The sequence below is a fragment of the Phyllobates terribilis genome, unplaced genomic scaffold, assembly GCF_046119375.1.
Source record: "Phyllobates terribilis strain yellow unplaced genomic scaffold, ASM4611937v1 Scaffold_4__5_contigs__length_816908805, whole genome shotgun sequence".
Classification (NCBI taxonomy): domain Eukaryota; kingdom Metazoa; phylum Chordata; class Amphibia; order Anura; family Dendrobatidae; genus Phyllobates; species Phyllobates terribilis.
This window is the reverse complement of record NW_027362764.1, coordinates 317,987,509-318,564,224: the sequence shown is the minus strand read 5'-3', so window position 1 is coordinate 318,564,224 and position 576,716 is coordinate 317,987,509. Positions and strand designations below refer to the sequence as shown.

The window sequence follows — 576,716 nt, the reverse complement described above, 5'->3', positions numbered from 1 at the left end:
TCAGACAGTGTAGGGTGAGGTGCTGCTGAGCTAGGGAGAGATTTGCTTGTTTATTAGGTAGTGTAGGTAGAACAGAAGTATATTACATATATCCATCTCAAAAAACAGTCCTTCTGTGGACTAATCCATCTGCACAGATATCAGGCAGGCAGTGTATATAGGCAGGCAGTGTATATAGCAGACTGCAGTGCATATAGCACAAGAGGCTCCATTCCAGTTCTGTCTGCTGCTGATGCTGCTGTTAGACATTTCTAGACATAGGTCCAGGTCTCAGAGGCCAGGAATATTTTTTGTTTTGGATATTAATCCTCATTATTTGCTGAAAAAGCAATCCAGAGAAAACCATTTTTCTGCGCCATTTGCTTGTTGGCACTGCAGAATATAGCCAGGTACTTTCCATATTAGAGCGCTAAAAATCCAGCTATTTAAAACTGTGGTTTGTCCTTCACATGGATCACATATAATTGCGCTGAAAATATTGCCATTCCTGGCCTCCATTGAAATTTTGTTTCAGTGTGTCAGTGAAGCTATTGACACCAGTTTGCTGTTAAAAATAGTTACCTACAGGCCAGCTATTTAAAACCGTTTTCTCCGTCACACGGATCACATATACGTTTTCAGAAAATACTTCCAATTCTGGAATCCATTAAAAATTTGTTTCAGTGTGACAGCGAAGTTTTTGACACCGGTTTGCTGTTCAAAATAGTTACCTACAGGCCAGCGATTTAAAACTCTGGTTTGTCCGTCACATGGATCACATACAGTATAAGTTTGCTCCAAATTCAGCCATTTGTAGTGAGCATGGAAGATATTGTCCTCCATTTAAAATGGGCAAGGCACATGGCAAGGGACGGGGAACTGGACGTGATGGTGATGGTGCATGCAGAGACCGAGGCCGTAGGCAAGCTGAAATTGTGCCACAACAAACACCCACAACTTCTCGTTCGACCTTCCTGTCCCAATTAATAGGGGACCGCATAACACCACTATTGAACACAGAGCAGTGTGAAAAGGTTATTCGTTGGATAGCAGATAATGCTTACAGTCACATAGCCACCATCACCACAACCCTGTCTTCCACACGGTCAAGTCTCATTAGCCGTGAGTCTGGACCGCATATTCCTCACCCTGAACTTCCTTCCTCCCACCAAGCCGAGTGCCCAGAGACAACTGAACCCACACTTGGACACTCCGAACAGCTGTTCACTTTTCCATTTATAGATTCGGGCCTCTGGCCCTGACCACTTGAAGCGGGGTAAGAGGAAATGGCATGTAGCGATTCCCAAATATTTGAGCTGCCACAGTCACATGAAGACGACGGTGGGAAAGTGTCACAAGAGGTAGACGATGATGAGACACAATTGCCAGAAAGTTGGGAGGAGGACCAGAGTGCGGAAGTGGAAGACAAGGTGGTGGATGATACAGTAACTGACCCAACCCGACAGGAGGACATGCAGAGCGAGGACAGCAACACACAGGGGGAGGGAGACAGAGCACCCCAACAGGCAGGAAGAAGCAGTGTGGTGGCCGCAGACAGAAGGCAGGCAACCGTTCCCCCGTAACACCAACACGAAGGAAGTTGCCAGTACAACTGTTAGGTCTTCCCGAGTATGGCTGTTTTTTAAAGACTCTGCCGATAACCCCAAAAAGGCCATTTGCACCACTTGCCAGGCCAGCATTAGCAGGGTTGGCAAAACTACCAGCCTGACCACCACCAGCATGATCAGGCACATGGCAGCAAAGCACCCGACTTTGTGGGCCGAACCCCAAGGTCCAGGAACAGTGTCTGCGGGTGGCACTACTGCTTCTTCCGCTGTTGTGCATGCCAGCCAATCTCCTGTCCATGGTGCATGCGAAGATGCCTCCTGCCCTGCACCAGTCGTTGCACACTCTCAAGTAGCAGCATCAGGAAGCACGTCCACATCCTTGTCCCAGCGCAGCGTTCAGTTGTCCATACCCTAGTTTTTGGAATGCAAGCGCAAATACGCAGCCAATGCCCCACAGGCCACACTACTAAATTCCTGCATTTCGCGACTGCTTGCGCTCGAAATGTTGCCTTTTAGGCTCATGGAGACGGAAACATTCCGCAACCCTCGGTACTCGGTCCCCAGCCTCCACTATTTCTCTCGGTGTGCCGTCCCCACATTACACAAGCATGTGTCCCAAAACATTAGCCATGCCCTCAACAACGCAGTTACCAGGAAAGTCCACTTAACTACGGACACGTGAACAAGTGCTTGTGGGCAGGGATGGTACATCTCGCTGACGGCACTCTGGGTTAACATAGTGGAAGCCGGGACCCAGTTGGACCTTGGGACGGAACACGTCCTCCCGATGTCAAGGATTGTGGGCCCTAGGTCAATTAGGGTTGCCCCCACAGTCTACAGCTCCTGCACCTCATCCTCCTCAGCCTCCTCCTCCTTTTCAGCCTCCATCTCCGAAATGACTACATCAGTCACAAGCTGGAAGCACTGCAGCACTGCCTCGGCCAAGCGGCAACAGACTGTGCTGAAGTTAATATGCTTAGGTGACAAACCACACAATGCTGAAGAATTGTGGAAAGCTCTGAAAGAGCAGGCAGGCATGGTCATGTGGGACAATGGCCGGAACCTGGTGGCGGCTCTGAGTCGAGCTCACATACATACCATGCCGGGCCCATGTGCTTAACCTCGTGGTTCAGCGGTTTCTCAATTTCTACCCGGAGCTGCCGGATCTGCTTGTTAAAGTACGCCACCTGTGTGCCCATTTTAGAAAGTCACCTACAGCTTCCGCTGCCCTTGCCATGTTTCAGCAGAATTTGCAGCTTCTGGCTCACAGACTGGTGTGTGATGTCCCCACGCGTTGGAACACTACACTGCAGATGTTGGGAAGGATTTGTGAGCAGAAGAGGGCAGTTGTTGAGTACCAGCATCAACAAGGCCATCAGTTTTCAGTTCAGACTCCACACATAAGACCTCAGGAGTGGACATGGATGTCAGACATATGTACCATCCTCCAAAACTTTGAGGACTCCACCAAGATGGTGAGCGGTGATGATGCCATAATTAGCATCACCATCTCTCTTCTCTGTCTTCTGAAACACTCTCTGCTCACAATCAAAGAGGATGCATTGCAGGCAGAGCACGATGAGATGGAGCAAGGAACCATACAGGGTGATTACACACAGCCCAGCCTCATCTCATCCCAATGTGGATTGGGTGACAATGAAGAAGAGGAGGAGGAAGAAGAACAGGAGCTAGTTTCATACGCTATAGACGGTACTACCTGCACAACTGTCATACCATCTGTTCAGCATGGATGGCCTGAGGGCAGAGAGGAGGAGGAGGAGGAGAGCATGGTCAGTCATCCTATTTTGAGGACACTGAAGTCTTGCCTGTTAGCAGTCTGGCACGCATGGCTGAGTTTGTTACGCTGCCTTTCCCATGACCTTCGCGTTTTCAAAATTTTGGGTGACAGTCATTACTGGTTGGTGACACTTTTAGACCCACACTACAAGGAGAACTTTATATCTCTTATTCCTGAGGCAGACAGGTCTACAAAAATGGGGCAGTACCAGAAGGCCCTTGTTGTGGAACTATTAAAAAAATTCCCATCTGAAAACGCTGGTGGCAGAGGTCACAGTTTGTTGGACAACCAAGGACTACAGGCGAGAGAGACACAACTCCAATCCAGCAGAGGCAAGGGAACACTGTCAAAGTTCTGGGAGAATTTTCTCAGCCCCTCCCATCGCACAGGTCTTGAGGCGCAGGGTAGTCTCACAAGGAGTGGAAAGTTTGGAAAGATGCAGAGGGAGTACCTTGCCGACCGTACCACAGTCTTCTGTGATTCCTCTGTGCCTTATAATTATTGGGTATCCAAGCTAGATACGTGGAATGAACTGGCTCTCTACGCCTTGCAGGTCCTGGCCTGCCCTGCCACTTTTATCAGAGCAGGTTTTTAGTGCCGCTGGTGGAATTATAACTGATAAGCGCATCCGCCTGTCACTTGAAAATGCTGACAGACTGACTCTTATAAATATGACCAAGGGCTGGATTGGGCCAGACTTCTCAACACCACTGGACGATAGCAGCGTAACATAAACTCAAATCCAGTGTCTTTTTTTGGGATGTGTATTCCCAGGCACATTTTCACACCCACACATGGGTATATTCTTCCTGATTTTGGCTATTTGCTCTTGTCCTCCTCCTTCTCCTCATCCTCATCCTCCACCACCATATCACCAGGGTGACCGTGGTCCGTGATGCAACACCCACATAAATTTTTTAAAGGGTGTTTATGATGCCCGTAAAAAGTTTTTTTTATACAGTATGTTCACGTATACCCCCCAGAGGTAAATGTTTGTCAGCCCATACGCTTAGTGCATAGGCATTACAAGTATAGGACACCTGCTCCTTTCTAATGGGAACATTTTTTTATGAGGCCCTCCTCCACGTCTCTTCCAAGGGGCATTGGAGTGCCTCCAATTTTTTGGTAACCCTTGCATTCACTGCATAGGCCAACACTATGGGAGACCCACTTCCTAATAATGGGAACATTTTTTCATGAGGCCCTCTGACCTCCACATCTCTTCCAAGGGGCATTAGAGTGCCTCCAAATTTTTTGGTAGCACTTGCATTCACTGCATAGGCCAACACTATGGCAGACCCACTTCCTAATAATTGGAACATTTTTTCATGAAGCCCTCTACGTCTCTTCCAAGGGGCATTGTAGTTCCTCCAAATTTTTGGCAACCCTTGCATTCACTGCATAGGCAAGTACAATGGGAAACCCACTTCCTAATAGTGGGAGCATTGTTTTCATGAGGCCCTATGACCTCCACATCTCTTCCAAGGGGCATTGGAGTGCCTCCAAATTTTTGGTAACCCTTGCATTCACTGCATAGGCAAACACAATGGGAGACCCACTTCCTAATAATGGGAACATTGTTTTCAGGAGGCCCTCCTCTAAGTCTCTGCAAAGGGGTGTTGGGGTGCGTCCAAATTTTGGGCAGCCCTGCCACTCACTGCATACGCAATAACAGTATAGGAGACCCACTCTTTAGTAATGGGAACAACAAAGCCTAGCCCGCTGATGGCTCTCTAAGAATAGTGAGGGCCGACTGCTGGCCCTTTAAGAATAGTAAAGGCCAACTGATGGCCCTATAAAAATAGGCCTTGTGACTTTCAGAGTCCCTCCTTGATAAATGAAACAGGATGTGTCTGATCATGTCTCACACGCCACATGGCCAAATAAGGTTGTAAAATGTTAAAATGACATTTTCCGGTGAATGCATTTGTCACGGTTGAAAGCAATGCATAAGTGCAAAAACGCATCAAAAACGCTACGTGTGAACATAGCCCAAGGTGTGGAGGAGTATCTTTGTTTTTGGTTATTTATTTTGCCTTATATACAGTGCCAAATGTCACAATGCCAAGTTAATTCCGCATGTGTCAACCAGCTAAATCTGCAGGGGGTTGAATACTACTTGTAGGCACTGTACAAGTCATTACCCTGGAAAGAATGTTCCTTAACATATTTCCCAGGAAAATCCATTTTGGTTTCATTTTAGTATGTTTTATTGTGAGTCCGTAAAAGTGGCGTAATACCTCTAACAATGTTGTTGACAACATTGACCTGGGAGTCAGAAATGCTTCCACGGGTCTTCCCCATGCTGTTCCCATGCCATTTGAGCATTGTTCCCATCGATTTGGGCAATTTTTAGGCCCTCTGTAGACCGCCGGGGGGAGCCGCCTGAAAAATGCTCGAGTTTCCCATAGACTGACATTGGGCTCGTTTCTCAGGTTGAGCACCCGAGTATTCCAATGTGCTCGACCCGAGCAACGAGCACCCGAGCATTTTAGTGCTCGCCCATCACTAGTCCTAATATCATGGGCCTATAACATTTTATACACTTATATCGTTTAGTCATAGGGGTGTGATCCTCGCATTCAGTCAGGGGTGGCGCCAGCTTAACTGCGCATGCGCTGTGATGAGTGGCTCCGGCCGCACACAGTGAAGCTGGGAACTACACAGACTCATTGCGCACGCGTGGGGAGCTGCGGCTGGCCATGTCATACTGCGCAAGCGCCCCACTAACACCAGCACTAGCTGGGAGCAAAATTAAAATGCGAGGGCGGTGCCCCTGACTGAATGCGAGCATCACACCCCTATGACTAAATGAGAAGGTAGGATATAAGTGTATAAAATGTTAGACTCATGATATTAGCACCAATTTTAATGAAAAAAGCGTGCTAGTGATGCACATTGGATCACTAACAACGCAATGTGGGCAGTTTACATAGTAGATAAGACACGACAGATTCCCTATAAGTGAAGTAAGAGTAAGGGCAGGGGCAGGATAATGTTTCATTTAAAGGAGCTACTGATTTTCTGGATTCAGATTAGGATGAATTGTCAGAAGGATATTCTCCTAATGTAACTCCGGGTAAACACCGACACGGACTTGACTCAGGCTCTCCACCCTACCTCCAAGGTCCTAATGTTAAGGATAATATTGCCTTTCCTGTTTTGGACACTCTAACATCGAATCTAACAATCCATTAAGGATTTGAGAGCTAATTACAGCCAGATGCAATCAAATGGAAATAAATCTCTCCAAAAAACTTGATAGTTTACGACTATTTTTGGATACAGTCGAAGAACAGAGAAAAAAGTCAATTAAATCATTGTTAAACATCATATATTGGAAAAAAAGTCACTCATCTTTGAAAGAAGTAAAACAGCTAAAGTCTAAAATGACAGTCATCAAATATCAAAACCGACTTAACAATGTCAAGTTTAGAGGCATCACTGAAAATGTCTCCCCAAAAAACCTAACTTCTGTTATTAAAGATTTAATCCAAAAATCCCTTCCGTCAATAAACAAATTAGACCTAACTGTTGATAGGGCTCACAGGTTCCCCAAACCGAACTTTCTCCAAAAAGACATATCTAGAGAAGTCATTACCAGACTGCATTTCTAACATATGAAAGAACCTAATGGAATGCTTAAGAAAAAACAACACCCTTCATGTCCCATATGAGAACATTAAAATCTTCATGGATCTCCCCAAGGGGAGTAGAAAAGCTAGTGTGGTGACCAACCAATTTGTGATAAATAGCAGAGGGATAAAATTAATAAACTTTATTCAAAATATTTAAAATCAGACCCAAAGTTCAAAAAGTGCACCACATGTATAAAATATACCATGTAGTGCTAAAATGGTATAATTAAATACCAAATAGGGCAAATTATACCCAAACTTAATAAGGCAAACAAAAAAACCCTATATAGGTGTGATCCTATATTATAGATGTGCCCACCTCATAAAGGTGAGACGGTAGAGTCTTAACATAGATAAACTCCACCACCAGATCACACCAAAATTAGCATGATTCCAACCAAGTAGTAGAACACAAGCAAAGCAAAGTTCAATATGCAGGGTCTACACTCTAAGTATGGCCATATGGAACCGACCAGCTAACTTAGTACATATCAGATCAGCCAAACAAATGTAAATGTTTGAGGCAATCAATATTAATTGTGGTTAGACTAAACACATAACCACACATGAATCATTCCACCATATATTTGTAGTATAAAGGATTACCATCAATATATAAACTACTTATCTGATCCTCTATTACTGGTGGTATAAAATAGGCGGGCTCCCGACGCATTTCCCTTTAGTCATCAGGGGAGTTCATTTGCCCAGACTTATGCCCCCATCCTCTTGGATATATTAGAAGGCTGATGTGTTCACAGAGATGACCACAGTGCAATTTATGTATGTGCTGCACGCTAAGGCCAGTGGCGCGCTTCTGGGTATGACGCAATATCCTATGCGCGGCCCATGCTGTCGCCAGACATGACACAAGATCCGGTCGATGGATCGCAAGTGCATGCGCAGACGGTATTCAATAGATTTCCTTCTTCATACCTCGAGCTAGCAGGGGGCATGTTAACTAATACGCGCCCTCCACAGTGACGCTCTGGATGTAGAGCTCCTTCCGATATATCTGTATCAATATTAATGTGATCCAGCGAACTCAAATCACAATATAAATGAGATCATAAGGGATCACATACCACGAAGTAAAGTGCAGTACCTAGTCACAGTAATTAAATGGATACACAGAAAAAATGCAAGGATCACTAAAGTCCAAAATAGAGATGTACTATGTATTATCTCACATCACAAAAGAAATATGATAACACAAATGATATGCAGTAGGGGCCCCTGAGCACGCATGAACCCGACCAAAGGTGGAGTAAGGGCAGAAGGACAAAGTGGGAATGAAGGAATGGGAATAGAAGAGGAACTATTGTGGCCCTAGAAAATAGCTGAACTAAGTACTGGCCTTGCCTATCGCGGAGGTTGGCACCCTATAAGGTAAACGAAATTGGCGCCCCCACTCAATGGCGGCTGACCCTCAACTAGCTAGTCCCTATTAAGCCCTCTTGCTACAAAAAAAGGAATGAAATATAGTTGTTCATAAAGAAAATGTGGTTGCAATGTTTTTAACCTGAAGACCCATTTGCTTTCACTCTGTAGGATCTTTTGGTCCCAGTTACCTCCTCTTACAGAAGGTATAATCGTATCAATACCCATGAACTGGATGTACCTGGTATCTCCACTGTGTGCTCCATTAACGTGATTAGCAATTGGAGTGTCACGCTTATTGATAATATCACATATATGCTCTCTAATTCTTCTTCGGAACTCACGTTTTGTCTTACCCACATATTCAATGCCACAAATGCACGTGGTCTTGTATATCACTCCAGTGGTGCGACAGTTAATGAAATGTCTTATGGTGTACTCCTTCCTAGTCACATTACCACGAAACGTCCTACCCTTTGTCACAGACTCACAAGCACTACAGTTACCACACCTATAGCAGCCCTTGGTTTGGTTCCCCAGCCATGATGGATCAGGGGTATCTTTAAAATGGCTGTGGACCAACCTATCTTTAAGTGACCTGCCCTTGCAATAGGTGATCTGAGGAAATGGACCTACCGCATCTCTGATGTCTCCATCCTTAAGCAAAATAGGCCAATGACGTTTTAGGATCTCCCTGACCCCATTAGCCCCACTGGAGAAAGTAGTGATAAACCTGGAAACACCCGTCTCTTCCTTAACAGTTTTAGGGGTCAGTAAAGCCTTACGATCTTTTGACAGAGAGTTCTTATAGGCTTCCGTAAGAATGTTTTTGGCATATCTTCTTTCAACAAACCATTCACGTAAGTCACTGGCCTGTTTTTTAAAAACATTAAGGTCCGAACAGTTTCTGCGTATCCTCAAATATTGCCCCTTCGGGATTCCCCTTTTTAGTGGGCCAGGATGACCACTCTCCCACCTCAAGAGGGAATTAGTGTCGGTGGGTTTCCTATGGTTGCTGGTACTCAATTCCCCATTATCCTTTTTTTGGATGCAGACATCAAGAAACGGCAGTACACTGCGGTTACACTCATATGTGAAGCGCAGACCAATATCATTCATGTTAAGTTGTGCAACTAAATCACCAAAGAGAGACTCAGATCCTTTCCAAATGACAAACACGTCGTCAATGTACCGAAGCCAAATGACGACTCTGTCACAAAAGGGAATAGGAGGTGCACAGAAGATATTTGTTTCCTCCCACCAGCCTAGGAGCAAGTTAGCATAAGAGGGAGCACAGGGGCTCCCCATTGCTGTGCCCCTGAGCTGGTGGAAGTACTTATTGTCAAAGAGAATTTTTTTTGGGTGAGACAAAATTCAAGGGAACGTAGAACAAAGGTATTATGTCTACTGAATTGACAGCCTCTGGTACCTAGGTAGTGGTCCACAGCTTTGAGACCCATGGCATTTGGAATAGATGTATACAATGCTTCCACATCAATGCTACACAATATCATATCAGATTCCAAGCAGATACCATCCAGTTCACCCAATAAATCTGTAGTGTCGCGAACATACGAGCTCAGGGACCCCACAAAAGGTTTCAGGATACGATCAAGATAAATATCCAAATTTTGTGTGAGACTGTTTGTACCCGCCACAATGGGTCTTCCCTTCAGGGTATTACACCCTTTTGTGTATTTTGGGAACACAATAAAAAGTGGCCATAATAGGATACTGTGGACAAAGAAAATCTCTTTCTTTTTTATCTATGACTCCAGTGGCAACTCCCTCATCAACTAATTGCCTCAACTCTTTCAACAAACCTACCGTGGGATTAGTGGCAACAACTTCATAGCTCATACAATCCTTAAGCAATGTCATACACATTTCTTTATAGTCAACGGTATTCATGACTACTATGTTCCCACCCTTATCCGATTGTTTGATGGTGATCTTAGGGTCACTCTCGAGACCACAAAGACTTTGCATTTCTAGTCTAGTAAGATTCTTTCTAGAAGCAGAACTTGTAGATGGTAGGTCCATAATGTTTTTGGTGACCAGATCGAGGAATACATCAATGGATCCAGGATCCCCAGATTGTGGAGGAATGCTCCTACTTTTGTTTTTAAGGGTTGTAAAGGGGCCATTCCCATTAAGATTACAGTCACTATCACCCAGATGATAAAGGAATCTAACGTCTTGGAGCAAATCCTCTGCAATACCCAATTCAGAGCAAGTTTTCTATTTTCCCGATTAAAATGTTTCTTCCACCTTAACTTCCGAACAAAAAGATTAAGGTCCTTAATGGTTTCAAAATGGTTCAGGTCAGTTGTCGGGACAAAAGACAGTCCTTTACTGAGGACGCACATCTCTGTATAATTAATGGGTCTAGAGGATAGGTTAATCACCTGAGATTCCTGCCGTGTGGAAGTAGCGCTGTAGGGTTGGTTAGAATGGAGGTTAGGAAGAGAAGAGGATTTTTACCAAGTGAGGAGGCCCCAATCTCTAAAGGCCACTGTTGGGATTCAGACGGTTGCGCAATGGGTAGTTGTACTCTAAAAAAAGCATCTCTTTGGGGAGACCTCCTAGCACCCCCTCTATTACCTCGGTTACCTCCTCTTCCTCTCCCTTTACCCTTGGGATATCTGGGCCGGACCTCTGAATCAGAGACCTCTGTCTCGGATGAAGAAACATCGGTCTCAGGTCCTCTCAAATTACGTTCTATGGAAATAGAGTATGCTTTATTGTCCCTGAATTCCTGAAGATCTCTATTAAACAGTCTGTGTTTGCGTTCTTTCAGATGAAACTGAAATTTCTCTAGACCATTTTGGAGACCTGTCTCCTTATTCTGGAATTCAGGTTCCGATGAAATTTTTTTGGTGATATCAATTTGTTCTTTAAGAGATTCATTTAGGTTATGTAAATTAACCCTTTCCTCCTCTAACAGAAGCTTCATAAGCCTCAAAGAGCTTTCTGTAGCTTCCTTTTCCCACTTAATCAGTAAATTTGGATTTTTATATCGATAACCTGGTGAAAGGGCAATCCTGAGATGGCGTGGTACAATGCCGGACCTAATGTAATTATCCAGGCTTTGCACCTCCCACCAGGATGTAATTTGATCTCTGTAGGTTTTGGTGAGTTCCTTAACCCCTTAAGCCCCGAGGGTTGTTTGCACGTTAATGACCAGGCCAATTTTTACAATTCTGACCACTGTCACTTTATGAGGTAATTACTCTGAAACGTTTCAACGGATCCCCCTGATTCTGAGATTGTTTTTTCATGACATATTGTACTTCATGATTGTGGTAAAATTTCTTCGATATCACTTGCGTTTATTTGTGAAAAAAATGGAAATTTGGCAAAAATTTAGAAAATTTTGCAATTTTCAAACTTTGAATTTTTATGCCCTTAAATCAGAGTGATATGTCACACAAAATAGTTAATAAATAACATTTCCCACATGTCTACTTTACATCAGCACAATTTTGGAACCAAAATTTTTTTTTGTTAGGGAGCTATAAGGGTTAAAAGTTGACCAGCGATTTCTCATTTTTCCAACAAAATTTACAAAACCATTTTTTTAGGGACCACATCACATTTGAAGTCACTTTGAGAGGTGTTTATGACAGAAAATACCCAAAAGTGACACCATTCTAAAAACTGCACCCCACAAGGTGCTCAAAACCACATTCAAGAACTTTATTAACTCTTCAGGTGCTTCACAGGAATTTTTGGAATGTGGAAGAAAAAAATGAACATTTAACTTTTTTCACAAAAATGTTACTTTAGACCCATTTTTTTTATTTTCACAGGGGTAACAAGAAAAAATGGACCCCAAAATTTGTTGTGCAATTTCCCCTGGGCATGCAGATACCCCATATGTGGGGAAAAAACACTGTTTGGGCGCACGACAGGGCTCGGAAGGGAAGGAGCGCCATTTGACTTTTTGATTGTAAAATTTGCTTGAATAATTAGCGGATGCCATGTTGAGTTTGGAGAGCCCCTGATGTGCCTAAACATTGGAGCTCCCCCACAAGTGACCCCATTTTGGAAACTAGACCCGCCAAGGCACCTATCTAGATGCATAGTGAGCACTTGGAACCCCCAGGTGCTTCACAAATTGATTCGTAAAAATGAAAAAGTGTTTTTTTTTCACTTTTTCATTTTTACGAATCAATTTGTGAAGCACCTGGGGGTTCCAACTTCTCACTATGCATCTAGATAGGTGCCTTGGGGGGTCTAGTTTCCAAAATTGGGTCACTTGTGGGGGAGCTCCAATGTTTGGGCACACAGGGGCTCTCCAAACGCAACATGGTGTCCGCTAACAATTTGAGCCGATTTTCCATTCAATTTGTTAGCGGACACCATGTTGCATTTGGAGAGTCCCTGTGTGCCCAAACATTGGAGCTCCCCCACAAGTGACCCCATTTTGGAAACTAGACCCCCCAAGGCACCTATCTAGATGCATAGTGAGCAGTTGGAACCCCCAGGTGCTTCACAAATTGATTCGTAAAAATTAAAAAGTGAAAAAAAAAACACTTTTTCATTTTTACAAATCAATTTGTGAAGCACCTGGGGGTTCCAAGTGCTCACTATGCATCTAGATAGGTGCCTTGGGGGGTCTAGTTTCCAAAATGGGGTCACTTGTGAGGGAGCTCCAATGTTTGGGCACACATGGGCTCTCCAAATGCAACATGGTGTCCGCTAACAATTTGAGCCGATTTTCCATTCAATTTGTTAGCGGACACCATGTTGCATTTGGAGAGTCCCTGTGTGCCCAAACATTGGAGCTCCCCCACAAGTGACCCTATTTTGGAAACTAGACCCCCCAAGGCACCTATCTAGATGCATAGTGAGCAGTTGGAACCCCCAGGTGCTTCAAAAATTGATTCGTAAAAATGAAAAAGTGTTTTTTTTTGCACTTTTTCATTTTTACGAATCAATTTGTGAAGCACCTGGGGGTTCCAAGTGCTCACTATGCATCTAGATAGGTGCCTTGGGAGGTCTAGTTTCCAAAATGGGGTCACTTGTGGGGGAGCTCCAATGTTTGGGCACACAGGGGCTCTCCAAACGCAACATGGTGTCCACTAACAATTTGAGCCGATTTTCCATTCAATTTGTTAGCGGACACCATGTTGCATTTGGAGAGTCCCTGTGTGCCCATACATTGGAGCTCCCCCACAAGTGACCCCATTTTGGAAACTAGACCCCCCAAGGCACCTATCTAGATGCATGGGGGTGCTTCACAAATTGATTCGTAAAAATGAAAAAGTGGAAAAAAAATACTTTTCCATTTTTACGAATCAATTTGGGAAGCACCTAGGGGTTCCCAGTGCTCACTATGAATCTAGATAGGTGCCTTGGGGGGGTCTAGTTTCCAAAATGGGGTCACTTGTGGGGGAGCTCCAATGTTTAGACACACAGGGGCTCTCCAAACCCAACATGGTGTCCCCTAACAAATTGGAACCATGTCGCGTTTGGAGAGCCCCTATGTGCCCAAACAGTGGAGCTCCCCCACAAGTGACCCCATTTTGGAAAGTAGACCCCCCAAGGCACCTATCTAGATGCATAATGAGCACTTGGAACCCCCAGGTGCTTCACAAATTGATTTGTAAAAATGAAAAAGTGAAAAAAAAACACTTTTTCATTTTTATGGATCAATTTGTGAAGCACCTGGGGGTTCCAAGTGCTCACTATGTATCTAGATAGGTGCCTTGGGGGGGTCTAGTTTCCAAAATGGGGTCACTTGTGGGGGAGCTCCAATGTTTAGACACACAGGAGCTCTCCAAACACGACATGGTTCCAATTTGTTAGGGGACACCATGTTGCGTTTGGAGAGCCTCTGTGTGTCTAAACATTGGAGCTCCCCCACAAGTGACCCCATTTTGGAAACTAGACCCCCCAGGGAACTTATATAGATGTGTGTTGAGCCCATTGAACCCCCAGGTGCCTCACAGAAAATCCTAATGTTGACTTGTGAAAATAAAAAAAAAACATTTTTTCCACAAAAATGCAAAAAAAATATTTTCACAAGGGTACCAGGAGAAATTGCACCCCATAAGTTGTTGTGCAATTTCTCCTGAGTACTCATATACCCCATGTGTTGGAAAAAAATACTGTTTGGGCGCATGTAAGGGCTCGGAAGGGAAGGAGTGACTCTTTCGAACGCAGACTTTGATGGAATGGTCTGCGGGCGTCATGTCATGTTCTCAGAGCCCCTGATGTGCCTAAACAGTGAAATGCCTAACAAGTGCCCCCTTTTTGGTAGTGTTAGTTGATTTTTGAATTTTGTAATGTAGTGTTATACATCAGTTGTGTAGGACAATCTGACGAACACTACTCAACTGACGTATGACAACCTGACGAACACTACGTCAGCTGTGTAGTGTTTGTCAGGTTGTCATACGTCAGAAATTAATTCAATAGTCCATCGAGGTATGGTACCTTTTGAAGCAGTCTTTCATACACAGGCCAGGTTTGTCAGGGCAGGTGTCACATTGATAAATGGTGTCCTTGCGTATTCCACTTTTATAACACACTCGGCACCTCTTTTGTGACTTTCCTTTTTTTCCGCTGTGAGGGATCTGCCCTGGGAAATGCTGGCCTGGTACAATTCTTGGTCCTTCAATTCCAGAAGTACTGGGGCCCGCTCTGTCACCGCTGCCAAATATCAGGGCCTTGATAACTGTTTCCTGAAACTGAAGATACGACGCAGAAGTCTGGCCTGCACATTGTGACAGAAGGAAAGCATTGTGCATTGCCATCTGTACAATGTGCACGGCCAGCTTCTTGTACCACACTCTGGCCTTTCTCAAAGCACTGTATGGCTGGAGGACTTGATCAGAGAGATCAACTCCCCCCATGTACTTGTTGTACCCCACTACACAGTCTGGTTTGACAACCTGTGTAGTGGAACCTCGTACAGTGCTGAGTGTGCTGCCATCACCATGTATGGTGGTCAAGAAAAGGACATCCCTTTTGTCCTTGTACTTGACCATCAACAGGTGGTCGCTACATTGGGCTCTGCTCTCACCCCTTTTGAGCAGCTGCCCAATTAGCGTCTTTGGGAGGCCTTTCTGAATTTTGCGGACAGTACCGCAGGCTGCGGTACGTCGCGCAGAGAGGGACTGGAAGAGCGGGATACTTGTATAAAAGTTATCCACGTAGAGGTGATAACCTTTATCAAGCAGTGGGTGCACCAAGTCCCACACAATTTTCCCACTCACTCCCAGAACAGAGGGGCATTCAGGGGGTTCAATCCGGGAGTCCTTCCCTTCATAAACTCTAAACTTGTGAATGTATCCTGAGGTACTCTCACAAAGTTTATACAGCTTGATCCCGTACCTTGCCCTCTTACTGGGCAGGTACTGCTGGAATCCAAGCCGCCCCTTAAAAGAAATTAAGGACTCATCCACACAGATGTCCCTTTGGGGCACGTACACTTCACCAAACTTGTTGTTGAAGTGTTCGATGACCGGCCGAACTTTGAAAAGACAATAAAAGTTCGGGTCATCGCGTGCAGGACACCTTGCATTATCTTGGTAATGCAAGAACTTGTAGATGGCCTGAAAGCGTGTCCAGGGCATGACCATTCGGAACACTGGAGTGTTATACAAAACGTCAACACTCCAGTATTGCCGAAGCTCGGGCTTCTTCAAGATCCCCATAAGAAGGACCAGGCCCCAAAACTTCATCATTTCTACTGCGTCTACCGGAGACCAGTTAGAAAATGATGAAGAGGGGTTTTGTTCTAAAAATTGATGAGCGTATAAATTAGTTTGGCCCACCATGAGGTTTATAAAATCCTCAGAGAAAAAGACTTTGAAAAAGTCTATTTCTGTGAGGCCGGTGGTGTCAAACTTGATTCCTGATTCCGCTACGAAATCAGGAATCAGCGGCTCATAATTTTTGGGGGGCGAAGTCCATATAGGCTCAGTAGTGGGGGGCGCTGGAACATCTCTCCTGCGACGACGGCGGGGCGGGCCAGCAGAACCTAAGGAAGAGGAGGAAGAAGAGAAGGAGGAAGATGACGAGGAGTCGGAAAAACAAAGAAATGTGGGATCCTCACCCTCACTGTCAGTGTCGGAGGCAAGAATAGCGTATGCCTCCTCCTCTGAATACTGAGTTTGGGATGAGCAGGACATTGTTTGTTATATATGTGGTGCATGTGTGTCAATACTTTATTGAGAGTGTGTGTGTGTCAGTACTTTATTTAGAGTGTGTGGAAAAAGGAAATACTGTATGTGGTGCAAACAGCGAGCACGAGTGTGGATTGGTGAACTATGCCACCGATCAATACTCGGCGGCTGCTGGATGTGCGCACAAATGTGTGGGGAGTGGGATGAGGGGAATTGGGTTGGATGAGGGGAGATCAGATTACTTACCAAAGTCCTCTCTGTTCTTCTTTCAGGACCGGGAGTCCGGAGCAGGAGCCCGGCGCTGGTGACCGGGAGCCTGGCGCTGGTGACCGGGAGCCCGGCGCAGGAGACCGGAGCAGGAGACCGGGATCCCGGAGCAGGAGGACGGGAGCCCGGAGCAGGAGACAGGGGGCCCGGAGCAGGAGACCGGGGGCCCGGAGCAGGAGACCGGGAGCCCGGAGCAGGAGGACGGGAGCCCGGAGCAGGAGACCGGGGGCCCGGAGCAGGAGACCGGGAGCCCGGAGCAGGAGACCGGAAGGCCGGAGCAGGAGACCGGGGGCCCGGAGCAGGAGACCGGGAGCCCGGAGCAGGAGACCGGAAGCCCGGAGCAGGAGGACGGGAGCCCGGAGCAGGAGACCGGGAGCCCGGAGCAGGAGACCGGGGGGCCGGAGCAGGAGACCGGGGGCCCGGAGCAGGAGACCGGGGGCCCGGAGCAGGAGTCCGGGAGCCCGGAGCAGGAGACCGGGGGCCCGGAGCAGGAGACCGGGAGCCCGGAGCAGGAGACCGGGGGCCCGGAGCAGGAGACTGGAGCAGGAGCCAGGAGCAGGAGCCCGGGGGCCCGGAGCAGGAGACCAGGGGCCCGGAGCAGGAGTCCGGGAGCCCGGAGCAGGAGACCGGGGGCCCGGAGCAGGAGACCAGGAACCCGGAGCAGGAGACCAGGAGCCCGGAGCAGGAGACCGGTACTGGAGCTGGAGATCAGAAGCAAAAGAATTAACAGGGACACTGGGGTGAGGCGGATTGGGGTGGGAAGGGGGGTAAAAAGACAGGGGAGTGGGAAGAGGGGTAAAAAGACAGGGAGTGGGAAGAGGGGGATTGGGGTGGATGAGGGGAGATCAGAGATGGACTTACCAAAGGGTCAGCAGGACTGGAACAGAAGACCCAGAGCAGGAGACCGGGAGCCCGGAGCAGGAGACCGGGAGCCCGGCGCAGGAGCCCGGAGCAGGAGCCCAGAGCAGGATACCAGGAGCCCGGTGCAGGAGACCAGGAGCCCGGTGCAGGAGACCAGGAGCCCGACGCTGGTGACCAGGAGCCCGGCGCAGGAGCCCGGAGCAGGAGCCCGGAGCAGGAGACCGGGAGCCCGGCGCTGGTGACCAGGAGCCCGGCGCAGGAGCCCGGAGTGGGAAGAGGGGTAAAAAGACAGGGAGTGGGAAGAGGGGGATTGGGGTGGATGAGGGGAGATCAGAGATGGACTTACCAAAGGGTCAGCAGGACTGGAACAGAAGACCCAGAGCAGGAGACCGGGAGCCCGGAGCAGGAGACCGGGAGCCCGGCGCAGGAGCCCGGAGCAGGAGCCCAGAGCAGGAGACCAGGAGCCCGGTGCAGGAGACCAGGAGCCCAGTGCAGGAGACCAGGAGCCCGGCGCTGGTGACCAGGAGCCCGGCGCAGGAGCCCGGAGCAGGAGCCCGGAGCAGGAGACCGGGAGCCCGGCGCTGGTGACCAGGAGCCCGGCGCAGGAGCCCGGAGCAGGAGCCCGGGAGCCCGGAGCAGGAGACCAGGAGCCCGGTGCAGGAGACCAGGAGCCCGGCGCTGGTGACCAGGAGCCCGGCGCAGGAGCCCGGAGCAGGAGCCCGGAGCAGGAGACCAGGAGCCCGGTGCAGGAGACCAGGAGCCCGGCGCTGGTGACCAGGAGCCCGAAGCTGGTGACCGGGAGCCCGGCGCAGGAGCCCAGAGCAGGAGCCCGGAGCAGGAGACCAGGAGCCCGGTGCAGGAGACCAGGAGCCCGGAGCAGGAGACCGGTACTGGAGCTGGAGATCAGAAGCAAAAGAATTAACAGGGACACTGGGGTGAGGCGGATTGGGGTGGGAAGGGGGGTAAAAAGACAGGGGAGTGGGAAGAGGGGTAAAAAGACAGGGGAGTGGGAAGAGGGGGATTGGGGTGGATGAGGGGAGATCAGAGATGGACTTACCAAAGGGTCAGCAGGACTGGAACAGAAGACCCAGAGCAGGAGACCGGGAGCCCGGCGCTGGTGACCAGGAGCCCGGCGCTGGTGACCGGGAGTGGAGCTGGAGTCTCGGACCAGAGCTGGAGACCGCTGCAGGATGCAGAAAAAAAGGTAAGGGGGGGTAAAAAGAGGGGGGAGGGGGGATTGGGGTGGATGAGGGGAGAACAGACTTACCAAAGTCTTCTCTGCAGGATCAGCAGCAGGCTCTGGAGCAGGAACCACAGCAGGTCAGGAGCAGAAGATCCAGGAGCTGGAGCAGAAGATCCAGGACGCTGGAACAGAAGATCCAAGAGCAGCGGCAGCAGCAGCGACTGGAACAGTGAGAAGATGGTCTTGTGGTGTCACAGAATATTCTGTGGCACTACAAGGCCCAGCACAGACACATCAGATGTGACCACTCTGTAGAAATCCTCACCAAATGTGAGGGTCTGCAGGGCAGTCACAGGGTGATGATGGGGTGGTGACAGGTGGAGGTAATCTGATTGGAGCAATCATTGATGACATTGATCGCTCCAATCAGAGTACCTGAATACAGGGGTCCAGGCTGTCACAGGGAGGTGTCACCTCTCTGTGACTCCCTGTGGTGCATGTTGTGCCCCAGCCATCTGATTGGTGACACTGATTGCACCAATCAGACATGGCTGGAGCAGAGCACGCACCACAGGGGGTCACAGAGAGGTGACACTTCCTTGTGACCGCTGGTACTCTGATTGGAGCGATCGATGTCATCATCGATCGCTCCAATCACAGCAGTCTGGGGGCTTGAATCACATTACAGGGGGTCATGGGGCGGTGACAGGCAGGTCACAAGCCGGTCACCGCCCCATGACCGCCCTGTCACCGCGCGGTCGCGCTACGATCGGTGCGATCGATGTGATCGGTGATCGCACCGATCATAGCAGTCTGGGGCCAGGGCTGGGGTGTCCTAGCAACAGCCTAGGATTGGTGCAAGAGCTGCAGATCACTGTTTCCGGCAATCACATTGCCGGAAACAGTGAGAAATGCTGTGATTGGCTGTTCAGATTTGAACAGCCAATCACAGCGATCGCTGGTGCGGGGGGGCGGCGACAGCCCCCGGGATGATGATGCCATCTACCAGGAGGTAGGATGGCACCGTAACTTTAATGCTGTCACCGCGACTTAAGTCGCGGTGCCGCATTAAAGATATGACGTACTAATACGGGTCTGGCTCTTAAGTCCCAGGGCACAGACGCGTATTAGTACGTCAGATGTTGTTAAGGGGTTAAAGGCTGTGTTGAATGAGGGAGTATACCTTTTCTGAACAAAAGTACGGTCTGAAAAGACCTCTTTAGCTTCAGTGATCCAAACGTTAGTATCAATACCTGTTGACAGGAAACCTGCCATACTCAATTACAAAAATAGAAAAGCTAGTGTGGTGCCTAACCAATTTGTGATAAATAGCAGAGGGATAAAATTAATAAACTTAATTCAAAATATTTAAAATCAGACCCAAAGTGCAAAAAGTGCACCACATGTATAAAATATACCATGTAGTACTAAAATGGTATAATTAAATATCAAATAGGGCAAATTATACCCAAACTTAATGGGGCAAACAAAAAAACCTATATAGGTGTGCTCCTATATTATAGATGTGCCCACCTCATAAAGGTGAGACGGTAGAGTCTTAACATAGATAAACTCCACCACCAGATCACACCAAAATTAGCATGATTCCAACCAAGTAGTAGAACACAAGCAAAGCAAAGTTCAATATGCAGGGTCTACATCAGCCTTCTAATACATCCAAGAGGATGGGGGCATAAGTCTGGGCAAATGAACTCCCCTGATGACTAAAGGGAAACGCATCAGGAGCCCACCTATTTTATACCACCAGTAATAGAGGATCAGATAAGTAGATTATATATTGACGGTACTTCTTTATACTACAAATATATGGTGGAATGATTCATGTGTGGTTATGTGTTTAGTTTAACCACAATTAATATTGATTGCCTCAAACATTTACATTTGTTTGGCTGATCTAAAATGTACTAAGCTAGCTGGTTGGTTCCATATGGCCATACTTAGAGTGTAGACCCTGCATATTGAACTTTGCTTTGCTTGTGTTCTACTGCTTGGTTGGAATCATGCTAATTTTGGTGTGATCTGGTGGTGGAGTTTATCTATGTTAAGACTCTACCGTCTCACCTTTATGAGGTGGGCACATCTATAATATAGGATCACACCTATATAGGGTTTTTTGTTTGCCCCATTAAGTTTGGGTATAATTTGCCCTATTTGGTATTTAATTATACCATTTTAGTACTACATGGTATATTTTATACATGTGCACTTTTTGCACTTTGGGTCTGATTTTAAATATTTTGAATAAAGTTTATTAATTTTATCCCTCTGCTATTTATCTCTCCAAGAAGACTTTGAAGGCAAGGAGGGCTCTCTCCGGAATTCCAAATATCCTCAGATCTAGGAACATCTTATACTAATGGTAATTTCCTACAAAAATCTGTCTCACTCTAGGACCCAGCAGCTACCTCCCTCCTGCTCTGATTGACACCCTGACCTGGGTATTTAAATACTTTCAGTTTGCTACAGGGAGGCGCCAGTGATATTCACATGTTCCCTTGTGAAGGCTTGCTATCTGCTTACTTCCTCTCTGGTGTTTAGAGGACGTTTGGTGTAATCTCTCTGAAGTCTGCTCAAGCTAAGTTGCTTTCCCCTGTGTTTGTCTCCCTTGTTGTCTTTAGTTTTAGTGGGGACTGACCAGTGCTTCCCCCTTCCCTATTCAGGGCCAAGCTCTAGGGAGATACAGGGCTTAGGTTTCCTGTTCAGCGTTTTGGTGAGGAACCAATATAGGGACGGTAGGGGAGACAGCTTGATATTAGATCAGCCTAGGAGGTCTCCATTCCCCTTTCCCCCCATCCCTTGGTGTTGCGCTTTGTCTTTCCTACACTGTGCGTGACATTATCACCGGACGTGCATATTTAGGAAAAAAAACTAACACGTTGTTTTGTCTTTTTTTTTTTCTGGCGTGTTTTTTTTCCTTTCTCCCTTTGGTATGGTTTTGGTTGCAGAGCTCGCAGAGCAGCTGAGCTGTCTGTCTTTGGAGGTGACTGCCTCCGCTGTGAGGGTCAGCAACAGTATCAGCGGCTTCAGGTCACTAGTGTGGGGGTCTCTGCGGGTAGGCCTGTCCAGCTTGAACCCAAGGTTGCCCTCCGGGACAGGTTTTCATGACGTAGGGAGAAGGTTTTTGCGTTCAAGGAGGCTTGCAAACTGTACTTTAAGCTTCATTCTTCCTCCTCCAGAAGTGAGGAGCAATGAGTGGGAATGTGTTCTCACTGCTGCAGGGAGATCCTCAATCCTGGGCTTTTTCTGTACCGCCGCATTCGGTTTGTCTCCAGTCTTTGGAGGTTTTTTTGGGGCCCTGACCCTCATCTATGATAACCCTGACCGAGTTGCATTGGCTGGGGAAGTGGAGGCATTCAGTTCTGAATTCCGTAGATGGGCAATGGATACAAAATGGAATGACTCAGACCTTAGAAGCCAATTTTGTGAGGGCCTTACTGAAAGATTGAAAGATGCTTTGGCAGTATATGTAACCTTTGAGTCCTTGGAGGCTGTCATGTCATTGGCTATACGTGTTGATAGACGCCTTCAGGATTGGTGGGTGAGACCACCTTCTCCGGAGCCCTCTTATCAGGGTTATGCCCCTTTGCAGGGGAAGCGGTCTGGTGGTGAACCAGTACTGGGGGAGGGGGAGGCACCCATGCAATTAGGGGGTGCCTCTGCATCGTACATTTCTCCTGAGATTCGCAGAAAGAAAGGCGTATATTTTTTGGGGAAAAAGGGACATTTTATTGGGGCCTGTCCATCGATTCCTAGGCAAAAGGAAATTTGATTAACCCTTGGTAGTCTGGAGTTGGATAAGCAAGGGGTGCCTTTATCGTCAACCTGCAGTTCCCAGTTTGTCCTGACAGCAGAGGTGGTGCTAGACAGCAAAACCAAGAAAATTTCTGTGTTAGACAGTGGAGCTGGAGTCAGCATGGTTGATGCTGAGTTTGTGAGAACTCATGATCTTCCTTGCTGTACTTTAGCTAAGCCTATTCCCATCTTTGCCTTCGACTCAGCGCCACTTGCACAGAAAGCTCTTACTCAGATTGTACATAATGTAAGACTGAGGGTGGGTCGGTTCATTGTGAGATAATCCCTTGCTATGTCCTGGACGATCTTCCCTCCCCAATTGTTTTGGGTCTACCCTGGTTGGTGGATTGGCAAGCCAGAGAGATCATTGAATAAGGAGATTACTGCCATGAGAACTGTTTAGATATTTCCATTTCTATAGTCTCTACGGAAATCTTACCTGCTTTTCTGTCTGGTTTTGAAGACGTTTTTTTCTGAGAGGGGGTGTCAGGATTTGCCTCCTCATAGTGCATATGACTGCCCTATTAACCTGACCCCTGGAGCTAAACTACCTAAGTCCAAACTGTATAATCTTTCTGGCCCTGAGAGACAAGCCATGAAGGATTTCATTGCGGAAAGTCTGGAGAAGTCTGGCAGCAGGGTTCTTTTTCGTGAAGATAAAAGATGGCGGCCTACGTCCCTGTTTGGATTTCCGGGAATTAAATCAAATTACCATCCGAGATCCATACCCTCTTCCTCTGATTCCAGATTTGTTCAGCCAGGATGTTGGAGCTAAGGTATTCTCCAAGTTGGATTTAAGGAAAGCCTACAAATCTGGTTGGAATCAGGAAAGGAGAAGAATGGAAAACAGCGTTCAATATCCCTGAAGGTCATTTTGAGAGACGGGTTCTGCCTTTCGGTTTGACCAACACACCTGCGGTATTCCAACATTTCATAAATGATATTTTACATCATTTAGTGGGGAGGTTTGTGGTGGTCTATCTGGACAATATTTTGGTTTACTCACCTGATTTTGAGACACATCGGGGGCATGTTAAACAGGTGCTCCATATATTAAGGGATAACAAACTATATGCCAAACTGGAGAAATGTGTTTTCGCCATCCAGGAGGTGCAGTTTTTGGGGTACCTGTTGTCATTTTTGGGTTTTCAGAGAAGATCTGTGCTGTCCTTGATTGGGACCGTCCCGAAAACCTGAAGGCCCTACAATGATTTCTGGGCTTTACTATTTTTTTTACCAGAAATTCATCAAAAATTATTCTGTAATTGTGAAACCCCTTACTGACATGACTAGGAAGGGGGCTGATTTTTCCAAATGGTCGGATGCCTCACTGCAGGCTTTTTCCTCCTTAAAGAACTGTTTTGCCACGGCACCTATACTCAGTCAACCCAATGTTTCCCAACCCTTTATTGTGGAAGTTGATGCGTCGGAGGTGGGGGTTGGGGCTGTGTTGTCTCACTGTCCATCCCCTGGTAAATGGCGTCCATGCACTTTCTTTTCTAAGAAATTGTCTTTGGCTGAGAGAAATTATGACGTGGGTAATAGGGAACTTTTGGCGATCAAATTGGCATTCGAAGAATGGTGACATTGGTTGGAGGGAGCTGTCCTTCCTATTACTGTTATTACTGACCATAAGAACCTGTCATATCTCAAATCAGCTAAACGTCTCAAGCCAATGCAAGCCAGATGGTCCCTGTTTTTCACTAGGTTCAATTTTGTTGTCATTTTTCATCCAGGGGTCAAAAATGTCAAGGCTGATGCTTTGTCCTGGAGCTTCCCTGGTGGTGGTGACCATGAGAACCCTGCCCCGATACTACAGAAGGGAGTAGTCATTTCAGCATTGTATCCTGAACTGGATGGTGAGGTTTTGGAGTCTCAGGAGAACGTCCCTGCCTCCTACCCGTCAGGAAGGTTCTTTGTACCATCTAATCTGCACCGCAGAGTAATTAAGGAACATCACAACTCTATGCTTGCTGCTAATCCAAGGGGTAAGGCAACTACGGACCTCCTCTCTCATCATTTTTGGTGGCCGGGGTTGCATCGGGATGAAGTTGAACATGTATCTGCTTGTAGTATTTGCACACGTTCTAACGTATTGTATACTCGTCCGTCTGGTACTCTTCTTCTGCTATCTATCCCTAGCAGGCCATGGACACACTTGTCCATTGATTTTATTACTGACCTACTGGTTTCTTCAGGCAAAACGGTAGTTTTGGTGGTGGTATATAGGTTCAGTAAAATGGTTCACTTCCTTGCATTACCGGCACTCCCAAATGCCAAGACCCTTGCTCAGGTGTTTATAAATGAGATAGTGAAGCTTCACAGGGTTCTCTCTGATGTGGTGTCAGACTGGGGGACCCAGTTTGTTTCCAAGTTCTGGAAAGCATTCTGTTCTCGAGTGGGGGTGCAGCTGTCCTTTTCCTCTGCCTTCCACCCTCAGTCGAATGGACAGACCGAGCGTGTCAATCAGAATTTCGAGACCTACCTTAGGTGTTTTGTCTCCGAAAATCAGGAGCATTGGGCACCCTACTTACCACTGGCAGAATTTGCCATTAATAATCATCGTCGAGAATCTACTGGCAGGTCACCGTTCTTTGGTGCATGCGGTTTCCATCCACAGTTTGGTACTTTTAGTGGGGGAGGAGCTTCGGGAGCTCCTGAGGTGGAACGTTTTGCTTCGTCGCTCTCCTCGGTGTGGTGGGGGGTTCTGAGTAATTTGAGGATCATAGGAGACAGGTATAAACGTATGTCTGGCAGAAAATGCTTGCCAGGTCCGGACGTGAATGTGAATGACTTTGTGTGGTTGTCTACCAGGAATATCAAGTTGAAAGTTCCTTCTTTGAAGCTGGGACCTAGGTTTATTGGTCCCTATAAAATAACCGCCGTCATAAATTCAGCAGCGTTTCGTCTTGAGCTTCCTCAGGCCCTTAAGATCCACAATGTATTTCACAGCTCTCTACTTAAGAAATATGTAGAAACTTTTGAGTCCTCACCCCTACTGCCATCCCCAATAATGGCTGATGTTAATCTGGAGTTTCAGATTTCGAGGATTGTAGATTCTCATCCCCAGCGTCGTTCCCTACCATACTTGGTGCTCTGGAAGGTTTATGGTCCAGAGGAGAGGATGTGGGTTTCAGCATCAGAGGTGAACGCTCCCAGGCTGGTTCATTTATTCCACACCTCTTTTCCTGAGAAACCTGTTCCTGAGTGTCCGGAGGCCACTCGTAGAAGGGGGGGGGTACTGTCACTGGTGTGTCAGATGTGACAGACAGTCGCTCTGCAGTGGGCTGCAGAAGATCTCTTCGTTTGGCATTGCAGACACCTTCTTAAGTCTGTCTCACTCTATGACCCTGCGTCTACTTCCCTCCTGTTCTGATTGACATCCTGGCCTGGGTGTTTAAATACTTTAGTTTGCTATAGGGAGGCGCCGGTAATATTCACATGTTCCTGTCACTCAAGGTGTGGGAAAGACTTAGTGCAACACAGAGTGAAGAGGGAAAGGGAGACCAGACTCTAGGGAAAGGGGGGAAGAAAATACCTCCTAGTCTGGTCTAGTGTCACCCTGTCTAAACTACTATACCTATATTGCCTCTTCAGTAATCGGTGCACGCGTGCCTCGCCCTGTCTTTCCCTGGCGTGAGGCTAAGGCCAGGGATGGGAGGAGATGAGCACTAGTCGATCTCCACTAAATTCTATAGACAACAAGGGTGGACAAACAGGGGAGATTGCTTTGCTTAGCTTTAGATGACTCCAGGCAAATGTGAACTCGGCCTCATGCTCCAGAGAAGACGAAGTACAGCTCTTGCTAAGCCTTCACAAGTAAAAATGAATATAGCCGGCACCTCCCTCTCAGACACACCAGGTATTTATACACCCAGGGCAGAGAGCTAATTAGCCAAAGGGAGGTAGCTGCTGGGTCCTAAAGACAGCCTCTCATATAAGAAGATATCTGTAATGCCAAATGCAGAGATCTCCTGCAACCAACTGCAGGGCAACTGTCTGTCACTTCTGACATACCCGTGACAGTTCCCTTGTGAAGACTTGGAGCTATTGCAGTCTGCTTACTTCCTCTCTTGTGTTTGGAGAATGTTTGGTGTAATCTCTTGAAATTGGCTCAAGCTAAGTTGCTTGCCTCTGTGTTTGTCTCCCTTGTTGTCTTTAGTTGTTAGTGGGGACTGACCGTTGCTCACCCCCCCTTCCCTATTCAGGGCCACACGAAAGGGAGATAAGTGGCTTAGGTTTCCTGTTTGGCGATTGGTGAGGAACCAATATTGGGATGATAGGGGAGACAGGGTGATATTAGATCAGCCTAGGAGGTCTCCACTCCCCCTTTCCCTAGTGTCATGGCTCCCCTCCCCTCTTCCCTTCGTGTTGCACATTGTCTTTCCTACACTGTGTGAGTCAGATGAACGAAGAAGGTGACACCTAATTATGCAATGGAGTATTTTTAGGTTTCTTGTGCATTTGATTGTTATGTAACTGTTATGATAGTGTAGCAACTCACTCTGGAAAAACGGTAACACACTAAAAACTGCAACTGACCCTGCCCTGTCCCTAGTGGTTCCTGCTTGAGCTGAAATAACGCTAAACACAGACTAAACAATGGTAACTCGGGCCTGAAAGCCATTGAGCGCTTCACGTTCTTCCTATAGAATGAGAGGGCAGTGTGCAAATTACCTACAGAAGGGAAAGTGTTCTGAAATAGAAAGTGATCGCAGAGTGAGTAAAATAAACCAAAAAATACAAAATAAAGGATTAAGTATGTACTGCTAGAGAATATGCCGGCTACTTACTAAAAAGAAACAGAAGATAGGTGCAAGGTAAAGAACATAATTTGCAGAGAGATAAACCCTAGCTAACCCTAGACTGGCTTAAACTGAAGTAGTATAGCTGGACATCCAAATGAGATTATCACCAGCAAGAAATACCAGGAGGAAAGTATATAAAGCCGCACCCGAAAGGTGATAGGGCAGACAAATGAGTAAATGAAACCACCTGTTGCCCTAATAAGACTTAAGCAATGATAACATAAACTAAACACCCTAAACTAAACTAAACAGCCTAAACTAAAACACCATAAACTAAACAGAAAAGGAGGTCGACCACAGACAGAGAAGCCGACCACAAAGCAAAGGGTCAAGGGTTTGAACCTAGATGCCTAACCGTAACTGTAGCATCGGCATCTCTGCCCCCTGCCAGGCAGAGACATTGTCCTCCTTACCGCCGCGGTCCTGCTCCGGCTTCTTCTGGTCTCCCTGCTGCGGCTGCTGGTACACGCAGCTTCCCTGGCTGTGTGCTTAGGGTGCACGTGCTCCCTCCCTCTTAACGGGGCCGCATGCATCGTCCTAAAAAGTCCCCGGCTAATGGCACCTCCTCCAATATGGAGGTGCCCGTGCAAGGTTGTTTCTTTGTTATACTTACTTTGCTTCAGCCCTCAGGTCCTTCTGCAAGTCAGTCCTGTCCACCAGTCTGTTCTTCAGTCCAGTCCGCCAGTCGGACTACTTTCCAGCCCGACAGTCTGTCTACAGTCCAGTCCGCCAGTCTGTCTATGGGCTCTGCCCGCCTGCTTACCTGGAAGCACCTGCCTGTTACCTGCCATGCCCGCCAGCCTGCTTACCTGGAAGCACCTGCCTGTTACCTGCCGTGCCCACCTGCCTGCTTACCTGGAAGCACCTGTATTAAAGGGGCCACTGAGGCTCTTTCGCCCGGGGCCCACGAAAAACTGGAGCCGGCCCAGGTTGAAAGCAATGATGGAGGAGGGATAGTCATGCGACACTCCATCTCCCATCATTCCTCCTCTGCTTCTGACACAGGGGCATGATGACGCGCCACGCTGTGTCAGACAGTAGAGCTGACAGCTGCTGAGGTGATGAGAGATGCTCTGCAGAGACTGAAGTAGCGGGGAATGAGGAGTGGTAAGTATGTATTTATTTATTTTTGTAAATCAGTGAGTACTCATAATACCGGAGGACTGGGGCTGCATTTTACCCTATGGGGGGCTGCATTATACTGCGTACAGGACCATTGGGTGCATTATACTGTGTGCAGGACCATGGGGACTGCATTATACTGTGTGCAGGATCACGGGGACTGCATTATACTGTGTGGAGGACCATGGCGAGTGCAATATACTGTGGGCAGGACCATGGGGAGTGCACTATACTGTGTGCAGGACTATGGGGAGTGCATTATATGGTGTGGGGGACCGTGGGGAGTGCATTATACTGTGTGGAGGACCATGGCGAGTGCAATATACTGTGGGCAGGACCATGGGGAGTGCACTATACTGTGTGCAGGACCATGGAGAGTGCATTATACTGTGTGCAGGACCATGGCGAGTGCATTATACTGTGTGCAGGACCATAGGGAGTTCATTATACTGCGTGGAGGACCATGAGGAGTGCTTTATACTACGTGGAGGACCATAGGGCATGCATTATACTGTGTGGAGGACCATGGGGAGTTCATTATACTGTGTGGAGGACCATGGCACGTACATTATACTGTGTGCAGGACCATGGCGAGTGCATTATACTGTGTGCAGGACCATGGCGAGTGCATTATACTGTGTGCAGGACCATGGCGAGTGCATTATACTGCGTGGAGGACCATGAGGAGTGCTTTATACTGCGTGGAGGACCATAGGGCGTGCATTATACTGCGTGGAGGACCATGGGAGTGCATTATACTGTGTGCAGGACCATGGGGAGTGCATTATACTGTGTGCAGGATCATGGGGACTGCATTATACTGTGTGGAGGACCATGGCGAGTGCATTATACTGTGTGCAGGACCATGGGGAGTGCATTATACTGTGTGGGGGACCATGGGGAGTGCATTATACTGTGTGGAGGACCATGGGGAGTGCACTATACGGTGTACAGGACCATGGGGAGTGCATTATACGGTGTGGTGGACCATGGCAAGTGCATTATACTGTGTGGAGGACCATGGGGAGTTCATTATACTGTGTGGAGGACCATGGCACGTACATTATACTGTGTGCAGGATCATGGCGAGTGCATTATACTGTGTGCAGGACCATGGCGAGTGCATTATACTGTGTGCAGGACCATGGCAAGTGCATTATACTGTGTGGAGAACCATAGGGAGTGCATTATACTGCGTGGAGAACTATGGGGAATGCATTATACTGCTTGGAGGACCATGGGGAGTTCATTATACTGTGTGGAGGACCATGGGGAGTGCACTATACTGTGTGGAGGACCATGGGGAGTGCATTATACTGTGTGGAGGACCATGGGGAGTTCATTATACTGCGTGGAGGAGCATGGGGAGTTCATTATACTGCGTGGAGGACCATGGGGAGTGCATTATACTGCGTGGAGGACCATGGGGAGTGCATTATACTGTGTGGAGGACCATGGGGAGTGCATTATACTGTATGTAGGCCCATTATACTGCATGGAAGGCTGTGTGGGGGTCACAGTTGGGGGATCATACTGTTTTGGGGTCACCATACTTTACCCTGGGAGTTGAGGTGGGGTACAGTAGGCAGAGCGGTGTAGTCGGTAAGCCAAACCTCTGACTCCTCAATTTCCATGACACCGACTCCAACTCCAACTCCCTCATACATGGCTCATGTTTAAGTGATAAATTTACTGTAGCACAGATTCATCTCAGCTAAAACTCTAGACCCTTAGATCAGGAATAGGACAGACATTTATAGGACATTTCATAACTTTCCCAAATTCTTATGAAAAAATATTCCCCACATACTGCATTGAACGACTGTACCCAATTTATTATATATTTTAGGAGTCGGAGTTGGTCCATTTTATACCGACTCCTACTCCGACTCCGACTCCACCAAAATGTACACCGACTCCACTGCCCTGACAGTAGGGTCATTATACTGTGTATGTAGAGGCTAATGAGGAGGAATGCACTATGGGGGTATGTGTTTAGGGGGGGGGCATTCTTGTTGGCATCACATTTTATGGGGCAATAAAAGAGGAATCTAGGACTTCAGCAGCAAGAAAATTGCTATGTAAAGGCTGGAAAGTTGTGAGATCTCCTCTTCTGTGGCCCCGACAATTAATTACAAATTTTTTTTTTTGGGGGGGGGCCCTATTAGAACTTCTGCTATGGGGCCCCATGATTCCTATGTATGCCCCTGGTTATAACCCTACTAAAATGTGGCATTGTAATTCTTTTCTATTAAATCATCCATCATACAAAAATAATATAGGAAGCTCTATCCAAAACTATTTTAAAGAAAATACAACACAGGAAATATCACATAATATCATATGGAATGCTCATGAAGCCGTTACGAGAGGAACTGTAATCCAGTTTAACTCTCAATATAGTAGACAAATAAAAGAGAAAATTCAGGAAATTACAGAAAGAATAGAAAAAGAAGAAAAATCCCAACAAACTAACCCTTCCCATTCTACCCCATCGATAATTCTAAAATTAAGAGCCGAACTCAAATCTTTATTAAAAGATAAATATGATGTCATCCAAAGACGATGGTGGCATCAATTTTCCAAGCATCAGGAATTATAACTTCGCCTGCCTCTTTCGCTATATAAAAGATTGGCTCCACAAAAGACATACATACTCTGATTACTCTTTGGAATCAGATTATGCTTACCCCTTCAATTTAACTGCACTTCTACACTCTCGCTATACTTCCCTACCCCTAGCAATCAAAAAATCTGTAACTTTTAAAGACACCATTTCCGCTTGGAAAGCGTTTAGGAAGAAATATGGCCTTTCTTTCAGAATTTCTAAGCACCTGCCACTTTGTCGGAATCCAGAATTTCCACAGGGCATTGAAAACAAATTATTTTTCAAATGACAGCAAGCGGATATAGATAACATATCTCATCTCCTCCATCCAACCGATCAGAGATGGCTGACATACCCAGAGTGTATGGATAAGTATGGTCTACCTCTCCAAAATGGCTTTCAATATGAACAAATCAGACTTTCCGTTATGTCAAACTTAAGGGATGTTACTTTTGAGATCTCCCAAAATGAATTGGACGTCATTGTACTATCCCCAACGGGCACCCCCTCAATATCTAGTCTTTATTCGGTTATGAAATCTAATTTGTTAAAGATACACCCTGACATTTTCTTTAAATATTGGAAACAACAATTGGAAGACGTTGAAATTCCCACTAAGATCAGATTAGGCTGGAAGGTATTTAGAAAATACATTATAGATGAAACATGGAGAGAAACTCAATATAAAATAATACATGGGGCCATATACACCTTTAACCCCTTAATAACATCTGACGTACTAATACGCGTCTGTGCCCTGGGACTTAAGAGCCAGACCCGTATTAGTACGTCATGGCGATCGCGCGCGCACACAGGCTGTGCGGGCGCGATCGCCGCCGGGTGTCAGCTGATTGTCACAGCTGACACCCGGTACTATGTGCAGGGAGCGGTCACGCACCGCTCCCAGCACATTAACCCCCGCGATGCTGCGATCGAAGTCGATCGCGGCATTGCGGGGGCAAGGGGAGGTGATCGCCGATACTCACCTCCTCTTCCGGCTTCCAGCGCAGTCTGCAAAGGCTTCCCGGGTGTTGCCATGACGACCCGATGTCGTCATGACAACATCCGGGTCACCAGAGAGCAGGAAGATTGCTTGGACATGCGCAGTGCATCTCCAAGCAATCTTCACACTGTGCACTTCTGACAGCCTTCATGGCATAGGGATGGTGCTCCATTCCTGTGCCATGCAGGCGATCAGAAAAAAAAAAGTGAAAGTCCCAGAGTGGGACAAAGTAATAAAGTGTATAAACTGTGTGAAAGTGGAAAAAAAAAAAAAAAAAAAATGTGCAAAAATATTATAAAAAAATAAAAAAAATAATACACCAAAAATAAAAATATAATGTACCCATCAATAAATATTATTATAAAAAAAATAAAAAAAAAACAATAAAAGTACACATATTTGGTATCGCCGCGTCCGGAACAACCTGACCTATAAAACTGTCCCACTAGTTAACCCCTTCAGTGAACACGGTAAAAAAAAAAAAAAAAAAACCAAGCAAAAAACAATGCTTTATCACCATACCGCCAAACAAAAAGTGGAATAACACGCGATCAAAAAGACGCATATAAATAAAAATGATACCGCTGAAAACGTCATCTCGTCCCGCAAAAAACAAGCCGCCATATAGCTCCATCAGCCGAAAAATAAAAAAGTTATAGCTCTCAGAATAAAGCGATACTAAAAAATATTTTTTTCTATAAAATAGCTTTTATTGTGTATAAGCGCCAAAACATAGAAAAATTATACAAATGTGGTACCGCTGTAAACGTACTGACCCGAAGAGTAAAGCTGCCTCATCAATTTTACCACACGCGGAACAGAATAAAAAAAAAAAAAAAAAACAATTCCTGAATTGTTGGTTTTTGTTTATTCTGCCTCCCAAAAATCGGAATAGAAAGCGATCAAAAAATGTCACGTGCCTGAAAATGGCACCAATAACAACGTCAAGTCATCCCGCAAAAAACGAGCCGTCACATGACTGTCTGCCAAAATTTGGAAAAATTATAGCTCTCAAAATATGGCGATGCAAAAACTAGATTTTACAAAAAATGCGTCTTTTAGTGTGTGACAGCTGTCAGTCATAAAAACCCCATATGATTCTGGCATTGCTGTAATCACACCGACCCGAAGAATAAAGTCGTCTAATCACTTATACCGCACAAGGAACGGCGTCAAAAATAAACTCTTGAGTTAGGATTGGGCTAGGGTTAGGGCTGGGTTTGGGGCTAGGGTTGTGCTGGGGCTAGGGTTGTGCTGGGGCTAGGGTTGTGCTGGGGCTAGGGTTGTGCTGGGGCTAGGGTTGTGCTAGGGTTAGGGCTGGGGTTGGGATTTTTTTCAAAAGTAAGAAAAAAAGATGACGATATGGCGACTAGTGTTGAGAGCAAGTGCTCGCTACTTGAGTTTGCATCGGGTGCTCTGGTATGCATTTAGTATCGTGGGTATTTGAGTGACATGCTCGAGTCTCTGCCCCATATGCTTCGCGGCCAAAAAACTTTACGGGGATTGCCTGCCATGCACGAGCGATCCCCGCATGTTTTTTTTTGGATGTCTAATAACCGTGAAACATGCGGAGCAGGGACTCGAGCATGTCACTCGAGCACACGCTGTACATGGTGCATACCTGAGTACCCGATGCAAACTCAAGTAGCGAGCACTTGCGCTCAAGAATAATGAAAACTTATTCAATATGATGACCTAATGTAAACAAATAATGTGCCGTACCTCTGGGTTCAAAATGTTCACTATACACCTTAATAAAATCTTTGAGGGGTATAGTTTCCAAAATGGGGACACTTGTGGGGGAGCTCCACTGTTTAGGCACATCACGGGCTCTCCAAACGCGACATGGTGTCCGCTAACAAATTGAATGGAAAATCGGCTCAAATTGTTAGCGGACGCCATGTTGCGTTTGGAGAGCCCCTGTGTGTCCAAACATTGGAGCTCCCCCACAAGTGACCCCATTTTGGAAACTAGACCCCCCAAGGCACCTATCTAGATGCATAGTGAGCACTTAGAACCCCCAGGTGCTTCACAAATTGATTCGTAAAAATGAAAAAGTGAAAATAAAACACTTTTTCATTTTTATGAATCAATTTGTGAAGCACCTGGGGTTCCAAGTGCTCACTATGAATCTAGATAGGTGCCTTGGGGGGTCTAGTTTCCAAAATGGGGTCACTTGTGGGGGAGCTCCAATGTTTGGGCACACAGGGACTCTCTAAATGCAACATGGTATCCGCTAACAAATTGAATGGAAAATCGGCTCAAATTGTTAGCGGACACCACATTGCGTTTGGAGAGCCCCTCTGTGCCCAAACTTTGGAGCTCCCCCACAAGTGACCCCATTTTGGAAACTAGACCCCCCAAGGCACCTTTCTAGATGCATAGTGAGCACTTGGAACCCCCAGGTGCTTCACAAATTGATTCGTAAAAATGAAAAAGTGAAAAAAAAAACACTTTTTCATTTTTATGAATCAATTTGTGAAGCACCTGGGGTTCCAAGTGCTCACTATGAATCTAGATAGGTGCCTTGGGGGGTCTAGTTTCCAAAATGGGGTCACTTGTGGGGGAGCTCCAATGTTTGAGCACACAGGGACTCTCCAAATGCAACATGATATCCGCTAACAAATTGTCGGCTCAATTTGTTAGCGGATACCATGTTGCATTTAGAGAGTCCCTGTGTGCCCAAACATTGGAGCTCTCCCACAAGTGACCCCATTTTGGAAACTAGACCCCCCAAGGCACCTATCTAGATGCATAGTGAGCAGTTGGAACCCCCAGGTGCTTCACAAATTGATTCATAAAAATGAAAAAGTGTTTTTTTTTTCACTTTTTCATTGTTACGAATCAATTTGTGAAGCACCTGGGGGTTCCAAGTGCTCACTATGCATCTAGATAGGTGCCTTGGGGGGTCTAGTTTCCAAAATGGGGTCACTTGTGGGGGAGCTCCAATGTTTGGGCACACAGCAGCTCTCCAAACGCAACATGGTGTCGCTAACAATTTGAGCCAATTTTGCGTTAAATTTGTTAGCGGACACCATGTTGCATTTAGAGAGCCGCTGTGTGCCCAAATATTGGAGCTCCCCCACAAGTGACCCCATTTTGGAAACTAGACCACCCAAGGCACCTATCTAGATGCATAGTGAGCACTTGGAACCCTCAGGTGCTTCACAAATTGATTCATACAAATGAAAAAGTGTTTTTTTTTTCACTTTTTCATTGTTACGAATCAATTTGTGAAGCACCTGGGGGTTCCAAGTGCTCACTATGCATCTAGATAGGTGCCTTGGGGGGTCTAGTTTCCAAAATGGGGTCACTTGTGGGGGAGCTCCAATGTTTGGGCACACAGGGACTCTCTAAATGCAACATGGTGTCCTCTAACAAATTTAACGGAAAATCGGCTCAAATTGTTAGCGACACCATGTTGCGTTTGGAGAGCCGCTGTGTGCCCAAACATTGGAGCTCCCCCACAAGTGACCCCATTTTGGAAACTAGACCCCCCAAGGCACCTATCTAGATGCATTGTGAGCACTTGGAACACTCAGGTGCTTCACAAATTGATTCATAAAAATGAAAAAGTGTTTTTTTTTTTCACTTTTTCATTGTTACGAATCAATTTGTGAAGCACCTGGGGGTTCCAAGTGCTCACTATGCATCTAGATAGGTGCCTTGGGGGGTCTAGTTTCCAAAATGGGGTCACTTGTGGGGGAGCTCCAATGTTTGGGCACACAGCAGCTCTCCAAACGCAACATGGTGTCGCTAACAATTTGAGCCAATTTTGCGTTAAATTTGTTAGCGGACACCATGTTGCATTTAGAGAGCCGCTGTGTGCCCAAATATTGGAGCTCCCCCACAAGTGACCCCATTTTGGAAACTAGACCACCCAAGGCACCTATCTAGATGCATAGTGAGCACTTGGAACCCTCAGGTGCTTCACAAATTGATTCATACAAATGAAAAAGTGTTTTTTTTTTCACTTTTTCATTGTTACGAATCAATTTGTGAAGCACCTGGGGGTTCCAAGTGCTCACTATGCATCTAGATAGGTGCCTTGGGGGGTCTAGTTTCCAAAATGGGGTCACTTGTGGGGGAGCTCCAATGTTTGGGCACACAGGGACTCTCTAAATGCAACATGGTGTCCTCTAACAAATTTAACGGAAAATCGGCTCAAATTGTTAGCGACACCATGTTGCGTTTGGAGAGCCGCTGTGTGCCCAAACATTGGAGCTCCCCCACAAGTGACCCCATTTTGGAAACTAGACCCCCCAAGGCACCTATCTAGATGCATTGTGAGCACTTGGAACACTCAGGTGCTTCACAAATTGATTCATAAAAATGAAAAAGTGTTTTTTTTTTTCACTTTTTCATTGTTACGAATCAATTTGTGAAGCACCTGGGGGTTCCAAGTGCTCACTATGCATCTAGAAAGGTGCCTTGGGGGGTCTAGTTTCCAAAATGGGGTCACTTGTGGGGGAGCTCCAAAGTTTGGGCACACATGGGCTCTCCAAACACAACATGGCGTCCGCTAATTATTCAAGCAAATTTTACAATCAAAAAGTCAAATAGCGCTCCTTCCCTTCCGAGCCCTGCCGTGCGCCCAAACAGTATTTTTTCCCCAAATATTGGGTATCTGCGTGCCCAGGGGAAATTGCACAACAAATTTTGGGGTCCATTTTTTCTTGTTACCCCTGTGAAAATAAAAAAAATTGGGTCTAAATTAACATTTTTGTGAAAAAAGTTAAATGTTAATTTTTTTCTTCCACATTCAAAAAATTCCTGTGAAGCACCTGAAGGGTTAATAAAGTTCTTGAATGTGGTTTTGAGCACCTTGAGGGGTGCAGTTTTTAGAATGGTGTCACTTTTGGGTATTTTCTGTCATAAAGACCTCTCAAAGTGACTTCAAATGTGATGTGGTCCCTAAAAAAATGGTTTTGTAAATTTTGTTGGAAAAATGAGAAATCGCTGGTCAACTTTTAACCCTTATAGCTCCCTAACAAAAAAAAATTTTGGTTCCAAAATTGTGCTGATGTAAAGTAGACATGTGGGAAATGTTATTTATTAACTCTTTTGTGTGACATATCGCTCTGATTTCAGGGCTTAAAAATTCAAATTTTGAAAATTGCAAAATTTTCAAAATTTTCGCCAAATTTCCGTTTTTTTCACAAATAAACGCAAGTGATATCGAAGAAATTTTTCCACAATCATGAAGTACAATATGTCACGAAAAAACAATCTCAGAATCAGGGGGATCCGTTGAAGCGTTCGAGAGTAATTACCTCATAAAGTGACAGTGGTCAGAATTGTAAAAATTGGCCCGGTCATTAACGTGCAAACCACCCGCGGGGCTTAAGGGGTTAATATACTAAAAAAAGATCCATTAACAAATAGACTAACTGCATGCCCTAAGTGTCATCATCCATACTCTGACCTCATGCACGGCCTATGGCCCTGCACCTATTCAACAATATATTGGGATCAGGTTTCAGATTTGATTCACACTATATGGGGTCCAGGGTACACCCTCTCTCCATACTTAGCCCTACTACATTATTGGAGTAACCCAGAGAATCCCTACAAAATAACAAAAAGCCCCCCAAAACTGCTCCATACTCCTACTCTTCCTGGCAAAAAAACAGATACTCAAACATTGGCTAGACCCTAACATTCCCCCCATAGCAGAACTGATAATCCAATTGAAACACTTTATGGGAGTAGAACAACTGGATACCCTCAGTAACAAGGAACAACAGGCTGGCAATTTTTTGTCAAAATGCAGACAGTTTATTGTAACATGTTGCTCTCTGACTGAAAAAAACAAAATTGTCGAACCATTTACTTCTACAGAATGGTATATTCGAGAGGATCTAAATAACAACTTAGGACTATTACGCGTAAACTAAAACATGGGAGATAATCAGTACGAATTACTTATATTTACTTAATTCCTTTTGTTGACAATGATGACTGTAAGTTGTTAATACTTAATCTTTATTTGTTATGCCAGCTAATCAAAATTTATTGATTATACATTGTGCCTGATCTGCGTACAGGCTCCTGATTAATGTTCATTTTGGCTCTGTTCATATGTCTTTATATGTTTTTTCTTTTCTGAAAATCCTACTAAAAATGATATTTGAAAAAAAAAAAAGATAAATACACTGCTCAAAAAATTAAAGGGAACACTTAAGCAACAGAATATAACTCCAAGTAAATCAAACTTCTGTGAAATCAAACTGTCCACTTAGGAAGCAACACTGTTTGACAATCAATTTCACATGCTGTTGTGCAAATGGAATAGACAATAGGTGGAAATTATTGGTAATTATCAAGACACACTCAATAAAGGAGTGGTTCTGCAGGTGGGGACCACAGACCATATCTCAGTACCAATGCTTTCTGGCTGATGTTTTGGTCACTTTTGAATGTTGGTTGTGCTTTCACACTCGTGGTAGCATGAGATGGACTCTACAACCCACAGAAGTTGCTCAGGTAGTGCAGCTCATTCAGGGTGGCTCATCAATGCTAGCAAGAAGGTTTGCTGTGTCTGTCAGCGTAGTGTCCAGAGGCTGGAGGCGCTACCAGGAGACAGGCCAGTACACCAGGAGACGTGGAGGGGCCCGTAGGAGGGCAACAAACGAGTAGCAGGACCGCTATCTCCGTCTTTGTGCAAGGAGGAACAGGAGGAGCACTGCCAGAGCCCTGTAAAATGACCTCCAGCAGGCCACAAATGTGCATGTGTCTACACAAACGGTTAGAAACAGACTCCATGAGGGTGGTATGAGGGCCCGACGTCCACAGATGGGGGTTGTGCTCACAGCCCAACACCATGCAGGACGCTTGGCATTTGACACAGAGCACCAGAATTGGCAAAGTTGCCACTGGCGCCCTGTGCTCTTCACAGAAGAAAGCAGGTTCACACTGAGCACATGTGACAGACGTGACTGAGTTTGGAGACGGCGTGGAGAGCGATCTGCTGCCTGCAACATTCTTCAGCTTGACCGGTTTGGCAGTAGGTCAGTAATGGTGTGGGGTGGCATTTCTTTGGAGGGACGCACAGCCCACCACGTGCTCGCCAGAGGTAGCCAGAGGTGTTATTTGAGTGTTCCCTTTTTTTTTTTGAGCAGTGTATATATATATATATATATATATATATATATATATATATTGTCTCAAACCGATCGGAGCCATGTGACCCTGATCCTTCCTCACAACTTCCGTGAGTTCCGGGTTTAGGATAATGTGAAGCGAGCTTATAAATTTTATATATTTATTTACTCAAAAGAGCGATGCTAGGTACAATATATACAAGCGGTTACAAGATATATATATATACAGTAGTCAGACAAACACAGTAAGGAAGCAGTAATACGATACAGTAAAATTAAAAGGAATAAAAGTGAATATACCACACTTTCATCAAAGGTCTCTGGACACCGCAGGAAGGGTGCTGCCATGGGTCCAGGGCGGTTCCTTATGTCTTTCTGCACATCTGTAGCGACAGGTGACCCTCAACAGAAGACCCCTCCTCTCTCACAGAGGGACACATTTATACGTAACTTGGGCAGGGCAGAAAATAGGCGATTTACATGTAATCTCCTCTTCCCTTCTATCAGACATTTCATAATCAATTTCCCAGCAATATTCTCATTGTAAGGTGTGTATGGTAATTGATCTAACACAGGAGCTTCCCCAGACTTCAGAGGTAATTCAATTAGCTATTTCTCATTGCCATGATTCAATTAGCTCTCCCATACTCTTGTCAGGAATAGGCATTTGCACTACAAAGGGATAAATCCTAGCTGACCTGTATTCAATTCTCTCCTGGCTTGTCACCCTGGAATCGAACGGAGGCTCCCAGGGGTTGATGTATTGAAGGGAAACAAATGCTGATGTAAATACTTTGTCCTCTCGGAGGTGAGACTGCAGGCCCAGGTACCCATTGTGTTAATGCTGATTACCTGGAAGCAGCAGGAAGAAGGGGGGAACACATGGCCCTCCAACCCCCTGCTGACCATCCTGTATGCCAACCTCCAATACAGTGTCCTATAGCACAAGCAGAACATCTCACCTTGTACATAGTACACATCATATTGCAGGCTGCTATCATTATGGTCTATGTAATAACTATCCCATCAATGGTGCAATATATGATGTTGTCCCTCACATCTAGCACTATACCTTTCTCTCATGGCATATTTCTTACATTGGTCAGCTGCTATGACAATCAGTATTACTCGTTATAAACATTGGTCATGTCCCTGGGAACGCCATCCTGGGCAATAGCATCCTTTTGGTAATTGCCTTTTGGAGCCGGCATAGTAAGTAATGGTAATTAAGTCATATCCTGACTGTGGGGAATACACCATTTCCCCTGGGATCCTTTGAAGTCAGACAGACTAGCATTCCTGCTGAGACCTTCATAGCTGGGAATATGAATTTCCAGTCCCTGGCCTCACCATATATATATGTATATGTATATATATATACACACATGATGTATGGATACATAAGCTACTACAAAAAAAGCTAATAAACTTCATTTGGAGTTCAAAAAAGCCAAGGATATCCTAAACTACTCTTTACAAACCATAAAACAAGAAGGGGCATGAGAGTTCCAAACTTAGGGGTTTACCACCAAGCTAACTTAGTTCTGTAAAGCAGGAATTGGTTCTTAAAACCCTCCAACAGAATTTCTTGGACTGAATTAGAAAAATCATTTAATATTGACATATCTCTCCCCTTGTTAATTTTGTCATACCTCTTCGACCAATCTTTAGATCTCCCAACACAACCAATTATTAAATCTACAGTTTTGGCATGGAAATTGCTACACAACAAATCCAGCTTAGAGTCCTCCCCAATCTTACTAGACAACATACCAATTTCATCTCTTAAAACAGCAATTTCAAACTTCCTACTTAAGTTAAAGGTTAAGAAAGGGATCAAAATTTAGCTCAAACAACCAAGGAAAATAAAAAACTCCTTTTACAATTTTCTATTTCTCAAATCTAAATACAGTCTTCTAGAAGAGGAGCTGTATACCTTTCTTGACATAGGGAAACTAGCTATTGAACCTGTTCTACGCCCAAGTGATGAGCATTTGTATTGATATATTTCTGATGCCATTATTTTAAGACACTGGGTGCAAATTTGCATATACAGAGTCTTCAATAAAATGGCGCCGGATAGCTTAGTATGCCCACGCGCTAACTCGGGCACCATTTTATTGAAGTCATTTACTATATCGTCAACATTGTACTATATCGTCAACACGCGCTGGTCAAAGGGATAATGGCGATGTACCTCCCTAAATCTGACATCTCCCTCTCTGTGTGTGGCACCACAATAACACCTAGCCAGCAGGTTGGCTGTCTGAGTGTTGTATTTGACACCAATGTTTCCTTCACCTCTCATATACAATCTCTTGCCCACTCTTGTTGCTTGCATCTGCAGAAAATCTCTAGAATCTGCCCCTTTTTCACCATGGAAACAACAAAATCCTCACTGTCTCCCTCATCCACTCCCACCATGACTACTGTAATTCTCTATTAAATGGCCTCCACCTCACTCGACTTTCCCTCTCCAGTCCATCCTTAATGCAGCAACCAGCGTCATCTATCTGGCTAATCGTTACTCAGACGTTTCCGCTCTGTGCAAGTCATTGCTCCCCCTATCTTGGTATAGGTCCCCCCCATCCTGGCATATGTTCCCCCATCCTGGTATATGCTCCCCCCATTCTGGTATATGCTCCCCCCACCCTGATATATGCCCCCCATCCTTGTATATGCCCCCCCATATTTGTAAATGCTCCCCCCATCTTTGTGTATGCTTCACTCATCCTGGTATATGCCCCCCCATCCTTGTATATGCTCTCCCCATCCTGGTATATATGCCCTCCATCCTTGTATATGCCCCTCATCTTTGTATATGCTCCCCCCATCCTGGTATATGCACCCCTATCCTGGTATATGACCCCCCCTTCTTGTATATGCTCTCCACATTCTGGTATATGCTACTCCCCACTCTTGTATATGCTCTCCCCATCCTGGTATATGTTCCCCCCTTCCTATTATATGCTCCCCCTATTCTGGCATAGGTCCCCCCATCCTTGTATATGCCCCCGCATCCTGGCATATGTTCCTCCATCCTGGTATATGCTCCCTCATCCTGGTATATGACCCCCATCCTTGTATATGCCCCCCATCTTTGTATATGCTCCCTCATCTTTGTAAATGCTCCCACATCCTGATATCTGTTCCCCCCATCCTGGTATATGACTCCCCATCCTTGTATATTCCCCTTATCTTGGTAAGTGCTCCCCTCATCCTGGTATATGACTCCCCATCCTTGTATATGCCCCATATCTTGGTATGTGCTCCCCCCCATCCTGGTATATGTTCACTTCATCCTGGTATATGACTCCCCATCCTTGTATATGCCCCCTATCTTGGTATATGCTCCTCACATCCTGGTATATGCTCCTCCTATCCTGGTATAGGTCCCCCATCCTTGAATATGCTCCCCTTATCCTGGTATATGCTCCCACTTATCCTGGTATATGCTCCCCCCATCCTGGCATATGTTCCCCCATCCTGGTATATGCACCCCCCGTCCTTGTATATGCTCCCCCCACATCCTGGTATATGTTCCCCCATCCTGGTATATGCTCCCCATCCTTGTATATGCTCTTCCTGTACTGGTATATGCCCCCATCCTTGTATATGCTCTCCCCATCCTGGTTTATGCCCCCCCATCCTGGTTGTGCTGATGATCCATCTATAAATCTAATCCATCCATAACCCTAATCCATCCATAGCCCTAATTCATCCTGTTCATCCATCCATCCTGCTCATGCATCCACATCCTAATTTATCATTTTAATTTTTTTAAGACACTCTTCTTTTTTTGTTTTGTGGTATCTGCTGACAGTTTTTACACCAAATTAACATGATGCACGTAGTTCATGAATTTAACGTAATATCATCAATGCACTTTACTTTTACCTTTAGCCTGATTTTCTAGTATTCAGTGGAAACATTGCTTGTTCCACTAATGTACAATACAAAGTTATATTGTGGTACTTATTGATAAGGATGTTCAATTCACTGACAACAAGACTAAATATAACACCTGGCTTTATGACTCACTACATGAACACAATTCACACCTCCACATAATTAAACATTCCCAAGGCCTCTCATTTTGCAACAAAAAAAACTAATTTGCTCTCCCTAACTTATCTGTAGAAGGCATCACAACTTACACCTCATGAACAAATGTCTTGTTGTAACATCTCTCAAATGCTGTGCTCTTTGTCTTATGAATTCATTTGTAATTTTGCCTGAAGAAGGAGCCTCTGTGCTCTGAAAGCTTGCATATATATATATTTTCTGGTTAGCCAATAAAGGTATCACTCCGAGAATACTTTAGTCATTTTTGGCATACAAGTATTTACATCGCTTGTTCCACTAAAATATAGTAAACATTGCATTAAAATTTTAGGCATACATAAAATCACTCCAAAAGGAGACTGGAGCAAACATTATGACTTTTAAAAAATCACAATTGATGAATCATCCAAAAACATCTGGAGACCCCAATTCCCATCCATAATGGTTAACGCAAAAAAAACAAAAGCCAACACATACAAACACATATAAAACAGACTTTAGAAAGAAGAATAAGGCACAAATAAAAAGATGAAAAAAATACGACAAAAACTTTTGCAAAAAATTATGCAATTTTCATAGTCGAAAGTTATAAAATTCTGTCAGACACTTGTGGAGGCACAGTGCTCACTACACCTTGAATGAATTCCTTCAGGGGTGCAGTTTCTATTTTTAGAGCATTTCAGGAGCTCTGTAAATAAAACATGGCATCGACACCAATTCCAACAAAATCTAATCCAATATGCTCGTTATGCCCAAAGAAGCTGATTATGGTCACATCTATAATATAATCAGGGATGTGTCCGTCTGTCCGAAGCCGCTTTAGACTGCGCCTGCGCAGTCTGGCCTGAGACAGTGGAAAGCATCCAGCCGTTACAGGTGACAGGTAAGAGGAGTGTGGCGCCGGAGATCGCGGTATGCGTAGGCACTGAACATGTACCACGACCTCCGGCACCATAAGCACATACCTGACCTGGAGGAGTGTTGCCGCGGCGCCTCTGTTCGGGTCGGAGACCTGGGGAGGTGGTCGGCGTCGGAATCGGCGCATGCGCATAGCGCGCTAATTGGCGCCATTTTAGTGAGGACACTTTTGCAGTGTGTCTTCAACAAAAGGGCACCGGACAGCGCGGTATGCGCATGTGCGTACTCCAACGCCATTTCGTTGAATACACTCTGCAAATGCGTCTTCACTAAAATGGCACCGTATATCGCGCTATGCAGGCGCTGATTCCGGCGTCATTTTAGTAAAATAACACAGGTGACGCGCTGCAGGGGAGTGATGGAAAGGTGAGTAGGAGTTTTTTTTATTTAATTGATGGAGGATGTGGGAGCACAAAACAGGATGGGGGGAGCACAAAACAGGATGGGCGAAGCAAATACATACCAGGATGGGGGAAGCACATACATACCAGGATGGGGGAAGCACATACATACCAGGATGGGGGAAGCACATACATACCAGGATGGGGGAAGAACATACCAGGATGGGGGAAGCACATACCATGATGGGGAGCAAAATGGGGGAAGCACATAGCAGGATGGGGGAGCACATAAAAGGATGGGGGAGCGCAAAACAGGATGGGGGAAGCACATAACAGGATGGGGGAGCAGGATGGGGGAGCATGGACCAGGATGGGGGAGCATAAAACAGGATGGGGGAGCATGGACCAGAATGGGGGAGCACATAACAGAATGGGGGTGCACATAACAAGATGGGGGAGCACATAACAGGATGGGGGAGCAGGATGGGGGAGCACATAACAGAATGGGGGACCAGGATGGGGAAGCATGGTCCAGGATGGGGGAGCATGGAACAGGATGGGGGAGCACATAACAGGATTGCATGCGACTGCTGCTGCAGTTCAGGAGCGGTGTCCTGTTGCTCACTGAATGCAGCTTCGGAGCCGCTCTTTCTCCCTGGCTCCTCGGCAGCAGCAGTCGCCTGGATTACAGCGGGGGACACCTAGGAGAGGTGAATACATGAATTTTATTATTTTATTATTATTTTTACAGATGGAGATACCGGAAACAGACTACCACTACCCTCATCATGGTCCCTGCTGGTGCTGATTGCAGCGCTGGCAGGGAACCATGATGAGGGCAGCCTTCAGCACCGGCATCTGTTAACAGCGTCATCCGTGTGTCCGCAAAAAAACGGACTTGTCTCCGTGTGGAACACACGGACACACGGCCCGTGAAAACACACTGAGGTGTGTACAGACTAGTGTTGAGCCACCCCCGTAGTGTTCGGGTTCGGTTCGGTTCGTCGAACACCGGGATGTTCGAGGAACTGTTCGTCGAACACCTTAGAACACCGTCGAACACCGTTAAAACCAATGGCAGGCAAACAAAAACACATAGAAACACATAGAAAACACCTTCAAATGTGTCCAAAAGCTGACAAACTGCTCAGAAGACGCTCTCTTTAAAAAAGCCGGCCGGCAATTCAGCAGCGGCATACACCGGTACCCGACAATTTAGACAAGAAGGAATAGACCATCACACATAGATTAGATAGATAGAAACATGTCAGTCACACATATAAGAAGCACAGTGACAGTGTTGCTTACTGTACTTGTCATTTAGTGTAAAGGATTTATTTAAAAAATAATAGTGTTTTCATGCACCGTCTCTGTAAAAAAGTCGGCCGGCAATTCAGCAGCGGTACCCGACAATTTATAACAGAAAGAATAGAGCTTCACACATAGATAGATATAAACATGTCAATCACATATATAATAAGTACAGTGACAGTGTTGGTTACTGTATTTGTCATTTAGTGTAAAGGATTTATTTAAAAAAATAATAGTGTTTTCATGCACCGTCTCTTTAAAAAAGCCGGCCAGCAATTCAGCATCTGTACCCGACAATTTAGAATAGAAAGAATAGAGGATCACACATAGATTAGATAGATAGAAACATGTCAGTCACATATATATGAAGTACAGTGATAATGTTGATTACTGTACTTGTCATTTAGTGTTAAAATAAAGGATTTATTAAAAAAAAAATTGGCGTGGGGTTCCCCGTAATTTTAGGCTCTAGCGGAGGTTAAGCAGACGGCTGGGGCAGATGTTTGAAGCCTGGGAAGGGGGTAATACCCACGGAGCTTCCTAGGCTACTAATATCAGCCCCCAGCTGAATACCTAGCCTTTACTAGCTATTAAAATGGGGGACCCCCCAAAAAAAATGACGTGGGGTCCCCCCTATTTTAATAGCTAGCAAAGGCTAGCAGACAGCTGGGGGCTGATATTAATAGCCCAGGAAGGGTACCATGAATATTGGCCCCCTCCCAGGCTAGAAACACCAGCCGTCAGCCGCCCCAGAAATGGCGCATCCATAGGATGCGCCAATTCTGGCACTTAGCCTCGCTCTTCCCACTGCCCTGTAGCGGTGGCAGTGGGGTAATAGGGCTGGGGTTGATGTCAGCTTATAATGCCAGCTGACATCAAGCCCAGGTTAGTAATGGAGAGGCGTCTATAAGACACCCCCATTACTAACCCCATAGTCAAAGTTAAAAAAAAAACACAAACACCCAGAATAAAGTCCTTTAATTGAAATAAACACACAATTCTTTATTGTTCTAAATTAAACCATACTTACCGTCACGCCCATTCCAGCTGAAGCCAACGATCTCCTGCAATAAAAGAAAAATAATAAAGCAACCTCATCCTTACCTTTCCATGGTTCCCACGACAGCTTCAGCTCTGCTACATCGAGATGACAGGCTGGACTGCAGCAGAACGCTGCCATCCAGCCTGTCATCCCGCAGACACTGAGAAGCGCAGGCATGCTTGCGCTCTTCAGTGTCTCTCTGTGACGGCATCCAGATGAGCCGACAATGAACTCGGCTCACCTCATGCACGTCACTGACAGCGTGGGAGAATTCTCACGCTGAAGCGCTGAGTGCAGGAGAATTTTCCCACGCTGTCAGTGACGTGCATGAGGCTGATATTTAAATTTGGCGCACAAATCGGTGATTGGTCGCGGGCAGCGTCCGCGACCAATCAGCACGGTAGTGTTTAACTTTGGCGGCAAGATCAGTGATTGGTCGCGAGCCAAGACCGCGACCAATCACCGATTTGGGCGCCACATTTAAATATCGGCCGCGACCAATCAGCACAGCGTTGTTTAAATGTGGATCCAAGATCGGTGATTGGTCGCGGCCGATATTTAAATTTGGCGCACAAATCTGTGATTGGTCGCGGGCAGCGTCCGCGACCAATCAGCACAGTAGTGTTTAACTTTGGCGGCAAGATCAGTGATTGGTCGCGGTCAAGACGGCGACCAATCACCGATTTGTGCGGCACATTTAAATAGCGGCTGCGACCAATTGGATGTCAGCGCCGCTCCCCAGTCCTCCCTTCACACCCTAGCCGCTGATGTCCCCACAGTATCCGCATGGTGTTACAAAGGTCCGGACATTTGTGTTAAAAATCGCTGATTGGTCGCTGGCGCTGCCCGTGACCAATCACCGATTTGGGCACCAAATTTAAATATCAGCCGCGACCAATCACCTATTTGGGCGCTAAATTTAAATATCCTCCGCGACCAATCACCCATCTTGGCTCCACATTTAAACACCGCTGTACTGATTGGTCGCGGACGCTATTTAAATGTGGCGCCAAAATCGGTGATTGGTTGCAGCCGATATTTAAATTTGGCGCCCAAATCGGTGATTGGTCGCGGGCAGCGCCAGCGACCAATCAGCGATTTTTAACACAAATGTCCGGATCTTTGTAACACCATGCGGATACTGTGGGGACATCAGCGGCTAGGGTGTGAAGGGAGGACCGGGGAGCGGCGCTGCGGGTCGGGATACTTCTGCTGCGAGCAGTCGCTCATCTCCCGGCTTCTCGCAACGGAAGTATCCGACCAGGAAGCGGCGCTCCCCGGTCCTCACCAATACGATTAGCTGATTGGTCGCGCTCTCCGCACGCGACCAATCAGTGATCTTGGCGCTAAAGTTAAACACCGCTCTGCTGATTGGTCGCGGACGCTGCCCGCGACCAATCACCGTTTTGGGCGCCATATTTAAATAGCGGCCGCGACCAATCAGCGAGCTTGGCGCCAAATTTAAACAACGCTCTGCTGATTGGTCGCGGACGCCAGACGCGTCCAATCAGTGAGATTGGCGCCAAATTTAAACAACGCTCTGCTGATTGGTCGCGGAGTCCAGCCGCGACCAATCAGCGAGATTGGCGCCAAATTTAAACCCCGCTCTGCTAATTGGTCGTGGATGCCGGCCGCGACTAATCAGCATTATTGGCGCCAAATTTAAACACCGCTCTGCTGATTGATCGCGGTCGCCGTCCGCGACCAATCAGTAGTATTGGCGCCAAATTTAAACCCTGCTCGGCTGATTGGTCACGGTTGCCGGCCGCGACCAATCAGCAGTATTGGCGCCAAATTTAAACCCCGCTCTGCTGATTGGTCACAGCTGCCTTCCGCGACCAATCAGCGATTTTGACGCCAAATTTAAACACCGCTCTGCTGATTGGTCGCGGCCGGCGATTGCGACCAATCAGCATTATTGGCACCAAATTTAAACCCCGCTCTGCTGATTGGTCGCGACCGCCGGCCGCGGCAAGCAAGCCTGCGCTTCTCAGTGTCTGCGGGATGACAGGCTGGATGGCAGCGTTCTGCTGCGGTCCAGCCTGTCATCTCGATGTAGCAGAGCTGGAGCCATCGTGGGAACCATGGAAAGGTAAGGATGAGGTTGCTTTATTATTTTACTTTTATTGCAGGAGATCGTTGGCTTCAGCTGGAATGGGCGTGACGGTAAGTATGGTTTAATTTAGAACAATAAAGAATTGTGTGTTTATTTCAATTAAAGGACTTTATTCTGGGTGTTTGTGTTTTCTTTTAACTTTGACTATGGGGTTAGTAATGGGGGTGTCTTATAGACGCCTCTCCATTACTAACCTGGGCTTGATGTCAGCTGGCATTATAAGCTGACATCAACCCCAGCCCTATTACCCCACTGCCACCGCTACAGGGCAGTGGGAAGAGCGAGGCTAAGTGCCAGAATTGGCGCATCCTATGGATGTGCCATTTCTGGGGCGGCTGACGGCTGGTGTTTCTAGCCTGGGAGGGGGCCAATATTCATGGTACCCTTCATGGGCTATTAATATCAGCCCCCAGCTGTCTGCTTAGCCTTTGCTAGCTATTAAAATAGGGGGGACCCCACGTCATTTTTTTTGGGGGGGTCCCCCATTTTAATAGCTAGTAAAGGCTAGGTATTCCGCTGGGGGCTGATATTAGTAGCCTGGGAAGCTCCATGGGTATTACCCCCTTCCCAGGCTTCAAACATCTGCCCCAGCCGTCTGCTTAACCTCCGCTAGAGCCTCAAATTAAGGGGAACCCCACGCCAATTTTTTTTTAAATAAATCCTTTATTTTAACACTAAATGACAAGTACAGTAATCAACACTATCACTGTACTTCTTATATATGTGACTGACATGTTTCTATCTATCTAATCTATGTGTGATTCTCTATTCTTTCTATTCCAAATTGTCGGGTACCGCTGCTGAATTGCCGGCCGGCTTTTTTAAAGAGACGGTGCATGAAAACACTATTATTTTTTTTAATAAATCCTTTAACACTAAATGACAAGTACAGTAAGCAACACTGTCACTGTACTTCATATATATGTGGCTGACATGTTTCTATCTATCTAATCTATGTGTGAAGCTCTATTCTTTCGGTTCTAAATTGTCGGGTACCGGTGTATGCCGCTGCTGAATTGCCGGCTTTTCATGTTTCACTGTGGGCACTGTTCCCATCGATTTGGGCAATCACTGTAATGCCACAACCACCATGGCTGTGGTATTACAGTGAGTGGCAGGCAATCTCTGCATGATTGGTGCTCTAAATAGCGCCAGACATGCAGGACACGCTTTTGGTGCACAAACAGTTATCGAACATAACCTCGAACAGCCGAATTTTTTGCAAATCGTTCGGGTTCGTCGAACAACTCGAACACCGCCCAAAACAGCTCGAATTTGAGATTGGCGAACAGTTCTAGTCGAACACCGCTCATCTCTAGTACAGACCCATTCTACAGACCCATTCATTTCAATGGGTCTGCGCATGTCAGTGTCTCCGGCACATGTGGGAACTGTCGCCACTCGTTCCGGAGATACTGACGTGTGAAAGAGCCCTAAGACAAATAACACTTTATGGTCACATAACAGATATTTTTAAAAACCACAGAATCAAGGGTAATAAATCTTGGTTTGTGTTTCTATGTAAGACTGGAGTCACACAAGCGTATGGCACCCGATGCGATATGCTAATGACCCTCGGCTCTTGCTCTGCTGCAAGAGTGAGCCGAGTGTCATGCTATTGTGCTCCGACCCTCTCGCATGAGAAGATCACAGCACAGCTGCGGATGAGATGGAGAAAGTAATTTCTCCATCTCCTCCATGGCGTGACTCTGCATATATTGGACTGCACTGGGATGACATCCATAGACTTGTATGGGTGCGAGTGAAACGAGTCTTGCTGCAAATCGCAGCATGCTGCGATTTTTCTCTCATGAGAATAATCGCTGATTTGAGCCGCCCCATTGTATAACACTGGACCGAGAGCGATGCGATGTTTTATCACATAGCACTCGGCCGTGTTATACGGTAGTGTGACTGCGGCCTTAAAGTGAGCCTGTCATGTAAAGTAACAGTATTAACCATCGTATATGGGGTTAATTTGCAGGTTAATAGCATTCTGACACCGTGCAGCGCCTGAACTGCAGGAGGAAATTAACTATATTCCACCCAGCAGCCTCGCTCTTCTAGTCACAGAGATGGCACTGTTTCAGTCATTGCTCTGTGTATAGAAAGCGGTGGCGGTAACCATCCATGCCCTTGGCACTGACTGACAGCCGGCTCTAATGCTGATCCTGGTGTCAGCCAGTGTCGGTGGTTCTAGCCGCTGCTCTCTATACACAGGGATGACTGAAACCGTGCCAACGGCACCCCTATCACTGAAAGCCAAACGCTACCAGGTGAATACAGTTCATTTTCTTCCAGCAGTGAGGCTCTCAGTGCTGATGCTGCACGATGTCAGAATGCTATTAACCTGCAGATTAATTCCATATCTACAGGTTAATTGTGTTATTTTACATGACAAGTTCCCTTTAACTTGCTGTATACCTGAAATACATCAATCAAGATAAAGTACAGAACAGACCAAAAGTTTGGACACACCTCATTTAAAGATTTTTCTGTATTTTCATAACTTTGAAAACTGTACATTCACACTGAAGGCATCAAAACTATGAATTAACACATGTGGAATTATATACTTAACAAAAAAGTGTGAAACAACTGAAAATATGTCTTATATTCTAGGTTCTTCAAAGTAGCCACCTTTTGCTTTGATGACTGCTTTGCACACTCTTGGCATTCTCTTGATGAGCTTCAAGATGTAGTCACCGGAAATGGTTTTCACTTCACAGGTGTGCCCTGTCAGGTTTAATAAGTGGGATTTCTTGCCTTATAAATGGGGTTTTGACCATCAGTTGTGTTGTGCAGAAGTCTGGTGGATACACAGCTGATAGTCTTACTGAATAGACTGTTAGAATTTGTATTATGGCAAGAAAAAAGCAGCTAAGTAAAGAAAAACGAGTGGCCATCATTACTTTAAGGAATGAAGGTCAGTCAGTGTGAAAAATTGGGCAAACTTTGAATGTGTCCCCAAGTGCAGTTGCAAAAACTATCAAGCGCTACAAAGAAACTGGCTCACATGAGGACCACCCCAGGAAAGGAAGACCAAGAGTCACTTCTGCTTCTGAGGATAAGTTTATCCGAGTCACCTGCCTCAGAAATCGCAGGTTAACAGCAGCTCAGATTAGAGACCAGGTCAATGCCACACAGAGTTCTAGCAGCAGACACATCTCTACAACAAATGTTAAGAGGAGACTTTGTGCAGCAGGCCTTCATGGTAAAATAGCTACTAGGAAACCACTGCTAAGGACAGGCAACAAGCAGAAGAGACTTGTTTGGGCTAAAGAACACAAGAAATGGACATTAGACCAGTGGAAATCTGTGCTTTGGTCTGATGAGTCCAAATTTGAGATCTTTGGTTCCAACCACCGTGTCTTTGTGCGATTCAGAAAAGGTGAACGTATGGACTCTACATGCCTGATTCCCACCGTGAATCATGGAGGAGGAGGTGTGATGGTGTGGGGGTGCTTTGCTGGTGACACTGTTGGGGATTTATTCAAAATTGAAGGCATACTGAACCAGCATGGCTACCACAGCATCTTGCAGCGGCATGCTATTCCATCCGGTTTGCGCTTAGTTGGACCATCATTTATTTTTCAACAGGACAATGACCCCAAACACACCTCCAGGCTGTGTAAGGGCTATTTGACCAAGAAGGAGAGTGATGGGGTGCTACGCCAGATGACCTGGCCTCCACAATCACCAGACCTGAACCCATTCGAGATGGTTTGGGGTGAGCTGGACCGCAGAGTGAAGACAAAAGGGCCAACAAGTGCTTAGTATCTCTGGGAACTCCTTCAAGATTGTTGGAAGACCATTTCCGTTGACTACCTCTTGAAGCTCATCAAGAGAATGCCAAGAGTGTGCAAAGCAGTCATCAAAGCAAAAGGTGGCTACTTTGAAGAACCTAGAATATAAGACATATTTTCAGTTGTTTCACACTTTTTTGTTAAGTATATAATTCCACATGTGTTAATTCATAGTTTTGATGCCTTCAGTGTGAATGTACAATTTTCAAAGTCATGAAAATACAGAAAAATCTTTAAATGAGAAGGTGTGTCCAAACTTTTGGTCTGTACTGTATGTGCAAAAAAAAATATGGCCTTCAAGTCATCAAAGGGTTTGCGGCATAAAACACTCTGAAAAGTCGCAATTTTTTGCACAATGTGGAGTTGTGCAAAAATGTTGTGGCTTTTCCTGACAGCTTTGGGCAGGTTCGCCAAATTGGAAAGAGCTAGGGAGGAGATGAGATTGGGCAATGCTATGCCCACAGTCAAATTCATCAATAATGGTGGCATTTTTTGGGGGGGGGCTACAGGTGCTTCTCACAAAATTAGAATATCATCAAAAAGTTAATTTATTTCAGTTCTTCAGTACAAAAAGTGAAACTCATATATTATATAGAGTTATTACAAACAGTGATCTATTTCAAATGTTTATTTCTGTTAATGTTGATGATTATGGCTTACAGCCAATGAAAACACAAAAGTCATTATGTCATTAAATTAGAATACTTTATAACACCAGCTTGAACAATGCTTTTAAAATCCGAAATGTTGGCCTACTGAAATGTATGTTCAGTAAATGCACTCAATACTTGGTCGGGGGTTCTTTTGCCTCAATTACTGCATCAATGCGGCGTGGAATGGAGGTGATCAGCCTGTGGCACTGCTGAGGTGTTATGGAAGCACAGATTGCTTTGATAGCAGTTCAGCTCGTCTGCATTGTTGGGTCTGGTGTCTCTCATCTTTCTCTTGACAATATCCCATAGATTCTCTATGGGGTTAAGGTCATGCGAGTTTGCTGGTAAATCAAGCACAGTGATTCTGTTGTTTTTTAACCAGGTATTGTTATTTTTGGTAGTGTGGACAGGTGCCAAGTCCTGCTAGAGAATATAATTTCCATCTCCAAAAAGCTTGTTGGCAGAGACAAGCATGAAGTACTCTAAAATTTCTTGGTAGACGGCTGCACTGACTTTGGTCTTGATAAAACACAGTGGACCTACACCAGCAGATGACATGGCACCCCAAACCATCACTGATTGTGGAAACTTCACACTAGACCTCAAGCAGCTTGGATTGTGGCCTCTCCACTCTTCCTCCAGACTCTGGGACCTTGATTTTCAAATGAAATGCAAAATTTACTTTCATCTGAAAACAACACTTTGGACCACTGAGCATCAGTCCAGGTCTTTTTCTCCTTGGCCCAGCTAAGATGCTTCTGGCGTTGTCTATTGGTCATGAGTTGCATGACACAAGGAATGCGACACTTGTATCCCATGTCCTGGATACGTCTGTGTGTGTGGTGGCTCTTGAAGCAATAACTACAGCAGCAGTCCACTCCTTGTCAATCTCCCCCAAATTTTTGAATGGCCTTTTCTTAACAATAGTTTCAAGGCTGCGGTTATTCCGGTTGCTTGTGCACCTTTTTCTACCACACTTTTTCCTTCCACTCAACTTTCCATTAATATGCTTGGATACAGCATTCTGTGAACAGCCAGATTCTTTAGCAATGACCTTTTGTGGCTTACCCTCCTTGTGGAGTATGTCAATGACTGCCTTCTGGACATCTGTCAAGTTAGCAGTCTTCCGCATGATTGTGGAGCCTACTGAAACAGACTAAGGGACCTTTTTAAACGCTTAGGAAGCCTTTGCAGGATTTTTGTTAATTATTCTAATTTACTGAGATAATGACTTTTGTGTTTTCGTTGGCTGTAAGCCATAATCATCAACATTAAAAGAAAATAAACACTTGAAATAGATCACTCTGTTTTTAATGACTCTATAAAATATATGAGATTTACTTTTTGTATTGAAAAACTGAAATAAATTAACTTTTGATGATATTCTAATTTTGTGAGACGCACCTGTATATGTTTAAATTTCATGTCCACTTTGCACATGAAGGGTTAACAAACTTCCTGAATGCTGTTTTGAATAATTTCATACTTCAAATTAGTAGCTTTTGTAATTGGGCTACTTATGGGAAGTTTGTAATATAAAGGCCCCTCAAATCCAATTCAAAACAGAATTGGTCCTAAGTAGGTTTTGGAAATCTTTAAATGTCAAAAAATTGATGCAAAAATTTTAAACCTATGTTTCAGATTTTTGCATAAACAAACACAAAATATAACAACCTAACTTTACTACTAACATAAAGTACAATTTGTCATGAAAAAATGTTATTAGAATCACTGGAATACATAGTAGCATCAAGAGCGGACATACCATTGGTGCAACCTGTGCAGCCCTAGAGGTAAAGCTGCCATTTCCAAAGCAGGTGGAATTGTGCATTTTTATGAGTTATTGGACTGCAAAGGTCCCATATACTGTTTTTGAATAGGGGTCCTCTTCTGTCTGTATCTGCCCCTAAGTAGTATTCTACAGATATTACCACATAAATTAACACGTCACATTTGAAAGATGGGGTTGGGCCTGGAGGCAAAAATCCGCTTCAGCGCAAGAAATTAAATTTATGCAAAACAATGCAGTAAAATGTTCACAAAGTTACTCAACGTTTCATTTTTATTTCACCTGTTAAATTTAATAGGAGGTAGAATTTTTTTCAAGCAATCGATACAAAATATTATTATTTATTATTATAGCGCCATTTATTCCATGGCGCTATACATGTGAAAAAGGGGTATACATAGCAAAAACAACTACAATAATCTTGAACAAAACGTGATGGTGACATGTTCAGGAGGAGCGAGGACCATGCCCACGAGGGCTCACAGTCTACAAGATATGTACTCTTTATGTTGAATCGGCTATATCTGTAGGTGATAATTTTACATTTAGAGGTTCTACAGATGGTAGTCTTGCATGATAAGTGATGGTGTTTATAGAGTCTTCCTGGAAGAAAACCATGTAAATACGCTATTGGGAGTACTAGGTAATCATTGATCTCAAGCCTTATATGTGTTTGCATTTTAGAACTAAAACTAGATCAGATAAGAGATAAGCCACAGATGGCTTTAGATGCACAAGTCACATCACTTATTGCAGTGAGTCGTTTTGGCTGGCAACTAGTGTTGAGCGATACCTTCCGATATCGGGAATATCGGATCGGATTGGATCGGACCGATACCCAAAAAATATCGGATGTCGCCGATTCCGATACCGGAAACGAATGCAAGTCAATGGGACACAAATATCGGAATGAAAATAAACCCTTTCATTCCTTGTAGGTTAATTCTACGTGAAGTAAAACAACTAAGAATAATGTAGAATGTATTGGGGGAGGTGGAGAAGACATTAAAGGCATAGAGGTTTAGCCCAATCAAATGGAATAGCAGGAATTAATATTTTTTTTAAGACGTTTGGAGTTACAAAGATATTGACTATGTTAAGCTTTTTTATATTTGGTCAGATATTTATGTTTCACTACTTCCATGCTCTTCAACTTCTTTTTTACTTCTCCCACACTTTCTCCTTCATCATCCTCAGCAGCAGCATCTTTTTCATCAACTTCTTCTTCACCTTATTCATCTTCTTCTTCTTCACCTTCTTCCTATTATTCTTTTTTTTACATTCTTCATATTCTTCTTATTCAACTATTATTATTCTTCATATTCTACTTCTTCATCTTCTTCATATTCTTCTTCATCATATTCTTATTTGTGACAGGCATTCCTGTAGTAATTATCTATAAAAGTTTGAAGATTACACCTTCCGTTCTGCCTGTCACAAAAGATTTACAACAGGATTTGTCCGCGTTCAGTTTGGCCTGCAGCAGCAGGTATTTTCCAGGGGCACCACGAGGAGGAACGGACTCACCCCCATACACTGCTTAGTCTTCTGCTTATAATTTAGATAATATCTTTTGCTCTGATTTTTAGTCTTATGCTTAATGTTCAGCTTTTTGTTCTGCAGCTTCTTGTTCTTCTGCTTCTTGGTCTTCTGCCTCTTGTTCTTCTGTATCTTGGTGGTTGTCTTCTTGATCTTTGTCCTCTTGGTCATCTTCTTCAGGGTCATCTTCTTGGTCTTCTTTGGGGTGGTCTTCAGGGTCGTCGTCTTCTGGGTCATTGTCTTCTTCGGGGTGGTCTTCAGGGTCGTCGTCTTCAGGGTCGTCTTCGGGGTCTTCGTATTTGGGGTCGCCATAACAGGATTGCATGCGACTGCTGCTGCAGTTCAGGAGTGGTGTCCTGTTACTCACTGAATGCAGCTTCGGAGCCACTCTTTCTCCCTGGCTCCTCGGCAGCAGCAGTCGCCTGGATTACAGCGGGGGACACCTAGGTGAGGTGAATACATGAATTTTATTATTTTATTATTATTTTTACAGATGGAGATACCAGAAACAGACTACCACTACCCTCATCATGGTCCCTGCTGGTGCTGATTGCAGCGCTGGCAGGGAACCATGATGAGGGCAGCCTTCAGCACCGGCATCTGTTAACAGCGTCATCCGTGTGTCCGCAAAAAAATGGACTTGTCTCCGTGTGGAACACACGGACACACGGCCCGTGACAACACACTGAGGTGTGTACAGACCCATTCTACAGACCCATTCATTTCAATGGGTCTGCGCATGTCAGTGTCTCCGGCACATGTGGGAACTGTCGCCACTCGTTCCGGAGATACTGACGTGTGAAAGAGCCCTAAGTCAAATAACACTTTATGGTCACATAACAGATATTTTTAAAAACCACAGAATCAAGGGTAATAAATCTTGGTTTGTGTTTCTCTGTAAGACTGGAGTCACACCAGCGTATGGCACCCGATGCGAGAGCATGGGACGCGATATGCTAATGACCCTCGGCTCTTGCTCTGCTGCAAGAGTGAGCCGAGTGTCATGCTATTGTGCTCCGACCCTCTCGCATGAGAAGATCACAGCACAGCTGCGGATGAGATGGAGAAAGTAATTTCTCCATCTCCTCCATGGCATGACTCTGCATATATTGGACTGCACTGGGATGACATCCATAGACTTGTATGGGTGCGAGTGAAACGAGTCTTGCTGCAAATCACAGCATGCTGCGATTTTTCTCTCATGCTGAATAGGCATGAGAGAATAATCGCTGATTTGAGCCGCCCCATTGTATAACACTGGACCGAGAGCTATGCGATGTTTTATCACATAGCACTCGGCCGTGTTATACGGTAGTGTGACTGCGGCCTTAAAGTGAGCCTGTCATGTAAAGTAACAGTATTAACCATCGTATATGGGGTTAATTTGCAGGTTAATAGCATTCTGACACCGTGCAGCGCCTGAACTGCAGGAGGAAATTAACTATATTCCACCCAGCAGCCTCACTCTTCTAGTCACAGAGATGGCACTGTTTCAGTCATTGCTCTGTGTATAGAAAGCGGTGGCGGTAACCATCCATGCCCTTGGCACTGACTGACAGCCGGCTCTAATGCTGATCCTGGTGTCAGCCAGTGTCGGTGGTTCTAGCCGCTGCTCTCTATACACAGGGATGACTGAAACCGTGCCAACGGCACCCCTATGACTGAAAGCCAAACGCTACCAGGTGAATACAGTTCATTTTCTTCCAGCAGTGAGGCTCTCAGTGCTGATGCTGCACGATGTCAGAATGCTATTAACCTGCAGATTAATTCCATATCTACAGGTTAATTGTGTTATTTTAACTTGCTGTATACCTGAAATACATCAATCAAGATAAAGTACAGTACAGACCAAAAGTTTGGACACACCTTCTCATTTAAAGATTTTTCTGTATTTTCATGACTTTGAAAACTGTACATTCACACTGAAGGCATCAAAACTATGAATTAACACATGTGGAATTATATACTTAACAAAAAAGTGTGAAACAACTGAAAATATGTCTTATATTCTAGGTTCTTCAAATTAGCCACCTTTTGCTTTGATGACTGCTTTGCACACTCTTGGCATTCTCTTGATGAGCTTCAAGAGGTAGTCACCGGAAATGGTTTTCACTTCACAGGTGTGCCCTGTCAGGTTTAATAAGTGGGATTTCTTGCCTTATAAATGGGGTTTTCACCATCAGTTGTGTTGTGCAGAAGTCTGGTGGATACACAGCTGATAGTCCTACTGAATAGACTGTTAGAATTTGTATTATGGCAAGAAAAAAGCAGCTAAGTAAAGAAAAACGAGTGGCCATCATTACTTTAAGGAATGAAGGTCAGTCAGTGTGAAAAACTGGGCAAACTTTGAATGTGTCCCCAAGTGCAGTTGCAAAAACCATCAAGAACTACAAAGAAACTGGCTCACATGAGGACCGCCCCAGGAAAGGAAGACCAAGAGTCACTTCTGCTTCTGAGGATAAGTTTATCCGAGTCACCTGCCTCAGAAATCGCAGGTTAACAGCAGCTCAGATTAGAGACCAGGTCAATGCAACACAGAGTTCTAGCAGCAGACACATCTCTACAACAAATGTTAAGAGGAGACTTTGTGCAGCAGGCCTTCATGGTAAAATAGCTACTAGGAAACCACTGGTAAGGACAGGCAACAAGCAGAAGAGACTTGTTTGGGCTAAAGAACACAAGGAATGGACATTAGACCAGTGGAAATCTGTGCTTTGGTCTGATGAGTCCAAATTTGAGATCTTTGGTTCCAACCACCGTGTCTTTGTGCGATTCAGAAAAGGTGAACGTATGGACTCTACATGCCTGATTCCCACCGTGAATCATGGAGGAGGAGGTGTGATGGTGTGGGGGTGCTTTGCTGGTGACACTGTTGGGGATTTATTCAAAATTGAAGGCATACTGAACCAGCATGGCTACCACAGCATCTTGCAGCGGCATGCTATTCCATCCGGTTTGCGTTTAGTTGGACCATCATTTATTTTTCAACAGGACAATGACCCCAAACACACCTCCAGGCTGTGTAAGGGCTATTTGACCAAGAAAGAGAGTGATGGGGTGCTACGCCAGATGACCTGGCCTCCACAGTCACCAGACCTGAACCCATTCGAGATGGTTTGGGGTGAGCTGGACCGCAGAGTGAAGACAAAAGGGCCAACAAGTGCTTAGCATCTCTGGGAACTCCTTCAAGATTGTTGGAAGACCATTTCCGGTGACTACCTCTTGAAGCTCATCAAGAGAATGCCAAGAGTGTGCAAAGCAGTCATCAAAGCAAAAGGTGGCTACTTTGAAGAACCTAGAATATAAGACATATTTTCAGTTGTTTCACACTTTTTTGTTAAGTATATAATTCCACATGTGTTAATTCATAGTTTTGATGCCTTCAGTGTGAATGTCCAATTTTCAAAGTCATGAAAATACAGAAAAATCTTTAAATGAGAAGGTGTGTCCAAACTTTTGGTCTGTACTGTATGTGCAAAAAAAAATATGGTCTTCAAGTCATCAAAGGGTTTGCGGCATAAAACACTCTGAAAAGTCGCAATTTTTTGCACAATGTGGAGTTGTCCAAAAATGTTGCGGCTTTTCCTGACAGCTTTGGGCAGGTTCGCCAAATCGGAAAGAGCTAGGGAGGAGATGGGATTGGGCAATGCTATGCCCACAGTCAAATTCATCAATAATGGTGGCATTTTTTGGGGGAGGCCTACAGGTGCTTCTCACAAAATCAGAATATCATCAAAAAGTTAATTTATTTCAGTTCTTCAATACAAAAAGTGAAACTCATATATTATATAGAGTTATTACAAAGAGAGTGATCTATTTCAAATGTTTATTTCTGTTAATGTTGATGATTATGGCTTACAGCCAATGAAAACACAAAAGTCATTATGTCATTAAATTAGAATACTTTATAACACCAGCTTGAACAATGATTTTAAAATCCGAAATGTTGGCCTACTGAAATGTATGTTCAGTAAATGCACTCAATACTTGGTCGGGGGTCCTTTTGCCTCAATTACTGCATCAATGCGGCGTGGAATGGAGGTGATCAGCCTGTGGCACTGCTGAGGTGTTATGGAAGCACAGATTGCTTTGATAGCAGCCTTCAGCTCGTCTGCATTGTTGGGTCTGGTGTCTCTCATCTTTCTCTTGACAATATCCCATAGATTCTCTATGGGGTTAAGGTCATGCGAGTTTGCTGGTAAATCAAGCACAGTGATTCTGTTGTTTTTTAACCAGGTATTGTTATTTTTGGTAGTGTGGACAGGTGCCAAGTCCTGCTGGAGAATATAATTTCCATCTCCAAAAAGCTTGTTGGCAGAGACAAGCATGAAGTACTCTAAAATTTCTTGGTAGACGGCTGCACTGACTTTGGTCTTGATAAAACACAGTGGACCTACACCAGCAGATGACATGGCACCCCAAACCATCACTGATTGTGGAAACTTCACACTAGACCTCAAGCAGCTTGGATTGTGGCCTCTCCACTCTTCCTCCAGACTCTGGGACCTTGATTTTCAAATGAAATGCAAAATTTACTTTCATCTGAAAACAACACTTTGGACCACTGAGCATCAGTCCAGGTCTTTTTCTCCTTGGCCCAGCTAAGATGCTTCTGGCGTTGTCTATTGGTCATGAGTTGCATGACACAAGGAATGCGACACTTGTATCCCATGTCCTGGATACGTCTGTGTGTGTGGTGGCTCTTGAAGCAATAACTACAGCAGCAGTCCACTCCTTGTCAATCTCCCCCAAATTTTTGAATGGCCTTTTCTTAACAATAGTTTCAAGGCTGCGGTTATTCTGGTTGCTTGTGCACCTTTTTCTATCACACTTTTTCCTTCCACTCAACTTTCCATTAATATGCTTGGATACAGCATTCTGTGAACAGCCAGATTCTTTAGCAATGACCTTTTGTGGCTTACCCTCCTTGTGGAGTATGTCAATGACTGCCTTCTGGACATCTGTCAAGTTAGCAGTCTTCCGCATGATTGTGGAGCCTACTGAAACAGACTAAGGGACCTTTTTAAACGCTTAGGAAGCCTTTGCAGGTTTTTTGCTAATTATTCTAATTTACTGAGATAATGACTTTTGTGTTTTCGTTGGCTGTAAGCCATAATCATCAGCTTCTTGTTTTTCTGCTTCTTGGTCTTCTGCCTCTTGTTCTTCTGTATCTTGGTGGTTGTCTTCTTGTTCTTTGTCCTCTTGGTCATCTTCTTCAGGGTCATCTTCTTGGTCTTCTTTGGGGTGGTCTTCAGGGTCGTCATCTTCTGGGTCATTGTCTTCTTCGGGGTGGTCTTCAGGGTCGTCGTCTTCAGGGTCGTCGTCTTCGGGGTCCTCGTCTTCTTCGGGGTGGTCTTCAGGGTCATCGTCTTCAGGGTCGTCTTCGGGGTCGCCGTATTTGGGGTCACCATCTTCTTCAGGGTGGTCTTCAGAGTCGTCGTCAGGGTCGTCGTCTTCGGGGTCCTCATCTTCTTTGGGGTGGTTTTCAGGGTCGTCATCTTCAGGGTCGTTGTCTTCGGGGTCCTCATCTTCTTCAGGGTGGGCTTCAGGGTCGTCGTCTTCAGGGTCATCGTCAGGAAGAACCAGAGTGATTACCAAAAACCATTTCAAAAAGCTTGAACTTGGAAATGTAGCAGAAGGTACAAGAAGGCTGAGGAACTGCCGAGAACCAGCTGACGGTACTGGAACCCGGATGGGTAGCAGAAGGTACAAGAGCCAATGGAACTACCGAGGACCAGCTGATGGTTCTGGAACCCAGTTACTAAGCAGGAGGTACCTGTGCCAGAAAGCACTACCAAGGACCAGCAGATGTTGGTGGAACTCGGATACCGAGAAGGAGGCACCTAAGCCAAAGGCACTGCCGAGAACCAGCTGACGGTACTGGAACCCGGATGAGTAGCAGAAGGTACACATGAAAAAAAAAGTTGCAAGGCCCAGGCACTGCAAGTCTTGGGAGCGCCCATTTTGGGTTTTGGAAGAGGCATGCTACTAATGGATGCCGAAGTGGAGGCTACAGGCAACCAAGTCTGACCCCTCCCTCTACCTCCTTTTTGGGCCGTTCGGGGAATCTCTTCCTCAGAGGTGCTCCCACCACCTTCCTGTACCTCACACCATGATGGGTCAAGGACCTCATCATCTACACTACCCTCTTCAAACAACTGCTTCTCCTGGGTAGTCTCGAGAGCACAGTACGCACCAGAAAGTGGCACCTGAGTCTCATCATTAGATGCGTACTGAGGTGTGCTGACCATAGGCACTGGCCCACCTGCCTCTTCAGATTCAGAGAGACAAAGCGGTTGCGCATCACTGCATACTACCTCTTCTTCAAATTCTAGAATTCTGCTTGGCTGGCTCCCTCTTTCCAACTCAAGAGATTCAGAGAACAGAAGTAGAGATGGCTCCTGTCCAGGGCTCTCTGAATGCCTGGGCAATTTGGCAGGTGGTGAAGAGACAGATGGGTGCTCTTCAGTGCTCAGGACCTGAGAGGATCTGGAACTAATTGAAGTCGATGCGTTAGCTGCCATCCATCCCACAACGGCTTCAATTTGGTCCTCCCGCAACAGTGGGGTATGGCGAGCTCCTACAAAGCTGCGCATAAAGGACTGTTCACTGGTAAAACTAGGGGGTGCTGAGTCACTGGTGCCCGCAGCAGGCACAGAATCCCCACGTCCTCTCCCTGCAAGCACAGAATCCCCACGTCCTCTCCCTGCAGAAACTCCACGACCACGACCACATGCCTTACTCCCTGCCTTCTTCATCTTGGTAGACTGATAAAGATAGGCAGAAAAGTACTAAGGGCTTAGTGTGCTTATTCCTGAACAGCTGCTAACAGGTATAAGAAACACTAATTTTATAAAGTGTGGACTAGACTTTAATATGAGCTAATGTGGCCTACACAACTGTAAAGTGGAGTGTTTGGTGAACTTTATTTACGCTTTTTTTTTCAGACACTGGATGAGCCCAAAGATGTAAAACCGATAGTATCACAAACTTTTTGTAGCTACTACAACGCAGGAAGGTAACCTACAGTGCAATAGATGAGGCTACAAAAAAATAGGCTAACACTAATCTGGCTGGGGCTGCAGGGCACAAGCCTGCAGAAAGGCTCCTCTATCTACTCCTATATAGTGTGTTTGGAAGCAATCTAGCTGGCTACGGATGGAACCACACTAATAGGAGAAATCAGGAAAAATGAGCAGCACTAATGCAAAAAAGCACAATGTATGAGGCAGTGACGCACACTGAGCGGGCTACAACCGGACGTGGCTGCAGAACACACTACAGCGTGAGCTGCACTCACACACAGAGACCTCGCAGACAGCCGTGAACAGTGCAGAGAACTGTACACTAGCACTGCAAGGCAAAAGAAAGCTTCTCTATCTACTCCTATATAGTGTGTTTGGAAGCAATCTATCTGGATACGGATGGAACCACCACACTAATAGGAGAAATCAGGAAAAATGAGCAGCACTAATGCAAAAAAAGCACAATGTATGAAGCAGTGACGCATGCTGAGCGGACTACAACCGGACGTGGCTGCAGCACACACTACGTCATGAGCTGCACTCACACACAGAGACCTAGCAGACAGCCGTGAACAGTGCAGAGAACTGTGCACTAGCGCTGCAAGGCAAAAGAAAGCTTCTCTATCTACTATGTTTCATAATTATGAGACCATTAGCCTGCTGCAGGTGGGCAAAGCTTATTCTGCACTGCCACCGCTGCCACACGACTTGACTGTACTCTTAGGATAAGACCACATGCTGTGTGTAATGTTTGACCGAGGCCAATGGCACAAAAGGCTGCCTCGGACAGTCTTGGCACAAGCTACTCTATCTGGCAGACTCCAGAGAAATCCCAGTACTCTTTAACCCCTGTACAGGGATCTGGTTTTACAATAGGACCCAGTGGAATGCTACTGTGGAAGGGCTGCCGTCCAGGGGTAGGAATGTTCGCCAAGTAGGGTCAAAGCTGAGAGGTCACATCAAGGACAAAATCAGGATTCATAAGAATAGTCAGAAACAAGCCGGGGTCAAAACAAGAATACACTAAGCAAACCAAGAGCAGAAAATGCACACCTAGCCAGGGGAACACTAAGCTATCTGCCAGCTTCCAGCATCAAGCTTGAGGCTTTAGTAGGGTGTGGTGCTCTCCAATTGGCTGGAGCGGGGATCTGATAACTTCAACTGGAAAGCACACACACCCATACTGCCAGACTTGACAGCACTACAGGTCCCAGCCACTGTAACCTTAGTGGCTGGACAGAGCCCGCCTTCCAGAGCTTCTGGTTCTGACAACTCTATTACCAGTGCCGCCCGCAGACTGAATACGGCGGCGACTGGCGACAGAAGCAGAAGTCGCAGGAACAGGTTCTGGCGGATATATGACAGTACTCCAACCTTTTATGAGGGGCCTCTGGACCCCTTGGAACCAAACTTGTTAGGAATCCGAAGATGAAACTTCCTGATCAGATTTTTGACGTTGATATTACTCACCGGGACCCAGGATCTCTCTACTGGGCCCTAACCTGACCAATGCACCAGATATTATACAGACCCTCTTACAATACAAGAATCCAGGATTCTCTGCAGCTCATACTCTAAATTTCCTTTAACTAAAAAAGGAGGAGGAGAATTTCTGACTAGATGAACTGGGAAACGATATGGCTTGAAGAGGGACTTATGAAATACATTGGGTTTCTTAAAAGATGGAGGAAGTTTCAGGGAGAAAGCTGCAGAGTTAATGACCTCGATTATCTCATAAGAACCAATAAATCTGGAACCCAGCTTGGCAGAAGGAATCTTAAGCTTGATATTTTTTGTGGACAACCATTTCTTATTAGCAGTTGAGATCTGACCACCCTTCGCCCTCTTCAAGTTCTCTCTGAGCTCAGACCAGATAACCTTTAATTTATCCACAGATTTTTCAACCTCTGGAGTATCCATCACAGTGGTTGAAAGGGAACAAAAAGGAGGATGCAACCCAAGATTACAGAAAGTCATTTTAATGGATTCTTGATATTGATTATGATTATTAATAACAAATTCAGCTAGCGGGAGATGTTCTACCCAGACAGACTAATGATCAGACACATAACAACGAAGATATTGCTTGAGTGTTTGATTAACATGTTCTGTCTTCACAATTGGTCTCTGGGTGGTAGGAAAAGAAAAAGAAAACTAAATATTGATCTTTTTACAGAATGCCCTCCAAAATTTGGAAATGAACTGAGTCCCCCAGACGGAAACTATTTTTCCAGAACACCATGTAATCACACAATGTGATAAATAAACAACTTACTTAGGGCTACAGAGTTAGGCAACCCACACAGAGTGACAAAATGACACTGTTTACTGAACCTGTCAACCACCGCCCAGATAACAGTCTTTCCTTATGAGGGTGGGAATTCAGTAATGAAGTCCATGGAGAGGTGGGTTTATGAACTCCTAGTGGTGGGTAGGGCTGGAAAAAAACAGCGGAATGGGTTCAGGGCATCTTGGCTCAGGCACAAGTTTACAAGCGAGCACATGTTCCCTACAGTCTTTAACTTTGGTTGGCCACCAAAAATTCCTGGTTACCAGTCGGATGTTATTGTTTATACCAGGGTGACCTGCAAGCACAGAATCATGAGACTCCTGAAGAATACATAGGCGAAACTGGGGAGGAACAAATAGGTTTTGGGTTGGAGTTCTGTCAGGGGCTTGCTCTTGGCTTCTTTTAGATCTAAAGAAAAAGACAACACAACTATTCCGTCAGTTAGAATAGGAACTGATTCAGAGTCGTTCCATTGTGAAGGACAGAAACCCCAGGAGAGTGCATCAGCTTTTATGTTCTTAGTACCAGGTCTGAACGTCACCACAAAATCAAATCTAGAAAAGAACAAAGCCCACCTCACTTGCCAAGGGTTGAATCTCTTAGCTGATTCCAAATCAAATTTTTGTACTCCGTAATAACAATGACTTTATGTTTGGCACCTTTGAGGAAGTGGCGCCTTTCTTCGAAGGCCCACTTAATTGCCAAACAATTCACAGTTATCGATGTCATAATTCCTCTTGACAGATGAAAATTTTTGTGAAAAGAAGGAGCATGGACGAAGTTGATTACACTGCTCCAACTCCAATCTCAGAGGCATTGACCTCCACAATAAAAGGACGCTCAAGATTGGGCTGAACCAAGGGTCAGACAAAAAGCATTTTTTTACCTAGAGAAGGCATGGATTACCTCAAGCTTCCAATTAATCACAACTGTCACCTTCTCAGTCAAACTAGTGAGTGGTTCGGCAATTTTGGAAAAATTTTCCATAAATTAATGATAATGTGATGCTAGTCACTACTTATGGACAGACTGTGAGGCAGATAGTCAGACGCTCCGGGGTCGATACCAAGAGAGCACGTAGATACCAAGGGAAAAGACAGAGGCGTAAGTGTGGTCACAGTCCAGGGTCAATACCAAGAGAGCATGTAGTTACCAAGGGAAAAGACAGGTGTAAGTCAGGTCACAATCCAGGGTGAATTCCAAGAGAGCACGTAGATACCAAGGGAGAAGACAGAGGCATAAGTCAGAACACGGTCCAAAGGGTCAGGGGGCAGAAGATCAGAACACAGAACAACAGAATGAGGCAAAGAATCACCAGGAAGCACAAACTACATCTGGAAGGGAACAGGGGCAGTCAGCTCAGTTAAATAGCTAGGGCAATCTCAAGAACACCGAACACCTGGAGAGAGTCCTGCACTTTCCAGTCAAGGATTGGACAGCCGAGCTGTCAATAAAAGCACCGACCGCCCAGCTTGCCACACAGGATTGGACAGCCAAGCTGTCCATCAAAACACAGCATGAATAGGTTTCCTTAGGACAGCATAGCAATCCCACACTGAGTGCTGGAATCGTGACAGATAATAGTTTGTGTAACGGGTCTGGGAGGTGGAACCTCAGAGCAACTATACAAAGGGGAAGTCCTTGTAAGGAAGCGGGTGGCTCCCAGGGAAGGCGGGCAGGTAGTCACGGCAAGTGACAGGGACAGTCTCTGGGTAGAAGGGCAGGAGGTCACGGCAAGTGACAGGGACAGTCTCTAGACAGGTGGATGGTCACGGCAAGTGACAGCAGGGTAAGATTCTCTAGATTGGCTAGCAGGCAGGTAGCAGGTGAACGCTCCCAGGTGAGCGTGCAAGAGTCTCTGGGCAGGCAGGTGGTCACGGCAAGTGACGGCAGAGCCTCCAGGTAGGCTAGCAGGCAGGTACCAGGTGAGCGCTCCCAGGTGAGCGGACAAGAGTCTCTGGACAGGCAGGTGGTCACGGCAAGTGATGGCAGAGCCTCCTGGTAGGCTAGCAGGCAGGTAGCAGGTGAGCGCTCCCAGGTGAGCAGGCAAGAGTCTCTGGACGGGCAGGTGGTTACAGCAAGTGACGGCAGAGCCTCCAGGTAGGCTAGCAGGCAGGTAGCAGGTGAGCGCTCCCAGGTGAGCAGGCAAGAGTCTCTGGACGGGCAGGTGGTCACAGCAAGTGACGGCAGAGCCTCCAGGTAGGCTAGCAGGCAGGTAGCTGGTGAGCGCTCCCAGGTGAGCGGGCGGGCAGATCCATAGACAGACTGACAGGAGATGGAAGGCAGACTGTCGGACCGCAGGAATGCAAGCAGATAGACAGGAATCTGGCAGGTATCAAGCAGAGGTCTGGCAGGTAACTGGCAGGTATCTGGTAACGGGACCTGAGGGCTGAAGCAGAGTTGAACGGCTTTGCAACAACATTGCTCGGGCACCTCCATTTTGGAGGAGGTGCCTTATATATGGTGAGGTCCTCCGGCCATTGGCCGGGGACTCCTTAGGACGGCGCGCGCGGCCCCTTTAAGAGAGGGGGAGCGCACGCATGCGCGCCCTAAGCACAGAGGCCGGGAAGCAGCGCGCGCTGCCAGCAGAGCGGGAGGAAGCCGCCGGGCACGGAGCGGAGAGGTGAGGGGAACGGCGTCCCTGCCTAGCAGGAGGCAGGGATGCCGATGCTACAGTACCCCCCTTTAGGCCCCCCCTTTTTTAGGCCAGAGAGAAATTTATCAAGGATGAGAGGGGCATGGATGTTCTCCCGGGGCTCCCATGTTCTCTCCTCAGGACCAAACCCCTTCCAATCCACTAGAAAAAAGGGCTTTCCTCTTACCCTTTTGGTGGCCAGAATGTTCTCTACCTCAAACTCGTTTTCAGCGGGAACCGGAGCAGGAGGCGCACCTGTAGACTTGGAAAAAGAGTTAAGTACCACGGGTTTGAGAAGAGATACATGGAAGGAGTTAGGAATCCGCAAATTGGCCGGGAGTTTCAATTTATAGGCCACCGGATTAATCTGTTTGATAACTTCCAGTGGACCGATGAACCGAGGCCCTAACTTGTAGGAAGGAATCTTGAGCCGGACATATTTGGATGAGAGCCAGACCTTATCACCAGGACGGAATTGTGGTGGATCCAGACGTCTTTTGTCAGCCTGTTTTTTCATCCGCTCGGATGACTGAAGAAGTGCGGATCTGGTACTTTCCCAAATGGAGGAGAATTCGTTAACGAGAGATTCCGCAGCCGGATTGTCCACCGAGGCGGAGACGGGAAACGGGATCCAAGGATGCTGACCGAAGACTACAAAAAACGGGGATTTAGAGGAAGATTCGCTCTCGTGATTATTGTAAGAAACTTCGGCCCACGGTAAAAGAACCACCCAGTCGGAATGGTGAGCATTAACAAAGTGCCGAAGGTAACTGGTTAAAATTTGGTTGATCCGTTCTACTTGGCCATTGGACTGTGGGTGATAGGCAGAAGAAAAGTCCAAGGTGACCCCCAGCAGTTTAACATGGCTCGCCAAAAACGATAGGTGAACTGAACCCCTCGGTCGGATACGATGTGGAGAGGAAGACCATGAAGACGGAAGGCATGATGAATAAAGTCTTTAGCTAACTCTGATGCAGACGGGAGACCCGGCAGGGGAATAAAGTGAGCCATTTTGGAAAAGCGGTCAGCGACCACCCATATGACCGTGCAACCGGCAGAGACAGGGAGGTCCGTAATAAAGTCCACAGCTATATGCTGCCACGGGGCAGCAGGTACAGGAAGAGGAAGGAGACGGCCGGCTGGCAGATGTCTCGGAACCTTGTTGCGGGCGCAAGACACACAGGCTGAAACAAAGTCTATTACGTCCTTGTGCAGGGTAGGCCACCAGTAATGCCGGGAAATTAGCTGGAGGGTCTTTTTCTGACCAGCGTGGCCAGCTAGCTTGGACGAGTGTCCCCAGTGTAGAACCCTCTCACGATCAGGAACAGAAACGAACGTCTTACCGGGTGGAAGACGATTTAGAGTCACGGGGGCCACCTGCATTACTTTGGCGGGGTCGATGATGTGTTTAGGCTCCTCCTCAAGATCAGAGACCAAAAAGGATCGGGATAAGGCATCAGCTTTGATGTTCTTGTCAGCCGGGCGAAAATGAAGAATGAAATTAAAGCGGGCGAAGAACAAGGACCACCGGGCCTGGCGTGGGTTAAGTCTCTGGGCACTTTGGAGGTAAGCCAAGTTCTTGTGGTCCGTGTAAATTATTACCGGGTGAAGAGCCCCCTCGAGCAAGTAACGCCACTCCTCCAGTGCCAGCTTAATGGCCAACAATTCTCGGTCTCCTATGGAATAATTGCGCTCAGAAGAGGAGAAGAGTTTGGAGAAGAAGCCGCAGGTTACCATTCTTCCGGAAGACGACTTTTGGGTAAGTACTGCTCCGACTCCGGAGGAGGAAGCGTCGACTTCTAGAAAGAATTGTTTGTTGCCGTCCGGACGATGCAGCAGAGGGGCGGAGGAAAAAGCTCATTTTAAGGAAAGGAAGGCCTCCTCAGCTTCGAGCGACCATTCTCTGGGATTAGCGCCCTTACGGGTGAGCGCCGAGATAGGGGCAGTCCGGGAAGAGAAGTGCGGAATGAAGAGGCGGTAGTAGTTGGCGAAGCCCAGGAACCGCTGAATAGCCTTCAACCCCTCTGGTCGGGGCCACTTCTGGATGGCAGACAGTTTCTCAGGGTCCATTTGTAGGCCGGTCTGAGAGATTATGTAGCCCAGAAACGGAAGCGAGGTCTGCTCAAAGAGGCACTTCTCATATTTTGCGTAGAGGTAGTTCTGCCTGAGCCTGAGCAGAACCTGACGAACGTCCCTCCGGTGAGTGAGAAGATCCGGAGAGAAGACCAAGATGTCGTCCAGGTACACCACCACGCAGGAGTAGAGAAGGTCACGGAAGATGTCGTTGACCAACTCTTGAAAGACGGCGGGAGCATTACAGAGACCGAAGGGCATTATAAGGTATTCATAGTGGCCGTCCCGGGTGTTGAATGCCGTCTTCCATATATCCTCCTGACGGATACGGACCAGATTATACGCCCCACGGAGGTCCAGCTTGGTGAAGATTCTAGCCCCCCTCAGACGGTCAAATAATTCAGGAATGAGCGGAAGGGGGTATTTATTCTTCACCGTGATCAGGTTAAGGCCTCTATAGTCTATACAGGGACGGAGTGAGCCGTCCTTCTTTTTGACGAAGAAGAAGCCTGCTCCCGCCGGGGAGGTAGATTTCCGGATAAATCCCCGGGCCAGATTCTCCTCAATATATTCAGACATGGACCGGGTCTCAGCAGCGTACAAAGGGTAAATACGCCCTCGGGGAGGAGTAGCGCCGGGCATCAGGTCAATTGGGCAGTCGTATGGTCTGTGAGGGGGTAATGACTCAGCCTCTCTTTTATTAAAAAAGTCCGCAAAAGACCAATAGGGAACCGGTAGGCCGGGTAGATTGGCTGGGGTAGGAGAAGGACGGGCAGGATGAACGGGAACTAAACAAGTCTTATGGCAGTCCTGACCCCAGCGAAGAACTTCTCTGGTCTGCCAATCAAGCACGGGTGCGTGTCTCTGGAGCCAAGGTAGGCCTAGCAAGAGGGCGTGAGAGAGTCCAGGCAGAACATGAAAGAAGATGCTCTCAGAGTGCAGCATTCCCACCTGCAAAGTTATGGATTCGGTGATGAGTTGGATGGGATGAGGTAAGAGGCCTCCATCCATGGCGGCGACAGATAAGGGTACAGCCAGAGGTTTGGTGGGAATGCGTTATTTCTCTACCAGGGACTGAGAAATGAGATTTCCGGCAGCTCCAGAGTCAAGTTGAGCCAATTCAAAATAACGGTTCTCCCCGCAGATGATAGAGACCGACAGCATTAGAGATGGAGATGGTTTATTTCTGTCTAGGGCGACCACTCTGAGCGACCCTAGACACAGGCGTTTCCCGACCTCTCCGGGCAGGAACGGATCCCGTGCTCCTTACTGCCACAGTAGAAGCAGCTCCCCTCGGCTCGGTGCAATTCTTGACGTGTCCTGACCATCTTGGTCTGGTCGACCTGCATAGGCTCGGGTGAGTGCGCCGGGGGAGTAACGGAGGAAGTGACGGGTCTCTGAAAGGTAGGGGCAAGGCGTGGAAACCTCCTCTCACGGGTGGCCTCTTTGGTGCGCTCCTGGAACCGGATGTCAATCCGGGTGGCAAGTGAAATTAAGTCGTCCAGAGTGGTAGGAATGTCCCGACCGGCGAGTTCATCTTTAATACGGCCGGACAGACCCTCCCAGAAGACGGACACCAGAGCGTCGTTATCCCAGGCAAGCTCCGAAGCAAGGGTACAGACCGTATGGCATATTGACCCACGGTGAGACTTCCTTGGCGGAGGCGTAGCAGAGATGAGGCGGATGAGGTCTTCCGTCCTGGTTCGTCGAAGACCTTCCGGAAAGCCGTGAGAAAGGCTGGCAGGTTGGACACCAGGGGGTCTCCTCTCTCCCATAGAGGATTTAGCCAAGCCAGTGCCTCCCCCGTGAGATGGGATATGATGAAGGCTACTTTGGCTCGGTCGGAGGAAAACTGGTGTGCCAGCAGTTTGAAGTGCAGAGTGCACAGGTTAATGAAGCCCCGTGCCTGATCGGGATCTCCGCCAAAACGAGGCGGGGCGGTGAGGCGAGGACCAGGAAGAGATGCCATGGAATTGATGGGCAGCGACGCTGCCGGGGTAGGAGTCGTGCGACTGGAAGCAGGTCCTGAAGAGGTAGTCAGTGTGTCCAGACGGGAGTTAACACTACGCAGATGGCTCAGGAAGGACTCCTGTTGGGATCTCTGACGGGAAAGTTCATGACATAGGTCCGAGAGCGAGGGAGCTTGGGTGCCACCGGGTTCCATGGCCCGAGCAAACTGTAACGGGTCTGGGAGGTGGAACCTCAGAGCAACTATACAAAGGGGCAGTCCTTGTAAGGAAGCGGGTGGCTCCCAGGGAAGGCGGGCAGGTAGTCACGGCAAGTGACAGGGACAGTCTCTGGGTAGAAGGGCAGGAGGTCACGGCAAGTGACAGGGACAGTCTCTAGACAGGTGGATGGTCACGGCAAGTGACAGCAGGGTAAGAGTCTCCAGGTAGGCTAGCAGGCAGATAGCAGGTGAGCGCTCCCAGGTGAGCGTGCAAGAGTCTCTGGACAGGCGGGTGGTCACGGCAAGTGACGGCAGAGCCTCCAGGTAGGCTAGCAGGCAGGTAGCTGGTGAGCGCTCCCAGGTGAGCGGGTGGGCAGATCCATAGACTGACAGGAGATGGAAGGCAGACTGTCGGACCGCAGGAATGCAAGCAGATAGATAGGAATCTGGCAGGTATCAAGCAGAGGTCTGGCAGGTAACTGGCAGGTATCTGGTAATGGGACCTGAGGGCTGAAGCAGAGTTGAACGGCTTTGCAACAACATTGCTCGGGCACCTCCATTTTGGAGGAGGTGCCTTATATATGGTGAGGTCCTCCGGCCATTGGCCGGGGACTCCTTAGGTCGGCGCACGCGGCCCCTTTAAGAGAGGGGGAGCGCGCGCGCGCCCTAAGCACAGAGGCCGGGAAGCAGCGCGCGCTGCCAGCAGAGCGGGAGGAAGCCGCCGGGCACGGAGCGGAGAGGTGAGGGGAGCGGCGTCCCTGCCTAGCAGGAGGCAGGGACGCCGATGCTAGTTTGCAAACCCAAGAAAACGATGCAAGGCTTTCAGAGACTTGGGTTGCACCCAATCCTTAATGGGTTAGACCATAGAGGGGTCCATGCGGAAGCCTTTAGCAGACAAAATATAAGCCAGGAAATGTACTTCTTCAACAAAAAAACCTCATTTTTTCAAGTTCAGCAAATAAAGAATTGTCTCTGAGTCTTTGGAGTACAGTCATGGCCAAAAGTATTGAGAATGAGACAAATAGTAATTTTTCCAAAGTTTACTGCTTCATTTTTTGTAATGGCAATTTGCATATACTCCTGAATGTCAAAGAGTGATCAGCTTAACAGCAATTACTGTACTTGCAAAGTCAATATTTGCCCAGAAAATGAACTTTAACCCCCAAAACACATTTCAACATCATTGCAGTCCTGCCTTAAAAGGAGCAGCTAACATCGTTTCAGTGATTGATCCATTAACACAGGTGTGGGTGTTGATGAGGACAGGGCTGGCGATCAATCAGTCATGATTAAGTAAGAATGACATCACTGGACACTTTAAAAGGAGGCTGGTTCTTGGTATCATTGTTTCTCTTCAGTTAACCATGATTATCTCTAAAGAAACACGTGCAGCTGTGGCACCCCAGGGGTCTGGTTTTCCACAGTAACAGCAATGTTATGTCTGAGAGCAGGTGGGAGGTCTCTTGGTCAGGGATCCTATGCATGCCACACCTCCTGCCCAGTCCTGGGAGGGGAAGAACTTCCCCTATATAAACCTAGGGCTGAGGCAGGGTGAGTGAGTAGAGAAGAAGCAGAGAAAAGAAGCAAATATAGGAAGAAACAACAGGAGCTCTGTGGGAGCAGTGTTACAAGGAGTCAGGGGCTGGCAGCTGCAGAGCTCGCCCTGACTGAGAAGTTATCACCGGACCCGGAGTCCGAGGCTGTGGGGACTAACTCCTATCCAGCAGCAGAAACCGACCGGCAGGGGATTGCAGGTCCTCTGGCCCAGAAACCCGAAGGCCCCGAGTCACCGGCCATACCGGTGAGCACCACACGGTACACTCAGGGACGTGGGCTACTTATACCCGCCTCTAGCAAGGTAGCCAGAAGAGTATCGTTAGTTTGGGAGGCCTACAACTCCGCCTGGCCAGGGGAGATCCCATCTGCTCAAGGACTGACCAGGCCCCAATCGCTAGCCAGTACTCCGGGAGGGTCTATCTTTGTCACCAGTAAAGACCCTGAACTACACAGTACCGTCTCCGAGTGGTTCCTGCTACCCCCATCATCCACGTCGGCTGCCCTGAGGCCATACCCCTCCCGTTGGGGGTTATACTATCACGCTGCACAATCCTACCACCGGCCTCAGCGGTCTGCCCTGCAGCAGCAGCTCCCTGGCTGCACTCAACGGGTGGCGTAGTCGTCCAACATCTACCGCTAAAACAGCGCCACTTAGTCTGACTCCCTGGGCACGGACCAGATCACCGCCACGAGACTACAACCCTCAACAGATCCGGCTCCGGGTAAGCTCCCGCGTGCGCAACGCAGCGCGACACAGGCCCAGGGGCGCGTCAACTTTTGGCGTAGTCGGCAGGATTTCGTGCACGCAACCACCGGGTACTGCGTGCCTGAAAAAGAGACTTTTAAAACTTGCCTGTGGTGAAGATTCCCGCCATCCGGCGCCATCTTCAGCCTTCTTCCCGCCATCGGTGAAGATTCCCGCCATCCGGCGCCATCTTCAGTCTTCTTCCCGCCATCCGTGAAGTTTTCCCGCCATCCGGCGCCATCTTCAGCCTTCTTCCCGCCATCCGTGGAGTTTTCCCGCCGTTGGACGCCATCTTGGGGACGCCGTGCGGGAAGAAGAGGGGCGTGGACTCCGAAAACGCGCGAGAACTGAAGCCCCGCCTCACGTCCGGACGTTGCGCAAGGTCCTGGAAGGAGCCCAGCAGACGCCGACGTCACAGGAGCGCGACGGAAGGTCCTCAACCCTGACGATCCACTGCGGAGCCGCGGCCTACGGAAGAGGATCATCGCAAGGTAGGCCACGGTCCACTAGGGGGGAGAAGGATGTCGGATACGGAGGAGAGCTTCACCGCTCCAACCACCGCCAGCGCCACCGCTGTTGCGGTCATGCCTTTCACCATGCCCTATATCCCGGGGGCAGCCTGGCTACCCCAGTACTCAGGGGAGTCACATACCCTGCAGGACTTTAGAGAAAAACTGGATAGCCTCTTCCAGGTGTACCCCCTCACAGAAGAGCAAAAAGTAAGCATCCTGGTGGCCCAATTAACCGGGGCAGCCCAAAGGGAGGTAAAGTCCTGTCCACCTGGGGGGAGGACTGTCGCAGGGATACTAACCCGGCTGAGGGACACCTTTGATACCCGCACCTCAGCCGAGATCAAGCTTAGATTCTACGGGTGCAAACAGCGGGCACATGAGAGTATAAGGGACTATGCCCTGAACCTACAAGAGGCCCTGAGAGCCATTAAGCAGACCGACCCTGACGGCGTGGGAGACGAGGACAGGCTGTTAACTGAACAATTTATAGAGGGTTTATATTGCAATGCCCACCGAACCCAGTTGCGGGCAATGGCCTTACAGGACCCTCATCTGGGATTTGCACAGTTCAAGGACAGAGCCATCCGGGTGCTCCGAGAACCGGCACCAGGTGGCGTTGTGACCCACAGACGCCCCACTACCACCTACCACCAGGAGGCGGCGCCCTTGTCGGCAGGGCCTGTGGGAGCTGATGCGCAGGCTTTGAATAATGACTCGGCTCTAGACCTGCACCATCAGGTCCAAGAGCTAGCTAAAAGCGTTGCTGCGCTAACCCGAACTGTGCAGTCTTTACAGGTTTCCACTCCAAGGAAGATCCAGCTGGCATCCGGACCGGAGGACATCCCGTGGCGTCGACCAAGGAGGACCCCACCGGCCAGAGGAAGACCCAGCGACCGATACAACGAGGACGGACGACCCATCTGCCGCCGCTGTAATCAACCCAGACATATGGCAAGGTACTGTCCTTTAAACTGGCACAACCTAGGGTAGAGGGCCAACCCCTAGGAAAAAGATCATCAGGCCCATCGAACTGGCGCGACAAATATGTGGGAGGACGTCCAGTCTTGCCTGTGGTACTGGATGGCATTCCTATGAGTGCCCTACTGGACACCGGGTCACAGGTCACCACCATCCCGTACGTGCTCTTCAAGCAGTACTGGAATGACTCGGATATTACCCGCTACCCTGACGACGACTTGAGTATCATCGCCAGCAATGGTCAGCCCGTGCCACAGATCGGATTTAAAGAGGTGACCATTAAAATTGGTAGAGTTGAACTGGCAGCACAGGGACTGATCATTGTAGACATTGACAAACACGAGAGTCACCCAAAGATAACTCTAGGAACTAATGTAATTGAAAATTGTCTTGCAGAGGTGATTTTCCTTTTACAGCAGGTTGCCAAGAACGCCAGCTCCGGCGAGCAGCGAGTGCTCCAAAAAGAGATCCGGGCACTGATGCGACGGCAACAGGTGGAACTCTCCGGCGGTGAGATTGGTAGCGTGAGAATGTGTGACCCTTTCCCTATTGCCATGCCCCCAAAAAGTGAAATGATGATTTGGTGCCGGGCAGCTATTGGTCTGAGAGGTAGAGATTACCAGGCAATGGTAGAACCAGTTTACTCAGACAGTAGGCCCACCATCTTGACAGCACGGGGGGTGGTTAATGTACGCCATGGGAGGGTGCCCGTTTGCATAATCAATATCGGGAAGAGGGAAGTGTACCTGCCCCGGTATGCCACGCTAGCCAAATTATATACCATTAACCAAAATGCTATACAATCTGTGGAACCCTTGCCTCCATCTCACCCGGAGGAAGGTAACGGCTCTAAGAAAACAATGGAGGACTGGTGTCAGCAACTACATTTGGGTACTGACTCCACTCCCTCACATCAGAAACAGGGAGTCTATCGGGTGGTTCAAGAGTACGAGAGAGTGTTTAGTAAACACCCGTTAGACTTCGGGCGAGTCAAGGGGGTAGAACACCACATCCCCACGGGAGACCATCCTCCCATAAAAGAGAGGTATCGACCCGTACCCCCTGCACACTACCAACACGCCAAGGGGATGCTTAGAGACATGAAGGAGGCTGGGGTGATCAGGGATAGCTGTAGCCCCTGGGCAGCTCCACTAGTCTTAGTCAAAAAGAAAGACAACACCATGAGGATGTGTGTAGATTACCGGAAAATCAACCGTATCACACACAAGGATGCGTACCCCTTACCAAGGATAGAGGAGTCTTTGGCTGCTTTAAGATCTGCTAACTTCTTCTCTACCTTGGATCTCACTAGTGGGTACTGGCAGGTTCCTGTAGCAGAGGCGGATCGGGAGAAGACCGCATTCACCACCCCGATGGGACTTAGCGAGTTTACCTGCATGCCGTTCGGACTCTGCAACGCACCAGGAACCTTCCAACGATTAATGGAGTGCTGTCTGGGCCATAGAAACTTCGAGACGGTCCTGTTGTACCTGGACGATGTCATCGTATATTCTAAGACTTATGAGGACCACCTGAAACACCTGGCGGAAGTGTTCGAAGCTCTGGCAAGCTACGGCCTAAAGGTGAAACCCTCCAAGTGTCACCTCCTGAAACCAAAGGTGCAGTACCTGGGACACGTGGTGAGCGCTGACGGAGTGGCTCCCGACCCTGATAAGATCACCGCAATTAAGGAATGGCCAAGTCCCTCCAGTGTAAAGGAAGTGCGGCAGTTCCTCGGGTTGGTAGGCTACTACCGCAGGTTCATCCCCGGTTTCACCAAAAAGGCAGCTCCTATGCAGGACCTCCTGATAGGCCAGTCCCGGAAGGCCAAGAACCAGAAGCCGCCCTTCAGATGGGAGAAGTTGGAAGAGGAGTCCTTCCGCCAGCTGAAGATGGCCCTCACGGGGGATGAAATCCTGGCGTACCCGGATTACAGCCAGCCCTTTATCCTCTACACCGACGCAAGTAACATCGGGCTAGGAGCCGTGCTGTCCCAGATCCAGCAGGGGAAAGAACGAGTAATCGCTTAAGCCAGCCGAAAACTGCGACCCACCGAGACAAAACCCTGAGAATTACAGCTCATTTAAGCTAGAGTTCCTGGCAGTGGTGTGGGCAGTCACCGAACGCTTTAAGCACTACCTCGCTTCTTCCCGGTTCGTCGTGTACACGGATAACAACCCGTTGACACACCTGGACACGGCAAGACTCGGTGCCCTAGAGCAGAGATGGATGGCCCGCCTGTCCAACTACGAGTTCACCATCAAATACCGGGCAGGACGCTCCAATACCAACGCGGACGCCCTGTCCAGGATGCCAAACCTACCGGACGTAGGAGAAGATCCAGAGGGACTGGAAGAAGTCGAACTCCCCGCGTTTCACCGTCATGGGACTATCCAGTATTCCCATCGGGTAAGGAGTGAGCAAGGCGCTACGCTTAACCCCTTACCTCACTACAACTGGGCGGAAACGCAAGACAGTGACCCTGCCGTCCGGCTGGTGAAGGAGATGCTGACTCGGCCAGAGGCTCGCCTTGACCCAGACGCTCCGGAGGAAGCCAAGCAACTGTGGGCTGAGAAGAGTCGACTGTTCCTTTACAAGGGGAAGTTGTGCCGCAGAATGGTTAACTCCCGGACGCATGAACTAATCTGGCAAGTAGTGGTGCCACGAAGAGACGCAGCCATGGTGATGGAGGCATACCACGACGGGGCTGGACACTTCGGATGGAAGAAGCTGGAGTTCCTGCTGCGCGAGCGGTTCCACTGGGTAGGCATGAGGGGAACCATCGAGAGGTGGTGCAGAGACTGTGGCTCGTGCAACCTAAGAAGGAAGGACCGTGCCAGCCAGAAGACTCCCCTGCAGTCCATCGTCACCCGGCAGCCGTTGGAACTGGTAGCCTTGGATCATGTAAAACTGACCCCAAGCAGAAGTGGCTACGTCTACGCACTAACCATCGTGGATCACTACTCCCGGTTCTTGGTTGTCGTCCCCGTCAAGGACCTAACAGCTCGAACAGCAGCGAGAGCCTTCCAGCAGCATTTCTGCCGTCCACACGGGTACCCGGACCAAGTGTTGACAGACCAGGGACCTGCCTTTGAAGCGGAGGTCTTCCAAGAATTCTGCACTCTGTATGGCTGCCGGAAGATAAGGACGACACCCTATCATCCGCAAACTAATGGACTTTGTGAGAAAATGAACCAGGTGGTAATGGATCTTCTGAAAACGTTGCCCCTGGAAGAACGCGGTCTGTGGCCTGAGAAGCTGCCCGATCTGGTGGACCTATACAACCACATCCCGGTAGGTTCCACCAACTGTACCCCGGCTTACCTAATGAGGGCGAGACCTGGTAAGTTACCTGTTGACCTGGAAATGGGAGTCCTGACACCCGAGGACACTTCACCAGAAGCAGACTGGGACACAGAGAGGCAGCAGCAGTACCGGAGAGTACAGGAGAGCGTGGAGCGAAGTCTCTGTCAGGCTAGGGAAAGACAAGAGAAAACTTACAACCAGTATGCTCCCGCTGTTCCCCTGGTACCCGGAGAGCAGGTCTTGAAGAGAAAAAGACGGCTCCACAAGTTGGACGACCAGTGGGAGAAGGACCCGTACACCGTACTGCCCTCAAGCCACGACAACCCAAAGGTCTGTACCATCAGTAAAGACGGAGGGGAAACCACAACCATTGTATCCCGGGATCACCTGAAGAAGTGTCCCGAACAGCTACGGAACCCTGAAGAGGAACAAGAAGACCCTCGACCCGTAGAGGAAAGGGAAGACATGGTTAATACTGTGCTCGGAGACTTCCCTCGGTCTTGGACTCAAGTCAATGGTGCAGTTGTGGTACCCGTACTCACCTTCCTCCAACCAGCATCCCAAGCACCTACGGAGCAACAGGTAGAGCTGGAAGAACAGCCGGTCCAGGAGGCAGAAGACCCCACACCAGCAGACCAGGAGGATCAACCCTCTGCTTGCAGTGAGCCTGCCATATCCCTAGTGAGCCAAAGGGCCCGTAGACCGCTGCCCAGTTTACCCTTAACAGCTCCTACACCCTGTAGTTCAGGGCCAGACAGTCAGCTCCGTAGGTCCACTAGGGCCACTAGGGGCCAGTTACCCGCACGTTGGAGGATTTGAAGTGTATAAATTGTTTTATTTGTGGTTACCTGTTTATTGTTGCTTGTGTATAATTATGTGTTTCTAGTTATTTTTAGGAGTCCTTGGTGGATTTACCGGGAATCCTTTGTACATAGTTGGAGCGTAACCCAGGACGGACTAAAGACTGTTAAGGACTCGGGGCAGGACAGACCCCTACCTGGTTACGTCTCCCTGTTTTGGTGAAATGGACACCTTGCTTTCTTCAAAGACTGCACCCGGTTACGGACATGCCGTGACCACCTTTATGTGTTTTTTTATTGTTATTGTTATATCTTGTTATGTTTTTCTAAAATATGTTTAGTCCCGGAGTACTAAATTTCACTAGGGGGGAATGTGGCACCCCAGGGGTCTGGTTTTCCACAGTAACAGCAATGTTATGTCTGAGAGCAGGTGGGAGGTCTCTTGGTCAGGGATCCTATGCATGCCACAAATCCTGCCCAGTCCTGGGAGGGGAAGAACTTCCCCTATATAAACCTAGGGCTGAGGCAGGGTGAGTGAGTAGAGAAGAAGCAGAGAAAAGAAGCAAATATAGGAAGAAACAACAGGAGCTCTGTGGGAGCAGTGTTACAAGGAGTCAGGGGCTGGCAGCTGCAGAGCTCGCCCTGACTGAGAAGTTATCACCGGACCCGGAGTCCGAGGCTGTGGGGACTAACTCCTATCCAGCAGCAGAAACCGACCGGCAGGGGATTGCAGGTCCTCTGGCCCAGAAACCCGAAGGCCCCGAGTCACCGGCCATACGGGTGAGCACCACACGGTACACTCAGGGACGTGGGCTACTTATACCCGCCTCTAGCAAGGTAGCCAGAAGAGTATCGTTAGTTTGGGAGGCCTACAACTCCGCCTGGCCAGGGGAGATCCCATCTGCTCAAGGACTGACCAGGCCCCAATCGCTAGCCAGTACTCCGGGAGGGTCTATCTTTGTCACCAGTAAAGACCCTGAACTACACAGTACCGTCTCCGAGTGGTTCCTGCTACCCCCATCATCCACGTCGGCTGCCCTGAGGCCATACCCCTCCCGTTGGGGGTTATACTATCACGCTGCACAATCCTACCACCGGCCTCAGCGGTCTGCCCTGCAGCAGCAGCTCCCTGGCTGCACTCAACGGGTGGCGTAGTCGTCCAACATCTACCGCTAAAACAGCGCCACTTAGTCTGACTCCCTGGGCACGGACCGGATCACCGCCACGAGACTACAACCCTCAACAGATCCGGCTCCGGGTAAGCTCCCGCGTGCGCAACGCAGCGCGACACAGGCCCAGGGGCGCGTCACAGCCATCATTGCACTGCACAACAATGGCCTAACAGGGAAGAGTATCGCAGCTTCAAAGATTGCACCTCAGTCAACAATCTATCGCATCATCAAGAACTTCAAGGAGAGAGCTTCCATTGTTGTCAAAAAGGCTCCAGGGCGCCCAAGAAAGACCAGCAAGCGCCAGGACCGTATCTTAAAACTGTTTCAGCTGCGGGATTGGACTACCAGCAGTGCTGAGCTTGCTCAGGAATGGCAGCAGGCTGGTGTGAGTGCTTCTGCACGCACTGTGAGGCGGAGACTCTTTGAGTAAGGGCTGGTTTCAAGGAGGGCAGCAAAGAAGCCACTTCTCTCCAGAAAAAACATCAGGGACAGACTGATATTCTGCAAAAGGTACAGGGAGTGGACTGCTGAGGACTGAGACAAAGTCATTTTCTCTGATGAATCCCCTTTTCGATTGTTTGGGACATCTGGAAAACAGCTTATTCGGAGAAGAAGAGGTGAGCGCTACCACCAGTCTTGTCTCATGCCAACTGTAAAGCATCCCGAAACCATTCATGTGTGGGGTTGCTTCTCAGCCAAGGGAATCGGCTCACTCACAGTCTTGCCTAAAAACACAGCCATGAATAAAGAATGGTACCAGAATGTCCTCCAAGAGCAACTTCTCCCAACCGTCCAAGGGCAGTTTGGCGCCCAACAATGCCTTTTCCAGCATGATGGAGCACCTTGCCATAAAGCAAAGGTGATAACTAAATGGTTCATGGATCAAAACATAGAGATTTTGGGTCCATGGCCTGGAAACTCCCCAGATCTTAATCCCATTGAGAACTTGTGGTCAATCATCAAGAGACGGGTGGACAAACAAAAACCAACAAATTCTGGCAAAATGCAAGCATTGATTATGCAAGAATGGACTGCTATCAGTCAGGATTTGGTCCAAAAGTTGATTGAGAGCATGCCAGGGAGAATTACAGAGGTCTTGAAGAAGAAGGGGCAACACTGCAAATATTGACTTGCTGCATTAACTCATTCTAACTGTCAATATAACCTATTGGTACTCATAATATGATTGCAATTATATTTCTGTATGTGATATAAACATCAGACAAACACTAATAAAAACCAGAGGCCAGCAGATCATGTGAAAATATAATTTTGGTGTCATTCTCAAAACTTTTGGCCATGACTGTACAGCACGTATAAATGTTGGACATGTGAATTAATATCAGGTGAATAAACCAAGATGTCATCCAAATATACAACCACATATTCACCACTGATATTTTTAAATATGTCATTAACAAAATTTTGAAAAACAGCCAGCGCATTACTTAACCCAAAAGGCATCACAAGATACTTATAGTGACCCTTTGGTGTGTTAAATGCTGTTTTCCACTCATCTCCTTCTCTGATATGGATCAGGTTATATGCACCCTTGAAATCAAGTTTGGTGAACTAACATGCTCCCAGCTCCCTCTCTGGTTATAGAGATCATGGATGAGTGGCAGAGGTTACTGATTCCTTACAGTAATTGAGTTAAGTTCACCGTAGTCAATACAAGGTCTGAGACCACCATCTTTTTTATCAACAAAAAAGAAATCGGTGTGTGCTAGCGATGTGGACAGTCTGATGAACCCTTTTTTCAGACTGTGTGTTATATAATTTTTCATGGCCTGACGTTCTGGACCAGAATGATTATATATTTTACCTTTGGAGATGGGAGTTAGGTACCAGGTCTATGTGACAATCATAATCTGTTTGTGGGGGTCGTTTTTCAGATTTGGACACAGAAAATACATCAGCAAAATTTCTGAATACATGTGGTAAACCATTAGGTATGGCTTTAGACAGATGCACAGAAAAGTACATACATTTCTGCTGACACTCAGTGCTCCAGTGCACAATATCACCCTGCTGCCACTCAATGACCGGGTTATGTTTATGTAACCAAGGCACACCCAAGACCACAGCCATCAACAAGTTCTCAAGGACAAAAAATGGCACACATTCAAAATGTAATCTACCAGCAAGCAAGGACACTTCCTTAGTGACGTACTTTACCACGCCCTGGGTGGGAGGCGTATCATCGATAGCAGTGATTTTCATAGGAACACATAATTTTGGCAAGGGTGTGGATATCCACATACCAAGTTTAAGAACATTAATTCAAAACGCATCTGGTAATACAGCATTGTACTCCCTGTGTCCCCTCCTTATATTGAATTGTCGGATATGACATATGTATGCACCGACATTATTCGGTTTTTAACTATGGACTAAATAAATGTTTACATTTTACTTACCTCTGATGTCCGGTGAGCTGGATCAATCTCTTCATCACTGCAACTGAGCGTGGGCAGAGCGCTGATCACGAGCCCCTGGAATCATCAAGAGCGTGGAGGGTGAGCTGTTTTTTCCTTTGCTTCCATTAACAAGGTGAAACTGTGCCTGCTGCGGGAGCACAACAAACACCCACATCATGTCAACCTAGCTTCCTGTCCCACTTTCTAGGGGGGCACGGAACACCATGATCACAACAAGGCCACGGTGGGAAAGTGTAATTACTGTCACAAGAGGTGGATGATGATGAGACACAATTGCCAGAGAGTCAGGAGGAGGACCAGGGTGTGGCCATAGAAGAAGAGGTTGTAGACGATGAAGTCACTGACCCAACCTGGAAAGGTGACATGCAGAGCAAGGATAGCAATGCAGAGGGAGAGGGATCCATAGGACCACAACAGGCAGGAAGAGGCAGTGGGGTGGCCACAGTCACAATGCAGGCAACTGTTCCCCAGAACACCAACACAAGTAAGTTGCCAGTCCAACTTTTAGGCTTCCCGAGTCTGGCACTTTTTTAAAGACTGTCCTGTTAACCCCAAAAAAGCCATTTGCAACATCTGCCATACCAGCATCAGCAGGGGCAGCAAAATTACCAGCCTGACCACCACCAGCATGCTCAGGCACATGCCAACAAAGCACCCGACTAGCTGGGCCGAACACCAGGGTCTAAAAACAGTGTCTGAGGGTGACACCACTGCCTCTTCCACTGATGTACGTGCACGCTAATCCTCTGTCCATTATGCAGGTGAAGATGCATCCCATCCTGCACCTGTCATTGCACACTTGCAAACACCGTCAGCAACCATGTCCACGTCCTTTTCTCAGCGCAACGTTCAATTGTCCCTACCCCAGTCCTTGGAACGCAAGTGCAAATACGCATCCACCCACCCACAGGCCACAATACTAAACTGCCAAATTTCCAGACTGCTCGTACTGGAAATGTTGCCTTTTAGCAAGTTCATGGCGGCGGCCATCCCTCGGTACTTGGTTCCCAGCAGTCACTATTTCTCCCGGTGTGCCGTCCTCGCCTTACACAACCACGTGTCCCATAACATTGCCCATGCCCTCACCAACGTAGTTACTGGGAAGGTTCACCTAACCACGGACATGTGGACAAGTGCTTGTGGCCAGAAACGCTACATTTCCCTGACGGCACACTGGGTGAATATTGTGGAAGCCGGGACCCAGTCAGACCCTGGGATGGAACACGTGCTACCGACGCCGAGGATTGCGGGCCCTGATTCAATCAGGGTTGCCCCCAACTTCTACTGCAGTTCCTTCACCTCCTCCTCACTCTCCATCTACGGAACGTCAACATCAGCCGCAATCTGGAAGTAGTACAGTACTGCCTCAGCCAAGTGGCAACAGGCTCTGTTGAAGCTAATCTGCTTAGGTGACAAACAGCACACCGCTGCAGAATTGTTGAAAGCTGTAACAGAGCAGAAAGATCTGTGGTTCTCATCACTGAACCTAAAACCAGGCATGGTCATGTGTGACTGACAATGGCTGTAAACTAGTGGCAGCTCTGAAGCTTGGCAACCTCGCACACGTACCATGCCTGGCCCACGTGCTCAACTTAGTGGTTCAGCAGTTTCTCAAAATCTACCCTGATCTGCCTGAGTTGCTTGTGAAAGTACGCTGTGTGTGTGCCCATTTACGCAAGTCAGCTACAGCTTCGGCCGCCCTGGCAGTGCTTCAGCAGCATTTGCAGCTTCCAGCTCACCGACTGGTGTGTGATGTCAACATGTGTTGGAACTCAACATTGCATATGGTGGCAAGGCTTTTTGAGCAGCAGAGGGCAGTTGTTGAGTACCAGCTCCAACACACTCGTCAGTATTCTGGTCAGACTCCGCACATAAGACCTGATAAGTGGGCATGGATGTCTGACATCTGTGTGGTTCCCAAAAACTTTGAGGGCTCCACCAAGATGGCGAGCAGTAATGACGCCATAATCAGCGTCATCATCCCACTTCTCTGTCTAATGAAATGCTTGCTGCTCTCAATTAAAGAGGAGACTTTGCAGGAGGAGCATGATGAGATGGAGCAAGAAACTATACAGGGTGATTCTACACAGCCCAGGCTCATCTCATCTTCTCAACGCAGATTGGGTGATAATGAGGAGGAGGAGGAACAGGAGCTGATATCCTGCATTACAGAAGGTACTACCCACACCACCTTCATCTTGTCTGTTCAGCGTGGATGGCCTGAAGAGAGGGAGGACGAGGAATAGGACCAGGAGGAGGATGAGGAGGAGAACATGGACAGTCATCCTCTTGTCGGGGGCAGGGAAGTCTTGGCTATTGGCAGTCTGGCACACATGGCTGAGTTTATGTCCTACTGCCTTTCACGTGATCCTCACATTGTACGCATCTTGGGCAACAGTAATTACTGGTTGGTCACCCTTCTAGATCCACGCTACAAGGAGAACTTATATCTCTCCTTCCTGTGGTAGAAAGGTCTAATAAAATGTTGCAGTACCAGAAGACCCTAGTTGAAGAATTATTAAAAAAATTCACATCTGTCAACACTGGTGGCAAAGATCACAGTTCCTTGGACAACCAAGGAGTACATGCGAGGAAGACACAAACCCGATGCAGCAGAAGCAGGGAAACATTGTCAATGGTCTGGGACAGTTTTCTCAGACCCTCCCAGCACTCAGGCCCTGATGCGTGGGGTACTCTGACAAGGAGGGAAATGTTTTGGAAGATGCTGAAACAGTACCTTGGCGACCATACCAGCGTCCTCCGTTATTCCTCTGTGCCTTAGAGATATTGCATATCCAAGCTGGACACGTGGTATGAATTGTCTCTCTACGCCTTGGAAGCGCTGGCCTGCCCTGCTACTAGCGTTTTGTCAGAGAGGGTTTTTAGTGCCGCTGGGGGTATTATAACTGATAGGCGCATTCACCTGTCAACTGAAAATGCTGACAGGCTGACTCTTATCAAAATGAACAAGGGCTGGATTGGCCCAGACTTCTCAACACCACCGGATGACAGCAACGGAATATAAACTCAAATCCGGTGTTTTTTTTTTCGACTATTCCCATGCACCCCTTAACACAGAGACATGGGTATACGCTTTAGGATTTCATTTTTTTCATGTCGTCCTCCTCCTTCACCACCATATCAACAAGGGTGACTGAAATGCAACATCCACGTTAATTTCTTAAGGGTGTTTTTGATGCCCGGAAGAACAATTTTTAGAGGCCTACCTCTAACATTCTATAAAATATTTATGTATACCCTCCAGGGGTAACTGTTTTTCAGCTCATGCACTTAGTGCATAGGCATTACCAGTCTAGGAGACACACTCCTTAATAATGGAATTTTTTTTTACTGAGGCCCTCCACTACGTCTCTTCAAAGGGGTATTTGAGTGCTTCCTAATTTTTGGCAGCCCCTGCACTTACTGCATACACATTAACAGTATAGGAGACCCACTCCTTAATAATTTTTTATATTTTTAATACAATTTTTCTGAGGCCCTTCACTACAACTCTTCAAAGGGGTATTGGAGTGCGTCCTAATTTTTGGCAGCCCTTGCACTTACTGCATACGCATTAACAGCATAGGAGACCCACTCCTTAATAATAGGAAGGCCAATTCAAATCGATTCTATATTCTACAATATTACCTCTCTTATCTTAAATTCATGTACGGGTGAGCTATCGCGCTAGGGATAACGTATTACAGGCATCTAGTCAGGGATTATTGCCTTAGGTTATGTTCACACATCAAGGTTTTTTCAGCGTTTTTTTCTGCAGCAAAACTGGAACAAAGCCTGATCTCTTGCCAGGAGGTTGTTCAAGATTTTTCTTGCTTGTCTGCTTGTTTTTTGGTGTGTTTTTCACTGTCCTTTTGTCTCTTATATGTATGTACATAAAGTTCAGTGAAAAAAAAAAAATCTCATTCTGTTTTTGGCATAACAGTGGCGGAAGTTAATTGTTCAAGAATAGTTTACCTAAGACATTGGCAATGCATTGAGTTTGTATGACAATATTTACTTTTACACTATGGTCTGCCCTTCAGTTGCACATGCATTGTTCAATTTCACACCTCCCTGGGCCACAGGTATTGTTCAATCTCAGACATAGCTCAGTCAATGTTTACACTGTACACATCACTAATTTAATTATACTCTCCTAATACAAACAACCCTCTCAGTGACCAAGACAAGATGATAAATTCACAAAAATAAATGTGTTTCACATACTGTTGTACTTGCTTATTTTCACTAAAAATACGGCAAAACCTGATAGCTATTTTCACACTAGGTGTTTTTCAAAGTTTTTTCACTACCCAATACTTCCAATGGGTCGTGAGGCAGTGAGGGAGATCATATGCGAGGGACGGGAGCAAAATGGCGCTGCCGTCGCCCACGGCAACCAGTTTGCACGGACTGCTTGGACCACCAGGCTGCGATCCGGAGGACATCATTTGCATTTAAGTTGTGAGTAGTGTTGAGCATTCCGATACTGAAATATCGGGTATCGGCCGATATTCACTGTATCGGAATTCCGATACTTAATTCCGATACTTTTATAATATCGAATACCGGAATCGGAAGTTCCCATAATGCCTGCGCTCTGCAGTGTCTGTGAAGGATGACAAGCTGGATGGCAGCGTTCAGCTGCGATCCAGCTTGTCATCAGAATGCCATCCCAGCGTGGGAGAATTCTCCTGATTGTTTAAAAGCCGGCGCGCGGTAAAAAGCCGCCGGCTTTTAAACAATCACACAGCCCCATACTGCTTCCCCGCAGCCTCCCACCCCGATCCTCCGCTCCCCTCGCCACCTCCAATCCCAATCGTAAATTAGGACCGGGCGGGGAGCGCAGCACCAAGGAGCGAAGGACCCGGGCGGGGAAGCCGGCAGTGAAAAGACTTCACCGCCGGCTTTCCCGTTCTGTGCTGCGCTTTCCCGCCGGTTATTTCAAATGAACAGCTGAGGCATCAGGTGATGCCGATCAGCTGTTCATTTGAAGTAGCCGCGGTGCCCTCAGAGGGTTCATGTGAGTTCATGCTTGACTGCATGAACTCACATCAACTTTCCCACGGCCGCACAGGTCAGCCTCACCTCCCAGACCCGTCATGATTAGTGTGTGCGGGGTGTGTGTGTGTGCGGGTGTGTGCGGTGTCTGTGCGATGTGTGCGGGTGTGTGCGGTGTGTGTGCGGGTGTGTGCGTGCAGGCAGACATAGGCCGATGTGACACTACTACTCCCATCGGCCTATGTCTGTCCCCCGTCCACTCGTGCCAGCAGGATCAGCTTGATGGGAGCAGTAGTTCCCATCAGACTGATCCTGCTATATAAATTGCCCTACTGTGTCCCCAATAAATGTTAGATACATGTCATTGGTGGCCAGTGGCTACCTAAAAGAAATTAGTTCATACATTACCTGTCCCCGCCGATCGCCACCTAAAATAAAGTAAAAAATAAAAAACTACACCTATACTCACCAAGACACCTAATTCCCCGAAGCCATCGATCTCCTGTAATAAAATATAAAATAATAAACCACAACCTTATCCTTACCCCTCCGTAGCAGTCCACGAGTGTCCCACGAAGATCTCCAGTTCAGAGCAGCCACATAGAATGTGACCGCTCTGAACCGCTGCCGCCGCTAGAATGACGGGGCCGTAAGGGTTCACCGGAGTTCAGGCAGCGCTGCTCCGGTTAGCTCCTTTACGGCACTGCTGTATCGTGAGAAATTCCCACGGTACAGCACTGCCGTAAAGGAGGTCTCCGGAGCTGCGCTGCCTGAATGCACTCCAGTAACCTCAGTCAGTGGCTCCCGCTGCCGGGAGCGGACGTGTTCCCGGCAGCGTGAGCTTACAGCAGCCATGCACAGCTGTCACCATCTCCAGATGTGACAGCTGTGCATGGGAGATCAGCGCAGGAACGTGGACAGGTAACTATTTTTTTTTAGTAAACTAAGAATTAAATAAAATGGTGTTTTATTTCAAATAAATTATTTTTTTCTGGGTGTAGTGTGTTTTTTCTTTTTAACACTTTGCAGGTTAGTAATGGGGGTGTCTTATAGACGCCCATCATTACTAACCTGGGCTTCATGGCAGCTGGCGCTGACATGAACCCCACCACTATTACCCCCTGCCACCGCACCAGGGCAGCGTGGAAGAGCGAGGCTAAGTGCCAGAATTGGCGCATCCTATGGATGCGCCATTTCTGGGGCGGCTGACGGCTGGTGTTTCTAGCCTGGGAGGGGGCCAATATTCATGGCACCCTTCCTGAGCTATTAATATCAGCCCCCAGCTGTCTGCCTAGCCTTTGCTAGCTATTAAAATAGGGGGGACCCCACGTCATTTTTTTTGGGGGGGTCCCCCATTTTAATAGCTAGTAAAGGCTAGGTATTCAGCTGGGGGCTGATATTAGTAGCCTGGGAAGCTCCGTGGGTTTTACCCCCTTCCCAGGCTTCAAACATCTGCCCCACCCGTCTGCTTAACCTCCGCTAGAGACTAAAATTATGGGGGATCCCACGCCATTTTTTTTTTAAATAAATCCGTTATTTTAACACTAAATGACATTTGAGGACTTAATAAAGATGCAGTCCCTAAATTATTATTTATTTTTTAATAAATTTTTCCCAAAACTTTTGACGTGGGCTTCGCCATATTTTTGTATGCCAGCCAGGTACAGCATCCAGCTTCTATGAACGCGCCATTTTCCGGGGCGGCCGGGGACTGCAATTTTCAGCGGGGGGGGGGGGGGCAGAAAGCTTGGGCCTCCCTGCGCTGCAGATTCCATCCCCCAGCTGCCTAGTTGTACCTGGCTGGACACAAAAATAGGGAGAAGCTCCACGTTTTTTTTTTTTTAATTATTTCATGAAATTCATGGAATAATTAAGAAAAAAAGGGCTTCCCTATATTGTTGTGTCTGGCCAGGTACAAATAGGCAGCTGGTGGTTGGGGGCAGCCCGTTCCTGCCTGCTGTACCTGGCTGGACACAAATATAGTGTGAAGCCCCACGTCAATTTTTTTTTAATTATTTCAGGAAATTCATGAAATAATTAAAAAAAAATTATGTGGGGCTTCGCCCTATATTTGTGTCCAGTCAGGTACAGCAGGCAGGAACGGGCTGCCCCCAACCACCAGCTGCCTATTTGTACCTGGCCGGACACAACAATATAGGGAAGCCCTTTTTTTTTAAATTATTTCATGAAATAATTAAAAAAAAATTGACGTGGGGCTTCGCACTATATTTGTGTCCAGCCAGGTACAGCAGGCAGGAACTGGCTGCCCCCAACCACCAGCTGCCTATTTGTACCTAGCCGGACACAACAATATAGGGAAGCCCTTTTTTTCTTAATTATTCCATGAATTTCATGAAATAATTAAAAAAAAAAATGTGTGGCGCTTCGCCCTATTTTTGTGTCCAGCCAGGTACAACTAGGCAGCTGGGGGCTGGAATCTGCAGCGCAGGGAGACCCAAGCTTTCTGGGCCCCACCCGCTGCAAATTGCAGTCCGCAGCCGCTCCGGAAAATGGCGCGTTCATAGAAGCGCCATCTTCTGGCGCTGTACCCAACTCATCCAGGGCCCTGGTGCGGTGGCTCACTGGGTAATAAAGGGGTTAAGGCCAGCTTGGCATTATCAGCTGGCCCTAAGCCCGAAATTCATGGGGTCACGCCAATATTAGACATGACCGCCATGAATTTCTAGTAAAGTATTTAAAAAAAACACAAACACCCAGAAAAAAGTCCTTTAATTGAAATAAAGACACAATTCTTTATTGTTCTAAATTAAACCATACTTACAGTCACGCCCATTCCAGCTGAAGCCAACGATCTCCTGCAATAAAAGTAAAATAATAAAGCAACCTCATCCTTACCTTTCCATGGTTCCCAGGACAGCTTCAGCTCTGCTACATCGAGATGACAGGCTGGACCGCAGCAGAACGCTGCCATCCAGCCTGTCATCCCGCAGACACTGAGAAGCGCAGGCATGCTTGCGCTCCTCAGTGTCTCGCTGTGACGGCATCCAGATGAGCCGAGGTCATGTCCAATGAACTCAGCTCACCTCATGCACGTCACTGACAGCGTGGGAAAATTCTCCTGCACTCAGCGCTTCAGCGTGAGAATTCTCCCACGCTGTCAGTGACGTGCATGAGGTGCGCCGAGTTCATTGGACATGACCTCACCTCATGCACGTCACTGACAGCGTGGGAAAATTCTCACGCTGAAGCGCTGAGTGCAGGAGAATTCTCCCACGCTGTCAGTGACGTACATGAGGTGAGCCGAGTTCATTGTCGGCTCATCTGGATGCCGTCACAGCCAGACACTGAGGAGTGGAAGTATGCCTGCGCTTCTCAGTGTCTGCGGGATGACAGGCTGGATGGCAGCGTTCTGCTGCGGTCCAGCCTGTCATCTCGATGTAGCAGAGCTGGAGCCGTCGTGGGAGCCATGGAAAGGTAAGGATGAGGTTGCTTTATTATTTTTCTTTTATTGCAGGAGATCGTTGGCTTCAGCTGGAATGGGCGTGATGGTAAGTATGGTTTAATTTAGAACAATAAAGAATTGTGTGTTTATTTCAATTAAAGGACTTTTTTCTGGGTGTTTGTGTTTTTTTTAAATACTTTACTAGAAATTCATGGTGGTCATGTCTAATATTGGCGTGACCCCATGAATTTCGGGCTTAGGGCCAGCTGATAATGCCAAGCTGGCCTTAACCCCTTTATTACCCAGTGAGCCACCGCACCAGGGCCCTGGATGAGTTGGGTACAGCGCCAGAAGATGGCGCTTCTATGAACGCGCCATTTTCCGGGGCGGCTGCGGACTGCAATTTGCAGCGGGTGGGGCCCAGAAAGCTTGGGCCTCCCTGCGCTGCAGATTCCAGCCCCCAGCTGCCTAGTTGTACCTGGCTGGACACAAAAATAGGGCGAAGCTCCACGTTTTTTTTTTTTAAATTCATGAAATTCATGGAATAATTAAGAAAAAAAGGGCTTCCCTATATTGTTGTGTCCGGCTAGGTACAAATAGGCAGCTGGTGGTTGGGGGCAGCCCGTTCCTGCCTGCTGTACCTGACTGGACACAAATATAGGGCGAAGCCCCACATCAATTTTTTTTAATTATTTCATGAATTTCCTGAAATGATTTAAAAAAAATTGACGTGGGGCTTCGCACTATATTTGTGTCCAGTCAGGTACAGCAGGCAGGAACGGGCTGCCCCCAACCACCAGCTGCCTATTTGTACCTAGCCGGACACAACAATATAGGGAAGCCCTTTTTTTCTTAATTATTTCATGAATTTCATGAAATAATTAAAAAAAAAAAATACGTGAAGCTTCTCCCTATTTTTGTGTCCAGCCAGGTACAACTAGGCAGCTGGGGGATGGAATCTGCAGCGCAGGGAGGCCCAAGCTTTCTGGGCCCCCCCCCGCTACAAATTGCAGTCCGCAGCCACCCCGGAAAATGGCGCGTTCATAGAAGCTGGATGCTGTACCTGGCTGGCATACAAAAATATGGCGAAGCCCACGTCAAAAGTTTTGGGAAAAATTAATTAAAAAATAAATAATAATTTAGGGACTGCATCTTTATTAACTCCTCAAATGTCATTTAGTGTTAAAATAAAGGATTTATTTTAAAAAAAATTGACGTGGGGCTTCGCCCTATATTTGTGTCCAGCCAGGTACAGCAGGCAGGAACAGGCTGCCCCCAACCACCAGCTGCCTATTTGTACCTGGCCGGACACAACAATATAGGGAAGCCCTTTTTTAAAAAAATTATTTCATGAAATAATTAAAAAAAAATTGACGTGGGGCTTCGCACTATATTTGTGTCCAGCCAGGTACAGCAGGCAGGAATGGGCTGCCCCCAACCACCAGCTGCCTATTTGTACCTGGTTGGACACAACAATATAGGGAAGCCCTTTTTTCTTAATTATTCCATGAATTTCATGAAATAATTTTAAAAAAAAATGCGTGGGGCTTCGCCCTATTTTTGTGCCCAGCCAGATACAACTAGGCAGCTGGGGGCTGGAATCCGCAGCGCAGGGAGACCCAAGCTTTCTGGGCCACCCCCGCTGCAAATTGCAGTCCGCAGCCGCCCCAGAAAATGGCGCGTTCATTGAAGTGCCATCTTCTGGCGCTGTACCCAACTCATCCAGGGCCCTGGTGCGGTGGCTCACTGGGTAATAAAGGGGTTAAGGCCAGCTTGGCATTATCAGCTGGCCCTAAGCCCAAAATTCATGGGGTCACGCCAATATTAGACATGACCACCATGAATTTCTAGTAAAGTATTTAAAAAAACACAACACCCAGAAAAAAGTCCTTTAATTGAAATAAACACACAATTCTTTATTGTTCTAAATTAAACCATACTTACCGTCACGCCCATTCCAGCTGAAGCCAACGATCTCCTGCAATAAAAGTAAAATAATAAAGCAACATCATCCTTACCTTTCCATGGCTCCCACGACAGCTTCAGCTCTACTACATCGAGATGACAGGCTGGACCGCAGCAGAACGCTGCCATCCATCCTGTCATCCCGCAGACACTGAGAAGCGCAGGCATACTTCCACTCCTCAGTGTCTGGCTGTGACGGCATCCAGATTAGCCGAGGTCATGTCCAATGAACTCAGCTCACCTCATGTACGTCACTGACAGCGTGGGAAAATTCTCCTGCACTCAGCACTTCAGCGTGAGAATTTTCCCACACTGTCAGTGACGTGCATGAGGTGAGCTGAGTTCATTGGACATGACCTCACCTCAGGTATGTCACTGACAGCGTGGGAGAATTCTCACGCTGAAGCGCTGAGTGCAGGAGAATTTTCCCACGCTGTCAGTGACGTGCATGAGGTGAGCTGAGTTCATTGGACATGAACTCGGCTCATCTGGATGACGTCACAGAGAGACACTGAGGAGCGCAAGCATGCCTGCGCTTCTCAGTGTCTGCGGGATGACAGGCTGGATGGCAGCGTTCTGCTGCGGTCCAGCCTGTCATCTCGATGTAGCAGAGCTGGAGCTGTCCTGGGAACCATCGAAAGGTAAGGATGAGGTTGCTTTATTATTTTTCTTTTATTGCAGGAGATCGTTGGCTTCAGCTGGAATGGGCGTGATGGTAAGTATGGTTTAATTTAGAACAATAAAGAATTGTGTCTTTATTTCAATTAAAGGACTTTACTCTGGGTGTTTGTGTTTTCTTTTAACTTTGACTATGGGGTTAGTAATGGGGGTGTCTTATAGACGCCTCTCCATTACTAACCTGGGCTTGATGTCAGCTGGCATTATAAGCTGACATCAACCCCAGCCCTATTACCCCCTGCCACCGCACCAGGGCAGCGTGGAAGAGCGAGGCTAAGTGCCAGAATTGGCGCATCCTATGGATGCGCCATTTCTGGGGCGGCTGACGGCTGGTGTTTCTAGCCTGGGAGGGGGCCAATATTCATGGCACCCTTCCTGGGCTATTAATATCAGCCCCCAGCTGTCTGCCTAGCCTGTGCTAGCTATTAAATTAGGGGGGACCCCACGTTATTTTTTTGGGGGGGTTCCCCCATTTTAATAGCTAGTAAAGGCTAGGTATTCAGCTGGGGGCTGATATTAGTAGCCTGGGAAGCTCCGTGGGTATTACCCCCTTCCCAGGCTTCAAACATTTGCCCCAGCTGTCTGCTTAACCTCCGCTAGAGCCTAAAATTAAGGGGAACCCCACGCCAATTTTTTTTTAAATAAATCCTTTATTTTAACACTAAATGACAAGTACAGTAATCAACACTGTCACTGTACTTCATATATATGTGACTGACATGTTTCTATCTATCTAATCTATGTGTGATTCTCTATTCTGTCTGTTATAAATTGTCGGGTACCGCTGCTGAATTGCCGGCCGGCTTTCTTAAAGAGACGGTGCATGAAAACACTATTATTTTTTTAAATAAATCCTTTACACTAAATGACAAGTACAGTAATCAACACTGTCACTGTACTTCATATATATGTGACTGACATGTTTCTATCTATCTAATCTATGTGTGAAGCTCTATTCTTTCTGTTATAAATTGTCGGGTACAGATGCTGAATTGCCGGCCGGCTTTTTTAAAGAGACGGTGCACGAAAACACTAATATTTTTTTTAATAAATCCTTTACACTAAATGACAAGTACAGTAAGCAACACTGTCACTGTACTTCATATATATATGACTGACATGTTTCTATCTATCTAATCTATGTGTGAAGCTCTATTCTTTCTGTTGTAAATTGTCGGGTACCGGTGTATGCCGCTGATGAATTGCCGGCTTTTCATGTCATTCTACATTATTCTTAGTTGTTTTACTTCATGTAGAATTAACCTACAAGGAAAGAAAGGGTTTATTTTCATTCCGATATTTGTGTCCCATTGACTTGCATTGGTTTCCGGTATCGGAATCGGCGACATCCGATACTTTTTGGGTATCGGCCCGATCCAATCCGATACGATATTTCCTGATATCGGAAGGTATCGCTCAACACTAGTTGTGAGTTTTTGCAAATAAAGACATTTAAGTTGAACTTTCCTTGGGTTGCTGCCTCATTTACCGCACAGTGTGAACACCACCGCATTACAGGGTGAAAAACGTTGAAAGAAGTGACATGCTCTATTTTTCAAAATACCATGCAAAGCCCAAAATCCTGATAAAAAGCAAGATGTGTGCATGAGATTTCTGGAATGTCATAGACTTTGCTGGTACTGTAAAACGCACATTTGCATAAAAAACGCATAAAAAAACACTGAATAAAACAAGATGTGTGAACATAGCCTTATACTCTGTGCTTCTGCAATCAAAAAATAAAAGAAATTTCTATTCCCTACTGATGAGTGTTAATTGTCGTCGTATACATCTCTTACACTGTCTATAACTTGATTGCTTTTTTCAAAAAATCATTGACAGATTCATGTTTTATTAATGTAATCTGCACTCAGAAATTCATCAAAGCAGGCAGGGATGCTTGCGCTCCTTCACAGCTTGGTGCTGTCAAGCAAAAAAAAAACGACTCTTCGTGTGGTGACTAAAATCTATTTTATATTCTACAATACTACCTCTCTTATCTTCAATTCGTGTACAGATGAGCTATCGCACTGTGGATAGCTGTAGCGTCGGCGTCTCTGCCCGGCATCCCCTCACCGCCGCGGTCCCGGTCCGGCGTCCTCTGGCTCCCCTGCTGCATCTGACCGATGTGCGTGCACCACGCGCAGTTCCCCGGGCACTGTACTTATGGCGTGCACGCGCATGCGCTCCCTCCCTCTTAAAGGGGCCGCGTGCTGTCCTAAAGAGTCCCTGGCCAATGGCCAGAGGACTGCTCTTATATAAGGCACCTCCTCCAAAATGGAGGTGCCTGTGCAAGGTTGTTGTTTGCGTGCTAACACTCTCCTCAGCCCTCAGGTTCCAGTGCCCTCCAGCCTGTCTATCAGCCATGCCCGACTGCCTGGCTATTAGCCGTGCCCGCCTGCCTGTCTATCAGCCGTGCCCGTCTGCTTGTCAACCCGTATCACCTGCCTGTCTACCAGCCATGCTCATCTGCTGTGACTGTCGGCTTCGGCCATCAGTCCCACGGGAGTCGCCTGCTCTCACACAAGGTCGGTCCCAGAGTGGCACCTGGTTCACCTTCCCGGTCCCTCCTTGATTCTCAGAGTTGACTAAACCGCTGTGTGGCCAGGGTCGGTCCGGGTAGGCACTTAGTTACGCCCCTCTGGTCCCTCCTTGTATCACAGCACAGAGGTTCCACCACCCGGATCCATAACAGTTTGCACAGGCCATGGAATCCGGTGGCTCCTAGGCTCCTTCGCTCTCAGACCTGTACCAAGAGGTCTCTGGCCAGAGATCCCAACAGGATAGTATCCTGTCCTATCTGCGAACAGTCAACTCCCGCTTGGATGTGCTGTCCACCCCGACTGTGTCCGCCTCTAACCAAGCGGCACCTGCTCTGGCGGCACCTCAACCCAGTGGCGCTGTGGCATCCGGCTTAGTACCTCGGCTTTCTGCTCCTCCACGTTTTGGTGGTGACCCTGCCCTATGTCGGGGCTTCATCAATCAGTGCACGCTGCACTTTGAGCTCCTGGCACACCAGTTCGCCTACGACTGGGCCAAGGTGCCATTCATAATGTCTCATCTCACCGAAGAGGCGTTGGCGTGGCTTAACCCTCTGTGGGAGAGAGGGGATCCTTTGGTATCCGACCTCCAGGCCTTCCTCGCGGCTTTCCGGAAGGTGTTCGATGAGCCCGGACGAAAATCTTCGACTGCCTCTTCTCTTCTCCGACTCCGTCAAGGGAGTCTCTCTGTGGGACAGTATGCCATTTGTTTCCGCATCCTCACATCTGAACTTGCCTGGAACAATGAGGCTCTCGTGTCCAACTTTTGGGAGGGTCTCTCCGGACGGATTAAGGATGAGCTAGCTGGTTGTGACATACCTCCCTCTCTGGATGATCTAGTGTCATTAGCTACACGGATCGACATCCGTTTTCAGGAGCATTCTAAGGAGGCGACCCGTGAAAGAAGGACCCTGCGCCTCGCACCAACCTTCCAAAGGCCAGTCTCGCAACCAGCATCCCCTCCGATGTCTTCTCCAGAGTCTATGCAAATAGACCAAGGTTGCATGGTCAAGTCTAGTCTCTTCAGGAGATTTGCTGCGCCGAGGGGAGTTGCTTCTACTGTGGCAGTATAGAGCATCTGATCCGCTTCTGTCCGGTGAGACCGGGAAGCTCCAGTGTCTAGGACCGCTCGGAGAGGTTGTCCTAGGCAAAAGCTCTTCCTCTCCGCCCTTCACTCTGTCTGTTTCAGTTACCAGTGATGAGACCCGTTTCTTGGAGACAGCCTATCTGGATTCCGGACCCGCTGGGAGCCTCATTCTACAGGCCGTTGTGGAGTGATATCAGATTCCTACCATACGTCTGGCTGATCCTTTAGCGGTTTCTTCTTGGATGGAAAGCTTCTCTCTGAGACCATCTTGTTTGTCACTGAGCCTGTAACTCTTCAGGAGGGAATGCTACATTTGGAGAGAATCTCCTTTTACGTGCTGTCCGGTCTCTCTCATCCCCTCTTGCTTGGCCTGCCTTGGTTACAGAGACATGAGCCCGTCCTGAATTGGAGCTTGGGTGAGGTGCTCCATTGGGTCAGGAATTTCATAACTCCTGTCTGGTTCCGGTTCGTCCTGCTCGACCTCCGTCTACTCCAGCTAACCTACCTGGCCTGCCGGTACCCTACTGGTCATATGCGGACATCTTTGATAAAAAGGAGGCAGAGACACTACCACCTCATAGGCCGTATGATTGTCCCATCGACCTAATACCTGGTGCTTCACCTCCTCGCTGGCAAATCTACCCCTTGTCGCTGGCCGAGACCTGTGCTATGTCTGAGTACATAGAAGAGAATCTTGCTAAGGGATTTATCCAGAAATCCACCTCTCCAGCTGGAGCAGTATTCTTCTTTGTCAAAAAGAAAGACGGCTCTCTTCGTCCATGTATTGACTATAGGGGCCTAAACCAGATTACCATCAAAAATAAGTACCCTCTGCCTCTCATCTCAGAGCTGTTTGACTGCCTAAAAGGCGCGAAGGTCTTCACTAAGCCCGATCTTCATGGGGCGTACAATCTGGTCCGGATTCGCCAGGGAGACGAGTGGAAGACGGCATTCAATTCTCGGGATGGTCACTAAGAGTACCGCGTGATGCCCTTCGGTCTCTGTAATGCTCCAGCCGTCTTCCAGGAGTTAGTGAATGACATCTTCCAAGATCTCCTGTATTCCTGCGTGGTGGTGTACCTGGACGATATCTTGGTGTTCTCCCCTGATCTGCCCTCTCACCGGAGGGATGTTCGTCAGGTACTGCTGAGGCTCCGGAAGAATCGCCTGTATGCAAAGTACGAGAAATGCCTCTTTGAGCAGACCTCCCTACCATTTTTGGGGTATATCATCTCTGAGACCGGACTGCGGATGGATCCCGAAAAGGTGTCTGCCGTCTTAAAGTGGCCCAGACCTGAGGGGTTGAAGGATATTCAGCGGTTTCTGGGATTCGCTACTATTACCGCCTCTTCATCCCTCATTTCTCCTCCCTGGACTGCTCCCATCTCTGCTCACACCCATAAAGGAGCAAATCCCAGGGAATGGACTTCCAAGGCAGAAAGTGCCTTTGTCTCTCTTAAGCAAGCCTTCTCCTCGGCTCCAGTGCTACATAGTCCAGATTGCAATAAACAGTTCTTCCTGGAGGTTGATGCCTCTTCCTCCGGAGCTAGAGCAGTGCTCACCCAGAAATCCTCGTCCGGGCGAATGGTGACCTGCAGCTTCTTCTCCAAACTCTCTTCTTCGTCCGAGCGCAATTACTCCACAGGAGATCGAGAACTGCTGGCCATCAAATTAGCACTGGAGGAGTTGCCCTACTTGCTTGAGGGGTCTCTGCACTCGGTGGTCATCTACACTGACCATAAAAACCTCACTTACTTGCAGACCGCCCAAAGACTAAATCCGCGTCAGGCCAGATGGTCTTTGTTCTTTGCTCGTTTCAGTTTCACTTTCCATTACCACTCAGCAGACAAGAATATTAAAGCCGACGCTCTATCCCGCTCTTTTCTGTCTACCGACCAAGAGGAGGAGCCTCTACTCATCAATAACCCCTCCAGAATAATGACTGTTGCTCCATTTGACCTGTCTCATCTACCTCCTGGTAATACCTTTGTAGCGGCTCAGAATCAGAAGAGGGTCTTACTCTGGGGTCATACGTCCAAACTGGCTGGTCATGCCGGCCACAGGAAGATGCTTCTGCTCATTGCTCGACATTATTGGTGGCCCACCCTGTGCAAGGATGTTGCGTATTTTGTCGCGGCTTGTTCCTCCTGTGCCCGTAACAAGATACCTAGGCACCTCCCAGTTGGTTGTCTTCTTCCTCTCCCCGTGCCTTCAGCTCCTTGGCAACACAGTGCTATGGACTTCATCACTGATCTTCCGGTATCTGCCGGTTCTACCTTCATATGGATGGTCGCTGACCGCTTCTCCAAGATGGCTCACTTCATTCCTTTGCCTGGTCTTCCGTAGACACCTGTGCTGGCTAAGGACTTCATCCGTCACATCTTTCATCTCCATGGCTTACCCCTACACATTGTCTTGGACAGAGGAGTTCAGTTCACTTCTTGCTTCTGGAGAGCCATGTGCAAGCTGCTGGATGTCTCTGGACTTTTCTTCGGCCTATCATCCTCAGTCCAATGGTCAGGTGGAACGTATTAATCAGATCCTTACCAGTTTTCTTTGGCACTTTGTCAACGGTCTCCATAGCGATTGGGTACAACTTCTGCCTTGGGCCGAGATTTCTTATAACAACCACGTGAGTGACTCCTCTGCTAAGTCTCCGTTTTTTGTGGTTTATGGTCGACACCCCGGAATTCCGTTTCCCGTCTCTTCTTTAGTGGACAATTCTGCCGAAGAGTCTCTTGTCAGTGACTTTTCGGTAATTTGGGAAGACACTAGATGTGCACTTCTTCAGTCCTCCGAGCGGATGAAGAAGCATGCTGATAAGAGATGTCTGGATCTGCCTCTATTTCATCCGGGAGACAAGGTCTGACTTTCCTCCAAATATGTGCATCTCAAGATACCATTATACCAGTTGGTCCCGCGGTTCATCGGTCCTTTCAAGATTCTGAACCAAATAAATCCAGTAGCGTACAAGCTGAAACTCCCTGCCTCCTTACGGATTCCCAATTCCTTTCATGTGTCTCTCATCAAGCTTGTTGTCCTTAATCCTTTCTCTGATGATCCAGGTACCACTCCAGCTCCAGTCTCCGCTGAGGACGTCTTTGAGGTAGAGAATATTTTGGCTATCAAGAGGGCAAGAGGAAAGACTTTCTTTCTTGTGGATTGGAAGGGGATTGGTCCTGAGGGGAGGTCTTGGGAGCCCAGGGAGAACATTTATGCTCCTCATCTTCTAGAAAAATTTCTTGTGGGCCTGAAGAAGAAGGGGCGTAAAGGGGGGCGGAGGTACTGTAGAATCGGTGTCTCTGCCTCCTGCCTGGCTGAGACGCCAATCCCCTCATCACCGCTGTCCCAGTCTGGCGTCCTCCGGGTAGGCACTTAGTTACGCCCCTCTGGTCCCTCCTTGTATCACAGCACAGAGGTTCCACCACCCGGATCCGTAACAATAGCATATTACAATTACACGCATTCAGCCAGGGATTATTGCCTTATACTCTGTGCTGCAACAGAAAAATAAAATACAAGTCTATTCTATTCCCTATTAATACTGCTGTTAGCTGCATTTAGTATAGGGATAGGTGCTAGGTGGTATCATCTGTTGGAAACGAGTGTTCATTCTGCTCACATACATCTCTTCCACAGTTCATAACTTGATTTATATTTTCCTTACACTCATTAACCGATTTATAACTTTAATGATGATCTATACTCAAAAATTAATCAAAGTTGACGGAAATTCATCAAAGTTGACCGAAATGTATCAAAGTTGACAGAAATTCATTGAAATTGTCAGAAATTTATCATAGTTGACAGAAAGTCATCGAAGTTGACAGAAATTTTTCAAATTTGTCAGAAATTCATCATAGTTAACAAAATTGACTGATTTAATGTGTCCATTCACAGTTTCTCTGTAGCTTCTGTATGTAAGAGGTAGTGGTGGGAGACTTGAAGCTACGGGAGCTGGAATTACCACTTCAGAGCTCTCCAGTGCTTTGTTTCCATCCATTTCTGGGTGCTTCTTGAAGTATGTTTAGCGTCATTGTCTTGCTGGAAAACCCATGGCCTAGGATGCAAATCCAGCTTTATGACACTGGGCATTACATTGTGACCCAAAATCCTTTGGAAATCTTCACATTTCATGATGCCTTGCACACAGTCAAGGCACCCATTGCCAGAGGCAGCGAACAACCCCTAAATATCTTTGAACCTCCACCAAATTTGACTGTAAGTACTGTGTTATTTTATTTGTAGGCCTCATTCCATTTACAGTAAACAGTTGAATGATGTGCTTTACCAAAATGCTCTATGGTGGTCTCATCTGTCCCCAAGTCACCTGCTGGCCCTCTAAAAATAGTGGAAGCCGTTGAATGTAATGAGAATGTACAAAAATGCAGCAAAAACACTATGTGTGAACATAGCCCAAGGTGTGGAGGATCATTTTTTTTCTGGTATTTATTTTGCCTTATATACAAATCATTATCCTGGAAAGAATGTTTCTTACCATTTTTTCCAGAAAAATTCATTTTATCTTCGTTTTTGTAAGTTTTATTGTCAGTCTGTAAAAATGGCGTAATACTCTGACAACATTGTTTACAGCAGCGACTTGGGCTTCAGAGATGCTTCCAGGGGTCTTCCCCATGCTGATCCCATGCCTTTTCAGTGGTATTTCCGTTGATTTGACCAATTTTTAGACCCCCTCCAGACTTCCAGGGGGGGAGGGGCGCTGGAAAAATGCTCAAATTTCCCATTGACTTCCATTATACTTGTTACTCGGGTCGAGGAATCAAGCATTATGATTTGCTCGACCCAAGTAACAAATACTCGAGCATTTTAGTGCTCGCTCATCACTAGTGGTGAGTTCTCCTTCAATAAAAGTCTTCAAACAGAGGCTGGAACCAAAGGCGAAAATGGAGCTAGGATCCTTAATAAAGAAAAAAATGGTATGATTTATATGTATAAAACATACAAATTTTATTAATTCATTATTAAAACATGTTGTAATCGTGTCACATAATAGGCTTGGATATTTGTAAGGTAAGTACACAAGAAAATGTATGGCACTGCAGACGAAAGAAGAGTCACATGTATAAGTTAATATCATATCAATATAAATACATGGGTAATGTCACCATACACAATGTAATATATAAGTAGTGCCCACAAATATTGGGACTATGATGTTTCTTTGTAGCAAGAATACATACAGAGTTTACTTAGTCAGCCATAAAGTGGCTAGTGCATATATGTAGAAAAACCCAATGAGGTAATAAGCCCTCTAGACAGAATGGGCAATAGCTAAACTCTATAGTAGTGACATGCTTACCCATGAGTTAGTGAATTTGTCATGCGTGTCAAACTGCCCCGATGTGCATTTCGCACAAGTTGCTTCCTCAAGGGACTTCTGTGTGTCATCTCTATGTGCCTGTATATATACCCCTCCGGAGCTTTTCATAAGGTTCACAGGTGTGCCTCACCGCATCAAGTGGGTGCATGTGAGCAGGGCGACCAGTGGTACATGTGTCACTTCCGGCGGATCTTGGGCGCCTTGTGTTCCAGGAAGAATACTTCCTGTGACGTCCTGTGGAACGCACGGCCCCAAACAGATATCTGGACAGACATCTGTCTGAGATGGTTTAGTGAATCCTGCATTGAGCAGTGTTTTGGACACGCTAACCCTGGAGGATCTTCTAGCTCTAACATTCTATGATTCAATACATGAACCAGGTCTTGCATTTGATCCACCACCTTTTGGAGGAGGTCCATGATTTGGGTTAGCCAGATATAATGTAACGTTTGACCGAGGCCAAAGGTTCAAAAGGCACCCTTGGACAGACTTGGCAAAAGCCACTCCGTCTGGCAGACTTTAGAGAAATACAAATACCCTTTAACCCCTGTACAGAGATATGGTTTTACAATAGGACCCAATGGAATGCTACCATGGAAGGGCTGCCAGGCATGGTCAGAGCAGAGAGGTCACATTAAGGACAAAATCAGGATACATAAGAACAGTCAGAAACAAACTGGGGTCAAAACAGGAAATACACTAAACAAAAAAAGGAGTAGAAGATGCACACCTAGCCAGGGAAACACTAACCTACTGTGCATGTGGCAGCTTTCAGCAGCAAACTGGAAGCCTTAATAGGGTGTGGTGCTCTCCAATTAACTGGAGCAGGGAGCTGATAGTCAGCTGGAAGCACACACACCCATACTGCCAGACTGACTGCACTACAGGTCCTAGCCACTCTAACCTTAGTGGCTGGACAGAGTCAGCTGTCCAGAGCTTCTGACAACTTTATCACCAGCGCCACCCACAGAGTGAATACGGCGGCGCATGGCGACAGAAGCAGAAGTCGCATTAGCAGGTTCTGGTGGAGTTCTGTGGATGACTGCTTGCATACAAAACTCCACTGACGAAAATGTCTGATAGCTGTAAAACTTTGAAATCAAATTGTGCCGCTTTTGGGTATCCCGGTGTATGGAAAGTTGGACACATGCAGTCAGCTGTAGCATCTTGTCTCACCCTTAGAGGTTGGATATCAGTCTATTAGACAATAAAGGCATAACTTACATGAATATGGCATACATGTCAGAATTCCCATTAAACTAGCCTGTGCTTATCATAAGGTTACAGTAAAATGATCATCATTGCTTGTATTCACATGTCCAGACATCCTGCTACTGTGCTCCCATAGAAAAATACTAGAACTACTAGAAAAAAATTTAAGGGAACCTGTCACGTTGTACATGCAATCCGATCTGTGGACAGCATGCTATAGTGAAGGAAAACTGGTTTATTGGAAAAGATTCAATATAACTTGTAATTTATTCATAAAAATCCCTGGTGTTTATATGAATGAGTCAAGTGGGCAGTACTATTAGTGATTGACAGCTACTGTATACAGTACAGACCAAAAGTTTGGACACACCTTCTCATTTAAAGATTGTTCGGTATTTTCATGACTATGAAAATTGTACATTCACACTGAAGGCATCAAAACTATGAATTAACACATGTGGAATTATATACTTAACAAAAAAGTGTGAAACAACTGAAAATGTGTCTTATATTCTAGGTTCTTCAAAGTAGCCACCTTTTGCTTTGATGACTGCTTTGCACACTCTTGGCATTCTCTTGATGAGCTTTAATTGAAAAAATAACATGAAGCGAAATGCTATTGTGAACAGGGCCTTATAACATCTATATTGCAATAGGAAAGAAATATAAAAATAGTAGAATGGAGAAGAACGTAACACAAAGAACAGTCAACCAGGTTGTTTTGCGACTGACAACTATTGTATTTTGTTTCATCTTTATTTTTCACAAAGTTCACCAACTCCTCATAAGAAATTAACATGTAGCTTTTATTCAGCTATTCCAGTATGTTACTAAAAATTGTCTTTCTCCACCTTGTTGAAAGGATTACACGGTGACACTGTGGTAACCATTCTGGAAATTGGCCCTTGATGCTTAAAAGCAGTCGCAGTCCTTCTTCGTGTAAAAAATCTGGAGACAAGAAAACAGAGATGGTTTTAAATTTCTATATTAACTTCTTTCCATTTTCCATGGCTACAGCAAACCAAGATGGGCACAGAAAAAAAATGCGATTATATGCAGCGGTAAGTCTTGTGTGTCATTTTCTAGACATTGAAGAACTAATAATTTGTCTTCTAAAGAAACCTGTGAGCAATCTTATACTGTACTAGCTACGGACAGCATTATAGTGGCAGTTCCCACAATCGTAATGAATTATGTTTAACTCTATGGGTATTTTCACATTTTGTGATCGCACTACCAATTTTCAAAAACTCATGTTTTTTTTTACATAGTTTTCAAAAGTCATGGCAAAAATTCAGCATTTTTACAAAATCACAGCAAAAAAAGTAAAGCACAATCTCATTGTGTGAACATATCCTAAAGCGTTGTTGTGTTTTAGAGAAAATGCTTTTATACACTGTTTTGTTGTCAGTGTTATGTTAATGGCTTGGGGAGTAGTGTCGACCATCTCTAGCTTCTTCAATATAGGCCAGGATGTCATGCCTCATAGGTCACTGAATGTTGTTAGGTTGAACAAGGGGATGTCAAGACGTGTGCTGCAACCTTTCAAGACGCAGTGACCTCAGAGACTTGGACCCGAACATAAATCTTGGCCTACAGTGGCCAGAGATGTGGCGTGCTACAGTGGAAAGGGAAGAGCTGGGCTAAAGGCAGCGAGAGTCCGGAGAGGTCAGCAATGAGATATTAGTTGTTTTTTTTTGCCAGTCCTTTTCCAACTTGTGTATAAATAGGGCATATGAACAAACTTACCGAACCTATCTAGCCGCATTTGTGTGTGCACGGCTGCGTGTGGTTATGTGACTGCGTAAGCATGACTGTGTGTGTGCGCGTGACTGTGGGTGTCTGTGTATGTGTGACGTTCTGGGTGCGTGACTGCATGCATGACTGTGTGTGACTGCGTATGGGTACAAAACTATGTGTGTATGCACGACTGTGTGTGGGCATGTGTGCGTGTGTGCATGACTGCATGTATAACTGCGTGTGTGAGACTGTGTGTATGTATGTGACGGCATATGCATGACAGTGTGCGCGTAACTGCGGGTGTCTGACTGCGTGTGTGTGCATGACTGCATGCGTGACTGTGTGTGTGTACAAGACTGCATGTGTGACTGTGTGTACGTGCTTGCGTTTGTGTGCATGCCTGCATGTGTGTGAATGTTTGTGACTGTGAGTCTGTGTGCCTGTGATGTGTGGAGACAGTGTTGAGAACGAAAGGGGGGAAATATGTGAGGAGACAGTATGGTGAGTATGGGGGGAGAAAAATGTCATGGGACACAGAATAGAGACAAGGTAGTGTGGGGGGAAGTATAGAGGGGGCAGAATGTGGGAACAGTGTAAGGGCGCAGGAAGGTGGGGACAGTATGCCGAGGAGGGTAAGTGTGATGAGGGAACACAGTATAGAGACTGCCCAGTATAGGGGAGACATCGTTTGAGAGGACAGAGTGAAGAAGAGGCCCAGTATGGAAAAGAGGACAGTGTGGAGGGCATATACCATAAAAGGGACAGTGTGAGGGTAATACTTTGTGCAGGGAACATAAGGGCAGTAATTCAGGGGCACAACATAGGGCAAATATTTTAATTCATAAGCATTATAATCACGCTGTTACTTTTAAGGGCACCATGTCGGGATTCGCTGCATAAAACCAGAGAAGATGGAAGTCTGCAGAGACGAGCTGTGTGTTATTGGTTCTGCTCCTTAACCATGTAACAATCTGTAACTTGTAAGATTACATGATACATGGCTATGTTATTAAAGTGTTGTGCTATTTGACAAGTTAAGGGTTACTACATTTTTATTTATGTTAGGAGCATTTAAGGGGTTGACCAAGTTTGTAATGAAAGCCTGCAGTCACTCTCTCTGATTGCAGACTTCTGAATTCTCACAGTGCGCGTCCTGCACGCTGTCAGGATTCTCTAATGCCAGCAGTGACAGGAGAAGGCCTCAGGTGCCGACTAGACATGCACTGCCTCACTCAATACCTTTGCCACTGGCATGGGAGAATCCAGAAATTGTGCAGTACGCACACTGTGACAGAGTGACTGCAAACTTTTATCACAAACCTGGACAACTCCTTTAAATATAACATTAAGCATTGTAGCATGCTCAATCCTAACAACGTGTAATATGCTCACTGTCAGGATTTGGCTCTGCTTGACTGTTCCATCAGTCATCACATGATCACTAATGTACAATCTTTATACTTAGGTCACGTGCCAACTAGCTTTTCTTCCTGCTTCTCTCAGTGAAGCAGGGACTGTAGCATTTTACTGAACATGAATGAGAGAATTAGGAAAAGCAGATTGTCGGCTCGTGACTGTAAGTGTGCAAATCACATGCCCACTACTCAAACCACTTGACTTCTTGCCCTGGGTGCCAGAAAACCTAGATCCACCTCTGGTGTGTGTAATAGTGGCTTGTGGTGTGTAAAAACATTTGTTTAGGGCACATTTACTAAATCTATAAGTGCTCTTTCATATCTGTGTTAGGGAATTCCATTTGTCTTTCTCGTAGCCTAACCCTAGTTTAGGAACACACAAGTGAAATTAACTGCTTTGCGCACCTTGACGTAACTATGTCACCATAGGTCAGACCAAAGTACTGTAGTGCACATGCGCTGTTGCTCTTTGGCTTTTACCCACGGATGTGCATTACAGGACACAGTGAGTCATCCACATGAAGAAAGAAGGAGGACAGTGATCGCAAAAAGAGAGGAGGCATTGGATCAAGACCAACGACACTCATCAGACCGGACCGCGAAGTAGGTGAGTATAATATAAGGTCTTTTTTGTTTTATATAGAGCACATTAAGGACATATATAAAGCATTCTAGAGTGCTGTCACATAGGGTGTACATGTACTTGACCTGCTTTATATGGGGAAAACCTGGTTACGTGTTCCCTTTAAAGCCTGTTACTTCTGCTGCTTTAATGCATGGACCAGAGATAGACAGGCTAAAGATGGACTGCCGCAACTTGAGGGCCACTGCTTTGTGATTGCTCCCCAGGCTGAAATTTGCCAGCCAGGCCCTGGAGTGATACTATAATACGTAAGGACAGGAATGGTTCTATAATACATGAAAGTAGAATCGGTAATATAATACGGGGTGATAGGAGTGGCACTACAGTACATGAGCATAGAAGCGTTACAACAATACTTGATGATAGAAGCATTACTATATTACAGAAGGATAGGAGCAGGAATATATTGCATGGGATTGGAGCACTACTATAATACAAGGGGATATGAACAGTCCTGTAATACATACAGTGGATATAAAAAGTCAACACACCTAGGTTAAAATGTCAGCATTTTATCATGTAAGAAAATCATACCAAGAAGAATCATTTCAGAACTTTTTTCACCTTTAAAGTCACCCATACTCTATCCAATTCCACTGACAAGCAAGCTGAAATAATTTAGAGGTGGGAAATAAAAATAACAAAACTAAAATAATGTGGTTACATAAGTGTGAACACCCTCTTATAATTGGGTGTTGTGTACAGAAAAAAAAGTTGTGTACAGAATTAGCCAATCACATTTAAACTCATGTTAATAGTCAGTACACAGCTGTCATCATGTTGTTCAAATGTTTTTAGTAGAATTTTTACTAATTAACACTCAAAAAATCAAAACATATACAGTAATAGTAATAATATGAATATTGTGAACATTGGTGGAGGAAAAAGGAAGAGTAGAGGAAGTAGGGAAGATGAACGAGTTTATTAGGGGTGGAATGAAAGGGAAGGGTAAGACAAAAGTATTAACAAAGCTTTATACATAATAAAACATAAGACGTAACAGTATTATCTAAATAACTTTAGACACAGTAACATTAGCTACTGTATATAACATTGCATTATAACACATTAGATTTAATAAAAAAGTATTCTTGTCAATGAAGGTATTGGTCCAAGTAATTTAACCAAAGTTCCCGTTTATCGTAGATATTTTTTCCCAAGAATTGTTCACTATTTCATATCTCTGTTCATAGGAATTATGTAAGGAGATTTCTTCGATTATATCATTTGTTAGGAATCGTTGTTTTCTTTCAGCATGCCGCAATGGCATTTTTAGCGGTTAAAAGGATGTGTACCATAATTGCTCTAAATTGTAGGTTTATAAATTCAATCTCTAAAGAAAGAAGCGCCAGATGTGATTTTATCTGATCGTATTTAGGAGTTCTTTTCAAAGGTTCTGCAAGTTTTTTCCAGGCCAGGAAGCAATGATAGTCTGAAGTTTAGGTATTTGTGTAGTTGGGTTCACTAAAAATTTTAATAAGAGAGAATATAATAGTATTTCTTCAGTAAAGGAGGATTCAAAGTCTACCCAAGCGGAAGAATAATTGTTCATAAACCATTTTTTACTTTACATGGTCTCTGAGCAGTTATCCTAAGTAGCAGTTTCCAAAATAGCTAACGAAAATATCCCGGAAATCCAGAAATGTAATCTCATGTTGTATATTCTTTAGTGTTGCCATTACTTCTGATCTGGCAATCTATCTATTTCATTCACAGGTATGTTTCATCCTGCGATAGTCTGCATTTTAATTGAACCCCTTTGGTATGTCCTTTTCCTATTCAATTCCCTGCTGTGTTAGTATCAAACGTCTCTCATCTCCTGTCTGTTAATTTATTCCATTTGTTTAATTCTTACCTGTCTCCCTGTGTCTCCTCACCCAACACACCCCCACTTACCATACACACAGAAATCTATGTGCCATTAATACCCAGCCGCTTATGAACAATCTACAGTCATCTTTAGGTCCCATGCTCTCCCTCTCCTGTCCAGACTCACCATTGTCACACTAGAACAACACATGGCAGAGTACCCTGGAAGAAGCCGCACCGGCTTCATGCAAAATGACCCCGCATAGACTGCAGCCCTGGAACACGATGCAAACACGTTTTCTCCAGCGCTGCTCAAGGTGTGCTGAGCGTCTGTGGAGAAAATAACTTTTGGCAGAAGACTTCATGCTTAAAACGTATAACACTGTTCTCCATCTGGCTAAACAAGTCTACTTTACCACTCTCATCACATCTCTACCCAACAATCATAAACGACTCTTTGAAACCTTCCACTCCCTCCTGAGCTCTAAAGTACAGACCCCCGTCACCAACCTAAGCGCTGACGATCTGCCCACTTATTTCCTACAAAAAATCAATCATATCCATCAAGACATTTTTGCACAATCCCCAGAAGAAGAAGTGACCGGACTCCTCGCTTCTTCTCGCCCTACAACCTGCAACAGTGACCCTATTCCCTCAAATCTCCTTCATTCCCTTTCCCCAGCTGTCACTACCTACCTAACTAAATATATAACCTCTCTTTCTTCAGGTATCTTTCCCTCTTCATTCAAACATGCCATCATAACCCCTTTACTTAAAAAGCCATCCTTGGTCCAGAACTGCACTGCTAACTACAAACCGGTCTCTAATCTTCCCTTCATCTCTAAACTCCTGGAATGCTTGGTCCACTCCCATCTAATCTGCTATCTCTCAGATAACTCTCTTCTCCACCCTTTACAATCCAGTTTCCACTCCTCACACTCTACTGAAACTGCCCTCACTAAAGTCTCTAATGATCTACTAACAGCTAAATCTAATGGTCACTACTCCCTGCTGTTTCTACTGGATCTCTCTGCTGCTTTTGACACCAGCTCCTCCTCACTATGCTCTGCTCTATAGGCCTCAAGGACACCGTTCTCTCCTGATTTTCCTCCTATCTCTCTAACCGCTCCTTCACGATATCTTTTGCCCGCTCTTCTTCCTCTAATCTTCCCCTCACTATCGGGGTTCCACAAGGATCAGTCCTAGGTCCCCACCTCCTCTCTTTGTATACTGCCCCTATTGGACAAACCAACAGCAGATTTGGTTTCCAGTATCATCTCTATGCTGATGACACCCAACTATATACCTCTACACCTGACATCACCCCCACTCCAATAGAAAATACCAGTGATGGTCTGTCTGCTGACTCAAACATCATTTCCTCCCTCTATCTGAAACTCAATCTCTCTAAAACTGAACTCCTTGTTTTTCCTCCCTCTACTAACCTACCTATACCTGACTTTTCAATTTCCTTGGGTGGTGCCACCATAACTCCCAAGCAGCAAGCTCGCTATCTTGGAGTCATATTTGACACACAACTTTCCTTTATTCCCCATATACAATGACTCACTCGCTCATGTCACCTGCACCTTAAAAACATGTCCAGAATCCGACCTTTTCTCACCTTTGATACTGCAAAAACTCTTAATGTCACTCTTATTCAGTCTCGTCTGGACTAGTGCAACTCTCTCTAATTAGTCTCCCTCTAAACAAACTCTCTCCTCTCCAATCCATTCTGAATGCAGCAGCCAGGGTCTTATTTCTATCAGGTCGTTTCACCGACGCCTCTATACTGTGCCAGTCACTGCACTAGTTACCCATTCACCACAGAATACAATACAAACTCATCTCTCTCACCCACAAAGCTCTCCACAGTTCTGCACCGCCCTACATCTCATCCCTCATTTCTGTTTATCACCCCTCCCGTGCCCTCTGTTCTGCAACTGATCTAAGACTAACATCCTCCTTAATCAAAACCTCAAACCTCCGTCGTCAAGACTTCTCTCGTGCCGCGCCAGTTTTCTGGAATACACTGCCCAAAACGATCCGGCTAATATCTAGCCCCCATGTCTTCAAACGTGCTTTAAAAACACCTCTGTTTAGACAAGCCTATCACCTTAACTCACCAACCTAACTCTCCCATGTTCCTTCCTAAATGTTAATCTTAATCTGCTCCTGCCTATTCATCTGTCTCTACATCCTCCATGCATCAAATAGCACACGGTAATTGCACTTAGACAGATGCTGGATGATGACCATGTTCTACCTATTGTGTCCCCCCATTTCCATGTAGATTGTAAGCTTGTGAGCAGGTCCCTCATTCCTCCTGTAACTGCTGAAATGTGATACATTGTATTGTTTATATTGTCTGTATATGTCCCCACTTAATTGTAAAGTGCTGCAGAATATGTTGGCGCTATATAAATAAAATTTTTTATTATTATTATACTTTGACCAGATTAGTGTAATAATAAGAAGTCAGATTAGAAAGTTCAAAACCTCCCGAATTTTTATTTTTCATCAAGATGTTTTTAGAAACTCTGGCTCTACTATGGTTCCAAATATATTTGTTCAACATATTCTGGAAGTTATTAATCTATTTGAGTGGAATAGGGAGGGGGATGGCTCTAACTACATAGAGAATTTTCAGTAGTGAAAACATTTTAAAGACTGATTTTCCCCAGCCAAGTGGATTCATATTTGACATAGTTTCTCAAGTCATTTTGAATTGTCAACGCAAGATTTTTAATTAATAGAGTTCTCTTCCCACTCAAAGGAAGATGTTTTTTTTAGATGAAGTTTAGTTTCTATATCAATATTAATCGGTAACATTTTTAATTTATTTTCAAATATGAAACCTTAGCAATCTTTCTGGTACATTTAAAATATCTTTAATTTAGTTGATAGGGTTGCTTACAGATAAAATGATGTCGTCTGCAAAAAGAGACATTTTGAAGTTTTTTTTTTTTTTTTAAAGAAATGCCTTTAAATGTTATTAGAGCTGAGTTGTTCTGTTAATGCTTCCATAATTAAAGCGAATAATAACGGGGATAACAGACACCCCTGATGAGAAGCAGTTGGAGATGGAGAATGTCTTAGACAGGTGGTTTTTAGGAAAGATTTTGGTTGTAAGGTGAGAGTAAAATGCCTCGATATTTTTAATAGTTTGCATATTGAATCCAAATTTATTTAGTGTTTTCCTCAGAAACTTCCAATTTATCCTGTCAAACGCCTTCTCGGCATCTAATGTAAACATTAATGATGGGATTTTTGCCTTCTTTAAGAATTCAATTCAATTTAGAGATCTTCTAGTGCTATCTATTGTTTGACGGACTTCAATGAAGCCTAGTTGATCGTTGTAAATGGTATGGGGAATTTTTTTTTTAATCTATCAGCTATAATTTTAGAACAGATTTTTATGACCAAATTGATCAGCGATATTGGTCTATAGCTTGTTACTAGATCCAAATCAGATTTAGGTTTAAGAATTAATGCAATCTTTGCTTGTAGCATCTCCATAAGGAATTTGCCTTTTATTGAAGCATAATTAAAAACCTTGGCTAAATGTGGAGCAAATTTTGCAAAATTTGTATACGATTTGTTTGAAAACTGTCTGGTCCAGGAGACTTACCCATTTTAAGATTCTTAATTAATAGTTATTCAGATTTCAGCTTCAGAAAAAGTCGAATTCAGAAAATCTGTCTGCTGCTGGTTGATTTTAGGGAGGTTTATTTTTCCTAAGAAATCTTCAATTATATTGGGATTTGTTGGTGAGTCGATTGGTCTTTAGCTAAGTTATTGCTATAATGTTTGGAAAATGTTTCAGCTATCTCTTTAGGGTGGATACTATAAGAGTCTTCTGATTTTTTCTCTCTATTAATTCTATTCTTAATTCTTATTTGTTTAATCCTTAGAGCCATAAACTTAGAAGGTTTGTTAATAGATGAGTAATAATTGGATCTCAACATTATAATATATTTATCATATTCTGTAAATACCAGATCTCTCAATTATATCCTTAATCTGTGGATTTGAAGTTGAAAGATCTTGCTGTAATTTTTCTCTCTCTTATTTTAGCCTGCACTCTTGATTAGAGATGAGCGTTGTTCTACTCGAACTGTTCGCCAATCTCAAATTCGAGCTGTTTTGGGCGGTGTTCGAGCCGTTCGGCGAACACGAACAATTTGAGAAAAATTCGGCTGTTCGAGGTTATGTTCGATAACTGTTCGTGCACCAAAATCATAACTGGATTTTTTCTCAGTAATGATGAAAATTAATGTTAATACGCAATTTGAGTGTACAGCGGGGTGGGGGGAGGGGCAAGGGATGGATCTCTGCAGGAACAATGAAGATCTCCATTTTTTTTTTCTCTTTCCCGCATTTACAGTGGGGAGGTGCAATCTGTCAGCCTATCAGCAGCGCACACACGGAGCGAAGTGCTTTTTTTCACACAAGCAAGGGCATGTGTCATTGGCAGTGTATGTCACATGTCCTTGCCCTATAAGACCAAGCCATTTTCCCTGTCGCCACCATTTTCTCACTGCTGCAGCTGCGTGTTAGACGGCACCGCTGTTGCTGTGTGCGCTATACCTTGTTAATTTCAAGCCAATTTTCGCACAAATCTACAGATAGCTTGGGAGTAGGGAATAGTTGTGATTGCAGTCCTTTTAAGGACTAGGTTATAGCATTTCCTACGACTTTTATCAGGCAGGTCTGTGCTCTTAAATAGATAGGTTGTGGGAGTAAAGACTAATTGTAATTGGAGTCCTTTTCAGGACTAGGTTACATCAGTTCCTATCAGTTTTTGCCAGGCAGGTCTGTGCCAGTGCTGTGCAAGTTTTTTTCACAGCATTTGGCTGAATCTAGCAAAGCTAATCCTTTTTGGCCTATTGCAGAGTGTGTTAGTCAGTGGAGTAGCCTATCTGTGTTGCAAGATATACCACCTGTGTATAGAATACCAATTTTTTTACTGCACCTAGTGAAGTAAAATCTTTTGGGCATAGCATCATTCTATTAGTCCATCTATACTGACCTCCATCAGGTTGCAAATTGAATATAATTTTTTTCTGCATCTAGCTCTGAAAAAATATTGGGCTTCTAGCTGTGTGTGGGACTTGTTGTATTAGTCCATCTATACTGACCTCCATCAGGTTGCAAACTGAATATATTTTTTTCTGCATCTACCTCTGAAAAAATATTGGGCTTCTAGCTGTGTGTGGGACTTGTTCTATTAATCCATCTATACAGACCTCCATCAGGTTGCAAACTGAACATATTTTTTTCTGCATCTACCTCTGAAAAAATATTGGGCTTCTAGCTGTGTGTGGGACTTGTTGTATTAGTCCATCTATACTGACCTCCATCAGGTTGCAAATTAAAAATAATTTTTATCTGCATCTACAGTACCTCTGAAAAAATATTTGGGCTTCTAGCTGTGTGTGGGACTTGTTCTATTAGTCCATCTATACTGACCTCCATCAGGTTGCAAATTGAATATAATTTTTATCTGCATCTAGCTCTGAAAAAATATTTGGCCTTCTAGCAGTGTGTGGGACTTTCTCTATTAGTCCATCTATACTGACCTCCATCAGGTTGCAAATTAAAAATAATTTTTATCTGCATCTACCTCTGAAAAAATATTTGGGCTTCTAGCTGTGTGTGGGACTTGTTCTATTAATCCATCTATACAGACCTCCATCAGGTTGCAAACTGAATATAGTTTTTTCTGCATCTACCTCTGAAAAAATATTGGGCTTCTAGCTGTGTGTGGGACTTGTTGTATTAGTCCATCTATACTGACCTCCATCAGGTTGCAAACTGAATATATTTTTTTCTGCATCTACCTCTGAAAAAATATTGGGCTTCTAGCTGTGTGTGGGACTTGTTCTATTAATCGATCTATACAGACCTCCATCAGGTTGCAAACTGAATATATTTTTTTCTGCATCTACCTCTGAAAAAATATGTGGCCTTCTAGCAGTGTGTGGGACTTTCTCTATTAGTCCATCTATACTGACCTCCATCAGGTTGCAAACTGAATATAATTTTTTTCTGCATCTAGCTCTGAAAAAATATTTGGCCTTCTAGCAGTGTGTGGGACTTTCTCTATTAGTCCATCTATACTGACCTCCATCAGGTTGCAAATTCAAAATAATTTTTTGTCTGCATCTAGCTCTGAAAAAATATTGGGCTTCTAGCTGTGTGTGGGACTTGTTGTATTAGTCCATCTATACTGACCTCCATCAGGTTGCAAATTAAAAATAATTTTTATCTGCATCTACAGTACCTCTGAAAAAATATTTGGGCTTCTAGCTGTGTGTGGGACTTGTTCTATTAGTCCATCTATACTGACCTCCATCAGGTTGCAAATTGAATATAATTTTTATCTGCATCTAGCTCTGAAAAAAATATTTGGCCTTCTAGCAGTGTGTGGGACTTTCTCTATTAGTCCATCTATACTGACCTCCATCAGGTTGCAAATTGAATATAATTTTTATCTGCATCTACCTATGAAAAAAATATTTGGGCTTCTAGCTGTGTGTGGGACTTGTTCTATTAATCCATCTATACAGACCTCCATCAGGTTGCAAACTGAATATATTTTTTTCTGCATCTACCTCTGAAAAAATATTGGGCTTCTAGCTGTGTGTGGGACTTGTTGTATTAGTCCATCTATACTGACCTCCATCAGGTTGCAAACTGAATATATTTTTTTCTGCATCTACCTCTGAAAAAATATTGGGCTTCTAGCTGTGTGTGGGACTTGTTCTATTAATCCATCTATACAGACCTCCATCAGGTTGCAAACTGAATATATTTTTTTCTGCATCTACCTCTGAAAAAATATGTGGCCTTCTAGCAGTGTGTGGGACTTTCTCTATTAGTCCATCTATACTGACCTCCATCAGGTTGCAAATTCAAAATAATTTTTTGTCTGCATCTAGCTCTGAAAAAATATTGGGCTTCTAGCTGTGTGTGGGACTTGTTGTATTAGTCCATCTATACTGACCTCCATCAGGTTGCAAATTAAAAATAATTTTTATCTGCATCTACAGTACCTCTGAAAAAATATTTGGGCTTCTAGCTGTGTGTGGGACTTGTTCTATTAGTCCATCTATACTGACCTCCATCAGGTTGCAAATTGAATATAATTTTTATCTGCATCTAGCTCTGAAAAAATATTTGACCTTCTAGCAGTGTGTGGGACTTTCTCTATTAGTCCATCTATACTGACCTCCATCAGGTTGCAAATTAAAAATAATTTTTATCTGCATCTACCTCTGAAAAAATATTTGGGCTTCTAGCAGTGTGTGGGACTCATTGTATTAGGCCATCTATACCAAGCTCCACCAGCTTTGAAATTAATAATAATTTTTAGCTGCATCTAGCCCTGAAAATAATTTTTCCCAATAGTGGTAGCAATAGAAATATGGGGCGCGCGCCTGGCTAACAAAAATATACGCTTCATAACACAAAACACCAGCCTAGCGCACTGCATTAATAAGATGGCATCATCGTCTCTCCCAGTGCTAGGCCTACTACGCAGGCTAGTATTCCTGTGCCTAAAACACAATGTATGGGTCCGCGCTAGCCACTATGCTGAGGGGTATAAAGCTGCTGCTAACGCTTTATAACAATTCAATTGGCAGATTTTCACAGAGCTCTTCCACAACGCCCACCCATCGGGCAACAGTTGCCCACCCTCCCTATGGGATCTAGTGGCGAATAGTTGATGCCATTAATCAGAGCGTCAGTTGCCCCGTCAACGTGGCAAGCATACGGTAAGGCATGGGAAGAGTGGACACGACTAGTAGCAGGCAGACGGGTTGACCAATGTGAACAAGCTAGATCACAAGTCACCATAGAATTTCTCCACCAGCTAATGATGAGGGGCATATCAGGGGCGTCAGCGCAGCGGTGTCTGACCGGAGTAGCATTTCACTTCCAACTACTGAATTGGGGAGATGTGACAAAGATTCATCATCAGACAATCCATAAAAGGGTGGAAAAGGGGTCAGCCAAGTCAGGAATGTAGACGTCCCATCCCGTGTCACTAAAACTGATTTCTCACATCTTATCCCTAACACCATTAACATGACACTCACAATTTGAAGCAACACTAATGTCTACTGCATTTGTGATCGCCTTCTTCGGGGCGCTATGTATAAGCGAATTAGTCCCTCAATCCAAAATTACCACCAGTGGACGCTTATTACACCAGGAAGTAGTCATAGCCAATAATGCAATACGTGTACGCATACACCAATCGAAAACGGTTCCAGCGGGCAGGGGTACTTGGGTACTTCTACAACCCACAAACGGTACACTGAGTCGGGTAACAATAGTAAAAACATATCTAACCATCAGATCACAAAGTAATTTCTTCGTATCACACATTGATGGAACGCCATTATCAAGATACCTGTTCCAAGCTATATTTAATAAATGCATAACATCGGCAGGGAACCACCCCAAAGATTACGGGACACACTCATTCCGCATAGGTGCGGCCACGGAAGCAGCAAGAGCAGGACTGTCAGAAACGGAAGTTCAGAGGATAGGGAGATGGCGATCCACGTGTTTGGCGAGATACATAAGACCGGACTTGTTATCCTAACGTGGTTTGTTTCTTTTACAGGTGACGCTAAGCCAACAGTGTGAGTGATAGGCCACTCGTATATATATTGGGCACAAAAAAGGGCGAAAGTCTGCCCAGGCGGGAGGAAATTAGAGTTTCTTAACACATATTTCAACTGGAGAGGTATTAGAGGCCTGCTATGGCCACAGGTACTAATGGAGGTAATCAAGGTAGGGAGAGAGGCAAGAGGTCCGGTCATCTTAGTTATACAGGCCGGGGGAAACAACCTAGGTCATCACAAGAGCGCATAACTAATGGCAATAATGAAACTAGACACTGAGCGCTTCAGAGAATTTTTCACAAAATTAGCTATAGTATGGTCAGAGATTGTGCGGATAGCGGTATGGCAAGGTGCGCGAGACATCACGGCCATCGAATGGACAAGGCGGGTAATAAATATTCGGATGGCAAAATTTAGAAGAGACAGAGGCGGTGTAGTGATACGACACCGACAACTGGAAGGAGATAAAGCAGGCCTCATACGGCCCGACGGTGTTCACTTAATAGATATTGGACTGGACATATTCCTGTCAGGACTCCAGGACGGAGTGGAACAAGCGTTAAGAGTGATGGGTGGGGGTCAGAGTCGTGCATACGAGTACGCTGGATCCTCCGTGGCCTGGAAATAGAAAGGACATGTTGGAGAGTTACACTTGTTGGCCAACTTGCCGGAGTGGGGACCCAGGACATGCTGCAACAAGCTGAATTATTTTAGAAATAAAATGCCTTTCTAATGGAATGAGTATAAAGAGTTAATAAAGCTGTGACCGATCCTCACCCATCCAGTTGTAAGAGTTACATTATTGGGTTGTCCATGAAAGGGGGGCGGTAGGGGGGCTGAGCATCTGGGTTTGGTTGGGGGTCCCCACAGTCTGCCTAGGCTAGATTAATTTAAAAATTCTTATTAGATACACAGGCGGTGCAGCTTGCTTCGCAGCTGGGCTACTACGCCCAAAGTATTGCCTAGGCTAGATGCAGTTAAAAATTCTACGCTGACTAGCAGACACTGAAGATTTGGAGCAGACCTCTGAGTAAACAGCTCTTCAGACTCAACCATCTGTGTTACCCCAAGCCATAGTGTATGTAGTTTCTTACAGTTAAAAGGGGGGGGTGCGACCCAACCCACCTGGAATTGACGATGCCAACGTCACGTAAGACACAGCAAGGGGACTCCCAAAATTGTGGCACAGACACCACTTAACCCTAGAACGCATACCTGTGGCCTTGCAGGCCCGCCCAGTTAATTGTTTTCTATTTTCTGCAAGATTGCTTTAGTTAGAATTTTGAAACTCTAGGTATTCTTCATGTATATAGTTGTTTGTCATTTGAGTTTGAGTTATTCCATGTTATTTGCACACGGGCCTAAAGGGCCCCAGGTATGTGAAAGTGTAGATTTTTATGGTCATGCGTTCTAGGGTTAAGTGGCATCAATTGCCCCACTGTTGCTTAAAACGGTTGGTGAGGTGATTTTACCAAATCCCCAAGCTTTTAGTCTCCCAAGGATGACACAGGGGTAGAAATGTCCTTGCGAATCCATGATTTGATCATCTTTATGAACGTGAGTCTGTCTACATTCTCAGTGGACAGCCGCGTGCGTTTATCTGTCAGCACACCACCAGCAGCGCTGAACACACGTTCAGAGAGAACGCTGGCTGCATGGCAAGACAAGATCTCCAAGGCGTGAGTGGCGAGCTCTGGCGATTTTTCAAGATTGGAATACCAAAATGGGCAAGGGTCCAGTGACACAGTCATGGCTTCGATGTTCACTTGGAGATTCTCCTGTACCATCCTCTCTAGGCATTGACTATGTGTCAGACTTCTTGTCTCCTGTGGCCTTGCAAAGGATGGTCTAAAAAAGTGGTGAAACGATTCCACAAAATTGCTGTTACCAGCAGATACTGTGTTACTGTTTGAGTGATGAAGACTCGACAGTCCCACCGTTGGCAAGTTAGAACTGTGAGATTCACTACGTGCACCACTGGTGTTTTGTGGAAAAGCACATGTAAGATTCTGCAACAGATACTCCTGCATTCGTCAATACCTTTTTATGGCAGGAATTATTTCGGCAAATATACTTTTGTACCGGGGATCTAAGAGTGTGGCAACCCAGTAGTCGGGATTACTTCGAATTCTGACAATCCGGGGGTCATGTTGCAGGTAGTGCAGCAAGAAGGCACTCATGTGTCTTGCGCATCCAGAAGGACCAAGTCCTTGTTGTGTTGGTAGCGAGGTAAGAATCATGCTTCCTTCCTTTGCCCTCTCCCTCCAACCTCGCACAACAGAAATGTGATCAAGGTCTCCCTCATCTGATGAGTCTTCCATGCCCACTGCCAGTTCGTCCTCCACTTCTTCCATAGTCGCTGCAACATGTGCAGAGTTGAATTCCACCGTGTCGGCACATCGCATTTCAGCCAGTGAACTGGCAGGCCCAACGACTTCTGTAGAGATGTAAGTCGTTGAACTGCGGGATGCGAACGGCGGAAGTGAGCACACAGCGACCATGCACTCTGCAGAAGGCCATCTAGTCCGGGATAGTGGGCTAAAAATTGCTGGACAACCAGGTTCAACACGTGAGCCATACAAGGCACGTGTGTGACATTGCCCCGGTGAAGTGCCGCACCCAGGTTTGCAGCATTGTCGCACATGGCCTTCCCTGGTTGCAGGTCCAGTGGAGACAACCTTTCATGAAACTGGGTCTCCAGAGCTGACCAAAACTCCTCAGCTGTGTGACTCACATTTCCCAGACATTTCAAAGTAAACACTGATGCGTTGAGCCCTGCTGCCAGCATAGTAAGGAGGTGTGCAGGATTCCTTCTGCGCAGTTAGAAAGCAGGTGGCATTACCAGACAGGCTTTGGGTGCAGGTGGAGGACCGAGAGGAGGTTGAGGAGGCAGAAGCAGTGGAGGAAGTTCGAGATAAAGAGGATTAACACACAACTCGTGGGGACGGTAAGACTTGGACAGCAGCCCCTTGTCCTGCTGTCACCATAGTTACCCAGTGCCCAGTCAGCGACATGTAACGCCCCTGTCCATGCCTTCTCGTCCAAGTGTCTGTGGTGAAGTGCACCCTGTCACACACAGAGTTTCTCAAAGAAGCGGTGATGTTGTGTGCGACATGCTAGTGGAGCGCAGGCACACCTTTCTTTGAGAAGTAGTGCCGACTGGGCATCTGGTACTGGGGCACTGTGACGGACATAAGGTCTTGAAAATCCTCTGTGTCCTCCAGGTGGAAAGGCAGCATTTCTGTAGCCAACAGCTTGTAGATGGTGAAATTCAACCTCTTAGCTTTCTCATGGCTAGGAGGAAATGGTCTTTTACTTTTCCACATCTGAGGGACCGAGGGCTGGCTGTTGTGCTTAGACGGTGTTGAGTAGGGTGTCCCCGGCAACTGCCGGTCTGTGAGGAAGATGCAGGCGGACATGTTAGGTTGCCTTGATCCAAAGGTGGTGCTCTCGATGTCGGAGAGCGCTCAACACTAGCAGGTGTTTCCACTTCCCAATGAACTGACGACCTGCCAATCACACTGGCTGTTGCGGGTAAAGAGGTGGCAGGTCTGCGTCCAAAAACATGTGTGACGGCTGTCCCCCCAGTCACAGAGGATGAAGAGGCTGCGGATGCACAAGATGGGGCAGATGGTGGTTGGCCCAGCCGATTAGGCCGCATTGTAGCACAGTGAGCTTCCCACTGCAACTTATGCTTCATATCCATGTGACGGTACATGCATGAAGTACTCAAACTATGTATTTTTTGGCCTCTACTTAGCTTTTGCTGACAAATATTACAGATAACACGAGTTGGGTCATCCTTATCGATCTGAATAAATGCCCAGGCTATGCAAGGCTTAGAGCCCATGTGACCTGAAGAGCCACTACGACTTGTGGTCAGAGGCAGAGTTGTGGTTGAGGATGCAGTTGTTGACGTGCTTCCAGTACTCCGTCTCTGTTCAGGAAGGCGCAACCTAACCTCGTCGTCAATAGCATCTGTGATGCCCCGCTGCGCTTGGTATCACAGATCCTACAAGAGTGCATTGATGGAATCCTCCACAAGAGGCCCCCATAAACATTCACACATCTCCACCTTCCACCTCAGACCAGCAGAGGGAGCCCGTTAGGGATATAAATAGGGAAGGTGGAGCTAGGCAGTTCAGTTCCTCTGAAGAGTTCCTGCAGTAGAGAAGCCTAAGAGAGGTCAGTCTGCAGTGGAGCTCAGTCTAGTCTAGAGAACGCAGTTAATAGTTCAGCAGTGGAGCACGAGGCTCCTGCTTGCTAGATTCAGGGAGCCCAGATAGAGCTTAAGGTGTGCCGGTGCCGTAAGATCAGTGAAGCGCGGCAAGCTGCCGTTAGTGTGTATAGCCTAGTGAGGGCCCGAGTAGGCCGAAGGCGAGTGGCGAGTTAGTACATAAGGGGCAGAGGAGCTTAACCAGCTCACCCCGAAGCATTTACCGGACACAGGATCCGAGCTTACCGGTATCTCTATGACCCAGTAAGGCATAACCGGAATCCCTGGAGAACTACAAGTCCCAGGATCGCTAAGGTGCTGATATGTAACAGAGCCAGGAGACGCTTAGGCCCCGCATACTGGGAGCGTGAACTCCAAGAGAAGGCCCTACCACAAGGTCAGCCAGCGCAGGACAGAGACAAAGTTAGGCCTAGCTCCAGGCAGGTCAGAAACTTACTACGCAGAGGCAAGAAACAGGAGGCCCTACACCCGCTCATTGGGGAGGATCCTGATATTCACCCTTCACCCTACAGTGCTCCGGGATGTGCCTGAATTTCCACCAGTAAAAGGTACTGAAGTGACTACCGTGTCCGTTCCCGTTCTTGCTCTGACCCAGCTGGGTCTCGCCTGTCCTGCATTCCCCCTGCATACGCTGCCCTGAGACCTAGCTCCACCTGTGGGGAGCTATACCATCGAGCTGCCTTATCACCGGCCTCAGTGGACTGCTGCAGCGCTGGTGCTTGTCACCAGATACCACAGGTGGCGTCATGAACTCTTATAAAATTAACAATTATCCACCCTTTTAAAGAGAGACCCCAGGGTACGGGCCAGGGAGCCGACCACCGCGACATCCCCAAGGCCAGGCAAATGCCCGGGTACCGAGTCATCCCCATCCCCAGGGCTAGTCACATCCTCCTCCACCTCCTCTGCTGACCTCATCGACTGTCTGACTGTGGGTTGACAGTAAGTGGGATCTCCAACCTCGTCATCATCACCCTGTGTGTTATCACACCCGTCGCCCTCAGAGCCAACCTCTTCCTGCCCTGACCGAAAAGTCAAGTTGTCGCTCCAATCAGGTATTTGAGTCTCATCATCGTCTTCATCATTGTCTCCACCAACAGGAGTTACAGTTTGGGAACAAGGGTCTACATTATGCTCAGAACCTTCTTCATCTGGTCCTGGATCCAACTTATAAAGATTCTGGGCATTGGATCAGATCATTTCCTCATCTGGATTAACAGAAGCTCTGGAGCAGACCTCCGTTTCCCAGGCTATAGTATGAGTAAACAGCTGGGCAGACTCAGCCATCTGTGTTACCCCATACTCAGACGGGCAGCTGGAGACTTGGGAGCTGTGAGGAAGCAAGTGCGATTGGGGTGACACCTCTGAGGACTGGAGTATTTGTGATGTTGAAATTGAGGTGATGGAGAGCCCACTTGAAGGAGCACTTGATATCCGTTGAAGCACCTGCTGTTTTTGTGCCTCATCTAGAATTTGTAGCGATGGGCGTGTCCGTAAGAATGGGATCGTATCACATTGTCCACGAAAAGAAGTCGACATCTTAGTTTGGCTGGAAGATGGTCTTTCTTCTGCAGATGTTACTCCCCCCCCCCACCGTGGGGGGCCTCGACCCACCGGCGGACAGGCACCAGTATTGGGATAGGGGGGCTGGCCGTCAGGGTCCACCGCGGCTCTGGCACAAACCCGGCGACACAGAGGTGGCACAGGCAGGAACGGACTGGCCGTGTCGGCTTCTCACTTTTTGGATTTTAGAAGGGCATGACATGCCTATATCTGTGTCTCCCCCTCCTTTTACTCCTCCACCTCTTTTCTTTTCGCATGACTATATGTACTTGTCACTTTTCCATGTGTTAGTTGTGTCTTCTGAGCAGTTTGTCAGCTTTTGGACACCTTTGAAGGTGTTTTCTATGTGTTTCTATGTGTTTTTGTTTGCCTGCCATTGGTTTTTTATGGTGTTCGAAGGTGTTCGACGAACAGTTCGACGAACAGTTCGGCGAACACACGGGTGTTCGACGAACCGAACCGAACTCGAACACTACGGGGGTGGCTCAACACTACTCTTGATGCCTCTTTAGCCTGTCTTTTAACTCTGGAGGAGATTTGGATAAATGTACCTCTTTGAACTGCTTTATTCTCGTTCCAAATAGTAAAAGGGCTGAGATCATCTGTTGTGTTTTGTCAGGAGTATTTTTTAATAGAGAATTCTACTTATTCCTTAAATTTAGGAGAATGGACAATGGAAGAATTACATTTCCAAGAAAAATATGAGCTGTCGGCTACCCCTAAATTGAGCGTTCAATAATCGGCGAATGGTCTGAGAAAGATTGGTTTCCAATTGTTACTTTTACAAATTTTTAAATAGTAAAAAAATCAGTGAGGATAAGGTCTATGCGTGAAAATGTTTAATGCGCCGCTGAGTAAAATGAGTATTCAATGGAACACCTGAAGAAGTTTAGTAATTCTTGTTGAATTAGTCATTTATTAAGAGTGAGGAAATGTTGTCTTGATGGAGCAGTGAAATCTAAGGTTCCATCGGGCACTGTATTAAAGTCTCCAATTATCATGAGAATCCCTTGTTTGTGCTCCTGGACGATTTTAATCAGGCTGTTAAAGAAGTGCATTTGCCCTTCATTGGAAGCGTACACATTAACACCTTTCTGACGTGAGACTTAATAATACGTCCCTGTGCCCTGGGCCTTAATGACCAGATATGTATTATTACGTCTCACTTATCGCGCCCACACAGAAGCTGTGTGAGTGCGATCGCCAACGGGTGTCAACTGATTCTGCCGGCTGACTGCCGGCACTTTAACCCGCTAAATGCTGTGATCGCACAATGTCATTGCGGGGTCCTGATCATTGCCATGGTGACCTGATGTCGTTATGACGACATCCGGGTCACCAGGCACTAGCAAGGTAGTTTGATCATGAACAGTGCATAATCAAACTATTTTGTGTCTGCAGGGCTGACAGGTTATAAGGAATAGCAGTGATCCTACACTGCTATACCTTATAACAGCGATGAGACTGCAGAAAGTGAAAGTCTAAGTAAAAAATTAAAAAAAAAAAAAAAAAAAAAAATCACAAAAATAATAATAGAAATAAAATTATACATATACTTAACGAAAGGAACGCTATTAGATTTATGGAGCATAAATTTGGCTGCAATAGATTGAAGACACCATGTTGGATTTGCAGAACCCCCAGGCAGGGCTGGCTCCAGGTTTTTCTGGGCCCCGGGCGAAAGAGTCTCAGTGGGCCCCTTTAATACATACCACGATTCATGATGCACAGATACCGCAGAGAAATATATATATATACAGTACAGACCAAAAGTTTGGACACACCTTCTCATTTAAAGATTTTTCTGTATTTTCATGACTTTGAAAATTGTACATTCACACTGACGGCATCAAAACTATGAATTAATACATGTGGAATTATATACTTAACAAAAAAGTGTGAAACAACTGAAAATATGTCTTCTATTCTAGGTTCTTCAAAGTAGCCACCTTTTGCTTTGATGACTGCTTTGCACACTCTTGGCATTCTCTTGATGAGCTTCAAGAGGTAGTCACCGGAAATGGTCTTCCAACAATCTTGAAGGAGTTCCCAGAGATGTTTAGCACTTGTTGGCCCTTTTGCCTTCACTCTGCGGTCCAGCTCACCCCAAACCATCTTGATTGGGTTCAGGTCTGGTGACTGTGGAGGCCAGGTCATCTGGTGTAGCACCCCATCACTCTCCGTCTTGGTCAAATAGCCCTTACACAGCCTGGAGGTGAGTTTGGGGTCATTGTCCTGTTGAAAAATAAATGATGGTCCAACTAAACGCAAACCGGATGGAATAGCATGCCGCTGCAAGATGCTGTGGTAGCCATGCTGGTTCAGTATGCCTTCAATTTTGGATAAATCCCCAACAGTGTCACCAGCAAAGCACCCCCACACCATCACACCTCCTCCTCCATGCTTCTCGGTGGGAACCAGGCATGTAGAGTCCATCCATTCACCTTTTCTGCGTCGCACAAAGACACGGTGGTTGGAACCAAAGATCTCAAATTTGGACTCATCAGACCAAAGCACAGATTTCCACTGGTCTAATGTCAATTCCTTGTGTTCTTTAGCCCAAACAAGTCTCTTCTGCTTGTTGCCTGTCCTTAGCAGTGGTTTCCTAGCAGCTATTGTACCATGAAGGCCTGTTGCACAAAGTCTCCTCTTAACAGTTGTTGAAGAGATGTGTCTGGTGCTAGAACTCTGTGTGGCATTGACCTGGTCTCTAATCTGAGCTGCTGTTAACCTGCGATTTCTGAGGCTGGTGACTTGGATAAACTTATCCTCAGAAGCAGAGGTGACTCTTGGTCTTCCTTTCCTGGGGCGGTCCTCATGTGAGCCAGTTTCTTTGTAGCGCTTGATGGTTTTTGCAACTGCACTTGGGGACACTTTCACAGTTTTCCCAATTTTTCGCACTGACTTTTTAAAGTAATGATGGCCACTCGTTTTTTCTTTACTTAGCTGCTTTTTTCTTGCCATAATACAAATTCTAACAGTCTATTCAGTAGGACTATCAGCTGTGTATCCACCACACTTCTGCACAACACAACTGATGGTCCCAACCCCATTTATAAGGCAAGAAATCCCACTTATTAAACCTGACAGGGCACACCTGTGAAGTGAAAACTATTTCCGGTGACTACCTCTTGAAGCTCATCAAGAGAATGCCAAGAGTGTGCAAAGCAGTCATCAAAGCAAAAGGTGGCTACTTTGAAGAACCTAGAATAGAAGATATATTTTCAGTTGTTTCACATTTTATTGTTAAAGTATATAATTCCACATGTGTTAATTCATAGTTTTGATGCCTTCAGTGTGAATTACAATTTTCATAGTCATGAAAATACAGAAAAATCTTTAAATGAGAAGGTGTGTCCAAACTTTTGGTCTGTACTGTATATATATATACACACACACAGTTGTGCTCAAAAGTTTACATACCCCGGAAGAAGTTTTCCTTTCTTGGCCTTGTTTCAGAGAATATGAATGATAACAGAAAAACTTTTTCTCCACTCATGGTTATTGGTTGGGTGAAGCCATTTATTGTCAAACTACTGAGCTTTCTCTTTTGAAATCTTAATGACAAACTAAAACATCCAAATGACCCTGATCAAAAGTTCACATACCCTGGTGATTTTGGCCTGATAACATGCTCAGAATTTGACACAACTGGGTTTGAATGGCGACTAAAGGTAACATCCTCACCTATGACCTGTTTGCTTGTAATCAGTGTGTGTGCATAAAAGCTGAGTGAGTTTCTGAGATCCAAGCAGACTCTTGCATCTTTCATCCAGCCACTGACATTTCTGGATTGTTAGTCATGGGGAAAGCAAAAGAATTGTCAACGGATCTACGGGAAAAGGTAGTTGAACTGTATAACACAGGAAAGGGATACAAAAAAATATCCAAGGAATTGATAGTGCCAGTCAGCAGTGCTCAAACTCTGATTAACAAATGGAAAATCAGGGGCTCTGGAAAAACCAAACCACGGTCAGGTAGACCAACAAATATTTCGGCCACAACTGCCAGGAAAATTGTTCGGGATGCAAAGAAAAACCCACACATAACATCATCTGAAATTCAGGACTCTCTGAAAACTAGCGGTGTGGCTGTTTCAAGATGCACAATAAGGAGGCACTTGAAGAAAAATGGGCTGCATGGTCGAGTCGCCAGAAGAAAGCCATTACTGCGCAAATGCCACAAAGTATCTCGCCTACAATATGCCAAACAGCACAGAGACAAGTCTCAAAACTTCTGGAACAAGGTAATTTGCAGTGATGAGACCAAAATTTAACTGTTTGGCCACATTTGGAGAGAGGTCAACAAGGCCTATGATGAAAGGAACATCATTCCTACAGTAAAGCACGGAGGTGGATCGCTGATGTTTTGGGGATGTGTGAGCTACAAAGGCACAGGAAACTTGGTAAAAGTTGAAGGAAAGATGAATTCAGCACATTATCAGCAAATACTGGAGGCAAATTTGCACTCATCAGCCCAGAGACTGCGCATGGAACATACTTGGACGCTCCAACATGACAACATTCCAAAATACAAGGCCAAGTCGACCTGTCATTGGCTACAGCAGAGCAAAGTGAAGGTTCTGGAGTGGCCATCTCAGTCTACTGACCTCAATATCATTGAGTCACTCTGGGGAGATCTCAAGCACGCAGTTCATGCTAGACTGCCCAGGAATTTACAGGAACTGGAGGCTTTTTGCCAAGAAGAATGGGCAGCTTTACCACCTGAGAAAATAAAGAACCTCATCCACAACTACCACAAAAGACTTCAAGCTGTCATTGATGGTAGAGGGGGCAATACACGGTATTAAGAACTGGGGTATGTGAACATGTGAACTTTTGATCAGGGTCATTTGGATGTTTTTGGTTGTCATTAAGATTTAAAAAGAGAAAACATAGTAGTTTGACAATAAATGGCTTCACCCAACCAATAACCATGAGTGGAGAAATTTTTTTTTTGTTATCATTCATATTCTCTAAAACAAGGCCAAGAAAGGAAAAATTCTGCCGGGGTATGTAAACTTTTCAGCACAACTGTATATATAATTTTTCTATTTTTTCTATTGACTGATGGACAGTTAATCTCTGCATGTGTCACAGCTGTTTAACAGCCGTGACACTTGCAGCTGCGGCGACAATAAAAGAAATCCCGAGCACGCCAAAATATTCTGTGGTTGCTGGAAAGGGCTAATGAAACATACTCGATCATCACTATCCGCCATCTGTTAACGGAAATATAGGGTGCTTGCACGTTGTTAGCAGCAAAAAGGCTCTGTAAAAGCGAAATGGCCCTTGGCCCTCAAAAGGAATTCTGCAAATTCTGTGCTCCCAAATACAAATGCCCACCTCCCTTTTGAGCCCCACAGTGTGCCTAAACCACAGTTAGCGTCCACATGTTTGATATTTCTGTAGAGATGAGAGCCCCCCTAATTTACGGGTGCATGTCTCCAGACGCACGAGCTGGGCATAACGTACAATAGCAGTTTGCAATTTTTACTCAGCAGCATCCACTGCTGCTTGGTTCTGGAAAACACACATGTAGTTAAAATCCTCACCACACCTGTAGATAAATTACCAAAGTTATATAATTTCCAAAATCGTGTCACTTGAGGAAGGGGATTCTGGTTTTCCAGCACTTAGGAGCTGTGTATATGGAGTCTACATACTATTCTAGGAAAATCAGCACTCCAGAAGGCAAATAGCGCTCCGTCCCTCCCGAGTCTTGCTGTGTGGCTAAGCATTACTGTACAGCCACATGTGGGGTATTTTTACATTCAGCAAAAATTGTGTGACAAATTTTGGTGCCATTTTTACCCATTTCTCAGTGTGAAATTGTAAAATCTGGGGCTAAAACAAAACTTTGGTGGTAAAAAATGTAATTATTCTTTCTTCATTGCCCAATGATGTAAAATTCTGTGAGGCACATGTGGTATCAACATGCTCACTGCACCCCTAGATGAATTCATTGAGAGGTGTAGTTTGTAAAATGAGGTCTCTTATGGGGGGTTCTGCTGTTCTGGCACCTTAGGGGCTCTGCCAATGTGACATGGCACCATCAAACCAGCCCAGCAAAATATGAACTCCAATATGGTGCTTTTTCCCTTCTGAGCTTTGCACTGTGCTTCAATAGTAGTTTTCGACCACATATGGGGTATCAGCATACTCAGGAGAAATTGCACAACAAATTTTGGGGTCTATTTTCTCCTGCTATCCTCGTGAAAATGAAAATATTTTGGGGTTAAAACATTTTTGTGGGAAAAATGTGAAAATGTTATTTTTATGGCTCAATGTTCTAAACTCCTGTGAAGCACCTGGGGGTTAAAGGTGATCCCCACACATCTAGATAAGTTCCCTGAGGGGTCTAGTTTCCAAAATGGTGTCACTTGTGGGAGGTTTCCACTGTTTAGGTACATCAGTGGCTCTCCAAACATGACATGACGTTCACTAATTCAAGCAAATTTTACATTCAAAAGTCAAAAGGCACTACTTCCCTTCCGAACCATGCCGTGCGCCCAAGCAGTAGTTTACCCCCCCCATATGGGGTATTGTTGTGCTCAGGAGAAATTGCACAACAAATTTTCGGGTCTATTTTTTCCTGTTACCCTTGCGAAAATAAAAAAATGTGGGTCTAAAATAACATTTTTGTGAAAAAAGTTAAATGTTCATTGTTTTCTTCCACATTCCAAAAATTCCTGTGAACTACCTGAAGGGTTAATAAACTTCTTGAATGTGTTTTTGAGCACCTTCAGGGGTGTCGTTTTTAGAATGGTGTCACTTTTAGATATTTACTTTTTAAAAGCCCCTCATAGTCACTTCAAGTGGGCTGTGGTCCCTAAAAAACGGTTTTGTAAATTTTGTTGGAAAAATGAGAAATCGCTGGTCAAATTTTAAACCTTATAACTTCCTAACAAAAAAAAAATTTGGTTCCAAAATTGTGCTGACGTAAAGTAGACATGTGGGAAATGTTATTTTATGTGACATATCTCTCTGATTTAAGGGCATGAAAATTCAAAGTTTTAAAATTGTAAAAATTTTTGCCAAATTTCCGATTTTTTCACAAAGTAACGCCAGTCATATCAAGTAAATTTTACTACTATCATGAAGTACAATATGTCATGAAAAAACAATCTCAGAATAATTGGGATCCGTTGAAGCTTTCCAGAGTTATTACCTCATAAAAAGACACTGGTCAGAATTGTAAAAATTGGCCTGGACATTAACATGCAAACAGCCTTCGGGGGTAAAGGGGTTAACAACTGTACATAGTTAATGATTGTTGTAGCATATAAATATATGGTATTTACCATCTTCATCTTGGATCTCAGAAAGCAATTTAAATATCATATAATTATTTATTATTATTATAACACCTGCTTTTTTCCGGTCATTTGATGATTCAAAAATAATGGTGTAATTTTTATGCTGAAATATGGGGTGTTTTTTCTTGGCTAGTTTGGTTTCTCGAGACATATTATATCCGCTTTACTCAATCTAATCTCTCTCCATTTTAGAAATCTTTCCTTTGGGCTTTTCAAGATCCTTACATTTAACGAGAGGATTTTAGTATTCATTTATTGTCTGGGAGTCAAAAAATATAAAATTGGAGAAATAGGATATTTAAGTCTAGAAGAATTCACAACACTGTGTGTTATACTTAGTAGTGTACATTGTAAACAACACTATCTATATAACCTAAAAACCTAAAATAATAAAAAAAAGAGTTAAAAATAGAAATACCAAAAAACAAAGAAAAATAAAACCAAGTAACAGTAAGACCAATGTTACTGAACTAAAAATCTCCCGGAGAGGCCTTTATTCTATAGGTTCACCTCTGAAAAGTTTATGGCAATTATAGCCGAGAGTCTATCAATCTTAAGATAAAAATTCAAAATACACACTTTTTTATATTTTAATACCAAACCATTCACTAAATCTAAATGGAACTATCTGTGGTTACCAGTGAAGAAACTGCCACTTATGTAGGAATCTCTGTGGCGTATATTAGCTTGTTACAACAAAGAAAAGATGTTTATAACCATAAGTAGGATCCATCACATTTGTAGGAATCTTCGTGACGTAACAACAACTGATGCAAAGAGACCAACATCTTACAGTAGATCCAGAGATAGGATTCAAGGTGAATGGCAGTGAGAATTAGTTTCAGGATCTTCTCTTTTTTTCCAGCCCAGAGATAAAATGTTTCCCTTTGTGAGGATTAAAAATAGGATAAATTTACCTTTTGAAGGAAATGAGGAGTTTAAAGTGAAATCCTCATCTATACGTTATCCCATTATGGCGTAGATAATTGGTGATCTCTGAGACTGACTTCCTAAAACAGATGGTAAATACTGTGATATGTTCGTAGGGCGCAGGTAATTGGCCATTTTCCCCCATGTAGTGTTAGAGGTTTTCTTTGGTGTGGAAAAAATGAAATAGCAAGATTGAATTTTTTTGGAAATCCCTGTATTCTTTATATTGTTCTTTCGGTTGCGGTCTTCGATGTCCACTAATTTAATTTTCATTTGGCGTAATTAGTCTTGAGCTTGCTCTTGGCTTTTACTTTGTAAAGTGCTCTTTTTTTCTAGTTCATTGACTTTGAATCTTTGATTAATACTCGCAATGTTTGTTTGAAGGACTTGAGTCTGCTTCTCAATGCTAAATTAGGTATTTAGTGTGGATATTATTTCTCTTAAATATCCTTCTAACGCACTTTTGGGTGTAGCTTTTATATTGTCGATATTGGTGAATATTTTGGGCCTTACTACCGTATTGGGATCTGTTGGTTCTGTTCTAGGACGCTGTTTATTCAGGTTTGGGAAGGGAAAGGAATCTGATTCTTCTTCCATATCAGATTGTGAGTTTGTTGTCTTTCTCTCCAAGACTGAAATTCTTTTCTTTTGTTGGTGAAATAAGTTAGTGGGATAACAACTTTGTTGTTGTAGTCATTAGCTGCTCCTGCACTTCATTTTTCTTTTGTATGGATGACTATGAAGGGCTAAGGCATTTTGCTGTATCATCCGCTTGTGAAGACTGCGACTGTGTCTGCCTTCCCGTCTTTTATCACAATATTTCACCTTTCGAATATAAGTATAAACAGAGCAATCTCGAAGACTGTGTTTCTGTCTCTAACGTAGAGAAGACAGAAGGTTTTGGCCTTTAGGTTTATATCCTCCAGAAGGTTTTTGTGTCTCTCTTAAGTTCTCCCAACTCAGGGTTTTCGGTTAAACCTTTAAGCACAAATCAGATTTAGGTGGCAAAAAGTATAGACTTGTTAGCCTCTTTTATAGGTATGCATACACTGCTTGTATTTTAATGCATCTAATAGTGAGTCTATTGTAAATCCTTTTATAACCTCACTCAGAACCTGCAAATGCAAATTTATGCATTTAAGCTCAAGTCAGATTTATTAGATAAGGGGGAAAGACTTTTGTGAAGACACGGGGTCTCCCATGGGCATAATACTACTCAGACAACACAGGGTGAGGGTAAAACAGTGTGGCAATACTTTATTGAACCACCAAACAGACAATAGCATATAGAACAGTCCCAGCAAAAAACCTATGATGGTGCAAAATTACAGAGTCTCACTCTTCTGCTGACTCACCGGGACAAATCCGTTGCGACTTCGAGGGACTTACAGAGCTGACTAACGCCACTAGTGGCACCACGCTTTTGCCGGGCACCAAAAGAGAGGAGGTAACGAAAAGCTTAGGAAGCTGACAGTCCATTGTGGTACATGGCCAGGAGACCCGAGGATCCCAACCTGGCTTCTCCGAACATATCCATGGAACCAGGTGACCAGAGGGTCCCAACCTGGTTACCCCAAACATCTCCATGGGACCAGGTGACTGGAGGGTCCCAACCTGGTTTCCCCAAATGTATCCATGGGTTCTGTGATAGTCAATTGAGCATATCTGTAATCCTCCAGCCAGAGCTGTGGTCCCTTAGCCTAGTAGAATCCAAATCTGTGTCCCTTGATGGAGCCATGGTGTCCTGTAGAGCTGTCATGTTGAGTGTTCCTGGCTGTAGCTTTGTAAAGGATTTCTGTTACAGAGGCAAATCCTCCTTATATAGTTCATAACTGTCCTTTCAAGCCAACATCTACAGGTCAGAGTGGAGGTGGCATGAGTTTAACTCGCATTGTTTGAGTATTTAATCAATCTGCCTGTAGTTTGTCCTGCTCTGTTTTGCAGGTCAACAAACTAGCCTGGTACAATGTGTAATAAGCATATTAGCAAACATCCATTGTTCATGACCTGAGTCCCTGTCTTGCAAAGCTAGCAGACCATAAGTTGCAGTAAATATCAACATCCAGGCTTATTCAAACAATAGTCTGTGTTGACCAACCAAAGGAAAACACATCAATTTAAAAGTCAACATAAACATAATAGCCTATGTCTCCTGGCCTACTGAATTTTTGTCTGGATAATTAAGATTAAATGCTGTGTCGTCACAACTTTATAAAGCTCTTCTAGTAGTGATCAAACACAGCTGTTCATTCTTTCATACACCACAGCTCTAAGGATAAAGATCTCGAGTCCTTGTTGTTTTCATTCAAGGGCATAGCTTTAATTCCTCTTCTCAACTAATTAGCAAACATATAGTATTGTGTCCTTTGGAGTGTTTAATCACCTCAGGTCTGACCCTTAAAAAGGTTGTCGATTACTAGGACACCTCCAGTGCCAGAGCCATTCCAGCGGTGTCTGCACTTGCATTCCCAGGTCTCCCATGCGGTTGTTGTGACAAGTAAGCCTGGCGCCCAATCAGCGCTGGCGTCACTATCTCCGACAATGTAAATAAGAGATTCCTGTGCTCACCGCGTTCACTGCTGCAGCCAAAGAAATCTTCCCAGCTCACCTTCAATCCACCAGCCAGGATCTTAGTCACAGGTATCAGCCCCAGTCCCCTACAGAGCAAAATCAGCATCCTCCATCAGAGGAGCAGCCCCCAGCAGCTTACAGCTTGATTCGCTGTGAATACAGCCTCAGCTGTGCAAGGAGTCCAGCAGAGCTGAGGAGCTCCTGCTCTCACCTCAAGTAAACAGATCGGCATGGAGTCCAGCCAGAGATTTTTGCTAATATCTCCGGCATGCCAGCAATGAGCAAGTTGGTTCTGGTCTTGAAATACTGCTTAGGATGTCCCAGATCGAGTGGGAGAGGTTTGGTATCAGGAGTAGAGATGAGCGTTGTTCTACTCGAACTGTTCGCCAATCTCAAATTCGAGCTGTTTTGGGCGGTGTTCGAGCCGGTCGGCGAACACGAACAATTTGAGAAAAATTCGGCTGTTCGAGGTTATGTTCGATAACTGTTCGTGCACCAAAATCATAACTGGATTTTTTCTCAGTAATGATGAAAATTAATGTTAATACGCAGTTTGAGTGTACAGCGGGGTGGTGGGGGGGGCAGGGGATGGATCTCTGCAGGAACAATGAAGATCTCCATTTTTTTTCTCTTTCCCGCATTTACAGTGGGGAGGTGCAATCTGTCAGCCTATCAGCAGCGCACACACGGAGCGAAGTGCTTTTTTTCACACAAGCAAGGGCATGTGTCATTGGCAGTGTATGTCACATGTCCTTGCCCTATAAGACCAAGCCATTTTCCCCGTCGCCACCATTTTCTCACTGCTGCAGCTGCGTGTTAGACGGCACCGCTGTTGCTGTGTGCGCTATACCTTGTTAATTTCAAGCCAATTTTCGCACAAATATACAGATAGCTTGGGAGTAGGGAATAGTTGTGATTGCAGTCCTTTTAAGGACTAGGTTACAGCATTTCCTACGACTTTTATCAGGGAGGTCTGTGCTCTTAAATAGATAGGTTGTGGGAGTAAAGACTAATTGTAATTGGAGTCCTTTTCAGGACTAGGTTACATGAGTTCCTATCAGTTTTTGCCAGGCAGGTCTGTGCCAGTGCTGTGCAAGTTTTTTTCACAGCATTTGGCTGAATCTAGCAAAGCTAATCCTTTTTGGCCTATTGCAGAGTGTGTTAGTCAGTGGAGTAGCCTATCTGTGTTGCAAGATATACCACCTGTGTATAGAATACCAATTTTTTTACTGCACCTAGTGAAGTAAAATCTTTTGGGCATAGCATCATTCTATTAGTCCATCTATACTGACCTCCATCAGGTTGCAAATTAAAAATAATTTTTTTCTTCATTTATCTCTGAAAAAATATTTGGGCTTCTAGCAGCGTGTGGGACTTGTTCTATTAGTCCATCTATACTGACCTCCATCAGGTTGCAAATTAAAACTAATTTTTATCTGCATCTACAGTACCTCTGAAAAAATATTTGGGCTTCTAGCAGTGTGTGGGACTTGTTCTATTAGTCCATCTATACTGACCTCCATCAGGTTGCAAACTGAATATATTTTTTTCTGCATCTACCTCTGAAAAAATATTGGGCTTCTAGCTGTGTGTGGGTCTTGTTCTATTAATCCATCTATACTGACCTCCATCAGGTTGCAAACTGAATATATTTTTTTCTGCATCTACCTCTGAAAAAATATTTGGCCTTCTAGTAGTGTGTCGGACTTTCTCTACTAGTCCATCTATACTGACCTCCATCAGGTTGCAAATTAAAACTAATTTTTATCTGCATCTACAGTACCTCTGAAAAAATATTTGGGCTTCTAGCTGTGTGCGGGACTTGTTGTATTAGTCCATCTATACTGACCTCCATCAGGTTGCAAACTGAATATATTTTTTTCTGCATCTACGTCTGAAAAAATATTTGGCCTTCTAGTAGTGTGTCGGACTTTCTCTATTAGTCCATCTATACTGACCTCCATCAGGTTGCAAATTAAAACTAATTTTTATCTGCATCTACAGTACCTCTGAAAAAATATTTGGGCTTCTAGCAGTGTGTGGGACTTGTTCTATTAGTCCATCTATACTGACCTCCATCAGGTTGCAAACTGAATATATTTTTTTCTGCATCTACCTCTGAAAAAATATTTGGCCTTCTAGTAGTGTGTCGGACTTTCTCTATTAGTCCATCTATACTGACCTCCATCAGGTTGCAAACTGAATATAATTTTTTTCTGCATCTAGCTCTGAAAAAATATTTGGCCTTCTAGTAGTGTGTCGGACTTTCTCTATTAGTCCATCTATACTGACCTCCATCAGGTTGCAAATTAAAACTAATTTTTATCTGCATCTACAGTACCTCTGAAAAAATATTTGGGCTTCTAGCAGTGTGTGGGACTTGTTCTATTAGTCCATCTATACTGACCTCCATCAGGTTGCAAACTGAATATAGTTTTTTCTGCATGTACCTCTGAAAAAATATTGGGCTTCTAGCTGTGTGTGGGTCTTGTTCTATTAATCCATCTATACTGACCTCCATCGGGTTGCAAACTGAATATATTTTTTTCTGCATCTACCTCTGAAAAAATATTTGGCCTTCTAGTAGTGTGTCGGACTTTCTCTGTTAGTCCATCTATACTGACCTCCATCAGGTTGCAAACTGAATATAATTTTTTTCTGCATCTAGCTCTGAAAAAATATTTGGCCTTCTAGTAGTGTGTCGGACTTTCTCTATTAGTCCATCTATACTGACCTCCATCAGGTTGCAAATTAAAACTAATTTTTATCTGCATCTACAGTACCTCTGAAAAAATATTTGGGCTTCTAGCTGTGTGCGGGACTTGTTGTATTAGTCCATCTATTCTGACCTCCATCAGGTTGCAAACTGAATATATTTTTTTCTGCATCTACCTCTGAAAAAATATTTGGCCTTCTAGTAGTGTGTCGGACTTTCTCTATTAGTCCATCTATACTGACCTCCATCAGGTTGCAAATTAAAACTAATTTTTATCTGCATCTACAGTACCTCTGAAAAAATATTTGGGCTTCTAGCTGTGTGTGGGACTTGTTCTATTAGTCCATCTATACTGACCTCCATCAGGTTGTAAACTGAATATATTTTTTTCTGCATCTACCTCTGAAAAAATATTGGGCTTCTAGCTGTGTGTGGGTCTTGTTCTATTAATCCATCTATACTGACCTCCATCAGGTTGCAAACTGAATATATTTTTTTCTGCATCTACCTCTGAAAAAATATTTGGCCTTCTAGTAGTGTGTCGGACTTTCTCTATTAGTCCATCTATACTGACCGCCATCAGGTTGCAAATTAAAACTAATTTTTATCTGCATCTACAGTACCTCTGAAAAAATATTTGGGCTTCTAGCAGTGTGTGGGACTTGTTCTATTAGTCCATCTATACTGACCTCCATCAGGTTGCAAACTGAATATATTTTTTTCTGCATCTACCTCTGAAAAAATATTTGGCCTTCTAGTAGTGTGTCGGACTTTCTCTATTAGTCCATCTATACTGACCTCCATCAGGTTGCAAACTGAATATAATTTTTTTCTGCATCTAGCTCTGAAAAAATATTTGGCCTTCTAGTAGTGTGTCGGACTTTCTCTATTAGTCCATCTATACTGACCTCCATCAGGTTGCAAATTAAAACTAATTTTTATCTGCATCTACAGTACCTCTGAAAAAATATTTGGGCTTCTAGCTGTGTGTGGGTCTTGTTCTATTAATCCATCTATACTGACCTCCATCAGGTTGCAAACTGAATATATTTTTTTCTGCATCTACCTCTGAAAAAATATTTGGCCTTCTAGTAGTGTGTCGGACTTTCTCTATTAGTCCATCTATACTGACCTCCATCAGGTTGCAAACTGAATATAATTTTTTTCTGCATCTAGCTCTGAAAAAATATTTGGCCTTCTAGTAGTGTGTCGGACTTTCTCTATTAGTCCATCTATACTGACCTCCATCAGGTTGCAAATTAAAACTAATTTTTATCTGCATCTACAGTACCTCTGAAAAAATATTTGGGCTTCTAGCTGTGTGTGGGACTTGTTCTATTAGTCCATCTATACTGACCTCCATCAGGTTGCAAATTCAAAATAATTTTTTTCTGCATCTAACCCGGCCAATAGTTTTGGCCTAATACCACAGTTTGGCCACTCAGCTCTGCTCGGTTACCATCCATTGTTTTTTTGTGCAAACAACTCCAGAGTTGTGAATTAGTTAACCACCAAAATGAGTGGAAAAAGGCCTGCTGCTGGTGGAAAGGGGAATAGGCGTGTTGGGAAGGGGAAAAAAGGTTGTGTCCGTGGGGTAGGTGTTAAAGCAACAGTAACATCTGCAGAAGAAAGACCATCTTCCAGCCAAACTAAAATGTCTACTTCTTTTAGCGGACAATGTGATAAGATCCCTTTCTTACGGCCACGCCAATCGCTACAAATTCCAGATGAGGCACAAAAACAGCAGGTGCTTCAACGGATATCAAGTGCTCCTTTAAGTGGGCTCTCCTCCACATCAACTTCAACATCACAAATACTCCAGTCCTCAAAGGTGTCACCCAAATCGCACTTGCTTCCTCACAGCTCCCAAATCTCCAGCTGCCCGTCTGAGTATGAGGTAGAACAGATGGTTGAGTCTGCAGAGCTGTTTACTCATACTATAGCCTGGGAATCAGAGGTCGACTCCAGCGCTTCTGTGAATCCAGACGAGGAAATGATCTGCACTGATGCCCAGAATCTTTATGAGTCGGATCCAGGACCAGACGCAGAAGGTTCTGACCATAATGTAGACCCTCATTCCCAAACTGTAACTCCTGTTGGTGGAGACAATGAGGAAGACGATGATAAGACTCAAATACCTGATTGGAGCGACAACTTTAGTTTTTTGTCAGGGCAGGAACAGGTTGGCTCTGAGGACGACGGGTGTGATAACGCACAGGGTGATGATGATGAGGTCGGAGATCCCACTTACTGTCAACCCACAGTCAGCCAAGAGATGAGGTCAGCAGAGGAGGTGGAGGAAGATGCTAGTGACGACGAGGTCAGGTTGCGCCTTCCTGGACAGAGACGTAGTACTGGAAGCATGTCAACAACTGCATCCTCAAACACAACTCTGCCTCTCACCACAAGTCGTGGTGGCTCTTCAGGTCGCATGGGTGCTAAGCCTTGCATAGCCTGGGCATTTTTTCAGATCGATAAAGATGACCCAACTCATGTTATCTGTAACATTTGTCAGCAAAAGCTAAGTAGAGGCCAAAAAATACATCGTTTGAGTACTTCATGCATGAACCGGCACATGGACATGAAGCATAAGTTGCAGTGGGAAGCTCAGTGTGCTACAATGCGGCCTAGCCGGCCGGGCCAACCACCGTCTGCCATATCTTGTGCATCCGCGGCCTCTTCATCCTCTGTGACTGGCGGGACAGCAGTCACACCTGTTTTGGGGCGCAGACCTGCCACCTCTTTACCCGCAACAGCCAGCGTGATTGGCAGGTCATCATTTTCTTTGGAGGTGGTAACACCAGCTGGTGTTGAGCGCTGTCCGACATCGATAGCACCACCTTTGGATGAAGGCAACCTAACATGTCCGCCTGCATCTTCCTCACAGACCGGCAGTTTGCCGGGGACACCCTTATCAACCCCGTCTAAGCACAATAGCCAGCCCTCGGTCCCTCAGATGTGGACAAATAAAAGACCATTTCCTCCTAGCCATGAGAAAGCTAAGAGGTTGAATTTCACCATCTGCAAGCTCTTGGCTACAGAAATGCTGCCTTTCCGCCTGGTGGACACAGAGGATTTTCGAGACCTTATGTCCGTCGCAGTGCCCCAGTACCAGATGCCCAGTCGGCACTACTTCTCAAAGAAAGGTGTGCCTGCGCTCCACCAGCATGTCGCACACAACATCACCGCTTCTTTGAGAAACTCTGTGTGTGACAGGGTGCATTTCACCACAGACTCATGGACGAGTAGGCATGGACAGGGGCGTTACATGTCGCTGACTGGGCACTGGGTAACTATGGTGACAGCAAGACAAGGGGCTGCTGTCCAAGTCTTGCCGTCCCCACGAGTTGTGCGTCAATCCTCTTTATGTCAAAGTTCCTCCACTGCTTCTGCCTCCTCAACCTCCTCTCGGTCTTCCACCTGCACCCAAAGCCTGTCTGGTCATGCCACAAGCTTTCTAACTGCGCAGAAGGGATCCTGCACACCTCCTTACTATGCTGGCAGTAGGGCTCAACGTCATCAGGCGGTTTTTACATTGAAATGTCTGGGAAATGTGAGTCACACAGCTGAGGAGTTGTGGTCAGCTCTGGAGAACCAATTTCATGAATGGTTGTCTCCACTGGACCTGAAACCAGGGAAGGCCGTGTGCGACAATGCTGCAAACCTGGGTGCGGCCCTTCGCCGGGGCAATGTCACACACGTGCCTTGTATGGCTCACGTGTTGAACCTGGTTGTCCAGCAATTTTTAGCCCACTATCCCAGACTAGATGGCCTTCTGCAGAGGGCACGGTCGCTGTGTGCTCACTTCCGCCGTTCGCATCCCGCAGCTCAGCGACTTACATCTCTACAGAAGTCGTTGGGCCTGCCACTTCACCGGCTAAAATGCGATGTGCCTACCTGGTGGAATTCAACTCTGCACATGTTGCAGCGACTGTGGCAGCACCGACAAGCCCTGGTGCAATACGTTCTGACGTATAGCCTGGGCCAACGAGATTCAGAGGTGGGGCAAATCACGCTGGAGGAGTGGTCTCAGATCAGGGACCTATGCACCCTTCTGCACAGTTTTGAAATGGCGACGAAGATGTTTAGTGCTGACGATGCCATTATCAGCATGACTATTCCGGTGATTTACATGCTGGAGCACATGTTAAACAGAATTCGGAGTCAGGTGGTGGCACAAGAGGAGGTGGAGGAAGTAGAGGAGGAGGAGTTGTATGCGGAAGGGCTAACATCTGCAAGGTCCAGAAGGTCGGCAGCACCAAGGCGGCAGGCATGTGAGGGTGGGGGAGATGGTTTTACCAGGGCGCATGGTAGCAGCCAAACTAGTGAGGAAGGTGCAGGAGCCCAGGAAGAAGTGGAGGACGAACTGATGGAAGACTCATCAGATGAGGGAGACCTTGATTACATTTCTGTTGTGCGAGGTTGGGGGGAGAGGACAGAGGAAGGAAGCATGATTGTTACCTCGCCACCAACACAACAGGAACTTGCTGCTCCTGGATGCGCAACACACATGAGTGCCTTCTTGCTGCACTACCTGCAACATGACCCTCGAATTGTGAGAATTAGAAATAATCCTGACTACTGGGTTGCCACACTGTTAGATCCCCGGTACAAAAGTAAATTTGCAGAAATTATTCCTGCCATAGAAAGGGATGCACGCATGCAGGAGTATCAGCAGAGACTGTTGCAGAATCTTACATGTGCTTTTCCACAAAATACCAGTGGTGCACGTAGTGAATCTCACAGTTCCAACTTGCCAACCGTGGGACCGTCAAGTGTTCAGCACTCAAACCGTAACAGAACCACAGTATCTGCTGGTAACATCAATTTTGCGGAATCATTTCACCACTTTTTTAGCCCATCCTTTGCAAGGCCACAGGAGACAAGAAGTCTGACACATAGTCAACGCCTAGAGACGATGGTACAGGAGTATCTCCAAGTAAACATTGAAGCCACGACTGTGTCACTGGACCCTTGCTCTTTTTGGGCTTCCAATCTGGATAAATGGCCGGAGCTAGCCACTTACGCCTTGGAGATCTTGTCATGCCCCGCAGCCAGCGTTCTGTCTGAACGTGTGTTCAGCGCTGCTGGTGGTGTGCTGACAGATAAGCGCACGCGGCTCTCCACTGATAATGTAGACAGACTCACGTTCATAAAGATGAACAAATCATGGATCCGAAACGACTTTTCTACCCCTGTGTCATCCTGGGGAGAGTAAAAGCTTGATGATTGGTTAAAATCACCCTACCAAACGTTTTAAGCTTTCAAATTACTAATCATGTTTATCTGTATCTTGACTGGAAAATAATTTGGGCTTTGTAGCAGTGTGCAGCACTGATCCTATTAGGCCATCTATAATAAGCTCCACCAGATTTAAAATTAAAAATAATTTTTAGCTGCATCTAGCCCGGAAAATAATTTTGGGGCTCCGAGATGCGCAAGACACATAAGTGCCTTCTTGCTGCACTACCTGCAGCATGACCCTCATATTGTCAGAATTCGAAGTAATCATGACTACTGGGTTGCCACACTCTTAGATCCCCCAAACTTTTTGATCAACCTTTTCATTTTAATAAAGACCAAAAAAATGGTCATTTTTGAAATTATAAGCATTAGCAGGTTGTTAGAAACTGAAATCAAACAGTTTTCAACTCAAAACTTTATTCTAGGTGATGTTACATTTTAACATAGGACCCCTTGTTCGAAAGGAGCTTCTGAACTCTCTCGTCCATTGAATTTGTCAGGTTTTGGATGGTTTCTGCTTCAATTGTTTTGCATGAGGACAGAATACCCTCCCAGAGCTGTTGCTTAGATGTGAACTGCCTCCCGCCATCATAGACACTCCTTTTAATGATGCTCCAAAGGTTCTGAATGGGGTAGAGGTCAGGGGAGCATGGGGTCACACCATAAGTTTGTCCCCTTTTATGCCCATATCAGCCAGAGATGCAGATGTTTTATGTGCAGCATGAGATGGTGCATTATCATGCAGAAAAATGATCTTGCTGTGAAATACACGGTTCTTCTTCTTGAACCATGGCAGGAAGTGCTGTTTGAGAAAATCCACATACATTATGGAGTTCATCTTTAGCGCCTTCAGGGATCCTAAAGGGGCCGACAATCTCTCTCCCCATGATTCCAGCCCAAAACATTACTCCACCTCCTCCTTGTTGGCGCTGTAGCCGTGTTTGCGTGGGGTGTCCATCAACCAGCCATCCTCCACTCCATTCATCTGGACCATCGAGCGCTGCACGGCACTCATCCGTGAACAAAACAGTTTTGAAATCAGTCTTCATGTAATGTTTGGCCCACTGGAGCCGTTTCTGCTTGTGTGAAGTGGATAGAGGAGGTCGACAGGATGGCGTATGCACAGCTGCAAACCTCTGAAGGACCCTGCATCTTGTTGTTCGGGGGACGTTGGAGGCACAAGCAGCTTCAAAAACTTGTCTGCTGCTATGACAAGGCTTTTTTGCCGCTGCTCTTTCAACCTGACGTAATTGCCTGTAGGAAAGAGTCCTCAATTTGCCCTTATCAGCACGCACACGTGTGTACTGTGAATCAGCTACATACTTCTTGATTGCCAAGACACTTCATCCTGATCATCGCACAATGTTGATTGTAGTCATGCCTTGACCTAAACACTCCACAATTTGTTGCTTCTCAGCAGCCGACACATCCTTTTTCTTTCCCATTTTGGCAGAAAATGTAGGCTGCTTAATAATGTGAGAGAGCCTTCTTAAGTAGTCTTGCCTTTCATTGGACACACCTGCCAAACTAATTAGCACAGGTGTCTGCAATTGCTTACAGTGATATAAAGAGCCCTGACACACATCACCATCAATGAGTTTAACTGACAAACAAACAAATTCTTCCCTTATCACTCCTAAACACTTTTTGCATAATAATTTGGAACGCGGTGTACATGTGCTTTTCCACAAAACACCAGCGGTTCACGTAGTGAATCTTACAGTTCTAACTTGCCAACCGTGGTCTGTATGGAATTGTTCAATAAAGGGCCCAAAATTAAGATAACATAGATGGGAGAGGTCTCTATGAATAGGAATTCCTAAGTATTTGATACCCTGTGAGGGCCAGGCAAAGGGAAAGTTGGACTGGATGGAATCCTATATGGATTTGGGGAGGGAGACATCGAGGGCCTCAGACTTCGCTGCATTGATTTTAAAATTTTACCATGTAACAAAGTGATCTATTTCAGCCATAACAGCATGGATGGATATATGTGATTGAGTGATATATACTAGGACATCATCAGCAAATAGAGAGCACTTGTACTCGGTGCCTCCCACCTCAATCCACCTAATATTGGGGTTATGGCGAATTGATGAGAGCAGGTGCTCCGTCACTAGGATGTATAAGAGAGGGGACAGAGGACATCCCTGCCTTGTCCCATTGGTGATTGTGAAAGGTGATGAAAATGTTCTGACGCACCCCCTGGGCCTTGGGACACCCGGAGCCGGACCCTTTTTGGTGGATGCTGGTGGTTGTAGTCTTCATGGCGGCGACCCGGTTCCGTGGCTCAGGGCGGTCAAACCAGTGGCGGAACTATTTATGTGGTTTTGATGTTTAAATGTCCGACTATGCCACCCGTGGATTGCGTTCAGAGTGAACCGCCGCTACAGGGCAGACCGCTGAGGCTGGTGTTGTGGGTGCAGCAGAGCGTAGCATAACTCCCCACGGGAGGAGTATAGCCTCAGGGCAGTGTATGCGGAGGATGGGGGTGATGGTGCAGGGCAGCAGCAGTAACGACACGGAGTCAGTGATGCAGTCCAGGGCCTTTACTCACAGTTCTTATTATCCAGACCACGTCTGCAGGTAACGGCTGCCCACGTCGTACTGTGCTCACCAGGTGAGGGGCTCAGACAACTCCCAGATAACTTTGGAGCACTTCACAGGACCCCCTTTGTGTGTCCTTTGTCTGGCCTTTCTTACCAACACTTCTGTCCGGCTGCCTCGGGCCTCCTCTTGGTAAACTTGGCGCCAGTTTCCCTGACCCTATGTGGTGCCTTCCTAGCGGGTGTAGCGAGGGGCTGCGCCACATAAAATGTCAGAGCCTCCGGTTTCTAGCTGAGGGTCGTTTCCTGCCTCCACTAGTTCGGGGACCGGTCTCCCCCTTTGGCCTGACCCCTCCACGCAGGTGGATTCGGGCGTGCGGTGGTGACTCGCCCGTCCGCACCCCTGGGATCCCTTCATTCCTCGTTCCTGGAGCCTTCTCCGCTCCTCTTCCTTCCTTCTCCCTCTTCCAAGCCTGGGCCTCTGTTACTAGGCCCGCCTCCGGAGCAGAGCTCATGCAGAGCCCCTGCTCCCTGCCACTTCTGCTCAGACTTCTCTGCACTGAACTAAGATGGTGCCCACCTTTTATACTCCCTTCTCAATGCACCCAGGAACTGCTTCCTCCCTGCTCCTGCACTACAGGGTTCCCCTTCCTCAGTGTTCCCTCCCCCCACTCCAGCCAGGGACAGGGACTGTCGTGCCCATCTCAGGGGCATATTGGTCGCCCTGCCCCACGGCAATGTGGTGTAATGCATGCAGGTGTCGGGTCCTGATCCACACTCCATCCTTACCTGAGAGTGAGATATCACACCTCTGGGTGAGGTGCAATACGTCTGTAGCAACCGAGCCCTCAGGGTGCTACAGTTCCATTTATCTTCAGCCTAGGTGACGTATTGCGATACAGGGCCGTGATTTTGGCTATAAAAGGGTCCCCTAGACCCCTACCCCAAGCTTTTTAAGAGAATCATATATGGCGTGCCAGGAGACTCTATGGAATGCTTTCTCAGCATCCAACGAGAGTATCTAATTACAAATTTTTAACTGCATCTAGCCCAGGAAATACTTTGTGCCTAGTAGCAGTGTCTGCTAGTCAGCGGATTATCCCGGCTGTTAAGCAAGCTACACCACCTGTAGTTTAGACACTTAATTTTTTCAAAGGAAATGCTTCGGGACCATGGGATACTCAGTGAAGAGCATCAGGAGGCACCCCAAGGCATAGGGGCTGGGACTGGCAGTAGGATGCCTTGCGGTGGACAGCCGAGCTCGATCCTTATAAAAGCTTTTTAACTGCAGCAGCTTTAGTGGACGCTACTGGAGCTGGAATTACGCGGCTGCTGGCATGAGACTTGCCCTCCAATAGATCCTTGTAAATGGATTTAAAGTGTATTCATTCAAATTAGAGAGACAATTTAAATTAAAAAGCTTAGAGCTGCCTCCACCACAGGGGGGCTCGCTCGACCCACCAGCGGACAGGCACCAGTATTGGGAGAGGGGGGCTGGCCATCAGGGTTCACCGCGGCTCTGGCACAAACCCGGCGACACGGAGGTGGCACGGGCAGGAGCGGACTGGCCGTGTCGGCTTCTCACTTTTTGGATTTTAGAAGGGCATGACATGCCTATATCTGTGTCTCCCCCTCTTTTTACTCCTCCACCTCTTTTATTTTCGCATGACAATATGTACTTGTCACTTTTCCATGTGTTAGTTGTGTCTTCTGAGCAGTTTGTCAGCTTTTGGACACCTTTGAAGGTGTTTTCTATGTGTTTCTATGTGTTTTTGTTTGCCTGCCATTGGTTTTAACGGTGTTCGAAGGTGTTCGACGAACAGTTCGACGAACAGTTCGGCGAACACACGGGTGTTCGACGAACCGAACCGAACTCGAACACTACGGGGGTGGCTCAACACTAATCAGGAGTCTTCTTTTAAGTCGCTTGGCAAGTAATTTTTGTTGATGTCCTCATGGAGCTCTAGTCTCCTGTGTCCTACATCCCAGGCATCCAGGCCATGCCCCTTACAACTACCATCATGTAACCCTTTAATAGAGAAGCATGTCTTCACCTTACTGACCAGGCCGAATTTTTTAATTCTTAACAATTTCACTTTATGAGATGATAACTTTGGAATGCTTCAATGGATCCCAGTGATTCTGACATTGTACTTCATAATAGTAAATTTAGGTCAATGTGATTTGCATTTATTTATGAAAATATCAACAATTTTTCAAATTTTGCAAAATTCACAATTTTTTTTAGCTTTCAATTATTATGCCCTTAAAATCGGTAGTCATGCCATTCAAGGTAGTTATTAAATAACATTTACCACATGTCTACGTTACACTAGCATCATTCTTGAAAATGATTTTTTTCGTTTGGATGTTAGAAGGGCAATTTTTCATTTTTCCAATGAATTTTTATCAAACCTATATTTGTAAAGACCACTTCACTTCTGAAGTGAAATTGAGGGGCCTATATTGCAGAAACCCCACAAACAAGACTCTATTTTAATATCTGCATGCATCATGCTATTCAAAATTGCAATCTGGAAGAAAAAAAGTGAAAAATTTAATCTTTTTTTAATAAATATTGCTTTTCACGAGGAAAAAAAGAGAAAAATGGACCTCACAATTTGTTATGTAATTTCTTCTCAGTACCCTGATACTCCATATGTGGTTGGTATCTACTGTTTTGGTACACTGTAGGGCACTTAACGAAAGGAACGCTATTAGATTTATGGAGCATAAATTTGGCTGCAATAGATTGAAGACACCATGTTGGATTTGCAGAGCCCCCAGGCAGGACTGGCTCCAGGTTTTTCTGGGCCCCGGGCGAAAGAGTCTCAGTGGGCCCCTTTAATACATACCACGATTCATGATGCACAGATACCGCAGAGAAACATATATATATACAGTACAGACCAAAAGTTTGGACACACCTTCTCATTTAAAGATTTTTCTGTATTTTCATGACTTTGAAAACTGTACATTCTCACTGACGGCATCAAAACTATGAATTAACACATGTGGAATTATATACTTAACAAAAAAGTGCGAAACAACTGAAAATATGTCTTATATTCTAGGTTCTTCAAAGTAGCCACCTTTTGCTTTGATGACTGCTTTGCACACTCTTGGCATTCTCTTGATGAGCTTCAAGAGGTAGTCACCAGAAATGGTTTTCACTTCACAGGTGTGCTCTGTCAGGTTTAATAAGTGGGATTTCTTGCCTTATAAATGGGGTTGGGACCATCAGTTGTGTTGTGCAGAAGTCAGGTGGATACACAGCTGATAGTCCTACTGAATAGACTGTTAGAATTTGTATTATGGCAAGAAAAAAGCAGCTAAGTAAAGAAAATGAGTGGACATCATTACTTTAAGAAATGAAGGTCAGTCAGTACGAAAAATTGGGCAAACTTTGAAAGTGTCCCCAAGTGCAGTTGCAAAAACCATCAAGCGCTACAAAGAAACTGTCTCACATGAGGAACGCCCCAGGAAAGGAAGACCAAGAGTCACCTCTGCTTCTGAGGATAAGTTTATCCAAGTCACCAGCCTCAGAAATAGCAGGTTAACAGCAGCTCAGATTAGAGACCAGGTCAATGCCACACAGAGTTCTAGCAGCAGACACATCTCTTCAACAACTGTTAAGAGGAGACTTTGTGCAGCAGGCCTTCATGGTAAAATAGCTGCTAGGAAACCACTGCTAAGGACAGGCAACAAGCAGAAGAGACTTGTTTGGGCTAAAGAACACAAGGAATGTACATTAGACCAGACGAAATCTGTGCTTTGGTCTGATGAGTCCAAATTTGAGATCTTTGGTTCCAACCACCGTGTCTTTGTGCGACGCAGAAAAGGTGAACGGATGGACTCTACATGCCTGGTTCCCACCGAGAAGCATGGAGGAGGAGGTGTGATGGTGTGGGGGTGCTTTGCTGGTGACACTGTTGGGGATTTATTCAAAATTGAAGGCATACTAAACCAGCATGGCTACCACAGCATTTTGCAGAGGCATGCTATTCCATCCGGTTTGCATTTAGTTGGACCATCATTTATTTTTCAACAGGACAATGACCCCAAACACACCTCCAGGCTGTGTAAGGGCTATTTGACCAAGAAGGAGAGTGATGGGGTGCTACGCCAGATGACCTGGCCTCCACAGTCACCAGACCTGGACCCAATCGATATGGTTTGGGGTGAGCTGGACCACAGAGTGAAGGCAAAAGGGCCAACAAGTGCTAAGCATCTCTGGGAACTCCTTCAAGATTGTTGGAAGACCATTTCCAGTGACTACCTCTTGAAGTTCATCAAGAGAATGCCAAGAGTGTGCAAAGCAGTCATCAAAGTCAAAGGTGGCTACTTTGAAGAACCTAGAATATAAGACATATTTTCAGTTGTTTCACACTTTTTTGTTAAGTATATAATTCCACATGTGTTAAATCATAGTTTTGATGCCTTCAGTGTGAATGTACAATTTTCATAGTCATGAAAATACAGAAAAATCTTTAAATGAGAAGGTGTGTCCAAACTTTTGGTCTGTACTGTATATATAATACAATACAAAGATTTCACTTCTTACATTACATGAGCGATATCTATTGTAAATTCCACAATAGCTCAGAAACCGGCGAATCGCTCAACACAGTATACTGGCCCCCATATAACGCTCCATACAGAATACTGGTCCCCATATAACGCTCCATACAGGATACTAGCCCCCATATAAGGCTCCATACGGAATACTGGCCCCCATATAAGGCTCCATACGGAATACTGGCCCCCATATAACGCTCCATACAGAATACTGGCCCCCATATAACACTCCATACAGAATACTGGCCCCCATATAACACTCCATACAGAATACTGGCCCCCATATAACGCTCCATACAGGATACTGGTCCCCTTATAGAGCTCCATACAGGATACTGGCCCCCATATAATGCTCCATACAGGATACTGGTCCCCTTATAACGCTCCATACAAGATACTGGCCCCCATATAATGCTCCATGCAGGATGTCCCCCCCCTTATAATGCTCCATGCAGGCTGTTCCCCCCCACATAATGCACTATGCAGGCTGTTCCACCCCCTTATAATGCCCCATGCAGGCTGTCCCACCCCCTTATAATGCCCCATGCAGGCTGTCACCCCTCCTCTTTATAATCCCCCATGCAGGATGTCACCCACGCTCTTTATAATGCCCCATGCAGGATGTCACCCCCCCATATACTGCCCCATGCCTCCATACATTAAAAAAAAAAAATCAAATACTCACCTCACTCCTCCTCACCTGTTGCCTGCGGCTGCTCAGCTCCGGACTCCAGCGTCGCCGGTATCTTCCCGCTCTGCGCTGCCTGTGATGGCTCAGGGGAGGGCGCGGTGTAAAGATGTCACCGCGCCCTCTGACCTGAGACGTCACAGAGAGCGCAGAGCAGGAAGACAGCGGATCAGCGGAGGCACGGGGAGAGGTAAGTATCCGGCTGCCGGGGCCCTGAGCAAGCGGGAGGGAGCGGGCGCTGACACCGCTCTCCTCCGCCCATAGCCCTGTGGGGTGCGCGACCGCCAGTGGGCCCCCCTGCCTGCTCAGGGCCCCGGCATTTGCCCGGGTGCGCCGGGTGCTGATGCCGGCCCTGCCCCCAGGGTACCAAAACAGCAGAACACCCCTGCCAGGAACCCTTCAAGAAATTCATAAACAATTGATGAACCTACGGGTGCTTTACATAATTTTATAATATTGGGTTATGAAAATGAAATACTATGTTTTTTCCACAAAAATGTTGCTTTATCCCCAAATTTCTAATTTTAACAAGGGCTACAAGAGAAAATATACCATAGGATGCATGTTCCATTTTCTCCTGAGTAATGGCCTATATGTGGTCAGATGCTACTGTTTGGGCAGACGGCTGGGTTCAGATGGGAAGGAGCACTATTTGACTTGTGGAGTACAATTTTTGCTGAAACAGATTGTGGACGCCATGTCACATTTACAGAGCCAATGAGGTGTCAACAAAAAAAAGAAGCATGTGACCCCATTTTGAAAACTTCACCCCTCAAGGAATTTATATAGGGGTGTTATGAGCATTTTAAATCAACAGGTGATTTGCTAAACTTTACAATATTGGGCAATGAAAAAGAAAAATTAAGTGTTTGCCATGAAAATGTTGCTCTAGCCCCAAATTTCTAATTTTTACTCTTTGGACACACAGCAGGGCTCGTTAGGGGAGAAGCACTATTTGACTTTTAAAGTGCAAATTTGGCTGGAGTAAATTGCATAAGACATGTTGCATTTGAGGAGCATCAGGGTGTAAAAACAGGAATTCATCTAGTGGTGTGATGAGTATTTTGAACCCACTGGTGCTTCACAGAATTTTATAATATTGGGTTTTGAAAGTTTAATATTGTGTTTTTTTCCATGAAAATGTTGCTTTAGCCCCAATTTTTTCATTTTTACAAGTACAACAGGAGAATCTGGACCCCATAATTTGTTTGTTGTACAATTTCTCCTGAGTATCGAGATAGCACATATGTGTTCAGAAACTAGTGTTTGGGCAAACTAAAGGGAAGGGAATGAGCGCCACTTAACTTTTGGAGCGCAATTTTTGCTTGAATTGATAGCAGATACCATGTCACATTAGGAGATCACTTGAGTCCAAAACAGCAGAAACCCCCCACGTGTGACTTCATTTTGAAAACTACACCTCACGTGGAAGTCATCTTGAGATATGTTGACCATTTTAAACCCACAGTTGATATACAGAGTTTTATAACATTGGGCCATGAAAATGCAAAAAACAATTTTTTCACTAAAATGTTGTTTTAGCCTCAAGATTTTAATTTTCAAAAGGGCTAATGAGAAAAAAACAGATTCCACAATTTCTTACACAATTTCTCTTGAGTATGCCAATACCCAATATGTGATTGGAAACTACTTCTTAGGCACAGTGCAAGGCTCAGAAGGGAAGAAGCGCGATATTGGAGTGCAGATTTTGCTGGAATGGTTTGAGGGTACCATGTAAATTGGCAGAGCCCCTGAGGTGCCAGAACAGCAGAACCTCCCATAAGTGACGGAAAAAAACAACTTGTATTTTCAGTAAAGATTCGGCACCCGACAACCTCCTTTATCAGTCATATACAATCTTTAAGGACAATTAACCGTGTGATATTTTGGATTAGAATGGTGCTCCGCTAGGGAGAGTGTACAATGCTCTGGTACATAGGATATGAAAAAGTGGCATTCACCGATTCGTAAAGTTCATTCTTTAAGTTCAAACAGACATCAAAGTGGCAAACAAGGGGGTAGCAGGGACCTAATGAGGCAGATAGAGTTACTTTGGGTTCCGTTTTGCTTCTGTTCAGTGGTGTCCGTCTTTTCAGTGGTGCATAAAACTGTGACTTTATCTGCTTCATTATAGTGAATAATGAGGGGACTTGTCTGAATCAAGTATTTTACACGGGAACCCTGATATATATGCTCAGCTTGGAGCACAGGATAAATATGAGTCGAGCATTGCTGTGATCTTTGAGAGGCAAAATTAACAAATCAAATGCAGCCCAAGAATTTATTTTTTTTTTCAAGCCATTCACCGTGCGCTATAAAACAGATTAGACAGCTTTATACTTTGAGTCAGTACAATTACAGTGTTACCATATTGATAGTTTTATTTTTAAATGTACATCTCAAAAAAAAGTTTTTTGTATCGCTAGATTTTGAGACATATAATTTTTCGAGTTTTCAGCAGATAGAGTCATGTGCGGGCTTGATTTTTGTGGGATAAGTTGAAGTTTTTATTAGTACCATTTTGGGGTACATAACATTTTTTGATCACTTTCTATTCCGATTTTTGGAGGCAAGGTGAATAAAAATACAGCAATTCAGGAATTGTTTTTTTTTGCTTTTTTACGTCATTCACAGTGTGATAAAAGTGATTATTAGTTTTTTTTAGGTTTTTCTGCTTTTATACAATATATACAGTATAATATATACCGTATTTTTCGTACTATAAGACACACTGGACCATAAGACGCACTTAGGTTTTAGAGGAGGAAAATAATAAAAAAAAATTTAAGCTAAAAATGTGTTCATGATGCACTTTTAAGGGGGAGGGGGTCTTCTGCTGACACTGGTATAGGGGTAATGTCCCCCAATTCTGACAATATCCCCCATCCTGGTATATATGCCCCCCCTTGCTTTTATACGTGGTCCCCATCCCCATCCTGATATGCCTGGCATCCCTCCATCCTGGTATGCATAACACCCCTCATCCTTATCCTGGTATGCATGGCACCCCTCATCACTGTCCTGGTATGCATGGCACCCCTCATCCCTATCCTGGTATGCATGGCACAGCAATCTCCATCCTGGTATGCATGGCACCCCTCATCCCTATCCTGGTATGCATGGCACAGCAATTCCCATCCTGGTATGCATGGCACAGCAATCTCCATCCTGGTATGCTTGGCACCCCTCATCCCTATCCTGATATGCATGGCACCCCTAATCCCTATCCTGGTATGCATGGCACCCCTAATCCCTATCCTGGTATGCATGGCACCCCTAATCCCTATCCTGGTATGCATGGCACCCCTCATCCTTATCTTGGTATGTATGGCCCCTCATCGTAATCCTGGTATCTATGGCCCCCTCATCTTTATCCTGTTATGTATGTAATGCCCCCTTCAGCGTTATCCTGGTATGTATGGTCCCCTAATCTTTATCCTGTTATGTATGGTCCCCTAATCTTTATCCTGTTATGTATGCCCCCCTCAGCGTTATCCTGGTATGTATGGCCCCCTCAGCGTTATCCTGGTATGTATGGCCCCCTCATCTTTATCTTGTTATGTATGGCCCCCTCATCTTTATCCTGGTATATATGGCCTCCTTATCCTTACCCTGGTATGTATGGCCCCCTCATCCTTACCCTGATATGTATGGCCCCCTCATCCTTACCCTGGTATGTATGGCCCCCTCATCCTTACCCTGGTATGTATGGCCCCCTCATCCTTACCCTGGTATGTATGGCCCCCTCATCCTTATCCTAGTATGCATGGCCCCCCTAATCCCCATCATGCTGCACATAAAAAAAATATAAACACTCCTACTCACCTTTCTTCTCTCCTCCAGCGCTGCGTCCGGTCTGCCCGCACTGATCTCTCCATGTGAGCCACGCATGACGTCACTGCCATGCGCGGCTCACAAGGAGAAATCAGCTGCCGGAAGTCACTGCTCCCCATGCTGGGACTGTGAGCGCGGGGAGCAGTGACTTCATGCTCCTTCATAGCCGGCACACAGCGTTGCCGCAGCGTGGCTCCTGCTGCTGCCGGGCTATCGTGTGAGCCCGCTTATTAAAAGGCATGAATATTCACCCCCTCCCCACTCCCATGGGCGTGGAGAGAGGTTGAATATTCATGCCCTTTAACAGCGGGCACAGGCGATTCTGGCAGCAGCAGGAGTCGCGCTGCGGCTACACTGTGTGCTGCTATTAAGGAGCATGAATATTCAGAGCTCCCCACACCCCGTGGGGAGCTCTGAATATTCATTTTCTTTATCAGCGGGGACAGTGTAAGCTGCAGCAGGCGGCTGCTGCCTCCTGTGCCCAGCTCCTCCACCGCGACCGCTCCCCCCACACCCCACATACTGTATATTTACACCCCCCCAACATTCGGACTATAAGACGCACCCATTTTCCTCCAAAATTTTGGAGGAAAAAAGTGCGTCTTATAGTCCAAAAAATACAGTAATAACAATTTTCTAGCAAAGAAAATGTTTTTCTTTTTTTCTGTGAGCTATATCTTTGTTATTTTTCCACTAATGGAGCTGAGTTGGGGCTTTTGAGGGACAAGATGCTGTTTTCAGAAATATTATTTTCATTTATACAGTGGGTGAAATATGTATTAAACATGTCTCCAATTTTCTAAGTAAATGTATTTCTAAATGTGCTATTGACATGAAATTCTTACCAGATGTCGGTAACAACCTATCCAATGCACACAAGTAAAAAAAAATCAAACCATAGATGTCCATAAATTAAGTTATGTGTAGTGTTGAGCGAGCACTAAAATGCTCGGGTGCTCGAAGCTTGGGCCGAGCTCACCGTGATACTCGGGTGCTCGACCCGAGCAACGAGCCCAATGTTAGTCTATGGGAGACCCGGGCATTTTTGCGGCGGCACCCCCGGCAGTCTGTAGAAAGCCAAAAAAGTGCCCAAAACGATAGTGACAGTGCTCAAAACACATGGGGGCAGCATGGGGATCGCCCCTGGAAGCATTTCTGACCTCCAGGTCACTGCTGTCAACAACGTGGTCAGAGGTATTAAGCCACTTTTACGGGCTCACAATAAAACGTTCAAAAACGAAACTGAAACTACCCTGGAAAGGATGTTCATTAACATATTTCACAGGAAAGCAAAGACTTGTGTATAAGGTAAAATAAATAACCAGAAACAAAAATACTCCTCCACACCTTGGGCTATGTTCACAAGCAGGTTTTTTCATGCGTTTTTGCACTTTTGTATTGCTTTCAACCGTGAAATGCATTCACCGGGAAATGTCATTTTAACATTTTACAACCTTATGTGGCCATGTGCTGTGTGACACATGCATACAGTGCTGAAAAGACATGGGAACAGCATGGGGAAGACACCTGGAAGCATCTCTGACTCCCAGGTCACTGCCTAAAAGTGATCCTTGCCGCATCAGAAGATGCAGACTTGCAACTATCCCCATGCAAGTCCTTGTCCCAGGGCAGTGTTCAATTGTACCTCCCCCATTCCTTTCAATGCAAGCGCAAATATGCAGCCAACCACCCACCCGCAGGCTGCAATACCATACTGCTAGCTTTCACTTGAAATGGGGCCTTTTAGTTTAGAGGAGGTCGAAGCTGGCCACTACCTCATGGCTGCTTTGGCAGCGAGGTATCCATACTCAGTCCCCAGCCGCCCGGCGGCCGGGTGTCCGTGCTTGGTCCCCAGCCGCCAGGGGGTGGCCGGGTGTCCATACTCGGTCCCCAGCCACCCCACAGCCGGGTGTCCACACACGGTCCCCAGCCGCCTGGGGGCGGCCGGGTGTCCATAAACGGTCCCCAGCCGCCCCTATTTCTTCTGTCACCTTCCCCCACACTTTTCTTAGCCTGGCCTGCTTTAGGGCAGCATTGGACGAGCCCACCAGAGAACCAGACTCCTCCGGTGGGCCCTGGCTTCTACATCAGGGGAGTTGAGAGTGCCAAGGTGAGGAGCATGATGATGATGATAGAAGTTAGCATCTGCTTTGTTTTCTTGGAATGCAAGAGCATGTATGTAGGCCTGAGGTGGTCAGCGTTTTGGCGCATATCCTACCTCCTCCGAGGATTGCTGGATGTTTTCCTGCTACTATCCCAGTTCTATGACTCCCGTTAAAACAAAGCTTCAGGTGATAAATGATGGATGAGGTGGTGGCAAAGGAGAAAGAGCAGGAGGAACAGGGACCGTTCACATCAATATCAGGCCAGTCAACCACACATGTCTTGTAGGATATGTTTCTGTACCAAAAGGAGCGGTTTGGCTACACAGTTATAGGGCATACAGTGAGTGCAATGCCTACCAAAAATTTAGAGGCACTCCAATGCCCCTTGGAAGTGACATGGAGGTCAGAGGGCCTTAACTAAACCATTTTTTCCATTTATAGCAACTGGGTCTCCTGTGCACTGTTGGCCTAAGCAGTGAATGGAAGGCTTTCCAAAAATTATGAGGAACTGCAATGCCCCTTGAAACAGACGTGGATTACAGCGTACTAAAAACCTTCTACCCATTATTGGGGAGTGGGTCTCCCTTAGTGTTCGCCTATGCATTGAAAAGCAAAAGCTGACCAAAATTAGGAGGAAATGCAATGCCCGTTGGAAGAGTCGTGGAGGTCGCAGTAGCTTAACAAGATGGTTTTAATGCCCCTCGGAAGAGACGTGGAGGTCGCAGTAGCTTAACAAAACGGTTTTAATGCCCCTTGGAAAAGTGGTGGAGGTCACAGTAGCTTAACAAGACGGTTTGAATGCCCCTTGGAAAAGTGGTGGAGGTCACAGTAGCTTAACAAGACGGTTTGAATGCCCCTTGGAAAAGTGGTGGACGTCACAGTAGCTTAACAAGACGGTTTTAATGCCCCTTGGAAAAGTGGTGGAGGTCACAGTAGCTCAACAAGATGGTTTTAATGCCCCTCGGAAGAGACGTGGAGGTCGCAGTAGCTTAACAAGATGGTTTTAATGCCCCTTACAAGAGCCATAGAGTACAGCATATTACAAACATTAGTCCCATTATTGAGGAGTGGGTCTCCCATAGTCTTTGCTTATGCCTTCCAAGCAAAAGCTGGCAAAAATTAGGAGGAAATGCAACGCCCGTTCAAAGAGTCGTGGAGGTTAGAGTTAATTAAAAACAACATTTCAATGCCCCTTGGAATAGCTGTGGAGTTCAGAGTGGTTTAATAAGACGCTTTTAATGCCCCTCGGAAGAGACGTGGAGGTTCCAGTAGCTTAACAAGACGGTTTTAATGCCCCTCGGAAGAGACGTGGAGGTCGCAGTAGCTTAACAAGACGGTTTTAATGCCCCTTGGAAAAGTGGTGGAGTTCACAGTAGCTTAACAAGAAGGTTTTAATGCCCCTTGGAAGAGACGTGGAGGTCCCAGTAGCTTAACAAGATGCTTTTAATGCCCCTCGGAAGAGATGTGGAGGTCGCAGTAGCTTAACAAGACGGTTTTAATGCCCCTTGGAAAAGTGGTGGAGGTCGCAGTAGCTTAACCAGACGGTTTTAATGCCCCTTACAAGAGCCATACAGCATCTTAAAAATATTATTCCCATTATTGGGGAGTGGGTCTCCCACAGTCTTTGCTTATGCCTTCCAAGCAAAAGCTGACAAAAATAAGGATGGAGGAACTTTCAATAATGGCAACACGGACCACGGTCACCCTGGTGGTATAGTGGTGGTGGAGGCTGAGGATAAGGAGAAGAACAAAAAACAGTCGAAATGAGGAAGCGTATACCCATGTGTGGGTGTGAAGCGGTGCATGTGAATACACCTTCCGAAATAACACAGTGGATTTGATTTTATGTTACTCTGCTGTCATTTGGTGGTGATGAGAAGTCTGGCCCAATCCAGCCCTTGTTCATTTTGATAAGGGTCAGCTTGTCAGCATTGTCAGTTGACAGGCGAGAGCGCTTATCAGTTATAATTCCCCCAGCGGCACTAAAAACACGCTCCGATAACACGCTAGCGGCAGGGCAGGCCAGGACCTCCAAGGCGTACAGAGCGAGTTCATTCCAAGTGTCCAGCTTGGATACCCAATAATTAAAAGACACAAAGGAATCACGGAGGATGCTGGTACGGTCGGCAAAGTACTCCCTCACCATCTTTTGAAACTTTCCATTCCTTGTGAGAGTACCCCTCGCCTCAGGGTCTGTCCGAAGGGAGGGTCTGAGAAAACTGTCCCAGAACGTTGACAGTGTTCCCCTGTCTCTGCTGGATTGGAGTTGCGTCTCTCTCGCATGTACGCCTTGGTTGGGCAATGAACTGTGACCTCTGCCGCTAGCGTGTTCAGATGGGAACTTTTTTAACAGTTCTGCAGCAAGGGCCTTCTGGTATTGCCCCATTTTTGTAGACCTCTCCACCTCAGGAATAAGAGAGTGAAAGTTCTCCTTGTAGTGGGGGTCTAAAAGTGTCACCAACCAGTAATGCCTGTCACCCAACATTTTGACAACGCGAGGGTCACGGTTAAGGCAGCGTAACATAAAGTCAGCCATGCGTGCCAGACTGGTAACGGGCAAGACTTCCGTGTCCTCACCAAGATGACGACTGACCATGCTCTCCTCCTCCTCCTCCCCCCTGTCCTCAGGCCACCCACGCTGAACCGACGGTATGACACTTGTACAGGTACTACCGTCTTCAGCGCATGATACAAGCTCCTGTTCTTCCTCCTCCTCCTCTCCCTCATTGTTCCCCAATGCACATTGGGATGAGATGAGGCTGGGCTGTGTGTAATCGACCTCTACGGCTTCTTGATCCATCTCATCATACTCTGGCTGCAATGCCTACTCTTTAATTCTCTGCAGAGAGCGTTGCAAAGGACAAACAAGTGGAATGCTGACGGTAATGATGGCGTCATCGCCACTCACCACCTTGGTGGACTCCTCAAAGTTTGTCAAGATGGTACATATGTCAAACATCCAGGTCCACTCCTGAGGTCTTATGTGTGGAGTCTGACCTGAATATTGATGGCCTTGTTGCAGCTGGTACTCCACAACTGCTCTCTTCTGCTCACAAATCCTTTGCAACATGTGGAGGGTAGAGTTCCAAAGTGTGGGGACATTACACACCAGTCGGTGTGACGGAAGCGGCAAACGCTGCTGCAACACAGCAAGGGCGGCGGAAGCTGTAGCAGGCTTGCGAAAATGAGCTGACAGGCAGCGTACTTTGACGAGCAGATCTGGCAACTCGGGGTACGATTTAAGAAACCGCTGAACCACGAGGTTAAGCACATGAGCCAGGCATGGTACGTGTGTAGTCTCGCCTCGCCTCAGAGCCGCCACCAGGTTACGGCCATTGTCACACATGACCATGCCTGGATGTAGGTTCAGCGGTCTCAGTCACAGATTTGCCTGCTCTTTCACAGCTGTCCACAACTCACAAGCAGTGTGAGGTTTCTCACCTAAGCTTATGAGTTTCAGCACAGCCTGTTGCCGCTTGGCGGAGGCAGTACTGCAGTGCTTCCAGCTTGTAACTGATGTAGTGATATCTGAGATGGAGGCTGAACATGAGGAGGAGGAGGATGATGCGCAGGAGCTGTACACTGTGGGGGCAACTCTGACTGACATAGGGCCCGCAATGTCTCGGTGTGGGGAGGATGTGTTCCGTCCCAAGGTCCAACTGGGTCCCGGCTTCCACTATGTTTACCCAGTGTGCCGTCAGGGAGATGCACCGTCCCTGGCCACAAGCACTTGTCCACGTGTCCGTTGTCAGGTGGACTCTCCCAGTAACTGCGTTGTTGAGGGCATGGCAGATGTTTTGGGACACGTGCTTGTGTAGTGCGAGGATGGCACACCGGGCAAAATAGTGTCGGCTGGGGAACGAGTACCGAGGGACGGCCACCGCCATAAGGTTGCGGAAGGATTCTGTCTCCACCAGCCTAAAAGGCAGCATTTCCAATGCAAGCAGTCGTAAAATGTGCGAATTTAGGACTGTGGCCTGTGGGGCGTTGGCTGCGAATTTCCGCTTTCGTTCAAAGGTCTGGGAAATGGACAATTGAACGCTGCGGTTGGACGTGGACGTAGACGTTGATGCTGTTTCTTGAGAAACTGCCATAACAAGTGAAGACTGAGAGGAGGGGGCATCTTTGCATGCAGTATGCACAGGGGATTGCCTTGCACACACAACAGGGAGTTCTATTGCACACACAACAGCGGAAGAAGCAGTGGTGACACCCGCTGACACTGGTCGTAGACCCTGGGGTTCACCCCACAAAGTCGGATGCTTTGCAGCCATGTGCCTGATCATGCTGGTGGTGGTCAGGCTCGTAGTTTTGTCACCCCTGCTGATGCTGGCATGGCAAATGGTACAAATGGGCTTTTTGGGGTTATCGGCAGAGTCTTTAAAAAACAACCAGACTCGGGAAGACCTAACAGTTGTACTGGCAACTTCCTTTGTGTTCTTGTTACGGGGAACGGTTGCCTGCCTTCTTTCTGCGGCCACCACACTGCTTCTTCCTGCCTGTAGGGGTGCTCTGCCTCCCTCCCCCTGTGTGCTGCTGTTCTCGCTCTGCATGTCCTCCTGCCAGTTTGAGTCAGTTACTATATCATCCACCACCTCATTGTAATGCACACGCCCGGACTGACTGGCGTGTGCGTGATTAGTAGAGATGAGCGTTGTTCTACTCGAACTGTTCGCCAATCTCAAATTCGAGCTGTTTTGGGCGGTGTTCGAGCCGTTCGGCGAACACGAACAATTTGAGAAAAATTCGGCTGTTCGAGGTTATGTTCGATAACTGTTCGTGCACCAAAATCATAACTGGATTTTTTCTCAGTAATGATGAAAATTAATGTTAATACGCAGTTTGAGTGTACAGCGGGGTGGGGGGAGGGGCAGGGGATGGATCTCTGCAGGAACAATGAAGATCTCCATTTTTTTTTCTATTTCCCGCATTTACAGTGGGGAGGTGCAATCTGTCAGCCTATCAGCAGCGCACACACGGAGCGAAGTGCTTTTTTTCACACAAGCAAGGGCATGTGTCATTGGCAGTGTATGTCACATGTCCTTGCCCTATAAGACCAAGCCATTTTCCCCGTCGCCACCATTTTCTCACTGCTGCAGCTGCGTGTTAGACGGCACCGCTGTTGCTGTGTGCGCTATACCTTGTTAATTTCAAGCCAATTTTCGCACAAATATACAGATAGCTTGGGAGTAGGGAATAGTTGTGATTGCAGTCCTTTTAAGGACTAGGTTACAGCATTTCCTACGACTTTTATCAGGCAGGTCTGTGCTCTTAAATAGATAGGTTGTGGGAGTAAAGACTAATTGTAATTGGAGTCCTTTTCAGGACTAGGTTACATGAGTTCCTATCAGTTTTTGCCAGGCAGGTCTGTGCCAGTGCTGTGCAAGTTTTTTTCACAGCATTTGGCTGAATCTAGCAAAGCTAATCCTTTTTGGCCTATTGCAGAGTGTGTTAGTCAGTGGAGTAGCCTATCTGTGTTGCAAGATATACCACCTGTGTATAGAATACCAATTTTTTTAATGCACCTAGTGAAGTAAAATCTTTTGGGCATAGCATCATTCTATTAGTCCATCTATACTGACCTCCATCAGGTTGCAAACTGAATCTAATTTTTTTCTGCATCTAGCTCTGAAAAAATATTTGGCTTCTAGCTGTGTGTGGGTCTTGTTCTATTAATCCATCTATACTGACCTCCATCAGGTTGCAAACTGAATCTAATTTTTTTCTGCATCTAGCTCTGAAAAAATATTTGGGCTTCTAGCTGTGTGTGGGTCTTGTTCTATTAATCCATCTATACTGACCTCCATCAGGTTGCAAACTGAATATATTTTTTTCTGCATCTACCTCTGAAAAAATATTGGGCTTCTAGCTGTGTGTGGGACTTGTTGTATTAGTCCATCTATACTGACCTCCATCAGGTTGCAAACTGAATATATTTTTTTCTGCATCTACCTCTGAAAAAATATTGGGCTTCTAGCTGTGTGTGGGTCTTGTTCTATTAATCCATCTATACAGACCTCCATCAGGTTGCAAACTGAATCTAATTTTTTTCTGCATCTAGCTCTGAAAAAATATTTGGCCTTCTAGCAGTGTGTCGGACTTTCTCTATTAGTCCATCTATACTGACCTCCATCAGGTTGCAAATTAAAAATAATTTTTATCTGCATCTACAGTACCTCTGAAAAAATATTTGGGCTTCTAGCTGTGTGTGGGACTTGTTGTATTAGTCCATCTATACTGACCTCCATCAGGTTGCAAACTGAATATATTTTTTTCTGCATCTACCTCTGAAAAAATATTGGGCTTCTAGCTGTGTGTGGGACTTGTTGTATTAGTCCATCTATACTGACCTCCATCAGGTTGCAAACTGAATATATTTTTTTCTGCATCTACCTCTGAAAAAATATTGGGCTTCTAGCTGTGTGTGGGTCTTGTTCTATTAATCCATCTATACAGACCTCCATCAGGTTGCAAACTGAATATAATTTTTTTCTGCATCTAGCTCTGAAAAAATATTTGGCCTTCTAGCAGTGTGTGGGACTTGTTCTATTAGTCCACCTATACTGACCTCCATCAGGTTGCAAATTCAAAATAATTTTTTGCATGCATCTAGCTCTGAAAAAATATTTGGCCTTCTAGCAGTGTGTGGGACTTTCTCTGTTAGTCCATCTATACTGACCTCCATCAGGTTGCAAACTGAATCTAATTTTTTTCTGCATCTAGCTCTGAAAAAATATTTGGCCTTCTAGCAGTGTGTCGGACTTTCTCTATTAGTCCATCTATACTGACCTCCATCAGGTTGCAAATTAAAAATAATTTTTATCTGCATCTACAGTACCTCTGAAAAAATATTTGGGCTTCTAGCTGTGTGTGGGACTTGTTGTATTAGTCCATCTATACTGACCTCCATCAGGTTGCAAACTGAATATATTTTTTTCTGCATCTACCTCTGAAAAAATATTGGGCTTCTAGCTGTGTGTGGGACTTGTTATATTAGTCCATCTATACTGACCTCCATCAGGTTGCAAACTGAATATAATTTTTTTCTGCATCTAGCTCTGAAAAAATATTTGGCCTTCTAGCAGTGTGTGGGACTTGTTCTATTAGTCCACCTATACTGACCTCCATCAGGTTGCAAATTCAAAATAATTTTTTGTATGCATCTAGCTCTGAAAAAATATTTGGCCTTCTAGTAGTGTGTCGGACTTTCTCTATTAGTCCATCTATACTGACCTCCATCAGGTTGCAAATTGAATATAATTTTTTTCTGCATCTAACCCAGCCAATAGTTTTGGCCTAATACCACAGTTTGGCCACTCAGCTCTGCTCGGTTACCATCCATTGTTTTTTTGTGCAAACAACTCCAGAGTTGTGAATTAGTTAACCACCAAAATGAGTGGAAAAAGGCCTGCTGCTGGTGGAAAGGGGAATAGGCGTGTTGGGAAGGGGAAAAAAGGTTGTGTCCGTGGGGTAGGTGTTAAAGCAACAGTAACATCTGCAGAAGAAAGACCATCTTCCAGCCAAACTAAAATGTCTACTTCTTTTAGCGGACAATGTGATAAGATCCCTTTCTTACGGCCATGCCAATCGCTACAAATTCCAGATGAGGCACAAAAACAGCAGGTGCTTCAACGGATATATCAAGTGCTCCTTTAAGTGGGCTCTCCTCCACATCAACTTCAACATCACAAATACTCCAGTCCTCAAAGGTGTCACCCAAATCACACTTGCTTCCTCACAGCTCCCAAATCTCCAGCTGCCCGTCTGAGTATGAGGTAGAACAGATGGTTGAGTCTGCAGAGCTGTTTACTCATACTATAGCCTGGGAATCAGAGGTCGACTCCAGCGCTTCTGTGAATCCAGACGAGGAAATGATCTGCACTGATGCCCAGAATCTTTATGAGTCGGATCCAGGACCAGACGCAGAAGGTTCTGACCATAATGTAGACCCTCATTCCCAAACTGTAACTCCTGTTGGTGGAGACAATGAGGAAGACGATGATAAGACTCAAATACCTGATTGGAGCGACAACTTTAGTTTTTGGTCAGGGCAGGAACAGGTTGGCTCTGAGGACGACGGGTGTGATAACACACAAGGTGATGATGATGAGGTTGGAGATCCCACTTACTGTCAACCCACAGTCAGCCAAGAGATGAGGTCAGCAGAGGAGGTGGAGGAAGATGCTAGTGACGACGAGGTCAGGTTGCGCCTTCCTGGACAGAGACGTAGTACTGGAAGCACGTCAACAACTGCATCCTCAAACACAACTCTGCCTCTCACCACAAGTCGTGGTGGCTCTTCAGGTCGCATGGGTGCTAAGCCTTGCATAGCCTGGGCATTTTTTCAGATCGATAAAGATGACCCAACTCGTGTTATCTGTAACATTTGTCAGCAAAAGCTAAGTAGAGGCCAAAAAATACATAGTTTGAGTACTTCATGCATGAACCGGCACATGGACATGAAGCATAAGTTGCAGTGGGAAGCTCAGTGTGCTACAATGCGGCCTAGCCGGCCGGGCCAACCACCGTCTGCCATATCTTGTGCATCAGCGGCCTCTTCATCCTCTGTGACTGGGGGGACAGCAGTCACACCTGTTTTGGGGCGCAGACCTGCCACCTCTTTACCCGCAACAGCCAGCGTGATTGGCAGGTCATCATTTTCTTTGGAGGTGGTAACACCAGCTGGTGTTGAGCGCTGTCCGACATCGATAGCACCACCTTTGGATCAAGGCAACCTAACATGTCCGCCTGCATCTTCCTCACAGACCGGCAGTTTGCCGGGGACACCCTTATTAACCCCGTCTAAGCACAATAGCCAGCCCTCGGTCCCTCAGATGTGGACAAGTAAAAGACCATTTCCTCCTAGCCATGAGAAAGCTAAGAGGTTGAATTTCACCATCTGCAAGCTCTTGGCTACAGAAATGCTGCCTTTCCGCCTGGTGGACACAGAGGATTTTCGAGACCTTATGTCCGTCGCAGTGCCCCAGTACCAGATGCCCAGTCGGCACTACTTCTCAAAGAAAGGTGTGCCTGCGCTCCACCAGCATGTCGCACACAACATCACCGCTTCTTTGAGAAACTGTGTGTGACAGGGTGCATTTCACCACAGACACTTGGACGAGTAGGCATGGACAGGGGCGTTACATGTCGCTGACTGGGCACTGGGTAACTATGGTGACAGCAGGACAAGGGGCTGCTGTCCAAGTCTTGCCGTCCCCACGAGTTGTGCGTCAATCCTCTTTATGTCAAAGTTCCTCCACTGCTTCTGCCTCCTCAACCTCCTCTTGGTCTTCCACCTGCACCCAAAGCCTGTCTGGTCATGCCACAAGCTTTCTAACTGCGCAGAAGGGATCCTGCACACCTCCTTACTATGCTGGCAGTAGGGCTCAACGTCATCAGGCGGTTTTTACATTGAAATGTCTGGGAAATGTGAGTCACACAGCTGAGGAGTTGTGGTCAGCTCTGGAGAACCAATTTCATGAATGGCTGTCTCCACTGGACCTGAAACCAGGGAAGGCTGTGTGCGACAATGCTGCAAACCTGGGTGCGGCCCTTCGCCGGGGCAATGTCACACACGTGCCTTGTATGGCTCACGTGTTAAACCTGGTTGTCCAGCAATTTTTAGCCCACTATCCCAGACTAGATGGCCTTCTGCAGAGGGCGCGGTCGCTGTGTGCTCACTTCCGCCGTTCGCATCCCGCAGCTCAGCGACTTACATCTCTACAGAAGTCGTTGGGCCTGCCACTTCACCGGCTAAAATGCGATGTGCCTACCCGGTGGAATTCAACTCTGCACATGTTGCAGCGACTGTGGCAGCACCGACAAGCCCTGGTGCAATACGTTCTGACGTATAGCCTGGGCCAACGAGATCCAGAGGTGGGGCAAATCACGCTGGAGGAGTGGTCTCAGATCAGGGACCTATGCACCCTTCTGCACAGTTTTGAAATGGCGACGAAGATGTTTAGTGCTGATGATGCCATTATCATCATGACTATTCCGGTGATTTACATGCTGGAGCACATGTTAAACAGAATTCGGAGTCAGGTGGTGGCACAAGAGGAGGTGGAGGAAGTAGAGGAGGAGTTGTATGCGGAAGGGCTAATATCTGCAAGGTCCAGACGGTCGGCAGCACCAAGGCGGCAGGCATGTGAGGGTGGGGGAGATGGTTTTACCAGGGCGCATGGTAGCAGCCAAACTAGTGAGGAAGGTGCAGGAGCCCAGGAAGAAGTGGAGGACGAACTGATGGAAGACTCATCAGATGAGGGAGACCTTGATCACATTTCTGTTGTGCGAGGTTGGGGGGAGAGGACAGAGGAAGGAAGCATGATTGTTACCTCGCCACCAACACAACAGGGACTTGGTGCTCCTGGATGCGCAACACACATGAGTGCCTTCTTGCTGCACTACCTGCAACATGACCCTCGAATTGTGAGAATTAGAAATAATCCTGACTACTGGGTTGCCACACTGTTAGATCCCCGGTACAAAAGTAAATTTGACGAAATTATTCCTGCCATAGAAAGGGATGCACGCATGCAGGAGTATCAGCAGAGACTGTTGCAGAATCTTACATGTGCTTTTCCACAAAACACCAGTGGTGCACGTAGTGAATCTAACAGTTCCAACTTGCCAACCGTGGGACCGTCAAGTGTTCAGCACTCAAACCGTAACAGAACCACAGTATCTGCTGGTAACATCAATTTTTCGGAATCATTTCACCACTTTTTTAGCCCATCCTTTGCAAGGCCACAGGAGACAAGAAGTCTGACACATAGTCAACGCCTAGAGACGATGGTACAGGAGTATCTCCAAGTAAACATTGAAGCCACGACTGTGTCACTGGACCCTTGCTCTTTTTGGGCTTCCAATCTGGATAAATGGCCGGAGCTAGCCACTTACGCCTTGGAGATCTTGTCATGCCCCGCAGCCAGCGTTCTGTCTGAACGTGTGTTCAGCGCTGCTGGTGGTGTGCTGACAGATAAGCGCACGCGGCTCTCCACTGATAATGTAGACAGACTCACGTTCATAAAGATGAACAAATCATGGATCCGAAACGACTTTTCTACCCCTGTGTCATCCTGGGGAGAGTAAAAGCTTGATGATTGGTTAAAATCACCCTACCAACCGTTTTAAGCTTTCAAATTACTAATCATGTTTATCTGTATCTTGACTGGAAAATAATTTGGGCTTTGTAGCAGTGTGCAGCACTGATCCTATTAGGCCATCTATAATAAGCTCCACCAGATTTAAAATTAAAAATAATTTTTAGCTGCATCTAGCCCGGAAAATAATTTTGGGGCTCCGAGATGTGCAAGACACATAAGTGCCTTCTTGCTGCACTACCTGCAGCATGACCCTCATATTGTCAGAATTCGAAGTAATCATGACTACTGGGTTGCCACACTCTTAGATCCCCCAAACTTTTCGATCAACCTTTTCATTTTAATAAAGACCAAAAAAATGGTCATTTTTGAAATTATAAGCATTAGCAGGTTGTTAGAAACTGAAATCAAACAGTTTTCAACTCAAAACTTTATTCTAGGTGATGTTACATTTTCACATAGGACCCCTTGTTCGAAAGGAGCTTCTGAACTCTCTCGTCCATTGAATTTGTCAGGTTTTGGATGGTTTCTGCTTCAATTGTTTTGCATGAGGACAGAATACCCTCCCAGAGCTGTTGCTTAGATGTGAACTGCCTCCCGCCATCATAGACACTCCTTTTAATGATGCTCCAAAGGTTCTGAATGGGGTAGAGGTCAGGGGAGCATGGGGGTCACACCATAAGTTTGTCCCCTTTTATGCCCATATCAGCCAGAGATGCAGATGTTTTATGTGCAGCATGAGATGGTGCATTATCATGCAGAAAAATGATCTTGCTGTGAAATACACGGTTCTTCTTCTTGAACCATGGCAGGAAGTGCTGTTTGAGAAAATCCACATACATTATGGAGTTCATCTTTAGTGCCTTCAGGGATCCTAAAGGTGCCGACAATCTCTCTCCCCATGATTCCAGCCCAAAACATTACTCCACCTCCTCCTTGTTGGCGCTGTAGCTGTGTTTGCGTGGGGTGTCCATCAACCAGCCATCCTCCACTCCATCCATCTGGACCATCGAGTGCTGCACGGCACTCATCCGTGAACAAAACAGTTTTGAAATCAGTCTTCATCTAATGTTTGGCCCACTGGAGCCGTTTGTGTGAAGTGGATAGAGGAGGTCGACAGGATGGCGTATGCACAGCTGCAAACCTCTGAAGGACCCTGCATCTTGTTGTTCGGGGGACGTTGGAGGCACAAGCAGCTTCAAAAACTTGTCTGCTGCTATGACAAGGCTTTTTTGCCGCTGCTCTTTCAACCTGACGTAATTGCCTGTAGGAAAGAGTCCTCAATTTGCCCTTATCAGCACGCACACGTGTGTACTGTGAGTCAGCTACATACTTCTTGATTGCCAAGACACTTCATCCTGATCATCGCACAATGTTGATTGTAGTCATGCCTTGACCTAAACACTCCACAATTTGTTGCTTCTCAGCAGCCGACACATCCTTTTTCTTTCCCATTTTGGCAGAAAATGTAGGCTGCTTAACAATGTGAGAGAGCCTTCTTAAGTAGTCTTGCCTTTCATTGGACACACCTGCCAAACTAATTAGCACAGGTGTCTGCAATTGCTTACAGTGATATAAAGAGCCCTGACACACATCACCATCAATGAGTTTAACTGACAAACAAATTCTTCCCTTATCACTCCTAAACACTTTTTGCATAATAATTTGGAACGCAGTGTACATGTGCTTTTCCACAAAACACCAGTGGTTCACGTAGTGAATCTTACAGTTCTAACTTGCCAACCGTGGTCTGTATGGAATTGTTCAATAAAGGGCCCAAAATTAAGATAACATAGATGGGAGAGGTCTCTATGAATAGGAATTCCTAAGTATTTGATACCCTGTGAGGGCCAGGCAAAGGGAAAGTTGGACTGGATGGAATCCTATATGGATTTGGGGAGGGAGACATCGAGGGCCTCAGACTTCGCTGCATTGATTTTAAAATTTTACCATGTAACAAAGTGATCTATTTCAGCCATAACAGCAGGGATGGATATATGTGATTGAGTGATATATACTAGGACATCATCAGCAAATAGAGAGCACTTGTACTCGGTGCCTCCCACCTCAATCCACCTAATATTGGGGTTATGGCGAATTGATGAGAGCAGGTGCTCCGTCACTAGGATGTATAAGAGAGGGGACAGAGGACATCCCTGCCTTGTCCCATTGGTGATTGTGAAAGGTGATGAAAATGTTCTGACGCACCCCCTGGGCCTTGGGACACCCGGAGCCGGACCCTTTTTGGTGGATGCTGGTGGTTGTAGTCTTCGTGGCGGCGACCCGGTTCCGTGGCTCAGGGCGGTCAAACCAGTGGCGGAACTATTTATGTGGTTTTGATGTTTAAATGTCCGACTACGCCACCCGTGGATTGCGGTCAGAGTGAACCGCCGCTACAGGGCAGACCGCTGAGGCTGGTGTTGTGGGTGCAGCAGAGCGTAGCATAACTCCCCACGGGAGGAGTATAGCCTCAGGGCAGTGTATGCGGAGGATGGGGGTGATGGTGCAGGGCAGCAGCAGTAACGACACGGAGTCAGTGATGCAGTCCAGGGCCTTTACTCACAGTTCTTATTATCCAGACCACGTCTGCAGGTAACGGCTGCCTACGTCGTACTGTGCTCACCAGGTGAGGGGCTCAGACAACTCCCAGATAACTTTGGAGCACTTCACAGGACCCCCTTTGTGTGTCCTTTGTCTGGCCTTTCTTACCAACACTTCTGTCCGGCTGCCTCGGGCCTCCTCTTGGTAAACTTGGCGCCAGTTTCCCTGACCCTATGTGGTGCCTTCCTAGCGGGTGTAGCGAGGGGCTGCGCCACATAAAATGTCAGAGCCTCCGGTTTCTAGCTGAGGGTCGTTTCCTGCCTCCACTAGTTCGGGGACCGGTCTCCCCCTTTGGCCTGACCCCTCCACGCAGGTGGATTCGGGCGTGCGGTGGCGACTCGCCCGTCCGCACCCCTGGGATCCCTTCATTCCTCGTTCCTGGAGCCTTCTCCGCTCCTCTTCCTTCCTTCTCCCTCTTCCAGGCCTGGGCCTCTGTTACTAGGCCCGCCTCCAGAGCAGAGCTCATGCAGAGCTCCTGCTCCCTGCCACTTCTGCTCAGACTTCTCTGCACTGAACTAAGATGGTGCCCACCTTTTATACTCCGTTCTCAATGCACCCAGGAACTGCTTCCTCCCTGCTCCTGCACTACAGGGTTCCCCTTCCTCAGTGTTCCCTCCCCCCACTCCAGCCAGGGACAGGGACTGTCGTGCCCATCTCAGGGGCATATTGGTCGCCCTGCCCCACGGCAATGTGGTGTAATGCATGCAGGTGTCGGGTCCTGATCCACACTACATCCTTACCTGAGAGTGAGATATCACACCTCTGGGTGAGGTGCAATACGTCTGTAGCAACCGAGCCCTCAGGGTGCTACAGTTCCATTTATCTTCAGCCTAGGTGACGTATTGCGATACAGGGCCGTGATTTTGGCTATAAAAGGGTCCCCTAGACCCCTACCCCAAGCTTTTTAAGAGAATCATATATGGCGTGCCAGGAGACTCTATGGAATGCTTTCTCAGCATCCAACGAGAGTATCTAATTACAAATTTTTAACTGCATCTAGCCCAGGAAATACTTTGTGCCTAGTAGCAGTGTCTGCTAGTTAGCGGATTATCCCGGCTGTTAAGCAAGCTACACCACCTGTAGTTTAGACACTTAATTTTTTCAAAGGAAATGCTTCGGGACCACGGGATACTTAGTGAAGAGCATCAGGACGCACCCCAAGGCATAGGGGCTGGGACTGGCAGTAGGATGCCTTGCGGTGGACAGCCGAGCTCGATCCTTATAAAAGCTTTTTAACTGCAGCAGCTTTAGTGGACGCTACTGGAGCTGGAATTACCGCGGCTGCTGGCATGAGACTTGCCCTCCAATAGATCCTTGTAAATGGATTTAAAGTGTATTCATTCAAATTAGAGAGACAATTTAAATTAAAAAGCTTAGAGCTGCCTCCACCACAGGGGGGCTCGCTCGACCCACCAGCGGACAGGCACCAGTATTGGGAGAGGGGGGCTGGCCGTCAGGGTTCACCGCGGCTCTGGCACAAACCCGGCGACACGGAGGTGGCACGGGCAGGAGCGGACTGAACGTGTCGGTTTCTCACTTTTTGGATTTTAGAAGGGCATGACATGCCTATATTTGTGTCTCCCTCTCCTTTTACTCCTCCACCTCTTTTCTTTTCGCATGACTATATGTACTTGTCACTTTTCCATGTGTTAGTTGTGTCTTCTGAGCAGTTTGTCAGCTTTTGGACACCTTTGAAGGTGTTTTCTATGTGTTTCTATGTGTTTTTGTTTGCCTGCCATTGGTTTTAACGGTGTTCGAAGGTGTTCGACGAACAGTTCGACGAACAGTTCGGCGAACACACGGGTGTTCGACGAACCGAACCGAACTCGAACACTACGGGGGTGGCTCAACACTAGTGATTAGTGATTCCACTGTGCCATGAACCGGAGAGTGCCTGGAGGGGCGTAATTAAGTATCTGCCCGATCCGACCAAGGTCGCACGACGGCATACGACGCCAGTGCACCAGGGAGGAACCGAGCAGAGGGACCAGGTGCCACTCCAGGTCAGACCCCGGACACGGCTGTTGACCCACACCGGGGAATACAGGGACAGGCAGGCTAAAGCGCAGGCTGGGTTGGGTCCAGTACAGACTGGGAGACGGGTTCAGAACCGCAGGTGCGGTAGACAAGGCCGAGCAGAGCAAAACCGCAGACGCGGTGGACAAGGCCGAGCAGAGCAAAACCTCAGACGTGGTGGACAAGGCCGAGCAGAGCAAAACCGCAGACGCGGTGGACAAAGCCGAGCAGAGCAAAACCACAGATGCGGTGGACAAGGCCGAGCAGAGCAAAACCGCAGACGCGGTGGACAAGGCCGAGCAGAGCAAAACCACAGACGCGGTGGACAGGGCCGAGCAGAGCAAAACCACAGACGCGGTGGACAAGGCCAAGCAGAGCAAAACCGCAGACATGGTAGACAAGGCTGAGCAGAGCGAAACCGCAGGCGCGGTAGACAAGGCTGAGCAGAGCGAAACCGCAGACGCGGTGGACAGGGCCGAGCAGAGCAAAACCGCAGATGCGGTGGACAGGGCTGAGCAGAGCAAAACTGCAGACGCGGTGGACAGGGCTGAGCAGAGCAAAACCGTAAGTGCGGTGGACAAGGCTGAGCAGGCAGGAACCGACGAAACGGTAAGTAAGACAGGACAGAGATAAATTGCTAAAGCGGTAAACAAAGACAAAGCAAAGGGGACAGGGCTCTGTTCACACGGAACAGACTGGAAAAGAAAGGCAGAACCAGATACACACAAGGTACTTGCAAAGAAGTAGCGAAAGGACTCCAACTCACAAACGGAAGTACAATGACAACGAGTAGAAGTTAGGTGCAGGTTCAGACTCTACAGAAAAAGGGAGCAAACGGACATAAAGACAAAACAGGTAAGAAGCTAGGAGACAGTTCAGACAAGAACAGTTACGGCAACAAAATGCAGGAACGAGCCTAAGTAAAGCCAAGTGCTGGTTCAGACACTGCAGAAAAAGGGAGCAAACGGACATAAAGACCAAACAGGTAAGAAACTAGGAGACAGTTCAGACAGGAACTGTACTGCAACAAATACAGGAGCGAGTCTGAGTATGCGGCCCCCAGAGGGCGAGACGAACAGGCTAGGAGCGTGTTCAGACAGGCCTGGAAATACAGCCTGCAGGAAAGCAGACAGACAGCTGGCTAGAGTGCACAGACAGGATACAGTTCAGACACGGGAACTGATACCGTAAGGCAGGAAACATAGACAGGACCTGGCACATCAGTGACAAGAAGCCAACTGACAGAACAAGATGCTCAGGCATGGTTTCCAAGGAGGAGCTGGTTTAAATACCAGGTGACAGATAGCAATAGGCTGAGGACGCATTAGGGGTGTGTCTGCAGCAGCTACAAGAACCAGGAAGTTCAGCGGGTGTCGCCCTAAGCAGCCAGAGCAGAGCAAAGCAGACAGTATGGAAAGAAGCTAGAGTGGCAGTCTGGACTGGAAATCAAGTGCGCGCTCTTGCACAGTGGGAGATGGACCACTATGCAAGGACGCCGCCAGGTAGGTTACACTCGTCTTCCACTTCCGCACCCTGGTCCTCCTCCTGACTTTCTGGCAATTGTGTCTCATCATCGTCCACCTCTTGTGACACTTTCCCATCGTCGCCTTCATGTGACCCTGGCTGCTCAAATATTTGGGCATCGCTACATGCAATCTCCTCTTGCCCTGCTTCAAGTGGACCGGGTGAGAGACCCGAATCTATAAATGGTAAAGTGAACAGCTCTTCGGAGTGTCCAAGTGTGGGATCAGTTGTCTCTGGGCACTCGGCATGGTGGGAGGAAGGAGGTTCAGGGTGAGGAATATGCGGTCCAGACTCACAGCTATTGAGACTTGACCATGTGGAAGACAAGTTGGTGGTGGCGGTGGCTAAGTGACTGGAAGCATTATCTGCTATCCAACCAATAACCTTTTCACACTGCTCTGTGTTCAATAGTGGTGTTTTGCGGTCCCCTATTAATTGGGACAGGAAGGTCGGGACGTTGATGCTGTTTCTTGAGAAACTGCCATAACAAGTGAAGACTGAGAGGAGGGGGCATCTTTGCATGCAGTATGCACAGGGGATTGCCTTGCACACACAACAGGGGGTTCTATTGCACGCACAACAGTGGAAGAAGCAGTGGTGACTCCCGCTGACACTGGTCGTGGACCCTGGGGTTCACCCCACAAAGTCGGGTGCTTTGCTGCCATGTGCCTGATCATGCTGGTGGTGGTCAGGCTCATAGTTTTGTCACCCCTGCTGATGCTGGCATGGCAGGTGGTACAAATGGCGTTTTTGAGGTTATCAGCAGAGTCTTAAAAAAAAATTCCAGACTCGGAAGACCTACCGGTTGTACTGGCAACGTCCCTCGTGTTGGTGTTACGGGGAACTGCTGCCTGCCTTCTGTGTGCGGCCACCACACTGTTTCTTCCTGCCTGTTGGGGTACTCTGCCTCCCTCACCCTGTGTGCTGCTGGCCTCGCTCTGCATGTCCTCCTGCCACGTGGGGTCAGTTACTAGATCATCCACCACCTCCTCCTCTTCCACTTGCGCACCACGATCCTCCTCCTCACTTCCTGGCAATTGTCCACCTCTTGTGACAAATTGCCAGCGTCGACTTCCTGTGGCCGTTCAAATATTTGGGCATCGCTACATGGGATCTCCTCTTCCACCACTTCAAGCGGAGCAGGCGAGGGGCACAAATCTGGAAATGGACCAGTGAACAGCTCTTCAGATTGTCCAAGTGTGCGATCAGTTGCTGTCTGACGACACTCGGCATGGTGGAAGGAAGGAGCATCAGGGTGAGGAGGAGTATGCGGTCGAGACTCACGGCTACTAAAACTTGACCATGTAGAAGACAGACCGGAGGTGGTGGTGCCCAGGTAACTGGAAGTATTATCTGCTATCCAATTAATAACCTGTTCACACTGATCAGTTCGCAATACTGGTGTTGTTCTGTGCTTCCCTAGTAATTCGGTCAAGAAGTGGCAGCGAGAAGATGTGGCTGTTATTTGTGGCACATTTTCACCTTGGCCACGGCCCCGTCCTCTGCACGGACCATCACCAGAACGTCCAGTTCCACGTCCCTTGCCATGCGCCTTGCCCATTGTAAAGTAAGTAAAATAGCTTACACTCGCACTATCAATGGAAAAAGGGTAATAAAAAGTAGATTAGAACCGTGGAAGAGGAAAACCACAGTTCTATTTCTCTGGCCTACACCCGACTCTTTTAAACAATCTGAACAATCAGGGAGAAACTACTACTGTTTTTCTTTATGGAAAAAATACCAAAAGCTGAATAATAGAGATTTTTTACCGTGGAATGGCAAAACCACAGTTATTGTTTACTGGGGTATACCAGACAATTTTAAATAGATATATTTGCAGCTGAACAGTGAGCGACACACTCAAACTGTTTTTTTTTTTAGGTAAAAATGGCCCAAAAGTGGATAATACAGAGGTTTGATCCGTGGAACTGCAAAACCACAGTTCTATTTCTCGGGCCTACGCCAGAATATTTTAAACAGATATATTGGTGTCTGAACAATCAGGAGACACTATTACAGTTTTTCTTTATGGCAAAAAATGCCAAAAGCAGGATAATACAGAGATTTGACCCGTGGAACTGCAAAACCACAGTTCTATTTCTCGGGCCTACACCAGACTATTTTCAACAGATATATTTGTGTCTGAACAATCAGGAGACACTATTACGGTTTTTCTTTACGCCAAAAAATTACAAAAGCAGGATAATACAGAGATTTTTTACCGTGGAACAGCAAAACCACAGTTATAATTTACTGGTGTATACCAGACTTTTCTAAATATATATATTTGCGGCTGAACAGTGAGCGACACACTCAAACTGTTTTTTTTTTTTCGGTACAAATGGCCCAAAAGTGGATAATACAGAGGTTTGAACTGTGGAACTGCAAAACCACACTTCTGTTTCTCTGTCCTACACCAGACTATTTTAAACAGATATATTTGTGTCTGAACTGTCACAGACACACTTTTTTTTTTTGGGGGGGGGGGGGACACCAAAAGGTTAATAAGACGGGTATTTGTACAGTGTGAAGGAGGAAAAAAAAAAAAAGAGGATTTAGATGAAAAAAAAAGGATTTTTCCTGGAGCTAAGTCCAGAAATTTCAGCAACAGGAGCACACAGGACTGTAATGCAGAGTTTGCTGGTATAACCACTGCATCTCCTATACAGCCTGCCTGCCTGATATTTGGGATGGATATTAGTCCTGAGAAGGACTGTTTGTTTGATTTGGCTGCCTTTACAGACCCTAAACTAACTATTTTGCAGTATAAATCTCTCCCTAGCTCAGCAGCGCTTTCCCTACACTAGCTGATCCGGAGCGACTGTGTCCAAGATGGTGGCGCCCGGTTTTAAATTCTCGAGGTAACGCTGTGCGGCCAGCCAATCAATGTAATGCCCACAACCAACATGGCTGCGGCATTACAGTGACTGGCTGGCAATCCCTGCATGTTCATTGGCTCTGTAAAGAGCGCCAAACATGCAGGGCGGAGACCCGAGCTCCTGCCCGAGTAACCCGAAAATGCTCGGTGCTCGCCGAACATCCCAAGTAGCGTGATGCTCGGGCGAGTACCGAGCAGTGTCGAGCATGTTCGCTCAACACTAGTTATGTGTACTGATGAGAAATTACACAAAGAAAAAGTATTGAACGTGCTTACTGACATTTAATTACCGTATTTTTCGGACTATAAGACACACTTTATTCCTCCAAAATTTTGGAGGAAAGTGAGGGGTGCGTCTTATAGTCCGGATGTACCTTGTAGTGTGGCTGTGGGGGTAAGTGTGGAGCGGCAGTGGCAGAGGAGCGGGTCACAGGAGGCAGGTGCCGGCTGCTGCTGCTAAAACTGTGCCCGCTGTTAAAGAAAATGAATATTCACGGCTCCCCACCCTATAAACCTGCTGGCCTCTATGCGCTGAAGCCTGCCCCAAGAGGTGGGACTATGGGAGTGGAGAGTTGTGAATATTCATTCTCTTTAATAGCGGGCACACTGTTAGTGACTCCTGCAGCTACTGAGCGATCATGTGTGCCTGCTATTAAAGAGAATGAATATTCACTGCTCTCCACGCACATAGTCCCTCCCACCTCTATGCACTGAAGCTGACGCCGAGAGGTGGGCGGTACTATGGGAGAGGAGAGCAATGAATATTTATTCTCTTTAATAGCGGGCACATGTGATCGCCCAGCCGCTGCAGCTAACAGTGTGCCCACTATTAAAGAAAATGAATATTCACTGCTCCACACGGGCATGGGGAGCAGTGAGTATTTCGGTAGCTGACCTCGGAGTGTGGGGGCGCATGGCAGTGACATCATGCGCTGCTTACATATCAGGATGTGGATGGGATGGTGGCCATGCATACCAGGATGGGGATGAGATGGAAACCATGTATACCATGATGGGAATGGGATGGAGGCTATGTATATCATGATGTGGATGGGACAGAGGCCAGGTATACCAGGATGGGCATGTGATGGAGGCCATGTATACCAAGATGAGGATGGAGGCCATGTATACCAGGATGGGGGGGGCCATGTATACCAGGATGGGGGCCATTTATATCACGATAGGGGGCCATGTACACATTATATCTATCTATATATATATCTATATATATATATCTATATATATATATATATATATATATAAATATACACACACACACACACACACATACACACACCAGAATGGGGGACATAAGTACAGAATTGGAAGACATTACCACTATAACAGTGTCAGCAGCAGATCCCCCCATAACAGTGCATCATGACCACATTTTTGGCTTCAATTTTTTAAATATTTTCCTCCTCTAAAACCTAGGTGCGTCTTATGGTCCAGTGCGTGTTATAGCCAAAAAAATAAGGCAACACTTTGTACAAAAGCCTTTGTTGGTGATGACAGCTTCAATACGCCTACTGTAAGGAGAAACTAGTTGCATGCCTTGCTCAGGTGTGATTTTGGACCATTCTTCCACACAAACAAATAAATAAGTAATATCCACTGTATAAATTATATTTATATATACAGTACATATATATATATATATATATATATATATATATATATATATATATATACACACACACATACATACATAAATACACACATATACATCATATATTCTGACAAAGACACTGGCAAAGTGATGGAGGGGAGGTATGTTTCACTGAGGCCATTAGCTTCAGTGATTTGAAACCCAGAAGTTTTGCTTCAGCACACTAAGTGTTGAGAGGGGTTAAGAGGCCATTTTAAGGGCAGAGTTTTTGAGAACAACCATAGAGCGGGTGGGAGGTTGTTCTCCATATCTCCACCTCAGGGTGTGATCTGGGGTTTAAATAGATGGCCTGGTCAGGCATTCAGTGTATCTGGAGAGGCTAGCTCCAGAGAAAAAGGAGCTTGTGTTTGTGCTAACCTGAACTGTGTGTTTTTGCTAACTCTGAGAGGGCAGATTCCTGCAGACGTATGGACTATGCTATACATTTTCTTTTGCTTTGCCGTTATGCCACAAGGGCCATGTTTATTTCGCTAAACTTTACATTGGTTTATGTCGTATTTTAATAAACCAACATGAAATTTAAAGAGACAGCATTCCTGTGTCTACCTCCGTGTGCAGCTGAGTGAGCCGATCTACCACAATATGTATATTCATACAATACTATGCAACAGTTTTACACAGGTGTGGTGAAAATGCTGAAAATTAAGAGCGATTTTCAAAAATATGTTAATAGTTTTTATGAATTAACAAAATGCAAAGACCACAAGATAACTCTAAATCAAATCAATATTTGTGTGATCAGCCTTTGCCTTCAAAACAGCATCCATTTTTCTAGGTATTGTAAGATGGCTGCCGGACATGTCCTTGAGGGGAGATATGCATCGCTGAAGTTGGCAGCTTCAGTGATGTAAAACCGGGAAAGCATGCTCCAGCACACATAGTGCTGAGAGGGTTAATAGGGCATATCAGGGACGGTTTTTACGAGCAGTCATAAGAGATGGGTGGGAGTGGCTGCTCACATATCCCCACCCCGGGGCATGGTTTGTTGTAAATAAAATGGAGGCCAAGTGTCTCATTTGGTGTCTGTGTCTGGAGATGTGTGGATCTCCAGTGTGTTGGTCTGTGCTAAGGCCACGAGAACTGGACACTGAACTCTAGTGGATGAACCCGCACCATTGCACAGACATTTTCTTGTGTTTTCCCGGTGTGCCGGAAAAGGCTGTCTTTTTGTTTGCCTATGCTAAGCGGTTTATGAAGTCAGAATAAACCTGCCTGAACATTTTTATGAAAACGTTTCCTGTTCCTACCTGAACCATGGCTGAGTGAGTACCAAACCCCTACAGTACACATGCACAGTTTTTGAAAGAACTTTTCAGGGAGATTGTTCCAAACATCTCGGAGAACTATCCACTAATCGTCCATGGATGTTGGCTTATGCAAATTCTTCTGTCTTTTCATGTAATCTCAGACAGACTCGATGATGTTGCCTTCCAAGACTCTTTGTTCTTCTTAACTTTGAAAATAGTTCTTCATGACCTTGGCTGTATGTTCAGGATTATTGTCCTGCTGCAGAATGAATATGGAGCCATTCAAATTCCCTCTAATGATATTGAATGATGGAAGAGTATCTGCTGATATTTTTCAGCATTGATGATACCATTAATCCTGACTAGTGATGGGCGAGCACTAAAATGCTTGGGTACTCGATGCTCGGGTCGAGCAAATTGGAATACTCGGGTGCTCGACCTGAGCAATGAGCCCAATGTAAGTCTATGGGAAACTTGAGCATTTTTCAGGCGGCTCCCCGGCGGTCTGCAGAGGGCCTAAAAATTGCCCAAATCGATTGGAACAGTGCTCAAATGACATGGGAACAGCATGGGGAAGACCCCTGGAAGCATTTCTGACTCCCAGGTCACTGCTGTCAACAACATTGTCAGAGGTATTATGCCACTTTACGGACTCACAATAAAACATACAAAAAAAGAAACCAAAATGGATTTTCCTGAGAAATATGTTGAGGAACATCCTTTCCAGGGTAATGACTTGTATATAAGGCAAAATAAATACCCAAAACCAAAAATACTCCTCCACACCTTGGGCTATGTTCACAAGTAGCGTTTTTGTTGCGTTTTTGCAGTTTTGTATTGCTTTCAACCAAGACAAATGCATTCACTGGGAAATGTCATTTTAACATTTTACAACCTTATCTGGCCATGTGGTGTGTGACACATCATCAGACACATGCATACAGTGCTGAAAAGACATGGGAACAGCATGGAGAAGACCCCTGAAAGCATCTCTGACTTCCAGGTCGCTGCTTAAAAGTGTTCCCATCATAAGTGATCCTTGGCGCATGAGAAAATGCCTCCCGCCATCCATCTGTCGTTGCAGACTTGCAACAATCACCGTCCACGTCCTTGTCCCAGTGCAGCGTTCAGCTGTCCCTACCCCATTTCTTGGAATGCTAGCGCAAGTATGCAGTCAGCCACCTACCCACCCACAGGCTGCAATACTATATTGCCAAATTTTTGACAGCTGCTTGCACTTGAAAAGTGGCCTTTTAGGCTTGTGGAGGCAGAAGCTGTCCACAATCTTATGGCGGCGACCGGGTATCCATACTCGGTCCCCAGCCGCCACTATTTGTCCTGGTGTCGTCTCCGCCTTCCACAAGCATGGGTCCTACAACATTACCCATGCCATCCCCAGTGAACTTACTGGGAAAGACTGCCTACCCACAAAAACGTGGTTAAGTGAATGTGGCCAGGGACGGTACGGAGCCAGTCCACAGCTTTTTTTGCTGAGAGTTGTATTTCACCACAGCCATATTCTTTAGCTCGGTGAAAGGACTTGGGAAACCATATCTACTCCAGCTGTCATTTCTCCCAGGAAGACCTCTAAAGCTGCTTTCACTTGAAATGTGGCCTTTTAGGCTTGTGTAGGCGGAAGATTTTCACAACCTCATGCTGGCAGCGGCCGGGTGTCCATACTCGGTCCCCAGCCGCCACTATTTCTCCCGGTATCGTCTCCGCCTTCCACAAGCACGGGTACCACAACATTACCCGTGCACTCCCCAGTGCACTTACTGGGAAGGACCGCCTAACCACAAACACGTGGACAGGTGAATGTGGCCAGGGACGGTACGGAGCCAGTCCACAGCTTTTTTTGCTGAGAATTGTATTTCACCACAGCCATATTCTTTAGCTCGGTGAAAGGACTGGCATAGAGGGAAACAGTATCTACTCTGGGTGTCATTTCTCCCAGGAAGTCCTCTAATGAAGCTTGTTGCAGAAGCAATGGCAGCCCGTCCAACATCAGCTCGCACTTGTCGGTGGTGCTTCGACACAAAAACATCTTTCTTTGTGCCTTTAATTTCATGACTACAGAGTTGGGCAATGGCCTGATCAGCAATGTGGTTTAAGAAACAACATGCATAAGCATGTCCAATCCACATTAGAAAAGCGGCCATAGAGTGACCGGGAACCTTCTCACACACTTTTCTTAGCCAGGGATGCTTCTCGGCAGGGTTGGACGGACCCACCAGAAAACCAGAGAGTCCTCCGATGGGCCCTGGCTTCTCCTTCAGGAGAGTTCATAGTGCCGAGGGGGGGCCATGATGATGATAGAGGCCACCATCTGATTAGTTTTCTGTTACTTGGAGTGCAAGCACAAGTATGCAGCCAGCCAACCACTGACAGGATGCAATACTAAACTGCCAGATTTCTGGGCAGTTACTTGCACGTGAAATGTGGCCTTTTAGGCTCATGGAGGCAGAAGCTTTTCACAACCTCATGCCGGCGGCGGCCGGTGTCCATACTTGGTCCCCAGCAGCCACTATTTCTCCCTGTATCGTCTCCGCCTTCTACAAGCGCGGGACCGTGAACATTACTGCTGTTACTTTTCTGTGGGAATCTGCTTGCCTCCTACCAACCTGGAACATTTCCAGTAAACTATGGTACGACACCATGGTATTAGCACTGCCCCCAGTACCAGTAGCGAAGCCATCCCCAATTTCCTTATCAGGAATTTTATTTGGTAGACTGAGTGGCTGCCCAAATACATTAGTTTCTCACAAAGGAGCTGAAGATAGAGTGGCAGTAGGTGCAAGTAGATATCAGAGGGTGAACGGTCGCACATTAGATCAGTGGTTAGCACTGAAGCCTTGCAGCGCTGGGATCCTGGGTTCAAATCCCAGCAAGGACATCTGCAAGGATTTTGTATGCTCTGCCCGTGTTTGTGTGGGTTTCCACCTCCATAGAAAGCAGCCATAGAGTGTCCGGGAACCTTCCCACACACTTTTCTTAGCCAGGACTGCTTCTCGGCACCGTTGGACGGTCCCACCAGAGAATCCTCTGGTGTGCCCTGGCTTCTACATCAGGAGAGTTCATGATAGCGCTAACTTTGCAGCTGCTATGGGGCTCTTGAGCAGGGGAGAAAGGTGAGCCCTCAGAATCAAATCTTCTGGTGGGCCCAATGTTTTTCAATCTGAAACAGCTTCTCAGTGGGAGTTGTATTTCACCACAGCCATATTCTTTAGATCGGTGAAAGGACTGGCATAGACAGAAACAGTATCTACTCTGGCTGTCATTTCTCCGTCACCAGTTTCCTGTTATGATATGCTACAAGCACTAAGGAAAGACAGGAGATCTGTCCCTACAATAGAACTAAGCTAGATCCCTACAATGTAACAGGGAACTTGATCCTGCGATCCGACCCGCTAAAGTCCTCAGCTAGTCTGAACAAAGACCTATAGATGTGAGGGAGGGTTCCTTACAAGAACTAGGGACTGGGAGAAAGATGGACACCTCCTAGCAGAAATTGTAGCAGTAAAAAGACAAACAAACAACATAGAACATAGAGGTCAAAAGACCTAGCTAAACTGACTGAGAAAAGTAATAAAGCACCTGGCTAGCTTAAGAGTAGAAATTACAATGAAGTCCAGCAAGGCCAGAAGGGCGGAGCAGGATTAAATAGGCAAAAAAGGTCATGTGACCGGCATAATAGAAAAAACCTAACAGGAGAGTTCTAACAGTACCCCCTCTTCTATGAGGATCCTCCGGATCCCCTAGGCCCAGGCTTATCAGGAAACCTCTTGTGAAACGCTCTGACAAGTCTGGAAGCAGAAACATCATCCGCCCTCACCCATGAGTTATCCTCGGGACCGAAACCCTTCCAAGCGACGAGATACTGCAAACTCCCTCTATACCGTCTAGAATTAAGGATGCGGGAAATTTCATATTCCCCGTCCTCCACCACCGGAGGAACAGTGGCAGTGGCGTCTCTATCTGATACATCAGCTTTTTTCAATAGAGAAACATGAAACACCGGATTAATCTTCCAGGAGGTGGGAACCTCCAACCTAACAGCAGATTGGTTAACTACCTGAAGCACCTTAAAGGGCCCTACAAACTTGGGACCCAATTTTTTAGAAGGAATCCTCAACCGCAGATTCTTAGAGGACAACCAAACCATGTCACCAACCGTAAACAAAACCTCTTGACGTTTCCTGTCAAAGTACCTCTTAGATTTTTTGTTAGCCTCCTGAAGATTACCACGCACATCGGTAGAAACTCTTTCCAAATCACCGGAAAAACTCTCCTCCTCAGGCACAGCCGATACCAATTTGGAGAATGACCCAAAAGACGGATGTCTCCCAGAACAATAAAAAAAAGGGCGAACACCCAGCAGAAGAGGATGTATGGTTGTTAAGAGCAAATTCAGCAAGCGGCAGAAACTCAGACCACCCCTCTTGATTGTCTGCCACAAAACAACGCAAGAACTGCTCAACATCCTGGTTCTTCCTTTCTGTCTGGCCATTAGACTCAGGATGATATCCAGATGAAAATGACAAATGAACTCCCAACCTGTCACAAAAGGCACGCCAAAAACGAGCCACGAACTGAGGTCCCCTATCAGAAACAATGTCAGTAGGAACACCATGGAGTCTGACAATCTCCTTGACAAAGGCCTTAGCGAGTGTCTTAGCGCAGGGCAGTTTGATGAAGGGAACCAAGTGACACATCTTGCTAAAACGGTCCACGACCACCCAGATGACCGTGAAACCCTCAGAGGGGGGAAGGTCAGTAATAAAGTCCATAGCCAGATGTGTCCAAGGTGCACTAGGAACCTCCAGAGGGCAAAGCAACCCCTCAGCAGGAGTATGTGAAGACTTAGATCTAGCACACACAGTACATTGACGCACCCACTTAATGACTTCCTTCTGCCATCAATGCCACCAAAAACTGCGACCCACAAGTCTCTTGGTCTCAGAAATTCCTGGATGACCTGCAAACCGAGACTCATGACACTCAACAAACAAATCTCTCCTAAAGGTCCTAGGCACAAACAACCTCCCATGGGGAGTGTTAGATGGGGCATTCTCCTGTGCTTTAAGAATCTCATCTTCCAAAACGGAGTCCAATGCAGCAATCACAACACCTTCTTATAAAATGCTCTCCTCCTCAGCACTGACCATGGGAGAAAAGCTGCGAGACAAAGCATCAGCTTTAACATTCTTGGTACCCGGGATGTAAGTAACGGAAAAATTAAACCGCGAAAAAAAAAGTGCCCACCTAGCCTGACGGGCATTCAAGCGCTTAGCAGCATCAAGATAGATCAGATTTTTATGATCAGTGAAAACCTGAATGGGAAAATCAGCACCTTCCAAGAGATGACGCCAGTGTTCAAATGTGAGTTTAATAGCCAGCAATTCCCGATTACCAATATCGTAATTAAGTTCAGTCTCAGAAAATTTTTTTGAAAAAAAGGCACAGGGATGTACTCCATCCTTGTTTTCCTGAGACAACACCGCACCGACCCCCACAGAAGAAGCATCAACCTCAACCAAAAACGGCTTAGTCACATCAGGCTGCATAAGGATGGGGGCAGAGCTGAACCTCTCCTTTAGAAACACAAAAGCTTCAATGGCCTCAGTAGTCCACTGAACCGTATTAGAACCTTTCCTGGTGAGATCGGTCAGTGGTTTAACAATAATAGAAAAGTTTTTAATGAATTTTCTGTAATAATTGGCGAAACCCAAAAACCTCTGTATCAATTTCAAACCAATAGGCCTAGGCCATTCCTGCACAGCTTGAACTTTCACCGGGTCCATCTCAAAGCCCTCGCTGGAGATAATGTAGCCCAAAAAACTAATTCTCTGTACAGCGAACTCACATTTCTCCAGCTTAGCAAAAAGCGAATTGTCAATCAATAACTGCAATACCTCACGTACGCTCCGCCAATGAGACTCCAGGTCCGGCGAATAAATCAAAATGTCATCCAAATACACAACCACATTTTTGCCGATCAAAGGTCTAAGGATGTCATTAATAAGATTCTGAAAAAATGCTGGTGCATTGGTAAGACCAAAAGGCATAACCAGATTCTCAAAATGACCCACAGGAGTGTTAAAAGCAGTCTTCCATTCATCACCCTCCTTCATGCGTAACAAATTGTATGCCTCCCGGAGATCAATTTTAGAGAACCACTTGGCCCCCACTAACTGGTTAAACAAATCAGCAATCAATGGCAGTGGGTAGGGATTGAGTACAGTAATTTTATTAATCTCGCGAAAGTCCAAACAAGGACGTAAACCGCCGTCCTTTTTTTAAACAAAAAAAAATCCAACAGCCACAGGTGACTTAGAGGGTCTGATATGACCGGCGGCCAAGCTCGTCTGTATGTATTCCTCCAAAGCCTTTCTCTCAGGAATAGTAAGATTAAATAAACGACTTTTAGGAAGAGTCGCTCCAGGGACAAATTCAATGGTACAATCATAGTCTCTATGGGGAGGCAAAATTTGCGACTCCTCCTCAGAAAAAACTTTCCAAAAATCCTGAATAGGTACAGGTAATTCCCCTTTATCCACAGCAGCAATGCGCCCGTTACAACACTTGTCATAACACTTAGGGCTCCAGGACTTAATTTCATTGGTAGACCAATCCAGTACAGGATTGTGCAATTTTAACCAGGGCAACCCCAAAACTACTGGAGAAGGCAAATTATTTAATACCACCAAATCCAAATTTTCTTGGTGAATACCATTAATAGTGAGGGGAAATTCATAAACCTTGTGAGTAACACATTTCAAGGGAGAGCCATCGACAGAAACCACGGCAATAGGGGATGACAAAGGTTTGGGTTTTAAATAAAGTTTTTCCAAGAATCCCCCATCAATCACATTCAGAGTAGAACCACAATCCACAAATACCTGAAATTCAATTAATTCTTCCTGAGCTGCGGAAGTAGCCGAAAGAAATACACCCTTAGTGTTTAAACAGGCTATACGGGCGTAACTGACCTTTTTTTTTCTTTGTTCATACGAAGCACACAGTTCTTAATGAAATGGTCAGATTTCCCGCAATAAAAGCACAAACCTTCAGAAAACCTGCGGTCTTTTTCCTGAGAGCGGGGTGACATCGCCCCATTCTCCATCGGCTCTCCAGTGTCAGTACAGACCCTCTCAAGACTCGGAGCTGACATGGCAGAAGATTTACTCTCATTAACCCTTGCACGCAGTCTCTTATCCACCCGTATAGCTAATTGCATTGCCTCCTGCAAGTTTCCAGGTGTAGGATAAGCAATCAGCAGATCCTTAACCCTTTCACCTAGCCCAGCAAGAAACAAACTTTTCAGAGCTGAATCGTTCCACCCCACCTGAGCAGACCACCGACGGAAGTGAGTACAATAATTTTCCACATTACCTGATCCCTGCCTCAAATGTCTCAATTCCGTCTCAGCTGATGAGACACGATCAGGATCATCATACAACAACCCCAAAGCAGAAAAAAAAACTATCCACTGATCTAAAGCACGGATCACTAGGTTGGAGAGAAAAGGCCCATCCCTGAGGTTCTTTGCGCAAAAGTGACATTATGAACCCTATGTGCTGTGATTCATCACCAGAGGATCTGGGTCTCAAACAAAAATACAATAAACAAGCATTTTTAAAGGAAAAAAAAAAAATCTTGTTGTTCACCAAAAAATAAATCAGGCAATCGTACCTTTGGCTCCACAAAATGCGCTCCAGAACAGCTACTCACGTGTTGTTGGAGCTCGGCCACCTCCAGAGAGAGTCCCAGCAGGCGTTGAGCTAAATCCTGAACCGACACCATGATGGAAACTGGAGGTCTTTCCTTAGAGAAATTTTTTGGGCTGGACTTACTGTTATGATCTGCTACAAGCACTAAGGAAAGACAGGAGATCTGTCTCTACAATAGAACTAAGCTAGATCCCTACGATGTAACGGGGAACCTGATCCTGCGATCAGACCCGCTAAAGTCCTCAGCTAGTCTGAACGAAGACCTATAGATGTGAGGGAGGGATCCCTACAAGAACTAGGGACTGGGAGAAAGATGAACACCTCCTAGCAGAAATTGTAGCAGTAAAAAGACAAACAAACAACATAGAACATAGAGGTCAAAAGACCTAGCTAAACTGACTGAGAAAGGTAACAAAGCACCTGGCTAGCTTAAGTGTAGGAATTACAATGAAGTCCAGCAAGGCCAGAAGGGCGGAGCAGGATTAAATAGGCAAAAAAGGTCATGTGACCGGCATAATAGAAAAAACCTAACAGGAGAGTTCTAACAGTTCCGCCCATTGTCACACACGACCATGCCTGGCTGTATGTTCAGCGGTGAGAGCCACTGATCAGGCTGCTGTGTTACAGCTTTCAACAACTCTGCAGCGCTTGGCAGTTTGTCACCTAAGCATTAAGCATGTTATCTTCACCACAGCCTGTTGCCGCTTGGCCAAGGTAGTGCTGCAGTGCTTTCAGCTTGTGACTGATGTGGTCATTTCTGAGATGGAGGAGGAGGTGCAGGAGCTGAACATTGTGATTACATTGAGGTTACATTGGCGACTCTGTTTTTTATACTAAAGAAAGATCCTACTGTTTTCTTGTTGTTATTTTTTAAGACAAATGCATTCATCGGGAAATGTCATTTTAACATTTTACAACCTTATCTGGCAATGTGGTGTGTGACACATCAGACACATCCTGTTTAATTTATGATGAAGGGATTCTGAAAGTCAAAAAGCCTATTTTTATAGGGCCATCAGGCAGAGCTTACTATTTTTAAAAGGCCAGCATTTGGCCCTCGCTATTGTTAGAGAGCCATCAGCCGGCTATGCTTTGTTGTTCCCACTATTAACGAGTGGGTCTCCTATACTGTTAATGCATATGCAGTGACTGCAAGGGCTGCCAAAAATTCGGACGCAACCCAATACCCCTTTTAACAGGCATAGAGGAAGGTCTCAGTAAAAAATGTTTTCCCATTATAAAGGAGAAGGTCTCCGATACTGTTATTGCGTATGCAGCGACAGCAAGGGCTGCCAAAAATTCGGACACAACTCAATACCTATTTGAAGAGACATAGAGGAGGGTCTCAGTAAAAAAAAAATGTTCCCATTATAAAGGAGCGGATCTCCTATAGTGGTAATGCCCATGCTGTGACTGCAAGGACTGCCAAAATTTGGGAAAAACCCCTCTAACAATTTAAAGACACTTAGAGCAGGGCCACAGTAATGAGTACGACATGTTTCCATTAGAAAGGAGCCGGCGTGCTATACAGTTATAGGGTATGCAGTGAGTCCAACGGCTGACCAAATTTAGGAAAAACCCCACAAAGAATTTAAAGACACATAGAGCTGGGCCACAGTAACGAGTACGACATGTTCCCATTAGAAAGGAGAGGGTCTGCTATAGAGTTATAAGGTATGCAGTGAGTCCAACGGCTGACTAAATTTAGGAAAAACCCCACTAACAATTTAAAGACACATAGAGCAGGGCCACAGTAACGAGTACGACATGTTCCTATTAGAAAGGAGAGGGTCTGCTATACAGTTATAGGGTATGCAGTGAGTCCAACCACTGACCAAATTTAGGAAAAACTCCACTAACAATTTAAAAACACATAGAGCAGGGCCACAGTAATGACAAATTCCCATTGAAAAGGAGAGGGTCTCCCATAGTGTTGGCCTATGCAGTGAATGCAAGGGCTGCCAAAAATTGGGAGGCACTCCATCCCCTTGGAAGAGACTTAGAGGGCCTCATAAAAAAATGTTCCCATAAGAAAGGAGCGGGTCTCCTATACTTATAATGCCCATGCACTAAGTGTATGGGCTGACAAGCATTTACCCCTGGGGGGTATACATGAACATACTGTATAAAAAAATTATTTTTACGGGCATCATAAACACCCTTTAAAAAAATGATGTGGGGGTTGCATCATGGACCATGGTCACCCTGGTGATATGGTGGTGGAGGATGAGGAGAAGGAGGAGGACAAGAGCAAATAGCCAAAATCAGGAAGCATTTACCCATGTGTGGGTGTGAAAAGGTGAATGGGAATACACCTCCCAAAAAAAGACACTGGATTTGAGTTTATGTTACGCTGCTATCATTCGGTGATGATGAGAAGTCTGGCCCAATCCAGCCCTTGTTCATTTTTATAAGAGTCAGCCTGTCAGCATTTTCAGTTGACAGGCGGATGCGCTTAATCAGTTATAGAACCCCTGGCAAAAATTATGGAATCACCAGGCTCGGAGGATGTTCATTCAGTTGTTTAATGTTGTTGAAAAAAAGCAGATCACAGACATGGCACAAAACTAAAGTCATTTCAAATGGCAACTTTAGGGCTTTGAGAAACATTAAAAGAAATCAAGATAAAAAATGTGGTACTCAGTAAGGGTCATTTTTTTCAGACCAAGAAGAGGGAAAAAATATGGAATCACTCAATTCTGAGGAAAAAAATATGGAATCATGAAAAACAAACATACAAAAGAACACTCCAATACATCACTAGTATTTTGTTGCACCACCTCTGGCTTTAATAGCAGCTTGCAGTCTCTGAGGCATGGACTTAATGAGTGACAAACAGTACTCTTCATCAATCTGGCTCCAACTTTCTCTGATTGCTGTTGCCAGATCAGCTTTGCAGGTTGGAGTCATTGACCATTTTCTTCAACTTCCACCAAAGATTTTCAATTGGATTGAGATCTGGACTATTTGCAGGCCATGACATCGACCTTGTGTGTCTTCTTTCAAGGAATGTTTTCAATTTTTGCTCTATGGCAGGATGCATTATCATCTTGAAAAATGATGTCATCATCCCCAAACATCCTTTCCATTGATAGGATAAGAAAACTGTCCAAAATATCAATGTAAACTTGGGCATTTATTGAAGATGTAATGACAGCCAGCTCCCTAGTGCCTTTACCTGACATGCAGCCCATATCATCAATAACTGTGGACATTTGCATGTTCTCTTCATGCAGTCATCTTTATAAATCTCATTGGAATGGCACCAAACAAAAGTTCCAGCATCATCACCTTGCCCAATGCAGATTTGCGATTCATTACTCAATATAACTTTCATCCAGTCATCCACATTCCACAATTGCTTTTCCTTAGCCCATTGTAACCTTGTTTTTTTCTGTTTAGGTGTTAATAATGGCTTTTGTTTAGCTTTTCTGTATGTAAATCCCATTTCCTTTAGGCGGTTTCTTACAGTTCGGTCACAGACATTGACTCGAGTTTCCTCCCATTCATTCCTCATTTGTTTTGTTGTGCATTCCCTGTTTTGGAGACATATTGCTTTAAGTTTCCGGTCTTGACGCTTTGATGTCTCCCTTGGTCTACCAGTATGTTTGCCTTTAACAACCTTCCCATGTAGTTTGTATTTGGTCCAGATTTTAGACACAGCTGACTGTGAACAACCAACATCTTTTGCAACATTGCGTGATGATTTACCTTCTTTTATGAGTTTGATAATCCTCTACTTTGTTTCAATTGACATCTCTCGTGTTGGAGCCATGATTCATGTCAGTCCACTTGGTGCAACAGCTCTACAAGGTGTGATCACTCCTTTTTAGATGCAGACTAATGAGCAGATCTAATTTGATGCAGGTGTTAGTTTTGGAAATGAAAATTTACAGGGTGATTCCATAATTTTTTCCTCAGAATTGAGTGATTCCATAATTTTTTCCCTCTGTTTGGTCTGAAAAAAATGACCCTTACTGAGTACCACATTTTTAATCTTGATTTCTTTTAGTGTTTCTTAAAGCCCTAAAGTTGCCATTTGAAATTACTTTATTTTTCTGCCATGTCTGTGATCTGCTTTTTTTCAACAACATTAAACAACTGAATGAACATCCTCCGAGCTCGATGATTCCATATTTTTTGCCAGGGGTTGTAATTCCACCAGCGGCACTAAAAACCAGCTGTGATAAAATGCTAGCAGCAGGGCAGGCCAGGACCTCCAAGGCATAGAGAGCCAGTTCATTCCACGTATCCACCTTGGATACCCAATAATTGTAAGGCGCAGAGGACGTTGGTACGGTTGGCAAGGTACTCCATCAGCATCTTCCCAAACTTTGCACTCCTTGTGAGAGTACCCCATGCCTCAGGGCTTGTGCAATGGGAGGGGCTGAGAAAATTCTCCCAGAACTTTGATAGTGTTCCCCTGCCTCTGCTGGGTTGGAGTTGTGTCTCTCTCACCTGTAGTCTTTGGTTGTCCAACGAACTATGACCTCAGCCGCCAGCGTTTTCAGAAGGGAATTTTTTTAATAGTTCCGCAACAAGGGCCTTCTGGTACTGCCCCATTTTTGTAGACCTGTCCGCCTCAGGAATAAGAGATATAATGTTCTCCTTGTAGCATGGGTCTAGAAGTGTCAGCAACCAGTAATGATTGTCACCCAAAATTTAGAGAATGCGAGGGTCATGGGAAAGGCAGCGTAACATAAACTCAGCCATGCGTGCCAGACTGCTATCAGGCAAGACTTCCGTGTCCTCACCTGTCCTCAGGCCATCCACGCTGAACAGACGGTATGACAGTTGTGCAGGTAGTACCATCTACAGCGCATGAAACTAGCTCCTGTTCTTCCTCCTCCTCCTCTTCCTCACTGTCAACCAATCCACGTTGGGATGAGATGACGCTGGGCTGTGTGTAATCACCCTGTATGGTTCCTTGCTCCATCTCATCGTGCTCTGCCTGCAATGCATCCTCTTTGACTGTGAGCAGAGAGCATTTCAGAAGACAGAGAAGCGGGATGGTGACGCTAATTATGGCGTCATCGCCGCTCATCATCTTGGTGGAGTCCTCAAAGTTTTGGAGGATGGTACATATGTCTGACATCCATGTCCACTCCTGAGGTCTTATGTGTGGAGTCTCAACAATTGCCCTCTTCTGCTCACAAATCCTTCCCAACATCTGCAGTGTAGAGTTCCAACGCGTGGAGGCATCACACACCAGTCTGTGAGTCGGAAGCTGCAAATGTTGCTGAAACACGGCAAGGGTGGCGGAAGCTGTAGGTGACTTTCTAAAATGGGCACACAGGTGGCGTACTTTAACAAGCAGCTCCGGCAGCTCTGGGTAGGATTTGAGAAATCGCTGAACCATGAGGTTAAGCACATGGACCAGGCATGGTACATGTGTGAGCTCGCCCCGCCTCAGAGCCACCACCAGGTTCCGCCATTGTCACACATGACCATGCCTGGCTTTAGGTTCAGTGGTGTGAGCCACAGATCTGCCTGCTCTTTCAGAGCTGTCCACAACGCTTCAGCATTGTGCGGTTTATCACCTAAGCATATTAGCTTCAACACAGCCTGTTGCCGCTTGGCCGAGGCAGTGCTGCAGTGCTTCCAGCTTGTGACTGATGTGGTCGTTTTGGAGATGAGGCTGAAGAGGAGGAGGGGGCTGAGGGGCAGGAGCTGTAGACTGTGGGAGCAACCCTGCTTGACCTAGGGCCTGCGATCCTTGGCGTCGGGGGACGTGTTCCATCCCAAGGTCCGACTGGGTTCTGGCTTCCACTACGTTAACCCAGTGTGCAGTCAGCGAGATGTACCGTCTCTGCCCACAAGCACTTGCCCACGTGTCCGTGGTTAGGTGGACTTTCCCAGTAACTGCGTTGTTGAGGGCACGGCTAACGTTTTGGGACAAGTGCTTGTGCAATGCGGGGATGGCACACTGGGAGAAATAGTGGCAGCAGGGTACCGAGGAACGGCCGTCGCCAACAGGTTGCGGAATGTTTCCGTCTCCATGAGCTTAAAAGGCAACATTTCTAGCGCAAGCAGTCGCGAAATGTGGGAATTTAGTAATGTGGCCTGTGGGGCGTTGGCTGCATATTTGCGCTTGCGTTCCAATGACTGGGGTATAGACAACTGAACGCTGCGCTGGGACAAGGACGTGGACATGCTTCCTGATGATGCTACTTGAGAGTGTGCAATGACAGGTGCAGGGCAGGAGGCATCTTCGCATGCAAAAAACACACAACAGCGAAAAAAGCAGTGGTGCCACCCGCAGACACTGCTCCTGGACCCTGGGGTTCAGCCCACAAAGTCGGGTGCTTTGCTGCCATGTGACTGATCATGCTGGTGGTGGTCAGGCTGGTAGTTTTTTCACCCCAGCTGATGCTGGCCTGGCAGATGGTGCAAATGGCCTTTTTGGGGTTATCGGCAGAGTCTTTAAAAAACAACCAGACTCGGGAAGACCTAACAGTTGTACTGGCAAAATCCTTTGTGTTGGTGTTACGGGGAATGGTTGCCTGCCTTCTTTCTGCGGCCACCACACTGCTTCTTCCTGCCTGTTGGGGTGCTCTGTCTCCCTCCCCCTGTGTGCTGCTGTTCTCGCTCTGCATGTCCTCCTGCCAGTTTGGGTCAGTTACTATATCATCCACCACCTCGTCTTCCACTTCCGCACCCTGGTCCTCCTCCTGACTTTCTGGCAATTGTGTCTCATCATCGTCCACCTCTTGTGACACTTTCCCATCGTTGCCTTCGTGTGACCCTGGCTGCTCAAATATTTGGGCATCGCTACATGCAATCTCCTCTTGCCCTGCTTCAAGTGGACCGGGTGAGAGACCCAAATCTATAAATGGAAAAGTGAACAGCTCTTCGGAGTGTCCAAGTGTGGGATCAGTTGTCTCTGGGCACTCGGCATGGTGGGAGGAAGGAGGTTCAGGGTGAGGAATATGCGGTCCAGACTCACAGCTACTGAGACTTGACCATGTGGAAGACAAGGTGGTAGTGGCGGTGGCTAAGTGATTGGAAGCATTATCTGCTATCCAACCAATAACCTTTTCACACTGCTCTGTGTTCAATAGTGGTGTTTTGTGGTCCCCTATTAATTGGGACAGGAAGGTCGAGCGAGAAGATGTGGGTGTTTGTTGTGGCACAATTTCAGCTTGCCCATGGCCTCGGCCTCTGCATGCACCATCACCGTCCAGTTCCCTGTCCCTTGCCATGTGCCTTGCCCATTTTAAATGGAGGACAATATCTTCCACGCTCACTACAAATGACTGAATTTGGAGCGAACTTATACGTGATCCGTGTGATGGACAAACCACAGTTTTAAATACCTGGCCTGTAGGTAAGTATTTTGAGTCCAAACTGGTGTCATTTGTTTCACTGACTAGTGTTGAGCCACCCCCGTAGTGTTCGGGTTCGGTTCGGTTCGTCGAACACCGGTATGTTCACCGAACTGTGTGTCGAACACCGTCGAACACTGTTAAAACCAATGGCAGGCAAACAAAAACACATAGAAACACATAGAAAACACCTTCAAAGGTGTCCAAAACCTGACAAACTGCTCAGAAGACACAACTAACACATGGAAAAGTGACAAGTAAATATAGTCATGCGAAAAGAAAGAGGTGGAGGAGTGAAAGACACAGATATAGGCATGTCATGCCCTTCTAAAACCAAACAAGTGAGAAGCCGACACGGCCAGTCCGTTCCTGCCTGTGCGACCTCCGTGTCGCTGGGTTTGTGCCAGAGCTGCAGTGGACCCTGATGGCCAGCCCCCCTCTCCCAATACTGGTGCCTGTCCGCTGGTGGGTCGAGCCCCCCCGCGGTGGAGGCAGGTCTAAGCTCTGTAATTTAAATTGTCTCTCTAATTTGAATGAGTACACTTTAAATCCTTTTACAAGGATCTATTGGAGGGCAAGTCTCATGCCAGCAGCCGCGTCACTTCCTGGGCGGAGTTTGGTGGAGAGAGTCAGGTGTTGGAGAGAGGAGCTGAAGCTCCAAGACTTTGTTTGCCTACAGGGACCCCCCCTTCTCGGACCCAGGAGAGGGAGGGTGGGTTGAGGACTTCAGTGGGGCCTGTCCCTGTCTCCCACCCCTCGGTTGGTACCGGGGGTGGGAGCCCTGTCTGGACCTTTCTGAGAGCCCTGTCTGGACTTTTCTGGGAGCTTTGAGTCCCCCTTCCTCCATTATGAAAAAAAGCCAAGGAGGCTAAGGCTAGGAAGGAGGAGGCCAAGAAGGAGGCCAAAACAGAGAAGAAGGCGAGGAGGGGCAGCAGGGCACCGGCCGAAGCCGGGCCAGACGCAGTAACCATCTCTCCTCTCGGTGAGGGGTCTAGTTCTCGCGGGGGCTCGGCCGTCCACAAGGACTGGGGCGTCCAGGTCGAGGGGGAGCCTGTTGGCACCTATGGCTCCCGTCTGAGTGCGTACCTCCGCGAGTACGGGGGGGTCGGTAAGACCTTGGGACGACTCCAGGAGGAGCTGCGGTGAGCCCGGCTGGCCACAGATAGTGCATCGCGCGGCCAGAGGCCGGCCCTGTCTGTCAAGATTAAGGAGCTGAAAAGCTCAGTAAAACGTCTGGAAAAAAGGAAACAAGAAATCCTGAAAAATGCAGGTCCCTTCTATGAGAAACTGGTGAACGACAAGAGGTTCTGGAGCATGGCTGCCATCACAAAGAGGGTGCCAGGGGGGGTCTGGTCGCCTGGCCCAGGCAGAGGAATCATCATCATCAGAGGAGGAGGAGGAGGAGGGGGAGGAAGAGGAGCCAGAGGGCCTGCCTGGGAACTCGGTAAGTGATCACCGAGTCACGCATAGTGGGCTGCTGGAACCCCACCAGGTCGCGCTCCCGTCGGACTCCAGTCTATCGGAGGACGAGGGGAGCGGCGACAGCAGCAGTAGTGAGGGGGGTTACCTCATGTGCCAGATCTAGCAGCTCGAGTCTCCGGGAGTGGATTACTCCCAGCTAAGATTCGGGGATAAGGGCAGCCAGGATGAGGTAACCAGGAGGGGGGAAAGAAAGAAGAAAGGAAAAAAAAGGTGGTGGAGGAGAAATACATCTATGTCCCCCTTCCTGGGACCCCTCGGTCCCACTGTGGGCCCGTTTCCCACCCCAGCCTGGGTTCTGATGTGGCCCCAGTGCAAGGGAGCGGGGAGAATAATGTAACCGTGGTACAGGCAGCCGCTCCTGCTGGTCATAGCAGGGGGGGTGGGCAAGGACCAAACATGAGGATGGTGCCGCTGGTCCGGCTGACCCAGACCCCCACCTTGGTGGGTGGGTGGTGCCTCCGGGGTCCCCTGCGAGTATGTCATCTACTGGGTCTGCAGGGGCCTGCTAGGAAGGGCATAGGGGCAGCCGTGATTGCCGCCGCCATCCTCACCCTGCCCGCACCCTTGGCGGGGGGGGGGGCGGTCTGCCGGGGTCCCCTGCGAGCCCGCTTCCACCTGGGGCTGCGGGGGCCGCGGCGCCGGTATCTCCAAAGGGCGGGAGCAGGGCCGCGACTGTAAAACTGCCGGCCGTATCCCGGTGGTGCGGTGTCGCCGGGGTCCCGCCACCATCTGGGGCCGCAGGGACCTCGGCGCTGGTAGAGAATGAGGGCGGGAGGTGTAGCATGGATACCGGTGATGCAACCGGCCGCGTCCATGACCGCACCTCCGGCAGGGGGCGTGGTGTTGCTGGGCTCCCCCGCTGGCCTAATTCCACCCAAGGCTGCGGGGGCCCCAGTGCCGGTATCAGGGGAAAATGCAGGTAATGAAAGTGCAGGAAACATACATTGTAAGAAACAAAAAAATGGCACAACATCTGAAGCACCGCCCCCAACCACAGCAAAGGGGGCTGCACCGACGGGGTCCCCCGCTGGCAATATGTTAGCTGGCACTGTGTCGCCTGGGCTGGCGGGGTCCTCGGCGGTGGCTGGTCCCTCAGGGAGTGACGCTCTGCAGCAGGCATTGGGGGAGCTATGCTCTGCTGCAGCTCTCACTGCTTCTGCTGGTTCTGCTGCATGCCCTGCTGTGAAGCAGGGTGTGTCTGTTTCTAGCTGCAGCTCTGAGAACCTTAAAGGGGAAGAACACCTTAAAACAGTAAAACAAGGAAAGAGTCTAGGGGAAAAGCATGAAGTGAGTAATAAAAATAAAACTGTAGTAAATGGTGTAGCAGGAAAAACGCATGGTGGGAATGGGGAAAAAGAACAGCAAAAAAAGAGTGGGGAGGAAAAACCCCATGGTGTGAATGATGCACAAAAAAAGTGTATAAATAGTGGTGTGAATGAAAGAGTAAATGGAAGTGAAAATGGTGAAAGTGGGGAATGTGTGGAGATGAAGGAATGGCCACCTCTAGGGGGGGGCAGTGGGAGTGTTGCGTAAAATGGAGCAGTAGGTAAGGAAAATGGATCAGTGGGTAAGGGGAAAAATAATGGTGGTAATGGGGAGAGTGTTGGTAATGGGGTGAATGGTGAAGCAGGGGCCGGTCCATCGCCCCCCACAAATGGTATGTGTTATTCAGAGGTAGTGTCAGGCTCTTCCTCACACCCGGGCATGGGAGGCGGAGATTTCCACCGCCTTTTTCTGCAGGGTCTCAAGCACGGGGAGCGGATGATCTCTGTAGAGGGGAGGGACGTGGACCTGTCCTTTTGGCTGGATAAGTTTGGACAGGCGGCCTTCCAAGAAAAAAGGGGGGGTGAGACCGTATGGTCTCTCCCTACAGCCGGGCAGGGGGTGAACTGAAGGAATGTGGTCCGTCTCCGGTGGAGGGGCAGTGATGCGTGCCCTCCAAGATCTAGGGTAGTGAAGCTCCTTCTGGAGATGGGCTTCAGGGCGAGTGACATCTTTGCCCTGATACATCCTTTTGGCGCTCCCATCTTTGATGTCAGCTTCGTTCGACCGGAGGGCATGGAGCTCTTCTGGTCGAATTACGAGCTGGCAAAGGAGATGCCCGACTGGCGGGGTCTCGTCGCTGAGGCGATATCCCGCCAAAACGGACCCAAGAGAGTGACCGTTTTGACCTCCCATAGGCATAATGTTCTTAAAGGGTTTCTTAAACAAGGTCTTTCTAGACATTGTACAATGGTGCATAATAAAGATTTTTTAAGTCTAAAGATCAGCCCTATTGATCAAATTCCTGAGAATTATCCTAATAGACTCCAAGAACTAAACAGAAAGGAAATTTATTGGATTTACAGACTGAATACTCTTAAGCCCTTTGGTCTGAATGATGTCTCTGAAGTTTTTTTATAGTTAATATTGTTTTATATATATACACACATAAATCTGTGTTTTTACATTTATCATAGTTTTTACTGACACACATATTGTGTTCCTCTAAAATCTTGCACGCCATTATAAATATTCCCTCTTTTATGGTTTCCTTTTTGGACCAGTACAACTCGAACCCACATCGTAGCGCTCTGCTGGTTGCTACAATCACACACCTCTTTCCTTCTACGCCACCGCACGTCAGGTGATTCACTACCTGTTTTTTGTAGCCGCTTTATCTGTGCCACAGCCTTTGCACTACATCGCGGCGTTTTCTTTGGGTCCTATTACTACACACTAGGTCTCTATGTCACTACATGATATAGGTCAGATAACCTGTTCCTTGTACCATTCCTCCGTTGATAGAGGTTATTATGGGCTATTTTTTACATGGGGGTACTTTTTATTTTTATTTTGTTCCTTCGTTTTCCATCTCCCTTTATGGAACGACAGCTGATGGGTGAATTCTCATTAGAGATTTTAATGTTATATATATATTTATATTGTTCTTACCTAATGTGAACGCTTACTTATTAGTAAGTAATATTCCTTTCATGTATTTACTCCATTTGACTGATACATTTGACTATTCTGTATATTGATTATTTATACATCTCTACACTACATTATTTGTAATACGTGTCTTAATACATGTTTTTTATACTCACTTTTTATATTGGTGACACTCATTGATAAAGTTTTGTTGAAAGTTTTTTGCACACGGCCTCAGGTGCAAAGGTTATGTTGTTTTTTTCTGCTCTTCCTTTTTGAACTCACTTTTTTTTTTTTTTTTTCACTTTATGTCTGTATATAAATGGAGTGTTTCAGTGCATACATTGATATATCTGTTGGTGCCCTGATGAAGGGGTGTGGAACACCCAGAAACGCGTAGGCATTTACCAATAAACAAGGATTTTATTATATGTTCCTGATTTGAGGATTTTTCAGTGGCGCGGACGTATATCTCTACCTTCACCGCCTTTGGATTTATTCTGGTCCTGTGGGACACCTATTGGAGATCCGCTGCAGCTGCCTTTTATATGTTATGGTAGTTGTGTCCTCACACAACCCAACCAGGTGAGAACCACCATTTTACTATTATTCCCTATGTCTACAGGTGTAACCCTATTGGGCTTTGCGCTCTCCCTCTCTTTGTATTTTACTCTCGGGGATTGACATAATGACCTGGCTTAGCCGGTACGGTTAAGTGGTGGAAACCCCCAAAAAAATCTTGGATGAAGGCATATGGTCAGGGGGCTGGACCTTCATGATGAGGTTGAAGCGGTCCGGCGGCACTGTCACCCACATCCCTTCCTCGGCCTTCCTTGGAAGGGATAGGATCCTGGTCTTCTACCAGGGGCAACCGAAGGTGTGCCACAGGTGCGGCGATCCTACGCACCTTAGTGCGGCCTGCAGGGTGCAGAAATGCACCCTGTCTGGCAAGGATGGCCATCTCGCCGCCTCCTGTGGTACGGTTAGGTGCCACCTGTGTGATGCCGTAGGGCATCCGTTCAGCCGCTGCCCTCATTCCTTTGCTAATGCCGTCTTCGGTCAGGCGGGGGGTAACCATGTCGGGGTAAATCCCGGCGGTGCACCCCCTGCGGGGCCTGAGGTCGGCGGAGGTGAGGGAACTGTAGGGCCAGTGAAGAAGAGCAGCAGGGCCCACAACTCCTCTTACCAGCGGAGGCAGGTGAGGAGTCATGAGGAGGAGGGGCAGTTGGATCCCCAGGCAACTGGGGTGATGACAGTCCCCCCTCCGGGGGTTTCGGCTGGTGCCACTGAGGCCCTGGGGGAGAAAGCGGTGAACGAGGAGATCAGGAGGCTGGAGAGGGAGGAGACGGCTGCGCTCTCAGATTCCTCCCAGTAAGAAAGTGTTGGAGGGGACGAGGCGCAGCCTAGAGCAATGGATGGCAGTGCAACCCTAGTTAAGAGGAAGAATAACAAGAACAAGAAGAACAAAGGGAAGGGGGTTGTTAGATCTGCCCCCCCCTGACCAAAAAGGTGTCGGCGGAAGGCTCTGCGACCTCCCCTCTGGTCCCGGTCTCTAACCGGTTCCGAACCCTCGAGGACCCTGATGTGCCGGGGGTCGGGGGTGAGAAGCCGGGTGTGCCATCTGTGTCTTCTGAGGAACCTGTGGGGGATGGCGGGGTCCCTTCTTTGGGGGTTACACCATCTTCCTCTGGGGGAGGGACTGTCCCCGTGCCCGGTGGTGAGGAAGGGAGGGGGGGCTCCATGGATACCTTGGTCTCCCTCAAGCGCCGGGAGTGTGATAGGGGGAGCAGTACGGGGCCCCTTTCGGATGGTGAAGGGGGTGGGAGGAAGAAAAGGCCATCTAAATCGATCATCCAATGGCGGCACCCACCCCGTTGACACTGGCATCCATTAATGTCGCCAGTATTAAGTCTGATGCGGTCAGATTCACGGCCTTTGATTTTTTCACCCGGGTTGAGGCTGAAGTTTTATTCTTGCCGGAGACCAGGCTAACGGACATGGTGGCCATTCACAAGGCGAAAAGTGAGTGGAGGTGTGGGCCCTCATACTGGTCTCTTGCGGCCGAGCCGTATAGCGGGGTGGCGGTCCTTTTTAAGGCCGCAGCGGTTGAATGCCGGAGAGTTATCGAGGTAGAAATGGGGAGGTGCTTGGTCTTAGACGTCTTCATGAGGGGACAAGAGCTTCGGCTCATAAACATCTACGGTCCTCAGTCTAAGTGGGACTGCAAATGTCTCTTTATGAAGATCAAGCCCTATCTTTTTACAAGCCGGCAGGTGGTCTTTGGAGGTGACTTCAACACCGTCACAAGATTGCGTGACAGGGGAGGTGCCAAGGGCCAGCTGGCTTATGATAGCATTGCCTTGAATAGCATAGCTAGTGATGCTCGCCTGGTGGATGTCCACATCTGGCACACCCCAGGTCACAGTGGGTTCACCTATTTCAGAGGTAGCTGTAGGTCAAGGATAGACAGGTTTTTTTTAAAAGAGGAGGCCGTCTCTTCAGCAGCGTCCACTGTGGAGGTGGAATTCTCCGACCACTGTCTAATTTTCTTTTCCTTGAATGTTGCAGAAACCCCCCGGATGGGGAGAGGACTATGGAAGCTGAATTCATCCCTGCTGGAAGAAGCGGAGGTGAGACAATCCTTTGAGGACTTTCTTCAGAGCCAGGTACCGCTATTGGATCTGTGTAGCACTAAGTCAGAGTGGTGGGAGATGTTCAAGGATCGGGTTGCAAGCTTCTTCTGCCAGCTCTCTAGCCTCAGGAACCTGAGTAAGTACCGTTTGTACCAAGGTCTGAGGAGGAAACTCGAACAGCTCGTTTCGACTGGAGGTGACCGCGAGGAAATCTCCAGGGTTAAGTCTTTACTTAAGAGGTGTCAGTACGAGAGACACACATCTTTAGTTTTTGAGAGGGATTTTGGGAGGTACCGCTCGCCCGACCCCTACAGAAATTGTAAGATATCGGTAGGTTGTAAAGTGGTGACCGGCCTGATTGACGGTACAGGCTCCCTGAACCGATCCAAATCAGGGATCTTGGAAGTCGTCAGGTCGTTCTACTCACGCATCTTGGGAAAGAGGGATCTGAATCGGGACGTGATGTCGGCTTTCCTGGCTGAAGCCATCCCTGAACCAGGGGATGACCCCTCGCTTGGTGTTTTGACCGAGGTAATCAGGGAAGAGGAAGTGAGACTGGCCATTAATGGGCTCCGGCCCAAAAAATCACCAGGTCCAGATGGCTTAACGTCTGAATTCTACAAGACCTTTATGGACTCCTTGGTCCCCCTCTTGACGGAGGTGTTAAACGAATGCCTCTCCTCGGGTGCTCTTCCCCGTTCAATGAGGAGGTCAGCCTTGATTATCCTGTCAAAGGATAAGGACTCGTCCCATGTTGAGAATTGGCGTCCCATAGCGCTTCTCAATACGGACCGGAAGGTACTGGCTAAGATACTGTTTAATCGTTTAGTGAAATTTGCGCCCCGGCTCCTTTCGGGGTACCAGCACTGTTCTGTTCCAGGCTGCAGCACTTTTAGTGCTGTGCTCGGTGTCCGAGAGGCAGTGGAGCAGGGCAGGGCTGGTCTCTGGAAGGGGTTCCTGCTGTCCTTAGACCAGGCAAAAGCCATTGATCGGGTGAACCACGACTACCTCTGGTCAGTCCTTCTGAGGTATGGCCTGCCCGGGGGGTTTGTAAATTGGTTAAAGGCATTGTATGCGGGGGCAGAGACTTTCCTGTTGGTGAATGGTTGGTCCGGCAGCCCTTTTGAGGTGGAATCCGGGGTTCGTCAGGGCTGTCCGTTGAGCCCGCTGTTATACGTGTTCGCCATCGACCCCTTTTTAAGGAGGATCGAGGGTGGTCCGTTGGCGGGAGTCCGGATGGACATGGCGGCCCTGGAGGCCACCTTGAGGGCAGTGGCGTACGCTGATGATGTCTCCCTTTTTGTGTCCTCGAAGGAGGAGGCGGACTGGGTGATGTCGGAGGTTGACCGCTACTCGGAGGCATCCGGGTCGAGGATTAACCAGGAAAAATGTGAGAGTCTCTGGCTGGGAGGGGGAGACCCCAGTTTTTGTCTCCCAGACACCCTCCCAGAGCCCCAGTCCATGGCTAAGATCTTAGGCATCATTTTCGGCCCGGTGGATTACCCCCAACAAAATTGGGAGGGCAGGCTAAAAATCGCCGCCCAGAAGGTGGACCAGTGGAAGGGTTGGACTTTAACCCTGAGGGAGCAGGTGAACCTGATCAAGGGGTACTTGCTTCCATTGTTAAATTACTTGGGCAGTGTATGTATCTTGCCAGAACCTCTCTGGACACGGGTCTATGGCCAGTTTTTCCAGATGTTATGGGGAAACAGGCTTAACCTAATCAAGAGGGAGGTCACGTACCGTACGAGGAGACTAGGTGGGTTGGGTATGGTCAACCCGGTGGTGTTCCTAGTGAATGCCTTTCTTAAGACCAATGTGGCAAACCTCTGGTCAGAGAGGGCTCCACCGTGGGTATTCTCCTGTAGGGGGTGGCTTCAGCCTTTCTTCCAGGAATGGGAGAGAGGAGGGCGTGTGAAGGATCTGCGCACACCGCACGGGCATCTCCCGGCTTATGCTACCCCGATTCTGAAGGTGATCCGCAGGTGGGGTCTGGGAATGTGGGAGATCAGGACCATGCCGAGGAAATTCCTTGACAGGAGGGTCCTGTTGACCCATTTCCAGAAGCCTCTGGCCCTCAAGGATTGCCCAAGTCGGGATCTGGAGGGGGGGGTGAGGTTATTAAATTCTGCCTGGATCCCCCTGAAGTTTTGGGACTTGGCTTGGCGCTGCTTCCACGGGAGGCTGTATGTGAGGGGCAATTTGAAGTACAGGAATTCCGATGATCGGGGTTGTCCTCGTGAGGAATGCGACGACGTGCTGGAAAGCTTGGAGCACTTCCTCCTTCATTGCCCCTTCAATACAGGGGTCTACACCAGGGTGGGTGCTTCCGTAGGCTGGCCTCGGCTGGCTCGCCTCTCCTATCCGGAGTGGGCATATGGAGCATTCGGGTCCCTTGGTGGCCGAGTTCGGGGCACTTTATTCTAAGTCAGTTTAGTAGTTAGGTTTTACACATGGAATGCACGCTGTCTAGTGTCAACGCAGCAAAAGGTCCTCCCCGAGGAAGAGGTGGTTAGGAAAATTCTGGGTGACCTTGGTAAAGTGCGCTCGCTGGATTTTGACAGGCTGGGCGCAAGGAGGGCTTCTCTCCTTTGGAGGGGTTTCTCCTTCAGTGTGCCCTAGGGACAGATAAACTGTGTTAATAATTCTTGTTCTCAGAGAGGGATAGTTAGTTAGGTATATAGGGGCAGTGTGTTTTAGGGACAGTCAGGGCCAGAATAGGGCGAGATAGGTAGGCACGAGGTGAAGTAGATAGGGCTTTAGGGACAGAGAGGGACAGGTAGGGACAGGTTTATTTTATGTAGGGATAGTTTTTTTTTTTTTTTTCTATACGTGAGTGATAGGAAGGGAGAGTTAGTTTCTCTTTTTTATTTTAAAATATAGGGAGAGTGCCTGTCTGTCCGGCTCCCGGTGGTGGTGTCACGGGTGTGTTGCCACGAAGATCGTCACGAGTACACAGCCTGACTTCTCGCAGCTGACTTGTTGGTGCTTTGTGTTTTCTCGGCAGTGAAGGAGTTAATTCTCTCTCTCTCTGGGCTAGCTGAGGTCCAGCCTCGCCCAGCTGCAATCAATGCTTCGTTAGTGAGACTCCTTTATATTCCTGCAGGTCTGTTTGTGAGGTGTCGGTGAAAGCTTTTCATTCAGACTTACAGAGCGGATCGTGGTGTTTGGAGTTGCTGAGATAAGTGTATTTGAAAGTGTTATTTCCCTTTCCTCGCTTTATCATTTATCTCCTTTCCCGTTGGTGTTCCCTCTGTTGTAGTTTTGTTGAAGTTGTATGCAAGGTGGTTTTGGTTTTTCCCTTGTACTGTCTCGTTCGTCTAAATACTGTGTGTGGGCATATTATCGCTGGTTCCCAATTGTTGTGATCGGGGTCCTTCTCAGGACTAGATTACTGTGGTGCAGGGATCCTCAGGAGGTAGGGGTTACGCTGGCGGCCTGGACCTCTGTACCTTTAACAGTACCTCCAGGATGAGGGATTAGTCAGGGCCCCAGCTTAGGGTCAGCTTAGGCCCCCTACCTCCAGTATTCTGTGACAGTGTGACATTTTCACCGACCAACTTAGTTTTTCTCCAGCTACCATGGATCCAGTAGCCGGTCTAGCTCAGCAGTTGCAGAGTTTGTCCATGGGGCTGGCGGACGTTAGGTCCAAGGTTTTGCATCCTCTGGAGCAAGCCGGACCAGAACCTAAAGTAGCTCTCCCTGACAGGTTCACTGGGGGGCGGGACAAGTTTTTTGTTTTCCGGGAGGCATGCAAATTGTACTTTCGGCTGCGGCCTCGGTCATCGGGCAGTGAAGAACAAAGGGTGGGAATTGTCATCTCGCTCCTACAAGGGGACCCACAATCTTGGGCGTTCTCTCTTCCCCCTAGCTCCCCAGTTCTCCAGTCAGTGGATAGGTTTTTCGCTGCTTTGGGACTCGTATATGATGACCCAGATCGGATCTCCCTTGCTGAGTCTAAGTTACGTAGGATTCAGCAGGGAGATCGTCCGGCGGAGGAATTCTGTTCGGAGTTCCGTAGGTGGGCCACGGACACCCAGTGGAATGACCCGGCTCTTAGGAGCCAGTTTTGTCATGGTTTATCCGACAAATTACAGGATGTGTTGGCACAGTATGACTCTCCCGCGTCACTGGAAGCCGCTATGGCCCTTGCTATTCGCGTTGACAGACGGCTTCGGGAGAGGTGCGGGATAACTCTACCCCCTGTAATGTCTCCACCTCTTACAAGGTCCCCTCATATGGTGGTTCCCCTGGTCAGTCCGGAGGAGCCTATGCAATTAGGAGGGACATCATTTCGGGGAAGGGGACCGGTGGTGCGCCATAAGACAGGAAGGTGTTTCCTCTGCGGGAAAAAGGGACATTTTATTGGGGGGTGTCCATCCCGCCCCTTGCTGAGTAAAGAGTCGTCGAAAAAACTGTTGATCCCAGGTTGTGTGGTGGACGGCAATCTGGGAGTAGGTATTTCGTCCCTAGGTTCGTCTCAGTTTCTCGTACCGGCGGAGGTGGTGGTGGGTACGAGAACTGAGAGGATATCTGTTCTTCTGGATAGTGGGGCCGGGGCTAATCTGGTTGATGCTCGGTTTGCCCGGGTTCAAGGTATGCGATTGAGTGAGTTGGCTAAACCCATCCCCATATTCTCGATCGATGCCAGGCCTCTCGGTCAGGGAAGTTTTTTGCAAGCTGTGCATGGCGTAAAACTTCAAGTGGGGGCAATACATAAAGAACTGTTGTCTTGCTACGTGTTGGAGGGTCTTCCCACTCCTATAGTGTTGGGCCTTCCTTGGTTAGCTAAGCATAACCCTGTTATTAATTGGCAAACCAGAGAGATAAGCCAATGGAGTAAATTCTGTAATAAAAACTGCATGAACACGGTCATCGGTGCGGTTACTCCTTGGGTCTTACCTCCATTTCTGGCAGACTTTGAGGATGTATTCTCGGAGAATGGGTGTCAGGAACTACCTCCTCATCGCGAGTATGACTGTTCTGTAAAACTGCTCCCTGAGGCCAAGTTACCTAAAGCTAGGTTGTATAACCTTTCTGGTCCTGAGAGGCAGGCCATGAAGGATTATATTTCTGAAAGTCTGGCTAAGGGGCATATTAGACCTTCATCTTCACCGGTGGCCGCGGGGTTCTTCTTTGTTAAGAAGAAAGATGGAGGCCTACGCCCTTGCCTGGATTTCCGTGAACTTAATCGGATTACGGTCCGAGATCCGTATCCGCTCCCACTTATTCCCGATCTCTTTAATCAGATCGTGGGCGCCAAATGGTTCTCTAAGTTGGATCTCAGGGGGGCGTACAATTTGATTAGGATGAAGGAGGGGGATGAGTGGAAGACGGCTTTTAACACTCCGGAGGGGCATTATGAGAACCTTGTCATGCCATTCGGTCTGACTAATGCCCCGGCGGTGTTTCAACACTTTGTTAATGATATTTTTCGCCACCTGGTGGGACAGTTTGTTGTCATATATCTGGATGATATCTTAATTTACTCGCCGGATCTGGTGTCTCATCAGGAGCACGTTAGACAGGTGTTACAGATCTTGCGGGATAATAAACTGTATGCCAAGTGGGAAAAGTGTGTGTTCGCCGTACAGGAACTCCAGTTTTTAGGCTTCCTGGTTTCTGCGTCCGGTTTTCGTATGGACCCTGGGAAAGTGCGGGCAGTTCTTGAGTGGGATCGGCCGGAGAATCTTAAGGCACTACAACGTTTCCTGGGGTTTGCTAACTATTACCGGAAGTTCATTCGTAATTTCTCGTCCGTGGTTAAGCCTCTCACAGACATGACTAAAAAGGGGACGGATTTTTCTAGGTGGTCTGACAAGGCTTGTCAAGCATTCTCCTCCTTGAAAAAATGTTTTGCCTCGGCACCCATACTCATTCAACCTGATGCGTCTCAGCCATTCTTTGTAGAGGTAGACGCTTCCGAGGTAGGGGTGGGAGCAGTATTGTCACAGGGTTCGTCCCCTGGTAAGTGGCATCCGTGCGCCTTTTTCTCTAAAAAATTGTCGTCCGCTGAGAGGAATTACGATGTCGGCAATAGGGAACTCCTGGCCATTAAGTTAGCTTTTGAGGAGTGGCGCCATCTTTTGGAGGGGGCAGTTCATCCGGTCACCGTCATCACCGATCACAAGAACCTGCTATATCTGGAGTCCGCTAAACGTCTGAATCCCAGACAAGCTAGGTGGTCATTGTTTTTTACCAGGTTTAATTTCGTCGTTACATATTGTCCTGGGTCTAAAAATGTAAAGGCGGATGCCTTATCTCGTAGTTTCCCTGGGGCCGGGAATACGGACGACCCGATTCCTGTTCTTCAGGAGGGGGTGGTGGTTTCGGCAGTATGCTCTGAGCTGGAGGAGGAGATATTGGAGGCTCAGGGGGACGCCCCTGTTGGACCTCCGGGGAGACTGTTCGTTCCAGATCAGTTGCGACAAAAGGTGATCGAGGCACACCATAACTCAGTTTTTGCAGGACACCCGGGGAGTAAAGCAACTGTGGATCTCCTCTCGCGTCGGTTTTGGTGGCCTAACTTACATAAAGAGGTGGTAACTTTTGTCGCGTCCTGTGGGGTTTGTGCGCGCTCTAAGACCTCACATACCCGTCCGTCTGGGGCCCTCTTACCTTTGAAGATCCCGGAGCGTCCTTGGACTCATCTGTCTATGGACTTTATTACGGACCTCCCTCCGTCTTCGGGTAAAACGGTCATACTCGTTGTAGTGGACAGGTTCAGCAAGATGGCACATTTTATCGCTCTTCCGGCTCTCCCTAATGCTAAAACTCTTGCGCAGGTGTTCATTGGGGAGATTGTGAGGCTTCACGGGGTACCCTCCGAGGTGGTGTCTGATCGGGGGTCTCAGTTTGTGTCCAAGTTCTGGAAGGCGTTTTGTGCACGGCGGGGGATGCATTTGTCATTCTCGTCGGCTTTTCATCCTCAGACCAATGGTCAGACGGAACGTATGAACCAGAGCTTGGAGACATATCTTCGGTGTTTTGTGTCAGAGAACCAGGAGGACTGGGCTTCTTTCCTACCTCTGGCAGAGTTTGCTCTCAATAATAGGCGAAGCGAGTCCACTGGTAAGTCCCCGTTTTTTGGGGCATATGGTTTTCACCCCCAGTTTTGTACTTTCAGTAGGGGGGGCTCTTCGGGGGTTCCGGAGGAGGAACGATTTTCCTCATCTCTCGCTTCAGTATGGAGAGGGGTGCTGAAGAATCTGAATACTATGGGGAACCGATACAAACGTATGGCTGATAGGAGGAGAGTGTCTGGTCCGGACCTAAGTGTGAACGATCAGGTATGGTTGTCTACCAGGAATATTAAACTTAAGGTTCCCTCCTGGAAACTGGGTCCCAGGTTCATCGGGCCGTACAGAATCAGTTCTGTTATTAATCCGGTGGCATTCCGTCTTGACCTCCCCCCTACGTTTAAAATTCACAACGTGTTTCACAGATCATTGCTTAAGAGGTATGTGGCGCCGGTGGTACCGTCACCTTTACCTCCCCCTCCTGTGGTTGTCAATGGTAACTTGGAGTTCCAGGTATCGAGGGTCATTGATTCACGCTTTAATCGCCGGTCCCTTCAGTACTTGGTTCATTGGAAGGGGTATGGTCCTGAGGAGAGGATGTGGGTTCCTGCGTCGGATATTAACGCAGACCGATTAGTTCGGGCCTTCCACACGACTCACCCGGATAAACCTGGCCCTGAGGGTCCGGAGGCCCCTCGTAGAAGGGGGGGTACTGTCACGGGTGTGTTGCCACGAAGATCGTCACGAGTACACAGCCTGACTTCTCGCAGCTGACTTGTTGGTGCTTTGTGTTTTCTCGGCAGTGAAGGAGTTAATTCTCTCTCTCTCTGGGCTAGCTGAGGTCCAGCCTCGCCCAGCTGCAATCAATGCTTCGTTAGTGAGACTCCTTTATATTCCTGCAGGTCTGTTTGTGAGGTGTCGGTGAAAGCTTTTCATTCAGACTTACAGAGCGGATCGTGGTGTTTGGAGTTGCTGAGATAAGTGTATTTGAAAGTGTTATTTCCCTTTCCTCGCTTTATCATTTATCTCCTTTCCCGTTGGTGTTCCCTCTGTTGTAGTTTTGTTGAAGTTGTATGCAAGGTGGTTTTGGTTTTTCCCTTGTACTGTCTCGTTCGTCTAAATACTGTGTGTGGGCATATTATCGCTGGTTCCCAATTGTTGTGATCGGGGTCCTTCTCAGGACTAGATTACTGTGGTGCAGGGATCCTCAGGAGGTAGGGGTTACGCTGGCGGCCTGGACCTCTGTACCTTTAACAGTACCTCCAGGATGAGGGATTAGTCAGGGCCCCAGCTTAGGGTCAGCTTAGGCCCCCTACCTCCAGTATTCTGTGACAGTGTGACAGGTGGGCTGTTACTTTTCACTTATAGCTTTTTGTTTTTCAGAAATATTAAGGTGTATGGGGCTTGCAAGCACCGAGCCATGGCTTAAAAGGTGTAAGTTGTATAAGGTTGATAATGTTGATAAGGTTTGTTTTGTATAATGTAATGTAATGATAGGTATAATAGTAACGTAATGTAATGATAGGTATAATGATAGTGTAATATATGGAAATAACGTGTGGTGTAGGGACAGGAAAAATAAATAAATTAATTAAAAAAAAAAAAAATAAATAAATTAATTAAAAAAATATATAAAAAAAATAAAAAAAAAATAAAAAAAATAATAGTGTATATAGAATTTTGTAAGTTCCCGTTGGTTTTCTTTTTTTTTTAGCTATGTTTATGTTGAAGGGCGATGGACCATGTTTTGAGTAGACTGTAGTATGTCTGGGTATATTGAATGTATGGTAATGCGGTCCCTGTCTCTTTTCTCTCCCCTTTCCACAAAAACACCGGAGCCTGAAAGGAGGCGGAGAGGAGGAGGGACAAAGAGAAAGACAAAGGAGCAGGATCAAAGAGAGCGAGGGAGAGCGGAGAGCTGAGACAAGCCAAATATGGACTCAAAGGACTCATGGACTCTCGTGGACTCTCATGGACTCTCGCGCAACGAAATTGACTCTTATGGCCCTTGTGGACCCTGGACCGGCATCTGGGTAAAGTCTTGGATTCGGTTTTTGGACATTCATCAAGACATCTTGGTATGGTCTACCCTTTCCTTTTGTTTTGGGCAGCTTAGCCTCTCTTTTTTTTGTTGACAAAAACTTTGTAATGTTATGGGGTGGGGATTAATGGATGTTGATGGCATGTGTATAGGTTTTCTATTTTTATAATAAAAAAGAGTTCCAGCTCCAGTAGCGTCCACTAAAGCTGCTGCAGTTAAAAAGCTTTTATAAGGATCGAGCTTGGCGGTCCACCGCAAGGCGTCCTACCACCAGTCCCAGCCCCTGTGCCTTGGGGTGCCTCCCCCGATGCTCTTCACTGAGTATCCCGGGGGCCCGAAGCATTTCCTTTGAAAAAATTAAGTGTCCAAACTACAGGTGGTGTAGCTTGCTTAACAGCTGGGATAATCCGCTGACTAGCAGACACTGCTACTAGGCCCAAAGTATAGCCTGGGCTAGATGCAGTTAAAAATTTGTAATTAGATCTACAGGCGGTGGCTACTCCGCTGACTAGCAGACACTGAAGCTTTGCAGCAGACCTCTTATTCCCAGGCTATAGTATGAGTAAACAGCTCTTCAGACTCAACCATCTGTGTTACCCCAAGCAATAGTGTATGTACTTTCTTACGGTTAAAAGGGGGGGTAGAGAGCCGATCCACCTGGAATTGACGATGCCAACGTCATGTAAAACACAGCAAGGGGACTCCAAAAAGAGTCTCCATTTTTTCCAAAAATTGTGGCACAGACACCACTTAAGTGGCATCAGTTGTCCCAGAGTTGCTTAAAATGGTTGGTGAGGTGATTTTCCAAAATCCTAAAGCTTTTAGTCTCCCCAGGATGACACAGGTGGGGCAGATGGTGGTTGGACCGGCCCGCTAGGCCGCATTGTAGCACAGTGAGCTTCGCATTGCAACTTATGCTTCATATCCATGTGATGGTTCAAGCATAAATAAAGTACTCAAACTATTGTTTTTTGGCCTCTACTTATTTTTTGGTGACAAATGTTACAGATAACATGAGTTGGGTCATCCTGAGACATCTCAAAAAATGCCCAGGCTATGCAAGGTTTAGAGCCCATGCGACTCTGCTACTAGCAATACTATCAAATGATTGGCTGGGTTAGATGCAGTAAAAAATTCTTATTAGATACACAGGCGGTGCAGCTTGCTTCGCAGCTGGGCTACTACGCCCAAAGTATTGGTAGACTCTATACTAAATAAGGAAGGATTCACTGACTGTGGTGGCCCCTCCGCGGGCCGTGGCGATTGGTCATCCACTTTCGCAGCCCCTTACTCAACGAATTCACAAAACATCTCCCGTCGGTTTGGAGTCCTATTAAGCCCAACCAAAAACATAGGCCCCGCAACAAAGATATCGTTCTTAGGCATCGAAATCGACACCACAGCAAGGTTGTTCTGCCTCCCATGGGAAAAAATACCAAAACATTACACCTGATCTAGATTTTTTGCGCAGTATGGAAAGTAACACTACAGCAGATGCAAGTATTACTAGGTCTCCCCGTGTTTGCGAGCCGGGTGATGCCAGTTGGAAGGGTTTTTTCTCTTCATTTATCGCCCGCAACAAAAGGGGCATCTAAACCGAGTCATACAATCAGAATCAGCAGGCAGCTACGGGCGGACTTAGAGGTGTGGAAAACCTTCTTATAATCATTCAACGGTCACACGTTATTTATGTCAGCAGAACAGTCCAACATTGAACTAAGATTATTCACCGGGGCGGCAGAATCAGGCGGATATGTAGCGATACTAAATAACCAATAGTGCACAAGCTTATGGCCTCCGTATTGGGCAGAACAAGTGCTGACAAAAAAACAGACAGTCCTGGAACTGTTTCCAATAGTGGTAGCAATAGAAATATGGGGCGCGCGCCAGGCTAACAAAAATATACGCTTCATAACAAAAAACACCAGCCTAGCGCACTTCATTAATAATATGGCATCATCGTCTCTCCCAGTGCTAGGCCTACTACGCCGGCTAGCATTCCTGTGCCTAAAACACAATGTATGGGTCTGCGCTAGCCACGATGCTGAGGGGTCTAACGCTTTATCACAATTCAATTGTCAGATTTTCACAGAGCTCCTCCCCAACGCCCACCCATCAGGCAACAGTTGCCCAGCCTCCCTATGGGATCTAGTGGCGAATAGTTGATGCCATTAATCAGAGCGTCAGTTGCCCCGTTGACGTGGCAAGCATACGGCAAGGCATGGGAAGAGTGGACACGACTACACTGTGTTCTGAATTATTAGGCAAATGAGTATTTTGATCACATGATACTTTTTATACATGTTGTCCTACTCCAAGCTGCATAGGCTTGAGAGCCAACTACCAATTAAGTAAATCTGGTGATGTGCATCTCTGTAATGAGGAGGGGTGTTGACTAATGACATCAACACTCTATATAAGGTGTGCTTAATTATTAGGCAACTTCCTTTCCTTTGGCAAAATGGGTCAGAAGAGAGTTTTGACGGGCTCTGAAAAGTCCAAAATTGTGAGATGTCTTGCAGAGGGTTGCAGCAGTCTTGAAAATTCCAAACTTTTGAAGCGTGATCACCGAACAATCAAGCGTTTCATGGAAAATAGCCAACAAGGTCGCAAGAAGCGTGTTGGCCAAAAAAGGCGCAAAATAACTGCCCATGAATTGAGGAAAATCAAGCGTGAAGCTGCCAAGATGCCATTCGCCACCAGTTTTGCCATATTTCAGAGCTGCAACGTTACTGGAGTATCAAAAAGCACAAGGTGTGCGATACTCAGGGACATGGCCAAGGTAAGGAAGGCTGAAAAACCACCACCTTTGAACAAGAAACATAAGATAAAACGTCAAGAATGGGCCCAGAAATATCTTAAGACTGATTTTTCAAAGGTTTTATGGACTGATGAAATGAGAGTGACTCTTGATGGGCCAGATGGATGGGCCAGAGGCTGGATCAGCAAAGGGCAGAGAGCTCCACTCCGACTCAGACACCAGCAAGGTGGAGGTGGGGTACTGGTATGGGCTGGTATCATCAAAGATTAACTTGTGGGACCTTTTCGGGTTGAGGATGGAGTGAAGCTCAACTCCCAGACCTACTGCCAGTTTCTGGAAGACAACTTCTTCAAGCAGTGGTACAGGAAAAAGTCGGTATCGTTCAAGAAAAACATGATTTTCATGAAGGACAATGCTCCATCACATGCATCCAACTACTCCACAGCGTGGCTGGCCAGTAAAGTTCTAAAAGAAGAAAAAATAATGACATGGCCCCCTTGTTCACCTAATCTGAACCCCATAGAGCCCCTATGGTCCATCATAAAATGTGAGATCTACAGGGAGGGAAAACAGTACACCTCTGGGAACAGTGTCTGGGAGGCTGTGGTGGCTGCTGCACGCAATGTTGATCGAAAACAGATCAAGCAACTGACAGAATCTATGGATGGAGGCTGTTGAGTGTCATCATAAAGAAAGGTGGCTATATTGATCACTAATTATTTTGTTTTTGCATGTCAGAAATGTTTATTTCTAAATTTTGTGCACTGATATTGGTTTACCTGGTGAAAATAAACAAGTGAGATGGGATTATATTTGTTTTTTATTAAGTTGCCTAATAATTCGGGACAGTAATAGATACCTGCACAAACAGATATCCTCCTAAGATAGCCAAATCTAAAAAAACAACAACTCCAACTTCCAAAAATATTAAGCTTGGATGTTTATGAGTCTTTTGGGTTGATTGAGAACATAGTTGTTGATCAATAATAAAAATAATCCTCTAAAATACAACTTGCCTAATAATTCAGAACACAGTGTAGTAGCAGGCAGACGGGTTGACCAATGTGAACAAGCCAGATTACAAGTCACCATAGAATTTCTCCACCAGCTTATGATGAGGGGCATATCAGGTGCATCAGCGCAGCGGTGGCTGACGGGAGTAGCATTTCAGTTCCAACTACTGAATTGAGGAGCTGTGACAAAGAGATTCATCATCAGACAATCCTTAAAAGGGTGGAAAAGGGGTCAGCCAAGTCAGGAGTGTAGACGTCCCGTCCCGTGTCACTAAAACTGATTTCTCACATCATATCCCTAACACCATTAACATGACACTCACAATTTGAAGCAACACTACTGTCTACTGCATTTGCGATCGCCTTCTTTGGGGCGCTATGCATAAGCGAATTAGTCCCTCAATCCAAAATTACCACCAGTGGAGGCTTATTACACCAGGACGTAGTCATAGCCAAGAATGCAATACGTCTACGCATACGCAAATCGAAAACGGTTCCAGCGGGCAGGGGCACTTGGGTACTTCTACAACCCACAAACGGTACGCTGAGTCGGGTAACAATAGTAAAAACATATATAACCATCAGATCACAAAGTAATTTCTTCCTATCACACATTGATGGAACGCCATTATCAAGATACCAGTTCTAAGCTATATATAATAAATGCCTAACATCGGCAGAGAATCACCCCAAAGATAATGGGACACACTCATTCCGCATAGGCGCGGACACGGAAGCAGCAAGAGCAGGACTGTCAGAAACGGAAGTTCAGAGGATAGGGAGATGGCGATCCACGTGTTTGGCGAGATACATAAGACCGGACTTGTTATCCTAACGTGGTTTGTTTCTTTTACAGGTGACGCTAAGCCAACAGTGTGGGTGATAGGCCACTCGTATATATATTGTGCAGAAAAAGGGGCGAAAGTCCGCCCAGGCGGGAGGAAATTTGAGTTTCATAACACATATTTCAACTGGAGAGGTATTAGAGGCCTGCAATGGCCATAGGTACTAATGGAGGTAATCAACGTAGGGAGAGAAACAAGAGGTCCGGTCATCTTAGTTATACAAGGTGGGGGAAACGACGTACCTTATCACAAGAGCGCATTACTAATGGCAATAATGAAACTAGACACTGAGCGCTTCAGAGAATTTTTCACAAAAATAACTATAGTATGGTCAGAGATTGTGCCGAGAGCGGTATGGCTAGGTGCCCGAGACATCACGGCCACTGAACGGACAAGGCGGCTAATAAATATTTGGATGGCAAAATTTATAAGAGACAGAGGCGGTGTAGTGATACGACACCGACAACTGGAAAGAGATAAAGCAGGCCTCATATGGCTCTACGGTGTTCACTTAATGGATATTGGACTGGACATATTCCTGTCAGGACTCCAGGACGGAGTGGAACAAGCGTTAAGAGTGATGGATGGGGGTCAGAGTGCTGCATACGAGTACGCAGGATCATCAGTGGCCTGGAAATAGAAAGGACACATTGGAGAGTTACACTTGTTGGCCAACTTGCCGGTGTGGAGACACAGGGCATGCAGCAACAAGCTGAATTATTTTAGAAATAAAATGCCTTTCTAATGTCATGAGTGTAAACAGTTAATAAAGCTGTGACCGATCCTCACCCATCCAGTTGTAAGAGTTACATTATTGTATTGTCAAGGAAAGGGGGGCGGTAGGGGGGCTGAGCGTCTGGGTTTGGTTGGGGGTCCCCACAGTCTGCCTAGGCTAGATGCAGTTAAAAATTATTATTAGATACACAGGCGGTGCAGCTTGCTTCACAGCTGGGCTACTACGCTGACTAACAGACACTGAAGCTTTGGAGCAGACCTATGAGTAAACAGCTCTTCAGACTCAACCATCTGTGTTACCCCAAGCCATAGTGTATGTAGTTTCTTACGGTTAAAGGCGGGGGGGGGAGAACCAACCCACCTGTAATTGACGATGCCAACGTCACGTAAAACACAGCAAGGGGACTCCAAAAAGAGTCTCCATTTTTTCCAAAAATTTGTGGCACAGACACCACATAAGTGGCATCAATTGCCTCAGAGTTGCTTAAAACGGTTGGTGAGGTGATTTTACCAAATCCTCAAGCTTTTACTCTCCCCAGGATGACACAGGGGTAGAAAAGTCCTTGCGGATCCATGATTTGTTCATCTTTATGAAGGTGAGTCTGTCTACATTCTCAGTGGACAGCCGCATGCGCTTATCTGTCAGCACACCACCAGCAACGCTGAACACACGTTCAGAGAGAATGCTGGCTGCGGGGCATGACAAGATCTCCAAGGCGTGAGTGGTGAGCTCGGGCCATTTTTCCAGATTGGAAGCCCAAAATGAGCAAGGGTCCAGTGACACAGTCATGGCTTCGATGTTCACTTGGAGATACTCCTGTACCATCCTCTCAAGGCGTTGACTATGTGTCAGACTTCTTGTCTCCTGTGGCCTTGCAAAGGATAGGCTAAAAAAGTGGTGAAATGATTGCACAAAATTGCTGTTACCAGCAGATACTGTGTTTCTATAACGGTTTGAGTGCTGAAGACTCGACAGTCCCACGGTTGGCAAGTTAGAACTGTGAGATTCACTACGTGCACCACTGGTGTTTTGTGGAAAAGCACATGTAAGATTCTGCAACAGTCTCTGCTGATACTCCTGCATGCTTGAATCCCTTTCTATGGCAGGAATTATTTCTGCAAATTTACTTTTGTACCGGGGATCTAAGAGTGTGGCAATGCAGTAGTCAGGATTATTTCGAATTCTGACAATCCGAGGGTCATGTTGCAGGTAGTGCAGCAAGAAGGCACTCATGCGTCTTGCGCATCCAGGAGCACCAAGTCCCTGTTGTGTTGGTGGCGAGGTAAGAATCATGCTTCCTTCCTCTGCCCTCTCCCCCCAACCTCGCACAACAGAAATGTGATCAAGGTCCTCCCTCTTCTGATGAGTCTTCCATGCCCATCGACAGTTCGTCCTCCACTTCTTCCTCGGCTCCTGCACCTTCCTCAACAGTTTGGCTGCTACCATGCGCCCTGGTTAATCCCTCTCCCCCACCCTCCCATGCCTGCCGCCTTGGTGCTGCCGACCGTCTGGACCTTGCAGATGTTAGCCCTTCCGCATACAACTCCTCCTCCTCTACTTCCTCCACCTCCTCTTGTCCCACCACCTGACTCCGAATTCTGTTTAACATGTGCTCCAGCATGTAAATCACCGGAATAGTCATGCTGATAATGGCATCGTCAGCACTAAACATCTTCGTCGCCATTTCAAAACTGTGCAGAAGGGTGCATAGGTCCCTGATCTGAGACCACTCCTCCAGCGTGATTTGCTCCACCTCTGGATCTCGTTGGCCCAGGCTATACGTCACAACGTATTGCACCAGGGCTTGTCGGTGCTGCCACAGTCGCTGCAACATGTGCAGAGTTGAATTCCACTGTGTCGGCACATCGCATTTCAGCCGGTGAAGTGGCAGGCCCAACGACTTCTGTAGAGATGTAAGTCACTGAGCTGCGGGATGCGAACGGCGGAAGTGAGCACACAGCGACCATGCCCTCTGCAGAAGGCCATCTAGTCCGGGATAGTGGGCTAAAAATTGCTGGACAACCAGGTTCAACACGTGAGCCATACAAGGCACGTGTGTGACATTGCCCCGGCAAAGGGCGGCACCCAGGTTTGCAGCATTGTCGCACACGGCCTTCCCTGGTTGCAGGTCCAGTGGAGCCAACCATTCATGAAACTGGTTCTCCAAAGCTGACCACAACTCCTCAGCTGTGTGACTCACTTTTCCCAGATATTTCAAAGTAAAAACCGCCTGATGACATTGAGCCATGCTGCCAGCATAGTAAGGAGATGTGCAGGATTCCTTCTGCGCAGTTTGAAAGCGGGTGGCATTACCAGACAGTCTTTGGATACAGGTGGAGGACCGAGAGGAGGTTGAGGAGGCAGAAGCAGTGGAGGAACTTCAAGATAAAGAGGATTGACGCACAACTCGTGGGGACGGTAAGACTTGGACAGCAGCCCCTTGTCCTGCTGTCACCATAGTTACCCAGTGCCCAGTCAGCGACATGTAATGCCCCTGTCCATGCCTACTCGTCCAAGTGTCTGTGGTGAAATGCACCCTGTCACACACAGAGTTTTTCAAAGAAGCGGTGATGTTGTGTGCGACATGCTGGTGGAGCGCAGGCACACCTTTCTTTGAGAAGTAGTGCCGACTGGGCATCTGGTACTGGGGAACTGCGATGGACATAAGGTCTCGAAAATCCTCTGTGTCCACCAGGCGGAAAGGCAGCATTTCTGTAGCCAACAGCTTGCAGATGGTGAAATTCAACCTCTTAGCTTTCTCATGGCTAGGAGGAAATGGTCTTTTACTTGTCCACATCTGAGGGACCAAGGGCTGGCTGTTGTGCTTAGACGGGGTTGAGTAGGGTGTCCCCGGCAAACTGTCGGTCTGTGAGGAGGATGTAGGCGGAAAAGTTAGGTTGCCTTGATCCAAAGGTGGTGCTCTCCATGTCGGAGAGCGCTCAACACCAGCTGGTGTTTTCACTTCCAAATGAAATGGTGACCTGCCAATCACACTGGCTGTTGCGAGTAAAGAGGTGGCCGGTCTGCGTCCAAAAACATGTGTGACGGCTGTCCCCCCAGTCACAGAGGATGAAGAGTAGAGATGAGCGGTGTTCGACTTGAACTGTTCACCAATCTCAAATTAGAGCTGTTTTGGGCGGTGTTCGAGCCGTTCGGCGAACACGAACAATTTGAAAAAAATTCGGCTGTTCGAGGTTATGTTCGTGCACCAAAATCATAACTGGATTTTTTCTCAGTAATGCTGAAAATTAATGTTAATACGCAGTTTGAGCGTACAGCGGGGCGGGGGGAGGGGCAGGGCATGGATCTCTGCAGAAATAATGAAGATTTCCATTTTTTTTTCTCTTTCCCGCATTTACAGTGGGGAGGTACAATCTGTCAGCCTATCAGCAGCGCACACACGGAGCGAAGTGCTTTTTTTCACACAAGCAAGGGCATGTGTCATTGGCAGTGTATGTCACATGTCCTTGCCCTATAAGACCAAGCCATTTTCCCCGTCGCCACCATTTTCTCACTGCTGCAGCTGCGTGTTAGACGGTACCGCTGTTTCTGTGTGCGCTATACTTTGTTAATTTCAAGCCAATTTTCGCACAAATCTACAGATAGCTTGGGAGTAGGGAATAGTTGTGATTGCAGTCCTTTTAAGGACTAGGTTACATCATTTCCTACAACTTTTATCAGGCAGGTCTGTGCTCTTAAATAGATAGGTTGGGAGTAAAGACTAATTGTAATTGCAGTCCTTTTCAGGGCTAGGTTACATCAGTTCCTATCACTTTTTGCCAGGCAGGTCAGTGCCAGTGCTGTGCATGTTTTTTTCACAGCATTTGGCTAAATCTAGCAAAGCAAATCCTTTTTGTCCTCTTGCAGTGTGTGTTAGTCAGTGGAGAAGCCTATCTGTGTTGCAAGCTACACCACCTATGATTAGAATACAATTTTTTTACTGCACCTAGTGAAGTAAAACCTTTTGGGCATAGAATGATGCTATTAGTCCATCTATACTAACCTCCACCAGGTTGCAAATTCAATATAATTTTTTTCTGCATCTAGCTCTGAAAAAATATTTCGGCTTGTAGCAGTGTGTGAGACTTGTTCTATTAGTCCATCCATACTAACCTCCACCAGGTTGCAAATTCAATATAATTTTTTTCTGCATCTAGCTCTGAAAAAATATTTTGGCTTGTAGCAGTGTGTGAGGCTTGTTCTATTAGTCCATCTATACTAACCTCCACCAGGTTGAAAATTCAATATAATTTTTATCTGCATCTAGCTCTGAAAAAATATTTGTGCTTTGGCTTGTAGCAGTGTGTGGGACTTGTTCTATTAGTCCATCTATACTAACCTCCACCAGGTTACAAATTCAATATAATTTTTTTCTGCATCTAGCTCTGAAAAAATATTTCGGCTTGTAGCAGTGTGTGAGACTTGTTCTATTAGTCCATCTATACTAACCTCCACCAGGTTGCAAATTCAATATAATTTTTATCTGCATCTAGCTCTGAAAAAATATTTGGGCTTGTAGCAGTGTGTGGTACTCATTGTATTAGGCCATCTATACCAAGCTCCACCAGCTTTGAAATTAATAATAATTTTTAGCTGCATCTAGCCCTGAAAATAATTTTTCTTCCCAATAGTGGTAGCAATAGAAATATGGGGCGCGCGCCTGGCTAACAAAAATATACGCTTCATAACAAAAAACACCAGCCTAGCGCACTGTATTAATAAGATGGCATCATCGTCTCTCCCAGTGCTAGGCCTACTACGCCGGCTAGCATTCCTGTGCCTAAAACACAATGTATGGGTCCGCGCTATCCACGATGCTGAGGGGTCTAAAGCTGCTGCTAACGCTTTATCACAATTCAATTGGCAGATTTTCACAGAGCTCTTCCCCAATGCCTACCCATCGGGCAACAGTTGCCCACCCTCCCTATGGGATCTAGTGCCGAATAGTTGATGCCATTAATCAGAGAGTCAGTTGCCCCGTCGACGTGGCAAGCATAAGGTAAGGTATGGGAAGAGTGGACTCGACTAGTAGCAGGCAGACGGGTTGACCAATGTGAACAAGCCAGATCACAAGTCACTATAGAATTTCTCCACCAGCTAATGATGAGGGGCATATCAGGGGTGTCAGCGCCGCGGTGTCTGACCGGAGTAGCATTTCACTTCCAACTACTGAATTGGGGAGATGTGACAAAGATTCATCATCAGACAATCCATAAAAGGGTGGAAAAGGGGTCAGCCAAGTCAGGAGTGTAGACGTCCCGTCCCATGTCACTAAAACTGATTTCTCACATCATATCCCTAACACCATTAACATGACACTCACAATTTGAAGCAACACTACTGTCTACTGCATTTGCGAACGCCTTCTTCGGGGCGCTATGCATAAGCGAATTAGTCCCTCAATCCAAAATTACCACCAGTGGAGGCTTATTACACCAGGACGTAGTCATAGCCAATAAGGCAATACGTCTACGCATACGCCAATCAAAAATGGTTCCAGCGGGCAGGGGCACTTGGGTACTTCTACAACCCACAAACGGTACACTGAGTCGGGTAACAATAGTAAAAACATATATAACCATCAGATCTCAAAGTAATTTCTTCCTATCACACATTGATGAAACGCCATTATCAAGATACCAGTTCCAAGCTATATTTAATAAATGCATAACATCGGCAGGGAACCACCCCAAAGATTACGGTACACACTAATTCCGCATAGGCGGGGCCACGGAAGCAGCAAGAGCAGGACTGTCAGAAACGGAAGTTCAGAGGATAGGGAGATGGCGATCCACGTGTTTGGCGAGATACATAAGACCGGACTTGTTATCCTAACGTGGTTTGTTTCTTTTACAGGTGACGCTAAGCCAACAGTGTGGGTGATAGGCCACTCGTATATATATTGGGCAGAAAAAAGGGCGAAAGTCCGCCCAGGCGGGAGGAAATTAGAGTTTCATAACACATATTTCAACTGGAGAGGTATTAGAGGCCTGCTATGGCCACAGGTACTAATGGAGGTAATCAAGGTAGGGAGTAGTGTTGAGCCACCCCCGTAGTGTTCGAGTTCGGTTCGGTTCGTCGAACACCCGTGTGTTCGCCGAACTGTTCGTCGAACTGTTCGTCGAACACCTTCGAACACCGTTAAAACCAATGGCAGGCAAACAAAAACACATAGAAACACATAGAAAACACCTTCAAATGTGTCCAAAAGCTGACAAACTGCTCAGAAGACACAACTAACACATGGAAAAGTGACAAGTACATATAGTCATGCGAAAAGAAAAGAGGTGGAGGAGTAAAAGGAGGGGGAGACACAGATATAGGCATGTCATGCCCTTCTAAAATCCAAAAAGTGAGAAGCCGACACGGCCAGTCCGCTCCTGCCCGTGCCACCTCCGTGTCGCCGGGTTTGTGCCAGAGCCGCGGTGAACCCTGACGGCCAGCCCCCCTCTCCCAATACTGGTGCCTGTCCGCTGGTGGGTCGAGAGAGCCCCCCTGTGGTGGAGGCAGCTCTAAGCTTTTTAATTTAAATTGTCCCTCTAATTTGAATGAATACACTTTAAATCCATTTACAAGGATCTATTGGAGGGCAAGTCTCATGCCAGCAGCCGCGTAATTCCAGCTCCAGTAGCGTCCACTAAAGCTGCTGCAGTTAAAAAGCTTTTATAAGGATCGAGCTCGGCTGTCCACCGCAAGGCATCCTAGTGCCAGTCCCAGCCCCTATGCCTTGGGGTGCCTCCTGATGCTCTTCACTGAGTATCCCGTGGTCCCGAAGCATTTCCTTTGAAAAAATTAAGTGTCCAAACTACAGGTGGTGTAGCTTGCTTAACAGCCGGGATAATCCGCTGACTAGCAGACACTGCTACTAGGCACAAAGTATTTCCTGGGCTAGATGCAGTTAAAAATTTGTAAGTAGATACTCTCGTTGGATGCTGAGAAAGCATTCCATAGAGTCTCCTGGCACGCCATATATGATTCTCTTAAAAAGCTTGGGGTAGGGGTCTAGGGGACCCTTTTATAGCCAAAATCACGGCCCTGTATCACAATACGTCACCTAGGCTGAAGATAAATGGAACTGTAGCACCGAGGGCTCGGTTGCTACAGACGTATTGCACCTCACCCAGAGGTGTGATATCTCACTCTCAGATAAGGATGGAGTGTGGATCAGGACCCGACACCTGCATGCATTACACCACATTGCCGTGGGGCAGGGCGACCAATATGCCCCTGAGATGGGCACGACAGTCCCTGTCCCTGGATGGAGTGGGGGGAGGGAACACTGAGGAAGGGGAACCCTGCAGTGCAGGAGCAGGGAGGAAGCAGTTCCTGGGTGCATTGAGAAGGGAGTATAAAAGGTGGGCACCATCTTAGTTCAGTGCAGAGAAGTCTGAGCAGAAGTGGCAGGGAGCAGGGGCTCTGCATGAGCTCTGATCCGGAGGCGGGCCTAGTAACAGAGGCCCAGGCCTGCAAGAGGGAGAAGGAAGGAAGAGGAGCGGAGAAGGCTCCAGGAACGAGGAATGAAGGGATCCCAGGGGTGCGGACGGGCGAGTTGCCACCGCACGCCCGAATCCACCTGCGTGGAGGGGTCAGGCCAAAGGGGGAGACCGGTCCCCGAACTAGTGGAGGCAGGAAACGACCCTCAGCTAGAAACCGGAGGCTCTGACATTTTATGTGGCGCAGCCCCTTGCTCCACCCGCTAGGAAGGCACCACATAGGGTCAGGGAAACTGGCGCCAAGTTTACCAAGAGGAGGCCCGAGGCAGCCGGACAGAAGTGTTGGTAAGAAAGGCCAGACAAAGGACACACAAAGGGGGTCCTGTGAAGCGCTCCAAAGTTATCTGGGAGTTGTCTGAGCCCCTCACCTGGTGAGCACAGTACGACGTGGGCAGCCGTTACCTGCAGACGTGGTCTGGATAATAAGAACTGTGAGTAAAGGCCCTGAACTGCATCACTGACTCCGTGTCGTTACTGCTGCTGCCCTGCACCATCACCCCCATCCTCCGCATAGACTGCCCTGAGGCTATACTCCTCCCGTGGGGAGTTATGCTACGCTCTGCTGCACCCACAACACCAGCCTTAGCGGTCTGCCCTGTAGCGGCGGTTCACTCTGACCGCAATCCACGGGTGGCGTAGTCGGACATTTAAACATCAAAACCACATAAATAGTTCCGCCACTGGTTTGACCGCCCTGAGCCACGGAACCGGATCGCCGCCACGAAGACTACAACCACCAGCATCCACCAAAAAGGGTCCGGCTCCGGGTGTCCCAAGGCCCAGGGGGTGCGTCAGAACATTTTCATCACCTTTCACAATCACCAATGGGACAAGGCAGGGATGTCCTCTGTCCCCTCTCTTATACATCCTAGTGACGGAGCACCTGCTCTCATCAATTCGCCATAACCCCAATATTAGGTGGATTGAGGTGGGAGGCACCGAGTACAAGTGCTCTCTATTTGCTGATGATGTCCTAGTATATATCACTCAATCACATATATCCATCCCTGCTGTTATGGCTGAAATAGATCACTTTGTTACATGGTAAAATTTTAAAATCAATGCAGCGAAGTCTGAGGCCCTCGATGTCTCCCTCCCTAAATCCATATAGGATTCCATCCAGTCCAACTTTCCCTTTGCCTGGCCCTCACAGGGTATCAAATACTTAGGAATTCCTATTCATAGAGACCTCTCCCATCTATGTTATCTTAATTTTGGGCCCTTTATTGAACAATTCCATACAGACCACGGTTGGCAAGTTAGAACTGTAAGATTCACTACGTGAACCACTGGTGTTTTGTGGAAAAGCACATGTACACCGCGTTCCAAATTATTATGCAAAAAGTGTTTAGGAGTGATAAGGGAAGAATTTGTTTGTTTGTCAGTTAAACTCATTGATGGTGATGTGTGTCAGGGCTCTTTATATCACTGTAAGCAATTGCAGACACCTGTGCTAATTAGTTTGGCAGGTGTGTCCAATGAAAGGCAAGACTACTTAAGAAGGCTCTCTCACATTATTAAGCAGCCTACATTTTCTGCCAAAATGGGAAAGAAAAAGGATGTGTCGGCTGCTGAGAAGCAACAAATTGTGGAGTGTTTAGGTCAAGGCATGACTACAATCAACATTGTGCGATGATCAGGATGAAGTGTCTTGGCAATCAAGAAGTATGTAGCTGATTCACAGTACACACGTGTGCGTGCTGATAAGGGCAAATTGAGGACTCTTTCCTACAGGCAATTACATCAGGTTGAAAGAGCAGCGGCAAAAAAGCCTTGTCATAGCAGCAGACAAGTTTTTGAAGCTGCTTGTGCCTCCAACGTCCCCCGAACAACAAGATGCAGGGTCCTTCAGAGGTTTGCAGCTGTGCATACGCCATCCTGTCGACCTCCTCTATCCACTTAACACAAGCAGAAACGGCTCCAGTGGGCCAAACATTACATGAAGACTGATTTCAAAACTGTTTTGTTCACGGATGAGTGCCGTGCAGCGCTCGATGGTCCAGATGAATGGAGTGGAGGATGGCTGGTTGATGGACACCCCACGCAAACACGGCTACAGCGCCAACAAGGAGGAGGTGGAGTAATGTTTTGGGCTGGAATCATGGGGAGAGAGATTGTCGGCCCCTTTAGGATCCCTGAAGGCGCTAAAGATGAACTCCATAATGTATGTGGATTTTCTCAAACAGCACTTCCTGCCATGGTTCAAGAAGAAGAACCGTGTATTTCACAGCAAGATCATTTTTCTGCATGATAATGCACCATCTCATGCTGCACATAAAACATCTGCATCTCTGGCTGATATGGGCATAAAAGGGGACAAACTTATGGTGTGACCCCCATGCTCCCCTGACCTCTACCCCATTCAGAACCTTTGGAGCATCATTAAAAGGAGTGTCTATGATGGCGGGAGGCAGTTCACATCTAAGCAACAGCTCTGGGAGGGTATTCTGTCCTCATGCAAAACAATTGAAGCAGAAACCATCCAAAACCTGACAAATTCAATGGACGAGAGAGTTCAGAAGCTCCTTTCGAACAAGGGGTCCTATGTGAAAATGTAACATCACCTAGAATAAAGTTTTGAGTTGAAAACTGTTTGATTTCAGTTTCTAACAACCTGCTAATGCTTATAATTTCAAAAATGACCATTTTTTTGGTCTTTATTAAAATGAAAAGGTTGATCGAAAAGTTTGGGGGATCTAAGAGTGTGGCAACCCAGTAGCCATGATTACTTCGAATTCTGACAATATGAGGGTCATGCTGCAGGTAGTGCAGCAAGAAGGCACTTATGTGTCTTGCGCATCTCGGAGCCCCAAAATTATTTTCCGGGCTAGATGCAGCTAAAAATTATTTTTAATTTTAAATCTGGTGAAGCTTATTATAGATGGCCTAATAGGATCAGTGCTGCACACTGCTACAAAGCCCAAATTATTTTCCAGTCAAGATACAGATAAACATGATTAGTAATTTGAAAGCTTAAAACGGTTGGTAGGGTGATTTTAACCAATCATCAAGCTTTTACTCTCCCCAGGATGACACAGGGGTAGAAAAGTCGTTTCGGATCCATGATTTGTTCATCTTTATGAACGTGAGTCTGTCTACATTATCAGTGGAGAGCCGCGTGCGCTTATCTGTCAGCACACCACCAGCAGCGCTGAACACACGTTCAGACAGAACGCTGGCTGCGGGGCATGACAAGATCTCCAAGGCGTAAGTGGCTAGCTCCGGCCATTTATCCAGATTGGAAGCCCAAAAAGAGCAAGGGTCCAGTGACACAGTCGTGGCTTCAATGTTTACTTGGAGATACTCCTGTACCATCGTCTCTAGGCGTTGACTATGTGTCAGACTTCTTGTCTCCTGTGGCCTTGCAAAGGATGGGCTAAAAAAGTGGTGAAATGATTCCGCAAAATTGATGTTACCAGCAGATACTGTGGTTCTGTTACGGTTTGAGTGCTGAACACTTGACGGTCCCACGGTTGGCAAGTTGGAACTGTGAGATTCACTACGTGCACCACTGGTATTTTGTGGAAAAGCACATGTAAGATTCTGCAACAGTCTCTGCTGATACTCCTGCATGCGTGCATCCCTTTCTATGGCAGGAATAATTTCTGCAAATTTACTTTTGTACCGGGGATCTAACAGTGTGGCAACCCAGTAGTCAGGATTATTTCTAATTCTCACAATTCGAGGGTCATGTTGCAGGTAGTGCAGCAAGAAGGCACTCATGTGTGTTGCGCATCCAGGAGCACCAAGTCCCTGTTGTGTTGGTGGCGAGGTAACAATCATGCTTCCTTCCTCTGTCCTCTCCCCCCAACCTCGCACAACAGAAATGTGATCAAGGTCTCCCTCATCTGATGAGTCTTCCATCAGTTCGTCCTCCACTTCTTCCTGGGCTCCTGCACCTTCCTCACTAGTTTGGCTGCTACCATGCGCCCTGGTAAAATCATCTCCCCCACCCTCACATGCCTGCCGCCTTGGTGCTGCCGACCATCTGGACCTTGCAGATGTTAGCCCTTCCGCATACAACTCCTCCTCCTCTACTTCCTCCACCTCCTCTTGTGCCACCACCTGACTCCGAATTCTGTTTAACATGTGCTCCAGCATGTAAATCACCGGAATAGTCATGCTGATAATGGCATCGTCAGCACTAAACATCTTCGTCGCCATTTCAAAACTGTGCAGAAGGGTGCATAGGTCCCTGATCTGAGACCACTCCTCCAGCGTGATTTGCCCCACCTCTGAATCTCGTTGGCCCAGGCTATACGTCAGAACGTATTGCACCAGGGCTTGTCGGTGCTGCCACAGTCGCTGCAACATGTGCAGAGTTGAATTCCACCGGGTAGGCACATCGCATTTTAGCCGGTGAAGTGGCAGGCCCAACGACTTCTGTAGAGATGTAAGTCGCTGAGCTGCGGGATGCGAACGGCGGAAGTGAGCACACAGCGACCGTGCCCTCTGCAGAAGGCCATCTAGTCTGGGATAGTGGGCTAAAAATTGCTGGACAACCAGGTTCAACACGTGAGCCATACAAGGCACGTGTGTGACATTGCCCCGGCGAAGGGCCGCACCCAGGTTTGCAGCATTGTCGCACACGGCCTTCCCTGGTTTCAGGTCCAGTGGAGACAACCATTCATGAAATTGGTTCTCCAGAGCTGACCACAACTCCTCAGCTGTGTGACTCACATTTCCCAGACATTTCAATGTAAAAACCGCCTGATGACGTTGAGCCCTACTGCCAGCATAGTAAGGAGGTGTGCAGGATCCCTTCTGCGCAGTTAGAAAGCTTGTGGCATGACCAGACAGGCTTTGGGTGCAGGTGGAAGACCGAGAGGAGGTTGAGGAGGCAGAAGCAGTGGAGGAACTTTGACATAAAGAGGATTGACGCACAACTCGTGGGGACGGCAAGACTTGGACAGCAGCCCCTTGTCCTGCTGTCACCATAGTTACCCAGTGCCCAGTCAGCGACATGTAACGCCCCTGTCCATGCCTACTCGTCCAAGTGTCTGTGGTGAAATGCACCCTGTCACACACAGAGTTTCTCAAAGAAGCGGTGATGTTGTGTGCGACATGCTGGTGGAGCGCAGGCACACCTTTCTTTGAGAAGTAGTGCCGACTGGGCATCTGGTACTGGGGCACTGCGACGGACATAAGGTCTCGAAAATCCTCTGTGTCCACCAGGCGGAAAGGCAGCATTTCTGTAGCCAAGAGCTTGCAGATGGTGAAATTCAACCTCTTAGCTTTCTCATGGCTAGGAGGAAATGGTCTTTTACTTGTCCACATCTGAGGGTCCGAGGGCTGGCTATTGTGCTTAGACGGGGTTGATAAGGGTGTCCCCGGCAAACTGCCGGTCTGTGAGGAAGATGCAGGCGGACATGTTAGGTTGCCTTGATCCAAAGGTGGTGCTATCGATGTCGGACAGCGCTCAAGACCAGCTGGTGTTACCACCTCCAAAGAAAATGATGACCTGCCAATCACGCTGGCTGTTGCGGGTAAAGAGGTGGCAGGTCTGCGCCCCAAAACAGGTGTGACTGCTGTCCCCCCAGTCACAGAGGATGAAGAGGCCGCGGATGCACAAGATATGGCAGACGGTGGTTGGCCCGGCCGGCTAGGCCGCATTGTAGCACACTGAGCTTCCCACTGCAACTTATGCTTCATGTCCATGTGCCGGTTCATGCATGAAGTACTCAAACTATGTATTTTTTGGCCTCTAATTAGCTTTTGCTGACAAATGTTACAGATAACACGAGTTGGGTCATCTTTATCGATCTGAAAAAATGCCCAGGCTATGCAAGGCTTAGCACCCATGCGACCTGAAGAGCCACCACGACTTGTGGTGAGAGGCAGAGTTGTGTTTGAGGATGCAGTTGTTGACGTGCTTCCAGTACTACGTCTCTGTCCAGGAAGGCGCAACCTGACCTCGTCGTCACTAGCATCTTCCTCCACCTCCTCTGCTGACCTCATCTCTTGGCTGACTGTGGGTTGACAGTAAGTGGGATCTCCGACCTCATCATCATCACCCTGTGCGTTATCACACCCGTCGTCCTCAGAGCCAACCTGTTCCTGCCCTGACAAAAAACTAAAGTTGTCGCTCCAATCAGGTATTTGAGTCTTATCATCGTCTTCCTCATTGTCTCCACCAACAGGAGTTACAGTTTGGGAATGAGGGTCTACATTATGGTCAGAACCTTCTGCGTCTGGTCCTGGATCCGACTCATAAAGATTCTGGGCATCAGTGCAGATCATTTCCTCGTCTGGATTCACAGAAGCGCTGGAGTCGACCTCTGATTCCCAGGCTATAGTATGAGTAAACAGCTCTGCAGACTCAACCATCTGTTCTACCTCATACTCAGATGGGCAGCTGGAGATTTGGGAGCTGTGAGGAAGCAAGTGCGATTTGGGTGACACCTTTGAGGACTGGAGTATTTGTGATGTTGAAGTTGATGTGGAGGAGAGCCCACTTAAAGGAGCACTTGATATCCGTTGAAGCACCTGCTGTTTTTGTGCCTCATCTGGAATTTGTAGCGATTGGCGTGGCCGTAAGAAAGGGATCTTATCACATTGTCCGCTAAAAGAAGTAGACATTTTAGTTTGGCTGGAAGATGGTCTTTCTTCTGCACCTACCCCACGGACACAACCTTTTTTCCCCTTCCCAACACGCCTATTCCCCTTTCCACCAGCAGCAGGCCTTTTTCCACTCATTTTGGTGGTTAACTAATTCACAACTCTGGAGTTGTTTGCACAAAAAAACAATGGATGGTAACCGAGCAGAGCTGAGTGGCCAAACTGTGGTATTAGGCCAAAACTATTGGCTTGGTTAGATGCAGAAAAAAATTATTTTTAATTTGCAACCTGATGGAGGTCAGTATAGATGGACTAATAGACCAAGTCCCACACACCGCTAGAAGCCCAAATATTTTTTCAGAGCTAGATGCAGAAATTTTTTTTATTCAATTTGCAACCTGATGGAGGTCAGTATAGATGGACTAATAGACCAAGTCCCACACACTGCTAGAAGCCCAAATATTTTTTCAGAGCTAGATGCAGAAAAAAATTATTTTTAATTTGCAACCTGATGGAGGTCAGTATAGATGGACTAATAGACCAAGTCCCACACACCGCTAGAAGCCCAAATATTTTTTCAGAGCTAGATGCAGAAATTTTTTTTATTCAATTTGCAACCTGATGGAGGTCAGTATAGATGGACTAATAGACCAAGTCCCACACACTGCTAGAAGCCCAAATATTTTTTCAGAGCTAGATGCAGAAAAAAATTATTTTTAATTTGCAACCTGATGGAGGTCAGTTTAGATGGACTAATAGACCAAGTCCCACACACTGCTAGAAGCCCAAATATTTTTTCAGAGCTAGATGCAGAAAAAAATTATTTTTAATTTGCAACCTGATGGAGGTCAGTATAGATGGACTAATAGAACAAGTCCCACACGCTGCTAGAAAACCAAATATTTTTTCAGAGATAAATGAAGAAAAAAATTATTTTTAATTTGCAACCTGATGGAGGTCAGTATAGATGGACTAATAGACCAAGTCCCACACACTGCTAGAAGCCAAAATATTTTTTCAGAGCTAGATGCAGAAAAAAATTATTTTTAATTTGCAACCTGATGGAGGTCAGTATAGATGGACTAATAGACCAAGTCCCACACACCGCTAGAAGCCCAAATATTTTTTCAGAGCTAGATGCAGAAAAAAATTATATTCAATTTGCAACCTGCTGGAGGTCAGTATAGAAGGACTAATAGAACAAGTCCCACACACTGCTAGAAGCCCAAATATTTTTTCAGAGCTAAATGAAGAAAAAAATTATTTTTAATTTGCAACCTGATGGAGGTCAGTATAGATGGACTAATAGACCAAGTCCCACACACTGCTAGAAGCCCAAATATTTTTTCAGAGCTAGATGCAGAAAAAAATTATATTCAGTTTGCAACCTGATGGAGGTCAGTATAGATGGACTAATAGAACGATGCTATGCCCAAAAGATTTTACTTCACTAGGTGCAGTAAAAAAATTGGTATTCTATACACAGGTGGTACATCTTGCAACACAGATAGGCTACTCCACTGACTAACACACTCTGCAATAGGCCAAAAAGGATTAGCTTTGCTAGATTCAGCCAAATGCTGTGAAAAAAACTTGCACAGCACTGGCACAGACCTGCCTGGCAAAAACTGATAGGAACTGATGTAACCTAGTCCTGAAAAGGACTCCAATTACAATTAGTCTTTACTCCCACAATCTATCTATTTAAGAGCACAGACCTGCTTGATAAAAGTCGTAGGAAATGCTGTAACCTAGTCCTTAAAAGGACTGCAATCACAACTATTCCCTACTCCCAAGCTATCTGTAGATTTGTGCGAAAATTGGCTTGAAATTAACAAGGTATAGCGCACACAGCAACAGCGGTGCCGTCTAACACGCAGCTGCAGCAGTGAGAAAATGGTGGCGACGGGGAAAATGGCTTGGTCTTATAGGGCAAGGACATGTGACATACACTGCCAATCACACATGCCCTTGCTTGTGTGAAAAAAAGCACTTCGCTCCGTGTGTGCGCTGCTGATAGGCTGACAGATTGCACCTCCCCACTGCAAATGCGGGAAAGAGAAAAAAAAATGGAGATCTTCATTGTTCCTGCAGAGATCCATCCCCTGCCCCTCCCCCCGCCCCGCTGTACACTCAAACTGCGTATTAACATTAATTTTCATCATTACTGAGAAAAAATCCAGTTATGATTTTGGTTATCGAACATAACCTCGAACAGCCGAATTTTTCTCAAATTGTTCGTGTTCGCCGACCGGCTCGAACACCGCCCAAAACAGCTCGAATTTGAGATTGGCGAACAGTTCGAGTAGAACAACGCTCATCTCTAGTAGGGAGAGAGGCAAGCGGTCTGGTCATCTTAGTTATACATGCCGGGGGAAACAACCTAGGTCATCACAAGAGCGCATAACTAATGGCAATAATGAAACTAGACACTGAGCGCTTCAGAGAATTTTTCACTAAACTAGCTATAGTATGGACAGAGATTTTGCCGATAGCAGTTTGGCAAGGTGCGCGAGACATCACGGCCATCGAACGGACAAGGTGGGTAATAAATATTCGGATGGCAAAATTTAGAAGAGACAGAGGCGGTGTAGTGATACGACACCGACAACTGGAAGGAGATAAAGCAGGCCTCATACGGCCCTACGGTGTTCACTAAATGGATATTGGACTGGACATATTCCTGTCAGGACTCCAGGACGGAGTGGAACAAGCGTTAAGAGTGATGGATGAGGGTCAGAGTCCTGCATACGAGTACGCAGGATCCTCTGTGGCCTGGAAATAGAAAGGACATGTTGGAGAGCTATACTTGTTGGCCAATATGCCGGAGTGGAGACCCAGGGCATGCTGCAACAAGCTGAATTATTTTAGAAATAAAATGCCTTTCTAATGGAATGAGTATAAAGAGTTAATAAAGCTGTGACCGATCCTCACCCATCCAGTTGTAAGAGTTATATTATTGTACTGTCAAGGAAAGGCGGGCGGTAGGGGGGCTGAGCGTCTGGGTTTGGTTGGGGGTCCCCACAGTCTGCCTAGGCTAGATGGATTTAAAAATTCTTATTAGATACACAGGCAGTGCAGCTTGCTTTGCAGCTGGGCTACTACGCCCAAAGTATTGCCTAGGCTAGATGCAGTTAAAAATTCTACGCTGACTAGCAGACACTGAAGCTTTGGAGCAGACCTCTGAGTAAACAGCTCTTCAGACTCAACCATCTGTGTTACCCCCAAGCCATAGTGTATGTAGTTTCTTACAGTTAAAAGGGGGGGGGGGGGCAGCGATCCAACCCACCTGAAATTGACGACGCCAATGTGACACCCCAGGGGTCTGGTTGCCACAGTAATAGAGATATTATGTCTGAGAGCAAGTGGTAGGTTTCTCTGGTCAGGAGCCCTAAGCATGCAACACGGCCCACCCAGACCTGGGAGGGGAGGGATCTGCCCTTATAAACTGGGTCTGGGGCAGGATTAGTGAGTGAAGCTGCAGACAGAGACAGAGCCTGCAGAACAAGCAGAGCAGTCAGAGCCTGGAGAGGGAAAGTGAGAACAGGAGCTCTGTAGGAGCAGCAGCTGAAGGCCAGGGGCTGTGAGCAGAGATATAGCTCGCCCTGGCTGAAGTTACTAAAACCGGACACAGGAGTCCGAGGATGTGGGGACTGATATATACCCAGCAGCAGAAACCAGCCGGCAGGGGATTCCAAGTCCTCTGGCCACAGAAGCCCGGAGGCTCAGTCACAAAGAAGGGACCAGCACCGCCATCCAGGAGCGGAGGCTAACAGAAGGCCCCAAGTCACCAGCCATATGGGTGAGCACCACACGGTATACTCAGGGACGTGGGCTACTTGTAACCGCTGACAGCAAGGTAGCCAGGAAGAGTGCAGATAAACGGGGAGGCCTACAACTCCACCTGGCCAGGGGAACTCCTGCTTGCTCGCAGACTGACCAGGCCCCTTATACTAGCCAGTACTCCCGGGAGGGTCTGCCTTTTACCATCAGTAAAGACCCTGAACTGCACCTCACGTCTCTGTGATTCCTTGCCGCACCAGCACCATTAGCACTGGGACCCTCACACCATCACTCCCATCATCTCTCACATTAGCTGCCCTGAGGCAATACTTCTCCCGTGGGGAGTTATCCCATACTCGGCTGCGCAAACAACATCAGCCTCAGCGGTCGGCAGCGCAGCGGCGGTCCCCACTGACCGCAATCCACGGGTGGCGTAGTCGGACATTTGCTATACATTAAGACTGCCACTGGTTTGACCACCCTGGGCACGACGGACCGTGTCACCGCCACACGGAGACTACAACCCCCAGCATTCTACAACAGGCCCGGTTCCGGGTTCCCCTGCACAACACAGGCCCAGGGGGCGCGTCAACTTTGGCGTAGTCGGCAGGATTTCGTGCCCGCAACCACCGGGTACTGCATGCCTGAAAAAGAGACTTTTATACTTAACTGTGGTGAAGTTTCCGGCCATCCGGAGCCGATTCCCGCCATCAGACGCCATCTTGGACCGTTTCCCGCCGTCTTCTGCCTTCTTCCCGCCATCCGCAGCTGCTTCCCGCCTTCGGACGCCATCTTCGGGATGCCGCACAGGAAGAAGAGGGGCGTGGACGCCAAAAGCGCGCGAGATCCGAAGCTCCGCCCCACGCTCCGCCCCACGCTCTGACGCTGCGCAAGGTCCTGGAAGAGCGACGCTGATGTCATCGGAGCGCGACGCCAGGTCCTCAACCCCGACGATCGACTGCGGAGCCGCGGCCTACGGAAGAAGAGCATTGCAAGGTAGGCCACGGTCCACTAGGGGGGAGGAGGATGCCGGATACCGAGGGGAGCTCCACTGCCACAGCCACCGCCAGCGCAACCGCTGCAGCAGTCATGCCATTCACCATGCCCTATATCCCGCGGGCAACCTGGGTACCCCAGTACTCAGGGGAGTCACATACTCTAAATGACTTTAGAGAAAGGCTGGATAGCCTCTTCCAGGTGTACCCCCTCACAGAAGAGCAAAAAGTGAGCATCCTGGTGGCCCAATTAATCGGGGCAGCCCAAAGGGAGGTAAAGTCCTGGCCACCTGGGAGGAAGAGGACTGTCAGAGAAATAATAGCCCGGCTGAAAGACACATTTGATACCCGCACCTCAGCCGAAATAAAGCTCAGATTTTACGGGTGTAAACAGCGGGCACATGAGAGTATAAGAGACTATGCTCTAAACCTACAAGAGGCCCTGAGAGCCATTAAGCAGGCAGACCCTGACAGCGTGGGAAATGAAGATAAGCTGTTGACTGAACAATTTATTAAGGGTCTACTGTGCAATGCCCACTGAACCCAGTTGCGGGCAATGGCCTTACAGGACCCTGACCTGGACTTTGCACAGTTCAAGGTCACACAGGCGCCCTGCTATCACTTACCACCAGGAGACGGCGCCCTTGTCTGCAGGGCCTGTGGGAGCTGATGCGCAGGCTTTAAACAGTGACCCGGCTACAGACCTGCACCATCAGGTCCAAGAGCTGACTAAGAGCGTTGCCGCGCTAACCAGAACTGTGCAGTCTTTACAGGTCTCTTCTCCAGGAAAGATCCAGCTGGCATCCGGACCGGAGGACGTCCCGTGGCGCCGACTGAGGAGGACCCCACCGGCCAGAGGAAGACCCAGCGACAGATACAACGAGGACGGACGACCCATCTGCCGCCGCTGCAATCAACCCGGACATGTGGCAAGGTACTGTCATTTAAACGGGCACAACCTGGGGTAGAGGGCCAACCCCCAGGCATAAGACCATCAGGCCCATCAAACTGGCGTGATAAATACGTAGGGGGACGTCCAATCTTGCCTGGGGTACTGGATGGCATTCCTATGAGTGCCCTACTAGACACTGGGTCACAGGTGACCACCATCCCGTACGTGCTCTTTAAACAGTACTGGAATGACTCGGACATAACCCGCTACCCAGATGACGACCTGAGTATCATCGCCAGCAATGGTCAGCCCGTGCCGCAGGTGGGATTCAAAGAGGTGACCATTAAGATCGGTAAAGTGGAACTGGCGGCACAAGGACTGACTATAGTGGACATAGACCGTCATGAGAGTCACCCTAGAATAACCTTGGGAACTAATGTGATTGAAAATTGTCTTGCAGAGGTGATTCTCATTTTACAGCAGGTTGCCAAGAACGCCAGTTACGGCCAGCAGCGTGTGCTCCAAAAAGAGATCCGGGCACTGATGAAGCGGCAACAGGTGGAACTATCTGGTGGTGAGATAGGTAGCGTGAGAATGTGTGACCCGTTCCCTATTGCCATGCCCCCAAAAAGTGAGATGATGATTTGGTGCCGGGCAGCTATTGGTCTAAAAGGTAGAGACTACCAAGCAATGGTAGAACCCGTCTACTCAGACAGTAGGCCCACCATTTTGACGGCACGGGGGGGTGGTCGATGTACGCCATGAGAGGGTGCCCGTTCGCATCATAAATATCGGGGAGAGAGAAGTACACCTGCCCCGGTATGCCACGCTAGCCAAATTGTTCACCATCAACCAGAACTCTGTACAGGCCGTGGAACCCTTGCCTCCATCTCAACCAGAGGAAGGTAACGGCTCTAAGAAACCAATGGAGGACTGGTGTCAGCAACTGCATTTGGGTACTGACTCCACTCCCTCACACCAGAAACAGGGAGTCTATCGGGTGGTTCGAGAGTACGAGAGAGTGTTTAGTAAACACCCTTTAGACTTCGGGAGAGTAAAGGGGGTAGAACACCACATCCCCACGGGAGACTATCCTCCCATAAAGGAGAGATACCGACCCGTACCCCCGGCACACTACCAACACGCCAAGGGGATGCTTAGAGACATGAAGGAGGCTGGAGTAATCAGGGACAGCTGTAGCCCCTGGGCAGCTCCACTAGTCTTAGTGAAAAAGAAAGACAACACCATGAGAATGTGTGTAGACTACAGGAAGGTCAACCGTATCACACACAAAGATGCGTACCCATTACCAAGGATAGAAGAGTCCTTAGCTGCATTAAAATCTGCTAACTTCTTCTCTACTTTGGATCTCACTAGCGGGTACTGGCAGGTTCCTGTAGCAGAGGCGGACCGGGAGAAGACCGCATTCACCACCCCGATGGGTCTCAGCGAATTTAACTGTATGCCGTTCGGGCTCTGCAACGCACCAGGAACCTTTCAACGGTTGATGGAATGCTGTCTGGGACACCGGAACTTCGAGACGGTCCTGTTATACCTGGACGATGTCATCGTCTATTCCAAGACCTACGAGGACCACCTGAAACACCTGGCAGAAGTGTTTGAAGCTCTGGCAAACTACGGCCTAAAGGTGAAACCCTCCAAGTGTCACCTCCTGAAACCAAAGGTGCAGTACCTGGGACACGTGGTGAGTGCTGACGGAGTGGCTCCCGACCCTGATAAGATCACCGTGATTAAGGACTGGCCAAGACCCTCCAGCATAAAGGAAGTGCGGCAGTTCCTCGGGTTGGTAGGCTACTACCGAAGATTCATTCCCGGTTTCACGAAAATGGCAGCCCCTATGCAGGACCTCCTGATAGGTCAATCTCGGAAAGCCAAAAACCAGAAGCCGCCCTTTAGGTGGGAAAAGCTGGAATAGGAGTCCTTCTGCCAGCTGAAGATGGCCCTCACGGGGGATGAAATCCTGGCATATCCAGACTACAGCCAGCCCTTTATCCTCCACACGGACGCAAGCAACATCGGGCTAGGAGCCGTACTGTCCCAGATCCAGCAAGGGAAAGAACGGGTAATCGCTTACGCCAGCCGAAAGCTACGGCCCACGGAGAGGAACCCTGAGAATTATAGCTCATTCAAGCTGGAGTTCCTGGCAGTAGTGTGGGCAGTGACCGAACGTTTCAAGCATTACCTTGCCTCCTCCAAATTCACCGTGTACACGGATAACAACCCGTTGACACACCTGGACACTGCAAGGCTCGGTGCCCTGGAACAGAGATGGATGGCCCGCCTGTCCAACTTTGAATTCACCATCAAATACCGGGCAGGACGCTCAAATGCCAACGCGGATGCCCTGTCTAGAATGCCGAACTTACCGGACGTAGGGGAAGATCCAGAAGATCTGGAAGAAGTTGAGCTCCCTGCGTTCCACCGTCATGGGATTACCCTGTATTCCCACCGTGTGAAGGACAGGCGCTCCGTGACGTTCAATCCCTTGCCCCACTACAACTGGGCGGAGACGCAAGACAGTGATCCCGCAGTCCATTTGGTGAAGGAAATGCTGACCCAGGCCGATGCCCGTCTTGACCCAGATGCTCCGGAGGAGACCAAGCAACTGTGGAAGGAGAAAAGTAAGCTGTTCCTCTACAGGGAGAAGCTGTGCCGGAGAATGGTTAACTCTCGAACACATGAGTTGACCTGGCAGGTAGTGGTCCCAAGACGAGACCACTCCATGGTTCTGGAGGCATACCACAACGGAGCAGGGCATTTCGGATGGAAGAAGCTGGAGTTCTTGTTGCGTGAACGGTTCTACTGGGTAGGCATGAGAGGAGCCATCGAGAGGTGGTGCAGAGACTGTGGCCCGTGCCACCTGAGAAGAAAAGACCGAGCCAGCCAGAAGACTCCCCTGCAGCCCATCATCACCAGACAGCCACTGGAACTGGTAGCCCTGGACCATGTGAAACTGGCTCCAAGCAGATCTGGGTATGTCTACGCCCTCACAATCGTAGATCATTAATCCCGGTTCCTGGTGGTGGTCCCGGTCAAGGACTTAACGGCTCAAACAGCAGCTAGAGCCTTCCAGCAGCACTTCTGCCGTCCACACGGGTACCCGGACCAAGTGTTGACAGACCAAGGACCAGCCTTCGAAGCGGAGGTCTTCCAGGAGTTCTGCAACCTGTATGGCTGCAAGAAGATAAGAACAAAGCCCTATCACCCTCAAACCAATGGACTCTGCGAGAAGATGAACCAGGTGGTGATAGATCTGCTAAAAACGTTGCCCCTGGAAGAACGCAGTCTGTGGCCTGAGAAACTGCCCGATCTGGTGGACCTGTATAACCACATCCCTGTAGGTTCCACCAACTGTACCCCGGCTTACCTAATGAGAGCAAGACCTGGTAAGCTGCCTATTGACCTGGATATGGGAGTCCTGACGCCTGAGGACACCTCGCCAGAGGCAGACTGGGATACAGAATGGCAGCAGCAGTATCGGAAAGTACAGGAGAGCGTCGAGCGAAGTCTGTCTCAAGCTAGAGAAAGGCAAGAGAAGGCTTATAACCAGTATGCTCCCGCTGTTCCCCTGGTACCTGGAGAGCAGGTCTTGAAGAGGAAGAGGCGGACGACCAGTGGGAGAAGGACCCGTACACCGTACTGCCATCAAGCCATGAGAACCCAAAAATCTGCGTAATCAGTAAGGATGGAGGAGAAACCACAGCCATTGTCTCCAGAGACCACCAGAAGAAGTGTCCCGAGCAGCTGCAAAGCCCTGAAGAAGATCAAGGAAACCCTCAACCCGCAGAGGAAAGGGAAGAAATGATCAGTACCGTACTCGGAGACTTCCCCCGGTCTTGGACACAAGTAAACGGCGCTGTCGTGGTACCCGTCCTCACCTTTCTCCAGCCAGCCCCGCAAGTGCCTACAGAGGAACCGGTAGAGCTGGAAGAGCAGCCGGCCCAAGAGGCAGAAGAGTCCACACCAGCAGTACAGGAGGATCAACCCTCTGCTAGTAGTGAGCCTGCCGTGCCCCTAGTGAGCCAAAGAGTGCGCAGACAGCTGCCCAGCTTACCCATAACACCTCCTACACCCTGTAGTGCAGGACCAGTTAGTGAGCTCCTTAGGTCCACTAGAGTCACTAGAGGTCAGATGTCCGCTCGCTGGAGAATCTGAACTAATGCACTGTGAATTTATCTGTTTAAATGTTTATGGTTTATGTTTGTTGCCTGTTACTAATTATGTTTCTCAGTTACCCTGCAGATTTATTTGGACTAACAGGTTATGGATGCTGGATAACCGGAACAGTTTTGTAGATAGTTGCACCTTGGTGCCTCTTGTGAAGACGGCCGCGGAAGAGAAAACCTGTCTGGCGTGGCCTCCTTGCGGCCCAAAGTAGTTAGTCTACCCTTGCAGCCACGCCCAAGGACAACGCAAGGGGTTTGCTTTGGACAGGTCCCCTACTTCGCTTAAAGCTTCACCTTGGGTGATATGGACACCCGGTTGCGGACACGCCGTGACCTTTAAAGAACTAAAGCTTCTTGTAAATATGTTATCGTATTATTGTTTATACCCTGTTATTATGTTTTAAAAATGTGTTTAGTCCCGGAGTACTAAAATTTACTAGGGGGGAATGTGACACCCCAGGGGTCTGGTTGCCACAGTAATAGAGATATTATGGCTGAGAGCAAGTGGGAGGTTTCTCTGGTCAGGAGCCCTAAGCATGCAACACGGCCCACCCAGACCTGGGAGGGGAGGGATCTGCCCTTATAAACTGGGTCTGGGGCGGGATTAGTGAGTGAAGCTGCAGACAGAGACAGAGCCTGCAGAACAAGCAGAGCAGTCAGAGCCTGGAGAGGGAAAGTGAGAACAGGAGCTCTGTAGGAGCAGCAGCTGAAGGCCAGGGGCTGTGAGCAGAGATATAGCTCGCCCTGGCTGAAGTTACTAAAACCGGACACAGGAGTCCGAGGCTGTGGGGACTGATATATACCCAGCAGCAGAAACCAGCCGGCAGGGGATTCCAGGTCCTCTGGCCATAGAAGCCCGGAGGCTCAGTCACAAAGAAGGGACCAGCGCCGCCATCCAGGAGCGGAGGCTAACAGAAGGCCCCAAGTCACCAGCCATACCGGTGAGCACCACACGGTATACTCAGGGACGTGGGCTACTTGTAACCACTGACAGCAAGGTAGCCAGGAAGAGTGCAGATAAACGGGGAGGCCTACAACTCCACCTGGCCAGGGGAACTCCTGCTTGCTCGCAGACTGACCAGGCCCCTTATACTAGCCAGTACTCCCGGGAGGGTCTGCCTTGTACCATCAGTAAAGACCCTGAACTGCACCTCACGTCTCTGTGATTCCTTGCCGCACCAGCACCATTAGCACTGGGACCCTCACACCATCACTCCCATCATCTCTCACATTAGCTGCCCTGAGGCAATACTTCTCCCGTGGGGAGTTATCCCATACTCGGCTGCGCAAACAACATCAGCCTCAGCGGTCGACAGCGCAGCGGCGGTCCCCACTGACCGCAATCCACGGGTGGCGTAGTTGGACATTTGCTATACATTAAGACTGCCACTGGTTTGACCACCCTGGGCACGGACCGGGTCACCGCCACACGGAGACTACAACCCCCAGCATTCTACAACAGGCCCGGTTCCGGGTTCCCCTGCACAACACAGGCCCAGGGGGCGCGTCACCAACGTCACGTAAGACACAGCAAGGGGACTCCAAAAAGAGTCTCCATTTTTTCCCAAAATTGTGGCACAGACCCCACTTAACCCTAGAACGCATACCTGGGGCCGCGCAGGCCCGCCCTGTTAATTGTTTTCTATTTTCTGCAAGATTACTTTAGTTAGAATTTTGAAACTCTAGGTATTCTTCATGTATATAGTTGTTTGTCATTTGAGTTTGAGTTATTCCATGTTATTTGCACACGGGCCTAAAAGGCCCCAGGTATGTGAAAGTGTAGATTTTTATGGTCATGCGTTCTAGGGTTAAGTGGCATCAATTGCCCCACAGTTGCTTAAAATGGTTGGTGAGGTGATTTTACCAAATCCTCAAGCTTTTAGTCTCCCCAGGATGACACAGGGGTAGAAAAGTCCTTGCGAATCCATGATTTGTTCATCTTTATGAACGTGAGTCTGTCTATATTCTCAGTGGACAGCCGCATGCGCTTATCTGTCAGCACACCACCAGCAGCTCTGAACACACGTTCAGAGAGAACGCTGGCTGCGGGGCATGACAAGATCTCCAAGGCGTGAGTGGCGAGCTCCGGCCATTTTTCCAGATTGGAATCCCAAAATGAGCAAGGGTCCAGTGACACAGTCATGGCTTCGATGTTCACTTGGAGATACTCCTGTACCATCCTCTCTAGGCGTTGACTATGTGTCAGACTTCTTGTCTCCTGTGGCCTTGCAAAGGATGGTCTAAAAAAGTGGTGAAACGATTCCACAAAATTGCTGTTACCAGCAGATACTGTGTTACTGTTATGGTTTGAGTGATGAAGACTCGACAGTCCCACGGTTGGCAAGTTAGAACTGTGATATTCACTACGTGCACCACTGTTGTTTTGCGGAAGAGCACATGTAAGATTCCGCAACAGCCTCTGCTGTTACTCCTGCATGCGTGAATCCCTTTCTATGGCAGGAATTATTTTGGCAAATTTACTTTTGTACCGGGGATCTAAGAGTGTGGCAACCCAGTAGTCGGGATTACTTCGAATTCTGACAATCCGAGGGTCATGTTGCAGGTAGTGCAGCAAGAAGGCACTCATGTGTCTTGTGCATCCAGGAGGACCAAGTCCTTGTTGTGTTGGCAGCGAGGTAAGAATCATGCTTCCTTCCTCTGCCCTCTCTCCCCAACCTCGCACAACAGAAATGTGATCAAGGTCTCCCTCATCTGATGAGTCTTACATGCCCATTGCCAGTTCGTCCTCCACTTCTTCCTCGGCTCCTGCACCTTCCTCAACAGTTTGGCAGCTACCATGCGCCCTGGTTAATCCCTCTTCCCCACCCTCCCATGCCTGCCGCCTTGGTGCTGCCGACCGTCTGGACCTTGGAGATGTAATCCCTTCCGCATACGATTCCTCCTCTACTTCCTCCACCTCCTCTTGTCCCACCACCTGACTCTGAATTCTGTTTAATGTGTGCTCCAGCATGTAAATCACTGGAATAGTCATGCTGATAATGGCATCGTCGTCAGCACTAAACATCTTCGTCGCCATTTCAAAACTGTGCAGAAGGGTGTGTGGAGCCCCTGAGGGTTCAGTCGCCACAGAGTTCCTGCATCTCACCCAGAGGTGTGGTATCTCACCCTCAGGTAAGGAAGGAGTATGGCTCGGGACCGTAACACCTGCATCCAACACATACCCGCAGTGGGGGTAGGGCGAGATTGCTCCTAAGGGAGAGCACAGTCCCAGGTCCCTAGCTGGCGGGAGGGTCCTATGTAGTGGGTGCTTAGGGGAGCAGCTTAGGGGAGCACATGACAGGGAGAGTATAAATAGGAAGCCATCTTAGAAAGAGCAAGCCAGTCAGAGGAGGAGTAGTGACAGGAGCAGAGGCTCTGCATGAGCTCTGCTCCGGAGGCGGGCCTAGCCTGGGAGGCCCAGGACTGAAGGAGAGAAGAGAGGAGTGGGAGCAGGAAGGCTCCAGGAACCGAAGGGACCCTAGGGGTACGGGCCATGCAGAAGGCCACCCGTACGCCTGCTGCTACCAGGAGGTAGAGGGGTCAGGCCAGAAAAGGGGAACCGGTCCCTCAACTAGCGGAGAAACAGCAAGGCTCAACTAGAAACCGGAGGCTGCAGCATTTCATGTACTGCAGGCCAAAGTCCACACCAGTCTCACTAAGAAGGTAGCCACATAGGACCCAGGGGACGGAACACACGTCGCCCGCCAAGGCCCGAGGACACCGGATAGAAGTGTCACTGGGTGTGAGGTGCAGGGAGAAGGCCAGAGAAAGGACACACAGAAGGGGTCCTGCTAAGTACTCCGGAGCTATCTGGGGCTGGACTGAGCCCCTCACTGAGTACACACAGCACGACGGGGGAGATTGCTCTGGTACCTGTAATCTGGACTGCAACAATTGTGAGTAAAGATCTTGGGACTGCATCACACGGACTCTGTGTTCATTACTGACTCCCTGCACTACAACCACCATCATCCACCCACACTGCCCTGAAGCTACACTCTTCCTGTGGGGAGTAATAATACCATTGCTGCAAAACCACCAGCTTCAGATGACTGTTCCGCAGCGGTGGCCCCTTTGGCCGCACTCCACAGGTGGCGTAGTTGGACATTATAAAACCCATATATACAAATTACCCTTGGATTGACCGCCCTGGGTCACGGACCGGGTCACCGCCACAGTGACTACAACCCCCAGCGTCTACCGGCCCGGGTACCCCACGGCCCAGGGGGCGCGTCAACTTCATAGGTCCCTGATCTGAGACCACTCCTGCAGCGTGATTTGCCCCACCTCTGGATCTCGTTGGCCCAGGCTATACGTCACAACGTATTGCACCAGGGCTTGTCGGTGCTGCCACAGTCGCTGCAACATGTGCAGAGTTGAATTCCACCGTGTCGGCACATCGCATTTCAGCCGGTGAACTGGCAGGCCCAACAACTTCTGTAGGGATGTAAGTCGTTGAGCTGCGGGATGCGAACGGCGGAAGTAAGCACACAGCGACCGTGCCCTCTGCAGAAGGCCATCTGGTCCGGGATAGTGGGCTAAAAATTGCTGGACAATCAGGTTCAACACGTGAGCCATACAAGGCACGTGTGTGACATTGCCCCGGCAGGTTTGCAGCATTGTCGCACACGGCCTTCCCTGGTTGCAGGTCCAGTGTAGACAACCATTCATGAAACTGGGTCTCCAGAGCTGACCACAACTTCTCAGCTGTGTGACTCACATTTCCCAGACATTTCAAAGTAAACACCGCCTAATGTCGTTGAGCCCTGCTGCCAGCATAGTAAAGAAGTGTGCAGGATTCCTTCTGCGCAGTTAGAAAGCGGGTGGCATTACCAGACAGTCTTTGGGTGCAGGTGGAGGACCGAGAGGAGGTTGAGGAGGCAGAAGCAGTGGAGGAACTTCTAGATAAAGAGGATTGATGTACAACTCGTGGGGACGGCAAGACTTGGACAGCAGCCCCTTGTCCTGCTGTCACCATAGTTACCCAGTGCCCAGTCAGCGACATGTAACGCCCCTGTCCATGCCTATTCGTCCAAGTGTCTGTGGTGAAATTCACCCTGTCACACACAGAGTTTCTCAAAGAAGCGGTGATGTTGTGTGCGACATGCTGGTGGAGCGCACGCACACCTTTCTTTGAGAAGTAGTGCCGACTGGGCATCTGGTACTGGGGCACTGCGATGGACATAAGGTCTCGAAAATCCTCTGTGTCCACCAGGCGGAAAGGCAGCATTTTTGTAGCCAAGAGCTTGCAGATGGTGAAATTCAACCTCTTAGCTTTGTCATGGCTAGGAGGAAATGGTCTTTTACTTGTCCACATCTGAGGGACCGAGGGCTGGCTGTTGTGCTTAGACGGGGTTGAGTAGGGTGTCCCCAGCAAACTGCCGGTCTGTGAGGAAGATGCAGGCGGACATGTTAGGTTGCCTTGATCCAAAGGTGGTGCTCTCCATGTCGGAGAGCGCTCAACACCAGCAGTTGTTTCCACTTCCAAATGAAATGATGACCTGCCAATCACACTGGCTGTTGCGGGTAAAGAGGTGGCAGGTCTGCATCCAAAAACATGTGTGACTGCTGTCCCCCCAGTCACAGAGGATGAAGAGGCCGCGGATGCACAAAATGGGGCAGACGGTGGTTGGCCCGGCCCGCTAGGTACGTGACATAGAGAGCCAATTACACATGCCCTTGCTTGTGTGAAAAAAAAGCACTTTGCTGCGTGTGTGTGCTGCTGATAGGCTGACAGACTGCACCTCCCCACTGTAAATGCGGGAAAGAAAAAAAAATGGAGATCTTCATTATTTCTGCAGAGATCCATCCCCTGCCCCTCCCCCCGCCTACTGTACACTCAAACTGTGTATTAACATTGATTAATAGCATTACTTTGAAAAAATCCAGTTATGATTTTGGTGCACGAACAGTTATCGAACATAACCTCGAACAGCCGGATTTTTTTCAAATCGTTCGTGTTCGTTGAACGGCTCAAACACCGCCCAAAACAGCTTGAATTTGAGATTGGCGAACAGTTCGAGTCGAACACCGCTCATTTCTATCACTGACACACAGAAACAAATTTTTAATGGAGGTCAGAAATGGCAGTGTTTTCTGAAAACGTAATTATGATCCGTGTGGTGGACAAACCACAGTTTTAAATTCCTAGCCTGTAGGTACCTATTTTGAACAGCAAACTGGTGTCAATTGCTTCACTGACACTGAAAAAAGGTTTTAATGGAGGCCAAAAATGGCAGTGTTTTCTGAAAACGTATATGTGATCCGTGTGATGGACAAACCACAGTTTTAAATACCTGGCCTGTAGGTAACTATTTTGAACAGCAAATTGGTGTCAATAGCTTCACTGACACACGGAAATTTTTTTTAATGGAGGCCAGCAATGGCAGTATTTTCAGCGCAATTATATGTGATCTGTGTGACGGACAAACCAGAGTTTTAAATAGCTGGATTTTTAGCACTGTAATATGGTAAAGACCTGGCCGTATTCTGCAGTGCCAACAAGCAAATGGCGCAGAAAAAAGGTGTTCTCTGGATTGCTTTTTAAGCAAATAATGAGGATTAAGATTCAAAAAAAAATTATTCCTGGCCCCTGAGACTTGGGCCTATTTCTAGAAATATCTAACAGCAGCAGCAGACAAAACTGGAATGAAGCCTCTTGTGCTATGTGCACTACAGTCTGCTATATACACTGCCCGCCTGATATCTCTGCAGATGGATTAGTCCTCAGAAGGACTGTTTGTTGAGATGGATATGTGCCTCTAATATAGTTTGGTACACCTACACTAACTAAAACAAGCAAATCTCTCCCTAGCTCAGCAGCACCTCACCCTACACGATCTGATTAAGGAGTGACTGTGACGAGCATGGCGGCGCCAGGTTTGATATAGACCTGATGATGCTGTGCGGCCAGCCAATCACTGTAATGCCACAACCAACACGGCAGCGGCATTACAGTGTGTGGCAGGCAATCCCTGCATGTTCATTGGCTCTGCAAAGAGCGCCAAACATGCAGGGAGGAGACCCGAGCTCCCGCCGAGCAACTCCAGAAATACTCGGAGAGCGCCGAGCATCTCGAGCAGTGAGATGCTCGGGCGAGCACCGAGCAGTAGCAAGCATGCTCGCTCATCACTAATCCTGACCAAATCCCCAACTCCATTTGAAATGTAGTCCCAAACTTGCAAGTATTCTCCACCATGCTTCACTGTTGCTTTCAGACACTCATTATTGAACCGCTTTCCACCCCTTCAGTTTAAAAACTGATTTCTGTTACAGCCAAATATTTCAAATTGTGACTCATCAGTCAAGGACACCTGATGCCATTTTTCTGCACTTCAGTTCAGTCACTTTGTCTTGTTTCCATGATGAAGGCATGGTTTTTGGTCGTAATTTTTCCATAAAGACCACTTCTGGCCAGACTTCTCAGAACAAGAGGTGAGTGTCGCTGAGTCCCATTGATTGCTGCCTGTTGTGGGCTGGTGGAAGTGCTGGATATCTTCCAATTTTAAAGGGAAGCAGGACGAGTCTTTAACTGTTACACTAAGTTTCCTTGTCCAACCACTATTACTACGACATATATGTCAAACTCTGGCCCGAGGGTGATTATATTTGGCCCACGACGCTGGCACTGCCCACACCCCCCCAGCATCACACTTGCAACTGTATTGGCATCCTGGATGCCGATAAAGCAATGATGCAAGAGGTGACCAGAGACCAGAGTAGCGGGGAATGAAGAGAGATATTTATTTTTTTAATGTGGGGGCATTATACTGTATGGAAAAATATACTATACCATTATACTATATAGAGGACTATGAGGGGTCCATTATTCTGTATGGAGGACTATGTGAGGACATTTTTCTTTATGAGTGACTATGTGAGGCTCATTTTACAGTATGGAGGACTATCTAGGGGCCATTATTCTGTATGGGGGACTATGTGGGGCCATTTATACTGTATGGAGGACAATATGGAGCCATTATACTGTATTGAAGGGAATGTGGGGCCGATAATACTATATGGAGGACTCTGTGGGGCCCATAGTACCATATGGAGGACTCTGTAGGGCCCATTATACTGTATAGAGGACTATGTGGGGCCCACAATATTGTATGGAGGACTACGTGGGGCCCAATATAATGTATGAAGGGCAATGTGGGACCCATTATCCTCTATGGAGGGCAATGTAAGGCCCATTATACTGTATGAAGGACTATGTGGGGCCATTATTCTGTATGGTGGATTATGTGTGGCCCACTATACTGTATTGAAGGCAATGTAGGGCCCATAATACTATATGAAGGACACTGTGGGGCCCATTATACTGCATGGAGGATCATGTGGGGCCCATTATACTGTATGGAAGGCAATGTGGTGCCCATAACACTGTATGGAGGACTATGTGACGCCCATTATTCCGTTTGGCGGACTATGTGGGGCCCATAATATTGTATGGAGGATTCCATGGGGCTCATTATACAGTATGAAAGGCAATGTGGGGCCCATAAATGTATAGAGGACTATATGTGGGCCCATTATACTGTATGGAGATCTATGTAAGGCCCATTATTCTGTATGGAGGGCTATGTAAGGCCCATTATTGAGTATGGAGGATTATGTGGGGCCCATTATACTGCATGGAGGACTATGTGGGGTCAATTATACTGTATGGAGGACTATGTGGGGCCCTTTTTTGTATTGAGAACTATTTGAGGCCCATTGTTCTGTATGGAGGACTATGTGGGGCCTTTATACTGTATCAAAGACTATGTTGGACCATTATTCTGTATGGAGGACTATGTGAGGCCCATTATACAGTATGGAGTGCAATGTGGGGCCCATCATACTGTATGGAAGACTATGTAGGGCCATTATACTGTATGGAAGACTATATGGGGCCATTATTCTGTATGGAGGACCTTGCGGGGCCCATTATATTGTTTGTAAGACAATGTGGGGCCTATAATACTATATGGAAGACTATACAGGGCCCATTATCCTCTATGGAGGACTATGTGGGGCTCATTATACTATATGGAAGACTATGTGGGGCCCATTATACCATATAGAGGACTATGTGAGGTCATTATTTTGTATGGAGGACTTTGTGGGGCCCATAATACTGTATGGAAGAATACGTGGGGCCCATTATACTGTATGGACGACTATGTGGGGCCCATTATTCTGTATAGAGGACTGTTAAGCCATTATTCTGTATAGACGACTATGTGGGGCCCATTATACTGTATAGACGACTATGTGGGGCCCATTACACTGTAGGTAAGACAATGTGGGGCCCATGATACTATATGGAGGACTATGTGGGGCCCATTTTTCTGTATGGAGGATTATGTAGGGCCATTATTCTGTATGGAGGACTATGTGGGGCTATTGTTATGTAAGGAGAACTATGTGGGGCCCATTATTCTGTATGGAGCACTATATAGGGCCTATTATACTGTATGGAGGACTATGTGATGCCGATTATTCTGTATGGAGGACTATGTGGGGCCCATAATACTGTATGGAGGGCTATGTGATGGCCATTATTCTGTATGGAGGAACTATGTGGGCCCATTATTCTGTATGGTGGACTAAGTAGGGCCATTTTTCTGTATGGAAGACTATGTGGGGCCCATTATTCTGTATGGATGACTATGTGGGGCTCAATATATTCCATGGAGGACTATATGGGGCCCATTATACTGTATGGAAATCTATGTGGGGCCCCCTATTATGTATGGATGACTATGTGGGGCCCATTATACTGTATGGAGGACTATGTGGGGCTCATTTTTATGTATTGAGAAAAATGTGAGGCCCGTTAGTTTGTATGAAGGACTATGTGGGTGGCAATTATACTGTATGGAGGACTATGTGGGGCCCATTATACTCTATAGAGGACTATGTGAGGCCCATTATACTGTATGAAGTGCAATGTGGGACCCATTATACTGTATGAAAGACTATGTAGGGCCATTATACTGTATGGAAGACTATGTGGGGCCCATTATTCTGTATGGACGACTATGTGGGGCTCATTATATTCCATATGGGGCCCATTATACTGTATGGAAATCTATGTGGGGCCCCCTATTATGTATGGAGGACTATGTGGGGCTCATTATACTGTATGGAGTACTATGTGATGCCCATTATTCTATATGGTGGACTATATAGGGCCTATTATACAGTATGGAGTACTACAGTGGTGTGAAAAAGATGTATCCTTGCACTATAGCACTTTACTTTTGTCATGCTTTAGGAGACTTTGTACTTATCACACTATGATATGTACTCTCCATACCTAAACAAGCATAACTTATGATACCTGGTTCTGATTGATTTATCTATCTCAATCTTTGCCTATATGTCTATGATATATATTTACATCAGGGGCACACATGTTTGATTAGCGCCTCCATTCTGGTTGTTTTTCCCACCCCCTTAATCTGTATTGTATTGTATTTTATCTTGATCTAATAAAGTTTGTCACATATTTTATATACCATCCGGCTTTTTTTCGGTTCATTACTTACATTACTTGCTTTTGGTTCTGGTGTTTCTGCTAGCGATTGGTCAGTACAGTCCAATCTACACATGTACCTTAATAAGGACATTTATACACACGTTTAAGTACATCTACCTTTTCTAAGGTTCTTCGACTCTACATTACTCTTACATGTGTATTATGATATTCTTGATTTTTTTGAGTTTTAACTGTATGGAGGACTATGTTGGGCACATTATACTGTACAGGGCCGCCATCAGGGCAGTAATGCCCTTACTGGCGTATGGGGTTCAGTGAGCAGAGGGACCTGGTCGGGCCCCCATTCTTCTGCTCACCGGGCCCCAGCTGCAGGATTCTGCCGGTTCACTTATTTAAATCACTTTAAATCTATTGCCGTGTGGGAAGCTTCCCGAACGGCAATAGTTAACAGCCGCCGGCCAATCACAGGCCAGCGGCTGACATCAGTGCACACGTCGCTGACATATGACGTCACTGTCATGTGCCAGCGATCGTGCTTCCGGTGATGGAAGAGCCGGGCGCCCTGGAGCGCCACAAGGGAAGGAGAAACTTCTTCTTTTTTTTTTTTTAATATAGCTGCATCATGGGGGCAGGATGAGAGACATGGGGGCAAAATGGAGACATTGGGGGCAGAATGGGAAACATTGGGGGCAGAATGGGAGACATGCGGTCAAAATGGAAACATGGCAGAATGGAGACATAGGGGGGCAGAATGGAAACATGGGGGCAGAATGTGAGACATTGGGGGCAGGATGGAAACATGTGGCCAGAATGGAAACATGGGGACAGAATGGGAGACTTTGGGGGCAGGATGGAGACATGGGGGCAGGATGGAGACATGGGGGCAGGATGGAGACATGGGGGCAGGATGGAAACCTTTGTGCAGAATAGGAGACTTTGGGGGCAGAATAGAAACATGGGGGCAGAATGGAAACATGGGGGAAGAATGGAGACATGGGGGAAGAATGGAGACATGGGGGCAGGATGGAAACATGAGGGCAGGATGGAAACATGGGGGCAAGATGGAAACATGGGGGCAGGATGGAAACATGGGGGCAGGATGGAAACAATGGGGGCAGGATAGAGACAATGGGGGCAGGATAGAGACAATGGGGGCAGGATGGAGACATTGAGGGAAAAATGGAGACATTGAGGGCAGAATGGAGACATTGGGGGCAGAATGGAGACATTGAGGGCAGAATGAAGACATTGAGGGCAGAATGGAGACATTGAGGGCAGGATGGAGACATTGAGGGCAGGATGGAGACATTGGGGGCAGGATGGAGACATTGAGGGCAGGATGGAGACAATGGGGGCCTGGATGGAGACAATGGGGGCAGGATGGAGACAATGGGGGCCTGGATGGAGACAATGGGGGCCTAAATGGAGACAATGGGGGCCTGGATGGAGACAATGGGGGCCTAGATGGAGACAATGGGGGCAGAATGGGAGCAGGATGGAGACAATGGGAGCAGGATGGAGACAATGGGGGCAGGATGGAGACAATGGGGGCAGGATGGAGACGATGGGGGCCAGGATGGAGACAAAGGGGGCCAGGATGGAGACAAAGGGGGCCAGGATGGAGACAATGGGGGCCAGGATGGAGACAATGGGGACCAGGATGGAGACATTGGGGGCCAGGATGGAGACATTGGGGGGGGCAGGATGGAGACTTCGGGCAAGATGTAGGACATTATAACTGTAGGGGCTAATTAAAGGATATTTTTATTTTTGAGGATACTGTTTTCAGTGAGGGGGAGGGGTTCTGTTACTGTGCAGGGTGGCACTATGTCACTTTTTTCCTTCATCTGGTGCAGTGTAGAAGTTGGGGAAAATTGGAGAACGTGCTCTGAAAGCTGCTCTAGGTAACTGTGTTATTTTATGCAGAGATGAGTCCTGGCTGGAAGAAATGATGGCAGTCTGCGCTGGCTGAAGAGGAAAAGCAAAAATGAAGGACTTCAACTAGAGATGCCACCGGTGAGTCAGTGTGTTATCTGTACACTGACACTATACACTGTATACTATGCACAGAACTCTTGTATATAATGGCACTTATGGTAATATTAGTATTCTGTTATTTTATTTATGATCAGTGTTGTAGTATTCGGTCACTACGTGGTGATAATATGTGACCTGGTCATGGTGTGGCGGTATTTGTCCCTTGTATGTGGTATTATTCAGTCACTATGTGGTGGTAATATGTGATCTGGTCATGGTGTGGCTGTATTTGTCCCTTGTATGTAGTATTATTCAGTCACTATGTGGTGGTAATATGTGATCTAGTCATGGTGTGGCGGTATTTGTCCCTTGTATGTGGTAGTATTTGGTCACTATGTGGTGGTAATATGTGATCTAGTCACGGTGTGGTGGTATTTGTCCCTTGTATGTGGTATTATTGGTGACACATTCCCTTAAATAAAAATATACCGACAAAGAATATTGGGTATTATAAGAAATGTTTAATAGGTTAGAATAGAGTAGGGCCCTGACAGAAGAATCTCCTTGTTGTGGTGGCGGCTTGAAAAATCTTTTGGCCAAAATAAAAGCTGCTGGCTATGTATGTGATCTGGTCTTTGATGGGAATGGTTAATGTGTGATTGGTGAGGACGTGGTGCAGATAGTAGAGTTTTTCCAAGAGTGGGCGGTGGGACTGTGGAAGGTTCGAGGGATGGAGGCGGAGCAGGGGTGGAGCCTGGGGGGAGTCTCAAGGGGGCCTGAAAATTTGGCCAGCATGGGGCCCCGAAATTCCTAGTCCAGCCCTGATACTGTATAGAAGGCTATGTGGGGCCCATTATAATAATAATATTTTTTATTTATATAGCATATTCCGCAGCACTTTACAATTAAGTGGGGACATGTACAGACAATAAATTCAATACAATTTAAGACAGTTTAAACAGTCAAATTAGGAGTGAGGTCCCTACTCGCAAGCTTACATTCTACAAGGAAATGGGGGGGATACAATAGGTGAAAAGTGCTTGTTATTTCAGGTCTGGCAATTATAGTAAATAGGGATTTTCATATAAAGCTGCATGATACGGTTATCAGCCAGTATGTTTAAGTGCAATACTCAAGTATCGAGTGCAGTTATCTTGTGCATGGAGGGTGTGGAGACAGATGACTAGTAGGGTGCAGATTCTGAATAATATTTAGAAGGAGGGGACAGGGGAAAGTTAGTTTGCTGAGTAGTTAAGGTGGCAGGTTTGTTTAAAGAAATGGGTCTTTAAAGCGTGCTTGAAGACATGGGGGCTAGGCATCAGTCGGATAGTCTGGGGTAGTGCATTCCAGAGAACTGGTGCAGCATGAGAGAAGTCTTGGAGACGGAGGTGCGAGGTTCGGATTATGGGGGATGTTAGTCTTAGGTCAATTGTAGAATGGAGGGCACGTGTAGGGCGATAGACAGAGAAGAGGAGGAAAACCAGGAGAGAATGGTGTCCTTGAGGCCTATAGAGCAGAGCATAGTGAGGAGGAGCTGGTGATCCACAGTGTCAAATGCGGTAGAAAGATCCAGGAGAATCAGCAGGGAACAGTGACCTTTGGATTTAGCTGTTAGTAGATCATTAAAGACTTTAGTGAGGGCAGTTTCAGTGGAGTATAACGAGCGGAAACCAGAATGTAGAGGGTCGAGGAGAGAGTTATCTGAGAGATAGCAGATTAGACGGGAGGGGACCAAGCATTCCAGGAGTTTAGAGATGAAAGGAAGGTTAGAGACAGGTCTGTAGTTAGCAGTGCAGTTCTGGTCCAGGGATGGCTTTTTAAGTAAAGGGGTTATAATGGCAAGTTTAAATGAGGAGGGAAAGATACCTGAAGAAAGAGAGAGGTTAAATATTTTAGTCAGGTGAGTGGTGATTACCGGTGAGAGAGACTGCAGGAGATGTGAAAGAATGGGGTCACTGTTGCAGGTTGTAGGCCGAGAAGAAATGAGGACCTGGGTAACTTCTTCTTCTGTAACAGGCTCAAAGATGGCTAGTGAGCTTTAAGTGTGGCAGGGAAGGGGATTCAGGCACTGAGGGGATTGGACAGAGATGTCCTGATCGATGTGACTGATTTTTTCTAAGAAATAAGTGGCCAGATCCTCACCACTGAGGTTGGTGATGGGGGCCTGTGCTTTAGGTTTCAGGAAGGAGTTTAAGGTTTCAAAAAGTCATTTTGGATTGTTGGACAGTGAAGTGATGAGGGTGGTGAAGTAGGATTGTTTGGCCAGATGAAGGGCAGAGTTATAGGTTTTGAGCATGAATTTATAGTGGATGAAATCCTCTACTAAAAGAGATTTTCTCCACTGATGCTCAGCACACCTTGAGCAACGCTGAAGAAAACATGTTTGCCTTGTGTGCCAGGGCTGCCGTTGTCTGTGTTGGGTCTTTCTGCTTGTAGAAGGTGCATCTTCAACTAGGGCACTCTTCAGTGTATTATTGTAGTGTGACAATGCTAAGTCAGGAAAGGAAAGGGAGGAGATGGGTGCTAAAGATGTGTGGAGATTGTCCATAAGCTGCTGGGTATTAATAGTACGTGTATTCCTCTAAGTGTGGTAAGTGGGGGAGTCCCGGGTGAGGAGACAGTGCTTGACAGAGAAGGAAAGAAGGTTGTGGTCCGAGAGCGGGAGAGGGGAGTTAGTCTTGCAGCGAGCAGAGATAGTAGAAAACCAGGTCCAGAGTATTCCCGTCTTCATGCGTAGGAGAATTGGTAAACTGTGAGAGGCCGAATGAGGAAGTTAGAGAAAGTAGATGAGAGAGGCAGATTGGGAGAGGGGATCATTGATGGGGATGTTAAAGTCTCCCATGATGAGGGTGGGGATGTCACAGGATAGAAAGTGAGGAAGCCAGGTGGCAAGGTGATCCAGGAACTGGCGGGAGGAGCCTGGAGGGCGATACACAACCACCATTCGCAGAGAGAAGGGTTTGAAGAGTCTGATGGTGTAGACTTCAAAGAAAGGAAACATAAGTGAGTGAACTGGAGGGGATGACCTGAAAAGCACATTGTGGTGAAAGGAGCAAACCAACACCTCCACCCTGTCTATTTTCAGGTCTGGCAGTATGTGAAAATTTCAGCCCACTAAATAAGAGAGCAGCAGCTGCGGTGGTGTCTGAATGCTGGATCCAGGTTTCTGTAATAGCCAGAAGGTTAAGGGAATTAGAGAGGAAAAATCGTGAATGTAAGTTAGTTTGATACACACAGACCGTGCGTTCCAGAGAGCACAGTGGAAAGCATGCACTGAATGTTAATAAGATTAGCAGGGTTTCTATATGCAGCTGGAGGAGATTAGTGTATGCCAGTGGAGGGAGGTCCAGAGCTGGGGGAGATGTCGCCAGCGACTAGGAGAAGGAGAAAAAAGAGAAAGAGCAGGTGGTGCAATGATTTGTATGAACGTTTTGAGTGCTGTATGGAGGTAGTGGATGGTTTGGAGTGGGTGAGAAATGTCAGTAGAGCCTCAGGGTTATACATGGGAGAGGGGAGAAGGGAGGGGTGGATATAGAGAGTGCACAGAATGTGTTAAAGGGCGGGCAAGTTATGAGCAAGCAGAAGATAAAACAAGTAAGAAGCAGACTGCTATGACCAATGCATAATGCAATACAACTGACCAAGAAGCAGCAAGTTTGTTTGAATATCTAATGCACCTTACCTGTCTTCTGCCCTGTCCAACTGCCATTGTATAACTGCTTATTAAAAGCACTTTAAGCTATTGAACTTAAAGTCTATTGCACCCGTGCTATCCTGAGCCAGAGCTGAATATATAAGAATTGAAATGTCTGCTAACATGCAGCACCAGTTGGCCAAACTGAGTAATTAGCTAATTAGCACAAGGCCAGAGCAGGCAATGCTATGCAGGATAAACAAACCAATATACAACAGAGGGCCATAAAACAGTGAAATAGATAGCTTTGAACACTTTAAAATAGAACCAAAGAAAAAAAAGCAAAACACAACAGCAATGGATTAAATACTAAGTAGAAATCTTGCTAGAATATGACTTCGTTCACACCCAGACAGCATACAAACGTATGACTTTGTTCACACTCAGACAGCACACAAACGGGTAGATGGATTAAATAACATGTAGAAATCATTATACTGTATGGAAGGCTATGTGGGGCACATTATACTGTGTGAAGGGCTAGGTTGGCACCATTATACTGTGTGAAGGGCTGAATATCACAGTTGGAGCATCATACTGTGTTGGGGTCACCATACTTTGCCAGGGTCGTTGGTGAGGGACAGTAGGATCATCATACCGTGCAAGTGGAGAGTACTGTGAAGGAGTTCACTGTGGGGGTATCGTGCTGTGTTTGGGGGGCACTTTTTTGGCATCATACTTTATGGTGGCAATGAAAGGGCAATCTAGGGGATTCAATAGGAAGAAAATTACTTTGTAAGGGCTGCAAAGTTGTGGGATATGCTCTTCTGTGACCCCACCGAATATTAATTTTTTTTTGGGGGGGGGCCCAATTATAACTTCTGCCATGGGGCCCAATGATCTGACTCTTAAGATCTATTAATTAAAATGTGCTTTATCTTTGGGGCCACGCCTTTAAGTTTGTTTACATATGAAAAGGTTCGTCATTATGTTTGATGATAAAGAAAAACGTCCTCAATTGTCGACATTTTTTTAAATAAATATCAATGTTGGCACGCGACATTGTACAAGTTTTTAATTTTGGCCCTCTATTTGAGTTTGACATCCCTGGTCAACGATAACAGTGGCCATCTCTTCATGTCCTCAATGCTGAGAAATAGGAGCAAATACTTATCCATCATGAAGTGCTATCAGGGACGCGTTTGATATTATCCAATTTATTCTGCAAGAGAACAATGTTCCGAAACATACAGACAATATCATGATAAACTATCTTCAGTGCAAAGCAGAACAAGGAGTCCTGGAAGTGATAATCTGGCCAACACACACAGTTCTGATCTCAACATCGTCAAGTTTGTGTGAAATTACATGAAAGGACAGAAGGATTTGCCCATGCAAACATCCACAGAAGATCTGTGGTTAATTCTCCAAAATGTTTGGAGTTTGGAACAACCTCCTTGCCAAATTCAGTCAAAATGTACACTGCTCAAAAAAATAAAGGGAACACTTAAACAACAGAATATAACTCCAAGTAAATCAAACTTCTGTAAAATCAAACTGTACACTTAGGCAGCAACACTGATTGACAATCAATTTCACATGCTGTTGTGCAAATGGAATAGACAGTAGATGGAAATTATTGGCAATTATCAAGACACCCTCAACAAAGGAGTTGTTCGGCAGGTGGGGACCACAGACCACATCTCAGTACCAATGCTTTCTGGCTGATGTTTTGGTCACTTTCGAATGTTGGTTGTGCTTTCACACTCGAGGTGGCAGGAGATGGACTCTACAACCCACAGAAGTTGCTCAGGTAGTGCAGCTCATTCAGGATGGCACAACAATGCGAGCTGTGGCAAGAAGGTTTGCTGTGTCTGTCAGCGTAGTGTCCAGAGGCTGTAGGCGCTACCAGGAGACAGGCCAGTACACCAGGAGACATGGAGGGGGCCGTAGGAGGGCAACAACCCAATAGAAGGAACCGCTACCTCCGCTTTTGTGCAATGAGGAACAGGAGGAGCACTGCCAGAGCCCTGCAAAATGACCTCCAGCTGGCCACAAATGTGCATGTGTCTACACAAACGGTTAGAAACCGACTCCATGAGGGTGGAATGAGGGCCCGACGTCCACAGATTGGGGTTGTGCTCACAGCCCAACACTGTGCAGGACGCTTGGCATTTGCCACAGAACACCAGGATTGGCAAAGTCACCACTGGCGCCCTGAGTTCTTCACAGATGAAAGCAGGTTCACACTGAGCACATGTGACAGACGTGACTGAGTCTGGATACGCCATAGAGAGCGATCTGCTGCCTGCAACATCCTTCAGCATGACCGGTTTGGCAGTGGGTCAGTAATGGTATAGGGTGGCATTTCTTTGGAGGGCCGCACAGCCCTCCATGTGCTCGCCAGAGGTAGCCTGACTGCCATTAGGTACCAAGATGAGATCCTCAGACCCCTTGTGAGATCATATGCTGGTGCGGATGGCCCTGGGTTCCTCCTAATGCAGGACAGTGCAAGAACTCATGTGGCTGTAGTGTGTCAGCAGTTCCTGCAAGATGAAGGCATTGAAGCTATGGACTGGCCCGCCCATTCCCCAGACCTGAATCCGATTGAGCACATCTGGGACATCATGTTTCGCTCCATCTACCAACGTCACGTTGCACCACAGACTGTCCAGGAGTTGGCGGATGATTTAGTCCAAGTCTGGGAGGAGATCCCACTGGAGACCATCCGCAACCTCATCAGGAGCATGCCCAGGCATTGTAGGGAGGTCATACAGGCACGTGGAGGCCACACATAATACTGAGCCTCATTTTGGCTTGTTTTAAGGACATTACATCAAAGTTGAATCAGCCTGTAGTGTGTTTTTCCACTTTAATTTTGGGGGTGACTCCAAATCCAGGCCTCCATTGGTTAATAAATTTGATTTCTATTGATGATTTTTGTGTGATATTGTTGTCAGCACATTCAACTTTGTACAGAACAAAGTATTCAATGAGAATATTTCATTCTTTCAGATCTAGGATGTGTTATTTGAGTGTTCCCTTTATTTTTTTGAGCAGTGTATATATACACTGCTCAAAAAAATAAAGGGAACACTTAAACAACAGAATATAACTCCAAGTAAATCAAACTTCTGTAAAATCAAACTGTCCACTTAGGAAGCAACACTGATTGACTATCAATTTCACATGCTGTTGTGCAAATGGAATAGACAATAGATGGAAATTATTGGCAATTATCAAGACACCCTCAATAAAGGAGTAATTCTGCAGGTGGGGACCACAGACCACATCTCAGTACCAATGCTTTTGGCTGATGTTTTGGTCACTTTTGAATGTTGGTTGTGCTTTCACACTCGTGGTAGCATAAGACGGACTCTACAACCCACAGAAGTTGCTCAGGTAGTGCAGCTCATCCAGGATGGCACATCAATGTGATCTGTGGCAAGAAGGTTTGCTGTGTCTGTCAGCGTAGTGTCCAGAGGCTGGAGGCGCTACCAGGAGACAGGCCACTACACCAGAAGATATGGAGGGGGCCGTAGGAGGGCAACAACCCAACAGCAGGACCGCTACCTCCGTCTTTGTGCAAGGAGGAACAGTAGAAGCACTGCCAGAGCCCTGAAAAATTACCTCCAGCAGGCCACAAATGTGCATGTATTTGCACAAACGGTTAGAAACCGACTCCATGAGGGTGGTATGAGGGCCCAACGTCCACAGATGGGGTTTGTGCTCACAGCCCAACACCGTGCAGGACGCTTGGCATTTGCCACAGAACACCAGGATTGGCAAAGTCACCACTGGCGCCCTGTGCTCTTCACAGATGAAAGCAGGTTCACACTGAGCACATATGACAGACATGATAGTCTGGAGATGCAGTTAAGAGTGATCTGCTGCCTGTAACAGCCTTCATCATGACCAGTTTGGCAGTGGGTCAGGAATGGTGTGGGGTGGCATTTCTTTGGAGGGCCGCACAGCTCTTCATGTGCTCACCAGAGGTAGCTTGACTGCCATTAGGCACCGAGATGAGATCCTCAGACCCTTTGTGAGACTACATGCTGGTGTGGTTGGCCCTGGGTTCCTCCTAATGGAGGACAATGCAAGACCTCATGTGGCTGGAGCGTGTCAGCAGTTCCTGCAAGATGAAGGCACTGAAGCTATGGACTGGCCCGCCCGTTCCCCAGACCTGAATCCGATTGAGCACATCTGGGACATCATGTCTCGCTCCATCCACCACAGACTGTCCAGGAGTTGGCGGATGCTTTAGTCCAGGTCTGGAAGGAGATCCCACAGGAGACCATCCGCAATCTCATCAGGAGCATGCCCAGGCGTTGCAGGGAGGTCATACAGGCACGTGGAGGCCACACACAGAAGATTTCATTCATTCAGATCTAGGATGTGATATTTGAGTGTTCCCTTTATTTTTTTGAGCAGTGTACAAACACACACACACAGTTGCAACCAGAAGTTTACATACACTATATAAAAAGACACGTATGCATGTTTTTCTCTATATCTGACATGAAATCAGAATAAACCTTTCCCGTTTTAGGTCAATTAGGATTACCATAATTTTTAATATTTGCCAAATGTCAGAATAATGAGAGAGAGAGAATGTTTTAAGGCATTTTTCTTACTTACTACAAAGTCAAAAGTTTACATACATTTCATTAGTATTTGGTACCGTTGCCCTTAAACTGAATGACATGGGTCAAACCTTTGGGATATCCTGCCACAAGCTTCTCACAATAGTTGGTCGGAATTTGGGCCCATTCTTCCTGACAAAACCGGTGTAACTGATCCAGGTTTGTAGGTCGCCTTGCTCGCACCTGCCTTTTCAGCTTTGCCCATAAATTTTCAATAGGATTGAGATCAGGGCTTTGTGATGGCCACTCCAAAACATTGACTTTGTTATCCTTAAGCCACTTTGTTACCATTTTGTCAGTATGCTTCGGGTCATTGTCCATTTGGAAGTCCCATTTCCACCCAAGCATTAACTTCCTGGCTGATGTCTTGAGATATTGCTTCAGTATTGCCACATAATCTTCTTTTCTCATGATGCCATATATTTTGTGAAGTGCACCAGTCCCTCCTGCAGCAAAGCAACCCAACAACATGATGCTGCCACCCCCGTGTGTCACAGTTGGGATGGTTTTCTTAGGCTTCCAAGCTCTCCTGTTTTCCTCCAAACATAACAATTGTCATTATGCTCAAAAAGTTCAATTTTAGTTTCATCAGACCACAGGACATGTCTCCAAAAATTAAGGTCTTTGGAGTTATGGCTTCTTCCTGAAAGAGTGTCCTTTCAGCCCATGTTTACTCGTTTCACTGTGTATACTGACACAATATTACCAGCTTCCGCCATCATCTTCACAAGGTCTCTTGCTTTTGTCCTTGGTTTGATATGCACATGTCGGACCAAAACACGTTCATCACTGGGTGTCACGCCAGGTGTGGGGAAGACTTAGTGCAACACAGAGGGAAAACGGAAATGAAGCCCAGACACTAGGGAAAGGGGGGAAGTGGAAACCTCCTAGTCTGGTCTAGCGTCACCCTGTCTCAACTATCGTTCCTATATTGCCTCCTCAGCAATCGTCGCAAGTATGCATTGCCCTACTCTCCCTGGCGTATGGCTACGACTAGGGATGGAAGGAGATGAGCACTAGTCAACATCCACTAAACTCTATAGACAACATGGGTGGACAAAACAGGGGAAATGCTTAGCTTTAGATGAACTCCAAATAAGCACCCGGCCTCAAGCTTCAGAGAGGACGAAGTCCTGCTCCTGCTAAGATTCACAAGTAGAAATGGATATAGCCGGCGACACCCTCTCAGACACACCAGGTATATATACACCCAAGCCAGAGAGCTAATTAGCAACAGAGAAGTAGCCGCTCGGTCCTTAAGACAGCATCTTATCTAAGAAACTGTCTGGTCTGCAATGCCAAACGTAGAGATCTCCTGCAACCCACTGCAGGGCGACTGTCTGTCACCTCGGACACACCCATGACAGTACCCCTCTCTACGAGTGGCCTCCGGACACTCAGGACCAGGTTTCTCAGGAAAAGAGGTGTGAAATGAGCGAACCAATCAAGGAGCGTTCAGCTCTGACGCTGAAACCCACATCCTCTCCTCTGGACCATAGCCTTTCCAGTGCACCAAGTATTGTAGAGAATGATGTTGGAGGCGAGAATCTACAATCCTTGGAATCTGGAACTCCAGATTACCATCAACCATTACTGGGGGTGGTGGTAGAGGTGAGGGCTCAAGAGGTTCCACATACCTTTTAAGTAAGGACCTGTGGAACACAATGTGGAACTTAAGGACCTGAGGAAGTTCAAGATGAAATGCTTCTGGGTTAATGACGGCGGTTATTTTATAGGGACCAATAAATCTTGGTCTCCAAGAGGTCCCAGCTTCCAAGAAGGAACTTCCAATCTTATATCCCTGGCAGACAACCACACAAAGTCATTCACATTCAGGTCCGGAGCTGGCAAGCGTTTTCTGTCAGCCATGTCTCCCATAGTCTTTAAATTACACAGAACACCCTGCCATACCGAGGAGAGCGACGAAGCAAACCATTCCTCCTCAGGAACTCCTGAAGCTCCTCCCCCATTGAAGGTACCAAACTGTGGATGATAACCATATGCACCGAAGAACGGTGACCTGCCAGTGGATTCTTGACGATGATTATTGATGGCAAATTCTGCCAGCGGTAAGTAGGATGCACAATCCTCCTGATTTTTGGAGACAAAACACCTGAGGTATGTCTCCAAGTTCTGATTGACACGCTCGGTCTGACCATTCGACTGAGGGTGGAAAGCAGAGGAAAAGGACAGCTGCACCCCCAGTCGAGAACAGAATGCTTTCCAGAACTTGGAAACAAACTGGGTCCCCCGATCAGACACCAAATCGGATGGAACCCCGTGAAGCTTCACAATCTCATTTATGAACACCTGAGCAAGTGTCTTGGCATTAGAAGGGCAGGTAATGCGATGAAGTGAACCATTTTACTGAACCTATCTACTACGACCAAAACCACTGTTTTTCCTGCAGAAACCGGTAGGTCAGTAATAAAATCCATGGACAAGTGTGTCCATGGCCTACTAGGGATAGGTAGCAGAAGAAGAGCACCAGACGAACGGGTAAGCAAAACCTTAGAATGCGCACAAATAATACACGCAGCTACATGTTCAATTACATCTCAATGCAACCCCAGCCACCACAAACGACGAGAGAGGAGGTCCGCTGTTGCCTTACCACCTGCATGCCCAGCAAGCACAGAGTTAAGATGTTCCTTGATTACTTTTCGGCGCCGACCAGATGGTACAAAACTTTCCTGAAGGGCAGGAGGCAGGGGCGTCCCCTTGAGCCTCCAACACCTCACCCTCCAGTTCAGGATAAAGAGCCAAAATGACTACCCCTTTCTGTAATATCGGGGAAGGGTTCTCATGGTCACCACCACCAGGATGAATTACCTGTAAAAATTTGTAAAGCCCAGAAAGCATTGTAGAGCCTTCAGGTTCTCGGGACGTTCCCAGTCAAGAACTGTACGGATCTTCTCCGGATCCATCCGAAAACCTGAAGATGACAAGTACCCCAAAAACTGCACCTCCTGAACAACGAAAACACATTTTTCTAGTTTGGCATAAAGTTTGTTATGCCTTAATATCTGGAGCACCTGCTTAACATGCCCCCGATGAGTCTCAAAATCAGGTGAATAAACCAAAATATTGTCCAGACAGACGACCACAAACCTCCCCACCAAATGATGGAAAATATAATTTATGAAATAGTGGAATACCGCAGGTGCATTAGTCAAACCAAAAGGCATAACCAGACTCTCGAAATGTCCTTCCGGGATATTTAACGCTGTCTTCCATTCGTCCCATTCTGATTCTAACCAGATTGTAGGCTCCCCTTAAATCCAACTTGGAGAATACATTAGCTCCCACAACCTGGCTGAAAAAATCAGGAATCAGAGGAAGAGGGTATGGATCACGGATGGTAATTCGATTTAATTCCCGGATATCTAAACAGGGACGTAGACCGCCATCTTTTTTCTTCACAAAGAAGAACCCTCCCACCACGGGCGAAGATGAGGGTCTGATATGTCCCTTCTCCAGACTTTCCGCAATGAAATCCTTCATGGCGTGTCTCTCAGGGCCAGAAAGATTATACAATCTGGACTTCGGTAGTTTAGCTCCCGGGGTCAGGTTAGTAGGACAGTCATAAGCAAGATGACACCCCTTCTCAGAAAAAAACATCCTCAAAACCAGACAGAAAAGCATGTAATATTTCCATAGAGACAGTAGCAATGGAAATATCTAGACAGTTCTCATGGCAGTAATCTCCCCATTCAATAGTCTCCCCGGTTTGCCAATCCACCAACGGATTATGTTTAACAAGCCAAGGTATACCCAAAACAATCGGATTAGGAAGATTGTCCAGAACATAGCATGGGATGATTTCACAATGAACTGACCCCACCCTCAATTTTACATTATGTACAATCTGAGTAAATGCTTTCTGTGCAAGTGGCGCCGAGTCAATGGCAAATATGGGACTAGGTTCTGCTAAATTACAGCAAGCAAGACCATGAGTTTTCACAAACTCAGCATCAACCACGCTGACAGAAATTTTTTCGGTTTTGCCTTCTAGCACCACCTTTGCTGTCAGGACAAAGTGGGAACTGCAGTTTGGCCACAAATGCACCCCTTGTTTATCCAACTCCAGACTACCGAGAGTTAATCGAGTCTCCTTTTGTTTAGTAATTGAATGACAGGTCCCAACAAAGTGTCCCTTTTTCCCACAAAAAAAAACAAACGCCTTTTTTCTTGTGAATCTCCGGGGAGATGTATAATGTAGAAACACTCCCTAACTGCATGGGTTCCTCCAGCTCCCCCAGTACTGGTTCACCCTCAGACGGCTCCCCTGGCAGAGGGGGATTGGATTGGAGACCAACCGAGTCCTGCGGTAATGAAAACGCCCATAACTGAGGATCGCCCTGCAACAGAGAGATTACAATAACCGTTGCTCCTCATTATGAGGAGTAGGGACGAAGTTTAAAATACAATTTGCATGCCTCCTTAAACACAAAAAACTTGTCCCTACCTCCTAAAAACCGGTCTGGGAGGGCAACCTTGGGTTCAGGCTGGACATGCCTACCTGCAGAGACCCCCATATTGGCGACCTGTAACCGCTGATGCTGCTGCTGAACCTCAAAGCGGAGTTCATTCACCTCCAGAGATAGACAATGGAACTGTTCTGCAAGCTCTGCAACTAAACTCATACAAAAGGAAGAAAGAAAAAAAGGTGCACACCCCAAAAAAAACAACCCCAAAATGTCAATTCCATTTTTTTTTTATTTTTACCTTTTCAAAACGTGCTCGGCAGGCTATAATGTCACGCCAGGTGTGGGGAAGACTTAGTGCAACACAGAGGGAAAAGGGAAAGGGAGCCCAGACAATAGGGAAAGGGAGGAAGATGAGACCTCCTCGTCTGGTCCAGCGTCACCCTGTCTCAACTATCGTCCCTATATTGCCTCCTCAGCAATCGCCGCACACGTGCCTCGCCCTACTCTCCATGGCATATGGCTACGGCTAGGGATGGAAGGAGATGAGTACTAGTCAACCTCCACTAAACTCTATAGACAACAAGGGTGGACAAAACAGGGAAAATGGCTTAGCTTTAGATGAACTCCAAATAAGCACATGGCCTCAAGCTCCAGAGAGGACGAAGTACTGCTCCTGCTAAGCTTCACAAGTAGAAATGGATGTAGCCGGCTACTCCCTCTCAGACACACCAGGTATATATACACCCAGGCCAGAGAGCTAATTAGCAAGAAAGAGGTAGCCACTCGGTCCTAAAGACAACCTCTTATCTAAGAAACTGTCTACAATGCCAAACGTAGAGATTTCCTGCAACCCACTGCAGGGCGACTGCCTGTCACTTCTGACACGCCCGTGACACTGGGACACGGACCCAGTTTCCTTCCTGAGCGGTATGATTGCTGGACATTCCCATATTGTTTGTACTTGCGTATAATTATTTGTACAGATGAACGAGGCACCTTCAGGTATCTAGAAATTGTACCCAAGGATGAGCCAGACTTGTACAAGTCCACGATTCTCTTCCTGATATCTTGGCTGATTTCTTTAGACTTTCCCATGATGCTACACAAAGAAGCAGTGTGTTTCAGGTGTGCATTAAAACACATCCACAGGTGTGTCTCTAATTAACTCAGATGTTGCCAAAATAAACTATCAGTAGCTTCCAAACACATGACATCATCATATGGACAGTCCAGAATTGTTTAAAGGCATAGTAATCTTAGTGTAGGTAAACCTTTGACTTTGCAGTAAGTAATAAAAATGCCTTAAAACATTCTCATTATTCTGGCATTCGGCAAATATTAAAAATTATGGTAATCCTAACTGACCTAAAATGGGAAAGGTTTATTCTGATTTCATGTCAGATATTGAGAAAAACATGCATATGTGTCTTTTTATATCGTGCATGTAAATTTCTGGTTTCAACTGTATATGCCCCCCCCCATCCTGGTATATGCTCCCCAATGCTGGGCCCCTATCCCGGTATATGCTCCCCCGCCATCCTGGTATATGCTCCCCCATCATGGTATATGCTCCCCCGCCATCCTGGTATATGCTCCCCCATACTGGTCCATGCGCCGTCATCCTGGTCCATGCTCCCCCATCCCAGTCCCCCATCATGGTATATTCTCCACAACCCTGGTCCATGAACCCCCATCCCGATCCCCCATCCTGGTATATGCTCCCCCATCTTTGTACCCCATCCTTGTCCATGCTCCCCAATCCTGGTCCCCCATCCTGGTATACGAGGGGCTGCTGATAAGTCTTTGGCTTTGTGTTGTTTTTTTGTTTCTATGGTAACAAATGTTACATCACATGAAAGCCTTATGTGTCTAATATGTGTTTTCAAAATTTTGTGTTTGTAGCTTAAGGCAACAGTGATCTAGGCACACGGGAAAACAAAATGGCGGAGTCTAAGGCGATAGTCACAGCAAAAGAGAGCAAATGAGGGTTGCCAAAATTAAAACTGGCCACTTCAACACCAATGATGAGGAACGTCCTGGACGACCGAGAGTGGCTGTTGTTCCGGAGATCGTTGATGCTGTGCACAACCTCATACTGGAGAATCAGCAAATTTCAGCTAAAGGAATAGCAGACATCATGGGGATTTCTCGTGAATGTGTTTGTGTCATTATCCATGAACATTTGAACATGAAGAAGCTTTCTGCCAAGTGGGTCCCCAAGTGATGGTGTCTGTGTTCTGGGATAAGGAGGGCGTGCTGCTAGTGGACTACCTTTAAAATGGTTCCACCATCAATGCAAGGTATTACATTGAAGTTTTGGACCAATTGAAGGCAGCTCTGAAGGCCAAAAGGCACCTCAAGCTGTCCAAAGGAATCTTGTTACTGCAAGACAACGCCTCCGATCACACTGCACAAGCGACCACGGCAAAACTGGTTGAGCTAGGCTTCCACCTGGTTGACCACCCACCTTATTCACCAGATCTAGCTCCCTCCGACTATTATCTGTTTCCAAACCTGAAGAAACACCTCAAAGGTACCAAATTTAACACCATTTCTGATGCGATGGCTGCTACAGATGACTGGTTTGAGGCACAACCGAAATCCCTCATTTTGCAAGGCTTACAGAACTTGGAATACCGATGTAAGAAGTGTGTTGACATCAGTGGAGAGTATGTTGAATATATGTAAAGTTTCATCTTCCTATCTCGTTTTTTTTCTGGGTAAAGCCAAAGACTTATCAGCAACCCCTCGTATGCTCTCCCATCCTGGTATATGCTCCCCTATCATGGTATTTGCTCCCCCCAACCTGGTATATGCTCCCCAATGCAGGTCCTCCATCCTGGTATATGCTCCGCCACCCTGTTATATGCTTTCCATTCCTGGTCTCCCATTCCTGGTATATGCTACCACATCCTGGTCCCCCATCCTGGTATATTCTCCCCCAACCTGCCATCCTGGTATATGCTCCCCCATCCTGGTATATGCTCCCCCATCCTGGTATATGCTCCCCAATCTTGGTCCCCCATCCTGGTCCATGCTCCCCCATCCTGGTATAAGCTCTTCCATCCTGGTTCATGCTCCCCCATCCTGGTATATGCTCTCCCATCCTGGTACCCCATCCTGGTACATGCTCCCCCATCTTGGTATATGCTTCACCATCCTGTTCCCCCCATCCTGGTATATGTTTCACCCCATCTTGGTCCATGCTGCTCCATCCTGGTCCCCCATCCTGGTATATGCTCTCCAATCCTGGTCACCCGTCCTGGGCCATGCTCCTCCATCCTGGTATATGCTCCCCTATCCATCCCTAAAAAAAACAAAAACACTCCTACTCACCTTGCCACCGCTCCCCTGCAGTGCGTCGCCTGCGCTATTTAAATAAAATGGCGCGAAGCAGCATGTGCACATACCGCGCTATCCGGCGCCATTTTGTTGAAGACACTGATCTCCGGAGAGGCCGGAGGAGTGTGGCGCTAGAGTCAGCGCCTGCGTATAGCGCGATCTCCAGCACCATTTTGCTAAAGACAAATTTGCAACGTCTTCAATAAAATGGCGCCAGATAGAGCGGTATAAGATCGCGCGGATTCCGGCGCCATTTCATTTTTAGCGCCTGCGCTATGCCCACGTGCTCTCTGGTGCCACTCTCATCCTTCGGCTTCTTGAAGATCAGGGTATATCCCCACTGGCGCCAGAGATTACGGTATGCGGTAAGCGCCTACGCATACCACTATCTTCGGTGCCACACTCCTCCTCCTCCAGCCTCGTCCTCCTCCTTCCCTGTCTGTGCTGAGCTCAGTTAGTGACAGGACTCCGCTTGCTGAGCGCAAGTCCAGGACCCACTCTGTGTAGCGAGTCATTCTTCCCGGCTCCTCGGCGTGAGCAGTCAGATGGCTTACAGAGGGGGACATCTTCGGACAGGTGAGTATAAGAATTTTTTTAATTTTATTCTTATTTTTACACCAGGGCACAGCAGGAGCAGAATACAACTGTCAACATTGTCCCTTGCTCGTGCTGATCGCAGCACAAGCAGGGGACAATGATGAGGGCAGCATTTAGAACTCGGCGCTTGGGAACGGCGCTAACTATACTGCTGATTCATAGGTACGTGTGCTCCTGTTGCGGCACACGGTTGCCACATGTATTCCGCAACAGGTGCACATGGACACGAACATCTCCGGTACAGGACATGTGAAACCGGCCTTACTCTGGACTCTGTCTGGCCTCTGTATAGTGGTGTCCTTTTTTTCAAAGGTTCACAAAACTGTGGACGACGGCACCTTTATGCACCCTAATAAAAAGATGGACACTGTGGGATGACAGGCCAGACAGTGTCCATGGTGCCTCCATCTGCCTCATTACAGGGAATCTTCCACCGGGGGTTCAGTCTGAATCACATATTTCAGATATTTACACAGAAACCCCGGTGTAAGCGCTCAGCACAAAGCGCAGGATAAGTGTGAGCCGAGCCATACTGCGATATTTCGGAGGCAAAATGAACAAATCAGCAACAGGTGAAGAAATGGTTTTATTTTTTTTTTACGCCATTCCTCATGCGGTATAAGTGTTTAGACGACTTTATGGTTTGGGTTGGTGTGATTACAGTGATATCAGATTTATATTGGGTTTTTATGTTTGGCAGCTGTCACACACTAAAAATCTTTTTTTTTTTGCAAAGATTAGATTTTGCATCGCCATATTTTGATAGCTATAATTTTTCCATATTTCCGTCGACAGTCATGTAAGGGCTTGTTTTTTGTGGGACAAGTTGACATGTTTATTGGTACAATTTTCGGGCACGTAACATTTTTTGATCGCTTTCTATTCTGATTTTTGAGAGGCAGAATAAACAAAAAACAACAATTCAGGAAATGTTTTTTCTGTTTTTTTTTTATGCCGTTCAGTGTGTGGTAAAATTGTTAAGGCAGCTTTATTCTTTGGGTCGATACGTTTACAATGATACTACATTTATATCTTTTTTATGTGATACTACATTTATATTTTTTTTATGTTTTGCGCTTTTACACAATAAAAACAATTTTATATAAAAAAAATATTTTTTGCATCGCTTTATTCTGAGAGCTAGAACTTTTTTATTTTTCAGCTGATGGAGCTGTATGGTGGCTTGCTTTTTGCGGGACAAGATGACGTTTTCAGCGGTACCATTTTTATTTACATTTGTCTTTTTGATTGCGTTTTATTCCAATTTTTGTTCAGCAGTATGATGATAAAGCACAGTTTTTTGCTTCATTTTTTATTTTTTACAGTGTTCACTAAAGGGACACTAGTGGGACAGTTTAATAGGTCAGATTTATAGGACAGTTTTTCACTAGTGGGACAGTTTTATAGGTCAGATTTATAGGACAGTTTTTCACTAGTGGGACAGTTTTAAAGGTCAGGTCATTCCGGACGCGGCGATACCAAATACTGTATGTGTACTTTTATTGTTGTTTTTTTGTTTTTTTCAGAATAATATTTATTTATGGGTACAATATACAGTACAGACTAAAAGTTTGGACACAAATTCTCTTTTAAAGATTTTTCTGTATTTTCATGACTATGAAAATTGTACATTCACACTGAAAGCATCAAAACTATGAATTAACACATGTGGAATTATATACTTAACAAAAAAGTGTGAAACAACTGAAAATATGTCTTATATTCTAGGATCTTAAAAGTAGCAACCTTTTGCTTTGATGACTGCTTTGCACACTCTTGGCATTCTCTTGATGCGCTTCAAGAGGTAGTTACCAGAAATGGTTTTCACTTCACAGGTGTGCGCTATCAGGTTTAATAAGTGGGATTTCTTGCCTTATAAATGGGGTTGGGACCATCAGTTGTGTTGTGCATAAGTCTGGTGGACACACAGTTGATAGTCCTACTGAATAGACTGTTAGAATTTGTATTATGGAAAGAAAAAAGCAGCTAAGTAAAGAAAAACGAAAGGCCATCATTACTTTAAGAAATGAAGGTCAGTCAGTCCGAAAAATTGGCAAACTTTGAAAGTGTCCCCAAGTGCAGTTGCAAAAACCATCAAGCACTACAAAGAAACTGGCTCACATGAGGACCGCCCCAGGAAAGGAAGACCAAGAGTCACCTCTGCTTCTGAGGATAAGTTTATCCGAGTCAATGCCACACAGAGTTCTAGCAGCAGACACATCACTACAACAACTGTTAAGAGGAGACTTTGTACAGCAGGCCTTCATGGTAAAATAGCTGCTAGGAAACCACTGCTAAGGACAGGCAACAAGCAGAAGAAACTTGTTTGGGCTAAAGAACCAAGGAATGGACATTAGACCAGTGGAAATCAGTGCTTTGGTCTGATGAGTCCAAATTTGAGATCTTTGGTTCCAACCACCGTGTCTTTGTGTGACGCAGAAAAGGTGAATGGATGGACTCTACATGCCTGGTTCCCACCGTGAAGCATGGAGGAGGAGGTGTGATGGTGTGGGGGTGCTTTGCTGGTGACACTGTTGGGGATTTATTCAAAATTGAAGGCATACTGAACCAGCATGGCTACCACAGCATCTTGCAGAGGCATGCTATTCCATCCAGTTTGCGTTTAGTTGGACCATCATTTATTTTTCAACAGGACAATGACCCCAAACACACCTCCAGGCTGTGTAAGGGTTATTTGCCCAAGGAGGAAAGTGATGGGGTGCTACGCCAGATGACCTGGCCTCCACAGTCACCAGACCTGAACCCAATTGAGATGGTTTGGGGTGAGCTGGACCACAGAGTGAAGGCAAAAGGGCCAACAAGTGCTAAGCATCTCTGGGTACTCCTTCAAGATTGTTGGAAGACCATTTCCGGTGACTACCTCTTGAAGCTCATCAAGAGAATGCCAAGAGTGTGCAAAGCAGTCATCAAAGCAAAAGGTGGCTACTTTGAAGAACCTAGAATATAAGACATATTTTCAGTTGTTTCACACTTTTTTGTTAAGTATATAATTCCACATGTGTTAATTCATAGTTTTGATGCCCTCAGTGTGAATGTACAATTTTCATATTCATGAAAATATAGAAAAATCTTTAAATGAGAAGGTGTGTCCAAACTTTTGGTCTGTACTGTATATATTTATTTATGGGTACAATATACAGTACAGACCAAAAGTTTGGACACACCTTCTCATTTAAAGATTTTTCTGTACTTTCATGACTTTGAAAATTGTACATTCACACTGAAGGCATCAAAACTATGAATTAACACATGTGGAATTATATACTTAACAAAAAAGTGTGAAACAACTGAAAATATGTCTTATATTCTAGGTTCTTCAAAGTAGCCACCTTTTGCTTTCATGACTGTGACGCGCCCCCTGGGCCAGTGCTGTTTGGGGGATACCCGGAGCCGGATCAGATGGGGGTTGTAGTCTCCGAGTGGCGGCGACCCGGTCCGTGCCCAGGGTGTCAAACTCAGTGTGTGGCAGTCTTTACAGATGTTGTTAGTGTTCTTAGTGTCGACTACGCCACCCGTTGATTTGCGGTCAAAAGGCCGCCGCTGCAGCAGGGTCCGCTGAGGCTGGTGGTATGTGTGCAGCTGTGGTAGTATAACCTCCAACGGGAGGGGTATAGCCTCAGGGGGTCAGGTGTAGAGGATGGTGGTAGTGGAGGTGCAGTGTGGATGGTAAGAAGACTCAGAGTCGGGCTGTGCAGTTCAGGGTTTTTACTTACTGCTGTTCTGTTGGTCACTCTGGCCTTGAGTGACCGCCCGAGCCGTGCTGCGTCCACCAGGTCCTGGACTCGGCCAACCCCCAAGCAATTCTGGAGCGTGGTCCTGAGCTCCCTTTCTGACTTTCCTTTCTACTGGCCGTTCTCACCAGGGGTCCACTTATGTCCGGCTCCCTCGGGCCTCTTGGTGGGTGCACCTCTTCGGGGTTCCCTGACCCTATACCTGGTGTGCCTTCCTTGTGGACTTGGTGAGGGTCGTGGCAGATCCTGCCCACGACCTCCGGTCTCTGGCTAAGGTGTGCTTTGCCTCTGCCAGCTTGGGATCCGGTACCCTTGTGCCAACCCTTCACCCTTCTGGTCTAATTCTGGGTTCTTGGGGTTCCTTCTTCTTCCCCTCTGGGTCCTTCTCTCCTCCTCTCTCTCTTCTCTCTGCAGGCTCTCCTGGACCTCTCTACAAAAGACCCTGTTCTAAGATGGTGCCCACCTTATATACTCCCTCTATGTGTGAGCTCAGGTGACCAGCACCCAATGAGCTCCTAGCCTTACCCAGACTGCTCCCCCTATCTGCCCCTACACTACTGGGATGTTCCACCCCCCTCCCACTCCAGCCAGGGACAGACACTGTCGTACCTGCACATATACCTAGTGGGAGTACCATCGGTCTGTCCCCCGGAAATGGGATGTATGTAGTGTATGCAGCTATCTGAGCTCAGTTCCACACTCCATCCTTACCCGGGAGTGGAATATCACACCTCTGGCTTGAGGTGTAATACCCCTGTAGCAGCCGAATCCTCAGGGTGCTACATTCCCCCCTGGTAAATCACAGCACGTCCTCGGGCTGTAAGAGAACAAAACATCCACAAACATACAAATTTTCATAACAACATAAACATATAAAACATTATATATATATCATCAGCAATAAACCTGTCATATAAAACTTTTCATAAATAACATTCTTGTAAACTTTCTTGTTCCTCCGGCCACGGTGCAACTTGTGACCGGGTCAAGTGCGACAGTCTCCTGTAGAAAAACACGGCTTTCCTATAAAACCAATAAGGGGCGCCTTAGAAAGCGCAACTATATACAAGGGGAGGTATGGCCGCTCTCAGTCCTCGGCCAGGTATTAGGGAGGAATGACCGCTCTCAGTCCTCGGTCAGTGGGACTAGGGACACACGGGTTAAAGTTCACTTTGCTGGTCCCAACGGGGACTATAATGGTAACAGTTCCTGTACCCCGACGCGTAACTATGTACAGTCTCTTTACCGTAGTTTAATGACGGCGTACTCCTGCTCCTTCTTCAGACCCGTCCGGGTCCTCTTGCTCCTCCTCACACCGCAGCTCCTCCTCCGTCAGGCGATGCACATGGAGGGCGTAGGGTCCTTTGGCACATTTGTGCCGGGTGAATGTGACCTCGTCCCCTACATACAGGTCACGACCTTTGTGTCCCTCCGGCAGATGGCTTTCTACGTCTCTGCGGGTGACAAAGACGTCGCCGGGGGTGTGATGATCCCTGATGAAACCCCAACCGTGCTGCAGTTGGAATTTAATTACAGTCCCGGTGGCACGGGGACCGTGGGCTGCACGGGGGTTCCTCCTGGTCCGGCTCTTCTGCTCTGCGCTCTGGATTTGCAGCCGCTGCTCTCGGACCCGCCTCTCTCTCCTCTCCCGGTCGAAGACCTCTAACTGCTGCCGGCAGCACTCCGCACGTTCAGCTGCGGCTGCCCGCGTTTCTTGGGTGAATCCCATGAGGTCTCCTCCGGTGGGGTCCCACGCAAACTGCGCTTCCTCCAACGAGAGTGGGGTGATCTTAACGGGCTTCGGAACCGGAATCAGGGGCTCATCTAGGGGTCTTTCTTTCCGGAGTCGGGGATGGTGGTACTCCGGTGGCCACACAGAGGGCTGCCCATCCGGGCAAGTGTGCTGGGCAAACAAGTCTTCACCCAGGTGCGGCACTCTAGATGTTGAGGGCGCGGTGGTGGAAGCGGCGCCCGGGTTCACCAGGCCTTGCGACCAGGCTTGGGGCACCCTGAAGGTAAAGGGCACCGTGAAGACGGCGGCGCCCGGGGTTACTTGGCCCGGCGACCAGGCCGGTGGTTCAGTGGAGGTGGAGGGCGCTGTTGGTACTGCGGCGCCCGGGGGCACTCGGCCTTGCGACCAGGCCGGTCGTGTTTCCTGCTTTGCCGCGCTCAGGGTTGAGGCGCGTGACGTCACAAGGGTCGCGGCCGCGGCTTCTGCTTGAGGCCTTGTCTGGAGAGGTGACGGTGCAGCGACGGGCACGGCAGGGGGAATTTCGGGCTCTGCGACGGGGAGCTGGGGCAGGCTCACGGTTTCTCATCTCGGGGTAGTGACGTCCCCTTTACCTGCCTCCGTCCGTTCAGCTCCCTCCTCGGCGCCGTCTCTGGCCTTCACTCCTCCTGCACCATCCTCAGAGGCGGTCTGTCTCCTCGTCTCGGGTGGCGTGCTTCGCTGGCGGGTTCTTGTCTGCAGGGCCATCTCTCGGCTCCACTCCGTCAGTGTCTCTCGCTGCACCTGGGCCATCCTCCGTGCGAGGCGCTCCAGCGCGGTCTGCGCACACTCCCGGTCTTGGGGGAGCTGTGCTAGGATCTCCACTAGGCCTAGTGGGGTTGTTGCTTGCAGCAGGCTCCTGACCACAGGGTCGGTGCTGCCTGACTCTCCCTCCATCTCCGGGTACGACTTCTCTGGACTCCTCTCCAGACTTCTTGTCTCCGGGTGCGCTCTCTCCAGACTCCTCCAGGCTGCACCCATCTTCGTTCTTTTGTTCTGTCTCCGCCCACATTGAGGATGGTCCCGGGTCATCTTAGTGATTGTCAGTTCCAGGGGCAGTTCTCTCACGCTGATGGACACTTCTATCATCACAGTCTCTGTTAGTGGGGGCGGTTTCCGCTTTTGGCGCCATTCCTTGACCTGGCCCACGATGGGAGGTGGCCTCTTGCCACCCTCTGGCACGCCCATAATGGCGTCTGCTCTTCCAAGGCGGGAAATCTTCTGGAAATGGCGGGAATCGTCTCCCAGTGGCGGGAAACTCCGTAGATGGCGGGAAAAAGGCTGCAGATGGCGGGCAACCGGCGGGAAACGATCCGTGATGGCGTCCGATGGCGGGGACCCTCTGGAATCGGCGGGAGACTTCTTTTTGAGGTAAATGTGAACTTTTCTTCAGGCACGCAGTACCCGGTGGTTGCGGGCACGAAATCCTGCCGACTACGCCAAAGTTGACGCGCCCCCTGGGCCAGTGCTGTTTGGGGGATACCCGGAGCCGGATCAGATGGGGGTTGTAGTCTCCGAGTGGCGGCGACCCGGTCCGTGCCCAGGGTGTCAAACTCAGTGTGTGGCAGTCTTTACAGATGTTGTTAGTGTTCTTAGTGTCGACTACGCCACCCGTTGATTTGCGGTCAAAAGGCCGCCGCTGCAGCAGGGTCCGCTGAGGCTGGTGGTATGTGTGCAGCTGTGGTAGTATAACCCCCAACGGGAGGGGTATAGCCTCAGGGGGTCAGGTGTAGAGGATGGTGGTAGTGGAGGTGCAGTGTGGATGGTAAGAAGACTCAGAGTCGGGCTGTGCAGTTCAGGGTTTTTACTTACTGCTGTTCTGTTGGTCACTCTGGCCTTGAGTGACCGCCCGAGCCGTGCTGCGTCCACCAGGTCCTGGACTCGGCCAACCCCCAAGCAATTCTGGAGCGTGGTCCTGAGCTCCCTTTCTGACTTTCCTTTCTACTGGCCGTTCTCACCAGGGGTCCACTTATGTCCGGCTCCCTCGGGCCTCTTGGTGGGTGCACCTCTTCGGGGTTCCCTGACCCTATACCTGGTGTGCCTTCCTTGTGGACTTGGTGAGGGTCGTGGCAGATCCTGCCCACGACCTCCGGTCTCTGGCTAAGGTGTGCTTTGCCTCTGCCAGCTTGGGATCCGGTACCCTTGTGCCAACCCTTCACCCTTCTGGTCTAATTCTGGGTTCTTGGGGTTCCTTCTTCTTCCCCTCTGGGTCCTTCTCTCCTCCTCTCTCTCTTCTCTCTGCAGGCTCTCCTGGACCTCTCTACAAAAGACCCTGTTCTAAGATGGTGCCCACCTTATATACTCCCTCTATGTGTGAGCTCAGGTGACCAGCACCCAATGAGCTCCTAGCCTTACCCAGACTGCTCCCCCTATCTGCCCCTACACTACTGGGATGTTCCACCCCCCTCCCACTCCAGCCAGGGACAGACACTGTCGTACCTGCACATATACCTAGTGGGAGTACCATCGGTCTGTCCCCCGGAAATGGGATGTATGTAGTGTATGCAGCTATCTGAGCTCAGTTCCACACTCCATCCTTACCCGGGAGTGGAATATCACACCTCTGGCTTGAGGTGTAATACCCCTGTAGCAGCCGAATCCTCAGGGTGCTACAACTGCTTTGCACTCTCTTGGCATGTCCTCCCGGTGTTTTCTCCACTCCGTCCAGTGTCTTGGGCGGCTCGCGGTGGTGTGATGGACCTGCGGTGACGTCATTGAGTCATGTGTCAGGTCACATGACTCAATGAAGTCATGGCAGGTCCTTCACAACACCACGACCCATACAGCAGACCAGACGGAGGGGAGAAAACACCGGGAGGACATCAGAAGGTAAGTATAATCTTTATTTTTTATTTTAAATTATTATTTTTTTTTAACATGTTCTAAGGTACTTGGGTCTGGAGGAGAGTCTCATCTTCTCCAAACCCGGGTACCATCCGCACATAGAAACGCATAATATCCATGTGTACAAATGTACTGACACGGATATTATGCGTTTCAATGCAAGTCAATGGCGGCAATTACGCTGCGTGTCCGCAAAATTAATGGACATGCTGCGTATTTTTCCGCAATGATAATCCGCAGCGGAAATTTCCGCAGCATGTGCACAGCACATGCGGATTATCATTGGGGACCATGGGGCACATATTACCAAGCGTTTTTGCTGCGGAAATTCCTCAGCAAAAATGCTTGAAAAACGCATAGTGGGCACGCAGCCTTATACTTTGTAACCCGTCAGCCATGCAGACACAAGATACGCTTTGTTCCAAATTATTATGCAAATAATATTTTCTCAGATTTTCCCAAATTACCTATATGAATTGCAGTCATTGTAATTTTCCAGTCAAATAACTATTTGAGTACAATTGAAAGGTTTTTGTACAAACTGCCTATGATAACAGTATATTTTTAAAAAAATAAAAAAATAAAACTGCACTCAAAATGCATGTTCCAAATTATTATGCACAGAAGAGTTTTCAACCTTTTCATTTTAATAAAGAACAAAAAAATGGTCATTTTTTAAATTATAAGCATTAGCAGGTTATTAGAAACTGAAATCAAACAGTTTTCAACTCAAAACTTTATTCTAGGTGATGTTACATTTGCACATAGGACCCCTTGTTCGAAAGGAGCTTCTGAACTCTCTTGTCCATTGAATTTGTCAGGTTTTGGATGGTTTCTGCTTCAATTGTTTTGCATGAGGACAGAATACCCTCCCAGAGCTGTTGCTTAGATGTGAACTGCCTCCCGCCATCATAGACACTCCTTTTGATGATGCTCCAGAGGTTCTCAATGGGGTTGAGGTCAGGGGAGCATGGGGGCCACACCATAAGTTTGTCCCCTTTTATGCCCACAGCAGCCAGAGATGCAGATGTGTTATGTGCAGCATGAGACGGGGCATTATCAGAGTATAACTCGGACGAGTGCAATCCGATAAAAAATTGGATTGCACTAGGACCAATGTTATTCAATTATGCCGTGCAGATCTGCGTATTTTTCTTAGCTGTATTTGGCATGATGCAATTTCACTCTGAAATCAGATGGGTGTGAGAAAAAAAAAATTGCATGCTGTATGTACCATCAGTATGGCATCTGATCTTTACAGATACATTGTAATTTTGTAACATAGGAAACTGTAAAAGATTAATAGCTGTGGAGTAAAAAAAAACAGAATGTATTTAGACACAGATGTAGACACAGTCTAGGACACCATTGAGTTGAGGGGTGCAAAATTTATACGTTTGAGGTAGAAAAAACATAAGTGAAAGATGAAGTTACAAGATGCGCAGTGGGACCAAGTGGACTTAAAACAAATAAAATGTAGAGTACCAGCTTGTCACTGACCCAGACACGTAGCTTGGGGAGGTGGTTAACTTGTGCGCAAAATTCTATAGCGTAGTAAAATTTTGCACTTTGCACCCCAACTGCCAAATAATTCAGGGAGCTAATGCTGTACTGATTAAGCCAAAGTGCATGAATAATGAATTCAGCGGCTGCCCTGACATCTTGGTTGGTGCTACCAGTGTCAATACAGAGCACAGTAGTCGATATGAGTTTGTCCTCGCCTGCTGCACTCTGCAGTGACCGAATTCACATAAGATGAACCTCTAATGAATGAAGTCTGTAATGAATTATGTGCAGAGCTAAGAGCTGCTTTTATGATTCAGCACACTTTTTCTAACCCTAAGGCTAGGGTCACATGACATTATAAAAAAAAATCGGTTAGCGTTTCATCCAGAAAACTGAGATGATTTTTTTTCTCACTTGTCATCCGTGGTGTGCAATCTTTTTTTTTTACTCAGCAGCTATTACCAATCATTTACAGTTTCCTATACTACAGAATTGCAATGTATCCGTAAAAATCGGATGTTGTACTGTGGCACCTGTGAGGCAGTGAGTGTCACGCAAGGTGTGGGAAACACTTAGTGCAACACAGAGGGAAGAGAGAAAGGTAGCCCAGACACTAGGGAAAGGGGGGAGTGGAGACCTCCTAGTCTGGTCTAGTGTCACCCCGTCTCAACTATCAACCCTATATTGGCTCTTAATCAATCGCCGCACGCGTTCCTCGCCCTGTCTTTCCCTGGCGCTAGACTCAGGCTAGGGAAGGGATGAGCACTAGGCGATCTCCACTGAACTCTAAAGACAAAAAGGAAGGACAAACAGGGGAAATCGCTTAGTTTTTAGACGACTCCAGACAAATGCGCACACGTCCTCAAACACCAGAGAGGAGGAAGTACTGCTCTTGCTGAAGACTCCCAAGGAGTAATGAATATCACTGACACCTCCCTCTGTACACAGCAGGTATTTATACACTCAGACCAGGGAGTTAATTAACCAGAGGAAGGTAGCCGCTAGGTCCTAGAGACAGCCTCTAAGAAGATGTCTAACGCCAAAAGTAGAGATCTCTTGCAACAACAGCAGGGCGACTGTCACTTCTGACACACCTGTGACAGAAAGGGATCATATGCGAGGGATGGTAGTATGTGTCTCCTAGGATGTGCATAGAGGCATATTGAACCCGCTGGATTGCATTGCAGTCACAGACACAGCTGTGATTGCAGTGCAGAATAAAAGTAAAGTTTGAACTTGGGCAAGCTATTTGGCTAAGTTGGATTCAAGAAAACCCGGCATGAGCTTTTATTTTGGGAGTGAACTACAGGTGGCAATGGGGCGGTTCACTCCCTCCAGCCGGGTCTTATAAGTGGCTCATGGCCACAGATTTCATTTAAAAACCTGCAGCAAAGGTCTGGGTGTGTCAGTGTTTTGTCTGCAAGCTGCAGAGCAGGTGGCTCAGCAACACAGGTCTGCGTGAAGCAAACACAGAGCTTAAGAAAGCAAAACTACTGGCGCACCTCAGCGCGACACGGTGGTGCAGTCGCCCATGGTAACGGGTTTGGAGAATGCGGGGGAGTTCTTTGCTGACTGCAATATGAAGGACGAACTAGAAGTGATTGGGATTAAATCCCTAGAACAAAAGATCACCTCCCTGGCTGAAAAAGAAATAAAATTGTTCTGGACAGTAAAATCTTTGAAATCATATGTGGACTCTAATCGAATCCCTCATGGTCTGCGAGTCTACAAAGAGATCTCTCAATTCAGAGAGGATGAATCTTTCCAAAAAGCCTGGGATAATATCCACCTTGAATGCTCTATGCAACTTCTAAAACTGACTTTAACCCGCAATGAGACAGAACTAAGTAATATAACTGCACAATTGGATAAAGCTAAAACAGAACTATCTTTAAGATTATTGGAGAATCAAACGAAAATCTTTTTGAATAAACTCGACAAAAAACTGGTACCTCTACAAGCTGAAATAAAACAGAAAAAAAGACAAGTTTATCCGTGATAAAAAAGACTTTGAATCGAATAATATCTTTAGATGGAACAAAAACATACCGTATACAAGGAAGTTCAATTTCAAATCAAGAAGGTCTCCTCAATCTAGCTTCAAAAAATTCAAAAGAACAGATACTGATGGTTGGACTACGGACTCCGACTCGAGTTAAGGAGAAGATCCGCATAGTATGGACACAACCCAAAATGAACAAGTCCCAAAAAACTCTATACCACCAGAAAACGATCAAGGAGAGGGGGGGAAGCAATGGAAAAAGAGACAAGAACGCAATAATTAGAGGCACCAAACGGAAACAAGTCTCCTGGAGAAAATGAATGACATAAATGACTCAAGCAATGAAATAGTAAATCTTACTGATCACACGCTGTCAAATAATCATCCTAATCTCTTAAAAAAGGGACTTAATTTCTGTATACCAGAAAAATGTAATCTTACAGATTTTAAAATTGATTTGTATAAGGCAACACGTAAAATGCATTTATATAAACTATTTGTTAATAAAGATCTGAACTCCACACCTTCCCTGATAGGAGAGATCCCAAGTACTATCGACAGTTTAGGGTTTAGTATATCTACAGAGAATCGTGTACAACAGTCTGACATTAATCTATTATTGAGCATTAATAATTCCCCCTCAAATGAGATAGAAACCAATGAACATACTTACTATCCCCCCCTTTACAGGAGGTATAAAATCTACATTTATGCCCCCAGTTACACCAGGTAATGTTATCGATTTATTTCAAGAACAGGTGATTTCAGATATTCAATCTGTGGTCTATAATGAACCTGTCGATAATTTGAACACAGGAGAAAAACAAGCCCTTAGAGAGATTAGAAATTGGAATGATATAGTAATCCGAAGGACAGCTAAAGGGGGTAATATAGTGTTGATGAAAAAAAATTATTATTTAGAGGAATCGATGCGACACTTGTCAGATAAAAATACATAAAAAAAAATAGATAAAGACCCCACACAAAGATCCAAGGACCAATTAAGGTCTCTACTCAGATTGTCAGTGGAGAGCGGCACTTTAGCAAAGAAAACAGCAGAGAAACTACTACCTGAATTTCCAAAGAAACCGCACTGGTATTTTCTGCCAAAAGTGCATGAATGTTTACTCAATCACCCAGGACGACCAATAGTCTCCGGGATAGGCTCTGTGACAGAATCCCTATCCAAATATCTTGATTGGCTATTGAAACCGTTATTAAAACGAATTCCATTTTATATAAAAGATACAGGAGATTTCTTAAGAATACTGCGAGATGTAGAATGGCAAGATGATTGGCACCTAACTTCCATAGATGTCGAGAGCCTATACACATGCATGCCACAGGATGCAGGTGTACAGGCTATTATCGACATCTTGGAAAAGGCACAAAAGGAAGATCGCTACACTGAGTTTGTAAAAAAAGCATTGACCTTTATTCTCACTCATAACGCCTTCCAGTTTGATAAAATATGGTACACACAAATAACGGGGACCGCAATGGGTACCCCCGTTGCATGTACATTCGCTAATCTGTTTTTAGCAGCTTTTTAAGAAATTTATATTTACAGTAACGATAATCCGTTCTTTAGAATACATCAAAACATACCACAGATATGTGGATGACGTGTTCATGATATGGGCAGGTTCAGAGACACAGTTCAACGATTTTGTACTATATCTAAATTCTGTAAATACTTTAAATATGAAATTTACCTCTATATTGGGAAATTTGAAGTTAGAATTCCTTGATGTACGGATTTCTATCCAAAATAATAACATCATTACAGAGTCATTCCGTAAATCAACGGCAACTAATATGTTAATGCATCTGAACACTGTCACTTTATGAAGTAATTACTCTGGAACGCTTCAACGGATCCTCCTAATTCTGAGACAGTTTTTTCGTGACATATTGTACTTCATGATAGTGGTAAAATTTCTTCGATATCACTTGCGTTTATTTGTGAAAAAATCGGAAATTTGGCAAAAATTTTGCAATTTTCAAATTTTGAATTTTCATGCCCTTAAATCAGAGAGATATGTCACACAAAATAGTTAATAAATAACATTTTCCACATGTCTACTTTACATAAGCACAATTTTGGAACTCAATTTTTTTTTTGTTAGGAAGCTATAAGGGTTAAAAGTTGACCAGCAATTTCTCATTTTTCCAACAAAATTTACAAAAACATTGTTTTAGGGACCACATCTTATTTGAAGTGACTTTGAGGGGCCTTTATGACAGAAAATATCCAAAAGTGATGCCATTCTAAAAACTGCACCCCTCAAGGTGCTCAAAACCACATTCAAGAAGTTTATTAACCCTTCAGGTGTTTCACTGGAATTTTTGGAATGTGGAAGAAAACAATGAACATTTATCTTTTTTTCACAAAAATGTTACTTTAGACCCATTTTTTTTATTTTCACAAGGGTAACAGGAAAAAATGGAATACACATATGTGAGGGAAAACCACTGTTTGGGCGCACGGCAGGGTTTGAAAGGGAAGGAGCGCCATTTGACTTTTTGAATGTAAAATTTGTTTGAATAATTAGCAGACGCCATGTTGCATTTGGAGAGCTCCTGATGTGCCTAAACAGTGGAAACCCCCCACAAGTAACACCATTTTGGAAACTAGACCCCTTAGGGAACTTATCTAGATGTGTGGTGAGCACCTTGAACCCCAAGGTGCTTCACAGAAGTTTATAATATTGAGCTGTAAAAATAAAATTTTTACATTTTTCCCACAAAAACGTTTTTCATCCCTTAATTTTGAATTATCATAAGGGTAATAGGATAAATTGCACCATGAAATTTGTTGTGCAATTTCTCCTGAACACGCCGATACCCCATATGTGGAGGCAAACCACTGTTTGGGTGCACGGCAGGGTTTGAAAGAGAAGGAGCGCCATTTGACTTTTTGAATGTAAAATTTGCTTGAATAATTAGCGGACGCCTTGTTGCATTTGGGGAGCCCCTGATGTGCCTAAACAGTGGAAACCCCCCACAAGTGACACCATTTTGGAAACTAGACCCCTTAGGGAACTTATCTAGATGTGTGGTGAGCACCTTGCACCCCCAGGTGCTTCACAGAAGTTTATAATATTGAGCTGTAAAAAATAAAATTTTTACATTTTTCCCACAAAAACGTTTTTCATCCCTTAATTTTGAATTATTATAAGGGTAATAGGATAAATTGCACCATGAAATTTGTTGTGCAATTTCTCCTGAACACGCCGATACCCCATATGTGGAGGCAAACCACTGTTTGGGTGCACGGCAGGGTTTGAAAGAGAAGGAGCGCCATTTGACTTTTTGAATGTAAAATTTGCTTGAATAATTAGCGGACGCCTTGTTGCATTTGGGGAGCCCCTGATGTGCCTAAACAGTGGAAACCCCCCACAAGTGACACCATTTTGGAAACTAGACCCCTTAGGGAACTTATCTAGATGTGTGGTGAGCACCTTGCACCCCCAGGTGCTTCACAGAAGTTTATAATATTGAGCCGTAAAAATAAAATTTTCACAATTTTCCCACAAAAAATGTTTTTCATTCCCTAATTTTGCATTATCATAAGGATAACAGGAGAAATTGCACCATGAAATTTGTTGTGCAATTTCTCCTGAGTACGCCGATACCCCATATGTGGGGGAAAACCACTGCTTTGGTGTACGGCAGGGTTCGGAAGAGAAAGGAGCGCTATGTTGGCTGGGATAGGTTGCAGACACCATGCCACATTTGAAGAGTCGCTGACATGCCAAAAGAGCAGAAACCCCCACAAGTGACCCCATTTTGTAAACTACACCTCTCAAGGAATTCATCTAGGGAAGTAGTGAGTATTTTTTAATTTTTAAGTTTATACCATTGGGCAGTGAAAAAAGCATAATTATATTTTTACCACAAAAAAAATGTTTTACCCTCAGATTTTACATTTTCACACAGGGAAATGGGTAAAAATGGTGCCGAAATGTGTCACACAATTTCTTCTAAAAGTGGCAATACCCCATATGTGGCTGTATCGTACCGCTTAGCCATATGGCGAGATCTGGGAGGGACGGAGCGCTATTTGACAATTGGAGAACAAATTATTGTAGAATAGGCATTTGGATTTGGGAGCACAAAATTTTCTGAATTTCTTTTGGGGGGCAAGGGCCATTTCGCTTTTCCAGAGCCTTTCTGCTACCAGTAACTTGGAATATTTTTAACAGATGACGGACCTGAGTGGGGACTAGCTATTTTTGAGGACTGAGTTGAAGCTTTTATTGGGAACATTTTATGTAACATTTATCCGGCGCTCTAGGCTGAGCACTTACATCGGGGTTTCCATCTAAATTTCCAAGTGATGTAATTCAGATGAAACCCCTGCGGGATCCATTCACTGTAATGAGGCAGCAGAGTTACTCTGGACTCCGTCTGGCCTCTGTTTAGCGGTGTCCTTTTTTTTCAGAAGTGCACAAAACTGTGGCCAACCGCACTTTTATGCACGCCTAAAAAAACTGACACTGTGGGATCACAGGCCAGATGGCATCCACAGTGGCCTATATCTGCCTCATTACAGGGAATCTTCCGTCATGGGTTCCGTCTGAATCACGTATTTCAGAGATTCACACGGAAACTCTGGTGTAAGTGCTCAGACCAGAGCGCAGGATAAATGTGAGCAGAGCCTTACTGCGATCTTTGGGAGACATAATAAACAAATCAGTAGCAGGTGAAGAATTGGTTTTATTTATTTTTTACGCCATTCCTCGTGCGGTATAAGTGATGAGATTACTTTATTCTTCGGGTCGGTGCGATTACAGAGATACCAGATTTATATCTGGTTTTTATGATTGACAGCTGTCACGCACTAAGACGCTTTTTTGCAAAATCTAGTTTTTGCTTCGCCATATTTTGAGAGCTATAATTTTTCCATATTTCGGCCGACAGAGTCATGTGATGGCTTGTTTTTTGCGGGATGAGTTGACATTTTTATTGGTACCATTTTTGGGTACGTGACATTTTTTGATCGCTTTCTATTCCGTTTTTTGGGAGGTAAAATTAACAAAAACCAACAATTCAGGAATTGTTTTTTGAGTTTTTTTTTTATGCCATTCTGCGTGTGGTAAAAGTGATAATGCAGCATTATTCATCGGGTCAGTAGGTTTACAGAGATACTACACTTACTATATTTTTTTTATGTTTTGGCGCTTTTACACAATAAAACAATTTTATAGAAAAAATATTTTTTTTGCATCGCTTTATTCTGAGCGCTATAATTTTTTTATTTTTTGGCTGATAGAGCTGTATGGTGGCTTTTTTTTGCGGAACAAGATGACATTTTCAGCGGTACCATTTTTATTTCCATTTTGCTTTTTGATCGCATTTTTTTCCACTTTTTGTTTGGCGATATGATGAAAAAGCATAGTTTTTTGCTCCGTTTTTTATTTATTTTTATTACGGTGTGCACAGAAGGAGTTAATTAGTGTGACAGTTTTATAGATCGGGTTGTTTCGGACGCCGCGATACCAAATATGTGCACTTTTTTACATATATATATACGGATTTATTGGTTTAATATTTTATTTATTTATTTTTATTTATTTTGTGATTTTTTTTTTAACAGTTTGAAAACTTTTTTTTACTTTTTTTTTACATTTTTACTTAGTCCCTGTATGGGACATTCAATTTTATTTTTCCAATCACTGATGTCATGCAATGTAATAGACATATATTACATTGCATGACATCTTTGCTGACTGTTTCACAGTCAGTGTCTCCTGTTGGACTCAGCTGCAGGGCTGAGCTCAGCAGGACACCATATATGGCAGATCTGGAGGCAGTCATGTGACCTCCAGCTGCCATAACAACAGAAGGTCCTGGAAGCTATCAGGGGGCCGTCGGAGAGGTAAGTTGACAACCCCCTCTCCTCTCACTATCTTCTATATGCCGCGATCACTATAGATCGTGGCATATAGAAGATAGCAAAGGGTTAACATCATTGGGACCTGATCCAATCAGGTCCCGATGATGTCCCCTGTCAGAGCTATCGCTCTGCACCGGAATCGCAGCGCTTGCTGGATCCTGGGGGTCCTGAGCGCTGCGGGACCACCCACCGTTTTTAAACGTCGGCGCTGCACAGAGCCCAGCAAGCGTCGACGTTTATGTACAGTGGGCGGTCCTGAGCCGGTTAATAAAACCCAGGCAGAATTATTAAAGAATAGATTAAAAGACAAAAAAGAAGAAAGATTCATCTTCAATTTCAAATTTGACCCACTATCTAATGTAATAAATAAAGCTATTAGGAATAACTGGTACATTCTAGAAAAAGATAGAGATTTAACAGAGAGAGCTTCAAAAAAGCCACTGATTTCATATCGTCGTAGTAAAAATCTGGGAGATATTATCACTCAAAATAGATATGTTGAATATAATAAAAAAAACTTGGCTTGAAAAAAGTACCCCCAAAGGTAACTTTAAATGCGAGCACTGCACCTTTTGCAATTTCCACAATGTCGATAAAATTTTAAGAATTGGTGCCATTACCCATATAGTTAATGACTTTATTTCTTGCAGATCCAATTACGTGGTGTATGTAAGTACATGCCCTTGTAAAAAATTTTATATTGGTAAGACTATCAGACCCCTCTTTGTACGATTTAGAGAACATTATAACTCAATTACAACAAGAAAAGGTTCACCAAAATTAATTCAACATATTATAGATTGTCATAATGCAGACCCTAAAGTATTACAGTTTGCAGGACTAGAACAAGTAAAAAACTCCCCAAAGGGCGGTGATCGCAATAAACTATTGCTACAACACGAAGCCAGATGGATCCTTAATTCTGAAGCCCAGGGACCACTGGGCTTAAATGAGAAGTTAGATCTTTCTATTTTTTTATAATGATGAAATTATGTGTTGTCTTTTATATCTTTCACATATCTGTCCGCCTCATTATTATTGCAGGTCAGTTATAGAAAGCATGAATTGTTTTTAACGCACTAATCATATTGCACGTGTATGTATTGATGTGCATGACATGCTGGCTGCTTAAAAAGCAGTGATTAGGTGTTCACTTCACCTGGGACCCGTTGAAGCTCTGGAAGGGAGCGAAACGGCCGTCGTCCTCTCTCTCACTCCCCCGCACACCCTCAGGAACCTCCGTCCGATGCTGCTAGCTACTATGTACTGTGAGTACAAATAAAGGACATCTTTGGAACTATTGGTGAGTGCTACCTTTACTTTGGCTTTTGTACTATTTGTCTGCAAGCTGCAGAGCAGGTGGCTCAGCAACACAGGTCTGCGTGAAGCAAACACAGAGCTTAAGAAAGCAAAACTACTGGCGCACCTCAGCGCGACAAGGTGGTGCAGTCGCCCACGGTAACGGGTTTGGAGATGGACTGTGTTACGACCCGGCTGCGATCCGGAGGATACCATTTACCTTTACTTTGTGAGTTTTTGTAACATGAAGACATGTAAGTTGAACTTTACAGGGTCGCTGCCTCATTACTGCACAATGTGAACACCGCCGCACTACACACCGTTTGACATCTGATTTTTTTTTCTTGCACCCATAGACTTGAATGGGTGAGTCTCATCCAATGTAGCGATGCTGCGATTTTTTTACATAAAGATTCAGTCAGTGAAAAAAAATGTTCATCTGTACTGCCCCATTGAATAACAGTTCTTTAAAGGATAACACATATGATGAGAGGTTGAAAAAGTTGGGTTTGTTTAGCTTAGAAAAAAGACGCCTCAGATGAGATCTCATTTACATGTATAAATATGTGTGGTCAGTACAAAGGACTGGCACATGACTTATTCCTTCCAAAGAACATATTAAGGACCAGGGGGCACTAATTATGGGTGGAAGAAAGGCGATTCCAGCAGCTAAACAGGAAACGGTTCTTTATAGTTAGAGCAGTCAGACTATGGAATGTCCTACCACAAGAGTTAGTAATGGCAGACACTATTTCGGCTTTCAAAAAAGGGCTGGATAATTTCCTCAGTACAGATAACATTGTGGGTTATAGTTAATTTAGTGATAAAATGTATAATTGGTGGAGGAAGGTTGAAATTAATGGACCTACATCTTTTTTCAACCTATGTAACTATACAGTACAGACCAAAAGTTGGGACACACCTTCTCATTTAAAGATTTTTCTGTATGTTCATGACTATGAATATTGTACATTCACACTGAAGGCATCAAAACTATGAATTAACACATGTGGAATTATATACTCAACAAAAAAGTGTGAAACAACTGAAAATATGTCTTATATTCTAGGTTCTTCAAAGTAGCCACCTTTTGCTTTGATGACTGCTTTGCACACTCTTGGCATTCTCTTGATGAGCTTCAAGAGGTAGTCACCGTAAATGGTCTTCCAACAATCTTGAAGGAGTTCCCAGAGATGCTTAGCACTTGTTGGCCCTTTTGCCTTCACTCTGCGGTCCAGCTTACCCCAAACCATCTCAATTGGGTTCAGGTCTGGTGACTGTGGAGGCCAGATCATCTGGCGTAGCACCCCATCACTCTCCTTCTTGATCAAATAGCCCTTACATAGCCTGGAGGTGTGTTTGGGGTCATTGTCCTGTTGAAAAATAAATGATGGTCCAACTAAACGCAAACCGGATGGAAGAGCATGCCGCTGCAAGATGCTGTGGTAGCCATGCTGGTTCAGTATGCCTTCAATTTTGAATAAATCCCCAACAGTGTCACCAGCAAAGCACCTTCACACCATCACACCTCTTCCTCCATGCTTCACGGTGGGAACCAGGCATGTAGAGTCCATCCGTTCACCTTTTCTGTGTCGCACAAAGACACAGTGGTTGGAACCAAACATCTCAAATTTGGACTCATCAGACCAAAGCACAGATTTCCACTGGTCTAATGTCCATTCCTTGTGTTCTTTAGCCCAAACAAGTCTCTTCTGCTTGTTGCCTGTCCTTAGCAGTGGTTTCCTAGCAGCTATTTTACCATGAAGGCCTGCTGCACATCTCCTCTTAACAGTTCTTGTAGAGATGTGTCTGCTGCTAGAACTCTGTGTGGCATTGATCTGGTCTCTAATCTGAGCTGCTGTTTACCTGCGATTTCTGAGGCTGGTGACTCGGATAAACTTATCCTCAGAAGCAGAGGTGACTCTTGGTCTTCCTTTCCTGGGGCGGTCCTCATGTGAGCCAGTTTCTTTGTAGCGCTTCATGGTTTTTGCAACTGCACTTGGGGACACTTTCAAAGTTTTCCCAATTTTTCGCACTGACTGACCTTCATTTCTTAAAGTAATGATGGCCACTCAGAAAAAAAAAACAGCTAACAGTCTATTCAGTAGGACTATCAGCTGTGTATCCACATGACTTCTGCACAACACAACTGATGGTCCCAACCCCATTTATAAGGCAAGAAATCCCACTTATTAAACCTGACAGGGCACACCTGTGAAGTGAAAACCATTTCCGGTGACTACCTCTTGAAGCTCATCAAGATAGTGCCAAGAGTGTGCAAAGCAGTCATCAAAGCAAAAGGTGGCTACTTTGAAGAACCTAGAATATAAGACATATTTTCAGTTGTTTCACACTTTTTTGTTAAGTATATAATTCCACATGTGCTAATTCATAGTTTTGATGCCTTCAGTGTGAAGGTACAATTTTCATAGTCATGAAAATACAGAAAAATCTTTAAATGAGACTTTAAATATACAGTACAGACCAAACTTTTGGTCTGTACTGTATATTATAGGGTTTGGTACTCAGCTGCGGTTGAGGTAGGCACAGGAAGCGGTTTCATAAAAATATTCAGGCAGGTTTATTCAGACTTCATAAACTGCTCAGCGTAAGAAACAAAGCAAAAGCCTTTTCCGGCACAGAGTGAAAACAAAAAATAAACAGTCCATACGGTATAGTGGGTTCACCCGCTCAGGTTAGTGTCTTTTAGCAAAACACACTGGAGGTCTCCACGCCTCCAGCAACAGAAACTGAATGAAACACTTGGTCTCCATTTGATATACCAAAACACGCGCCCGGGGTGGGGATATATGAGAAGCCACTCCCACCCATCTCTATGACTACTAGTAAAGCCCAGCCCTGATACGCCCTATTAACTCTCTCAGCACTATATGTGCTGGAGCATGCTTTCCCGGGCTTACATCACCGAAGCTACCAACCTCGATGATACATATCTCCCCTCAAGGACCTGTTCGGTGGCCATCTTACATATCCCCCCTCTGCCCAAAGCCGGGGGGGCTTGGCACCTTCCGCTATCAAATAGTGGACCGTCGACAGTGCGTCAGCATTGACATGCAGTTTCCCGGGTCTATGCTCTACATGGAAGCTAAAATCCTGAAGCGCTAGGAACCACCTGGTCACTCGGGGATTGTTCCCCTTCTTCTCCCTCATCCACCTCAGTGGGGCATGGTTTGGCATTAGGAATTTCGTGCCTAAGAGGTAGTATCTTAGAGAGTTTCCAACGCCCACTTGATGGCCAAACATTCCTTCTCCACTATGGAGTAATTCCTCTCGCAGGATGACTGCTTCCGGCTTAGATACATTATGCCGTGTTCTTCCCCGTTCACCTCTAGTGATAAGACAGCGCCCAGCCTGACATCTGATGTGTCCGTCTGGACCAAAAACTCCTTAGAGAAATCTGGAGCCACCAGCACTGGATGTTTACACAGGGCTAGCTTCAGTTCCTGGAAGGCCGTCTCAGGTTCTGGAGACCAATTAGCCATAGCCAACTTTGCCCCTTTTAAGGAGGTCCGTCAGAGAGGCGGCTATTATAGCGAAGTTAGGGACGAACCGACGGTAGTATCCCACAATACCCGGGAACGTCCTGACCTGCTTATTTGAGAGAGGTTGTGGCCAACTCTGCATCGCATCAACTTTATTTATTTGGGGCTTTATTTCCCCTATGCCTATGACATTGCCCAAGTATTTGGCTTCCTCCATGCCCATGGCACATTTCTTCGGGTTTATGGAAAACCCCGCCTTCCGTAGAGCATCAAGTATTGCTTGGACTTTGCTCAGATGGCTTCCCCAATCTTGGCTGTAGATCATGATGCCATCCAGTTAGGCCGCTGTATACTTCTTGTGGGGATCTAGGATCCGCTACATGGCTTACTGGAAGGTAGCTGGAGCTCCTTGCAAACCAAAAGGCATCCTTGAGTACTGGAAACAACCATCTGGCGTTGAGAAGGCCGTCTTCTCCTTGGCATCTTGGGACATGGGAATTTGCCAATATTGTTTCGTGAGGTCAAGGGTGGTAATATACCTGACCGGCCCCAACCTTTCAATCAGTTCATTTACTCTGTGCATTAGGTAGGTGTCGAACTTCGAGACTTCGTTGAGCTTCCTTTAGTCATTGAAAAACCACCATTCTGCATCTGATTTCGACACTAAGACTATGGGACTGGACCAGCCACTCTTGGACTCTTCAATGACTCCTAGACTCAGCATCTGCTTCACCTCTTTCGAGGTCACCTCTCGACAGGCTTCGGGAATCCGATACGGCTTCATATTTACTCAGACAGGGTTGAAGTGTCTCACCCTCGCCAATCTATTGTACACCCTCGACTGTGCCTCTTGTGGTCTTGTGGTTCGAGTAGGTGTTCTTTCACAATAGGCATCACATCAGCAATCCTCTCTTACATCTGGGCCACATGTTCGATTACACTCCTGTAGGGTGTAGACTAAGCCTCCCAGGTCTCATTTGCTATGTCCAGGAATCCATGAGGGTGTCGGCCATACAACAGCTCAAAAGGGGAGAATCCAGTAGAGGCCTGTGGAACTTCTCTGATGGAGAACAGAAGGTATGGTAGTAAACAGTCCCAGTCTCAGCCGTCCTTCTCTACGACCTTCTTCAACATGGCCTTCAAGGTTTTATTAAATCTCGACCAAGCCATCCGTCTGGGGATGGTAGACTGAGGTCCGGAGTTGAGGGAGTGGTGAAAAATCCAGCAAATCACAAATCATCTTTGACATAAATGGAGTCCCTTGGTCAGTTAGGATCTCCTTAGGCAACTCTGTCCTGAAAAAGATATGGACCAACTCTCGGGCTATACCCTTGGTGGAGGAGTTTCATAGTGGTACGGCCTCCGAATACCGTGTAGCATAGTCCAGTACCACCAGGTTATACTGATGTCCTCTGGCGGACATGACCAGGGGTCCCACTAGATCCATGGCTATGAGATCAAATGGCTCCTCAATGATAGGCAACGGCACTAAGGGACTACTGAAGTGAGTCACCAGGGAGGTCAGCTGGCAGGTGTGACATGACCTATAGTAATTTACGATTTTTCGGTGACAACCGGGCCAACAGAACCTCTGGAGGATCCGTTCTTAGGTTTTCTATACCCCCAGATGACCACCTAACACGTGTATGGGCCATATCTAACACTCTGTGTCTGTACAGCCCTGGCACCAGTAACTGTTTGATTATCTCCCCTCTGAGCTTGGTGACCCGATATAGTAACTCAATGACATCACTGCGAGCATCGTGAGAATTTTCCTGCTTGCAGTGAACTGCCTGTGGAAATGCAGCTTCAGTGACCGGCGTGACCCTCTATGATGTCACCGCTAGTCACTGAAGCTCCACCTGCAGCCCCTCATTGTCTCGTGGTTTGCAGGCTGGACTGCAGCCTCATGCCGCTGTTCAGGTTGTAAACCAAATATCACAGAGATGTATTACAGCATGGGACAGTATGTCGGACAGGTGAGGGATATTGTTGTTTTTTATTTTTGTCTTTTTTTACAGGGAACAAGGACTTCGATGGATTAGGTATAAAATGAGTATTTTTGTGGTTTATTATTTTCTGTTGTTTTTTTTTACAGGGGACAATGTCTTCAGGGATTAGGCGCTAAGTGAGTATAAATTTGTTTTTTATTTTTAAATAAATTTGTAAAACAGTGTGGACTTTTATTTCAAATAAAGGATTTTATTCAGGCTTTGTTTATTTACAAACTTTTACTATATGGTTAGCAATGGGTAAGTCTTATAGACGCCTCTCCATTACTAACCCATGGGCTTCATGTCAACTGCCAATACAAGGCTGACATGAACCCCAACCCTATTACCACACTTGCCATCGCACCAGGGCAAGTGGGATGATCCGAGGCAAAGCGCCAGATTTGGTGCATCTTATTGATGTGCCATTTCTGGGGTTACTGAGGGCTGATGTTATTAGGCTTTGTAGGGGGCCAGGATCCATGGCTATTAATATAAGCCTGCTGTAGTTTGGCCTTTGCTGGTTAGATTTTATAGGGGGACCCTACCTCAATTTTTTTTCTGGGGTCCTCCTGTAATCTAGCCAGTAATCGCTAATAAAACAGCTGTGAGCTGTTAATAGCCAGGGAACATTTTGGCCTAATGGTCCCTTCCCTGGCTAGTAATATCAGCCCCCAGTGGTCGGCTTTCCCTCTGCTGGCTATGATAATGAAACCGGGAGCCCATGCCATTTTTTTTATTTAATTCTTCATTTTACACTGGATGTACTCAGCGGGGGCTGAATACAACTCCCAGTATTGTCTCCTACTCGTACTGATCTCAGCTGGAGTAGGGGACAATGATGAGAGCTGCCTTCAGCAGCCGGCGCCTGTGATCAGAACAAACTGTGATGCTTTTCCCAGGTGCAGGTAAGTGTCACACGGACACAAAGACAGCACACGGATGTGTCACATGGACATACAGACACACAGATGCCGCACGTATGTCACATATGGACATAATAATAATATTAAATAGTACGGATGGCATATGGACACGGATCATGGAACTCAGCAGTACTGTTTTTTCCTGTACAGGAATCACCATACATGTAAAGGAAGCCTAAGTAAGACATCATGAAAATTCCCCCAGCTAATGAGAACCTTCGATCTCCTGTCTTGCTACCACTGTTCCCTTGTATGCTGTTTGCGAGCCTGATGCACGGGTCTGCATTCAGCTTCCTTACCTGGCCGGCACTGACCAGTCAGATCAGTGTTGGGCAGGGAGAGAGAGAATTCTCAGAATGCACAAACATTTGAACAAGTTTTCTCTTGCTAAGAAGTGTGTTTTACAGTCAAAAAGATAGAGTAAATGATCTCTGCAAAACAAAACGGGCTACAACAGACAGAACTTAGTGCCAGTAAGTGACAGATCTCTACAACAGTGTCAGATCTCAGTATCAGTAAGTGACACACCTCTGGAATCAGGGTCTCTAATTCATGTTTCTCACATTGGGAAGCATAACAGATTCTCTTTCAAGATCTAAAACCAAGTGTGATATACATGTACAAATTATGTAAGTGTGCAATACAAAAATATATAAGAATTTTCATAAAGCTTCAATAAACTGAAAAAAAATAACAAAGTAAAAATACTAACACAAAACAAGCACATATTTAAGCAACATTCAAGAGATTATAGAGTAAAATTTCAGAAATGCAACCCATACGTACCGATCCATTGTTGTGTCTGAATATGACAGGTATGATTGAGGATTAGAATGTGCTGGGTGGATAGCAAGCCAATGAACCCTGCCAGTGTATCCAGGGATGTTTGGAGTACTAAAATGAAGCAAATGAAAATTGGATTACCAAGTACAATGAGATACCATTAAGTTCCAGTAATAGAAAAGTAATGATTTAATCTAAAAATTATTTTGATTCATGTTTGTCTTTAATATTCATTAGATGTGAAATGTTACTATCAATTAATTGGTTATGTAGAATATAGTAATCCAAAGATGTTTCGAGGAAAAAAACTGTACGAAAAGATGATAATTCTGTCATTCTATAATAGATTGTGTTGTAAAGCACAATACAGTGTATGTATACACACAGTGGGTGAAATAAGTATTTAACACGTCATCAATGTATTTCTAAATGTGCTATTGACATGAAATTCTCATCAGAGATTAGTAACAACCCATATAAACCACACAGGCAAAGAAATCAAATCATAGATGTCCATAAATTAAGTTATATGTAAAATGAGAAATGACACAGGGAACAGTATTGAACATATGATGAAAGAGAGGAGTAAAAAGCCATGGAAAGCCATGACACCAGCTGAAATCAGTAATTAGAAAGCAATCCTGCCACTTAGTGAAAAATCAAATCAGCTGGTTCTACTGATGCCTTTAAAAAGAGGTCTCATTGATGAGTGTCGCTTTTGTCTTGAATGCAATAATAGCCATGTTGGCATATACAACAGATTAGGACTTATTATAAGTGAAAGGAGGACTTTATACTAACCAGACAGCAGATGGCGATAATGTGTAAAGTTATATGCTTGCTGTAATGTGTGAGAGGAAAGCGCTCAATTGTTGGTTGTTTTTACTTCCTGTGTGTTTTCTTTCTTTCCTGAATGTGTTATGTCAGCAGCACACGGACTGTGTGACACTGAATTGTATCTCATGTTTAACCTGTATGAAGTAAATACTGTTTACTCAAGATATCTTGCTGATTGAAGCTATCGTAAGTACAGTGGTGACTGTAAGAAGATGCACTCTGCGACAGGTTATGGGCCCAGGCCGGAACCCAGACACTAAAGCCCAGACACTACAGGCCCGCACTACAAGAGGATCCTGGTTTATAACCCCAGATAACGGAGCACACAGATAAGCTCTGTAAACAGAAGGAAATAAATCCAGATACAGAGTGACAGAGGAATTCATGATCCCAGGAGCTGGATATAATTACAAAAGAATTCAACACAGGCAGGACATACAGGAACTATCAGCAAGAAGAAGAAAAAACAGGAGAATATCTTCAGTACAACTCTCTAAACAAGTAAGACTATATAAAGATGATGAGTAACACAGAACTGAAATTCACAGTAGCTAAACTGAATAGTGAAAATTATCAGTTATGGAAATTCAAAGTAGAGATGTTGTTATCTAAGGATGATTTATGGGAAGTAATTGTTACAGAAAGACCAGATCAAGATAATCAAACATGGGATAAGAAGAATAGACAAGCGAGAGCCACCATTAGCTTATTAGTGGATGATGCTCAATTAATACATATAAGAAATGAAGGAACAGCTAAAGGAATGTGGGAAGAATTAAGAAAACTGTATGAAAGACCTAGCTTGAATCACAAGTTATTTTTATTAAGAAAGCTTTACAGTATGAGATTGAGTGCAAATGACGACATGCAGAAGCACATATTCTCAATGATGGAAGTGATATCACAGCTAAAATCTATTGGTGAAGACATTAATGAAAGTCATGTAGCAGCTATATTATTGTGCAGTTTACCAGATTCGTATACAGCCTTGATAAATGCCCTTGAGAGGAGACCAGAAACTGACATTACATTAGATTTCGTGAAAACAAGACTAATAGATGAATATCAGAGAAGAAAAGAACAAAGAAATGATTCTTCTACTGAAAAGGACAGTGAAAACGCTCTTAAAGCTACAGAATTTAAAAAACCCTATAATAAAGAGACAAGAGAATGCTTCACATGTAAGAAAAAGGTCATTTAAAGAAAGACTGTACCATATGGAAAGTAGAACAACAAAAATTACTACATAAAAAGCATACACAGAAAGTAAAAAACACAATTTCCGATTCATGTGAGAATAATTGGAATGGCCCATTTAAAGTAACAGACAAGAAATCATCACTTGGTTGGTTTATTGATTCAGGAGCAACGAGTCACATGACAAGTGACAAGAATTTCTTTACTGATCTTGATTTAGATAAGAAAGAAGCCATTTATCTTGCAGATAAATCTTGCAGATGGAAGCAAAATAACCGCAGATGGTATCGGACAAGGTATGCTAAATTGTTCAAACAAGTTCGGACAAGATTCAAAGATACTTGTACAGGATGTGTTGTATGTTCCAAAATTGGGAGGCGGATTATTATCTGTAAAACGTTTAACAGCAAAAGGACTTACAGTAAAATTCAAAGACAATGAGTGTGCAATTATTGCAGGAAACAAGGTGATAACCAAAGTCAAGGCAGATGAACAATTATATCATTTTGACACACCAAAGGAACAGATGAAGCTATGTATACATGATCACAAAAACTGTATTCACATGTGGCATAGATGTCTAGGACATAGACACCCTGACAGTATAAGGGAACTACAGAGAAAAGAATTGACAAAAGATTTAAAGATATCAGTTTGCTCAATTACCGTAAGATGTGAATGTTGTATGAAATCCAAAGCCACAAGGATATCTATTCCAAAAGAAAGAGAGATGAAAAGCGAAAGACCACTTGATTTGGTGCATACTGACGTATGTGGACCCATGAAAGTGACTACATCAGGAGGCAATAGATACATGTTGACTTTTATAGACGACTACTCAAGATACACAGTCACATACTTAATTAAGAACAAAAGTGAAGTTTTTGATAAACTTGTAGACTATGTAACAAGATCAAGTAACAAATTTCAAAGGAAGCCAATTGTCATCAGAAGTGATAATGGAGGTGAATTTACAGGTCACAGAATAGAAGACTACTTAAGACAAAATGGAATAGAACACCAGAAAACTGTTCCATACACACCTGAACAAAATGGAGTAGAAGAAAGGAAAAACAGAACTCTAACAGAAATGATAAGATGTATGCTGACAGATTCCAAACTACCAGAGAAATATTGGGGTGAGGCAGCAATGACAGCTACATATCTACAGAACCGACTTTTTTCCAGAAAACTGACGAAAACTCCATATGAACTGTGGCAAGGTATGAAACCAAGTGTCAATCATTTAAAAGTTTTTGGATGTAAAGTTTTTATATTCATTCTAACAGAAAAAAATTCCAAACTTCAAAACAGATCCGTGGAAGGAATATTCGTTGGATATAGTGAAAATTGCAAAGGATATAGAATCCTAGATCCCAAAACAGACAGAGTTACGGTGAGTAACAGTGTGACATTCATTGAAGATTTAAATGAAGACATTATGATTTCAGTTGAAAGAAAATATGAGAACAACAATAGTGACATAACTGAAGAAATATCTGATGAGAAAGAAGTAGAAATTAATGAAGAACAAAATACTGAAAGTGAAGAATCACAACTACAAACAGACACAGAACCAAGACTTTCAATGAGAGAGAACAAAGGAAAACCACCAAAACATCTCTCATACAAGACAAGCATAAGAAAAATCTATGAGCCTACCTCTTGGGAAGACATATCTAAACTTCCTAAAGAAGAAGCTAATAAATGGATAGAAGCAACAGAAACAGAAATTAAATTCATGCATGATTCAAATACATGGACACTAACAGATTTGCCAGAAGGAAGAAAAGCCATAGGATGTAAATGGATTTTTAAAGTAAAATACCAAACAGATGGCACAGCTGAAAGATACCAAGCAAGACTCATAGCTAAAGGGTATTCTCAAAAATATGGAGAAGACTATAATGAGACATTTGCTCCAGTTGTCAAACACACTACAATAAGAACTTTATTTACAGTTGCAGCAATGAAACAGATGTAACGGAGACATCTGGATGTAAAGACAGCTTTTTTGAATGGAGATTTAACAGAAGACATTTACATGGAACAACCTCCAGGATTCAAAGATGAAAGAAATCCAAACAAAGTTTGCAAACTACAGAAATACATATATGGTTTAAAGCAAGCAGCTAAAGCGTGGAATGACAAAATCACGGAAGTACTTACAAATGAAAAATTTCAAAGAAGCAAAGCTGATCCATGCTTGTACACAAAAAGGCTGATTAATAGATGGATTTATGTACTCATATATGTAGACGACATTTTGATTTGTTTTAAACAAGAAAGGGATAAAGAAAACATTCTAAAAATCCTGAAGCAAAATTTCGAAATCAAAGACTTGGGAAATGTAAAACAGTACCTAGGAATACAGGTAAAAAGAGAAGAAGACGGAAGTTTCCTACTGAATCAAAATCACATGATTCAAGACATAGCAGAAAAATTTGGATTAAAGGATGCAAAAACAGTAAAGTCTCCAATGGAAACTAATTATCTCAAAGAGATGAACAGTGAAAAAAATATTCTACCAAATAATGAAGAATACAGAACAGCAATAGGAAAACTACTGTATCTAGCGACCGTTACAAGACCAGACATCGCAGCAGCAGTAGGAATCCTGAGTAGAAAGGTATCAAAACCAAATAAAGCTGATTGGAATGCCGTGAAGAGAGTAATGCGTTATTTGAAAGGAACTAGCAATGTTAAGCTGAAATTACCCACAAGTGATCATTGCATTTTAACAGGATATGTTGATGCAGATTGGGCTGGAGATCCAACTGACAGAAGATCTACCAGTGGACATATTTTTTTTCTCTCAGGTGGACCAATAAGTTGGACAAGTAAGAAATAGTCAATTGTGACACTGTCTTCAACAGAAGCAGAATATGTTGCGGCAGCACATGCGAGTCAAGAAGTACTGTGGTTAAGACAATTGTTGACAGAATTAGGACAACCACAGTTGGAACCAACAAAACTGAAAGAGGACAATCAAGGATGTCTTGTTCTTGCTCAGATGGAAAGAGTCAATCCAAGAACCAAGCATATTGATGTGAAATATCATTTCTTGAGAGATCATCAGGAACAAGGAGTCTTGAAGTTAGAGTATTGTCCTACTGAAGAAATGACAGCAGACGTCTTCACAAAGGCCTTGAATGCTGATAAACACCAGAGGCTAATAAAAAAGTTGGGTTTGATTGAATAAGTCCTTACTATTGAGAAAGGGTGTTGGCATATACAACAGATTAGGACTTATTATAAGTGAAAGGAGGACTTTATACTAACCAGACAGCAGATTGCGATAGTGTGTAAAGTTATATGCTTGCTGTAATGTGTGGGAGGAAAGCGCTCAATTGTTGGTTGTTTTTACTTCCTGTGTGTTTTCTTTCTTTCCTGAATGTGTTATGTCGGCAGCACACGGACTGTGTGACACTGAATTGTATCTCATGTTTAACCAGTATGAAGTAAATACTGTTTACTCAAGATATCTTGCTGATTGAGGCTCTCGTAAGTACAGTGGTGACTGTAAGAAGATGCACTCTGCGACAAGCCAGAGATGGCTTTGGAGACCATATGGGCAACGCCATGAAGAAGTCTTCACTAGGGAATTTTACAATGTTCGTACTTCTGGGATCATGGTATGGGGTAAAGTAATGTATTGTAGTCGGACCCTTCTGGTATTCATTCCAAGTACACTAACAACTTTGGCATTACATTGGTCAATGAACCAGTGGTATGACTTTTTCTGCAGGGTGTCCCATGAGCCATTTTTCAACATGACAAGGCTAGGTTGCGTGTTGCTTGTGCAATTGCGAGCCTACGTCTCCAGACTTGTCTCCCATCAAGCACATTTGGGACATCACTGGTGCCTAGTTCATTCAGTGTGGCAGAACACTCCCCAGACAAATATTAATAACCTCATTGATAACAGCAAAGGTGTGTAAATGCAAGTATTTCTGCACGTTGGGCTTATAGTAGATTTTGAATACATAGAGATGATTTGAAGATATAGTTTCCAGCTTTTCATCATTTGCATGTCTATCCATCCTGAGATTTCCATAATTTCATGACATATATATTACAGACCAAAAGTTTGGACACACCTTCTCATTTAAAGATTTTTCTGTATTTTCATGACTTTGAAAATTGTACATTCACACTGAAGGCATCAAAACTATGAAATAACACATGTGGAATTATATACTTAACTAAACAGTGTGAAATAACTGAAAATATGTCTTATATTCTAGGTTCTTCAAAGTAGCCACATTTTGCTTTGATGACTGCTTTGCACGCTCTTGGCATTCTCTTGATGAGCTTCAAGAGGTAGTCACCGGAAATGGTCTTCCAACAATCTTGAAGGAGTTCCCAGAGATGCTTAGCACTTGTTGGCCCTTTTGCCTTCACTCTGTGGTCCAGCTCACCCCAAACCATCTCGATTGGGTTCAGGTCTGGTGACTGTGGAGGCCAGGTCATCTGGCGAAGCACCCCATCACTCTCTTTCTTGGTCAAATAGCCCTTACACAGCCTGGAGGTGTGTTTGGGGTCATTGTCCTGTTGAAAAATAAATGATGGTCCAACTAAACGCAAACCGGATGGAATAGCAAGATGCTGTGGTAGCCATGCTGGTTCAGTATGCCTTCAATTTTGAATAAATCCCCAACAGTGTCACCAGCGAAGCACCCCCACACCATCACACCTCCTCCTCCATGCTTCACTGTGGGAACCAGGCATGTAGAGTCCATCGGTTCACCTTTTCTGCGTTGCACAAAGACACGGTGGTTGGAACCAAAGATGAGGGTAGCATTCAGCATCCAGTGCTTGGGAACATAGCTAACTGTACCACTGATTCTCAAGTGCCGGTAGGTGTCAAACGAATGGCATCCGTGGGCGGTACGTGTTTACATGGAACCATTGATCTGAATGGGTCCATTTGATCCGTGCTGCTCGCCATAAACGGACATGCCCACGTGTGGATCACATGGACACACGGTCCGTGAAAACACACTGATATGTGCGCAGACCCATTCATTTGAATGGGTCTACATGTGTCAGTGTCTCCAGTCTCCAGTATGTGTGGAAACTATCACCACATGTACTGGAAACAACGTGTGAAAGAGCCCCAACATCGTTGCAAAATAAAAGCATAAAAGCAAAATATTAAGGGATGAAAGATAGGCAAAATAAAGGGTGGAGAGGATTAAGGATGAGAAGGAAGAAGGAAAAATATGGTTTATTAACCCCTTTAAAGCCCAATACGTACTTATACGTACCTGCGCCCTGGGACTTAAGAGCCAGATATGTATTAGTACGTCATGGCGATCGCGCCCGCACACAGGCAAAAAAATGAAAAAATAAATAATTTTTTTTGTAAAAATATAAAAAAAAAAAATTAAAAAGAATTCACCAAAAATAAAGATATAATGTACCCATCAATAAATATTATGAAAACCCCCAAAACAATAAAAGTACACATATTTAGTATCGCCGCGTCCGACCTGACCTATAAAACTGTCCCACTAGTTAACCCCTTTAGGGAACACGGTAAAAAAAATAAATAAAAAACAAAGCAAAAAACAATGCTTTATCATCATACCGCCAAACAAAAAATGGAATAACACGCTATCAAAAAGACAAATATAAATAAAAATGGTACTGCTGAAAACGGCACCTTGTCCCGCAAAAAACAAGCTGCCATACAGCTCCATCAACCGAAAAATAAAAAAGTTATAGCTCTCAGAATAAAGCGATGCAAAAAAATATTTTTTTCTATAAAATAGCTGTTATTGTTTAAAAGCGCCAAAACATAGAAGAACAATATAAATGTGGTACCGCTATAAACGTACTGACCCGAAGAATAAAGCTACCCTATCAATTTTACCACACGCGGAACAGAATTAAAAAAAAACAAAAAAAAAAAAACAATTCCTGAATTGTTGGTTTTTGTTTATTCTGCCTCCCAAAAATTGGAATAGAAAGCGATCAAAAAATGTCACGTGCCTGAAAATGGAACCAATAAAAACGTCAACTCATTCCGCAAAAAACAAACTGTCACATGACTCTGTCGGCCAAAATATGGAAAAATTATAGCTCTCAAAATATGGCGATGCAAAAACTAGATTTTACAAAAAAATGCGTCTTTTAGTGTGTGACCGCTGTTAATCATAAAAACCCAATGTGATTCAAGTATCGCAGTAATCGCACCGACCCGAAGAATAAAGTCGTCTAATCACTTATACCGCACGAGGAATGGCAAAAAAAATAAACTCTAGGGTTAGGGTTGGGGTTAAGGTTGGGCTACGGTTGGGCTAGGGATTTTTTTCAAAAGTAAAAAAAAAAAAAAAGATGACGATATGGCGACTAGTGCTGAGCGCAAGTGCTCGCTACTTGAGTTTGCATCGGGTGCTTGGGTATGCACTGAGTATCGCGGGTGCTCAAGTGACATGCTAGAGTCTCCGCCCAATATGCTTCGGGGCCAAAAAAAACTTTGCAGGGATTGCCTGCCATGCACGAGCGATCCCAGCATGTTTTTTTTGGGTGTCTAATAACCGTGAAACATGTGGGCGGGCACTCGAGCATGTTACTCGAGCACCTGCGATACATAATGCATACCTGAGTACCCGATGCAAACTCAAGTAGTGAGTACTTGCGCTCAAGACTAATGACAACTTATTCAATATGATGACCTAATGTTATCAAATTCTGTGTCGCACCTCTGGGTTCAAAATGTTCACTATACCCCTTGATAAAATCCTTGAGGGGTGTAGTTTACAAAATGGGGTCACTTGTGGGCGGTTCCACTATTTAGGCACATCAGGGGCTCTCCAAATGGAACATGGCGTCCGCTCTCGATTCCAGCCAATTTTGCGTTCAAAAAGTCACACAGTGCTCCTTCCCTTCTGAACTCTGCTGTGCGCCCAAACACTGTATTTTCCCCACATATGGGGTATTGGCGTACTCAGGAGAAATTGCACAAAAGTTTTTGGGGTCCATTTTCTCCTCTTACCCTTGTGAAAATACAAAAATTGGGGCTAAAACATCATTTTTGTGGAAAAAGTTTTATTTTTTGATTTTTACGGTTCCATGTTATAAACTTCTGTAAAGCACTTGGGGGTTCAGGGTGCTCACCACACATCTAGATAAGTTCCCTGAGGGGTCTAGCTTCCAAATTGGTGTCACTTGTGGGAGGTTTCCACTGTTTATGCACATGAGGGGCACATCCGTTAATTATTCAAGCAAATTTTACATTCAAAAAGTCAAATGGAGCTCCTTCCCATTCCGAACCCTCCCGTGTGCCCAAACAGTGTTTTTTTTCCCCAAATATGGGGTATCTGCGTGCTCAGGGGAAATTGCACAACAAATTTTGGGGTCCATTTTTTCTTGTTACCCCTGCGAAAATATAAAAAAAAAGGTGTCTAAAGTAACATTTTTGTGAAAAAAGTTAAATGTTAGTTTTTTTCTTCCACATTCCAAAAATTCCTATGAAGCACCTGAAGGTTTTGAGCACCTTGAGGGGTACAGTTTTTTAGAATGGTGTCACTTTTTGGTATTTTCTGTCATAAAGACCCCTCAAAGTGACTTCAAATGTGATGTGGTCCCTAAAAAAATGGTTTTGTAAATTTTGTTGGAAAAATGAGAAATCGCTGGTCAACTTTTAACCAGTATAGCTCCCTAATAAAAAAATTTTGTTCCAAAATTGTGCTGATGTAAAGTAGACATGTTGGAAATGTTATTTATTAACTATTTTGTGTGACATATCTCTCTGATTTAAGGGCATAAAAATTACTATTTTGAAAATTGCTAAATTTTCAAAATTTTGGCCAAATTTCATTTTTTTCACAAATAAACGCAAGTGATATCGAAGAAATTTTACCACAATCATGAAGTACAATATGTCATGAAAAAACAATCTCAGAATCAGGGGGATCCATTGACGTGTTCCAGAGTAATTACCTCATAAAGTGACAGTGGTCAGAATTGTAAAAATTGGCCCGGTCATTAACGTGCACACCACCTTGGGGGGTAAAGGGGTTAAGGAAAACAGGAAAAAGGCAAAAAGAAAAAATTAAAGGGATAGAAGGAAAATGAAAAAGATTGGTATGTACAGGATAGGAAAGGGAAAAGGGGTTACGATACACATATAACATATCTTATATATAAAACATTTAGGAGGTAGCAGAAGAAGAAAAGGAATGGGAAAAGCAAGGAAAGAAAAAGTAAAGGAAGAACTCCTGTAAAAACAGCTGGAGAGACAAGCATATACAGTGAGGGAAAGAAGTATTTTATCCCTTGCTGGTTTTGTAAGTTTGGCCACTGACAAAGACATGAACAGTCTATAATTTTAAGGGTAGGTTCATTTTAACATTGAGAGACAGGATATCCAAAAAAAAAATCAAGAAAATCACATTGTATAAATTAGATAAATTTATTTGCATTTTGCAGTGAGAAATAAGTATTTGATCCCTCTGGCAAACAACACTTAATACTTGGTGGCAAAACCCTTGTTGGCAAGCACAGCAGTCAGATGTTTTTTTATAGTTGATGATGAGGTTTGCGCACATGTCAGGAGGAATTTTGGTCCACTCCTCTTTGCAGATAATCTCTAAATCATTAAGATTTTGAGGCTGTCGCTTGGCAACTCGGAGCTTCAACTCCCTCCATAAGTTTTCTATGGGATTAAGGTCTGTAGACTGGCTAGGCCACTCCATGACCTTACTGTGCTTCTTTTTGAGCCACTCCTTTGTTGCCTTGGCTATATGTTTTGGGTCATTGTCTTGCTGGAAGACCCAGCCACAACCCATCTTCAATGCTCTTGCTGAGGGAAGGAGGTCGCTGGCCAAAATCTCGCGATACATGATCCCATCCATCTTCCCTTCAGTACGATGCAGTCGCCATGTCCCCTTTGCAGAAAAGCACCCCCAAAGTATAATGTTTCCCCCACCATGCTTCATGGTTGGAACAATGTTCTTAGGGTTATACGCATCCTTCTTCTTCCTCCAGACAGTTGAGTTAATGCCAAAGAGCTCAATTTTTGTCTCATCTGACGACAGCACCTTCTCCCAATAACTCACAGAATCATCCAGGTGTTCATTGGCAAACTTCAGATGGGCCTGGGCATGTGCCTTCTTGAGCAGGGGGACCTTACGGGCACTACAGGATTTTAAACCTTTAAGGCGTAATGTGTTACCAATGGTTTTCTTGATGACTGTGGTCCCAGCTGCCTTGAGATCATTAACAAGTTCCCCCCGTGTAGTTTTAGGCTGATCTCTCACTTTCCTCATGATCAAAGATACCCCACGAGGTGAGATCTGCATGATGCCCCAGATCGATGTCGATTGACAGTCATTTTGTATTTCTTCCATTTTCTTACTATTGCACCAACAGTTGTCTCCTTCTCACCCAGCATCTTACTTAACGTTTTGTAGCCCATTCCAGCTTTGTGCAGGTCTATGATCTTGTCCCTGACATCCTTAGAAAGTTCTTTGGTCTTGCCCATGTCGTAGAGGTTAGAGTCTGACTGATTGAGTCTGTGGACAGGAGTCTTTTATACAGGTGACTATGCAAGACAGCTGTCTTTAATGCAGGTAACGAGTTGATTAGGAGCGTCTAACTGGTCTGTAGGAGCCAGAACTCATAATGGTTTGTAGGGGATCAAATACTTATTTCTCACGGCAAAATGCAAAAAAATTATCTATTTTATACAATGTGATTTTCTTGATTTTTTTTTGGATAATCTATCTCTCAATGTTAAAATTAACACTACCCTTAAAATTATAGACTGTTCATGTCTTTGTCAGTGGGCAAACTTACAAAAACAGCAAGGGACCAAATACTACTCCTCCCATCATCCGACAGCTGTTCCCGCTGACAATAGCGGGAGCAGGCGCGGCTGAAGGTAGAAGTAATCTCCTCAGTTGGCGTCTGTGCAAAAAATAAATAAATCAATATTAAAATAAAAAATACCTTATTCTCATCTGTTCGCCATACCCCGAGTGTCCCACGGTGATCCGATCATCCGGAAGCCAGCAATACACTGACAAGAGCGCGATCGCTCCCGGCAGTGTATAGCGCTGCGCTGCTGGGACTGAGTTCACTGGAGATCATCAGCTGAAGATCAACTGAGAGCTCTGGAAGCCTCACGGCATAGGTGTTGCCTGAGAATTTTCTCACGCAACACTGATGCAGTAAGTGAAGTCACGAGACCTTATCAGCTGATCTTCAGCTGATGAACTCCAGTGACCTCAGTCCCAGCAGCTCAGAGCTATACACTGACAAGAGTGATTACACTTCCGTCAGTGTATACAGTGCTGTCTTCTACAACAGTCACATCAGTGATTGCTGATGTGGCTGCTGTAGAAATGAAATGAAATGGATCATCGTGGGACACTGTGGATTACATCATCACGGCGGACAGGTGAGGGATATGGTTGTTTTTTATTTTTGGTTTCTTACAGGAAACTAGGGCATCGGGGATTGGGTGTTAGGTGAGTATACAGTGTTTATTGCTAAATAAAAGATTAAAACCGGGTAGAATTTTATTTAAAATAAAAGAATTCATTCTGGCCATGTCTTTATTTCAAAAACATTACTACGGGGTTAGTAATGGGGTCTGAGAGCTGATATTAGCCTCGGAGGGGGCTAGTGTAACATACCTGGTGGCGGGCTTGCATGGTGCACCATTTCTCACTATGCAAGATCGCAAACTTGATCTTCAGTTCAGTCTGCTAGCCTGGCTTCTGTTCATGCTGTCTGTTTGTCTCTGTTCTAACTGCTTAGGGCGGCGGCCCGGTTACTGCCTGTTTCTTGTAGCTGCTGTGGGCACACCCCTAATGCGTCCTCAGCCTATTGCTGTCTGTCACTGGATATTTAAACCAGCTCCACCTGGAAGCTGAGGCCTGAGCAACTCTAACATTCAGTGTGCTCCTTGACTCTGAATGTGCCAGGTCCTGTTCTGTTCTTGCCTGTCTGCCAACCTGGGGGCTGTATTCCCAGGCCTGTCAGAACAATCTCCTAGCCTGTTGTCTGTCTGCCTTCCTGGAGGCTGTATTTCCAGGCCAGTCTGAACACGCTCCTAGCCTGTTCGTCCCGCCTTCTGGGGGCCGCATACCCAGACTCGCTCCTGTATCTCGCTGCAGTGTCAGTTCCTGTCTGAACACTCAGTTCCTGTCTGAACACTCTCCTAGCCTCTTAACTGTTTTGTCTCTATGTCTGTTTCCTCCCTTTTGCTGCAGTCTCTGAACCAGCACTTGGCTATACCTAGGCTCGTTCCTGTATTTCGTTGCAGTAACAGTTCCTGTCTGAACTGTCTCTTAACCTGTTACCTGTTTTGTCTCTATGTCTGTTTCCTCTCTTTTTCTGCAGAGTCCGAACCTGCACCTAACTCCTACTCGTTGTCGCTGTACTTCGTTTGTGAGTTTGGAGTCCACTCGCTACTTCTTTGCAAGTACCTTGTGTGTATCTGGTTCTGCCTTTCCCTTCCAGTCTGTTCCGTGTGAACAGAGCCCTGTCCCCTCTGCACTGTCTTGGCTCACCGCTTTTGCGGTTTATCTCTGCTCTGCCTTGCTTACCGCTCCGGCGGTTCCAGCCCGCTCTGCCCTGTCCACTGCATCTGTGGTTTTGCTCTGCTTAGCCTTGTCCACCGCATCTGTGGTTTCGCTCTGCTCTGCCTTGTCCACCGCATCTGCGGTTTCGCTCTGCTCTGCCTTGTCCACCGCATCTGCAGTTTCGCGCTGCTCTGCTTTGTCCACCGCATCTGTGGTTTCGCTCTGCTCTGCCTTGTGCACCGCATCTGCGGTTTTGCTCTGCTCTGCCTTGTCCACCGCATCTGCGGTTTCGCTCTGCTCAGCTTTGTCCACCGCATCTGCGGTTTCGCTCTGCTCAGCCTTGTCCACCGCATCTGCGGTTTCGCTCTGCTCAGCCTTGTCCACCGCATCTGCGGTTTCGCTCTGCTCAGCCTTGTCCACCGCATCTGCGGTTTCACTCTGCTCCGCCTTATCCACCGCATCTGCGGTTTCGCTCTGCTCTGCCTTGACCACCGCATCTGCGGTTTCGCTCTGCTCAGCCTTGTCCACCGCATCTGCGGTTTCACTCTGCTCAGCCTTGTCCACTGCATCTGCGGTTTCGCTTTGCTCGGCCCCGTCCACCGCACCTGCGGTTTCGCTTTACTCTGCTTGATTACCACATCTGCGGCTCTGAACCCATCTCCCAGTCTGTACTGGACCCTACCCAGCCTGTGCTCTAACCTGCCTGTTCCTGTATTTCCCAGTGTGGGTCAACAGCCGTGTCCGGGGTCTGACCTGGAGTGGCACCTGGTCCCTCTGCTCGATTCCTCCCTGGTGCACGGCGTCGTAGCCGGCGTGCGACCTGGGTCGGATCGGGTTGATACTTAGCTACGCCCCTCCAGGCATTCTCCGGTTCATGGCACAGTGGGATCACGCGCATGCCAGTCAGTCCGGGCATGTGCATAACAGCTAGTATCCATGGCCCCTTCCTTGGCTATTAATATCAGCTCACAGCTGTCTGTTTAGCCTTTGCTGGTTAGACTTTATAGGGGGACCCTACGTCAATTTTTTCTGGGGTCCCCTGTAATCTTGCCAGTAAAGGCTAAGCAAACAGCTATGGGCTGTTATTAATAGCCAGGAAGCATTTTGGCTAATGGCCCCTGCCCCGGCTACTAATATCAGCTCCCAGCAGTCGGTTTTCCCTCTACTGGTTATGAAAATGGCTCGGGAGCCCACGCCATTTTTTCTTTTTATTTTAGGCTATGTGCTCACCATCCGGATACTTCATATTTTTGCTGTGTTAAAAACACTGCATTCTATTGAGCGCAGGTAAATCCGCATGCATTCACTGAACCATGCCGATTTACCACATTCAATACATTCTAGTGGTTAAATTTCTGTTGCAGAGACTAGCGACTCCACATGTGAATTTGACATGCTGCGGTCCTGAAAGACATGCCGCATGTCAATGTCCACGGGTGATCAGCAGCCTCAGATGCATGCATAGTGGACATAGGATTTTCAGAAATACATAAACCCGCATCTTCAAACCCACAGCATTTCCTGATCATGGGCACATATCCAAACTCACCAGCAGCATTTCAATTTCTGTAGTGGAGATGCTAGTCTCTGCTGCAGATTTTGACAGATTGAAATGTCATTACATGCGGTCGATCTGCATGTATTGACAAAATAAGTACGGCATTAGAACACAGCATTTTAGACGCAGCGAAAATACACTGCGTCCAAATCGCAGCTGGTTGCTGATCGCGGGGACATAGCGGCTAACCAAACAACTGTGAGCTGTTATTGATAGCCAGGGTACATGTTGACCCAGTGGGCCCTTCCTAGGCTAAAAATAGCAGCGCTCAGCTGCCCCAGAAATCACATGAATGGGAATTAATGCTAACGGGATTAGGGTTTACGGGATTAGTTGTCGCTGACACCAAGCCCTTTGTTTAGTGATGAAGAGGTGGCAACCGAACACCCTCATTACTATAAAAACCTGTAAGTAAAGAGTGAAATAACCACACACAGAGTAAAACACTTTATTTGAAATACAACAGACACATTCTTTAATCATTTAAATTAACCAATATACTCACCCCAGTTTTTTTTTTCAACTATCTTTATTTAGATCCAAAAGGCATTCATTGCAGTACAAAAACACATCAAAATCGTGGCAAAATGCGTGTTTTTGCTGCCAAGAGATGCAGAAACTATGCAAAAATTTCTGCAATCAAATCCTGAATGTGCGCACATACCCTAAAGCTCCTATCTATCTGTAATGTGAAGACTGTGGGTTCAAGACCGGGTAGACTCTGAAAAAAAAAATACATTTTGTAATGGCTTATTATTTTTACTACTTTTAGGCTAGGTTACCATTATCAGGAACAGCAGCGCTTTGGACGCAGGTAAATCTGCATGTGTTTACTGAACCATGCAGAGTTACTGCATCTAATGACATTCTATTGTGGAAATTTCTGTAGCGGAGACTAGCATCTCCGCAACAGAAATTGACATGTTGCGGCTCGTAAAGCCGCACCGCAGGTCAGTTTACGCAGCGTCAAATAGAAGCACAGTGGGCATGGGATTTCTATAAATTTCATCCACTGTGCTAGTAATGTAGAACGCAGCGTTTTGGACGCAGTGCAGGTGGGCTGTGTCCAAAACGCTGCCTCTCGTGATCGTAGACTTATAGCCTTATAAGAATAAAATAAATATTTTTCTTCACCTCAGTATACAGGCGCCATAAAAATACATTGTTATATACAAAGTACAGTGGATATGGAAAATATTCAGACCCCTTTAAATTTTTCACTCTTTAGATTTTACCAAATGGCTGCAATGAAACAAAAAGTCCATTTTTTTTCCTCATTAAAGTACACTCTGCACCCCATCTTGAAAAAAAACAGAAATGTAGAAATTTTTGCAAATGTATTAAAAAAGAAAAACTGAAATATCACATGGTCATAAGTATTCAGACCCTTTGCTCAGTATTGAGTAGAAGCACCCTTTTGAGCTAGTACAGCCATGAGTCTTCTTGGGAATGATGCAACAAGTTTTTCAAACCTGGATTTGGGGATCCTCTGCCATTCTTCTTGCAGATCCTCTCCAGTTCTGTCAGGTTGGATGGTGAACATTGGTGGACAGCCATTTTCAGGTCTCTCCAGAGATGCTCAATTGGGTTTAGGTCAGGGCTCTGGCTGGGCCAGTCAAGAATGGTCACAGAGTTGTTCTGAAGCCACTCCTTAATTATTTTAGCTGTGTGCTTAGGGTCATTGTCTTGTTGGAAGGTGAACCTTCGGCCAAGCCTGAGGTCCAGAGCACTCTGGAAGAGGTTTTCATCCAGAATATCTCCGTACTTGGCCGCTTTCATGTTTCCTTCAATTGCAACCAGTAGTCCTGTCAATGCAGCTGAAAAACACCCCCATAGTATGATGCGGCCACCACCATGTTTCACTGTTGGGATTGTATTGGGCAGGTGATGAGCAGTGCCTGGTTTTCTCCACACATACCGCTTAGAATTATCACCAAAAGTTCTATCTTCATCTTATCAGACCAGAGAATCTTATTTCTCATAGTCTGGGAGTCCTTCATGTGTTTTTGAGCAAAATCTATGCGGGATTTCATATGTCTTGCACTGAGAAGAGGCTTCCGTCGGGCCACTTTGCCATAAAGGCCCGACGACTGGTGGAGGGCTGCAGTGATAGTTGTCTTTGTGGAACTTTCTCCCATCTCCCTAATGCATCTCTGGAGCTCAGCCACAGTGATCTTGTGGTTCTTCTTTACCTCTGTCACCAAGGCTCTTCTCCCACGATTGCTCTGTTTGGCTGGACGGCCCGGGTTTAGGCACACTTATGGTGGTCCCAAACTTCTTTCATTTAAGGATTATGGAGGCCACTGTGCTCGTAGAAACCTTGAGCAATGCAGAAATTCTTTTATAACCTTGGGCAGATCTGTGCTTTGCCACAATTCTGTCTCTGAGCTCCTTGGGCAATTCCTTTGAGCTCATGATTCTCATTTGGTCTGACATGCACTGTGAGCTGTGAGGTCTTATATAGACAGGTGTGTGCCTTTCCAAATCAAGTCCTATCAGTTTAATTAAACACAGCTGGACTCCAATGAAGGAGTAGAACCATCTCAAGGAGGATCACAAGGAAATGAACAGCATGTGACTTAAATATGAGTGTCTGAGTAAAGGGTCTGAATACTTATGACCATGTGATATTTCAGTTTTTCTTTTTAAATAAATTTGCCAAAATTTCTACATTTCTGTTGTTTTTAGTCAAGATGGGGTGCAGTGTGTATTTTAATGAGAAAAAAAATGAACTTTTTAGAATTTACCAAATGGCTGCAATGAAACAACGAGTGAAAAATTTAAAGGGGTCTGAATACTTTCCGTACCCACTGTATTTCTATGGAGATGTATACTCTGCTTCTGGATTCATTGCCTGAAATATAGAGGTCAAGATGACCAAATTCTCCTATCTCTGTCAGTGGTTACAGCAACAGCCTGTGAACATTGGTATGCACACTGTCACACTGTGATGAGAGTTCAAGTCCCAGGTGAGACCTATTAACCGGAGGGAGAAGTGGTGAATATACAGTACAGACCAAAAGTTTGGACACATCTTCTCATTTAAATATTTTTCTGTATTTTCATGACTATGAAAAATGTACATTCACACTGAAGGCATAAAACCTATGAATTAACACACGTGGAATTATATACTTAACAGAAAAGTGTGAAACAACTGAAAATATGTCTTATATTCTAGGTTCTTCAAAGTAGCCACTTTTTGCTTTGATGACTGCTTTGCACACTCTTGGCATTCTCTTGATGAGCTTCAACAGGTAGTCACCGGAAATGGTCTTCCAACAATCTTGAAGGAGTTCCCAGAGATGCTTAGCACTTGTTGGCCCTTTTGCCTTCACTCTGTGGTCCAGCTCACCCCAAACCATCTCGATTGGGTTCAGGTCTGGTGACTGTGGAGGCCAGGTCATCTGGCGAAGCACCCCATCACTCTCTTTCTTGGTCAAATAGCCCTTACACAGCCTGGAGGTGTGTTTGGGGTCATTGTCCTGTTGAAAAATAAATGATGGTCCAACTAAACGCAAACCGGATGGAATAGCATGCCGCTGCAAGATGCTGTGGTAGCCATGCTGGTTCTGTATGCCTTCAATTTTGAATAAATCCCCAACAGTGTCACCAGCAAAGCACCCCCACACCATCACACCTCCTCCTCCATGCTTCACGGTGGGAACCAGGCATGTAGAGTCCATCCGTTCACCTTTTCTGCGTCTCACAAAGACACGGTGGTTAGAACCGAAGATCTCAAATTTGGACTCATCAGACCAAAGCACAGATTTCCACTGGTCTAATGTCCATTCCTTGTGTTCTTTAGCCCAAACAAGTCTCTTCTGCTTGTTGCCTGTCCTTAGCAGTGGTTTCCTAGCAGCTATTTTACCATGAAGGCCTGCTGCACAAAGTCGCCTCTTAACAGTTGTTGTAGAGATGTGTCTGCTGCTAGAACTCTATGTGGCATTGACCTGGTCTCTAATTTGAGCTGCTGTTAACCTGCGATTTCTGAGGCTGGTGACTCGGATATACTTATCCTCAGAAGCAGAGGTGACTCTTGGTCTTTCTTTCCTGGGGCGGTCCTCATGTGAGCCAGTTTTTTTGTAGTGCTTGATGGTTTTTGCAACTGCACTTGGGGACGCTTTCAAAGTTCTCCCAATTTTTCGCACTGACTGGCCTTCATTTCTTAAAGTAATGATGGCCACTCGTTTTTCTTTACTTAGCTGCTTTTTTCTTGCCATAATACAAATTCTAACAGTCTATTCAGTAGGACTATCAGCTGTGTATCCACCAGACTTCTGCACAACACAACTGATGGTCCCAACCCCATTTATAAGGCGAGAAATCCCACTTGTTAAACCTGACAGGGCACACCTGTGAAGTGAAAACCATTTCCGGTGACTACCTCTTGAAGCTCATCAAGAGAATGCCAAGAGTGTGCAAAGCAGTCATCAAAGCAAAAGGAGGCTACTTTGAAGAACATAGAATATAAGACATATTTTCAGTTGTTTCACACTTTTTTCTTAAGTATATAATTCCACATAGTTTTGATGCCTTCAGTGTGAATGTACAATTTTCAAAGTCATGAAAATACAGAAAAATCTTTCAATGAGAAAGTGTGTCCAAACTTTTGGTCTGTACTGTATAATTTAATTTATGCACTGTCAAGAGTTGAGCAGGCCCGCCCCCCCCGAGGAGGAGGAGCTATGGAGCGATGAAAACATCGAAGAGGTGAGTATAAGCCGGGAGAACAGCTGTGCCATGAAGGGACAGTCCCGCCGAATCCGGGACTGCGCTTTTCAAGATCTATACCTGACAAATAAACATGGGTCAGGCTTAAGACATAACAGCATACTCACATCCTTGGTGAGCCGGCTGGTGTACTGATAGTATGGCTGAAACTGTCTGTGAGTGCACCAGTTGACTCACTGACGATGCTTTAGATGCACCTCTGGACTGGAGCCTGTCGAGACACCATCAAGACACTTCAGTAGCTCAGCTTGAAATTCACCTTTGCTCTAAGACAGACTCAACCCTGCGCTGCGAAGTTTTTGCTGCTTAGTGATGATTGGTGGTAATACTGCAAGGGCAAGGCTCAGTGGGTTTAGATGGTGGAAAGTCCCACCTTCCTGTGGCTCAGCATGGGCAGCACTCTCAGATGCCTGTCACAATAAAGCTCCTCCTTATTGCTCCCACCCCAGACCACTCCTGTTTAGAAGGAAAGCCCTGACACTGGCCCGCCCCCCAGCTCACAGGCACCATAGTGACTGTGGGGTCTGCCGAGATCTATTCTGCATGGCCACACAAAACTATGCAATGTCATGCTCCTGTAGCTAGGGTACCATCTGCAGTCTGGAAGCAGGTGACACTGCACTGAATACAATAGCTAAGAGCGAGGAGCAGGTTGCTGCCTAGTTTAGTGCAACCTGTAGCAAAAACCTCATGTGGTTTGTGCTACGGGTAGATAGAAGAAACTCTAATAACTCTAAGTGATTTAGAAAAAAAAATATTTTACTGCAAAATCCTGTGCTATAATTATTTTTTTGAAAGAGTAAGTATGCTTTAAGGTTTAAATTATTTCGTCACATTCCAAGTGGCTAAGAAGTTTCCATACATGTGGTTAGGTTTTGGAAGCATTGCCTTTAAATTGTCTAACTTGGGCACCATGTTTCGGGTAGCACAAGTTTTTATAAGCTTCTCACAATAAGTTTCTGGAATTTTGGGCTAATACTTCTACCAGAACTAGTGTAACTTGGTCAGGTTCATAGGGCTCCCTTCTCGCACACATTTTTCAGCTCTGCTCACAATTTTTTTTATTGGATTGAGGTCAGGTCTCTGCGATGGCCACTATATCACCTTCAATTGTTTGTGTTTGGGCCATTTTGTCACAACCATTGAAGTATACTTTATCTCCCTGGCTGACATTCTGATACATTGCTTCAACATCTCCACAAAATTTTCCTTCCTCATAACACCATCTGTTTTGTGTCTTGTACCCATCTCTCCTGCAGACATGATCTCCCACAACATGATGCTGCTATTCACATGCTTCACGGTTGGTGTGGTGTTCTTTGGCTTGCGAGATGCCCCCTTTTTCCGTCATACGTAAATAAGTGACGATGGGTACGAAGTTTCATTTTTGTTTTATCAGATGAGAGGACATTTCAGCAAAAAGTAAGACCTTTGTCTCAGTGTGCAGTTGTAATCTGTAACCTCACATTTTCTGACAGTTTTGGAGCAGTGGCTTCATCCTTGCAAAGCAACCTTTCAGGTCATATCAATATGGGATATATTTTACTGTTGATCTAGATACTTTTGTGCATGTTTTCACCAACATCTTCACAAACATCCTTAGCTGTTATTCTTGGATTGATATGAATTTTTCATACCAAAGTCCATTCATCCCTAGGCGACAGAACCAATCTCCCTTCTGAACAGTATGATGGCTATAGGGTCCCATGGTGTTTAAACTTACATGTTATCATTTGAACAGAGAGCATAGTGCCATCAAGCATATGGAAATTGTTCTCCAGTATGCACCAGACTTGTGGAGGTCCACAGTTCTTTTTCTAATATCTTGGCTGACTATACAAAAATTAGACAGCTATCTTTTTCAACATGTTCTTGCATTTGCAGAATATTCTGGGATTTCATCAGGTAGTTTTTTTCCTTTGAAAGCTGTACCTTTAAAAGGGGTCATTTTGAGGTGCTTAGAAATCTGTATATTATTTTTTTGTAGGATATGAAACCCATTTATATGACATCTTGATTTATTCCTAGGTACTTTGAGGGAAGTAAAACAATGAATGCAATGCCTCTAATCATGCCATATTTCCTGCACAATCAGCATTTGCGCTGACCAGAGCTTGGCATACAGTACAGACCAAAAATTTGGACACACCTTCTCATTTAAAGATTTTTCTGTATTTTCATGACTGAAAATTGTACATTCACACTGAAGGCATCAAAACTATGAATTAACACATGTGGAATTATAACACATGTGGAATTATATACTTAACAAAAAAGTGTGAAACAACTGAAAATATGTCTTATAGTCTAGGTTCTTCAAAGTAGCCACCTTTTGCTTTGATGACTGCTTTGCACACTCTTGGCATTCTCTTCATGAGCTTCAAGAGGTAGTCACCGGAAATGGTTTTCACTTCACAGGTGTGCCCTGTCAGGTTTAATAAGTGGGATTTCTTGCCTTATAAATGGGGTTGGGACCATCAGTTGTGTTGTGCAGAACTTTGGTGGATACACAGATGATAGTCCTACTGAATAGACTGTTAGAATTTGTATTATGGCAAGAAAAAAGCAGCTAAGTAAAGAAAAACGAGTGGCCATCATTACTTTAAGAAATGAAGGTCAGTCAGTTCGAAAAATTGGGAAAACTTTGAAAGTGTCCCCAAGTGCAGTTGCAAAAACCATCAAGCGCTACAAAGAAACTGGCTCACATGAGGACCGCCCCAGGAATGGAAGATCAAGAGTCACCTCTGCTTCTGAGGATAAGTTTATCCGAGTCATCAGCCTCTGAAATCACAGGTTAACAGCAGCTCAGATTAGAGACCAGGTCAATGCCACACACAGTTCTAGCAGCAGACACATCTCTACAACAACTGTTAAGAGGAGACTTTGTGCAGCAGGCCTTCATGGTAAAATAGCTGCTAGGAAACCACTGCTAAAGGACAGTCAACAAGCAGAAGAGACTTGTTTGGGCTAAAGAACACAATGAATGGACATCAGACCAGTGGAAATCTGTGCTTTGGTCTGATGAGTCCAAATTTGAGATCTTTGGTTCCAACCACCGTGTCTTTGTGCGATGCAGAAAAGGTGAACGGATGGACTCTACATGCCTGGTTCCCACCGTGAAGCATGGAGGAGGAGGTGTGATGGTGCTTTGCTGGTGACACTGTTGAGGATTTATTCAAAATTGAAGGCATACTAAACCAGCATGGCTACCACAGCATCTTGCAGCGGCATGCTATTCCATCCAGTTTGCATTTAGTTAGACCATCATTTATTTTTCAACAGGACAATGACCCCAAACACACCTCTAGGCTGTGTAAGGGCTATTTGACCAAGAAGGAGAGTAATGGGGTGCTACGCCAGATGACCTGGCCTCCACAGTCACCAGACCTGAACCCAATCGAGATGGTTTGGGTGAGCTGGACTGCAGAGTGAAGGCAAAAGGGTCAACAAGTGCTAAGCATCTCTGGGAACTCCTTCAAGATTGTTGGAAGACCATTTCCAGTGACTACCTCTTGAAGCTCATCAAGAGAATGCCAAGAGTGTGAAAAGCAGTCATCAAAGCAAAAGGTGGCTACTTTGAAGAACCTAGAATATGAGACATATTTTCAGTTGTTTCACACTTTTTTGTTAAGTATATAATTCCACATGTGTTAATTCATAGTTTTGATGCTTTCAGTGTGAATGCACAATTTTCATAGTCAAGAAAATACAGAAAAATCTTTAAATGAGGTGTGTCCAAACTTTTGGTCTGTACTGTATGTACATACTCCTTCATTTGGATGTGATGTGCAATCCTCGTACAGAGTGAAGGTGCGCAATTTTATAATATTTCAAGTTAATCACTCACTTATTTACAAACTGATTACAGTACATTTACAAATGGCTTCACATTCACTGCTGCGCAACATATATTGGTGTGAACTGGTTAAAGCCACGATTGCACTTTACACCGTTATATTCATTCAGAACATCACCAGTAAGACTTATTCTGTCATCTCCTGAAAAATCTGTTCAACATTAGAAAATTCAAGAGCAACCATTTAAAATTGGATGCCTTACCACAGACATCCCTTGGAATAAAGCTGTTCTGAAATACATGCATTACAACATATAAGTAACAAGTCATCCACCAATTACAGTTGGCGCGAATCGATTCGCACAACCCAATCCATTGGTCACAACAGTAGTCTGTGGGGAATTGACGGGAATTGGAGAACTGCCTCTTACTGGACAGCATGCTCAGCTTTTTTCTTTTTGTTTTTAACAAGTTTGGTGCCATGTCATCGTTTTGGCATGATGCATACATGATGTCCTGCCAAGCTGGTAAATCAAAAGAAAAGCCACAGATGCTGTAAGGTAAAAGGTGGCTAATCCTTCTCTAATCAAGTGGTCACAGACCACTGTCATGGTAGATGGAATGGGTCATGCGAATCAATTTGCCCCAACTCTACTACCAATGCTTTGTTGATAGAGCACTCAGTGTTAGAACTGGTTGTCCAAATTTGTATCCACCAGTTGCACATTTGTAAGGTGGACGTGCAGAACTGAAATATGAGCTTCAAGACAGAAGAACCAGCAGCACGGCTTCTGTCATGCTCTTATTAGATAAGACTTTATGTACATCTCGCTTTGAGTTATACTGGAATACTAATTGAGGGAGTTTCCCAATGATACGCTTGCTGGAAGACGAATGCCAAAGGGACACTTTTTCAGCATATCCGGGGTGCACGGGGGCCTATGGACACGTCAGAGGTACATGTCAGGGAACTCCCAAATTAAAACATTCCATTGTAAGTAAAAGAACTTATCATACTGCATAATAAAAAGTATTTAAGGGGTACTATATAAGATTTGGGGGAGATGGCACCTTATTGATCCATGTGGTTCTACTTCTCTCCATTGTCTGCAGTAACATGGGGCAGGTTGAATACCAACCCACCAATCAAGATGTACAAGGAAATCACATCAGGAATAAATGAAGAAGGGTGAAAATTGGTAATTTGTCAATAAAAATAATACAAGTGCTGAAAATTTGTATGATTAGCTGTTACGACCACTTTTAAAACAGAATTATTGTGAGACAACCCCAATAACTTCCAACAGAATATATGATAAGATATTGTCAAAGTCTCCAAAAAACACAGTGTTACTGTGCAAGCTATTACTACAGTACTTCTATCAACTGGTGTACAACATATTCCCTTCACCATTAAAGAGGTTGTCCACTACTATATAAAATGCCCCAAGGTATTGAAACGGTGGAAATACGTTTTGTTGTAAATACTTTCTGCTGTGTTTTGCCTGTGAGCGGCGTTATCACTGGCTGTTTACAGGCATCATGTGATCCCCGGCTGCAGTCGTGCGTGACTCAGTGATGCGCTCCCCGTTGATTGATGGGCTGTGGGCGGGGTAGTGGACAACCGCTTTAATAATGTCCTTATTTACAGTAACAACATACAAATGTGTATTTCTTGTATTGTAGGCTTTCTGTATGTGGTGACAGCCTCTGATGCATGCATAAAACATATACAAAGACCCCTATTCACACATAATGCCTACATTTTTATTAATAAGAAAGTGAATAGGTGACATACACTTTGTGCAGAAGTATTAGGTAATTAGCATTTTTGATTATTAATTTTATTATATAACAACCACAGTGCTGTCGGTCAATACAAAAGTTTAATACATCTGAAACTTGAATATTTAAGAAAGTAAAAGTGAGATTTTTGTCTTTCTTAGGAGAATATCTATGTGTGCAGAATTAATGGACAACTATTAATATGCAAAATTATTATGCTACTAATTGAGAAACCTAAATTTCCCATCTTAGGCTGTGTGCCCAATATGAGTTTTTTAAGCGTTTCTGCAGCGGCAATTCCGCCGCAGAAACGCTTAAAAAGCGCATGGAAGAAGGCCTGCAATGTTCCCCAATGATAAACCGCATGTGCTGTGCACATGCTGCAGAAATTTCTGCTGCAGATTATCATTATGGAAAAATCCGCAGCACTATCATTAATTTTGCGGAATCGCAGCGTTTTAGCCGCCATTGACATGCACTGGGCCGCATAACATCAGCATGACTACATGTGCACATGCGGATATTAAGAGATTCTATGTGCAGATGGTACCCGGGTCTGGAGAAGAGGAGACTCTCCTCCAGACCCGGTACCATAGTACCTGTAGTTAAAAAAGAATTAAAATAAAAAAAAAACCTTATACTCACCTTTCCGGCACCCCCGGTCTCCTCTGAACGGCGCTGCTGTCTCCTTGGCTTCCGGCGGTGGTCTGCAAGGACCTTCCGTGACGTCATTTAGTCATGTGACTGACGTCAGAAGTCAGGTGATGGTTGTGTGACCATCACATGACTAAATGACGTCATGGAAGGTCCTTTTTAGGGCACTGGGAGCCGCCGAAGATACCAGATGCATCGCTGAGGAGACCGGGGGCCATCTGAAGGTGAGTATAATGTTTTTGTTTTTTTTTACAATTGATGCTGCATTTGCAGCATCGTAACTCGGTCACACTATATAAATCCATGCCGTTTGCATGGATTTATATAGTGTGACCAAGTTGTCAAGCACTTTCCAAGTGATGCTAAAATCGCTTTGAAAAGCGCTTGATAACAAGCATGCGAAATCTCATGATCAAGACGCTTCACTTGGCAGAAAAAAAGCATGTAAAATCCGCATGCGTTTTTTCTGCCAGGGAGATGCAGAAACGCTCAGGAAAAATCTGCAGCTTTTCTGCATCGTGGGCACATAGCCTTAAAGTAAGAATAATAAAGAAGCTACTAAAAATGTACAAAAATAGATTAGAAATATCTGTGACGAATATAGCCCCCCTTCCGTCATAAGCCTTCCATCCATCTAGTCTGTCAGTTTCTTAATCTGTTGATAGTCAACTTTTTGGGCAGAACCAACCCTAGCCTTCCAGACACTGTTCAGAGAGGTGTACTGTTTTTCTTTTTCCAGGTGTAAATCTCCATTTTTTTCATAAAATTTGTCAAAATAGTTTTCCAGAAAGGAAAAAGAAATAAGCAAGAAATATCAAAAGCATATGACTTGAAAAATAGGAGATAATGCAATCTCTATTAACAAGGAAAGTTATCATTAGCATATAATATCTCTAACTCAATAAGTCTACTTCTTAGTATTCTATAAAAACCCAAACAATAACCTGACGAAACAAGACAATGACACGTTAAAGAACGTTACTTAATCTGTTTATACTACCTATTTTAAAAGCTATAATCACTTACAATCTCTTTGAACCCAGTATGTGTCCCATAAGGTCCAGATTAACGCTCAATAGTGTTATTTGTTAAAGCTGTCAGATATTCCATACTGTAAATCTCCAATTTAAGAAGGGCCCACAAGTTCTCAAAAATATTTAGGTCAGGTGAGGAAGATGACAATGTCATTATTCTTTCACCTTTAAAGGGAACCTGTCACCAGTTTTGTGACACAGCAGCTAAAAATATCACCTTATTCAGCATCTGCATTCCATTCCCTAAATCCTTATATAAGCCCCTGGCTCCACCTGTATAGTCCCGAAAATCCTTTTTGATGTCTCCCATGTTGTATGCTAATCATCTTGGTCGATGCTTTGTGCCTCTCTATCCCTCCCCCCGGCTCCTGTTCGCCGCCCCCCTGCTTTGATTTACATGGGTGACCCCCCTGCATCATTCAAATAGCCGGGTGAAATCTCACGCTTGTGCAGAGAAATCGCCGGTTTGCGCCTGTGTACTATGCTCTGCCCTACTGCCGGAAGAGGCGAAAACATCAGTGCGCATGAGCACAGCAATGGCCGCAAAGTATTCCGATACGTGAGTCGGAAAGATGTATGCCAGTGCATGCGCACTTCTGTTTCTCGGCTGTGCCCGCAGTTGGGCAAAGCATACTGTGCAGGTATGAGCTGTGGGATTTCACCCAGCTATTTGGATGATGTAGGAGGCGTCATCCATGTAAATCAAAGCAGGAGGACGGCGAGCAGCCACCGGGGGGAGTGATAGAGAAGCCCGAAGCATCGCCCATCGGACCCGACCGAAAAGATTAGCATACAGCGCGGGAGACATTAAAAAGGTTTTTCAGGGGTATACAGGGGGAGTCAGGGGGTTACTTAAGGATTTAGGGAATGCAGCGCAGATGCTGAATAAGGTGACATTTTTAGCTGCTATGTCACAAAACTGGTGACAGGTTCCCTTTAAAACCTTTACTGGCTAGCCAAGCAGTGGAGAACTTTGATGCATACCATGGACCATTGTCCTGCATAAAAATCAGGTTTTCTTAAAAGACACTTTTTTCCTGCACCACAGCTTGAAGGAAGTGTCTTCTAAAAACTGGCAGTAGGTTTGGGAGTTGATTTTGTGTCCATCTTCAATCAATTTTTTTTGTGTCCATCTATTAGCTCATCGGTAATAATACCAGCCCATAGCACTTGATCCAGTTGCTTGGTGCAGTCTTGTTGTGTCAACTTCTGTGTCTTGTTCAGTGGTGGTCAGGTTTCAGTCCTTCTTGCCTCAGCTATGTCCCGAAATACTGATCACCTTGTACTTCTGGGTTCTCAGGAGATTGCAGTTCTGCAATATGGCAGCACTGGAGGATAATTGATTCCTGGTCGCTTCACGTTTGATTCTTCTCAAATCTTTGGCAGTTAATGTGCGTCTTTTTTTTTCTCAACACATTTTTTTTTTTAAACCCTGTTGACCATTTGTAACAAAACTTTTTATGTTTCTGTGATCATGCCCCCATATCTCAGTAGTTTCAAGGATACTGCACCCCTCTGTAAGACTCTTAACAATTTTAACAGAGTCCGTTAAATATCTTTTTTGGCCCATTTTGCCTGAGAAAAGCAATCGGCTTATTAATTCTGCATAACTTTATAAAGAGTGTTGATATCCTTATATCACACCTTCCCTCATTACACAAATACACATCACCTGATCTGCTTCATCCAATAAGCACTCAAGTTTATACAGCTTGGAGATGGAAAATATACATTAAAATGATGACATAGCAAAAATACTCACTTGCCTAACAATTGTGAACACAGTGTATGCAACTATGTGGTTATGCAGTAATGGTACTACATTGTTGGAAATATTGTCAGGAAATTGTATTGATATATACTGTATGATTGACAAATACTACAAACAGGATGAATTGACTGGAAGAGATTTTTGAGGGCTCACAGTCATTGGCATTGTAAATTTAATACCAGACAGAAGAATAAGATATTACGTACTGTGCAGTGTCTGTGTACTGTGGTTGTACGGTTCTCATTGTTGTGAAGTGCGTGAAGTTTGCATCTGGATTATCTATGTCTTCTGGGTTTGTAGAACCAGTAAAGCCACTGTTTAGATAAAGAGAAAAAAATAGTAAAAGTATTCATTGTACATTTCAAGTTCTGCATCTTTGTGTAGGATTGACTTAGTTTGTTATCTAATATTTTTCTTCAACCTTCCAGCAAAGTGACATAATAGACAGTAGTAACTTCCAGTGGATGGCACAGGAGTTGTACCTGTGGCAGAAGAAGCATCTGGTGCTTACTGTATAGACACAGCCTTAGGGCTCACTCACACTGGAGTATAACATGGCTGAGTGGTAGCTGACATTTTATTGGCTAGCACTTGGCCCAATCTTATACTATGGGGCAGGGAAGATCACCGATTATTTTCTCATGCCGATTTGGCATGAGAAAATAATTGCAGCAAGCAGCGAGTGGCTCCGATATTCGGATCGCACTCACCCATTCAACTCTATGGATGCAAGTGAAACATTGGACTGCTAATTTTGACCAGGGGTGCCCAAACTTTTACATGCCACTGTAGAGCTGTTCCTCGTAATCCATGCAGGGGACGCAGTCAGAGGGGAACACCCTTAAAAAGAACCTTTCAGCAGAATTTGGCAATATAAAGTACAGACATGGCCATAATGGAGCGGTTATACTGATTAAATTGATACCTTTAGGGTTTGCTCACACTGGCGAGTAACCAGCGTATAACATTGGATAGCACTCAATCCAATGTTATACTATGGAGCGTGCCGAATAGCGCTTATTTTTTCATGCCAAGTTGGCATGAGAAAAACACTGCAGCGTATATCGGATGACATACACCTATACACCTCTATGGGTGCGTACAAAACATTGAACTGCACTCAGATGTCACAGAATGGAGAAGATGGAAAAATTAAGTTCTCCATCTTCTCCATAGTAAAATGACACTCGGCTCACGCTCGCAGCAGAGTTTGAGCCATGAGTCATTTGCATATAGCATCCGATTCTCTCGCATGAGAGAATTATCGGGTGCTACTCGCCAGTGTGAGCGATCCCTTGGTGAAGGAATCTGATCTGTGGTTCTTGTTTAAATAAAATTAGAAATTTTCTTCTAATGGTATTTCAGTGCACAAAGGCAGGACTGGGGGTAGGGTCCTGACTCTTGTTTGAAATTTCACACCAATGATGTCTGTGGTGTAGGCAGCGCATGCGCAGTTTGATTTCACGGCTGGTCTTCTGGTCTTCAATAAAATGGCGGCGGAGGTGGCGCATATGCAGATCGAGATCTCGGCTCAATGAAAACATCATTTAACTGAGATCTCAATCTGCCAATGACAGCGGTGGCGTGAAATTTCAAACAAGAGGCATGTCACTGAAAAATCAGAGACCTTCCATTGAAAAAAAGATGGCAAGCAAAGGGGCTGGAGCAGGAGAAGACCTTGCCTTCCCGCTTTGTGTACAGAAATCTCATTAGAAGATGACTTTAAACCCTGATTAAACAAGAACCAGAGATCTTATCCCTTGATTATGGTTTAATCAGTATTAGGGTGCAGTAAGACGGCTGTTTAACATGGACGACAATCGCATTACAGCGCTCCTACTGCCTGGTGGCTCTCCTGACCTGAGCGTGATAGCATGTATTTCTATGCATCTGTCAAGCTCGGGTCAGGAGAGCCACCGCGGGCCAGTTTGTGCACTGCGATGTATTCGTCGTCCATGTTATACATGCTGTATCTGACGGCACCCTAAGGATAGGTTCCCACGATGAGCTTTTGGTTCTTCTTTTATGTTGCAGATTCTATGCACCATTTCTACACGCATTAAATAAAATAGGTTACTGGCATTTTTTGAAAATACACAGTGTGAGAAACTCATGAAAAACACATTATGGGAACACAGCTTAAGGCAGAGGTCACACCAGCGTAAAACATCCAATGCGAGAGCATTGGATGGAACACGCTAATGACACAAGGCTCAAACTCTGCTGCTCTGTGCTCCGAGTGTCAGTGCTCCGAGTGTCAGTGCTTAGTGCTCCGAGTGTCAGTGCTCCGAGTGTCAGTGCTCCGAGTGTCAGTGCTCAGTGCTCCGAGTGTCAGTGCTCCGAGTGTCAGTGCTCCGAGTGCTCAGTGCTCCGAGTGTCAGTGCTCCGTGTGTCAGTGATCCGTGTGTCAGTGATCCGTGTGTCAGTGCTCTGAGTGTCAGTGCTCCGAGTGTCAGTGCTCCGAGTGTCAGTGCTCCGAGTGCTCAGTGCTCCGAGTGCTCAGTGCTCTGTGTGTTAGTGCTCCGAGTGTCAGTGCTCCGAGTGTCAGTGCTCCGAGTGTCAGTGCTCCGAGTGTCAGTGCTCCGAGTGTCAGTGCTCCGAGTGTCAGTGCTCCGATCCTCTTGCATGAGAAAATCGTAGAACAGCAGTGGAGGAGACTTCTGAGAAAAAATACTGACCAAATACCGATAGTGGGGCAGTGGCCTAAAAATGCAACTGCATTTTTTCAGGCTCCACATATTGTAGAAGCCTAAAGCCACAGTATTTGGTCAGTATATTTTCTCAGGAGTAGGAGCCAAAACCAGGAGTGGGTGATAAATGCAGAATTGGTGACTTGTTTCTATTACACCTTTTCTCTGATTGTTCCTCACCTGGTTTTGGCTTCCACTCCTGAGAAAAAATACTGACTGAATGCTGACCAAATACTGATAGTGGGGCCGTGGTCTAAAGAGAGAAATTGCACCAAAAAAAGTTTAACAGCATCTTTAGAAGCACAGTTAACATGAGTCTTCATGAAATCACATTGACTTTGCTTGGACAGTTATACACAGCAGATTTTCTGCACAAAATACAAAAAAAAACAAACAGCCAAAAACCCCACACTATTTATGCAATGTGGAAACAATGTCCTATAGCTCTGAAAAAAACCTTCAATTTCAATTGAATCCTCCAATACGCCAACATGAATTCTCACAATTAGAGTGATTTACAAAAAAGTGGTGTAATTAAAAGTTAAGCATTTGCACAATTAACCAATTAAATGAAAGATCTCATTTTTAGATGCCTTTTATTAAAATAAAATCTTCACATTTTGATCATGCATACTTTTGCTGGTTATATTCATATATCTGCATTATTTGTTTTATCCAACTTCCCTTGAAAAAAAGGCATCCCGTGTAGTGATGAGCGAGCGTGCTCGTTTAACCCTTTCACCGAGCATACTTCAGCGTGCTATGATTGAGTCCCTGCGTCTGCATGATTTACAGCTGTAAGGCAGCCTGAACACATGCAGGGATCGCTTGTTTGCTAGGGAATCATTACATGTGTTGAGGCTGTCTTACAGCTATAAATCACGCAGATGCAGGAACTCGAACATAAGATATGAGCACACTGAAGATACTCGGTCCACCCGAACGTGCTCGGTGCAAGGGTTAAACGAGCACGCTCGCTCATCACTAATCCAGTGTTACCTCAATGAATATGATAAGGGGGTAAATATTAATATGAAAGGAAACAAGCTCACCAATAGCCTGGAATGTGCTCCATACGGGGATAGGGAGATATGCTAGATTATAGAACAAAAGATAAAAGTAGTAAAGCAGCAAGAAAATAAAACAAACACCGAAAATCTATGCAATATTCTGTGCTCTCGGCCTTATTTTATCCCAATATAATGTGCAGTAGAATAGTTATGCGGTAATTTATTACACCAGGGTTCCAACAAAATATATTGATACATAGTAAGGCTATGTGCCCACGTTGCATTTATGAAGCAGAAAATTTCTGCTGCATAAATGCAAGTCCTCTCCCTGAAAAACGCATGCGGAATTCCGCACGCGTTTATCGCGCATTTTTCGCGCGTTTATCACGCGTTTTCCACATGCGGAATTGCCTTGCGTTTTTTATGCATTGGACAAAGGCAATTCCGCTTGCGGAAACGCAAAATTAAATGACATGCTGCGGATTTTTGAACGCGGCATAAACGCTGCGGAAAAATCCGCAGCATGTGCATAGAACTTGCGGAATCCCATTGGGGACCATGGGGTGCGGATATACATGCGTTTTTCAAGCGTTTACGCTGCGGAAATTCCGCAGCATATACGCTTGAAAAATGCTACGTGGGCACACAGCCTTAAAGAATAATGGAAACAAAATAAATCAGTAGACTAATGTTTAACTAGTAGCAATTATTTCTTACAAGGCAAGAGGTTTTTTATGTCCATGGAACATCCTGGTCTGAAATCGGTCCCACATTCCACCAGCTACCTAAAAAGTATGAAAGGCTGAATAAGTGAAATTCAATACGGTATTCAAATATCCCATCTGCCATTCTAACTTCTACGTCCAAATTTCTTCCACTTTCAAAGGAAGCAAACTGCAAAAACAGCATTTACTTAGGGAGGAACTAACATCAGTTGTGTACTTATAATGTATACATGTCTGGTGTAAACATCTTAGTAAGTCGCAATATTTTTGTGGGACTGGAGTAAAATGCATATTGAGTAGAGATGAGCGTTGTTCTACTCGAACTGTTCGCCAATCTCAAATTCGAGCTGTTTTGGGCGGTGTTCGAGCCGTTCGGCGAACACGAACAATTTGAGAAAAATTCGGCTGTTCGAGGTTATGTTCGATAACTGTTCGTGCACCAAAATCATAACTGGATTTTTTCTCAGTAATGATGAAAATTAATGTTAATACGCAGTTTGAGTGTACAGCGGGGTGGGGGGAGGGGCAGGGGATGGATCTCTGCAGGAACAATGAAGATCTCCATTTTTTTTTCTCTTTCTCGCATTTGCAGTGGGGAGGTGCAATCTGTCAGCCTATCAGCAGCGCACACACGGAGCGAAGTGCTTTTTTTCACACAAGCAAGGGCATGTGTGATTGGCAGTGTATGTCACATGTCCTTGCCCTATAAGACCCAGCCATTTTCCCCGTCGCCACCATTTTCTCACTGCTGCAGCTGCGTGTTAGACGGCACCGCTGTTGCTGTGTGCGCTATACCTTGTTAATTTCAAGCCAATTTTCGCACAAATCTACAGATAGCTTGGGAGTAGGGAATAGTTGTGATTGCAGTCCTTTTAAGGACTAGGTTACAGCATTTCCTACGACTTTTATCAGGCAGGTCTGTGCTCTTAAATAGATAGATTGTGGGAGTAAAGACTAATTGTAATTGCAGTCCTTTTCAGGACTAGGTTACATCAGTTCCTATCAGTTTTTGCCAGGCAGGTCTGTGCCAGTGCTGTGCAAGTTTTTTTCACAGCATTTGGCTGAATCTAGCAAAGCTAATCCTTTTTGGCCTATTGCAGAGTGTGTTAGTCAGTGGAGTAGCCTATCTGTGTTGCAAGATATACCACCTGTGTATAGAATACCAATTTTTTTACTGCACCTAGTGAAGTAAAATCTTTTGGGCATAGCATCATTCTATTAGTCTATCTATACTGACCTCCATCAGGTTGCAAATTGAATATAATTTTTTTCTGCATCTAGCTCTGAAAAAATATTGGGCTTCTAGCTGTGTGTGGGACTTGTTGTATTAGTCCATCTATACTGACCTCCATCGGGTTGCAAACTGAATATATTTTTTTCTGCATCTACCTCTGAAAAAATATTGGGCTTCTAGCTGTGTGTGGGACTTGTTCTATTAATCCATCTATACAGACCTCCATCAGGTTGCAAACTGAATATATTTTTTTCTGCATCTACCTCTGAAAAAATATTGGGCTTCTAGCTGTGTGTGGGACTTGTTCTATTAATCCATCTATACAGACCTCCATCAGGTTGCAAACTGAATATATTTTTTTCTGCATCTACCTCTGAAAAAATATTGGGCTTCTAGATGTGTGTGGGACTTGTTGTATTAGTCCATCTATACTGACCTCCATCAGGTTGCAAATTAAAAATAATTTTTATCTGCAACTACAGTACCTCTGAAAAAATATTTGGGCTTCTAGCTGTGTGTGGGACTTGTTCTATTAGTCCATCTATACTGACCTCAATCAGGTTGCAAATTGAATATAATTTTTATCTGCATCTAGCTCTGAAAAAATATTTGGCCTTCTAGCAGTGTGTGTGACTTTCTCTATTAGTCCATCTATACTGACCTCCATCAGGTTGCAAATTAAAAATAATTTTTATCTGCATCTACCTCTGAAAAATCATTTGGGCTTCTAGCTGTGTGTGGGACTTGTTCTATTAATCCATCTATACAGACCTCCATCAGGTTGCAAACTGAATATAATTTTTTTCTGCATCTAGCTCTGAAAAAATATTTGGCCTTCTAGCAGTGTGTGGGACTTGTTCTATTAGTCCACCTATACTGACCTCCATCAGGTTGCAAATTCAAAATAATTTTTTGTCTGCATCTACCTCTGAAAAAATATTTGGGCTTCTAGCTGTGTGTGGGACTTGTTCTATTAGTCCATCTATACTGACCTCCATCAGGTTGCAAATTGAATATAATTTTTTTCTGCATCTAACCCAGCCAATAGTTTTGGCCTAATACCACAGTTTGGCCACTCAGCTCTGCTCGGTTCCCATCCATTGTTTTTTTGTGCAAACAACTCCAGAGTTGTGAATTAGTTAACCACCAAAATGAGTGGAAAAAGGCCTGCTGCTGGTGGAAAGGGGAATAGGCGTGTTGGGAAGGGGAAAAAAGGTTGTGTCCGTGGGGTAGGTGTTAAAGCAACAGTAACATCTGCAGAAGAAAGACCATCTTCCAGCCAAACTAAAATGTCTACTTCTTTTAGCGGACAATGTGATAAGATCCCTTTCTTACGGCCACGCCAATCGCTACAAATTCCAGATGAGGCACAAAAACAGCAGGTGCTTCAACGGATATCAAGTGCTCCTTTAAGTGGGCTCTCCTCCACATCAACTTCAACATCACAAATACTCCAGTCCTCAAAGGTGTCACCCCAATCGCACTTGCTTCCTCACAGCTCCCAAATCTCCAGCTGCCTGTCTGAGTATAAGGTAGAACAGATGGTTGAGTCTGCAGAGCTGTTTACTCATACTATAGCCTGGGAATCAGAGGTCGACTCCAGCGCTTCTGTGAATCCAGACGAGGAAAAGATCTGCACTGATGCCCAGAATCTTTATGAGTCGGATCCAGGACCAGACGCAGAAGGTTCTGACCATAATGTAGACCCTCATTCCCAAACTGTAACTCCTGTTGGTGGAGACAATGAGGAAGACGATGATAAGACTCAAATACCTGATTGGAGCGACAACTTTAGTTTTTTGTCAGGGCAGGAACAGGTTGGCTCTGAGGACGACGGGTGTGATAACGCACAGGGTGATGATGATGAGGTTGGAGATCCCACTTACTGTCAACCCACAGTCAGCCAAGAGATGTGGTCAGCAGAGGAGGTGGAGGAAGATGCTAGTGACGACGAGGTCAGGTTGCGCCTTCCTGGACAGAGACGTAGTACTGGAAGCACGTCAACAACTGCATCCTCAAACACAACTCTGCCTCTCACCACAAGTCGTGGTGGCTCTTCAGGTCGCATGGGTGCTAAGCCTTGCATAGCCTGGGCATTTTTTCAGATCGATAAAGATGACCCAACTCGTGTTATCTGTAACATTTGTCAGCAAAAGCTAAGTAGAGGCCAAAAAATACATAGTTTGAGTACTTCATGCATGAACCGGCACATGGACATGAAGCATAAGTTGCAGTGGGAAGCTCAGTGTGCTACAATGCGGCCTAGCCGGCCGGGCCAACCACCGTCTGCCATATCTTGTGCATCCGCAGCCTCTTCATCCTCTGTGACTGGGGGGACAGCAGTCACACCTGTTTTGGGGCGCAGACCTGCCACCTCTTTACCCGCAACAGCCAGCGTGATTGGCAGGTCATCATTTTCTTTGGAGGTGGTAACACCAGCTGGTCTTGAGCGCTGTCCGACATCGATAGCACCACCTTTGGATCAAGGCAACCTAACATGTCCGCCTGCATCTTCCTCACAGACCGGCAGTTTGCCGGGGACACCCTTATCAACCCCGTCTAAGCACAATAGCCAGCCCTCGGTCCCTCAGATGTGGACAAGTAAAAGACCATTTCCTCCTAGCCATGAGAAAGCTAAGAGGTTGAATTTCACCATCTGCAAGCTCTTGGCTACAGAAATGCTGCCTTTCCGCCTGGTGGACACAGAGGATTTTCGAGACCTTATGTCCGTCGCAGTGCCCCAGTACCAGATGCCCAGTCAGCACTACTTCTCAAAGAAAGGTGTGCCTGCGCTCCACCAGCATGTCGCACACAACATCACCGCTTCTTTGAGAAACTCTGTGTGTGACAGGGTGCATTTCACCACAGACACTTGGACGAGTAGGCATGGACAGGGGCGTTACATGTCGCTGACTGGGCACTGGGTAACTATGGTGACAGCAGGATAAGGGGCTGCTGTCCAAGTCTTGCCGTCCCCACGAGTTGTGCGTCAATCCTCTTTATGTCAAAGTTCCTCCACTGCTTCTGCCTCCTCAACCTCCTCTCGGTCTTCCACCTGCACCCAAAGCCTGTCTGGTCATGCCACAAGCTTTCTAACTGCGCAGAAGGGATCCTGCACACCTCCTTACTATGCTGGCAGTAGGGCTCAACGTCATCAGGCGGTTTTTACATTGAAATGTCTGGGAAATGTGAGTCACACAGCTGAGGAGTTGTGGTCAGCTCTGGAGAACCAATTTCATGAATGGTTGTCTCCACTGGACCTGAAACCAGTGAAGGCCGTGTGCGACAATGCTGCAAACCTGGGTGCGGCCCTTCGCCGGGGCAATGTCACACACGTGCCTTGTATGGCTCATGTGTTGAACCTGGTTGTCCAGCAATTTTTAGCCCACTATCCCAGACTAGATGGCCTTCTGCAGAGGGCACGGTCGCTGTGTGCTCACTTCCGCCGTTCGCATCCCGCAGCTCAGCGACTTACATCTCTACAGAAGTCGTTGGGCCTGCGATGTGCCTACCCGGTGGAATTCAACTCTGCACATGTTGCAGCGACTGTGGCAGCACAGACAAGCCCTGGTGCAATACGTTCTGACGTATAGCCTGGGCCAACGAGATCCAGAGGTGGGGCAAATCACGCTGGAGGAGTGGTCTCAGATCAGGGACCTATGCACCCTTCTGCACAGTTTTGAAATGGCGACGAAGATGTTTAGTGCTGACGATGCCATTATCAGCATGACTATTCCGGTGATTTACATGCTGGAGCACATGTTAAACAGAATTCGGAGTCAGGTGGTGGCACAAGAGGAGGTGGAGGAAGTAGAGGAGGAGGAGTTGTATGCGGAAGGGCTAACATCTGCAAGGTCCAGACGGTCGGCAGCACCAAGGCGGCAGGCATGTGAGGGTGGGGGAGATGGTTTTACCAGGGCGCATGGTAGCAGCCAAACTAGTGAGGAAGGTGCAGGAGCCCAGGAAGAAGTGGAGGACGAACTGATGGAAGACTCATCAGATGAGGGAGACCTTGATCACATTTCTGTTGTGCGAGGTTGGGGGGAGAGGACAGAGGAAGGAAGCATGATTGTTACCTCGCCACCAACACAACAGGGACTTGGTGCTCCTGGATGCGCAACACACATGAGTGCCTTCTTGCTGCACTACCTGCAACATGACCCTCGAATTGTGAGAATTAGAAATAATCCTGACTACTGGGTTGCCACACTGTTAGATCCCCGGTACAAAAGTAAATTTGCAGAAATTATTCCTGCCATAGAAAGGGATGCACGCATGCAGGAGTATCAGCAGAGACTGTTGCAGAATCTTACATGTGCTTTTCCACAAAATACCAGTGGTGCACGTAGTGAATCTCACAGTTCCAACTTGCCAACCGTGGGACCGTCAAGTGTTCAGCACTCAAACCGTAACAGAACCACAGTATCTGCTGGTAACATCAATTTTGCGGAATCATTTCACCACTTTTTTAGCCCATCCTTTGCAAGGCCACAGGAGACAAGAAGTCTGACACATAGTCAACGCCTAGAGACGATGGTACAGGAGTATCTCCAAGTAAACATTGAAGCCATGACTGTGTCACTGGACCCTTGCTCTTTTTGGGCTTCCAATCTGGATAAATGGCCGGAGCTAGCCACTTACGCCTTGGAGATCTTGTCATGCCCCGCAGCCAGCGTTCTGTCTGAACGTGTGTTCAGCGCTGCTGGTGGTGTGCTGACAGATAAGCGCACGCGGCTCTCCACTGATAATGTAGACAGACTCACGTTCATAAAGATAAACAAATCATGGATCCGAAACGACTTTTCTACCCCTGTGTCATCCTGGGGAGAGTAAAAGCTTGATGATTGGTTAAAATCACCCTACCAACCGTTTTAAGCTTTCAAATTACTAATCATGTTTATCTGTATCTTGGCTGGAAAATAATTTGGGCTTTGTAGCAGTGTGCAGCACTGATTCTATTAGGCCATCTATAATAAGTAGTGTTGAGCCACCCCCGTAGTGTTCGAGTTCGGTTCGGTTCGTCGAACACCCGTGTGTTCGCCGAACTGTTCGTCGAACTGTTCGTCGAACACCTTCGAACACCGTTAAAACCAATGGCAGGCAAACAAAAACACATAGAAACACATAGAAAACACCTTCAAAGGTGTCCAAAAGCTGACAAACTGCTCAGAAGACACAACTAACACATGGAAAAGTGACAAGTACATATAGTCATGTGAAAAGAAAAGAGGTGGAGGAGTAAAAGGAGGGGGAGACACAGATATAGGCATGTCATGCCCTTCTAAAATCCAAAAAGTGAGAAGACGACACGTTCAGTCCGCTCCTGCCCGTGCCACCTCCGCGTCGCCGGGTTTGTGCCAGAGCCGCGGTGAACCCTGACGGCCAGCCCCCCTCTCCCAATACTGGTGCCTGTCCGCTGGTGGGTCGAGCGAGCCCCCCTGTGGTGGAGGCAGCTCTAAGCTTTTTAATTTAAATTGTCTCTCTAATTTGAATGAATACACTTTAAATCCATTTACAAGGATCTATTGGAGGGCAAGTCTCATGCCAGCAGCCGCGTAATTCCAGCTCCAGTAGCGTCCACTAAAGCTGCTGCAGTTAAAAAGCTTTTATAAGGATCGAGCTCGGCTGTCCACCGCAAGGCATCCTACTGCCAGTCCCAGCCCCTATGCCTTGGGGTGCCTCCTGATGCTCTTCACTGAGTATCCCGTGGTCCCGAAGCATTTCCTTTGAAAAAATTAAGTGTCCAAACTACAGGTGGTGTAGCTTGCTTAACAGCCGGGATAATCCGCTGACTAGCAGACACTGCTACTAGGCACAAAGTATTTCCTGGGCTAGATGCAGTTAAAAATTTGTAATTAGATACTCTCGTTGGATGCTGAGAAAGCATTCCATAGAGTCTCCTGGCACGCCATATATGATTCTCTTAAAAAGCTTGGGGTAGGGGTCTAGGGGACCCTTTAATAGCCAAAATCACGGCCCTGTATCGCAATACGTCACCTAGGCTGAAGATAAATGGAACTGTAGCACCCTGAGGGCTCAGTTGCTACAGAGGTATTGCACCTCACCCAGAGGTGTGATATCTCACTCTCAGGTAAGGATGTAGTGTGGATCAGGACCCGACACCTGCATGCATTACACCACATTGCCGTGGGGCAGGGCGACCAATATGCCCCTGAGATGGGCACGACAGTCCCTGTCCCTGGCTGGAGTGGGGGGAGGGAACACTGAGGAAGGGGAACCCTGTAGTGCAGGAGCAGGGAGGAAGCAGTTCCTGGGTGCATTGAGAAGGGAGTATAAAAGGTGGGCACCATCTTAGTTCAGTGCAGAGAAGTCTGAGCAGAAGTGGCAGGGAGCAGGGGCTCTGCATGAGCTCTGCTCCGGAGGCGGGCCTAGTAACAGAGGCCCAGGCCTGGAAGAGGGAGAAGGAAGGAAGAGGAGCAGAGAAGGCTCCAGGAACGAGGAACGAAGGGATCCCAGGGGTGCGGACGGGCGAGTCGCCACCGCACGCCCGAATCCACCTGCGTGGAGGGGTCAGGCCAAAGGGGGAGACCGGTCCCCGAAACTAGTGGAGGCAGGAAACGACCCTCAGCTAGAAACAGGAGGCTGTGACATTTTATGTGGCGCAGCCCCTCGCTACACCCGCTAGGAAGGCACCACATAGGGTCAGGGAAACTGGCGCCAAGTTTACCAAGAGGAGGCCCGAGGCAGCCGGACAGAAGGGTTGGTAAGAAAGGCCAGACAAAGGACACACAAAGGGGGTCCTGTGAAGCGCTCCAAAGTTATCTGGGAGTTGTCTGAGCCCCTCACCTGGTGAGCACAGAACGACGTGGGCAGCCGTTACCTGCAGACGTGGTCTGGATAATAAGAACTGTGAGTAAAGGCCCTGGACTGCATCACTGACTCCGTGTCGTTACTGCTGCTGCCCTGCACCATCACCCCCATCCTCCGCATACACTGCCCTGAGGCTATACTCCTCCCGTGGGGAGTTATGCTACGCTCTGCTGCACCCACAACACCAGCCTCAGCGGTCTGCCCTGGAGTGGCGGTTCACTCTGACCGCAATCCACGGGTGGCGTAGTCGGACATTTAAACATCAAAACCACATAAATAGTTCCGCCACTGGTTTGACCGCCCTGAGCCACGGAACCGGGTCGCCGCCACGGAGACTACAACCACCAGCATCCACCAAAAAGGGTCCAGCTCCGGGTGTCCCAAGGCCCAGGGGGCGCGTCAGAACATTTTCATCACCTTTCACAATCACCAATGGGACAAGGCAGGGATGTTCTCTGTCCCCTCTCTTATACATCCTAGTGATGGAGCACCTGCTCTCATCAATTCGCCATAACCCCAATATTAGGTGGATTGAGGTGGGAGGCACCAAGTACAAGTGCTCTCTATTTGCTGATGATGTCCTAGTATATATCACTCAATCACATATATCCATCCATGCTGTTATGGCTGAAATAGATCACTTTGTTACATGGTCAAATTTTAAAATCAATGCAGCGAAGTCTGAGGCCCTCGATGTCTCCCTCCCCAAATCCATATAGGATTCCATCCAGTCCAACTTTCCCTTTGCCTGGCCCTCACAGGGTATCAAATACTTAGGAATTCCTATTCATAGAGACCTCTCCCATCTATGTTATCTTAATTTTGGGCCCTTTATTGAACAACTCCATACAGACCACGGTTGGCAAGTTAGAACTGTAAGATTCACTACGTGAACCACTGGTGTTTTGTGGAAAAGCACATGTACACTGTGTTCCAAATTATTATGCAAAAAGTGTTTAGGAGTGATAAGGGAAGAATTTGTTTGTTTGTCAGTTAAACTCATTGATGGTGATGTGTGTCAGGGCTCTTTATATCACTGTAAGCAATTGCAGACACCTGTGCTAATTAGTTTGGCAGGTGTGTCCAATGAAAGGCAAGACTACTTAAGAAGGCTGTCTCACATTATTAAGCAGCCTACATTTCTGCCAAAATGGGAAAGAAAAAGGATGTGTAGGCTGCTGAGAAGCAACAAATTGTGGAGTGTTTAGGTCAAGGCATGACTACAATCAACATTGTGCGATGATCAGGATGAAGTGTCTTGGCAATCAAGAAGTATGTAGCTGATTCACAGTACACACGTGTGCGTGCTGATAAGGGCAAATTGAGGACTCTTTCCTACAGGCAATTACGTCAGGTTGAAAGAGCAGCGGCAAAAAAGCCTTGTCATAGCAGCAGACAAGTTTTTGAAGCTGCTGGTGCCTCCAACGTCCCCCGAACAACAAGATGCAGGGTCCTTCAGAGGTTTGCAGCTGTGCATACGCCATCCTGTCGACCTCCTCTATCCACTTCACACAAGCAGAAACGGCTCCAGTGGGCCAAACATTACATGAAGACTGATTTCAAAACTGTTTTGTTCACGGATGAGTGCCGTGCAGCGCTCGATGGTCCAGATGGATGGAGTGGAGGATGGCTGGTTGATGGACACCCCACGCAAACACGGCTACAGCGCCAACAAGGAGGAGGTGGAGTAATGTTTTGGGCTGGAATCATGGGGAGAGAGATTGTCGGCCCCTTTAGGATCCCTGAAGGCGCTAAAGATGAACTCCATAATGTATGTGGATTTTCTCAAACAGCACTTCCTGCCATGGTTCAAGAAGAAGAACCGTGTATTTCACAGCAAGATCATTTTTTTGCATGATAATGCACCATCTCATGCTGCACATAAAACATCTGCATCTCTGGCTGATATGGGCATAAAAGGGGACAAACTTATGGTGTGACCCCCATGCTCCCCTGACCTCTACCCCATTCAGAACCTTTGGAGCATCATTAAAAGGAGTGTCTATGATGGCGGGAGGCAGTTCACATCTAAGCAACAGCTCTGGGAGGGTATTCTGTCCTCATGCAAAACAATTGAAGCAGAAACCATCCAAAACCTGACAAATTCAATGGACGAGAGAGTTCAGAAGCTCCTTTCGAACAAGGGGTCCTATGTGAAAATGTAACATCACCTAGAATAAAGAGTGTGGCAACCCAGTAGTCATGATTACTTCAAATTCTGACAATATGAGGGTCATGCTGCAGGTAATGCAGCAAGAAGGCACTTATGTGTCTTGCGCATCTCGGAGCCCCAAAATTATTTTCCGGGCTAGATGCAGCTAAAAATTATTATTAATTTTAAATCTGGTGAAGCTTTAGTATAGATGGCCTAATAGGATCAGTGCTGCACACTGCTACAGAGCCCAAATTATTTTCCAGTCAAGATACAGATAAACATGATTAGTAATTTTAAATCTGGTGGAGCTTATTATAGATGGCCTAATAGAATCAGTGCTGCACACTGCTACAAAGCCCAAATTATTTTCCAGCCAAGATGCAGATAAACATGATTAGTAATTTGAAAGCTTAAAACGGTTGGTAGGGTGATTTTAACCAATCATCAAGCTTTTACTCTCCCCAGGATGACACAGGGGTAGAAAATTCGTTTCGGATCCATGATTTGTTCATCTTTATGAACGTGAGTCTGTCTACATTATCAGTGGAGAGCCGCGTGCGCTTAACTGTCAGCACACCACCAGCAGCGCTGAACACACGTTCAGACAGAACGCTGGCTGCGGGGCATGACAAGATCTCCAAGGCGTAAGTGGCTAGCTCCGGCCATTTATCCAGATTGGAAGCCCAAAAAGAGCAAGGGTCCAGTGACACAGTCATGTCTTCAATGTTTACTTGGAGATACTCCTGTACCATCGTCTCTAGGCGTTGACTATGTGTCAGACTTCTTGTCTCCTGTGGCCTTGCAAAGGATGGGCTAAAAAAGTGGTGAAATGATTCCGCAAAATTGACGTTACCAGCAGATACTGTGGTTCTGTTACGGTTTGAGTGCTGAACACTTGACGGTCCCACGGTTGGCAAGTTGGAACTGTGAGATTCACTACGTGCACTACTGGTATTTTGTGGAAAAGCACATGTAAGATTCTGCAACAGTCTCTGCTGATACTCCTGCATGCGTGCATCCCTTTCTATGGCAGGAATAATTTCTGCAAATTTACTTTTGTACCGGGGATCTAACAGTGTGGCAACCCAGTAGTCAGGATTATTTCTAATTCTCACAATTCGAGGGTCATGTTGCAGGTAGTGCAGCAAGAAGGCACTCATGTGTGTTGCGCATCCAGGAGCACCAAGTCCCTGTTGTGTTGGTGGCGAGGTAACAATCATGCTTCCTTCCTCTGTCCTCTCCCCCCAACCTCGCACAACAGAAATGTGATCAAGGTCTCCCTCATCTGATGAGTCTTCCATCAGTTCGTCCTCCACTTCTTCCTGGGCTCCTGCACCTTCCTCACTAGTTTGGCTGCTACCATGCGCCCTGGTAAAACCATCTCCCCCACCCTCACATGCCTGCCGCCTTGGTGCTGCCGACCGTCTGGACCTTGCAGATGTTAGCCCTTCCGCATACAACTCCTCCTCCTCTACTTCCTCCACCTCCTCTTGTGCCACCACCTGACTCCGAATTCTGTTTAACATGTGCTCCAGCATGTAAATCACTGGAATAGTCATGCTGATAATGGCATCGTCAGCACTAAACATCTTCGTCGCCATTTCAAAACTGTGCAGAAGGGTGCATAGGTCCCTGATCTGAGACCACTCCTCCAGCGTGATTTGCCCCACCTCTGGATCTCGTTGGCCCAGGCTATACGTCAGAACGTATTGCACCAGGGCTTGTCGGTGCTGCCACAGTCGCTGCAACATGTGCAGAGTTGAATTCCACCGGGTAGGCACATCGCATTTTAGCCGGTGAAGTGGCAGGCCCAACGACTTCTGTAGAGATGTAAGTCGCTGAGCTGCGGGATGCGAACGGCGGAAGTGAGCACACAGCGACCGTGCCCTCTGCAGAAGGCCATCTAGTCTGGGATAGTGGGCTAAAAATTGCTGGACAACCAGGTTCAACACGTGAGCCATACAAGGCACGTGTGTGACATTGCCCCGGCGAAGGGCCGCACCCAGGTTTGCAGCATTGTCGCACACGGCCTTCCCTGGTTTCAGGTCCAGTGGAGACAACCATTCATGAAATTGGTTCTCCAGAGCTGACCACAACTCCTCAGCTGTGTGACTCACATTTCCCAGACATTTCAATGTAAAAACCGCCTGATGACGTTGAGCGCTACTGCCAGCATAGTAAGGAGGTGTGCAGGATCCCTTCTGCGCAGTTAGAAAGCTTGTGGCATGACCAGACAGGCTTTGGGTGCAGGTGGAAGACCGAGAGGAGGTTGAGGAGGCAGAAGCAGTGGAGGAACTTTGACATAGAGGATTGACGCACAACTCGTGGGGACGGCAAGACTTGGACAGCAGCCCCTTGTCCTGCTGTCACCATAGTTACCCAGTGCCCAGTCAGCGACATGTAACGCCCCTGTCCATGCCTACTCGTCCAAGTGTCTGTGGTGAAATGCACCCTGTCACACACAGAGTTTCTCAAAGAAGCGGTGATGTTGTGTGCGACATGCTGGTGGAGCGCAGGCACACCTTTCTTTGAGAAGTAGTGCCGACTGGGCATCTGGTACTGGGCACTGCGACGGACATAAGGTCTCGAAAATCTTCTGTGTCCACCAGGCGGAAAGGCAGCATTTCTGTAGCCAAGAGCTTGCAGATGGTGAAATTCAACCTCTTAGCTTTCTCATGGCTAGGAGGAAATGGTCTTTTACTTGTCCACATCTGAGGGACCGAGGGCTGGCTATTGTGCTTAGACGGGGTTGATAAGGGTGTCCCCGGCAAACTGCCGGTCTGTGAGGAAGATGCAGGCGGACATGTTAGGTTGCCTTGATCCAAAGGTGGTGCTTTCGATGTCGGACAGCACTCAACACCAGCTGGTGTTACCACCTCCAAAGAAAATGATGACCTGCCAATCACGCTGGCTGTTGCGGGTAAAGAGGTGGCAGGTCTGCGCCCCAAAACAGGTGTGACTGCTGTCCCCCCAGTCACAGAGGATGAAGAGGCCGCGGATGCACAAGATATGGCAGACGGTGGTTGGCCCGGCCGGCTAGGCCGCATTGTAGCACACTGAGCTTCCCACTGCAACTTATGCTTCATGTCCATGTGCCGGTTCATGCATGAAGTACTCAAACTATGTATTTTTTGGCCTCTACTTAGCTTTTGCTATCAAATGTTACAGATAACACGAGTTGGGTCATCTTTATCAATCTGAAAAAATGCCCAGGCTATGCAAGGCTTAGCACCCATGCGACCTGAAGAGCCACCACGACTTGTGGTGAGAGGCAGAGTTGTGTTTGAGGATGCAGTTGTTGACGTGCTTCCAGTACTACGTCTCTGTCCAGGATGCGCAACCTGACCTCGTCGTCACTAGCATCTTCCTCCACCTCCTCTGCTGACCTCATCTCTTGGCTGACTGTGGGTTGACAGTAAGTGGGATCTCCAACCTCATCATCATCACCCTGTGCGTTATCACACCCGTCGTCCTCAGAGCCAACCTGTTCCTGCCCTGACAAAAAACTAAAGTTGTCGCTCCAATCAGGTATTTGAGTCTTATCATCGTCTTCCTCATTGTCTCCACCAACAGGAGTTACAGTTTGGGAATGAGGGTCTACATTATGGTCAGAACCTTCTGCGTCTGGTCCTGGATCCGACTCATAAAGATTCTGGGCATCAGTGCAGATCATTTCCTCGTGTGGATTCACAGAAGCGCTGGAGTCGACCTCTGATTCCCAGGCTATAGTATGAGTAAACAGCTCTGCAGACTCAACCATCTGTTCTACCTCATACTCAGACGGGCAGCTGGAGATTTGGGAGCTGTGAGGAAGCAAGTGCGATTGGGGTGACACCTTTGAGGACTGGAGTATTTGTGATGTTGAAGTTGATGTGGAGGAGAGCCCACTTAAAGGAGCACTTGATATCCGTTGAAGCACCTGCTGTTTTTGTGCCTCATCTGGAATTTGTAGCGATTGGCGTGGCCGTAAGAAAGGGATCTTATCACATTGTCCGCTAAAAGAAGTAGACATTTTAGTTTGGCTGGAAGATGGTCTTTCTTCTGCAGATGTTACTGTTGCTTTAACACCTACCCCACGGACACAACCTTTTTTCCCCTTCCCAACACGCCTATTCCCCTTTCCATCAGCAGCAGGCCTTTTTCCACTCATTTTGGTGGTTAACTAATTCACAACTCTGGAGTTGTTTGCACAAAAAAACAATGGATGGGAACCGAGCAGAGCTGAGTGGCCAAACTGTGGTATTAGGCCAAAACTATTGGCTGGGTTAGATGCAGAAAAAAATTATATTCAATTTGCAACCTGATGGAGGTCAGTATAGATGGACTAATAGAACAAGTCCCACACACAGCTAGAAGCCCAAATATTTTTTCAGAGGTAGATGCAGACAAAAAATTATTTTGAATTTGCAACCTGATGGAGGTCAGTATAGGTGGACTAATAGAACAAGTCCCACACACTGCTAGAAGGCCAAATATTTTTTCAGAGCTAGATGCAGAAAAAAATTATATTCAGTTTGCAACCTGATGGAGGTCTGTATAGATGGATTAATAGAACAAGTCCCACACACAGCTAGAAGCCCAAATATTTTTTCAGAGGTAGATGCAGATAAAAATTATTTTTAATTTGCAACCTGATGGAGGTCAGTATAGATGGACTAATAGAGAAAGTCCCACACACTGCTAGAAGGCCAAATATTTTTTCAGAGCTAGATGCAGATAAAAATTATATTCAATTTGCAACCTGATGGAGGTCAGTATAGATGGACTAATAGAACAAGTCCCACACACAGCTAGAAGCCCAAATATTTTTTCAGAGGTACTGTAGATGCAGAAAATAATATATTCAGTTTGCAACCTGATGGAGGTCTGTATAGATGGATTAATAGAACAAGTCCCACACACAGCTAGAAGCCCAATATTTTTTCAGAGGTTGATGCAGAAAAAAATATATTCAGTTTGCAACCTGATGGAGGTCAGTATAGATGGACTAATACAACAAGTCCCACACACAGCTAGAAGCCCAATATTTTTTCAGAGGTAGATGCAGAAAAAAATATATTCAGTTTGCAACCTGATGGAGGTCTGTATAGATGGATTAATAGAACAAGTCCCACACACAGCTAGAAGCCCAATATTTTTTCAGAGGTAGATGCAGAAAAAAATATATTCAGTTTGCAACCTGATGGAGGTCAGTATAGATGGACTAATACAACAAGTCCCACACACAGCTAGAAGCCCAATATTTTTTCAGAGGTAGATGTAGAAAAAAATATATTTAGTTTGCAACCTGATGGAGGTCTGTATAGATGGATTAATAGAACAAGTCCCACACACAGCTAGAAGCCCAGTATTTTTTCAGAGGTAGATGCAGAAAATAATATATTCAGTTTGCAACCTGATGGAGGTCAGTATAGATGGACTAATACAACAAGTCCCACACACAGCTAGAAGCCCAATATTTTTTCAGAGCTAGATGCAGAAAAAAATTATATTCAATTTGCAACCTGATGGAGGTCAGTATAGATGGACTAATAGAATGGTGCTATGCCCAAAAGATTTTACTTCACTAGGTGCAGTAAAAAAATTGGTATTCTATACACAGGTGGTATATCTTGCAACACAGATAGGCTACTCCACTGACTAACACACTCTGCAATAGGCCAAAAAGGATTAGCTTTGCTAGATTCAGCCAAATGCTGTGAAAAAAACTTGCACAGCACTGGCACAGACCTGCCTGGCAAAAACTGATAGGAACTGATGTAACCTAGTCCTGAAAAGGACTCCAATTACAATTAGTCTTTACTCCCACAATCTATCTATTTAAGAGCACAGACCTGCCTGATAAAAGTCGTAGGAAATGCTGTAACCTAGTCCTTAAAAGGACTGCAATCACAACTATTCCCTACTCCCAAGCTATCTGTAGATTTGTGCGAAAATTGGCTTGAAATTAACAAGGTATAGCGCACACAGCAACAGCGGTGCCGTCTAACACGCAGCTGCAGCAGTGAGAAAATGGTGGCGACGGGGAAAATGGCTTGGTCTTATAGGGCAAGGACATGTGACATACACTGCCAATGACACATGCCCTTGCTTGTGTGAAAAAAAGCACTTCGCTCCGTGTGTGCGCTGCTGATAGGCTGACAGATTGCACCTCCCCACTGTAAATGCGGGAAAGAGAAAAAAAAAATGGAGATCTTCATTGTTCCTGCAGAGATCCATCCCCTGCCCCTCCCCCCACCCCGCTGTACACTCAAACTGCGTATTAACATTAATTTTCATCATTACTGAGAAAAAATCCAATTATGATTTTGGTGCACGAACAGTTATCGAACATAACCTCGAACAGCCGAATTTTTCTCAAATTGTTCGTGTTCGCCGAACGGCTCGAACACCGCCCAAAACAGCTCGAATTTGAGATTGGTGAACAGTTCGAATAGAACAACGCTCATCTCTAATAATAAGCTCCACCAGATTTAAAATTACTAATCATGTTTATCTGTATCTTGACTGGAAAATAATTTGGGCTTTGTAGCAGTGTGCAGCACTGATCCTATTAGGCCATCTATACTAAAGCTTCACCAGATTTAAAATTAATAATAATTTTTAGCTGCATCTAGCCCGGAAAATAATTTTGGGGCTCCGAGATGCGAAGACACATAAGTGCCTTCTTGCTGCACTACCTGCAGCATGACCCTCATATTGTCAGAATTCGAAGTAATCATGACTACTGGGTTGCCACACTCTTAGATCCCCCAAACTTTTCGATCAACCTTTTCATTTTAATAAAGACCAAAAAAATGGTCATTTTTGAAATTATAAGCATTAGCAGGTTGTTAGAAACTGAAATCAAACAGTTTTCAACTCAAAACTTTATTCTAGGTGATGTTACATTTTCACATAGGACCCCTTGTTCGAAGGGAGCTTCTGAACTCTCTTGTCCATTGAATTTGTCAGGTTTTGGATGGTTTCTGCTTCAATTGTTTTGCATGAGGACAGAATACCCTCCCAGAGCTGTTGCTTAGATGTGAACTGCCTCCCGCCATCATAGACACTCCTTTTAATGATGCTCCAAAGGTTCTGAATGGGGTAGAGGTCAGGGGAGCATGGGGGTCACACCATAAGTTTGTCCCTTTTTATGCCCATATCAGCCAGAGATGCAGATGTTTTATGTGCAGCATGAGATGGTGCATTATCATGCAAAAAAATGATCTTGCTGTGAAATACACGGTTCTTCTTCTTGAACCATGGCAGGAAGTGCTGTTTGAGAAAATCCACATACATTATGGAGTTCATCTTTAGCGCCTTCAGGGATCCTAAAGGGGCCGACAATCTCTCTCCCCATGATTCCAGCCCAAAACATTACTCCACCTCCTCCTTGTTGGCGCTGTAGCCGTGTTTGCGTGGGGTGTCCATCAACCAGCCATCCTCCACTCCATCCATCTGGACCATCGAGCGCTGCACGGCACTCATCCGTGAACAAAACAGTTTTGAAATCAGTCTTCATGTAATGTTTGGCCCACTGGAGCCGTTTCTGCTTGTGTGAAGTGGATAGAGGAGGTCGACAGGATGGCGTATGCACAGCTGCAAACCTCTGAAGGACCCTGCATCTTGTTGTTCAGGGGACGTTGGAGGCACCAGCAGCTTCAAAAACTTGTCTGCTGCTATGACAAGGCTTTTTTGCCGCTGCTCTTTCAACCTGACGTAATTGCCTGTAGGAAAGAGTCCTCAATTTGCCCTTATCAGCACGCACATGTGTGTACTGTGAATCAGCTACATACTTCTTGATTGCCAAGACACTTCATCCTGATCATCGCACAATGTTGATTGTAGTCATGCCTTGACCTAAACACTCCACAATTTGTTGCTTCTCAGCAGCCGACACATCTTTTTTCTTTCCCATTTTGGCAGAAAATGTAGGCTGCTTAATAATGTGAGACAGCCTTCTTAAGTAGTCTTGCCTTTCATTGGACACACCTGCCAAACTAATTAGCACAGGTGTCTGCAATTGCTTACAGTGATATAAAGAGCCCTGACACACATCACCATCAATGAGTTTAACTGACAAACAAACAAATTCTTCCCTTATCACTCCTAAACACTTTTTGCATAATAATTTGGAACACAGTGTACATGTGCTTTTCCACAAACACCAGTGGTTCACGTAGTGAATCTTACAGTTCTAACTTGCCAACCGTGGTCTGTATGGAGTTGTTCAATAAAGGGCCCAAAATTAAGATAACATAGATGGGAGAGGTCTCTATGAATAGGAATTCCTAAGTATTTGATACCCTGTGAGGGCCAGGCAAAGGGAAAGTTGGACTGGATGGAATCCTATATGGATTTGGGGAGGGAGACATCGAGGGCCTCAGACTTCGCTGCATTGATTTTAAGATTTGACCATGTAACAAAGTGATCTATTTCAGCCATAACAGCATGGATGGATATATGTGATTGAGTGATATATACTAGGACATCATCAGCAAATAGAGAGCACTTGTACTCGGTGCCTCCCACCTCAATCCACCTAATATTGGGGTTATGGCGAATTGATGAGAGCAGGTGCTCCGTCACTAGGATGTATAAGAGAGGGGACAGAGAACATCCCTGCCTTGTCCCATTGGTGATTGTGAAAGGTGATGAAAATGTTCTGACGCGCCCCCTGGGCCTTGGGACACCCGGAGCCGGACCCTTTTTGGTGGATGCTGGTGGTTGTAGTCTCCGTGGCGGCGACCCGGTTCCGTGGCTCAGGGCGGTCAAACCAGTGGCGGAACTATTTATGTGGTTTTGATGTTTAAATGTCCGACTACGCCACCCGTGGATTGCGGTCAGAGTGAACCGCCGCTCCAGGGCAGACCGCTGAGGCTGGTGTTGTGGGTGCAGCAGAGCGTAGCATAACTCCCCACGGGAGGAGTATAGCCTCAGGGCAGTGTATGCGGAGGATGGGGGTGATGGTGCAGGGCAGCAGCAGTAACGACACGGAGTCAGTGATGCAGTCCAGGGCCTTTACTCACAGTTCTTATTATCCAGACCACGTCTGCAGGTAACGGCTGCCCACGTCGTACTGTGCTCACCAGGTGAGGGGCTCAGACAACTCCCAGATAACTTTGGAGCGCTTCACAGGACCCCCTTTGTGTGTCCTTTGTCTGGCCTTTCTTACCAACCCTTCTGTCCGACTGCCTCGGGCCTCCTCTTGGTAAACTTGGTGCTAGTTTCCCTGACCCTATGTGGTGCCTTCCTAGCGGGTGTAGCGAGGGGCTGCGCCACATAAAATGTCACAGCCTCCTGTTTCTAGCTGAGGGTCGTTTCCTGCCTCCACTAGTTTCGGGGACCGGTCTCCCCCTTTGGCCTGACCCCTCCACGCAGGTGGATTCGGGCGTGCGGTGGCGACTCACCCGTCCGCACCCCTGGGATCCCTTCGTTCCTCGTTCCTGGAGCCTTCTCCGCTCCTCTTCCTTCCTTCTCCCTCTTCCAGGCCTGGGCCTCTGTTACTAGGCCCGCCTCCGGAGCAGAGCTCATGCAGAGCCCCTGCTCCCTGCCACTTCTGCTCAGACTTCTCTGCACTGAACTAAGATGGTGCCCACCTTTTATACTCCCTTCTCAATGCACCCAGGAACTGCTTCCTCCCTGCTCCTGCACTACAGGGCTCCCCTTCCTCAGTGTTCCCTCCCCCCACTCCAGCCAGGGACAGGGACTGTCGTGCCCATCTCAGGGGCATATTGGTCGCCCTGCCCCACGGCAATGTGGTGTAATGCATGCAGGTGTCGGGTCCTGATCCACACTACATCCTTACCTGAGAGTGAGATATCACACCTCTGGGTGAGGTGCAATACCTCTGTAGCAACCGAGCCCTCAGGGTGCTACAGTTCCATTTATCTTCAGCCTAGGTGACGTATTGCGATACAGGGCCGTGATTTTGGCTATAAAAGGGTCCCCTAGACCCCTACCCCAAGCTTTTTAAGAGAATCATATATGGCGTGCCAGGAGACTCTATGGAATGCTTTCTCAGCATCCAACGAGAGTATCTAATTACAAATTTTTAACTGCATCTAGCCCAGGAAATACTTTGTGCCTAGTAGCAGTGTCTGCTAGTCAGCGGATTATCCCGGCTGTTAAGCAAGCTACACCACCTGTAGTTTGGACACTTAATTTTTTCAAAGGAAATGCTTCGGGACCACGGGATACTCAGTGAAGAGCATCAGGAGGCACCCCAAGGCATAGGGGCTGGGACTGGCAGTAGGATGCCTTGCGGTGGACAGCCGAGCTCGATCCTTATAAAAGCTTTTTAACTGCAGCAGCTTTAGTGGACGCTACTGGAGCTGGAATTACGCGGCTGCTGGCATGAGACTTGCCCTCCAATAGATCCTTGTAAATGGATTTAAAGTGTATTCATTCAAATTAGAGAGACAATTTAAATTAAAAAGCTTAGAGCTGCCTCCACCACAGGGGGGCTCGCTCGACCCACCAGCGGACAGGCACCAGTATTGGGAGAGGGGGGCTGGCCCTCAGGGTTCACCGCGGCTCTGGCACAAACCCGGCGACGCGGAGGTGGCACGGGCAGGAGCGGACTGAACGTGTCGGCTTCTCACTTCTTGGACTTTAGAAGGGCATGACATGCCTATATCTGTGTCTCCCCCTCCTTTTACTCCTCCACCTCTTTTCTTTTCGCATGACTATATGTACTTGTCACTTTTCCATGTGTTAGTTGTGTCTTCTGAGCAGTTTGTCAGCTTTTGGACACCTTTGAAGGTGTTTTCTATGTGTTTCTGTGTGTTTTTGTTTGCCTGCCATTGGTTTTAACGGTGTTCGAAGGTGTTCGACGAACAGTTCGGCGAACACACGGGTGTTCGACGAACCGAACCGAACTCGAACACTACGGGGGTGGCTCAACACTAATATTGAGGCGCACACCAAGATGCATACTACTCATCAGGCACTCCTGATCATTAGGGGGATTTTCCTCTTCTTGAATCAGAGCTTCACACTCCACCATGCCTTTTCATCAAGAGTTAAGATCACTAGTCTAAATGAATCAGGGCCATTGACTCTTGAAGCTTACAAGCCAGTCCTGGCAAGATATGCCAATATGGGCATAGCAGGGGCATAACATGGTGTGGCTGCATCTACCCGTCAAATTCATCATAGGTTATGCCACTAAAGCGGCGTATCTTACTCTGGAAATATACACCAGCCGACAGTTGGAGTACATTTTTGGCGACATCGCATGTTGAATATCAGATATTAACCAACAGGCCAGACCGCATATCAAATATACGAGTTGGGGGTCACTTGGGTAATAGTGATCACAAAATAATAAGTTTTCATGTATCCTTTAATAAGATGTGTAGTAGAGGGGTTACAGGGACACTAAACTTCAGGAAGGCAAATTTCCAACGGTTGAGAGATGATCTTAGTGCAATAAACTGGGACGATATCCTGAGACATAAAACTACACAAAGCAAAAGGGAGACATTTATTAGCCCCACAGGATAGTTCACCTCAGATTTATAAAAAAAGTGACGACCGGCCCCTCTACTTAGGCTCCTCCTACTCCCATGTTCTCCAGTCCGTACACAAGCTAAGGAAGAGCAGACAACACCAGGGAAACAACACAACCCCTTCTGAAAAATTCAGAAATGTGAGAAAACAGGTTATGCAAATAACAGCAAGAAAAAACACACAGTCCTAGGTACAACTCACTGAACCTGACAACTGTGATGATCTGGCGATGCTGGAAAAGAGCCGTAGTGCGCCAACCCCAGACCAGATGACCGCCATCAGGAAAGGGTCGCGCCGCATCTAGAAACAAAAATATACTTCTGCCATGGGAGGGTGCTGTGTCTCCCTTCCTTCCTTCGCTGAAAAGGATTTTACAGGTAAGTTCTTACCAAAATCCGTCTTTCAGCAGCAGAAGGGAAGGAAGGGAGACACAGATCCATTACTAGTGGGACGTCCCAAAGCAGTCCAAAACTCAAGGGTGGGAAATAGTGGCAGAATCTCCAACACCCCAACAACTTAGGTAAGCGCACAACCTGTGCCGAACAAAAAATAAAATAAAATGATAACAAACCACCGCTGCCTGCAGGACCCTGCGTCCCAAGGCCGCATCGGCGGAAGCACTCACGTCCACTTTATAAAATTTAGTAAAGGTGTGAACGGAGCGCCAGGTAGCCGCCCAGCAGAGCTGCTCTGCCGAGGCCCCCTGACGAAAAGCCCACGACGAATCAACAGCCCTCGTGGAAAGAGCTCGAACTTTAACCGGACAAGGCTCGCCCTTGAGCCGGTACGCTTCCAGGATAGCCGAACGTATCCACCGAGCTATAGTGTCCTTGGAAGCACGCTGACCACGTCGACGACCAGCAGGAATCACAAAAAGAGAGTCCGACTTCCGAAAACCTTGCGTGATTGTAAGATAGAACTTCAATGCCCGCACCAAATCCAACGAGTGCAAGGCCCGCTCCTTTGGACTCTTCGGCTTCGGACAGAGAGAAGGTAACACGATGTCCTGATTGACGTGGAAATGCGACACCACTTTAGGTAAAAAATCTCCACGGGTACGAAGCACCACACGATCCGGAAGAAATTCCAGAAAAGGTGGCGAGCAAGACAGTGCCGCCAACTCCGAAACCCTTCTCAAAGAAGTGACCGCTACCAGGAAGGCCACCTTCCAAGAAAGCAAGTAAAGCGTAGCTGAATCCATAGGCTCAAAAGGCCCATGCTGAAGAGCTTCCAGGACTAGTTTAAGCCGCCAAGGAGCCACAACCGCCCTCCGAGGCGGAAACTGACGAGCAACCCCACGAAAAAAAGAACGCACGTCCCTACGTGAAGCAATAGCCCTTCGAAAAAGCGCGGATAGAGCAGATACCTGACCTCGCAAGGTACCAACTGCTAGACCCTTGGCCAAACCATATTGCAGAAAAGCCAAGAAGTTGGGGATGGAAAAAACCCTCGGGTTCCTTGACGATCCAGAACACCAAGAATAAAAAGACTCCCAAGTTCTGTGATAAATCCTAGTCGCAGCTGGACCTCTGGCTGCCCGCAAGATAGAAATAACCTCGGACGAAAAACCACGACGGTTCAAGATCTCGGTCTCAAGTGCCACGCCATCAAACAAAGTGACTTCTGGTCCGGATGACGAATGGGCCCTTGGATTAACAGGTCCGGGCGAAGAGGTAGTAGAAATGGAGGCGCCGCCAGAAGAGACACCAGCGTCGAATACCACGTCCTCCGTGGCCAATCCGGCGCTACCAAAATTGCTGGTACTCGTTCGAGTTTGATCCGCCGAAACACCAAGGGAAGTAAGGATACTGGCGGAAACACATAGATCAGCTCGAACTGGTCCCACGGGGCCACTAGAGCATCTACCGCCACAGCCTCCGGGTCCCTGTACCTGGACATGAAAGTCGGAACCCTGACGTTCAGCCTGGATGCCATCAAGTCCACCTGGGGAGTCCCCCACCGGGAGCACAGCAGTGCAAACACCTCCGGATGGAGACTCCATTCCCCCGAATCCACCTGCTCGCGACTGAGGAAGACCGCCGAGATATTCAGCACACCTGGGATATGAATCGCAGAGATGGCCGGAACCCTGGACTCGGCCCAACCCATGATCGGAGAAACCTCCATCATGAGTCTGGAACTCCTCGTCCCGCCCTGATGGTTGATATACGCGACAGCCGTCGCATTGTCCGACTGAATCCGGACCGGCAGACCGCTCAAAAGGACTGTCCAATGTCGGAGGCAGAGCAAAATTGCTCTCAACTCCAGAATGTTGATCGGTAGAGACGACTCCTCTGACGACCACACCCCCTGAACCCAGAGGTCGTTCCAAACCCCCCCCCCAGCCAGTCAGGCTGGCATCGGTGGAAATCATCGACCACCTTGGGAGAAGAAAGGATTTCCCCAGGGATAGAGTTTCCGGACATAACCACCATCCAATAGACTCTCGCACCCTGCGGGAGATAACGACAGAGCGATCCAGTGAAGTCGGCGATCGATCCCAACTGGTCAGAATAAGATTTTGGAGATCCCGGGAATGAAATTGTGCAAACGGTACGGCTTCCATTGCCGCCACCATCAGACCCAGAAGGCGCATGCATTCCCGAAGGGACATTGCCATCGCCGACCTCATAGCCTGGACATGGCGACGAAGGTGCGCTTGTTTGTCCGGAGGCAGGGACACCACTGCCCGTACCATGTCGAAATGCATCCCCAAGAACAGGATTGACTGCGTCGGTTCCAATGACGACTTCTTCCAATTGACCAGCCACCCGAAGTCCTCCAGGTGCTGGAGGGAGATATTGCGAGCAGTCATCGCCTCCTCCGCTGTGGGAGACACAATCAACAGGTCGCCCAGGTAGGGCAGAATCGTAACTCCTTGTTTTCGAAGAAGCGCCATGAGTGGCGCCAGAATCTTTGTAAAAACCCTGGGTGCCGAGGCCAACCCGAATGGTAGGGCCACAAACTGGTAATGGGCCTGACCTATGGCGACACGCAGGAAACGCTGGAGAGCCCTGCCGATAGGGACATGCAAATAGGCGTCGCGGATGTCGATCGACACCAAGAAATCGTACTGCGACAGAGCCGCTACGACAGAGCGGAGAGACTCCATGCGGAATTTCCGGGTCCGGACATGAAGATTCAAATCTTTGAGATCCAGGAAGGGGCGAAACTTGTCCTCCTTTTTGGGGACCACAAAAAGGTTGGAGTAAAACCCCCTTCCCCGGTCCTCTGGCGGAACCGGAACCACCACACCATTCTGCAGGAGAGAATCGACCTCCCGCAGCAGTGCAGCAGCCAGCTTGGGCTCGGACGGGATGCGAAACTGGGAAACCTGTCCGGGGGTCGAGAAAGAAACTCTATGAAATAGCCTGCCGACATAACCAGCGTCACCCAGGCATCCGAAACGTGGGATGCCCAAGTCGACTCGAATTGAAGCAGACGACCCCCCACCCGAGAGCCCTCGAGTGGGAACCTGGCGTCAGTCTGCCTTAGCGGGCTTTTTGTCAGTTTCCCGTTTGTCCTAACAGAAACTCTGTTTCCAGGGAATACGGGATTTCTGAAACGTCTTTTTTCCGGAAGACGAGGGATGACCCGATCCCCAAGAGGGCTGACCAAACCGTCCCCTGAGCCGAAAGGACCGACGACCCCCACTGGCAATAGACTTGCCAGACGTAGACGCCGTTGCTTTCCGCTGCGGCAAGGCCGTATCTTTTGCTTTGGCCTTAGCAATCAGTTCCGTGAGGTCAGAACCAAAAAGCTGACCGCCCTTGCACGCCAGACTCAGCAAACCTTGTTTGGATACTGCGTCTCCAGTCCACTGCTTAAGCCACAGTGCTCTCCTGACTGTGATGGCCGAGGACTGAGCCCTGGACAGAACTGCAGTAGTATCCAGAACTGCATCTCTGCCATATCGGGCCGCCTCTTCCAAAAACTGGAGGAGCCTTTCTACCTCAGATAGCGGGGTCCCATCTTGCTACGCCGTCCTTAGCTGATCCAACCACCGCAGAGACGCCTCACCAGCGGACATGGCCCCTAAGGACGCTTGGGTCCATGACCCGCGGCTTTGTGGATGGACTTCGCCGCTAACTCTGTCCTTCTGTCCAGCGGATCCTTCGCCTTCCCTTTAACAGGAAGTAACGAAGATTTGCTCAGCTGGGATAAAGGTACGTCCACCTCCGGAGAAGGAACCCAATTAGCGATCGTCTCCGTGGAGCAGGGGTACAGGGCATCAAAAAACCGCATCCCCTGGAAGCGTTTATCCGGACACAGGCGTTCTTTTTCTACCGCCTCGTTAAGTTCATCATGCGCCGACAGCGTCGAACGAGCCCGACGCGACTCCTGATACAGCCTGGCTGACTTGCCAGGTCTCGTCACCTCTCCAGACAGCTGTAACGCCTCTCGCATAGCCCGATCCACGTGGCCCGACAGTGAAGCAGAGCGACCCTCAGAATCAGAGATCTCATCAGCAGAGATTGTCGGTGACTCCGAATCCTCCGATGCGCTGCTCGGAAGGGACAGCGCCACCACAGGCCTGTGGCGTTTCTTGCTTCGTGACGTCGGTTGGGACTTAGCTGATACCCAAAGAGCCAGAAGGTCAGAGAGACTGTCAATGGAGCGAGTGAGCGCCCCCGACCAGTGTCGAACCAGACGCCAAAGAAGACCCCGGCGTATCAGATACATGTGACCGATCCTGGAGCGGACCGGGAAAAAAGGGGTCTCCGCCCCCTGGTCCCTGATCCGACATGCCCCCACACAGTTGTGAGTGTTGCGGGTAAGACGGTAATAACCCCTTAAACTGGGTACAGTAACTGAGGATGTGTGACTCTACAACAGCCTATACACAAAGCAATTCCAGGCACTGAAGGGTTAAAGCTCCTCTTTAGACAGAGAGGGCTACCCCAGGTTCCTGCAGCAAAAGTTAACCTCAGCAGGGGTTAATGCTGCTGACCACGCACTACCCCTTAGCCTTAAAAGGACGAGGTGTGCGGGTCCCAGAGCCTCTGTAAAGAGATAACAGCACTAGATATATCACCTGTCTGCCTTAGAAGGTCAGCAGAAGGTGTTCTAAGCTGTAAATGGTGAGAGAAATGAAATCTTCTGCCTTGAAAGGCAGAAATGACTCACCAGCTGGATTTGTTGAGAGCAGGGTGTCTCAGAGTGTCACGCCCCCTGAGTTGTCAGTGGGAGTTCGGTGTATCACACACTCAGCTGCAGGAGGTAATGGTGTAGCATTACCAGGAAGAGGAAGGGGGGCTGGGACAGCTCCAGCGCGCGCTTTCTGAGCGCTTCTTGCCTGAGCTCTGACAGGCAGCAGAGAAGGCGCGAAGCCACGCCCCCCGCCACCGTGCAGAGAGCAGGAGGAGAGTGGGCGCTCGCACACTGCCCCATATACAACTGCGCTGCTGCTCTCTGGAAGCAGCCAGCAATGCCGCATCCCCAGGCCACCTCAGCACTCACAGAGGTGGCAGAGGCTTACCTCACTAACGGTGCAGCTCCCTACTTTGCTTGCAGGGGTGATCTGCAATAAGGGAAACAGGCAGTCACCATTTACATTAACACATGTAAAGAGCGGCTGCCGCAGCAGCCGCTAAAGCACTCACACAGAGCACTTACCCAGCTGAGCGCCACAGGGACCCCCAGGGATGTGTGGCACCATGGCCCTTAGCTTCCCCCACGGCGGAGCGCGCAGGGACCCCACAGGCGCGGTTTGGTCTCCGCCAGGAAGCGCCCTGTATCCCCCGGGGCCGGCAGGGTTCTGTGGGGACCGCCTTAGGGGGTACACAGATCCGCCAGGGGAGGGGTGGGGGTCCCAGCAGCGCTGAGACCCCCTGAGACCTCTAGACCAGGGGGGGTCCAGGTCTCCTTAAGTAAAAATAAAAAATCTTCTGAGGAGGACTATCCTCTGCGACCTCAAATTTCAGACTGGAGAACATGGAAGTAGGAGGAGCCTAAGTAGAGGGGCCGGTCGTCACTTTTTTTTTATAAATCTGAGGTGAACTATCCTGTGGGGGTCCGCCTACCCACTAGTAATGGATCTGTGTCTCCCTTCCTTCCCTTCTGCTGCTGAAAGAAAGCATTTAGCGAACTAAAGCAAGTAGGTAGTGATGAGGCTTTAAATCAATACAGAAAATTAAATAAATTCTGTAAAAAACAAATCAAGGCAGCAGAGATTGAGGCAGAGAGAATCATTGCCAGGAAAATAAAAATAACCCCAAAATATTCTTTAACTACATAAATAGTAAAAAACTAAAAAATGATAGTGTTAGCCCCCTTAAAAATAGTCTGGGTGAAATGGTGGATGAGGAAAAAGCAAATATGCTAAATGATTTTTTTTCAACCGTATTTACACAAGAAAATCGCATGACAGAAAACATGATTAGCGATAACAAAAATTCTCCATTAAATGTCACTTGCTTAATCAAGCAGGAAGTACGGCGGCATCTAAAAACCACTAAAGTTGTCAAATCCCCGGGTCCGGGTGGGATACACCCGCGAGTACTGCAGGAATTAAGTAACGTCATAGATAGACCATTATTTTTAATCTTTAAAGATTCCATAATAACAGGGTCTGTAACACAGGACTGGCGTATAGCAAATGTGGTGCCAATATTCAAAAAGAGAACAAAAACCGAACTTGGAAATTATAGGCCAGTAAGCTTAACGTCTACTGTGGGTAAAATCCTGGAAGGTTTCCTAAGAGATGCAATAATAGAGTATCTGAAGAAGAATAACCTCATGACCCAATATCAACATGGGTTTACGAGGGACCGTTCCTGTCAAACTAATCTGATCAGCTTTTATGAATAGGTAAGTTTCCGGACTGGACCAAGGAATTGTAGTGGATGTTGTGTATATGGACTTTTCAAAAGATTTTGATACGGTTCCACACAAAAGGTTGATACATAAAATGAAAACAATGGGGATAGAAGAAAATATATGTATGTGGGTTAAGAACTGGCTCAATGATAGGAAACAAAGGGTGGTTATTAATAGAAAACACTCAGACTGGGTCTCAGTTAACAGTGGGGTACCACAGGGGTCAGTATTGGGCCCGCTTCTTTTTAACATATTTATTAATGACCTTGTAGGGGGCATACAGAGTAGTATTTCAATATTTGCAGATGACACTAAACTCTGCAGGGTAATCAATACAGAGGAGGACAATTTTATATTACAGGAGGATCTATGTAAACTAGAAACTTTGGCTGATAAATGGCAAACGAGCTTTAATGGGGATAAATGTAAGGTAATGCACTTGGGCAGAGGAAATAAAATATATAATTATATGCTTAATTGTAAAACACGGGGCAAAACTGTCACTGAAAAAAACCTGGGTGCATTGGTGGACGACAGGCTCACGTTTGGTGGCCAGTGTCAGGCAGCTGCTGCAAAGGCAAATAAAATAATGGGATGCATTAAAAGAGGCATAGATGCTCATGAGGAGAACATAATTTTACCTCTATACAAGTCACTAGTGTGACCACACTTAGAATACTGTGTACAGTTCTGTTCTCCGGTGTATAAGAAAGACATAGCTGAACTAGAGAGGGTGCAGAGAAGAGCGACCAACGTTATTAGAGGACTGGGGGGTCTGCAATACCAAGACAGGTTATTACACTTGGGGTTATTTAGTTTGGAAAAACAAAGGCTTAGGGGTGATCTTATTACTATGTACAAATATATGAGGGGACAGTACAAAGACCTTTATACTGATCTTTTTACTCTGAGGCCTGAGACGGAGACAAGGGGGCATCTTCTACGTCTGGAGGAAAGAAGGCTTAATCATAATCACAGACGCAGATTCTTTACTGTAAGAGCAGTGAGACTATGGAACTCTCTGCCGCATGATGTTGTAGTGAGTGATTCACTACTAAAATTTAAGAAGGGCCTGGATGCCTTTCTTGAATAGTATATTACAGGTTATAAATACTAGATTCCTTGATAGGGCGTTGATCCAGGGAACTAGTCTGATTGCCATATGTGGAGTCGAGAAGGAATTTTTTCCCCCAATGTGGAGCTTAGTGTTTCCCACATGTTTTTTTTTGCCTTCCTCTGGATCAACATGTTAGGCTATGGGTTGAACTAGATGGACTTAGTCTTCCTTCAACCTTAAAAACTATGTTACTATGTTAAATATAGAATTGAATGATCACACAGCTACAAAGACAGCTTGAATAGCTCTTTTGGACACAGAACATACTTGCCAAACTCCAGGCTGAGACTCATATCTTTTCAAGGTAAAACGGTGTGAGATGGAGTCAGGCATTTTCTCTATTGTTGGGTCAGGTGGTTGCACCTTTGCTGGCAGCTTAACGTCCCATGGAACATCTTCATAGGCTCTGAGGAAAAATTTTAACTGAACATAACAAAATATGTAACACAGATAAAGAGATGCTCACACCACAATCCTGGCATCCACTGAAGCAGTATCATTTAATCTTCTATTAGATTCCCATAGAAAGAAAGTTTTTTATTGATTTAGGACCAGATGGCAGTTTGCTTTATAAGGGCTCACTCAGACATCAGTTTTCTCGTATGAGTTCTATCTGTGGTTTTCATGGATAGAACTCGTGCCTATTCTAGTCTAGGAGACGCCGGAGTACTGGGCCAGCACAGTTGGCAGAGGCCGGCATGATGAAAGTTTGGAAGAAATGGGACAAATGGTTAATCTGGGAGTGATAGTAGGGATGGGTTTGTCACTTTCTCGCTCTCTGAGTCACGCAGCAAGTCACCCCTGTCACTTTACCTCAGGATGGCTTCAGTGGATCAGCTCTTAGAATTGCTGAGGACGGCTGCCAGCAATCACCCTCAAAGCTGGCTAGATGAACATGTGGCTCGGATGATTGGCGGTGTGGCGAGGGCGGCGGCGACACCTTCGTGGCAGATCGATGCCCTCATCTGTCTCAGCCTCCCACTCGGCTGTCTCCCTACTTTGCTCCACGGGCTAGGCGCCAGAGCCTCTCTCGAGACCCTCCGGCTCATGTGCCTCAATCCAGATCCCCTGCCAGCGCCAGGGCAAGGCGGAACCCAGGCGCGCGGCCTAGCTCTGCGGCGGTTAGCAGGCCTCTGCTCACTACGGGGGCCTACTATCGCTGATGCAACAGGAAGTGAATCATCAGCAGTGGGCTGTCATGGTGATGTGCCTGTCGGACGGCCTGCTTCAGACACCATTGAGGACCCGCAACAAAGACACCACTCGGCTGCATCAGACAGAGGGTGGGCTGCTGGGGGGTTCCCATCAGTAACCCAGCCTGTCGGTTTATCCCCTGCATTAAGATCATTCCCCCAAGGCCCTACGGTTTGTTTAGGAATGCAAGGCTTCCCATTTGTCCTTGTCTCCACCTGCTGGTGACCCATCTGCTTTGAGTTCAGGCACCAAAGGTTTTGACAGGCGTCTGGATGCTGGATTTCCGGCCGGCAGGATCACAGTTGCCGCGCGGCCCAGTGAGTATTACTCTATGTCTTGTTCGGTTCCCCCTATTCTTATGTCACAGGGTGTAGTGGGTAGTCAAGGTACAGGAGCTGTAAGCACAGTGTCAAGTACAGGTAGTGTAGTAGCTTCCTCTTTTATCACCCCTTTAATTTTGTCTCAAGGTGTAGCAGGGGTTCAGGATTCAGCGAGCGGTACATTGCAGGGTTTAGTGCGTAATCTTAATATGAGTGGTAATTTGGTTCTTGATGGTGTTAGGGATATTTTTTGTCTATCATTAAGAAATTTTTGGCAAGGTTAGATGGTGCTGGTGCTATAATGGTAGTTCCCTATCGATGGATGAGGCTGTTAATAGTTTTGATTTGGATTTGTTTACTGATGCAGCTGGCAGTTCAGGCTTTGGCGCCTATTTTCGTGGGCAATGGTGTGCTGGTGGGTGGCCTGAGATTTGCCGATCAGCTGGCCTAGGAAAAAATGTGTCTCTACTTGAGATTTTTCCAATAGTCGTGGCTGTTAAGTTATGGGGCCTGCATTTTCAGAATAAATATATTCATTTTAATTGTGATAATATGGGCGTTGTGCTAGCCATTAATAACGTTACTACGTCCTCTCCTCCGGTGATTCGGGTGTTACGGCAACTGGTGTTGGAGTGTTTAATATTAAATGCTTGTGTTACAGCGTCACATGTGCTAGGTGTTCAAAACTTGGTTGCTGATTCCCTCTCTCGTTTTCAGTGGGATTGTTTCCGGTCGCTGGCTTCGGACGCAGGGAAAAAGGGTTGGACTCCCCTCCTCATTTATGGACCTAGGCGTTCGGGCAGCTGAATCGTAGATTAGAAGGTCTCTTTCTGCTGACACATGGACGGCATACCAGTCTGTCTGGGAACTGTGGGAGAATTGGCAAGGATTATTTGGACAAGTGTTGTTTGAAGATGATCAGGTAGGACTGTTGTTGCTATGATTAAGCGAGGGAGCATTTAAAAGGTGGTCGGTGTCAAAGGTAAACCGTTTGATTTCAGGTTTGGGCTTCAGTTTCAAATAGAGGGGTTTTAGGGATTTAACAAAGAATTTTTTGGTAAAACAGGCCATTAGGGGTTTTCGTAGGGGCAGGGCGTGGATGCATGACAGGCGCCCTGTCTCGTTCGATTGTTGGAATGTTTGGGTAGAGAGCTAATAGGAGTTTGTAGTTCTGAATTTGAAGTTAGGCTATTTCAGCTGGCTTTCTCTTTGGCATTCTTTAGAGCTTCACGGGTTAGTGAGTTGGATGCTCCCACAAAGAAGAAAACTGGGGGGACTTTTGGCAAGAGACGTGGTAGCTACAGGTAGAGGTTTGGAATTTTGGATCCGAAAGTCAAAGACGGATCAGTTAGGAAGGGGTAAGCAGATATTTTTAGGGGCTGTTCAGGATTCTGTTATGTGCCCTTTACGTACTTTTGAGTTTTTAGGAGCCTTCGTTATCGAGTGGACGGCCCGTTACTGCTTGATGAGCACAGTGCATTTTTGTCAAGATATAAGTTTACAAAAATTTTTAGAAGGAGTTTAGGTAATTTGGGCTTGGATCCCACTAGTTTTGCTCCTCATTCTTTCCGTATAGGTACAGCGACTGGAGCAGCAGTGCTTGGTTTGAGTCCTGAGATTGTGCGGCGAATAAGCCTTTGGGAATCTCAACGTTTTTTGTCGTATGTTAGGCTTAACGCACTGGTTGAAGTTAGTTAGATGAAGTATTAAATTTAGTAGTTGATCGTGTTGACATATGAGTTGGACATTGCTATCTGTCCCTCTACCTCCCACTCATCAGACCTCCTGGATTGTCGTCCTGTTTTTGGACTATTTTTCTTCCCCCTCTTTAATTGTCACCATAATATGTATATATACAGTACAGACCAAAAGTTGGGACACACCTTCTCATTTAAAGATTTTTCTGTATTTTCATGACTATGAAAATTGTACATTCACACAGAAGGCATCAAAACTATGAATTAACACATGTGAAATTGTATACTTAACAAAAAAAAGTGTGAAACAACTGAAAATATGTCTTATATTCTAGGTTCTTCAAAGTAGCCACCTTTTGCTTTGATGACTGCTTTGCACACTCTTGGCATTCTCTTGATGAGCTTCAATAGGTAGTCACCGGAAATGGTCTTCCAACAATCTTGAAGGAGTTCCCAGAGATGCTTAGCACTTGTTGGCCCTTTTGCCTTCACTCTGCGGTCCAGCTCACCCCAAACCATCTCAATTGGGTTCAGGTCTGGTGACTGTGGAGGCCAGGTCATCTGGCGTAGCACCCCATCACTCTCCTTCTTGGTCAAATAGCCCTTACACAGCCTGGAGGTGTGTTTGGGGTGATTGTCCTGTTGAAAAATAAATGATAGTCTAACTAAATGCAAACCGGATGGAATAGCATGCCGCTGCAAGATGCTGTGGTAGCCAAGCTGGTTCAGTATGCCTTCAGTTTTGAATAAATCCCCAACAGTTTCACCAGCAAAGCACCCCCACACCATCACACCTCCTCCTCCATGCTTCACGGTGGGAACCAGGCATGTAGAGTCCATCCGTTCACCTTTTCTGCGTCGCACAAAGATACGGTGATTGGAACCAAAGATCTCAAATTTGGACTCATCAGACCAAAGCACAGATTTCCACTGGTCTAATGTCCCTTCCTTGTGTTCTTTAGCCGAAACAAGTCTCTTCTGCTTGTTGCCTGTCCTTAGCAGTGGTTTCCTAGCAGCTATTTTACCATGAAGGCCTGCTGCACAAAGTCTCCTCTTAACAGTTGTTGTAGAGATATGTCTGCTGCTAGAACTCTGTGTGGCATTGACCTGGTCTCTAATCTGAGCTGCTGTTAACCTGTGATTTCTGAGGCTGGTGACTTGGATAAACTTATCCTCAGAAGCAGAGGTGACTCTTGGTCTTCCTTTCCTGGGGCGGTCCTCATGTGAGCCAGTTTCTTTGTAGCGCTTGATGGTTTTTGCAACTGCACTTGGGGACACTTTCAAAGTTTTCCCAATTTTTCGAACTGACTGACCTTTATTTCTTAAAGTAATGATGGCCACTCGTTTTTCTTTACTTAGCTGCTTTTTTCTTGCCATAATACAAATTCTAACAGTCTATTCTCTAGGACTATCAGCTGTGTATCCACCAGACTTCTGCACAACACAACTGATGGTCCCAACCCCATTTATAAGGCAATAAATCCCACTTATTAAACCTGACAGGGCACACCTGTGAAGTGAAAACCATTTCCGGTGACTACCTCTTGAAGCTCATCAAGAGAATGCCAAGCATGTGCAAAGCAGTCATCAAAGCAAAAGGTAGCTACTTCGAAGAACCTAGAATATAAGACATATTTTCAGTTGCTTCACACCTTTTTGTTAAGTATATAATTCCACATGTGTTAATTCATAGTTTTGATGCCTTCAGTGTGAATGTACAATTTTCATAGTCATTAAAATACAGAAAACTCTTAAAATGAGAAGGTGTGTCCAAACTTTTGGTCGGTACTGTACATATACAGTGGGGAAAATAAGTATGTGATACACTGCTGATTTTGCAAGTTTTCCAACCTACAAAGAATGGAGAGGTCTGCAAGGACTAGCTATGGATGAAAGAGGTCATGGGGGTCTGGACCGAATGGAAAAGAAAAGGGAAAATGACTGGCTACAATATGAAAGAACATTACTGATGAGAACCTGCATAGTACACACACATATGGTCTGCAGAGCACTGGTGTACAACTGATATTACCATTACACACATGGTCAAAATTGTTGGTACCCCTCGTTTAATGAAAGAAAAACCCACAATGGTCACAGAAATAATTTGAATCTGACAAAAGTAATAAATTAAAAATGTATGAAAATGAACAAATGAAAGTCAGACATAGCTTTTCAACCCTGCTTTCACAGAATTAAAAAAAAAAATAAAACTCATGAAATAGGCCTGGACAGAAATGATGGTACTCTTAACTTAATATTTTGTTGAACAACCTTTTGAGGCAATCACTGCAATCAAACGATTCCTGTAACTGTCAATGAGACTTCTGCACCTCTCGACAGGTATTTTGGCCCACTCCTCATGAGCAAACTGCTCCAGTTGTCTTGTGTTTGAAGGTTGCCTTCCAGACGGCATGTTTCAGCTCTTTCCAAAGACGCTCAACAGGATTTAGGTCAAGGCTCATAGAACGCCACTTCAGAATAGTCCAATGATTTCCTCTTAGCCATTCTTGGGTATATTTAGCTATGTGTTTTGGGTCATTATCCTGTTGCAAGACCCATGACCTGTGACTGATACCAAGCTTTCTGACACTGGGCAGCACATTTCTCTCTAGAATCTCTTGATAGTCTTGAGATTTCATTGTACCCTTCACAGATTCCAGACACCCTGTGCCAGATGCAGCAAAGCAGCCCCAAAACAAAACAGAGCCTCCTCCATGTTTCACAATAGTGACAGTGTTCTTTTCTTCATATGCTTCATTTTTCCGTCTGTGAACATAGAGATGATGTGCCTCACCAAAAACGTCCATCTTTGTCTCATCTGTCCATAGGACATTCTCCCAGAAGCTTTGTGGCTTGTCTACATGTAGTTTGGCAAATTCCAGTCTGGATTTTTTATGATTTTTTTTCAACAATGGTGTTCTCCTTGGTCGTCTCCCATGAAGTCCACTTTGGATCAAACAGCGACAGATGGTGCGACGGATGGTGCGATCTGATATGGATGTTCCTTGAGCTTGAAGTTCACCTTTAATCTCTTTAGAAGTTATCCTGGGCTCTTTTGTTACCATTTGTATCATCCGTCTCTTCGATTTGTCACCAATTTTCCACCTGCGGCCACATCCAGGGAGGTTGGCTACAGTCCCATGGATCTTAAATTTCTGAATAATATGTGCAACTGTAGTCACAGGAACATCAAGCTGCTTGGAGATGGTCTTACAACATTTACCTTTAACATGCTTGTCTATAATTTTCTTTTTAATCTCCTGAGACAACTCTTTCCTTTGTTTCCTCTAGTCCATGTTGAGTGTGGTACACACCATGTCACCAAACAGCACAGTGAGTATCTGTAGCCCTATATACAGGCCTACTGACTGATTACAAGATTGTAGACACCTGTGATGCTAATTAGTGGACACAACTTGATTTAACATGTCCCTTTTGTCACATTATTTTCAGGCGTACCATCATTTCTGTCCAGGCCTATTTCATGAGTTTAATTTTTTTTTTAATTCTGTGGAAGCAGGGTTGAAAAGCAATGTCTGACTTTCATTTGTTCATTTTCATAGATTTTTAATTTATTATTACTTTTGTCAGATTCAAGTTATTTCTGTGACCACTGTGGGTTTTTCTTTCATTAACCGAGGGGTACCAACAATTTTGACCACGTGTGTATATAGCCAGTGTATGGTGGTGATATCTGTCCTAGTACAGTGGTTTTGGTTAATGTTCAGTGTGATGGGATTGTCACTATTGTATATGCTGGTAATATTTGGTTCTGGTCTGGTTGTATTTGTCTGTTAAGCTAAGTTCCTATAATGAGTATTTGAGTTTTTGATGTTGCAGATTTTCTTCACCTATTATGCAAATTAAGTTGCGTGCATTTTTTACTTGTGTTTTTAGCATTTTTTATGCTTTGGTTTTTGGTAAATAATATTTTAAATAAAGTTGCTTTGTTTTTAATACTTCCTAGTATTTGGCTTTGACAAAACATTATTGATAGTGATGTGTGGATTACATGCATTTTTAAGTGCATTTCCACATATGCATTTTTTTACCTATGTATTTTCCACATCTAATGCAATTCTATGGGGAAAATCTGAAGAGCAACTACTAGAGAAATTGACATGTCTCAGATTTCAAACATACACCATAGGTCAGTTTAAGCTGAGTAAAAAAAAAAATGCACTGCGGGCATAAGATTTGTATATATCCCATCCAATTTTCTGGAACTCTATGATGCTCTCTTTTTGTGCAGCGAAAATATGCAGTGTCAAAAACTCACCAAAAACTCATTGTGGGCACTTAACTTATTGCAAAATTATTATTGTGTTGTTATTATTAAATCTTATATATTTGTATTATTGGTGATATACCTTAGGTAGTAGCAAATCTTGATTTCCACCAGGCAGTGTCATTTTAGTAATAGAAACCACAATCTGAGGAAGAGGACAGAGCCAGCATGGGTCTGTGTGCTTTCAATTACCAGGGTTGAATTTTAGTCCCAGTCCTCTGTGCCTCTAATAATTAGGCAACGTCAGAACTTAAAGGTGAAAACAAACAAGTTATGTATAGGTGATAATTTGTTGACCGGTGGAGGTCTGAGCAGTGGTACCCGCACTAATCAGCAGAAATAATATCCTTGTTAGAATAGAGCCGCAGGGTGTATGCTCAACCTGTGCTCCATTCAATCCCTAAGCCACTTGCCAACCGCAGCGCTCAGCTTTTTCTGGCTGCCCCATTGAGAATGAATGGTGCAGTGGTCAAGTATCTGACCTGCTGTGCCATTTTGTTAGAGAGATAAAAGTTCCCTTTCGGGGATAAAAGTTCCCCGACCTCAACATATGTGCGGATCCCAGAGGTCAAACCCCCAGTGATATGCAAGTTATCACCTGGATAGGATAAGTGATAATTTGTTTTCACTGGACAAACCCTTTAAGTGTTATATTATTAATAAGATAAATAAAATAGTATATTGTGATTGCTGCTTCATGTCACCTAATAGGACAAAAATGTGAAAAAACTACTGTTAAAAAAGTATTAAAAAATGAACAAATCAAATCTTAAATATTAAGTAAAAATATGGTAGTGCAGCACTCCTAACAATCCACTAGGAAAAAGCTAGCATATAATTTATACCACATGGTGTTTAAAACAATTGTGGATTTTTGTCACAGAAAATATTAAAATCTCTGAAGCCACAATATAGAGGGGCATTCACTCCCTCCTCCCCTCTCACACAGATTTCCAGTAAGGAAATCAAAAGCTGACAGTCTGAATCTCCTAGACTCTGACTAGTACAATGGACATGAAGAAGTAGTAAATTGGAGCGGAAGACTAGTGACAATCCTACTTAAAATGTGGGCAGCTCCTTCTGGAAATGAAAGACCCCTGCAGTACCAACCAGGATGTCTTTTGTGTATAGACCAAGAGTTATAGATTGGACAGATAAATGAGACAGGAGAAGTCTTTTCAGAGGGTTGGACTACAATAGGGTACATGTGTTTAAACACAAATAGCACAGTGGAAGGGGCTTTGTCCCCAGGAAATACATCCTGACGTGAAAAGAAGCTTTTGTTCCCTCTGAGGAAATGTTATATATCTAAAATAGTCTCAGAAAGAAAATTATTAATATTGGAGTTTGTAAAAATCCGATAGTGATATATTTTCAACTTCAGGGCTAATGGGGGAAGAATATGCACATTTTTTCATAACTGTGACACCTGCCTATAAGCCCAAAATCCATAGGGGCCAGATCGCCGGCATGTTTGGTCTCTGGGGAAAGGTAAAATCTGGCGGTGATCTCAAACTTCTGCAATTGAAATTCCGCAGTGGAGATATTGTTAATGTTGGGAATTTCATAAAATCCTGAAGGGCCGGGGACAACCCACAACACGGCCCACATGAGGTTATCACGGGAAAGGTGTGTGGGTGTAACTCAGGTGGTGATAAACAATCAAGAAAAAATTATGATCTGTGTTCAATGCTGAGGAAGATACATATCAGTGTAGGCTTTTTCCTGTTAACCAGAAGTATTCAATCAGATAGCTTCCATCCGCTAGCTGAGCCATCTTTGTGGTTGACATAGTAAGTTTCTTTTGTTTTATCCTTTTATTTTATGTAATAGTATATGCTGTATTGTTTTGTCACCTTTGTAAAATCGTTTGTATATTTTTCATAAACACTGCCTCGTTTTGGATTAAACATAAAATGTAATAGTTCTGTTAATTTTTTTCTGTAAACCGCGCCTCAAAGATTTACGCTACCTACCTTGCCTGAATATAAAAAAACGACTGGTTGCAGCTAATCTTTCTTGGCTTATTGAGGAATTCGCAGTGACTGTATCGGAGTTATATACATATATTTCATGCGTTGGAATCGGGGGTGAATATACCATATGCTCACTGTTAACTTCCCGATAGTTGGACTATTAGTAGAAACGGCCTGCGGCTTCCTCCGTTGATCATCAGTTAATCGCGTAATTGTCTGGACGATAGGGGGCTGTAGAAAGCTGTGCGTGTCCTCCAAAGATAACAGTGGGTGGGTTAAGTGATGCCCCCCTCCCTCCGGCTGCAATTCCTTGACAATTTTATTTTTATTTTCCTCCATTTTGGCAGAGAACAGGTAATTAAAGTTAGCAAACCACCTCTGTCCTGAGTATTTCCCATGCAGTCTTTTTGTTGCCTGGGCATGCACAATGAAGCCAAGTGTCCTGTTCCCAACTTAATTTCCTAGGTATCATACATTGTGTGCATGCATGAGATTCACAGGACCGAGGAGACGCCATGGGCAGTGATTTGCAGCTACGAAGGCTGGACTAATCTTGTTGAGTAGACCCTCTGCCAGGCTAGTCCTGAATAATTTGCATACAACGAGCAGTACTATTGACACATGTCCATTTGTACAGGACATCAAGGACATGATTTTATGCCAGAAATATGGCTTTATATTGTTATGGTGGCTGTTTAATTACATTACAGGACTTGATGGGTTTCCTTGAAGGAGAACTTGTCATCAAGATTTTATACCCCAAACTAATGGCATGTATAGAAAGGCGCTTTAATAATGGTTAAATCAGTATCTATCTTGTAGATATCTGTTCTGTCGTGTTAGAGAAATCCATTGTTGATATTGTATGGTAAGGAGTTGCAAGTGCAGTGGGCGGGTTTTACACTTACAGTCCTCCTAGGGAGAGAGGTTTGAGAGTTATATATGCAGTGCCCACCATCAGCAAACAACAAAACGGATTTCTACAAGAAATGTTAGGATCTAATCAGCACTAGGGTTCGCTCACACTAGCATATACTCTGTCCCATTCTCATCCGTGTGCTGTCTGTATAAAATCAGTTTCTTTACTCAACAGCTATTAATCATTTACAGGACCATTTATAGTTTCCTATGCTACAGAATTGTAATGTATCTGTAAATTCAGATGCCATACTGATGGTCCGTATGGCTGCGATTCCTCCCCCCACCTTCACCCATGACAGCACACCTGAGAGAGAGGGATCCACCCACCAAGGACAGGAAATCTACTTAAGAAAAAGGGCAGCACCTCTCCCCTCACATCAGTTGGTTTCCTGTCTTTGATGGGAACCTTGGGCTGAAATCCGCGGTGAAGACAATAAGAAAAGATTCTTACCCAGCCCTGTCCCGGTTTCTGGAAGAGCAGGCTACACGCCTGTGGCGCCGACCTTCAGGGTCCTGTAAGCACCTTCATGGGTCCAGTGGGGACTCTGATGCGGATGGTAGAGATGGAGATGCATGGCATTTCTCGGATACTCACTGCACCGCCCTCTCCCCCTTCTCTTCCACTGTCAGCTTCCGCTTGGTGCAGCAGGCTGAAGCGGCTGGGACGCTTGTCTGGTGTCGGTGCGCTTCACTGATGTCATGGGTGCAAGGCACGCTGGGACTAGGCGTGCTTGAGGGACGCTGAAGGGGGTACGCTGGAAGAAAATGGTGGCACCCTGTGCAAAAACGCTGGTGGGGGCGCGTGGGGATAGTGCGTCCTGATTGGAGAGGGAGGGGGGGGCAATTACGTGGGACCGGAAAAGGCAGAACCGGGAATAAGACAGCGCTGTGGATCACACTTAAAAGGGGAATAATTCACAAGAACAGCACTTATGCTCCAGCTCAAGCTCCCCTCACTGAGTATCATGGAGGATCAGAGGCAGCAGCAGCAGCAACAACCACCACCACAGCTCACCATTAGCAGCGTGGACACAGTAAAGGAGGCAGCCGGTTAAGTTGCAGGAGCGGCAGCCGTCCCAACCAGAGGAGCAGAGCATCTCAGGACTCCTCGTTGTCCAGAGAGGATGCCTTGTGTATTCCAGAACAGCTTCCGAATACGGTACCCTTAAAGTGACAGCGGGTGGTACCTTCGTGAATGTCACCATTTTAATAGGCCCCTTGTTTTATTGTTTAAATTACTAGGAGAGACATAAAAAAGCTAGTGCTATGTAAGACCCCGCTAGCAGTGGAATGGCAGAAAAATCTCTGTTCATACTGCATCCACAAAACAATCAGTGAAGAGACTCCAGACTTTGCTGCAAACTTTAGATCTGTTTCCAGGGATAAGGTGTAAGGCTCCCTAAAAACCATATTAAAAAAAGGAAAGATAAAACCTAGGGAAGTTTCTACTGATTCTGACAATTCTAAGCTATCAGAAAGAGAATACCATACGGAGTCTTCATCCTCATACTCCTCGGACAGTGATATGGGGGCAGACCATGTTTTCCGGCAGAGGATACAGATAGGCTAGTTAAAGCCGTAAGATCAACAATGGACTTAAAAGAGGAAAAAAACGACTAGGTCCCTAGAAGCCGTGATGTTCGGAAGACTGGAGCAGAGAAAGAAGCACACCTTTCTGATTAATAGTGAAATCCAAGCACTCATTATCAAGGAGTGGAAGAAACTGGAGAGAACTAGTGCCTTGCTGTCATCTTCAAAAAGGAGATATCCTTATGAGGATAAGGACTCAAACATGGGATAAGGTCCCTAGCATTGATGGGGCTGTGTCAAAATCCTCAGAGGTCGGTCCTACCCTTTGAGGGTTCCGGAGTGCTTAGAGATCCACTAGATAAAAAAGCAGATGGATATCTAAAACACACATGGGAAGCGGCAGCAGGGGGTCTGCGGTTCCCTTATGATTTGGCTGCAACAAATTGAGGAACAGCTCAAAGACAAAGCCCCACGGGATAATATTTTGGCTAAAATGCCCTGGTTACATGGAGCCGCAGCATTCCTGGCAGACACATCTGCAGACTTCGTGAGGCTAGCAGCTAGGTCTGCTGGGTTGTCGAATGCAGCAAGATGAGCTTTGTGGCTCAAGGGCTGTCCAGGAGATCTTCAGTCAAAAATAGACGGAGCAGCACGAAGGCTCAGTGGTTAGAAACTGCAGCCTTGCAGTGCTGGGGTCCTGGGTTCAAGTCCCATCAAGGACAACATATGCAAGGAGTTTGTATGTTCTCCCCGTGTTTGCGTGGGTTTCCTCTGGGTTCTCTGGTTGTCTCCCACACTCCAAAGAAATATTGATAGGGAATGTAGATTGTGAGCCCCAATGGGGACAGTGCTGATAATGCCTGTAAATTGTCTTAATTGTAAAGTGCTGTGGAATATGTTGGCACTATATAAATAAAAAGATTATTATTATTAATAGTAGACTATGCACTATACCATGTGATGGCCAATTTTTGTTCAGAAGAAAATTGGACGACATCTTGGAAAAGGCCGGTGACAAGAAAAGCTTTCCTGGGTTCACAAGTGACATGAGAAACTTCCTTTCGGAGGAGGAAATTTAATAGGGGATGTCCTCTGGGGGAAAAAGGAAGTGGGAATTTACAGGTAGGAAAGAGGCCGGATTTATGTTTGGAGGTCCCTCTTCAACTTCCAAAAAATCCTCAAAATGATGCCAGGCTATCACTAGGGAGAAGGTTTTTCCTCCTTATCCAGGACTGGGAGAACATCTCCCCCAGCCACTGGGTTCTGGACATAATAAGGGAAGGTCTGAAAATAGAATTTTACCATCTGCTGCATCAAACCTTCATAGTGACAGCCCACAGGAAGTCATTGGAAGAACAGCTAGACAGATCTTGGACCTGATAAAGATGCAGATTTTGTGCGAGATCCCCAAAGGAAGAAAAGGGAAGAGGATTTTAATTCCTCCCTCTTTTTGATAAAAAAAACAAGACTGATTATGGTTCTGAATGATCCATCCATCTGAAGAATCTCAACCGGTGGGTAAAAAAAACCTTCAAGATGGAATCGGTGAACACAGCCATAAAACTGCTCTATAACAATTGTTTCATGGTGATCATTGATTTAAACGATGCTTATTACCACATCATGATTCATCCAGACCAGAGGTACCTGAGAGTAGCTCTGTACATACAGGGAGAAATCAAGCACTACCAATTCAGAGCCCTTCCATTTGTGTTGTCTGTGGCTCCAAAGATCTTCACCAAGATAACAGCTGAAATGACGGCCTACCTTCATATCCGGAACACTGTTATCGTTCCTTACTTAGACGACTTCCTCATAGTGGGGAGATCGGAAGACCACTGCCCATCACAGTTGAGAGATGCGAGAGTTGTCTTAGAAGAGCTTGGCTGGATGGTGAATACTCAAGTAAAGACTAGAACCAGTAAGAATACAATCTTTCCTGGGCCAGGTTCTAAATTCTGAACTCCAGACTTGTCTCTTATCCGAGGACAAAGTAGTAAACCTTGCCTCGGCAGTGACAGATCTTCCTAGAATGACCCTAAGGAAAGTAATGTCCCTGTTAGGATCCTTGACATCCTAAATCCCAGCGGAGAGATGGGCCCAGCTCCACACGAGGTAACTTCAGTAAGAAATTCTTTCTGCACAGAAGTTGATAAAAGGACATTTAGAAGGGAAGATGGAACTTTCTTCAGAAGTCAGAAACTCCCTCTCGTGGTGGGCAGACAGGGCAAATTTAACATCTGAGGTCGAGTGGGTAAGGCCAGTAAATGACATACTCACAACCGATGTAAGCAACTCAGGTTGGGGGGCACACCTGACGGATCATACAATTCAGGGGACTTGGTAAGTCCTTGAGAGAAATCATTTGTCAAACCTGAAAGAACTATGGGCTGTAGAAAGAGCTCTAAAAGGCTTTATTCCCTTCCTTCTTGGTCACCATGTCCGTGTCATGTCGGACAACTGGACTACAGTGGCATATATCAACCACCAGGGCGGGAAAAGGTCCCACTCCCTAATGATAGCAGCAAGCAAACTCTTCCAGCTGACTGAGCAACACCTTTAGTCCCTAACAGCGCTGCATATAAAAGGGGTAGAGAATACCATGGTAGACTTCCTGAGCCGCAACACACTGAAACAAGGGGAATGGACTCTAAACTCCTAAGTGTTTCAGTGGATAGCTCTCTCCCTGTTTGCCGACAAACAGGACAGAAAAGTAAAAAAGTTCTGTTCGCTAAACCCAAGGGAAAACCCGTATGCAATAGATACCCTTCAGGTTCCCTGGAACTTCAGGATTGCTTATGCCTTCCCTTCGATAGTGATGATTCCAGCAGTCGTGCAAAAGATCAGGGAGGATCAGGCGAGAGTGATTCTGATTGCTCCATTCAGGCCAAAAAGACCATGGTTTTCCCTATTGAGGGTAATGTCAGTGTCAGATCCATAGATTCTGCCACAGATCCCGGATCTTCTTACTCAGGATCCAGTATTCTACTCAAGTGAAAGGATTTCATTTAGCTGCGTGGAATTTAGCAGCGTGGAATTTAAAATGGCAATACTGAGTTAGGAAGTTTTTTCGCTAGGGTTAGTCTCCACCTTGTTAAAAAGTAGGAAGTCGATAACAACTAAGATTTACGGCAGGACGTGGAAATTTTTTGGGGAATTTTCAGGGCGGTCTTTAGGGGAAAAGGCTCCAGTTGGTTCCATCTTAGAGTTCCTCAAGTAGGGGTTTGAGCTAGGATTAGCAACTAGTACCCTCAAGGTTCAGGTGTCAGCCTTAGGTGCGTTACGCATTTACTGGCCGTGAGATTAAGATTGTACATTGAGATTCATAAAATTCTGTGATAGGTCCAGGCCAGTCTCAATTCCAAGGGTTCACCCATGGGATCTAAACTTGGTATTAGATGCATTAACCAAGAACCCATTCGAACCGCTACAGGATTTGTCGGCTAAGTACCTTAGTTTTTAGGGTATCTTATTGGTAGTGCTGATATCGGCCCGCAGGGTGAGCGATATACAGGCCCTTTCCATACTCCCTCCTTATACACAGATATGAAGATAGGGTTATACTGAGACCTGATCCGGCCTACTTTCCTAAGGTTGCCTTGAAGTTGCATAGGAGTCAAGAAATTATCCTGCCCTCCTTTTGTAACAACCCTAGGAATCCAGGGGAGGAAAGATTCCATAGTTTAGGTGTTAGAAGAACACTATTAGCAGGGTCGGACTGGCCTGGCGGGGTACCGGTGGAATGGCCGGTGGGCCCCAGAGAAATAAGAAGGAGAGGAGGAGGAAAAGAAAAAATAATTTTTTTTAGGGACACGGGCCCTTTAAAAGAACGGGAGGTAGGAGCGCGCGCACACACTCACGCACGCAGACCTGACCCTCGACGATTACCATGGCCGGCGTCATCACCACCCGGTGCACCCACGCAAGTGCTGGGACCACGGGGGGAAGAGACACCGAAACGCCATAGGGCCCATGAGTTGAGGGGAGGGAGAGCCCGGACTCGTGAGGGGGAGAGCCCTCACCCCTCTCCTCCTCAAATACTCACCTCTTCCATTCCTCGCAGCTGCAGTGACGTCAGTGTCTTCTGACTCTGACGTCTCAGGGCAGAGGGCGAGGTGAAGTCACTACCACCCTTTGCTCTGAGCACTGCAGCGTCAGAAGACACGCTGAGTAAACCGGTCCTGCAGGGAATGGGAGGTGAATATTTGATTTTTTTTTATGCATGCAGCATCATGGGGGCCATTTTGAGTATGCAGCATCATGGGAGCCGATATACAGTGTGCAGCATCTTATGGGGACCCATATACAGTGTGCAGCATTTTATGGGAGCCCATATACAGTGTGCAGCATCTTATGGGGGCCCATATACAGTGTGCAGCATCTTATGGGGGCCCATATACAGTGTGCAACATCTTATGGGGGCCCATATACTGTGTGCAGCCTCTTATGGGGGCCCATATACTGTGTGCAGCATCTTATGGGGGCCCATTGTATACTGTGTGCAGCATCTTATGGGGGCCCATTATATACTGTGTGCAGCTTCCTATGGGGCCCATTATATACTGTGTGCAGCATCTTATGGGGGCCATTATATACTGTGTTCAGCATCTTATGGGGGCCCATATACAGTATGCAGCATCTTATGTGGGCCCATATACAGTATGCAGTATCTTATGGGGGCCCATATACAGTGTGCAGCATCTTATGGGGGCCCATATACAGTGTGCAACATCTTATGGGGGCCCATATACTGTGTGCAGCAACTTATGGGGGCCCATATACAGTGTGCAGCATTATGGAGGCCCATCATATACTGTGTGCAGCATCTTATGGAGGCCCATCATATACTGTGTGCAGCATCTTATGGAGGCCCATTATATAATGTGTGCAGCATTATATGGGGACCCATAGTTCTGTATGGAGAATTATGTGGTGCCCATTATACTGTATGGAGGACTGTGTGGTGCTCATAATTCTGTATGGAGGACTATGTGGTGCCCATAATTCTGTATGGAGGACTATGTGGTGCCCATAATTCTGTATGGAGGACTATGTGGTGCCCATAATTCTGTATGGAGGACTATCTGGTGCCCATAATACTGTATGGAGGACTATACTGTCCGGTCTGCACTGTGCGCTGCAAGGATTCTCCAGTTTCTGAGCTATTGTAGAATTAAAAATAGATATCGCTTATGTAATGTAAGAAGTGAAATCTTTGTCATTGTATTATACCTATATTTCTCCGCCATATCTGTGCATCATGAACCGTGGTATGTGCTAAAGGGGGCCACTGAGACTCCTTCGCCCGGCTGAGATGGCCCTGGTGACGATGCACATCAAGATGAACGCCGGGTGCAACTGTGACAGGGCGATCTGCTCTGTGACAGGCCGCCCGCTGACGTCACATAGCAGTTACATTAAATGGCCGCCGGCTGTGTAGAATCTCATCGGTGGTCACTGTATTACCTGTATATACCTGTATTACAGCATATACAGGTACTCTGTATATGCTATAATGTCACTGGTGATCACTGTATTACCTGTACACTGACATTATATACAGAGCTCCTGTGTATAATGTAACCAGTGGTAATATTAGTGTTATTTGTATTCTGGTTTTTATTAATGATCAGTATTGTATTATTCGGTCACTATGAGGTGATAATATATGATCTGGTCTTGGTGTGGCGGTATTTGTTCCTTGTATGTGGTATTATTCGGTCACTGTGGTGTTAATATGTGGCCCGGTCATGGTGTGGCGGTATTTGTACCTTGTATGTGGTGGTATTCGGTCACTGTGTGGTGATAATATGTAGTCTGGTCACATTGTGGCGGTATGTGTCCCTTGTATGTGGTATTATTAGCTTTGGTATAGTGGATTGTGTTGTGTATGGCGGCCATTTGTTCTCTCTGATATCAATAAGGGAAAGATTTTTGATTTACAACAGAGATTAATTACCTGGACGTTTAACCCCTCCCCATCCTGTGACTATTACACAGTAGCAAATATGCACTTACAGGTGTTCTATGGTGAAATCAAGTAATCACCTATCCTAAGGCCCTGTCCACACATTCAGTATTTGGTCAGTATTTCACATCCGTATTTGTAAGCCAAAACCAGGAGTGGTTGATAAATACAGAAGTGGTGACGTGTTTCTATTATACTTTTCCTCTGATTGTTCCACTCCTGGTTTTTGCTTACAAATATTGATGTAAAATACTCACCAAATACTGAAGGTGTGAACGTGGCTAAAGGATAAGTAATAAATTATTGATTAGTGGGGATCTGACTGCTGGAACCTGCGCCGATCTGCAGAACGTGCAACTTTTATACTGATTAGTATGGAGAGGCATGTATGACTCGACCACTGATCAATTCATTCCTGAAGGGGCAGCACTTGACTTTATCTTGAGGCCCCAAAGAGAATGAATGAAGCTGCGGTCAGACATCCCACCTGCCACTCCATTATAAAATGGGGATAACAGTGTCCTGTCAGGGGTAAAAGTTCCCCATTCTTGCGATCGGTCGGTTTCCAATGCTCGGATTCCACCGATCATTAAGTTATCACCTACCTAACCTGTAGATCGGTGATAACTTGTTTTCATCGAATACCCCTTTAATCCAAACTACCGTAATTGCACATCCCAGTTATGATGGCACACAGTAGATGTGCAGGAGCCGCCTGTGTTTTACAGTCTACGCTCCACTATAACAGGAAAAAAGGGCTAACAGGTATTTGCATATAGCTGTAGGATGGGCCCCTAAAGTACATTTCCCCTGTGGGCCCCAGACTCCCAAGTCTGACTCTATTAGAGTATATATCTATGACCAGTCAGTGGAGGAAAGAGCAGTCCCTGTTTGTAGGTTTCCTGTCTTGGTGGGCAGATCCCTCTCTCAGGTGTGCTGTCATGAGTTCTGGAAAAATCGGCTACTGGTAAGTAACCTTGGTGTTTCTCACACTGTACCGATTTCAGAGTGAAATAGCAGCATGCTGCAATTTATTTCCCATTCCGAATACAGCTGAGAAAAAATATGCAGCACTGCACTGCCTCATTGAATAACATTGGTCCGAGAGCAATCCGATTTTTTTTTTAATCGGATTGCACCCATTCCATTTATAGTGGCTTGTATTCACCCCACTTTGCTTTTTACATATTTTGATACATTACAACCTGTGTTTAAATATTTTTGTAATCTGTTTGTGTGTGTGTGTGTGTGTGTGTTGCATCAGCACTAAATAGTCTAAGTGAGAAAAATATAGGCATAAAATACATTTATGGGATCAAATAACTAAAAATTGTGAATAAATATGCACATGACCCCTTTTGTAATGAAGCCCCTGAAAATTTCTGGTGCAAGCAATTACCTTCATAAGTCACATGCTTAGTGAAAGATTGCACGCAGGTGGACTTCCTAAGCGGTCTGTCAGTGATCGTGGTAAAATTTCTTGAATAGAACTTGCGTTTATTTGTTAAAAAAAATGACAATTTGGCGAAAAGTTGGAAAATTTCGCAATTTTCAAACTTTTCAAACTTTTTATTTTTATGCCCTTTAAACCAGAGAGTCATGTCACACAAAATAGTTAATAAATAACATTTCCTACATATCTACTTTACATCAGCGCAATTTTGCAAACCATAATTTTTTTTTTTGTAAGAAGCGTTAAAAGTTGACCAGCAATTTCTTATTTTTCCAACAAAATTTAAAAAGACCTTTTTTTTTTAGAGACCAGGTCACATTTGAAGTGACTTTGAGGGGCCTATATGCAAGAAAATACCCAAAAGTATAACAATTCTAAAAACTGCCCCCTCAAGATGCTCATTCAACCACATTCAAGAGATGTATTAACCCTTCAGGTGCTTCACAGTAACTGAAGCAATGTGGAAGGAAAAAAATGAACATTTTACTTTATTTCACAAAAAATTATCTTTTAGCCCCATTTTTTTTATTTTCACAAGGATCACAGGAGAAAATGGACCCAAAAGTTGTTGTGCAATTTATCCTGAGTACGCTGATACCCCATATGTGAGGAAAAACCACAGTTTGGGTGCATGGCAGGGCTCGGAAGGGAAGGAGTGACGTTTTGGAATAAGCTTGCCGCTACCTTTTCTCTGTGGGGGCCTGCCACAAGCCACTGGTTGAGGTAGTTGGGCCTGGAAGTCCCAAAGTCGCAGCTGTTCTATCCCAGTCGGGCCAGCGGAAGGGTGAAGACTGTGTAATGTTGTACCATCTTGAGTATTAGCTGGGACTGTTCTGTGTGTTTATTGTCCGTTTTGTGGTTCAATAAAGTATTGCCATGCTGTTTTACCCTCACCCTGTGTTGTCTGATTAGTATTATGCCCATGGAAGACCCCGTGTCTTCACACAGACATTTATGAAATCGAAAGCGGACGCCATGTCGCCTTTGGGGAGGCCCTGATGTGCCTAAACAGTGGAAACTCTCCCCCACAAGTGACCCCATTTTGGAAACTAGACCACCTCTCAAGCAATTTATCTAGAGGCATAGTTTTATAGTAATGATTATAATGCTTTTAGTTTTACTGGTGTATGAATTTTATAATGTTTTGGTATGTGTAAGCTGGGCAAAGTGCATCAGATTATAAGTGTGTTGCGTCAACAGGGTAAAAACTAATTTTATTACTTTAAGGACGTTTGCTACGCTTTGAAGCAATCCTTAATGCAAAGGCCAGGTTTCTTAGGGCAGGTTTCACAATGGTAAAGTGTGTCGTTTCGTAATCGTTTTTGTGATTTTTTTTTTTCCCCTTCCTTGCTGTTTAGGTAAAATATTTACCTGGGACGATGCGAGCACTGTCAGTTTCAGAAGTACGGGGACCCTCACCTTCCTGAGTGCCAAATATTAGGGCCTTGATGACTACCTCCTGAAACTGATGGAAGGACCCTGTATTGACAGCAAATCCAAACAGCACAAAAGCATTGTAGAGTGCCATCTGAACAATGTTCACTGCCAATTTATTGTACTGTACTATACCTTAGGTTTTCGTATGGCCCTGTATGGTTTGAGGACCCGATCTGAGAGATCTACACCCCTCATGTACTTACTATAATTCGGACAGTAACAAGAGAGCTGTTATCACAGTGTATGGTGGTCAAGACAAGGACATCCCTCTTGTCCTTATACTCGACCACTAGCATGTTGTCGCTGCATTGGGCTTACGCCCTTTCTCAGCAGTTGCTCAATTAGCGGCTTAGGGAGGCTTCTGTGATTTTTTTTTTTTGCACGGTGCTGCATGCATCTGTACCTCTGACAGAAGGTCTGGAAGAGTGGGATGCAGGTGTAAAAGTTATCAATGTAGAGGTGATAACACTTATCCAGCAGTGGGTGCAGCAATTCCCACACAATTTTCCCACTCACTCCCAATCTGGGTGACTTTCCCTCCGTAAACGCTGTACTCTAGCACAGCTTGTACAGTTTAATTCCTTACCTTGCCTTCTTACTGGACAGGTATTGTTGGAATTTGAGTCTCCCTTTGAAATTAATCAGAGATTCGTCTATAGCGATGTCCCTTTGGGGGTTGTACGCCTCAGAAAATTTTCTGCTGAAGTGTTCAACTACTGGCCGAATTTTGTATAGATGATTAAAGTTAGGATCATCTCGGGGAGGACACTGCGCATTATCATTATAATGCAAAAATGTTTTGATTGCTTCAAATCGTATCCATGGCCATATGGAATACCGGTGTGCTGTAGAGAATATCTGTACTTCAGTATTGACGAAGCTCTGGTGTTCTGATTATGCCCAAATGTAGCACAATGCCCCCTGCTGCATTTACAGGGGATACACGATGATTTTGGGTGAAAAATTGATCAGCATATAAATGTGTCTGGGCCACCATAAGATTTATTATTTCCTCACTGAAAAAAAATAATTTGAAAGTCAATTTCAGTGAGGCCTGTAACATCAAATTGGGTTCCTGAGCTGCCGATAAAATCTGGAATGACTCTGTTCAGCTGCGATACTGATCAGAGTGCTGCGGCCATGGGAAGAGCACAAATGCTCAGTGCAGGACGCCGCGCACACGAAAAAAAAGCACAAAAAAGTGCGTCATAAAATTAAATTGTGAGTGGGAAGTTATGGAAGGGACTGCTGCTGCGATCACAGATCAGTCACACAGCAGCCAGCACAGCACAGCACAGCACTGGATTGCAGGAGACAAGAGGCTGGATAAAGGTCACAGGAGGATCGCAATGGCCACCAATGATTTTTCTCTCGGGTAACAGAGGGGGTATACAACCGCCCTGCACACCAACTCTGAGGTAAAGATGGCGTGCAGAGCGGTGATCGCTATCTTAGATTAACCCCTTTGGCACTGATTGGTCAAAAACTAATGTTCAGTCAACGGGGTTAATCAGGAGAGGTGACGTTGCGATCATCCCACCCATGTTTTTTTGTTTCTTTTTTGAAACTTTATTGTGACATAGCTGTGATTGGCTGGTCAGAGTTGATCAGCCAATCACAATGATCGCCGACACAGGGGTGGGGGGGCGGTACAGTCCCCCCGGTGCGACGTGCAGGGATGGAAAGATGGTCAGAGACAGCAGTCAACTTAACCCAGTTACCGTGCAGTGACCAGAAATATTGGCACCGTATATGTACTTCGCTTTGAGGGAACGCAGCTCCCGCACAGCAGTTCAAGTCTATGTCCTGTGAGCAGGACTATGCGCAGATCAAGATTTCGGCTCAATTGAATTTTTCACTGAGCTTAAGCCTCGGTTTGCGCATGTGCTGCCTCCGGCGCCATTTTATTGAAGTTCTGCACACGGGATGCAGACTCACACTGCGCACGCGCCGCCCACACATTTATGGCGGGGGAATGGAATTTTAAAAAGGAGGCAAGTCACTGAATGATTAGTGAGCTGTACAAGAACCAGGTAAGATGGTGGGAGGGAGGGGGAGCAGAGAACCAGAAGAAGACCTGTCCCCACGTCTCGCCCCAAAGCACACAAGCATTGAAGAAGTCATTTTATGAAAACTTTGTAAGGTGAGTATTAACCTCTTTCTGACATGATACATAATGATGCATCCCTGTGCCCTGGGCCTTATGGACCAGGTACGTATTATTACGTCTCGGCAATCGCGCCAGCACGGAGACTGTGCGAGCGCGATCGCCGTGGGTGTTAGCTGATTCTGACAGCTGAAACCCTGCACTCAGTGCCAGGAGCGGTGCCTGTACCGCTCCCGACACTTTAACCCCCTAAATGCTTCGATAGCAGCATTTAGTGAGCAGAGGGATAAAAGCCCCTCTGCTCTTGGATCGGAGACCTCACGACGTCATCGTGGGTCCCGACCATTGCCATGGTGACTATGTAGTCATGACGACATCCGAGTCACCAGGCACTAGCAAGATAGTTTGATTATGCGCAGTGCATGATCAAACTATCTTGTGTCTGCAGCACTGACAGGTCATACGGTATAGCAGTTATAACTGAGATCAGACTGCAGAAAGTGAAAGTCCCATAGTGGGCTAAGCAAAAAAGTGAAAATCAGTAAAAAATAAAAAAAAGTTGTGTATAAATATATATATATATATATATATATATATATATATATATATATATGTGTGTGTATATATATATACATATATATATATTTGTACCCAAAAAAATATTATTTATACCCATAAATAAATATTATGAGAAAAAACAAAACAGTAAAAGTACACATATTTGGTATCGCCGCGTCCGGAACGATCTAACCTATAAAACTGTCCCACTAGTTAACCCCTTTAGTGAACACGGTGAAAAATATAAACATAAAAAACTAAGCAAAAAAGGTGCTTATCATCATACAGCCAAACAAAAAGTGGAGTAAAACGCGATTAAAAAGACGAATGTAAAAAAAAAAAAATGGTACCGCTGTAAACGTACTGACCAGAAAAATAAAGCTGCCTTATCAATTTTACCACAAACGGCATATAAAAAAAACAAGGAAAAAATTCCTGAATTGTTGGTTTTTGTTTATTCTGCCTCCCAAAAATCGGAATAGAAAGCGATCAAAAGATGTCACATGCCCAAAAATGGTACCAATAAAAACGTCAACTTGTCTCACAAAAAAACAAGCCATCACATGACTCTGTCGGCCGAAATATGGAAAAATTATAGCTCTCAAAATATGGCGATGCAAAAACTAGTCTTTGCAAAAAAAAATAAAAAATAAAGTTTTTTAGTGTGTGACAGCTGCCAAACATAAAAACCCGATATAAATCTGGTATCGCTGTAATCAAACTGACCGGAAGAATAAAGTCATCTAATAATTTATATAGCATAAGGAACGGCGTAAAAAATAAATAAAACCAATTATTCACCTGCTGCCGATTTGTTTATCTTGCCTCCCAAAGATCACAGTATGGCTCGGCTCACACTTATCCTGCGCTCTGTGCTGAGCACTTACACCGGGGTTTCAGTATAAATCTCTGAAATACGTGATTCAGATAGAACTCCTGGTGGAAGATTCCCTGTAATGAGGCAGATGGGGGCACCGTGGATGCCGTCTGGTCTGTGTTCCCACAGTGTCCGTCTTTTTATTAGGCGTGCATAAAAGTGCCGTTTGCCACAGTTTTGTGAACCTCTGAAAAAAAGGAACTCCGCTAAACAGATGCCAGATGGAGTCCAGAGTAAGACCGGTTTCACACGTCCTGATATTTCCAGTACCGGAAAAACTAGTACCAGAGATGTGTGTCCATGTGCACCTGTGTGGCATACGTGTGGCAACTGTACCAGCGCCTGTGAATCAGCAGTACAGTTAGCACTGCTCCCAAGTGCCGGGTGCTGAGCGCTGCTCTCATCATTATCCCCTGCCGGCGCTGCGAGCAAGAGACAATGTTGAGAGTAGTGTTCTGCTCCTGCTGTGTCCTGGTGTAAAAATAAGAATAAAAAATCCTTATACTCACCTGTCTGAAGATGTCCCCCGCTGTAACCCATCTGACCACTTACGCTGAAGAGCCGGGGAGAATAACTCGCTACAGCGGGCCCCGGATCTGCGAACAGCGAGCGGTGTCCTGTCTCCGGGGCTGGCTTGCTCGCTGGAGCGAGTCATTCTCCCCGGCTCCTCTGCGTGAGCGGTCAGGTGGATTACAGCGGGGGACATCTTCGGACAGGTGAGTACAAGGATTTTTTTTATTTTATTCTTATTTTTACACCAGGACACAGCAGAAGCAGAAAACTACTCTCATCATTGTCTCTTGCTCACGCTGATCGCAGCGCAGTCCGGGGACATGATGAGGACAGAATTCAGCACCCGGCACTTGGGAACAGTGCTAACTGTACACTGATTCCCAGGAGCCGGTGCGTGTCACACTAATGAATCACGGATGTCATCCGTGTGTCATCAGTGTGAAACATTTTGCAGCCCGTGCAGTGCGAAAAAAATGGACATGTTAACGTGTTTTGCCCACGGTACACGGTCCGTGGAAACACACTGACATGTGCAGAGACCCATTAATTTGAATGGTTCTGCGTGTGTATGTGTCTCCGGTGCGTGTGGAAACTGTCACCACACGTACCAGACACACTGACGTGTGAAAGAGGCCTAACTCTGCTACCTCATTATAGTGAATGGATCCTTCGGGGGTTTCATCTGAATTACGGCACTCGGAGATTTAAATTGAAACCCCAATATCAGTGCTCAGCATAGAGCACAGGATAAATGGGAACATTTTACATAACATTTTGGATCACAATAAAAGCTTTGACTCAATCCACAAAAAAAGCAAGTCCCCACTCAAGTCCAAATTACTAGTAGCACAAATGCTCTGAAAAAGCGAAATGGCCCTTGCCCCCCAAAAGAAATTCAGCAAATTCTGTGCTCTCAAATACAAATGCCCACCTCCCTTTTGAGACCCACAGTGTGCCTAAACTGCAGTTAGCGTCCACATGTTTGACATTTCTGTAGCGATGAGAGCCCACCTAATTTATGGGTGCATGTCTCCAGAAGCACGAGCTGGGCATAATGTACAGGTCATTACAATGTCAGTTTGCAATTTTCACTCAGCAGCATCCACTGCAGCTTGGCTTGTTCCTGAAAAACACACATGTAGTTAAAATCCTCACCACACCTGTAGATAAATTCCCAAAGGGGTATAATTTCCAAAATGGGGTCACTTGATATGGGATTCTGCTCTTCTAGCACTTAAGAGCTGTGTATATGGAGTCTGCATACTATTCTAGGAAAATCTGGGCTCCAGGAGGCAAATCGAGCTCTGTCCCTAACGAGTCTCGCCGTGTGACTAATCAGTACTGTACAGCCACATATGGGGTATTTCTACATTCTGCAAAAATTGTTTGATAAATTTTGGTGCCATTTTTACCCATTTCCCAGTGTGAAAATTTAAAATCTAGGGCTAAAACAAAACTTTAGTGGTAAAAATTTAATTATTCATTCTTCACCGCCCAATGGTGTAAAATTGCACCCCTAGATGAATTCATTGAGAGGTGAAGTTTGTAAAATGGGGTCTCTTATGGGGGATTCCGCTGTTCTAGCACCTTAGGGGCTCTACCAAAGTGACATGACACTGACGCGCCCCCTGGGCCTGTGTTGTGCTGCTGCTGTGCAGGGGGAATACCCGGAGCCGGATCGCTGGGATGCTGGAGGTTGTAGTCTCCGTGTGGCGGTGACCCGGTCCGTGCCCAGGGTGGTCAAACCAGTGGCAGTCTATTTGTATTGTAATAAGTGTCCGACTACGCCACCCGTGGATTGCGGTCAGTGGGGACCGCCGCTGCGCTGCCGACCGCTGAGGCTGATGTTGGTTGCGCAGCTGAGTATGGGATAACTCCCCACGGGAGGAGTATTGCCTCAGGGCAGCTAATGTGGATGATGGTGGTAGTGATGGTGTGAGTGTCCCAGTACTGATGGTGCTGGTGCGGCGATGAAACACAGAGACTTGTAATTGCAGTTTCCAAAGCTTTACTCACGGTTGTTATTCAGGTCAATGCTGCAGGCGATGACTGCCCAAGCCGTGCTGCGTCCACCAGGTGAGGGACTCGGTCAACTCCCAAGCAATTCCAGAGTGTGGCTGAAAGCTCCCCTCTCTTCCTTTCTACTGGCCGTCCCCACCAGGGACCCACCTTTGTCCAGCTTCCTCGGGCCTTCTGTTGGTGAAACCTTTCTCCGGTCTCCCTGACCCTATGCGGTATGCCTTTCTGGTGGATGTAGTGAGGGGTCGCACCAAGATGTGGTAACAACCTCCGGTTTTGACTGAGGATTAGTCGCCTCCACCAATTCGGGTTCCGGTACCCTATTCTGCCAACCCTTCACCCAGTATCTCCTCTGGGCATATGGGGTTCCTTCTGCCTTCGTGTCTCTGGGCCTTTCTCTGTGTTCTTTGCTTTCTTTCTCCTCTGTTCCAGTTCCTTTCTTACTTTCCTTTCTGTTCCTCCTCCTCTCTCTCTCTGCTGCTTCTGGCCTCCACTCCAGGCCTGCCTCTGGAGCTGGGCCCAGACTGAGCCACAGCTCCCTGTCAGCCCTGCCTGGCTGAGCTCCTCTCCTCTTCTCCTCCTGCCTGAACTGAACCCTGATCTAAGATGGTGCCCACCTTATATACCTCCTTCTATGTGTGAGCCCAGGTGACTAGCAACCAATGGGCTCCTATCTATGCCCAGAGACCCACCCCTATCTGCTCCTACACCACTGGGTATTCCACCCCCTCCCCACTCCAGCCAGGAACAGAAGCTGTCGTGCCTGCACTCTGTCTAGTGGGAGCACCGTTGGTCTATTCCTCGGAAATGGGGTGTGTGTGGTGCATGCAGCCTACCGAGCCCTGGTCCACACTCCATCCTTACCCGGGAGTGGAATATCACACCTCTGGTTCGAGGTGCAATACCCCTGTAGCAGCCGAGTCCTCGGGGTGCTACATTCCCCCCTGGTAAATCACAGCACGTCCTCGGGCTGGAAAAGAGCAAAGACAATTCAAAAACATGCAATACTTTTTCAAAACTTTTCACATTAGAAACCGGCCGGCATTATTCAACTTCCCTTTATGGGAAACACTTTCTCTTTACTAGACATTATACTGCACTTTTAATATTACTGGAACTCTTTTGTCATATAACATTTTCTAGCAGCATATAAAACTATTCAGCATATCAAACTTTTTCTGGTAAAACATTTTAGTAAATTCTCTTCTTCACTGGCCACTGTGCAACTTGCGACCAGGTGTCCATTTTTCTATTAGGGAGATGGCTGTTCTCAGTCCTCAGCCTGGTTGAGGATTAGGGGCACACAGGTAACAGTTCTTTAACAGTTCCATACTAGTCCCAACGGGGACCACACTTCAATCAGCAACAGTTCTTGTACCCTGACGGGTAACTATATACAGTTACACTTTACCGCTCATTAGTAATGGTGTCCTCCTTGCGCACCTTCCTCATAATCTTCAGACTCATCCGGGTCCTCTTGGCTTTCCTCGTACTGGTGGTACTGTAGCTTTTCCTCGGTTAGCCGGTTGACGTGGAGGGTGTACAGTCCTTTTGCGCCTGGGGAGTTCAGGCCTTGCGACCGGGCCTGGAGAGGGCCGCCGTTGATGACGCCCGGGGTCAGAGGGTGCGACTTTGGGCCTGGGCGCGGGCTGGTGGTGGCGGTGCCCAGGGCTGGAGGGCTCGGCTGCAGGGCTTGTTGCGGGGTCTGGAGCAGGTCGGTGTCTGCAGCGCCCGGGAGTGGCGGCTCCACCAGGGGGCCCGGGAGCAGGCTGACGCTGGCAGCGTCCGGGACAGGGAGACTCCTCTTACCTGCTCCCGCGACCGCTCCTGCATCACGCGTCTTCTCCTGGCGCTGGTCGGGGCCCGCGACGGCTGGGGCACTGCCGATGCTGGGCAGCTTAGTCTGCTGCCGGTCCGCCATCTTGCTGTCCGTTCCTGGTGTCCTCCTCCCCCCTGGTGGACCGTGGCCTACCTTCCGGCGATCCTCTTCTGTAGGCCGCGTCTCCACAGTCGATCGTCGGAGTTGAGGACCTTGCGTCGCGCTCCTGTGACGTCAGCGTCGCTCCCTCTCCCTTCCAGGACCTTACGCAGCGTCAGTGCGTGGGGCGGAGCTTCAGATCTCGCGCGCTTTCGGCGTCCACGCCCCTCTTCTTCCCGCGCGGCGTCCCGAAGATGGCGCCCGATGGCGGGAAAACGACTGCGGATGGCGGGAAGACGGCGGGAAACGACCCAAGATGGCGTCCGATGGCGGGAAACGGTCCAAGATGGCGTCTGATGGCGGGAATCGGCTCCGGATGGCGGGAAACGACTCCGGACGGCGGGAAACTTCGGGAAATGGCGGGAGACTTCTTTTCCAGGTACATGTACAATTTTCTTCAGGCACGCAATACCCGTTTGTGGCGGGTTGGTCTCGATCCTGCCGACTACGCCAAAGTTGACGCGCCCCCTGGGCCTGTGTTGTGCTGCTGCTGTGCAGGGGGAATACCCGGAGCCGGATCGCTGGGATGCTGGGGGTTGTAGTCTCCGTGTGGCGGTGACCCGGTCCGTGCCCAGGGTGGTCAAACCAGTGGCAGTCTATTTGTATTGTAATAAGTGTCCGACTACGCCACCCGTGGATTGCGGTCAGTGGGGACCGCCGCTGCGCTGCCGACCGCTGAGGCTGATGTTGGTTGCGCAGCTGAGTATGAGATAACTCCCCACGGGAGGAGTATTGCCTCAGGGCAGCTAATGTGGATGATGGTGGTAGTGATGGTGTGAGTGTCCCAGTACTGATGGTGCTGGTGCGGCGATGAAACACAGAGACTTGTAATTGCAGTTTCCAAAGCTTTACTCACGGTTGTTATTCAGGTCAATGCTGCAGGCGATGACTGCCCAAGCCGTGCTGCGTCCACCAGGTGAGGGACTCGGTCAACTCCCAAGCAATTCCAGAGTGTGGCTGAAAGCTCCCCTCTCTTCCTTTCTACTGGCCGTCCCCACCAGGGACCCACCTTTGTCCAGCTTCCTCGGGCCTTCTGTTGGTGAAACCTTTCTCCGGTCTCCCTGACCCTATGCGGTATGCCTTTCTGGTGGATGTAGTGAGGGGTCGCACCAAGATGTGGTAACAACCTCCGGTTTTGGCTGAGGATTAGTCGCCTCCACCAATTCGGGTTCCGGTACCCTATTCTGCCAACCCTTCACCCAGTATCTCCTCTGGGCATATGGGGTTCCTTCTGCCTTCGTGTCTCTGGGCCTTTCTCTGTGTTCTTTGCTTTCTTTCTCCTCTGTTCCAGTTCCTTTCTTACTTTCCTTTCTGTTCCTCCTCCTCTCTCTCTCTGCTGCTTCTGGCCTCCACTCCAGGCCTGCCTCTGGAGCTGGGCCCAGACTGAGCCACAGCTCCCTGTCAGCCCTGCCTGGCTGAGCTCCTCTCCTCTTCTCCTCCTGCCTGAACTGAACCCTGATCTAAGATGGTGCCCACCTTATATACCTCCTTCTATGTGTGAGCCCAGGTGACTAGCAACCAATGGGCTCCTATCTATGCCCAGAGACCCACCCCTATCTGCTCCTACACCACTGGGTATTTCACCCCCTCCCCACTCCAGCCAGGAACAGAAGCTGTCGTGCCTGCACTCTGTCTAGTGGGAGCACCGTTGGTCTGTTCCTCGGAAATGGGGTGTGTGTGGTGCATGCAGCCTACCGAGCCCTGGTCCACACTCCATCCTTACCCGGGAGTGGAATATCACACCTCTGGTTCGAGGTGCAATACCCCTGTAGCAGCCGAGTCCTCGGGGTGCTACAACACCATTAAAAATTAACTCCAATATGGCGCTTCTTCTCTTCTAAGCTTTGCACTATGCCTCAAAAGAAGTTTTTGACCACATATGGGGTATCTCTGTGCTCAGGAGAAATTGCACAACAAATTTTGGGGTCCACTTTCTCCTGTTGCCCTTGTGAAAATATTTTTTTTCTGGCTAAAATAACAAATAAGTCAACGTTATAATTTTCTGTTAAGCACCTGGGGGCTCAAGGGGCTCACCACACATCTAGATAAGTTCCCTGAGGGGTCTAGTTTCCAAAATGGTGTCGTTTGTGAGGGTTTCTACTGTTTAGGCGCATCAGGGACTCCCCAAACGCAACATGGCGTCTGCTAATTATTCAAGCTAATTTTACATTCAAAAAGTCAAATGGTGCTCCTTCCTTTCTGAGCCCTGCCGTGCGCCCAAACAGTGATTTTCCCCCACATATGGGGTATCGGCGAGCTCAGGAGAAATTGCACAACAAATTTTGGGCTCCATTTTTTTCCTGCTAGCCTTGTGAAAATAAAAAAAAATTGGGTCCAAGGAAACATTTTTGTGAAAAAAGTTAAATGTTCATTGTTTTCTTCCACATTCCAAAAATTCCTGTGAAGCACCTGAAGGGTTAATAAACTTCTTGAATGTGGTTTTGAGCACCTTGAGGGGTGCAGTTTTTAGAATGGTATCACTTTTGGGTATTTTCTGTCATAAAGGCACCTCAAAGTCACTTCAAATGTGATGTGGTCCATAAAAAATGGTTTTGTAAATTTTGTTGAAAAAATAAGAAATCGCTGGTCAACTTTTAACCCTTACAACTTCCTAACAAAAAAAAAAATTTGGGTTCCAAAATTGTGCTGATGTAAAGTAGACATGTGGGAAATGTTATTTATTAACTATTTTGTGTGACATATCTCTCTGATTTAAGGGCATGAAAATTAAAAATTTGAAAATTGCTAAATTTTCGCCAAGTGTCCAATTTTTTTCAGATATAAACGCCAATCATATCAAATACATTTTAGCACTATCATTACATGATAGTCATGAAAAAACAGTCTCAGATTCAGTAGGATCAGCTGAAGCATTCCAGTGTTATTACCTCACAAAGTGACAGTGGTCAGAAATGTAAAAATGGGCCTTTAACTTGCAATCAGCCTTCAGGGGTTAAGGGGTTAAACAACCACTCATCGGATCCCTTCACATCAAGTATCAGATTCATCAGCATTACATTGCCATCATGGCCATGACTTTAGTTTATAGGGCTAAAGAGGCACCACTAACCAAACAACACCAAACAGCATAAAGACAAAGGAGATCTCCAACTAAGTCAGGGACAAAGTTGTTGAGAAGTACAAGTCAAGGTTGGGTTATAAAAAAACAAAGCGAAAAACCCTATCTCTGATGATCGACCCGGAGACCATGAAATCCATTATCATCAAATGGAAAGAACCTGGTACCACAACAAACCTGCCAAGAGAGGGCCACCCACCAAAACTCTCAGACCGGTCAAAGACGACATTAATCAGAGAGGCATAACAGAGACCAAAAGGTAACCCTGAAGGACCTGCAGAGTTCCCAAGCAAAGACTGGAGTATGTTTGCTTTTTTTTGCTTTGTTCCTTTGTTTTTGTTTTTATGCAAAAAAGCATTGTTTTTTTTTTCCTGATTGAATTGGAAAACTGATGCAATTTTTTAAAGCTGCAGCATGTCACTTTTCTATGTTTTTCCACCCATAGAAAGCAATAGGTAACATGCAGCAAAAAACGCAGATATCAGGTTTTGCTGCGATTTTAGTGAAAAAGGCATATGAGTTTCACAGTAGTATGTGAAAACCTATATATTTTGGTGATTTTTTTTTCCCCAAGTTTAAACCATTATGTCTTGGTTTCCTCACCTGGGATGGCAGTTACGATTAGTACAGTTTAATTAAATTAGTGATGTGTGTAAAGTAAACATTGGCTGACCAAGGTGTGAAATTGAACAATGCCTGACTGTCACGTGTGCTTGGAGCTCTCAGGTTACTATCTTCCTCTGTGGTGCTAAGAGGATGCTTGGAGCTATCTCTCTGAAGTCGGCTAAAGATAAGCTACTTACCTCCGTGTTTGTCTCCCTTGTTGTCTTTAGATGTTAGTGAAGATCGACTAGTACTCATCTCCCCCTTCCCTATCCAGGGCCAAGCGCTACGGAAATACAGGGTTTAGGTTCGAGTGCGGCGATTGGTGAGGAACCAATATAGGGAAGTTAGTGGAGACAGGGTGATATCAGATCTCCACTCCCCCCTTTCCCTATAGTCTGGGCTCCCTTTCCCCCTTCCCTTTGTGTTGCACTTAGTCTTTCACACACCTTGCGTGACATTGACCTACTCAAGGGCGTACCAAATTGTGAAAGTAAACTATTCCCGACCAAATCCACTCCCACCGCAGTTACATTTTGTAATTGTGTATTTTTTCATGAACTCATGTAAGCCTTTTTGTTCACAATCGTCACTATTTTTTCAGGTACATGAAAAGAGATGAAGATCCAGCTCTGGTATAAAATTCAATACTTTATTAGAACAAATAAAACAATGGAGGGTATTTAAATCACTGCAATCATTAGCATAATAGCCTGATTAGATTACACATGTAGTGCAGCAGAAGATGTTAAAAACAACAAGTAAAAAATATGATAAAATAGAGAAAGAGAATAAACAGCATATAATAGATAATGTTGAAATTGTATGCCATAAATATAATAAATATGCCATACAATTTCAACATTATCTATTATATGATGTTGTTTATTCTCATTATCTATGTTTATCATATGTTTTACATGTTGTTTTTAATGTCTTCTACTGCATCATACATGTAATCTAATCAGGCCATTATGCTAATGATTGCAGTGATTTAAATAAATACTCTCCTTTTCCTTCAGTAACCAAACGAGTCTAAGAACACACAAAGTGTTCAAAACGTGTTCGGTGTTACTAATTTTTTTTTGCACCTTCCAACCTTTCATTACGCCTTTATGGTGTGTCACAACAATGCCATTATTTTATTTGTTCTAATAAAGTATTGAATTTTATACCAGAGCTCGATCTTCACGACTCTTCATGCATCTGCTTCTCCGTCTGGCAGAGACTGGATCCTGTGCTCCGTTACCTGGAATCCGCCGGAAATCTTCCAAGGGTGCGCTGAATACCACTTTACTACATATGTTCCAAATTTCTCTGCTTTTCGTGCCCCCCTTGTGCATTTCTGGAATTTTGTTGCTTGACTTTTTCTGGATACATATCCCAATTTTTCCAAGGTTTGAAAGTGTGCTTTTTGGTTTTCTGAGTTTGAGAATCACACATCGATTCCTTGATTGACTCCTCTAGAAAGGAACGAGCTGCCCAGGTGTTCCTACATGCCTCTAAAATCATGGACACTCCGGCAGATCTTTTGGACATCATCCATGAGTAAGTGGAGAAATTATCCTTTAATGAGTCTCGTATTTGGTGGGATCAAAACACCTTAGACAATTATATACAAATGAACATGATACCTAGAGGCCTCCGTATTAAAAAGATTCCAACTACCATCAACAATGACCAATTTGCCACTGAGTGGAATCTTATATTATTCGAGTGTTCATCACGGCTAATGCAATTAATTGTTAAATACAAAAACCTCGAGCAGACTAAAATCAATCAATTTTGAAGAAACATGTATCAACTCTTAAGTCTGCCATGACCAATGATGATTATGTTGATTTTGAATAAAACTTGAAAACCAAAATCCACAATTTAGAGTACTCTTATCATTGCTCTAAAGAAAAATATTTAACAGAGACTCATTTGATTATAAAAAGAATCAAGTCTACGATTGGGGCCGCTGGGAACAACCACCTATCTCTCCCAAGTCCATCCTGAAAAAACATACTTGCTCCCAAGTTTTCTTCCACAGAAAGAAACCAGGTAACTTTTTCCTCATCCAACATGGACTCTGATGTTACAACAGATTATCACCAAGAAATTTTGGAAAGAGATCATCTCCTCAAACCCCACACACCTAAATCACAACAAAGTTATTACAAAAAAACAAAGTAAAAACAGATTTTCAAAAACGGGGAAGAAGGGGCCGCAGAATACAGCGCCAATACATCAACCTTTTTCAGAAGTTGTCTGAGGAGTTTCAAGACCCCACATTCGATGTTATCAATGTTTCATCTACACCATTAACCAGTGTGCAAACTAAACTATTATCATGCGTCATGAATTTTTGCACCAACCAACTATAAATTGGATGTTTTTTCCACCATTAAAGACATCAACAAGTTCATACGTGATTTGACTATTGACTATACAAATACATTTTTTTTTCAGATGAAGAAGTTTCCCCAGAGACTAATATAGTCACATCGTTCACCAACTATTTTGATAACAATTTTTTTTTTTGGAACAAACTAGTTTGTTGTGCTTTATGGATCTTAATCAACAAGATAAACCTTTAATGGATACTATCATTATTTCTTGCTTCAATACAAAAAAATCCATCTTTTTACCCAGTACAAACACGTAGAGATACAATGGATCAATTTCAAGATAACATCGAGAGAGATATCAAAAACTTTTGGATAATTCCAATCCCCCCTTACACAAAAGCAACTTATCTAAATAGGAACAATAGGCATTAACCAACTTATGTGCCCGTTCAGACATTATCATCAAAATGTCTGATAACAGGATCAGTTGTAAATATGGATGAGAGTTCCCTGGAAGAACACCTCGGTCAGTGACTGGACGCAGCTTTACTGCCTTTAGTTCGTCATATCTCAGGTTATTTAACCCCTTTACAACCCAAGGTGGTTTGCACGTCAATGACCAGGCCAATTTTTAAAATTCTGACCACTGTCACTTTATGAGGTAATTACTCTGGAACGCTTCAACGGATCCCACTGATTCTGAGATTGTTTTTTCGTGATATATTGTACTTCATGATTGTGGTAAAATTTCTTCGATATCACTTGTGTTTATTTGTGAAAAAAATGGAAATTTGGCGAAAATTTTGAACATTTTGCAATTTTCAAAATTTGAATTTTTATGCCCTTAAATCAGAGAGATATGTCACACTAAACAGTTAATAAATAATATTTCCCACATGTTTACTTTACATCAGCACAATTTTGGAACCAAAATTTTTTTTTGTTATGGAGCTATAAGGGTTAAAAGTTGACCAGCGATTTCTCATTTTTCAACAAAATTTACAAAACCATTTTTCTAGGGACCACATCACATTTGAAGTCACTTTGAGAGGTCTTTATGACAGAAAATACCCAAAAGTGACACCATTCTAAAAGCTGCACCCCTCAAGGTGCTCAAAACCACATTCAAGAACTTTATTAACCCTTCAGGTGCTTCACAGAAGCATTTACATTTACAAAAATGTTACTTTAGACCCAATTTTTTTTATTTTCGCAGGGGTAACAGGAAAAAATGGAGCCCAAAATTTGTTGTGCAATTTCCCCTGGGCACGCATTACCCCATATGTGGAGAAAAAACACTGTTTGGGCACACGGCAGGGCTCGGAAAGGAAGGAGCGCCATTTGAATCTTCGATTGTAAAATTTGCTTGAATAATTAGCGGACGCCATGCTGCGTTTGGAGAACCCCTGATGTGCCTAAACAGTGGAAACCCCCCACAAGTTACCCCATTTTAGAAATTAGACCCCCCTGGGAACTTATCTAGATGGGTGGTGAGCATTTTGAACCCCCAGGTGCTTCACAAATTAATCCGTAAAAATGAAAAAGTATTTTTTTTCCAGTTTTTCATTTTTACGAATCAATTTGTGAAGCACCTGGGGGTTCCAAGTGCTCACTATGCATCTAGATAGGTGCCTTTGGGGGTCTAGATTCCAAAATGGGCTCACTTGTGGGGGAGCTCCAATGTTTAGGCACACAGGGGCTCTCAAAACATGACATGGTGTCCGCTAACAAATTGAATGGAAAATCGGCTCAAATTGTTAGCGGACACCATGTTGCGTTTGGAGAGCCCCTGTGTGCCTAAACATTGGAGCTCCCCCACAAGTGACCCCATTTTAGAAACTAGACCCCCTAAGGCACCTATCTAGATGCGTAGTGAGCACTTGGAACTCCCAGGTGCTTCACAAATTGATTCTTAAAAATTAAAAGTTTTTTTTCTACTTTTTCATTTTTACGAATCAATTTGTGAAGCACCTGGGGGTTCCAAGTGCTCACTATGCAGATAGATAGGTGCCTTGGGGGGTCTAGTTTCCAAAATGGGGTCACTTGTGGGGGAGCTCCAATGTTTAGGCACACAGGGGCTCTCCAAACGCAACATGGCGTCTGCTAACAATTTGAGCCGATTTTCCATTCAATTTGTTAGCGGACACCATGTCGCGTTTGGAGGGCCCCTGTGTGCCTAAACAGTGGAAACACCCACAAGTGACCCCATTTTGGAAACTAGACCCCTCAAGGATTTTATCAAGGGGTATAGTGAACATTTTGAGCCCAGAGGTACGACACAGAATTTGATAACATTAGGTCATCATATTGAATAAGTTGTCATTAATCTTGAGCGCAAGTGCTCACTACTTGAGTTTGCATCGGGTACTCAGGTATGCACCATGTACTGCGTGTGCTCGAGTGACATGCTCGAGTCCCGGCCCCGCATGTTTCACGGTTATTAGACACCCAAAAAAAACATGCGGAGATCGCTCGTGCATGGCAGGCAATCCCCGCAAAGTTTTTTTGGCCGCGAAGCATATGGGGCGGAGACTCGAGCATGTCACTCAAATACCCACGATACTCAATGCATACCAGAGCACCCGATGCAAACGCAAGTAGCGAGCACTTGCGCTCAACACTAGTCGCCATATCGTCATCTTTTTTTCTTACTTTTGAAAAAAATCCTAACCCCATCACAACCCTAACCCCAACCCCAGCCCTAACCCTAGCCCAACCCTAAAGCACAACCCTAACCCTAGCACAACCCTATCCCGAGAGTAGATTTTTTACGCCGTTCCTCGTGCGGTATAAGTGATTAGACGACTTTATTCTTCGGGTCGGTGCGATTACAGCGATACCAGAATCATATGGGGTTTTTATGATTGACAGCTGTCACACACTAAAAGACTCATTTTTTGTAAAATCTAGTTTTTGCATCGCCATATTTTGAGAGCTATAATTTTTCCATATTTTGGCATACAGAGTCATGTGATGGCTTGTTTTTTGCGGGATGAGTTGACATTTTTATTGGTGCCATTTTCAGGCAAGTGACATTTTTTGATCACTTTCTATTCCGATTTTTGGGAGGCAAAATAAACAAAAACCACCAATTCAGGAATTTATTTTTTTATTCTGTTCCGTGTGTGGTAAAATTGATAAGGGAGCTTTATTCTTCAGGTCAGTACGTTTACAGCGGTACCACACTTATATCGTTTTTCTATGTTTTGGCGCTTTTACACAATAAAAGCTATTTTATAGAAAAAAATATTTTTTGCATCGCTTTATTCTGAGAGCTATAACTTTTTGATTTTTCAGATGATGGAGCTGTATGGTGGCTTGTTTTTTGCGGGACAAGATGACGTTTTCAGTGGTACCATTTTTATTTATATTCGTCTTTTTTATTGCGTGTTATTCCATTTTTTGTTTGGAAGTATGATGATAAAGCATTGTTTTTTGCTTCGCTTTTTATTTTTATTTTTTACCGTGTTCACTGAAGGGGTTAACTAGTGGGACAGTTTTATAGGTCAGGTCATTCCGGACGCGGCGATACCAAATATGTGTACTTTTATTGTTTGTTTGCTTTTTTTTCATAATAATATTTATTGATGGGTACATTATATTTTTATTTTTGGTGGATTATTTTTTTTTAAATATTTTTACAATTTTTTTTTCACTTTCTGGGAGTTTTTACACTTTTTTACTTTGTCCCACTCTGGGACTTTCACTTTTTTTATTCTGATCGCCAGCATAGCATAGGGATGGAGCACCATCCCTGTGCCATGCAGGCAATCAGCGCTGCACAGTGAGAACATTGTTTAGTCGTGCACTGCGCATGACCAAACAATGTTCCTGCTGCCTGGTGACCCAGATGTTGTCATGACTACATCGGGTCATCATGGCAACACCTGGGAAGCCGCGGCAGACAGCGCTGGAGGCCGGAAGAGGAGGTGAGTATACCGATCACCTCCCCTTGCCACCGCAATGCTGCGATCAACTTCGATCGCAGCATTGCGGGGGTTAATGTGCCGGGAGCGGTGCCGGACAGCTCCCTGCACATAGTACCGGGTGTCAGCTGTGACAATCAGCTGACACCCGGCGGCGCTCGCGCCCGCACAGCCTGTGTGCGCGCGCGATCTAGATGACGTACTAATACGGGTCAGGCTCTTAAAGCCCAGGGTACAGACGAGTATTAGTACGTCATGAGCTGTAAAGGGGTTAAAAGATTCAAAGAGTGTTTTAAATGTTTCAAGATGTACGATGGAAAACAGAATGGACTTCGCTTATTTGCGACGTAACCGCTCTATATACTTGAATACCACAGGAGATTGCCATACAAGCAGTAGATTTTCATTTGTCTAAATATAGTTCTTATACTTGAGATCTCAAATTGTTTATTAAGTCAACATTGTGACAAGAGATTACCGGAGGCGCTCCAGTGGATAATGATAGAGACTCCACTGTAAGTTTAGTGGAAATGTTCCAATAGGCTCGCAGGTGACTGCTCAAAAGCACTTTAGGGAGACCATACATCCCTCATGCCATCTTTCATAATTTACTTAAATGATAACCCATTTAATTTAAAATTTACTAGTTTCTTTCATAATAACACCATATGATACCAAGGACAACATCTGCAAGGAGTTTGTATGTTCTCCCTATGTTTGCGTGGGTTTCCTCCGGGTTCTCCGGTTTCCTCCCACACTCCAAAGACATACTGATAGAGAATCTAGATTGTGAGCCCCAATGGGGACAGCGATGATAATGTATGTAAAGTGCTACGGAATATGTTGGCGCTATATAATAATAAAGATTATTATAAAGATTATTATATGTTTCTTGTATTTGCATCTTATGGGTAAAGAGGGTATAACAATAACTAGCTGCACATATAGGAAGGAATCTGCAGGAAATACCATACTCCACACACATAGTTTTCACCACCCTCACACTATTAAATCCATTCCTATGGGGGAAATTCTCAGAGCCAAACGAAATTGCAGTGACTCAACATCTTATAACCAAGAAGTAACAATAATTGAACATTGCCTCAAATACAGAGGCTACTCCAATTGGATTTTAAAATGTGCCTCAAATATTGCTGGAACTAAACCCCGAAAAACACTGATGCAAACAAAACCACTCAATCTGACTAAAAGATCAATTCATAAGGGGGCGCGTCCAGCAGCCGAGCGAGAAGACGAGACGAGACGTCTAATGGTGAGCTCCCTGAAGCAAGCTAAAAACTTGTTAAAGAAGCTTAGCTCCGCCATCTGCTGATTTAAAAGCTCAAGAGACACTCTAGGACTAAGGGGATACCTGTGGGGGGGCCCCCGGAGTTGCGGCGCCGGTTTGAGAGGTCGGGCCTACCAGAGAGCCAGAGTCAGCAGCCTTTCCTGAGGGTTTGCGGTGCAGTCTGGGAGAACGCTGGCGGGATCTGCAGGAGCAGACGCGTGGAGGCCATAGGACGGGGCATCCCTGGACCTCTTCTGCTGCGAAAGACAAGAGGCGGAGACCCAAGGGAGTGCTGCGACTTCAGAGCGGCGGCAGACCGAGATTCCTGTGCGGTTCTGGGGGACCCTGAGGCGGTGGTAAGAGGAAGCCCAGACACCCGGCACCCACTGACCCGCCTAGGGCCCTCTCTCACCCAGCTGGTGCCTGCGCAGGGGGTCTCTCTGGCGGCGATCGAAGCGCACACAGGCCGCAAAGTAGGGAGGCCATTGGCGTTGTGAGGGAGACGCAGCCGGCAGTGCAGTGTGCACCCTCTGTGCTGTAACAGTACCAGCAGGCATTTCCCGCTTTGGGAACCCCCGCCATCTTGAGAAAGAAAGGAGCAGACGGGGAAATGAACCCTTGCTACAAGGGATTAGAAGGAGGCCATTTAGCAGCCTTTCTAAGCAATCCAAAATTGCTGGTCTCCACGTAAAAGTTAATCACCCCCTTTTTTTTTTTTTCCATCCAGTAAGAACTGTATTAAACAAACTAGACCTCCTCATGGTCACAAAAAGAAGATTTCTTTCCATTACACTAAAATATAATATATGAAGACTCTCTTATCTCAACTACAGTAGTCCCTCACACAATAATTTTATTCCGTATATTCTACCTTCTGAGACATTAATCCTCTACTGCTAATTCAATACCGCCATATTTGGGCTTTCGTCCTGTTTTTATGTGAGTCTAACTGTGAGCATCACTTTCCAATACACAGAAATACTCTGACATTACTATCACAGAGACTGGCGGCATCTGGTGGCTGAATGTAGAATAATATCAAAAACCATTCATTGCAATTTATTATCTCTTTATAGTCTATACCAGGGGTCCTCAAACTACGGCCCGCGGGCCACATGCGGCTCGCGGAGGACTTTTATCCGGCCCGCCGGGCTATGGGCGGAGGAGAGGGGAGCGGTGTCAGCGCCCGCCCTTCTCCGCCGCTTGCTCAGGGCCCTGGCAGGCGGATACTTACCTCTCCCCGTGCCTCTGCAGATCCACTGTCTTCCTGCTCTGCGCTTCCTGTGACTTCTCAGGTCAGAGGATGCGGTGACGTCTTTACACCGCGCCCTCCCAAGTGCCGTCACAGGCAGCGCAGAGCGGGACGCCGCCGCCGCGACGCTGGAGTCCAGACCAGAGTAGAGCAGCGGCAGCAAGTGAGAAGTAAGGTGAGTATTGGATTTTTTTTTTTTAATGTATGGAGGCATAGATCATTATATGGGAGGGTGACATCCTGCAAGGGGTATAATATGGGGGGTGACATGCTGCATGTGGCATAATATAGGGGGGTGACATGCTGCATGTGGCATTATATGGGGGGTCACATGCTGCATGTGGCATTATATGGGGGGGTGACATGCTGCATGGGGCATTATATAGGGGGGTGACATGCTGCATGGGGCATTATATGGGGGGGTGACATCCTGCAAGGGGCATGATATGGGGGGGTGACATCCTGCATGGGGCATGATATGGGGGGTGACATCCTGCATGGGGCATTATATGGGGGGGGGTGACATGCTGCATGGGGCATTATATGGGGGGGTGACATGCTGCATGTGGCATTATATGGGGGGTGACATGCTGCATGGGGCATTATATGGGGGGAAAGGGACATCCTGCATGGGGCATTATATGGGGGGAAAGGGACATCCTGCATGGGGCATAATATGTGGGGGGGGTGACATGCTGCATGGGGCATAATATGGGGGGGTGACATGCTGCATGGGGCATAATATGGGGGGGTGACATGCCGCATGGGACATAATATGGGGGGGGGTGACATGCCGCATGGGGCATAATATGGGGGGGGTGACATGCTGCATGGGGCATTATATGGGGGGGTGACATGCTGCATGGGGCATTTATATGGGGGGTGGCACCAGCATGGGGCATTATAAGGGGGGAACAGCCTGCATGGGGCATTATAAGGGGTGGAACAGCCTGCATATGGCATTATAAGGGGGAAACATCCTGCCTATTGGGAACATTTACCTGCCCATTGAGGACCTATGCTGCCTATTGGGGACATTTACCTGCCTATTGGGGACATTTACCTGCCTACTGGGGACCTATGCTGCCTATTGGGGATATTTATCTGCCTATTGGGGATATTTACCTGCCTATTGAGGACCGATGCTGCCTATTGGGGACATTTACCTGCCTATTGAGGACATATGCTGCCTATTGGGTACAGTTACCTACCTATTGAAATACCGGCTGATTTAACTTTACTTGTTCTTCATTTTAAATATTGTATTTTTTCCTGTATTGTTTTTTTTTACTACAAAATAAGATATGTGCAGTGTGCATAGTAATTTGTTAATAGTTTTTTTAAAAAACTATATTCCGGCCCTCCAATGGTCTGAGGGACCGTGAACTGGCCCCCTGTTTAAAAAGTTTGAGGACCCCTGGTCTATACCGTTACTTGAAAGCCCTCCTCAAGAATATTTCTCTTGGTAAATAAGCTATTATGAACTAAATCGAGCCCTACAAGGGCACATGAGCGGACCTAGGCTGGAACAAAAATGACAGGCTAAGTACCGCACCCCGGACGACCGGCCGCAGACATTTAACAAATCCTGGTATTTAAACATCTCTACTGATAACTTATTATACGTGAGCTTAAACATCTAAAGACACACAATGCCAAAAAAGGTGACTCAAAGCAACAAGCAAACCGCCCTATTACAGACCTCCTTATGGCATCATCATCGAGTGTAACCATCCTACTGTAGTATGCCGCAAGCAGACAATGAATCCATTATAATAGAACAGACAACACAATCACAATCTGAATCTATAATAACAATGTCAGCTTTATTTAAAAGCATGCAATAAACTGAACTCGCTTCAGGTATGGAGACTTTCACCACTCAACTAAATATCTCACAACGCACATCCGATCTGAAAAAAAAAAAAATGGACGACACTGCCGACACTTTAAAGGAAGAGCAAATTTTATTACAACAACACGCTGAACATCTCAATACCCTCGACCTTAAATATGAAGACCTTGAAAACAGATCCTGCAGAGGGAACATTCGAATCAAAAGACTACCAGAAAGCATTGCCACCCTCAAAGAAACAGCTACGTCCGTGCTAACCTCTCTTCTCCCCGACACTGACCTAACTCTACTCCATATCACTAGGATCCATAGAGCAATGGGAAGAACTTGATCGGAAGATTCACCTAGAGATGTGGTCCTGAAATTGCATTATAAAGAATCAAGGGATTTAATCCTAACAGCAGCCCGTAACGTGCCATCGTTGCTGGGCCTACCGGACAAAGTGTCACTATTTGCTGACCTGGTTACCATGTTACCATGGCTCTATAAGCCGCAAACATCAAATACAGATGGGGCTTCCCTTTCGCACTGTCCTTCTCCTACAACAACCAAACCTATACAGCGCGATCAGTGACTGAAGGAAAGGCGTATCTTGAAAAGGCAGGAATCCCCTGCTCAAACATACCTCTACAACTCCCAAGATCCCAACGCCCAGCTAGGGAGTGGAATGATGTAACCAGATCAAGAAGCAGACAGGCGCAAAACGCGTGAATAGAAGGACTAACAACCCTCACTATGTCAATAATATGACCAGCATCCAACCAGCTACAACTGGACTGTTCTGGTCGCGCGCTAACCCTGACTAACGGAAATTAAGTCATGTGTTGTTGTATAAAAAATCATGTATACAAACTACACTACCGTCACTATCTGAGGTGGAATGTGGGGACATAGTTTCGTGAATAATTTTTCAAGTAGTAAGATTGTTAACAATTTCTACAAGTTATTGTTAAACAACCAGTTTAATACCGTTAAATGCTATGATAAATTTAGCATGTTTATTGTTTAGTAACACTAGGATTAAATTAGCTTAAATCCATGATCAGTCTGGCCCTAGTACAGGGAACTGTTGGGCATCCCCTTAATAATATGGGATACCACATTACCAAACAAGTTGGGTGCTCCACCCAATTTTCTGTTTACTATTTGAGTAACTTTTTTGTTCTAATCACACCCGTTTCCCCTTCCAACTACCCTATCTCCAATGTTGGGAATCAGCACACTAAACAAAGTGTTGGCTTTCTTAAAACAAAACCTAGAACATGTCGACCGGCAGCAAAAATGACCTTCAGAGGCCGATACAACACACAGATTCCTAGTCAAGATGTGTAGGGTCATATCCCACAAAGTTTGTGGGTTTAACTCACCCATGAAATGTAAAAAAGCGTTCTTAGATTATTCCAAACATAGCCCTGATATCCTATGCCTACAACAGACTCATTTCTCCTCCTCTTCTTGCCCCAAATACTTTAACTCACAATATTCTACATTTTACATTGCATCTCATAAAGAAAAACAAAAGGAGTGGCCATCTTTATCCAAAATAATTTCCCTATGCAGATCACAACTTCCTATGTAGACCCAGAAGGGTGCTTTATTATTTTAACTGGCTTGCTTCAGGCACAAGAAATCTGCATAATTAATAGCTACCTACCTCAAAACAACACAACAAATTAGGTTCAAGAAGATAATAACTATTAATGGTTGATATTTTGTTTATCATATAATTTGGTGTGGAGATTTTAATTTCACCCTAATCCTTGATCTAGATAGCAGTGCCCAGAATAGGTCAGATATAACCAAATCCGATAAGAGAAAAATCCACTCATATTTAAAACAACATAGTCTAGCCGACTCCTGGAGGGAAGCAAACGGGCAAAGGAAAGGATATACCTATCATTCCCCCACACATAAGACTTATTCAAGAGTCGGCTATGTATTAATGAAAACTACTTCCATTCCATCAATGTTATATTCCCGTATCATTCCGTCAGCATGGTCCGACTAGGACGCCGTACTAACAGTATTCCAATTTAATATTACCAGCTCTAGACTATTTAAATGGAGACTAAATTAAGCGCTTATCACTGACCCACTTCTAGCAGCTCAAATTAGAAAGGAGTTAGACAATTTTTTTCTGACGAATAACCGGAAGAGGTTAGTCCAGGTACAATCTGGATGGCACACAAGAAATATATCACAGGAACCTTAATTAAAATGGCATTGCAAAGCAAAAAAGAAAGGTCAGAACTTCAAGCTAGTTTAGAGACAAAACTAATAATACTAGAAGTAGCAAACCAAGCCTCCCCTCTCTATAGTTATATAAACTTATACAGGAAGTAAAGCTCCAGCTAGATGCAGTCCTAACCACTAAAACTGAAAAAGCACTAAGGTGGACGCAAGGCCGCCTTTTATAAATAGGCTAACAAACCCAGTAAAGTGCTGTATAGAAAACTTAGACAAAGAAATTCCATTAATACAGTCTTTTCAATAAAGGATGCTAATGGTCATGTCACGTCTCATCCAGATAAAATCTATGATGCTTTTCATACATACTATCAGAAACTCTACTCAGCCCCGCAGTCTCCATCCCCCCACAAATGATGCAAGACTTTTTCCAGCACTTGCGCCTACCCAAAATTTCAGAATCGGCTGCCCAACACCTCCTCTCAGAAATAACTGAAGAAGATATAACCCAATAAATAAAGGGTCTTAAAAACGGTAAAGCCCCAGGACATGATGGACTCACAGCCATTTACTATAAAAAATGCCAAGAGACACTTCTCCCCCATATATCAGGAAATGTTTCAACCTATTCCTAAAAGGAAATCAGATACCCCCAGAATTTTACATAGCCCATGTAAGTGTCATACCGAAACCCAAACGAGACCCACAACTCACAAAAAATTATAGGCCCATATCACTCCTCATATCAGACCTCAAAATTTTCACATCAATAATATCTCAAAGAATTAACACCTTACTCCCAGCATTAATCCACCACGATCAAGTAGGATTCATCCCAACGAGACAAGCACCTGATAACATTAGGAGAAATTTAAATATCATACACAAAGCTAAGATAGACAAAAAAATGCTAATGATGCTAGCTTTCGATATAGAAAAAGCTTTTTATTCCATTTCCTGGCCCTATCTCTTCAATACCCTAGCTTGATATGGATTTCCACCTGGCCTCATAGCATCATTAAAATTACTATATAACTCTCCCACAGCATATCTAAAACTCCCATCTACCAAACCCGTATCTGTTAAGATACAGACAGGCACATGGCAACGATCCCCGCTATCACCGGCATTATTTGTGCTAGCTATAGAACCACTGGCAGAAGCCATAAGGGCACACCCTGATATTAAAAGATATCAAGGATTAGTTACGCATCAGGACTACAAAGTAAGCCTGTTCGCAGATGACCTTCTATTAACTATAACACAACCTCTAATAACACTCCCAAACCTCTACTCCCTGCTACATAGATTCAAAATCATTTCAGGCCTAAAAATTAATATTGACAAATCTGAGGCAATGTTCATTAACACTACTACCCCCATGCAAGATCACATAATATCCCAGTTTGGATTTATAAAGAGGGAACACTATCTAACATACTTAGGAATAAATTTAGCTACGAACAAATCAACACTATTCAAATGGAACTATACTCCTCTCCTTCGGCAATTCCAAATTGATCTCAATAAATGGTCTTCCTCACATCTATCCTGGCTAGGTTGTATTGACACTATAAAAATGGTAACATTACCACGTTTTTTTATATCTTTTCAGATCATTAAGTACGACAATACCTGGCAAAACCTTTTCGGATATACACCGACAAATCTCTAAATTCGTTTGGGATTGGAAACACCCTAGGATTTCGCAAAAAATCATGTTCTATCACAAACGACAGGGAGGAATGTCTCTCCCCAACTTTTCTCTATACTATAAGGCAGCACAAATAGCACAACTTTCTACAATATCTTTACTATCTGGGAAGGATACATGGATAGACCTCAAAAACTCTATCATCTCTCCATACTCAATTTCGGGCCTAATGTGGGCGACAAACCAACTACCTACTAAATTAGCCGCTATCTTGCCGTATACCTTCCACTCCCTCACACTATGGAGAAAACTCAGATTTAAATTTAAAATGCAATCCAATCCCTCCCCCCTATTGTCTGTACTCAATAACTCTATGTTTACCCCTGGACTTGAACCAAACTCTTTTATATGGTGGAGGATTAGGGGAATCACCAATCTAAGAAACCTCTGGACACCCAACAGATCCATCATTTCTAGACAGGAATTCACACAGAAATATAATCCCCCAGTAAGTGAAATGATGCACATTAACTAAGTCCTACACTTCGCAAAAAATTTTTCTACTAACAGTAGCGCCACTTTGCCTCCAGTGTTTGAAAGAAAATGCATTTACAACCCTTTCGGTCGGGGAGTTATCTCACTGCTATACTCAATATTCAACCAACCCGCAGTAGAGGATACGTTCAAATGTGTATAACAATGGGAGAATGATCTCGGCATCAATATGCCCTTAGAAAGATGGTGTCGCTGTTTTGATGTTTTATCAAAAGGCAGTCACCAGACTTCACATACTGAGACTACATTAAAAGTCCTTCAGAGAGCCTACTACCTCCCAGCAAAATTACACAAATTCTATCCCAATGTCTCAGACAGATGTTTCAGAGCATGTAGTGCTCTAGGAGCCATGGAACATATTTGGTGGTCCTGTCCCTTGGTGAAAACTTTTTGGCAAGAAGTTAAATCTCTAAATAGGGGTGTGATAGGCTCGGGTCTGTCCGGTTAGATCCTATGGTATTATTGTTTGGAGATACGCCAAAAGGCGTATCCAATAAAACATTCAAACTACTTAATTATATCACAATGGCCTCTCGAATTCACATTGCATCTCAATGGAAAACATCAATCCTTTCACTGTCTCAAGTTAAAAAAAAATAGATAATATGTATGAACGGATTGATGCCACTAAAACTGATACAATGGAATTATTCTTTGAAATTTGGATGCGCTGGATAGACTCCCATTTCGACCCCCTTCTTTCTCGTTCCCTAAGAGTATCCCCGAGAATTCAGTGTGTGGAAAGGATGAGAAAACGTAGAAGGTCATTAGTCCCCGATTGACACTTACACTCTAACAATTTTGGTGGTGCGACATACTATTACACTAAATAAAGTACACAAGCTATCTGTTAACTTTTTTAAACAATATATTTTTATTTGGTTTTAAGAAAATAACAGTGAACAGTGTATACAATACTTTAGACTAACAAACACTGAAGTCTACATATAACTTTAACTGCAAGTCCGAATTAGCTTTTACTCAGTAAAGTAAATAAATACTAATCCTTAACAGAAACTCCCAACAGAGATTATCCTTACCCCCCCCTTTCAACCATCCCCTTTTACCTTTGTTACCCTTAAATTCTGTACACCTGTTTTAATGTTATTGTATATCTGTCTGAATGTAAAATTTCATATCCGATTTTTTGCCTGCGAGGAAAAAATTTCTTTATTTCTGATAATGAAAAAAGTTCATATTCTAAACTGTTATGAAAAAAGTGTAATAAAACAAGTTTTGAAAGTAAAGATCAGTTCATAAACCTACCTTGGTTCTAACTTACAGTACTTATTTTAAATCCATTTCTGACATAGTACATTGGAACATTAACATCCTCAGAAATGACAATACCATGAACACAATATTAAAAAATGGCATTAGAATAGTTTCTCGGTATGCGCCTACTATCGGCAATCTTTTGTCCCCAAGCCTTTATTGCCCCTCACAGAACTCTCATTCTCGTCAATGGTTATCCATGAATGGCTATTACAAATGTGGCCAGTACCCGTGCAAAACGTGCACATACATGTTTTTAGATGTTCAGATGATACAAAATCACTTAAAATAAAGGATGTTTTAAACTGCTATTCAGATGTTGTAGTTTACATTATTCAATGCTGGGCATGTAATATAAAATATGTCAGTCTACGACCCGTAAATAAAAATATTACAATCAGAGAGCATTTGTATGAAATTACTCAACCCACTAACCGGAATGTCTCTAATGCTTCACATCATTTTTCAACATTACACAATAGAGAAACCACAGATTGTTTGATTTATGCAATTGAACATGTTCCATAACACATACGTGGTGTGGACAGGGAAAAAAACCTTGCAAAATAGAGAAGCTTTTTGGATTTATTTTCTGAATACGCGTGTTCCTAAATTCTTAAATTTGAAACTAGAAATCATGCTGCACTACTAGTTAATGGCATACAATTTCAACATTATCTAATTATCTGAATACCACTTTACTACGTATATTCCACTATTTTTTTCAGACATAAAAATCTTTTTTCCACAAATAATTTGACTGAGGGGGTTTGTCCTAGCGGCCATGTAAGAAGGACCTGCTATTATCCTGCCATCAGCCCAGCATACGAAGTTCCCTTGCAAACCCAGACCTGGGGGAAGGTATCTGGAACAGAAATAGCTAATTCCGGTGCAAATCGGTGGAGAGTATGACACGCAGCAAAGTGCAGAATGAGAGAGACTGGGAGAACGCAGCATCCAAGATGGCGCCGACACGCAACAGCCCTGACAGTGACAGGGTCGGTGGAGAGTGCGGTGGTGTGGTTGGGAAGATTCGCTAGGCTGGTGGCTGACTTACCCGCTCGAGCTGCACAGATCAGGTTGCCACAGGAACTGGAGGATTCTAATGTGGAAGAGGAGGAGGAGGGAGATGTGGAGTCACAGTGGGAGCAGGTGAGAGATGGGGAGCCCGATTCTGAGAAGGAGCACATATCATCAAACATGAACATGGCAGGAGAGGAAAATAAAGAACCCTCTCTTAACGAAATCTATGCAGCCATGCATGCATGTAGCTCCTCTATAGATGACCTCAGAGTCCAAGTTGGGGAAATTAAAGCGGACTGTTACGGATCCGGGTGGTGGAACCTCTGTGCTGCGGTCCAAGGAGGGACCAGAGGGGCATGACTAAATATCTACTCGGCCTGACCAAGGTCGCACGGCGGCTCGGTCGACTCCGTGAACCAGGGAGGGACCAAGCAGAGGGACCAGGTGCCACTCTGGGACCGACCTTGTATGAGAGCAGGTGACTCCCACGGGTCAGAAGGCAGGAACTGACCGGTACAGTGGAAGAGCACAGCAGGCAGGCTGACGGGTGGTCTGGGTAGACAGGCAGGCTGATTCGGCTGGTAGCCAGACAGGTGATCCGGGTAGGCAAGCTGGCGGGCACAAACAGGTAACAGGCAGGTGCTTCCAGGTAAGCAGGCAAGCGGGCACGGCAGGTACAGGCAGGTGCTTCCAGGTAAGCAGGCAAGCGGGCACGGCAGGTACAGGTAGGTGCTTCCAGGTAAGCAGGCGGGCGGGCACGGCAGGTGACAGGCAGGTGCTTCCAGGTAAGCAGGCAGGCGGGCACAGCAGGTAACAAGCAGGTGCTTCCAGGTAAGCAGGCGGGCAGAGCCCATAGACAGATTGGCGGACTGGACTGTAGGCAGACTGTCGGGCTGGAAAGTAGTCAGACTGGCGGACTGGACTGAAGAACAGACTGGCGGACAGGACTGACTTGCAGAGGACCTGAGGGCTGAAGCAAAGTAAGTATAACAGAGCAACAACCTTGCACGGGCACCTCCATATTGGAGGAGGTGCCTTTTAAAGAGAAAGTCCTCTGGCCATTGGTCGGGGACTTTTTATGACCGCCTTAAGCACAGTGCCAGGGAAGCTGCGTGCACCAGCAGCAGCAGCAGGGAGGCCGGAAGACGCCGGAGCAGGACCGCGGCGGTAGGGGGGACGGCGTCTCTGCCTGGCAGGGGGCAGAAACGCCGATGCTACATGGACATTATTCACTTCTAACGTGATATGCAAAAATTTAATGAAAGAATGGGGGAAGTGGAGAAAAGAGTTGGAGATGTGGAGGACATTGTTCCTGTCATGCAGAAGGGGATTAAAATAAATATGCAGAATATTAATATGCTTCTCAATAAAGTGGATGATCTTGAAAATGGGTCATGGCGAAATAACCTGCGCATTGTGGGGGTGCCAGAAAGGGTGGAGGGCCAAGATCCTGTTATCTATTTTGAATCCTGGCTGCTGGACATGTTTTATAGGGAGGCAGTGTCCCCCTTCTTTGCCATAGAGCATGCGCACAGAGTCCCTGCACACCCAAGACCACCAGGTGCACCACCTCGCCCTATCATAATGACATGATTTTACGCAAATCAAGAGATCATAACGCTTTGACCATCAATGGAACTACTGTGTCTATATATCCAGATTTTTCAGCAGAGGTGGAGAGTACAATTCATAGACATAAAAAAGAGACTGCGTGCACTACAAATTCCTTACTCCATGTAATATCCAGCATGCCTCAGGGTGGCGGTAGAGGGGAAAGTTCAACTGTTTGATAATGCTAAAGAGGCACTGGTCTGGAAGGATTCTAATGAGCGGTCTATAAAAAATGAAAGTGGAGGAAGAGGAGTCTCCTGAAGGAAGAGACATTGGCTATATAGCCATGCCACCAAATCAAGCTACTTTTCTCCCCTTTTTCTTATCTGCATAATTTTGAATGCTGTGGCTAGTTTTGAGCTGGGCTTATACAGGGATCCCTTACTTGTGAAGGGAGTTGAATCATGCGGATTGTGCCTTACTGTTCGGTTCATATATTTGTGTGGTAGTAAGGAAAAGGGAAAATGAAACTGGTTGGGTAATAGCCCCAACTTTCACTGGATGAAAGAGTTACCGTATTTTTCGGACTATAAGACGCACCGGACCATAAGACGCACCTAGGTTTTAGAGGAGGAAAATAAAAAAATAAAAATTTAAGCAAAAAAAGTGGTCATGATGCACTTTTAAGGGGGAGGGGGTCTTCTGCTGACACTGGTATGGGGGTAATGTCCCCCAATTCTGACAATATCCCCCATCCTGGTATATATGCCGCTCCCCTTCCTTTTATATGTGGTCCCCATCCCCATCCTGGTATGCGTGGCATCCTTCCTTCCTGGTATGCATGGCACCCCTCATCCTTATCCTGGTATGCATGGCACCCCTCATACCCATCCTGATATGCATGGCACCCATCATCCCTGTCCTGGTATGCATGGCACCCCTCATCCCTGTCCTGGTATGCATGGCACCCCTAATCCCTGTCCTAGTATGCATGGTCCCCCTAATCCCCATCAGGCTGCACATTAAAAAAAAATAAACACTCCTACTCACCTCTCTTCTCTCTCCTCCAGCGCTGCGTCCGGTCTCTCTGCACTGATCTCTCCATGTGAGCCGTGCATGATATCACTGCCATGCGCGGCTCACAAGGAGAGATCAGCTGCTGGAAGTCACTGCTCCCCACGCCAGGACTGTGTGCACGGGGAGCAGTGACTTCACTCTCCTTCATAGCTGGCACACAGCGGAGCCGTGCTGCGGCTGCTTCTGCCGGCGGTCTCCTGTGCCCGCTCATTAAAGGGCATGAATATTCACCCCCTCCCCACGCCCATGGGCTTGGAGAGAGGTTGAATATTCATACCCTTTAACAACGGGCACAGGAGATAGCCAGCAGCAGCAGCAGCCGCAGTGCGGCTACACTGTATACCGCTATTAAGGAGCATGAATACTCACTGCTCTTTAGCAGCGGGGACAGTGTAGGCTGCAGCAGGCGGCTGCTGCCTCCTGTGCCCCGCTCCTCCGTGGCTACCGCTTCCCCCACACCACACATAAATATAAACCCCCCCTCAACATTAGGACTATAAGACGCTCCCCCCATTTTCCTCCAAAATTTTGGAGGGAAAAAGTGCGTCTTATGGTCCGAAAAATACGGTAAGTTTAACTTTTATATTAGACTGTTTTAGTTATGGTTATTGAAAGGGGTTTATGCACCAGGAAAATCACAAGGGTCCCAAATGTTGTCAGTAAAAGTATAATATCTGGAAGCATGCCACGAGGAGTAAGGGGATATCCTGATCAATATTACCATACATATGAGAATGCCGCATGTACTTAATATTGTTGCCTGGAATGTAAGGGGATTAGGAGATGCAGTGAATAGGGGGCTGTATTTGATTGGATGCGTCAATACCAACCATGTATAATTTGAATATCAGAAACACACATGACGAATGACAGATTACACCTAATGAGAAGGGCATGGGTTGGGTAGGGCTTTCATGCAGTTTACTCATCACAAGCCAGGGGGTTGAGTGTGTTAATACACAGGAATATACCATTTACAGAGCAAGGCACCAAAATTTGACCCAAACGGAAGATATATATGTATTGTTTGCGAGGTTTATAATATAAAATGAAATATAGCAGCATTATATGTACCCCTACGGTAACATACCTGGCGGCGTCCTTGCATAGTGGTCCATCTCCCACTGTGCAAGAGTGCGCACTTGATTTCCAGTCCAGACTGCCACTCTGGCTCCTTTCCATAATCTCTGCTTTGCTCTGCTCTGGCTGCTTAGGGCGACGCCCGCCGAACTTCCTGTTTCTTGTAGCTGCTGCAGACAGACCCCTAATGCGTCCTCAGCCTATTGCTGTCTGTCACCTGGTATTTAAACCAGCTCCTCCTTGGAATCCATGCCTGAGCATCTTGTTCTGTCAGTTGGCTTCTAGTCACTGATGTGCCAGGTCGTGTCTATGTTTCCTGTCTTGCGGTAACAGTTCCCGTGTCTGAACTGAGTCCTGTCTGTGCTCTTTAGCCAGCTGTCTTTCTGCCTTTCCTGGAGGCTACTTGAAGAGAAAAAATACGACCATATAAACCCAACACAATTATAAAAATTAACTTTTATTCATAAATAGTGTAAAAAGTTTACTTCATAATATAGGGTACAATGCAGAAATACAGAAAAACACATATCATGTAGAAAAAACCGTCTCACTGAAGGGACGATGCGATCCGCATATATAGGGGGCCTCGGCGCCACAGCAAAAACATATATATCTAGTCCTTCATCTGTTATACCAATACAGAGGACTAACAAATAGCCACATTATAATACCCATGGTAGTATCCATATAACAGTGCATATCATAAGCAGTACTTAGAAATTCCTCAAAGAGGACTCATGATCAGTATTAGCAAAATGCCATGTGCCAGCACCTAGACTGTACTTGTCAATATATCGAATGCACGGTATAAAAATAGATAGATACAAAATAGAATGAAGAGCAAGTGCTGCATATTATCAAGAGGATTACCTGGGCCACAGGCTGTGATGCAAAGGATCCCCCACGTGGATCGCTCGCCCACCCCATGCCATAGAGCATGCGCAGAGTCCCTGCACACCCAAGACCACCAGGTGCACCACCTCGCCCTATCATAATGACATAATGACATGATTTTACACAAATCAAGAGATCATAACGCTTTGACCATCAATGGAACTACTGTGTCTATATATCCAGATTTTTCAGCAGAGGTGGAGAGTACAATTCATAGACATAAAAAAGAGACTGCGTGCTCTACAAATTCCTTACTCCATGTAATATCCAGCATGCCTCAGGGTGGCGGTAGAGGGGAAAGTTCAACTGTTTGATAATGCTAAAGAGGCACTGGTCTGGAAGGATTCTAATGAGCGGTCTATAAAAAATGAAAGTGGAGGAAGAGGAGTCTCCTGAAGGAAGAGACATTGGCTATATAGCCATGCCACCAAGTCAAGCTACTTTTCTCCCCTTTTTCTTATCTGCATAATTTTGAATGCTGTGGCTAGTTTTGAGCTGGGCTTATACAGGGATCCCTTACTTGTGAAGGGAGTTGAATCATGCGGATTGTGCCTTACTGTTCGGTTCATATATTTGTGTGGTAGTAAGGAAAAGGGAAAATGAAACTGGTTGGGTAATAGCCCCAACTTTCACTGGATGAAAGAGTTACCATATTTTTCGGACTATAAGACGCACCGGACCATAAGACGCACCTAGGTTTTAGAGGAGGAAAATAAAAAAATAAAAATTTAAGCAAAAAAAGTGGTCATGATGCACTTTTAAGGGGGAGGGGGTCTTCTGCTGACACTGGTATGGGGGTAATGTCCCCCAATTCTGACAATATCCCCCATCCTGGTATATATGCCGCTCCCCTTCCTTTTATATGTGGTCCCCATCCCCATCCTGGTATGCCTGGCATCCTTCCTTCCTGGTATGCATGGCACCCCTCATCCTTATCCTGGTATGCATGGGGTGGGCGAGCGATCCACGTGGGGGATCCTTTGCATCACAACCTGTGGCCCAGGTAATCCTCTTGATAATATGCAGCACTTGCTCTTCATTCTATTTTGTATCTATCTATTTTTATACCGTGCATTCGATATATTGACAAGTACAGTCTAGGTGCTGGCACATGGCATTTTGCTAATACTGATCATGAGTCCTCTTTGAGGAATTTCTAAGTACTGCTTATGATATGCACTGTTATATGGATACTACCATGGGTATTATAATGTGGCTATTTGTTAGTCCTCTGTATTGGTATAACAGATGAAGGACTAGATATATATGTTTTTGCTGTGGCGCCGAGGCCCCCTATATATGCGGATCGCATCGTCCCTTCAGTGAGACGGTTTTTTCTACATGATATGTGTTTTTCTGTATTTCTGCATTGTACCCTATATTATGAAGTAAACTTTTTACACTATTTATGAATAAAAGTTAATTTTTATAATTGTGTTGGGTTTATATGGTCGTATTTTTTCTCTTCAAGTATTCATTTATGTTTAAACGACCTAACCTAGACTTCCATCAGTAGGTGCCAGCTATTTAGCAAGAGATATATTATCTTTAATATGCACCAATTGAGAAATGTAGATTGGCTTTCCTGGAGGCTGTATTTCCAGGCTTGTCTGAACACGCTCCTAGCCGGTTCGTCCCGCCCTCTGGGGGCCGCATACCCAGACTCGCTCCTGTATTTGTTGCAGTACAGTTCCTGTCTGAACTCTCTCCTAACCTGCTTCCTGTTTCTCTCTGTCCGTACCTTCCCTTTCTCCTGCATTGTCTGAACCAGCACTTGGCTTTACCTTGGCTCGTTCCTGTATTTTGTTGCTGTTACAATTCCTGTCTGAACTGTCTCCTAACCTGTTTCCTGTTTTCTTTATGTCCGTACCTTCCCTTTTTCTGCAGAGTCTGAACCTGCACTTAACTCTTACTCGTTGTCACTGTACTTCCGTTTGTGAGTTTAGAGTCCACTCGCTACTTCATTGCAAGTATCTTGTGTGTATCTGGTTCTGCCTTTCCCTTCCTGTCTGTTCCGTGTGAACAGAGCCCTGTCCCCTCTGCTCTGCCTTGCTCAACGCTCCGGCGGTTCTTGCCTGCTCTGCCTTGCTCACCGCTCCGGCGGTTCTTGCCTGCTCTGCCTTGCTCACCGCTCCGGCGGTTCTTGTCCTGCTCTGCCTTGCTCACCGCTCCGGCGGTTCTAGCCCTGCTCTGCCTTGCTCACCGCTCTGGCGGTTCTAGCCCTGCTCTGCCTTGCTCACCGCTCCGGCGGTTCTAGCCCTGCTCTGCCTTGCTCACCGCTCCGGCGGTTCTAGCCCTGCTCTTCCTTGCTCACCGCTCCGGCGGTTCTAGCCCTGCTCTGCCTTGCTCACCGCTCCGGCGGTTCTAGCCCTGCTCTGCCTTGCTCACCGCTCCGGCGGTTCTAGCCCTGCTCTGCCTTGCTCACCGCTCCTGCGGTTTCCGCTCTGCTCTGCCTTGCTCACCGCTCCTGCGGTTTCCGCTCTGCTTTGCTCACTGCTCCGGCAGTCTCGCTCAGTTCTGACCCTTTGCTCGCTGCTCCGGCAGTCTCGCTCTGCTCTGACCCTTTGCTCGCTGCTCCGGCTGTCTCGCTCTGCTCTGACCCTTTGCTCGCTGCTCTGGCAGTCTCGCTCTGCTCTGACCCTTTGCTCACCGCTCCAGGCGGCCTCGTCCTGCTCTACTCTCGCTCATCGCTCTAGGCGGTCTCGTCTTGCCCTGCTCTTGCTCACCGCTCTGGGCGGCCTCACTCTGCTGTGTTTGTCCACCGCATCTGCGGTTCTGTTCCTGAGTCCCAGTCTGTACTGGGCCCTATCCCGTCTGTGCTCCAACCTGCTAGTGCCTCCCTGTCTGCACTCTAGCCGTGCTTGCCTGTACCCCCTGCCTACATACCCGCCTGCCTGCATACCTGTTGTGCCTGCCTATACTCCAGTCAGGGTGCCAGCCGAACCTGCCTGTTCCTGTATTCCCGGTGTGGGTCAACAGCGGTGTCCGGGGTCTGACCTGGAGTAGCACCTGGTCCCTCTGCTCGGTTCCTCCCTGGTGCACTGGCGTCGTATGCCGTCGTGCGACCTTGGTCGGATCGGGCAGATACTTAGTTACCCCCCTCCAGGCACTCTCCGGTTCATGGTCCAGTGGGATCACTAAACACATACACGCCAGTCAGTCCGGGTATGTGCATTACAGCATGCTCAGGCCATGGTTCCCATTGAGCCCCACGGCCTTCGCTCTCTGAGATGTTTTCCAGCGAATACGTGCATCTAGAAGAAATTTATTTTTTTGCTACTAGCCGAGTTCCAGGCGAATTAAACACCCGTCCAGATGGAGCTTTCTGCACCCGTTCCTGCGGATCCGCCACGGTACTATGGGGATCCAAGACAGAGTTATGCATTTGTGGAGCAATGCATGCTACACTTCAAGTTCTACCCTCTTTATTTTCCCACCGATCGGGTTAAGGTGGGATTCATGATGTCTTACCTAGCGGGTGATGCCTTGAAATGGATCACTCCCCTATGGGACACACAGGATCCTATCGTTCTGGAACTGCAGGCCTTCCTGGTGGCCTTTCTAATGGTCTTCGATGACCCTAACCCGGAAGCCCCTGCTGAAGCTTCACTTCCCAATATCCAGGAGCAGCCCCGATGGGTAATGTGTGTGGGTAGCGCACTAGTCCTCGTGCCCGAAGAGACTACTGCCCACCTAGAATCCACATAGGATGACTACGCTCTCCGGAATACTTCTCCCAACCTCAAGAGGCAGTCCAGACGTGCTAGGCGTAGTGGCAAGCTGTCATGCCAGGGTCTGTCCTCCCAAAGACCTCCTGACCCCAACCTTGAAGTCCCTGCTGAAGCTTCACTTCCCAGTATCCCGGAGCAGCCCCAACGGGTAATGTGCGTGGGTAGCGCACCAGTTCTCCTGCCCGAAGAGACTGCTGCCCACCCAGAATCCACACAGGAGGACTCCCTACACCTGGTACCTGATACCTCGCCCGCTTCGTCCAGTGAGTCCGACCTAGTGTACTCCGAAGCAGAGGTTACCCCCGAGTCTCTACACCCCTCCGACCAGGCGGAGGACCTCCAGTTGTCTCCTGAACCCTTCGGGGTGCTACCTGGTAGTGAATGGACAGAGACTTCCCTATACTCTGCACCTGATACCTCGCCCGCTTCATCCAGTGAGTCCGACCTAGTGTACTCCGAAGCAGAGGTTACCCCCGAGTCTCTGCACTCCTCCGACCCGGCGGAGGACCTCCAGTTGTTTCCTGAATCCTCTGGGGTACCACCAGATAACAAAGAGACAGTGACTTTTCTACACCTTGTACCTGATACCTCGCCCATTTCATCCTGTGAGCTTGACAAGATGTACCCCGAAGCAGAGGTTATCCCCGAGTCTCTGCACCCCTCCAACCCGGCGGAGGACTTCCAGCTGTCTCCTGAACCCTCTGGGGTGCTACCTGATAATAAGTGGAGAGAGACTTCCTTGTGTGCTGTTCCTGGTACTCCACCCGTTTCGTCTGGTGTTGAGGATGGCTGGATAGGAGGTAGCATCCTAGCTACCCAGATGAGACCAGTTTTGTCTTTTCTTGTGGACAGTAGAAGTAATCTCCTTGAAGAGAAGGATTGGCCCTCAAATTCCCTGCGGAAGAGTCTGGCAGGCCTGAAGAAGAGGGGGCGTAAGGGGGGGGGTACTGTAACATACCTGGCGGCGTACTTGCATAGTGGTCCATCTCCCACTGTGCAAGAGCGCGCACTTGATTTCCAGTCCAGACTGCCACTCTGGCCCCTTTCCATAATCTCTGCTTTGCCTCTGCTCTGGCTGCTTAGGGCGACGGCTGCCGAACTTCCTGTTTCTTGTAGCTGCTGCAGACAGACCCATAATGCGTCCTCAGCCTATTGCTGTCTGTCACCTGGTATTTAAACCAGCTCCTCCTTGGAATCCTTGCCCGAGCATCTTGTTCTGTCAGTTGGCTTCTAGTCACTGATGTGCCAGGTCCTGTCTATGTTTCCTGTCTTGCGGTATCAGTTCCCGTGTCTGAACTGAGTCCTGTCTGTGCTCTTTAGCCAGCTGTCTTTCTGCCTTTCCTGGAGGCTGTATTTCCAGGCTTGTCTGAATACGCTCCTAGCCTGTTCGTTCCACCCTCTAGGGGCCGCATACCCAGACTCGCTCCTGTATTTGTTGCAGTACAGTTCCTGTCTGAAGTGTCTCCTAACCTGCTTCCTGTTTCTCTCTGTCCGTACCTTCCCTTTCTCCTGCATTGTCTGAACCAGCACTTGGCTTTACCTTGGCTCGTTCCTGTATTTTGTTGCTGTTACAATTCCAGTCTGAACAGTCTGCTAACCTGTTTCCTGTTTTTCTTTATGTCCGTGCCTTCCCTTTTTCTGCAGAGTCTGAAAATGCACCTAACTCCTACTCGTTGTCGCTGTACTTCCGTTTGTGAGTTTAGAGTCCACTCGCTACTTCATTGCAAGTATCTTGTGTGTATCTGGTTCTGCCTTTCCCTTCCTGTCTGTTCCGTGTGAACAGAGCCCTGTGCCCTCTGCTCTGCCTTGCTCACCGTTCCAGCGGTTCTTGCCTGCTCTGCCTTGCTCACCACTCCGGCGGTTCTTGCCTGCTCTGCCTTGCTCACCGCTCCGGCGGTTCTTGCCTGCTCGGCCTTGCTCACCGCTCCGGCGGTTCTTGCCCAGCTTTGCCTTGCTCACGGCTCCGGCGGTTCTAGCCCTGCTCTGCCTTGCTCACCGCTCCGGCGGTTCTAGCCCTGCTCTCTGCCTTGCTCACCGCTCCGGCGGTTCTAGCCCTGCTCTGCCTTGCTCACCGCTCCGGCGGTTCTAGCCCTGCTCTGCCTTGCTCACCACTCTTGCGGTTTCCGCTCTGCTCTGCCTTGCTCACCGCTCCTGCGGTTTCCACTCTGCTTTGCTCACTGCTCTGGCAGTCTCGCTCTGCTTTGACCCTTTGCTCGCTGCTCCGGCAGTCTCGCTCTGCTCTGACCCTTTGCTCGCTGCTCCAGCAGTCTCGCTCTGCTCTGACCCTTTGTTCGCTGCTCTGGCAGTCTCACTCTGCTCTGACCCTTTGCTCACTGCTCCGGCAGTCTCATCCTGCTCCACTCTTGCTCACCGCTCCAGGCGGTCTCGTCCTGCTCTACTCTCGCTCACCGCTCTAGGCGGTCTCGTCTTGCCCTGCTCTTGCTCACCGCTCTGGGCGGCCTCACTCTGCTGTGTTTGTCCACCGCATCTGCGGTTCTGTTCCTGAGTCCCAGTCTGTACTGGGTCCGATCCCGTCTGTGCTCCAACCTGCTAGTGCCTCCCTGTCTGCACTCTAGCCGTGCTTGCCTGTACCCCCTGCCTGCATACCCGCCTGCCTGCATACCTGTCGTGCCTGCCTATACTCCAGTCAGGGTGCCAGTCGAACCTGCCTGCTCCTGTATTCCCCGGTGTGGGTCAACAGCGGTGTCCGGGGTCTGACCTGGAGTAGCACCTGGTCCCTCTGCTCGGTTCCTCCCTGGTGCACTGGCGTCGTATGCCGTCGTGCGACCTTGGTCAGATCGGGCAGATACTTAGTTACGCCCCTCCAGGCACTCTCCGGTTAATGGTCCAGTGGGATCACTAAACACGCACACGCCAGTCAGTCAGTCCGGGCGTGTGCATTACACCCTCCTCCTTCTTAATGCTTATCCACAGCCACATTGGGACAAACACCACTCAAGTACCATACCTCAGTATACCAGACCAACTGCATTACATTATTTATTGGAAGAAACGGGAATGATAGACCTATGGCGTTATTCAACCTCCTATCAATTATTATCCCGCATTGACTTGGCTGTAGGGAATGAAACTGTTTTGAGGTATGTCAGGGCAGTGGAATTTCTGCCTAGAAGCCTGTCAGACCATACTTCATTGTTGATAAAGCGGCAGATGGGGGTGGATGTCCAAGGGGAGAGATCTGTTTGGCATCTACACCCATACTGGTTGCATATTATAAAAGGCTCAATGTCGGACCAAATTCTGGAATTTTTTAGGATTAATGAGGGTTCAGCTGATGATAATATGGTATGGGACATCTCGAATCTCCATTGGCTATTGGTGTGAAACGAATACTGTATCAGTCCCGTAAGTTAATTGCAATGCATTGGTTGGATGCCCACTCCTCGTCAATAAATGTACTGATAAATAGAATAAATAATTACATATGGATGGAAAAAGGTGTATACAGTAAAGGAAAAGCAAAAAGGAAATTTGAAAAAATCTTGGGGCCTCGCCTAAATGTTCCTGGTCTTCCGTCAGGAGTGCTGTTGCAAGACATAATATGGCAATTGATGGCATCAGGATAAATAGGTCCAATAACATTTGGGAATTGTCAACAAATAGGACAAGGGTCACAATGATTAAAACTGACTCCGGTGTGCAATGGTCCAGGAATTCTTTGTGATATACTGATTTATTTAAATGTTTTAAACTGGTGCATTAATGGGGGGAGGGTAGTTCTTTCCTTAAGCTTAGTCTTTTCTTAAATGTATAGAATAAAGGAAAATAAGGCAGACCATGTAAAAGGTTGAAGATGTAAGCAATTGCTAAAGAGATAAGGTGAATTTTGGATATGTATATGCAAGATGATATTGGGTCATAAATGACGTGTAAAACAATTGTTACATATCATGTATGTTTAACAAAAAAAGATCTGATTTAAAAAAAAAAAAAAAAAAATTTGATCAAATTGCCCTTTTTTCCAAACATGGTTTTATGGTTTCACATTATGTCTTGCATTGGTGACCTAACACCTTGCGTTGTTCATGCTTCTGTGGTGGAAGCAAAGCTGAACTTTGGGATCCTGAAAAACGCAGCAAAAAATGCAGAACAAAACGCAGCAAAACCAGCGTTTTGTAAGCAACTTCTTTACTGCCAAGGGATCAGGTTTTGCCTGCAGAAAAAAATGCAGCAAAAACGCAACCTGTGAACATAGCCTTCAACTTCAAAATCGATGCGGGTATGCTGGCGTCTAAAAGACACCATGTGCACATTCCCTTAGACAGGAGTCATGGGGCACATGTCCAGGTTAATGCCGTAAGAGTCCCTAGTATACTATGCTCCTACATAACATGCAGCACAAGATTTTAAAAAGGAGTCCAAAATAATTTCCTCACCTTTGTGTGGATGACGTGTACATGAATTTTCTGACCAAGTCATCTCTTGAGCACGAAACACTGCTTTTCGTCTGCCCAAAACAATTAGATGGAAACAAAGGTTTAAGGTAAAGAGTTATAAAATAGCTCACTATCATCCCAAATATACTGTCAATTTTCTCTAATAATTCTCCTTGCCTACAGAGAATTTTCGGAAAACTAAAGAGCACCTGTCACACAGATCATGTTGTGTGGCCAGCAAGGTATGAAGCAGGCGGATGTGTGGTTTTACTCAAATAGCATATCAAATTCATCTTGGCTAGAGACGTCTACAGTTCCATCTCCCACATATAATATCTAGTAGAGTAATGCAGTGGGTTACCATTCTTCTAAACCTATATTCGGATGCCAGAACACCTGACACACCACACGCAAATCATGTAAAACCAAAATAATTTTATTAACAAGTATTCCAAAAATTACAGAACAATGTGCGGTATACCACAACCGCCAAGAGGTGAATAAAGGTACAGATTCAAGTAACAATCAGGTATAAGTGGTCCAAAATATGACAAAATATGTCCAGAAAGTCCTAGAATGAGACACACATACTGTAATCCAGATAAAAGAAGGGGGACTATAAGTGTCATGCACAATGCAGACTAATTACTGCATTAATGCCCCCATATGCAGATCAGAACTATTTTTCCCAGACTGTGCTGAGTCCTATCAAAAGGAACATGTTATTATCCAACCGTGCTATGTCCTATCAGGGAGACCCTATCATCAAGCTATGCCATGTCCTAAACACCGTACAAACACATCGACATTCAAGCAAATCAGGCAAAAAAAAACTAGATCCAGGAAGGTATACAATGTGTCGGTAAGGACTTACCCATGTGGGCACGTATGGATGCGGACCATCACCGGTAGAAACAACCCCGAAGTGTGTTTCCACTTGCTGGCTTTCTTGCTGAAGTCTTGAGAAAGCCAGCGAGTGCAAAATATAGGACATAGCACAGTTGGATAATAACATGTTCCTTTTGATAGGACTCAGCACAGTCTAGGAAAAATAGTTCTGACCTGCATATGGGGGCATTAATGCAGTAATTAGTTAGCATTGTGCGTGACCCTCTGGATTACAGTATGCGTGTCCCATTCTAGGACTCTCTGGACGTCATATTTTGTTGTATTTTGGACCACTTATACCTGATTGTTACTTGAATCTGTACCTTTAGTCACCTCTTGGCGGTTGTGGTATACTGCACATTGTTCCGTAATTTTTAAATACTTGTTAATAAAATTATTTTGGTTTACATGATTTGCGTGTGGTTTGTCGGGTGTTCTGGCATCCGAATATAGGTTTATATGATATGTGGTTTTGTAGAAAAAGATGCAATGTAAATTGTGATTCATTCATTGAAATTCCTGCTCACTCTGGGCTTAGGATTCCAATGGGTGGTCTGACCAGAGACATACAGCCTTCCCCATAAGTATCTACAGCAATAGCTGTCAATCAGAAAGCTGAAATGAGCAAGAATTCAAATAAAAACACACACATTAATTTGCTCAGCTACTACTGGTATACACCCGGATGCCCACGTATTGGACAAACAATCCCTTTAAATATATCAGACTATTCCCACTGCATTTTTAGTGTCCATCTGCCTATGTCTTTATAGACCCACAGTTGTATAAATTGCCTACAGGCTACCATGCTTTGGGGGAAGTCGATGGCTATGCTCTTTGGGAAGTGGGCCCTGACTCTCAACTTCTAGATGCACAGAGTAAATTGATTATGTACAAGGAATATCACAAAGGTTGGAATAGTCTTCAACATCCCCTTCCAAAAACAAAGCCTGCTGCAGGTTTTTCTGTGTGGTTGTGTCTCCTGGACCCTGAACTGTAGAACGTCCGGAGGCCAATCCATCACTTTTCCTTCTCTTGCCTCTATGGAGGAGCCTTAGGTGGGACATGTGTGACACCTGCCTCTACAACTGAAACATCCCCTGAGACTTTCCATAGGCTCATCGGGGGAAATGACTTATTAATGCACTTTATTTCAGAGATTGACACTACCACTTCTGCTTGGAAGTTTTTAGCAGGAGAACCATTGGCACAAAGACTGGCACACACAGCCATTGGGAGGGTGGGGGCAGCGAGGGTAATGATTCTGCCCCTGAGAACTTTTATTCATGCCCAATGACTACACAGCACCACGCCAAGGTAACACCTTGGAAACACCAGTTTTCTGGCAGTGCCTATTTGCACAGGCCATGTTAGATACCTGAACTTGGATAGTTAAAAGGGGGAAATGTACCATTCTCGCTAGCAATTTTTTTTTACAGTAGAAATGTAGATTTGTGGCAAGTGGATTTTTTTCAAAAATGTAGTGAGTTTTTGCCCTTTTAATAACCTCTGCCCACTTTTTACAAAAAGGGGCTACCACCAAATAACTAATGTACACCCAAAAGCTGTCTTACATTGGTATTGATGGTAGCTACAATCTAAACTGGTTTGCAAAGATTTCAAGTTCTGGCACATGAACTGCCTGAAAAAGGTGTCAAAGTTATGAAGAGAAAAGCGCCCCTTTATAAAAACATGGCGTATCTTACTCTAGGTTTTGTGTATAAGACTGGCACATGAAACACTCCCAGGGGCATTCATTGCTTTATGGATTATTTCTGGGGGATCATATGGTAAATCTGGTGCCTTATGAATTACTAAACCCACTCTGCGCACAGTGCATTTTGTAGTGTACCTTTCCCCTACAGACTTTTATGGGGAGCCTGAAATCGATGCATATAAAATTGGAATCACATTTGAGTGCAGAATCGCAGCATTTCTTCACTAAAACACATTAAAAATCACTGCATTAAGAAAAAGGGAAAATACATTTAGAAAAGTAACAATAGAATGCAATAACTACAGCAGAATGCTATTGCGTATTTTGGTGCAGAAATGAGCAAATATGCGGAAAAAATCTTTTCTTACAAGGGACCATGAACTTATCCGCCATTCTGTATGCTCTACTGGGAAAACTGATATAGGCTAATGGGCCAACACACGTGGGCTCCAGCGATCAGTGAGGTTATCAGCATCTGGACATGTTTGTGGTCTACCTGGAGCACGAATGTCTGCATTAATGATGTTCCAGGCCCACGGGTCACTTGAGGAATTGCCTTTTCTTTGCTAGTCCAACCTAAAGAAAAAGAGCCTCAGTTTTTGCAAGTCTTAGATGTGATGCATGATATACAGTAAATGCAGGTATCCTTGAGTAATAAGTGCTTATTTTTTACCAATATTCTTAATAGAAACATTCTCACGCCATGCCAGTCTTGGAGTAGAAGAGGGGTTGAACTTATTAAGAGGTACACGCCACCTAATGAGTTTGGCGCCTCTTCTGAATGGTGAGCGCCTCCATGTGCCGCTCTGGTCAAGGACCGGAGTAGCATTCCTGGTGTAAAAAAGCACTGCTCCTTGTCATGAATTGGTCGGGGTCCGTCCCGGCTTCTCTCCAGCATTGCTTATTTCAGCTGCGCTCATCTAAAGCACCGTGGAAACGTTAAAAGTTACATTTTTTTAAGTAACTCTGCATTGTGCAAAAAATTGTGACTTAATAGCTTTTACGTCTGTTTTTTGTGGCGTAAAAGCTTTGATGAATCAGCCACACAGACACAAGACCAAAGTCATTGTACTCTATTTGAAAAAAAATTCTCAGCTTGGGTCATTTTACTCTATGACACTGTTGGGGGTTCGGTCTAAGCCACTTTTTACAGGGCTTCAAACTACACACCAAAAGGAAGGCCAAACTACTATGTCAACACTAAGAGAAGGAGAGCAGAGCCAACAGAATCAGAACCAGGCACTCTGACAGATTTATTAGATTAAAGGGGCTGTCCGGTACTTTTTTAAGTTGTCCAATGTATTCAGCATGTGGACATAAGTATCTCTGTAAATACCTTGTGTTGTAGATAATGCCCGTGAGCGGCGCCATCACTGGCCACTCACAGGCATCACTTGACCTCCAACTGTAGCCGACGCTGACATCTGCTGACGTCGCGACAAGTCCAGGCTGCAGCTGAGGGTCCCTCTTCCGCTTTCCACCGGTGGCTGCAGGGTTGTGGGCGGGGTTATTCCCCTGCGTCACACCCAGCATCCACCACGCGCTCTCCCTCTCTCCATTCAATGGGAAAGCGCGCGGTGGATCCTGGGTGTGACGCGGGAATAACCTTGCCCACAATCAGCAGCCACCACGAGGACCCCAGCGCTGAGTCACGCCTCACTTGTCATGACGTCAGAATGGGGTCACATGATGCCTGTGAGGGGCCACCAATAGCGCCGCTCACAGGCATTATCAGCAACACAAGGTATTTACAAATATACTTATGCCCACATGTTGAATACATTGGGCAATTTAAAAAATTACCGGACAACTTCTTTAAATAAAGGTCTTACAGGCACTCTGTAGAAGAAAAATAGTCAACTCTTATCTGTTTGAATAGCCTTTAACCACTTCCTGAAGTGTGATGAACGTGTAATATGTCAGGTGTTGGTATATACAGCGGGATCAGCAGCTGAGCCTGCTCAATATATTGCAGGTACTAGCTGTGTTATGTAGCCTGCATCTGCTCTGATCATTGTTGTTTAACCTCTTAAATGTAGCTTTTAATTCCTTTATTATTGGTTAATTTAAATAATTAAAGAATGTTGTATTTCAAATAAAGTGTTTGCTCTTGTCTTTGTGTTTATTTAACTCTATACTTTACTTTAATTAGTTTGGTTATGAAAAGGTCTGATTGACACCTTGTTATAACCAAACAAAAGAGCTAGGTGTCAGCTGATCCCATACACCCAACCTTCATTAGCATTTCTATTCATGCAATTTATGCAGCAGCTGTGAGCTGCTATTTTTAGCGTGGGAAGGTGCCATTTGCAAACATGGTCCTTGGCTATAATTAACAGCAGACAGCTGTTTCGTTAGCCACTACGTCCCCACGAATAGCAAGAAGCAGCGCTTTGGATGCGGCGTATTTTTGTTTCGCCCAAAACGCGGTGTTCTAGTGCCGCACTTTTGTTGTCAGTACATGTGAATCCACCACATATAATGACACTTCAATCGGTCAAAATCTGCAGTGGAGACTAGCGTGTCTGCTACAGATATTGACATGCTGCGGGTTAGTTTGAGTACGTGGCCACGATCAGAAGCCACTGAAGGTTTGAAGCTGCGTGTTTATACGGCATCACACCTGCAGCGTCCAGATGTTACAGCACAGTGGATGGGATTTCTAGAAATCCCATGTCCACTATGCATGCATCAGAGGCTGCGGATCACCCGTGGGCACTGACATGCGGCAGCGCGTCTTTCAGGACCGCAGCATGTCAAATTCTCTTGCGGAGTCACTAGTCTCCGCAACAGAAATTTGACCACTAGAATGTATTGAATGTGGTAAATAGGCATGGTTCAGTGAACACATGCGGATTTACCTGCATTCAATAGAATGCAACGTTTTGGACGCAGCAACAAAATATGCATGCAAAGCGCTGCTACGTCCGGATCGTGGGCACAGAGCCTAAAATTAATAAAAAAAAATGGCGTGGGCTAAAAAAAAAGCGTAAAAGCGTAGTAAAGTGATCGGCGCATTTTCAATAAATACACGGCCAGAATAAAGTATTTTAATGAAATAAACAGATTTATTTTTTACCCTCTCAGTCCCTGAATCCCTTGATCTTCTGAAAAAAACGTAAAATAACAAACAACCATATTCCTCATCTGTCCACCATCAACGACGCAGTCCACGTACTGCCAACGATTGTCCCACGGCGATCTGGGTCACTTCTACAGAAGTGACATCAGCAAACACTGATGTCACTGATGTAGAAGACAACAGTGTATACTGACAGGGGTGTAAAATCACCCCGTCAGTATACATGCTGCAGGAGGTCACTGGGGTTCATCAGCTGATCAGCCCCAGTGAATTTACCACCATGGGAACATTCTTCAGAATGTTCCCATGGTGAGGTCACGCGAGCGAGCCCTTGAAGTGACCTTTTAGTATTAAAACTTTTAGATCTTTCATACAGTGTCCCCGGCCAGAGAAATGTTTTCCCACAGGTTCAAGGGCAACAGAGAAAGAAAAATTTGGGAATTCAAATTGATAAGGATGTTCAATTCACTGACAACAGGACTAAATATAACACCTGGCTTTATGACTCACTACATGAACACAATTCACACCTCCACATAATTAAACATTCCAAAGACCTCTCATTTTACAACAAAAAAAACTAATTTGATCTCCCTAACTGATCAGTAGGAGGCATCACAACTTACACCTCATGAACAAATGTCTTGCTGTAACATATCTCAAATGCTGTGCCTTTTGTCTTATGAATTCATTTGTAATCTGCCTGAAGAAGGAGCCTCTGTGCTCTGAAAGCTTGCATATATATATATTTTTTTCTGGTTAGCAAATAAAGGTATCACTCTGAGAATACTTCTGGCATTTTTGGCATAAAAGTATTTACATCATTCTTTAGTATTGCAGTAAATAGAACACATGATTAACCCCTTCACCCGGGCTTTTTTTTTACATTCTTCCAAGAGCTATAAAAAAATATATATATTTTTCCAGCTATATAGCTGTATGAGGGTTGTTTTTTGCAGGACAAGTTGTACTTTTGAATAGCACCATTTATTCTGCCACATGGTGTACTGGAAAGCAGGGGAAAAAATTCCAAGTGCAGTGAAATTGCAAAAAAAAAAAGTGCCATTCCACAATTTTTTTTTATTCACTTGACTATACTATAGATCTCCAATCCACCTGCGGCTCTTAATGGGACTTGATAGCTGATTAATTCATCATGTGCGGGAAAGATGCAGGTTCAGCATGTGAGCCCGCATCAAATGGAGAGACACTGCTGATGACATATATGTATGTCTATGATTGTGAAAGGGTTAAATGATTTCAGTGTTTTTAAAAATCTAAAAAATAAAAGTTTGAATCATTCCCCTTGTTTTAGCTCAAAAATTAAGGAATAAAAAATACACATTTGGTATTACCATGTTCATAAAAGTCCTATCTATAAACATATAAAGTTAGTTAACCCATAAAAGAAGGGCTGTGAAACAAAATATCAAAATGCTTGAAATGACATTTTTTGGGTTGCCATCCCATGCAAAAAATACAATAAACAGTGATCAAAACATTGTAAGTACTCCAAAATGGTAAGGCTGTGTGCCCACTATGCTTTTTTCAAGAGTTTTTGATGCAGAATTTCCGCAGCGTAAATGCTTGAAAGACGCTTGGCAATCCGTGCCCCATGATCCCCAATGAAAATCTGCATGTTCCATGCCCATGCTGTGGAATTTTCTTAGACGTATTTTCCTTGCGGAAAAATCCGCAGCATGTCCATTATTTGTGCGTTTCCACATGCGGATTTGACTACTCAATGCATTTGAAAAACGCAAGTCAAATCCGCATGTAAAAACGCTGCAAAAACGCGTGTAAAATCCGCAAGCGTTTTACTGTCAAGAACATGCAGAAACGCTGCAAAAATTTCTGCTTCAATTCTGCATCGTTGGCACATAGACTAAGAGTAAAAATGGCAGATCGCCACGTAAAAACAAGCCCGCGTACTGGCCCATCACAAACACAAACCAATATTTGTTTTTACAACATTCTGATATTTTTTAACCACTTCTGTAATATAAAGAAACAAGCTGATGACACACAGATCTACCTCTCTGGACCTGATATCACCTCCTTACTAACCAGAATCCCACAATGCCTGTCCGCTATCTCATCCTTCTTCTTTGCTAGATTTCTAAAACTTAATATGGATAAAACTGAATTCATCATATTTCCCCCATCTCACTCAGCCCCCCTATCTGACCTATACATCAAAATCAATGGCTGTTCACTTTCTTCAGTCCCACAAGCTCGCTGACCCTGGTAACCCTGGACTTTGATCTCTCCTTCAAACCTCATATAAAAGACCTTTCCTCTTCCTGCCGACTCCAACTCAAAAATATCTCCCGAATCTGCACATTCCTCAACTATTGAATCTGCAAGAACACTAGTGCACGCCCTCATCATCTCTCGCCTCAACTAATGCAACCTCCTGCTCTGTGGCTTCCCTTCCAACACTCTCGCACCCCTCCAATCTGTCCTAAACTCTGCAGCCCCACTAATCCACCTGTCACCCCGCTATTCCCCGACCTCCCCCCTCTGTCAATCCCTTCACTGGCTCCCCATTGCCCAGAGAATCCAGTTCAAAACCCTAACCATGGCATACAAAGTCATCCACAACCTGTCTGCCCCATATATCTGTGACCTAGTCTCCCGGTACTCACCTGCACGCAACCTCCGATCCTCACAAGATCTCCTTCTCTACTCCCCTCTTATCTCCTCCTCCCACAATCGCATACAAGATTTCTCACGTGCATCCCCCCTACTCTGGAACGCTGTACCCCAACATATCAGACTCTCGCCTACCGTGGAAACCTTCAAAAGGAACCTTAAGACTCAACTCTTCCGACAAGTGTACAACCGGCAGAAACCATTGCCCCACCATTAGTGTTGAGCATTCCGATACTGAAATATCGGGTATCGGCCGATATTCTCGGTATCGGAATTCCGATACTTTTACAATATCGAATACCGGAATCGGAAGTTCCCATAATGCCTGCGCTCTGCAGTGTCTCTGAAGGATGACAAGCTGGATGGCAGCGCTCAGCTGCGATCCAGCCTGTCATCAGAATGCAATCCCAGCGTGAGAGAATTCTCCTGATTGTTTAAAAGCCAGAGGGCGGTAAAAAGCCGCCGGCTTTTAAACAATCACACAGCCCCATACTGCTTCCCCGCAGCCTCCCACCCCGATCCTCCGCTCCCCTCGCCACCTCCCATCCCGATCGTAAGTTAGGACAGGGCGGGGAGCACAGCACCAAGGAGCGGGGAGCGAAGGACCCGGGCGGGGAAGCCGGAGGTGAAAAGACTTCACCGCTGGCTTTCCCGTTCTGTGCTGCGCTTTCCCGCCGGTTATTTCAAATGAACAGCTGAGGTTTCAGGTGATGCCGATCAGCTGTTCATTTGAAGTAGCCGCGGTGACTGCGGAGGGTTCATGTGAGTTCATGCTTGACTGCATTGCATGAACTCACATGAACTTTCCCACGGCCGCACAGGTCAGCCACACCTCGCAGACCATCAGCCCGTCATGATTGGTGTGTGTGGGTGTCTGTGCGATGTGTGCGGGTGTGTTCGGTGTCTGTGCGATGTCCGCGGGTGTGTGCGGGTGTGCGCGGTGTCTGTGCGATGTCTGCGGGTGTGTGCGTGCAGGCAGACATAGGCCGATGTGACACTACTACTCCCATCGGCCTATGTCTGTCCCCCGTCCACTAGTGCCAGCAGGATCAGCTCGATGGGAGCAGTAGTTCCCATCAGCCTGATCCTGCTATTTAAATTGCCCTACTGTGTCCCCAATAAATTTTAAATACATGTCATTGGTGGCCAGTGGTTATCTAAAATAAATTAGTTTATACATTACCTGTCCCCGCCGATCGCCACGTAAAATAAAGTAAAAAATAAAAAACTACACCTATACTCACCTAGACACCTAATTCCCCGAAGCCATCGATCTCCTGTAATAAAATATAAAATAATAAACCACAACCTTATCCTTACCCCTCCGTAGTAGTCTACGAGTGTCCCACGAAGATCTCCAGTTTAGAGCAGCCACATAGAATGTGACCGCTCTGAACCGCTGCCGCCGCTAGAATGATGGGGCCGTAAAGCAGCCCCGTCATTGCATAAGCGGGTTCGCCGGAGTTCAGGCAGAGCTGCTCCGATCAGCTCCTTTACGGCCCTGCTGTACCGTGAGAAATTCCCACGGTACAGCAGTGCCGTAAAGGAGGTCTCCGGAGCAGCGCTGACTGAATGCACTCCGGTGACCTCAGTCAGGGGCTCCCGCTGCCGGGAGCGGACGTGTTCCCGGCAGTGTGAGCTTACAGCAGCCATGCACAGCTGTCACCATCTCCAGATGTGACAGCTGTGCATGGGAGATCAGCGCAGGAACGTGGACAGGTAACTGTACTAAAAAAAAACAACTAAGAATTAAATAAAATGGTGTGTTTTATTTCAAATAAATTATTTTTTTCTGGGTGTAGTGTGTGTTTTTTATTTTTAACACTTTGTGGGTTAGTAATGGGGGTGTCTTATAGACGCCCATCATTACTAACCTGGGCTTCATGGCAGCTGGCGCTGACATGAACCCCACCACTATTACCTCCTGCCACCGCACCAGGGCAGCGTGGAAGAGCGAGGCTAAGCGCCAGAATTGGCGCATCCTATGGATGAGCCATTTCTGGGGCGGCTGACGGCTGGTGTTTCTAGCCTGGGAGGGGGCCAATATTCATGGCACCCTTCCTGGGCTATTAATATCAGCCCCCAGCTGTCTGCCTAGCCTTTGCTAGCTATTAAAAAAGGGGGGACCCCACGTCATTTTTGGGGGGGGTCTCCCATTTTAATAGCTAGTAAAGGCTAGGTATTCAGCTGGGGGCTGATATTAGTAGCCTGGGAAGCTCCGTGGGTATTACCCCCTTCCCAGGCTTCAAACATCTGCCCCAGCCGTCTGCTTAACCTCCGCTAGAGATTAAAATTATGGGGGATCCCACGCCAATTTTATTTTTAATAAATCCTTTATTTTAACACTAAATGACACTTGAGGGGTTAATAAAGATGCAGTCCCTAAATTATTATTTATTTTTTAATTTTTCCCAAAAATTTTGACGTGGGCTTTGCCATATTTTTGTATGCCAGCCAGGTACAGCATCCAGGAAAGGGCTGCCCCCAACCCCCAGCTGCCTATTTGTACCTGGCCGGACACAACAATATAGGGAAGCCCTTTTATTTAAAATTATTTCATGAAATAATTAAAAAAAATTGACGTGGGGCTTCGCCCTGTTTTTGTGTCCAGCCAGGTACAACTAGGCAGCTGGGGGCTGGAATCCGCAGAGCTGGGAGGCCCAAGCTTTCTGCCCCCCCGCTGCAAATTGCAGTCCGCAGCCACCCCGGAAAATGGCGCGTTCATAGAAGTGCCATCTTCTGTCGCTGTACCCAACTCATCCAGGGCCCTGATGCGGTGGCTCACTGGGTAATAAAGGGGTTAGGGCCAGCTTGGCATTATCAGCTGGCCCTAAGCCCGAAATTCATGGGGTCACGCCAATATTAGACATGACCACCATGAATTTCTAGTAAAGTATTTAAAAAAAACACAAACACCCAGAAAAAAGTCCTTTAATTGAAATAAACACACAATTATTTATTGTTCTAAATTAAACCATACTTACCATAACGCCCATTCCAGCTGAAGCCAACGATCTCCTGCAATAAAAGAAAAATAATAAAGCAACATCATCCTTACCTTTGCATGGTTCCCACGACAGCTTCAGCTCTGCTACATTGAGATGACAGGCTGGACCGCAGCAGAACGCTGCCATCCAGCCTGTCATCCCGCAGACACTGAGAAGCGCAGGCATGCTTGCGCTCCTCAGTGTCTGGCTGTGACGGCATAAAGATGAGCCGAGGTCATGTCCAATGAACTCGGCTCACCTCATGCACGTCACTGACAGCGTGGGAAGATTCTCCTGCACTCAGCGCTTCAGCGTGAGAATTCTCCCACGCTGTCAGTGACGTGCATGAGGTGAGCCGAGTTCATTGTCGGCTCATCTGGATGCCGTCACAGAGAGACACTGAGGAGCGAAAGCATGCCTGCGCTTCTCAGTGTCTGCGGGATGACAGGCTGGATGGCAGCGTTCTGCAGCGGTCCAGCCTGTCATTTCGATGTAGCAGAGCTGAAACTGTCCTGGGAACCATGGAAAGGTAAGGATGAGGTTGCTTTATTATTTTACTTTTATTGCAGGAGATCGTTGGCTTCAGCTGGAATGGGCGTGATGGTAAGTATGGTTTAATTTAGAACAATAAAGAATTGTGTGCTTATTTCAATTAAAGGACTTTATTCTGGGTGTTTGTGTTTTTTTGTAACTTTCACTATGGGGTTAGTAATGGGGGTGTCTTATAGACGCCTCTCCATTACTAACCTGGGCTTGATGTCAGCTGGCATTATAAGCTGACATCAATCCCAACCCTATTACCCCACTGCCACCACTACAGGGCAGTGGGAAGAGCGAGGCTAAGTGCCAGAATTGGCACATCCTATGGATGCGCCATTTCTGGGGCGGCTGACGGCTGGTGTTTCTAGCCTGGGAGGGGGCCAATATTCATGGCACCCTTCCTGGGCTATTAATGTCAGCCCCCAGCTGTCTGCCTAGCCTTTGCTAGCTATTAAAAAAGGGGGGACCCCACGTCATTTTTGGGGGGGGGTCTCCCATTTTAATAGCTAGTAAAGGCTAGGTATTCAGCTGGGGGCTGATATTAGTAGCCTGGGAAGCTCTGTGGGTATTACCCCCTTCCCAGGCTTCAAACATCTGCCCCAGCCGTCTGCTTAACCTCCGCTAGAGCCTAAAATTACGGGGAACCCCACGCCAATTTTATTTTAAATAAATCCTTTATTTTAACACTAAATGACAAGTACAGTAATCAACACTATCACTGTACTTCATATATATGTGACTGACATATTTCTATCTATCTAATCTATGTGTGATGCTCTATTCCTTCTATTCTAAATTGTCGGGTACCGCTGCTGAATTGCCGGCCGGCTTTTTTAAAGAGACGGTGCATGAAAACACTATTATTTTTTTTAATAAATCCTTTACACTAAATGACAAGTACAGTAAGCAATATTGTCACTGTACTTCATATATATGTGACTGACATATTTCTATCTATCTAATCTATGTGTGATTCTTTATTCTTTCTGTTCTAAATTGTCGGGTACCGTTGTATGCCGCTGATGAATTGCCGGCTTTTTGTGTAATACATTCTACATTATTCTTAGCTGTTTTACTTCATGTAGAATTAACCTACAAGGAAAGAAAGGGTTTATTTTCATTCCGATATTTATGTCCCATTGACTTGCATTGGTTTCCGGTATCGGAATCGGCGATATCCGATACTTTTTGGGTATCGGTCCGATCCAATCCGATACGATATTTCCTGATATCGGAAGGTATCGCTCAACACTACCCACCATTCCATGTAAAGCGTCATGGAATAAATGGCGCTATAATAATAAATAATAAAAAAAGTTTTAGTATTGTCATCTTAATCTTACTGAGCTGGAGAATCGCAGGTCATTTCACTGCACACGAATGCTGAAAAAAAGAGGGATTGCGTTTCTTTTTGTGTGATTTCACCTCACTTGGAAGTTTTTCTTCCCGTTTCCAGTGCAATCAATAATTCTTCCTGCATAAACTAGGCCTCATACAGCAACGTGGACAGAAAAATAAAAATGTCATGGCCCTTGAAAACGGGGGCAAAAAGAAAGAAAAAAACTGCCTGGTGGTGGGTCTTCTATTGGCAGAAAAGTGGACATCTCCAGGTTTCCATGATGAAGACTAGTGCAGATATCATCTGTCTTGTGAGCACTTGTAATCTGAAGCAGACTGCTAGTACCAGCCCTGATGGCCCAAGCCCTGCCCGCCCCCGCCCAGCCCGCCCCAGCCCTGCTCGCCTACCCGCCCTGCTCGCCCCAGCCCTGCTCGCCTACCCGCCCCCGCCCTGATCGCTTGCCCGTTCCGGTCCAGCCAGCCCCAACCTTGCTCGCCTGCCCGCCCCCGCCCTGCTCGCCCCAGTCCTGCCCGCCCCAGCCCTGCTCGCCTACCCGCCCCCGCCCTGATCACTTGCCCGTTCCGGTCCAGCCAGCCCCAGCCTTGCTCGCCTGCTCGCCCCCGCCCTGCTCGCCTACCCGCCCCCGACCTGATCGCTTGCCCGTTCCGGTCCAGCCAGCCCCAGCCTTGCTTGCCTGCCCTCCCCTGCTCGCCTTCTCACCCTGGTCCTGCTCGCCTGCCCACCCCCACCCTGCTTGTCTGTTTGCCCCTGCTCGCCTGCCCCCTGCTTGCCTGCCCCTGCTCGCCTTGGCCCTGGTTGCATGCCCGCCCCAGCCTTGCTCGCCCTGCTCGCCTGCCTGCCCGGGCCCTGTTTGCCCCAGCCCTGCTCGCTCTGGCCCTGCTCGCCTTCTCGCTCCAGCCCTACTCGTCTGCCCGTCCCAGGCCTGTTTGCTCCAGCCCTGCTCGCCTTCTCGCCCCAGCCCTACTTGCCTGCCCACCCCGGCCCTGCTCGCCTGACCGCCCCAGCTCTGCTCGCCTGCCCACCCCGACCCTGATTGCCCCTGTTTTCCCCAGCCCTGATCGCCTGCTCGCCCCGGCACTGCTCGCCTTCTCGCCCCAGCACTGCTCACCTGCCTGCCCCGACCCTGTTCGCCCCAGCCCTGATCGCCTTTTCGACCCAGCACTGCTCGCCAGCCTGCCCAGGCCCTGTTCGCCCCAGCCCTGTTTGCCCCAGCCCTGATCGCCTGCTCGCCTTCTCACCCCAGCCCTGATCGCCTGCCCGCCCCTGCTGCAGAGGCTGCTAGTCTGCACTTTAACAAAAGAGTGGTCAGTAATGTTAACTCCTTTACCTCCAAGTGTTGCTCTCAGTGCCGCATCTGACCTAGGCACAGTATTCCAGCGAGAGGCAGCCTTGTGGATGGCACCTGCCGCTATGGAACCGCCAGGTGGCGCAGTCTGACATCTTTGCTGCCAGGGATCACGTTGCTGAGGCTTCACGTCACTGAGATCAAGCAAACATGGAATGGTCCTTCCTGTGAGCGGCCTGAGATCGGCATCTGCCCCCGCACTCGCCAGTCCTGAGCAGGGGTCCACGATCGGCACGTCATCCCGCAGAGGATGCAGACAGCAGCCGGACAGCTCCGGGGAACCTGCCAGGGGACGGAAGCTCCCGAACGGCTCCCGGCTTGTGCTGTCCGTGCAGGTTTGAAAGTTGTGTCCGGGCACAGCATTACCTCGGCGTCCTGCATCTCTGCTGCGTGGATGCGGGGCACTGACGCGGGCTCTGACTCTGACAGCCATGCCAGCAGCACCCACAGATTCTTCTACAGCTGACACTACAAGCCAAAGCGTTTTGGTTGCTAGGAGACGCCTCGTGCTTGCTACAGTGGGCGGAGCCTGGGCGGGAATGTCCGGGACTGTGATCTGGCCACGTGACGTATCACTATCGTGTAAACCGCGGAGTAAACCGAAACTCCCTGTGCAGACACTGCGATTCGTGTGACGTGCGAAGGGTGGTCGCTTTATCTCCTATAGCAAGATATACATTAGTAGGGTGGTCGGTACATGGCAGATGTCCATTAGTAGGGTGGTCTGTACAGGGCAGATGTACATTAGCAGGGTGGTCGGTACAGGACAGATGTACATTAGTAGGGTGGTCGGTACAGGACAGATGTACATTAGCAGGGTGGTCTGTACAGGACAGATGTACATTAGTAGGGTGGTTGGTACAGGACAGATGTACATTAGTAGGGTGGTCGGTACAGGACAGATGTACATTAGTAGGGTGGTCGGTACAGGACAGATGTACATTAGTAGGGTGGTCGGTACAGGACAGATGTACATTAGCAGGGTGGTCTGTACAGGACAGATGTACATTAGTAGGGTGGTTGGTACAGGACAGATGTACATTAGTAGGGTGGTCGGTACAGGACAGATGTACATTAGCAGGGTGGTCTGTACAGGACAGATGTACATTAGTAGGGTGGTCGGTACAGGACAGATGTACATTAGCAGGGTGGTCTGTACAGGACAGATGTACATTAGTAGGGTGGTTGGTACAGGACAGATGTACATTAGTAGGGTGGTCGGTACAGGACAGATGTACATTAGCAGGGTGGTCGGTACAGGACAGATGTACATTAGTAGGGTGGTCTGTACAGGACAGATGTACATTAGTAGGGTGGTTGGTACAGGACAGATGTACATTAGTAGGGTGGTCGGTACAGGACAGATGTACATTAGCAGGGTGGTCGGTACAGGACAGATGTACATTAGTAGGGTGGTCTGTACAGGACAGATGTACATTAGTAGGGTGGTTGGTACAGGACAGATGTACATTAGTAGGGTGGTCGGTACAGGACAGATGTACATTAGCAGGGTGGTCGGTACAGGACAGATGTACATTAGTAGGGTGGTCGGTACAGGGCAGATGTACATTAGCAGGGTGGTCGGTACAGGACAGATGTACATTAGTAGGGTGGTCTGTACAGGGCAGATGTACATTAGTAGGGTGGTCTGTACAGGGCAGATGTACATTAGTAGGGTGGTCGGTACAGGACAGATGTACATTAGTAGGGTGGTCGGTACAGGACAGATGTACATTAGTAGGGTGGTCGGTACAGGGCAGATGTACATTAGTAGGGTGGTCGGTACAGGACAGATGTACATTAGTAGGGTGGTCTGTACAGGGCAGATGTACATTAGTAGGGTGGTCGGTACAGGGCAGATGTACATTAGTAGGGTGGTCTGTACAGGGCAGATGTACATTAGTAGGGTGGTCGGTACAGGACAGATGTACATTAGTAGGGTGATCGGTACAGGGCACATGTACATTAGTAGGGTGGTCGGTACAGGGCAGATGTACATTAGAAGGGTGGTCGGTACAGGGCAGATGTACATTAGTAGGGTGGTCGGTACAGGGCAGATGTACATTAGTAGGGTGGTCGGTACAGGACAGATGTACATTAGTAGGGTGGTCTGTACAGGGCAGATGTACATTAGTAGGGTGGTCTGTACAGGGCAGATGTACATTAGTAGGGTGGTCGGTACAGGACAGATGTACATTAGTAGGGTGGTCGGTACAGGACAGATGTACATTAGTAGGGTGGTCGGTACAGGACAGATGTACATTAGTAGGGTGGTCTGTACAGGGCAGATGTACATTAGTAGGGTGGTCGGTACAGGGCAGATGTACATTAGTAGGGTGGTCTGTACAGGGCAGATGTACATTAGTAGGGTGGTCGGTACAGGACAGATGTACATTAGTAGGGTGATCGGTACAGGGCACATGTACATTAGTAGGGTGGTCGGTACAGGGCAGATGTACATTAGAAGGGTGGTCGGTACAGGGCAGATGTACATTAGTAGGGTGGTCGGTACAGGACAGATGTACATTAGCAGGGTGGTCTGTACAGGGCAGATGTACATTAGTAGGGTGGTCTGTACAGGGCAGATGTACATTAGCAGGGTGGTCGGTACAGGGCAGATGTACATTAGTAGGGTGGTCGGTGCAGGGCAGATGTACATTAGCAGGGTGGTCGGTACAGGGCAGATGTACATTAGTAGGGTGGTCGGTACAGGACAGATGTACATTAGTAGGGTGGTCGGTGCAGGGCAGATGTACATTAGCAGGGTGGTCGGTGCAGGGCAGATGTACATTAGCAGGGTGGTCGGTACAGGACAGATGTACATTAGCAGGGTGGTCGGTACAGGACAGATGTACATTAGTAGGGTGGTCGGTGCAGGGCAGATGTACATTAGTAGGGTGGTCTGTACAGGGCAGATGTACATTAGCAGGGTGGTCGGTACAGGGCAGATGTACATTAGTACGGTGGTCGGTACAGGACAGATGTACATTAGTAGGGTGGTCGGTGCAGGGCAGATGTACATTAGCAGGGTGGTCGGTACAGGACAGATGTACATTAGCAGGGTGGTCGGTACAGGACAGATGTACATTAGTAGGGTGGTCGGTGCAGGGCAGATGTACATTAGCAGGGTGGTCTGTACAGGGCAGATGTACATTAGCAGGGTGGTCGGTACAGGGCAGATGTACATTAGTAGGGTGGTCGGTGCAGGGCAGATGTACATTAGCAGGGTGGTCGGTACAGGACAGATGTACATTAGTACGGTGGTCGGTACAGGGCAGATGTACATTAGTAGGGTGGTCGGTACAGGGCAGATGTACATTAGTAGGGTGATCGGTACAGGACAGATGTACATTAGTAGGGTGGTCGGTACAGGACAGATGTACATTAGTAGGGTGGTCGGTACAGGGCAGATGTACATTAGTAGGGTGGTCGGTACAGGACAGATGTACATTAGTAGGGTGGTCGGTACAGGGCAGATGTACATTAGTAGGGTGGTCGGTACAGGGCAGATGTACATTAGTAGGGTGGTCGGTACAGGGCAGATGTACATTAGTAGGGTGGTCGGTACAGGGCAGATGTACATTAGTAGGGTGGTCGGTACAGGGCAGATGTACATTAGAAGGGTGGTCGGTACAGGACAGATGTACATTAGTAGGGTGGTCGGTACAGGACAGATGTACATTAGTAGGGTGGTCTGTACAGGGCAGATGTACATTAGTAGGGTGGTCGGTACAGGACAGATGTACATTAGTAGGGTGGTCTGTACAGGGCAGATGTACATTAGTAGGGTGGTCGGTACAGGACAGATGTACATTAGTAGGGTGGTCGGTACAGGGCAGATGTACATTAGTAGGGTGGTCGGTACACGGCAGATGTACATTAGTAGGGTGGTCGGTACACGGCAGATGTACATTAGTAGGGTGGTCGGTACAGGGCAGATGTACATTAGTAGGGTGGTCGGTACAGGGCAGATGTACATTAGTAGGGTGGTCGGTACAGGGCAGATGTACATTAGAAGGGTGGTCGGTACAGGACAGATGTACATTAGTAGGGTGGTCGGTACAGGGCAGATGTACATTAGTAGGGTGGTCGGTACAGGGCAGATGTACATTAGCAGGGTGGTCGGTACAGGGCAGATGTACATTAGTAGGGTGGTCGGTACAGGGCAGATGTACATTAGAAGGGTGGTCGGTACAGGACAGATGTACATTAGTAGGGTGGTCGGTACAGGGCAGATGTACATTAGTAGGGTGGTCGGTACAGGGCAGATGTACATTAGCAGGGTGGTCGGTACAGGGCAGATGTACATTAGCAGGGTGGTCGGTACAGGGCAGATGTACATTAGTAGGGTGGTCGGTACAGGGCAGATGTACATTAGAAGGGTGGTCGGTACAGGGCAGATGTACATTAGTAGGGTGGTCGGTACAGGGCAGATGTACATTAGCTGGGTGGTCGGTACAGGGCAGATGTACATTAGCAGGGTGGTCGGTACAGGGCAGATGTACATTAGTAGGGTGGTCGGTACAGGGCAGATGTACATTAGAAGGGTGGTCGGTACAGGACAGATGTACATTAGTAGGGTGGTCGGTACAGGGCAGATGTACATTAGTAGGGTGGTCGGTACAGGGCAGATGTACATTAGCAGGGTGGTCGGTACAGGGCAGATGTACATTAGCAGGGTGGTCGGTACAGGGCAGATGTACATTAGTAGGGTGGTCGGTACAGGGCAGATGTACATTAGAAGGGTGGTCGGTACAGGGCAGATGTACATTAGTAGGGTGGTCGGTACAGGGCAGATGTACATTAGCTGGGTGGTCGGTACAGGGCAGATGTACATTAGCTGGGTGGTCGGTACAGGGCAGATGTACATTAGTATTGTGGTCTGTACAGGACTGATTTACATTAGTAGGGTGGTCGGTACAGGACTGATGTACATTAGTAGGGTGGTCGGTACAGGGCAGATGTACATTGGTAGGGTGTTAGGTACAGGGCAGACGTACATTAGTAGGGTGGTCTGTACAGGGCAGACGTACATTATTAGGGTGGTCGGTACAGGGCAGATGTACATTAGTTGGGTGGTCGGTACAGGGCAGATGTACATTAGTAAGGTGGTCGGTACAGGGCAGATGTACATTAGCAGGGTGGTCGGTACAGGGCAGACGTACATTATTAGGGTGGTCGGTACAGGGCAGATGTACATTAGCAGGGTGGTCGGTACAGGGCAGATGTACATTAGTAGGGTGGTCGGTACAGGGCAGATGTACATTAGTTGGGTGGTCGGTACAGGGCAGATGTACATTAGTAAGGTGGTCGGTACAGGGCAGATGTACATTAGCAGGGTGGTCGGTACAGGACAGATGTACATTAGCAGGGTGGTCGGTACAGGGCAGATGTACATTAGTAGGGTGGTCGGTACAGGGCAGATGTACATTAGTAGGGTGGTCGGTACAGGGCAGATGTACATTAGTAGGGTGGTCGGTACAGGGCAGATGTACATTAGTAAGGTGAATGCCATATAAACCAATAGAAAGAGCTCGCAATCAAAATCTAAACATCCCAATAAAAGAAAGAGAAATGTGATAGGAATCCTGCTAATATATAAAGGACATCACTCTCAGTCAAATAACGGCCAGAAATATAGCTATTATTGCAAAATACTGTATCTTTATTATACAAAGTACAACATGTGATATACAGCGGTAAATAACATAAAAGGGTGACTGGGATGAGAGGCCGGATAGGGGGTACGGTCGAAAATACCCCAGGGAAAAAGAAGAAAACCTTAGCCCAACTGCAGATATATCCACAAGATATGTACCCAGGTGTTGTATATAGTCAAGCAATGTAGTCTGTGTCCGACTTGTTGGAGAGACACCCAGGCTGTGGGTCTAAAATTAGACATACAGCATGGCAAGCAGATCAGCGTGTCTAAGGCGGTCTGCTTAGATCACGTGAATATATAGTAATCAAGATAGTCACACATTACCTTGGGACATAGCGATGACCAAGTGTGGAGAGTCTGCAGAGAGGAATGGACAGCGCGCCTCGATGCGCGTTTCACCAAAGTGGCTTCGTCAGGAGGCGTGGCTAAAGTTAGGTCTGTGGGTATATATATATATGGGATGACAGCAGCGTCAGACCAATGGGCACGCAGCCCGTCACAGCGTCCCACCCCCTCAAGCGCCCGAGCGAGTCCAGCGCCGCCAGGCACAGCAGGAAGGGAGGACACGTCATTCCCTCCGCTGTCCAGGCAACCCAGGACACGCCCACGACGCCTGAGCTGCAAAACGGCAGGTGGGCGGAGGGTCAGAACAGACGGAGGGGAGAGTAGAAATGTGAATGAGGTAGTTGCGGTCATGAACGGATCCCCTGTCAAAGAGTGGGTGGCCAATACACAGATCGACAGGGAGTCGCTCAGATCTGCAGGAGAGAAGATAAGATAAAGAGGAGGTATGTCTAATGAGGTATAAGGGAATATAAGGAGATATATAGAAATAGAAAATGTAAAAATATGTGAAAGTCCAATTAGGGATAAACTACAATAGTGGTGTATAAGTATAACAAACCACTAATAAATATGTGCACTAAGGTTGTGCAAGCAGCCTTGTGGATATCGTGCATATGAGTAATGCATATTATGAGTTAGTGCTGCAATATAGTAAGAATCATGTTATCCCATCTCCTAAATAATTATGTTGCATAAACAACAACGAATGGGTTGGTCACATGTTGACAGATAAAGTCCCATAACAGAGGACTAAAGAACATATACAAGCAATGCTCATTAATGTCCAACATATTGATCAAAGTAGATAAAGCTGAAAGATAGAAGTGGTAAAATTTCAAAATTTACATAATGATCACAATACGTTAAAGCAAGGAAGGGTCACAGCTTGCATATCTGATGAATGTGTCCATTGTTCAAATGTAAACTTCATAAATAGTAAAATTCATGGATCGTCAGAGATGGCATATTTCGGCACACATCCGTCACTCCCATAGGTCAGACGCTGTTAATGTAAGAGCACAGAAATATATCTAGAATGAGGTAAAGATAGCAGTTAAAATCTTATACAAGACACAAAGAGATAAATAAAATGGACTATACAACCCGCCGGTTCTTTAGACCAAGAAGGACTTAAAACTCGCGTATTCGTTGAGTCCAAAAGGAGCTATTGTGTTTAGGACCGTTATCCAACGGGTTTCTTTTTGTAATAATTTTTGTTTGGCATTACCCCCTCTGATCCCCAAATAGACGTGGTCAATACCACATATGGTTGTACCCTTAGGGTTACCCTTATGTACTTCTAAGTAGTGTCTGGGGATTGTTTTTAATACTTGTGGGTCGGGGCATGTGCTTGAATTTTTGATGTCGCGGATGTGTTCTTGGATGCGGACTTTTAACAGTCTCGTAGTCATTCCTATATAAATGAGTCCACATGGGCCAGTTAAATGATACACCACAGCCTCAGTATCGCACGATATGTGGTGTACTATTTTGTATGTTTTGTTATTGCTGGAACCGCAGAAGTCTGAGGTTCTGGGGACATATTTGCAAATAGAACATTTGCTGCAGGGAAAACTTTCCCATGGTGGACCTTTACTTCCGAAGATGAACTTGTTACTTGGTGGTATATAGTGACTCCTAGAGAGCAGATCCCCTAATGTCTTGGATTTACGCCAGGTAATGGTGGGATATGCCGTTAGGTTATAACGTAAATCTTTATCTATGAGGAGGATGGGCCAGTGTCTAGAGATGATAGATTTTATTTCTGACCAGTTAGTGTTAAATGTAGAGATGAAGACGGGGGTTGTATTACATTGAATATTCCCATTATTTTTATGTACACGTTGTGGTTTGCTTAACAGGCTTTGTCTATCGGACTGTAGAGCTCTAGTGAATACTCTGTCAATATCCCGCTGTCTGTACCCTCTCTCATAGAAACGTTTTGACAGTTCTTGAGCTTGATCCAAAAATTTATCCTCAGTAGAGCATATCCTGCGAGCCCTCAAGAACTGACCTATGGGTATAGAGTTCTTTAGTTTTGGAGGGTGGGATGAGGTATAATGTAGTAGAGCGTTAGTCAAAGTTTCTTTACGGAAGATGTCGGTCTCCAGACTTCCATCTAGGTTTTTATAGATAAGAAGATCTAGGAAGTCGATCTGTCTTTGACTATACTTCCATGTCAGCCTAACGTTTAGGTCATTGTTATTAAGACAGGTCAGAAAGTTCTCTAGTTACGACGTGGAGCCCTGCCAAATGAAAAGCACATCATCGATATAGCGTGACCAGAGAACGACCGCCTCGTTACCCGGGGTGTTGAGGACCGTGTCCCTCTCCCACAGCCCCAGGAAAAGATTAGCGTAAGAGGGTGCGCAAGACGCCCCCATCACTGTGCCCTGGAGCTGTAGGAAGGAGCGGTCCTAGAACACGAAGTAATTGTGGGTTAGAATGAATTTCAAAAGTTTTAATATAAATTCAATCATCTTAGGTTCTAGATTAGTCATATTCAGAAAAAATTCCGCGGCTCGAATTCCCTGATCGTGCCTTATCGATGTGTAAAGTGACTCCACGTCGCAAGTTACTAGCCACATGTTGTCATCAAGCAACACCTCATTAAGCCTTTTTAAGACATCTGTGGTGTCCTTCACAAAGGAAGGGAGGGTCTCCACACATTGTTGCAGGAAGAAATCTAAAAATTTGCATATAGGTTCACAAAGACCCCCCAAGCCAGAAACTATGGGTCTGCCAGGTGGGCAGCAGGGGTCCTTGTGAACCTTGGGCAGAAGGTAGAAGGTGGGATTAATTGGAAACTCTGGCAGAAGAGCCTCTCCCATTTTAGCTGTGATGACATGATCCTCCATGCCATCATCAATAAGATCTTTGAGCTCTTTTTTGAAAGAATTCAAAGGGATATTTTCCAATCTTTTATATTTCTGGGTGCAGTGAAGCTGTTTAAATGCCTCCGCCTCATACATCTCCACAGGCCAAACAACTACATTACCGCCCTTGTCTGCTCTTTTGATCACTATGTTTTTCATCTGTTGTAGTTCACGTATTGCCTGCCTAGATGATATTGAGAGGTTGTCATATTTAATTTTTGGGTTGAGTTTACTTAGATCCTCACAGACAAGTTTGACAAAAATGTCTACTTGCGGGCATGCAGACCGGGGCGGGAAGGCGCGAGAGCGGCGGTGGAGATGTATGGGGCTATTGGGAGCTGATGAAGGCATTTGTTCCTCTTCTACAGTAGGGCGGTCTGTACAGGGCAGATGTACATTAGTAGGGTGGTCGGTACAGGGAAGATGTACATTAGCAGAGTGGTCGGTACAGGACAGATGTACATTAGCAGGGTGGTCTGTACAGGGCAGATGTACATTAGTAGGGTGGTCGGTACAGGACAGATGTACATTAGTAGGGTGGTCGGTGCAGGGCAGATGTACATTAGTAGGGTGGTCTGTACAGGGCATATGTACATTAGTAGGGTGGTCGGTACAGGGCAGATGTACATTAGCAGGGTGGTCTGTAAAGGGCAGATGTACATTAGTAGGGTGGTCGGTACAGGACAGATGTACATTAGTAGGGTGGTCTGTACAGGGCAGATGTACATTAGCAGGGTGGTCTGTACAGGGCAGATGTACATTAGCAGGGTGGTCTGTACAGGGCAGATGTACATTAGTAGGGTGGTCTGTACAGGGCAGATGTACATTAGCAGGGTGGTCGGTACAGGACAGATGTACATTAGTAGGGTGGTCGGTACAGGACAGATGTACATTAGTAGGGTGGTCTGTACAGGGCAGATGTACATTAGTAGGGTGGTCTGTACAGGGCAGATGTACATTAGCAGGGTGGTCGGTACAGGGCAGATGTACATTAGTAGGGTGGTCGGTGCAGGGCAGATGTACATTAGTAGGGTGGTCTGTACAGGGCAGATGTACATTAGCAGGGTGGTCGGTGCAGGGCAGATGTACATTAGCAGGGTGGTCGGTACAGGGCAGATGTACATTAGTAGGGTGGTCGGTACAGGGCAGATCTACATTAGTAGGGTGGTCGGTGCAGGGCAGATGTACATTAGCAGGGTGGTCGGTACAGGACAGATGTACATTAGCAGGGTGGTCGGTGCAGGGCAGATGTACATTAGTAGGGTGGTCGGTACAGGACAGATGTACATTAGCAGGGTGGTCGGTGCAGGGCAGATGTACATTAGCAGGGTGGTCGGTGCAGGACAGATGTACATTAGTACGGTGGTCGGTACAGGGCAGATGTACATTAGTAGGGTGGTCGGTACAGGGCAGATGTACATTAGTAGGGTGGTCGGTACAGGACAGATGTACATTAGTAGGGTGGTCGGTACAGGACAGATGTACATTAGTAGGGTGGTCGGTACAGGGCAGATGTACATTAGTAGGGTGGTCGGTACAGGACAGATGTACATTAGTAGGGTGGTCGGTACAGGGCAGATGTACATTAGTAGGGTGGTCGGTACAGGGCAGATGTACATTAGTAGGGTGGTCGGTACAGGGCAGATGTACATTAGTAGGGTGGTCGGTACAGGGCAGATGTACATTAGAAGGGTGGTCGGTACAGGGCAGATGTACATTAGAAGGGTGGTCGGTACAGGACAGATGTACATTAGTAGGGTGGTCGGTACAGGACAGATGTACATTAGTAGGGTGGTCTGTACAGGGCAGATGTACATTAGTAGGGTGGTCGGTACAGGACAGATGTACATTAGTAGGGTGGTCTGTACAGGGCAGATGTACATTAGTAGGGTGGTCGGTACAGGGCAGATGTACATTAGTAGGGTGGTCGGTACAGGGCAGATGTACATTAGTAGGGTGGTCGGTACAGGGCAGATGTACATTAGTAGGGTGGTCGGTACAGGGCAGATGTACATTAGTAGGGTGGTCGGTACACGGCAGATGTACATTAGTAGGGTGGTCGGTACAGGGCAGATGTACATTAGTAGGGTGGTCGGTACAGGGCAGATGTACATTAGTAGGGTGGTCGGTACAGGGCAGATGTACATTAGAAGGGTGGTCGGTACAGGACAGATGTACATTAGTAGGGTGGTCGGTACAGGACAGATGTACATTAGTAGGGTGGTCTGTACAGGCAGATGTACATTAGTAGGGTGGTCGGTACAGGACAGATGTACATTAGTAGGGTGGTCTGTACAGGGCAGATGTACATTAGTAGGGTGGTCGGTACAGGGCAGATGTACATTAGCAGGGTGGTCGGTACAGGGCAGATGTACATAAGTAGGGTGGTCGGTACAGGGCAGATGTACATTAGAAGGGTGGTCGGTACAGGGCAGATGTACATTAGTAGGGTGGTCGGTACAGGACAGATGTACATTAGTAGGGTGGTCGGTACAGGGCAGATGTACATTAGTAGGGTGGTCGGTACAGGGCAGATGTACATTAGTAGGGTGGTCGGTACAGGGCAGATGTACATTAGAAGGGTGGTCGGTACAGGGCAGATGTACATTAGTAGGGTGGTCGGTACAGGGCAGATGTACATTAGTAGGGTGGTCGGTACAGGGCAGATGTACATTAGTAGGGTGATCGGTACAGGGCAGATGTACATTAGTAGGGTGGTCGGTACAGGGCAGATGTACATTAGTAGGGTGGTCGGTACAGGGCAGATGTACATTAGTAGGGTGGTCTGTACAGGGCAGATGTACATTAGAAGGGTGGTCGGTACAGGGCAGATGTACATTAGTAGGGTGGTCGGTACAGGGCAGATGTACATTAGCAGGGTGGTCTGTACAGGGCAGATGTACATTAGCAGGGTGGTCGGTACAGGGCAGATGTACATTAGTAGGGTGGTCGGTACAGGGCAGATGTACATTAGTAGGGTGGTCGGTACAGGGCAGATGTACATTAGTAGGGTGGTCGGTACAGGGCAGATGTACATTAGTAGGGTGGTCGGTACAGGGCAGATGTACATTAGAAGGGTGGTCGGTACAGGGCAGATGTACATTAGTAGGGTGGTCGGTACAGGACAGATGTACATTAGTAGGGTGGTCGGTGCAGTACAGATGTACATTAGCAGGGTGGTCGGTACAGGACAGATGTACATTAGCAGGGTGGTCGGTGCAGGGCAGATGTACATTAGTAGGGTGGTCTGTACAGGGCAGATGTACATTAGCAGGGTGGTCGGTACAGGGCAGATGTACATTAGTAGGGTGGTCGGTACAGGGCAGATGTACATTAGAAGGGTGGTCGGTACAGGGCAGATGTACATTAGTAGGGTGGTCGGTACAGGACAGATGTACATTAGTAGGGTGGTCTGTACAGGGCAGATGTACATTAGCAGGGTGGTCGGTACAGGGCAGATGTACATTAGTAGGGTGGTCGGTACAGGGCAGATGTACATTAGCAGGGTGGTCTGTACAGGGCAGATGTACATTAGCAGGGTGGTCGGTACAGGGCAGATGTACATTAGTAGGGTGGTCGGTGCAGGGCAGATGTACATTAGCAGGGTGGTCTGTACAGGGCAGATGTACATTAGCAGGGTGGTCGGTACAGGGCAGATGTACATTAGTAGGGTGGTCGGTACAGGACAGATGTACATTAGCAGGGTGGTCTGTACAGGGCAGATGTACATTAGCAGGGTGGTCGGTACAGGGCAGATGTACATTAGTAGGGTGGTCGGTGCAGGGCAGATGTACATTAGCAGGGTGGTCGGTACAGGGCAGATGTTCATTAGTAGGGTGGTCGGTACAGGACAGATGTACATTAGTGGGGTGGTCGGTGCAGGGCAGATGTACATTAGCAGGGTGGTCGGTACAGGACAGATGTACATTAGCAGGGTGGTCGGTGCAGGGCAGATGTACATTAGTAGGGTGGTCTGTACAGGGCAGATGTACATTAGCAGGGTGGTCGGTACAGGGCAGATGTACATTAGTAGGGTGGTCGGTGCAGGGCAGATGTACATTAGCAGGGTGGTCGGTACAGGACATATGTACATTAGTACGGTGGTCGGTACAGGGCAGATGTACATTAGTAGGGTGGTCGGTACAGGGCAGATGTACATTAGCAGGGTGGTCTGTACAGGGCAGATGTACATTAGCAGGGTGGTCGGTACAGGGCAGATGTACATTAGTAGGGTGGTCGGTGCAGGGCAGATGTACATTAGCAGGGTGGTCTGTACAGGGCAGATGTACATTAGCAGGGTGGTCGGTACAGGGCAGATGTACATTAGTAGGGTGGTCGGTACAGGACAGATGTACATTAGCAGGGTGGTCTGTACAGGGCAGATGTACATTAGCAGGGTGGTCGGTACAGGGCAGATGTACATTAGTAGGGTGGTCGGTGCAGGGCAGATGTACATTAGCAGGGTGGTCGGTACAGGGCAGATGTTCATTAGTAGGGTGGTCGGTACAGGACAGATGTACATTAGTGGGGTGGTCGGTGCAGGGCAGATGTACATTAGCAGGGTGGTCGGTACAGGACAGATGTACATTAGCAGGGTGGTCGGTGCAGGGCAGATGTACATTAGTAGGGTGGTCTGTACAGGGCAGATGTACATTAGCAGGGTGGTCGGTACAGGGCAGATGTACATTAGTAGGGTGGTCGGTGCAGGGCAGATGTACATTAGCAGGGTGGTCGGTACAGGACATATGTACATTAGTACGGTGGTCGGTACAGGGCAGATGTACATTAGTAGGGTGGTCGGTACAGGGCAGATGTACATTAATAGGGTGGTCGGTACAGGACAGATGTACATTAGTAGGGTGGTCGGTACAGGACAGATGTACATTAGTAGGGTGGTCGGTACAGGGCAGATGTACATTAGTAGGGTGGTCGGTACAGGGCAGATGTACATTAGTAGGGTGGTCGGTACAGGGCAGATGTACATTAGTAGGGTGGTCGGTACAGGGCAGATGTACATTAGTAGGGTGGTCGGTACAGGGCAGATGTACATTAGTAGGGTGGTCGGTACAGGGCAGATGTACATTAGAAGGGTGGTCGGTACAGGACAGATGTACATTAGTAGGGTGGTCGGTACAGGACAGATGTACATTAGTAGGGTGGTCTGTACAGGGCAGATGTACATTAGCAGGGTGGTCGGTACAGGGTAGATGTACATTAGCAGGGTGGTCGGTACAGGGCAGATGTACATTAGCAGGGTGGTCGGTACAGGGCAGATGTACATTAGCAGGGTGGTCGGTACAGGGCAGATGTACATTAGCAGGGTGGTCTGTACAGGGCAGATGTACATTAGTAGGGTGGTCTGTACAGGACTGATGTACATTAGCAGGGTGGTCGGTACAGGACAGATGTACCTTAGCAGGGTGGTCGGTACAGGGCAGATGTACATTAGCAGGGTGGTCGGTACAGGGCAGATGTACATTAGCAGGGTGGTCGGTACAGGGCAGATGTACATTAGCAGGGTGGTCGGTACAGGGCAGATGTACATTAGCAGGGTGGTCTGTACAGGGCAGATGTACATTAGCAGGGTGGTCGGTACAGGGCAGATGTACATTAGCAGGGTGGTCGGTACAGGGCAGATGTACATTAGCAGGGTGGTCGGTACAGGGCAGATGTACATTAGCAGGGTGGTCTGTACAGGGCAGATGTACATTAGTAGGGTGGTCTGTACAGGACTGATGTACATTAGTAGGGTGGTCGGTACAGGACAGATGTACATTAGTAGGGTGGTCGGTACAGGGCAGATGTACATTAGTAGGGTGGTCTGTACAGGGCAGATGTACATTAGTAGGGTGGTCGGCACAGGGCAGATGTACATTAGTAGGGTGGTCGGCACAGGACAGATGTGCATTAGCAGGGTGGTCTGTACAGGACAGATATACATTAGTAGGGTGGTCGGTACAGGACAGATGTACATTAGCAGGGTGGTCGGTACAGGGCAGATGTACATTAGCAGGGTGGTCTGTACAGGGCAGATGTACATTAGTAGGGTGGTCGTACTGGGCAGATGTACATAAGTAGGGTGGTCGGTACAGGGCACATGTACATTAGTAGGGTGGTCGGTACAGGGCTGATGTACATTAGTAGGGTGGTCGGTACAGGGCAGATGTACATTAGTAGGGTGGTCGGTACAGGTCAGTTGTACATTAGTAGGGTGGTCGGTACAGGGCAGATGTACATTAGAAAGGTGGTCGGTACAGGGCAGATGTACATTAGTAGGGTGGTCGGTACAGGGCAGATGTACATTAGTAGGGTGGTCGGTACAGGGCAGATGTACATTAGTAGGGTGGTCGGTACTGGGCGGATGTACATTAGTAGGGTGGTCTGTACAGGGCGGATGTACATTAGTAGGGTGGTCTGTATAGGACGGATGTACATTAGTAGGGTGGTCGGTACAGGACGGATGTATATTAGTAGGTTGGTCGGTACAGGACTTGTCTGTACAGGACAGATGCACATTAGTAGGGTGGTCTGTACAGGGCAGATGTACATTAGTAGGGTGGTCAGTACAGGGCAGATGTACATTAGTAGGGTGGTCGGTACAGGACAGATGCACATTAGTAGGGTGGTCTGTTCAGGGCAGATGTACATTAGTAGGGTGGTCAGTACAGGGCAGATGTACATTAGTAGGGTGGTCGATACAGGGCAGATGTACATTAGCAGGGTGGTCTGTACAGGGCAGATGTACATTAGCAGGGTGGTCTGTACAGGGCAGATGTACATTAGTAGGGTGGTCTGTACGGGGCAGATGTACATTAGCAGGGTGGTCGGTACAGGACTGATGTACATTAGCAGGGTGTTCGGTACAGGACAGATGTACATTAGCAGGGTGGTCGGTACAGGACAGATGTACATTAGCAGGGTTGTCGGTACAGGGCAGATGTACATTAGTAGGGTGGTCGGTACAGGGCAGATGTACATTAGTAGGGTGGTCGGTACAGGTCAGTTGTACATTAGTAGGGTGGTCGGTACAGGGCAGATGTACATTAGTAGGGTGGTCGGTACAGGGCAGATGTACATTAGTAGGGTGGTCGGTACTGGACAGATGTACATTAGTAGGGTGGTCTGTACAGGGCAGATGTACATTAGTAGGGTGGTCGGTACAGGGCAGATGTACATTAGTAGGGTGGTCGGCACAGGACAGATGTGCATTAGTAGGGTCGTCTGTACAGGATAGATATACATTAGTAGGGTGGTCGGTACAGGACAGATGTGCATTAGCAGGGTGGTCGGTACAGAGCAGATGTGCATTAGCAGGGTGGTCTGTACAGGGCAGATGTACATTAGCTGGGTGGTCGGTACAGGACTGATGTACATTAGCAGGGTGGTCGGTACAGGGCAGATGTACATTAGTAGGGTGGTCTGTACAGGACAGATGTAGATTAGTAGGGTGGTCGGTACAGGACAGATGTACATTAGTAGGGTGGTCGGTACAGGACAGATGTACATTAGTAGGGTGGTCTGTACAGGACAGATGTACAGTGGTAGGGTGGTCGGTACAGGGCTGATGTACATTAGTAGGGTGGTCGGTACAGGGCAGATGTACATTAGTATGGTGGTCTGTACAGGGCAGATGTACATTAGTAGGGTAGTCGTACTGGGCATATATACATATGTAGGGTGGTCGGAACAGGGCAGATGTACATTAGTAGGTTGGTCGGTACAGGGCAGATGTACATTAGTAGGGTGGTCGGTACAGGGCGGATGTACATTAGTAGGGTGGTCGGTACCGGGCGGATGTACATTAGTAGGGTGGTCGGTACAGGGCAGATGTACATTAGTAGGGTGGTCTGTACAGTACAAATGTACATTAGTAGTGTGATCGGTACAGGACAGATGTACATTAGTAGGGTCGTCTGTACAGGGCAGATGTACATTAGTAGGGTAGTCGGTACAGGGCAGATTTACATTAGCAGGGTGGTCGGTACAGGACAGATGTACATTAGCAGTGTGGTCGGTACAGGGCAGATGTACATTAGCAGGGTGGTCGGTACAGGACTGATGTACATTAGCAGGGTGGTCGGTACAGGGCAAATGTACATTAGTAGGGTGGTCTGTACAGGACAGATGTACATTAGTAGGGTGGTCGGTACAGGACAGATGTACATTAGTAGGGTGGTCGGTATAGGGCAGAAGTACATTAGTATGGTGGTCTGTACAGGGCAGATGTACATTAGTAGGGTGGTCGGTACAGGGCAGATGTACGTTAGCAGGGTGTTCCGTACAGGACAGATGTACATTAGCAGGGTGGTCGGTACAGGACAGATGTACATTAGCAGGGTGGTCGGTACAGGGCAGATGTACATTAGTAGGGTGGTCGGTACAGGGCAGGTGTACATTAGTAGGGTGGTCGGTACAGGGCAGATGTACATTAGTAGGGTGGTCGATACAGGGCAGATGTACATTATTAGGGTGGTCGGTACAGGGCAGATGTACATTAGTAGGGTGGTCGGTATAGGGCAGATGTACATTAGTAGGGTGGTCGGTACAGGGCAGATGTACATTAGTAGGGTGGTCGATACAGGGCAGATGTACATTAGTAGGGTGGTCGGTACAGGACAGATGTACATTAGTAGGGTGGTCGGTACAGGGCAGATGTACATTAGTAGGGTTGTCGGAACAGGACAGATGTACATTAGTAGGGTGGCCGGTACAGGACAGATGTACATTAATAGGGTGGTCGATACAAGGCAGATGTACATTAGTAGGGTGGTCGGTACAGGGCATATGTACATTAGTAGGGTGGTCTGTACAGGACAGATTTACTTTAGTAGGGTGGTGTGTACAGGTCAGGTGTACATTAGTAGGGTGGTCGGTACATGACTGATGTACATTAGTGGGGTGGTCGGTACAGGGCTGATGTACATTAGTAGGGTGGTCAGTACAGGACAGATGTACATTAGTAGGGTGGTCTGTACAGGGCAGATGTTCATTAGTAGGGTGGTCGTTACAGGACAGATGTACATTAGTAGGGTGGTCTGTACAGGGCAGATGTACATTAGTAGGGTGGTCTGTACAGGGCAGATATAAATTAGTAGCGTGTTCGTATAGGGCAGATGTACATTAGTAGGGTGGTCGGTACAGGGCAGATGTACATTAGTAGGGTGGTCGGTACAGGGCAGATGTAAATTAGTAGCGTGGTCGGTACAGGGCAGATGTAAATTAGTAGTGTGGTCGGTACAGGGCTGATTTACATTAGTAGCGTCGTCGGTACAGGGCAGATCTACATTAGTAGTGTGGTCTGTACAGGACAGATGTACATTAGCAGGGTGGTCGGTACAGGACAGATGTACATTAGTGTTACGGGAACGGGTAGTGGAACCTCTGTGCAGAGGTGCAAGGAGGGACCCAGTGGGGCGTGACTAAGTATCCACCCGAACCGACCCTGGTCGTACGGCAGCAAACGACACCGTGACCAGGGAGGATCCGGGCTGAGGGACCAGGTGCTACTCTGGGGACGACCTTGTAAGAGAGCAGGTGGCTCCCACGGGTCAGATGGCTGGGACTGACCGGTATGGCGGATGGACACGGCAAGCAGGCGGAAGTCTCTGGTAGCTGACAGGTGGTCACAGTTCGAGAAAGCAGGGCAAGTAGCAGTCTTTAGGTTTACCAGGAAGGTGGTCACAGCAAGTGACGGCAGGGTCTCCCGGCAGGCTGGCAGGAAACAGGCAGGTGCTCCCAGGTGAGCGGGCAGACAGATGAGGCGGGTAACTGGCAGGTAACTGGTGGGCGCTCCCAGGTGAGCGGGCTGACGGACACAGCAGGTAACAGGCTTGTGCTCCCAGGTGAGCGGGCAGACAGACGAGGCAGGTAACAGGCAGGTAACTGGTGGACGCTCCCAGGTGAGCAGTCTGACAGACAGGGCAGGCGGATGCTCCCAGATGAGGGGACAGATAGCCAAGGCAGGTAACAGGCAGGTAACTGGTGGACGCTCCCAGGTGAGCGGTCTGACAGACAGGGCAGGCGGATGCTCCCAGGTGAGCGGACAGATTGCCAAGGCAGGTAACAGGTGAGCACTGCAGGTGAGCAGGCTGGCAGGTAACGGGCAGATAACAGGCTGGCAGGCAGGACGAGAAGTCAGGCTAGCAGCTGGACCTGAGGGCTGAAGCACGGATCAGACACAGTGCAAACAACTTTGCTCGGGCACCTCCATTTTGGAGGAGGTGCCTTATATATGGGAAGTCCTCCAGCAATTGGCCGGGGACTCCTTAGGACTACGCGCGCGGCCCCTTTAAGAGAGGAGGAGCGTTCGCGCGCCCTAAGCACAGTGCCCGTGAAGGAGAGCGCGGCGGCAGCAGCGAGGGACGGAGCGCTGGAGGACGCCGCGCGCTGAAGAGGAAGGTGAGAGGGACGGCGTCTCTGCCTAGCAGGAGGCAGAGACGCCGATGCAACAGTACCCCCCCATTAGGCCCCCACTTTTTTAGGCCAGAGAGAAATTTCTCAAGGAGAAGCGGAGCGTTGATGTTCTCCCTGGGTTCCCAAGTTCTTTCCTCAGGACCAAACCCCTTCCAATCCACCTGAAAAAGGTTCTCCCTCTTACCCTCTTGGTGGCCAGGATACTCTCCACTTCAAAGACGCCCTCAGCAGAAACCGGAGTAGGAGGAGTACCTGGATTGTCGGAAAAAGTGTTAAGGACAACCGGTTTGAGGAGGGATACGTGGAAGGAGTTGGGAATGCGTAGGGTGGCCGGGAGTTTTAATTTGTAGGCCTTTGGGTTAATTTGCCTGAGGACTTCGAAGGGTCCGATGAACCGAGTGCCCAACTTGTAGAAGGGTACTTTGAGCCGCGCATATTTGGAAGAGAGCCAAACCTTGTCTCCCGGACGGAATTGAGGTGGATCCAGACGTCTCTTATCAGCATATCTCTTCATCCGCTCGGAGGACAGAAGAAGAGCGGACCTGGTACTCTCCCAAATAGTAGAAAATTCGCTGGCAAGAGACTCTGCGGCAGGGTTGTCCACAGAAACGGAGACAGGAACTAGAATCCGGGGATGTTGGCTACCGACTATAAAGAGCGGGGATTGGGAAGAGGATTCACTCTCATGGTTATTATAAGAGAACTCGTCCCATGGTAGGAGATCCACCCAATCCGAATGGTGGGCATTAACGAAGTGCCGGAGGTAGCTGGTCAGGATCTGATTGATTCGCTCCACTTGACCATTGGACTGTGGGTGGTAAGCGGAGGAGAAATCCAGGGTGACGTCTAGCAGCTTACATGTGGCTCTCCAGAAGCGTGAGGTGAACTGAACCCCACGATCCGACACGATGTGGAGGGGTAGGCCATGGAGACGGAAGATGTGGCGGATAAAGTCTTTAGCCAGCTCGGGTGCAGATGGGAGACCAGGCTGGGGAATGAAGTGGGCCATTTTAGAAAAGCGGTCAACGACCACCCAAATGACTGTACAACCGGCAGAAACAGGAAGATCGATGATAAAGTCCATAGCAATGTGCTGCCATGGAGCAGCAGGTACGGGCAGGGGCAGGAGATGGCCAGCTGGTAGATGTCTGGGAACTTTGTTACAGGCACAGGATGAACAGGCCACGACGAAGTCTACAACGTCCTTACGCAGGGTAGGCCACCAGTAATGCCGGGTAATGAGCTGGAAGGTCTTCTTTTGGCCAGCATGGCCAGCTAGTTTAGAAGAATGTCCCCAGCGAAGAACTCTCTCCCGATCTGGTACTGCTACAAACGTCTTACCGGGTGGAAGACGAGTCAGATCCAAGGGGGCCACATTCATCACCCTGGATGAGTCAATGATGTGCGTAGGCTCCTCCTCTTGATCGGAGGACAGGAAGGACCGAGACAAGGCATCAGCTTTGACGTTCTTGTCCGCCGGGCGGAAATGAAGAATGAAGTCGAAGCGGGCAAAAAACAACGACCACCGGGCCTGGCGAGGATTGAGTCTCTGGGCATTTTGGAGATATGCCAGGTTTTTGTGATCCGTATAGATGATTACCGGGTAAAGAGCCCCTTCTAGCAGATAGTGCCACTCCCCCAGTGCCAATTTGACGGCTAGCAAACCACGGTCTCCTATGGAGTAGTTGCGCTCAGACGAGGAGAAGATTTTGGAGAAAAAGCCGCAGGTTACCATTCTCCCAGTAGAAGATTTTTGGGTGAGTACCGTTCCAGCTCCGGAGGAGGAGGCATCAACCTCCAGGTAGAATTGTTTATTACAGTCCGGATGATGCAGGACGGGGGCAGAGGCGAAGGATCTCTTTAAGGAAAGGAAGGCCTCCTCGGCTTCAGGCGACCATACCTTGGAATTTGCCCCCTTACGGGTAAGTGCAGATATGGGAGCAGTCCGGGACGAGAAGTGTGGGATGAAAAGACGATAGTAATTGGCGAAGCCCAGGAATCGCTGTATCGCCTTCAAACCTTCTGGACGGGGCCATTTTAGAACAGAAGAGAGCTTCTCGGGATCCATTTGTAGACCTGTCTGGGAGATAACATAGCCCAAGAATGGAAGGGAGGTCTGGTCGAAGAGGCACTTCTCGTATTTGGCATATAGGTGGTTCTGCCGAAGCCTAAGCAGGACCTGACAAACATCCCTCCGGTGTGTGGGGAGATCCGGAGAGAAGACCAAGATATCGTCCAGGTAAACCACTACGCAGGAGTACAGGAGGTCACAGAAGAGGTCGTTGACCAGCTCTTGAAAGACAGTGTGGGCGTTACAGAGACCAAAGGGCATCACAAGGTACTCATAGTGACCGTCCCGGGTATTGAATGCTGTCTTCCACTAGTCTCCTTGACGGATACGGACCAGGTTATATGCTCCTCGTAGATCCAGCTTGGAGAAGATCCTGGCGCCCTTGAGACGGTCAAACAATTCGGAGATGAGCGGCAGGGGGTATTTGTTTTTTACAGTGATTAGATTGAGTCCTCTGTAGTCAATACAGGGACGTAGCGAGCCGTCTTTCTTTTTGCCAAAGAAGAATCCGGCTCCAGCCGGGGAGGTAGATTTTCGGATAAATCCCCTAGCCAGATTCTCTTCAATGTATTCAGTCATGGCCCGAGTCTCGGCCGCAGACAACTGGTAGATACGCCCACGGGGAGGAGTGGCGCCAGGTACCAGGTTGATCGGGCAGTCATATGGCCTATGGGGTGGCAACGTCTCTGCTTCCTTTTTACCGAAGACGTCCGCATAGGGCCAGTATGGAGCCGGGAGACCGGGTAGATTAGCTGGAGTAGGCGGAGGGCGAGCTGGGCGGACCGGAACCAGGTAGGTCTTATGGCAGTCTGGACCCCACCGGAGTACTTCGCCGGATCGCCAGTTCAATACGGGTTCATGTGTCTGGAGCAAATGTAGACCTAGCAACAGGGAGTGAGAAAGTCCAGATAGCACATGGAAGGAGATCTTCTCAGAGTGCAGCATTCCCACCTGCAGAGTTAAGGGTTCAGTGACGACCAGGATGGGTACTGGAAGGAGTTTACCATCCACGGAGGCAACTGACAAAGGTTCAGTGAGAGGCTTGGTGGGAATACGGTATCTCTCTACTAAGGACTGGGAGAAGAGTTCCCAGCCGCTCCAGAGTCCAGGTGAGCATTTTCAAAGTGCCAATCCTCTCCCCAGGAGAGAGAGACAGACAAAGTCAGGGAAAGAGAGGACTTACTTTTGTCTAGGACGACCTCTCCGAGCGATCCTAGACACTTACGTTTCCCGGCCTCTCCGGGCAGGAACAGATCAGGTGCTCCTTGCTGCCACAATAGAAACAGCTCCCCTCGGCCCGGCGTGACTCCTGGCGGGATTTGACCAACTTGGTCTGGTCGACCTGCATGGGCTCGGGTGAGTGCGCCCGGGGAGTGACTGAAGAAGAGACAGGTCTCTGGAAGTTAGGAGCAAGGCGGGGAAACCTTCTCTCACGGGTGGTTTCCTTGGTACGTTCCTGGAACCGGATGTCAATCCGGGTAGCAAGTGACACCAGGTCTTCCAGGGTGGTAGGGATGTCCCGCCCACAAGTTCATCTTTAATCCGACCGGAAAGACCCTCCCAGAAGACGGACAGCAGGGCCTCGTTATCCCAGGCAAGTTCAGAAGCGAGAGAATGGAACCGTATGGCATATTGGCCTACGGTGAGACTCCCTTGGCGGAGACGTAGCAGAGAGGAGGCTGACGAGGTCTTTCGTCCCGGTTCATCGAAGACTTTCCGGAAAGCAGTGAGGAAAGCTGACAAGTTGGATACTAGGGGATCCCCTCTCTCCCACAGGGGATTTAGCCAAGCCAGTGCTTCCCCAGTGAGATGGGACATGATGAAAGCCACTTTGGCCCAGTCGGTTGTAAAGTGATGTGCCAAGAGTTCAAAGTGCAGGGTGCACTGGTTTATGAAGCCCCGAGCTTGAGCGGGGTCGCCTCCGAAACGAGGAGGTGCAGAAAGCCGGGGTCCGGAGCAGGATGCCATGGTATTGATGGGCAGCGGCGCTGCCGGGGTACGAGTTGTGCAACTAGCGGTAGTTGCTGGTGGAGCAGTCAGTGTGTCCAGGCGGGAGTTGACATTCCGCAGGTGGTTCAGGATGGACTCCTGCTGGGATCTCTGACGAGAGACTTCCTGGTATAGGTCAGAGAGCGAGGAAGCTTGGGTGCCACCGGGTTCCATGGCCCGAGCAAACTGTTATGGGTCCGGGTGGTGGAACCTCTGTGCCGAGGTGCAAGGAGGGACCCAGAGGGGCGTGACTAAGTATCCACTCGAACCGACCCTGGTCGTACGGCAGCAAACAACACCGTGACCAGGGAGGATCCGGGCTGAGGGACCAGGTGCTACTCTGGGGACGACCTTGTAAGAGAGCAGGTGGCTCCCACGGGTCAGATGGCTGGGACTGACCGGTATGGCGGATGGACACGGCAAGCAGGTGGAAGTCTCTGGTAGCTGACAGGTGGTCTCAGTTCGAGAAAGCAGGGCAAGTAGCAGTCTTTAGGTTTACCAGGAAGGTGGTCACAGCAAGTGACGGCAGGGTCTCCAGGCAGGCTGGCAGGAAACAGGCAGGTGCTCCCAGGTGAGCGAGCAGACAGACGAGGCGGGTAACTGGCAGGTAACTGGTGGGCTCTCCCAGGTGAGCGGGCTGACGGACACAGCAGGTAACAGGCGGGTGCTCCCAGGTGAGCGGGCAGACAGACGAGGCAGGTAACAGGCAGGTAACTGGTGGGCGCTCCCAGGTGAGCGGGCTGACGGACACAGCAGGTAGCAGGCGGGTGCTCCCAAGTGAGCGGGCAGACAGACGAGGCAGGTAACAGGCAGGTAACTAGTGGACGCTCCCAGGTGAGCAGTCCGACAGACAGGGCAGGCGGATGCTCCCAGGTGAGCGGACAGATAGCCAAGGCAGGTAACAGGCAGGTAACTGGTGGACGCTCCCAGGTTGGCGGTCTGACAGACAGGGCAGGCGGATGCTCCCGGGTGAGCGGACAGGTAGCCAAGGCAGGTAACAGACAGGTAACAGGTGAGCGTAACAGGTGAGCGCTCCAGGTGAGCAGGCTGGCAGGCTCGGCAGGTAACGGGCAGATAACAGGCTGGCAGGCAGGACGAGAAGTCAGGCTAGCAGCGGGACCTGAGGGCTGAAGCACAGATCAGACACAGTGCAAACAACTTTGCTCGGGCACCTCCATTTTGGAGGAGGTGCCTTATATATGGGAAGTCCTCCGGCAATTGGCCGGGGACTCCTTAGGACGACGCGCGCGGCCCCTTTAAGAGAGGGAAGGAGCGAGGGAAGGAGCGCTGGAGGACGCCGCGTGCTGAACAGGAAGGTGAGAGGGACGGCGTCTCTGCCTAGCAGGAGGCAGAGACGCCTATGCAACAATTAGTAGGGTGGTCTGTACAGGGCAGATGTACATTAGTAGCGTGGTTGGTACAGGACAGATGTACATTAGTAGGGTGGTCTGTACAGGACAGATGTACATTAGTACGGTGGTCGGTACAGGATAGATGTACATTAGTAGGGTGGTCGGTACAGGACAGATGTACATTAGTAGGGTGGTCTGTACAGGGCAGATGTACATTAGTAGGGTGGTCTGTACAGCAGGGCTGTGGAGTCAGTAAGCCACAGTTGCGACTCCGACTCCTGGATTTTATCAGGTTCCGACTCCTTCATAAATGGCCAATTCGTAACAATAAATTTACTGTTGTAAAATATTAACATCGTGCTTCTTCAGTTTCTCACCATCATATAAGTAATCAGACCACTTAGAGCAAAAACTATATTTATTAGACTATAATTAGAATATAGCAAATAACTTTTATAAACTTTTCTAAACTCTTGTAAGTAAATATGCAATAAACACTGTTATGCAGTTAATAAGAAGAAATCTATAAATTTGTCCTCAGAAAAAGTATTGCCTCTGTCAGATCCTCCTTCATGGATGCCCTCAAATCTTATCTAATTATTTTGAGAGCAGAGAACAACCTCTCTACACTAACTTGGGTTGGTGGCAAAGCAGTAACCACACGGGCAACATATCTGACAATGTCAGGATACAGAGGAATCGCTTGTTGCACTGTTATTTTTGATGAACGGTCAAATTTCTCAATTTCTTTTAGTGCACATGAAAAATTCTGCTGAAATGTACTGGCTGTGTTCTTTGATGGGGATGACTCTTCTTCTATGCGGGAACGCTTTGCACGGTCCTTGTGATCCAAATATTTTTCGAAATTAAATTCTTCATCAGTTGATGATGAGGGTGAAGATGTGGCAGGACGATCAAATTCTTCTTGTTCCTCCTGACTGTTCTGCAACCCTTTGATCCTTACTGCTGTTTCAAGGAGAGCTTCTTTTCCTTTAGTTAGCTGTTGATCATCTAGAAGAATCTGATGCATTGGGTCTACATAAACAGCTGCCAAAAGAATGTTATTTTGTAATAGTAGCTCCTCTCTCCTTTCATTGATGTAGCAATGCCACTTGCAATTAACCCTCCTCTTTGGGACAGGCGAAATATCAGGTTCTTCCACTCCTTTAAGAAAATACCTGGAGTTAAGTCCTCTGCTTGTAATTTTTTAGTCACTATAAATGGGTGCTCTAGCAATTTTTCCAGCTCAGTCACCTGATTCCACTGACTTTCATTTAGCGTCAGTTGAGGGTTAGCCATGTCTACAAGAAAGGTTTTCAGTTCAACGAAGCGCTGAATCATTAAGTAAGTACTGCCCCATCGTGTGGCTTGATCAATAATTGCCCCTTTTCCAGCACGTCTCTTCGAAATTGAGTCAACTTTAGGGGTTCTGGCAACAGTAGCCTATTTTCTCACCTTGCCAATCAGTGCAGCAGCATGTCCTTCTTGCAGACTGTCTCTTATAGCCAGCTGTAGCATATGCACAACACAGCGCATGTGATGAATGAAAGAACGTATTGACACAGTTTCAACAAGATCATCTAAACTATCATGTTGCTGTTCATCTGAAGCAACTTCAGTTTGCTCCTCAGTTACAATACTGTGTTCCTCTATTTCAAACATTTCTGTGTCTGTGGACCCAGAATGTTCTTCTAGCTGCTGGTCACCATCATTACTCTCATTCATTAGCTTAATAGTACTTATCATATTTGAAGCATTGTCAGTTACGACAGAAAGAACTTGCTCTTTTTTAAGTTCATAGTCTTGCAGAACCTTTTCCACCAAGACCTGGAGAAACTCACTGGTGTGATGAGCTTTGGTGTCTTTTACTGCCAATGTCTTGGTAACTATTTCATTTTTGTCACAAACAAATCGGACATTGATGGCGAAATAGTTCACTCTGTGACGTGTGCAGGCATCCATTTTAAGAAACAGAAAGCGTCCCTTGAGAGTTTTTTTAAGTTCTTCCTTTTGTTTAAAAGCTTCTTCGATTACTAATTTTCTAATACTCTCTCTCTCCAGAGAAACACCAAGCTTGCGGGCCATTTCCCCATTCAGACACATAAAAGCTGGTCGTGAAAATAATGAAATAGGCACACTATCCTTTACAACAAGCTCTATGATCTGTTTTTTTAAATGTATCTACTGTCATTGTCACAGTAACTTTGTCACTGACAAAATATCTTGCAACTGATGGCTGCAAAGTTCTCTGCTCCTTTGTTTGGCTGGAAGAGCTGGGCACTGGTTCATTGGTTTGGATGCAGTCTTTCTCATCCACTGCTTTCAGTACTTCTGGATGAAAGCGCTGTAAATGTCTCTTTAGATTAGAAGCTCTGGTAGTAGCATTTTTATCTTTGCCTGAATATGCACTGATCTTGGCTTCACAGCATTTGTTTTCGTCTGGATCATTTGTCATACACTGACAGGCATAATGTTTTCTATCTTGAGTGATGGTGAAATGTTCAAATAGAGCTGATTTAATGTGACGCTTCTTTGACATTCTCAGGTTTTTAATTCTGCATTCACAATCCAAATGACAATTGTTTTTCCTAAAAACAATTGTACAAAATTATTGCCAGGTCGTACAACTGATATAGTGGTCAGTAATACTGTTATTCCTCATGTACTCACAGTTAACTGATGCAAAGTTTGTTGAAAGGATAATACTTCTTACAGTCTTCCCCTTCTGAGTAGCAGCTGTGAGATGCTTGGAAGACGCACACCTAGTAAACATCTAGTCTAGAGGAGGAGCTTTACTACTAAGAATTTGCAACACATTTTCACTTTCAGTTTCATACATTGTAAGTAGGGGGGTTGGAGCAGCATGAGGTTAACCAAGTATAAGATTAGATAAGGGCAGTGGAGAACAGTGACACACAAGAAGTAAGAAATGTCTCCTGCAGAACTGCTTATCACTGTTGTTCATAGTTTGATAGAACATATATATTTGAGTAACATTTATAAAATTCATATGAAAGTTCAATTATGAAATATTAATACATTTTTTTTAAAGCTGGAGTCGGAGTCGGTACATTTCTGCCGACTCCGACTCCAACCATAACTAACTCCGACTCCACGACTCCGACTCCACAGCCCTGCTGTACAGGGCAAATGTACATTAGTAGGGTGGTCTGTACAGGGCAGATGTACATTAGTAGCGTGGTCAGTACAGGACAGATGTACATTAGTAGGGTGGTCTGTACAGGACAGATGTACATTAGTAGGGTGGTCGGTACAGGACCGATGTACATTAGTAGGATGGTCGGTACATGACAGATGTACATTAGTAGGGTGGTCGGTACAGGGCAGATGTACATTAGTAGGGTGGTCGGTACAGGACAGATGTACATTAGTAGGGTGGTTGGTACAGGACAGATGTACATTAGTAGGGTGGTTGGTACCGGACAGGTGTACTGTACATTAGTAGGGTGGTTGGTACAGGATAGATGTGCATTAGTAGGGTGGTCGGTACAGGGCAGATGTACATTAGTAGGGTGGTCGGTACAGGGCTGATGTACATTAGTTGGGTGGTCTGTACAGGACAGATATACATTAGTAGGGTTGTCGGTACTGGACAGATGTACATTAGTAGGGTGGTCGTTACAGGGCAGATGTACATTAGTAGGGTGGTCGGTACAGGGCAGATATACATTAGTAGGGTGGTCTGTACAGGGCAGATGTACTTTAGTAGGGTGGTCTGTACAGGGCAGATGTACATTAGTAGGGTGGTCGGTACAGGACAGATGTACATTAGTAGGGTGGTCGGTACAGGACAGATGTACTTTAGTAGGGTGGTCTGTACAGATGTACATTAGTAGAGTGGTCTGTACAGGGCAGATGTACATTAGTAGGGTGGTCGGTACAGGACAGATGTACATTAGTAGGGTGGTTGGTACAGGATAGATGTACATTAGTACGGTGGTCGGTACAGGGCAGATGTACATTAGTAGGGTGGTCGGTACAGGGCAGATGTACATTAGTAGGGTGGTCGGTACAGGACAGATGTACATTAGTAGGGTGGTCAGTACAGGACAGATGTACATTAGTAGGGTGGTCGGTACAGGACAGATGTACATTTGTAGGGTGGTCTATACAGATGTACATTAGTAGGGTGGTCGGTACAGGGCAGATGTACATTAGTAGGGTGGTTGGTACAGGGCAGATGTACATTAGTAGGGTGATCAGTACAGGGCAGATGTACATTTGTAGGGTGGTCGGTACAGGGCAGATGTACATTAGTAGGGTGGTCTGTACAGGACAGATGTACATTAGTAGAGTGATTGGTACCGGACAGATGTACATTAGTAGGGTGGTTGGTACAGGATAGATGTACATTTGTAGGGTGATCGGTACAGGGCAGATGTACAGTACAGACCAAAAGTTTGGACTCACCCTCTCATTTAAAGATTTTTCTGTATTTTCATGACTATGAAAATTGTACATTCACACTGAAGGCATCAAAACTATGAATTAACACATGTGGAATTATATACTTATCAAAAAAGTGTGAAACAACTGAAAATATGTCTTATATTCTAGGTTCTTCAAAGTAGCCACGTTTTGCTTTGATGACTGCTGTAACATACCTGGCGGCATCCTTGCATAGTGGTCCATCTCCCACTGTGCAAGAGCACACACTTGATTTCCAGTCCAGGCTATCACTCTGGCTTTCCTCCATGCTGTCTGCTTGCCTCTGTTTCTTCTGCTTAAGGGCGGCGCCCGATCACTTCCTGCTTCTTGTAGCTGCTGCGGGCACACCCCTTGTGCGTCCTCAGCCTATTGCTGTCTGTCACCTGGTATTTAACTCAGCTCTTTCCTGGAATCCTTGCCTGAGCATTGTGTTCTGTCAGTTGGCTTCTAGTCACTGATGTGCCAGGTCCTGTCTATGTTTCCCGCCTTGCGGTATCAGTTCCCATGTCTGAACTGTGTCCTGTCTGAACTATCTCCTAGCCGGTTCTTTCCGCCTTCTAGGGGCCGCATACCTAGACCCGTTCCTGTATCTTGCCTGTTCATGTCTGAACACGCTCCTAGCCTGTTCGTTCCGCCTTCTACGGGCCGCATACCTAGAACCGCTCCTGTATCTTGCTGCTGTGTCTGTTCTTGTCTGAATACTCTCCTAGCCTGTTACCTGTTTTTCTCTATGTCCGTACCTTCCCTTTTCCTGCAGAATCTGATCCCGTACCTAACTCCTACTCGTTGTCCCTGTACTCCCGTTTGTGAGTTTAGAGTCCACTCGCTACTTCATTGCAAGTATCTTGTGTGTTCCTGGTTCTGCCTCTCCCTTCCAGTCTGTTCCGTGTGAACAGAGCCCTGTCCCCTCTGCTCTGCCTTGCTCACCGCTCCGGCGGTTCTTGCCTGCTCTGCCTTGCTCACTGCTCCTGCGGTTTCCGCTCTGCTCTGCCTTGCTCACCGCTCCTGCGGTTTCCGCTCTGCTCTGCCTTGCTCACTGCTCCTGCGGTTTCCGCTCTGCTCTGCCTTGCTCATTGCTCCTGCAGTTTCCGCTCTGCTCTGCCTTGCTCATTGCTCCTGCGGTTTCCGCTCTGCTCTGCCTTCCTCACCGCTCCTGCGGTTTCCGCTCTGCTCTGCCTTGCTCACCGCTCCTGCGGTTTCCGCTCTGCTCTAACCCTTTGCTCGCTGCTCCGGCAGTCTCGCTCTGCTCTGACCCTTCGCTCGCTGCTCCGGCAGTCTCGCTCTGCTCTGACCATTTGCTCGCTGCTCCGGCAGTCTCGCTCTGCTCTGACCCTTTGCTCGCTGCTCCGGCAGTCTTGCTCTGCTCTGACCCTTTGCTCGCTGCTCCGGCAGTCTCGCTCTGCTCTGACCCTTCGCTCGCTGCTCCGGCAGTCTCGCTCTGCTCTGACCCTTTGCTCGCTGCTCCAGCAGTCTCTCTCTGCTCTGACCCTTTGCTCGCTGCTCCGGCAGTCTCGCTCTGCTCTGACCCTTTGCTCGCTGCTCCGGCAGTCTCGCTCTGCTCTGACCCTTTGCTCGCTGCTCCGGCAGTCTCGTCCTGCTCCTCTCGCTCACCGCTCCAGGCACCTTGTCCTGCTCTTCTCTCGCACACCGCTCCAGGTGGTCTCGCCTTGTTCTGCTCTTGCTCGCCGCTCTGGGCGGCCTCACTCTGCTGTGTTTGTCCACCGCATCTGCGGTTCTGTTCTGAGTCCCAGTCTGTACTGGGTCCTATCCACTCGGTGCTCCAACCTGCCAGTACCTCCCTGCCTGCATACCAGTCGTGCTTACCAGCATCCGCCAGTCTGCATACCAGCCGTGTCTGCCTATACCCAGCAGTCTGTGTGCCAGCCTAACCTGCCTGTTCCTGTATTCCCCTGTGTGGGTCAACAGCCGTGTCTGGGGTCTGTCCTGGAGTAGCACCTGGTCCCTCTGCTCGGTTCCTCCTTGGTGCACTGGCGTCGTATGCCGTCGTGCGACCCTGGTCGGATAGGGTGGATACTTAGTTACGCCCCTCCAGGCATTCACTCTCTGGCACGGTCCAGTGGAATCACTACATATACACGCACACGCCACTCAGCCCGGGCGTGTGCATTACAACTACTTTGCACATTCTTGGCATTCTCTTGATGAGCTTCAAGAGGTAGTCACCGGAAATGGTGTTCCAACAATCTTGAAGGAGTTCCCAGAGATGCTTAGCGCTTGTTGGCCCTTTTGATTTCACTCTGCGGTCCAGCTCACCCCAAACCATCTCGATTGGGTTCAGGTCTGGTGACTGTGGAGGCCAGGTCATCTGGCATAGCACCCCATCACTCTCGTTCTTGGTCAAATAGCCCTTTCTCAGCCTGGAGGTGTGTTTGGGGTCATTGTCCTGTTGAAAAATAAATGATGGTCCAACTAAACGCAAACCCGATGGAATAGCATGCCGCTGCAAGATGCTGTGGTAGCCATGCTGGTTCAGTATGCCTTCAATTTTGAATAAATCCCCAACAGTGTCACCAGCAAAGCACCCCCACACCATCACACCTCCTCCTCCATGCTGCACGGTGGGAACCAGGCATGTAGAGTCCATCCGTTCACCTTTTGTGCGTCACACAAAGACACGGTGGTTGGAACCAAAGATCTCAAATTTGGACTCATCAGACCAAAGCACAGATTTCCACTGGTCTAATGTCCATTCCTTGTGTTCTTTAGCCAAAACAAGTCTCTTCTGCTTGTTGCCTGTCCTTAGCAGTGGTTTCCTAGCAGCTATTTTACCATGAAGGCCTGCTGCACAAAGTCTCCTCTTAACAGTTGTTGAAGAGATGTGTCTGCTGCTAGAACTCTGTGTGGCATTGACCTGGTCTCTAATCTGAGCTGCTGTTAACCTGCCATTTCTGAGGCTGCTGACTCGGATAAACTTATCCTCAGAAGCAGAGGTGACTCTTGGTCTTCCTCTTCTGGGGCGGTCCTCATGTGAGCCAGTTTCTTTGTAGCGCTTGATGGTTTTTGCAACTGCACTTGGGGACACTTTCAAAGTTTTCTCAATTTTTCGGACTGACTGACCTTCATTTCTTAAAGTAATGATGGACACTCGTTTTTCTTTACTTAGCTGCTTTTTTCTTGCCATAATACAAATTATAACAGTCTATTCAGTACGACTATCAGCTGTGTATCCACCAGACTTCTGCACAACACAACTGATGGTCCCAACCCCATTTATAAGGCAAGAAATCCCACTTATTATACCTGACAGGGCACACCTGTGAAGTGAAAACCATTTCCCGTGACTACCTCTTGAAGCTCATCAAGAGAATGCCAAGAGTGTGCAAAGCAGTCATCAAAGCAAAAGGTGGCTACTTTGAAGAACTTAGTATATAAAACATATTTTCAGTATTTTCACACTTTTTTGTTAAGTATATAATTCCACATGTGTTAATTCATAGTTTTGATGCCTTCAGTGTGAATGTACAATTTTCAAAGTTATGAAAATACAGAAAAATCTTTAAATGAGAAGGTGTGTCCAAACTTTTGGTCTGTACTGTACATTAGTAGGGTGGTCGGTACAGGGCAGATGTACATTAGTAGGGTGGTCGGTACAGGACAGATGTACATTAGTAGGGTGGTCGGTACAGGGCTGATGTACATTAGTAGGGTGGTTGGTACAGGATAGATGTACATTAGTATGGTGGTCGGTACAGGACAGATGTACATTAGTAGGGTGGTTGGTACAGGACAGATGTACATTAGTAGGGTGGTCGGTACAGGACAGATGTACATTAATAGGGTGATCGGTACAGGACCGATGTACATTAGTAGGGTGGTCTGTACAGGGTCGATGTACATTAGTAGGGTAGTCGGTACAGGGCAGATGTACATTAGTAGGGTGGTCGGTACAGGACTGATGTACATTAGTAGGGTGGTCGGTACAGGACAGATGTACATTAGTAGGGTGGTCGGTACAGGACAGATGTACATTAGTAGGGTGGTCGGTACAGGACAGATGTACATTAGTAGGGTGGTCGGTACAGGACAGATGTACATTAGTCGGGTGGTCGGTATATATGTACATTAGTAGGGTGTTTGGTACAGGGCAGATGTACATTAGTGGGGTTGTCGGTACAGGACAGATGTACATTAGTAGGGTGGTCGGTACAGGACAGATGTACATTAGCAGGGTGGTTGGTACAGGGCAGATGTACATTAGTAGGGTGGTCGGTACAGATGTGCATTAGTTGGGTGCTCGGTACAGGACAGATGTACATTAGTAGGGGGTCGGTACAGGGCAGATGTACATTAGTAGGGTGGTTGGTACAGGACAGATGTACATTAGTAGGGTGGTCGGTACAGGACAGATGTACATTAGCAGGGTGGTTGGTACAGGGCAGATGTACATTAGTAGGGTGGTCTGTACAGTGCAGATGTACATTAGTAGGGTGGTCGGTACAGGGCAGATGTACATTAGTAGGGTGGTTGGTACAGATGTACATTGGTAGAGTGGTTGGTACAGGGCATATGTACATTAGTAGGGTGGTCGGTACAGATGTACATTAGTAGGGTGGTTGGTACAGGGCAGATGTACATTAGTAGGGTGGTCGGTACAGATGTACATTAGTAGGGTGGTCGGTACAGGACAGATGTGCAATAGTAGGGTGGTCTGTACAGGGCAGATGTACATTAGTAGGGTGTTCTCTCCAGGACAGATGTACATTAGCAGAGTGGTCTGTACAGGGCAGATGTACATTAGTAGGGTGGTCGGTACAGGGCAGATATACATTAGTAGGGTGGTCGGTAAAGGACAGATGTACATTAGTCGGGTGGTCGGTACAGGGCATATGTACATTAGTAGGGTGATCTGTACATGGCTGATGTACATTAGTAAGGTGGTCGGTACAGGGCAGATGTATATTAGTAGGTTGGTCGGTATAGGACAGATGTACATTAGTAGGGTGGTCGGTACAGGACAGAAGTACATTAGTAGGGTGGTTGGTGCAGGGCTGATCTACATTAGCAAGGTGGTCGGTACAGGACAGATGTACATTAGTAGGATGGTCTGTACAGGACAGATGTACATTAGTAGGGTGGTCGGTACAGGACAGATGTACATTAGTAGTGTTGTCGGTACAGGGCTGATGTACATTAGTATGGTGGTCGATACATGACAGATGTACATTAGTAGGGTGGTTGGTACAGGACAGATGTACATTAGTAGGGTGGTTGGTACAGGACAGATGTACATTAGTAGGGTGGTCGGTACAGGACAGATGTACATTAGTAGGGTGGTCGGTACAGGACAGTTGTACATTAATAGGGTGGTCGGTACAGGACCGATGTACATTAGTAGGGTGGTCTGTACAGGGCAGATGTACATTAGTAGGGTGGTCGGTACAGATGTACATTAGTAGGGTGCTCGGTACAGGAGAGATGTACATTAGTAGGGTGTTTGGTACAGGATAGATGTACATTAGTAGGGTGGTCTGTACAGGGCAGATGTACATAAGTAGGGTGGTCGGTACAGGGCAGATGTACATTAGTAGGGTGGTCTGTACAGGGCAGATGTACATTAGTAGGATGGTCGTTACAGATGTACATTAGTAGGGTGGTCGGTACAGGACAGATGTACATTAGTAGGGGGTCAGTACAGGGCAGATGTACATTAGTAGGGTGGTTGGTACAGGACAGATGTACATTAGCAGGGTGGTCTGTACAGGACAGATGTACATTAGTAGGGTGGTCGGTAAAGGACAGATGTACATTAGTAGGGTGGTTGGTACAGGACAGATGTACATTAGTAGGGTGGTTGGTACAGGACAGATGTACATTAGTAGGGTGGTCGGTACAGGACAGATGTACATTAGTAGGGTGGTCGGTACAGGACAGATGTACATTAGTAGGGTGGTCGGTACAGGACCGATGTACATTAGTAGGGTGGTCTGTACAGGGCAGATATACATTAGTAGGGTGGTTGGTACAGGATAGATGTGCATTAGTAGGGTGGTCTGTACAGGGCAGATGTACATTAGTAGGGTGGTCGGTACAGATGTGCATTAGTAGGGTGCTCGGTACAGGACAGATGTACATTAGTAGGGGGTCGGTACAGGGCAGATGTATATTAGTAGGGTGGTTGGTACAGGACAGATGTACATTAGCAGGGTGGTCTGTACAGGACAGATGTACATTAGTAGGGTGGTCGGTAAAGGACAGATGTACATTATTAGGGTGGTTGGTAGAGGACAGATGTACATTAGTAGGGTGGTCTGTACAGGACCGATGTACATTAGTAGGGTGGTCTGTACAGGGCAGATATACATTAGTAGGGTGGTTGGTACAGGATAGATGTGCATTAGTAGGGTGGTCTGTACAGGGCAGATGTACATTAGTAGGGTGGTCGGTACAGATGTACATTAGTAGGGTGCTCGGTACAGGACAGATGTACATTAGTAGGGTGTTTTTTTACAGGATAGATGTACATTAGTAGGGTGGTCTGTACAGGGCAGATGTACATTAGTAGGGTGGTCGTTACAGGGCAGATGTACATTAGTAGGGTGGTCTGTACAGGGCAGATGTTCATTAGCAGTGTGGTCTGTACAGGGCAGATGTACATTAGTAGGATGGTCGTTACAGATGTACATTAGTAGGGTGGTCGGTTCAGGACAGATGTACATTAGTAGGGGGTCTGTGCAGGGCAGATGTACATTAGTAGGGTGGTTGATACAGGACAGATGTACATTAGTAAGGTGGTCGGTACAGGGCAGATGTACATTAGCAGGGTGGTCTGTACAGGGCACATGTACATTAGTAGGATGGTTGGTACAGGATAGATATACATTAGTAGGGTGGTCGGTACAAGGCAGATGTACATTAGTAGGATGGTCGGTACAGGACAGATATACATTAGTAGGGTGGTCGGTAACAGGATAGATATACATTAGTAGGGTGTTTGGTACAGGATAGATATACATTAGTAGGGTGGTCGGTACAGGACAGATGTATATTAGTAGGGTCATCTGTACAGGGCCGATGTACGTTAGTAGGGTAGTCGGTACAGGGCTGATGTACATTAGTAGGGTGGTCGGTACAGGACTGATGTACATTAGTAGGGTGGTCGGTACAGGACAGATGTACATTAGTTGGGTGGTCGGTACAGGACAGATGTACATTAGTAGGGTGGTCGGTACAGGACAGATGTACATTAGTAGGGTGGTCGGTACAGGGCAGATGTACATTAGTAGGGTGGTCGGTATATATGTACATTAGTAGGGTGTTTGTACAGGGCAGATGTACATTAGTGGGGTTGTCGGTACAGGACAGATGTACATTAGTAGGGTGGTCGGTACAGGACAGATGTACATTAGTAGGGTGGTTGGTACAGGACAAATGTACATTAGTAGGATGCTCAGCACAGGCAAGATGTACATTAGTAGGGTGGTCGGTACAGATGTACATTAGTAGGGTGGTTGGTACAGGGCAGATGTACATTAGTAGGGTGGTCTGTACAGTGCAGTTGTACATTAGTAGGGTGGTCGGTACAGGGCAGATGTACATTAGTAGGGTGGTTGGTACAGATGTACATTAGTAGGGTGGTTGGTACAGGGCATATGTACATTAGTATTGTGGTCGGTACAGATGTACATTAGTAGGGTGGTTGGTACAGGGCAGATGTACATTAGTGGGGTTGTCGGTACAGGACAGATGTACATTAGTAGGGTGGTCGGTACAGGACAGATGTACATTAGTAGGGTGGTTGGTACAGGACAAATATACATTAGTAGGATGCTCAGCACAGGCAAGATGTACATTAGTAGGGTGGTCGGTACAGATGTACATTAGTAGGGTGGTTGGTACAGGGCAGATGTACATTAGTAGGGTGGTCTGTACAGTGCAGTTGTACATTAGTAGGGTGGTCGGTACAGGGCAGATGTACATTAGTAGGGTGGTTGGTACAGATGTACATTAGTAGGGTGGTTGGTACAGGGCATATGTACATTAGTAGGGTGGTCGGTACAGATGTACATTAGTAGGGTGGTTGGTACAGGGCAGATGTACATTAGTAGGGTGGTCGGTACAGGGCAGATGTACATTAGTATGGTGGTCGGTACAGATGTATATTAGTAGGGTGGTCGGTAAAGGACAGATGAACATTAGTAGGGTGGTCGGTACAGGGTTGATGTACAGGAGTAGGGTGGTCTGTACAGGTCAGATGTACATTAGTAAGGTGGTCGGTACAGGATAGATGTACATTAGTAAGATGGTCGGTACAGGGCAGATGTACATTAGTAGGGTGGTCGGTACAGGACAGATGTACATTAGTAGGGTGGTTGGTACAGGGCAGATGTACATTAGTAGGCTGGTCGGTACAGGACGGATGTACATTAGTAGGGTGGTCGGTACAGGACAGATGTACAGGTACTTCTCACAAAATTAGAATATCATCAAAAGGTTAATTTATTTCAGTTCTTCAATACAAAAAATGAATCTCATATATTATATAGAGTCATTACAAACAGAGTGATCTATTTTATGTGTTTATTTCTGTTAATGTTGATGATTATGGCTTACAGCCAATGAAAACACAAAAGTCATTATCTCAGTAAATTAGAATACTTTATAAAAGTTAGAAAAATGTTCTGAAAATCTGAAATGTTGCCCTACTGAAATGAATGTTCAGTAAATGCACTACATACCTGGTCGGGGCTCCTTTTGCATCAATTACTGCATCAATGCGGCATGGCATGCAGGCGATCAGCCTGTGGCACTGCTGAGGTGTTGTGGAAGCTCAGGTTGCATTGATAGCAGCCTTCAGCTCGTCTGCATTGTTGGGTCTGGTGTTTCTCATCTTTCTCTTGACAATACCACATAGATTCTCTAAGGGGTTAAGGTCAGGCGAGTTTGCTGGCCAATCAAGCACAGTGATACTGTTGTTTATAAACCAGGTATTGGTACTTTTGGCAGTGTGGACAGGTGCCAAGTCCTGCTGGAGAATGACATTTCCATCTCCAAAAAGCTTGTCGGCAGAGAGAAGCATGAAGTGCTCTAAAATTTCCTGGTAGACGGCTGCGCTGATTTTGGTCTTGATAAAACACAGTGGACCTACACCAGCAGATGACATGGCTCCCCAAACAATCACTGATTGTGTAATCTTCACACTAGACCTCAAGTAGCTTGGATTGTGGTCTCTCCACTCTTCCTCCAGACTCTGGGACCTTAATTTCCAAATGAAATGCAAAATTTATTTTCATCTGAAAACAACATCTTGGACCACTGAGTAACAGTCCAGGTCTTTTTCTTCTTGGCCCAGGTAAGACGCTTCTGGCATTGTCTTTTGGTCATGAGTGGCTTGACACACGGAATGCAACACTTGTAGCCTATGTCCTGGATACGTCAGGGTGTGATGGCTCTAGAAGAAATGACTCCTGCAATAGTCCACTCCTGAATCTCCCCCAAATTTTTGAATGGCCTTTTCTTAACAATCCTTTCCAGGCTGCGGTTATCCCAGTTGCTTGTGCACCTTTTAAACACTTAGGAAGCCTTCGCAGGTGTTTTTTTGTTAATTATTGTAATTTACTGAGATAATGACTTTTGTATTTTCATTGGCTGTAAAGCCATAATCATCAACATTAACAGAAATAAACACTTTAAATAGATCACTCTGTTTGCAATGACTTTATATATGATATGAGTTTCACTTTTTATATTGAAGAACTGAAATAAATAACATTTTTGAGAATATTCTAATTTTGTGAGAAGCACCTCTACATTGGTAGGGTGCTTGGTACTGGACAGATGTACATTAGTAGGGTGGTTACAGAGGCGCAGCTAGGGGTGGGGATTGGTTCAGTGGAGGCGAAACTTCTGGTGGGCCCCTACCCATGTAACCTTGTTACAGCTATGGTGTCGCACTCTAAGGCCACGGCCCCACTGTCAGTATTTGGTCAGTGTTCGGTCAGTATTCTTTCTCAGGCTTGGGAGCCAAAACCAGGTGAGGAACAATCAGAGAAAAGGTATAATAGAAACAAGTGCAGCAATTCTGCATTTATCACCCACTCCTGGTTTTGGCTCCCACTCCTGAGAAGAAGTACTGACCAAATACTGATTGTGGTGCCATGGCCTAATAGTGGAAGTAGGAGAACCTCAGCAGATGACAGAGCTGTTAATAAAAAAAATCTCTATTCAAAGATCAACACTGATATTACCGCCATATTGTGACCATATAGTGGTAGATACCAGTCCTGCAGGACATGTAAGAGACTATAGTACAGTTACAGATTATGACTTACAGCTGATGTTCTTTCTGGTGGAGTTATTCACTTTTCCCGTCTTTTCCATCTGCACCAGACCGACATGATGACTTCTTCCAGCCAGGACTCGGCTGCAGAGATTACAGCAAAGACACATCTGACTTCTCACATTTTCAGCACCGTCTCCATCTATCCCCAACCTGCACAAACTGCTCATCCTGCTGATACCCCAATGCTGGACCGCTGCCATACGTGTCCCTATTACTGCACCTGCAGTATGGTACTGTGTGCCCTCTAATTTTCCTCCCACTGGAGCCCTAGATTCCCCTTTCATTGCATTCATAAAGTATGATGACCCTACTGTACCTCAACTGCCCCGGAAAAGTATGGTGACTCCAACTGTAAGCCCCACACAGCCCTCCATGCAGTATAATGGGCCTACATACAATATAATTGCCCCATGCCTCTCCACACTCTATAATGGCCCCCACACAGCATGATGGATCACACACAAACCTTCACACTGTATAATTGCTTGCATATAGTTTAAAGGCACCCACATAGTCCTCCATACATCATAATGCACCCCCATAGCCCATACAGTATAATGCACCCCCATAGCCCATACAGTATAATGCACCCCCATAGCCCATACATTGTAATGCATCCCATAGCCTATACAGTATATTGCACCCCCATAGCTCATACAGTGTATTGCAACCCCATAGCCCATACAGTATAATGCACCCCCATAGCCCATACATTATAATGCAGCCTCATAGCCCATACAGTATAATGCACCCTCATAGCCCATGCACTATAATGCATCCCATAGCCCATACAGTATAATGCACCCCCATATAGTATAATGCCCCCATAACCCATACAGTATAATGTACCCCATATGGTATAATGCACCCCCATAGCCCATTATTATCATTTATTATTATAGCGCCAATATTCCATCACTCTTTACATGTGAAAAAAGGGGTATGCATAGCAAAAAACACAACAGTCTGGAAAAAAATGAGTCAGCGACTGGTACAGGAGAAGACAGGCTCTGCCCGCGAGGGCTCACAATGTACAAAGGATGGGTGAGGATACAGTAGGTGAAGGTGGAGCTGGTCGTGCAGCGGTATGGTGGAGTGGTTGTAACAGCAGGTTGTGCGCTTGTCGGAAGAGGTGGGTCTTCAGGTTCCTTTTCAAGGTTTACACGATAGGCGAGAGTTTGATATATTGGGAAAGAGAGTTCCAGAGTAGGGGGGATGCACGGGAGAAATCTTGTATGTGATTGTGAGAAGAGGAGATAAGAGGGGAGAAGAGAAGGAGATCTAGTGAAGATCGGAGATTGCGTGTAGGGAAGTACCGGGAGACTAGGCTACAGATGTATGGAGGAGACAGGTTGTAGATAGCTTTGTATGCCAAGATTAGGTAAATGAGTCTCTGGGTAATGGGGAGCCAGTGAAGGGATTGACAGAGGAGAGAGGCCGGGGAATAGTGATGGGACAGGTGGATTAGTCGGGCAGCAGAGTTTAGGGTTGATTGGAGGAACGCGAGAGTGTTAGAAGGGAGGCCACAGAGCAGGCGGTTGCAGTAGTCGAGGCGGGAGATGATGATGGCATTCACTAGTGTTTTTGCAGAGTCTTTGCTGAGGAATGTGCGGATACGGGAGATATTTTTGGAGTCGGCAGTAGAGATGAGCGTTGTTCTACTCGAACTGTTCGCCAATCTCAAATTCGAGCTGTTTTGGGCGGTGTTCGAGCCGTTCGGCGAACACGAACAATTTGAGAAAAATTCGGCTGTTCGAGGTTATGTTCGATAACTGTTCGTGCACCAAAATCATAACTGGATTTTTTCTCAGTAATGATGAAAATTAATGTTAATACGCAGTTTGAGTGTACAGCGGGGTTGGGGGAGGGGCAGGGCATGGATCTCTGCAGGAACAATGAAGATCTCCAATTTTTTTTTCTCTTTCCCGCATTTACAGTGGGGAGGTGCAATCTGTCAGCCTATCAGCAGCGCACACACGGAGCGAAGTGCTTTTTTTCACACAAGCAAGGGCATGTGTCATTGGCAGTGTATGTCACATGTCCTTGCCCTATAAGACCAAGCCATTTTCCCCGTCGCCACCATTTTCTCACTGCTGCAGCTGCGTGTTAGACGGCACCGCTGTTGCTGTGTGCGCTATACCTTGTTAATTTCAAGCCAATTTTCGCACAAATCTACAGATAGCTTGGGAGTAGGGAATAGTTGTGATTGCAGTCCTTTTAAGGACTAGGTTACAGCATTTCCTACGACTTTTATCAGGCAGCTCTGTGCTCTTAAATAGATAGATTGTGGGAGTAAAGACTAATTGTAATTGGAGTCCTTTTCAGGACTAGGTTACATCAGTTCCTATCAGTTTTTGCCAGGCAGGTCTGTGCCAGTGCTGTGCAAGTTTTTTTCACAGCATTTGGCTGAATCTAGCAAAGCTAATCCTTTTTGGCCTATTGCAGAGTGTGTTAGTCAGTGGAGTAGCCTATCTGTGTTGCAAGATATACCACCTGTGTATAGAATACCAATTTTTTTACTGCACCTAGTGAAGTAAAATCTTTTGGGCATAGCATCATTCTATTAGTCCATCTATACTGACCTCCATCAGGTTGCAAATTGAATATAATTTTTTTCTGCATCTAGCTCTGAAAAAATATTGGGCTTCTAGCTGTGTGTGGGACTTGTTGTATTAGTCCATCTATACTGACCTCCATCAGGTTGCAAACTGAATATATTTTTTTCTGCATCTACCTCTGAAAAAATATTGGGCTTCTAGCTGTGTGTGGGACTTGTTCTTTTAATCCATCTATACAGACCTCCATCAGGTTGCAAACTGAATATATTTTTTTCTGCGTCTACCTCTGAAAAAATATTGGGCTTCTAGCTGTGTGTGGGACTTGTTGTATTAGTCCATCTATACTGACCTCCATCAGGTTGCAAACTGAATATATTTTTTTCTGCATCTACCTCTGAAAAAATATTGGGCTTCTAGCTGTGTGTGGGACTTGTTCTATTAATCCATCTATACAGACCTCCATCAGGTTGCAAACTGAATATATTTTTTTCTGCATCTACCTCTGAAAAAATATTGGGCTTCTAGCTGTGTGTGGGACTTGTTGTATTAGTCCATCTATACTGACCTCCATCAGGTTGCAAACTGAATATATTTTTTTCTGCATCTACCTCTGAAAAAATATTGGGCTTCTAGCTGTGTGTGGGACTTGTTCTATTAATCCATCTATACAGACCTCCATCAGGTTGCAAACTGAATATATTTTTTTCTGCATCTACCTCTGAAAAAATATGTGGCCTTCTAGCAGTGTGTGGGACTTTCTCTATTAGTCCATCTATACTGACCTCCATCAGGTTGCAAACTGAATATAATTTTTTTCTGCATCTAGCTCTGAAAAAATATTTGGCCTTCTAGCAGTGTGTGGGACTTTCTCTATTAGTCCATCTATACTGACCTCCATCAGGTTGCAAATTAAAAATAATTTTTATCTGCATCTACAGTACCTCTGAAAAAATATTTGGGCTTCTAGCTGTGTGTGGGACTTGTTCTATTAGTCCATCTATACTGACCTCCATCAGGTTGCAAATTGAATATAATTTTTATCTGCATCTAGCTCTGAAAAAATATTTGGCCTTCTAGCAGTGTGTGGGACTTTCTCTATTAGTCCATCTATACTGACCTCCATCAGGTTGCAAATTGAATATAATTTTTATCTGCATCTAGCTCTGAAAAAATATTTGGCCTTCTAGCAGTGTGTGGGACTTTCTCTATTAGTCCATCTATACTGACCTCCATCAGGTTGCAAATTAAAAATAATTTTTATCTGCATCTACCTCTGAAAAAATATTTGGGCTTCTAGCTGTGTGTGGGACTTGTTCTATTACTCCATCTATACTGACCTCCATCAGGTTGCAAACTGAATATATTTTTTTCTGCATCTACCTCTGAAAAAATATTGGGCTTCTAGCTGTGTGTGGGACTTGTTGTATTAGTCCATCTATACTGACCTCCATCAGGTTGCAAATTAAAAATAATTTTTATCTGCATCTACAGTACCTCTGAAAAAATATTTGGGCTTCTAGCTGTGTGTGGGACTTTCTCTATTAGTCCATCTATACTGACCTCCATCAGGTTGCAAATTAAAAATAATTTTTATCTGCATCTAGCTCTGAAAAAATATTTGGCCTTCTAGCAGTGTGTGGGACTTTCTCTATTAGTCCATCTATACTGACCTCCATCAGGTTGCAAATTAAAAATAATTTTTATCTGCATCTACCTCTGAAAAAATATTTGGGCTTCTAGCTGTGTGTGGGACTTGTTCTATTAATCCATCTATACAGACCTCCATCAGGTTGCAAACTGAATATAATTTTTTTCTGCATCTAGCTCTGAAAAAATATTTGGCCTTCTAGCAGTGTGTGGGACTTGTTCTATTAGTCCACCTATACTGACCTCCATCAGGTTGCAAATTCAAAATAATTTTTTATCTGCATCTAGCTCTGAAAAAATATTTGGCCTTCTAGCAGTGTGTGGGACTTTCTCTATTAGTCCATCTATACTGACCTCCATCAGGTTGCAAACTGAATATATTTTTTTTCTGCATCTACCTCTGAAAAAATATTGGGCTTGTAGCTGTGTGTGGGACTTGTTCTATTAATCCATCTATACAGACCTCCATCAGGTTGCAAACTGAATAAAAAATTTTTCTGCATCTACCTCTGAAAAAATATTTGGGCTTCTAGCTGTGTGTGGGACTTGTTCTATTAGTCCATCTATACTGACCTCCATCAGGTTGCAAATTGAATATAATTTTTTTCTGCATCTAACCCAGCCAATAGTTTTGGCCTAATACCACAGTTTGGCCACTCAGCTCTGCTCGGTTCCCATCCATTGTTTTTTTGTGCAAACAACTCCAGAGTTGTGAATTAGTTAACCACCAAAATGAGTGGAAAAAGGCCTGCTGCTCGTGGAAAGGGGAATAGGCGTGTTGGGAAGGGGAAAAAAGGTTGTGTCCGTGGGGTAGGTGTTAAAGCAACAGTAACATCTGCAGAGGAAAGACCATCTTCCAGCCAAACTAAAATGTCTACTTCTTTTAGCGGACAATGTGATAAGATCCCTTTCTTACGGCCACGCCAATCGCTACAAATTCCAGATGAGGCACAAAAACAGCAGGTACTTCAACGGATATCAAGTGCTCCTTTAAGTGGGCTCTCCTCCACATCAACTTCAACATCACAAATACTCCAGTCCTCAAAGGTGTCACCCCAATCGCACTTGCTTCCTCACAGCTCCCAAATCTCCAGCTGCCCGTCTGAGTATGAGGTAGAACAGATGGTTGAGTCTGCAGAGCTGTTTACTCATACTATAGCCTGGGAATCAGAGGTCGACTCCAGCGCTTCTGTGAATCCAGACGAGGAAATGATCTGCACTGATGCCCAGAATCTTTATGAGTCGGATCCAGGACCAGACGCAGAAGGTTCTGACCATAATGTAGACCCTCATTCCCAAACTGTAACTCCTGTTGGTGGAGACAATGAGGAAGACGATGATAAGACTCAAATACCTGATTGGAGCGACAACTTTAGTTTTTTGTCAGGGCAGGAACAGGTTGGCTCTGAGGACGACGGGTGTGATAACGCACAGGGTGATGATGATGAGGTTGGAGATCCCACTTACTGTCAACCCACAGTCAGCCAAGAGATGAGGTCAGCAGAGGAGGTGGAGGAAGATGCTAGTGACAACGAGGTCAGGTTGGGCCTTCCTGGACAGAGACGTAGTACTGGAAGCACGTCAACAACTGCATCCTCAAACACAACTCTGCCTCTCACCACAAGTCGTGGTGGCTCTTCAGGTCGCATGGGTGCTAAGCCTTGCATAGCCTGGGCATTTTTTCAGATCGACAAAGATGACCCAACTCGTGTTATCTGTAACATTTGTCAGCAAAAGCTAAGTAGAGGCCAAAAAATACATAGTTTGAGTACTTCATGCATGAACCGGCACATGGACATGAAGCATAAGTTGCAGTGGGAAGCTCAGTGTGCTACAATGCGGCCTAGCCGGCCGGGCCAACCACCGTCTGCCATATCTTGTGCATCCGCGGCCTCTTCATCCTCTGTGACTGGGGGGACAGCAGTCACACCTGTTTTGGGGCGCAGACCTGCCACCTCTTTAACCGCAACAGCCAGCGTGATTGGAAGGTCATCATTTTCTTTGGAGGTAGTAACACCAGCTGGTGTTGAGCGCTGTCCGACATCGATAGCACCACCTTTGGATCAAGGCAACCTAACATGTCCGCCTGCATCTTCCTCACAGACCGGCAGTTTGCCGGGGACACCCTTATCAACCCCGTCTAAGCACAATAGCCAGCCCTCGGTCCCTCAGATGTGGACAAGTAAAAGACCATTTCCGCCTAGCCATGAGAAAGCTAAGAGGTTGAATTTCACCATCTGCAAGCTCTTGGCTACAGAAATGCTGCCTTTCCGCCTGGTGGACACAGAGGATTTTCGAGACCTTATGTCCGTCGCAGTGCCCCAGTACCAGATGCCCAGTCGGCACTACTTCTCAAAGAAAGGTGTGCCTGCGCTCCACCAGCATGTCGCACACAACATCACCGCTTCTTTGAGAAACTCTGTGTGTGACAGGGTGCATTTCACCACAGACACTTGGACGAGTAGGCATGGACAGGGGCGTTACATGTCGCTGACTGGGCACTGGGTAACTATGGTGACAGCAGGACAAGGGGCTGCTGTCCAAGTCTTGCCGTCCCCACGAGTTGTGCGTCAATCCTCTTTATGTCAAAGTTCCTCCACTGCTTCTGCCTCCTTAACCTCCTCTCGGTCTTCCACCTGCACCCAAAGCCTGTCTGGTCATGCCACAAGCTTTCTATCTGCGCAGAAGGGATCCTGCACACCTCCTTACTATGCTGGCAGTAGGGCTCAACGTCATCAGGCGGTTTTTACATTGAAATGTCTGGGAAATGTGAGTCACACAGCTGAGGAGTTGTGGTCAGCTCTGGAGAACCAATTTCATGAATGGTTGTCTCCACTGGACCTGAAACCAGGGAAGGCCGTGTGCGACAATGCTGCAAACCTGGGTGCGGCCCTTCGCCGGGGCAATGTCACACATGTGCCTTGTATGGCTCACGTGTTGAACCTGGTTGTCCAGCAATTTTTAGCCCACTATTCCAGACTAGATGGCCTTCTGCAGAGAGCACGGTCGCTGTGTGCTCACTTCCGCCGTTCGCATCCCGCAGCTCAGCGACTTACATCTCTACAGAAGTCGTTGGGCCTGCCACTTCACCGGCTAAAATGCGATGTGCCTACCCGGTGGAATTCAACTCTGCACATGTTTCAGCGACTGTGGCAGCACCGACAAGCTCTGGTGCAATACGTTCTGACGTATAGCCTGGGCCAACGAGATCCAGAGGTGGGGCAAATCACGCTGGAGGAGTGGTCTCAGATCAGGGACCTATGCACCCTTCTGCACAGTTTTGAAATGGCGACGAAGATGTTTAGTGCTGACGATGCCATTATCAGCATGACTATTCCGGTGATTTACATGCTGGAGCACATGTTAAACAGAATTCGGAGTCAGGTGGTGGCACAAGAGGAGGTGGAGGAAGTAGAGGAGGAGGAGTTGTATGCAGAAGGGCTAACATCTGCAAGGTCCAGACGGTCGGCAGCACCAAGGCGGCAGGCATGTGAGGGTGGGGGAGATGGTTTTACCAGGGCGCATGGTAGCAGCCAAACTAGTGAGGAAGGTGCAGGAGCCCAGGAAGAAGTGGAGGACGAACTGATGGAAGACTCATCAGATGAGAGAGACCTTGATCACATTTCTGTTGTGCGAGGTTGGGGGGAGAGGACAGAGGAAGGAAGCATGATTGTTACCTCGCCACCAACACAACAGGGACTTGGTGCTCCTGGATGCGCAACACACGAGTGCCTTCTTGCTGCACTACCTGCAACATGACCCTCGAATTGTGAGAATTAGAAATAATCCTGACTACTGGGTTGCCACACTGTTAGATCCCCGGTACAAAAGTAAATTTGCAGAAATTATTCCTGCCATAGAAAGGGATGCACGCATGCAGCACCAGTATTGGGAGAGGGGGGCTGGCCGTCAGGGTTCACCGCGGCTCTGGCACAAACCCGGCGACACGGAGGTGGCACGGGCAGGAGCGGACTGGCCGTCTCGGCTTCTCACTTTTTGGATTTTAGAAGGGCATGACATGCCTATATCTGTGTCTCCCCCTCCTTTTACTCCTCCACCTCTTTTCTTTTCGCATAACTATATGTACTTGTCACTTTTCCATGTGTTAGTTGTGTCTTCTGAGCAGTTTGTCAGCTTTTGGACACCTTTGAAGGTGTTTTCTATGTGTTTCTATGTGTTTTTGTTTGCCTGCCATTGGTTTTAACGGTGTTCGAAGGTGTTCGACGAACAGTTCGACGAACAGTTCGGCGAACACACGGGTGTTCGACGAACCGAACCGAACTCGAACACTACGGGGGTGGCTCAACACTATTAAGCAGCCTACATTTTCTGCCAAAATGGGAAAGAAAAAGGATGTGTCGGCTGCTGAGAAGCAACAAATTGTGGAGTGTTTAGGTCAAGGCATGACTACAATCAACATTGTGCGATGATCAGGATGAAGTGTCTTGGCAATCAAGAAGTATGTAGCTGATTCACAGTACACACGTGTGCGTGCTGATAAGGGCAAATTGAGGACTCTTTCCTACAGGCAATTACGTCAGGTTGAAAGAGCAGCGGCAAAAAAGCCTTGTCATAGCAGCAGACAAGTTTTTGAAGCTGCTTGTGCCTCCAACGTCCCCCGAACAACAAGATGCAGGGTCCTTCAGAGGTTTGCAGCTGTGCATACGCCATCCTGTCGACCTCCTCTATCCACTTCACACAAGCAGAAACGGCTCCAGTGGGCCAAACATTACATGAAGACTGATTTCAAAACTGTTTTGTTCACGGATGAGTGCCGTGCAGCGCTCGATGGTCCAGATGGATGGAGTGGAGGATGGCTGGTTGATGGACACCCCACGCAAACACGGCTACAGCGCCAACAAGGAGGAGGTGGAGTAATGTTTTGGGCTGGAATCATGGGGAGAGAGATTGTCGGCCCCTTTAGGATCCCTGAAGGCGCTAAAGATGAACTCCATAATGTATGTGGATTTTCTCAAACAGCACTTCCTGCCATGGTTCAAGAAGAAGAACCGTGTATTTCACAGCAAGATCATTTTTCTGCATGATAATGCACCATCTCATGCTGCACATAAAACATCTGCATCTCTGGCTGATATGGGCATAAAAGGGGACAAACTTATGGTGTGACCCCCATGCTCCCCTGACCTCTACCCCATTCAGAACCTTTGGAGCATCATTAAAAGGAGTGTCTATGATGGCGGGAGGCAGTTCACATCTAAGCAACAGCTCTGGGAGGGTATTCTGTCCTCATGCAAAACAATTGAAGCAGAAACCATCCAAAACCTGACAAATTCAATGGACGAGAGAGTTCAGAAGCTCCTTTCGAACAAGGGGTCCTATGTGAAAATGTAACATCACCTAGAATAAAGTTTTGAGTTGAAAACTGTTTGATTTCAGTTTCTAACAACCTGCTAATGCTTATAATTTCAAAAATGACCATTTTTTTGGTCTTTATTAAAATGAAAAGGTTGATCGAAAAGTTTGGGGGATCTAAGAGTGTGGCAACCCAGTAGTCATGATTACTTCGAATTCTGACAATATGAGGGTCATGCTGCAGGTAGTGCAGCAAGAAGGCACTTATGTGTCTTGCGCATCTCGGAGCCCCAAAATTATTTTCCGGGCTAGATGCAGCTAAAAATTATTTTTAATTTTAAATCTGGTGAAGCTTATTATAGATGGCCTAATAGGATCAGTGCTGCACACTGCTACAAAGCCCAAATTATTTTCCAGTCAAGATACAGATAAACATGATTAGTAATTTGAAAGCTTAAAACGGTTGGTAGGGTGATTTTAACCAATCATCAAGCTTTTACTCTCCCCAGGATGACACAGGGGTAGAAAAGTCGTTTCGGATCCATGATTTGTTCATCTTTATGAACGTGAGTCTGTCTACATTATCAGTGGAGAGCCGCGTGCGCTTATCTGTCAGCACACCACCAGCAGCGCTGAACACACGTTCAGACAGAACGCTGGCTGCGGGGCATGACAAGATCTCCAAGGCGTAAGTGGCTAGCTCCGGCCATTTATCCAGATTGGAAGCCCAAAAAGAGCAAGGGTCCAGTGACACAGTCGTGGCTTCAATGTTTACTTGGAGATACTCCTGTACCATCGTCTCTAGGCGTTGACTATGTGTCAGACTTCTTGTCTCCTGTGGCCTTGCAAAGGATGGGCTAAAAAAGTGGTGAAATGATTCCGCAAAATTGATGTTACCAGCAGATACTGTGGTTCTGTTACGGTTTGAGTGCTGAACACTTGACGGTCCCACGGTTGGCAAGTTGGAACTGTGAGATTCACTACGTGCACCACTGGTATTTTGTGGAAAAGCACATGTAAGATTCTGCAACAGTCTCTGCTGATACTCCTGCATGCGTGCATCCCTTTCTATGGCAGGAATAATTTCTGCAAATTTACTTTTGTACCGGGGATCTAACAGTGTGGCAACCCAGTAGTCAGGATTATTTCTAATTCTCACAATTCGAGGGTCATGTTGCAGGTAGTGCAGCAAGAAGGCACTCATGTGTGTTGCGCATCCAGGAGCACCAAGTCCCTGTTGTGTTGGTGGCGAGGTAACAATCATGCTTCCTTCCTCTGTCCTCTCCCCCCAACCTCGCACAACAGAAATGTGATCAAGGTCTCCCTCATCTGATGAGTCTTCCATCAGTTCGTCCTCCACTTCTTCCTGGGCTCCTGCACCTTCCTCACTAGTTTGGCTGCTACCATGCGCCCTGGTAAAATCATCTCCCCCACCCTCACATGCCTGCCGCCTTGGTGCTGCCGACCGTCTGGACCTTGCAGATGTTAGCCCTTCCGCATACAACTCCTCCTCCTCTACTTCCTCCACCTCCTCTTGTGCCACCACCTGACTCCGAATTCTGTTTAACATGTGCTCCAGCATGTAAATCACCGGAATAGTCATGCTGATAATGGCATCGTCAGCACTAAACATCTTCGTCGCCATTTCAAAACTGTGCAGAAGGGTGCATAGGTCCCTGATCTGAGACCACTCCTCCAGCGTGATTTGCCCCACCTCTGAATCTCGTTGGCCCAGGCTATACGTCAGAACGTATTGCACCAGGGCTTGTCGGTGCTGCCACAGTCGCTGCAACATGTGCAGAGTTGAATTCCACCGGGTAGGCACATCGCATTTTAGCCGGTGAAGTGGCAGGCCCAACGACTTCTGTAGAGATGTAAGTCGCTGAGCTGCGGGATGCGAACGGCGGAAGTGAGCACACAGCGACCGTGCCCTCTGCAGAAGGCCATCTAGTCTGGGATAGTGGGCTAAAAATTGCTGGACAACCAGGTTCAACACGTGAGCCATACAAGGCACGTGTGTGACATTGCCCCGGCGAAGGGCCGCACCCAGGTTTGCAGCATTGTCGCACACGGCCTTCCCTGGTTTCAGGTCCAGTGGAGACAACCATTCATGAAATTGGTTCTCCAGAGCTGACCACAACTCCTCAGCTGTGTGACTCACATTTCCCAGACATTTCAATGTAAAAACCGCCTGATGACGTTGAGCCCTACTGCCAGCATAGTAAGGAGGTGTGCAGGATCCCTTCTGCGCAGTTAGAAAGCTTGTGGCATGACCAGACAGGCTTTGGGTGCAGGTGGAAGACCGAGAGGAGGTTGAGGAGGCAGAAGCAGTGGAGGAACTTTGACATAAAGAGGATTGACGCACAACTCGTGGGGACGGCAAGACTTGGACAGCAGCCCCTTGTCCTGCTGTCACCATAGTTACCCAGTGCCCAGTCAGCGACATGTAACGCCCCTGTCCATGCCTACTCGTCCAAGTGTCTGTGGTGAAATGCACCCTGTCACACACAGAGTTTCTCAAAGAAGCGGTGATGTTGTGTGCGACATGCTGGTGGAGCGCAGGCACACCTTTCTTTGAGAAGTAGTGCCGACTGGGCATCTGGTACTGGGGCACTGCGACGGACATAAGGTCTCGAAAATCCTCTGTGTCCACCAGGCGGAAAGGCAGCATTTCTGTAGCCAAGAGCTTGCAGATGGTGAAATTCAACCTCTTAGCTTTCTCATGGCTAGGAGGAAATGGTCTTTTACTTGTCCACATCTGAGGGACCGAGGGCTGGCTATTGTGCTTAGACGGGGTTGATAAGGGTGTCCCCGGCAAACTGCCGGTCTGTGAGGAAGATGCAGGCGGACATGTTAGGTTGCCTTGATCCAAAGGTGGTGCTATCGATGTCGGACAGCGCTCAAGACCAGCTGGTGTTACCACCTCCAAAGAAAATGATGACCTGCCAATCACGCTGGCTGTTGCGGGTAAAGAGGTGGCAGGTCTGCGCCCCAAAACAGGTGTGACTGCTGTCCCCCCAGTCACAGAGGATGAAGAGGCCGCGGATGCACAAGATATGGCAGACGGTGGTTGGCCCGGCCGGCTAGGCCGCATTGTAGCACACTGAGCTTCCCACTGCAACTTATGCTTCATGTCCATGTGCCGGTTCATGCATGAAGTACTCAAACTATGTATTTTTTGGCCTCTACTTAGCTTTTGCTGACAAATGTTACAGATAACACGAGTTGGGTCATGTTTATCGATCTGAAAAAATGCCCAGGCTATGCAAGGCTTAGCACCCATGCGACCTGAAGAGCCACCACGACTTGTGGTGAGAGGCAGAGTTGTGTTTGAGGATGCAGTTGTTGACGTGCTTCCAGTACTACGTCTCTGTCCAGGAAGGCGCAACCTGACCTCGTCGTCACTAGCATCTTCCTCCACCTCCTCTGCTGACCTCATCACTTGGCTGACTGTGGGTTGACAGTAAGTGGGATCTCCGACCTCATCATCATCACCCTGTGCGTTATCACACCCGTCGTCCTCAGAGCCAACCTGTTCCTGCCCTGACAAAAAACTAAAGTTGTCGCTCCAATCAGGTATTTGAGTCTTATCATCGTCTTCCTCATTGTCTCCACCAACAGGAGTTACAGTTTGGGAATGAGGGTCTACATTATGGTCAGAACCTTCTGCGTCTGGTCCTGGATCCGACTCATAAAGATTCTGGGCATCAGTGCAGATCATTTCCTCGTCTGGATTCACAGAAGCGCTGGAGTCGACCTCTGATTCCCAGGCTATAGTATGAGTAAACAGCTCTGCAGACTCAACCATCTGTTCTACCTCATACTCAGACGGGCAGCTGGAGATTTGGGAGCTGTGAGGAAGCAAGTGCGATTTGGGTGACACCTTTGAGGACTGGAGTATTTGTGATGTTGAAGTTGATGTGGAGGAGAGCCCACTTAAAGGAGCACTTGATATCCGTTGAAGCACCTGCTGTTTTTGTGCCTCATCTGGAATTTGTAGCGATTGGCGTGGCCGTAAGAAAGGGATCTTATCACATTGTCCGCTAAAAGAAGTAGACATTTTAGTTTGGCTGGAAGATGGTCTTTCTTCTGCACCTACCCCACGGACACAACCTTTTTTCCCCTTCCCAACACGCCTATTCCCCTTTCCACCAGCAGCAGGCCTTTTTCCACTCATTTTGGTGGTTAACTAATTCACAACTCTGGAGTTGTTTGCACAAAAAAACAATGGATGGTAACCGAGCAGAGCTGAGTGGCCAAACTGTGGTATTAGGCCAAAACTATTGGCTGGGTTAGATGCAGAAAAAAATTATTTTTAATTTGCAACCTGATGGAGGTCAGTATAGATGGACTAATAGACCAAGTCCCACACACCGCTAGAAGCCCAAATATTTTTTCAGAGCTAGATGCAGAAAATTTTTTTATTCAATTTGCAACCTGATGGAGGTCAGTATAGATGGACTAATAGACCAAGTCCCACACACTGCTAGAAGCCCAAATATTTTTTCAGAGCTAGATGCAGAAAAAAATTATTTTTAATTTGCAACCTGATGGAGGTCAGTATAGATGGACTAATAGACCAAGTCCCACACACCGCTAGAAGCCCAAATATTTTTTCAGAGCTAGATGCAGAAAAAAATTATATTCAATTTGCAACCTGCTGGAGGTCAGTATAGAAGGACTAATAGAACAAGTCCCACACACTGCTAGAAGCCCAAATATTTTTTCAGAGCTAAATGAAGAAAAAAATTATTTTTAATTTGCAACCTGATGGAGGTCAGTATAGATGGACTAATAGACCAAGTCCCACACACTGCTAGAAGGCCAAATATTTTTTCAGAGCTAGATGCAGAAAAAAATTATTTTTAATTTGCAACCTGATGGAGGTCAGTATAGATGGACTAATAGAACAAGTCCCACACGCTGCTAGAAGCCCAAATATTTTTTCAGAGATAAATGAAGAAAAAAATTATTTTTAATTTGCAACCTGATGGAGGTCAGTATAGATGGACTAATAGACCAAGTCCCACACGCTGCTAGAAGCCCAAATATTTTTTCAGAGATAAATGAAGAAAAAAATTATTTTTAATTTGCAACCTTATGGAGGTCAGTATAGATGGACTAATAGACCAAGTCCCACACACTGCTAGAAGCCCAAATATTTTTTTCAGAGCTAGATGCAGAAAAAAATTATTTTTAATTTGCAACCTGATGGAGGTCAGTATAGATGGACTAATAGACCAAGTCCCACACACCGCTAGAAGCCCAAATATTTTTTCAGAGCTAGATGCAGAAATTTTTTTTATTCAATTTGCAACCTGATGGAGGTCAGTATAGATGGACTAATAGACCAAGTCCCACACACTGCTAGAAGCCCAAATATTTTTTCAGAGCTAGATGCAGAAAAAAATTATTTTTAATTTGCAACCTGATGGAGGTCAGTATAGATGGACTAATAGACCAAGTCCCACACACTGCTAGAAGCCCAAATATTTTTTCAGAGCTAGATGCAGAAAAAAATTATTTTTAATTTGCAACCTGATGGAGGTCAGTATAGATGGACTAATAGAACAAGTCCCACACGCTGCTAGAAGCCCAAATATTTTTTCAGAGATAAATGAAGAAAAAAATTATTTTTAATTTGCAACCTGATGGAGGTCAGTATAGATGGACTAATAGACCAAGTCCCACACACTGCTAGAAGCCCAAATATTTTTTCAGAGCTAGATGCAGAAAAAAATTATTTTTAATTTGCAACCTGATGGAGGTCAGTATAGATGGACTAATAGAATGATGCTATGCCCAAAAGATTTTACTTCACTAGGTGCAGTAAAAAAATTGGTATTCTATACACAGGTGGTATATCTTGCAACACAGGCTACTCCACTGACTAACACACTCTGCAATAGGCCAAAAAGGATTAGCTTTGCTAGATTCAGCCAAATGCTGTGAAAAAAACTTGCACAGCACTGGCACAGACCTGCCTGGCAAAAACTGATAGGAACTGATGTAACCTAGTCCTGAAAAGGACTCCAATTACAATTAGTCTTTACTCCCACAATCTATCTATTTAAGAGCACAGACCTGCTTGATAAAAGTCGTAGGAAATGCTGTAACCTAGTCCTTAAAAGGACTGCAATCACAACTATTCCCTACTCCCAAGCTATCTGTATATTTGTGCGAAAATTGGCTTGAAATTAACAAGGTATAGTGCACACAGCAACAGCGGTGCCGTCTAACACGCAGCTGCAGCAGTGAGAAAATGGTGGCGAAGGGGAAAATGGCTTGGTCTTATAGGGCAAGGACATGTGACATACACTGCCAATCACACATGCCCTTGCTTGTGTGAAAAAAAGCACTTCGCTCCGTGTGTGCGCTGCTGATAGGCTGACAGATTGCACCTTCCCACTGCAAATGCGGGAAAGAGAAAAAAAAATGGAGATCTTCATTGTTCCTGCAGAGATCCATCCCCTGCCCCTCCCCCCGCCCCGCTGTACACTCAAACTGCGTATTAACATTAATTTTCATCATTACTGAGAAAAAATCCAGTTATGATTTTGGTGCACGAACAGTTATCGAACATAACCTCGAACAGCCGAATTTTTCTCAAATTGTTCGTGTTCGCCGACCGGCTCGAACACCGCCCAAAACAGCTCGAATTTGAGATTGGCGAACAGTTCGAGTAGAACAACGCTCATCTCTACTGCTTAATAATGTGAGACAGCCTTCTTAAGTAGTCTTGCCTTTCATTGGACACACCTGCCAAACTAATTAGCACAGGTGTCTGCAATTGCTTACAGTGATATAAAGAGCCCTGACACACATCACCATCAATGAGTTTAACTGATAAACAAACAAATTCTTATCACTCCTAAACACTTTTTGCATAATAATTTGGAACGCGGTGTACATGTGCTTTTCCACAAAACACCAGTGGTTCACGTAGTGAATCTTACAGTTCTAACTTGCCAACCGTGGTCTGTATGGAGTTGTTCAATAAATGGCCCAAAATTAAGATAACATAGATGGGAGAGGTCTCTATGAATAGGAATTCCTAAGTATTTGATACCCTGTGAGGGCCAGGCAAAGGGAAAGTTGGACTGGATGGAATCCTATATGGATTTGGGGAGGGAGACATCGAGGGCCTCAGACTTCGCTGCATTGATTTTAAAATTTGACCATGTAACAAAGTGATCTATTTCAGCCATAACAGCATGGATGGATATATGTGATTGAGTGATATATACTAGGACATCATCAGCAAATAGAGAGCACTTGTACTCGGTGCCTCCCACCTCAATCCACCTAATATTGGGGTTATGGCGAATTGATGAGAGCAGGTGCTCCGTCACTAGGATGTATAAGAGAGGGGACAGAGAACATCCCTGCCTTGTCCCATTGGTGATTGTGAAAGGTGATGAAAATGTTCTGACGCGCCCCCTGGGCCTTGGGACACCCGGAGCCGGACCCTTTTTGGTGGATGCTGGTGGTTGTAGTCTCCGTGGCGGCGACCCTGTTCCGTGGCTCAGGGCGGTCAAACCAGTGGCGGAACTATTTATGTGGTTTTGATGTTTAAATGTCCGACTACGCCACCCGTGGATTGCGGTCAGAGTGAACCGCCGCTCCAGGGCAGACCGCTGAGGCTGGTGTTGTGGGTGCAGCAGAGCGTAGCATAACTCCCCACGGGAGGAGTATAGCCTCAGGGCAGTGTATGCGGAGGATGGGGGTGATGGTGCAGGGCAGCAGCAGTAACGACACGGAGTCAGTGATGCAGTCCAGGGCCTTTACTCACAGTTCTTATTATCCAGACCACGTCTGCAGGTAACGGCTGCCCACGTCGTACTGTGCTCACCAGGTGAGGGGCTCAGACAACTCCCAGATAACTTTGGAGCGCTTCACAGGACCCCCTTTGTGTGTCCTTTGTCTGGCCTTTCTTACCAACCCTTCTGTCCGGCTGCCTCGGGCCTCCTCTTGGTAAACTTGGCGCCAGTTTCCCTGACCCTATGTGGTGCCTTCATAGCGGGTGTAGCGAGGGGCTGCGCCACATAAAATATCACAGCCTCCTGTTTCTAGCTGAGGGTCGTTTCCTGCCTCCACTAGTTTCGGGGACCGGTCTCCCCCTTTGGCCTGACTCCTCCACGCAGGTGGATTCGGGTGTGCGGTGGCGACTCGCCCGTCCGCACCCCTGGGATCCCTTCGTTCCTCGTTCCTGGAGCCTTCTCCGCTCCTCTTCCTTCCTTCTCCCTCTTCCAGGCCTGGGCCTCTGTTACTAGGCCCGCCTCCGGAGCAGAGCTCATGCAGAGCCCCTGCTCCCTGCCACTTCTGCTCAGACTTCTCTGCACTGAACTAAGATGGTGCCCACCTTTTATACTCCCTTCTCAATGCACCCAGGAACTGCTTCCTCCCTGCTCCTGCACTACAGGGTTCCCCTTCCTCAGTGTTCCCTCCCCCCACTCCAGCCAGGGACAGGGACTGTCGTGCCCATCTCAGGGGCATATTGGTCGCCCTGCCCCATGGCAATGTGGTGTAATGCATGCAGGTGTCGGGTCCTGATCCACACTACATCCTTACCTGAGAGTGAGATATCACACCTCTGGGTGAGGTGCAATACCTCTGTAGCAACTGAGCCCTCAGGGTGCTACAGTTCCATTTATCTTCAGCCTAGGTGACGTATTGCGATACAGGGCCGTGATTTTGGCTATAAAAGGGTCCCCTAGACCCTTACCCCAAGTTTTTTAAGAGAATCATATATGGCGTGCCAGGAGACTCTATGGAATGCTTTCTCAGCATCCAACGAGAGTATCTAATTACAAATTTTTAACTGCATCTAGCCCAGGAAATACTTTGTGCCTAGTAGCAGTGTCTGCTAGTCAGCGGATTATCCCGGCTGTTAAGCAAGCTACACCACCTGTAGTTTGGACACTTAATTTTTTCAAAGGAAATGCTTCGGGACCACGGGATACTCAGTGAAGAGCATCAGGAGGCACCCCAAGGCATAGGGGCTGGGACTGGCAGTAGGATGCCTTGCGGTGGACAGCCGAGCTCGATCCTTATAAAAGCTTTTTAACTGCAGCAGCTTTAGTGGACGCTACTGGATCTGGAATTACGCGGCTGCTGGCATGAGACTTGCCCTCCAATAGATCCTTGTAAATGGATTTAAAGTGTATTCATTCAAATTAGAGAGACAATTTAAATTAAAAAGCTTAGAGCTGCCTCCACCACAGGGGGGCTCGCTCGACCCACCAGCGGACAGGCACCAGTATTGGGAGAGGGGGACTGGCCGTCAGGGTTCACCGCGGCTCTGGCACAAACCCGGCGACGCGGAGGTGGCACGGGCAGGAGCGGACTGAACGTGTCGGCTTCTCACTTTTTGGATTTTAGAAGGGCATGACATGCCTATATCTGTGTCTCCCCCTCCTTTTACTCTTCCACCTCTTTTCTTTTCGCATGACTATATGTACTTGTCACTTTTCCATGTGTTAGTTGTGTCTTCTGAGCAGTTTGTCAGCTTTTGGACACCTTTGAAGGTGTTTTCTATGTGTTTCTATGTGTTTTTGTTTGCCTGCCATTGGTTTTAATGGTGTTCGAAGGTGTTCGACGAACAGTTCGACGAACAGTTCGGCGAACACACGGGTGTTCGACGAACCGAACCGAACTCGAACACTACGGGGGTGGCTCAACACTAGTCGGCAGGAAGGGGAAAGGGTTTGGATGTGTAGTTTGAAGGAGAGATCAGAGTCCAGGGTTACCCCGAGGCAGCGAGCTTGTGGGACTGGGGAGAGTGGGCAGCCATTAACTTTGATGGATAGGTTAGATGGGGGGGGGTTGAGTGAGGTGGGGGAAAGATGATGAATTCAGTTTTATCCATGTTAAGTTTTAGAAATCTAGCAGAGAAGAAGGTTGAAATAGCGGACAGGCATTGTGGGATTCTGGTTAGTAAGGAATTGATATCTAGTCCAGAGAGATAGATCGGTGTGTCATCAACGGAGAGGTGATACTGAAAGCCGTGAGACTCTATGTGCAGTCCAAGGCCAAAGTTGTAGATGGAGAAGAGTAGGGGCCCTAGAACTGAGCCTTGGGGCACACCGACAGATAGGGCGCGAGATGAGGAGGTGGTGTGTGAGTGTGAGATGCTGAATGTCCGGTCTGTTAGGTATGAAGAGATCCAAGATAGGGTCATGTCAGTCCGTGATGCCAAGAGATGAGAGAGTCTTTAGTAAGAGAGAATGGTCCACAGTGTCAAAGGCAGATGACAGGTCCAGGAGGAGAACGGAGTAATGTCACTTGGATTTGGTGGTTAGTAGGTCATTGGTGACTTTAGTCAGGGCAGTTTCAGTGGAGTGATGCGGTCAGAAGCCAGATTGTAAACGGTCGGAGAGGGAGCAGGAGGCGAGGTGGGAGGATAGTTCAAAGCGAACATGTTGTTCCAGTAGTTTTAATGCATAGGGGAGAAGTGATATGGGGCGATAGCTTGTCAGAGAGGATGGGTCAAGGGATGGCCTTTTGAGGATGGGTGTGATTGAGGCATGTTGAGTAGATATGAGGAGGGGCTATGGGGACTTTAGGCAAAAGCTTTCTCTGATCTCAATCTTCTGCTTGAAGAATGAGGCAAATTCTTCAGCTGAGATGAAAGGAGAGGGAGGAGGCGCTGGGGGACGGAGGAGAGAATTGAAAGTGTTGAATAGCTGTTTGGGGTTGTGAGACAGGGAGGATATGAGAGATGAGAAGTAGGTTTGTTTTGCTGCTGTGAGTGTTGACTTGAAAATAGTGAGGGATTGTTTGAATGCGATGAAGTGCTCGTTGGAGTGGGACCTTTTCCATCTCTGCTCAGCAACCCTGGGGGCCCGTCGCAGTTCTTTAGTCAGGTTGGTGTGCCAGGGTTGCCTATTGATTGTGTGAGCTTTAATATGTATGAGAGGGGCGACCGAATTGAGAGCTGCAGCTGTTGTGGTGTTATTTAAAGCTGCAGCAACATCTGCATCGTGTAAGGAATTTATGTCTGTAAGAGGGAGGAGGGATTCAGAGAGTGAATGTCGATTAAGGTGTTTGAGATTTCTGCGAGGGTGTGCAAGTTTATGAAGTGGGGATTGTGAACCTGGAGAGGAAAGGGCAGAGAATGTAAGTTGGTTGTGGTCAGAAAGAGGGAGAGGAGAGTTAGAGAAGTTGGATATGGAACAGATGCGGGTGAAGATGAGGTCCAGTGTGTGGCCATCTTTTTGAGTGGCTGCGGAAGACCATTGAGCAAGGCCGAAGGAGGAAGTGAGGGATAGGAGCTTAGAGACAGATGAGTGGGATGTGTCAATGGGGATTTTGAAGTCGACCATGATGATAGTGGGGATGTCAGCGGAAAGGAAGTGGAGTAGCCAGGTGGCGAAGTGGTCAAAGAAAGTGGTGGCTGGCCCTGGGGGGCGGTAAATGACTGCCAGTTGGAGGGGGAGTAGATGTGCACACAGTGCACCTCAAAAGAGGGGAGAGTAACGGAGGGCGGCAGTGGGATTTGGGTGAAGGTGCTGGTATCGGACAGGAGAAAACTTACGCCTCCACCATGTTTGCCGCTGGGGCGGTGGGTGTGGGAAAGGTGGAATCCGCCGTACGATAGAGCAGCTGGAGAGGTTGTGTCAGAGGGGGTGATCCAGGTTTCGGTGATGGCGAGGAAGGAAAGTTTGTTAGTGATGAAAAGATCATGAATTTAGGAAAGTTTGTTGCAGATGGAGCGAGCTTTCCATAGAGCTCCTGTTAGTGCGACTGGGGAAGCTGGGACTGGGTGAATGGTTATGAGGTTAGAAAGGTTGCAACAGTTTGTGATAGATCGTGGATAGGAGGTAGAAGTGACTGTGGGGATGCGGCGAGGAGAACCAGGATTTGGAGAACTATCGCCGGCAGTGAGAAGTAGCAGGGAAAGTGTTAGCAGGTGGGAGTAGGAGAGTGCATGAGGTGGCTGTCTGTGTTTGGAGACACAGGATTGAATGTTGAGGAATAGTTATGAGGAGTTGGTGAGATGGATGGGGAGGATGGAGGGAGAGATGACCAGTTTCTTACTAGGTGTAGGGATTAGGGGAGTTAGTAAAAAGTGGAGGACTATAGGGGAAAGAGTGAAAACTAACAAAAACAGTTAAAAGAGAGTAAGCAGTAAAGTGTGGGCTACCTGACACCTGCCCTGATTAACTGCCTCTGTAGTAACTGCAACTTAGCGTCAGGTGACACTTTGCGCAAGAGGATGCATGCATGCAACCCCACATGCGTGCACCCCTTATGCAGCTTATAATTTTATATGGCATACTAAACCATCAGGTGAGGGGCATTGTGGGAGCTGCTTGTGTATGAATTAGCTGCTCAGCACACCAGTAGATGATTGGGTGATCAATGACAGAGCCAAGACTATGTGAGCTACAGAGAATAACACCTTCACCATCAGATAATGTCTGCAGTGTAATGCGCCCCCATATAGTATAATGCACCCACATAGCTTATACAGCATAATGCATCCCATAGTCCATACAGTATAATGATCCCCCATATAAGTCCTGCTCATCGCTATTCGCACCCATGAAGTTTAAGTACATAATGTAGAATATCTCCTGAAAAAAATGAATCAAGTGAAAAGTTTTTTTGTATAGAGCATTCGTGTTAAATACAAAAGAGCAAATGATAAACAATAATTTAAAACAAAAGACAATGGGAGGGAAAAATAGAAAACCTAAAGATTGCTGTGTATGGAAAGACATTTTGACTCTCCTGTGGTAAATCACAAAAGAGATTCATCTGTGATTAATTGTTGGTGCCCATGTGACATGAAATAGTCAATGAATGATGACTTCTCTGTTTTAAAAAGCCACATGGTAGGCCCTGTTGCTTTGTCACAATGGTGAAGAAAAAGGAGCTGTCTGAGGACATCAAAACTGCTGTTATTAGCAAACACAAGACTTCCAAAGGGTATAAGGCCACCTCCAAAGACCTTGGTATCCCAATTTCAACAGTATGCAATGTTCTTAAGAAGTTTGCAAAGTATGGGACCGTCAAGAACCTCCCTGGATGTGGGGGAAAGAGGAAAATTGACAAGAGATTTCTTTGAAGGTTGGTGCGAATGGTGGAAAAAACACCAAGTCAAACATCCAAAGACCTGAAGGCCAACCTAAAACAGTCTTGGGTCATAGTCCAAGAAAGAAACCATTGAGGAAGAAAAGACATAAAAAGGAACGACTGATCTTTGCCAAAGAGTACCATGGCAAACTACAATCCTTCTGGGAAAATGTTTTGTCGACAGATGAAGCAAAAATAGAGCCTTTATTGCTGCATGTGCTGTTTATTATGTTTCTTCTTTGAAATTGCAACATGGAAGTTGAAAAACATTTTATTGTTGTATTACTTTGGACCACTAATTAAAAAATCCTGAGGATGTAACTTTGGTACATTTCCATTTATTTCGGAAGGTATTGTACAGTCTGTGAAAAAAATAAGGGGTGCCAATAACGGTGAGCAGCACTGTAGTATAACGCACTCCCCTAGCCCATACAGTAAAATGCACCCCCATATAGTATAATACACCCCATACAGTATAATGCCTCCCATAACCCATACAGTATAATGCACCCCCATATAGTATAATGCACCCCATAGCCCATACAGTATAATACACCCCATATAGTATAATGTACCCCCATAATCCATACAGTATAAGGCACCCCCATATAGTATAATGCACCCCATAGCCCATACAGTATAATGCACCTCCAATAGCCCATTAAGTATAATGCACCCCATAGTCCTCAATACAGTTTTATGGCCACCACAGTGTTCTAAAAAAATAATAAAATACAGTATTCATTGCTTCTCCTTGTTCCCCGCTGATCTGGTCACTGCAGATTGTGTTTGAAGCTTAGAGCATGCCATTTAGTGACGTCATCACGCTGGGACATCAGACGCTGAGGAAGAATGATGGGGGAGGAAGCGTCAGCTGACACTCCCTCGTCCATAGCTCTCAACTGTATCTGCTGATACAGTTGAAATTACGTGGGGCCCCAAGCTCACGGGCTCCATAAGATCGTGTCTCCCTGCTCTGCTGCAGAGTTTAACTGTATTGGCGCACGCTGATACAGTTAAAAGTAGTGAAGCTCCAGGTGGGCACCTCAGAACGCGAGGCCCAGGGTGGCTGCACCCTTTGCCCGCCCCCCAGCTAGCTACACTACATTGTGATTTGTATCAGATGTACATTAGTAGGGTGGTTAGTATCGGGCATATGTACATTAGTAGGGTGGTTAGCATCGGGCAGATGCACATTAGTAGGGAGGTTAGTATCGGGCAGATGTACATTAGTAGGGTGGTTAGTATTAGCAAGATGTACATTAGTAGGGTGGTTCGTATCAGGCAGATGTACGTTAGTAGGGTGGTTAGTATTGGGCAGATGTACATTAGTAGGGTGTTTTGTACAGGTCATCATCAGACCGGAATATCAGAGAAGCAATTAATCAAGACACAGAGCCCCTGGAAGTCTCGCAACACTGCATGGGCAGGTATCACATACAACACTACACATCAGTGTAGAAGCAACTCATGGCTTCTATCTCAGTAAAATTTCTCTGGCCTTATATAGTGAATGTACACTAGTAAGTCTATTTCACCTTTAACCTCCAGTGGCCGGCCTATAGTTAAAGATAAAAGAGAGATACAGGCTCTCATCAAACAATGGTGGGCAATAAACCCACACTATTCAAAAGCTCTCAGTGGGTACATAAGTAACAAACAATAAACAGAAGACTATTTGTGGTAAATGTTTCAGACAATGTGAATAAGCGATCCGACTTTGTGGTAAATGTTTCAGACAATGTTAATAAGCGGTTCTCAAGATGTTGTTACTATTAACATTGTCTTGTGTCTAAACATCAAGTCAGGCCCGGCGTTAGCACCTGGACAAGTGCCGGGACCCTTAGCAGGCGGGGGGCCTACTAGCCGTCGGGCACCCCGGCGCGCTATGGGACCCGTGAGCGGAGGAGTCCGTTGCCAGCACCCGTGACTGGGCCCCCAGGTCTATATCAGACCTGATTCCGCCATGCTCGTCACAGTCACTCCGGAATCAGACAGTGTAGGGAGAGTTGAGGCTGAGCTAGGGAGAGATTGCTTGTTTCTAGTTAGTGTAGGTATACCAGACTATATTAGAGACACATATCCATCTCAACTAACAGTCCTTCTGAGGACTAATCCAGCTGCAGAGATATGAATACTAGGCAGGCAGGGTATATAGCAGACTGCAGTGCACATAGCAAGAGGGTCCATTCCAGTTCTGTCTGCTGGTGCTTTTACAGATATTTGTAGAAATAGGCCCAGGTATCAGGGGCCAGGAATATTTTTTTTTATCTTAATCCTGATTATTTCCTTAAAAACCAATCCAGAGAACACCATTTATCGGCGCTGTTTGCTTGTTGGCACTGCAGAATACAGCCAGGTCCTTTCCATGTTACGGCGCTAAAAATTCAGCTATTTAAAACTGTGGTTTGTCCGTCACACTTATCACATATGATTGCGCTGAAAATATTGCCATTTCTGGCCTCCATTGAAATTATGTGTGTCAGTGAACTTATTGACACGAGGTCGGCGCTGTTAAAAATAGTTACCTACAGGCCAACTATTTAAAACTGTAGTTTGTCCATCACACGGATCACATATAATTGCGCTGAAAATTCAGCCATTTGTAGTGAGCGTGGAAGATATTGTCCTCCATTTAAAATGGGCAAGGCAAGGACGGGGAACTTGGCGTGATGATGATGGTGCATGCAGAGGCCGAGGCCGTGGGCAAGCTGAAATTGTGCCACAACAAACACCCATATCTTCTCGCTCGACCTTCCTGTCCCAATTAATAGGGGACCACAGAACACCACTCTTAAAAACAGAGCAGTGTGAAAAGGTTATTGGTTGGATAGCAGATAATGCTTCCAGTCACTTAGCCACCACCACCACCCTGTCTTCTACACAGTCAACTCTCAGTAGCCGTGAGTCTGGACTGCATATTCCTCACCCTAATCCTCCTTCTTCCCACCATGCCGAGTGGCCAGAAACAACTGATCCCACACTTGGACACTCCGAAGAGCTGTTCACTTTTCCATTTATAGATTCAGGCCTCTCGCCTTGTCCACTTGAAGCGGGGCAAGACGAGATCGCATGTAGCGATGCCCAAATATATGAATAGCCACGGTCATATGAAGGCGACGGTGAGAAAGTGTCACAAGAGGTGGACTATGATGAGACACAATTGCCAGAAAGTCAGGGGGAGGACCAGGGTGCGGAAGTGGAAGACGAGGTGGTGGATGATATAGTAACTGGCCCAACCTGGCAGGAGGACATACAGAGCGAGGACAGCAGCACACAGGGGGAGGGAGGCAGAGCACCCCAACAGGCAGGAAGCAGCAGTGTGATGGCCGCAGACAGAAGGCAGGCAACTGTTCCCCATAACACCAACACAAAGGAAGTTGCCAGTACAACTGTTAGGTCTTCCCGAGTCTGTCTTTTAAAGACTCTGCCGATAACCCCAAAAAGGCCATTTGCATGACCTGCCAGACAAGCATCAGCTGGGGTAGCAATACTACCAGCCTGACCACCACCAGCATAATCAGGCACATGACAGCAAAGCAGCTGACTTTGTGGGCCGAACCCCAGAGTCCAGGAACAATGTCTGCGGGTGACACCACTGCTTCTTCCGTTGTTGTGCATGCAAGCCAATTCCCTGTCCATAGTGCATGCAAAGATGCATCCTGCCCTGCACCTGTCGTTGCACACTCTCAACTAGCACCATCAGCAAGCACGTCCTTGTACCAACACAGCGTTCAGTTGTCCATACCCCAATCCTTGGAACACAAGCGCAAATACGCAGCCAACGCCCCACAGGCCACACTACTAAATTCCCACATTTCGCGACTGCTTGCGCTCGAAATGTTGCCTTTTAGGCTCTTGGAGATGGAAGCTTTCCGCAACCTGATGGCGGCAGCCATCCCTCAGTACTCGGTCCCCAGCCGCCACTATTTCTCCCTGTGTATCGTCCCCGCATTACACAAGCACGTGTCCCACAACATTAGCCGTGCACTCAACAATGCAGTTACCGATAAAGTCCACCTAACCACGGACACGTGGACAAGTGCTTGTGGGCAGGGACGGTACATCTCGCTGACAGTACACTGGGTTAACATAGTGGAAGCTGGGACCCAGTCGGACCTTGGGACGGAACACGTCCTCCCGACGCCAAGGATTAGGGGCCCTAGGTCAATCGATTGCCCCCACGGTCTACAGCTCCTTCACCTCAGCCTCCTCCTCTTCAGCTTCCTTCTCCGAAATGACCACATCAGTCACAAGCTGGAAGCACTGCGCACTGCCTCTGCCAAGCGGCAACAGGCTGTGCTGAAGCTAATATGCTTAGGTGACAAACCGCACAATGCTGAAGAGTTGTGGACAGCTCTGAAAGAGCAGGCAGATCTGCGGCTGACACCGCTGAACCTACAGCCAGGCATGGTCGTGTGTGACAATGGCTGGAACCTGGTGGCGGGTCTGAGGCGAGGTGAGCTCACACATCTACCGTGCCTGACCTATGTGCTTAACCTCGTGGTTCAGCGGTTTCTCAAAAGCTACCCGGAGCTGTCAGATCTGCTTGTCAAAGTATGCCGCCTGTGTGCCCATTTTAGAAAGTCAGCTACAGCTTCTGCTGCCCTTGCCATGCTTCAGCAGCATTTGCAGCTTCTGGCTCACCGACTGGTGTGTGATGTCCCCACGCATTGGAACTCTACACTGCAGATGTTGGGAAGGATTTGTGAGCAGAAGAGAGCAGTTGTTGACTACCAGCATCAACAAGTCTGCCGGTATTCTGTTCAGATTCCACACATATGACCTCAGGAGTGGACATGGATGTCAGACATCTGTACCATTCTCCAAAACTTTGAGGACTCCACCAAGATGGTGAGCGGTGATGACGCCATAATTATCGTCACCATCCATCCTGCTTCTCTGTGTTCTGAAACGCTCTCTGCTCACAATCAAAGAGGATGCATTGCAGGCGGAGCACAATGAGATAGAGCAAGGAACCATACAGGGTGATTACAAACAGCCCAGCCTCATCTCATCCCAATGTGGATTGGGTGACAGGAGGAGGAGGAAGAAGAACAGGAGCTAGTTTCATGCGCTATAGACGGTACTACCTGCACAACTGTCATACCGTCTGTTCAGCGTGGATGGCCTGAGGACAGGAAGGAGGAGGAGGAGAGCATGGTCACTCGTCCTCTTGGTGAGGACACGGAAGTCTTGCCTGTTAGCAGTCTGGCACGTATGGCTGAGTTTATGTTATGCTGCCTTTCCCGTGAACCGTTCTCAAAATTTTGGATGACAGTCATTACTGGTTGGTGACACTTCTAGACCCACGCTACAAGGAGAACTTTATATCTCTTATTCCTGAGAGTAACAGGTCTACAAAAATGGGGCAGTACCAGAAGGCCCTTGTTGCGGAACTATTAAAAAAATTCCCTTCTCAAAACGCTGGCGGCAGAGGTAACAGTTCATTGGACAATCAAGGAGTACAGCCGAGAGAGACACAACTCCAATCCAGCAGAGGCAAGGGTACACTGTCAAAGTTCTGGGAGAGTTTTCTCAGCCCCTCCCATCGCACAGGCGCGGGGTACTCTCTCAAGGAGTGCAAAGTTTAGGAAGATGCTGAGGGAGTACCTTGCCGACCATACCAATGTCCTCCGTGATTCCTCTGTGCCTTATAATTATTTGGTATCCAAGCTGGAAATGTGGAATGAACTGGCTCTCTACGCCTTGGAGGTCCTGGCCTGCCCTGCTGCTAGCATTTTATCAGAGCGGGTTTCTAGTGCCGCTGGTGGAATTATAACTAGTGTTGAGCCACCCCCGTAGTGTTCGGGTTCGGTTCGTCGAACACCGGGATGTTCGAGGAACTGTTCGTCGAACTGTTCGTGGAACACCTTAGAACACCGTCGAGCACCGTTAAAACCAATGGCAGGCAAAAAAAAACACATAGAAACAAATAGAAAACACCTTCAAAGGTGTCCAAAAGCTGACAAACTGCTCAGAAGACACTCTCTTTAAAAAAGCCGGCCGGCAAATTCAGCAGCAGCATACACCAGTACCCGACAATTTAGACAAGAAGGAATAGAGCATCACACATAGATTAGATAGAAACATGTCAGTCACACATATAAGAAGCACAGTGACAGTGTTGGTTACTGCACTTGTCATTTAGTGTAAAGGATTTATTAAAAAAAATATTAGTGTTTTCATGCACCGTCTCTTTAAAAAAGCCGGCCGGCAATTCAGCAGCGGTACCTGACAATTTATAACAGAAAGAATAGAGCTTCACACATAGATTAGATAGATAGAAACATGTCAGTCACATATATAATAAGTACAGTGACAGTGTTGCTTACTGTACTTGTCATTTAGTGAAAAGGATTTATTTAAAAAATAATAGTGTTTTCATGCACTGTCTCTTTAAAAAAGCCGGCCGGCAGTTCAGCATCTGTACCCGACAATTTAGAACAGAAAGATAGAGCATCACACATAGATTAGATAGATAGAAACATGTCAGTCAGATATATAATAAGTACAGTGATAGTGTTGGTTAATGTACTTGTCATTTAGTGTTAAAATAAAGGATTTATTAAAAAAAAAATTAGCGTGGGGTTCCCCGTAATTTTAGTCTCTAGCGGAGGTTAAGCAGACGGCTGGGGCAGATGTTTGAAGCCTGGGAAGGGGGTAATACCCATGGAGCTTCCCAGGCTACTAATATCAGCCCCCAGCTGAATACCTAGCCCTTACTAGCTATTAAAGTGGGGGACCCCCCCAAAAAAATGACGTGGGGTCCCCCCTATTTTAATAGCTAGCAAAGGCTAGGCAGACAGCTGGGGGCTGATATTAATAGCTCAGGAAGGGTGCCATGAATATTGGCCCCCTCCCAGGCTAGAAACACCAGCCGTCAGCCGCCCCAGAAATGGCGCATCCATAGGATGCGCCAATTCTGGCACTTAGCCTCGCTCTTCCCATTGCCCTGTAGCGGTGGCAGTGGGGTAATAGGGCTGGGGTTGATGTCAGCTTATAATGCCAGCTGACATCAAGCCCTGGTTAGTAATGGAGAGGCGTCTATAAGACACCCCCATTACTAACCCCATAGTGAAAGTTAAAAAAAACACAAACACCCAGAATAAAATCCTTTAATTGAAATAAACAAACAATTCATTGTTCTAAATTAAACCATACTTACCGTCACGCCCATTCCAGCTGAAGCCAACGATCTCCTGCAATAAAAATAAAATAATAAACCAACATCATCCTTACCTTTCGATGGTTCCCAGGACAGCTCCAGCTCTGCTACATCGAGATGACAGGCTGGACCGCAGCAGAACGCTGCCATCCAGCCTGTCAACCCGCAGACACTGAGAAGAGCAGGCTTGCTTGCGCTCCTCAGTGTCTCGCTGTGACGGCATCCAGATGAGCCGAGGTCATGTCCAATGAACTCGGCTCACCTCATGCACGTCACTGACAGCGTGGGAAAATTCTCCCGCTGAAGCGCTGAGTGCAGGAGAATTTTCCCACGCTGTCAGTGACGTGCATGAGGTGAGCTGAGATCATTGGACATGAACTCACCTCATGCACGTCACTGACAGCGTGGGAAAATTCTCATGCTGAAGTGCTGAGTGCAGGAGAATTCTCCCACGCTGTCAGTGACGTGCATAAGGTGAGCTCATGTCCAATGAACTCAGCCCACCTCATGCACGTCACTGACAGCGTGGGAAAATTCTCCTGCACTCAGCGCTTCAGCGTGAGAATTTTCCCACGCTGGCAGTGACGTGCATGAGGTGAGTTCATGTCCAATGATCTCAGCTCACCTCATGCACGTCACTTACAGCGTGGGAGAATTCTCACGCTGAAGCGCTGAGCGCAGGAGAATTTTCCCACGCTGTCAGTGACGTGCATGAGGTGAGCTAAGTTCATTGGACATGAGCTCACCTCATGCACGTCACTGACAGCGTGGGAGAATTCTCCTGCACTCAGCGCTTCAGCAGGAGAATTTTCCCACGCTGTCAGTGATGTGCATGAGGTGAGCTGAGTTCATTGGACATGACCTCGGCTCATCTGGATGCCGTCACAGCGAGACACTGAGGAGCGCAAGCAAGCCTGCTCTTCTCAGTGTCTGCGGGATGACAGGCTGGATGGCAGCGTTCTGCTGCGGTCCTGCCAGTCATCTCGATGTAGCAGAGCTGAAGCTGTCGTGGGAACCATGGAAAGGTAAGGATGATGTTGGTTTATTATTTTTCTTTTATTGCAGGAGATCGTTGGCTTCAGCTGGAATGGGCGTGATGGTAAGTATGGTTTAATTTAGAACAGTAAAGAATTGTGTGTTTATTTCAATTAAAGGACTTTATTCTGGGTGTTGTGTTTTTTTTAAATACTTTACTAGAAATTCATGGCGGTCATGTCTAATACTGGCGTGACCCCATGAATTTCGGGCTTAGGGCCAGCTGATAATACCAAGCTGGCCCTAACCCCTTTATTACCCAGTGAGCCACCGCACCAGGGCCCTGGATGAGTTGGGTACAGCGCCAGAAGATGGCGCTTCTATGAACGCGCTATTTTCCGGGGTGGCTGCGGACTGCAATTTGCAGCGGGGGGGGGGGGGGGGCAGAAAGCTTGGGCCTCCCTGCGCTGCAGATTCCAGCCCCCAGCTGCCTAGTTGTACCTGGTTGGACACAAAAATAGGGCGAAGCCCCACGTATTTTTTTTTTAATTATTTCATGAAATTCATGAAATAATTAAGAAAAAAAGGCCTTCCCTATATTGTTGTGTCCGGCCAGGTACAAATAGGCAGCTGGTGGTTGGGGGCAGCCTGTTCCTGCCTGCTGTACCTGGCTGGACACAAATATAGTGCGAAGCCCCACGTCAATTTTTTTTAATTATTTCAGGAAATTCATGAAATAATTAAGAAAAAAAGGCCTTCCCTATATTGTTGTGTCCGGCCAGGTACAAATAGGCAGCTGGTGGTTGGGGGCAGCCCGTTCCTGCCTGCTGTACCTGGCTGGACACAAATATAGTGCGAAGCCCCACTTCAATTTTTTAAATTATTTCAGGAAATTCATGAAATAATTTAAAAAAAATTGACGTGGGGCTTCGCACTATATTTGTGTCCAGTCAGGTGCAGCAGGCAGGAACGGGCTGCCCCCAACCACCAGCTGCCTATTTTTACCTGGCCGGACACAACAATATAGGGAAGCCCTTTTTTTAAAAAATTATTTCATGAAATAATTTAAAAAAAATTGACGTGGGGCTTCGCACTATATTTGTGTCCAGCCAGGTAAAGCAGGCAGGAACGGGCTGCCCCCAACCAACAGCTGCCTATTTGTACCTGGCCGGACACAACAATATAGGGAAGCCCTTTTTTTCTTAATTATTTCATGAAATAATTTAAAGAAAATTGACGTGGGGCTTCGCCCTGTTTTTGTGTCCAGCCAGGTACAACTAGGCAGCTGGGGGCTGGAATCCGCAGCGCAGGGAGGCCCAAGCTTTCTGGGCCACCCCCGCTGCAAATTGCAGTCCGCAGCCACCCCGGAAAATGGTGCGTTCATAGAAGCGCCATCTTCTGGCGCTGTACCCAACTCATCCAGGGCCCTGATGCGGTGGCTCACTGGGTACTAAAGGGGTTAGGGCCAGCTTGGCATTATCAGCTGGCCCTAAGCCCGAAATTCATGGGGTCATGCCAATATTAGACATGACCACCATGAATTTCTAGTAAAGTATTTAAAAAAAACACAACACCCAGAATAAAGTCCTTTAATTGAAATAAACACACAATTCTTTATTGTTCTAAATTAAACCATACTTACCATCACGCCCATTCCAGCTGAAGCCAACGATCTCCTGAAATAAAAGAAAAATAATAAAGCAACATCATCCTTAACTTTCCATGGTTCCCATGACAGCTTCAGCTCTGCTACATCGAGATGACAGGCTGGATCGCAGCAGAACGCTGCCATCCAGCCTGTCATCCCGCAGACACTGAGAAGCGCAGGCTTGCTTGCGCTCCACAGTGTCTCTCTGTGAGGGCATCCAGATGAGCCGAGTTAATGTCCAATGAACTCGGCTCACCTCATGCACGTCACTGACAGCGTGGGAATATTCTCCTGCACTCAGCGCTTCAGCGTGGGAGAATTCTCACGCTGAAGCGCTGAGTGCAGGAGAATTTTCCCACGCTGTCAGTGAAGTGCATGAAGTGAGCTGAGTTCATTGGACATGAGCTCACCTCATGGACGTCACTGACAGCGTGGGAGAATTCTCCTGCACTCAGCGCTTCAGCGTGAGAATTTTCCCACGCTGTCAGTGACGTGCATGAGGTGAGCCGAGTTCATTGGACATGAACTCGGCTCATCTGCATGCCGTCACAGAGAGACGCTGAGCAGCGAAAGCAAGCCTGCGCTTCTCAGTGTCTGCGGGATGACAGGCTGGATGGCAGCTTTCTGCTGCGGTCCAGCCTGTCATCTCGATGTAGCAGAGCTGAAGCTGTTGTGGGAACCATGGAAAGGTAAGGATTATGTTGCTTTATTATTTTTCTTTTATTGCAGGGGATCGTTGGCTTCAGCTGGAATGGGCGTGATTGTAAGTATGGTTTAATTTAGAACAATAAAGAATTGTGTCTTTATTTCAATTAAAGGACTTTATTCTGGGTGTTTGTGTTTTTTTTAACTTTCACTATGGGGTTAGTAATGGGGGTGTCTTATAGACGCCTCTCCATTACTAACCTGGGCTTGATGTCAGCTGGCATTATAAGCTGACATCAACCCCAGCCCTATTACCCCACTGCCACCGCTACAGGGCAGTGGGAAGAGCGAGGCTAAGTGCCAGAATTGGCGCATCCTATGGATGTGCCATTTCTGGGGTAGCTGACGGCTGGTGTTTCTAGCCTGGGAGGGGGCCAATATTCATGGCACCCTTCCTGGGCTATTAATATCAGCCCCCAGCTGTCTGCCTAGCCTTTGCTAGCTATTAAAATAGGGGGGACCCCACGTCAATTTTTTGGGGGGTCCCCCATTTTAATAGCTAGTAAAGGCTAGGCATTCAGCTGGGGACTGATATTAGTAGCCTAGGAAGCTCCGTGGGTATTACCCCTTCCCAGGCATCAAACATCTGCCCCAGCTGTCTGCTTAACCTCCGCTAGAGCCTAAAATTATGGGGAACCCCACGCCAATTTTTTTTTAAATAAATCCTTTATTTTAACACTAAATGACAAGTAGAGTAATCAACACTGTCACTGTACTTCATATATATATGTGACTGACATGTTTCTATCTATCTAATCTATGTGTGATTCTCTATTCCTTCCATTCTAAATTGTCGGGTACCGCTGCTGAATTGCCGGCTGGCTTTTTTAAAGAGACGGTGCATGAAAACACTAATATTTTTTTTAATAAATCCTTTACACTAAATGGCAAGTACAGTAATCAACACTGTCACTGTACTTCTTATATATGTGACTGACATGTTTCTATCTATCTAATCTATGTGTGATTCTCTATTCCTTCCATTCTAAATTGTCGGGTACCGCTGCTGAATTGCCGGCCGGCTTTTTTAAAGAGACAGTGCATGAAAACACTAATATTTTTTTTAATAAATCCCTTACACTAAATGACAAGTACAGTAATCAACACTGTCACTGTACTTCTTATATATGTGACTGACATGTTTCTATCTATCTAATCTATGTGTGAAGCTCTATTCTTTCGGTTCTAAATTGTCGGGTACCGGTGTATGCCGCTGCTGAATTGCCGGCTTTTCATGTTTCACTGTGAGCACTGTTCCCATCGATTTGGGCAATCACTCTAATGCCACAACCACCATGGCTGTGGCATTACAGTGAGTGGCAGACAATCCCTGCATGATTGGTGCTCTAAATAGCGCCAGACATGCAGGACACGCTTTTGGTGCACGAACAGTTATCGAACATAACCTCGAACAGCCAAATTTTTTGCAAATCGTTCGGGTTCATCGAACAACTCGAACACCGCCCAAAACAGCTCGAATTTGAGATTGGTGAACAGTTCTAGTCGAACACCGCTCATCTCTAATTATAACTGATAAGCGCATCCACCTGTCAACTGAAAATGCTGACAGGCTGACTCTTATAAAAATGAACAAGGACTGGATTGGGCCAGACTTCTCAACACCACCGAATGATAGCAGCGTAACATAAACTCAAATCCAGGGTATTTTTTTCGGAGGTGTATTCTCATGCACCTTTTCACACCCACACATGGGTATACGCTTCCTGATTTTGGCTATTTCCTCTTGTCCGCCTCCTTCTCCTCATCCTCCACTACCATATCACCAGGGTGACCATGGTCCGTGATGCAACATCCACATAATTTTTTTCAAAGGGTGTTTATGATGCCTGTAAAAAAATTTTTTATACAGTATGTTCATATATACCCCCCAGGGGTAAATGTTTGTCAGCCCATACACTTAGTGCATTGGAGTGCCTCCCTTCCAAATTTTTGTCAGCCCTTGCATTCACTGCATAGGCTAACACTATGGGAGACCCACTTCCTAATGGAACATTGTTTTCAGGAGGCCCTCTGACCTCCATGTCTGTTCCAAGGGGCATTGGAGTGCCTCCCAATTTTTGGCAGCCCTTGCATTCACTGCATAGGCAAACACTATGGGAGTAGTTTTGGTTATTTATGTTGCCTTATATACAAGTCATTACCCTGGAAAGGATGTTCCTTAACATATTTCCCAGCAAAATCCATTTTGGTTTCGTTTTTGTATGTTTTATTGTGAGTCCGTAAAAGTGGCGTAATACCTCTGACAATGTTGTTGACAGCAGTGACCTGGGAGTCAGAAATGCTTCCAGGGGTCTTCCCCATGTCATTTGAGCACTGTTCCCATCGATTTGGGCAATTTTTTAGGCCCTCTGCAGACCGCCGGAGAGAGTCGCCTGAAAAATGCTCGAGTTTCCCATAGACTTACTTTGGGCTCGTTGCTCAGGTCGAGCATCCGTACCTTTTGGGCATTCCTGCCCTTTTCCAAGATGGCTTCTTTTGTCTCATGTGCCCTTTGTCTTCCTGCGTTCTGGACTTCAGGACTCTGGTTATTGCTCTATATCTTGTTCTGGACTTTCTGAGCCTTCCTTCCCAGGCCTCCCTGGTTTATTTAATGTATTAGGCTATGTGTCCACGATGCAGAAATGCTCCGGAATTTTCCTGAGCGTTTCTGCATCTCCCTGGCAGAAAAAATGCATTCGTATTGTACATGTGTTTTTCCTGCCAGGGACATGCGGATGTGAAGTGTTCTTCACATGCATTTCCGCATGCGGGTTGTCAAGCGCTTTCCAAGCGATTTTAGCATCACTTGGAAAGTGCTTGACAACTTGGTCACACTATATAAATCCATGCAACCGGCATAGATTTATATAATGTGACCAAGTAATAGTTAAAAAAAAGAATAAAAATAGTAAAAAAAAACAAAACATTATACTTACCTTCTGATGGCCCCCGGCCTCCCTTATCCGATGAATCCGGTCTTCCCGGTGTCTTGTGGTTTTGTAAAAGTACCTGCCATGACGTCATTTAGTCTTGTAATGAGTCACGCGACTAAATGACATCATGGCAGGTCCTTTTAGACCATCGCGAGCTGCTAGGAAGCCAGGACGCATCGCTATGGAGACCGAGGGCCATCAGAAGGTAAGTATAATGTATATTTTTATTTTAATTCTTTTTTTTACAGGTACTATGGTACACGGGTCTGGATGAGGGTCTCCTCTTCTCCAGACCTGGGTACCATCCGCACATTGAATCGCTTAATATCCGCATGTGCACATGTAGTCATGCGGATATTAAGCATTTTAATGCAAGTCAATGGCGGCGAAAACACTGCGATTACGCAAAATAATTGGTAGTGTTGCGTATTTTTCCGCAATAATAATCCGCAGGGGAAATTTCCGCAGCATGTGCATAGCACATGCGGATTATCATTGGGGAACATGGCAGACCTTCTACCAAGTGTTTTTTAAGCATTTCTGCAGCGGAATTGCTGCTGCGGAAACGCTTAAAAAATGCATAGTGGGCACACAGCCTAATATGGACTTGCTTATATAAATATCTGTGTTTGGACTTGACAAAGTCTTTCTTGTTTCAAACATCTTTAAGTATAAACTGTGTTCTGTTGTGTCTTTGCTCCACCCAAAGTTATCCATTATGAGGCTAATGTGCCCACGATGCAGAATTGAAGCAGAAAATTTCCGCAGCGTTTCTGCATGTTCTTGGCAGTAAAAACGCTTGCGGATTTTACACGCGTTTTTTAAGCGTTTTTGTAGCGTTTTTACGTGCGGATTTGACTTGCGTTTTTCAAATGCATTGAGTAGTCAGATCCGCATGCGGAAACGCACAAATAATGGACATGCTGCGGATTTTTCCGCACATAAAATCCGCTGTGGAAAATTCCGCAGCATGGGCACAGAACATGCGGATTTTCATTGGGGACCATGGGGGACGGATTACCAAGCGTTTTAAAAGCGTTTCCGCTGTGGAAATTCCTCAGCAAAAACGCTTGAAAAGCGCATCGTGGGCACGCAGCCTAAAAGGGAGTCTGCTGGAGCAATGTCTGCAGAAAGCAAATTTGAGAAGGTGTTCACCATAATTAGATCTCTGCAGAAAGATGTGGCAGCTCTGCAAAACAAACTTGGAGGCATTGAATGCAATTTTGGCGCCCCTGAGGGTTCAGTCGCCACAGGGGTACTGCACCTCAGACAGAGGTGTGGTATCTCCTCTCCGAGGTAAGGAAGGAGCACCTCTCAGGACCCCACCACATCACCCAACACTACACCTCTCCCACCTGAGGGGGGCTTATATGCACCAGGGTGCTGCCCAAGCCAGGATAAGAGGAGAAGGAGGGGAACCAAAAGTTAGGGGGAACCATGTAGTGGGAGAGGGTGGAGGATGCACTTTAGGTTACACCACAAAATTCATATTTAATAAACGGCCATCTTGGGCTTATGGTCTTTGATTGTGATCTTCATCACTGAACGTGGCTTTCTGTGTGAACCTGCAGCTGATTGAAGCTACACGGTCCTTGTGCTCTGGCCTTGAGGCGAGGAGCGGACTAGAGTTAACGGCTGTCTCTACCCGGTCAAGGTCCCTACCTAAGAAGGCCTGGAGGGGAGCAGAGGAGACAAGCTCCACAGGCAAAAGGATCCCAGGGGGGATGCAGACGGAGCGGCATACGCCACCTGTCCTCACTATTCTGGCCTAGTCAGAGGGATTCCTGCTGCAAAAGGGGTACCGGCCCCCGATATCTAACTCTGTCACTTCAACTCTTAGTCAGAGAAGCCCGGAGGCTCAGTGGATCCCACTGGGTAATGGACGGAGCGGAGTCGCCACCCGTACCCTTGTTCTGTGCATAGTCCAGAGGGAAACCCGGCCTTAGTACACGTACCACATACGGACAGGAGAGGAGCTAGTGGGAAAGTCTAGGAACACTCTGGTGCTGATTGATGCAGCTGAACTACCCGGAGTGTGCTGAACCCCTTCCTGGTGGCCGCAGCGCGCCGTGAGGAGCAAGGAGAAGCCTTGCAGCTGACATCTAACAATGTGAGTAAAGCTTGGAAGACTGCATCCATTGCCTCCGGTCCCTTATTTCAGCGCGACGCCATACACCACACCACCCACTACGACCCCCCCCCCCTGATCCGACTTCTCTGCCCTGATGCCCTGCTCCGCCTGTGGGGAGTAGTACCATCTTCTGCAGCCACTACATCCCGCCTCAGAGGACTGCCGCAGTGCTGGTGGCGAATCACCAGACTCCACAGGTGGCGTAGTCATCAAATACACTCGATTACCACCGTCCCTCCTAGCCCTTATTTTGATGTGACAACCCTGGGCACGGGCCGCGCCTAGGCCACGACTGCATCCACCCTCCATCTGGAGGCCCGGTTCCGAGTACCCCCATCTCTCAGGGTGGGCTAGCGAGCGAGTAGGCGTCACATACTTGGCGTAGTCGGCAGGATTGCGTGCCCGCAGCAACGGAAGAAGTGATCCCCATTGCTACCGGGTACTGCGCGCCTTTATATCAGACTGTCGTTTTACATCCCATGTTGCGCCCGTCTAAGAAGAACGGACGCCATAATGTGCAAAAAGGACAGCAACGCAGAACCTCCCATCGTGGGCCTGGCTCCCCAATGGCACCAAAAGTGCAGACCGCCCCCTCCAGCAGAGACAGTCCGCGCAGGGATGTCCGTCAAAACAGATGGGACGTCCCTGGGAGTGCCCGTCAGCCAGCTGCCCTGGAGCTGCCCCGAAAAGAGGAGGAGACGAAAGCAACAACAAGGTGTGGCCGCAACAGTCCTAGACACTCCACACCTGGCAGTGAGAATGGACGCAGCGCAGGAGAGAAACTCCGATGCTGGCCCACAAGCTGCTACCTTCCGTGGAATGGGAGGAATCAACTTGACCCCGGAGGAAGCCGAGTTCCTCCGCGAGGAAGCACAGGACCTCACCAGGAGGATCGCGGAGGCGCAGCAGTTTGTCTCTGGAGAATGGTGAGAGGAGGTGCTCCGCAAGATTCGGACCCGCCGCCAGAGCTCTGCAAGCCTGTCCAGCGGAACCGTAGCTCGGACAGAGGAAACCCAGGAGGCCTCGTGCAGCCCGGGAGCGGGTAAGCAAGAAATCCCCGTCCCAGGCGCAAGGCATACTGTACCTCTCCTGAGCATCATACCGGCACCCCTGTCCCCGGGCGCCATCCAGTGGGAGCAGCTTTTAGCTCCGGAGCTGGAGGCCCAAGTTACCGCCACCACCAGAGGCCTGTTGTGACTCCCGGCCAACCTCCTGCCCTTGCTGGGGATTCCACCAACCCCAACCCGGACTGGTCCGCGTCACCTGAGGACCTGCAGCGACCCCTACTGTCGCCACTGCCAGCGCCTTCGGTCCCCTTGCTCGGCAGCAGAGGGGATGGCCTGGGACAACCAGGAGGGGGACCTGAATGGCTTCCCCCAGGAGACCCGGGCTGAAGCGCGTAGGAGGGAGGAGATGTGTGGAAAGCTGCTCCTCCAATTCAACAAGGAGCGATGGGAAAGGCGGATTCGCTGCGAGCGCCTGGAGGTGTGCGCGAAGGCTGCAAAGTCTAAGGCCCGCCAGGAGGAGGCCGCCCATCCAAGTCTCCGGGAGGAAGGGCTGATAGTCCGCTTTAACCAGGAGGTGGGATGGGGCTTCATACGGAGCCTTCAGTTTGCCCATGACGTCTTTGTAAGCTGTCGTGATGTGGAGCCACAATTGAAGAAGGGACACCCTGGCCGGAACCTCTACCCTGGTGATCTGGTGACATACACCCGCCACCACGGGGTGCGTGGCTGGTACGCCCTAGACGTTCACCGATTACCACCGTCCCTCCTAGCCCTTATTTTGATGTGACAACCCTGGGCACGGGCCGGGCCTAGGCCACGACTGCATCCACCCTCCACCTGGAGGCCCGGTTCCGAGTACCCCCATCTCTCAGGGTGGGCTAGCGAGCGAGTAGGCGTCACACAATGAACTAGTGTTTGGACAAACTTTACAGGATCTAAGTACCTAAATGGCGGCCCAGGAAAACAAACTGGCTTGGAGTCCCAGTATGAACGGGCTATTCATGACATAAGTACACAAATGGCGGCACAAGTGACTTTACCCTTTGGGCAGCTGCCACCAGCTAGCCCACCTAAGTTGCCACCATTCAGATATAATGGGGATCGTGACAAATTTTGCGGTTTTGTGAATCAGTGTATGTTATATTTTAATGTGCATGCTGACCGCTTCCTTACTGATAGATCCAAAGTATTGTGTATAATTATACTGCTGACCTCACGAGCGTTCGCCTGGGAGGATCCGATGATCAAGTCTCTGGACCCACGGTTAAATGATTTGGATGATTTTTTGGCCGCTATGGCATTAATGTTTGATGACCCTAGCCGCAACTGCTGAGACTGCATTAGGCTATGTGCCCACGATGCAGAAATGCTGCATATTTTTTCCGCTTCTCCTTGGCAGGAAAAATGCATGTGGATTTTACATGCGTTTTTCCTGCCAGGTAGAAGCGTTTTTGCATGCATTTCTGGATGCGGGTTATCAAGCGCTTTTCCAAGCGATTTTAGCATCACTTGGAAAAGTGCTTGACAACTTTTTCACACTATATAAATCCATGCAACCGGCATGGATTTATATAGTGTGACTAAGAAATAGTTAAAAAAAAAGAATAAGAATGGTAAAAAGTAAACATTATACTTACCTTCCGATGGCCCCCGATCTCCTTCTCCGCTCCGTCCGGTGCGTTGGGCGGCTTGCGGTTGTGTAAAAGGACCTGCCATGACATCATTGAGTCATGTGACAGGTCACGCGACCGTGACATCAGCGGTCGCGTGACCTGTCACATGTCTAAATGACGTAATGTCAGGTCCTCACTAGTGTTGAGCCACCCCCGTAGTGTTCGAGTTCTGTTCGGTTCGTCGAACACCCGTGTGTTCGCCGAACTGTTCGTCGAACACCTTCGAACACCGTTAAAACCAATGGCAGGCAAACAAAAACACATAGAAACACATAGAAAACACCTTCAAAGGTGTCCAAAAGCTGACAAACTGCTCAGAAGACACAACTAACACATGGAAAAGTGACAAGTACATATAGTCATGCGAAAAGAAAAGAGGTGGAGGAGTAAAAGGAGGGGGAGACACAGATATAGGCATGTCATGCCCTTCTAAAATCCAAAAAGTGAGAAGCCGACACGGCCAGTCCGTTCCTGCCCGTGCGACCTCTGTGTCGCCGGGTTTGTGCCAGAGCCGCGGTGGACCCTGACGGCCAGCCCCCCTATCCCAATACTGGTGCCTGTCCGCCGGTGGGTCGAGGCCCCCCACGGTGGGGGGGGAGTAACATCTGCAGAAGAAAGACCATCTTCCAGCCAAACTAAGATGTCGACTTCTTTTCGTGGACAATGTGATACGATCCCATTCTTACGGACACGCCCATCGCTACAAATTCTAAATGAGGCACAAAAACAGCAGGTGCTTCAACGGATATCAAGTGCTCCTTCAAGTGGGCTCTCCATCACCTCAATTTCAACATCACAAATACTCCAGTCCTCAGAGATGTCACCCCAATCACACTTGCTTCCTCACAGCTCCCAAGTCTCCAGCTGCCCGTCTGAGTATGGGGTAGCACAGTTGGTTGAGTCTGCACAGCTGTTTACTCATACTATAGCCTGGGAAACGGAGGTCTGCTCCAGAGCTTCTGTTAATCCAGATGAGGAAATGATCTGATCTGATGCCCAGAATCTTTACAAGTCGGATCCAGGACCAGATGAAGAAGGTTCTGAGCATAATGTAGACCCTTGTTCCCAAAATGTAACTCCTGTTGGTGGAGACAATGATGAAGACGATGATGAGACTCAAATACCTGATTGGAGCGACAACTTGACTTTTCGGTCAGGGCAGGAAGAGGTTGGCTCTGAGGACGACGGGTGTGATAACACACAGGGTGATGATGACGAGGTTGGAGATCCCACTTACTGTCAACCCACAGTCAGCCAGTCGATGAGGTCAGCAGAGGAGGTGGAGGAGGATGTGACTAGCCCTGGGGATGGGGATGACTCGGTACTCGGGCATTTGCCTGGCCTTGGGGATGTCGCGGTGGTCGGCTCCCTGGCCCGTACCCTGGGGTCTCTCTTTAAAAGGGTGGATAATTGTTAATTTTATAAGAGTTCATGACGCCACCTGTGGTATCTGGTGACAAGCACCAGCGCTGCAGCAGTCCACTGAGGCCGGTGATAAGGCAGCTCGATGGTATAGCTCCCCACAGGTGGACCTAGGTCTCAGGGCAGCGAAGGCAGGGGGAATGCAGGACAGGCGAGACCCAGCTGGGTCAGAGCAAGAACGGGAATGGACACGGTAGTCACTTCAGTACCTTTTACTGGTGGAAATTCAGGCACATCCCGGAGCACTGTAGGGTGAAGGGTGCATATCAGGATCCTCCCCAATGAGCGGGTGTAGGGCCTCCTGTTTCTTGCCTCTGCATAGTAAGTTTCTGACCTGCCTGGAGCTAGGCCTAACTTTGTCTCTGTCCTGCGCTGGCTGACCTTGTGGTAGGGCCTTCTCTTGGAGTTCACGCTCCCAGTATGCGGGGCCTAAACGTCTCCTGGCTCTGTTACATATCAGCACCTTAGCGATCCTGGGACTTGTAGTTCTCCAGGGATTCCGGTTATGCCTTACTGGGTCATAGAATACCGGTAAGCTCGGATCCTGTGTCCGGTAAATGCTTCGGGGTGAGCTGGTTAAGCTCCTCTGCCCCTTATGTACTAACTCGCCACTCGCCTTCGGCCTACTCGGGCCCTCACTAGGCTATACACACTAACGGCAGCTTGCCGCGCTTCACTGATTTTACGGCACCGGCACACCTTAAGCTCTATCTGGGCTCCCTGAATCTGGCAAGCAGGAGCCTCGTGCTCCCCTGCTGAACTATTAACTGCGTTCTCTAGACTAGACAGAGCTCCACTGCAGACTGACCTCTCTTAGGCTTCTCTACTGCAGGAACTCTTCAGAGGAACTGAACTGCCTAGCTCCACCTTCCCTATTTATATCCCTAACGGGCTCCCTCTGCTGGTCTGAGGTGGAAGGTGGAGATGTGTGAATGTTTATGGGGGCCTCTTGTGGAGGATTCCATCAATGCACTCTTCTAGGATCTGTGATACCAAGCGCAGCGGGGCATCACAGATGCTATTGACGACGAGGTTAGGTTGCGCCTTCCTGAACAGAGACGGAGTACTGGAAGCACGTCAACAACTGCATCCTCAACCACAACTCTGCCTCTGACCACAAGTCGTAGTGGCTCTTCAGGTCACATGGGCTCTAAGCCTTGCATAGCCTGGGCATTTATTCAGATCGATAAGGATGACCCAACTCGTGTTATCTGTAATATTTGTCAGCAAAAGCTAAGTAGAGGCCAAAAAATCCATAGTTTGAGTACTTCATGCATGTATCGTCACATGGATATGAAGCATAAGTTGCAGTGGGAAGCTCACTGTGCTACAATGCGGCCTAGCCGGCTGGGCCAACCACCGTCTGCCCCATCTTGTGCATCCGCAGCCTCTTCATCCTCTGTGACTGGGGGGACAGCAGTCACACATGTTTTTTGACGCAGACCTGCCACCTCTTTACCCGCAACAGCCAGTGTGATTGGCAGGTCGTCAGTTCATTGGGAAGTGGAAACACCTGCTAGTGTTGAGCGCTCTCCGACATCGAGAGCACCACCTTTGGATCAAGGCAACCTAACATGTCCGCCTGCATCTTCCTCACAGACCGGCAGTTTGCCGGGGACACCCTACTCAACACCGTCTAAGCACAACAGCCAGCCCTCGGTCCCTCAGATGTGGAAAAGTAAAAGACCATTTCCTCCTAGCCATGAGAAAGCTAAGAGGTTGAATTTCACCATCTGCAAGCTGTTGGCTACAGAAATGCTGCCTTTCCACCTGGAGGACACAGAGGATTTTCAAGACCTTATGTCCATCACAGTGCCCCAGTACCAGATGCCCAGTCGGCACTACTTCTCAAAGAAAGGTGTGCCTGCGCTCCACTAGCATGTCGCACACAACATCACCGCTTCTTTGAGAAACTCTGTGTGTGACAGGGTGCACTTCACCACAGACACTTGGGCGAGAAGGCATGGACAGGGGCGTTACATGTCGCTGACTGGGCACTGGGTAACTATGGTGACAGCAGGACAAGGGGCTGCTGTCCAAGTCTTACCGTCCCCACGAGTTGTGCGTCAATCCTCTTTATCTCGAAGTTCCTCCACTGCTTCTGCCTCCTCAACCTCCTCTCGGTCCTCCACCTGCACCCAAAGCCTGTCTGGTAATGCCACCTGCTTTCTAACTGCGCAGAAGGAATCCTGCACACCTCCTTACTATGCTGGCAGCAGGGCTCAACGGCATCAGTGTTTACTTTGAAATGTCTGGGAAATGTGAGTCACACAGCTGAGGAGTTGTGGTCAGCTCTGGAGACCCAGTTTCATGAAAGGTTGTCTCCACTGGACCTGCAACCAGGGAAGGCCATGTGCGACAATGCTGCAAACCTGGGTGCGGCACTTCGCCGGGGCAATGTCACACACGTGCCTTGTATGGCTCACGTGTTGAACCTGGTTGTCCAGCAATTTTTAGCCCACTATCCCGGACTAGATGGCCTTCTGCAGAGGGCACGGTCGCTGTGTGCTCACTTCCGCCGTTCGCATCCCGCAGTTCAACGACTTACATCTCTACAGAAGTCGTTGGGCCTGCCAGTTCACCGGCTGAAATGCGATGTGCCGACACGGTGGAATTCAACTCTGCACATGTTGCAGCGACTGTGGCAGCACCGACAAGCCCTGGTGCAATACGTTCTGACGTATAGCCTGGGCCAACGAGATCCAGAGGTGGGGCAAATCACGCTGCAGGAGTGGTCTCAGATCAGGGACCTATGAAGTTGACGCGCCCCCTGGGCCATGGGGTACCCTGAGCCGGGCCGGTAGACGCTGGGGGTTGTAGTCACTGTGGCGGTGACCCAGTCCGTGACCCAGGGCGGTCAATCCAAGGGTAATTTGTATATATGGATTTTATAATGTCTGACTACGCCACCTGTGGAGTGCGGCCAAAGGGGCCGTCGCTGCGGAACAGTCCTCTGAAGCTGGTGGTTTTGCAGCAACGGTATTATTGCTCACCACAGGAAGAGTGTAGCTTCAGGGCAGTGTGGGTGGATGATGGTGGTTGTAGTGCAGGGAGTCAGTAATGAACACAGAGTCCGTGTGATGCCGTCTCAAGATATTACTCACAGTTGTTGTAGTCCAGATTACAGGTACCAGAGCAATCTCCCCCGTCATGCTGTGCATACTCAGTGAGGGGCTCAGTCCATCCCCAGATAGCTCCGGAGTACTTAGCAGGACCCCCTTCTGTGTGTCCTTTCTCTGGCCTTCTCCCTGCACCTCACACCCAGTGACACTTCTATCCGGTATCCTCGGGCCTTGGCGGGTGACGTGTGTTCCGTCCCCTGGGTCCTATGTGGCTACCTTCTTAGTGAGACTGGTGTGGACTTTGGCCTGCAGTACATGAAATGCAGCAGCCTCCGGTTTCTAGTTGAGCCTTGCTGTTTCTCCGCTAGTTGAGGGACCGGTTCCCCTTATCTGGCCTGACCCCTCTACCTCCTGGTAGCAGCGGGAGTACGGGTGGCCTTCTGCACGGCCCATAGCCGTAGGGTCCCTTCGGTTCCTGGAGCCTTCCAGCTCCCACTCCTCTCTTCTCTCCTTCAGTCCTGGGCCTCCCAGGCTAGGCCCGCCTCCGGAGGAGAGCTCATGCCTAGTCTCTGCTCCTGTCACTTTTCCTCCTCTGTCTGGCTTGCTCTTTCTAAGATGGCTTCCTATTTATACTCTCCTTGTCATGTGCTCCCCTAAGCTGCTCCCCTAAGCACCAACTACATAGGACCCTCAAACCAGCTAGGGACCTGGGACTGTGCTCTCCCTTAGGAGCAATCTCGCCCTACCCCCACTGCGGGTATGTGTTGGATGCAGGAGTCAGGGTCCCGAGCCATACGCCTTCCTTACCTGAGGGTGAGATACCACACCTCTGGGTGAGATGCAGTAACTCTGTGGCGACTGAACCCTCAGGGGCGCCACACACCCTTCTGCACAGTTTTGAAATGGCGACGAAGATGTTTAGTGCTGACGACGATGCCATTATCAGCATGACTATTCCGGTGATTTACATGCTGGAGCACACATTAAAAAGAATTCAGAGTCAGGTGGTGGGACAAGAGGAGGTGGAGGAAGTAGAGGAGGAGTCGTATGCGGAAGGGATAACATCTCCAAGGTCCAGACGGTTGGCAGCACCAAGGCGGCAGGCATGGGAGGGTGGGGGAGAGGGATTAACCAGGGCGCATGGTAGCAGCCAAACTGTTGAGGAAGGTGCAGGAGCCGAGGAAGAAGTGGAGGACGAACTGGCGATGGGCATGGAAGACTCATCAGATGAGGGAGACCTTGATCACATTTCTGTTGTGCGAGGTTGGAGGGAGAGGGCAGAGGAAGGAAGCATGATTCTTACCTCGCTACCAACACAACAAGGACTTGGTACTTCTGGATGCGCAAGACACATGAGTGCCTTCTTGCTGCACTACCTGCAACATGACCCCCGGATTGTCAGAATTCGAAGTAATCCCGACTACTGGGTTGCCACACTCTTAGATCCCCGGTACAAAAGTATATTTGCCGAAATAATTCCTGCCATAAAAAGGTATTGACGAATGCAGGAGTATCTGCAGACGCTGTTGCAGAATCTTACATGTGCTTTTCCACAAAACACCAGTGGTGCATGTAGTGAATCTCACAGTTCTAACTTGCCAACGGTGGGACTGTCGAGTCTTCATCACTCAAACAGTAACAGTAACACAGTATCTGCTGGTAACAGCAATTTTGTGGAATCGTTTCATCACTTTTTTAGACCATCCTTTGCAAGGCCACAGGAGACAAGAAGTCTGACACATAGTCAATGCCTAGAGAGGATGGTACAGGAGAATCTCCAAGTGAACATCGAAGCCATGACTGTGTCACTGGACCCTTGCTCATTTTGGTATTCCAATCTGGAATAATCGCCGGAGCTCGCCACTCACGCCTTGGAGATCTTGTCATGCCATGCAGCCAGCGTTCTCTCTGAACGTGTGTTCAGCGCTGCTGGTGGTGTGCTGACAGATAAGCGCACGCGGCTGTCCACTGAGAATGTAGACAGACTCACGTTCATAAAGATGAATAAATCATGGATTCGCAAGGACATTTCTACCCCTGTGTCATCCTTGGGAGACTAAAAGCTTGGGGATTTGGCAAAATCACCTCACCAACCGTTTTAAGCAACAGTGGGGCAATTGATGCCACTTAACCCTAGAACGCATGACCATAAAAATCTACACTTTCACATACCTGGGGCCCTTTAGGCCCGTGTGCAAATAACATGGAATAACTCAAACTCAAATGACAAACAACTATATACATGAAGAATACCTAGAGTTTCAAAATTCTAACTAAAGTAATCTTGCAGAAAATAGAAAACAATTAACTAGGCGGGCCTGCAAGGCCACAGGTATGCGTTCTAGGGTTAAGTGGTGTCTGTGCCACAATTTTGGGAGTCCCCTTGCTGTGTCTTACGTGACGTTAGCATCGTCAATTCCAGGTGGGTTGGGTCGCACCCCCCCCCTTTTAACTGTAAGAAACTACATACACTATGGCTTGGGGTAACACAGATGGTTGAGTCTGAAGAGCTGTTTACTCAGAGGTCTGCTCCAAATCTTCAGTGTCTGCTAGTCAGCATAGAATTTTTAACTGCATCTAGCCTAGGCAATACTTTGGGTGTAGTAGCCCAGCTGCGAAGCAAGCTGCACCGCCTGTGTATCTAATAAGAATTTTTAAATGAATCTAGCCTAGGCAGACTGTGGGGACCCCCAACCAAACCCAGACGCTCAGCCCCCCTACCGCCCCCCTTTCATGGACAATACAATAATGTAACTCTTACAACTGGATGGGTGAGGATCGGTCACAGCTTTATTAACTCTTTATACTCATTCCATTAGAAAGGCATTTTATTTCTAAAATAATTCAGCTTGTTGCAGCATGCCCTGGGTCCCCACTCCGGCAAGTTGGCCAACAAGTGTAACTCTCCAACATGTCCTTTCTATTTCCAGGCCACGGAGGATCCAGCGTACTCGTATGCAGGACTCTGACCCCCACCCATCACTCTTAACGCTTGTTCCACTCCGTCCTGGAGTCCTGACAGGAATATGTCCAGTCCAATATCTATTAAGTGAACACCGTCGGGCCGTATGAGGCCTGCTTTATCTCCTTCCAGTTGTCGGTGTCGTATCACTACACCGCCTCTGTCTCTTCTAAATTTTGCCATCCGAATATTTATTACCCGCCTTGTCCATTCGATGGCTGTGATGTCTCGCGCACCTTGCCATACCGCTATCGGCACAATCTCTGACCATACTATAGCTAATTTTGTGAAAAATTCTCTGAAGCGCTCAGTGTCTAGTTTCATTATTGCCATTAGTTATGCGCTCTTGTAATGACCTAGGTTGTTTCCCCCAGCCTGTATAACTAAGATGACCGGACCTCTTGCCTCTCTCCCTACCTTCATTACCTCCATTAGTACCTGTGGCCATAGCAGGCCTCTAATACCTCTCCAGTTGAAATATGTGTTATGAAACTCTAATTTCCTCCCGCCTGGGCGGACTTTCGCCCTTTTTTGTGCCCAATATATATACGAGTGGCCTATCACTCACACTGTTGGCTTAGCGTCACCTGTAAAAGAAACAAACCACGTTAGGATAACAAGTCCGGTCTTATGTATCTCGCCAAACACGTGCATCGCCATCTCCCTATCCTCTGATCTTCCGTTTCTGACAGTCCTGCTCTTGCTGCTTCCGTGGCCGCACCTATGCGGAATGAGTGTGTCCCGTAATCTTTGGGGTGGTTCCCTGCCGATGTTATGCATTTATTAAATATAGCTTGGAACAGGTATCTTGATAATGGCGTTCCATCAATGTGTGATAGGAAGAAATTACTTTGTGATCTGATGGTTAGATATGTTTTTACTATTGTTACCCAACTCAGTGTACCGTTTGTGGGTTGTAGAAGTACCCAAGTACCCCTGCCCGCTGGAACCGTTTTCGATTGGTGTATGCGTAGACGTATTGCATTATTGGCTGTGACTACGTCCTGGTGTAATAAGCCTCCACTGGTGGTAATTTTGGATTGAGGGACTAATTCGCTTATACATAGCGCCCCGAAGAAGGCGATCACAAATGCAGTAGACAGTAGTGTTGCTTCAAATTGTGAGTGTCATGTTAATGGTGTTAGGGATATGATGTGAGAAATCAGTTTTAGTGACACGGGACGGGACGTCTACATTCCTGACTTGGCTGACCCCTTTTCCACCCTTTTATGGATTGTCTGATGATGAATCTTTGTCACATCTCCCCAATTCAGTAGTTGGAAGTGAAATGCTACTCCGGTCAGACACCGCTGCGCTGACGCTCCTGATATGCCCCTCATCATTAGCTGGTGGAGAAATTCTATGGTGACTTGTGATCTGGCTTGTTCACATTGGTCAACCCGTCTGCCTGCTACTAGTCGTGTCCACTCTTCCCATGCCTTACCGTATGCTTGCCACGTTGACGGGGCAACTGACGCTCTGATTAATGGCATCAACTATTCGCCACTAGATCCCATAGGGAGGGTGGGCAACTGTTGCCCGATGGGTGGGCGTTGTGGAAGAGCTCTGTGAAAATCTGCCAATTGAATTGTTATAAAGCGTTAGCAGCAGCTTTATACCCCTCAGCATAGTGGCTAGCGCGGACCCATACATTGTGTTTTAGGCACAGGAATGCTAGCCTGCGTAGTAGGCCTAGCACTGGGAGAGACGATGATGCCATCTTATTAATGCAGTGTGCTAGGCTGTTGTTTTGTGTTATGAAGCGTATATTTTTGTTAGCCAGACGCGCGCCCCATATTTCTATTGCTACCACTATTGGGAAAAATTATTTTCAGGGCTAGATGCAGCTAAAAATTATTATTAATTTCAAATCTGGTGGAGCTTGGTATAGATGGCCTAATACAATGAGTCCCACACACTGCTAGAAGCCCAAATATTTTTTCAGAGCTAGATGCAGATAAAAATTATTTTTAATTTGCAACCTGATGGAGGTCAGTATAGATGAACTAATAGACCCAGTCCCACACACTGCTAGAAGCCCAAATATTTTTTCAGAGCTAGATGCAGAAAAACATTATATACAATTTGCAGCCTGATGGAGGTCAGTATAGATGGACTAATAGAACAAGTCCCACTCACTGCTAGAAGCACAAACATTTTTTCAGAAGTAGATGCAGAAAAAAATGATATTCAATTTGCAACCTGATGGAGGTCAGTATAGATGGACTAATATAACAAGTCCCGCACACTGCTAGAAGGCCAAATATTTTTTCAGAGGTAGATGCAGATAAAAATTATTTTTAATTTGCAGCCTGATGGAGGTCAGTATAGATGGACTAATAGAGAAAGTCCCACACACTGCTAGAAGGCCAAATATTTTTTCAGAGCTAGATGCAGACAAAAAATTATTTTTAATTTGCAACCTGATGGAGGTCAGTATAGATGGACTAATAGAGAAAGTCCCACACACTGCTAGAAGGCCAAATATTTTTTCAGAGCTAGATGCAGATATAAATTATTTTTAATTTGCAACCTGATGGAGGTCAGTATAGATGGACTAATAGAGAAAGTCCCACACACTGCTAGAAGGCCAAATATTTTTTCAGAGCTAGATGCAGAAAAAAATTATATTGAGTTTGCAACCTGATGGAGGTCAGTATAGATGGACTAATAGAACAAGTTCCACACACAGCTAGAAGGCCAAATATTTTTTCAGAGGTAGATGCAGATAAAAATTATTTTTAATTTGCAGCCTGATGGAGGTCAGTATAGATGGACTAATAGAGAAAGTCCCACACACTGCTAGAAGGCCAAATATTTTTTCAGAGCTAGATGCAGACAAAAAATTATTTTGAATTTGCAACGTGATGGAGGTCAGTATATATGGACTAATAGAACAAGTCCCACACACTGCTAGAAGGCCAAATATTTTTTCAGAGCTAGATGCAGAAAAAAATTATATTCAATTTGCAACCTGATGGAGGTCAGTATAGATGGACTAATAGAATGATGCTATGCCCAAAAGATTTTACTTCACTAGGTGCAGTAAAAAAATTGGTATTCTATACACAGGTGGTATGTCTTGCAACACAGATAGGCTACTCCACTGACTAACACACTCTGCAATAGGCCAAAAAGGATTAGCTTTGCTAGATTCAGCCAAATGCTGTGAAAAAAACTTGCACAGCACTGGCACAGACCTGCCTGGCAAAAACTGATAGGAACTGATGTAACCTAGTCCTGAAAAGGACTGCAATTACAATTAGTCTTTACTCCCACAATCTATCTATTTAAGAGCACAGACCTGCCTGATAAAAGTCGTAGGAAATGCTGTAACCTAGTCCTTAAAAGGACTGCAATCACAACTATTCCCTACTCCCAAGCTATCTGTAGATTTGTGCGAAAATTGGCTTGAAATTAACAAGGTATAGCGCACACAGCAACAGCGGTGCCGTCTAACACGCAGCTGCAGCAGTGAGAAAATGGTGGCGACAGGGAAAATGGCTGGGTCTTATAGGGCAAGGACATGTGACATACACTGCCAATGACACATGCCCTTGCTTGTGTGAAAAAAAGCACTTCGCTCCGTGTGTGCGCTGCTGATAGGCTGACAGATTGCACCTCCCCACTGTAAATGCGGGAAAGAGAAAAAAAAATGGAGTTCTTCATTATTCCTGCAGAGATCCATCCCCTGCCCCTCCCCCCACCCCGCTGTACACTCAAACTGCGTATTAACATTAATTTTCATCATTACTGAGAAAAAATCCAGTTATGATTTTGGTGCACGAACAGTTATCGAACATAACCTCGAACAGCCGAATTTTTCTCAAATCGTTCGTGTTCGCCGAACGGCTCGAACACCGCCCAAAACAGCTCGAATTTGAGATTGGCGAACAGTTCGAGTAGAACAACGCTCATCTCTAGTCCTCACACCACCGCGAGCCGCCCAACACACCGGACACATCGCTGACGTTTATTTTTTATTTTAAATTCTATTTTTTACAGGTACTATGGTACCTGGGTCTGGAGGAGAGTCTCTTCTTCTCCAGACCCGGGTACCATCCGCACATTGAATCGATTAATATCCGCAATTACACATGTAGTCATGCAGATATCAAGCGTTTCTATGCAAGTCAATGGCGGCAATTATGCTGCATGTCCGCAAAATTAATGGACATGCTGCGTATTTTTCCGCAATGATAATCTGCAGCGGAAATTTCCGCAACATGTGCACAGCACATGCGGATTATCATTGGGGATCATGGGGCACGTATTACCAAGCGTTTTTTAAGCGTTTTCGCTGCGGAAATTCCGCAACAAAAATGCTTGTGGGCACACAGCCTTACTATCATTACGCCAGGGTAAACCTTCTGTTATTGAATATGTTACTAAATTTAGGAGATTAGCGGTAGATACTAATTGGGACAGTTACGCACAATTGCCTATTTTTAAGGATGAATTAGTCCTCTCTGAGTCACCACAAGAGCAGGAAACATTTATACAGTATTGTGTACAAATAGATATTTGCCTTACTGCGAATAGGCAGGATAAATTGGCTGTATTTAACTGTATGTCTAACTTTTCCCTTCCTCCCAAAGAGCCTGCAGGTAAAGCATCTCGGGAGGTAGAGGAGGTGCCCATGCAAATTGATTCTGTACAGAGGCGTAAGAGTAATGAGCGCCGGGAACATCGCTTTTGGGAAAGTCTATGTTTCTACTGCGGCCAATCTGACCACTTTTTAATCAACTGTCCCAAGTGTCAAGCGACCTAACAAGGTGCTAGCAGTGGTAGGGGAGTATGATAAGGCTGTGTGCCCACTATGTGTTTTTCAAGCGTTTTTGCTGCGGAGTTTCCGCAGCGTAAACGCTTGCAAAACGCTTGGTAATCCGTGCCCCATGATCCTCAATGAAAATCTGCATGTTCTGTGCCCATGCTGCGGAATTTTCCGCAGCGGATTTTCCTTGCGGAAAAATCCGCAGCATGTCCAAATCAGCATGCGGATTTGAGGTCCCAATGCATTTGAAAAACGCAAGTCAAATCCGCATGTAAAAACGCTACAAAAACGCGTGTAAAATCCGCAAGCGTTTTTTGACTGCCAAGAACATGCAGAAACGCTGCAGAAATTTTCAGCTTAATTTCTGCATCGTGGGCACATACCCTAACTGTGATGATGAATCCGACATCTCTGAATGTAGCTTGCCATTAAATGCTGTATTTCATTCTCTCTCTATGACTACACCTCCCAGTGAGCTGAAGGAAAAGAATTCTCACTGTTGACTCCCTATTAAGATCTTGTGTTCAGGACAGTGGATTTTCCAGTGCAGCTATGATTGACTCTGGTGCCGGGGGTAATTTTATGGACATTACATTTGCCAAAGAACATGGTTTTGAGATACAGCGAAGAGCTTCTCCGATTACCATGGAAACAGTGGATGGGTCACCTTTAATCTCTGGGCCTGAGATCAGGAGACTTTACCCTGTAGCATCGGCGTCTCTGCCTCCTGCCGGGCAGAGATGCCGTTCCCCTCACCGCCGCGGTCCAGGTCCGGCATCCTCCCGCTCCCCTGCTGCTTCCCTGGCCCTGTGCTTAGGGCGTGCACGCGCTCCCTCCCTCTTAAAGGGGTCGCGCGCGCCGTCCTATAGAGTACCGGGCCAATGGCCGGAGGACTTCCCCTATATTAGGCACCTCCTCCAATATGGAGGTGCCTGTGCAAGGTTGTTGTTCCATGTGCTAAACACTTGCTCCAGCCCTCAGGTCCCGCTGCCTGTCAGTTCTGCCTGCCAGTCTTCTGTCAGTGCAGCCCACCAGCCTGTCTAACAGTTCTGTTCTCCAGTCTGTCTACAGTTGTGCCCGCCAGCCTGCTTACCTGGAGCACCTGTCTGTTACCTGTCGTGCCCGCCAGCCAGTCTACCCGAAGCACCTGCCAGTTAGCTGCCATGCCCGCCTGCTCGCCTTCCCGGAGCACCCATCTGGCTATCTGCCGAACCAGCCCGCTTATCTACCCGGTCCACCCATCAGCCTTCCTGCCGTGCTCATCCGCTGTACCGGTTAGTTCCTGCCATCTGACCCGTGGGAGTCACCTGCTCTCACACAAGGTCGGTCCCAGAGTGGCACCTGGTCCACCTGCCCAGTTCCTCCCTGGTTCACGGAGTCGACTAAGCCGCCGTGCGACCTTGGTCGGGCCGTGTAGGCATTTAGTCATGCCCCTCTGGTCCCTCCTTGCACCGAAGCACAGAGGTTCCAACACCCGGACCCGTAACATACCCCTTGTGATTTTGTTGGAATCTAATCATCAGGAGCCACTTTCTTTCTTGTTAGTTTCTTCTCCTTATTTCCGTGTGATTCTAGGTATCCCTTGGTTGCATTCTCAAAACCCGACTATCAACTAGGAGACCAAGGAGATTACCTTTCCAACAAGGAGTAACTCAGCGATAACTGAAGCCATCCCTGAGTCCACGGATACAGAATCTCCTGTACAGATATTTACTTTACCTTCGGTGTATAAAGAATTCTCTGACATCTGTGACAAGAAGAAAGCAGATCAGCTTCCTCTACATAGGCATTATGACTGTCCCATTGAGCTGCTTCCAGGGGCAGCTCTGGCTTCAGAAGTGGCGAACTGTGCCTCCCTACGAAGTTGGACAGAAACCTATGTGTTGTGAATGGGTGTGTTTCTTGTGCTCCAGCAACAGGCATAGTCAGAGCTGCCCTACGTCCTCAGCATCTGCTTGCACCATCATCGGCACTTCCCCGTCCCTTACCGCACACCTTATACATTTTCTAATTGCTAGGTCTCTTGAAACCAAGTTTGTTTTTAATAAAAAAAAAAAAATAAAAAGGTCACCTGCAGCAGTCAAAGCGTTTTTTTTGTAGTTTTGTAGTTTAATATTACCATAATGTAACAGAAAGCACGCAAAAGTGTATGGATGACAAATTCAACCCAGAAAAATGTTTCAGTGCTTGCTTTTTGAGTCTTATATGCCACAGAAGTATACCCCAAAGTATGGAATACTCTATGGATGAGTACTGTATTTTTCGGACTGTAAGACGCACTTTTTTCCTCCAAAATTTTGGAGGAAAATGGGGGGTGCGTCTTATAGTCCGAATGTTGCTGAGGGGGTGTATATCTATCTATCTATCTATCTATCTATCTATCTATATATATATATATATATATATATATATATATATATATATACAGTATATATATATACAAACCAGAGAAACCTGACCAGCACCTCCTAGTGTGAACTGGTGCCAGCTGCCGTAACTGTGGATTTTCATTAATTCGACCTACTAATACTGATAGTTTGCCTTATTACATGTGACCTGGTTGGCCTATTTAATGTACTGGTTTAGCTTTTCTAGTTTTTATGTGACCATATACATAGTGTGGACACTTCATACTAAGCCTTGTGCTGTTTCTGTTCCACAAACAGTGTCCTTTTGGCCATAAACCAGCTAACCTTGATATGGTAGACTAGGCAAGCACTGGCTGGCACGGCTAGTACAGTGACTGGCACAACAGACACACAGGCAGGTAATGGCGGACTCGACTGGTATCCTGGTAGGCAGGTGCAGGCTGGCACGGCTGATAGACAGGCAGGCTGTCATGCCTGATAGGTATATTGGAATACGAGCACTGGGACCGGACAATTAACAAGAGTGTTAGAAACAGACTTACAACATTGCACAGGGCCCTTCATGCAGGTGGAGGTGCCATAAACAGGAAGTGTCTCCCAGCCATTGGCTGGTTGGCTGGGGACAATTTAGGGCAATGCGTGCAGCCCCTTTAAGAAGGAGGGAGCATGCATGCGCCCTAAGCACAGTGCCCGGGGATCTGTGCGCCGTTCACCTTCCCCGGACAGCAGAGCAGGAAGGATAAGGATGAGCAGGACCGGGGCTGCGGCGGTGAATGAGTCGACGTCTCTGCTGGCGGAGGGAGACAGAAGGCAGAGACGCCGGCCCTACAGTACGTCCCCTCTTTTTCAAGCCCGCAAGGAATCTCTCCAGGAGGAGTGGGGCATGGATGTTCTCCCAAGGCTCCCAAGACCTCTCCTTAGGACCAAACCCCTTCCAATCCACAAAAAAAAGGTTTTTCTCCTTTCCCTTTTGGTGGCCAGAATGTTCTCTACCTCAAATATGTCTTCAGTGCTCTTTGATAAAAGGACTGAGGACGACAGGCTTAAGGAGAGACAAATGAAAAGAATTGGGGATCCATAAAGAGGCTGGAAATCTGAGCTTGTAGGCTACTGGATTGATCTGTTTTAGAATCTCGAAGGGACCGATGAAGCAATGACCCAGTTTATAGGATGGTACCTTAAGATGGACATACTTAGACGACAGCTAGACCTTGTCCCCAAGATGAAACAGGCGGATCCAGATGTCTCTTGTCTGTGTGTTTTTTCATTCATTCCGAGGACTTCAATAATGTGGACTTAGTGTCCTCCCAGATCTTAGAAAAACCTTTGACGAGGGATTCAGCAGCAGGAATATCGGAGGTAGTAGAAACAGGAAATGGAATATTGGGATGTTGACCGTAGACCACAAAAAGCAGAGATTTGGCAGAAGATTCAATCACATGGTTATACAAGAATTTGGCCCAAGGCAGGAGTTTGGACCAATCAGTGTGGTGGACATTGACAAAGTGCCGCAGGAAGTTATTCAGGATCTGATTGACCCACTCTACCTGGCCATTGGATTGTGGATGGTAGACCAAAGAGAAATCCAGAGTGACATTTAGTAATTTGCAGGTGTCCCTCCAGAAGTGAGAAGTAAACTGGATGCCTCTATCTGAAACAATATGGAGCGGTAGACCATGGAGGCAGAAATATGTAGAATGAACTTCTCTGCAAGCACTGGCACAGATGGAAGACCGGACAGTGACAGTGAAGTGAAATGGGCCACTTTGGAGAAGCGATCTACAACCACCCAGAGGACGATACTGGAAGGTTTGTGATGAAATCCATTGCAATATGCTGCCAGTGAGCAGAAGGTACAGGCAAAGGAAGTAGCCGACCGGTCGGAAGCTGTTTTGGGGTTTTGTTCTGGGCACAAGAGGGGCAGTCATTTTTTTCTGTCCGGCATGGCCAGCCACCTTAGATGAGTGACCCCACCGAAGAACCCACTTCCTATCTGATTCAGCCACATAAGTATTTCCGGAAAGGAGCCGATAAAAATCTAACAGAGCGACCGTAAACATTTTGGAGGCCTCAATGATGTGTTGAAGCGCCTCCACCTGGTCAGAAGACCGGAAGGATCTAGAGAGAGAGTCCACCTTGATATTCTTATCTGCTGGCTGAAAATGGAGAGTGAAGTTGAAGCAAGCGAAGAACAGATGCCACCTGGCTTGTCGAGGGTTAAGTCACTGTGCGGATTGCAGATAGGCAAGATTCTTGTGGTCAGTGTATATAACCACTGGGTGCAATGCTTCTTCAAACAAGAATGACTACTCCTCCAGAGACAGCTTAATCACTAGCAGTTCTCGATCGCCTATAGAGTAATTGCATTCAGGAGCAGAGAAAATTTTGAAAAAGAAGTCGCAGGTCACCATGCGACCAGAAGAAGACTTCTGAGTAAGAACGGCTCTGACCCCTGAGCAAAAAGCATCCACCTCCATAAGGAACTGCATGTTATTGTCTGGACAATGCGGCACAGGAGCTGAGGAGAAGGCCTGTTTTAAAGACACAAAGGCGTTCTTTGCCCCTGGGGTCCAAATCTTAGGATTGGCCCTCTTGCGGGTCAGGGCAGAAATGGGAGCATTCCGAGAGGAGAAATGTGGAATAAACTGGTGATAATAGTTTGCGAAACCGCTGGATAGCCTTCAACCTGTCTGGACGGGGCCACTTCAAGAGAGCCGACACCTTCTTGGGGTCCATTTTCAGACCGGTCTTGAAGTTAATATACCCAAGCAATGGAAGAGAGGCCTGTTCGAAGACACACTTCTCATATTTGGCATACAGATGGTTCTTTCGTAATCTCTGCAGAACCTGGCATGCATGCCTTCTGTGTTTAGTCAGATCAGGAGAAAACACCAAGATGTCATCCAGATAAACTACCACACACATGTAGAGGAGGTTCTGACAGATGTCGTTTACCAGCTCATGGAAGAAGAATTACAAAATTACAGAGCCCAAATGTCATAACACGATACTCGTAATGGCTGTAGCGGATGTTAAATTCCGTCTTCCATTCGTCTCTCTGGCGAATTCGAATCAGATTCCCCTCCCCCTCCGCAGGTTTAGTTTCATGAAGACTCTGGAACCTTTAAGATGATCATATAGCTCGGAAATGAGAAGCAGAGAATATTTATTCTTGAGCATTATTTGGTTGAGTCCCCTATGATCGATATAAGGTCGAAGTGAGCCCTCCTTTCTCTTCATAAAGAAGAATCTAGCTCCGGACGGCGAGGCTGACTTCCTGATAAAGCCTCTTGCTAGATTCTCTTGAATATACTCAGACAAGGCTCAGGTCTTGGCCTTCAGCAGGGGATAGATTTGACCACGAGGGGGAGATGCACCAGGAAGAAGATCAATGGGACAGTCATACGGCCTGTGGGGCAGTAACATATCAGCTTCCTTTATGTTGAAGACGTCAGCATACAGTAGTGTTCAAAATAATAGCAGTCTAATATGACTTACCAGATTAATCACTCTTTTTAGTATAAATTAAATTACCATATGTCAAACAATTTATCAGTTGGTGCAGTAGATTCTAAGAAAACCAACAGACTCAGCATTCATGATCTGCATCTTTTTGAGTCTGTGTATTTGAATAATTAATAAGGGGGTAAGGGTGTGTTCAAAATAATAGCAGTGTGGAGTTCAATTAGTGAGGTCAATCATTCTGTGAAGAAACAGGTGAGAATCAGGTGGCCCTTATTTAAGGGTGAAGTCAGGACATGTTCTACATGCATTTCTCCTTGAAAGCCTGAGAAATAAGGGTCGTTCGAGACATTGTTCAGAAGAACAGCATACTTTGATTAAAAAGTTGATTGCAGAGGGTAAAACTTATAAAGAAGATTGCAGGTTTTTTTATTCTGTTTGCCCATATGGTGTGAATTGGCTCTCTTTGTAAGTGCATTTTTTATGGAAATATCATCCTTCAAATAAATGGAAATTTTAATTACACCACATCGCTGGAGACTCCTCATTCACTGGATTTTGGTCTAAAACGTATAAAGACGTGCAGACAATGATAGAGATCATTTTGGCTGAACAGCCTAATACTTAAAAATGGAAAGCAAAACCAGAGAGACGTGGAAGAAAACGGCAGACTACCATTTGAATGGATTGAATAATAGCCAGAATGACCAAGACTCAGCCAATGATCAGCTCCAGGATGATCAAAGACAGTCTCAAGTAACCTGTGAGTACTGTGACAGTTAGAAGATGCCTGTGTAAAGCTAATTTCTTAGCAAGAAGTCCCTGCAAAGTCCCACATGTACTTAAGCGGTATGACAGGGTCACTGGTGTTATATGCGAGGGGAGGTATGTGTCACACCGGCTGCTAGCCTGTGTGAACCGAAACCTATAAACGTTCCTCCAGCATGTTATGTGTTGGGGGTTAATTCCTAAGTATTGTGTGGTTTTATGTGAATGGCAAAGAGGGTGGGAGGCCACTCACACAAGCTCCCCTCCGGGTGTGGCTGAGCAAGCTTTAAAGCTCTGACTACTTTTTTTCTGTTGTTGTGGTTTGGAGAGGCAAGGTCTCCATACTGGAAAAGTTTTAGCTCAGACAGAATTGAAGGCTGGGCTACAACCTGTGTGGGCAAATCCCACACTCATATGGACTGTGCTATCGTTTATCTTTTGCTTGTCATTTTTGCTGGTAAGGCCGTGTTTATGTTGCTGGAGTTGCAGGGCTTTATGCCATACAATAAAGCCTGCAGAGAAAACCCGGGTTCCTGAGTCTACTTCTGGCAGCGGCCGAGCGAGTCATCTTGCCACAGCGGATACAATTTGCCAAAGAACACATCAATTGGCCTAAAGAGAAATGGAGAAACATTTTGTGGACTGATGAAAGTAAAAGTCACAGTATACTCTGAAGACAGTGAAGCATGGTGGTGCAAGCATTATGATATGGGCATGTTTCTCTTAGTATGGTGCCAGACCTATTTACCGCATACCAGGGATCATTGACCAGTTTGCATATATTAAAATACTTGAAGAGATCGTTTTCCCTTACGCTGAAGAGTATATGCCCTTGAAATGGGTGTTTCAACAAGACAACGACCCTAAACACACCAGTAAACAAGCAAAATCTTGGTTCCAGTCCAACAAAATTGAGGTTATGGAGTGGCCCGCCCAATCCCCAGACCTTAATCTGATATAACACTTGTAGGGTGAAATCAAAAATGCAGTTTCTGAGGCAAAGCCAACAAATGCCAAGAAATTGTGGTATTCAGTCAAAGCATCCTGGGCTGGAATAACAGTTGACAAAGATGTGAAGCAGTACTAAAAACTGTGAGTATATAACTAAATATTAGGTTAGTGATTCACAGAAATGCTAAATCTTCAAAAAGAGTACATATTGTGAGTAGAGTTGAGCCACCCCCGTAGTGTTCGAGTTCGGTTCGGTTCGTCGAACACCCGTATGGTTGCTGAACTGTTCGTCGAACTATTCGTCGAACACCGTCGAACACCGTTAAAACCAATGGCAGGCAAACAAAAACACATAGAAACACATAGAAAACACCTTCAAAGGTGTCCAAAAGCTGACAAACTGCTCAGAAGACACAACTAACACATGGAAAAGTGACAAGTACATATAGTCATGCGAAAAGAAAAGAGGTGGAGGAGTAAAAGGGGGGGAGACACAGATATAGGCATGTCATGACTAGTGTTGAGCCACCCCCGTAGTGTTCGAGTTCGGTTCGGTTCGTCGAACACCCGTGTGTTCGCCGAACTGTTCGTCGAACTGTTCGTCGAACACCTTCGAACACCGTTAAAACCAATGGCAGGCAAACAAAAACACATAGAAACACATAGAAAACACCTTCAAAGGTGTCCAAAAGCTGACAAACTGCTCAGAAGACATAACTAACACATGGAAAAGTGACAAGTACATATAGTCATGCGAAAATAAAAGAGGTGGAAGAGTAAAAGGAGGGGGAGACACAGATATAGGCATGTCATGCCCTTCTAAAATCCAAAAAGTGAGAAGCCGACACGGCCAGTCCGCTCCTGCCCGTGCCACCTCCGTGTCGCTGGGTTTGTGCCAGAGCCGCGGTGAACCCTGATGGCCAGCCCCCCTCTCCCAATACTGGTGCCTGTCCGCTGGTGGGTCGAGCGAGCCCCCCTGTGGTGGAGGCAGCTCTAAGCTTTTTAATTTAAATTGTCTGTCTAATTTGAATGAATACACTTTAAATCCATTTACAAGGATCTATTGGAGGGCAAGTCTCATGCCAGCAGCCGCGTAATTCCAGCTCCAGTAGCGTCCACTAAAGCTGCTGCAGTTAAAAAGCTTTTATAAGGATCGAGCTCGGCTGTCCACCGCAAGGCATCCTACTGCCAGTCCCAGCCCCTATGCCTTGGGGTGCCTCCTGATGCTCTTCACTGAGTATCCCGTGGTCCCGAAGCATTTCCTTTGAAAAAATTAAGTGTCTAAACTACAGGTGGTGTAGCTTGCTTAACAGCCGGGATAATCCGCTGACTAGCAGATACTGCTACTAGGCACAAAGTATTTCCTGGGCTAGATGCAGTTAAAAATTTGTAATTAGATACTCTCGTTGGATGCTGAGAAAGCATTCCATAGAGTCTCCTGGCACGCCATATATGATTCTCTTAAAAAGCTTGGGGTAGGGGTCTAGGGGACCCTTTTATAGCCAAAATCACGGCCCTGTATCGCAATACGTCACCTAGGCTGAAGATAAATGGAACTGTAGCACCCTGAGGGCTCGGTTGCTACAGACGTATTGCACCTCACCCAGAGGTGTGATATCTCACTCTCAGGTAAGGATGGAGTGTGGATCAGGACCCGACACCTGCATGCATTACACCACATTGCCGTGGGGCAGGGCGACCAATATGCCCCTGAGATGGGCACGACAGTCCCTGTCCCTGGCTGGAGTGGGGGGAGGGAACACTGAGGAAGGGGAACCCTGTAGTGCAGGAGCAGGGAGGAAGCAGTTCCTGGGTGCATTGAGAAGGGAGTATAAAAGGTGGGCACCATCTTAGTTCAGTGCAGAGAAGTCTGAGCAGAAGTGGCAGGGAGCAGGGGCTCTGCATGAGCTCTGCTCCGGAGGCGGGCCTAGTAACAGAGGCCCAGGCCTGGAAGAGGGAGAAGGAAGGAAGAGGAGCGGAGAAGGCTCCAGGAACGAGGAATGAAGGGATCCCAGGGGTGCGGACGGGCGAGTCGCCACCGCACGCCCGAATCCACCTGCGTGGAGGGGTCAGGCCAAAGGGGGAGACCGGTCCCCGAACTAGTGGAGGCAGGAAACGACCCTCAGCTAGAAACCGGAGGCTGTGACATTTTATGTGGCGCAGCCCCTCGCTACACCCGCTAGGAAGGCACCACATAGGGTCAGGGAAACTGGCGCCAAGTTTACCAAGAGGAGGCCCGAGGCAGCCGGACAGAAGTGTTGGTAAGAAAGGCCAGACAAAGGACACACAAAGGGGGTCCTGTGAAGTGCTACAAAGTTATCTGGGAGTTGTCTGAGCCCCTCACCTGGTGAGCACAGTACGACGTGGGCAGCCGTTACCTGCAGACGTGGTCTGGATAATAAGAACTGTGAGTAAAGGCCCTGGACTGCATCACTGACTCCGTGTCGTTACTGCTGCTGCCCTGCACCATCACCCCCATCCTCCGCATACACTGCCCTGAGGCTATACTCCTCCCGTGGGGAGTTATGCTACGCTCTGCTGCACCCACAACACCAGCCTCAGCGGTCTGCCCTGTAGCGGCGGTTCACTCTGACCGCAATCCACGGGTGGCGTAGTCGGACATTTAAACATCAAAACCACATAAATAGTTCCGCCACTGGTTTGACCGCCCTGAGCCACGGAACCGGGTCGCCGCCACGAAGACTACAACCACCAGCATCCACCAAAAAGGGTCCGGCTCCGGGTGTCCCAAGGCCCAGGGGGTGCGTCAGAACATTTTCATCACCTTTCACAATCACCAATGGGACAAGGCAGGGATGTCCTCTGTCCCCTCTCTTATACATCCTAGTGACGGAGCACCTGCTCTCATCAATTCGCCATAACCCCAATATTAGGTGGATTGAGGTGGGAGGCACCGAGTACAAGTACTCTCTATTTGCTGATGATGTCCTAGTATATATCACTCAATCACATATATCCATCCCTGCTGTTATGGCTGAAATAGATCACTTTGTTACATGGTAAAATTTTAAAATCAATGCAGCGAAGTCTGAGGCCCTCGATGTCTCCCTCCCCAAATCCATATAGGATTCCATCCAGTCCAACTTTCCCTTTGCCTGGCCCTCACAGGGTATCAAATACTTAGGAATTCGTATTCATAGAGACCTCTCCCATCTATGTTATCTTAATTTTGGGCCCTTTATTGAACAATTCCATACAGACCACGGTTGGCAAGTTAGAACTGTAAGATTCACTACGTGAATCACTGGTGTTTTGTGGAAAAGCACATGTACACTGCGTTCCAAATTATTATGCAAAAAGTGTTTAGGAGTGATAAGGGAAGAATTTGTTTGTTTGTCAGTTAAACTCATTGATGGTGATGTGTGTCAGGGCTCTTTATATCACTGTAAGCAATTGCAGACACCTGTGCTAATTAGTTTGGCAGGTGTGTCCAATGAAAGGCAAGACTACTTAAGAAGGCTCTCTCACATTATTAAGCAGCCTACATTTTCTGCCAAAATGGGAAAGAAAAAGGATGTGTCGGTTGCTGAGAAGCAACAAATTGTGGATTGTTTAGGTCAAGGCATGACTACAATCAACATTGTGCGATGATCAGGATGAAGTGTCTTGGCAATCAAGAAGTATGTAGCTGATTCACAGTACACACGTGTGCGTGCTGATAAGGGCAAATTGAGGACTCTTTCCTACAGGCAATTACGTCAGGTTAAAAGAGCAGCGGCAAGAAAGCCTTGTCATAGCAGCAGACAAGTTTTTGAAGCTGCTGGTGCCTCCAACGTCCCCCGAACAACAAGATGCAGGGTCCTTCAGAGGTTTGCAGCTGTGCATACGCCATCCTGTCGACCTCCTCTATCCACTTCACACAAGCAGAAACGGCTCCAGTGGGCCAAACATTACATGAAGACTGATTTCAAAACTGTTTTGTTCACGGATGAGTGCCGTGCAGCGCTCGATGGTCCAGATGGATGGAGTGGAGGATGGCTGGTTGATGGACACCCCACGCAAACACGGCTACAGCGCCAACAAGGAGGAGGTGGAGTAATGTTTTGGGCTAGAATCATGGGGAGAGAGATTGTCGGCCCCTTTAGGATCCCTGAAGGCGCTAAAGATGAACTCCATAATGTATGTGGATTTTCTCAAACAGCACTTCCTGCCATGGTTCAAGAAGAAGAACCGTGTATTTCACAGCAAGATCATTTTTTCTGCATGATAATGCACCATCTCATGCTGCACATAAAACATCTGCATCTCTGGCTGATATGGGCATAAAAGGGGACAAACTTATGGTGTGACCCCCATGCTCCCCTGACCTCTACCCCATTCAGAACCTTTGGAGCATCATTAAAAGGAGTGTCTATGATGGCGGGAGGCAGTTCACATCTAAGCAACAGCTCTGGGAGGGTATTCTGTCCTCATGCAAAACAATTGAAGCAGAAACCATCCAAAACCTGACAAATTCAATGGACGAGAGAGTTCAGAAGCTCCTTTCGAACAAGGGGTCCTATGTGAAAATGTAACATCACCTACAATAAAGTTTTGAGTTGAAAACTGTTTGATTTCAGTTTCTAACAACCTGCTAATGCTTATAATTTCAAAAATGACCATTTTTTTGGTCTTTATTAAAATGAAAAGGTTGATCGAAAAGTTTGGGGGATCTAAGAGTGTGGCAACCCAGTAGTCATGATTACTTCGAATTCTGACAATATGAGGGTCATGCTGCAGGTAGAGCAGCAAGAAGGCACTTATGTGTCTTGCGCATCTCGGAGCCCCAAAATTATTTTCCGGGCTAGATGCAGCTAAAAATTATTTTTAATTTTAAATCTGGTGGAGCTTATTATAGATGGCCTAATAGGATCAGTGCTGCACACTGCTACAAAGCCCAAATTATTTTCCAGTCAAGATACAGATAAACATGATTAGTAATTTGAAAGCTTAAAACGGTTGGTAGGGTGATTTTAACCAATCATCAAGCTTTTACTCTCCCCAGGATGACACAGGGGTAGAAAAGTCGTTTCGGATCCATGATTTGTTCATCTTTATGAACGTGAGTCTGTCTACATTATCAGTGGAGAGCCGCGTGCGCTTATCTGTCAGCACACCACCAGCAGCGCTGAACACACGTTCAGACAGAACACTGGCTGCGGGGCATGACAAGATCTCCAAGGCGTAAGTGGCTAGCTCCGGCCATTTATCCAGATTGGAAGCCCAAAAAGAGCAAGGGTCCAGTGACACAGTCGTGGCTTCAATGTTTACTTGGAGATACTCCTGTACCATCGTCTCTAGGCGTTGACTATGTGTCAGACTTCTTGTCTCCTGTGGCCTTGCAAAGGATGGGCTAAAAAAGTGGTGAAATGATTCCGCAAAATTGATGTTACCAGCAGATACTGTGGTTCTGTTACGGTTTGAGTGCTGAACACTTGACGGTCCCACGGTTGGCAAGTTGGAACTGTGAGATTCACTACGTGCACCACTGGTATTTTGTGGAAAAGCACATGTAAGATTCTGCAGCAGTCTCTGCTGATACTCCTGCATGCATGCATCCCTTTCTATGGCAGGAATAATTTCTGCAAATTTACTTTTGTACCGGGGATCTAACAGTGTGGCAACCCAGTAGTCAGGATTATTTCTAATTCTCACAATTCGAGGGTCATGTTGCAGGTAGTGCAGCAAGAAGGCACTCATGTGTGTTGCGCATCCAGGAGCACCAAGTCCCTGTTGTGTTGGTGGCGAGGTAACAATCATGCTTCCTTCCTCTGTCCTCTCCCCCCAACCTCGCACAACAGAAATGTGATCAAGGTCTCCCTCATCTGATGAGTCTTCCATCAGTTCGTCCTCCACTTCTTCCTGGGCTCCTGCACCTTCCTCACTAGTTTGGCTGCTACCATGCGCCCTGGTAAAACCATCTCCCCCACCCTCACATGCCTGCCGCCTTGGTGCTGCCGACCGTCTGGACCTTGCAGATGTTAGCCCTTCCGCATACAACTCCTCCTCCTCTACTTCCTCCACCTCCTCTTGTGCCACCACCTGACTCCGAATTCTGTTTAACATGTGCTCCAGCATGTAAATCACCGGAATAGTCATGCTGATAATGGCATCGTCAGCACTAAACACCTTCGTCGCCATTTCAAAACTGTGCAGAAGGGTGCATAGGTCCCTGATCTGAGACCACTCCTCCAGCGTGATTTGCCCCACCTCTGAATCTCGTTGGCTCAGGCTATATGTCAGAACGTATTGCACCAGGGCTTGTCGGTGCTGCCACAGTCGCTGCAACATGTGCAGAGTTGAATTCCACCGGGTAGGCACATCGCATTTTAGCCGGTGAAGTGGCAGGCCCAAGGACTTCTGTAGAGATGTAAGTCGCTGAGCTGCGGGATGCGAACGGCGGAAGTGAGCACACAGCGACCGTGCCCTCTGCAGAAGGCCATCTAGTCTGGGATAGTGGGCTAAAAATTGCTGGACAACCAGGTTCAACACGTGAGCCATACAAGGCACGTGTGAGACATTGCCCCGGCGAAGGGCCGCACCCAGGTTTGCAGCATTGTCGCACACGGCCTTCCCTGGTTTCAGGTCCAGTGGAGACAACCATTCATGAAATTGGTTCTCCAGAGCTGACCACAACTCCTCAGCTGTGTGACTCACATTTCCCAGACATTTCAATGTAAAAACCGCCTGATGACGTTGAGCCCTACTGCCAGCATAGTAAGGAGGTGTGCAGGATCCCTTCTGCGCAGTTAGAAAGCTTGTGGCATGACCAGACAGGCTTTGGGTGCAGGTGGAAGACCGAGAGGAGGTTGAGGAGGCAGAAGCAGTGGAGGAACTTTGACATAAAGAGGATTGACGCACAACTCGTGGGGACGGCAAGACTTGGACAGCAGCCCCTTGTCCTGCTGTCACCATAGTTACCCAGTGCCCAGTCAGCGACATGTAACGCCCCTGTCCATGCCTACTAGTCCAAGTGTCTGTGGTGAAATGCACCCTGTCACACACAGAGTTTCTCAAAGAAGCGGTGATGTTGTGTGCGACATGCTGGTGGAGCGCAGGCACACCTTTCTTTGAGAAGTAGTGCCGACTGGGCATCTGGTACTGGGGCACTGCGACGGACATAAGGTCTCGAAAATCCTCTGTGTCCACCAGGCGGAAAGGCAGCATTTCTGTAGCCAAGAGCTTGCAGATGGTGAAATTCAACCTCTTAGCTTTCTCATTGCTAGGAGGAAATGGTCTTTTACTTGTCCACATCTGAGGGACCGAGGGCTGGCTATTGTGCTTAGACGGGGTTGATAAGGGTGTCCCCGGCAAACTGCCGGTCTGTGAGGAAGATGCAGGCGGACATGTTAGGTTGCCTTGATCCAAAGGTGGTGCTATCGATGTCGGACAGCGCTCAACACCAGCTGGTGTTACCACCTCCAAAGAAAATGATGACCTGCCAATCACGCTGGCTGTTGCGGGTAAAGAGGTGGCAGGTCTGCGCCCCAAAACAGGTGTGACTGCTGTCCCCCCAGTCACAGAGGATGAAGAGGCCGCGGATGCACAAGATATGGCAGACGGTGGTTGGCCCGGCCGGCTAGGCCGCATTGTAGCACACTGAGCTTCCCACTGCAACTTATGCTTCATGTCCATGTGCCGGTTCATGCATGAAGTACTCAAACTATGTATTTTTTGGCCTCTACTTAGCTTTTGCTGACAAATGTTACAGATAACACGAGTTGGGTCATCTTTATCGATTTGAAAAAATGCCCAGGCTATGCAAGGCTTAGCACCCATGCGACCTGAAGAGCCACCACGACTTGTGGTGAGAGGCAGAGTTGTGTTTGAGGATGCAGTTGTTGACGTGCTTCCAGTACTACGTCTCTGTCCAGGAAGGCGCAACCTGACCTCGTCGTCACTAGCATCTTCCTCCACCTCCTCTGCTGACCTCATCTCTTGGCTGACTGTGGGTTGACAGTAAGTGGGATCTGCAACCTCATCATCATCACCCTGTGTGTTATCACACCCGTCGTCCTCAGAGCCAACCTGTTCCTGCCCTGACAAAAAACTAAAGTTGTCGCTCCAATCAGGTATTTGAGTCTTATCATCGTCTTCCTTATTGTCTCCACCAACAGGAGTTACAGTTTGGGAATGAGGGTCTACATTATGGTCAGAACCTTCTGCGTCTGGTCCTGGATTCGACTCATAAAGATTCTGGGCATCAGTGCAGATCATTTCCTCGTCTGGATTCACAGAAGCGCTGGAGTCGACCTCTGATTCCCAGGCTATAGTATGAGTAAACAGCTCTGCAGACTCAACCATCTGTTCTACCTCATACTCAGACGGGCAGCTGGAGATTTGGGAGCTGTGAGGAAGCAAGTGCGATTTGGGTGACACCTTTGAGGACTGGAGTATTTGTGATGTTGAAGTTGATGTGGAGGAGAGCCCACTTAAAGGAGCACTTGATATCCGTTGAAGCACCTGCTGTTTTTGTGCCTCATCTGGAATTTGTAGCGATTGGCGTGGCCGTAAGAAAGGGATCTTATCACATTGTCCGCTAAAAGAAGTAGACATTTTAGTTTGGCTGGAAGATGGTCTTTCTTCTGCAGATGTTACTGTTGCTTTAACACCTACCCCAAGGACACAACCTTTTTTCCCCTTCCCAACACGCCTATTCCCCTTTCCACCAGCAGCAGGCCTTTTTCCACTCATTTTGGTGGTTAACTAATTCACAACTCTGGAGTTGTTTGCACAAAAAAACAATGGATGGTAACCGAGCAGAGCTGAGTGGCCAAACTGTGGTATTAGGCCAAAACTATTGGCTGAGTTAGATGCAGAAAAAAATTATATTCAATTTGCAACCTGATGGAGGTCAGTATAGATGGACTAATACAACAAGTCCCACACACAGCTAGAAGCCCAATATTTTTTCAGAGGTAGATGCAGAAAAAAATATATTCAGTTTGCAACCTGATGGAGATCAGTATAGATGGACTAATAGAGAAAGTCCCACACACTGCTAGAAGGCCAAATATTTTTTCAGAGCTAGATGCATACAAAAAATTATTTTGAATTTGCAACCTGATGGAGGTCAGTATAGGTGGACTAATAGAACAAGTCCCACACACAGCTAGAAGCCCAAATATTTTTTCAGAGGTACTGTAGATGCAGATAAAAATTATTTTTAATTTGCAACCTGATGGAGGTCAGTATAGATGGATTAATAGAACAAGTCCCACACACAGCTACAAGCCCAATATTTTTTCAGAGGTAGATGCAGAAAAATTTTTTATTCAGTTTGCAACCTGATGGAGGTCTGTATAGATGGATTAATAGAACAAGTCCCACACACAGCTACAAGCCCAATATTTTTTCAGAGGTAGATGCAGAAAAAAAATATATTCAGTTTGCAACCTGATGGAGGTCAGTATAGATGGACTAATAGAGAAAGTCCGACACACTGCTAGAAGGCCAAATATTTTTTCAGAGCTAGATGCAGAAAAAAATTATATTCAGTTTGCAACCTGATGGAGGTCAGTATAGATGGACTAATAGAGAAAGTCCCACACACTGCTAGAAGGCCAAATATTTTTTCAGAGCTAGATGCATACAAAAAATTATTTTGAATTTGCAACCTGATGGAGGTCAGTATAGGTGGACTAATAGAACAAGTCCCACACACTGCTAGAAGGCCAAATATTTTTTCAGAGCTAGATGCAGAAAAAAATTATATTCAGTTTGCAACCTGATGGAGGTCTGTATAGATGGATTAATAGAACAAGACCCACACACAGCTAGAAGCCCAATATTTTTTCAGAGGTAGATGCAGAAAAAAATATATTCAGTTTGCAACCTGATGGAGGTCAGTATAGATGGACTAACAGAGAAAGTCCCACACACTACTAGAAGGCCAAATATTTTTTCAGAGCTAGATGCAGAAAAAAATTATATTCAGTTTGCAACCTGATGGAGGTCTGTATAGATGGATTAATAGAACAAGACCCACACACTGCTAGAAGCCCAATATTTTTTCAGAGGTAGATGCAGAAAAAAATATATTCAGTTTGCAACCTGATGGAGGTCAGTATAGATGGACTAATACAACAAGTCCCACACACAGCTAGAAGCCCAAATATTTTTTCAGAGGTACTGTAGATGCAGATAAAAATTATTTTGAATTTGCAACCTGATGGAGGTCAGTATAGATGGACTAATAGAGAAAGTCCGACACACTGCTAGAAGGCCAAATATTTTTTCAGAGCTAGATGCATACAAAAAATTATTTTGAATTTGCAACCTGATGGAGGTCAGTATAGGTGGACTAATAGAACAAGTCCCACACACTGCTAGAAGGCCAAATATTTTTTCAGAGCTAGATGCATACAAAAAATTATTTTGAATTTGCAACCTGATGGAGGTCAGTATGGGTGGACTAATAGAACAAGTCCCACACACTGCTAGAAGGCCAAATATTTTTTCAGAGCTAGATGCAGAAAAACATTATATTCAGTTTGCAACCTGATGGAGGTCTGTATAGATGGATTAATAGAACAAGACCCACACACAGCTAGAAGCCCGATATTTTTTCAGAGTTAGATGCAGAAAAAAATATATTCAGTTTGCAACCTGATGGAGGTCAGTATAGATGGACTAACAGAGAAAGTCCCACACACTACTAGAAGGCCAAATATTTTTTCAGAGCTAGATGCAGAAAAAAATTATATTCAGTTCGCAACCTGATGGAGGTCTGTATAGATGGATTAATAGAACAAGACCCACACACTGCTAGAAGCCCAATATTTTTTCAGAGGTAGATGCAGAAAAAAATATATTCAGTTTGCAACCTGATGGAGGTCAGTATAGATGGACTAATACAACAAGTCCCACACACAGCTAGAAGCCCAAATATTTTTTCAGAGATACTGTAGATGCAGATAAAAATTATTTTGAATTTGCAACCTGATGGAGGTCAGTATAGATGGACTAATAGAGAAAGTCCGACACACTGCTAGAAGGCCAAATATTTTTTCAGAGCTAGATGCAGAAAAAAATTAGATTCAGTTTGCAACCTGATGGAGGTCAGTATAGATGGACTAATAGAGAAAGTCCCACACACTGCTAGAAGGCCAAATATTTTTTCAGAGCTAGATGCATACAAAAAATTATTTTGAATTTGCAACCTGATGGAGGTCAGTATAGGTGGACTAATAGAACAAGTCCCACACACTGCTAGAAGGCCAAATATTTTTTCAGAGCTAGATGCAGAAAAAAATTATATTCAGTTTGCAACCTGATGGAGGTCTGTATAGATGGATTAATAGAACAAGACCCACACACAGCTAGAAGCCCAATATTTTTTCAGAGGTAGATGCAGAAAAAAATATATTCAGTTTGCAACCTGATGGAGGTCAGTATAGATGGACTAATACAACAAGTCCCACACACAGCTAGAAGCCCAATATTTTTTCAGAGGTAGATGCAGAAAAAAATATATTCAGTTTGCAACCTGATGGAGGTCAGTATAGATGGACTAATACAACAAGTCCCACACACAGCTAGAAGCCCAAATATTTTTTCAGAGGTACTGTAGATGCAGATAAAAATTATTTTTAATTTGCAACCTGATGGAGGTCAGTATAGATGGACTAATAGAGAAAGTCCCACACACTACTAGAAGGCCAAATATTTTTTCAGAGCTAGATGCAGAAAAAAATTATATTCAGTTTGCAACCTGATGGAGGTCAGTATAGATGGATTAATAGAACAAGACCCACACACAGCTAGAAGCCCAATATTTTTTCAGAGGTAGATGCAGAAAAAAATATATTCAGTTTGCAACCTGATGGAGGTCAGTATAGATGGACTAATACAACAAGTCCCACACACAGCTAGAAGCCCAAATATTTTTTCAGAGGTACTGTAGATGCAGATAAAAATTATTTTTAATTTGCAACCTGATGGAGGTCAGTATAGATGGACTAATAGAGAAAGTCCCACACACTACTAGAAGGCCAAATATTTTTTCAGAGCTAGATGCAGAAAAAAATTATATTCAGTTTGCAACCTGATGGAGGTCAGTATAGATGGATTAATAGAACAAGACCCACACACAGCTAGAAGCCCAATATTTTTTCAGAGGTAGATGCAGAAAAAAATATATTCAGTTTGCAACCTGATGGAGGTCAGTATAGATGGACTAACAGAGAAAGTCCCACACACTACTAGAAGGCCAAATATTTTTTCAGAGGTAGATGCAGAAAAAAATTATATTCAGTTTGCAACCTGATGGAGGTCTGTATAGATGGATTAATAGAACAAGACCCACACACAGCTAGAAGCCCAATATTTTTTCAGAGGTAGATGCAGAAAAAAATATATTCAGTTTGCAACCTGATGGAGGTCAGTATAGATGGACTAATACAACAAGTCCAACACACAGCTAGAAGCCCAAATATTTTTTCAGAGGTACTGTAGATGCAGATAAAAATTATTTTGAATTTGCAACCTGATGGAGGTCAGTATAGATGGACTAATAGAGAAAGTCCGACACACTGCTAGAAGGCCAAATATTTTTTCAGAGCTAGATGCAGAAAAAAATTAGATTCAGTTTGCAACCTGATGGAGGTCAGTATAGATGGACTAATAGAATGATGCTATGCCCAAAAGATTTTACTTCACTAGGTGCAGTAAAAAAATTGGTATTCTATACACAGGTGGTATATCTTGCAACACAGATAGGCTACTCCACTGACTAACACACTGTGCAATAGGCCAAAAAGGATTAGCTTTGCTAGATTCAGCCAAATGCTGTGAAAAAAACTTGCACAGCACTGGCACAGACCTGCCTGGCAAAAACTGATAGGAACTGATGTAACCTAGTCCTGAAAAGGACTCCAATTACAATTAGTCTTTACTCCCACAACCTATCTATTTAAGAGCACAGACCTGCCTGATAAAAGTCGTAGGAAATGCTGTAACCTAGTCCTTAAAAGGACTGCAATCACAACTATTCCCTACTCCCAAGCTATCTGTATATTTGTGCAAAATTGGCTTGAAATTAACAAGGTATAGCGCACACAGCAACAGCGGTGCCGTCTAACACGCAGCTGCAGCAGTGAGAAAATGGTGGCGACGGGGAAAATGGCTTGGTCTTAAAGGGCAAGGACATGTGACATACACTGCCAATGACACATGCCCTTGCTTGTGTGAAAAAAAGCACTTCGCTCCGTGTGTGCGCTGCTGATAGGCTGACAGATTGCACCTCCCCACTGTAAATGCGGGAAAGAGAAAAAAAATGGAGATCTTCATTGTTCCTGCAGAGATCCATCCCCTGCCCCTCCCCCCACCCCGCTGTACACTCAAACTGCGTATTAACATTAATTTTCATCATTACTGAGAAAAAATCCAGTTATGATTTTGGTGCACGAACAGTTATCGAACATAACCTCGAACAGCCGAATTTTTCTCAAATTGTTCGTGTTCGCCGAACGGCTCGAACACCGCCCAAAACAGCTCGAATTTGAGATTGGCGAACAGTTCGAGTAGAACAACGCTCATCTCTAGTCATGACCTTCTAAAACCAAAAAAGTGCAAAGCTGACACGGCCAGTCCGTTCCTGCCCGTGCGACTTCCGTGTCGCCGGTTTGTGCCAGAGCTGCGGTGGACCCTGACGGCCAGCCCCCCTCTCCCAATACTGGTGTCTGTCCACTGGTGGGTTGAGCGAGTCCCCCTGCGGTGGAGGCAGGTCTAAGCTTTTTAATTTAAATTGTCTCTGTAATTTGAATGAGTACACTTTAAATCCTTTTACAAGGATCTATTGGAGGCAAGTCTGATGCCAGCAGCCGCGGGAATTCCAGCTCCAGTAGCGTCCACTAAAGCTTCTGCAGTTAAAAAGCTTTTATAAGGATCGAGCTTGGCGGTCCACCGCAAGGCGTCCTACCGCCAGTCCCAGCCCCTGTGCCTTGGGGAGCCTTCCCGATGCTCTTCACTGAGTGTACCGGGGGCCCGAAGCATTTCCTTTGAAAAAATTAAGTGTCCAAACTACAGGTGGTGTAGCTTGCTTAACAGGTGGGATAATCCGCTGACTAGCAGACACTGCTACTAGGTCCAAAGTATTTCCTGGGCTAGATGCAGTTAAAAATTTGTAATTAGATCTACAGGCGGTGGCTACTCCGCTGACTAGCAGACACTGCTACTAGGCCCAAAGTTTTGCCTGGGCTAGATGCAGTTAAAAATTTGTAATTAGATACTCTCGTTGGATGCTGAGAAAGCATTCCATAGAGTCTCCTGGCACGCCATATATTATTCTCTTAAAAAGCTTGGGGTAGGGGTCTAGGGGACCCTTTTATAGCCCAAATCATGGCCCTGTATCGCAATCCGTCAGCTAGGCTGAAGATAAATGGAACATTTTCATCACCTTTCATAATCACCAATGGGACAAGACAGGGATGTCCTCTGTCCTCTCTCTTATACATCCTAGTGATGGAGCACCTGCTCTCATCAATTCGCGATAACTCCAATATTAGGTGGATTGAGGTGGGAGGCACCGAGTACAAGTGCTCTGCATTTGCTGATGATGTCCTAGTATATATCACTCAATCACATATATCCATCCCTGCTGTTATGGCTGAAATAGATCACTTTGTTACATGATCAAATTTTAAAATCAATGCAGCGAAGTCTGAGGCCCTCGATGTCTCCCTCCCCAAATCCATACAGGATTCCATCCAGTCCAACTTTCCCTTTGCCTGGCCCTCACAGGGTATCAAATACTTAGGAATTCGTATTCATAGAGACCTCTCCCGTCTATTTTATCTTAATTTTGGGCCCTTTATTGAACAACTCCATAAAGATCTTACTTCTTGGACGGTGAAGGATTTTTCCTGGTTCGGCAGAATAAGTATACTAAAAATGAACGTCCTACCTAAACTCTTATACCTCTTTCAAACCAGTCCCGTGGTAATTCCCTCAAATTTTTGGAAAAGACTACGCGGTAGCTTTTAGTCTCCCCAGGATGACACAGGTGGGGCAGATGGTGGTTGTCCCGGCCCGCTGGACCGCATTGTAGCACAGTGAGCTTCGCACTGCAACTTATGCTTCATATCCATGTGACGGTTCATGCATGAAGTACTCAAACTATGTATTTTTTGGCCTCTACTTAGCTTTTGGTGACAAATGTTACAGATAACACGAGTTGGGTCATCCTTAGCGATCTGAAAAAATGCACAGGCTATGCAAGGTTTAGAGCCCATGCGACTCTGCTACTTGCAAAACTATCAAATGATTGGCTGGGTTAGATGCAGAGCGTCTGGGTTTGGTTGGGGGTCCCCACAGTCTGCCTAGGCTAGATGCAGTTAAAAATTCTCATTAGATACACAGGCGGTGCAGCTTGCTTTGCAGCTGGGCTAATACGCCCAAAGTATTGGTAGACTCAATACTAAATAAGGAAGGATTCACTGACTGTGGTGGCCCCTCCGTGGGCCATGGCGATTGGTGGAGATTTGGTGGATGATTATAGGAGAAAGCTCCTTAATAGAGAAAGTTGGTGGATTTATACTTTAATTACACGAGTACCAGCGGGTTTAAACATCAGACATGATTTGCTATATCATTATGAGTGATCATTTATAGATTATTATTATATATATGTTCCTTTTTCTTTTCCTTTTCTTTTTGATTATTTACATTTATATACATTGTTTCTATGCTATACTATTTTAACATGGTATGTGTGTTTAAATTTCTGACTAACTCAGCCTTGAACAGATGCATAGCAGGACATGACATATAAATACCACTTCCTTGCTGTTTTTTTGCTATGCAATGATTAAGAACTCGTATATATATTGTGCAGAAAGAAGGGTGAAAGTCCGCCCAGGCAGGAGGAAATTGGAGTTTTATAACACATATTTCAACTGGAGAGGTATTAGAGGCCTGCTATGGCCACAGGTACTAATGGAGGTAATCAAGGTAGGGAAAGAGGCAAGAGGTCCGGTCATCTTAGTTATACAGGCCGGGGGAAACAACCTTGGTCATCACAAGAGTGCATAACTAATGGCAATAATAAAAGAAGACACTGAGCGCTTCAGAGAATTTTTCACAAAACTAGCTATAGTATGGTCAGAGATTGTGCCGATAGCAGTATGGCAAGGTGTGCGAGACATCACGGCCATGGAACGGACAAGGCAGGTAATAAATATTCGGATGGAAAACTTTATAAGAGACAGAGGCTGTGTAGTGATACGACACCGACAACTGGAAGGAGATAAAGCAGGCCTTATACGGCCCGACGGTGTTCACTTAATGGATATTGGACTGGACATATTCCTGTCAGGACTCCAGGACGGAGTGGAACAAGCGTTAAGAGTGATGGGTGGGGGTCAGAGTCCTGCATACGAGTACGCAGGATCCTCCGTGGCCTGGAAATAGAAAGGACATGTTGGAAAGTTACACTTGTTGGCCAACTTGCTGGAGTGGAGACCCATGGCATGCTGCAACAAGCTGAATTATTTTAGAAATAAAATGCCTTTCTAATGGAATGAGTATAAAGAGTTAATAAAGCTGTGACCGATCCTCACCCATCCAGTTGTAAGAGTTACATTATTGTATTGTCAAGGAAAGGGGGACGGTAGGGGGGCTGAGCATCTGGGTTTGGTTGGGGGTCCCCACAGTCTGCCTAGGCTAGATACATTTAAAAATTCTTATTATATACACAGGCGGTGCAGCTTGCTTCTCAGCTGGGCTACTACGCCCAAAGTATTGCCTAGGCTAGATGCAGTTAAAAATTCTACGCTGACTAGCAGACACTGAAGCTTTAGAGCAGACCTCTGAGTAAACAGCTCTTCAGACTCAACCATCTGTGTTACCCCAAGCCATAATGTATGTAGCTTCTTACAGTTAAAAGGGGGGGGGAGCGACCCAACCCACCTGGAATTGACGATGCCAACGTCACGTAAGACACAGCAAGGGGACTCCAAAAAGAGTCTCCATTTTTTCCCAAAATTGTGGCACAGACACCACTTATCCCTAGAACGCATACCTGGGGCCTCGCAGGCCGGCCCTGTTAATTGTTTTCTATTTTCTGCAAGATTACTTTAGTTAGAATTTTGAAACTCTAGGTATTCTTCATGTATATAGTTGTTTGTCATTTGACTTTGAGTTATTCCATGTTATCTGCACACGGGCCTAAAAGGTCCCAGGTATGTGAAAGTTTAGATTTTTATGGTCATGCGTTCTAAGGTTAAGTGGCATCAATTGCCCCACAGTTGCTTAAAACGGTTGGTGAGGTGATTTTACGAAATCCTCAAGCTTTTAGTCTCCCCAGGATGACACAGGGGTAGAAAAGTCCTTGCGAATCCATGATTTGTTCATCTTTATGAACGTGAGTCTGTCTACATTATCAGTGAAGAGCCGCGTGCGCTTATCTGTCAGCACACCACCAGCAGCGCTGAACACACGTTCAGAGAGAACACTGGCTGCGGGGCATGACAAGGTCTCCAAGGCGTGAGTGGCGAGCTCTGGCCATTTTTCCAGATTGGAATCCCAAAATGAGCAAGGGTCCAGTGACACAGTCATGGCTTCAATGTTTACTTGGAGATACTCCTGTACCATCCTCTCTAGGCGTTGACTATGTGTCAGACTTCTTGTCTCCTGTGGCCTTGCAAAGGATGGTCTAAAAAAGTGGTGAAAGGATTCCACAAAATTGCTGTTACCAGCAGATACTGTGTTACTGTTACGGTTTGAGTGATGAAGACTCGACAGTCCCACGGTTGGCAAGTTAGAACTGTGAGATTCACTACGTGCACCACTGGTGTTTTGTGGAAAAGCACATGTAAGATTCTGCAACAGCGTCTGCAGATACTCCTGCATGCGTAAATCCCTTTTTATGGCAGGAATTATTTCGGCAAATTTACTTTTGTACCGGGGATCTAAGAGTGTGTCAACCAGTAGTCAGGATTACTTCGAATTCTAACAATCCGAGGGTCATGTTGCAGGTAGTGCAGCAAGAAGGCACTCATGTGTGTTGCGCATCCAGGAGGACCAAGTCCTTGTTGTGTTGGTAGCGAGGTAAGAATCAGGCTTCCTTCCTCTGCCCTCTCCCCCCAACCTCGCACAACAGAAATGTGATCAAGGTCTCCCTCATCTGATGAGTCTTCCATGCCCATCGCCAGTTCGTCCTCCACTTCTTCCTCGGCTCGTACACCTTCCTCAACAGTTTGGCTGCTACCATGCGCCCTGGTTAATCCCTCTCCCCCACCCTCCCATGCCTGCCGCCTTGGTGCTGCCGACCGTCTGGACCTTGGAGATGTTATCCCTTCCGCATACGACTCCTCCTCTACTTCCTCCACCTCCTCTTGTCCCACCACCTGACTCTGAATTCTGTTTAATGTGTGCTCCAGCATGTAAATCACCGGAATAGTCATGCTGATAATGGCATCGTCGTCAGCACTAAACATCTTCGTCACCATTTCAAAACTGTGCAGAAGGGTGTGTAGCGCCCCTGAGGGTTCAGTCGCCACAGAGTTACTGCATCTCACCCAGAGGTGTGGTATCTCACCCTCAGGTAAGGAAGGCGTATGGCTCGGGACCCTAACACCTGCATCCAACACATACCCGCAGTGGGGGTAGGGCGAGATTACTCCTAAGGGAGAGCACAGTCCCAGGTCCCTAGCTGGTGGGAGGGTCCTATGAGGTGCGTGCTTAGGGGAGCACATGAAAGGGAGAGTATAAATAGGAAGCCATCTTAGAAAGAGCAAGCCAGTCAGAGGAGGAAAAGTGACAGGAGCAGAGGCTCTGCATGAGCTCTGGTCCGGAGGCGGGCCTAGCCTGGGAGGCCCAGGACTGAAGGAGAGAAGAGAGGAGTGGGAGCAGGAAGGCTCCAGGAACCGAAGGGACCCTAGGGGTACGGGCTGTGCAGAAGGCCACCCGTACTCCCGCTGCTACCAGGAGGTAGAGGGGTCAGGCCAGATAAGGGGAACAGGTCCCTCAACTAGCGGAGAAACAGCAAGGCTCAACTAGAAACCGGAGGCTGCAGCATTTCATGTACTGCAGGCCAAAGTCCACACCAGTCTCACTAAGAAGGTAGCCACATAGGACCCAGGGGACGGAACACACGTCGCCCGCCAATCCCCGAGGATACCGGATAGAAGTGTCACTGGGTGTGAGGTGCAGAGAGAAGGCCAGAGAAAGGACACACAGAAGGGGGTCCTGCTAAGTACTCCAGAGCTATCTGGGGGTGGACTGAGTACGCACAGCACGACGGGGGAGATTGCTCTGGTACCTGTAATCTGGACTGCAACAACTGTGAGTAAAGATCTTTTGACTGCATCACAGGGACTCTGTGTTCATTACTGACTTCCTGCACTACAACCACCATCATCCACCCACACTGCACTGAAGCTACACTCTTCCTGAGGGGAGTAATAATACCATTGCTGCAAAACCACCAGCTTCAGAGGACTGTTCCACAGCGGCGGCCCCTTTTGCCGCACTCCAGAGGTGGTGTAGTCGGACATTATAAAACCCATATATACAAATTACCCTTGGATTGACCGCCCTGGGTCACGGACCGGGTCACCGCCACAGTGACTACAACCCCCAGCGTCTACCGGCCCGGTACCCCACGGCCCAGGGGGCGCGTCAACTTCATAGGTCCCTGATCTGAGACCACTCCTGCAGCGTGATTTGCCCCACCTCTGGATCTCGTTGGCCCAGGCTATACGTCAAAACGTATTGGACCAGGGCTTGTCGGTGCTGCCACAGTCGCTGCAACATGTGCAGAGTTGAATTCCACTGTGTCGGCACATCGCATTTCAGCCGGTGAACTGGCAGGCCCAACGACTTCTGTAGAGATGTAAGTCATGGAGCTGCGGGATGCGAACGGCGGAAGTGAGCACACAGCGACCGTGCTGTCTGCAGAAGGCCATCTAGTCCGGGACAGTGGGCTAAAAATTGATGGACAACCATGTTCAACACGTGAGCCATACAAGGCACGTGTGTGACATTGCCCCGGCGAAGGGCCGCACCCAGGTTTGCAGCATTGTCACACACGGCCTTCCCTGGTTGCAGGTCCAGTGGAGACAACAATTCATGAAACTGGGTCTCCAGAGCTGACCACAACTCCTCAGCTGTGTGACTCATATTTCCCAAACATTTCAAAGTAAAAACCGCCTGATGACGTTGAGCCCTGCTGCCAGCATAGTAAGGAGGTGTGCAGGATCCCTTCTGCGCAGTTAGAAAGCTTGTGGCATGACCAGTCAGGCTTTGGGTGTAGGTGGAGGACCGAGAGGAGGTTGAGGAGGCAGAAGCAGTGGAGGAACTTTGAGATAAAGAGGTTTGATGTACAACTTGTGGGGACGGCAAGATTTGGACAGCAGCCCCTTGTCCTGCTGTCACCATAGTTACCCAGTGCCCAGTCAGCGACATGTAACGCCCCTGTCCATGCCTACTCGTCAAAGTGTTTGTGGTGAAATGCACCCTGTCACACACAGAGTTTCTCAAAGAAGTGGTGATGTTGTGTGCGACATGCTGGTGGAACGCAGGCACACCTTTCTTTGAGAAGTAGTGCCGACTGGGCATCTGGTACTGGGGCACTGCGACGGACATAAGGTCTCGAAAATCCTCTGTGTCCACCAGGCGGAAAGGAAGCATTTCTGTAGCCAAGAGCTTGCAGATGGTGAAATTCAACCTCTTAGCTTTCTCATGGCTAGGAGGAAAAGGTCTTTTACTTGTCCACATCTGAGGGATCGAGGGCTGGCTGTTGTGCTTAGAAGGGGTTGAGAAGGGTGTCCCGGCAATCTGCCGGTCTGTGAGGAAGATGCAGGCGGACATGTTAGGTTGCCTGGATCCAAAGGTGGTGCTCTCGATGTCGGAGAGCGCTCAACACCAGCAGGTGTTTCCACTTCCCAATGAACTGACGACCTGCCAATCACACTGGCTGTTGCGGGTAAAGAGGTGGCAGGTCTGCGTCCAAAAACATGTGTGACTGCTGTCCCCCCAGTCACAGAGGATGAAGAGGCTGCGGATGCACAAGATGGGGCAGACAGTGGTTGTCCCGGCCCGCTAGGCCGCATTGTAGCACAGTGAGCTTCCCACTGCAACTTATGCTTCATATCCATGTGACGGTACATGCATGAAGTACTCAAACTATGGATTTTTTGGCCTCTACTTAGCTTTTGGTGACAAATATTACAGATAACATGAGTAGTGTTGAGCCACCCCCGTAGTGTTCGAGTTCGGTTCGGTTCGTCGAACACCCGTGTGTTCGCCGAACTGTTCGTCGAACTGTTCGTCGAACACCTTCGAACACCGTTAAAACCAATGGCAGGCAAACAAAAACACATAGAAACACATAGAAAACACCTTCAAAGGTGTCCAAAAGTTGACAAACTGCTCAGAAGACACAACTAACACATGGAAAAGTGACAAGTACATATAGTCATGCGAAAAGAAAAGAGGTGGAGGAGTAAAAGGAGGGGGAGACACAGATATAGGCATGTCATGCCCTTCTAAAATCCAAAAAGTGAGAAGCCGACACGTTCAGTCCGCTCCTGCCCGTGCCACCTCCGCGTCGCCGGGTTTGTGCCAGAGCCGCGGTGAACCCTGACGGGCAGCCCCCCTCTCCCAATACTGGTGCCTGTCCGCTGGTGGGTCGAGCGAGCCCCCCTGTGGTGGAGGCAGCTCTAAGCTTTTTAATTTAAATTGTCTGTCTAATTTGAATGAATACACTTTAAATCCATTTACAAGGATCTATTGGAGGGCAAGTCTCATGCCAGCAGCCGCGTAATTCCAGCTCCAGTAGCGTCCACTAAAGCTGCTGCAGTTAAAAAGCTTTTATAAGGATCGAGCTCGGCTGTCCACCGCAAGGCATCCTACTGCCAGTCCCAGCCCCTATGCCTTGGGGTGCCTCCTGATGCTCTTCACTGAGTATCCCGTGGTCCCGAAGCATTTCCTTTGAAAAAATTAAGCGTCCAAACTACAGGTGGTGTAGCTTGCTTAACAGCCGGGATAATCCGCTGACTAGCAGACACTGCTACTAGGCACAAAGTATTTCCTGGGCTAGATGCAGTTAAAAATTTGTAATTAGATACTCTCGTTGGATGCTGAGAAAGCATTCCATAGAGTCTCCTGGCACGCCATATATGATTCTCTTAAAAAGCTTGGGGTAGGGGTCTAGGGGACCCTTTTATAGCCAAAATCACGGCCCTGTATCGCAATACGTCACCTAGGCTGAAGATAAATGGAACTGTAGCACCCTGAGGGCTCGGTTGCTACAGAGGTATTGCACCTCACCCAGAGGTGTGATATCTCACTCTCAGGTAAGGATGTAGTGTGGATCAGGACCCGACACCTGCATGCATTACACCACATTGCCGTGGGGCAGGGCGACCAATATGCCCCTGAGATGGGCACGACAGTCCCTGTCCCTGGCTAGAGTGGGGGGAGGGAACACTGAGGAAGGGGAACCCTGTAGTGCAGGAGCAGGGAGGAAGCAGTTCCTGGGTGCATTCAGAAGGGAGTATAAAAGGTGGGCACCATCTTAGTTCAGTGCAGAGAAGTCTGAGCAGAAGTGGCAGGGAGCAGGGGCTCTGCATGAGCTCTGCTCCGGAGGCGGGCCTAGTAACAGAGGCCCAGGTCTGGAAGAGGGAGAAGGAAGGAAGAGGAGCGGAGAAGGCTCCAGGAACGAGGAACGAAGGGATCCCAGGGGTGCAGACGGGCGAGTCGCCACCGCACGCCCGTATCCACCTGCGTGGAGGGGTCAGGCCAAAGGGGGAGACCAGTCCCCGAAACTAGTGGAGGCAGGAAACGACCCTCAGCTAGAAACAGGAGGCTGTGACATTTTATGTGGCGCAGCCCCTCGCTACACCCGCTAGGAAGGCACCACATAGGGTCAGGGAAACTGGCGCCAAGTTTACCAAGAGGAGGCCCGAGGCAGCCGGACAGAAGGGTTGGTAAGAAAGGCCAGACAAAGGACACACAAAGGGGGTCCTGTAAAGCGCTCCAAAGTTATCTGGTTGTTGTCTGAGCCCCTCACCTGGTGAGCACAGTACGACGTGGGCAGCCGTTACCTGCAGACGTGGTCTGGATAATAAGAACTGTGAGTAAAGGCCCTGGACTGCATCACTGACTCCGTGTCGTTACTGCTGCTGCCCTGCACCATCACCCCCATCCTCCGCATACACTGCCCTGAGGCTATACTCCTCCCGTGGGGAGTTATGCTACGCTCTGCTGCACCCACAACACCAGCCTCAGCGGTCTGCCCTGGAGCAGCGGTTCACTCTAACCGCAATCCACGGGTGGTGTAGTCGGACATTTAAACATCAAAACCACATAAATAGTTCCGCCACTGGTTTGACCGCCCTGAGCCACGGAACCGGGTCGCCGCCACGGAGACTACAACCACCAGCATCCACCAAAAAGGGTCCAGCTCCGGGTGTCCCAAGGCCCAGGGGGCGCGTCAGAACATTTTCATCACCTTTCACAATCACCAATGGGACAAGGCAGGGATGTTCTCTGTCCCCTCTCTTATACATCCTAGTGACGGAGCACCTGCTCTCATCAATTCGCCATAACCCCAATATTAGGTGGATTGAGGTGGGAGGCACCGAGTACAAGTGCTCTCTATTTGCTGATGATGTCCTAGTATATATCACTCAATCACATATATCCATCCATGCTGTTATGGCTGAAATAGATCACTTTGTTACATGGTCAAATTTTAAAATCAATGCAGCGAAGTCTGAGGCCCTCGATGTCTCCCTCCCCAAATCCATATAGGATTCCATCCAGTCCAACTTTCCCTTTGCCTGGCCCTCACAGGGTATCAAATACTTAGGAATTCCTATTCATAGAGACCTCTCCCGTCTATGTTATCTTAATTTTGGGCCCTTTATTGAACAACTCCATACAGACCACGGTTGGCAAGTTAGAACTGTAAGATTCACTACGTGAACCACTGGTGTTTTGTGGAAAAGCACATGTACACTGTGTTCCAAATTATTATGCAAAAAGTGTTTAGGAGTGATAAGGGAAGAATTTGTTTGTTTGTCAGTTAAACTCATTGATGGTGATGTGTGTCAGGGCTCTTTATATCACTGTAAGCAATTGCAGACACCTGTACTAATTAGTTTGGCAGGTGTGTCCATTGAAAGGCAAGACTACTTAAGAAGGCTGTCTCACATTATTAAGCAGCCTACATTTTCTGCCAAAATGGGAAAGAAAAAGGATGTGTCGGCTGCTGAGAAGCAACAAATTGTGGAGTGTTTAGGTCAAGGCATGACTACAATCAACATTGTGCGATGATCAGGATGAAGTGTCTTGGCAATCAAGAAGTATGTAGCTGATTCACAGTACACACGTGTGCGTGCTGATAAGGGCAAATTGAGGACTCTTTCCTACAGGCAATTATGTCAGGTTGAAAGAGCAGCGGCAAAAAAGCCTTGTCATAGCAGCAGACAAGTTTTTGAAGCTGCTGGTGCCTCCAACGTCCCCCAAACAACAAGATGCAGGGTCCTTCAGAGGTTTGCAGCTGTGCATACGCCATCCTGTCGACCTCCTCTATCCACTTCACACAAGCAGAAACGGCTCCAGTGGGCCAAACATTACATGAAGACTGATTTCAAAACTGTTTTGTTCACGGATGAGTGCCGTGCAGCGCTCGATGGTCCAGATGGATGGAGTGGAGGATGGCTGGTTGATGGACACCCCACGCAAACACGGCTACAGCGCCAACAAGGAGGAGGTGGAGTAATGTTTTGGGCTGGAATCATGGGGAGAGAGATTGTCGGCCCCTTTAGGATCCCTGAAGGCGCTAAAGATGAACTCCATAATGTATGTGGATTTTCTCAAACAGCACTTCCTGCCATGGTTCAAGAAGAAGAACCGTGTATTTCACAGCAAGATCATTTTTTTGCATGATAATGCACCATCTCATGCTGCACATAAAACATCTGCATCTCTGGCTGATATGGGCATAAAAGGGGACAATCCTATGGTGTGACCCCCATGCTCCCCTGACCTCTACCCCATTCAGAACCTTTGGAGCATCATTAAAAGGAGTGTCTATGATGGCGGGAGGCAGTTCACATCTAAGCAACAGCTCTGGGAGGGTATTCTGTCCTCATGCAAAACAATTGAAGCAGAAACCATCCAAAACCTGACAAATTCAATGGACGAGAGAGTTCAGAAGCTCCGTTCGAACAAGGGGTCCTATGTGAAAATGTAACATCACCTAGAATAAAGTTTTGAGTTGAAAACTGTTTGATTTCAGTTTCTAACAACCTGCTAATGCTTATAATTTCAAAAATGACCATTTTTTTAGTCTTTATTAAAATGAAAAGGTTGATCGAAAAGTTTGGGGGATCTAAGAGTGTGCCAACCCAGTAGTCATGATTACTTCGAATTCTGACAAAATGAGGGTCATGCTGCAGGTAGTGCAGCAAGAAGGCACTTATGTGTCTTGCGCATCTCGGAGCCCCAAAATTTTATTCCGGGCTAGATGCAGCTAAAAATGATTATTAATTTTAAATCTGGTGAAGCTTTAGTATAGATGGCCTAATAGGATCAGTGCTGCACACTGCTACAAAGCCCAAATTATTTTCCAGTCAAGATACAGATAAACATGATTAGTAATTTTAAATCTGGTGGAGCTTATTATAGATGGCCTAATAGAATCAGTGCTGCACACTGCTACAAAGCCCAAATTATTTTCCAGCCAAGATACAGATAAACATGATTAGTAATTTGAAAGCTTAAAACGGTTGGTAGGGTGATTTTAACCAATCATCAAGCTTTTACTCTCCCCTGGATGACACAGGGGTAGAAAAGTCGTTTCGGATCCATGATTTGTTCATCTTTATGAACGTGAGTCTGTCTACATTATCAGTGGAGAGCCGCGTGCGCTTATCTGTCAGCACACCACCAGCAGCGCTGAACACTCGTTCAGACAGAACGCTGGCTGCGGGGCATGACAAGATCTCCAAGGCGTAAGTGGCTAGCTCCGGCCATTTATCCAGATTGGAAGCCCAAAAAGAGCAAGGGTCCAGTGACACAGTCATGGCTTCAATGTTTACTTGGAGATACTCCTGTACCATCGTCTCTAGGCGTTGACTATGTGTCAGACTTCTTGTCTCCTGTGGCCTTGCAAAGGATGGGCTAAAAAAGTGGTGAAATGATTCCGCAAAATTGATGTTACCAGCAGATACTGTGGTTCTGTTACAGTTTGAGTGCTGAACACTTGACGGTCCCACGGTTTGGAAAGTTGGAACTGTGAGATTCACTACGTGCACCACTGGTATTTTGTGGAATAGCACATGTAAGATTCTGCAACAGTCTCTGCTGATACTCCTGCATGCGTGCATCCCTTTCTATGGCAGAAATAATTTCTGCAAATTTACTTTTGTACCGGGGATCTAACAGTGTGGCAACCCAGTATTCAGGATTATTTCTAATTCTCACAATTCGAGGGTCATGTTGCAGGTAGTGCAGCAAGAAGGCACTCATGTGTCTTGCGCATCCAGGAGCACCAAGTCCCTGATGTGTTGGTGGTGAGGTAACAATCATGCTTCCTTCCTCTGTCCTCTCCCCCCAACCTCGCACAACAGAAATGTGATCAAGGTCTCCCTCATCTGATGAGTCTTCCATCAGTTCGTCCTCCACTTCTTCCTGGGCTCCTGCACCTTCCTCACTAGTTTGGCTGCTACCATGCGCCCTGGTAAAACCATCTCCCCCACCCTCACATGCCTGCCGCCTTGGTGCTGCCGACCGTCTGGACCTTGGAGATGTTAGCCCTTCCGCATACAACTCCTCCTCCTCTACTTCCTCCACCTCCTCTTGTGCCACCACCTGACTCCGAATTCTGTTTAACATGTGCTCCAGCATGTAAATCACCGGAATAGTCATGCTGATAATGGCATCGTCAGCATTAAACATCTTCGTCGCCATTTCAAAACTGTGCAGAAGGGTGCATAGGTCCCTGATCTGAGACCACTCCTCCAGCGTGATTTGCCCCACCTCTGGATCTCGTTGGCCCAGGCTATACATCAGAACGTATTGCACCAGGGCTTGTCGGTGCTGCCACAGTCGCTGAAACATGTGCAGAGTTGAATTCCACCGGGTAGGCACATCGCATTTTAGCCGGTGAAGTGGCAGGCCCAACGACTTCTGTAGAGATGTAAGTCGCTGAGCTGCGGGATGCGAACGGCGGAAGTGAGCACACAGCGACCGTGCCCTCTGCAGAAGGCCATCTAGTCTGGGATAGTGGGCTAAAAATTGCTGGACAACCAGGTTCAACACGTGAGCCATACAAGGCACGTGTGTGACATTGCCCCGGCGAAGGGCCGCACCCAGGTTTGCAGCATTGTCGCACACGGCCTTCCCTGGTTTCAGGTCCAGTGGAGACAACCATTCATGAAATTGGTTCTCCAGATCTGACCACAACTCCTCAGCTGTGTGACTCACATTTCCCAGACATTTCAATGTAAAAACCGCCTGATGACATTGAGCCCTACTGCCAGCATAGTAAGGAGGTGTGCAGGATCCCTTCTGCGCAGTTAGAAAGCTTGTGGCATGACCAGACAGGCTTTGAGTGCAGGTGGAAGACCGAGAGGAGGTTGAGGAGGCAGAAGCAGTGGAGGAACTTTGACATAAAGAGGATTGACGCACAACTCGTGGGGACGGCAAGACTTGGACAGCAGCCCCTTGTCCTGCTGTCACCATAGTTACCCAGTGCCCAGTCAGCGACATGTAACGCCCCTGTCCATGCCTACTCGTCCAAGTGTCTGTGGTGAAATGCACCCTGTCACACACAGAGTTTCTCAAAGAAGCGGTGATGTTGTGTGCGACATGCTGGTGGAGCGCAGGCACACCTTTCTTTGAGAAGTAGTGCCGACTGGGCATCTGGTACTGGGGCACTGCGACGGACATAAGGTCTCGAAAATCCTCTGTGTCCACCAGGCGGAAAGGCAGCATTTCTGTAGCCAAGAGCTTGCAGATGGTGAAATTCAACCTCTTAGCTTTCTCATGGCTAGGAGGAAATGGTCTTTTACTTGTCCACATCTGAGGGACCGAGGGCTGGCTATTGTGCTTAGACGGGGTTGATAAGGGTGTCCCCGGCAAACTGCCGGTCTGTGAGGAAGATGCAGGCGGACATGTTAGGTTGCCTGGATCCAAAGGTGGTGCTATCGATGTCGGACAGCGCTCAACACCAGCTGGTGTTACCACCTCCAAAGAAAATGATGACCTGCCAATCACGCTGGCTGTTGCGGGTAAAGAGGTGGCAGGTCTGCGCCCCAAAACAGGTGTGACTGCTGTCCCCCCAGTCACAGAGGATGAAGAGGCCGCGGATGCACAAGATATGGCAGACGGTGGTTGGCCCGGCCGGCTAGGCCGCATTGTAGCACACTGAGCTTCCCACTGCAACTTATGCTTCATGTCCATGTGCTGGTTCATGCATGAAGTACTCAAACTATGTATTTTTTGGCCTCTGCTTAGCTTTTGCTGACAAATGTTACAGATAACACGAGTTGGGTCATCTTTATCGATCTGAAAAAATGCCCAGGCTATGCAAGGCTTAGCACCTGTAACATACCTGGCGGCGTCCTTGCATGGTGGTCCATCTCCCACTGTGCAAGAGGGCGCACTTGATCTCCTTTCCAGAATGTCTCTCTGGCTTCCCTCCATGCTGTCTGTTTGTGTCTGTTTCTGCTGCTTAAGGGCGGCGCTCGATCACTTCCTGCCTTTTGTACCTGCTGTGGGTCACACCCCTTGTGCGTCCTCAGCCTATTGCTGTCTGTCACTTGGTATATAGCTCAGCAGCTCCCTTCTATCCCTGCCTGAGCATAGTGTTTTCCTTCAGTGTGTGCTTGCACTCTGAGGGTGCCAGGTCCCGTCTTTGTTTCCTTGTCTGCCTTTCCTGGAGGCTGTATTTCCAGGCCTGTCTGAACTTAGTCCTGTATGTCTCCTGCTTTGCGGTATCAGCTCCCGTGTCTGAACTGTGTCCTGTATGTCTCCTGCTTTGCGGTATTAGTTCCCGTGTCTGAACTGAGTCCTGTATGTCTCCTGCTTTGCGGTATTAGTTCCCGTGTCTGAACTGAGTCCTGTATGTCTCCTGCTTTGCGGTATTAGTTCCCGTGTCTGAACTGAGTCCTTTCTGTGTATCTTGTCTGTCCTGTCTGAACACGCTCCTAGCCTGTTCCTCCCGCCTTCTAGGGGCCGATTACCTAGACCCGCTCCTGTATTTTGTCTGTCCTGTCTGAACACGCTCCTAGCCTGTTCCTCCCGCCTTCTAGGGGCCGATTACCTAGACCCGCTCCTGTATTTTGTCTGTCCTGTCTGAACACGCTCCTTGCCTGTTCGTCCCGCCTCTCTGGGGGCAGTATTCCCAGACCCGCTCCTGTATCCCGCTGCAGTGTCGGTCCCCTCCGTACACTCAGTTCCAGTCTGAACTCTCTCCTATCCTTTACCTGTTTTTCCTCTATGTCCGTTCCCTTCCTTTTTCTGCAGAGTCTGAACTCGTACCTAACTCCTGCTTGTTGTCTCTGTACTCCCGTTTGTGAGTTTGTGGTCCCCTCGCTACTTCACTGCAAGTACCCTGTGGGTATCTGGCTCTGCCTTTCCCTTCCTGTCTGTTCCGTGTGTACAGAGTCCTGTCCGTTCTGCTCCGGCAGTCCTGTCCTGCCCTGCTTCTGCCCGCTGCTCCGGCAGTCCTGTCCTGCCCTGCCTGTACCCCTCTGCCTGTAATGTTCCTGAGTCCCAGTGTGTACTGGGCCCTATCCCGCCTGTGTTCCTACCTGCTAGTGCCTCCCTGTCTGCACTCTAGCTGTGCTTGCCTGTAACCCTCTGCCTGTATTGTTCCTGAGTCCCGGTGTGTACTGGGTCCTATCCCGCCTGTGTTCCTACCTGCTAGTGCCTCCCTGTCTGCACTCTAGCTGTGCTTGCCTTTACCCCCCTGCCTGCATACCCGCCTGCCTGCATACCAGTTGTGCCTGCCTATACCCACCAGTCTGTGTGCCAGCCTACCAGCCTGTTCCTGTATTCCCCTGTGTGGGTCAACAGCCGTGTCCGGGGTCTGTCCTGGAGTAGCACCTGGTCCCTCTGCTCGGTTCCTCCTTGGTGCACTGGCGTCGTATGCCGTCGTGCGACCCTGGTCGGATCGGGTGAATACTTAGTCACGCCCCTCCAGGCATTCACTCTCCGGCACGGTCCAGTGGAATCACTACCAATCACACGCACACGCCGCTTAGCCCGGGCGTGTGCATAACAGCATGCTCAGGCCATGGTTCCCGTTGAGCCCCACGGCCTTCGCCCTCTGAGAAGTTTTCCAGCGAATATATGCATTAAAATAAATAAATAAATTTTTTTTCCCTTAGCTGAGTTCCAGGCGAATTACGCACCGTCCAGATGGATCTATCAGCTCTCGTTCCTGCGGATCCGCCACGTTACTATGGGGATCCAAGACAGTGTCGTGCATTTGTGGAGCAATGCATGCTACACTTTAAGGCCTACCCTCTTTATTTTCCTTCCGATTGGGCTAAAGTGGCCTTTATGAGGTCTTACCTGGCGGGTGATGCCTTGGAATGGATCAACCCCCTATATGAAACACAGGATCCGATCCTCCGGGACCTAATGGCCTTCCTGGTGGCCTTTCTAATGGTCTTCGATGATCCTAACCCGGAGGCTCCTGCTGAAGCTTCACCTCCTAATATCCCGGAGAAACCCCAATGGGTAATGTGCGTGGGTAGTGCACCAGTTCTCCTGCCCGAAGAGACTTCTGCCCATCCAGACTCCACACAGGAGAACTTCCTGCACCCGGCATCAGATGCTTCTCTCTCTTTAACCGGTGTGCATGTCCAAGGATGCTCCAAAGCTGTGGTTACCTCTGAGTCTGTGCACCTCTACTACCTGGCGGAGGATCCCCTGTTGCCTCCTGAATCCTCCGGGATACCACTCGATGACAAATGGAGAGAGACTTCTTTACACCCGGTACTCAATACTTTGTCCGCTTCGTCCTGTGAGCCTGACAATGGGTACCCCAAAGTGGTAGTTACCTCCGAGTCTCTACACCCCTCCGACCAGGCGGAGGATCTCCAGTTGTCTCCTGAACCCTTCGGGGTGCTACCTGGTAACGAAAGGACAGAGACTCTCCTATACTCTGTACCTGATACCTCGCTCGCTTCGTCCAGTGAGTCCAACCTAGTGTACTCCGAAGCAGAAGTTACTCCCGAGTCTCTACACCCCTCCGACCAGGCGGAGGACCTCCAGTTGTGTTCAGAACCCTTCGGGGTGCCACCTGGTGGTGAATGGACAGAGACTTTCCTATACTCGGTACCCGATACCTCGCCTGCTTCCTCCAGTGAGTCCAACCTAGTGTACTCCGAAGCAGAGGTTACTCCCGAGTCTCTACACCCCTCCAACCAGGCGGAGGACCTCCAGTTGTGTTCAGAACCCTTCGGGGTGCCACCTGGTGGTGAATGGACAGAGACTTTCCTATACTCGGTACCCGATACCTCGCCTGCTTCCTCCAGTGAGTCCGACCTAGTGTACTCTGAAGCAGTTGTTTTCTCTGAGCCTCTGCACTCTTCTGACCCGGCGGAGGACCTCCAGTTGTTTCCTGAATCCTCCGGGATACCACCAGATAACAAAGAGACAGTGACTTTTCCTCATTATGTACCTGATAACCCGTCTATTTCTTCCTGTGAGCTTGACAAGATGTACCTCGAAGCAGAGATTACCCTTAAGTCTCTGTTCCCCTCCAACCCAGTGAACGACTGGTCCTCGAATTCCCTGCGGAAGATTCTGGCAGGCCTGAAGAAGAGGGGGCGTAAGGGGGGAGGTACTGTAACATACCTGGCGGCGTCCTTGCATGGTGGTCCATCTCCCACTGTGCAAGAGGGCGCACTTGATCTCCTGTCCAGAATGTCTCTCTGGCTTCCCTCCATGCTGTCTGTTTGTGTCTGTTTCTGCTGCTTAAGGGCGGCGCCCGATCACTTCCTGCCTTTTGTACCTGCTGTGGGTCACACCCCTTGTGCGTCCTCAGCCTATTGCTGTCTGTCACTTGGTATATAGCTCAGCAGCTCCCTTCTATCCCTGCCTGAGCATAGTGTTTTCCTTCAGTGTGTGCTTGCACTCTGAGGGTGCCAGGTCCCGTCTTTGTTTCCTTGTCTGCCTTTCCTGGAGGCTGTATTTCCAGGCCTGTCTGAACTTAGTCCTGTATGTCTCCTGCTTTGCGGTATCAGCTCCCGTGTCTGAACTGTGTCCTGTATGTCTCCTGCTTTGCGGTATTAGTTCCCGTGTCTGAACTGAGTCCTGTATGTCTCCTGCTTTGCGGTATTAGTTCCCGTGTCTGAACTGAGTCCTGTATGTCTCCTGCTTTGCGGTATTAGTTCCCGTGTCTGAACTGAGTCCTTTCTGTGTATCTTGTCTGTCCTGTCTGAACACGCTCCTAGCCTGTTCCTCCCGCCTTCTAGGGGCCGATTACCTAGACCCGCTCCTGTATTTTGTCTGTCCTGTCTGAACACGCTCCTAGCCTGTTCCTCCCGCCTTCTAGGGGCCGATTACCTAGACCCGCTCCTGTATTTTGTCTGTCCTGTCTGAACACGCTCCTTGCCTGTTCGTCCCGCCTCTCTGGGGGCAGTATTCCCAGACCCGCTCCTGTATCCCGCTGCAGTGTCGGTCCCCTCCGTACACTCAGTTCCAGTCTGAACTCTCTCCTATCCTTTACCTGTTTTTCCTCTATGTCCGTTCCCTTCCTTTTTCTGCAGAGTCTGAACTCGTACCTAACTCCTGCTTGTTGTCTCTGTACTCCCGTTTGTGAGTTTGTGGTCCCCTCGCTACTTCACTGCAAGTACCCTGTGGGTATCTGGCTCTGCCTTTCCCTTCCTGTCTGTTCCGTGTGTACAGAGTCCTGTCCGTTCTGCTCCGGCAGTCCTGTCCTGCCCTGCTTCTGCCCGCTGCTCCGGCAGTCCTGTCCTGCCCTGCCTGTACCCCTCTGCCTGTAATGTTCCTGAGTCCCAGTGTGTACTGGGCCCTATCCCGCCTGTGTTCCTACCTGCTAGTGCCTCCCTGTCTGCACTCTAGCTGTGCTTGCCTGTAACCCTCTGCCTGTATTGTTCCTGAGTCCCGGTGTGTACTGGGTCCTATCCCGCCTGTGTTCCTACCTGCTAGTGCCTCCCTGTCTGCACTCTAGCTGTGCTTGCCTTTACCCCCCTGCCTGCATACCCGCCTGCCTGCATACCAGTTGTGCCTGCCTATACCCACCAGTCTGTGTGCCAGCCTACCAGCCTGTTCCTGTATTCCCCTGTGTGGGTCAACAGCCGTGTCCGGGGTCTGTCCTGGAGTAGCACCTGGTCCCTCTGCTCGGTTCCTCCTTGGTGCACTGGCGTCGTATGCCGTCGTGCGACCCTGGTCGGATCGGGTGAATACTTAGTCACGCCCCTCCAGGCATTCACTCTCCGGCACGGTCCAGTGGAATCACTACCAATCACACGCACACGCCGCTTAGCCCGGGCGTGTGCATAACAGCACCCATGTGACCTGAAGAGCCACCACGACTTGTGGTGAGAGGCAGAGTTGTGTTTGAGGATGCAGTTGTTGACGTGCTTCCAGTACTACGTCTCTGTCCAGGAAGGCGCAACCCGACCTCGTCGTCACTAGCATCTTCCTCCACCTCCTCTGCTGACCTCATCTCTTGGCTGACTGTGGGTTGACAGTAAGTGGGATCTCCAACCTCATCATCATCACCCTGTGCGTTATCACACCCGTCGTCCTCAGAGCCAACCTGTTCCTGCCCTGACAAAAAACTAAAGTTGTCGCTCCAATCAGGTATTTGAGACTTATCATCGTCTTCCTCATTGTCTCCACCAACAGGAGTTACAGTTTGGGAATGAGGGTCTACATTATGGTCAGAACCTTCTGCGTCTGGTCCTGGATCCGACTCATAAAGATTCTGGGCATCAGTGCAGATCATTTCCTCGTCTGGATTCACAGAAGCGCTGGAGTCGACCTCTGATTCCCAGGCTATAGTATGAGTAAACAGCTCTGCAGACTCAACCATCTGTTCTACCTCATACTCAGACGGGCAGCTGGAGATTTGGGAGCTGTGAGGAAGCAAGTGCGATTGGGGTGACACCTTTGAGGACTGGAGTATTTGTGATGTTGAAGTTGATGTGGAGGAGAGCCCACTTAAAGGAGCACTTGATATCCGTTGAAGCACCTGCTGTTTTTGTGCCTCATCTGGAATTTGTAGCGATTGGCGTGGCCGTAAGAAAGGGATCTTATCACATTGTCCGCTAAAAGAAGTAGACATTTTAGTTTGGCAGGGAAGATGGTCTTTCTTCTGCAGATGTTACTGTTGCTTTAACACCTACCCCACGGACACAACCTTTTTTCCCCTTCCCAACACGCCTATTCCCCTTTCCACCAGCAGCAGGCCTTTTTCCACTCATTTTGGTGGTTAACTAATTCACAACTCTGGAGTTGTTTGCACAAAAAAACAATGGATGGGAACCGAGCAGAGCTGAGTGGCCAAACTGTGGTATTAGGCCAAAACTATTGGCTGGGTTAGATGCAGAAAAAAATTATATTCAATTTGCAACCTGATGGAGGTCAGTATAGATGGACTAATAGAACAAGTCCCACACACAGCTAGAAGCCCAAATATTTTTTCAGAGGTAGATGCAGAAAAATGTTTTATTCAGTTTGCAACCTGATGGAGGTCTGTATAGATGGATTAATAGAACAAGTCCCACACACAGCTTCAAGCCCAATATTTTTTCAGAGGTAGATGCAGAAAAAAAATATATTCAGTTTGCAACCTGATGGAGGTCAGTATAGATGGACTAATAGAGAAAGTCCCACACACTGCTAGAAGGCCAAATATTTTTTCAGAGCTAGATGCAGACAAAAAATTATTTTGAATTTGCAACCTGATGGAGGTCAGTATAGGTGGACTAATAGAACAAGTCCCACACACTGCTAGAAGGCCAAATATTTTTTCAGAGCTAGAGGTAGAAAAAAATTATATTCAGTTTGCAACCTCATGGAGGTCTGTATAGATGGATTAATAGAACAAGTCCCACACACAGCTAGAAGCCCAAATATTTTTTCAAAGGTAGATGCAGATAAAAATTATTTTTAATTTGCAACCTGATGGAGGTCAGTATAGATGGACTAATAGAGAAAGTCCCACACACTGCTAGAAGGCCAAATATTTTTTCAGAGCTAGATGCAGATAAAAATTATTTTTAATTTGCAACCTGATGGAGGTCACTATAGATGGACTAATAGAGAAAGTCCCACACACTGCTAGAAGGCCAAATATTTTTTCAGAGCTAGATGCAGATAAAAATTATATTCAATTTGCAACCTGATGGAGGTCAGTATAGATGGACTAATAGAACAAGTCCCACACACAGCTAGAAGCCCAAATATTTTTTCAGAGGTACTGTAGATGCAGATAAAAATTATTTTTAATTTGAAACCTGATGGAGGTCAGTATAGATGGACTAATACAACAAGTCCCACACACAGCTAGAAGCCCAATATTTTTTCAGAGGTAGATGCAGAAAAAAATATATTCAGTTTGCAACCTGATGGAGGTCTGTATAGATGGATTAATAGAACAAGTCCCACACACAGCTAGAAGCCCAATATTTTTTCAGAGGTAGATGCAGAAAAAAATATATTCAGTTTGCAACCTGATGGAGGTCAGTATAGATGGACTAATACAACAAGTCCCACACACAGCTAGAAGCCCAATATTTCTTCAGAGGTAGATGCAGAAAAAAATATATTCAGTTTGCAACCTGATGGAGGTCTGTATAGATGGATTAATAGAACAAGTCCCACACACAGCTAGAAGCCCAATATTTTTTCAGAGGTAGATGCAGAAAAAAATATATTCAGTTTGCAACCTGATGGAGGTCAGTATAGATGGACTAATACAACAAGTCCCACACACAGCTAGAAGCCCAATATTTTTTCAGAGCTAGAAGCAGAAAAAATTATATTCAATTTGCAACCTGATCGAGGTCAGTATAGATGGACTAATAGAATGATGCTATGCCCAAAAGATTTTACTTCACTAGGTGCAGTAAAAAAATTGGTATTCTATACACAGGTGGTATATCTTGCAACACAGATAGGCTACTCCACTGACTAACACACTCTGCAATAGGCCAAAAAGGATTAGCTTTGCTAGATTCAGCCAAATGCTGTGAAAAAAACTTGCACAGCACTGGCACAGACCTGCCTGGCAAAAACTGATAGGAACTGATGTAACCTAGTGCTGAAAAGGACTCCAATTACAATTAGTCTTTACTCCCACAATCTATCTATTTAAGAGCACAGACCTGCCTGATAAAAGTCGTAGGAAATGCTGTAACCTAGTCCTTAAAAGGACTGCAATCACAACTATTCCCTACTCCCAAGCTATCTGTAGATTTGTGCGAAAATTGGCTTGAAATTAACAAGGTATAGCGCACACAGCAACAGCGGTGCCGTCTAACACGCAGCTGCAGCAGTGAGAAAATGGTGGCGACGGGGAAAATGGCTTGGTCTTATAGGGCAAGGACATGTGACATACACTGCCAATGACACATGCCCTTGCTTGTGTGAAAAAAAGCACTTCGCTCCGTGTGTGCGCTGCTGATAGGCTGACAGATTGCACCTCCCCACTGTAAATGCGGGAAAGAGAAAAAAAAAATGGAGATCTTCATTGTTCCTGCAGAGATCCATCCCCTGCCCCTCCCCCCACCCCGCTGTACACTCAAACTGCGTATTAACATTAATTTTCATCATTACTGAGAAAAAATCCAGTTATGATTTTGGTGCACGAACAGTTATCGAACATAACCTCGAACAGCCGAATTTTTCTCAAATTGTTCGTGTTCGCCGAACGGCTCGAACACCGCCCAAAACAGCTCGAATTTGAGATTGGCGAACAGTTCGAGTAGAACAACGCTCATCTCTAAACATGAGTTGGGTCATCCTTATCGATCTGAAAAAATGCCCAGGCTATGCAAGGCTTAGAGCCCATGCGACTTGTGGTCAGAGGCAGAGTTGTGGTTGAGGATGCAGTTGTTGACGTGCTTCCAGTTCTCCGTCTCTGTCCAGGAAGGCGCAACCTAACCTCATCGTCAATAGCATCTGTGACGCCCCGCTGCGCTTGGTATCACAGATCCTAGAAGAGTGCATTGATGGAACCCTCCACAAGAGGCCCCCATAAACATTCACACATCTCCACCTTCCACCTTAGACCAGCAGAGGGAGCCCATTAGGGATATAAATAGGGAAGGTGGAGCTAGGCAGTTCAGTTCCTCTGAAGAGTTCCTGCAGTAGAGAAGCCATAGAGAGGTCAGTCTGCAGTGCAACTCAGTCTAGTCTAGAGATCTCAGTTAATAGTTCAGCAGTGGAGCATGAGGCTCCTGCTAGCTAGATTCAGGGAGCCCAGATAGAGCTTAAGGTGTTCCGGCGCCATAAGATCGGTGATGCGCGGCAAGCTGCCGTTAGTGTGTATAGCCTAGTGAGGGCCCGAGTAGGCTGAAGGCGAGTGGCGAGTTAGTACATAAGGGGCAGAGGAGCTTAACCAGCTCACCCCGAAGCATTTACCGGACACCGGATCCGAGCTTACCGGGATCTCTATGACCCAGTAAGGCATAACCGGAATCCCTGGAGAACTAAAATTCGCAGGATCGCTAAGGTGATGATACGTAACAGAGCCAGGAGACACTTAGGCCCTGCATACTGGGAGCGTGAACTCCAAGACAAGGCCATACCACAAAGTCAGCCAGCGCAGGACAGAGACAAAGTTAGGCCTAGCTCCAGGCAGTTAGAAAGCGTGTGGCATGACCAGACTGGGTTTGGGTGCAGGTGGAGGACCGAGAGGAGGTTGAGGAGGCAGAAGCAGTGGAGGAACTTCGAGATAAAGAGGATTGACGCACAACTCGTGAGGACGGTAAGACTTGGACAGCAGCCCCTTGTCCTGCTGTCACCATAGTTACCTAGTGCCCAATCAGCGACATGTAACGCCCCTGTCCATGCCTACTCGTCCAAGTGTCTGTAGTGAAATGCACCCTGTCACACACAGAGTTTCTCAAAGAAGCGGTGATGTTGTGTGCGACATGCTGGTGGAGCGCAGGCACACCTTTCTTTGAGAAGTAGTGCCGACTGGGCATCTGGTACTGGGGCACTGCGACGGACATAAGATTTCAAAAATCTTCTGTGTAACCAGGCGGAAAGGCAGCATTTCTGTAGCCAAGAGCTTGCAGATGGTGAAATTCAACCTCTTAGCTTTCTCATGGTTTGGAGGAAATGGTCTTTTACTTGTCCACATCTGAGGGACCGAGGGCTGGCTGTTGTGCTTAGACGGGGTTGAGAAGGGTGTCCCCGGCAAACTGCCGGTCTGTGAGGAAGATGCAGGCGAACATGTTAGGTTGCCTGGATCCAAAAGTGGTGCTCTCGATGTCGGAGAGCGCTCAACACTAGTTGGTGTTTCCACCTCCAAATAAAATGATGACCTGCCAATCACGCTGGCTGTTGCGGGTAAAGAGGTGGCAGGTCTGCGTCCCAAAACAGGTGTGACTGCTGTCCCTCCAGTCACAGAGGATGAAGAGGCCGTGGATGCACAAGATGGGGCAGACGGTGGTTGGCCCGGCCCGCTAGGCTGCATTGTAGCACAGTGAGCTTCCCACTGCAACTTATGCTTCTTATCCATGTGACGGTTCATGCATGAAATACTCAAACTATGGATTTTTTGGCCTCTACTTAGCTTTTGCTGACAAATGTTGCAGATAACACGAGTTGGGTCATCCTTATCGATCTGAAAAAATGCCCAGGCTATGCAAGGCTTAGCACCCATGCGACCTGAAGAGCCACCACGACTTGTGGTCAGAGGCAGAGTTGTGTTTGAGGATGCAGTTGTTGACGTGCTTCCAGTACTACGTCTCTATCCAGGAAGGCGCAACCTGACCACGTCGTCACTAGCATCCTCCTCCACCTCCTCTGCTGACCTCATCGACTGGCTGACTATGGGTTAACAGTAAGTGGGATCTCCAACCTCGTCATCATCACCCTGTGTGTTCTCACACCCGTCGTCCTCAGAGCCAACCTCTTCCTGGCCTGACAAAAAACTCAAGTTGTCGCTCCAATCAGGTATTTGAGTCTCATCATCATCTTCCTCATTGTCTCCACCAACAGGAGTTACAGTTTGGGAACGAGGGTCTACATTATGGTCAGAACCTTCTGCGTCTGGTCCTGGATCCAACTCATAAAGATTCTGGGCATCAGTGCAGATCATTTCCTCGTCTGGATTCACAGAAGCTCTGGAGCCGACCTCT

The 576,716-nt window shown here is 46.6% G+C and overlaps 1 protein-coding gene across 2 annotated transcripts; it reads right to left on the bottom strand.

Moving 5' to 3' along the window:
• Window positions 1-106,514: 106,514 nt before the first annotated feature.
• On the bottom strand, window positions 106,515-437,851 carry SPMIP7 (sperm microtubule inner protein 7). Of its 2 annotated transcripts, XM_073678392.1 has the most exons (10): window positions 437,323-437,851; window positions 425,868-425,947; window positions 422,767-422,837; window positions 360,435-360,573; window positions 330,508-330,575; window positions 329,833-329,874; window positions 326,297-326,404; window positions 299,885-299,928; window positions 297,188-297,295; window positions 106,515-106,725 (listed from the first exon to the last, which is right to left on the bottom strand). In XM_073678392.1, exons 1-10 carry the CDS (start codon window positions 437,771-437,773, stop codon window positions 106,592-106,594), a joined length of 1,245 nt encoding a protein of 414 aa, XP_073534493.1. In that variant the 5' UTR covers window positions 437,774-437,851; the 3' UTR covers window positions 106,515-106,591. The 2 variants fall into 2 exon arrangements, with proteins under 2 accessions (XP_073534493.1, XP_073534494.1); XM_073678393.1 differs by lacking the exon at window positions 299,885-299,928.
• Between the last annotated feature and the right edge of the window lie 138,865 nt (window positions 437,852-576,716).

Excerpts from the sequence above, each read along its gene's own strand:
- SPMIP7 (XM_073678392.1), bottom strand. The coding sequence starts at position 437,773 with ATGGCTGTCAGAGTCAGAGCCCGCGTCAGTGCCCCGCATCCACGCAGC. Across the intron at positions 330,576-360,434 it reads CTCAGCCTGGAGTTTGGCAA|GTAGCTGGTGGAATGTGGGA; the intron begins GTATGTTCTGTG and ends CATACTTTTTAG. Across the intron at positions 106,726-297,187 it reads TCAGACACAACAATGGATCG|ATTTTTTACACGAAGAAGGA; the intron begins GTACGTATGGGT and ends TCTTGTCTCCAG.